The sequence below is a fragment of the Panulirus ornatus genome, chromosome 10 (genome assembly GCF_036320965.1).
Source record: "Panulirus ornatus isolate Po-2019 chromosome 10, ASM3632096v1, whole genome shotgun sequence".
Lineage (NCBI taxonomy): Eukaryota > Metazoa > Arthropoda > Malacostraca > Decapoda > Palinuridae > Panulirus > Panulirus ornatus.
This window is the reverse complement of record NC_092233.1, coordinates 26,594-603,309: the sequence shown is the minus strand read 5'-3', so window position 1 is coordinate 603,309 and position 576,716 is coordinate 26,594. Positions and strand designations below refer to the sequence as shown.

The following is a 576,716-nucleotide window of genomic DNA, read 5'->3' as shown; positions in this document are numbered from 1 at the left end:
TAAGTGAGCTTGGAAAGGATACTTTTGTTGGAAAGGACCTGGAGAGATGTGAGTGTAGAATGGCAAAAGGTGAGAGCAAATGATGAGGGGAGTGGGGGAGGAATGGGATGTATTTAAGGAAGCAGTGATGACATGTGCTAAGGATGCATGTTGTATGAGAAAGATGGTAGATGGGCAGATTAGAAATGGTAGTGAGTTGTGGGATGAAGAAGTATAGTTGTTAGTGAAAGAGAAACAAGAGGAATTTGGATGATACTTGCAAGGAAGGAGTGCAAATGACGGAGATGTATAAAAGAATGAGGCAGGATGTCAAGAGGAAGGTGCAAGTGTTGAAAAAGAGGGCAAATGAGAGTTGGGGTGAGGGAGTTTCATTAAACTTTAGGGAGAATAAAAAGATGTTTTGGAAGGAGGTAAATAACATGCGCACTACAAGAGAACAAATGGGAACATCAGTGAAGGGGGTAAGTAAGAACAGGTAGTGATGAAGTGAGAGGGAAATAGAGTGAGTATTGTGAAGGTTTGTTGAATGTCTTTGATAATAGAGTGGCAGATGTAGGATGTTTTGATCAGGGTGGTGTGCGAAGTGAGAAGCTCAGGGAGAATGGTTTGGTTAAGAGAGAAGAGGTAGTGAGAGCTTTGCAGATGAAATCTAGCAAGGCATAGGGTTTGGATGGTATTTCAGTAGAATTTATTGAGAAAGGGGATGACTGTGTTGTTGATTGGTTGGTAAGGATATTCATTGTAGGTATGGCTCATGGTGAAGTGCCTGAGGATCGGTGGAATACATGCATAGTGCCATTGTACAAAGGCAAAGAGGTTAAAGATGGGTGTTCAAACTACAGATGCTTAAGATTGTTGAGCATCCCTGGGAAATTTTATGGGAGGGTATTGATTGATAGGGTGAAGGCATGTACAGAGCATCAGATTGGGGAAGAGCAGTGTGGTTTCAGAAGTGGTAGAGGATGTGTGGATCAGGTGTTTGCATTGAAGAATGTGTGTAAGAAATACTTATACAAACAGATTTGTGTGTGGCTTGTATGGATCTGGAGAAGGCATATGATAGGGTTGATAGAGATGCTTTATGGAAGGTCTTAAGATTTTATGGTGCGGGAGGAAAGTTGCTAGAAGCAGTGAAAAGTTTCTACCAAGGATATAAGGTATGTGTAGGGTAGGAAGAGAGAATGGCGATTGGTTCCCAGTGAATGTTGGTTTGCGGCAAGGGTGTGTGATGTACCCATGGTTGTTAATTTGTTTATGGATGGAGTGGTTAGGGAGGTAAATGCAAGAGTTTTGGATAGAGGGGCAAGTATGCAGTCTGCTAGGGATAAAAGGGCCTGGGAAGTCAGTTGTTGTTTTCCTATGACATAGCGGTGGTGGCTGATTCGAGTGAGAAACTGCAGAAGTTGGTGACTGAGTTTGGAAAAGTGTGTGAAAGGAGAAAGTTGACAATAAATGTGAATAAGAGCAAGGTTGTTAGATTCAGTAGGCTTGAGGGACATGTTAATTGTGACATAAGTTTGAATGGAGAAAAATTGGAGGAAGTGAAGTGTTTGAGATATCTGGGAGTAGACTTAGCAGTGAATGTAACCATGGAAGCAGAAGGGAGCCACAGGATGGGGGAGGGGTTGAAGGTTCTGGGAGTGATAAAGAATGTTATTTTGGAGAGCAAAAATGGGTATGTTTGAAGGAATGGTAGTTCCTGCAATGTTATATAGTTGCGAGGCATGGGCTGTAAGAGTTGAATGGGGTAGGATGTATGTGTTGGAAATGAAATGTTTGAAGAGTTTTTCTCCATTACATCCCAGTTAACTCGGCCCTCAACCCAAGTGAACTTAATAACCATGCTCTTATTCACAGTTACTCTCAACTTTCTCGCTTTACACACTTTTCTGAACTCAGTCACCAGCTTCTACAGTTTCTCATTCGAATTAACCACCAGAGCTGTGCCATCGGTGAACAACAACTAACTCACTTTCCAGGCCCTCTCATCCCAAAGAGACTGCATACTTGCCCCTTAATCCAAAACTCTTGCATTCACTTCCCTAATCACCCCATCCATAAACAAATTAAACTACCATGGGGACATCACACACCCCTTGCCACAGACTCACCTTCATTAGGAACCAATCACTCTACTCTTCCTACTCATACACATTCCTTACATCCTTGGTGAAAACATTTCAATGCTTCAAGCAACTTACCTCCCATTTTATATACTCTTAAGACCTTCCACAAAGCATATCTATTAATGGTACATACAAATCCATCTGTTTTTATAAGTATTTCTCACACACACGTTCTTCATTTCAAACGCCTGATCCTTACATCCTCTACCACTTCTGAAAACACACTTCTGTGCCCCAGTCTGATGCTCTGTACATGTCTTCAACCTCTCAATCAATACTGTCCCATACAATTTCCCAGGAACACTCAATAAACTTATGCCTCTGTAATATGATACTCACCTTTATCCCCTTTGTCTTTGTATAATTACGCTAAGCATGCATTTGCCAATCCTCAGGCACTTCTATGATCCATACATACGTTGAATATCCTCAGCAACCAGTCGACAACACAATCACCCCCTTTCTTAATAAATTCTACTGCAATACCATCCAAACCTGCTGCCTTGCCAGATTTCATCTTCTGCAAAGCTTTCCCTACCTCCTCTCTCTTAATCAAACTATTCTCCCTGACCCCCCCTCACTTCGCACACCATCCCGACCAAAGCACCCTACATCTGCCAATCTATCATCAACTACATTCAACTGACCTTCAAAATACTCACTCTGTTTCCTTTTCACTTCATCACTACCTGTTTTTACTTCCCCCTTACCCGCTTCACCGATGTTCCCATTTGTTCTCTTGTCATGTGCATGTTATTTACCTCCTTCCAAAGCACCTTTTTATTTCTCCTAAAGTTTGATGATTCTCACCCCAACTCTCATTTGCCCTCTTTTTCAACCCTTGCACTTTCTTCTTGACCTCCTGCCAATTTCTTTTATACATCTCCCAATCATTTGCGCTCCCTCCTTGCACATATCATCCAAACGCTTCTCTTTTCTCTTTCACTAACAACTTTACTTCTTCATTCCACCATTTGCAACCCTTTCTAATCTGCCCACCTCCCATCTTTCTTATGCCACATACATTTTTTGCACATGCCATCATTACTTCCCTAAATACATCCCTTTCATCACCCACTCTCCTCACATCATTTGCTCTCACCTTTTGCCATTCTACTCTCAGTCTCTCCTGGTACTTCCTCACACAAATGTCCTATCCAAGCTCACTTACTCTCACTACTCTCTTCACCCCAACATTTTCTCTTCTCTTTTGCAAACCTACAAAAATCTTCACCTTTGCCTCTACAAGATGGTGATCAGACATCTCTTCAGCTGTCCATCTCAGCGTATTAACATTCAAAGGTCTCTCTTTTACATGCCTATCACTTAACATGTAATCTAGTAATGCCCTTTGACCATCTTTCCTACTCACATAACTATACTTATGTATATATCTCTTTTTAAACCAGGTATTCCTATTCACCATATGTGATATGTCTGAAAATTATGTAAATATCATACGTAAAAACTTTGGAGTGTAGGGAGACATTTTATGTAATCATTACATTTTATTCATTGCATATCTTGTAAGAAGGAATCTCCAGTTATGTGAATTCTGTAATTATTAGAAGATGGAAAACAAGATATATACATGTGTAGTATATCTCTTGTGATTCTTTCTCCCTGAGAGTCAGATTCTAGTGCACCTTCAAGTCACTAAGGAGGATGAGAATTTCCCAACCCATTTATTTTTTTTTTTTTCTGCCTTGGGTTGACACTGCAGTCACATAATTGTGAGCTCTGGGTGACTGGCAGTAGCTGGTTTGGTGACATTGACCTGGTTGCAGTTTCTTATTGGCTAAGGGCAAACCTCATTAGTCACACAATGGTTCAGGTGCTGTGAGGATTGGCTGAAAAAGGTGAGCAAAAGGGTGCTTCCTGACCAATTTTATGAGGCTAGGAATGATGCTAACCTGATATTCCCCAAGAAATGTCTTATTCTTGTATTACACTGCCTCGGAGAGAAAAAGTTTTCCAACCTTTAGAACCTACATTTATTGAAAATATGACAAAGAGTGGGACAAATATTAACCTGCTTTAATGCAAACAATATTGCTGTGTGTATATTCCTCCTACCTTATTGTTTTCTTTTGGTCATTTACAGATATTGATATACTTACAGATACTGTGGTCAGCAGAAATACATTGAGGTTCTTGATCTCTTATATGATGGAGCATCTCTCCTCTTAAAACATGATCAAGTAAGTTCTGTTTAGTATTGAAATTTGTGAGATACTTGAGTAATTGAGATATTAATTTTATCTTGTGGCTTATTGACCGGCTGAAGTTGGGTGAATGGTGATAACTTTAAGACATTACCTTTTTATTAAGATTAATTTGTTTTTAGATTAATGAGGATGAAGATAGAAGAAAGTAGGGTTACTCATACTTCAGGTTTTAACTGTTGTAGAGCACTTACAAAAAAGTTCCTTTGAAAAGCAAGCAAGTGACTTCTACACTATTAAAGACTACATGTTCTTTCATTCTCTTATAATCAGTCATTGATTGTTGAGAAAGTATTTGATTGTTTGTTACATCCTTGAAGCCAATTTTGTCTTGACTATGGAGAATGCATGAGCTGGAGGAACCTGCCTCAACTACACTTACCAGAGGAATGCTGCTATCTTTTGGTTAGGCTTAGGAGACAACACTAATGAGAATACTTTTCATGGGAAAATTTGGGTTTAAATGCCTTATGTTTGGAAACTGCTTGTCACTCCTGAAGGTACTGATGCTGCTTCAAAAGTAGGTTGCTGTGAGGGGTTTTGCATATTAACCTTTTTTTTTTTTTTTTTTTTTTTTATACTTTGTCGCTGTCTCCCGCGTTTGCGAGGTAGCGCAAGGAAACAGACGAAAGAAATGGCCCAACCCCCCCCATACACATGTACATACACACGTCCACACACGCAAATATACATACCTACACAGCTTTCCATGGTTTACCCCAGACGCTTCACATGCCTTGATTCAATCCACTGACAGCACGTCAACCCCTGTATACCACATCGCTCCAATTCACTCTATTCCTTGCCCTCCTTTCACCCTCCTGCATGTTCAGGCCCCGATCACACAAAATCCTTTTCACTCCATCTTTCCACCTCCAATTTGGTCTCCCTCTTCTCCTCGTTCCCTCCACCTCCGACACATATATCCTCTTGGTCAATCTTTCCTCACTCATTCTCTCCATGTGCCCAAACCATTTCAAAACACCCTCTTCTGCTCTCTCAACCACGCTCTTTTTATTTCCACACATCTCTCTTACCCTTACGTTACTCACTCGATCAAACCACCTCACACCACACATTGTCCTCAAACATCTCATTTCCAGCACATCCATCCTCCTACGCACAACTCTATCCATAGCCCACGCCTCGCAACCATACAACATTGTTGGAACTACTATTCCTTCAAACATACCCATTTTTGCTTTCCGGGATAATGTTCTCGACTTCCATACATTTTTCAATGCTCCCAAAATTTTCGCCCCCTCCCCCACCCTATGATCCACTTCCGCTTCCATGGTTCCATCCGCTGACAGATCCACTCCCAGATATCTAAAACACTTCACTTCCTCCAGCCTCTCACCATTCAAACTCACCTCCCAATTGAATTGACCCTCAACCCTACTGTACCTAATAACCTTGCTCTTATTGACATTTACTCTTAACTTTCTTCTTCCACACACTTTACCAAACTCCGTCACCAGCTTCTGCAGTTTCTCACATGAATCCGCCACCTATTTCTTATTTATTTATTTATTATACTTTGTCGCTGTCTCCCACGTTAGCGAGGTAGCGCAAGGAAACAGACGAAAGAATGGCCCAACCCACCCATATAAACATGTATATACATACATGTCCACACACGCACATATACATACGTATACATATATGTATCAAAATACTCCATCTCTTTCTCACATCACCACTACTTGTTATCACCTCCCCATTTGCGCCCTTCACTGAAGTTCCCATTTGCTCCCTTGTCTTACGCACTTTATTTACCTCCTTCCAGAACATCTTTTTATTCTCCCTAAAATTTAATGATACTCTCTCACCCCAACTCTCATTTGCCCTCTTTTTCACCTCTTGCACCTTTCTCTTGACCTCCTGTCTCTTTCTTTTATACATCTCCCACTCAGTTGCATTTTTTCCCTGCAAAAATCGTCCAAATGCCTCTCTCTTCTCTTTCACTAATAATCTTACTTCTTCATCCTACCACTCACTACCCTTTCTAATCAACCCACCTCCCACTCTTCTCATGCCACAAGCATCTTTTGCGCAATCCATCACTGATTCCCTAAATACATCCCATTCCTCCCCCACTCCCCTTACTTCCATTGTTCTCACCTTTTTCCAATCTGTGCTCAGTCTCTCCTGGTACTTCCTCACACAAGTCTCCTTCCCAAGCTCACTTACTCTCACCACCCTCTTCACCCCAACATTCACTCTTCTTTTCTGAAAACCCATACAAATCTTCACCTTCGCCTCCACAAGATAATGATCAGACATCTCTCCAGTTGCACCTCTCAGCACATTAACAACCAAAAGTCTCTCTTTCGCGCGCCTGTCAATTAATACGTAATCCAATAACGCTCTCTGGCCATCTCTCCTACTTACATACGTATACTTATGTATATCTCGCTTTTTTAACCAGGTATTCCCAATCACCAGTCCTTTTTCAGCACATAAATCTACAAGCTCTTCACCATTTCCATTTACAACACTGAACACCCCATGTATACCAATTATTCCCTCAACTGCCACATTACTCACCTTTGCATTCAAATCACCCATCACTATAACCTGGTCTCGTGCATCAAAACCACTAACGCACTCATTCAGCTGCTCCCAAAACACTTGCCTCTCATGATCTTTCTTCTCATGCCCAGGTGCATATGCACCAATAATCACCCATCTCTCTCCATCAACTTTCAGTTTTACCCATATTAATCGAGAATGTATTTTGAAGGTTTGTTGAATGTGTTTGATGATAGAGTGGCAGATTTAGGCTGTTTTGGTCGAGGTGGTGTGCAAAGTGAGAGGGTTAGTGAAAATGATTTGGTAAACAGAGAAGAGGTAGTAAAAGCTTTGCGGAAGATGAAAGCCGGCAAGGCAGCAGGTTTGGATGGTATTGCAGTGGAATTTATTAAAAAAGGGGGTGACTGTATTATTGACTGGTTGGTAAGGTTATTTAATGTATGTACGACTCATGGTGAAGTGCCTGAGGATTGGCGGAATGCGTGCATAGTGCCATTGTACAAAGGCAAAAGGGATAAGAGTGAGTGCTCAAATTACAGAGGTATAAGTTTGTTGAGTATTCCTGGTAAATTATATGGGAGGGTATTGATTGAGAGGGTGAAGGCATGTACAGAGCATCAGATTGGGGAAGAGCAGTGTGGTTTCAGAAGTGGTAGAGGATGTGTGAATCAGGTGTTTGCTTTGAAGAATGTATGTGAGAAATACTTAGAAAAGCAAATGGATTTGTATGTAGCATTTATGGATCTGGAGAAGGCATATGATAGAGTTGATAGAGATGCTCTGTGGAAGGTATTAAGAATATATGGTGTGGGAGGCAAGTTGTTAGAAGGAGTGAAAAGTTTTTATCGAGGATGTAAGGCAAGTGTACGTGTAGGAAGAGAGGAAAGTGATTGGTTCTCAGTGAATGTAGGTTTGCGGCAGGCGTGTGTGATGTCTCCATGGTTGTTTAATTTGTTTTTGGATGGGGTTGTTAGGGAGGTGAATGCAAGAGTTTTGGAAAGAGGGGCAAGTATGAAGTCTGTTGGGGATGAGAGAGCTTGGGAAGTGAGTCACTTGTTGTTTGCTGATGATACAGCACTGGTGGCTGATTCATGTGAGAAACTGCAGAAGCTGGTGACTGAGTTTGGTAAAGTGTGTGAAAGAAGAAAGTTAAGAGTAAATGTGAATAAGAGCAAGGTAATTAGGTACAGTAGGGGTGAGGGTCAAGTCAATTGGGAGGTAAGTTTGAATGGAGAAAAACTGGAGGAAGTAAAGTGTTTTAGATATCTGGGAGTGGATCTGGCAGCGGATGGAACCATAGAAGCGGAAGTGAATCATAGGGTGGGGGAGGGGGTGAAAATCCTGGGAGCCTTGAAGAATGTGTGGAAGTCAAGAACATTATCTCGGAAAGCAAAAATGGGTATGTTTGAAAGAATAGTGGTTCCAACAATGTTGTATGGTTGCGAGGCGTGGGCTATGGATAGAGTTGTGCGCAGGAGGATGGATGTGCTGGAAATGAGATGTTTGAGGACAATGTGTGGTGCGAGGTGGTTTGATCGAGTAAGTAACGTAAGGGTAAGAGAGATGTGTGGAAATAAAAAGAGCGTGGTTGAGAGAGCAGAAGAGGGTGTTTTGAAATGGTTTGGGCACATGGAGAGAATGAGTGAGGAAAGATTGACCAAGAGGATATATGTGTCAGAGGTGGAGGGAACGAGGAGAAGTGGGAGACCAAATTGGAGGTGGAAAGATGGAGTGGAAAAGATTTTGTGTGATCGGGGCCTGAACATGCAGGAGGGTGAAAGGAGGGCAAGGAATAGGGTGAATTGGATCGATGTGGTATACCGGGGTTGACGTGCTGTCAATGGATTGAATCAGGGCATGTGAAGCGTCTGGGGTAAACCATGGAAAGCTGTGTAGGTATGTATATTTGCGTGTTTGGACGTATGTATATACATGTGTATGGGGGTGGGTTGGGCCATTTCTTTCATCTGTTTCCTTGTGCTACCTCGCAAACGCGGGAGACAGCGACAAAGCAAAAAAAAAAAAAAACATATATGTATATACACACACAGACATATACATATATACACATGTACATACTTCATACTGTCTGCCCTTATTCGTTCCCATCGCCACCCCCCCACATATGAAATGAAAACCCCCTCCCCCTGCATGTGTGCGAGGTAGCGCTAGGAAAAGACAACAAAGGCCACATTCGTTCACACTCAGTCTCTAGCTGTCATGTGTAATGCACCGCAACCACAGCTCCCTTTCCACATCCAGGCCCCACAAAACTTTCCACGGTTTACCCAAGACGCTTCACATGCCCTGGTACAATCCATTGACAGCACGTCGACCCTGGTATACCACATCATTCCAATTCACTCTATTCCTTGCACGCCTTTCTCCTTCCTGTAAGTTCAGGCCCCAGTCACTCAAAATCTTTTTCACTCCATCCTTCCATGTCCAATTTTGTCTCCCACTTCTCCTCGTTCCCTCCACCTCTGACACATATATCCACTTTGTCAATCTTTCCACACTCATTCTCTCCATTCAATACTACCCCTTCTGCTCTCTCAACCACACTCTTTTTATTACCACACATCTCTTACCCTTTCATTACTTACTCGGTCAAACCACCTCATACCACATATTGTCCTCAGACATCTCATTTCCAACAAATCCACCCTCCTCCACACAACCCTATCTATACCCCATGCATCACAACCATATAACTTTGTTGGAACAACTATTCCTTCAAACATAGCCATTTTTGCTCTCCGAGATAACATTCTCACCTTCCACACATTCTACAATGCTCCCAGAACCTTCGCCCCTTCCCCCACCCTGTGACTCACTTCTGCTTCCATGTTTCCATTTGCTGCAATATCCACTCCCAGATATCAAAAACACTTCACTTTCAGTTTTTCTCCATTGAAACTCGCCTCTCATCGACAACAGACTGCACACTTGGCCCTCTCTCCAAACTCCTACATTCACCTCCCTAGCCACCCCATCCATAAAAGAATTAAACAACCATGGAGACATCACCACCCCTGCTGCAAACTGACATTCACTGGGAACCAATCACTTTCCTCTCTTCCTACTCGTACACCTGCCTTACATCCTTGATAAAGAATTTTAACTGCTTTTAACAACTTACCTCCCACACCATATGCTCTTAACACCTTCCACAGAGCATCTCTATCAACTCTATCATATGCCTTCCCCAGATCCACGAATGCTATATACAAATCCATTTGTTTTTCTAAGTATTTCTCACATACATTCTTCAAAGCAAACACCTGATCCACACATCCTCTACCACTTCTGAAACCACACTGCTCTTCCCCAATCTATTGCTGTGTACATGACTTTACCCTCTCAATCAATACCCTCCCATACAATTTCCCAGGAATACTCAACAAACTTAAACCTCTGTAATTTGAACACTCACCTTTATCCCCTTTACCTTTGTACAGTGTCAATATGCATGCATTCTACCAATCCTCAGGCACCTCACCATGAACCATACATACATTGAATATCTTCACCAACCAGTCAACAACACAGTTTTTTTAAGTAAATTCCACAGCAATACCCTGGGGATAGGGGAGAAAGAATACTTCCCACGCATTCCTCACGTGTCGTAGAAGGCAGCTAAAGGGGACGAGAGCGGGGGGCTGGAAACCCTCCCCTTCTTGTATTTTAACTTTATAAAAAGGGGAAACGGAAGAAGGAGTCACACGGGGAGTGCTCATCCTCCTCGAAGGCTCAGATTGGGGTGTCTAAATGTGTGTGGATGTAACCAAGATGAGAAAAAGGAGAGATAGGTTAGTATGACACGACACTTGTCAGGGGTTAGTGAGAGGACAAGAGCAAGGGAAGGAGTAGCAATACTCCTGAAACAGGAGTTGTGGGAGTATGTGATAGAGTGTAAGAAAGTAAATTCTCGATTAATATGGGTAAAACTGAAAGTTGATGGAGAGAGGTGGGTGATTATTGGTGCATATGCACCTGGGCATGAGAAGAAAGATCATGAGAGGCAAGTGTTTTGGGAGCAGCTGAATGAGTGTGTTAGTGGTTTTGATGCACGAGACCGGGTTATAGTGATGGGTGATTTGAATGCAAAGGTGAGTAATGTGGCAGTTGAGGGAATAATTGGTATACATGGGGTGTTCAGTGTTGTAAATGGAAATGGTGAAGAGCTTGTAGATTTATGTGCTGAAAAAGGACTGATGATTGGGAATACCTGGTTTAAAAAGCGAGATATACATAAGTATACTTATGTAAGTAGGAGAGATGGCCAGAGAGCGTTATTGGATTACGTGTTAATTGACAGGCGTGCGAAAGAGAGACTTTTGGATGTTAATGTGCTGAGAGGTGCAACTGGAGAGATGTCTGATCATTATCTTGTGGAGGCTAAGGTGAAGATTTGTATGGGTTTTCAGAAAAGAAGAGTGAATGTTGGGGTGAAGAGGGTGGTGAGAGTAAGTGAGCTTGAGAAGGAGACCTGTGTGAGGAAGTACCAGGAGAGACTGAGTACAGAATGGAAAAAGGTGAGAACAATGGAAGTAAGGGGAGTGGGGGAGGAATGGGATGTATTTAGGGAATCAGTGATGGATTGCGCAAAAGATGCTTGTGGCATGAGAAGAGTGGGAGGTGGGTTGATTAGAAAGGGTAGTGAGTGGTGGGATGAAGAAGTAAGAGTATTAGTGAAAGAGAAGAAAGAGGCATTCGGACGATTTTTGCAGGGAAAAAATGCAATTGAGTGGGAGATGTATAAAAGAAAGAGACAGGAGGTCAAGAGAAAGGTGCAAGAGGTGAAAAACAGGGCAAATGAGAGTTGGGTGAGAGAGTATCATTAAATTTTAGGGAGAATAAAAAGATGTTCTGGAAGGAGGTAAATAAAGTGCGTAAGACAAGGGAGCAAATGGGAACTTCAGTGAAGGGCGCAAATGGGGAGGTGATAACAAGTAGTGGTGATGTGAGAAGGAGATGGAGTGAGTATTTTGAAGGTTTGTTGAATGTGTTTGATGATAGAGTGGCAGATTTAGGCTGTTTTGGTCGAGGTGGTGTGCAAAGTGAGAGGGTTAGTGAAAATGATTTGGTAAACAGAGAAGAGGTAGTAAAAGCTTTGCGGAAGATGAAAGCCGGCAAGGCAGCAGGTTTGGATGGTATTGCAGTGGAATTTATTAAAAAAGGGGGTGACTGTATTATTGACTGGTTGGTAAGGTTATTTAATGTATGTATGACTCATGGTGAAGTGCCTGAGGATTGGCGGAATGCGTGCATAGTGCCATTGTACAAAGGCAAAAGGGATAAGAGTGAGTGCTCAAATTACAGAGGTATAAGTTTGTTGAGTATTCCTGGTAAATTATATGGGAGGGTATTGATTGAGAGGGTGAAGGCATGTACAGAGCATCAGATTGGGGAAGAGCAGTGTGGTTTCAGAAGTGGTAGAGGATGTGTGAATCAGGTGTTTGCTTTGAAGAATGTATGTGAGAAATACTTAGAAAAGCAAATGGATTTGTATGTAGCATTTATGGATCTGGAGAAGGCATATGATAGAGTTGATAGAGATGCTCTGTGGAAGGTATTAAGAATATATGGTGTGGGAGGCAAGTTGTTAGAAGGAGTGAAAAGTTTTTATCGAGGATGTAAGGCAAGTGTACGTGTAGGAAGAGAGGAAAGTGATTGGTTCTCAGTGAATGTAGGTTTGCGGCAGGCGTGTGTGATGTCTCCATGGTTGTTTAATTTGTTTATGGATGGGGTTGTTAGGGAGGTGAATGCAAGAGTTTTGGAAAGAGGGGCAAGTATGAAGTCTGTTGGGGATGAGAGAGCTTGGGAAGTGAGTCACTTGTTGTTTGCTGATGATACAGCACTGGTGGCTGATTCATGTGAGAAACTGCAGAAGCTGGTGACTGAGTTTGGTAAAGTGTGTGAAAGAAGAAAGTTAAGAGTAAATGTGAATAAGAGCAAGGTAATTAGGTACAGTAGGGTTGAGGGTCAAGTCAATTGGGAGGTAAGTTTGAATGGAGAAAAACTGGAGGAAGTAAAGTGTTTTAGATATCTGGGAGTGGATCTGGCAGCGGATGGAACCATAGAAGCGGAAGTGAATCATAGGGTGGGGGAGGGGGTGAAAATCCTGGGAGCCTTGAAGAATGTGTGGAAGTCAAGAACATTATCTCGGAAAGCAAAAATGGGTATGTTTGAAAGAATACTGGTTCCAACAATGTTGTATGGTTGCGAGGCGTGGGCTATGGATAGAGTTGTGCGCAGGAGGATGGATGTGCTGGAAATGAGATGTTTGAGGACAATGTGTGGTGCGAGGTGGTTTGATCGAGTAAGTAACGTAAGGGTAAGAGAGATGTGTGGAAATAAAAAGAGCGTGGTTGAGAGAGCAGAAGAGGGTGTTTTGAAATGGTTTGGGCACATGGAGAGAATGAGTGAGGAAAGATTGACCAAGAGGATATATGTGTCGGAGGTGGAGGGAACGAGGAGAAGTGGGAGACCAAATTGGAGGTGGAAAGATGGAGTGGAAAAGATTTTGAGTGATCGGGGCCTGAACATGCAGGAGGGTGAAAGGAGGGCAAGGAATAGGGTGAATTGGATCGATGTGGTATACCGGGGTTGACGTGCTGTCAATGGATTGAATCAGGGCATGTGAAGCGTCTGGGGTAAACCATGGAAAGCTGTGTAGGTATGTATATTTGCGTGTTTGGACGTATGTATATACATGTGTATGGGGGTGGGTTGGGCCATTTCTTTCATCTGTTTCCTTGTGCTACCTCGCAAACGCGGGAGACAGCGACAAAGCAAAAAAAAAAAAAAACATATATGTATATACACACACAGACATATACATATATACACATGTACATACTTCATACTGTCTGCCCTTATTCGTTCCCATCGCCACATATGAAATGAAAACCCCCTCCCCCTGCATGTGTGCGAGGTAGCGGTAGGAAAAGACAACAAAGGCCACATTCGTTCACACTCAGTCTCTAGCTGTCATGTGTAATGCACCGCAACCACAGCTCCCTTTCCACATCCAGGCCCCACAAAACTTTCCACGGTTTACCCAAGACGCTTCACATGCCCTGGTACAATCCATTGACAGCACGTCGACCCTGGTATACCACATCATTCCAATTCACTCTATTCCTTGCACGCCTTTCTCCTTCCTGTAAGTTCAGGCCCCAGTCACTCAAAATCTTTTTCACTCCATCCTTCCATGTCCAATTTTGTCTCCCACTTCTCCTCGTTCCCTCCACCTCTGACACATATATCCACTTTGTCAATCTTTCCACACTCATTCTCTCCATTCAATACTACCCCTTCTGCTCTCTCAACCACACTCTTTTTATTACCACACATCTCTTACCCTTTCATTACTTACTCGGTCAAACCACCTCATACCACATATTGTCCTCAGACATCTCATTTCCAACAAATCCACCCTCCTCCACACAACCCTATCTATACCCCATGCATCACAACCATATAACTTTGTTGGAACAACTATTCCTTCAAACATAGCCATTTTTGCTCTCCGAGATAACATTCTCACCTTCCACACATTCTACAATGCTCCCAGAACCTTCGCCCCTTCCCCCACCCTGTGACTCACTTCTGCTTCCATGTTTCCATTTGCTGCAATATCCACTCCCAGATATCAAAAACACTTCACTTTCAGTTTTTCTCCATTGAAACTCGCCTCTCATCGACAACAGACTGCACACTTGGCCCTCTCTCCAAACTCCTACATTCACCTCCCTAGCCACCCCATCCATAAAAGAATTAAACAACCATGGAGACATCACCACCCCTGCTGCAAACTGACATTCACTGGGAACCAATCACTTTCCTCTCTTCCTACTCGTACACCTGCCTTACATCCTTGATAAAGAATTTTAACTGCTTTTAACAACTTACCTCCCACACCATATGCTCTTAACACCTTCCACAGAGCATCTCTATCAACTCTATCATATGCCTTCCCCAGATCCACGAATGCTATATACAAATCCATTTGTTTTTCTAAGTATTTCTCACATACATTCTTCAAAGCAAACACCTGATCCACACATCCTCTACCACTTCTGAAACCACACTGCTCTTCCCCAATCTATTGCTGTGTACATGACTTTACCCTCTCAATCAATACCCTCCCATACAATTTCCCAGGAATACTCAACAAACTTAAACCTCTGTAATTTGAACACTCACCTTTATCCCCTTTACCTTTGTACAGTGTCAATATGCATGCATTCTACCAATCCTCAGGCACCTCACCATGAACCATACATACATTGAATATCTTCACCAACCAGTCAACAACACAGTTTTTTTAAGTAAATTCCACAGCAATACCCTGGGGATAGGGGAGAAAGAATACTTCCCACGCATTCCTCACGTGTCGTAGAAGGCAGCTAAAGGGGACGAGAGCGGGGGGCTGGAAACCCTCCCCTTCTTGTATTTTAACTTTATAAAAAGGGGAAACGGAAGAAGGAGTCACACGGGGAGTGCTCATCCTCCTCGAAGGCTCAGATTGGGGTGTCTAAATGTGTGTGGATGTAACCAAGATGAGAAAAAGGAGAGATAGGTTAGTATGACACGACACTTGTCAGGGGTTAGTGAGAGGACAAGAGCAAGGGAAGGAGTAGCAATACTCCTGAAACAGGAGTTGTGGGAGTATGTGATAGAGTGTAAGAAAGTAAATTCTCGATTAATATGGGTAAAACTGAAAGTTGATGGAGAGAGGTGGGTGATTATTGGTGCATATGCACCTGGGCATGAGAAGAAAGATCATGAGAGGCAAGTGTTTTGGGAGCAGCTGAATGAGTGTGTTAGTGGTTTTGATGCACGAGACCGGGTTATAGTGATGGGTGATTTGAATGCAAAGGTGAGTAATGTGGCAGTTGAGGGAATAATTGGTATACATGGGGTGTTCAGTGTTGTAAATGGAAATGGTTGAAGAGCTTGTAGATTTATGTGCTGAAAAAGGACTGATGATTGGGAATACCTGGTTTAAAAAGCGAGATATACATAAGTATACTTATGTAAGTAGGAGAGATGGCCAGAGAGCGTTATTGGATTACGTGTTAATTGACAGGCGTGCGAAAGAGAGACTTTTGGATGTTAATGTGCTGAGAGGTGCAACTGGAGAGATGTCTGATCATTATCTTGTGGAGGCTAAGGTGAAGATTTGTATGGGTTTTCAGAAAAGAAGAGTGAATGTTGGGGTGAAGAGGGTGGTGAGAGTAAGTGAGCTTGAGAAGGAGACCTGTGTGAGGAAGTACCAGGAGAGACTGAGTACAGAATGGAAAAAGGTGAGAACAATGGAAGTAAGGGGAGTGGGGGAGGAATGGGATGTATTTAGGGAATCAGTGATGGATTGCGCAAAAGATGCTTGTGGCATGAGAAGAGTGGGAGGTGGGTTGATTAGAAAGGGTAGTGAGTGGTGGGATGAAGAAGTAAGAGTATTAGTGAAAGAGAAGAAAGAGGCATTCGGACGATTTTTGCAGGGAAAAAATGCAATTGAGTGGGAGATGTATAAAAGAAAGAGACAGGAGGTCAAGAGAAAGGTGCAAGAGGTGAAAAACAGGGCAAATGAGACTTGGGGTGAGAGAGTATCATTAAATTTTAGGGAGAATAAAAAGATGTTCTGGAAGGAGGTAAATAAAGTGCGTAAGACAAGGGAGCAAATGGGAACTTCAGTGAAGGGCGCAAATGGGGAGGTGATAACAAGTAGTGGTGATGTGAGAAGGAGATGGAGTGAGTATTTTGAAGGTTTGTTGAATGTGTTTGATGATAGAGTGGCAGATATAGGGTGTTTTGGTCGAGGTGGTGTGCAAAGTGAGAGGGTTAGGGAAAATGATTTGGTAAACAGAGAAGAGGTAGTGAAAGCTTTGCGGAAGATGAAAGCCGGCAAGGCAGCAGGTTTGGATGGTATTGCAGTGGAATTTATTAAAAAAGGGGGTGACTGTATTGTTGACTGGTTGGTAAGGTTATTTAATGTATGTATGACTCATGGTGAGGTGCCTGAGGATTGGCGGAATGCGTGCATAGTGCCATTGTACAAAGGCAAAGGGGATAAGAGTGAGTGCTCAAATTACAGAGGTATAAGTTTGTTGAGTATTCCTGGTAAATTATATGGGAGGGTGTTGATTGAGAGGGTGAAGGCATGTACAGAGCATCAGATTGGGGAAGAGCAGTGTGGTTTCAGAAGTGGTAGAGGATGTGTGGATCAGGTGTTTGCTTTGAAGAATGTATGTGAGAAATACTTAGAAAAGCAAATGGATTTGTATGTAGCATTTATGGATCTGGAGAAGACATATGATAGAGTTGATAGAGATGCTCTGTGGAAGGTATTAAGAATATATGGTGTGGGAGGAAAGTTGTTAGAAGCAGTGAAAAGTTTTTATCGAGGATGTAAGGCAAGTGTACGTGTAGGAAGAGAGGAAAGTGATTGGTTCTCAGTGAATGTAGGTTTGCGGCAGGGGTGTGTGATGTCTCCATGGTTGTTTAATTTGTTTATGGATGGGGTTGTTAGGGAGGTAAATGCAAGAGTTTTGGAAAGAGGGGCAAGTATGAAGTCTGTTGGGGATGAGAGAGCTTGGGAAGTGAGTCAGTTGTTGTTCGCTGATGATACAGCGCTGGTGGCTGATTCATGTGGGAAACTGCAGAAGCTGGTGACTGAGTTTGGTAAAGTGTGTGAAAGAAGAAAGTTGAGAGTAAATGTGAATAAGAGCAAGGTTATTAGGTACAGTAGGGTTGAGGGTCAAGTCAATTGGGAGGTGAGTTTGAATGGAGAAAAACTGGAGGAAGTGAAGTGTTTTAGATATCTGGGAGTGGATCTGGCAGCGGATGGAACCATGGAAGCGGAAGTGGATCATAGGGTGGGGGAGGGGGCGAAAATTCTGGGGGCCTTGAAGAATGTGTGGAAGTCGAGAGCATTATCTCGGAAAGCAAAAATGGGTATGTTTGAAGGAATAGTGGTTCCAACAATGTTGTATGGTTGTGAGGCGTGGGCTATGGATAGAGTTGTGCGCAGGAGGATGGATGTGCTGGAAATGAGATGTTTGAGGACAATGTGTGGTGTGAGGTGGTTTGATCGAGTGAGTAACGTAAGGGTAAGAGAGATGTGTGGAAATAAAAAGAGCGTGGTTGAGAGAGCAGAAGAGGGTGTTTTGAAGTGGTTTGGGCACATGGAGAGGATGAGTGAGGAAAGATTGACCAAGAGGATATATGTGTCGGAGGTGGAGGGGAGCAAGGAGAAGAGGGAGACCAAATTGGAGGTGGAAAGATGGAGTGAAAAAGATTTTGTGTGATCGGGGCCTGAACATGCAGGAGGGTGAAAGGAGGGCAAGGAATAGAGTGAATTGGAGCGATGTGGTATACCGGGGTTGACGTGCTGTCAGTGGATTGAATCAAGGCATGTGAAGCGTCTGGGGTAAACCATGGAAAGCTGTGTAGGTATGTATATTTGCGTGTGTGGACGTATGTATGTACATGTGTATGGGGGGGGGTTGGGCCATTTCTTTCGTCTGTTTCCTTGCGCTACCTCGCAAACGCGGGAGAGAGCGACAGAGTATAAAGAAAAAAAAAAAAAAAAGGTTAGTATGTTTGAGGAAAGGAACCTGGATGTTTTGGCTCTGAATAAAACGAAGCTTAAGGGTAAAGGGGAAGAGTGGTTTAGGAATGTCTTGGGAGTAAAGTCAGGGGTTAGTGAGAGGACAAGAGCAAGGGAAGGAGTCGCACTACTCCGAAACAGGAGTGGTGGGAGTATGTGATAGAGTGTAAGAAAGTAAACTCTAGATTGATATGGGTAAAACTGAAAGTGGATGGAGAGAGATGGGTGATTATTGGTGCATATACAATTGGGCATGAGAAAAAAAGGTCATGAGAGGCAAGTGTTTTGGGTGCAGATGAGTGAGTGTGCTAGTAGTTTTGATGCATGGGACCGGGTTATAGTGATGGGTAATTTGAATGCAAAGGTGAGTAATGTGGCAGTTGAGGGAATAATTGGTGTACATGGGGTGTTCAGTGTTGTAAATGGAAATGGTGAAGAGCTTGTAGATTTATGTGCTGAAAAAGAGAGATATACACAGGTATACGTATGTAAGTAGGAGAGATGGCCAGAGAGCGTTATTGGATTATGTGTTAATTGATAGGCACACGAAAGAGAGACTTTTGGATGTTAATGTGCTGAGAGGTGCAACTGGAGGGATGTCTGATCATTATCTTATGAAGGCGAAGGTGAAGATTTGTATTGGTTTTCAGAAAAGAAGAGAGAATGTTGGGGTGAAGAGAGTGGTGAGAGTAAGTGAACTTGTGAAGGAGACTTGTGTGAGGAAGTATCAGAAGAGACTGAGTACAGAATGGAAAAAGGTGAGAACAAAGGAGGTAAGGGGAGTGGTGGAGAAATGGGATGTATTTAGGGAATCAGTGATGGCTTGTGCAAAAGATGCATGAGAAGTGTGGGAGCTGGGCAGATTAGAAAGGGTAGTGAGTGGTGGGATGAAGAAGTACGATTATTAGTGAAAGAGAAGAGAGAGGCATTTGGACAAGTTTTGCAGTGAAATAATGTAAATGACTGGTGGATGTATAAAACGAAGAGGCAGGAGGTCAAGAGAAAGGTGCAAGAGGTGGAAAAGAGGGCAAATGAGAGTTGGGGTGAGAGAGTATTATTAGATTTTAGGGAGAATAAAAAGATGTTCTGGAAGGAGGTAAATAAAGTGTGTAAGACAAGGGAACAAATGGGAACATCAGTGAAGGGGGCTGATGGGGAGGTGATAACAAGTAGTGATGTGAGAAGGAGATGGAGTGAGTATTTTGAAGGTTTGTTGAATGTGTTTGATGATAGAGCAGCAGATATAGGGTGTTTTGGTCGAGGTGGTGTGCAAAGTGAGAGGGTTAGGGAGAATGATTTGGTAAACAGAGAAGACATAGTAAAAGCTTTGTGGAAGATGAAAGCCGGCAAGGCAGCGGGTTTAGATGGTATTGCAGTGGAATTTATTAAAAAAGGGGGTGACTGTATTGTTGACTGGTGGTAAGCTTATTTAATGTGTGTATGACTCATGGTGAGGTGCCTGAGGATTGGAGGAACGCTTGCATAGTGCCATTGTACAAAGACAAAGGGGATAAGAGTGAGTGCTCAAATTACAGAGGTATAAGTTTGTTGAGTATTCCTGGTAAATTGTATGGGAGGGTATTGATTGAGATGGTGAAGGCATGTACAGAGCATCAGATTGGGGAAGAGCTGTATGGTTTCAGAAGTGGTAGAGAATGTGTGGATAAGGTGTATGCTTTGAAGAATGTATGAGAGAAATACTTAGAAAAGCAAATGGATTTGTATGTAGCATTTATGGATCTGGAGAAGGCGTATGATAGAGTTGATAGAGATGCTCTTTGGAAGGTATTAGGAATATATGGTGTGGGAGGCAAGTTGTTAGAAGCAGTGAAAAGTTTTTATCGAGGCTGTAGGGCATGTGTACGTGTAGGAAGAGAGGAAAGTGATTGGTTCTCAGTGAATGTTGGTTTGCGGCAGGGGTGTGTGATGTCTCCATGGTTGTTTAATTTGTTTATAGGTGGGGTTGTTAGGGAGGTGAATGCAAGAGTTTTGGAAAGAGGGGCAAGTATGCAGTTCTGTTGTGGATGAGAGAGCTTGGGAAGTGAGTCAGTTGTTGTTCGCTGATGATACCGCACTGGTGGCTGATTCGGGTGAAAAACTGCAGAAGCTGGTGACTGAGTTTGGTAAAGTGTGTGAAAGAAGAAAGTTAAGAGTAAATGTGAACAAGAGCAAGGGTATTAGGTACAGTAGGGTTGAGGGACAAGTCAATTGGGAGGTAAGTTTGAATGGAGAAAAACTGGAGGAAGTGAAGTGTTTTAGATATCTGGGAGTGGATTATGCAGCGGATGGAACCGTGGAAGTGGAAGTGAATCATAGGGTGAGGGAGGGGGTGAAAGTTCTGGAGCCTTGAAGAATGTGTGGAAGTCGAGAACATTATCTCGGAAAGCAAAAATGGGTATGTTTGAAGGAATAGTGGTTTCAGCAATGTTGTATGGTTGCGAGGCATGGGCTACAGTTAAAGTTGTGCTATGGAGGGCGGATGTGCTGGAAATGAGATGTTTGAGGACAACATTTGGTGTGAGGTGGTTTGATCGAGTAAGTAATTATAGAGTAAGAGAGATGTGTGGTAATAAAAAGAGTGTGGTTGAGAGAGCAGAAGAGGGTATTTTGAAATGGTTTGGTCACATGGAGAGAATGAGTGAGGAAAGATTGACCAAGAGGATATATGTGTCAGAGGTGGAGGGAACGAGAAGTGGGAGACCAAATTAGAGGTGGAAAGATGGGGTAAAAAAGATTTTGAGTGATCAGGGCCTGAACATACAGGAGAGTGAAAGTCGTGCAAGGAATAGAGTGAATGGGAATGATGTGGTATGCCGGGGTCGATGTGCTGTCAATGGATTGAATCAGGGTGTGTGAAGCGAAGCGTCTTGGGTAAACCGTGGAAAGTTGTGTGGGGCCTGGATGTGGAAAGGGAGCTGTGGTTTCGGTGCATTATACATTACAGCTAGAGACTGAGTGTGAACGAATGTGGCCCTTGTTGTCTTTTCCTAGCTCTACCTCGCGCACATGCGGGGGGAGGGGGCTGTTATTTCATGTGTGGTTGGTTGGTGTTGGGAATGAATAAGGGCAAACAGTATGAATTATGTACATGTATATATATGTATATGTCTGTGTGTGTATATATATGTATATGTTGAGATGTATATGTATGTATACTTGCGTGTGTGGACGTGTATGTATATACATGTGTATGTGGTTGGGTTGGGCCATTCTTTCATCTGTTTTCTTGTGCTACCTCGCTAACGCGGGAGACAGTGAGAAAGCAAATAAATAAATAGCAATACCATACAAACCCACTGCCTTGCCGGCTTTCATCTTCTGCAAAGCTTTGACTACCTCTTCTCTGTTTACCAAATCATTCTCCCTAACCCTCTCACTTTGCAAACAACCTCGACCAAAACACCCTATATCTGCCACTCTATATCATCAAACACATTCAACAAACCTTCAAAATACTCACTCCATCTCCCTCTCACTTTACCACTACTTGTTATTACCTCCCCATTTGCCCCCTTCACCAATGTTCCCATTTCTTCTCTTGTCTTACGCACTTTATTTACTTCGTTCCAAAGCATCTTTTTATTCTCCCTAAAATTTAATGATACTCTCTCACCCCAACTCTCATTTGCCTTTTTTTCACCTCTTGCACCTTTCTCTTGACCTCCTGCCTCTTTCTTTTATACATCTCCCAGTCATTTGCACTATTTCTCTGCAAAAATCATCCAGATGGCTCTCTCTTCTCTTTCACTAACAATCTTACTTCTTCACCCCACCACTCACTACTGTTTCTAATCTGCCCACCTCTCTCCTTTCTCATGCTACAGGCATCCTTTGCACAAGCCATCACTGCTTCCCTAAATACATCCCATTCCTCCCCCACTCCTGTTATGTCATTTGCTTTCACCTTTTTCCATTCTGCACTGAATGTTTCCTGGTACTTCCTCGCACAAGTCTCCTTTCCAAGCTCACTAAGTTTCACCACTCTCTTCACCCCCATCATTCTCTCTTCCTTTATGAAAATCTCTGCATATCTTTACCTTCACCTCCACAAGATAATGATCAGAGATCCCTCCAGGTACCCCCCTCAGCACATTAACATATAAAAGTCTCTATTTCACGTGCCTATCAATTAATATGTAATCCAATAATGCTCTCTGGCCATCTCTCCTACTTACATATGTATACTTGTGTATATCTCTCTTTTACTTACATACGTATACTCATGTATACCTCTCTTTTTAAACCAGGTATTCCCAATCATCAGTCCTTTTTCACCACACAAATCTACAAGCTCTTCATCATTTCCATTTACAACACTGAACACCCCGTTGTACACTATTTATACCCTCAACTGCCACATTACTCACCTTTCCATTCAAATCACCCATCACTATAACCCGGTCTTGTGCATCAAAGTTGCTAACACACTCACTCAGCTGCTCCCAAAACACTTACCTCTCATGATCTTTCTTCTCATGATCAGGTGCATATGCACCAATAATCACCCACATCTCTCCACCCACTTTCAATTTAACCCATATCAGTGTAGAGTTTACTTTCTTACACTTTATCACATACTCCCACAACTCCTGTTTCAAGAGTAGTGCTACTCCTTCCTTTGATCTTTTCCTCTCACCAACCCCTGAGTACTCCCAAGACATTTCCAAACCAATCTTCCCCTTTACCCCTTGAGCTTCGTTTCACTCAGAGCTAAAACATCCAGGTTCCTTTCCTCAAGCATACTACCTATCTCTTTTTTTCTCAACTTGGTTACATCTACACACATTTAGACACCCCAATCTGAGCCTTCGAGGAGGACGAGCACTTCTTGCATGACTCCTTCTGTTTCCCCTTTTATAAAGTTGAAATAAATGGAGGAGAGGGTTTCTAGCTCCTCGCTCCCATCCCCTTTAGTCGCCTTCTACAACACGTGAGGAATGCGTGGGAAGTATTCTTTCTCCCTTATCCCCAGGGGTATATCAGTATTCAGTGAAAAAGATTTATGCCACAGTTACTGAAGTCCATTATAATGTAGGATTACAGTATCATTTTATCTTTTCATCTTTGAAAATCTAGTTTATTTTCTGAACTACTGTGCTGTTGTACTCCTTGTTCCTTTTTGTCTCAACAAGAGGTTCAGGTGCTATTTTTGCTTGGCAGCAAACCAGTGGTGCAGACCTGGCACTTTTAATGTTGGATGTGCTTGAGAAGTCAAAAACTGAGCCAACAGAAGACCAGATATCTCGAATAGCCAGGTAAGTGATAAATGTACTTTATGCATTCTGTTTCATTTTTAATATGATTTCTCGTTTATATATATGCAGATTAAATTGTTATATATGGTATATCCTCTTGCAGAGTAAATGGAGTTACGAGTGAGTTGTTTAAGGAAAATGTGGCAGCGGCAAGGTTGTGTGATGGCACCATTTTTATTCACCATTTGTATGTTATTTTGAAGCACTTGGTTTGAAACTTTTGCTCTGCTATCCTGAGAAAACCTGACTACCGTATGTGCAAAAAAAAGAAAATGTAACTCCAGAAAACATATTGTACACTGAATGAATGTTGAGAATGTGTTTGATGATAGAGTGGCAGGTATAGGGTGTTTTGGTTGAGGTGGTGTGCAAAGTGAGAGGGTTAGGGAAAATGATTTGGTAAACAGAGAAGAGGTAGTAAAAGCTTTGCGGAAGATGAAAACCGGCAAGGCAGCAGGTTTGGATGGTATTGCAGTGGAATTTATAAAAAAGGGGGGTGACTGTATTGTTGACTGGTTGGTAAGGTTATTTAATGTATGTATGATTCTTGGTGAGATGCCTGAGGTTTAGCGGAATGCTTGCATAGTGCCATTGTACAAAGGCAAAGGGGATAAGAGTGAGTGCTCAAATTACAGAGGTATAAGTTTGTTGAGTATTCCTGGTAAATTATATGGGAGGGTATTGATTGAGAGGGTGAAGGCATGTACAGAGCATCAGATTGGGGAAGAGCAGTGTGGTTTCAGAAGTGGTAGAGGATGTGTGGATCAGGTGTTTGCTTTTGAAGAATGTATGTGAGAAATACTTTGACAAGCAAATGGATTTGTATGTAGCATTTATGGATCTGGAGAAGGCATATGATAGAGTTGATAGAGATGCTCTGTGGAAGGTATTAGGAATATATGGTGTGGGAGGCAAGTTGTTAGAAGCAGTGAAAAGTTTTTATCGAGGATGTAAGGCATGTGTACATGTAGGAAGAGAGGAAAGTAATTGGTTCTCAGTGAATGTAGGTTTGCGGCAGAGGTGTGTGATGTCTCCATGGTTGTTTAATTTGTTTATGGATGGGGTTGTTAGGGAGGTGAATGCAAGAGTTTTGGAAAGCGGGGCAAGTATGCAGTTCTGTTGTGGATGAGAGAGCTTGGGAAGTGAGTCAGTTGTTGTTTGCTAATGATACAGTGCTGGTGGCTGATTCATGTGAGAAACTGCAGAAGCTGGTGACTGAGTTTGGTAAAGTGTGTGAAGAAAGAAAGTTGAGAGTAAATGTGAATAAGAGCAAGGTTATTAGGTACAGTAGGGTTGAGGGTCAAGTCAATTGGGAGGTAAGTTTGAATGGAGGAAAACTGAAGGAAGTGAAGTGTTTTAGATATCTGGGAGTGGATTATGCAGCGGATGGAACCATGGCAGTGGAAGTGAATCATAGGATGGGGAGGGGGCGAAAATTCTGGAAACCTTGAAGAATGTTTGGAAGTCGAGAACATTGTCTCAGAAAGCAAAAATGGGTATGTTTGAAGGAATAGTGGTTCCAGCAATGTTGTATGGTTGCGAGGCATGGGCTATGGATAGAGTTGTGTGCAGGAGGGTGGATGTGCTGGAAATGAGATGTTTGAGGACAGTATGTTGTGTGAGGTGGTTTGATCGAGTAAGTAATTATAGGGTAAGAGAGATGTGTGGTAATAAAAAGAGTGTGGTTGAGAGAGCAGAAGAGGGTGTTTTCAAATGGTTTGGTCACAAGGAGAGAATGAGTGAGGAAAGATTGACCAAGAGGATATATGTGTCTGAGGTTGAGGGAACGAGGAGAAGTGGGAGACCTCATTGGAGGTGGAAAGATGGAGTGAAAAGATTTTGTGTGATTGGGGCCTGAACATGTTGGAGGGTGAAAGGCATGCAAGGAATAGAGTGAATTAGAACGATGTGGTATACTGGGGTCGACGTGCTGTCAGTGGATTGAACCAGGGCATGTGAAGCGTCTGGGGAGACAGCGGGAGACAGCGACAAAGCAAAATGAATATAGATATTTATTTATTTATTTATTTTACTTTGTTGCTGTCTCCCGTGTTAGCAAGGTAACGCAAGGGAACAGACGAAAGAATGGCCCAACCCGCCCACATACACATGTATATACATACACGTCCACACACGCAAATATACATACCTATACATCTCAATGTACACATATATATACATACACAGACATATACATATATACACATGTACATAATTCATACTGTCTGCCTTTATTTGTTCCCATCGCCACCCCGCCACACATGGAATAACAACCCCCTCCCCCCTCATGTGTGCGAGGTAGCGCTAGGAAAAGACACCAAGGCCCCATTCGTTCACACTCAGTCTCTAGCTGTCATGTAATAATGCACTGAAACCACAGCTCCCTTTCCACATCCAGGCCCCACAGAACTTTCCATGGTTTACCCCAGACGCTTCACATGCCCTGGTTCAATCCATTGACAGCACGTCTACCCCGGTATACCACATCGTTCCAATTTACTCTATTCCTTGCACGCCTTTCACCCTCCTGCATGTTCAGGCCCCGATCACTCAAAATCTTTTTCACTCCATCTTTCCACCTCCAATTTGGTCTCCCACTTCTCCTCGTTCCCTCCACCTCTGACACATACATCCTCTTTGTCAATCTTTCCTCACTCATTCTCTCCATGTGACCAAACCATTTCAAAACACCCTCTTCTGCTCTCTCAACCACACTCTTTTTATTTCCACACATCTCTCTTACCCTTACATTACTTACTCGATCAAACCACCTCACACCACATATTGTCCTCAAACATCTCATTTCCAGCACATCCTCCCTACTGCGCACAACTCTATCCATAGCCCACGCCTCGCAACCATACAACATTGTTGGAACCACTATTCCTTCAAACATACCCATTTTTGCTTTCCGAGATAATGTTCTCGACTTCCAAACATTCTTCAATGCTCCCAGAATTTTCGCCCCCTCCCCCACCCTATGATTCACTTCCACTTCCATGGTTCCATCCGCTGCCAGATCCACTCCCAGATATCTAAAACACTTTACTTCCTCCAGTTTTTCTCCATTCAAACTTACCTCCCAATTGACTTGACCCTCAACCCTACTGTACCTAATAACCTTGCTCTTATTCACATTTACTCTTAACTTCCTTCATTCACACACTTTACCAAACTCAGTCACCAGCTTCTGCAGTTTCTCACATGAATCAGCCACCAGCGCTGTATCATCAGTGAACAACAACTGACTCACTTCCCAAGCTCTCTCATCCACAACAGACTGCATACTCGCCCCTCTTTCCAAAACTCTTGCATTCACCTCCCTAACAACCCCATCCATAAACAAATTAAACAACCATGGAAACATCACACACCCCTGCCACAAACCTACATTCACTGAGAACCAATCACTTTCCTCTCTTCCTACACGTACACATGCCTTACATCCTCGATAAAAACTTTTCACTACTTCTAACAACTTGCCTCCCACACCATATATTCTTAAAACCTTCCACAGAGCATCTCTATCAACTCTATCATATGCCTTCTCCAGATCCATAAATGCTACATACAAATCCATTTGCTTTTCTAAGTATTTCTCACATACATTCGTCAAAGCAAACACCTGATCCACACATCCTCTACCACTTCTGAAACCACACTGCTCTTCCCCAATCTGATGCTCTACATGCCTTCACCCTCTCAATCAATACCCTCCCATATAATTTACCAGGAATATTCAGCAAACTTATACCTCTGTAATTTGAGCACTCACTCTTATCCCCTTTGCCTTTGTACAATGGCACTATGCACGCATTCCGCCAATCCTCAAGCACCCCACTATGAAACATACATGCATTAAATAACCTTACCAACCAGTCAACAATACAGTCACCCCCTTTTTTGATACATTCCACTGCAATACCATCCAAACCTGCTGCCTTGCCGGCTTTCATCTTCTGTAAAGCTTTTACTACCTCTTCTCTATTTACCAAATCATTTTCCCTAACCCTCTCACTTTGCACACCACCTTGACCAAAACACCCTATATCTGCCACTCTATCATCAAACACATTCAACAAACCTTCAAAATACTCACTCCATCTCCTTCTCACATCACCACTACTTGTTATCACCTCCCCATTTGTGCCCTTCACTGAAGTTCCCATTTGCTCCCTTGTCTTACACACTTTATTTACCTCCTTCCAAAACATCTTTTTATTCTCCCTAAAATTTAATGATACTCTCTCACCCCAACTCTCATTTGCCCTGTTTTTCACCTCTTTGCACCTTTCTCCTGACCTCCTGCCTCTTTCTTTTATACCTCTCCCACTCATCTGCATTTTTTCCCTGCAAAAATCGTCCAAATGCCTCTCTCTTCTCTTTCACTAATAATCTTACCTCTTCATCCCACCACTCACTACCTTTTTTAATCAACCCACCTCCCACGCTTCTCATGCCACAAGCATCTTTTGCGCAAGCCATCACTGCTTCCCTAAATACATCCCATTCCTCCCCCACTCCCCTTTCCTCCTTTGTTCTCACCTTTTTCCATTCTGTACTCAGTCTCTCCTGATACTTCCTCACACAAGTCTCCTTCCCAAGCTCACTTACTCTCACCACTCTCTTCACCCCAACATTCTCTCTTCTTTTCTGAAAACCCCCACAAATCTTCACCTTCGCCTCCACAAGATAATGATCAGACATCCCTCCAGTTGCACCTCTCAGCACATTAACATCCAAAAGTCTCTCTTTCGTGCGTCTATCAATTAACACGTAATCCAATAACGCTCTCTGGCCATCTCTCCTACTTACATACGTATACTTATGTTTATCTCGCTTTTTAAACGAGGTATTCCCAATCACCAATCCTTTTTCAGCACATAAATCTACAAGCTCTTCACCATTTCCATTTACAACACTGAACACTCCATGTTTACCAATTATTCCCTCAACTGCCACATTACTCACCTTTGCATTCAAATCACCCATCACTATAACCTGGTCTTTTCATTTTTAATATGATTTCTCTTTTTATATATATGCAAAATTAAAAATTTTTTATTTTATGGTAAAATCCTCTTGCAGAGTAAATGGAGATAGGGAGTGAGTTGTTTAAGGACATGTTCGAGGCAGCGGCAAGGTTGTGTGATGGAACCATTTTTATTCACCATTTTTTATGTTATTTTGAAGCATTTGGGTTTAAAAACTTTTGCTCTGCTATCCGGGAAAAAAACCTAAATCCCGTATGGCAAAAAAAAAAAATGAAACTCCAGAAAACATATTTTTACTTGAATGAATGTTGAGAATGTGTTTGTGATAGAGTGGCAGGTATAGGGTGTTTTGGTTGAGGTGGTGTGCAAAGTGAGAGGGTTAGGGAAAATGATTTGGAAAACGGGAAAAGAGGTTAGTAAAAGCTTTGCGGAAAGATGAAAAACGGCAAGGCAGCAGGTTTGGATGGTATTGCAGGGAAAAATTTATAAAAAAGGGGGGTGACTGTATTGTTGACTGGTTGGTAAGGTTAATTTAAATGTATGTATGATTCTTGGTGAGATGCCTGAGGTTTAGCGGAATGCTTGAAATAGTCCATTGTAAAAGGAAAGGGGATAAGAGTGAGGGGCTCAAATTACAGAGGTATAAGTTTGTTGAGTATTCCTGGTAAATTATATGGGAGGGTATTGATTGAGAGGGTGAAGGCATGTACAGAGATCAGATTGGGGAAGGGCAGTGTGGTTTCAGAAGTGGTAGAGGATTTGTGGATCAGGTGTTTGCTTTTGAGAATGTATGTGAGAAATACTTTGACAAGCAAATGGATTTGTATGTAGCATTTTGGTCTGGAGAAGGCATATGTTTAGAGTTGATAGGATGCTCTGTGGAAGGTATTAGGAATTTATGGTGTGGGAGGAAGTTGTTAGAAGCAGTGAAAATTTTTTAATCAGGATGAAAGGGCCCTGTGTACATGTAGGAAAGAGGAAAGAAAATTGGTTCTCGGGTGAATGTAGGTTTGCGGCAGAGGTGTGTGATGTCTCCAGGGTTGGGTTTAAATTTTTGTTTATGGAGGGGGTTGTTGGGGAGGTGAATGAAAGAGTTTTGGAAGCGGGGCAAGTATGAGTTCTGTTGTGGATGAGAGAGCTTGGGAAGTGAGTAGTTGTTTTTTGCTAATGATACAGTGCTGGGGGCTGATTCTGTGAGAAACTGCAGAAGTGGTGATGGTTTGGAAAAAAAAAAAATTTTTTTTTTTTGGGTTTGGGGAAAAAAGAAAAGTTGAGAGTAAATGTGAATAAGGCAAGGTTATTAGGTACAGTAGGGTTTGGGGGTCAAGTCAATTGGGAGGTAAGTTTGAATGGAGGAAAAACTGAAGGAATTGAAGTGTTTTAGATATCTGGGAGTGGATTATGCAGCGGATGGAACCTGGCAGTGGAAGTGAATCATAGGAGGGGGAGGGGGCGAAAATTCGGGAAAACCTTGAAGAATGGGGGGAAAGTCGGAACATTGTTCAGAAAGAAAAAAATGGGTATGTTTAAAGGAATAGTGGTTCCAGCAATTTTGGTAGGGTTGCGAGGCATGGGCTATGGATAGAGTTGTGTGCAGGATTGTGGATGTGCTGGAAATGAGATGTTTGAGGGACATTTGGGTTGTGTGAGGTGGTTTGATCGAGTAAGTAATTATAGGGTAAGAAAAGATGTGTGGTAAATAAAAAGAGTGTGGTTGAGAGAGCAGAAGGGGGTTGTTTTAAAAAGGGTTTTGGTCACAAGGAGAGAATGAGTGGGAAAGATTGACCAAGAGGATATATTTGTCTGAGGTTGAGGGGAACGAGGAAAAGTGGGGACCTCATTGGAGGTGGAAAGATGGAGTGAAAAGATTTTTTTGTGTTTGGGCCTGAACAGGTTGGAGGGTAAAAGGCATCCCGGGAAATAGAGTGAATTAAAAAACGATGTGGTATACCGGGGGCGACGGGGCTGTCAGTGGATTGAACCAGGGGTGTTTAAGCTTTTGGGGAGACGCGGGAAAACAGGACAAAAACAAAATGAAAATAGTATTTTTTTATTTATTTATTTTTCTTTGTTGGGGTGTCTCCCGTGTTAGCAGGTACGCCAAATAGGGAACAGACGAAAGAAAAGGCCCAACCCGCCCACATACACATGTATATACCCTACACGTTCCACACACGCAAATATACAACCTATACATCTCAATGTAAAATATATATACATACACAGACATTTACATATATACACATGTACATAATCTTACTGTCTGCCTTTATTTTTTCCCTTTGCCACCCCGCCACCCATGGAAAAAAACAACCCCCTCCCCCCTCATGTGTGACGGAGGGTACGCTAGGAAAAGACACCAAGGCCCCATTTTTTTTCACACTCAGTCTTAGCGTCATGTAATAAGGGACTGAAAAACCCCAAACTCCCTTTCCCAAACCCCCCCCCCCCCAGCCCCACAGAACTTTCCCCTGGGTTTTCCCCGACGCTTCACAGGGCCCCGGTTCAAACCATTGGGCAGCCGTCTACCCCGGGGGATACCAAAATCGTTTTCCCAATTTTTCTCTATTCCTTGCCGCCTTTCCCCCCCTGCATGTTTTAAAAGGGCCCCGAAACACTCAAAAAACTTTTTCACTCCATCTTTCCACCCCCAATTTGGTCTCCCACTTCCCCCTCGTTCCCTCCACCTCTGACACATAATCCCCCTTTTTTCAAACTTTTCCCCCACTCATTCTCTCCCTGTGACCAAACCATTTTTAAAAAAACCCTCTTCTGCTTCTCAACCACCTCTTTTTTTTTTCCACACATCTCTCTTACCCTTACATTATTACTATTTTAAACCACCTCACACCACATATTGTCCTCAAACATCTCATTTTCCCGACTCCTCCCTACTGCGCACAACTTATCCTTTGCCCCCCGCCTCGCAAAACCCTACAAAAATTGTTGGAAACCACTATTCCTTCAAACATACCCATTTTTTCTTTCCGGGGATAAGTTCTGACTTCCAAACATTCTTTAATGCTCCCAGAAAATTTTTGCCCCCTCCCCCACCTTATGATTCACTTCCATTCCATGGTTCCATCCGCTGCCAGATCCACTCCCAGATATCTAAAACCCCTTTACTTCCTCCAGTTTTTCTCCATTCAAACTTACCTCCCAATTGACTTGACCCCCAACCCCCACTGTACCTAATAACCTTGCTCTTATTCACAAATTTACCTTTTTAACTTTTCCCTTTATTCACACACTTTACCAAACTCAGTCACCCGCTTTTTGCAGTTTCCACATTTAAAACAGCCCCCAGCGTGTATCATCAGTGAAAACAACTGACTCACTTCCCAAGCTCTCTCATCCACAAAAGACTGCTACTCGCCCCCCCTTTCCAAAACTCTTTTCATTCATCCCCCTAACAACCCCCCTCCTTTAAAAAAATTAAAAAACCAAAGGAAACCCTCACACACCCCCCGCCACCAAAAACCCACATTCACTGGAACCAAACCCCTTTCCTCTCTTCCTACACCCTACACATGGGCCCTTTCATCCTCGATAAAAACTTTTCATACTTCTAACAACTTGCCTCCCACACCATATTTCTTAAAAAAACCCTTCCCCAGAGCATTTTTTCTATCAACTCTAACATATGCCTTCTCCAGATCCTTTAAAGGGTACATACAAATCCATTAGCTTTTCTAAGTATTTCTCACATAATTCGTTTAAAGCAAACACCTGATCCACCCCTTTCCCCTTTCCACTTTGAAACCCCTGCTCTTCCCCCCAAACTGATGGGTCTACATTTCCCTTTACCCTCTCAATCAATACCCCCCCATATAATTTTTCCCGGAATATTCAGCAAAAATTTTTCCCCTTCTTCCTATTTACCAAATCTTTTTCCCCAAACCCTCTACTTTGAAACCCCACCTTGACCAAAAACCCTATACTGCCACTCTATCATAAAAACCATTAAACAAACCTTCAAAATACTCACCATCTCCTTTCACATCCCCACTATTGTTATCCCCTCCCCATTTGGCCCTTCAGAAGTTCCATTTGCCCCCTTGTCTTACACATTTTATTTACCTCCTTTCCCAAAAATCTTTTTATTTCCCTAAAATTTAATGATACTCTCTCACCCCAACTCTCATTTGCCCTTTTTTTCACCCTTTGCACCTTTCTTTTGACCCCTGCCTCTTTTTTTAAAACCTCCCCCCACTCTCTGCTTTTTTTCCCCTGCAAAAATCGTCCAAATCCCTCTCTTTTCTCTTTCACAAATAATCTTACCTCTTCATCCCCCCACTTACTATTTTTTTTAATCAACCCCCCCCCACGCTTCTCATCCCAAAGCACTTTTGCGCAACCCATCATCTTCCCCTAAATACACCCCATTCCTCCCCCACCCCCCTTTCCCTCTTTGTTCTCACCTTTTTCCATTCTGTCTCAGCCCTTCCTTATTCCTCACACATTCCCCTTTCCCCAAGCTCACTTACTTACCCTCTTTCCCCCCAACTTCTTCTTCTTTTCTGAAAACCCCCCCAAATCTTCACCTTCGCCTCCCCAAGATAATGATCAGACATCCCCCCAGTTCACCCCTCAGCAATTTAAAATCCAAAAAATCTCTCTTTCGTGCGTCTATCAATTAACAGTAATCCAATAACGTCTCTGGCCCTTCTCCTATTACATACGTTTTTACTTATGTTTATTCCTTTTTTTTTCAGGTATTCCCAACCCCAATTTTTTTAACCCCAAAAACTACAAGCTCTTCACCATTTCCCTTTAAACAGCACTCCATGTTTACCTTATTCCCTCAAATGCCCCATTATCACCTTGCATTCAAATACCCCCACTATAAACCCGGGCTTTTGATCAAAAAACCAAAATGTAAAAATATTTGAAATTAAAAAAGTGCAGGGGTTTTGAAAATTAAGTCATTTTTTTTTTTGTATTTTTACGAAAATAGAGATTTTATCAGAATTAGAAATTTTGGGTTATCTGTTTAAAAGGATAGAAAAATAAGGTGGTGGTGTCTTTCTCTTAAGTGAATTTCAGTTCCTTATTAGAAAATGTTGTAGCTGTTGATAAAATCATGTCTTTTTTGTTGAAATTAAAGATAAGCTTCCAAAGAAAATGATGATAGAATTAGTTTATAGGCCCTTAGCACAAACACCGTGAGTAGATGAAAGACTTTGTGATCAATGTGCCAAAATTTGTAATGAACAAGATTCAGTCATGATAGATTTGAACATACTAGTATTTAGGTGGGAAGAAACCCTTTCCATTAGCTTTTGGTGTGGGCTCTACCTAAATATTCTTGATAGTGCACCAATGCAAGTTGTTGATAAACATACTCATGAAGAAAACATATCGTTTGGTTCAAGTTACAAATGAGGATCTTGTTCATATGTCGAAGTGGGAGAAAAGTTTGGTACATTTGATCCCCAGCAAATCACTTTTGAGGTAACTTTCAACATAGTCTGTAATGTTGGTCAACACGGAAGTTGGGGAAAAAATTCCAGATTTTAGGCTTGTAAAGTTTAGTCTTCACATTGCTCATGACAGGCAAACCTAGGATGATATTATTCATTAAAATAGTATTAATGGAGTGTGAAAGAAGAAAGCTGCGAGTAAATGCGAATAAAAGCAAGGTTATTTTGGTTCACTAGGGTTGAAAGGGCAAGTTAATTGGGGGAAGGGAAGGGGGCTGGGGAAGGCTTTTTATTTAGAGAGTTGTATGGTAATAAAAAGAGTGTGGTTGAGAGAGCAGAAGAGGGTGTATTGAAATGGTTTGGTCACATGGAGAGAATAAGTGAGGAAAGATTGACAAAGAGGATGTATGTGTCAGAGGTAGAGGGAACGAGAAGTGGGAGACCGAATTAGAGGTGGAAGGATGGAGTGAAAAATATTTTGAGCAATCGGGGCCTGAACATATGGGAGGGTGAAAGGCGTGCAAGGAATAGAGTGAATTGGAACGATGTGGTATACCAGGGTCGACGTGCTCTCAGTGGATTGAACTAGGGCATGTAAAGTGTCTTGGGTAAACCATGGAAAGTTTTGTGGGGCTTGGATGTGGAACGGGAGCTGTGGTTTCGGTGCATTACACATGACAGCTAGAGACTGAGAGTAATCAAATGTGGCCTTTTTGTCTTTTCCTAGTGCTACCTTGTGTGTGTGTGGGGGGGGGAAGGGGTGCTATTTCATGTGTGGCAGGATGGCAATGGGAATGGATGAAGGCAGCAAGTATGAACATGTACATGTGTATATATGTATATGTCTGTGTATGTATATGTATGTATACGTTGAAATTTATTGGAATGTATATGTGCATATGTGGTCATTTGTGTATTTTCATGTGTATGTGGATGGGTTGGGCCATTCTTTTGTCTGTTTCCTTGTGTGGGAGACAGCAACTAAGTATAATGATGATAAAAAAATTGATGTAGCTAGAGCAAGATTTAGTTATACTTTCAAAGTAGTGGAGGAACCACATATGCCAGTGCATATATGACATTTTAGTTCCAATACAAGGCCAGAATGGTGGAGCAGTGACATAAGGAATTGTTTTTTGTCTAAGAATGTAGAACATAAGAGATTTAGAGACAAATAACCAACATGACATTAAATTTCTTATATTTTTGTAGAGAAACTAAGATACATATGTCAAACATAAATATGAGGAATATTTTGCTGAAAAGAGTAAAAGAAACTCAAGAGAATTTTATAGTTATGTTAGAAGTAAGAAATTCAATAGATGGAAGGAGCAATAGATAGAATTAGTGGTTAGGAACATTTGGGCTGGAGCATTAGATAGACATATTGGGTAGAAGTGGTATGTAGGAACATTAGGTGGGAACATTATGTAGAAGTAGTAGGTTAGAATATTAGGCAGGAACATTAATAAGACACATTAGGCTGTAGTCTCTGCAAACATTGCACTAGAGTTGCAGAGGCCCTCTGCCAGTGACTTGTTAAGGATGAGGCACTAAAGCCAAAGAAGCAGCACTGGAGTTCACTTGTTATGGAAGGGAGTTCCAGGAGGGAAGAGGCATCAGAGCTCTATGCAAGTAGATAGAATGAAGACAATACCCAATCAGTTGTGCCATAAGTTACAGAAAATGGTGGCTTGATTCAAGACAATGAAACAATGGCAAATATTTTGAATAATGTTTGGCATCTATATTTACGACTGAAGATACACCTGATGTCCAGAATCTAAATTGAAGTAAACATGAAAATAAACTGTTAGCACTAAATAGAAGGAGACTAAATAAAACAGCAGACCCCGTTAAGTTTTATTCAAGGACACCAAGAGGCAAAAAATAAGATAATTAAACCCCTTGGCTTTTTTTCTTTATTAAAGGCTCCAATCATGGACAAAAGTCCACATCAAGGTCATGCCTTAAGTGAAATATAGAGAGAGTTATGAAATGGGAAAAGAGAAGACAAGGGAAAGTATTTATGAATTTTTGAGAAGTTGAAATGTCTTTTGAAATGTGTTAGGTCATAGTTATTGGGAAAGACATGAGAGGGTAGAGAGTTCCAGAGATTGACTGTAGGGAAAGAGATAAGTATCAAAACGGCCCACCCTTTAGTTGCTAATGGTGACACAGTTATCATGTGATGCAGCAGCTTGCTGAGTATTGCGTTGTCTAGCTAGTGGTGTGGGCACACAAGCAGCCAGCTCTCAGGAGCAAAAACCAAGGTAATACCTATAAAAGAGGGAAAGTGTAACAACATTGTGGCATAGGGCAAGAGTGTCAAGTTTATAAGTTAGCCCGGAACAGTTTATAAGTTAGATCACTTTTGACTTTGTCAAGTAAGGAGGCAGAGCTAGAGCCACCCCAAATGTGAGAGTGGTACTCCATACAAGGATGAATCTATCCCTTGTTTGAACAGAGCAACTGTTCTGAAGAGAAATGTTGACATCTAGACAGGACACCCAGTTTCGTAGAGACAGCCTTAACTGTTCCTGTAATGTGGGGCTTCCAAGAAAGAGTGAATGTTCATTGAGTCAAGCGATGGAATTACAGAACCATCAAAGGAGAGACAAGAGTTGTGAGGAGTTTTTGATAGAGAGAGGGATAGAAATTGAGTCTTGGAGACATTAAATTTAACAAGATTTTTTGTATCCCACTGAGAAATCGTGTCCAATTCTGAGTTTATTGAGGAAGCTGTGTCAAGATGAGATGCAGATCCAGTGAGAGAAGAGGGAGCAGAATTGAAGGATGTTAATGAATGCAGTGTTGAGTTATCAGCATGAGTGCATTGGATTATTTTTGGAGAGGAAATGATTGAAAAATAGGAGAAAAAGTGTAGGGGACAGGACAGAACCCTGAGGGATACAGCTGTTGATGAAGAAAAGGTGGGAGGCTGATCCATCAACAACCACAGAGATAGATCAGCTTGAGAGGAAACTAGATATCAAGAAGCAAATTGAGGGAGGGAAGCCAAAAGCTTAGAAATGATACCCCAGTGCCACAGCCTGTCAAAAGCCTTTGATATCTCAAGGGTAACTACATTTGACTCCCCAAAATCTTTCAGGGATGATGACCAGACATTAGTGAGATAGGAAAGAATATCATCAGTAGGTCTTACCTTACACAAGTCATACCGGTGATCAGAGAAAAGACTGTGATTTTTGAGGTGTTTAAGGATATGGGAGTTGCGGAAGGATTCAAAGACTTTGGAAAAGGCAGATGTCAAAGCAATAGGATGAAAATTGGAGGGGTCAGAATGGTCACCCTTCTCAGGGATGTGATGTATCAATGCATGTTTCTAAGGAGAAGGAAAAGTTTTGGTTTTTAAACAGAAAATGAACAGACGAGCAAGCACAGGTGCAAGTTCAGAGGCACATTCTTTCAGTACACTGGGATGGATACGATCAGGACCATAAGCCTTGCTTTTCTCCAGAGAAAAATGCACTTTTCAGGCAGTCAGAAAAGGGATTACAAGAATTCTTGGTTCGTAGGACTTGTAAGAGGAGCATTGGGGGTGAAGGATTATTAGTCATCTAAGGTGGAGTTAGAGGAGAAACAGGAACCAAAGAGAGTTGCTTTGTGTATGGGAGAAACAGCTTTAGTATCATCAGAGTGGAAAATTGAAGGGAAGGTAGAGCAACAAAAGTTGTCAAGAGATACCCTTAGCTAAAGACCAGAAAGACTTATCAATGGTTGACAAGGAGAGGTTATTGCACATCCTTTGAATAAAGGAAAGCTTCACCTCATGAATAACGTGCTTGGTGCAATTATGGGCAATGATGAAAGGTGAATGGGAGCCAGAGGAAAGAGTATTTTTAAGCCTGATACGCCTGATCCCTCGCCTGAATGGCCTTAGAACAGGAACAATTGAACCCAGGATTGGATGAAGATGTCGTCTTGGAGGAAGTGGGGATAAATGCTTCCATTCCTGCAAGAATAACCACTGCTTTGCATTTGATGGTGACAGAAGCATCACCACATCAGTAATTCTGCCCTTGTGAATAAGCTACTTGCTATGGGAAATGTTCCCAAGGAATGGAAATCTGTACATGTAACACCAATATTTAGAAATAGGTATTACAGTACTTGCAAGAAATTATCATTCAGTTAATGTCTGGAGTTGGTAAACTAATGGAAACATCATTTGGGGTAAGATTGTAAAGCGTTTAAAGGACCACCAATTAATAAACGATTCTCTGCATGGTTTTTAGTGAAATCATTCATGTCTGACGAATCTGCTTGATTTCTTTCATCAATAGTTGAGTAAAGTTGTGCTAGATGCTAGAGTTGTGAACAGATTTTTTCAAGATTCTGGCCATTTTGCAGTTCTTGTGAAGGCAAGGATGAGGGAGAAGTGGAGGTGTGCTGTAAGGAAGAATGGAGTGGTAATAGTGTTGGCAAGGGAAAAGTGAATAAGAAAGGATGCAAGGAGGAACATGAAAGAAGGGTAACAGAAAGTTTAGATCAGAGTGAAGTAAATTTAAGGAATGCAGCCATGTGTGAATGAGTGTATGAAATGTTTTGAGAGTGAATGTTAAACATTGTAGAATTAGTGGTTGGATACAAGATTGTGATATTTAAATAAAAATAGAAGTGGAAATGCTCATTGGACAAATGAGATTAGAAATGTTGTGGAAGGGAAGAAAAAGGCATATGGTAGCTTGCTCAAAAGGAAGTTCAGTTAAGGAGGAGAGAAGAATATATGGTGCAGAAATGGAATGTTAAGAGGCTTATATAGGAAAGCAAAGAAAGAGTAGATGCAGACATTGGAAGAAAGTTGATTGAAAAGTTTAAAGGACAGGTTAGTTTGAGTGGAAAGAAGATAGAGGAAGTGAAGTATTTTAGTGGCAGTATCATAACCAGTGAGGTAGGAGGTGCTGCTACTGTGAAAAAATGAAGAAGTAGCTTGAAATTGGGAAATGTTGTTGAATAACAGTATCTTGAGGGGATACTTTAGTTTTACTAGAGTATCCAAGTCACTGTCTACCTTCTTGTGGTGAGCTGAATGTTACACCCCTCAAGGGTGGAACTAAAGGGGGAGGCGTTGCCCACCTACATCAGGGCATTCCTTTTAAAAAAAATTTAGAGAAATACCTGAGGTGTACTGTCACTTTTAATTTTTTTTTTAACAATTTTAGAGCCTTGCTGCCTCTTGAAACACTGTGCTGGAGTTGCCCTTTGCTGGTGACCTGTCAAGGATGAGGCACAAAAGGCTGATAAGCTGAGGATAAAAAGAGTCGGGTGACTGAGGTTGATGGCGCTGAATGTGAATGGGATGACTGGTGAGAGTAAAAGGAGGGAGCTTGTGGAGAGGTTTAAAAGTTTTAGCTTGGATGCACCAGGGAAACCCATATCCTTGGGCAGGATTTGTGGAATGAAAATGGAATTGACGAGTGCAAGTTATGGGAGTAGGTGTGGTATGGACAGAAATGAATGAAAATTATTGGGGAAGAGGAAAAGAAGTATGTGCAATTGTGATATCACCAAGAGTGTTTGAGGTTGTTATAGGGCATGGATGGAATTGTCAAGAATAGTGTGGGTTAAAAGAAAGACTGATTGTGAAGTATGCATGGGTATGTATATATGCACCAGTGAATATGAAGACTGTGTGAGGTAAGGATGAAATGAAGCTTTTCTGAAGACCATATTCGAATGAATGTTGAAACAGTTTTGAGAATGTGAGAAATGTGAATGTAATGGGTGATATGAATGTGAAATTGGGATGTGATGAAATTAGTGAAATGGTAAATGGGGAGTGCCTGGACTAAATGAGGATAAAAGTTATCTTGTGGATGTTTATGTTGAGAAAGGTGTATTCCTTGCAAACCTTTTTCTTTTTTCAGCACAAGAAGAGGAAAAGGCTTCAATTGACTATGTGGCAGTGGATGAAAGATTGAGAAAGTTGAAAAAGTCTGTATTAGATGCTAGAGTCTTGAGAGTATTCTTTGTAGACTGACCATTTTGCAGTTCTTGTAGGGATGAGATCAGGAAGAAGCGGAGGTATGATGTAAAGAAGAATAGAGAGATAAAAGTGTTGGGAAGCAAGAAGATGAATCAGAAAAAATGCAAGGAGGAATTTGAAAGGAAGGTAGCTGAAAGCCAAGATGGAAGTGCAGTGAATAAGGAATGTAGTCATGTGTGAATGAGGTGTTTGAAATATTTAGTGAAATACTAGTAAAGGTTGTAGAATTAGTAGTTGGATACAAGGTAGTGCAGTATAGGAATAAAAGGGGTAATGCATGGTGGACAGAAGACATTAGAAATGCTTTGGAAGAGAAGAAAAAGACATTTGGTAGATTGCTCAGTAGGAATGTACCAGTGAAAGGAGTGAAGAATGTTAAATATGTAAGTGGAATATAAGGAAGCTGATAGGTGTAAGCAAAGGAAGAGTAGATGAAGATTTGGAAGGAAGTTAAGAGAAAAGTCTTAGGATAAGAAACTATACTGGAAGGAGGTGAAAAAAAGAAAGAGGTGGATGTAAGAGTGGAAATTGTAATGTGAGAAGTAAGGAATGGTAGTTACTGAATCGAAAGGAGGAAGTGAAGTCAAGATGGAAAGAGTAATTTGAAGAACTGATGAATGTAGGAGAAGGGGAGGCAGCAGTTGTTACATGCATGTATATGGAAGATTAAGGGAAGAGGATACAAGTGCAAGGGGCCTATAACAAAAAGGGAGGTAAGAAGGACAATAATGAGGCTGAAGGTAGGAAAGGCACCTGGAGTGGATGGGATTATTGCTGAAATGCTGAAGTATAGTGGAGAAAGTGTGATAGACTGGATGCATCTTACAGGTACTTTAGCATGGAAACAGAACATGTGATAGAGTTTATGCATCCGGAAATAGAGAACATGTGTTAGAGTGGAAGCATCTTGTATGTAATTTTGCATGGAAACAGAAAGTTGTGCCAGAGGATTGAGTGAAAGCTATGTATAAAAGAAAGAGGCAGGAGGTCAAGAGATAGGTGCAAGAGGTGAAAAAGAGGGCAAATGAGAGTTGGGGTGAGAGAGAGTATCATTAAATTTTAGGGAGAATAAAAAGATGTTCTGGAAGGAGGTAAATAAAGTGCATAAGACAAGGGAACAAATGGGAACATCAGTGAAGGGGGCAAATGGGGAGGTGATAACAAGTAGTGGTGATGTGAGAAGGAGATGGAGTGAGTATTTTGAAGGTTTGTTGAATGTGTTTGATGATAGAGTGGCAGATATAGGGTGTTTTGGTCGAGGTGGTGTGCAAAGTGAGAGGGTTAGGGAGAATGATTTGTTAAACAGAGAAGAGGTAGTAAAAGCTTTATGGAAGATGAAAGCCGGCAAGGCAAGACTGGTTGGTAAGATTATTTTATGTATGTATGACTCATGGTGAGGTGCCTGAGGATTGGCGGAATGCTTGCATAGTGCCATTGTACAAAGACAGAGGGGATAAAAGTGAGTGCTCAAATTACAAAGGTATAAGTTTGTTGAGTATTCCTGGTAAATTATATGGGAGGATATTGATTGAGAGGGTGAAGGCATGTACAGAGCATCAGATTGGGGAAGAGCAGTGTGGTTTCAGAAGTGGTAGAGGATGTGTGGATCAGGTGTTTGCTTTGAAGAATGTATGTGAGAAATACTTAGAAAAGCAAATGGATTTGTATGTAGCATTTATGGACCTGGAGAAGGCATATGATAGAGTTGATAGAGATGCTCTGTGGAAGGTATTAAGAATATGTGGTGTAGGAGGCAAGTTGTTAGAAGCAGTGAAAAGTTTTTATCAAGGATGTAAGGCATGTGTACGTGTAGGAAGAGAGGAAAGTGATTGGTTCTCAGTGAATGTAGGTTTGCGGCAGGGGTGTGTGATGCCTCCATGGTTGTTTAATTTGTTTATGGATGGGGTTGTTAGGGAGGTTAATGCAAGAGTTTTGGAAAGAGGGATAAGTATGCAGTTCTGTTATGGATGAGAGAGCTTGGGAAGTGAGTCAGTTGTTATTCGCTGATGATACAGTGCTGGTGGCTGATTCATGTGAGAAACTGCAGAAGCTGGTGACTTAGTTTGGTAAAGTGTGTGAAAGAAGAAAGCTGAGAGTAAATGTGAATAAGAGCAAGGTTATTAGGTACAGTAGGGTTGAGGGACAAGTCAATTGGGAGGTAAGTTTGAATGGAGAAAAACTGGAGGAAGTAAAGTGTTTTAGATATCTGGGAGTGGATTTGGCAGCAGATGGAACCATGGAAGCGGAAGTGAGGGGGTGGGGGCGAAAGTTCTGGGAGCCTTGAAGAATGTGTGGAAGTTGAGAACATTATCTTGGAAAGCAAAAATGGGTATGTTTGAAGGAATAGTGGTTCCAACATTGATATGTGGTTGCGAGGCGTGGGCTATGGATAGAGTTGTGCGGAGGAGGGTGGATGTGCTGGAAATGAGATGTTTGAGGACAATATGTAGTGTGAGGTGGTTTGATCGAGTAAGTAATGAAAGGGTAAGAGAGATGTGGTAAAAAGTGTGGTTGAAAGAGCAGAAGAGGGTGTTTTGAAATGGTTTGGTCACATGGAGAGAATGAGTGAGGAAAGATTGACCAAGAGGATATATGTATCAGAGATGGTGGGAACAAGGAGAAGTGGGAGACCAAATTGGAGGTGGAAAGATGGAATGAAAATTATTTTGAGTGATCGGGGCCTGAACATGCAGGAGGGTGAAAGGTGTGCAATGAATAGAGTGAATTGGAACGATGTGGTATACCGGGTCGACGTGCTGTCAATGGATTGAACCAGGGCATGTGAAGCATCTGGGGTAAATCATGGAAAGTTTTGTGGGGCCTGGATGTGGAAAGGGAGCTGTGGTTTCGGTGCATTATACATGACAGCTAGAGACTGTGAACGAATGGGGCCTTTGTTGTCTTTTCCTAGCGCTACTTTGCGCACATGCGGGGGAAGGGGGTTGATATTTCATTGTGTGGCGGGGTGGCGATGGGAATGAATAAGGGCAGACAGTATGAATTATGTACATGTGTATATATGTATATGTCTGTGTGTGTATATATATATGTACGTTGAGATGTATAGGTATGTATATGTGCGTGTGTGGACGTGTATGTATATACATGTGTATGTGAGTGGGTTGGGCCATTCTTTGGTTTGTTTCCTTGCGCTACCTCGCTAATTCGGGAGACAGCGACAAAGTATAATAAATAAATAAATAAATTGTTCAAAGGAAAAGGTGCTAAGGATGTATGTAGCAGTAATGGGGGAGTAAGTTTGTTAAGCATACCAAGAAAATAGTATGCAAGAGTGTTAATTGATAGAGTGATGGAAGTGACTGAATACAGAATATGTGAAGATCATGGGGAGAAGGGGTATCCATTAATGCCAAAAGTCCTTTAGATTAACTGTAACGTATTTGTGGGCCACATTTAAGTTCACACGCTTTCTTTTAACTCCGCTATCCCTGTAGGGTTTAGTGTGTGGTACGATAGTTGGGTGGCGGGCATCCAGCATTGTGGGAATGCTCGTTGGGCAGTTGGAGGCAAGGGTCAGACTTAGATGAGAGGTGATACCACCCCTCTACTATGAAAGAATACTTCTTAATGATAGAGTGAGGATAGACTGCCTGCTTTCATTGCACCTCGTACATGGCACAATGAGTAGGATTTAAATCTCTGCGGGAAAATCCCAAGTTATCGCAAGAATGCTCACCTTTTTCAGGAGATAGGGCGCGCTCAAGGCATTGCCTTGGACAGGGTAACCAATCTTGACAGTGAGGAGGGGGAAGCTTTCTACAAAAAATGGGGAATCATGGCCCTCATCTCCTCAACTCACTTCCCCCAGTTCAATGGATGTGTTGAAGTAGCAGTGAAGACAGCCAAACAGGTGGTTAGGGGCAACACTGGTATTAGAGGTAGCCTGCACAACAGCAAAGCAACTCAATCTCTGCTGCCATATCTCAAACACCCCCTAAGAGGGGAATAAGTCACCCTCACAGCTGGGAGCAGGAGGACAGTTGTGAGATGCTGTCCTGGCACCCTGGCAACATTATCTGATAAACCAGTGATGGAGAACTGCTCTGTGAAACGGAGTGGGCCATAGCAGAGAGCCAGGCTCACATACAGGGCGGCCCAGCAGGTGATGGTGCTGCGTTGCCTCAGCTGTTTTTGGGCACCCACGTCTGTGTGCTGGACGTCGCTTCAAAGGCGTGGGACAGGTCAGGCATGGTGGTGGAGGTGAAACAGCATAGACAGTACTAAGTGAAGCTGAATGGCATTGGCCACCTGTCTTTGCAAAACCGATGTCACCTACGCCCCTGGGTTTTGCCAATCCTTACGACACCCATGGGTCAAAGGGAGTACCCAAGTACCCACCACCAGCAGCTTCACTCCCACTTGTGGCAACACCCAGCCTTAGGTGGCAGTTTCCTTACTGTGTGAGACACCACCTCACACACTTGCAAGAGTATGTTTGTGTTGGCTTGTGTAAAGAGTGACCACTAATTTCTTATGTCCTTTTTGTTCTGCTCACATGTAAAGGAAGTGTATTATTGCTGAGCTGTGATTTGTGCGTATATTTGCCTTATTCCTTGTCGAATTTTGATTTCATTATTTTTTGTTTTCTTTGTAGTTATTTATTTTGCTTTGTCGCTGTCTCCCGCGTTTGTGAGGTAGCGCAAGGAAACAGACAAAAAAAAATGGCCCAACCCACCCCCATACACATGTATATACATACACGTCCCCACACGCAAATATACATACCCATACATCTCAATGTACACATATGTATATACACACACAGACATATATATATATATACACATGCACACAGTTCACACTGTCTGCCCTTATTCATTCCCATCGCCACCTCGCCACACATGGAATAACATCCCCCTCCCCCCCTCATGTGTACGAGGTAGCGCTAGGAAAAGACAACAAAGGCCCCATTCAATCACACTCAGTCTCTAGCTGTCGTGTAATAATGCCCAAAACCACAGCTCCCTTTCTACGTCCAGGCCCCACAGAACTTCCCATGGTTTACCCCAGACGCTTCACATGCCCTGGTTCAATCCATTGACAGCACGTCTACCTCGGTATACCACATTGATCAAATTCACTCTATTCCTTGCCCGCCTTTCACCCTCCTGCATGCTCAGGCCCCGATCACTGAAAATCTTTTTCACTCCATCTTTCCACCTCCAATTTGGTCTCCCACTTCTCCTCGTTCCCTCCACCTCCGACACATATATCCTCTTGGTCAATCTTTCCTCACTCATTCTATCCATGTGCCCAAACCATAACACCCTCTTCTGCTCTCTCAACCATGCTCTTTTTATTTCCACACATTTCTCTTACCCTTACATTACTTACTCGATCAAACCACCTCACACAACATATTGTCCTCAAACATCTCATTTCCAGCACATCCTTCCTCCTTGCCACCTCGCCACACATGGAATAACAACCCCCTTCCCCCTCATGTGTGCGAGGTAGCGCTAGGAAAAACAACAAAGGCCCCATTCGTTCACACTCAGTCTCCAGCTGTCATGTAATAATGCACCGAAACCACAGCTCCCTTTCCACATCCAGGCCCCACACACCTTCCATGGTCCACCCCAGACGCTTCACATGCCCCGGCTCAATCCACTGACAGCACGTCAATCCCGGTATACCACATCGATCCAATTCACTCTATTCCTTGCCCGCCTTTCACCCTCCTGCATGTTCAGGCCCCGATCACTCAAAATCTATTTCACTCCATCTTTCCACCTCCAATTTGGACTCCCACTTCTCCTCGTTCCCTCCACCTCCGACACATATATCCTCTTGGTCAATCTTTCCTCACTCATTCTCTCCATGTGCCCAAACCATTTCAAAACACCCTCTTCTGCTCTCTCAACCACGCTTTTTTTATTTCCACACATCTCTCTTACCCTTACATTACTTACTCGATCAAACCACCTCACACCACACATTTTCCTCAAACATCTCATTTCCAGCACATCCACCCTCCTGCGCACAACTCTATCCATAGCCCACGCCTCGCAACCATACAACATTGTTGGAACCACTATTACTTCAAACATACCCATTTTTGCTTTCCGAGATAATGTTCTCGACTTCCACACATTCTTCAAGGCTACCAGGATTTTCGCCCCCTCCCCCACCCTATGATTCACTTCCGCTTCCATGGTTCCATCCGTTGCCAGATCCACTCCCAGATATCTAAAACACTTTACTTCCTCCAGTTTTTCTCCATTCAAACTTACCTCCCAATTGACTTGACCCTCAACCCGACTGTACCTAATAACCTTGCTCTTATTCACATTTACTCTTAACTTTCTTCTTTCACATATATATATATATATATATATATATATATATATATATATATATATATATTTTTTTTTTTTTCAAACTATTTGCCATTTCCCGCGTTAGCAAGGTAGCGCTAAGAACAGAGGACTGGGCCTTTTTTGGAATATCCTCACCTGGCCCCCTCTGTTCCTTCTTTTGGAAAATTAAAAAAAAAGAATGAGGGGGAGGATTTCCAGCCCCCCGCTCCCTCCCCTTTTAGTCGCCTTCTACGACACGCAGGGAATACGTGGGAAGTATTCTTAATCCCCTATCCCCAGGGATATATATATTTTTTTTTTTTTTTGCTTTGTCGCTGTCTCCCGCTTTTGCGAGGTAGCGCAAGGAAACAGACGAAAGAAATGGCCCAACCCACCCCCATACACATGTATATACATACGTCCACACACGCAAATATACATACCTACACAGCTTTCCATGGTTTACCCCAGACGCTTCACATGCCCTGATTCAATCCACTGACAGCACGTCAACCCCAGTATACCACATCGATCCAATTCACTCTATTCCTTGCCCTCCTTTCACCCTCCTGCATCTTCAGGCCCCGATCACACTAAATCTTCTTCACTCCATCTTTCCACCTCCAATTTGGTCTCCCTCTTCTCCTCGTTCCATCCACCTCCGACACATATATCCTCTTGGTCAATCTTTCCTCACTCATTCTCTCCATGTGCCCAAACCATTTCAAAACACCCTCTTCTGCTCTCTCAACCACGCTCTTTTTATTTCCACACATCTCTCTTACCCTTACGTTACTCACTCGATCAAACCACCTCACACCACACATTGTCCTCAAACATCTCATTTCCAGCACATCCATCCTCCTGCGCACAACTCTATCCATAGTCCACGCCTCGCAACCATACAACATTGTTGGAACCACTATTCCTTCAAACATACCCATTTTTGCTTTCCAAGATAATGTTCTCAACTTCCACACATTCTTCAAGGCTCCCAGAATTTTCGCCCCCTCCCCCACCCTATGATCCACTTCCGCTTCCATGGTTCCATCCGCTGCCAGATCCACTCCCAGATAACTAAAACACTTCACTTCCTCCAGTTTTTCTCCATTCAAACTCATCTCCCAGTTGAATTGACCCTCAACCCGACTGTACCTAATAACTTTGCTCTTATTCACATTTACTCTTACCTTTCTTCTTTCACACACTTTACCAAACTCAGTCACCAGCTTCTGCAGTTTCTCACATGAATCAGCCACCAGCGCTGTATCATCAGCGAACAACAACTGACTCACTTCCCAAGCTCTCTCATCCCCAACAGACTTCATACTTGCCCCTCTTTCCAAAACTCTTGCATTTACCTCCCTAACAACCCCATCCATAAACAAATTAAACAACCATGGAGACATCACACACCCCTGCCGCAAACCTACATTCACTGAGAACCAATCACTTTCCTCTCTTCCTACACGTACACATGCCTTACATCCTCGATAAAAACTTTTCACTGCTTCTAACAACTTGCCTCCCACACCATATATTCTTAATACCTTCCACAGAGCATCTCTATCAACTCTATCATAGGCCTTCTCCAGATCCATAAATGCTACATACAAATCCATTTGCTTTTCTAAGTATTTCTCACATACATTCTTCAAAGCAAACACCTGATCCATGCATCCTCTACCACTTCTGAAACCACACTGCTCTTCCCCAATCTGATGCTCTGTACATGCCTTCACCCTCTCAATCAATACCCTCCCATAGAATTTGCCAGGAATACTCAACAAACTTATACCTCTGTAATTTGAGCACTCACTCTTATCCCCTTTGCCTTTGTACAATGGCACTATGCACGCATTCCGCCAATCCTCAGGCACCTCACCATGAGTCATACATACATTAAATAACCTTACCAACCAGTCAACAATACAGTCACCCCCTTTTTTAATAAATTCCACTGCAATACCATCCAAACGTGCTGCCTTGCCGGCTTTCATCTTCCGCAAAGCTTTTACTACCTCTTCTCTGTTTACCAACTCATTTTCCCTAACCCTCGCACTTTGCACACCACCTTGACCAAAACACCCTATATCTGCCACTCTATCATCAAACACATTCAACAAACCTTCAAAATACTCACTCCATCTCCTTCTCACATCACCACTACTTGTTATCACCTCCCCATTTGCGCCCTTCACTGAAGTTCCCATTTGCTCCCTTGTCTTACACACTTTATTTACCTCCTTCCAGAACATCTTTTTATTCTCCCTAAAATTTAATGATACTCTCTCACCCCAACTCTCATTTGCCCTTTTTTTCACCTCTTGCACCTTTCTCTTGACCTCCTGTCTCTCTCTTTTATACGTCTCCCACTCAGTTTCATTTTTTCCCTGCAAAAATCGTCCAAATGCCTCTCTCTTCTCTTTCACTAATACTCTTACTTCTTCATCCCACCACTCACTACCCTTTCTAATCAATGCAGGAGGATGGATGTGCTGGAAATGAGATGTTTGAGGACAATGTGTGGTGTGAATTGGTTTGATCGAGTAAGTAACGTAAGGGTAAGAGAGATGTGTGGAAATAAAAAGAGCGTGGTTGAGAGAGCAGAAGAGGGTGTTTTGAAATGGTTTGGGCACATGGAGAGAATGAGTGAGGAAAGATTGACCAAGAGGATATATGTGTCGGAGGTTGAGGGAACGAGGAGAAGTGGGAGACCAAATTGGAGGTGGAAAGATGGAGTGAAAAAGATTTTGTGTGATCGGGGCCTGAACATGCAGGTGGGTGAAAGGAGGGCAAGGAATAGAGTGAATTGGATCGATGTGGTATACTGGGGTTGACGTGCTGTCAGTGGATTGAATCAGGGCATGTGAAGCGTCTGGGGTAAACCATGGAAAGCTGTGTAGGTATGTATATTTGCGTGTGTGGACGTATGTATATACATGTGTATGGGGGTGGGTTGGGCCATTTCTTTTTTCTGTTTCCTTGCGCTACCTCGCAAATGCGGGAGACAGCGACAAAGCAAAAAAAGAAAAGCAAAAAAAAATATATATATATATATATATATATATATATATATATATATATATATATATATATATATATATATATATTGTTGAGTATTCCTGGTAAATTGTATGGGAGGTATTGATTGAGAGGGTGAAGGCATGTACAGAGCATCAGATTGGGGAAGAGCAGTGTGGTTTCAGAAGTGGTAGAGGATGTGTGGATCAGGTGTTTGCTTTGAAGAATGTATGTGAGAAATACTTAGAAAAGCAAATGGATTTGTATGTAGCATTTATGGATCTGGAGAAGGCATATGATAGAGTTGATAGAGATGCTCTGTGGAAGGTATTAAGAATATATGGTGTGGGAGGCAAGTTGTTAGAAGCAGTGAAAAGTTTTTATCGAGGATGTAAGGCATGTGTACGTGTAGGAAGAGAGGAAAGTGATTGGTTCTCAGTGAATGTAGGTTTGCGGCAGGGGTGTGTGATGTCTCCATGGTTGTTTAATTTGTTTATGGATGGGGTTGTTAGGGAGGTAAAGGCAAGAGTTTTGGAAAGAGGGGCAAGTATGAAGTCTGTTGGGGATGAGAGAGCTTGGGAAGTGAGTCAGTTGTTGTTCGCTGATGATACAGCGCTGGTGGCTGATTCATGTGAGAAACTGCAGAAGCTGGTGACGGAGTTTGATAAAGTGTGTGGAAGAAGAAAGTTAAGAGTAAATGTGAATAAGAGCAAGGTTATTAGGTACAGTAGGGTTGAGGGTCAAGTAAATTGGGAGGTGAGTTTGAATGGAGAAAAACTGGAGGAAGTGAAGTGTTTTAGATATCTGGGAGTGGATCTGGCAGCGGATGGAACCATGGAAGCAGAAGTGGACCATAGGGTGGGGGAGGGGGCGAAAATTCTGGGAGCCTTGAAGAATGTGTGGAAGTCGAGAACATTATCTCGGAAAGCAAAAATGGGTATGTTTGAAGGAATAGTGGTTCCAACTATGTTGTATGGTTGCGAGGCGTGGGCTATGAATAGAGTTGTGCGCAGGAGGATGGATGTGCTGGAAATGAGATGTCTGAGGACAATGTGTGGTGTGAGGTGGTTTGATCGAGTAAGTAACGTAAGGGTGAGAGAGATGTGTGGAAATAAAAAGAGCGTGGTTGAGAGAGCAGAAGAGGGTGTTTTGAAATGGTTTGGGCACATGGAGAGAATGAGTGAGGAAAGGTTGACCAAGAGGATATATGTGTCGGAGGTGGAGGGAACGAGGAGAAGAGGGAGACCAAATTGGAGGTGGAAAGATGGAGTGAAAAAGATTTTGTGTGATCGGGGCCTGAACATGCAGGTGGGTGAAAGGAGGGCAAGGAATAGAGTGAATTGGATCGATGTGGTATACTGGGGTTGACGTGCTGTCAGTGGATTGAATCAGGGCATGTGAAGCGTCTGGGGTAAACCATGGAAAGCTGTGTAGGTATGTATATTTGCGTGTGTGGACGTATGTATATACATGTGTATGGGGGTGGGTTGGGCCATTTCTTTTTTCTGTTTCCTTGCGCTACCTCGCAAATGCGGGAGACAGCGACAAAGCAAAAAAAGAAAAGCAAAAAAAAATATATATATATATATATATATATATATATATATATATATATATATATATATATATATATATATATATATTGTTGAGTATTCCTGGTAAATTGTATGGGAGGTATTGATTGAGAGGGTGAAGGCATGTACAGAGCATCAGATTGGGGAAGAGCAGTGTGGTTTCAGAAGTGGTAGAGGATGTGTGGATCAGGTGTTTGCTTTGAAGAATGTATGTGAGAAATACTTAGAAAAGCAAATGGATTTGTATGTAGCATTTATGGATCTGGAGAAGGCATATGATAGAGTTGATAGAGATGCTCTGTGGAAGGTATTAAGAATATATGGTGTGGGAGGCAAGTTGTTAGAAGCAGTGAAAAGTTTTTATCGAGGATGTAAGGCATGTGTACGTGTAGGAAGAGAGGAAAGTGATTGGTTCTCAGTGAATGTAGGTTTGCGGCAGGGGTGTGTGATGTCTCCATGGTTGTTTAATTTGTTTATGGATGGGGTTGTTAGGGAGGTAAAGGCAAGAGTTTTGGAAAGAGGGGCAAGTATGAAGTCTGTTGGGGATGAGAGAGCTTGGGAAGTGAGTCAGTTGTTGTTCGCTGATGATACAGCGCTGGTGGCTGATTCATGTGAGAAACTGCAGAAGCTGGTGACGGAGTTTGATAAAGTGTGTGGAAGAAGAAAGTTAAGAGTAAATGTGAATAAGAGCAAGGTTATTAGGTACAGTAGGGTTGAGGGTCAAGTAAATTGGGAGGTGAGTTTGAATGGAGAAAAACTGGAGGAAGTGAAGTGTTTTAGATATCTGGGAGTGGATCTGGCAGCGGATGGAACCATGGAAGCAGAAGTGGACCATAGGGTGGGGGAGGGGGCGAAAATTCTGGGAGCCTTGAAGAATGTGTGGAAGTCGAGAACATTATCTCGGAAAGCAAAAATGGGTATGTTTGAAGGAATAGTGGTTCCAACTATGTTGTATGGTTGCGAGGCGTGGGCTATGAATAGAGTTGTGCGCAGGAGGATGGATGTGCTGGAAATGAGATGTCTGAGGACAATGTGTGGTGTGAGGTGGTTTGATCGAGTAAGTAACGTAAGGGTGAGAGAGATGTGTGGAAATAAAAAGAGCGTGGTTGAGAGAGCAGAAGAGGGTGTTTTGAAATGGTTTGGGCACATGGAGAGAATGAGTGAGGAAAGGTTGACCAAGAGGATATATGTGTCGGAGGTGGAGGGAACGAGGAGAAGAGGGAGACCAAATTGGAGGTGGAAAGATGGAGTGAAAAAGATTTTGTGTGATCGGGGCCTGAACTTGCAGGAGGGTGAAAGGAGGGCAAGGAATAGAGTGAATTGGAGCAATGTGGTATACCGGGGTTGACGTGCTGTCAGTGGATTGAATCAAGGCATGTGAAGCGTCTGGGGTAAACCATGGAAAGCTGTGTAGGTATGTATATTTGCGTGTGTGGACGTATGTATATACATGTGTATGGGGGGGGGTTGGGCCATTTCTTTCGTCTGTTTCCTTGCGCTACCTCGCAAACGCGGGAGACAGCGACAAAGTATAAAAAAAAAAAAAAAAAAAAATATATATATATATATTTTTTTTTTTTTTTTTTTTTTTTTTTTTATACTTTGTCGCTGTCTCCCGCGTTTGCGAGGTAGCGCAAGGAAACAGACGAAAGAAATGGCCCAACCCCCCCCCCCCATACACATGTACATACACACGTCCACACACGCAAATATACATACCTACACAGCTTTCCATGGTTTACCCCAGACGCTTCACATGCCTTGCTTCAATCCACTGACAGCACGTCAACCCCTGTATACCACATGACTCCAATTCACTCTATTTCTTGCCCTCCTTTCACCCTCCTGCATGTTCAGGCCCCGATCACACAAAATCTTTTTCACTCCATCTTTCCACCTCCAATTTGGTCTCCCTCTTCTCCTCGTTCCCTCCACCTCCGAAACATATATCCTCTTGGTCAATCTCTCCTCACTCATTCTCTCCATGTGCCCAAACCATTTCAAAACACCCTCTTCTGCTCTCTCAACCACGCTCTTTTTATTTCCACACATCTCTCTTACCCTTACGTTACTCACTCGATCAAACCACCTCACACCACACATTGTCCTCAAACATCTCATTTCCAGCACATCCATCCTCCTGCGCACATCTCTATCCATAGCCCACGCCTCGCAACCATACAACATTGTTGGAACCACTATTCCCTCAAACATACCCATTTTTGCTTTCCGAGATAGTGTTCTCGACTTCCACACATTTTTCAAGGCTCCCAAAATTTTCGCCCCCTCCCCGACCCTATGATCCACTTCCGCTTCCATGGTTCCATCCGCTGCCAGATCCACTCCCAGATATCTAAAACATTTCACTTCCTCCAGTTTTTCTCCATTCAAACTCACCTCCCAATTGACTTGACCCTCAACCCTACTGTACCTAATAACCTTGCTCTTATTCACATTTACTCTTAACTTTCTTCTTCCACACACTTTACCAAACTCAGTCACCAGCTTCTGCAGTTTCTCACATGAATCAGCCACCAGCGCTGTATCATCAGCGAACAACAACTGACTCACTTCCCAAGCTCTCTCATCCCCAACAGACTTCATACTTGCCCCTCTTTCCAAAACTCTTGCATTTACCTCCCTAACAACCCCATCCATAAACAAATTAAACAACCATGGAGACATCACACACCCCTGCCGCAAACCTACATTCCCTGAGAACCAATCACTTTCCTCTCTTCCTACACGTACACATGCCTTACATCCTCGATAAAAACTTTTCACTGCTTCTAACAACTTTCCTCCCACACCGTATATTCTTAATACCTTCCACAGAGCATCTCTATCAACTCTGTCATATGCCTTCTCCAGATCCATAAATGCTACATACAAATCCATTTGCTTTTCTAAGTATTTCTCACATACATTCTTCAAAGCAAACACCTGATCCACACATCCTCTACCACTTCTGAAACCACACTGCTCTTCCCCAATCTGATGCTCTGTACATGCCTTCACCCTCTCAATCAATACCCTCCCATATAATTTACCAGGAATACTCAACAAACTTATACCTCTGTAATTTGAGCACTCACTCTTATCCCCTTTGCCTTTGTACAATGGCACTATGCACGCATTCCACCAATCCTCAGGCACCTCACCATGAGTCATACATACATTAAATAACCTTACCAACCAGTCAACAATACAGTCACCCCCTTTTTTAATAAATTCCACTGCAATACCATCCAAACCTGCTGCCTTGCCGGCTTTCATCTTCCGCAAAGCTTTCACTACCTCTTCTCTGTTTACCAAATCATTTTCCCTAACCCTCTCCCTTTGCACACCACCTCGACCAAAACACCCTATATCTGCCACTCTATCATCAAACACATTCAACAAACCTTCAAAATACTCACTCCATCTCCTTCTCACATCACCACTACTTGTTATCACCTCCCCATTTGCGCCCTTCACTGAAGTTCCCATTTGCTCCCTTGTCTTACGCACTTTATTTACCTCCTTCCAGAACATCTTTTTATTCTCCCTAAAATTTAATGATACTCTCTCACCCCAAGTCTCATTTGCCCTTTTTTTCACCTCTTGCACCTTTCTCTTGACCTCCTGTCTCTTTCTTTTATACATCTCCCACTCAATTGAATTTTTTCCCTGCAAAAATCGTCCAAATGCCTCTCTCTTCTCTTTCACTAATACTCTGACTTCTTCATCCCACCACTCACTACCCTTTCTAATCAACCCACCTCCCACTCTTCTCATGCCACAAGCATCTTTTGCGCAATCCATCACTGATTCCCTAAATACATCCCATTCCTCCCCCACTCCCCTTACTTCCATTGTTCTCACCTTTTTCCATTCTGTACTCAGTCTCTCCTGGTACTTCCTCACACAGGTCTCCTTCCCAAGCTCACTTACTCTCACCACCCTCTTCACCCCAACCTTCACTCAACTTTTCTGAAAACCCATACAAATCTTCACCTTAGCCTTCACAAGATAATGATCAGACATCCCTCCAGTTGCACCTCTCAGCACATTAACATCCAAAAGTCTCTCTTTCGCACGCCTGTCAATTAACACGTAATCCAATAACGCTCTCTGGCCATCTCTCCTACTTACATAAGTATACTTATGTATATCTCGCTTTTTAAACCAGGTATTCCCAATCATCAGTCCTTTTTCAGCACATAAATCTACAAGCTCTTCACCATTTCCATTTACACCACTGAACACCCCATGTATACCAATTATTCCCTCAACTGCCACATTACTCACCTTTGCATTCAAATCACCCATCACTATAACCCGGTCTCGTGCATCAAAACCACTAACACACTCATTCAGCTGCTCCCAAAACACTTGCCTCTCATGATCTTTCTTCTCATGCCCAGGTGCATATGCACCAATAATCACCCACCTCTCTCCATCAACTTTCAGTTTTACCCATATTAATCGAGAATTTACTTTCTTACATTCTATCACTTACTCCCACAACTCCTGTTTCAGGAGTATTGCTACTCCTTCCCTTGCTCTTGTCCTCTCACTAACCCCTGACTTTACTCCCCAGACATTCCCAAACCACTCTTCCCCTTTACCCTTGAGCTTCGTTTCACTCAGAGCCAGAACATCCACGTTCCTTTCCTCAAACATACTACCTATCTCTCCTTTTTTCACATCTTGGTTACATCCACACACATTTAGGCACTCCACTCTGAGCCTTCGAGGAGGATGAGCACTCCCCACGTGACTCCTTCTTCTGTTTCCCATTTTAGAAAGTTAATACAAGGAGGGGAGGATTTCTGGCCCCCCGCTCCCGTCCCCTCTAGTCGCTTTGTACGACACGCGAGGAATACGTGGGAAGTATTCTTTCACCCCTATCCCCAGGGATGATATACATATATATATACATATACACATACACACACATACACATACATACGCACATATACACACACACACACATACATATATATATACATATGAAAATTGTAAGAAACAATTTAGAAAACTGAAACTTCTAGCTTGAAATGAATGAAAAAATGAGTGTCACATAATGGTTCAACCTCTGGCTATGGAAAAAGGAAATGTATAATTTATTTACACAAACGTCAACAGCAGTTCTCATCAAATTAACCACTGTATCAATAAGCTTCAATGTATATATATATATATATATATATATATATATATATATATATATATATATAATCCCTGGGGATAGGGGAGAAAGAATACTTCCCACGTATTTCCTGCGTGTTGTAGAAGGCGACTAAAAGGGAAGGGAGCGGGGGGCTGGAAATCCTCCCCTCTCATTTTTTTTTTTTTTCAATTTTCCAAAAGAAGGAACAGAGAAGGGGGACAGGTGAGGATATTCCCTCTAAGGCCCAGTCCTCTGTTCTTAACGCTACCTTGCTAATGCGGGAAATGGTGAATAGTATGAAAAAAAAAAAAAAAATATATATATATATATATATATATATATATATATATATATATATATATATATATATATATATTTATATATTTTTTTTTTTTTTTTTTAAACTATTCGCCGTTTCCCGCATTAGCGAGGTAGCGTTAAGAACAGAGGACTGGGCCTATGAGGGAACATCCTAACCTGGCCCCCTTCTCTGTTCCTTCTTTTGGAAAAAAAAAAAGAGGGGAGGATTTCCAGCCACCCGCTCCCTCCCCTTTTAGTCGCCTTCTACGACACGCAGGGAATACGAGGGAAGTATTCTTTCTCCCCTAACCCCAGGGATAATATATATATATATATATATATATATATATATATATATAAGGCAAGAGTTTTGGAAAGAGGGGCAAGTATGAAGTCTGTTGGGGATGAGAGAGCTTGGGAAGTGAGTCAGTTGTTGTTCGCTGATGATACAGCGCTGGTGGCTGATTCATGTGAGAAACTGCAGAAGCTGGTGACGGAGTTTGATAAAGTGTGTGGAAGAAGAAAGTTAAGAGTAAATGTGAATAAGAGCAAGGTTATTAGGTACAGTAGGGTTGAGGGTCAAGTAAATTGGGAGGTGAGTTTGAATGGAGAAAAACTGGAGGAAGTGAAGTGTTTTAGATATCTGGGAGTGGATCTGGCAGCGGATGGAACCATGGAAGCGGAAGTGGACCATAGGGTGGGGGAGGGGGCGAAAATTCTGGGAGCCTTGAAGAATGTGTGGAAGTCGAGAACATTATCTCGGAAAGCAAAAATGGGTATGTTTGAAGGAATAGTGGTTCCAACAATGTTGTATGGTTGCAAGGCGTGGGCTATGGATAGAGTTGTGCGCAGGAGGATGGATGTGCTGGAAATGAGATGTCTGAGGACAATGTGTGGTGTGAGGTGGTTTGATCGAGTAAGTAACGTAAGGGTGAGAGAGATGTGTGGAAATAAAAAGAGCGTGGTTGAGAGAGCAGAAGAGGGTGTTTAGAAATGGTTTGGGCATATGGAGAGAATGAGTGAGGAAAGGTTGACCAAGAGGATATATGTGTTGGAGGTGGAGGGAACGAGGAGAAGAGGGAGACCAAATTGGAGGTGGAAAGATGGAGTGAAAAAGATTTTGTGTGATCGGGGCCTGAACTTGCAGGAGGGTGAAAGGAGGGCAAGGAATAGAGTGAATTGGAGCAATGTGGTATACCGGGGTTGACGTGCTGTCAGTGGATTGAATCAAGACATGTGAAGCGTCTGGGGTAAACCATGGAAAGCTGTGTAGGTATGTATATTTGCGTGTGTGGACGTATGTATATACATGTGTATGGGGGGGGTTGGGCCATTTCTTTCGTCTGTTTCCTTGCGCTACCTCGCAAACGCGGGAGACAGCGACAAAGTATAAAAAAAAAAAAAAAAAAAAAAAAATTATATATATATATATATATATATATATATTTGCGTGCGTGGACGTGTGTATGTACATGTGTATGGGGGGGGTTGGGCCATTTCTTTCGTCTGTTTCCTTGCGCTACCTCGCAAACGCGGGAGACAGCGACAAAGTATAAAAAAAAAAAAAAAAAAAAAATATATATATATATATATATATATATATATATATATATATATATTTATTTATTTATTTTATTATACTTTGTCGCTGTCTCCCGCATTTGCGAGGTAGCGCAAGGAAACAGACGAAAGAAATGGCCCAACCCACCCCCCATACACATGTATATACATACGTCCACACACGCAAATATACATACCTACACAGCTTTCCATGGTTTACCCCAGACGCTTCACATGTCTTGATTCAATCCACTGACAGCACGTCAACCCCGGTATACCACATTGCTCCAATTCACTCTATTCCTTGCCCTCCTTTCACCCTCCTGCAAGTTCAGGCCCCGATCACACAAAATCTTTTTCACTCCATCTTTCCACCTCCAATTTGGTCTCCCTCTTCTCCTCGTTCCCTCCACCTCCAACACATATATCCTCTTGGTCAACCTTTCCTCACTCATTCTCTCCATATGCCCAAACCATTTCTAAACACCCTCTTCTGCTCTCTCAACCACGCTCTTTTTATTTCCACACATCTCTCTCACCCTTACGTTACTTACTCGATCAAACCACCTCACACCACACATTGTCCTCAAACATCTCATTTCCAGCACATCCATCCTCCTGCGCACAACTCTATCCATAGCCCACGCCTCGCAACCATACAACATTGTTGGAACCACTATTCCTTCAAACATACCCATTTTTGCTTTCCGAGATAATGTTCTCGACTTCCACACATTCTTCAAGGCCCCCAGGATTTTCGCCCCCTCCCCCACCCTATGATCCACTTCCGCTTCCATGGTTCCATCCGCTGCCAGATCCACTCCCAGATATCTAAAACACTTCACTTCCTCCAGTTTTTCTCCATTCAAACTCACCTCCCAATTGACTTGACCCTCAACCCTACTGTACCTAATAACCTTGCTCTTATTCACATTTACTCTTAACTTTCTTCTTCCACACACTTTTCCAAACTCAGTCACCAGCTTCTGCAGTTTCTCACATGAATCAGCCACCAGCGCTGTATCATCAGCGAACAACAACTGACTCACTTCCCAAGCTCTCTCATCCCCAACAGACTTCATACTTGCCCCTCTTTCCAAAACTCTTGCATTTACCTCCGGTCTCCCGCGTTTGCGAGGTAGCGCAAGGAAACAGACGAAAGAAATGGCCCAACCCACCCCCATACACACGTATATACATACGTCCACACACGCAAATATACATACCTACACAGCTTTCCATGGTTTACCCCAGACGCTTCACATGCCTTGATTTTTCTTTCTAACTATTTGCCATTTCCCGCAATAGCAAGGTAGCGTTAAGAACAGAGGACTGGGCCTCTGAGGGAATGTCCTCACCAGGCCCCCTTCTCTGTTCCATCTTCTAGAAAATTAAAAAAAAAAAAAAATCAAGAGGGGAGGATTTCCAGCATCCCGCTCCCTCCCCTTTTAGTCGCCTTCTACGACACGCAGGGAATACGTGGGAAGTGTTCTTTCTCCCCTATATATATATATCACTGCTTCTAACAATTTGCCTCCCACACCATATATACTTAATACCCTCCACAGAACATCTCTATCAACTCTATCATATGCCTTTTCCAGATCCATAAATGCTACATACAGATCCATTTGCTTTTCTAAGTATTTCTCACATACATTCTTCAAAGCAAACACCTGATCCACACATCCTCTACCACTTCTGAAACCACACTGCTCTTCCCCAATCTGATGCTCTGTACATGCCTTCACCCTCTCAATCACTACCCTCCCATATAATTTACCAGAAATACTCAACAAACTTATACCTCTGTAATTTGAGCACTCACTCACTCCTATGGAACCATGGAAGCAGAAGTGAATCATAGGGTGGGGGAGGGGGCTAAAGTTCTGGGAGCCTTGAAGAATGTTTGGAAGTTGAGAGCATTATCTCGGAAAGCAAAAATGGGTATGTTTGAAGGAATAGTGGTTCCAACAATGTTGTATGGTTGCGAGGTGTGGGCTATGGATAGAGTTGTGCGCAGGAGGGTGGATGTGCTGGAAATGAGATGTTTGAGGACAATATGTGGTGTGGGGTGGTTTGATCGAGTAAGTAATGTAAGGGTAAGAGAGATGTGTGGAAATAAAAAGAGTGTGGTTGAGAGAGTAGAAGAGGATGTTTTGAAATGGTTTGGTCACATGGAGAGAATGAATGAGGAAAGATTGACCAAGAGGATATATGTGTCAGAGGTGGAGGGAACGAGTAGAAGTGGGAGACCAAATTGGAGGTGGAAAGATGGAGTGAAAAAGATTTTGAGTTATCGGGGCCTGAACATACAGGAGGGTGACAGGTGTGCAAGGAATAGAGTGAATTGGAACGATGTGGTATACCGGGTTCGACATGATGTCAATGGATTGAAGCAGGGCATGTGAAGCGTCTGGGGTAAACCATAGAAAGTTTTGTGTGGCCTGGATGTGGAAAGGGAGCTGTGGTTTCGGTGCATTATTACATAACAGCTAGAGACTGAGTGTGAATGAATGGGGACTTTGTTGTCTTTTCCTAGCACTACCTCGCACACATGTCCTCAAGCATCTCTTTTCCAACACATCCACCCTCCTCCGCTCAACTCTATCCATAGCCCACGCCTCGCAACCATACAACAATGTTCGAACCACTATTTCTTCAAACATACACATTTTTTTTTTCCAAGATAATGTTCTCGAGTTCGACACATTCTTCAATGCTCCCAGAATTTTCGCCCCCTCCCCGACCCAATGATTCATTTCCGCTTCCACGGTTCCATCTGCTGCCAAATTCACTCCCAGATATCTAAAACACTTTACTTCCTCCAGTTTTTCTCCATTCAAACTTACCCCCCAATTGACTTGTCCCTCAACCCTACTGTAGTTAATAACCTTACTCTTATTCACATTTACTCTCAACTTTCTTCTTTCACACACTACCAAACTCAGTCACCAGCTTCTGCAGTTTCTCACATGAATCAGCCACCAGCGCTGTATCATCAGCGAACAACAATATATATATATATTCCAATGAGTCCACGGGGAAAATGAAACATGATAAGTTCCCAAGTGCACTTCCGTGTAATAATCACATCATCAAGGGAGACTCAAGAAAGAAATATAAGTCAGTTGATATACATTAAAGAGACGAAGCTAGGACGCCATTTGGTAAACATGCGATTGTCCAAGACATACAACGAGTGTTCATAAGGTTGTCATTTTACAAAGTTTATCAACAATAAAGTTATCTAATTTGTATAGACCATCGCTAATATTAAGATTATAATTCTTTGTGTATTTAATAATAGAAGATTCAACAATATTTCTCTTGGTAATAGAGCTAGAGTTAATATCTGAGATGGCATTACTCCAGTCAATACAATGATCATAGTTTTTAACGTGATGAAATAAGGCATTTGATTCTTGTCCCGTTCTTATACTATATTTATGTTGCTAAAGTTTAACAGAAAGATCCTTACCAGTCTGCCCAACATAAAATTTATCAGTTTCCACATGGCAATTTATAGATGCATCGAAGAGAATTTTCTGGTGAATTCCTGATTAAGATATTCTTTATAGTATTATTGTTGCTAAAGGCAACATTTACATTAAAGGATTTAAGCAACATGGGAAGTAAAGTGAAATTATTATTAAAAGGGAGAACTAATAATTCTTGTTGTAAATGGGAGGTTTGGGCTCAACTCTATAAAATGATTTCTTTGCTAACTTAATGGATTTATCAATGAAAGATCTAGGGTACTTTAACTTAGATCCAATAGAATATATCTTCTCAAACTGATCATCAATAAACTCTAGACTGCAAATACGTAGTGCCCTAAGGATCATAGACTGAAATGAAAATTTAACTCTGTCTTGTTGAGATGAGTCATAATGGCTATATGAGTATACATTGGTAGGTTTTCTGTATATGCTACCAAACGATTTATAAGAGCTATTAACACCTTGAAAAAAGGCAAGGATATACATATTACTAAACAGATAAAGCTAACGCTGTTGTGATTTTATACAAAAGTAACTATTCATCTAAAATGAATGATCTTTTAAATGATGACACAACATATTCTAAACTTAGTAAAAATCCCTTAGAAGCAATTAATTCCCATTTCAATAAAGAAATGAAGTTGTTGTTGAAAGGTAATAGTTTTCTTATCAAAAGTTTGTCATCTTTGTCCCATTGCCATATATGTATGGACTTAAAAACACAAACAGAATTTTCCAGCAAGACCTATAGTGAGTTCAGTAGGCTCCATCACATATAAATTGTCAAAATGGTTAGTTTCTTTATTAAGCCCTTTAGTGGGTAAGGTATTAGATTCTAATATCATGAACAATGTAGATTTAGTCAACAAGTTAAACAATATCAATGTTGATTTTGATTTCAAACTAGTTAGCTCTGATGTTTCCTCACTTTTCACTAAAGTTCCAGTTGATGACCTTTTAGAATATTTATTTGATGTCTTGGATGATATTTATTTACTTGTTTCAAAGTCTGTTTTCATTGAACTGATAAAATTGTTCAATTTCCGAAAATCGGAAATCTGAAGTACTTCAAAATCCGAAAGTTTTTGAGCGGCAACATGACATTACAAATTCCACACCTGACTTCACTTGCCCGTGCTGGGCTGTGACGCTCTGTTGGCACTAGTTTGTTACAAACCATCATCACCACTAGACCTACATGCATTACTGTGTTTTTTGCTTATTCTCTGCTCTGTGTGAATAAGTGTAAGAAAATGATTGCTTATCAGTAGCATATGATTTCAGAGTCAGGAATGAAGGGGATGCCAAACAATCATAGACTGTCCACATTGATGGCTGACGTGACACCTTAGCTTTCTGATGGTTCAGCATTACACAAACTTTGTTTCATGCACAAAATTATTAGAAATATTATATACATTACATTCAAGGCTATGTGTTTAAGTTGTATGTGAAACATAAATGGATAAAGTGTATAGACTTGAGTCCCATCCCCAAGATATCTCATTATCTGTTATCCATCATAGATGTGGAAAAAAGGATGGTATAGAAACAAATGGGTTGGAGCTGAGACATACCTCAACGTTTCAACTGTTCAAAGGTCTTCCTAAGGAGGTACTGATTCCAGCATTCAGCGGGACTGTCTTCCCCATCATATGATGGTCACCTGTTTGGATGCCTTGGCATGTCACTCTGACTGGATCGCTTGTTCTGCTACCTTTACCTGTTCACAGTGACCTCCGCTGCCTGATGTGACCTGCAGATGAACCCAGACCTTGTGTTCACATTCTTCTTAATCACTCCCTCTAGGTAAACTCTCGCTCTTTCATTAAATGTTTTGTCAATTGCCTGTAGTTGCCTTAGTGTCGACCGTTTAGTGATAGTGTGAGAGCATACCTAGAGAAAGGGGTTTTTAAGAAAAATGTTAACACAAGGTCTGGGCTCATCTTCTGGTCACATCAGGCAGCAGAGATCACTGTGAATGGGTGAAGGCAGGAGGACAAGTGATCCAATCAGAGGGCGACATGCCAAGGCGTCCAAATGGGTGACCATTACTTGCTGGGAAGACAGTCTTGCTGAATGCTGGAATGTTGAGGTATGTCTCAGCTCTAACCCATCCATACCATTCTGTTTTCCACATATCTTATAATGTATTATTTTTTTTTTTTATTTTGCTTTGTCGCTGTCTCCCGCGTTTGCGAGGTAGCGCAAATATTCCAAAATCTGAAACACATCTGGTCCCAGGCATTTTGGGTAAGGGATACTCATCCTTTAATGTGAATGCTGAGAGCTTACTAAATATGAAAAAGGTTTCTGTTAGTAGAGAGAGTTTAAAAGATAGAGCCCTAGAAGATTTAAACTCCCTTTCATCTAGAGAGAGGTCATTACATAGATGTAGGCTTTGTAATATTGTCAAAATCTCAAAAAGGGCTCTAGTTCAACTTGTTTAGGAGCAGTTTTGGAAACTGGTAAAGGTTCTGGTTCAACCCACTCAGAAGTTTACTTTTAAAGGGTACATCCACCAAGCAGTTTCCTTAATAGATTTTTGCCTTAACTGATATTTATGGTCAGCATTGGTTCTCTTAACCTTGTGTTATGGTGGGGGAAATGAGGTCTCAAGCCTCATTCAATGTGTTATGATATGCTGAGTGATAGCAAGTAGAGAGTGTCTCTCCAGAGGCAGTGTTTGCTTTAAAGTAATTTGTGGGGTTATTCTTTAAGGAACCTTTGTTTTATATCAGTGGCTTCATGGATGGTAGATTTGCATAAGCTCTCTGGTTGGTGGATGCTTCATTAATTCTTGATTCAGGATTATCTTGTAATCCAGGTTCATTCGTGGGAAGATGAAGTCAAATCCAGAAGTCAGAGAATCGTTGCTGTAGTTACTGTACCAATGATACATTTGTGGAACTTTTTGTAGGATGTCTGCTCATATAAAGTCATGATGGTCTTTACAAGCTTGTTCCTCAGGAGAACTTCAACAAGGTTTGGAAGCCTTCAATGCATGGAGCTGGTGTACTGACTGAATCTTGCTCAAAGCAAAATTGTCTCATATCCCAGTGTCATTGATAGTGGATACAATCATAGACTCCATAGTCCTTGTTGATACACTAGGGGTACTTTGTATAAGGGGATCTACCAAGAGGTATATAGTATTTCTTTTTTAGAACCACTTAAGTTAAGGCTTTATTGGTTGAGAATGGGAGCTGAATATCATGTGTCACATGTCATATGTAGTTTGGCTGGAGTTCTGTTGCTTTGAAGTAGTTGACCATTCAGGATTGTGGGAGGGTGAAGACTTGATTTGTTTCTGTCCAGGGTTATATTATGATAAATTTCTGAGGATGCAAGTCACAGGATTGGGATACAGAATCATAAAGAATTATTTTTTTATGTAAGACTTTCCTTCATTTGAGAATTTTGTTTCATGTATGTAATGTTGCCCCTTCCTTCCCGACTATTTGATTGTCTTAGTGGGTTGAAGCATAATGAGAATTAGTGTGGGACAGTAACCAGGATACATCTTAATCCAGTGGGCAAGACAGGGAAACAGAGGCTGCTTATGCTCTACACTGTATTTATCTTTCATAAGAACAGGAGTGGTGGGATGAAGAAGTAAGAGTATTAGTGAAAGAGAAGAGAGAGGCATTTGGACGATTTTTGCAGGGAAAAAAGGCAATTGAGTGGGAGATGTATAAAAGAAAGAGACAGGAGGTCAAGAGAAAAGTGCAAGAGGTGAAAAAAAGGGCAAATGAGAGTTGGGGTGAGAGAGTATCATTAAATTTTAGGGAGAATAAAAAGATGTTCTGGAAGGAGGTAAATAAAGTGCGTAAGACAAGGGAGCAAATGGGAACTTCAGTGAAGGGCGCAAATGGGGAGGTGATAACAAGTAGTGGTGATGTGAGAAGGAGATGGAGTGAGTATTTCGAAGGTTTGTTGAATGTGTTTGATGATAGAGTGGCAGATATAGGGTGTTTTGGTCGAGGTTGTGTGCAAAGTGAGAGGGTTAGGGAAAATGATTTGGTAAACAGAGAAGAGGTAGTGAAAGCTTTGCGGAAGATGAAAGCCGGCAAGGCAGCAGGTTTGGATGGTATTGCAGTGGAATTTATTAAAAAAGGGGGTGACTGTATTGTTGACTGGTTGGTAAGGTTATTTAATGTATGTATGACTCATGGTGAGGTGCCTGAGGATTGGTGGAATGCGTGCATAGTGCCATTGTACGAAGGCAAAGGGGATAAGAGTGAGTGCTCAAATTACAGAGGTATAAGTTTGTTGAGTATTCCTGGTAAATTATATGGGAGGGTATTGATTGAGAGGGTGAAGGCATGTACAGAGCATCAGATTGGGGAAGAGCAGTGTGGTTTCAGAAGTGGTAGAGGATGTGTGGATCAGGTGTTTGCTTTGAAGAATGTATGTGAGAAATACTTAGAAAAGCAAATGGATTTGTATGTATCATTTATGGATCTGGAGAAGGCATATGATAGAGTTGATAGAGATGCTCTGTGGAAGGTATTAAGAATATATGGTGTGGGAGGAAAGTTGTTAGAAGCAGTGAAAAGTTTTTATCGAGGATGTAAGGCATGTGTACGTGTAGGAAGAGAGGAAAGTGATTGGTTCTCAGTGAATGTAGGTTTGCGGCAGGGGTGTTTGATGTCTCCATGGTTGTTTAATTTGTTTATGGATGGGGTTGTTAGGGAGGTAAATGCAAGAGTTTTGGAAAGAGGGGCAAGTATGAAGTCTGTTGGGGATGAGAGAGCTTGGGAAGTGAGTCAGTTGTTGTTCGCTGATGATACAGCGCTGGTGGCTGATTCATGTGAGAAACTGCAGAAGCTGGTGACTGAGTTTGGAAAAGTGTGTGGAAGAAGAAAGTTAAGAGTAAATGTGAATAAGAGCAAGGTTATTAGGTACAGTAGGGTTGAGGGTCAAGTCAATTGGGAGGTGAGTTTGAATGGAGAAAAACTGGAGGAAGTGAAGTGTTTTAGATATCTGGGAGTGGATCTGGCAGCAGATGGAACCATGGAAGCGGAAGTGGATCATAGGGTGGGGGAGGGGGCGAAAATCCTGGGAGCCTTGAAGAATGTGTGGAAGTTGAGAACATTATCTCGGAAAGCAAAAATGGGTATGTCTGAAGGAATAGTGGTTCCAACAATGTTGTATGGTTGCGAGGCGTGGGCTATGGATAGAGTTGTGCGCAGGAGGATGGATGTGCTGGAAATGAGATGTTTGAGGACAATGTGTGGTGTGAGGTGGTTTGATCGAGTGAGTAATGTAAGGGTAAGAGAGATGTGTGGAAATAAAAAGAGCGTGGTTGAGAGAGCAGAAGAGGGTGTTTTGAAGTGGTTTGGGCACATGGAGAGGATGAGTGAGGAAAGATTGACCAAGAGGATATATGTGTCGGAGGTGGAGGGAACAAGGAGAAGAGGGAGACCAAATTGGAGGTGGAAAGATGGAGTGAAAAAGATTTAGTGTGATCGGGGCCTGAACATGCAGGAGGGTGAAAGGAGGGCAAGGAATAGAGTGAATTGGAGCGATGTGGTATACCAGGGTTGACGTGCTGTCAGTGGATTGAAGCAAGGCATGTGAAGCGTCTGGGGTAAACCATGGAAAGCTGTGTAGGTATGTATATTTGCGTGTGTGGACGTATGTATATACATGTGTATGGGGGGGGGGGTTGGGCCATTTCTTTCATCTGTTTCCTTGCGCTACCTCGCAAACGCGGGAGACAGCGACAAAGTATAATAAATAATAATGATAATAAAAATAAGAACAGGATTTTAGGGTGTGCCACATTGACATAAAACTGGAAACAGAAATCTACTTTGTGGTGTTGCTTCTTTAAAATTGAGGTCTCTGACACACATGTATTCTGTCTAATGAGTTGATTAAAAGAACAACACTGATTTTGTCATTGAAAAGGATGTGAGGATATATCAAGTTTACAGGATTTATAGATAATTGTAGAACAATTGTAATATCTCAGCTAATTATAGTCATAAGGAAAAATCTGCAAATAGCTTGTAGTTTGACCTTACACATATTTTATGCTGAATGCATCATAATAGATATGATAATTAAATTGTAAGTTTGTTGTATTTATTGTGAGTTTAACTTTGCCATTGTAAGTTATTTTGTATCGTTAAAAGAATATAGGTGGAGAATTAAAGTAATGCCTTCAGCTTAATACAGAACATGAAATCTTTCTTTTGTCAGGTGCCATTTCGAGAAATTTACTTTCAAGCTTCAGTTTTCATTTTCTCAGCTTAGTTTAGATCAGTTGTCTGGTATGATCTTAGTTCATTATGGATGAATTTGAAAATAATGGTTTTCATTTGATCATACCCTTTTCATTTTTCTTAGGTTTTCCTGCCATATGTGATCATTGTACATAGGTATTTGTTAAAAAGATAAGCTGATTATGCAGGTTTTGAAATATATTTCTGAAAAGAGTCATAGGATCTAAATTCAGAAAAAATAGGGTCATCTGTTTTCTGTGAGGTTTAAATATTTCTGCATTGGAAACTTGTGAAACACTTTTTGATGACCAAAAATGAATGATCATATAAATATTGACCTTCAGAGTACACTTTATACAGTATTTAAGAAAAGGAATAGTTTTTTTTTGTTGCAGTTGATTTGATTATATAACTGAGTATAAACTCATCTTTACAGTTTGTTCAGCCTCTTAAATCATGGAACACCTGAACGTCACCATTACCTTGTTCGTGCTGTTAAGTGGTCATGTGGAGAGAGACACAAACTTGGTCATCCAAGATTGCATCAGCTTCTTGCACAAACACTATGGAAAGGTAATAGTTTTGTAAATTCAGTGTTTATGAATTTCACCCATTTGATGAGTATTTTAATTGCCTACCCTTAGTGCACAAAAATCAGCAAAAGACTTTTGTGATTGATAGGTACCTCTAAAAAGTATATCAAAACTATTATTCTTTTATGAATTAATGTATATGTATCTCTTATGCCCATTCCCTATGAGAACTCCCTCAAGTAAATGGCCACAGCAAATGAGTCTTGAAAACTCGTGAACTCCGGTGTTGCTTTGTAGCCAGAGTGCTTCACCCTTAACAGGCCATTGGGAGAGGGCAACTATAGCACAGTGTTTTCAGAGGCTCCTACCTAATTTTCTTACCGATTGCTTCAACTTACTTTTTCTGCCTAATGCTTCCACCTAATGTTCCTACTACTTCTACCTAATACTCATGTCTTATGTTCCTACATACTACTACTGCCTATTACTCCTACCATTTTGCCAAATGGCAGGGCTAGCACATGGTGTTTTTCGCAGAAAGTTTTAGAGTAATGGAGAATTAGTTGCTTTAGTTGTGTTGTCAAGTGTTATGTGTGACGAGAGATTGTATGTCTGTGGACAGAATGTTAGCAGTTAAGAGTTAGCTATTTTCAATGAAGGAAAAACATATTGTTACAGGATTAGCCATTTCTGGTTATGTAAAAAAATTCTTTTTTAATTTGAGAGTAGGTGCACAAAAGAAATCAAAGCCATCATTTTTTATGAATTTAGGGTTGAGCATTCTTAACTTGAGAATAACCTATTATTCATTTGGCTGGCCAATATAAAGAAAACTTCTCACTATGCAGCTATTTTTTAAGTTCTCTCAGTTACACAAAAAACAGCAAGATCCTGTCTCTTTTTTTTTTTTTGTTTGTGAGGTGAACTTGGAATTTCAAAACTACTGATTTTATCTTACCAATTCATAGTTTACCTTTCCTAGTTTGAGAAAACTTGATTTACCTAATGACCAGTTGTAAGTACGTAAAAAATGGAAATTTTTTTTACTTATTATGAGTGCAGAAATGATTAAAACCACCTTTTTCCTTATGAGCTAAAAGTTAAACATTACTAGTTTTGGAAAACACTTAATTTATGAGAATGACTAATCCAAAATCAGTAGAGTTTTTTCATTCTTATTGACTTGTACAGACTGGGCTGGTGTAGTGGTTAGCATTACTAACCATGAGTCACCATAGGCTAGTCTGGAGCCAGACCTACATAGGTTTGAATCATGGGCATGGCAGTTGGCCGACAATCAACCCAGATGTTTTGCCCCCTTCAGGGCTGGTTGATTAATGGGTATCTGGCTTAGGCTGCAATTTGTGTTTATGCATAAGTGTAGAACTATCTCCCCTTACTAAACAAATTGGTAATTACATAGAGAAAATACAACTCAAACAACCTGGACCCAGCCTGAGCTGTGGGGGTGAAGACCAATGACTTCACAGGGTTTTCACCATGTTTTCACATGGATCTTACTGAGAGATCTCTTTTATTGGAGCTTGTATAACAGATTTTCATTTAAAAGACATGAAAAGAATATTCTTTTGATAAATACAGTGATAATATATATTTATATTTATTTTGCTTTGTCGCTGTCTCCCGCGTTAGCGAGGTAGCACAAGGAAACAGGCGAAAGAATGGCCCAACCCACCCACATACACATGTATATACATACACACCCACACAAGCAAATATACATACCTATACATCTCAACGTATACATATATATATACACACACAGACATATACATATATACACATGTACATAATTCATACTGTCTGCCTTTATTCATTCCCAGTGCCACCCCACCACATGAAATAACAACCCCCTCATGTGTGCGAGGTAGCTCTAGAAAAGACAACAAAGGCCACATTCGTTCACACTCAGTCTCTAGCTGTCATGTAATAATGCACCGAAACCACAGCTCCCTTTCCACATCCAGGCCCCACAGAACTTTCCATGGTTTACCCCAGATGCTTCATGTGCCCTGGTTCAATCCATTGACAGCACGTCGATCCCGGTATACCACATCGCTCCAATTCACTCTATTCCTTGTACGCCTTTCACCCTCCTGCATGTTCAGGCCCCAATCACTCAAAATCTTTTTCACTCCATCTCTCCACCTCCTATTTGGTCGCCCACTTCTCCTCATTCCCTCCATCTCTGACACATATATCCTCTTGGTCAATCTTTCCTCACTCATTCTCTCCATGTGACCAAACCATTTCAAAACACCCTCTTCTGCTCTCTCAACCACACTCTTTTTATTACCACACATCTCTCTTACCCTATTATTACTTACTCGATCAAACCACCTCACACCACATTGTCCTCAGATATCTCATTTCCAGCATATCCACTCTCCTCTGCACAACTCTATCTATAGCCCACGCCTTGCAACCATATAACATTGTTGGAACCACTATTCCTTCAAACATACCCATTTTTGCTTTCCAAGATAATGTTCTCGACTTCCACACATTCTTCAATGCTCCCGGAACTTTCGCCCCCTTCCCCACCCTATGATTCACTTCTGTTTCCATGGTTCGATCCATTGCCAAATCCACTCCCAGATATCTAAAACACTTCACTTCCTCCAGTTTTTCTCCATTCAAACTTACCTGCCAATTGACTTGTCCCTCAACCCTACTGTACCTAATAACCTTGCTCTTATTCACATTTACTCTCAGCTTTCTTCTTTCACACTTTACCAAACTCAGTCACCAGCTTCTGCAGTTTTTCACACGAATCAGCCACCAGCGCTGTATCATCAGCGAACAACAACTGACTCACTTCCCAAGCTCTCTCATCCACAACAGACTGCATACTTGCCCCTCTCTCCAAAACTTGCGTTCACCTCCCTAACAACCCCATCCATAAACAAATTAAACAACCATGGAGACGTCACACACCCCTGCCGCAAACCTACATTCACTGAGAACCAATCACTTTCCTCTCTTCTTACACGTACACAAGCCTTACATACTCGATAAAAACTTTTCACTGCTTCTAACAACTTTCCTCCCACATCATATATTCTTAATACCTTCCACAGAGCATCTCTATCAACTCTATCATATGCCTTCTCCAGATCCATAAGTGCTACATACAAATCCATTTGCTTTTCTAAGTATTTCTCACATACATTCTTCAAAGCAAACACCTGATCCACACATCCTCTACCACTTCTGAAACCACACTGCTCTTCCCCAGTCTGTTGCTCTGTACATGCCTTCACCCTCTCAGTCAATACCCTCCCATATAATTTCCCAGGAATACTCAACAAACTTATACCTCGATAATTTGAGCACTCACGTTTATCCTCTTTGCCTTTGTACAATGGCACTATTTAAGTATTCCGCCAATCCTCAGGCACCTCACCATGAGTCATACATACATTAAATAACCTTACCAGCCAGTCAGCAATACAGTCACCCCCTTTTTTTTAATAAATTCCACTGCAATACCATCCAAACCTGCCGCCTTGCCAGCTTTCATCTTCCGCAAAGCTTTTACTACCTCTTCTATGTTTACCAAATCATTCTCCCTAACCCTCTCACTTTGCACACCACCTCGACCAAAACACCCTATATCTGCCACTCTATCATCAAACACATTCAACAAACCTTCAAAATACTCACTTCATCTCCTTCTCACATCACCACTACTTGTTATCACCTCCCCATTAGCCCCCTTCACTGAAGATCCCATTTGTTCCCTTGTCTTACGCACTTTATTTACCTCCTTCCAAAACATCTTTTTATTCTCCCTAAAATTTAATGATACTCTCTCACCCCAACTCTCAATTGCCCTGTTTTTCACCTCTTGCACCTTTCTCTTGTCCTCCTGCCTCTTTCTTTTGTACATCTCCCAGTCATTTGCATTTTTTCCCTGCAAAAATCATCCAAATGCCTCTCTCTTTTCTTTCACTAATAATCTTACTTCTTCATCCCACCACTCACTACCCTTTCTAATCTGCCCACCTCCCACGCTTCTCATGCCACAAGCATCTTTTGCGCAATCCATCACTGCTTCCCTAAATACATCCCATTCCTCCCCTACTCCCCATACATCCTTTGTTCTCACCTTTTTCCTTTCTGTACTCAGTCTCTCCTGGTACTTCCTCACACAAGTCTCCTTCCCAAGCTCACTTACTCTCACCACTCTCTTCACCCCAACATTCTTTCTTCTTTTCTGAAAACCTCTTCAAATCTTCACCTTAGCCTCCACAAGATAATGATCAGACATCCCTCCAGTTGCACCTCTCAGCACATTAACATCCAAAAGTCTCTCTTTCGCGCGCCTATCAATTAACACGTAATCCAGTAACGCTCTCTGGCCATCTCTCCTACTTACATATGTATACTTATGTATATCTCTTTTTAAACCAGGTATTCCCTATCACCAGTCCTCTTTCAGCACATAAATCTACAAGCTCTTCACCATTTCCCTTTACAACACTGAACACCCCATGTACACCAATTATTCCCTCAACTGCCACATTACTCACCTTTGCATTCAAATCACCCATCACTATAACCCGATCTCTCGTGCATCAAAACTACTAACTAACTCACTCATCTGCTCCCAAAACACTTACCTCTCATGATCTTTTTTTTCATGCCCAGGTGCATATGCACCAATAATCACCCATCTCTCTCCATCCATTTTCAGTTTTGCCCATATCAATCTAGAGTTTACTTTCTTACACTCTATCACATACTCCCACAACTCCTGTTTCAGGAGTAGTGCTACTCCTTCCCTTGCTCTTGTCCTCTCACTAACCCCTGACTTTACTCCCAAGACATTCTCAAACCACTCTTCCCCTTTACCCTTGAGGTTCATTTCACTCAGAGCCAAAACATCCAGGTTCCTTTCCTCAAACATACTACCTATCTCTCCTTTTTTCTCATCTTGGTTACATCCACACACATTTAGACACCCCAATCTGAGCCTTCGAGGAGGATGAGCACTCCCAGCATGACTCCTTCTGTTTCCCCATTTAGAAAGTTAGAATACAAGGAGGGGAGGGTTTCCAGCCCCCCCGCTCCCGTCCCCTTTAGTCGCCTTTTACGAAACGTGAGGAATGCGTGGGAAGTATTCTTTCTCCCCTATCCCCAGTGACAAGATGATGTTATGATGATAAGATGATGAATATGATGTTATTAGAAAAAAATGAGACAAAAGAAAAGAAATCAGTGAATATATCTGCTACATCTTGTTTTATATTTTCTTAGGCAGTTGTGTACTGCCTGCCATGATTTAGTCCAGTCTCAGTTGCTTTCTTCGTTCTTTTCTTTTGGAAAAGTAGAAGACTGGAGGGGAGGATTTCCAGCCCCCCATCCCTACCCTTTTAGTTGCCTTTTGTTACATGCAGGGAATACGTGGGAAGTATTCTTTCTTCCTTATCCCCAGGGGAAAGTAGAAAAAGAAAGACTTGTTCATGTGGGTCTCCAGTGTTCCTCAAGGACCATCTGTTTAATTCCTTGTTCATAATGCACACACCATGAAGGAGCTGAAGATGACTGGTAACTGCCTAGAGTTCAAGGCCATTCATAAGTTTTGATCCTGCTTTTGATGAATTGCATTGGTCAGTGATAAAATAGTTATTTGTTCAAACCTTTGGTACAACAAATGAATATTTATAGAACAGTTTAAACCAATCATGGAAAAAGACCTGCAAGCGTGAGTATAGTTAAAGCATCTAAGGTGCCTAGGAAAGTAATTTATGTAGACTACAAGATGCAATTGATATGTAGGGTTGAGGCAGGTGGGCATCAGGCATATGTGTGTCATTTGATTGGATTAGCTTCCTCTACCATTAAAATAATACTTGAGAACAGTGAGAAGATGAACCAGCCAGTCCTTTATGACCTAAGCTGCAACAAATTTTTCTGCACAAGGAATTAGCCACTGGTAACAATAGATAGCAGGCCAGGAAGGTGTAGGTGCACTGTAGGAGCATGGCATCAGTGATCAACAATGCTGCGAGCTCTGACAAACTTGTGATTATAGATTGAATTTTGTTTCATGTGATATTTATATTAACAGTGTGTTTGTTTTATCAATAGAATACTAATGTAACATCTGTAGACCCATTACTATTACCAAAGGAAGCCATTCTGCAGTACTTAAAAGGGTAAGACTGCACACTTGTCAGGAATGCATCTACATAGGCACTGTGTTATAGTGACCCCTTTTAATGGATTTTTCATTTAATAGACAGTCTTTAAGAATGCATCTCATCCATTAAAAGAGACCTCTGTATGTACAGAATTAAAAGATGGGACAACACGAGTTAAAAACTTCACTTAAGAATGCATCTCATCCATCATTAGAGACAAGAATGAATGCATCTCATCCATCATTAGAGACCTCTATGTATGTTCAAGATTAAAAGATAGGACAACAAGAGTTTAAAACTGTTCCCCTGTAACACAGATAGTAATCACATGGATGTAAAGGCAGACAGGATACATAGATGTAATAAGTTTTATGATAGGAGAGAATATACAAGAGATAAGGGCCCCACAATTTATAAATCTCTCCATGTACAGTATAGATAGGTTAGTGGACACTAACATTTACAACACAGGTCCCATCTCAGAACAAGAAGGATATGATAAGGAACTGTCAGGATGGTGCATGAAGCAGTAAAACACACTACTTAAAGATGGTGAAGTACTGATGATGGGGAGTTCAGTTATAAAGAGATAGACTAGACCAAAGGATTTGGATTCTCATGGTAAGAGGTAGCCATGGAGGCACAAATTTTTAGAGTGTCTCTCTCTGTCTGTATCTCTGATGCCTGCTCTATCTGGGATCTACCACTAAGGAGATGACAACAGCAAAAGAGTCTCCACGTATCCCTGTCTTACATGCCTCCTTCACATACTCCATTCCACACATTCTTCCACTATTCCTTTCCCTCCAGTACTATTCCACTCTGTTTCCCCTTGTCACAGTTGTTTTCCTCTCCCACCAACCCCTTTTGTGGTACTGTCATACATTTCCCTTGTAAACTCCCCATTTTGTATTCTTTCCTTGGGAGTTCAGGCATGCGGGAATCCTTTTCTCAGTCATCCTTGCCATCAGGTCAGTCAGTGTGTGCACGGGAGTCTGGGTGGGTGTCAGTACCTGCTCAACAATTGCCCATGTTCCCCAGGTCAGGTCAGCTTGCACATGCTCTGCTCATAGTGGCAAGGAGTGCCTTGCATATGTCCATGGTGCAGCTCACTTTTTCCTTCTCCAAACTGCTAAGATCCTCTCTCGGCCCCAGTTGGCACTTGTTTCTTATTGGTGCCGGGCCCCTGTTGGTGCTCCCTCGGTCCTTTCTGTTGCTTGGCTGCTACTGTTGCTCAGCCTCCACTGTTGCCCTGTTGGAATTGAAAGTATCAGTGTTCCTTGTTGACATATTATTGCCTCATAACCCTTACAAGGGACGAGTCTGACACTCTGAATACAATATGTTGTGCAAGAGTGATGTATGACTTACCAGGATTGTGATGGATGTTAGCGTTGTACCTACTAGGCTAGGCAAGGAGCACTACCATCTGTCTCTGTGTTGATCAGGTACTAGTTTACCTAACACTGACTCTCGTCTCTGTACTGTGTAATATGGGATGCCACTTGTTATATTACCAAAGCAGTCATTTCATTTTCTTTGGTTATTCTATCTATCTATATCTCTAATGTCTGTTCCAGTTGGAACTCCCTCAAAGGGGTGGCCATGGCAATAGAGTTGCTATAACAAGTGAACTCCAGTGCCACTTCTTAGCCTTTAGTGCCACACCCTTAACAGGCTACTGGCAGAAGGCAACTCGAGCGCAGTGTTTTCTGAGGCTCATACTTAATGTTCCTACTGACTACTTCTGTCTAATGGTCTTACCAACTACTACTACCTAAAATATTACCTAATGCTCCTGCCTAAATGTGCTTACCTACTGCATATATCTACTGGTCCTAACATTTTGCCAAAAGGCAGGGCTGGTGCACGCACAGTGCTCACTGCAGGAAAAACTAGAATTATGAAGAATGAGCAACGTGGGTTAAGTGTTGTCAAGTGTTAGGTATGACAAGGAGAGATTGTATGTTTGTGGACAGAATACCACAGTCGAGGCATTTTCATTGTCACTGTCTCCTTGTATTTTGTTATTTGAACACCGTGAATGTTATATTTTACAGCTTATATATTTAATCCAACAGGGGACCTGGTATGGACAATGCCACGTCTCTTGAGTTTAACACTTTAACTCTTACTACAAACTGACAGTTACAATTTTGATGTGAACAATAAAATAAAAGCATAACTTCTCTTCTATTATTCTCTATTCTCACAGTATGCTGTTTTATTTATGACGTACTAAACAGTTTTAAGAAAATATACCTAATTGGTAAATCTCTTAATTCATGAGTGAGGCATGGGATGACCACATGCTAGGATGATTTATAACCTTAGCAACGGTCTTACTGTTTTTGACTCCTCGATTGTTTTCCAAGTTACTGCTTCTTATAAAACTACTTAATTCCTTGTCATTCAATTCTTATAACTAAACTAACTACTAAATGTTAATCCTGCCAAAAAGGCTGTGTAGAATTAGAAAGATGACAACCATGTTTCCTGTAATCACATCTCACTGTTGCTTGATCCGATATGTTTTTGTGAGGAGTGACTGAGGTCAATGTAAAGTTTGATACACCACACACACACACAAATTCCCTATCTCCTTGTCAGTTCTGGCCTGTTACACACACACACACACACACACACACACACACACACACACACACACACACACACACACACACACACACACACACACACAGTTACACATTACTCACTTTTGCATTCAAATCACCCATCACTATAACCCGGTCTCGTGCATCAAAACCACTAACACACTTATTCAGCTGCTCCCAAAACACTTGCCTCTCATGATCTTTCTTCTCATGCCCAGGTGCATATGTACCAATAATCACCCATCTCTCTCCATCCACTTTCAGTTTTACCCATATCAATCTAGAGTTTACTTTCTTACACTCTATCACATACTCCCACCACTCCTGTTTCAGGAGTAGAGCTACTCCTTCCCTTGCTCTTGTCCTCTCACTAACCCCTGACTTTACTCCCAAGACATTCCCAAACCACTCTTCCCCTTTACCCTTGAGCTTCGTTTCACTCAGAGCAAGAACATCAAGGATCCTTTCCTCAAACATACTACGTATCTCTCCTTTTTTCTCATCTTGGTTACGTCCACACACATTTAGACACCCCAATCTGAGCCTTCGAGGAGGATGAGCACTCCCCGCGTGACTCCTTCTGTTTCCCCTTTTAGAAACAGGGGATTGAACCTGGGCATGTGAAACGTCTGGTGTAAACCATGGAAAGTTTTGTGGGGCCTAGATGTGGAAAGGGAGTTGTGGTTTTGGTGCATTACACATAACAGCTAGAGACTGAGTGTGAACGAATGTGGTCTTTGTTGTATTTTCCTAGCACCATCTCACGCATGTGTGGGTGGAGGGTGGTGCCATTTTATGTGTGGTGGGGTGGTGACAGGAATGGCTGAGGGTAGCAAGTGTGAATATTTTTTTTTTTTTTGCTTTGTCGCTGTCTCCCGCGTTTGCGAGGTAGCGCAAGGAAACAGACGAAAGAGATGGCCCAACCCACCCCCATACACATGTATATACATACGTCCACACACGCAAATATACATACCTACACAGCTTTCCATGGTTTACCCCAGACGCTTCACATGCCCTGATTCAATCCACTGACAGCACGTCAACCCCGGTATACCACATCGATTCAATTCACTCTATTCCTTGCCCTCCTTTCACCCTCCTGCATGTTCAGGCCCCGATCACACAAAATCTTTTTCACTCCATCTTTCCACCTCCAATTTGGTCTCCCACTTCTCCTCGTTCCCTCCACCTCCGACACATATATCCTCTTGGTCAATCTTTCCTCACTCATTCTCTCCATGTGCCCAAACCATTTCAAAACACCCTCTTCTGCTCTCTCAACCACGCTCTTTTTATTTCCACACATCTCTCTTACCCTTATGTTACTTACTCGATCAAATCATCTCACACCACACATTGTCCTCAAACATCTCATTTCCAGCACATCCATCCTCCTGCGCACAACTCTATCCATAGCCCACGCCTCGCAACCATACAACATTGTTGGAACCACTATTCCTTCAAACATACCCATTTTTGCTCTCCGAGATAATGTTCTCGACTTCCACACATTCTTCAAGGCTCCCAGGATTTTCGCCCCCTCCCCACCCTATGATCCACTTCCGCTTCCATGGTTCCATCCGCTGCCAGATCCACTCCCAGATATCTAAAACACTTTGCTTCCTCCAGTTTTTCTCCGTTCAAACTTACCTCCCAATTGACTTGACCCTCAACCCTACTGTACCTAATTACCTTGCTCTTATTCACATTTACTCTTAACTTTCTTCTTTCACACACTTTACCAAACTCAGTCACCAGCTTCTGCAGTTTCTCACATGAATCAGCCACCAGCGCTGTATCATCAGCGAACAACAACTGACTCACTTCCCAAGCTCTCTCATCCCCAACAGACTTCATACTTGCCCCTCTTTCCAAAACTCTTACATTCACCTCCCTAACAACCCCATCCATAAACAAATTGAACAACCATGGAGACATCACACACCCCTGCCGCAAACCTACATTCACTGAGAAGCAATCACTTTCCTCTCTTCCTACATGTACACATGCCTTACATCCTCGATAAAAACTTTTCACTGCTTCTAACAACTTGCCTCCCACACCATATATTCTTAATACACTGAATATGTACATGTGTATATATGTATTTGTCTGTTTATGTATATGTATGTATACGGTGAAATGCATAGGTATGTATATGTGCGTGTGTGGGCGTGTGTATGTGGGTGGGTTGGGCCATTCTTTCGTTGGTTTCCTTGCGCTACCTCGCTAATGTGGGAGACAGGGACAAAGTATAATAAAATAAAGTAAAAAGAATAAAGGATATATGGGGATAGGGGAGAAAGAAAACTTCCCACGCATTCCCCACGTGTAGTAGAAGGCGACTAAAGGGGACGGGAGTGGGGGGCTAGAAACCCTCCCTCCTTGTATTTCAACTTTCTAAAAGAGGAAGCAGAAGGAGTCACGCGGGGAATGCTCATCCTCCTTGAAGGTTCAGATTGGGGTGTCTAAATGTGTGTGGATGTAACCAAGATGAGAAAAAAGGAAAGATAGGTAGTGTGTTTGAGGAAAGGAACCTGGATGTTCTGGCTCTGAGTGAAGTGAAGCTCAAGGGTAAAGGGGAAGAGTGGCTTGGGAATGTTTTGGGAGTAAATTCAGGGGTTGGTGAGAGGACAAGAGCAAGGGAAGGAGTAGCACTACTGAAACAGGAGTGGTGGGATTATGTGATAAAGTGTAAGAAAAAAAACTCTAGATTGATATAGGTAAAACTGAAAGTTGGTGGAGAGAGATGGGTGATTATTGGTGCGTATGCACCTGGGCATGAGAAGAATCATGAGAGGCAAGTGTTTTATGAGCAGCTGAGTGAGTGTGTTAGTAGTTTTGATGCAAGAGACCGGGTTATAGTGATGAGTAATTTGAATGCAAAGGTGAGTAATGTGGCAGTTGAGGGAATATTGGTGTACATGGGGTGTTCGGTGTTGTAAATGGAAATGGTGAAGAGCCAGTAGATATGTGCTGAAAAAGGACTAGTGATTGGGAATACCTGGTTTAAAAAGAGAGATATACATTAGTAGACATATGTAAATAGGAGAGATGGCCAGAGAGCATTATTGGATTATGCATTACTTGATAGGTGCACAAAAGAGAGAATTTTGGATGTTAATGTGCTTAGAGGTGTAACTGGAGGGATGTCTGATCATTATCTTGTGTATGTGAAGGTGAAGATCTGTAGAGGTTTTCAGAAAAGAAGAGAGAATGTTGTGGTGAAGAGAGTGATGAGAGTAAGTGAGCTTGGGAAGGAGACTTGTGTGAGGAAGTACCAGGAGAGACTGAATACAGAATGGAAAAAGGTGAGAGCAAAGGAGGTAAGGGGAGTGGGGGAAGAATGGGATGTATTTAGGGAAGCAGTGATTTAGGGAAGCAGTGATGGCTTGCACAAAAGATGCTTGTGGCATGAGAAGGGTGGGAGGTGGGCAGATTAGATAGGGTAGTGAGTGGTGGGATGAAGAAGTAAGATTATTAGTGAAAGAGAAGAAAGAGGCTTTTGGATGAGTTTTGTGGGGAAATAGTGCAAATGAGTGTGAGATGTATAAAAGAAAGAGGCAGGAGGTCAAGAGAAAAGTGCAAGAGGTGAAAAAGAGGGCAAATGAGAGTTGGGGGAGAGAGTATCATTGAATTTTAGGAAGAATGAAAAGATGTTTTGGAAGGAGGTAAATAAAGTGCGTAAGACAAGAGAACAAATGGGAACATTGGTGAAGGGGGTTAATGGGGAGGTGATAACAAGTAGTGGTGATGTGAGGAGATGGGATGAAGAAGTAAGATTATTAGTGAAAGAGAAGAAAGAGGCTTTTGGACGAGTTTTGTGGGGAAATAGTGCAAATGAGTGTGAGATGTATAAAAGAAAGAGACAGGAGGTCAAGAGAAAAGTGCAAGAGGTGAAAAAGAGGGCAAATGAGAGTTGGGGGAGAGAGTATCATTGAATTTTAGGAAGAATGAAAAGATGTTTTGGAAGGAGGCAAATAAAGTGCGTAAGACAAGAGAACAAATGGGAACATTGGTGAAGGGGGTTAATGGGGAGGTGATAACAAGTAGTGGTGATGTGAGGAGATGGAGTGAGTATTTTGAAGGTTTGTTGAATTTGTTAGATGATAGTGTTGCAGATATAGGGTGTTTTGGACGAGGTGGTGTGCGAAGTGAGAGGGTTAGGGAGAATGGTTTGGCAAACAGGGAAGAGGTAGTAAAAGCTTTGTGGAAGATGAAAGCTGGCAAGGCAGCGGGTTTGGATGGTATTGCAGTGGAATTTATTAAAAAAGGGGAAGACTGTGTTGTTGACTGGTTGGTAAGGATATTTAATGTATATATGACTCATGGTAGGTGCCTGAGGATTGGCAGAATGCATGCATAATGCCATTGTACAAAGGCAAAGCGAATAAAGGTGAGTGCTCAAATTACAGAGGTATAAGTTTGCTGAGTATTCCTGGTAAATTATATGGGAGGGTATTGATTGAGAGGGTGAAGGCATGTACGGTATGTACAGAGCATCAAATTGGGGAAGAGCAGTGTGTAAGTGGTAGAGGATGTGTGGATCAGGTGTTTGCTTTGAAGAATGTATATGAGAAATACATAGAAAAGCAAATAGATTTGTATGTAGCATTTATAGATCTGGAGAAGTTATATGATAGAGTTGATAGAGATGCTCTGTGGAAGGTATTAAGGATATATGGTGTGAGAAGCAAGTTGTTAGAAGCAGTGATTTTTTTTTTTTTTTTTTTTTTTTTTTTTTTTGTCTCCCACGTTTGCGAGGTAGCGTAAGGAAACAGACGAAAGAAATGGCCCAACCCACCCCCATACACATGTATATACATACGACCACACACGCAAATATACATACATACACAGCTTTCCATGGTTTACCCCAGACGCTTCACATGCCCTGATTCAATCCACTGACAGCACGTCAACCCCGGTATACCACATCGCTCCAATTCACTCTATTCCTTGCCCTCCTTTCACCCTCCTGCATGTTCAGGCCCCGATCACACAAAATCTTCTTCACTCCATCTTTCCACCTCCAATTTGGTCTCCCTCTTCTCCTCGTTCCCTCCACCTCCGACACATATATCCTCTTGGTCAATCTTTCCTCACTCATTCTCTCCATGTGCCCAAACCATTTCAAAACACCCTCTTCTGCTCTCTCAACCACGCTCTTTTTATTTCCACACATCTCTCTTACCCTTACGTTACTTACTCGACCAAACCAACTCACACCACACATTATCCTCAAACATCTCATTTCCAGCACATCCATCCTCCTGCGCACCACTCTATCCATAGCCCACGCCTCGCAACCATACAACATTGTTGGAACCACTATTCCTTCAAACATACCCATTTTTGCTTTCCGAGATAATGTTCTCGACTTCCACACATTCTTCAAGGCTCCCAGAATTTTCGCCCCCTCCCCCACCCTATGATCCACTTCCGCTTCCATTGTTCCATCCGCTACCAGATCCACTCCCAGATATCTAAAACACTTCACTTCCTCCAGTTTTTCTCCATTTAAACTCACCTCCCAATTGACTTGACCCTCAACCCTACTGTACCTAATAACCTTGCTCTTATTCACATTTACTCTTAACTTTCTTCTTTCACACACTTTACCAAACTCAGTCACCAGCTTCTGCAGTTTCTCACATGAATCAGCCACCAGCGCTGTATCATCAGCGAACAACAACTGACTCACTTCCCAAGCTCTCTCATCCACAACAGACTTCATACTTGCCCCTCTTTCCAAAACTCTTGCATTCACCTCCCTAACAACCCCATCCATAAACAAATTAAACAACCATGGAGACATCACACACCCCTGCCGCAAACCTACATTCACTGAGAACCAATCACTTTCCTCTCTTCCTACACTTACACATGCCTTACATCCTCGATAAAAACTTTTCACTGCTTCTAACAACTTGCCTCCCACACCATATATTCTTAATACCTTCCACAGAGCATCTCTATCAACTCTATCATATGCCTTCTCCAGATCCATAAATGCTACATACAAATCCATTTGCTTTTCTAAGTATTTCTCACATACATTCTTCAAAGCAAACACCTGATCCACACATCCTCTACCACTTCTGAAACCACACTGCTCTTCCCCAATCTGATGCTCTGTACATGCCTTCACCCTCTCAATCAATACCCTCCCATATAATTTACCAGGAATACTCAACAAACTTATACCTCTGTAATTTGAGCACTCACTCTTATCCCCTTTGCCTTTGTACAATGGCACTATGCACGCATTCCGCCAATCCTCAGGCACGTCACCATTAGTCATACATACATTAAATAACCTTACCAACCAGTCAACAATACAGTCACCCCCTTTTTTAATAAATTCCACTGCAATACCATCCAAACCTGCTGCCTTGCCGGCTTTCATCTTCCGCAAAGCTTTTACTACCTTTTCTCTGTTTACCAAATCATTTTCCCTAACCCTCTCACTTTGCACACCACCTCGACCAAAACACCCTATATCTGCCACTCTGTCATCAAACACATTCAACAAACCTTCAAAATACTCACTCCATCTCCTTCTCACATCACCACTACTTGTTATCACCTCCCCATTTGCGCCCTTCACTGAAGTTCCCATTTGCTCCCTTGTCTTACGCACTTTATTTACCTCCTTCCAGAACATCTTTTTATTCTCCCTAAAATTTAATGATACTCTCTCACCCCAACTCTCATTTGCCCTTTTTTTCACCTCTTGCACCTTTCTCTTGACCTCCTGTCTCTTTCTTTTATACATCTCCCACTCAGTTGCATTTTTTCCCTGCAAAAATCATCCAAATGCCTCTTTCTTCTCTTTCACTAATACTCTTACTTCTTCATCCCACCACTCACTACCCTTTCTAATCAACCCATCCCCCACTCTTCTCATGCCACAAATGTTTTTATTGAGGATTTAAAGCATGTGTGAGAGTGGGAAGAGAGGAAAGTGATTGGTTCTCAATGAATGTCGGTTTGCAGTAGGGGTGCGTGATATTTCCATGGTTGTTTAATTTGTTTATGGATGGTGGCTGATTCGGGTGAGAAGTTGCAGAAGCTGGTGACTGAGTTTGGCAAAGTGTGTGAAAGAAGAAAGCTGAGAGTAAATGTGAATAAGAGCAAGGTTATTAGGTACAGTAGGGTTGAGGACAAGTCAATTGGGAGGTAAGTTTGAATGGAGAAAAACTGAAGGAAGTGAAGTGTTTTAGATATCTGGGAGTGGATTTGGCAATGGATCAAACCATGGAAGCAGAAGTGAATCATAGGGTGGGGAGGGGGCGAAATTTCTGGGAGCGTTGAAAAATGTGTGGAAGTCGAGAACGTTATCTCGGAAAGCAAAAATGGGTATGTTTGAAGGAATAGTGGTTCCAACAACGTTGTATGGTTGCGAGGCGTGGGCTATAGATAGAGTTGTGCAGAGGAGGGTGGATGTGCTGGAAATGAGATGTTTGAGGACAATATGTGGTATGAGGTGGTTTGATCGAGTAAGTAATGAAAGGGTAAGAGAGATGTCTGGTAATAAAAAGAGTTTGGTTAAGAGAGGAGAAGAGGGTGTTTTGAAATGGTTTGGTCACATTGAGAGAATGAGCGAGGAAAGATTGACCAAGAGGATATATGTGTCAGAGGTGGAGGGAACGAGGAGAAGTGGGAGACCAAATTAGAGGTGGAAAAATGAAGTGAAAAAGATTTTGAATGATCGGGGCCTCAACATGCAGGAGGGTGAAAGGCGTGCAAGGAATAAAGGGAATTGGAACAATGTGGTATACCAGGGTCAACGTGCTGTCAATGGATTGAACCAGGGCATGTGAAGTGTCTGGGGTAAACCATGGAAAGTTTTGTGGGGCATTGATGTGGAAAGGGAGCTGTGGTTTTGGTGCATTTTGCATGACAGGTAGAGACTAAGTGTGAACAAATGTGGCATTTGTTGTCTTTTCCTAGCTATGCCACGCACATTCCCGAAGAGGGGTTTGTCATTTCATGTGTGGCGGGGTGGTGACTGGAATGAACAAGGGCAGACAGTATGAATTATGTATATGTGTATATATGTATGTGTCTGTGTGTATATATATGTATACGTTGAAATGTATAGGTGTGTATATGTCCTGTGTGTGGACGTGTATATATATATATACATGTGTATGTGGGTAGGTTGGGCCATTCTTTTGTCTGTTTCCTTGCACTACCTCGCTAACCCGGGAGACAGCGACAAAGTATTATAAATAAAAAATAAATGCATGGGGTTGTTAGGGAGATGAATGGGAGAGTTTTGGAGAGAGGAGCTAGTATGCAGTCTGTTGTGGATGAGAGAGCTTGGGAAGTGAGTCAGTTGTTCGCTGATGATTCAGCACTGGTGGCTGATTCAGTTGAGAAACTGCAGAAGCTGGTGACTGAGTTTGGTAAAGTGTGTGAAAGAAGAAAGCTGAGAGTAAATGCGAATAAGAGCAAGGTTATTAGGTACAGTAGGGTTAAGGGACAAATTCAATTGGGAGGTAGGTTTGAATGGAGAAAAACTGGAGAAAGTGAAATGTTTTAGATATCTGGGAGAGGAATCATGGAAGCGGAAGTGAGTCACAGGGTGGGGAAGGGGGCGAAAGTTCTGGGAGTGTTGAAAAATGTGTGAAAGGCGAGAACATTATATCGGAAAGCAAAAATGGGTATGTTTGAAGGAATAGTGGTTCCAACAATGTTATATGGTTGTGAGGCTTGGGCTATAGATAGAGTTGTGCGGAGGAGAGTGGATGTGTTGAAAATGAGATGTTTGAGGACAATATGTGGTGTGAGGTGGTTTGATCGAGTGAGTATTGAAAGGGTAAGAGATGTGTGGTAATAAAAAGAGTGTGGTTGAGAGAGCAGAAGAGGGTGTTTTGAAATGGTTTGGTCACATGGAGAGAATGATTGAGGAAAGATTGACAGAGGTAGTCACATGGAGAGGATGATTGAGGAAAGATTTGACAGAGGTAGTCACATGCAGAGAATGATTGAAGAAAGATTGACAGAGGTAGTCACATGGAGAGAATGATTGAGGAAAGATTGACAGAGTATATATGTGTCAGAGGTGGAGGGAACGAGGAGAAGTGGGAGACCAAATTGAAGGTGGAAAGATGGAGTGAAAAAGATTTTGAGTGATCGGGGCCTGAACATGCAGGAGGGTGAAAGGTGTGCAAGGGATAGAGTGAATTGGAATGATGTGGTATACCGGGGTCGATGTGCTGTCAATGGATTGAACCAGGTTATGTAAAACGTCTGGGGTAAACTATGGAAAGTTTTGTGGGGCCTGGATGTGGAAAGTGAGCTGTGGTTTCAGTGCATTATACATGACAGCTAGAGACAGAGTTTTAAGGAATGTGGCCTTTGTGTTTTTTCCTAGCGCTACCTCGCACACATGCGGGGGAAGGGGGTTGTTATTTCATGTGTAGCGGGGTGGCGACGGGAATGAACAAGGGCAGACATTATGAGTTATGTATATGTGTATATATGTATATGTCTGTGTGTATATAAGTATACTTTGAGATGTATAGGTATGTATATGTGCGTGTTTGGACGTGTTTGTATATACATGTGTATGTGGGTGGGTTGGGCCATTCTTTCATCTGTTTCCTTGCACTACCTTGCTAACGCGGGAGACAGTGACAAAGTATAATGTATATATTTTTTTATTTATTATGCTTTGTCGCTGTCTCCCGTGTTAGCGAGGTAGTGCAAGGAAACAGACGAAAGAATGGCCCAACCCACCCACATACACATGTATATACATACACATCCACACACGCACATATACATACCTATACATTTGAACGTACTCATATATATACACACACAGACATATACATATATACACATGTACATAATTCATACTGTCTGCCATTATTCATTGCTGTTGCTACCCCGACACACATGAAATGAAAACCCCCTCCCCTCACATGTGCCCGAGGTAGTGCTAGAAAAAGACAAGAAAGGCCACATTTGTTCACACTCAGCCCCTAGCTTTCATGCACAATGCACCAAAACCACAGCTTCGTTTCCACATCCATGCCCCACAAAACTTTCCAAGGTTTACCCCAGACGCTTCACATGCCCTAGTCCATTCCATTGACCACATCATTCCAATTCACTCTATTCCTTGCACGCCTTTCACCCTCCTGCACAATCAGGCCCCAATCACTCAAAATCTTTTTCACTCCATCTTTCCACCTCCAATTTGGTCTCCCATTTCTCCGCGTTCCCTCCACCTCTGACACATATATCCTCTTGGTCAATCTTTCCTCACTCATTCTCTCCATGTGCCCAAACCATTTCAAAACACCCTCTTCTGCTCTCTCAACCACGCTCTTTTTATTTCCACACATCTCTCTTACCCTTACATTACTTACTCGATCAAACCACCTCACACCACACATTGTCCTCAAACATCTCATTTCCAGCACATCCATCCTCCTGCGCACAACTCTATCCATAGCCCACGCCTCGCAACCATACAATATTGTTGGAACCACTATTCCTTCAAACATACCCATTTTTGCTTTCCGAGATAATGTTCTCGACTTCCACACATTCTTCAAGGCTCACAGGATTTTCGCCCCCTCCCCCACCCTATGATTCACTTCCGCTTCCATGGTTCCATCCGTTGCCAGATCCATTCCCAGATATCTAAAACACTTTACTTCCTCCAGTTTTTCTCCATTCAAACTTACCTCCCAATTGACTTGACCCTCAACCCTACTGTACCTAATTACCTTGCTCTTATTCACATTTACTCTTAACTTTCTTCTTTCACACACTTTACCAAACTCAGTCACCAGCTTCTGCAGTTTCTCACATGAATCAGCCACCAGCGCTGTATCATCAGCAAACAACAACTGACTCACTTCCCAAGCTCTCTCATCCCCAACAGACTTCATACTTGCCCCTCTTTCCAAAACTCTTGCATTCACCTCCCTAACAACCCCATCCATAAATAAATTAAACAACCATGGAGACATCACACACCCCTGCCGCAAACCTACATTCACTGAGAACCAATCACTTTCCTCTCTTCCTACACGTACACATGCCTTACATCCTCGATAAAAACTTTTCACTGCTTCTAACAGCTTGCTTCCCACACCATATATTCTTAATACCTTCCACAGAGCATCTCTATCAACTCTATCATATGCCTTCTCCAGATCCATAAATGCTACATACAAATCCATTTGCTTTTCTAAGTATTTCTCACACACATTCTTCAAAGCAAACACCTGATCCACACATCCTCTACCACTTCTGAAACCACACTGCTCTTCCCCAGTCTGATGCTCTGTACATGCCTTCACCCTCTCAATCAATAGCCTCCCATATAATTTACCAGGAATACTCAACAAACTTATACCTCTGTAATTTGAGCACTCACTCTTATCCCCTTTGCCTTTGTACAATGGCACTATACCTCTGTAATTTGAGCACTCACTCTTATCCCCTTTGCCTTTGTACAATGGCACTATGCACGCATTCCGCCAATCCTCAGGCACCTCACCATGAGTCATACATACATTAAATACCCTTACCAACCAGTCAATAATACAGTCACCTCCTTTTTTGATAAATTCCACTGCAGTACCTTCCAAACCTGCTGCCTTGCCGGCTTTCATCTTCCGAAAGCTTTTACTACCTCTTCTCTGTTTACCAAATAATTTTCCCTAACCCTCTCACTTTGCACACCACCTCGACCAAAACACCCTATATCTGCCACTCTATCGTCAAACACATTCAACAAACCTTCAAAATACTCACTCCATCTCCTTCTCACATCACCACTACTTGTTATCACCTCCTCATTTGCTCCCTTGTCTTACGCACTTTATTTACCTCCTTCCAGAACATCTTTTTATTCTCCCTAAAATTTAATGATACTCTCTCACCCCAACTCTCATTTGCCCTCTTTTTCACCTCTTGCACCTTTCTCTTAACTTCTCTTAACCTCCTGTCTCTTTCTTTTATACATCTCCCACTCAATTGCATTTTTTCCCTGCAAAAATCGTCCAAATGCCTCTCTCTTCTCTTTCACTAATAATCTTACTTCTTCATCCCACCACTCACTACCCTTTCTAATCAACCCACCTCCCACTCTTCTCATGCCACAAGCATCTTTTGCGCAATCCATCATTGCTTCCCTAAATACATCCCATTCCTCCCCCACTCTCCTTACTTCCATTGTTCTCACCTTTTTCCATTCTGTACTCAGTCTCTCCTGGTACTTCCTCACACAAGTCTCCTTCCCAAGCTCACTTACTCTCCCCACCCTCTTCACCCCAACATTCACTCTTCTTTTCTGAAAACCCATACAAATCTTCACCTTAGCCTCCACAAGATAATGATCAGACATCCCTCCAGTTGCACCTCTCAGCACATTAACATCCAAAAGTCTCTCTTTCGCGCGCCTGTAAATTAACACGTAATCCAATAACGCGCTCTGGCCATCTCTCCTCCTTACATACGTATACTTATGTATATCTCGCTTTTTAAACCAGGTACTCCCAATCACCAGTCCTTTTTCAGCACATAAATCTACAAGCTCTTCACCATTTCCATTTACAACACTGAACACCCCATGTATACCAATTATTCCCTCAACTGCCACATTACTCACCTTTGCATTCAAATCACCCATCACTATAACCTGGTTTCGTGCATCGAAACCACTAACACACTCATTCAGCTGCTCCCAAAACACTTGCCTCTCATGATCTTTCTTCTCATGCCCAGGTGCATATGCACCAATAATCACCCATGTCTCTCCATCAACTTTCAGTTTTACCCATATTAATCGAGAATTTACTTTCTTTCATTCTATCACATACTCCCACAACTCCTGTTTCAGGAGTACTGCTACTCCTTCCCTTGCTCTTGTCCTCTCACTAACCCCTGACTTTACTCCCAAGACATTCCCAAACCACTCTTCCCCTTCACCCTTGAGCTTCGTTTCACTCAGAGCCAAAACAACCAGAATCCTTTCCTCAAACATACTACCTATCTCTCCTTTTTTCACATCTTGGTTACATCCACACACACATTTAGACACCCCAATCTGAGCCTTCGAGGAGGATGAGCACTCCCCGCGTGACTCCTTCTTCTATATATATATATTTATTTATATTTATTATACTTTGTCGCTGTCTCCCGCGTTTGCGAGGTAGCGCAAGGAAACAGACGAAAGAAATGGCCCAACCCCCCCCCCCCCCATACACATGTATATACATACGTCCACACACGCAAATATACATACCTACACAGCTTTCCATGGTTTACCCCAGACGCTTCACATGCCTTGCTTCAATCCACTGACAGCACGTCAACCCCGGTATACCACATTGCTCCAATTCACTCTATTCCTTGCCCTCCTTTCACCCTCCTGCATGTTCAGGCCCCGATCACACAAAATCTTTTTCACTCCATCTTTCCACCTCCAATTTGGTCTCCCTCTTCTCCTTGTTCCCTCCACCTCCGACACATATATCCTCTTGGTCAATCTTTCCTCACTCATCCTCTCCATGTGCCCAAACCACTTCAAAACACCCTCTTCTGCTCTCTCAACCACGCTCTTTATATTTCCACACATCTCTCTTACCCTTACGTTACTCACTCGATCAAACCACCTCACACCACACATTGTCCTCAAACATCTCATTTCCAGCACATCCATCCTCCTGCGCACAACTCTATCCATAGCCCACGCCTCGCAACCATACAACATTGTTGGAACCACTATTCCTTCAAACGTACCCATTATATATATATATATATATATATATAAGCAAATGGATTTGTATGTAGCATTTATGGATCTGGAGAAGGCATATGATAGAGTTGATAGAGATGCTCTGTGGAAGGTATTAAGAATATATGGTGTGGGAGGGAAGTTGTTAGAAGCAGTGAAAAGTTTTTATCGAGGATGTAAGGCATGTGTACGTGTAGGAAGAGAGGAAAGTGATTGCTTCTCAGTGAATGTAGGTTTGCGGCAGGGGTGTGTGGTGTCTCCATGGTTGTTTAATTTGTTTATGGATGGGTTGTTAGGGAGGTAAATGCAAGAGTTTTTGAAAGAGGGGCAAGTATGAAGTCTGTTGGGGATGAGAGAGCTTGGGAAGTGAGTCAGTTGTTGTTCACTGATGATACAGCGCTGGTGGCTGATTCAAGTGAGAAACTGCAGAAGGTGGTGACTGAGTTTGGTAAAGTGTGTGAAAGAAGAAAGTTAAGAGTAAATGTGAATAAGAGCAAGGTTATTAGGTACAGTAGGGTTGAGGGTCAAGTCAATTGGGAGGTAAGTTTGAATGGAGGAAAACTGGAGGAAGTAAAGTTTTTTAGATGTCTGGGAGTGGATCTGGCAGTGGATGGAACCATGGAAGCGGAAGTGAATCATAGGGTGGGGGAGGGGGCGAAAATCCTGTGAGCCTTGAAGAATGTGTGGAAGTCGAGAACATTATCTCGGAAAGCAAAAATGGGTATGTATGAAGGAATAGTGGTTCCAACAATATTGTATGGTTGCGAGGCGTGGGCTATGGATAGAGTTGTGCGCAGAAGGATGGATGTGCTGGAAATGAGATGTTTGAGGACAATGTGTGGTGTGAGGTGGTTTGATCGAGTAAGTAACGTAAGGGTAAGAGAGATGTGTGGAAATAAAAAGAGCGTGGTTGAGAGAGTAGAAGAGGGTGTTTTGAAATGGTTTGGGCACATGGAGAGAATGAGTGAGGAAAGATTGACCAAGAGGATATATGTGTCGGAGGTGGAGGGAATGAGGAGAAGTGGGAGACCAAATTGGAGGTGGAAAGATGGAGTGAAAAAGATTTTGTGTGATCGGGGCCTGAACATGCAGGAGGGTGAAAGGAGGGCAAGGAATAGAGTGAATTGGATCGATGTGGTATACCGGGGTTGACGGGCTGTCAGTGGATTGAATCAGGGCATGTGAAGCATCTGGGGTAAACCATGGAAAGCTGTGTAGGTTTGTATATTTGCGTGTGTGGACGTATGTATATACATGTGTATGGGAGTGGGTTGGGCCATTTCTTTCGTCTGTTTCCTTGCGCTACCTCGCAAATGTGGGAAACAGCGACAAAGCAAAAAAAAAAAATATATATATATATATATATATATATATATATATATATATATATATATATATATATATATATATATATATTCTTTTTTTTTTATACCTCGTCGCTGTCTCCCGCGGTTGCGAGGTAGCGCAAGGAAACAGACGAAAGAAATGGCCCAACCCCCCCCCATACACATGTACATACACACGTCCACACACGCAAATATACATATCTACACAGCTTTCCATGGTTTACCCCGGACGCTTCACATGCCTTGATTCAATCCACTGACAGCACGTCAACCCCTGTATACCACATCGCTCCAATTCTCTCTACTCCTTGCCCTCCTTTCACCCTCCTGCATGTTCAGGCCCCGATCACACAAAATCCTTTTCACTCCATCTTTCCACCTCCAATTAGGTCTCCCTCTTCTCCTCGTTCCCTCCACCTCCGACACATATATCCTCTTGGTCAATCTTTCCTCACTCATTCTCTCCATGTGCCCAAACCATTTCAAAACACCCTCTTCTGCTCTCTCAACCACGCTCTTTTTATTTCCACACATCTCTCTTACCCTTACGTTACTTACTCGATCAAACCACCTCACACCACACATTGTCCTCAAACATCTCATTTCCAGCACATCCATCCTCCTGCGCACAACTCTATCCATAGCCCACGCCTCGCAACCATACAACATTGTTGGAACCACTATTCCTTCAAACATACCCATTTTTGCTTTCCGAGATAATGTTCTCGACTTCCACACATTTTTCAAGGCTCCCAAAATTTTCGCCCCCTCCCCCACCCTATGATCCACTTCTGCTTCCATGGTTCCATCCGCTGACAGATCCACTCCCAGATATCTAAAACACTTCACTTCCTCCAGTTTTTCTCCATTCAAACTCACCTCCCAATTGACTTGACCCTCAACCCTACTGTACCTAATAACCTTGCTCTTATTCACATTTACTCTTAACTTTCTTCTTCCACACACTTTACCAAACTCCGTCACCAGCTTCTGCAGTTTCTCACATGAATCCGCCACCAGCGCTGTATCATCAGCGAACAACAACTGACTCACTTCCCAAGCTCTCTCATCCCCAACAGACTTCATACTTGCCCCTCTTTCCAAGACTCTTGCATATATATATATATATATATATATATATATATATATATATATATATATATATATATATATATATTAAAAGGGGGTGACTGTATTGTTGACTGGTTGGTAAGGTTATTTAATGTATGTATGACTCATGGTGAGGTGCCTGAGGATTGGCGGAATGCGTGCATAGTGCCATTGTACAAAGGCAAAGGGGATAAGAGTGAGTGCTCAAATTACAGAGGTATAAGTTTGTTGAGTATTCCTGGTAAATTATATGGGAGGGTATTGATTGAGAGGGTGAAGGCATGTACAGAGCATCAGATTGGGGAAGAGCAGTGTGGTTTCAGAAGTGGTAGAGGATGTGTGGATCAGGTGTTTGCTTTGAAGAATGTATGTGAGAAATACTTAGAAAAGCAAATGGATTTGTATGTAGCATTTATGGATCTGTAGAAGGCATATGATAGAGTTGATAGAGATGCTCTGTGGAAGGTATTAAGAATATATGGTGTGGGAGGCAAGTTGTTAGAAGCAGTGAAAAGTTTTTATCGAGGATGTAAGGCATGTGTACGTGTAGGAAGAGAGGAAAGTGATTGGTTCTCAGTGAATGTAGGTTTGCGGCAGGGGTGTGTGATGTCTCCATGGTTGTTTGATTTGTTTATGGATGGGGTTGTTAGGGAGGTAAATGCAAGAGTCTTGGAAAGAGGGGCAAGTATGAAGTCTGTTGGGGATGAGAGAGCTTGGGAAGTGAGTCAGTTGTTGTTCGCTGATGATACAGCGCTGGTGGCGGATTCATGTGAGAAACTGCAGAAGCTGGTGACGGAGTTTGGTAAAGTGTGTGGAAGAAGAAAGTTAAGAGTAAATGTGAATAAGAGCAAGGTTATTAGGTACAGTAGGGTTGAGGGTCAAGTCAATTGGGAGGTGAGTTTAAATGGTGAAAAACTGGAGGAAGTGAAGTGTTTTAGATATCTGGGAGTGGATCTGTCAGCGGATGGAACCATGGAAGCGGAAGTGGATCATAGGGTGGGGGAGGGGGCGAAAATTTTGGGAGCCTTGAAGAATGTGTGGAAGTCGAGAACATTATCCCGGAAAGCAAAAATGGGTATGTTTGAAGGAATAGTAGTTCCAACAATGTTGTATGGTTGCGAGGCGTGGGCTATGGATAGAGTTATGCGCAGGAGGATGGATGTGCTGGAAATGAGATGTTTGAGGACAATGTGTGGTGTGAGGTGGTTTGATCGAGTAAGTAACGTAAGGGTAAGAGAGATGTGTGGAAATAAAAAGAGCGTGGTTGAGAGAGCAGAAGAGGGTGTTTTGAAATGGTTTGGGCACATGGAGAGAATGAGTGAGGAAAGATTGACCAAGAGGATATATGTGTCGGAGGTGGAGGGAACGAGGAGAAGAGGGAGACCAAATTGGAGGTGGAAAGATGGAGTGGAAAGGATTTTGTGTGATCGGGGCCTGAACATGCAGGAGGGTGAAAGGAGGGCAAGGAATAGAGTGAATTGGAGCGATGTGGTATACAGGGGTTGACGTGCTGTCAGTGGATTGAATCAAGGCATGTGAAGCGTCCGGGGTAAACCATGGAAAGCTGTGTAGGTATGTATATTTCCGTGTGTGGACGTGTGTATGTACATGTGTATGGGGGGGGGTTGGGCCATTTCTTTCGTCTGTTTCCTTGCGCTACCTCGCAAACGCGGGAGACAGCGACAAAGTATAAAAAAAAAAAAAAAAAAAAATATATATATATACATATACACACACACACACACACACACACACACACACACACACGCACACATACATACATATATACATACATACATACATACATACATAGACACCCATACATGCACATATATATATATACTTATACATAACAACATATAGATGGACAGGCATATGGATATATACACATGTACATATTCATTCTTGCTTCTGTTCATCCATTCCTGTTCTGTCACAACCCCGCCAAACAAGAAATAGCATTCCCCCACACTTTCAGCAAGCTAGCACCAGGAAAGGACAAAATAGGCCACATTTGTTCACACGCAGTCTTTATCTGTCATGTGTAATGCACCGAAACCATAGCTCCCTATCCATATTCAGGTCCCACAGACCTTTCCATGGTTTACCCCAGACACTTTACATGCCCTGGTTCAGTCCATTGACCCTCCTGTATGTTCAGGCCCTGATCACTCAAAATCTTTTTCACTTCATCTTTCCACCTCCAATTTGGTCTCCCACTTCTCCTTGGCCCCTCCATCTTTGACACATATATCCTCTTTGTCAATCTGTCCTCACTCATTTCTCCATATGTCCAAACCATTTCAACACACCCTCTTGTGCTCTCTTAACCACACTCTTTTTATTTCCATACATCTCTCTTACCCTTTCATTACTTACTCGATCAAACCACCTCACACCACGTATTGTCCTCAAACATCTCATTTCCAGCACATCCACCCTCCTCGCACAACGCACAACTCTATCTATAGTCCATGCCTCGCAACCATATAACCCTTTCATTGTTTACTTGATCAAAGCTCCTCACACCACATATTGTCCTCAAAAATTTCTTTCCAACACATCCACCCTCCTTTGTATAGCCCTCTCTACAGCCTATGGCCCACAAACATATAACATTGTTGGAATTACTATTCCTTCAAACATAATCATTTTTGCTCTCTGAGATAACATTTTCTCCTTCCACACAATTTTCATCGCTCCTAGAAGCTTTGCCCACTCCCCCACTCAGTGACTCACTTCTGCTTCTATGGTTCCATCTGCTGCAAAGTCCACTTCCACATATATGAAACACTTCACTTCCTCCAAGTTTTCTCCATTCAAACTTACATCCCAGTCAAGTTTTCTGTCAACCCTAATGAACCTAATAACCTTGCTGTTATTCACATCGACTCTCTACTTGCTCTTTTCACACACTTTACCAAACTTAGTTACCAACCTCTGCAGTTTCTCACCTGAATCGGCCACCAGCCCTTTATTATAAGCGAACAACAACTGACTCACTTTCCGCACTGTATTATCAGCGAACAACAATTGACTCACTTTCTAGGACCTCTCAACCACAAGAGACTGCCTACTTACCCCTTTCTTCAAAAATGCTTGCATATACCTCCCTAACCACTCCATCCATAAACAAATTAAACAACCATGGGGACATCACACACCCCTCCTGCAAACCAACATTCACTGGGAACCCATCACTCTCCTCTCTTCCTACTCATTCACGTGCCTCACATCCTTGGTAAAAGGTTCATTGCTTCTATCAACTTACCTCATACACCATATACTCTTAAAACCTTCCACAAAGCATATCTATTGACCCTATCATATGCCTTCTCCAGATTCATAAATGCTACATACAAATCCATTTTTTTTCTAAGTATTGTTCACATACATTCTTCAAAGCAAACACCTGATCCACACATCCTCTACCACTTCTAAAACCACACTGCTCTTCCCTAATCTGATGCGCTGTACATCCCCCGACCCTCTCAGTCAACACCCTCCCATATAATTTCTCATTAATACTCAACAAACTTTTGCCTCTGTAATTTGAACACTCACCTTCATCCCCATTTCCTTTTGTACAGTGGCACTATGCATGCATTCTGCCAATCTTCAGGCACTTCATCATGATCCATACATACACTGAACATCCTTACCAACCAATCAGCAACACGGTCACCCCCTTTTTTGATAAAATAAATTTCACTGCTATACCATCCAAACCCGCCGCCTTGCCAGTTTTCATCTGCAAAGCTTTCACTACCTCTTCACTTTTTACCAAACCATTCTCCCTGACCCCTTCACACTACCCAACCAAAACACCCTATATCTGCCACTCTGTCATCAAACACATTCAACAAACTTTCAAAATACTCACTCCATCTCCTCACTTCATCACTGCTTGTTATTACTTCCCGACTTGCCCTTTCACCAATGTTCCATTTGTTTTCTTGTCTTATGCACATTATTTACCTCCTTCCAAAACACCTTTTTATTCTTAGAATTTAAAGATACTCTCTTCCCAACTCTCATTTTCCCTCTTTTTCTCCTTTTGCACCTTTCTTTTGACATCCAGCTGCTTTCTTTTATACATCTCCCAGTCCTTTGCACTATTTCCCTGTGAGTGTCGTCCAAACACCGCTCTCTTTCACAAATAACCTTACTTCTTCATCCTACTACTCACTACTCTTTGTAATCTGCCCACTTACCACCTTTCTCAAGCTAAATGCATCTTTTGTGCAAGCCATCACATTTCATTCCTCACCCACTCCTCTCACATCATTTGCTCTCACCTTTTGCCATTCTACACTCAATAACTCCTGGTACTTCCTCACATAAGTCTCCTTTCCAAGCTCACTTACTCTCACCACTTTCTTCACCCCAACAGTCTCTCTTCTTTTCTGGACACCTCAACAAATCTTCACGTAAGCCTACACAAGATAGTGATCAGACATCCCTCTGGCTGCTTCTTTCAGCACATTAACATCCAAAATTCTCTTTTACATGCCTGTCAATTAACATGTAATCCAATAAAGCCGTTTGACCATCTCTCCTACTCACATACATATACTTAGGTATATCTCTCTTTTTAAGCCAGGTATTCCTATGTATATCTCTCTTTTTAAGCCAGGTATTCCTAATCAACAGTCCTTTGTCCTTTTTCAGCACCCAAATCCACAAGCTCTTCACCATTTCCAGTTACAACACTGAACACCCCATGTACACCAGTTATACCCTCCATTGCCACATTACTCTTTGCTTTTAAAGCACCCATTATTATAAACCGGTCTCGTGCATCAAAGCTGGTAACGCACTCATTCAGCTGCTTCCATTTACTGCGTGTGTATGTGTGTATGTTTATGTGGACATATATATTGAAGTAGAGATGGTAACTGATGATGCGAGACACTAGAGTATAAAGTTTAATCCATACATTTTGACAGAGTTGTGTTCCTCATTGGAGTAAGCGAGGAATGCAGATCAAAGACACACCCAGCCTTTTTTGAATATCGGTGTTACTTTGGTAAGTTTCTTTCCCCTGAAACATTTCCCATAGCAAGTAACTTATTGAAAAAAGCTACTATGGGTTTGACTGTTTCATTTTTTTACCCTCACAGTGTCCTTGGTGTGCTGTTTTATGTTTTTTCATATCATTTAGCACTGGTAGTATATCAGTGTCCTGGTTCAGTCCATTGACAGAACTGCATTGCTAACATGGGAAATGCCGATCAGTTATGGAAAAAAGAGTATGTCATTATCTTGTATTTCAGTATGTTACAAGATGTTTTGCCCTCTTAGCAGTGGAGCTGGAATTGGGTCATGAGTTATGAATACAGACGCAAAGAAATCTTAAAATCTTTGCTGTAAGTTTGTTGTCTTGAATCAAGTCACTATTTTTTTTATTAAATGGCCCAATTGGTTGGATATAATTCTCTTACATTCAACATAACTTTAAAACTCTTTAGGATTTCTTTTGTTACTTTCAGCAATATGTGCTTCATACTGACATTTGCATTTTTCTTTGCACAAATTTAAGTAATTTACCCTATTGTGTTAGTTATAGGGAAGTGGTTTTGATGCATTGCACTCAACAGTCAGAGAATGGATGTGAGTGAATGCAGCCTTTCTTCCTCTGTTCCTTGCATTACTTCGCTGATGTGGGAAATGGCAAACAAGTACAAAAAGAAAAAATTTGTTTTTGGTCTCTTTGAGTTTTGTATGTGCTACTTTCATAGATTACAGGCAATTCTTTATGTCATTGCTCTCCCACTTACGTCTCATTTTGGAACAAGACTGTGTCATACACTTTGGCATATATGTTCCTTTCCCGAAATAGAAATTATTAATGTATCTTTTCCAAGCTACTTCCACTTTTTTTTCATTAATGATATTATAATTTGCCTGTCAAGAGTATTGTGAAGATCATTGTAATTTGCAGGTCTCAAATTTGGTGTTTTCTTATGACTTTTGTGTTGACCAGCATTACTGGCTGTTTGAACTTTAAAAGGATTTGCTGATGATCATATGTAAGAGATTTTTCTCCCACTTGAACATTATAAATGAGATCTTAATTTGTAGTTAGAACTGGAAAGGGATTTGCTCTACTTAGATACTGGTATGTTAAAATCTCCTATTATGTTCGAATGGTGTTCATTACAAATTTCTGACAATTGATCATAGTTTTTTGTCTACTACTAGTGTCTTTGCTGGAGGCTTATCAACTAATCCTATCATTGTTTTCTTACACAGCTCATCTTTAGTTTCAGCAAAAACAGAGTTGATTATATAATTGACAGCAGTTTCTAGTATGGCATTAGGATGAGGTATAACAAAGAGCAAGACACTACTGACCTCTTTATTTTCCTTATCATTGTTAATCAGGGTGTACCAAGGAATTGGATATTAAGAGAAGAAATTTCTGTCTGTAATATTTAAGCTAAATTTTGAAATGCCATTCATATCATAATTTTCTTCAAAAGCTGTTGTTTAAAAAAAGAAATCACAAATGTCTGTGCTGTATCATATTTTGGTATGTATGTGTGCAGCATTGGGAATGATATGCAGTATGGAGCAGTGAAAGGGTTTATCTTGTCTCTTCAAAGAGAGGTGCAATGAGGAACCTGAATTCAAGGTCTTCTCAATCCAGACCTTTAAAGTAGTTTCTATGGGGTTTAGCCTTTTTTCTCTTACTCCTGTTAGAAGTAGAGCTTTGTGTGCATGAGCCTGACTCTGCTGAAGGCATATGTACACTTTGAGGCAACAGAGTTGGGTCTCCAGGAAGTTTTTCTTCAGATTTCCTTGCTGGTGGATGTTGACTAGAACTAAAGAGGCTTCTGAAAGTTCAATGCGTGTGAATCTAATGTTGAAAGAGGTCTATGTTGGAGTTGGAATTTTTAACCATTCCTGACGAGGAAAGTTTTGGTAAACCCCTATTAAACTATCCATAGAGTTAACACACGAGGATGTCATGGAGACTGTGATGGGACTGGATGTGATCTGCACTTGTATTGTCAAACCACAGGGGAATCAAACTGAAAAAGAAGAGTTGGGATTTGTTCATGCTAGACAGTAATATCATGAAATTCAGGCTTGGTTGACCACCATACATTGCATCTGTTAGACTTTTCTGTAAAACAGCTGGACAGTCAGCCTGGATGTAACCCTTAGATTGCTAGTATTGTCACTGAACGATCTGGAGACTAGTTCTCACAAAATTATGTGATGATTTAACTTTTCCTACATGTTTGAATATCCAACTGATTCATCATACCTTTAGTACTCCACTTGGCTGAGAAGGATATTATATCAGGTGGATGCTGTCAGGGTAACAAAGGAAAATGCATATGAATGTGAGTACGTTTAGGTAATGGGATATATAGCATGAGAATTGGAAAATGATATGGTATTTACATAGTGAAATGTGTTTATATTATGGTATGAGGAGGGTTGCATGATATAGCAAGCAGATTTATAGCCTGAACATTTATTCATCTATGAATTTTGCCACACATATAAGTAAAGTCTTATGTTTTTTATAGATATTGTTTCAGAAAAAAATATTGAATTGTAAGTTTTTTCTAAGTGCTCCACTGAGGTTGTACACGTTTAGAGCAGCTGTAGTCGATGGCTGAAGTTTAATTTGAGTTGCATTTTAATAGTATGGTAGACATAACATATTGGTTGATTTTGTCTTTATATGGATTACTTTTATATTCAAAACTACTTCATTATATGAGAGTACATTTACCTGTAGAGTAGGTTTTGAAAATTGTATAATAATGTGTTGTGTTATTCTGTATTTCACCTTAGAGAAGAATTATGGCTCAGCTCGTTTCCACTACCTACGGTCAGAGGATGGAGGTGGTTGTGCAGATATGTTAGTGGAGTTACATTTACTTAGAGGCTACCCCTCAGAAGTAGATCTCTTCCTTACACAAGCTGTCCTACAGTAAGTGTAAATGTACAGTCTGATTATTTGCTGTTTTCTGTCCTCAACTTTTAAACTGTGATGCACCTTCTAAAAGGGCTGCTTGACAGACTGTAATGTTCCTTCTGGAAGCTCCATGTTGTTTTAAATTGCACATTGCCCCCACATTTGAATTTCCAGTTAATGTATGGTTCCATTTCTGATCCAGATATGTAGCTAGGGACCTAACAGTATAGCTGGAAAATGTTTTACATTATTGTCAATTTTTTCAATTTTCCAAAAGAAGGAACAGAGAATTGGGCCAGGTGATTGTATTCCCTCAAAGGCCCAGTCCTCTGTTCTTAACGCTACCTCGCTAATGCGGGAAATGGCGAATAGTTTGAAAGAAAGAAAGATAATCATAAAAGAGAGTATAATTGCATCATTAGGGCAGGAAGCGCAGTTTACATGTAAACCATTTTAGCTAATTTATTATAAAGGCAAGGCAGCAGGTTTGGATGGTATTGCAGTGGAATTTATTAAAAAAGGGGGTGACTGTATTGTTGACTGGTTGGTAAGGTTATTTAATGTATGTATGACTCATGGTGAGGTGCCTGAGGATTGGCGGAATGCGTGCATAGTGCCATTGTACAAAGACAAAGGGGATAAGAGTGAGTGCTCAAATTACAGAGGTATAAGTTTGTTGAGTATTCCTGGTAAATTATATGGGAGGATATTGATTGAGAGGGTGAAGGCATGTACAGAGCATCAGGTTGGGGAAGAGCAGTGTGGTTTCAGAAGTGGTAGAGGATGTGTGGATCAGGTGTTTGCTTTGAAGAGTGTATGTGAGAAATACTTAGAAAAGCAAATGGATTTGTATGTAGCATTTATGGATCTGGAGAAGGCATATGATAGAGTTGATAGAGATGCTCTGTGGAAGGTATTAAGAATATATGGTGTGGGAGGAAAGTTGTTAGAAGTAGTGAAAAGTTTTTATCGAGGATGTAAGGCATGTGTACGTGTAGGAAGAGAGGAAAGTGATTGGTTCTCAGTGAATGTAGGTTTGCGGCAGGGGTGTGTGATGTCTCCGTGGTTGTTTAATTTGTTTATGGATGGGGTTGTTAGGGAGGTGAATGCAAGAGTTTTGGAAAGAGGGGCAAGTATGAAGTCTGTTGGGGATGAGAGAGCTTGGGAAGTGAGTCAGTTGTTGTTCGCTGATGATACAGCGCTGGTGGCTGATTCATGTGAGAAACTGCAGAAGCTGGTGACTGAGTTTGGTAAAGTGTGTGAAAGAAGAAAGTTAAGAGTAAATGTGAATAAGAGCAAGGTTATTAGGTACAGTAGGGTTGAGGGTCAAGTCAATTGGGAGGTGAGTTTGAATGGAGAAAAACTGGAGGAAGTGAAGTGTTTTAGATATCTGGGAGTGGATCTGGCAGCGGATGAAACCATGGAAGCGGAAGTGGATCATAGGGTGGGGGAGGGGGCGAAAATTCTGGGAGCCTTGAAGAATGTGTGGAAGTCGAGAACATTATCTCGGAAAGCAAAAATGGGTATGTTTGAAGGAATAGTGGTTCCAACAATGTTGTATGGTTGCGAGGCGTGTGCTATGGATAGAGTGGTGCGCAGGAGGATGGATGTGCTGGAAATGAGATGTTTGAGGACAATGTGTGGTGTGAGGTGGTTTGATCGAGTAAGTAATGTAAGGGTAAGAGAGATGTGTGGAAATATAAAGAGCGTGGTTGAGAGAGCAGAAGAGGGTGTTTTGAAATGGTTTGGGCACATGGAGAGAATGAGTGAGGAAAGATTGACCAAGAGGATATATGTGTCGGAGGTGGAGGGAACGAGGAGAAGAGGGAGACCAAATTGGAGGTGGAAAGATGGAGTGAAAAAGATTTTGTGTGATCGGGGCCTGAACATGCAGGAGGGTGAAAGGAGGGCAAGGAATAGAGTGAATTGGAGCGATGTGGTATACCGGGGTTGACGTGCTGTCAGTGGATTGAATCAGGGCATGTGAAGCGTCTGGGGTGAACCATGGAAAGCTGTGTAGGTGTGTATATTTGCGTGTGTGGACGTATGTATATACATGTGTATGGGGGTGGGTTGGGCCATTTCTTTCGTCTGTTTCCTTGCGCTACCTTGCAAACGCGGGAGACAGCGGCAAAAAAAAAAAAAAATTATAAAGGAAACAATTTCAGTTGATATCTTGGACCTGATTTGATTTGTCTGGTGGGCTTTATGGTAGAAAGGAAGGAAAGGGAAGACAAAGAAGGAGGGGGGATTATCCCTGTTATTAAGGAATATTGAGTTTCAAGAAACGTGGATGGATGGCCCATTCATATAGTATATAATGGGATAGGTAACTAGGAAAGACATGCATAGTGGTGTTAATGATTTGCAATCCATGAAAATATTGTAGTAACCTGAACAAATATTTGTTTATGACAATGAATATAATCAAGATGGTGAAGAAAGCAGCAAGTTCATGCTCTTCTCCAAGATGACAAAATACTGATAATGGGGGGTTTCTGTTTCATATAAATAGACTGGGAGAATTTAGTCTCATGGAGATATATCAAAGACACAAGTTGTTAGACTGCATGAAGGAAAACTCGCACATTTGCATGTGAATGAGCTCATTAAATCAGAGGGGATGATATGCCATCATTACTTGGTTATATCTTTATACATAATGATGTGGCAGTTGAAAATATCAGATATAGTAGGCCTGTTGTGTGTGTTTTGGGTGACTTATTGGTTCATTAGGACATTAAAAAGAATATAAGGAAGGAAATCAGAGTCAAAAAATAAACAGGCTTACACTGGGAAGAGGATTTCCATTGCCAAAATGTAAGTCATTGTTGTTTAAGAATTTGTGAAATTTGAAATGAAAGGGTGATGACATGGATAGCTTTCTGTCTATCTGCCTATGTCTCTGATGCCTGTTCCCACCTGAAACTCTCTCAAAGAGGTGGCCACAGCAATGGAGTGTCCATAATTAGTGAACTCTTGCTGCATCTGAGCCTTTAGTACCTCACCCTTAACAGGTCACTGGCAGAGGGCAACTGTAGCACAGTGTTTGCAGAGGCTTCTGCCTAATGTTCCTGTTGACTGATACTCCTGCATACTACTTCTACGTAATGTTTGTACCTAATGCCCCTGCTTAAGTGTTCCTACGTCTTACATCTATCTTTTGCTCTTGATATGTTGCCAGAAGGCAGGGCTTATGCATAGTACTCACCACAGGAAAATCTAGTTTTGAAGAATGAGCTGTGTAAGTTAAGTATTGTCAGGTATTATGTATGACAAGGAGAGATTGTATAATTGTGGACAATTCTAGTAGTCCTTGTGTGGGTAAGGCAGAAAGAAAATATAGCTAACTGGGTGAGAGGAGTGCAACTTGACAACCACTAAAGTGTTGGCTCACTGTGCAACTGTCACTAACCCTCTTGATACCCAGGCAGGTGTTACTGGTAGTATACCTCCCAGTTCATTGGCTGCCTACCAACTGCTGCCCACATTCAGCTTCATATAGAAAGGGATGATTAGAAAACAGAGAGATATGGTGTAGTAAAAGATGTCAGAAACAAAGGAGCATAGGGATGTACTTTGGAGGAGGTACAGTTGTGGACCAATTTTCATGGTACAGCTTGTTTGGGTGAATATTTTTTGGGAGTGGAGTCAAAGCAAATGGTTAGTTGTTCAAGCCTGGCTATTGTGGTTATGTAGGTGGGTAGGTGGGAGAGAGGGAATGTGGGAGAGGTTGGCAAGTCCCACTCTTCGTTAATCACCCTCTGAAATAATTGTATGAATTCATTATCCAGCTGATACAAAATGCATGTAAGGGAATCTTATACTTTTAGTTGAGGTTGATAAAGAAAGTACAAAAAGAGTGTTTGGATTTTTATGTGTTTCTCCATATCCCTATGGGGTAAAGGTGGCTTATAGCAGTATCACAGCTCCCCATACCCCACTATTCGTGCACACACACACACACACACACACACACACACACACACACACACACACACACACACACACACACACACCTCTGTTGTGACAAGGTTTGAAACATTTGATATTTAAATTTGTTATGTCATTGTCTGTATTTACTCATATGCATGGCTGAGCAATATTATTATGTAGTGAGGTTCCTAAGGATATATGGAGTGCATTTATAGTGCCTTGTATAAAGGCAAGTGGGACAAAGGTGAGTATTTGAGGTACAAAAGTGTAAGTTTGTTGAGTGTGTCAGGTAAGTTGTATGGAAGAGTGTTGATTGAGAGGATGGGGCATGCACATAGCATCAGTTTGGGATGATCACTTTTGTTTCAGGAGTGGTAGACAATGTTTGGATTAGGTGTTTACTTTGAAGAATGTGTGAGAAATATTTAGAGAATTAGAAAAAAAAAATCTGTATGAGGTATTTATAGATCTGGAGAAAGCATATAAAGTTGATACAGATGCTTTGTGGAAGGTGTCATGAATATAATATGGTGTGAGAAGAGAGCTATTAGAAGCAGTGAGGAGTTTTTATCAGGAGAGTAAGGCATGTGTGCGAGTAATCAGAGAGGAGGGTAAAGGGTTTCAGGTGAAGGTAGGTGTGCAGCAGAATGTGTGATGTCACCAATTCTGTTTAATTTCTTTATAGATGTGGTAGTGAGGGAGGTAAATGCACAGGCCTTGGAGGTGGGCAGCTATGCAGTTTCTGTATTTCTAAACCTAACAACCTAGCTTTTATTCACATTTACTCTCAATTTCCTTTTGCCAAACTCAGACACCAACTTCAACAGCTTCTTAATTCAAAATCTGCCACTAGTGCTTTGTGATCACCAAACAACAGCTGACTCAGTTCCAAAATCTGCCACTAGTGCTTTGTGATCACCAAACAACAGCTGTTGTTTGGTGATCACAAAGCACTAGTGGCAGATTTTGAATTAAGAAGCTGTTGAAGTTGGTGTCTGAGTTTGGCAAAAGGAAATTGAGAGTAAATGTGAATAAAAGCTAGGTTGTTAGGTTTAGAAATACAGAATATGGTTAGTTGGGTTGTGAGTTTGAATGGAGAAAATTTGGAGAAAGTGAGTTTTAGATACCTAGGAATGACATGGCAGTGAATGGAATCATGAAAGCAGAGGTGAGCCAAATGATGGATGAAGGGGGAAGGCTCTAGGAGCATTGAGGAATTTGTAGGAAGAATGTTGACCATCTGAGAAGGTAGAAATGGGTACATTTGAAGGCATAGTAGCCTTAACACTATGATGTGGGTGCAAGCCGTGTTCTCTAGATGAGAATGCGCAGAAAAGGGTGAACATGTTGGACATGAAATGTTTGAGGGTATTATGTGGTTTGAGGTGGTTAGATCAGGTTATTGATACCATGTATATTTGTCCACAGGTCAAGTTTTTATGACCAGATTATAATATGAAGAATAGAAATGGCCACTCTGTATGTGAGTAATACTTTTGATAGATTAATATTTACATACTGTGTTTCTTTCTCAAGAATGGGATGAAGAGTTACTGCTCTAAGATGTTTATCTAAACTCTTGTATACATATAGAAAAATATATTGTATATCTCAAATTACAAAACATGATGCTAGAACTTAACAAGGGTTAAAAAAAAGATACATATATGGTAAAGCATCTCCCCAATGCAGCACTCATTTGGCCCCACTACCAAGCTAACTGATCAGGCTACACAGCTCATTCTTGATTCAGGCATATCCAAGGGATTTGGGGTGACAGGTGCAATGGGTTAAGTTACCCCTTTGAGGAATACATTGCATAATAAATGTATTCAACAATTCTAATAATCTAATTTTTTTGTATTGCATAAGGAAAAATATATGTATATTCATGTTTTTCATATTTGGTCAGCTGTTTCCGATGTTAGTGAAGTAGTGCTAGGAAGAGAATAAGGAAGGCCACATTCTCCCTCATACATTTCCCAACTTTCATGTGCAGTGCACTGGAACCATAGTCCATATTCACAACCAGGCCCCACAGAACTTTCCCTGTTTTCCCCAGTCCTCTTTACATAGTCTAGTTCAGACCATAAACAGCACATTGCCCCTTGTAAACACATTATTCCAGTTCACTCTATCCCATGCACACCTTTCACCCTCCAGCATGTTCAGGCCCTGATCACTCAAAGTCTTTTTCACTCAATCCTTTCTTTCATATTTAGGATCCCCTTTCTCCTTGTCCCTTCCTCTTCTGACACATATATCCTCTTTGTCAACCTCTCCTCCTTATGTGCTGAAAAAGGACTGGTGATTGGGAATACCTGGTTTCAAAAGAGAGATATACATAAGTATACGTATGCAAGTAGGAGAGATGGCCAGAGAGCGTTATTGGATTACGTGTTAATTGATAGGCGTGCGAAAGAGAGACTTTTGGATGTTAATGTGCTGAGAGGTGCAACTGGAGGGATTTCCGATCATTATCTTGTGGAGCCGAAGGTGAAGATTTGTAGAGGTTTTCAGAAAAGAAGAATGTTGGGGTGAAGAGAGTGGTGAGAGTAAGTGAGCTTGGGAAGGAGACTTGTGTGAGGAAGTACCAGGAGAGACTGAGTACAGAATGGAAAAAGGTGATAACAAGGGAGGTAAGGGGAGTGGGGGAGGAATGGGATGTATTTAGGGAAGCAGTGATGGCTTGCGTAAAAGATGCTTGTGGCATGAGAAGCATGGGAGGTGGGCAGATTCGAAAGGGTAGTGAGTGGTGGGATGAAGAAGTAAGATTGTTAGTGAAAGAGAAGAGAGAGGCATTTGGATGATTTTGCAGGGAAATAATTCAAATGACTGGATGATGTATAAAAGAAAGAGGCAGGAGGTCAAGAGAAAGGTGCAAGAGGTGAAAAAGAGGGCAAATGAGAGTTGGGGTGAGAGAGTATCATTAAATTCTAGGGAGAATAAAAAGATGTTTAGGATGGAGGTGAATAATGTGCATAAGACAAGGGAATCAATGGGAACTTCAGTGAAGGGGGCTAATGGGGAGGTGATAACAAGTAGTGGTGATGTGAGAAGGAGATGGAGTGAGTATTTTGAAGGTTTGTTGAATGTGTTTGATGATAAAGTGGCAGATATAGGGTGTTTTGGTTGAGGTGGTGTGCAAAGTGCGAGGTTTAGGGAGAATGATTTGGTAAATGGAGAAGAGTTAGTGAAAGCTTTGCAGAAAATGAAAGCCGGCAAGGCAGCAGGTTTGGATGGTATTGCAGTGGAATCTATTAAAAAAGGGGATGACTGAATTGTTGACTGGTTGGTAAGGTTATGTAATGTATGTATGACTCATGGTGAGGTGCCTTCGGATTGGCGGAATGCTTGCAGAGTGCCATTGTACAAAGGTAAAGGGGATAAGTGTGAGTGCTCAAATTAGAGGTATAAGTTTGTTGAGTATTGCTGGTAAATTATATGGGAGGGTATTGATTGAGAGGGTGAAGGCATGTACAGAGCATCAGACTGGGGAAGGGCAGTGTGGTTTCAGAAGTGGTAGAGGATGTGTGGATCAGGTGTTTGCTTTGAAGAATGTATGTGAGAAATACTTAGAAAAGCAAATGGATTTGTATGTAGCATTTATGGATCTGGAGAAGGCATATGATAAGAGTTGATAGAGATGCTCTGTGGAAGGTATTAAGAATATATGGTGTGGGAGGCAAGTTGTTAGAAGCAGTGAAAAGTTTTTATTGAGGATGTAAGGCACGTGTACGTGTAGGAAGAGAGGAAAGTGATTGGTTCTCGGTGAATGTAAGTTTGCGGCAGGGGTGTGTGATGTCTCCATGGTTGTTTAATTTGTTTATGGATGGGCTTGTTAGGGAGGTGAATGCAAGAGTTTTGGAAAGAGGGGCAAGAGTGAAGTCTGTTGTGGATGGTAGAGCTTGGTAAGTGAGTCAGTTGTTGTTCGCTGATGATTCAGCGCTGATGGCTGATTAGTGTGAGAAACTGCAGAAGCTGGTGACTGAGTTTGGTAAAGTGTGTGAAAGAAGAAAGTTGAGAGTAAATGTGAATAAGAGCAAGTTTATTAGGTACAGTAGGGTTGAGGGTCAAGTCAATTGGGAGGTAAGTTTGATATGAGAAAAACTGAAGGAAGTGAAGTGCTTTAGATATCTGGGAGTGGATTTGGCAGTGGATGGAACCATGGAAGCGGAAGTGAATCATAGGGTGGGGGAGGGGGCGAAAGTTCTGGGAGCCTTGAAGAATGTGTGGAGGTCTAGAACATTATCTCGAAAAGCAAAAATGGGTATGTTTGAAGGAGTAGTGGTTCCAACAATGTTATATGGTTGTAAGGCGTGGGCTATAGATAGAATTGTGCGGAGGAGGGTGGATGTGCTGGAAATGAGATGTTTGAGGACAATATGTGGTGTGAGATGGTTTGATCGAGTAAGTAATAATAGGGTAAGAGAGATGTGTGGTAATAAAAAGTGTGGTTGAGCGAGCAGAAAAGGGTGTTTTGAAGTGGTTTGGTCACATGGAGAGAACGAGTGAGGAAAGATTGACCAAGAGGATATATGTGTCAGAGGTGGAGGGAATGAGAAGTGGGAGACCAAATTGTAGGTGGAAAGATGGAGTGAAAAAGATTTTGAGTGATCGGGGCCTGAACATGGAGGAAGGTGAAAGGCGAGCAAGGAATAGAGTGAATTGGAACGATGTGGTATACTGGGGTCGATGTGCTGTCAATGGATTGAACCAGGGCATGTGAAGCGTCTGGGATAAACCATGGAAAGTTCTGTGGGTCCTGGGTGTGGAAAGGGAGCTGTGGTTTCGGCGCATTATTACATGACAGCTAGAGACTGAGTGTGAACGAATGTGGCCTTTGTTGTCTTTCCTCGCACTACCTCGCACACATGAGGGGGGAGGGGGTTGTTATTTCATGTGTGGCGGGGTGGCGATGGGAATGAATAAAGGCAGCCGGTATGAATTATGTACATGTGTATATATGTATATGTCTGTGTGTGTATATATATGTATACGTTGAGATGTATAGATGTGTATATTTGCGTTTGTGGATGCTTAGGTGTATACATGTGTATGTGGGTGGGTTGGGCCAGTCTTTCGTCTGTTTTCTTGCGCTACCTTGCTAACGCGGGAGACATTGACAAAGCAAAATAGAATAAATAGATATTAAAATAAAAAATACACATATATATGGGAATGAATAAAGGCGGACAGTATGGATTATGTACATGTGTATATATGTATATGTCTGTGTGTGTGTGGATGTGTATGTTTACATATGTGTATGTGAGTGGGTCGGGCCATTCTTTCGTCTGTTTCCTAGCACTACCTTGCTAATGAGGGAGACAGCGACAAAGTAAAATAAATAAATATATATACCATATTGGGTAAGAGCAGTGTGGTTTCAGAAGTAGTAGAGAATGCGTGGATCAGGTGTTTGCTATGAAAAATGTATGTGAGAAATACTTAGAAAAGCAAGTGGATTTATATGTAACATTTATGGATCTGGAGAAGGCATATGATCAGAGTTGATAGAGATGCTCTTTGGAAGGTATTAAGAATATATGGTGTGGGAGGCAAGTTGTTAGAAGCAGTAAAAAGTTTTTATCGAGGATGTAAGGCATGTGTATGAGTAGGAAGAGTGGAACGTGATTGGTTCTCAGTGAATGTTGGTTTGCGGCAGGGGTGTGTGATGTCTCCATGGTCGTTTAATTTGTTTATGGATGGGGTTGTTAGGGAGGTAAATGCAAGAGTTTTGGAAAGAGGTGCAAGTATGCAGTCTGTTGTGGATGAGAGAGCTTGGGAAGTGAGTCAGTTGTTGTTCGCTGATGATACAGCGCTGATGGCTGATTCTTGAGAAACTGCCGAAACTGGTGAGTGAGTTTGGTAAAGTGTGTGAAAGAAGAAAGTTAAGAGTAAATGTGAATAAGAGCATGGTTATTTAGGTACAGTAGGGTTGAGGGACAAGTCAATTGGGAGGTAAGTTTGAATGGAGAAAAACTGGAGGAAGTGAAGTGCTTTAGATATTTGGGAGTGGATTTGGCAGCAGATGGAACCATGGAAGTGGAAGTGAATCATAGGGTGGGAGGGGACGAATGTTCTGGGAGCTTTGAAAAATGTATGGAAGTCGAGAACGATATCTTGGAAAGCAAAAATGGGTATCTTTGAAGGAATAGTGGTTCCAACAATGCTATATGGGTGTGAGGCGTGGTCTATAGATAGAGTTGTGTGGAGGAGGGTGGATGTGCTGGAAATGAGATGTTTGAGGACAATATGTGGTGTAAGGTATTTTGATCGAGTAAGTAATGAAAGGGTAAGAGAGATGTATGGTAATAAAAAGAGTGTGTTTGAGAGAGCAGAAGAGGGTGCTTTGAAATGGTTTGGTCACATGGAGAGAACGAGTGTGGAAAGATTGACTAAGAGGATATATGTGTCAGAGGTGGATGGAACGAGAAGTGGGAGACCAAATTGTAGGTGGAAAGATGGAGTGAAAAAGATTTTGAGTGATCGGGGCCTGAACATGCAGGAGGGTGAAAGGCGTGCAAGGAATAGAGTGAATTGGAACAATGTGGTATACTGGGGTCGATGTGCTGTCAATGGATTGAACCAGGGCATGTGAAGTGTCTGGGGTAAACCAGGGAAAGTTGTGTGGGGCCTGGATGTGGAAAGGGAGCTATGGTTTCGATGCATTATACACGAGAGCTAGAGAATGAGTGTGAACGAATGTGGCCTTTGTCGTCTTTTCCTAGCGCTACCTCACACACATCTGGAGGGAGGGGGTTGTCATTTCATGTGTGGGGGTGGTGATGATGGGAATGAATAAGGGCAGACAGTATGAATTATGTACATGTGTATATATGTATATGTCTGTGTGTGTATATATATGTATACGTTGAGATGTATAGGTATATATATATGTGTGTGTTTGGACTTGTATATATGTACATGTGTATGTGGATGGGTTGGGCCATTCTTTCGTCTGTTTCCTTACACACCTCTTTTTTCCAAGCTCAATTAAATTTGGTAATTAAATATGTTTGCCAAATTCATTAGCAGAATATGAGACACCTTTCTCTGAGTCAGTTTTTAACAAGCAACATTACAGGAAAGTTTATGTCTAGATAATTCAGCTTTGAGTGTGAAAAAGTGACAATCTAGTACATAAGTACATACATAGAAAGAAGAACAATGTAATTGCTAAATGCCACTTGCTTCAGGTACCTCTGCCTTCAGAAGAAAGTGGCTGCATCTGAGGTATTTGAGACCTACACGAAAAAGCATCCAAACATAACTAAACAGCGAGGACCACCGTTCATTCTCCCTCTTCTTAATTTTTTGTGGCTCCTTCTCTCAACAATTGAAAGGTGGGTTTTTTGGAATTGTCATATCATTATTTGTACTATTCCAGAACTACAACTTGAAATGTTCTGACAGTGTTGGTAATAAGAATTAAAGGAATGGCTGATCATAAGATCACCCCAAGGTCCACCTAAGGAGATGTGGTGAATTATATCCCACCAGCATCACAAAAATAATCAGGTTTTGCCCACCCAAGTCTTGAGAAAGCTGCTAAGCTTTCTCCTGACTTACCCACAACCATATTGATTTATTCACTTATAGTTGCCTGAGGACCTACTACAACTTCAAGGCTGTGTTACCTACAGTAGCAGGGAAATTGTGGCATTCTTTGGAGTGAGAACTACTACATAGGGACTGTACTCCTTTCTGTTGACATTGGATGATACAATCTTGCTGAATGGGACTTTTCACTTGCAGCATAACCACCAGCAGGCGGAGTCCAGTAGCACTCTCACCATCATATCAACCTAGATGCATCTTGGTGGTCAGCATACAAAGGCCTTCTTGCTTTGATTAGATACACTTAGGGGTATATCTAGGGGAAATAGCGCCTTTGGCAAGCACTGAAATTGCACCCCTGACTTGATTAAAAATGTACATACAATGGATGTATATAAAGATATATACAGTGTAATTATAAACTGTTGAAGAGTTAGGCCAAACTTAGATTTATATAAACTCTTAGAAACTTAAAGTTAAAGACTTATTTGAACAAAATTGTAACATAGAAGCGGTAATGCAACTGATATTAGCTACATATTACTGTAGTTGAAAATTAGGTGTTTCTTTTTTATCTCAAAAAACCAAACCATTAAAAATGTCAATTGGGTAGCATATATCAAAAAACAAACCTGTCGAGTGGTGCCCCCTTCAAGTGGCACCCAGGGCACCTTCCCTACCTGTCATACCCTAGATATGTCACTGTAATATTACCTTCAATTTTTGATATTTTTCTCAGAAAATAAGATTTCCTTTAACAACTCATTGTAAGAATTATTTTTCATGCTGAATACAAATCTATTATTATTATTATTATTATTATTATTTTGCTTTGTCGCTGTCTCCTGCATTAGCGAGGTAGCGCAAGGAAACAGACGAAAGAATGGCCTAACCCACCCACATACACATGTACATACATACACATCCACACACGCAATATATACATACCTATACATCTGAGTGTATACATATATATACACACAGACATATACATATATACACATGCACATAATTCATACTATCTGCCTTTATTCATTCCCATCGCCACCCTGCCACACATGAAAATAACCACCCCTTCCCCCCAAATGTGCACGAGGTAGCGCGAGGAAAAGACAAGAAAGGCCACTTTCGCTCCCATTCAGTCTCTAGCTGTCATGTAATAATGCACCGAAACCACAGCTCCTTTTCCACAGAGTGTTAGAATAATGTTTTGTTCTCATAATGACACCTAATTAAGCTGTTAGATAAAGTCAGTTTTAAAATATTTCTGTTCCTTTGCATATTATATACTGAGTATGTATCAGTATTTGAGAGCATAATGATATACTTTTCATGATTATTTCAAGTATAGAAGTATTTGAATATCTTATCTTTCAGTTTTGAATCAAAAAGTTTTTTTTATCTAAAAAATACCTTGAATTTTTGGCATTTTTCTCAGAAAATAGATATCCTTTAAAAAGTCATTATAAGAAGTATTTCTCATGTTGAATACAAATCTGGTGTTAAGATTTTGTTTAGTCATCTTTATGACATTCTGTTAAGCTTAAAGACTCAATATAAGAAGTATTTTTAGTGCTGAATACAAATCTAGTGTTAGAATAACGTTTAGTTATCTTTATGACATTCATTTAAGCTGTTAAATGAAGTCAATTTTGAAATATTTTCTGTTCTTTGTATCATATTTACTGAGTATGTATTGGGTACTGAGAGCATTATGATATATTTTGCATGATTATTTCAAGTATAGAAGTGTTTGAATATCTTACCTTTCAGTTTTGAAACAAAATGTTTTTGGAGCTTAAAATACCCTTCAATTTTTTGTACTTTTCTCAGTAAAATAGATTTTAAAAACTTTTTTTTTTTTTTTTTTTTTTCCGCTGTCTCCCGCGTTTGCGAGGTAGCACAAGGAAACAGACGAAAGAAATGGCTCAACCCACCCCCATACACATGTATATACACACATCCACACACGCAAATATACATACCTACACAGCTTTCCATGGTTTACCCCAGACGCTTCACATGCCTTGATTCAATCCACTGACAGCACGTCAACCCCGGTATACCACATCGCTCCAATTCACTCTATTCCTTGCCCTCCTTTCACCCTCCTGCATGTTCAGGCCCCGATCACACAAAATCTTTTTCACTCCATCTTTCCACCTCCAATTTGGTCTCCCTCTTCTCCTCGTTCCCTCCACCTCCGACACATATATTCTCTTGGTCAATCTTTCCTCACTCATTCTCTCCATGTGCCCGAACCATTTCAAAACACCCTCTTCTGCTCTCTCAACCACGCTCTTTTTATTTCCACACATCTCTCTTACCATCTGGCAGCGGATGGAACCATGGAAGCGGAAGTGGATCATAGGGTGGGGGAGGGGGCGAAAATCCTGGGGGCCTTGAAGAATGTGTGGAAGTCGAGAACATTATCTCGGAAAGCAAAAATGGGTATGTTTGAAGGAATAGTGGTTCCAACAATGTTGTATGGTTGCGAGGCGTGGGCTATGGATAGAGTTGTGCGCAGGAGGATGGATGTGCTGGAAATGAGATGTTTGAGGACAATGTGTGGTGTGAGGTGGTTTGATCGAGTGAGTAACGTAAGGGTAAGAGAGATGTGTGGAAATAAAAAGAGCGTGGTTGAGAGAGCAGAAGAGGGTGTTTTGAAGTGGTTTGGGCACATGGAGAGGATGAGTGAGGAAAGATTGACCAAGAGGATATATGTGTCGGAGGTGGAGGGAACAAGGAGAAGAGGGAGACCAAATTGGAGGTGGAAAAATGGAGTGAAAAAGATTTTGTGTGATCGGGGCCTGAACATTCAGGAGGGTGAAAGGAGGGCAAGGAATAGAGTGAATTGGAGCGATGTGGTATACCGGGGTTGACGTGCTGTCAGTGGATTGAAGCAAGGCATGTGAAGCGTCTGGGGTAAACCATGGAAAGCTGTGTAGGTATGTATATTTGCGTGTGTGAACGTATGTATATACATGTGTATGGGGGGGGGTTGGGCCATTTCTTTCGTCTGTTTCCTTGCGCTACCTCGCAAACGCGGGAGACAGCGACAAAGTATAATAAAAAAAAAAAAAAAATCTCTCTTACCCTTACGTTACTTACTCGATCAAACCACCTCACACCACATATTGTCCTCAAACATCTCATTTCCAGCACATCCATCCTCCTGCGCACAACTCTATCCATAGCCCACGTCTCGCAACCATACAACATTGTTGGAACCACTATTCCTTCAAACATACCCATTTTTGCTTTCCGAGATATGTTCTCGACTTCCACACATTCTTCAAGGCTCCCAGAATTTTCGCCCCCTCCCCCACCCCATGATCCACTTCCGCTTCCATGGCTCCATCCGCTGCCAGATCCACTCCCAGATATCTAAAACACTTCACTTCCTCCAGTTTTTCTCCATTCAAACTCACCTCCCAATTGACTTGACCCTCAACCCTACTGTACCTAATAACCTTTCTCTTATTCACATTTACTCTTAACTTTCTTCTTTCACACACTTTACCAAACACAGTCACCAGCTTCTGCAGTTTCTCACATGAATCAGCCACCAGCGCTGTATCATCAGCGAACAACAACTGACTCACTTCCCAAGCTCCCTCATCCACAACAGACTTCATACTTGCCCCTCTTTCCAAAACTCTTGCATTCACCTCTCTAACAACTCCATCCATAAACAAATTAAACAACCATGGAGACATCACACACCCCTGCCGCAAACCTACATTCACTGAGAACCAATCACTTTCCTCTCTTCCTACACGTACACATGCCTTACATCCTTGATAAAAACTTTTCAGTGCTTCTAACAACTTGCCTCCCACACCATATATTCTTAATACCTTCCACAGAGCATCTCTATCAACTCTATCATATGCCTTCTCCAGATCCATAAATGCTACATACAAATCCCTTTGCTTTTCTAAGTATTTCTCACATACATTCTTCAAAGCAAACACCTGATCCACACATCCTCTACCACTTCTGAAACCACACTGCTCTTCCCCAATCTGATGCTCTGTACATGCCTTCACCCTCTCAATCAATACCCTCCCATATAATTTACCAGGAATACTCAACAAACTTATACCTCTGTAATTTGAGCACTCACTCTTATCCCCTTTGCCTTTGTACAATGGCACTATGCACGGATTTTGCCAATCCTCAAGCACCTCACCATGAGTCATACATACATTAACTAATCTTACCAACCAGTCAACAATACAGTCACCCCCCTTTTTAATAAATTCCACTGCAATACCATCCAAACCTGCTGCCTTGCCGGCTTTCATCTTCCGCAAAGCTTTTACTACCTCTTCTCTGTTTACCAAATCATTTTCCCTAACCCTCTCACTTTGCACACCACCTTGACCAAAACACCCTATATCTGCCACTCTATCATCAAACACATACAACAAACCTTCAAAATACTCACTCCATCTCCTTCTCACATCACCACTACTTGTTATCACCTCCCCATTTGCGCCCTTCACTGAAGTTCCCATTTGCTCCCTTGTCTTACGCACTTTATTTACCTCCTTCCAGAACATCTTTTTATTCTCCCTAAGATTTAATGATACTCTCTCACCCCAACTCTCATTTGCCCTGTTTTTCACCTCTTGCTCCTTTCTCTTGACCTCCTGTCTCTTTCTTTTATACATCTCCCACTCAATTGCATTTTTTCCCTGCAAAAATTTTCCAAATGTCTCTCTCTTCTCTTTCACTAATACTCTTACTTCTTCATCCCACCACTCACTACCCTTTCTAATCAACCCACCTCCCACTCTTCTCATGCCACAAGCATCTTTTGCGCAATCCATCACTGATTCCCTAAATACATCCCATTCCTCCCCCACTCCCCTTACTTCCATTGTTCTCACCTTTTTCCATTCTGTACTCAGTCTCTCCTGGTACTTCCTCACACAGGTCTCCTTCCCAAGCTCACTTACTCTCACCACCCTCTTCACCCCAACATTCACTCTTCTTTTCTGAAAACCCATACAAATCTTCACCTTAGCCTCCACAAGATAATGATCAGACATCCCTCCAGTTGCACCTCTCAGCACATTAACATCCAAAAGTCTCTCTTTCGCGCGCCTGTCAATTAACACGTAATCCAATAACGCTCTCTGGCTATCTCTCCTACTTACATACGTATACTTATGTATTTCTTTTCTTTTTCAAACTATTCGCCATTTCCCGCATTAGCGAGGTAGCGTTAAGAACAGAGGACTGGGCCTTTGAGGGAATACCCTCACCTGGCCCAATTCTCTGTTCCTTCTTTTGGAAAAAAAAAAAAAAAAAAAAAACGAGAGGGGAGGATTTCCAGCCCCCCGCTCCCTCCCCTTTTAGTCGCCTTCTACGACACGCAGGGAATACGTGGGAAGTATTCTTAATCCCCTATCCTATTATGTATATCTCACTTTTTAAACCAGGTATTCCCAATCACCAGTCCTTTTTCAACACATAAATTTACAAGCTCTTCACCATTTCCATTTACAACACTGAACACCCCATGTATACCAATTATTCCCTCAACTGCCACATTACTCACCTTTGCATTCAAATCACCCATCACTATAACCCGGTCTCGTGCATCAAAACCACTAACACACTCATTCAGCTGCTCCCAAAACACTTGCCTCACATGATCTTTCTTCTCATGCCCAGGTGCATATGCACCAATAATCACCCATCTCTCTCCATCAACTTTCAGTTTTACCCATATTAATCGAGAATTTACTTTCTTACATTCTATCACATACTCCCACAACTCCTGTTTCAGGAGTACTGCTACTCCTTCCCTTGCTCTTGTCCTCTCACTAACCCCTGACTTTAATCCCAAGAGATTCCCAAACCACTTTTCCCCTTTACCCTTGAGCTTCGTTTCACTCAGAGTCAAAACATCCAGGTTCCTTTCCTCAAACATACTACCTATCTCTCCTTTTTTCACCTCTTGGTTACATCCACACACATTTAGACACCCCAGTCTGAGCCTTCGAGGAGGATGAGCACTCCCTGCGTGACTCCTTCCTCTGTTTCCCATTTTAGAAAGTTAACAGATACAAGGAGGGGAGGATTTCTGGCCCCCCGCTCCCGATAATAAAATATGATAATATTATTTTAATAAAAACTTATTATAAGAAGTATTTTCATGCTGAATACAAATCTGGTGTTAAGCTATCGTTTAGTCCTCTTAATGACACTCAATTAAGCTGTTAAATGAAGTCAATTTCAAAATATTTCTGTTCCTTTGCTTCGTATTTACTATGTATGTATCGGTGACTGAGAGCATTATGATGTATTTTCCATGGTTATTTCAAGTATTGAATATTTATTATATTATTATATTTTGCTTTGTCGCTGTCTCCCGCGTTTGCGAGGTAGTGGAAGGAAACAGACGAAAGAAATGGCCCAACCCACCCCCATACACATGTATATACATACACGTCCACACACGCAAATATACATACCTATACATCTCAATGTACACATATGTATACACACGCAGACATATACATATATACACACACAGACATATACATATATGCACATGTACATAATTCATACTGTCTGCCATTATTTATTCCCATCGCCACCTCGCCACACATGGAATAACATCCCTCTCCCCCCTTATGTGTGTGAGGTAGTGCTAGGAAAAGACAACAAAGGCCTCATTCGTTCACACTCAGTCTCTAGCTGTCATGTAATAATGCCCGAAACCACAGCTCCCTTTCCACATCCAGGCCCCACAGAACTTTCCATGGTTTACCCCAGAAGCTTCACATGCCCTGATTTAATCCACTGACAACACGTCGACCCCGGTATACCACATCGATCCAATTCACTCTATTCCTTGCCCGCCTTTCACCCTCCTGCATGTTCAGGCCCCGATCACACAAAATCTTTTTCACTCCATCTTCCCACCTCCAATTTGGTCTCCCACTTCTCCTCGATCCCTCCACCTCCGACACATATATCCTCTTGGTCAATCTTTCCTCGTTCATTCTCTCCATGTGCCCAAACCATTTCAAAACACCCTATTCTGCTCTCTCATCCACGCTCTTTATTTCCACACATCTCTCTTACCCTTACATTACTTACTCGATCAAACCACCTTACACCACATATTGTCCTCACACATCTCATTTCCAGCACATCCACCCTCCTGCGCACAACTCTATCCATAGCCCACGCCTCGCTACCATACAACATTGTTGGAACCACTATTCCTTCAAACATACCCATTTTTGCTTTCGGAGATAATGTTCTCGACTTCCACATATTCTTCAAGGCTCCCAGAATTTTCGCCCCCTCCCCCACCCTATGATTCACTTTCGCTTCCATGGTTCCATCCACTGCCAGATCCACTCGCAGATATCTAAAACACTTTACTTCCTCCAGTTTTTCTCCATTCAAACTTACCTCCCAAATGACTTGACCCTCAACCCTACTTTACCTAATAACCTTGCTCTTATTCACATTTACTCTTAGCTTTCTTCTTTCACACACTTTACCGAACTCAGTCACCATGTTCTGCAGTTTCTCTTATGAATCAGCCACCAGCGCTGTATCATCTGCGAACAACAACTGACTCACTTCCCAAGCTCTCTCATCCCCAACAGACTGCATACTTGCCCCTCTTTCCAAAACTCTTGCATTCACCTCCCTAACAACCCCATCCATAAACAAATTAAACAACCATGGAGACATCACACACCCCTGCCGCAAACCTACATTCACTGAGAACCAATCACTTTCCTCTCTTCCTACATGTACACATGCCTTACATCCTCGATAAAAACTTTTCACTGCTTCTAACAACTTGCCTCCCACACCATATATTCTTAATACCTTCCACAGACCGCCTCTATCAACTGTATCATATGCCTTCTCCAGATCCATAAATGCTACATACAAATCCATTTGTTTTTCTAAGTATTTCTCACATACATTCTTCAAAGCAAACACCTGATCCACATCCTCTACCACTTCTGAAACCACGCTGCTTATCCCCAATCTGATGCTCTGTACATGCCTTCACCCTCTCAATCAATACCCTCCCATATAATTTCCCAGCAATACTCAACAAACTTATACCTCTATAATTTGAGCATTCACTCATATCCCCTTCGCCTTTGTACAATGGCACTATGCAAGCATTCCGCCAATCCTCAGGCACCTCACCATGAATCATATATTTATTACTTATTTATTTTATTTATTTTGCTTTGTCGCTGTCTCCTGCGTGAGCGAGGTAGCGCAAGGAAACAGACGAAAGAATGGCCCAACCCGCCCACATACACATGTATATACATACACGTCCACACATGCAAATATACATACCTATACATCTCAATGTACACATGTATATACACACACAGACATATACATATATACACATGTACATAATTCATACTGTCTGCCTTTATTCATTCCCATCGCCACCTCGCCACACATGGAATAACAACCCCCTCCCCACTCATGTGTGCGATGTAGCACTAGGAAAAGACACCAAAGGCCCCATTTGTTCACACTCAGTCTCTAGCTGTCATGTAATAATGCACCGAAACCACAGCTCCGTTTCCACATCCAGGCCCCACACAACTTTCCATGGTTTACCCCAGACGCTTCACATGCCCTGGTTCAATCCATTGACAGCACGCCGACCCCGGTATACCACATTGTTCCAGTTCACTCTATTACTTGCACGTCTTTCACCTGCCTGCATGTTCAGGCCCCAATCACTCAAAATCTTTTTCACTCCATCATTCCACCTCCACTTTGATCTCCCACTTCTCCTTGTTCCCTCCACCTCTGACACATATATCCTCTTGGTCAATCTTTCTTCACTCATTCTCTCCATGTGACCAAACCATTTCAAAACACCCTCTTCTGCTCTCTCAACCACGCTCTTTTTATTTCCACACATCTCTCTTACCCTATTATTACTTACTCGATCAAACCAGCTCACACCACATATTGTCCTCAAACATCTCATTTCCAGCACATCCATCCTCCTGTGCACAACTCTATCCATAGCCCACGCCTCACAACCATACAACATTGTTGGAACCACTATTCCTTCAAAAATACCCATTTTTGCTTTCCGAGATAATGTTCTTGACTTCCAAACATTCTTCAAGGCTCCCAGAATTTTCGCCCCCTCCCCCACCCTATGATTCACTTCCGCTTCCATGGTTCCATCTACTGCCAGATCCACTCGCAGATATCTAAAACACTTTACTTCCTCCAGTTTTTCTCCATTCAAACTTACCTCCCAATTGACTTGACCCTCAACCCTACTGTACCTAATAACCTTGCTCTTATTCACATTTACTCTTAACTTTTTTTTTTCACACACTTTACCAAACTCAGTCACCAGCTTCTGCAGTTTCTCACATGAATCAGCCACCAGCGCTGTATCATCAGCGAACAACAACTGACTCACTTCCCAAGCTCTCTCATCCCCAACAGACTTCATTCTTGCCCCTCTTTCCAAAACTCTTGCATTCACCTCCCTAACAACCCCATCCATAAAAAAATTAAACAACCATGGAGACATCACACATCCCTGCCACAAACCTACATTTACTGAGAACCAATCACTTTCCTCTCCTACATTTACACATGCCTTACATCCTCGATAAAAACTTTTCACTGCTTCTAACAACTTGCCTCTCACACCATATATTCTTAATACCTTCCACAGAGCGCCTCTATCAACTGTATCATATGCCTTCTCGAGATCCATAAATGCTATATACAAATCCATTTGCTTTTCTAAGTATTTCTCACATACATTCTTCAAAGCAAACACCTGATCCACACATCCTCTACCACTTCTGAAACCACACTGCTCTTCCCCAATCTGATGCTCTGAACATGCCTTTACCCTCTCAATCAATACCCTCCCATACAATTTCCCAGGAAAACTCAACAAACTTATACCTCTGTAATTTTAGCACTCACTCTTATCCCCTTTGCCTTTATACAATGGCACTATGCAAGCATTCTTCCAATCCTCTGGCACCTCACCATGAATCATACATACATTAAATAACCTTACCAACCAGTCAACAATACAGTCTTACCGTTTTTAAATAAATTCCACTGAATTACCATCCAAACCTGCTGCCTTGACGGCTTTCATCTGATGTAAAGCTTTTACTACCTCTTCTCTGTTTACCAACTCATATTCCCTAACCCTCTGACTTTGGAAACCACCTCGACCAAAACACCCTATATCTGCCACTCTATCATCAAACACATTCGACAAACCTTCAAAATACTCACTCCATCTTCTCACATCACCACTACTTGTTATCACCTCCCCATTAGCCCCCTTCACTGAAGTTCCCATTTGCTCCCTTGTCTTACGCACTTTATTTACCTCCTTCCAAAACATCTTTTTATTCTCCCTAAAATTTAATGATACTCTCTCACCCGAACTCTCATTTGCCCTCTTTTTCACCTCTTGCACCTTTTTCTTGACCTCCTGCCTCTTTCTTTTATACATCTCCCACTCATTTGCATTTTTTCCCTGCAAAAATCGTCCAAATGCCTCTCTCTTCTCTTTCACTAATAATCTTACTTCTTCATCCCACCACTCACTACCCTTTCTAATCAACCCACCTCCCACGTTTCTCTTGCCACAAACACCTTTTGCGCAAGCCATCACTGCTTCCCTAAATACATCCCATTCCTCCCCCACTCCCCTTACCTCCTTTGTTCTCACCTTTTTCCATTCTGTACTCAGTCTCTCTTGATACTTCCTCACACAAGTCTCCTTCCCAAGCTCACTTACTCTCACCACTCTCATCACCACAACAGTCTCTCTTCTTTTCTGTAAACCCCTACAAATATATATATATATATATATATATATATATATATATATATATATATATATATATTTTTTATACTTTGTTGCTGTCTCCCGTGTTTGCGAGGTAGCGCAAGGAAACAGACGAAAGAAATGGCCCAACCCCCCCCATACACATGTATATACATACGTCCACACACGCAAATATACATACCTACACAGCTTTCCATGATTTACCCCAGACGCTTCACATGCCTTGATTCAATCCACTGACAGCACGTCAACCCCGGTATACCACATCGCTCCAATTCACTCTATTCCTTGCCCTCCTTTCACCCTCCTGCATGTTCAGGCCCCGATCATACAAAATCTTTTTCACTCCATCTTTCCACCTCCAATTTGGTCTCCCTCTTCTCCTTGTTCCCTCCACCTCCGACACATATATCCTCTTGGTCAATCTTTCCTCACTCATTCTCTCCATGTGCCCAAACCACTTCAAAACACCCTCTTCTGCTCTCTCAACCACGCTCTTTTTATTTCCACACATCTCTCTTACCCTTACGTTACTCACTCGATCAAACCACCTCACACCACACATTGTCCTCAAACATCTCATTTCCAGCACATCCATCCTCCTGCGCACCACTCTATCCATAGCCCACGCCTCGCAACCATACAACATTGTTGGAACCACTGTTCCTTCAAACATACCCATTTTTGCTTTCCGAGATAATGTTCTCGACTTCCACACATTCTTCAAGGCCCCCAGAATTTTCGCCCCCTCCCCCACCCTATGATCCACTTCCGCTTCCATGGTTCCATCCGCTGCCAGATCCACTCCAAGATATCTAAAACACTTCACTTCCTCCAGTTTTTCTCCATTCAAACTCACCTCCCAGTTGACTTGACCCTCAACCCTACTGTACCTAATAACCTTGCTCTTATTCACATTTATTCTTAACTTTCTTCTTCCACACACTTTACCAAACTCAGTCACCAGCTTCTGCAGTTTCTCACATGAATCAGCCACCAGCGCTGTATCATCAGCGAACAACAACTGACTCACTTCCCAAGCTCTCTCATCCCCAACAGACTTCATACTTGCCCCTCTTTCCAAAACTCTTGCATTTACCTCCCTAACAACCCCATCCATAAACAAATTAAACAACCATGGAGACATCACACACCCCTGCTGCAAACCTACATTCACTGAGAACCAATCACTTTCCTCTCTTCCTACACGTACACATGCCTTACATCCTCGATAAAAACTTTTCACTGCTTCTAACAACTTTCCTCCCACACCATATATTCTTAATACCTTCCACAGAGCATCTCTATCAACTCTATCATATGCCTTCTCCAGATCCATAAATGCTACATACAAATCCATTTGCTTTTCTAAGTATTTCTCACATACATTCTTCAAAGCAAACACCTGATCCACACATCCTCTACCACTTCTGAAACCACACTGCTCTTCCCCAATCTGATGCTCTGTACATGCCTTCACCCTCTCAATCAATACCCTTCCATATAATATACCAGGAATACTCAACAAACTTATACCTCTGTAATTTGAGCACTCACTCTTATCCCCTTTGCCTTTGTACAATGGCACTATGCACGCATTCCGCCAATCCTCAGGCACCTCACCATGAGTCATACATACATTAAATAACCTTACCAACCAGTCAACAATACAGTCACCCCCTTTTTTAATAAATTCCACTGCAATACCATCCAAACCTGCTGCCTTGCCGGCTTTCATCTTCCGCAAAGCTTTCACTACCTCTTCTCTGTTTACCAAATAATTTTCCCTAACCCTCTCACTTTGCACACCACCTCGACCAAAACACCCTATATCTGCCACTCTATCATCAAACACATTCAACAAACCTTCAAAATACTCACTCCATCTCATTCTCACATCACCACTACTTGTTATCAACTCCCCATTTGCGCCCTTCACTGAAGTTCCCATTTGCTCCCTTGTCTTACGCACTTTATTTACCTCCTTCCAGAACATCTTTTTATTCTCCCTAAAATTTAATGATACTCTCTCACCCCAACTCTCATTTGCCCTTTTTTTCACCTCTTGCACCTTTCTCTTGACCTCCTGTCTCTTTCTTTTATACATCTCCCACTCAATTGCATTTTTTCCCTGCAAAAATCGTCCAAATGCCTCTCTCTTCTCTTTCACTAATACTCTTACTTCTTCATCCCACCACTCACTACCCTTTCTATATATATATATATATATATATATATATATATATATATATATATATATATATATATATATATATTTTTTTTTTTGCTTTGTCGCTGTCTCCCGCGTTTGCGAGGTAGCGCAAGGAAACAGACGAAAGAAATGGCTCAACCCACCCCCATACACATATATATACACACGTCCACACACGCAAATATACATACCTACACAGATTTCCATGGTTTACCCCAGACGCTTCACATGCCTTGATTCAATCCACTGACAGCACGTCAACCCCGGTATACCACATCGCTCCAATTCACTCTATTCCTTGCCCTCCTTTCACCCTCCTGCATATTCAGGCCCCGATCACACAAAATCTTTTTCACTCCATCTTTCCACCTCCAATTTGGTCTCCCTCTTCTCCTCGTTCCCTCCACCTCCGACACATATATTCTCTTGGTCAATCTTTCCTCACTCATTCTCTCCATGTGCCCGAACCATTTCAAAACACCCTCTTCTGCTCTCTCAACCACGCTCTTTATATTTCCACACATCTCTCTTACCCTTACGTTACTTACTCGATCAAACCACCTCACACCACATATTGTCCTCAAACATCTCATTTCTAGCACATCCATCCTCCTGCGCACAACTCTATCCATAGCCCACGTCTCGCAACCATACAACATTGTTGGAACCACTATTCCTTCAAACATACCCATTTTTGCTTTCCGAGATAATGTTCTTGACTTCCACACATTCTTCAAGGCTCCCAGAATTTTCGCCCCCTCCCCCACCCTATGATCCACTTCAGCTTCCATGGTTCCATCCACTGCCAGATCCACTCCCAGATATCTAAAACACTTCACTTCCTCCAGTTTTTCTCCATTCAAACTCACCTCCCAATTGACTTGACCCTCAACCCTACTGTACCTAATAACCTTGCTCTTATTCACATTTACTCTTAACTTTCTTCTTTCACACACTTTACCAAACTCAGTCACCAGCTTCTGCAGTTTCTCACATGAATCAGCCACCAGCGCTGTATCATCAGCGAACAACAACTGACTCACTTCCCAAGCTCTCTCATATATATATATATATATATATATATATATATATATATATATATATATATATATATATATATATATTTTTTTTTTTTTTTTTTTGCTTTGTCGCTGTCTCCCGCGTTTGCGAGGTAGCGCAAGGAAACAGACGAAAGAAATGGCCCAACCCATTCCCATACACATGTATTTACATACGTCCACACACGGAAATATACATACCTACACAGCTTTCCATGGTTTAATCCAGACGCTTCACCTGCCGATTCAATTCACTGACAGCACGTCAACCCCGGTATACCACATTGATCCAGTTCACTCTATTCCTTGCCCTCCTTTCACCCTCCTGCATGTTCAGGCCCCGATCACACAAAATCTTTTTCACTCCATCTTTCCACCTCCAATTTGGTCTTTCACTTCTCCTCGTTCCCTCCACCTCCGACACATATATCCTCTTGGTCAATGTTTCCTCACTCATTATCTCCATGTGCCCAAACCATTTCAAAACACCCTCTTCTGCTCTCTCAACCATGCTCTTTTCATTTCCACACATCTCTCTTCCCCTTACGTTACTTACTCGATCAAACCACCTCACACCACACATTGTCCTCAAACATCTCATTTCCAGCACATCCATCCTCGTGCGCACAACTCTCTCCATAGCCCACCCTCGCAACCATACAACATTGTTGGAACCACTATTCCTTCAAACATACCTATTTTTGCTTTCCGAGATAATGTTCTCGACTTCCACACATTCTTCAAGGCTCCCAGGATTTTCGCCCCCTCCCCCACCCTATGATCCACTTCCGCTTCCATGGTTCCATCCGCTGCCAGATCCACTCCTAGATATCTAAAACACTTCACTTCCTCCAGTTTTTCTCCATTCAAACTTACCTCCCAATTGACTTGACCCTCAACCCTACTGTACCTAATAACCTTGCTCTTATTCACATTTACTCTTAACTTTCTTCTTTCACACACCTTACCAAACTCAGTCACCAGCTTCTGCAGTTTCTCACATGAATCAGCCACCAGCGCTGTATCATCAGCGAACAACAACTGACTCACTTCCCAAGCTCTCTCATCCACAACAGACTTCATACTTGCCCCTCTTTCCAAAACTCTTGCATTCACCTCCCTAACAACCCCATCCATAAACAAATTAAACAACCATGGAGACATCACACACCCCTGCCGCAAACCTACATTCACTGAGAACCAATCTTTTTCCTCTCTTCCTACACGTACACATGCCTTACATCCTTGATAAAAACTTTTCACTGCTTCTAACAACTTGCCTCCCACACCATATATTCTTGATACCTTCCACAGAGCATCTCTATCAACTCTATCATATGCCTTCTCTAGATCCATAAATGCTACATACAAATCCCTTTACTTTTCTAAGTATTTCTCACATACATTCTTCAAAGCAAACACCTGATCCACACATCCTCTACCACTTCTGAAACCACACTGCTCTTCCCCAATCTGATGCTCTGTACATGCCTTCACCCTCTCAATCAATACCCTCCCATATAATTTACCAGGAATACTCAACAAACATATACTTCTGTAATTTGAGCACTCACTCTTATCCCCTTTGCCTTTGTACAATGGCAGTATGCACGCATCCTCAGGCACCTCACCATGAGTTATACATACGTTAAATAACCTTACCAACCAGTCAATAATACAGTCACCCCCTTTTTTAATAAATTCCACTGCAATACCATCCAAACCTGCTGCCTTGCTGGCTTTCATCTTCCGCAAAGCTTTTACTACCTCTTCTCTGTTTACCAAATAATTTTCCCTAACCCTCTCACTTTGCACACCACCTCGACCAAAACACCCTATATCTGCCACTCTATCATGAAACACATTCAACAAACCTTCAAAACACTCACTCCATCTCCTTCTCACATCACCACTACTTGTTATCACCTCCCCATTTGCACCCTTCACTGAAGTTCCCATTTGCTCCCTTGTCTTACGCACTTTATTTACCTCCTTTTAGAACATCTTTTTATTCTCCCTAAAATTTAATGATACTCTCTCACCCCAACTCTCATTTGCCCTCTTTTTCACCTCTTGCACCTTTCTCTTGACCTCCTGTCTCTTTCTTTTTACATCTCCCACTCATTTGCATTTTTTCCCTGCAAAAATCGTCCAAATGCCTCTCTCTTCTCTTTCACTAATACTCTTACTTCTTCATCCCACCACTCACTACCCTTTCTAATCAACCCACCTCCCACTCTTCTCTTGCCACAAGCATCTTTTGTGCAATCCATCACTGATTCCCTAAATACATCCCAGTCCAGTCCTCCCCCACTCCCCTTACTTCCATCTTTCTCACCTTTTTCCATTCTGTACTCAGTCTCTCCTGGTACTTCCTCACACAAGTCTCCTTCCCAAGCTCACTTACTCTCACCACCCTCTTCACCCCAACATTCGCTCTTCTTTTCTGAAAACCCATACAAATCTTCACCTTAGCCTCCACAAGATAATGATCAGACATCCCTCCAGTTGCACCTCTCAGCACATTAACATCCAAAAGTCTCTCTTTTGCGTGCCTGTCAATTAACACGTAATCCAATAACGCTCTCTGGCCATCTCTCCTACTTACATACGTATACTTATGTATATCTCGCTTTTTAAACCAGGTATTTCCAATCACCAGTCCTTTTTCAGCACATAAATCTACAAGCTCTTCACCATTTCCATTTACAACACTGAACACCCCATGTATACCAATTATTCCCTCAACTGCCACATTACTCACCTTTGCATTCAAATCACCCATCACTATAACCCGGTTTCGTGCATCGAAACCACTAACACACTCATTCAGCTGCTCCCAAAACACTTGCCTCTCATGATCTTTCTTCTCATGCCCAGGTGCATATGCACCAATAATCACCCATCTCTCTCCATATATATATATATATATATATATATATATATATATATATCTTCCGCAAAGCTTTTACTACCTCTTCTCTGTTTACCAAATCATTTTCCCTAACCCTCTCACTTTGCACACCACCTCGACCAAAACACCCTATATCTGCCACTCTGTCATCAGACACATTCAACAAACCTTCAAAATACTCATTCCATCTCCTTCTCACATCACCGCTACTTGTTATCACCTCCCCATTTACGCCCTTCACTGAAGTTCCCATTTGCTCCCTTGTCTTACGCACCCAATTTACCTCCTTCCAGAACATCTTTTTATTTTCCCTAAAATTTACTGATAGTCTCTCACCCCAACTCTCATTTGCCCTTTTTTTCACCTCTTGCACCTTTCTCTTGACCTCCTGTCTCTTTCTTTTATACTTCTCCCACTCAATTGCATTTTTTCCCTGCAAAAATCGTCCAAATGCCTCTCTCTTCTCTTTCACTAATACTCTTACTTCTTCATCCCACCACTCACTACCCTTTCTAAACAGCCCACCTCCCACTCTTCTCATGCCACAAGCATCTTTTGCGCAATCCATCACTGATTCCCTAAATACATCCCATTCTTCCCCCACTCCCTTTACTTCCATTGTTCTCACCTTTTTCCATTCTGTACACAGTCTCTCCTGGTACTTCCCCACACAGGTCTCCTTCCCAAGCTCACTTACTCTCACCACCTTCTTCACCCCAACATTCACTCCTCTTTTCTGAAAACCCATACTAATCTTCACCTTAGCCTCCACAAGATAATGATCAGACATCCCTCCAGTTGCACCTCTCAGCAGCAGGTTTGGATGGTATTGCAGTGGAATTTATTAAGAAAGGGGGTGACTGTATTGTTGACTGGTTGGTAAGGTTATTTAATGTATGTATGACTCATGGTGAGGTGCCTGAGGATTGGCGGAATGCGTGCATAGTGCCATTGTACAAAGGCAAAGGGGATAAGAGTGAGTGCTCAAATTACAGAGGTATAAGTTTGTTGAGTATTCCTGGTAAATTATATGGGAGGGTATTGATTGAGAGGGTGAATGCATGTACAGAGCATCAGATTGGGGAAGAGCAGTGTGGTTTCAGAAGTGGTAGAGGATGTGTGGATCAGGTGTTTGCTTTGAAGAATGTATGTGAGAAATACTTAGAAAAGCAAATGGATTTGTATGTAGCATTTATGGATCTGGAGAAGGCATATGATAGAGTTGATAGAGATGCTCTGTGGAAGGTATTAAGAATATATGGTGTGGGAGGCAAGTTGTTAGAAGCAGTGAAAAGTTTTTATCGAGGATGTAAGGCATGTGTACGTGTAGGAAGAGAGGAAAGTGATTGGTTCTCAGTGAATGTAGGTTTGCGGCAGGGGTGTGTGATGTCTCCATGGTTGTTTAATTTGTTTATGGATGGGGTTGTAAGGGAGGTAAATGCAAGAGTCCTGGAAAGAGGGGCAAGTATGAAGTCTGTTGGGGATGAGAGAGCTTGGGAAGTGAGTCAGTTGTTGTTCGCTGATGATACAGCGCTGGTGGCTGATTCATGTGAGAAACTGCAGAAGCTGGTGACTGAGTTTGGTAAAGTGTGTGGAAGAAGAAAGTTGAGAGTAAATGTGAATAAGAGCAAGGTTATTAGGTACAGTAGGGGTGAGGGTCAAGTCAATTGGGAGGTGAGTTTGAATGGAGAAAAACTGGAGGAAGTGAAGTGTTTTAGATATCTGGGAGTGGATCTGTCAGCGGATGGAACCATGGAAGCGAAAGTGGATCATAGGGTGGGGGAGGGGGCGAAAATTTTGGGAGCCTTGAAAAATGTGTGGAAGTCGAGAACACTATCTCGGAAAGCAAAAATGGGTATGTTTGAGGGAATAGTGGTTCCAACAATGTTGTATGGTTGCGAGGCGTGGGCTATGGATAGAGATGTGCGCAGGAGGATGGATGTGCTGGAAATGAGATGTTTGAGGACAATGTGTGGTGTGAGGTGGTTTGATCGAGTAAGTAACGTAAGGGTAAGAGAGATGTGTGGAAATAAAAAGAGCGTGGTTGAGAGAGCAGAAGAGGGTGTTTTGAAATGGTTTGGGCACATGGAGAGAATGAGTGAGGAGAGATTGACCAAGAGGATATATGTGTCGGAGGTGGAGGGAACGAGGAGAAGAGGGAGACCAAATTGGAGGTGGAAAGATGGAGTGAAAAAGATTTTGTGTGATCGGGGCCTGAACATGCAGGAGGGTGAAAGGAGGGCAAGAAATAGAGTGAATTGGAGTCATGTGGTATACAGGGGTTGACGTGCTGTCAGTGGATTGAAGCAAGGCATGTGAAGCGGCTGGGGTAAACCATGGAAAGCTGTGTAGGTATGTATATTTGCGTGTGTGGACGTGTGTATGTACATGTGTATGGGGGGGGGGTTGGGCCATTTCTTTCGTCTGTTTCCTTGCGCTACCTCGCAAACGCGGGAGACAGCGACAAAGTATAAAAAAAAAAAAAAAATATATATAATATATTTTATATTTATTTATTATACTTTGTCGCTGTCTCCTGCGTTAGCAAGGTAGCGCAAGGAAACAGATGAAAGAATGGCCCAACCCACCCATATACACATGTATATACATACACGTTTACACACGTACATATACATACCTATTTTGGAAAGGATCACAATTTGCGTGTGATCAAGATATTCCTATGAGTCCATGGGAAAAATGAAACACGAAAAGTTCCCAAGTGCACCCTCGTGCAATAATCACATCATCAGGGGAGACACAAGAGAGAAATACAACAGTCAGCCGATATACATCGAAGAGACAAAGCCAGGACGCCATTTGGTAAACAATCACATGTTTACCAAATGGCGCCCCAGCTCCATCTCCTCGATGTACACCAACCGACTGCTATATTTCCCCCCCGCGTCTCCCCCGATGATGTGACTACCACACGAAAGTGCACTTGGGAACCCCTCGCGTCACTTTCCCCATGGACTCATACATTTCAACTATTCTTTTACAAATCAAAAAAAAAAAAAAAAAAAATCAACGTATACATACATATACATACACAGGTATATACATATATATACATGTACATATTCACACATGCAGCCCTATTCATATATATATATATATATATATATATATATATATATATTTTTTTTTTTTTATACTTTGTCGCTGTCTCCCGCGTTTGCGAGGTAGCGCAAGGAAACAGACGAAAGAAATGGCCCAACCCCCCCCATACACATGTATATACATACGTCCACACACGCAAATATACATACCTACACAGCTTTCCATGGTTTACCCCAGACGCTTCACATGCCTTGATTCAATCCACTGACAGCACATCAGCCCCGGTATACCACATCGCTCCAATTCACTCTGTTCCTTGCCCTCATTTCACCCTCCTGCATGTTCAGGCCCCGATCACACAAAATCTTTTTCACTCCATCTTTCCACCTCCAATTTGGTCTCCCTCTTCTCCTTGTTCCCTCCACCTCCGACACATATATCCTCTTGGTCAATCTTTCCTCACTCATTCTCTCCATGTGCCCAAACCACTTCAAAACACCCTCTTCTGCTCTCTCAACCACGCTCTTTTTATTTCCACACATCTCTCTTACCCTTACGTTACTCACTCGATCAAACCACCTCACACCACACATTGTCCTCAAACATCTCATTTCCAGCACATCCATCCTCCTGCGCACAACTCTATCCATAGCCCACGCCTCGCAACCATACAACATTGTTGGAACCACTATTCCTTGAAACATACCCATTTTTGCTTTCCGAGATAATGTTCTCGACTTCCACACATTCTTCAAGGCCCCCAGAATTTTCGCCCCCTCCCCCACCCTATGATCCACTTCCGCTTCCATGGTTCCATCCGCTGCCAGATCCACTCCCAGATATCTAAAACACTTCACTTCCTCCAGTTTTTCTCCATTCAAACTCACCTCCCAATTGACTTGACCCTCAACCCTACTGTACCTAATAACCTTGCTCTTATTCACATTTACTCTTAACTTTCTTCTTCCACACACTTTACCAAACTCAGTCACCAGCTTCTGCAGTTTCACACATGAATCAGCCACCAGCGCTGTGTCGTCAGCGAACAACAACTGACTCACTTCCCAAGCTCTCTCATCCACAACAGACTTCATACTTGCCCCTCTTTCCAAAACTCTTGCATTTACCTCCCTAACAACCCCATCCATAAACAAATTAAACAACGATGGAGACATCACACACCCCTGCCGCAAACCTACATTCACTGAGAACCAATCACTTTCCTCTCTTCCTACACGTACACATGCCTTACATCCTCGATAAAAACTTTTCACTGCTTCTAACAACTTGCCTCCCACACCATATATTCTTAATACCTTCCACAGAGCATCTCTATCAACTCTATCATATGCCTTCTCCAGATCCATAAATGCTACATACAAATCCATTTGCTTTTCTAAGTATTTCTCACATACATTCTTCAAAGCAAACACCTGATCCACACATCCTCTACCACTTCTGAAACCACACTGCTATTCCCCAATCTGATGCTCTGTACATGCCTTCACCCTCTCAATCAATACCCTCCCATATAATTTACCAGGAATACTCAACAAACTTATACCTCTGTAATTTGAGCACTCACTCTTATCCCCTTTGGGATAAGAGGGTGAGAGAGTATCATTAAATTTTAGGGAGAATAAAAAGATGTTCTGGAAGGAGGTAAATAAAGTGCGTAAGACAATTGAGCAAATGGGAACTTCAGTGAAGGGCGCAAATGGGGAGGTGATAACAAGTAGTGGTGATGTGAGAAGGAGATGGAGTGAGTATTTTGAAGGTTATTTGAATGTGTTTGATGATAGAGTGGCAGATATAGGGTGTTTTGGTCGAGGTGGTGTGCAGAGTGAGAGGGTTAGGGAAAATGATTTGGTAAACAGAGAAGAGGTAGTGAAAGCTTTGCAGAAGATGAAAGCCGGCAAGGCAGCAGGTTTGGATGGTATTGCAGTGGAATTTATTAAAAAAGGGGGTGACTGTATTGTTGACTGGTTGGTAAGGTTATTTAATGTATGTATGACTCATGGTGAGGTGCCTGAGGATTGGCGGAATGCGTGCATAGTGCCATTGTACAAAGGCAAAGGGGATATATATATATATATATATATATATATATATATATATATATATATATATATATATATATATATATATATATATAATATTTTCTCTCTTTCTTTCATACTATTCACCATCTCCCGCATTGGCGAGGTTGTGTTAAGAACAGAGGACCGGACCTTTGAGGGAATAACCTCACTTGGCCCCTATTTCTCTCCCTTCTTTTGGAAAATTAAAAAACCGAGAGGTGAGGATTTCCAGTCCCCCCACTCCCTTCCCCTTTAGTTGCCTTCCACAACTCGCAGGGAATACGTGGGAAGTATTCTTTCTCCCCTATCCCCAGGGATATATATATATAATACGGGGGGATGGTATTCCATGTGTGGCGAGGTGGCGATGGGAATGATTAAAGGTAGACAGTGTGAATTGTGTGCATGGGTATATATGTATGTGTCTGTGTGTGTGTATATATATGTGTACATTGAGATGTATAGGTATGTATATTTGCGTGTGTGGACGTGTATGTATATACATTGTGTATGGAGGTGGGTTGGGCCATTTCTTTCGTCTGTTTCCTTGCGCTACCTCGCAAACGCAGGAGACAGCGACAAAGCAAAGTAAAAAGAATATAATAATAATAATAATAGTAATAATAATACTAATGATAATATTGATAATAATATGATAATATTGATAATAATATGATAGAGTTGATAGAGATGCTCTGTGGAAGGTATTAAGAATATATGCTGTGGAAGGCAAGTTGTTAGAAGCAGTGAAAAGTTTTTATCGAGGATGTAAGGCATGTGTACGTGTAGGAAGAGAGGAAAGTGATTGGTTTTCAGTGAATGTAGGTTTGCGGCAGGGGTGTGTGATGTCTCCATCGTTGTTTAATTTGTTTATGGATGGGGTTGTTTGGGAGGTGAATGCAAGAGTTTTGGAAAGAGGGGCAAGTATGAAGTCTGTTGTGGATGAGAGAGATTGGGAAGTGAGTCAGTTGTTGTTCGCTGATGATACAGTGCTGGTGGCTGATTGATGTGAGAAACTGCAGAAGCTGGTGACTGAGTTTGGTAAAGTGTGTGAAAGAAGAAAGTTAAGAGGAAATGTGAATAAGAGCAAGGTTATTAGGTACAGTAGGGTTGAGGGTCAAGTCATTTGGGAGGTAAGTTTGAATGGAGAAAAAGTGGAAGAAGTAAAGTGTTTTAGATATCTGGGAGTGGATCTCGCAGCGGATGGAACCATGGAAGTGGAAGTGAATCATAGGGTGGGGGAGGGGGCGAAAATCCTGGGAGCCTTGAAGAATGTGTGGAAGTCGAGAACATTATCTCGGAAAGCGAAAATGGGTATGTTTGAAGGAATAGTGGTTCCAACAATGTTGTATGGTTGCGAGGTGTGGGCTATGGATAGAGGTGTGTGGAGGAGGGTGGATGTGCTGGAAATGAGATGTTTGAGGACAATGTTTGGTGTTTGAGGACAATGTGTGGTGTGAGGTGGTTTGATCGAGTAAGTAATGTAAGGGTAAGAGAGATGTGTGGAAATAAAAAGAGCGTGGTTGAGAGAGCAGAAGAGGGTGTTTTGAAGTGGTTTGGGCACATGGAGAGAATGAGTGAGGAAAGATTGACCAAGAGGATATATGTGTCGGAGGTGGAGGGAACGAGGAGAAGAGGGAGACCAAATTGGAGGTGGAAAGATGGAGTGAAAAAGATTTTGTGTGATCGGGGCCTGAACATGCAGGAGGGTGAAAGGAGGGCAAGGAATAGAGTGAATTGGAGCGATGTGGTATACCGGGGTTGACGTGCTGTCAGTGGATTGAATCAAGGCATGTGAAGCGACTGGGGTAAACCATGGAAAGCTGTGTAGGTATGTATATTTGCGTGTGTGGACGTATGTATATACATGTGTATGGGGGGGGGTTGGGCCATTTCTTTCGTCTGTTTCCTTGCGCTACCTCGCAAACGCGGGAGACAGCGACAAAGTATAATAAAAAAAATAATATAAAAAATAATATATATATATACCTGGGGATAGGAGAGAAAGAATACTTCCCACGCATTCCTCACGTGTCGTAGAAGGTGACTAAGGGGGACAGGAGCGAGGGGCTAGAAACCCTCGCCTCATTGTATTTTAACTTTCTAAAAGGGGAAACAGAAGAAGGAGTCACGCGGGGATTGCTCATCCTCCTCGCAGGCTCAGACTGGGGTGTCTAAATGAATGCGGATGTAACCAAGATGAGAAAAAAGGAGATATAGATAGTATGTTTTAGGAAAGGAACCTGGATGTTTTGGCTCTGAGTGAAACGAAGCTCAAGGGTTAAGGGGAAGAGTGGTGTTTGATTGTCTTGTGAGTAAAGTCAGGGGTTAGAGAGAGGACAAGAGCAAGGGAAGGATTAGTACTACTCCTGAAACAGGAGTGGTGGGAGTTTGTGATAGAGTGTAAGATAGTAAACTCTAGATTGATATGGGTAAAACTGAAAGTTGATGGAGAGAGATGGGTGATTAATGGTGCATATGCACCTGGGCGTGAGAAGAATGATCATGAGAGGCAAGTGTTGTGGGAGTAGCTGAATGAGTGTGTTAGTGGTTTTGATGCACGTGACCGGGTTATAGTGATGGGTTATTTGAATGCAAAGGTGAGTAATGTGGCAGTTGAGGGAATAATTGGTGCACATGGGGTGTTCAGTGTTATAAATGGAAATGGTGAAGAGCTTGTAGATTTATGTGCTGAAAAAGGATTGGTGATTGGGAATACCTGGTTTAAAAAGAGAGATATATATAAGTATATGTATGTAAGCTTATTGATACAGTGGTTAAATTGATGAGAACTGCTATTGACGTTTGTGTAAATAAATTATACTCCTTTTTCCATAGCCAGAGGTTGAACCATTATGTGACATTCATTTTTTCATTCATTTCAAGCTAGAAGTTTCAGTTTTCTAAATTGTTTCTTACATTTTTCATATGTATATATATGTATGTGTGTGTGTGTGTATATGTGCGTATGTATGTGTATGTGTGTGTATGTGTATATGTATATATATATGTATATTATCCCTGGGGATAGGGGTGAAAGAATACTTCCCACGTATTCCTCGCGTGTCGTAGAAAGCGACTAGAGGGGACGGGAGCGGAGGGCCAGAAATCCTCCCCTCCTTGTATTAACTTTCTAAAATGGGAAACAGAAGAAGGAGTCACGCGGGGAGTGTTCATCCTCCTCGAAGGCTCAGAGTGGGGTGCCTAAATGTGTGGAGATGTAACCAAGATGTGAAAAAAGGAGAGATAGGTAGTATGTTTGAGGAAAGGAACCTGGATGTTTTGGCTCTGAGTGAAACGAAGCTCAAGGGTAAAGGGGAAGAGTGGTTTGGGAATGTCTGGGGAGTAAAGTCAGGGGTTAGTGAGAGGACAAGAGCAAGGGAAGGAGTAGCAATACTCCTGAAACAGGAGTTGTGGGAGTATGTGATAGAATGTAAGAAAGTAAATTCTCGATTGATATGGGTAAAACTGAAAGTTAATGGAGAGAGGTGGGTGATTATTGGTGCATATGCACCCGGGCATGAGAAGAAAGATCTTGAGAGGCAAGTGTTTTGGGAGCAGCTGAATGAGTGTGTTAGTGGTTTTGATGCACGAGACCGGGTTATAGTGATGGGTGATTTGAATGCAAAGGTGAGTGATGTGCAGTTGAGGGAATAATTGGTATACATGGGGTGTTCAGTGTTGTAAATGGAAATGGTGAAGAGCTTGTAGATTTATGTGCTGAAAAAGGACTGATGATTGTGAATACCTGGTTTAAAAAGCGAGATATACATAAGTATACTTATGTAAGTAGGAGAGATGGCCAGAGAGCGTTATTGGATTACGTGTTAATTGACAGGCGTGCGAAAGAGAGACTTTTGGATGTTAATGTGTTGAGAGGTGCAACTGGAGGGATGTCTGATCATTATCTTGTGGAGGCTAAGGTGAAGATTTGTATGGGTTTTCAGAAAAGAAGAGTGAATGTTGGGGTGAAGAGGGTGGTGAGAGTAAGTGAGCTTGGGAAGGAGACCTGTGTGAGGAAGTACCAGGAGAGACTGAGTACAGAATGGAAAAAGGTGAGAACAATGGAAGTAAGGGGAGTGGGGGAGGAATGGGATGTATTTAAGGAATCAGTGATGGATTGCGCAAAAGATGCTTGTGGCATGAGAAGAGTGGGAGGTGGGTTGATTAGAAAGGGTAGTGAGTGGTGGGATGAAGAAGTAAGAGTATTAGTGAAAGAGAAGAGAGAGGCATTTGGACGATTTTTGCAGGGAAAAAATGCAATTGAGTGGGAGATGTATAAAAGAAAGAGACAGGAGGTCAAGAGAAAGGTGCAAGAGGTGAAAAAAAGGGCAAGTGAGAGTTGGGGTGAGAGAGTATCATTAAATTTTAGGGAGAATAAAAAGATGTTCTGGAAGGAGGTAAATAAAGTGCGTAAGACAAGGGAGCAAATAGGAACTTCAGTGAAGGGCGCAAATGGGGAGGTGATAACAAGTAGTGGTGATGTGAGAAGGAGATGGAGTGAGTATTTTGAAGGTTTGTTGAATGTGTTTGATGATAGAGTGGCAGATATAGGGTGTTTTGGTCGAGGTGGTGTGCAAAGTGAGAGGGTTAGGGAAAATGATTTGGTAAACAGAGAAGAGGTAGTGAAAGCTTTGCGGAAGATGAAAGCCGGCAAGGCAGCAGGTTTGGATGGTATTGCAGTGGAATTTATTAAAAAAGGGGGTGACTGTATTGTTGACTGGTTGGTAAGGTTATTTAATGTATGTATAACTCATGGTGAGGTGCCTGAGGATTGGCGGAATGCGTGCATAGTGCCATTGTACAAAGGCAAAGGGGATAAGAGTGAGTGCTCAAATTACAGAGGTATAAGTTTGTTGAGTATTCCTGGTAAATTATATGGGAGGGTGTTGATTGAGAGGGTGAAGGCATGTACAGAGCATCAGATTGGGGAAGAGCAGTGTGGTTTCAGAAGTGGTAGAGGATGTGTGGATCAGGTGTTTGCTTTGAAGAATGTATGTGAGAAATACTTAGAAAAGCAAATGGATTTGTATGTAGCATTTATGGATCTGGAGAAGGCATATGATAGAGTTGATAGAGATGCTCTGTGGAAGGTATTAAGAATATATGGTGTGGGAGGAAAGTTGTTAGAAGCAGTGAAAAGTTTTTATCGAGGATGTAAGGCATGTGTACGTGTAGGAAGAGAGGAAAGTGATTGGTTCTCAGTGAATGTAGGTTTGCGGCAGGGGTGTGTGATGTCTCCATGGTTCTTTAATTTGTTTATGGATGGGGTTGTTAGGGAGGTAAATGCAAGAGTTTTGGAAAGAGGGGCAAGTATGAAGTCTGTTGGGGATGAGAGAGCTTGGGAAGTGAGTCAGTTGTTGTTCGCTGATGATACAGCGCTGGTGGATGATTCATGTGAGAAACTGCAGAAGCTGGTGACTGAGTTTGGTAAAGTGTGTGGAAGAAGAAAGTTAAGAGTAAATGTGAATAAGAGCAAGGGTATTAGGTACAGTAGGGTTGAGGGTCAAGTCAATTGGGAGGTGAGTTTGAATGGAGAAAAACTGGAGGAAGTGAAGTGTTTTAGATATCTGGGAGTGGATCTGGCAGCGGATGGAACCATGGAAGCGGAAGTGGATCATAGGGTGGGGGAGGGGGCGAAAATTCTGGGGGCCTTGAAGAATGTGTGGAAGTCGAGAACATTATCTCGGAAAGCAAAAATGGGTATGTTTGAAGGAATAGTGGTTCCAACAATGTTGTATGGTTGCGAGGCGTGGGCTATGGATAGAGTTGTGCGCAGGAGGATGGATGTGCTGGAAATGAGATGTTTGAGGACAATGTGTGGTGTGAGGTGGTTTGATCGAGTGAGTAACGTAAGGGTAAGAGAGATGTGTGGAAATAAAAAGAGCGTGGTTGAGAGAGCAGAAGAGGGTGTTTTGAAGTGGTTTGGGCACATGGAGAGAATGAGTGAGGAAAGATTGACCAAGAGGATATATGTGTCGGAGGTGGAGGGAACAAGGAGAAGAGGGAGACCAAATTGGAGGTGGAAAGATGGAGTGAAAAAGATTTTGTGTGATCGGGGCCTGAACATGCAGGAGGGTGAAAGGAGGGCAAGGAATAGAGTGAATTGGAGCGATGTGGTATACCGGGGTTGACGTGCTGTCAGTGGATTGAATCAAGGCATGTGAAGAGTCTGGGGTAAACCATGGAAAGCTGTGTAGGTATGTATATTTGCGTGTGTGGACGTATGTTTATACATGTGTATGGGGGGGGGGTTGGGCCATTTCTTTCGTCTGTTTCCTTGCGCTACCTCGCAAATGCGGGAGACAGCGACAAAGTATAATTAATAAAAAAAAATAAAATATGTATGTAAGTAGGAGAGATGGCCAGAGAGCGTCATTGTATTACGTGTTAGTTGATAGGCGTGCGAAAGAGAGACTTTTGGATGTTAATGTAATGAGAGGTGCAACTGGAGGGATGGCTGATCATTATCTTGTGGAGGTGAAGGTGAAGATTTGTAGAAGTTTTCAGAAAAGGAGAGTGAATGTTGAGGTGAAGAGAGTGGTGAGAGTAAATGAGCTTGGGAAGGAGACTTGTGTGAGGAAGTACCAGGAGAGACTTGAGTACAGAATGGAAAAAGGTGAGAACAAATGATGTAAGTGGAGTGGGGGAGGATTGGGATGTATTTAGGGAAGCAGTGATGGCTTGCGCAAAAGAAGCTTGTGGCATGAGAAGCGATGGAGGTAGGCAGTTTAGAAAGGATAGTGAGTGGTGGGATAAAGAAGTATGATTATTTGTGAAAGAGAAGAGAGAGGCTTTTTTATGATTTTTGCAGGGAAATAATGCAAATGAGTGGGAGATGTATAAAAGAAAGAGGCAGGAGGTCAAGAGAAAGGTGCAAGAAGTGAAAAAGAGGGCAAATGAGAGTTGGGGTGAGAGAGTATCATTAAATTTTAGGGAGAATAAAAAGATGTTTTGGAAGGAAGTAAATAAAGTGCATAAGACAAGGGAGCAAATGGGAACTTCAGTGAAGGGGGCTAATGGGGAGGTGATAACAAGTAGTGGTGATTTGTGAGAAGGAGATGGAGTGAGTATTTTGAAGGTTTGTTGAATGTGCTTGATGATAGAGTGGCAGATATAGGGTGTTTTGGTCGAGGTGGTGTGCAAAGTGAGATAATTAGGGAAAATGATTTGGTAAACAGAGAAGAGGTAGTAAAAGCTTTGCGGAAGATGAAAGCCGGCAAGGCAGCGGGTTTGGATGTTATTGCAGTGGAATTTATTAAAAAGGGGGTGACTGTATTATTGACTGGTTGGTAAGATTATTTAATGTGTGTATGATTCATGGTGAGGTGCCAGAGGATTGGCGGAATGCTTGTATAGTGCCATTGTACAAAGGCAAAGGGGACAAAGGTGAGTCCTCAAATTACAGAGGTATAAGTTTGTTGAGTATTCCTGGTAAATTATATGGGAGGGTATTGATTGAGAGGGTGAAGGCATGTTCAGAGCATCAGATTGGGGAAGAGCAGTGTGGTTTCAGATGTGGTAGAGGATGTGTGGATCAGGTGTTAGCTTTAAAGAATGTATGTGAGAAATACTTAGAAAAGCAAATGGATTTGTATGTAGCATTTATGGATCTGGAGAAGGCATATGATAGAGTAGATAGAGATGCTCTGTGGAAGGTATTAAGAATATATGGTGTGGGAAGCCAGTTGTTAGAAGAATTGAAAAGTTTTTATCGAGGATGTAAGGCATTTGTACGTGTAGGAAGAGAGGAAAGTGATCGGCTCTCAGTGAATGTAGGTTTGCGGCAGGGGTGTGTGGTGTCTCCGTGGTTGTTTAATTTGTTTATGGCGTGGGCTATGGATAGAGTTGTGCGAAGGAGGGTGGATTTGCTGGAAATGAGATGTTTGAGGACAATATGTGGTGTGAGGTGGTTTGATCGAGTAAGTAATGTAAGGGTAAGAGAGATGTGTGGTAATAAAAGGAGTGTTTTTGAGAGAGCAGAAGAGGTTGTTTTGAAATGGTTTGGTCATATGGAGAGAATGAGTGAGGAAAGATTGATCAAGTGGTTATATGTATCAGAGGTGGAGGGAATGAGTAGTGGGAGACCAAATTGGAGGTTGAAAGATGGAGTGAAAAAGATTTTGAGTGATTGGGGCCTGAATATGCAGGAGGGTGAAAGGCGTGTGAGGAATAGAGTGAATTGGAACGATGTGGTATACCGGGGTCGACATGCTGTCAGTGGATTGAATCAGGGCATGTGAAGCGTCTGGGGTAAACCATGGAAAGTTGTTTGGGGCCTGGATGTGGAAAAGGAGCTGTGGTTTCGGTGCATTATTACATAACAGCTAGAGACTGAGTGTGAACAAATGTGGCCTTTGTTGTCGTCCTAGTGCTAACTCGCACGTATGAGGGGGGAGGGGGTTGTTATTTCATGTGTGGTGGGGTGGCGATGGGAATGAATAAACGAAGACAGTATGAATTATGTACATGTGTATATATGTATATTTCTGTGTTTGTATATATATGTATACGTTGCGATGTATAGGTATGTATATTTGCGTGTGTGGACGTGTATGTATATACATGTGTATGTGGGTGGGTTGGATCATTCTTTCTATCTATTTCCTTGTGCTACCTCGCTAATGCAGGAGACAGTGACAAAGCAAAATAAATAAATTAATACACAAACATATACATAAATGCCCATACACACACACATATACATTATTGTTTTTTATTTATGATAATGTATATGTGCGTGTATATACACATTATTTTTTTATTTTTTATTATACTTTGTCGCTGTCTCCCGCGTTTGCGAGGTAGCGCAAGGAAACAGACGAAAGAAATGGCCCAACCCCCCCCCCCATACACATGTATATACATATGTCCACACACACAAATATACATACCTACACAGCTTTCCATGGTTTACCCCAGACGCTTCACATGCCTTGATTCAATCCACTGACAGCACGTCAACCCCGGTATACCACATCGCTCCAATTCACTCTATTCCTTGCCCTCCTTTCACCCTCCTGCATGTTCAGGCCCCGATCACACAAAATCTTTTTCACTCCATCTTTCCACCTCCAATTTGGTCTCCCTCTTCTCCTCGTTCCCTCCACCTCCGACACATATATCCTCTTGGTCAATCTTTCCTCACTCATTCTCTCCATGTGCCCAAACCACTTCAAAACACCCTCTTCTGCTCTCTCAACCACGCTCTTTTTATTTCCACACATCTCTCTTACCCTTACGTTACTCACTCGATCAAACCACCTCACACCACACATTGTCCTCAAACATCTCATTTCCAGCACATCCATCCTCCTGCGCACAACTCTATCCATAGCCCACGCCTCGCAACCATACAACATTGTTGGAACCACTATTCCTTCAAACATACCCATTTTTGCTTTCCGAGATAATGTTCTCGACTTCCATACATTCTTCAAGGCCCCCAGAATTTTCGCCCCCTCCCCCACCCTATGATCCACTTCCGCTTCCATGGTTCCATCCGTTGCCAGATCCACTCCCAGATATCTAAAACACTTCACTTCCTCCAGTTTTTCTCCATTCAAACTCACCTCCCAATTGACTTGACCCTCAACCCTACTGTACCTAATAACCTTGCTCTTATTCACATTTACTCTTAACTTTCTTCTTTCACACACTTTACCAAACTCAGTCACCAGCTTCTGCAGTTTCTCACATGAATCATATACATGCACATACAAAGACATATACATATATACACATGTACATATTCTTACTTGCTTGCCTTCTTCCATTCCTGGTGATACCCCGCCTCGCAGGAAACTCCATCGCTACCCTTTTCTTCAGTGAGGGGGCATCAGGAAAACAGACAAAAAAGGCCATATTTGTTCTCTCACTCTCTAGCATTTATTTGTAATATACCAAAACCACAGCTCCCTATCCACATCCAGGCCCCACAGACCTTTCTATGGTTTACCGCAGATTTTTCACATGCCTAGGTTTAGTCCATTAACAGCACATCGACCCTGGTATACCACATCGTTCCAATTTACTCTATTCCTTGCATGCCTCTAACCCCTTTGTTTGCTCAGGCCCCGATTGCTCAAAACCTCTTTCACTCCATCCTTCCACCTCCAGTTTGGTCTCCTGCTTCTCCTTAATCTCTCCTCCTCTGACACATATATGTTTGAGTGGAGAAGAATAGGAGGAATTTTAGATATCTGGGAGTGGACTTGGCAGCAAATGGAACCATAGAGGCAGAGGTGAGTCATAGGTTGGGGAAGGGGCTGAAGGTTCTGGGAATGATGAAGAATTTGTGGAAAGAATGTTATCTCAGAGAGCAAAAATGGGTATGTTTGAAGGAATGTTAGTTCCAACAATATTGTATTTTTGCGAGGCATGGGCTGTAGATAGGGTTGTACAGAGGAGGGTGAATGTGTTGGAAGTAAAATTTTTGTGGACAGTATGTGGTGTGAGGTGGTTTGATTGATTAAGTAATGGAAGGGTAAGGGAGATGAGTGGAAATTTAAAGAGTGTGGTTGAGAGAGCAGAAGAGGGTGTGTTGAAATAACTTGGACATATGGTGAGAATGAGTGAGGAAAGGATGACACAGAGGATATATGTGTCAGATGTGGAGGGAACAAGGATTAGCAGGAGACCAAATTGGAGCTGGAAGATGGAGTGAAAAAGCTTTTGAGCGTTTGGGGCTTGAACATGCAGAAGGGTAAAAGGCCTGTATGGGATAGAGTGAATTGCAACAATATGGCATACTGGTGTCAACATGCTGTCAGCGTACGGAATCATAGGATGTGAAATGTCCAGGGTAAACCATGGAAAGGTGGGTAGGGCCTGGATGTTAGTAGGGAGCTGTGGTTTCGGTGCATTACACGCGACAGCTCTCGTATGGATGTGAGTGGATGTGACCTTTCTTTGTCTGTTTCCTGATGCTACCTTGCTAACATGGGGCAGCAATCAGGTTTGGGGGAAAAGAAGAAAATTTATATCTTTTTTCTATCCGTTCATGCATTTGTACTGTTTCTTGTGGGGTGGGGTGTCGGAAATGGATCAAGGTGAGCCAGTATGATTAAATACATATGTGTTCCTATGAGTCCCTGGGGAAAATGAAACACTATAGTTCCTGAGTGCACTTCTGTGTAATAATCACATCATCAGGGGAGACTCAAGAGAGAAATATAAGTCAGTTGATATACATCGAAGAGACGAAACTACGACCGTCCTAGCTTCGCCTCTTCAATGTATATCACCTGCCTTTTATTTCTCTCTTGTGTCTTCCCTGATGATGTGATTATTACACGAAAGTGCACTTGGGAACTTATCGTGTTTCATTTTCCCTGTGGACTCATGGGAATATCTTGATCATGCGCAAAATTGTGATCCTTTCCATACATCTGTGTATATGTACATGTATATATGTTTATATATTGGTATATGCATGCATATATATGAGTGGATATGTCTTTCTTCGCCAGTTTCCTGGTGCTGCCTTGCCAATGTAGGACACGGCAATCAAACATGAAAAAATATATACACATAGGGGGAAAGAATACTGCCCACGTTCCCTGGGTGTCATAGAGAGTGACTAAAAGAGATTAGAGCAGGGGTCTAGAAATCCTCCCCTCCTGTTTTACTTTTCTAAAGGAAGGAACAGAGAAGGGGGCCAAGTGAGGATTTTTCCTTTTAAGGCTCTGTCCTCTGTTTTTGAAGCTACCTTGCTAATGCGGGAAATGGCCGGTATCTATGATATATACACTTGTATATGAATACTAATGAAATTATTAACAAATGGCAAAATGAGATACTTTACTGTTAATGAGACCTCATCCTCTGATCATTTCGCACTGACATTCAGTTCATGACTTCAAACTGATATTTTTTCACATCACTGACACAACTACAAAATGCTAGGTGCTTTCCAATCATTTTTATCAGATTTCTGATAAAGTTTTGATGAAGCAAAGCTTTGATACCCAGCTCAGACTCAGTAGGTGGAGAAGAAGAATGGGAGGTCTAAAGTGGTTTTTTTTTTTGTACATTAAATCCAGATGCATGGGTAGATGAATGCTGCTGCACTTGTACTCGTACCTAACTTGAAAGGTTGATCATTTTAATGCATGTTTACATAAGAAAGTACCTGTTTATGTATAACTTTATTTATTTTATAATCAGAAAAGAATGAGTGCACACATTAAACAAGTATCTTTTTGTATGGGTCAAATGAATTTCCAGATGATCAGTAATGTTGTCTCAGTAGAGTTGGTAGGTGAATATGAGACATATTTTTTCATGATTATGGTGACCCCACTTGACCCACTTTATAGTTATATCTAATGATATATGAAATCAATGTAGCATTTATTATGGCAAACTATGATAAATGTCAGTAGCAGTTGATATGTTGTATTATCATGAAAGTCAGGGCTACCAATGTGAGGCTAGACCAATGGGCATGTTTCAGAATCCTTGTCCAGGATGTCATATTTTTTCCTACAAAAAAGTGCTAAGATACTTTTTTCGTGGCTGTCTATATCTCATACACTTGTTGCAGTTGGAACTCCCTCAAGGGGTGGCCACAAAAACAAAGTCTCGAGTGCAACTTCTTATCCTATAGAGTCTCACCCTTAACAGGCCACTGGCAGAGGGCAAGTCTAGCACAGTGTTTGCAGAGGCTCCTACCTAATGTTCCTTATGACTTCCTATCTAATGCTCTTAACTACTACTTCTGCCTAATGTTCTACCTAATAATCCTTCCAAATACTTCTATCTAGTGCTCCTACCATTTTGCCAAAAGGCAGGTCTAACACATAGTGCTCCCCACAGGAAAAACTAGAGTGAAGAATGTGCTGCATGAGTCAAGTGTTGTCAAATGGTACATGTGCCAAGGAGAGATTGTATGTTGTCGACAGAATGTTAGTATTCCACATGTTAGTGAGGCAGAAAGAAAAGACAGCTACTTGGGTCAGAGGAGTGTAACTTTGATAACACTAAAGTGTTGGCTCACTAAGCAAATGTCAGTAACCCTCCTGATACCCAGACAGGTAGTACTGGTGGTATACCTCCCTTGTCATTAGCTGCCTACCATCTGCTACCTTCACTTTTTTAGTGTATGTATGTGGATAGTGAAGCGTCTGGGGTAAACCATGGAAAGCTGTGTAGGTATGTATATTTGTGTGTGTGGACATATGTATATACATGTGTATGGGGGTGGGTTGGGCCATTTCTTTCATCTGTTTCCTTGCGCTACCTCGCAAACGTGGGAGAGCGACAAAAAAAAAAAAAAAAAAAAAAAAAAGTTGATAGTAAGTAGATTATAGTACTGCATGATTTTGTGAAAATTTTTTCAATGATTGTACACTAATCAGATTTGTACATGGAAAAGACATAGCCGGAGTCCTGATGGTCCATAATGAGGTCATGTATTTTTGTAGTATGATGGTGTGCAACAGAAAATCTAGGAACATTGTGTATAGGGTGTTGTGGAGAGAAGATTGCTAGTAGACTCTATTATGCAAAATTCATATTGATTATCAGAAAGAGGGCACTGGAAATCATAGTGTTTAGAAAGTAAGAGTTAAATAGAATTACAAAGACTTTGGAGATACCATAAGTGAGAGCAATGGGGCAATAATTGAAAGGGTTAGAGTGGCCTCCTTTCTTAGGGAAGGGTTGCACCAAGGCATGCTTCTTGGAGAAAGGAAAAATCTAGCTTTATAGAAAGATGCAAAATAGGTGAGCAAGAACTGGAGCTAGCTCAAAGGAAATCCTTTAGGACTGCGGGAAGTATATCATCTGAGGCAAATGCTTGTTTACCTGTAGTTGGGAAGGTACTTGGAACACCTTATGTGAGAAAGATTTAGGAGTTTGAAAAGGTTTAGCAGGGGGAGATGGGGGAAGAGGAATAGGTGCAGAAGCATCCAGAGTTGAATTAGAAAATATATTGTACCAAAGAGAGTGTTTTAAAAGCTAGAGAGTTAGCTGTAAACTGATCAAGTGCATTACAGAAGTTGTGGGAGATGCTTTTGGTTAAACTCTTCCCCTATTCATTTTCTCTTTCAAAGTATGTTCCAAAAATCACATTTTTTTTAGTTTTGAAATATATATAGAAGGAAAAAAAATCAAATATTAAGATCATGAAATATGCAATTTCTGTGAGTCCAAGTTGTATCAGTAAATGCAAAAATAACTGTAGAAAATAAATGATTTGACTTTATGAATATTAGGTTACACAAAACATTAGGAAAGTGATTGGTTCTCAGTGAATGTAGGTTTGCGGCAGGGGTGTGTGATGTCTCCATGGTTGTTTAATTTGTTTATGGATGGGGTTGTTAGGGAGGTAAATGCAAGAGTTTTGGAAAGAGGGGCAAGTATGAAGTCTGTTGGGGATGAGAGAGCTTGGGAAGTGAGTTAGTTGTTGTTCGCTGATGATACAGCGCTGGTGGCTGATTCATGTGAGAAACTGCAGAAGCTGGTGACTGAGTTTGGTAAAGTGTGTGGAAGAAGAAAGTTAAGAGTAAATGTGAATAAGAGCAAGGTTATTAGGTACAGTAGGGTTGAGGGTCAAGTCAATTGGGAGGTGAGTTTGAATGGAGAAAAACTGGAGGAAGTGAAGTGTTTTAGATATCTGGGAGTGGATCTGGCAGCGGATGGAACCATGGAAGCGGAAGTGGATCATAGGGTGGGGGAGGGGGCGAAAATTCTGGGGGCCTTGAAGAATGTGTGGAAGTCGAGAACATTATCTCGGAAAGCAAAAATGGGTATGTTTGAAGGAATAGTGGTTCCAACAATGTTGTATGGTTGCGAGGCGTGGGCTATGGATAGAGTTGTGCGCAGGAGGATGGATGTGCTGGAAATGAGATGTTTGAGGACAATGTGTGGTGTGAGGTGGTTTGATCGAGTGAGTAACGTAAGGGTAAGAGAGATGTGTGGAAATAAAAAGAGCGTGGTTGAGAGAGCAGAAGAGGGTGTTTTGAAGTGGTTTGGGCACATGGAGAGGATGAGTGAGGAAAGATTGACCAAGAGGATATATGTGTCGGAGGTGGAGGGAACAAGGAGAAGAGGGAGACCAAATTGGAGGTGGAAAGATGGAGTGAAAAAGATTTTGTGTGATCGGGGCCTGAACATGCAGGAGGGTGAAAGGAGGGCAAGGAATAGAGTGAATTGGAGCGATGTGGTATACCGGGGTTGACATGCTGTCAGTGGATTGAATCAAGGCATGTGAAGCGTCTGGGGTGAGCCATGGAAGGCTGTGTAGGTGTGTATATTTGCGTGTGTGGACGTATGTATATACATGTGTATGGGGGGGGTTGGGCCATTTCTTTCGTCTGTTTCCTTGCGCTACCTCGCAAACGCGGGAGACAGCGACAAAGTATGATAAAAAAAAAAATACAAAACATTAGAAAGAAGAAAGGAAATGTAACGGGTTGTCCAGTCCATGCATAAATTCTATTTTTTAATTACTTTAGGTAGGGCTTCATATAAGGAAATGTAATGGGTTGTCCAGTCCATGCATAAATTCTATTTTTTAATTACTTTAGGTAGGGCTTCATTTACACTTCCATTATCCCTTGGTGCTGCTGTCATCCTTTCCTTTGCATACTTGCTTGACCCCATGATTATCATGTCAGCAAGGTCATTACTGTATCAAGGAAACTCTAGAAATACTGCTGTATATTTTGATGTTTATCACAAGTAAAACTAACATTGCTATTACCAGTAAAAGCTTATGGTTAGGGAGGTGCAGTAAGAGGTAAAGATAACCTTACTTTGATCTACCCCATAGCATCAGCTGGACTATCCAAGCCAGAGCTGGTAGAATCTTGAAGTATTATCTTTATTGTTTGTCTGTATAGTCATCAGTCATATTCATCATTACTTAGTGTACTGAGAGTGAAAAGATAGTGGAAAGGCAGATATATACTAGACACTTGCATCTTGAAGAGGTGCTTTGCTTTGATTTTGTGTATCACTACCTAAGTTGGAGCTTTTCTTCTTGTTAGATGAGGTGTTATTTATATTTGTGTGACTGCATTGTCATAGTCATCATCACTCAGCATGGGGTAAAAAAAAATGGAATGAGCAAAAGTAAGGCAGATGCTTGCATCTTCTCAGAGAAACACTGTCATCTGCAGATGTTATTAAGTGCATGTAATGCTGATTATTGAGAGAAATGACACTTACTTTGCTCTTGTCCTCTGGAAATCAAAGATGTATCTGGAACCCTACATGAATTATCTCTTCATAGTGATCTTAGAATATATGTGACCCGAGTTAACTCAGGATAGTAATTATTTACACAAAAGTTTATCTTAATTAAAGGTGAACCTCTTTGATCAGTAACATTGGGACCTGGCCATTACCAGATCACAGAAAATGCCAGAAAACAGAAATTGTTCCCTAAGGGAACACCATCTGTAAATATGTGCCCGACCCCTAGTCTTGTCAGCTCATTCCGCATACATATTGCTGTATTTTCAAAGGTAGAGCAAAGCTTAAAACAGGAAATAATGCAACCATAATGCTTCCAAACAAGTTTTTTATTGATACTTTAGATTAGATGAGAAGAACCCCCAGATGGAGACAGCAATATCTTGGGTAAGGGATTTTCATGGCATACAGTGTCAACACAGGGCAGATTTGTCAACATTATACATGTTCTGAGGCTAAGTTTTCCAGTGCCACTAACTGTATAAATTCATCCACAAACTTTGTTGCAGCTGTGTGACAAGTAGTTAATGTAACGAATGACCATAGGTTGGTAGTTGGCTTTGGTCGACTCATGTTATTATTGTTGTTCTATTTTTATTGTCAAGGCAGTCAGCCTGCTGCCTGTGCTGCATCAGTCCTAGCCAGGCAGCTGGCTAGTACATTCTCTCTTGCCCTCGACATATTGCTGTTGGTTGTTTAATAGAGAATTGGAGTTTTTATCAATTCTTTTAATACAGCCTGACACTTCAAGCTTCCGTGTCAGTACCATGCTTTTCACCGCACACATCATATACTGAAATTCCATGTCTTCACTTAAACTTATGTAACCATTCTTGTGAATATTCACAGTCATGGTCTAGCTTTAGTTCTGTATGAAAAACTTTGTACTGCTCAGTAAGCATCTCCCCAGAAATGCTTACACCTTCATTACATGGGAACTTAATCACTTTATAAGTGCCCTGTCTAATTCTGTATTCCTGATACCTTTCAAAGTTTTCAGAAACTTTAAACTTTTCTGGCTTTCATTTTCAGCAGAAAATTGAATATCAGAAATTAACAGAACTGTTGATTAGCTTGGGTGCAGTGTAAAATGACTTTAGCATCTCAGCACTGCTAACAGCACTGCCCTGGTGGCAGCTCCAAAAATTAATGGCAGCAGATTCAAAACATGTCAGACCATAGGACTTGCTGGACTATGGAGCATTGGATTAGAGGGGTACAACCTATATACCTGAGATAGTAAGGGAAGGGTTTAATGACCATAAAGATTTGTCAGCAGAAGTCATATTGGCACACTTTATTTAAGGAAGTTTGCTTGACTACAATGAATGGCCTTGCAACGATTATGGACAGAAATGCAAGTAGAGTGGGATTCGGGGAATGGGGAGAGTTTCATGGGCTGTTATGCTCTGTTCTTGATGTGACAGGTATCAGAGAAAGAGCAGTCAGACCATAACTGAGGGAAGAAAGAACTGATAGAAGATAGGTTGTGGGAGTCTGTCTTAGCCAAGATAACATCTGCTGTACATTTTGTGCAGCATGAGGCATGTAGGCCAGTAGAGAAGTGTCCATCTCAGGGAAAGTCGGTAGAGAAACTATGCAGGATGATCACTGAGCTCCTCCAAAGTGCCAGAGTTGGCTTTTTGAGGGGGTTATGGAGCCCAATTAAAAGTGATAGAAATAAGATTGTGGTCAGAGGACTCTTAAGGGAGCAGAAATGGTTTGTGTATTATGAGAGGGTTTGAAGTAAAAACGATTTTGAGTATTTTGGTAAAGTAGTCATTCCAGTTTGGGACTTGTGTTGGATGTTTGATTATTTAGGGCCTTGGTTTTGCTGGAATTGCCTTAGGTAGAGCCTAACAGATTCTTGTGGCATATATGAAATCCCCTGCAGAGAGGATTTCAGCTCATGGATGTAAAGAGAGGAATGCTTCGTGGCAGGTCGTCACATAGGCATAAGTCGAGTTTTAATCTCAGTCGGCCATTTGTGGATTAGAAACTTGAGGCTTGGGGGGCTGATACTTTTCTGGGAGTGTACATAGTTGGAGAAACATTGGGTGGGATATTGTGTACAAAACAGAAAAGCAAAGTTACATAGGATGGTGGCTTCAAAGTTAGGATACTAAGATCCATGTGTTAAGCAGTGAGTGTTTGTATTTCAGTAAGCATGGACACCACCACTGGAGTGTAGCTAGTTGTAGAGATTAAAGGTAGAGATCTGATTGTGTATAGGAGAAGCAGCTTAGGACACTTGGGTTCAAGAGAGAAGATCTATGGAAGGAATGGAGAGATTGTATTTTAGAGAGGGGAGGTTAGACTTGAGGTGCAAATGCTGCAAAATGAATAAAGAAAGAGCACTGTCTCGGGCTGTGCCTGAAAGAATGGGATAGGTTCCAGTTACCTGATGTTAGTCAAGGATTCCAGAGAACCAGCTAGCGCACCTTGAATAGTGGTGCAATTGTGATGTAGCACTGGGAAATTTTAATGGAAGTGTACTACCATGATTTTTAAGTAAAAGGAGGGATAAAGTGGAGAGAAAAGTAAAGGGTTGTGTGAGATGTTTTGTCAAGTGTTATGCTTGAGGAGAGGGTGTGATTTTTGGATTGGATGACTGTAACCTACATATGGGTATGGTGTAGAGAAAAGACAGCTACTATACTCGGTCCAGGGAGTGGAAAAGTCCGATAGCACAATGTTGGCTCACTTTGAAGCCATCACTAACCATCATGATACCTATGTGGTAGTACTTCCCTTGTTATTGGATGCCACCCACCAATTGAAAAAACAGTAATTGTTTCACTGTTCTGTGTAATTAGATATTCATTACCTTGGTTTTATTGGGGTAAGAGAGAATGGATGCTTAAGATATCATGAGATGTCAATGCACTATGCATGTTACACTCTGCATGGTTTTTCCAGGCGTGAATTCATGCTGTACACTAAGGACTCTTCACATATTTATTTTTAACCTGTTATTTATGTTATTTACATAGACAGAATATAGTTTAATTAGTTTAATTTCATGATTATACGTAATTGCCATCTCCCACGTCAGCAAGGTAGTGCAAGGAAATGGCCCAATCCACCCCCATACACATGTATATACATAAATGCCCATACACGCACATATACATACATATACATTTCAACGTATACATACATATATACAGACATATACATATATACACATGTACATATTAATACTTCTGCTGCCTTCATCCATTCCTGTTGCCATCCCACCACACATCCAAAATTATAATTAGTAACTGTTTCGTTATTCTAAAACTAACTTAATTTGTATTACTTTCATTGTGTTTTATTTGAGGTAGGAGAGAGCGGGCTTGTACACAAGACATCATAAGACATCAACATGTTGTACACAGTGCACGCTTTATGGTTTCTTTTCAGATGTGATTTCACACTTTGTATACTAAGCCCCTTACTCATGAGTATTATTAAGATATATTTATATTTACATAGGTAGAACTTTGCCTTTTTATGAGCGAATGAATATACTATTAATATTTGTATCACCAAAAATATAAACACTAATGTTGCAATATTTATTATATTATACTTTGTCGCTGTCTCCCGCGTTTGCGAGGTAGCGCAAGGAAACAGACGAAAGAAATGGCCCAACCCCCCCCCCCCATACACATGTATATACATACGTCCACACACGCAAATATACATACCTACACAGCTTTCATGTTTACCCTGACGCTTCACATGCCTTGATTTCATTCCACTGACTGCATGTCAACACCGGTATAACACAACGCTTAATTCACTCTATTCCTTGCCCTCTTTCTCCCTCACTGCTATGTCAGGACCGTTCACACAAAATCTTTTTCACTCAATCTGTCCCACACCTCTATTTGGTTCATCTTCATTGTTCCCTCAAACCGACGACACATATATCATCTTGGTCAATCTTTCATCAATCATTCCGCCTCCATGTGCCCCAATCACTTCTAAATTACACACCTCTCTTCTGCTCTCTCAACTCGCTCGTTTTAATTTCCAATAATTTCTCTCTTACCCTTGCGTGACTCTAGCGAGTCTTTCAACATCAACAACACATGGTCCTGCATACATATCTTTTCCAGCACATCAATCTACTGGCGCATCAATTCTCTATCCATTCTGCCAATCGCTCGCTTCCTTACACTGTGGGGGATCCCACTTGGGCAGGTTTATTTACATGGGGGGCGGGCCGTGTATTAGAGGAGTTCGCGACTTCACTCTCTGGAGGCTAGGAAACCCTGGATGGGGAGACCACAACGCACCCTACCGTGTGTGAATCGGACGCGGAATGGGGGAATGACGAGGAAGTGTGAATAGACATGTGTGAGGTTTTATAAGGTCGGAAGCATGGGGGAGAGCCTGGATTAGAACTACGAAATTTGGGTCGGGTAAAGATAACCTAGGGTAAGTTGTTACGGGAGCGAGATGGATATGGGTAGACGGTTAGGGAGGCGGGACCTCTCTCGGGGCCATATTATGGATACTGGGAGGATGGTTAGATCTGGTATCTGGAGAATACCTGAGAAGGGAGCAGATCGGAGTTATAATTAAGGTAGATCGGAAACATTGAGAGAGATGACAATTACTGTAGGCTGTCGGGTCCAGAGGGAATTTTAAGCGGTGATGGGTCAGACCAGTAATTCAATGACTGTGTATCTTATTTCGGTTTCTTTTCATGGGTGTCTGAATTACAAAGGAAGGCTACTATACAGGTATGGGCACTCGAACGTTGTTAATTGATCGGGGAACGAGCGGAAGTATAGGTAACTGGCCCGGTATGCAAGAAGATTGATTTAAATAGGGTTCCACCTGCTTCTATCAACTTGCCTCCACACAATATATTCTTATACTTCCACAGAGACCATCTCTATCATCCTATATACGCCCTTCTCCAGATCCATAATGCTAACATACACCCAAATCCATTTGCTTTTTATCCAAAACGTATCTTTCATCACCCACTACATTATTCCCCCTATCGAAATTACAAACCCCCCCCCCGAATCCCACACATCCTCTACACTTCTGAAAACCACCTACAGCCTCTTCCCCAATTGATGCTCTGTACATGCCTTCACCCTCTCATTCAAGTCCTCCCATATAATTTACCAGTAAACTCAGCAAACTTATACCTCTGTATTTTGAAGCACTCTCTTCAGTTTCCCTTTGCCTTTGTACAATGGCACTATGCACGCATTCCGCCAATCCTCAAGCACCTCACCATGAGTCATACATACATTAAATAACCTTACCAACCAGTCAACAATACAGTCCCCCCCTTTTTTAATAAATTCCACTGCAATACCATCCAAACCTGCTGCCTTGCCGGCTTTCATCGTCCGCAAAGCTTTCACTACCTCTTCTCTGTTTACCAAATCATTTTCCCTAACCCTCTCACTTTGCACACCACCTCGACCAAAACATTCTATATCTGCCACTCTATCATCAAACACATTCAACAAACCTTCAAAATACTCACTCCATCTCCTTCTCACATCACCACTACTTGTTATCACCTCCCCATTTGCGCCCTTCACTGAAGTTCCCATTTGCTCCCTTGTCTTACGCACTTTATTTACCTCCTTCCAGAACATCTTTTTATTCTCCCTAAAATATAATGATACTCTCTCACCCCAACTCTCATTTGCCCTTTTTTTTTCACCTCTTGCACCTTTCTCTTGACCTCCTGTCTCTTTCTTTTATACATCTCCCACTCAGTTGCATTTTTTCCCTGCAAAAATCGTCCAAATGCCTCTCTCTTCTCTTTCACTAATACTCTTACTTCTTCATCCCACCACTCACTACCCTTTCTAATCAACCCACCTCCCACTCTTCTCATGCCACAAGCATCTTTTGCGCAATCCATCACTGATTCCCTAAATACATCCCATTCCTCCCCCACTCCCCTTACTTCCATTGTTCTCACCTTTTTCCATTCTGTACTCAGTCTCTCCTGGTACTTCCTCACACAGGTCTCCTTCTCAAGCTCACTTACTCTCACCACCCTCTTCACCCCAACATTCACTCTTCTATTCTGAAAACCCATACAAATCTTCACCTTAGCCTCCACGAGATAATGATCAGACATCCCTTCAGTTGCACCTCTCAGCACATTAACATCCAAAAGTCTCTCTTTCGCACGCCTGTCAATTAACACGTAATCCAATAACGCTCTCTGGCCATCTCTCCTACTTACATAAGTATACTTATGTATATCTCGCTTTTTAAACCAGGTATTCCCAATCATCAGTCCTTTTTCAGCACATAAATCTACAAGCTCTTCACCATTTCCATTTACAACACTGAACACCCCATGTATACCAATTATTCCCTCAACTGCCACATTACATTTGTATTATTAAAAAGCTGAATTTTCATTACTTGGTGTTTTATGTAGGGTAAGAGAGAATGGGTGCTTAAGACATTTTTAGACTGACACATGTTATTTCTTCATGATTGTGTGTAGCTTTGAGACATGGAATAAAATGCCATCTAAATGAGTTCCCTGTTAAACTGTTTACATGACTATCTTTTTTGATCGTCAAAAAAAGTCTAGAAATATTTTAGTTCTCTTCTGGTTCTAGCTTTACCTTCTATAAACACATATTTCTCTTCCTAACATATTGTAGTGGGAAATATGATGTATAAAAGCTTTTCACTTTATTGCTGTATTCATCAGTTGTCCTCTGTTTTGTATGGCTGAGATGAGTGATGTTTTTTCTAGCTCTGGCTGAAGGCTGGTATTGACAAGTACAGGTGCTGTAATTGGTAGTCAAACATGAGCTTTAACTTCAAATGAGGGCTAGAAACACTGAAATGTTGTATTATTCCAAGAGCAGTAAGCTGTGCGATACATCTTATGATGTGGAGAGGAGTGGAAGGGTTAATTGATAATCATAATGTTCATCTCTCTGTTCAAAGATGATACCTGTCCATTTTGGAAATACTTCCAATCTTTCTATGAATATTTGCCATATTTTAAGGTTTTAGAAGCAATCAGTTTTGAGTTCTTTAGACTGTTTGGTGATAAAATCTGGACTAGTAATACTACAGCAGTACCCTTTTGAAACCATTATGATGGGAGTTTTGGTATAAACCTCTCCTGACCTATAAAGATGAATTTTTTGATCAGTTTCATTGGGAGTTTTGTTTCAACCTAAGTGGGAGGTATCACATATCCCATACTTGTTACATAGTATTTTTTCTGAAGTTTTTGCTACCTCAGTTTCTTACAAATAAAGTCTCCCTTCTTGCTAGCCCTTGGTGTTAGGAGATTTAGTGAGATGCATCCAATATCCAGACATAAGAACTTTCTCTTATGATAGATGACATATCCTGAGTTGAGATAAACAGATCCCTTGGTTTTGGGTAAAAGAAAATGAACATAGAATAAAAAGAGTAACTTTAGAAATACTTATTTTATTTATTCATTGAAGATTTCAGCTAGAGAGCTTCATACTTTATGTCCAGTCAGATATTTGAGTGAATTGGTAGAGATGATCAAAAACTGTTGAGGGTGACATTAAATTGTACCCAGGAAGCTTGAAACCTCTTTAACTAATGAACAACTCTTCACAAGTTAAGAGATTTGTTTTGTTGGCCTAACCTGGCCTGGATATCAGAGTCTGTGATTTTAGGAAGGTAACCTCCAACTTAACCCTTCAGAGGAACCAGTCCATGGAGATGAATGATAGATGTTTGACATTTCCTCTAGCCTTTCAGAGGAACCCATTCTTGGAGAAGATTAATGATAGCTGTCTTTGGCATTTCCTCTAACTGTCAATAATACCTTATTGGTATTCTGGGTATTAGAAGATCTACCTTTGTGGCCCAGGGATTGCCACCATTGGTGAAGGTGTTCCCTAATATGCAACAAGATAATACTTCAGATAATTGTTTTGCCTTATTTTATCCTTTTGAGAAATTTTTTTTTCTCCCACCCTCCTCCATGTTGTTATGCACTCAAGGCTTCAGGTACAAATCAACTTTGGAGAGCCATATGAGTTTTGAAGTGTGATAAACAGTTTCTCTCTGTTTCATGCTGTCACTTTAGAAAAAAAAAAAAAGCTGACTTGCTTTCATATGTTTTGAGAATTATGGGGCGTCAGTATCAATGGCCTTGGGTTGATGACATTATTGCAAAGTGGAGGTCACTGATTTGTTGGAGGGTAACTTGGGCTAAAGCATCAAATAGGTGATTTTTTTTTTGAAGGATGAGAGGCCTTTGTCTCACCGGGAGGCAGGGGATTAAGTGAATTCCAACTCATGGGGTTTTTAAAGATTCTCTGAAGGGTCACAGGACATTTATGCATATAGAAATGTTTTTCACATTTCAAAACTTATATTCTGTAACTAAATATTCCTTTTGCATGGCTTTCAGTGATAAAATTGCCTAAAGTTCATTATTCTTAATGCCTTTCCAAAGTGATTTTGTTATTACACAAGTTCATTATCTGATATTTAAATGCCAGCACTTCCATTGGGTATGTGTAATTGTAATTGATTGTTTGTTTCACTTTACAGTGGCAAGGTGGCTTACTTTACAGTCTTATGTGAGCTTTCAGGGATGAAATTGCCTAAAATTCATAATTCTTAATGCCTTTCCAAAGTGATTTTGTTATTGCACTAGTTGATTATCTAATATCTAAATGCCAGCACTTCCATTGGGTATGTGTAATTGTAATTGATTGTTTGTTTCACTTTACAGTGGCAAGGTGGCTTACTTTACAGTCTTATGTGAGCAGTATCAACCAAGTTTGAAAAGGGACCCTTCTTACCGAGAATACTTGGACCGCATTGGGCAGCTTTTCTTTAATCTACCAGCACCTAAGACCCAGCATGGTCCAGGAGGAATATTTGGTGAGGAATGATAGGACAGAGGATGCTTTTACTTCATTTTATACTTATGGCCAGTTTTGTCCTTGTATTTTTTTCACCCTAGGATAGGGGTGAAAGAATACTTCCCACATATTCCCTGCGTGTCGTAGAAGGCGACTAAAAGGGGAGGGAGCGGGGGGCTGGAAATCCTCCCCTCTCATTATTTTTTTTTTAATTTTCCAAAAGAAGGAACAGAGAAGGGGGCCAGGTGAGGATATTCCCTCAAAGGCCCAGTCCTCTGTTCTTAACGCTACCTCGCTAATGCGGGAAATGGCGAATAGTTTGAAAAAAAAAAAAAAGACTTAGACATTTGTATCTCTGACCCTAAATAGATCAAAGGCTGGACAAATGGAATCATGATACAGTGATGTTTGACTTTGTACGCATTCCTAATCGTACCAGATATCTTCATCTCACAGTGGCCACAATTGTTTTGATAAATTAAGACCAAACATCTGATAACAGAATATTTCTTAAGTGCCTTAGTATTTGAAAAGTATATATGTAAACCAGATGACTTTTGATTTGTTTGCTCATAAGAAATTCTCATACACTTCCTGAAAGTCAGATAGTGCATCAGTTCTGGCAAGGTTTTTAAGTTTATAACTGAGCTTCCTTTTTTTATTCTTGTATCAGAGACACTCGATGACTGTGTGGTTATATCATGCTGGAACTTGCTGGCTCATATGTTCAAGTATTAAAACACAAATATTGCTTATTACTTATTTTAGAGGTTTATGTGTGCATGAATTTATATTTTTACATATTTTAAGTGTTTGCATTTGGCTTCAGCCAAATTATCTGCTTTTGATGAACTTGCTTTTTTCGCTTTAACCCTTAACTGATTTACTACAGCCAGGATGTATTTTTTTTCATACTTGATCACTGTTTCCCATGTTAGCAAGGTAGTACCAGTAACAGATGAAAAAAGGCTGCTTTTGCTCACATCCATTCTCTAGCTGTCATGTGCAGTGCATCAAAACTGCAGCCCCCTATGCACAACCAGTCCTCACAGACCTTTCCACAGTTTTCCCAGCTGCTTCAGATACCCTGGTTCAGTCCACTGACAACACGTTGACTCCTGTTTATCACATCATACCAGTTCACATTATCCCATGCACACTTATCACCCTCCGTGGAAGTTTAAGCTCAGATCACTCAGAATCTTTTTCATTCCATCCTTCCATCTCCAATTTGTTCTCCTCCTCCTCCTTGACCCCACCACATATAACAAATATATCATCTTTGTCAGCTTCCCACACATTCACACAACCCCACCACATATAACAAATATATCATCTTTGTCAGCTTCCCACACATTCACACCATATGTCCTAACCTTTTCAGCACATCCTCTTCAGCTCTTTCAGCCACCCTCTTTTTATTACCACACATCTCATCTTTTTATTACTTACTTTGTCAAACCACCTCACATCTCATATTGTTCTCAGGCATTTAATTTCCAACACTATGCTGCACATTCTCGTGTATATCCCATGCCTTGCACCCCGACAACATTGTTGGGATTACTATACCTTTACACATATCCATTTTTGCCCTCGTAGATAACAACCTCTTTTCACACATTCTTCAGTGCTCCCAGAACCTTTGCCTTCTGACCCATCCTGTGGCTTACTTTCACTTCCATTTTTCAATTTGCTGCCATGTCCACATCCAGGTATCTAAAATGGTTGACTTTGTCCAGATTTTTTCTATTCATATTCACACCCCAATAACCTGTCCCTCTACCCTGCTAATCCTAATAACCTTGCTTTTATTCACATTTACTCTGTTTTCTCTTTTCATACATTCTCCCAGACTTATTCACCAACTTGAGCAATTTTTCACTTAAATTTGCCACCAGTGCTGTATCATCAGCAAACAACAACCACCTCTTTTCCCAAACCCCCTCAACCCCCACAGAAGGTATACTCACCCTCTCTCAAGACTCTTCCATGTACCTCCATCACTGCCATTCATAAACAAATTAAACAGTCATGTTGACATCACACACCCCCACAGCAGACCAGACATCACTTAGAACCATTCACTCTCCTTTCACCCTACTTGTACACATGCCTTAAACCCATGATAAAAACTTATCACTGTTTATTGTTGCTTTCCTTCCACAAACATATGTTCTTAAGACATTTTACAAGGTATCTTTCCACCCTACCATTCGCTTTTTCCAGATCCATGAATGCCACATATAAATCCTGTTTCTCTAAGCATTTTTTACACACTGTCTTCAAATCAGACACCTGATCCACCCATCTCCTACTACCTCTGAAACCTCATTATTCCTCCCCAATTTGATGTTCTGCACATGCTTTTACCTTTCAGTCACTAATCACCCTTACAACTTACTAGGTACATAAAAAAAAGAACTTGTACCTTTGTAGTTTGAACACTCACCTTTGTCCCATTGCCTTTGTACAGTGGCACTATATACATGCATTTTGCCAGTCCTAAGTCAACTTACCATAATCTCTACTGAAGTTGAAAATCCTAATCAGCCAATTAACAAGACAGTCACCCCCCTTTCTTAAGAAATTCAGCTGCTTTACCATATGTCATCTTATGCAAGGGTTTTACTACCTCCTTTCTTTTCACCAAACCACTCTCTATGACTCTCACTTTGCAAACCACCCTGACCCAAACACCTTACACCCTCTCATCATCCACATTTACAGTCCTTCAAAATACTTACACCATCTCCTCCTCACTTCACTACTACCTGTTACCACTTCCCCGTTTGCCCCCTTCAGATGTTCCCAGAGGTTCTCTTTTTTCTCATACTTTTAACTTCTTCCCATAACATCATCTTATTCTCCATGACTTTAACTGATACTTGCTCACCCCAACTCTAACATGCACTTTTTTTCAATCCTTGCACCTTTGTCTTGACCTCCTGCCACTTTCTCTAATGTTCTTCTCCCAATCTTTCGCACTTCTCCATAAGTATAGCCCATTCTACACTCAGTATCTCCTAGTATATCTTTTACAGGTCTCTTTTCCAAGCTTGCTTACTTTTACCATTCTTTTCCCAGGTTACCTCTACAAATCTTCAGCCTCTTTTTCACAAGATGATCAGACATTTCACCAGCTGCCTCTTTGAGCACATTCACATCCAAATGCCCCTCTTTTGCAAGCACATCAGTGTAATCCAGTAATGCCTACTCGCTGTCTTTCTTCCTCTCATACATATATTTGTGTCTGTCCCTCTTTTGAAATTAGGTATTTCCAATCACTGGCCCTTTTTAGGAGATAACTCCACAAGCTGTTCACCATTTCCATTCACACACCAGAGTACCCCTTCCCTCAAACTATACACTTAGCTGCCACATTACTTGCCTTTGGATATGATTTGCTCATCACCAGTTCCCAATCTCTTACACCAAAACTGCTGACACACTTACTTCACTGTTTTCAAAATACTTGCTCTCATGATCTTTCTTTTCATGACCAGGTGCAAAAGCATCAATAATCACCCTTCTCTTGCAATCCCCTTTCAGTTTTATCTAAATCGATCTGGAGCTCACTTCCTTATACTATTTCACACACTTCCACAGCTCCTGCTTCAACAGTAGTACTACCTTTTCCTTAACTTTTGCCCTCACATAAACCCCTGACTTTACCTCCAAGATATTTCCAAGGCATTTATCCCCTTTACTGTAGTGCATTGTTTCACTCAGAGCCATAACATCCAGCTTTTCTCCTGTAGACATACTACCTATCTTTTCTTCCATCTCATCTTGGTTACATTCAACACATTTAGACACCTCACCTTGAGCCTTTGAGGAGGATGAGCACTCCCTACTTGGCTCCTGTTTGATCTTTTAGAAACTGAAATACAAAAAGACCCCCCATTCCAACTGCTGCCTTCTGCCCCAAATATTCACCTTCTACGACATGCAGGGAATATGTAGGTAGATATTTTTTCCTTTACCCCAGAGTTTTGTCATAGTGTTTTTTAATGCTGTTGCAGATGATGCATTGACAATCATGATTCTTGAATTGCCTGCCTCTGCCATGTGACAAAATATAAGGTTATTAATGTTTTTTCGTGGTATTTCATGCATTTTTTCTGAATTTGAGGTAACTCCATACTCTGATCAATATATGTGAACATTTCAGGGAGGCCAATATGAGATATTCACTCTCATTATGTTATGCTTTATGAAGATTGGGAAACTTACAACATAGTAGGTATAAATGATGAAAATTCTTAGTGATCATATGTGTTTGTGACAAAGACAACTCCAAAGACACCACATGTCACTAAATATGCATGTTGGTACACTTGATGTATACTTATCAGCAGAACAGCGTTTGGGTATATAGTACATGTAAGCAGTTTGGTCACCAAGTTGAGTTGTGAATCTCATTATTCAGAATATTATATCTATTTGATAAGAAATTTTGGAGATTTTTTTTGAGAATACTTGAGAATGTGGAGTGGTTATTAGGACCGGATTAAGCTGCTCCTGTCATCATCTTTCGATCTTGTACAGGTCTTCCACTGTTGTATGACAGTTTAGTTTTTCTGATAGTCTGAATATCTAGTTGATTTATTACACCATTAGTAACATACAGAGGTTTACTTTATCTTCAGGAAGATGCAGGAGAAAAACTGTGTTCCCTTCATTACCTCTTTTTCCCCTATTTTGGGTGCATGGACATTGTCCTACAGGTTGTGTGTACAGTGTCCTCACAGAAAATTCATAGATTTTTTGATGACCTAAGTAATGAGGAATATATGATTTATATCATTTGATGAGGAAGGTGGAGAAGAATAAACTGAGAAATGTGAAGAAATAAGTGTCTGATTTTAGCAGGATTCCACAAGGAGCAGGTAGGTCAGCATAGGAAGATATACCCTCTATTCTCTAGCTTGGCCATTCTTCACAGGAACTGGTTACAGAGTCAGTTGTGTCTAATTTCCTTTTAAGTAATCCTGGGGTGATAGGGGACTTTGGTAACAGTTGATAGGTAAAGTTTTTAAAATATTTCAAAAAGAAAAGTCCTTTTCATATCTGTAAGTCACTTGCTGTCCTCTTTTTTTAGTGATAGGTGAAATATTTCTTACATTTATGTTATTCACCACCGTTGCTGTACTTGTGTATGAAATGAAGGTACTGCTTTTCCTTTATGTACACTTGAGATGCACTCATGAAAATGAGTGTAAATCAAAAAAGTGAAAATCAGAAGCATTTTTCTTGTAAGTTGGAGTTTTCCTTCTTCTCTTGCTTTGAGTTTGGGGCTGGCCTTAACTTGGTGAGAAATCACTTTAAAGGTCCTTGGAGATAGTAATTTTAGCCCGCCATACTAGGGAAGAGGACCTAACAGCTTATCCACCCAGGTTTCTTGTACCACTTCACCAGTCTCTGTACACTATGCAAGCATACGCCTGTCTGGGTCACAATGTCCTTTAATTCGAACTTTTCTTTGAATCAGACTATCACTGCTTGTGTGTCTTCCTTGGTAATAACTTTCAGAGACATCTATGGGAGCCAAAATAGCATGGTCAGCTACCTCGAACAGAGCAAAAAATTGGCCATGTGTCGCACACAAAAAAAGATAATTAAGTCCTCCCTTTACTGCTGCCAAAAGCCTATGATAAATTCTGAGTTCCCATATGTTTCCACACTTTTATGCTGAATGTTAAGAGGCTGATAGAGGAAAGGAAAGAGAATAAATGAAGATTTTGGAGGAAAGTTGAGTGAAAAAATTGAAAGAAATAAAGAAATTGTACTGGAAGGAAGTGAAGAAGGAAAGAGGTGGAAGTAAGAGTGGAAATATAAATGTTAAAAGTAAGTTGCAGAATCTAAAGAAGGAAATGAAAGGAAGATGGAAAGCATATTTTGAAGAACTGATGTATGTGGGAGAAGGTGAGGCAGTGGTTCTTACTTGCAAGAAGTGAGGTAAAAAGGGCAGTAATGAGGCTGAAGGTAGGTAGGGCTCTTGGAAAGGATGGGATTATTGAAATATGGAGGAGAAAGTGTGATAGAATAGATGCATTTGAAATATAATTCAACATGAAAACAAGATTGTTCCTGAGGAGTGGGTGATAGCTGCCTTAGGTAGTAGGTTGTTGACAGCAGCCACCCAGGTTGGTACCTACCATTCTGAATGAGGAGCATTAAAGTGGTGCCTGGAACCATCTTACACTCTCCATGTCAGGAATGCTGGTCTTACTTTCTGTCTCTTCAAAATGAGACTACAGGGCTTGTCCTGCCATCCTCTTACAAGCATCATACACATACTCAAACCTTGCTTAGTATAATTACTTTCTTTTCACATAAGTACTCTGGCCAATTCCTGTCCACTCAAACATTTATAAGTATCATCATTATTGAGTCCATCAGATCTATGACCCATAATCTCCAGCATCTTGGGGGACTAAGAATCTTCGGGTTTTTGCCTGACTCTGAGAGGAAGGGCTCTGGCAGTAGTAGTAGTGGCCCATCCCATGACCTTTTCCTCTCTGTGAGACCTTTCTCTTTTTCTGATCACTGTGCCAACATTCATGGTATCTCTGGTAACGTTTTTCCAGCTGAAAACCATCAGTTTGGTACCTCTCCAAATATCTTACTTCTCTCCCAGACACACTTGTCTAATGATGTTCTCACTATTCCCTTTTTCATTTCTAACCGTAGCCTCCACTCATGATTCCAGTTCAAAGGTGTTGTTTGTGCTTATTCCAACATCAAGACACCTGTTCCATGCCTCAAGGACCTGTCTCCAAACTTTGATGTTATGTGGCTCAAGGTCTGTCTCCCTACTGCCCTACTTTTCTTCTGTTTTGCCTATTGCTCTCCTAATTCTACAAATTTTTTATCCTTCTTTGAGTGTCTAAACTCCTGCCATAAGATTGTGACATAATTGCATCCGCAGCTGAGGTCCTCTACCTTCAAGATTTCAATGTTCACCATAGGGAATGGCTGAATTCCTCTCATATGGATGTTGGAGAGATTGGAGCCCTCATATTCTCCATTCTCAGTGATTTTAAGCAAATTTTTCCAACCTACCAATATTTCTTACCACTTAGGAAAGCAGTCACAGTGGTAAGAAATATTGGTTATATAATAAAAAAAATATAACCAATATTTCTTACCACTGTGACTGCTTTCCTAATATTCTGGATTTGTTTTTCACCTATAGCCCATTCTCCTGTAAATACACAATCTCGCCCCCATTTGGTTCTTCTTATCACACTCTAATGAATGTATCTTTTCTAACAGCACCTCCCCCTCCAGCAACCCATTCTAAGGTAAATACAGGCACCTCAATGAAGTTGACTAGAATAGCTTACGTAACTTCTTTTGTGACTTTAGGTAATTTACTAAATCATATGTTGTGATGCTCCTGTCTCAGCCATATGCATAGCAGAGGTTATTCTCATACAAATAGAAGCATTTGTCCCCTCTTCCTCCAAGATGATCTATTCATCCGATCCATCATTCAATCTTTCCTGTTCTGAGGCCACTCTGGCAAGGGATGAAGTATATCAGGCTTGGAAAAACTCTTACTTCCTCTGGCTCCCCACATTATCTACTGATAGGTCTTTCTGGTCTTTAGCTAACTGTACTATATCTGTCTCACCTGTAGACAAAGCAACTCTCTTTGGTTTCTGTTTCTCCTTCACCCTCGATGCTTCTCTTGCTAATCCTATGCCTCTTCCTGTAATCTCTTTTTGAATTTTCCAAAAAGTGCTTCTTTCTCTGGACACAAGCAAGATAATGGTCTTGATAGCATCCGTCCCTGTGTATTGAAGGAGTATGCCTCTGAACCTGCACCTGTGCTTGCTCGTCTTTTCCATTTCTGTGTAAAGCCAAAACTTTTCCTTCTCCTTGGAAGCAAGTATTGGCAAAACTTTTCCTTCTCCTTGGAAGCAAGCATTGATACATGCCATCCCTAAGAATAGTGACCATTCTGACCCCTCTTAACTATTATCCTATTGCTTTGACATTTACCATTTCTAAAGGCTTTGAATCCCTCCTCAACTCCTATATCATTAGATACCTCGAAAATCACAGTCTTCTTTCATGTGTAGTTGCCCTTGATATATCTAAGGCTTTTGACAGAGTGTGGCAGTGGGGTCTCATCTCCTAAGTTTCCCTCTTTTAGCTTCCCTCCCTCACCTTGCTCCTTCATATTTAGCTTCCTCTCAGGCCGATCTATCTCCATGGTTGTTGATGGATCAGTTTTCCCCCTTTCTCCATCAATAATAGTGTCTGTCTAGGTTCTGTCCTGTGTCCAACACTTTTTCTCCTTTTTTTCACTGATTTTCTCTCTGCAAATAATCAAATGTACTCATATGCTAATGACTCAGCATTGCATTCATCCACATCCTTTAATACTGCACCCTCTTCTCTCACCCGATCTGCATCTCGCTTTCAGACAGCTTACTCAGTAAACTCAGACTTGGACAGGATATCTCAGTGCGGTACACAAAACCTTGTAAAGTTTAATGTCTTCAAGACCCAATTTCTACCCCTCTCTCAATTGAAAACTTCTCATAACTCTCGTCTCTCCTTTAATGGTTCCGTAATTCCACCTCTTGACTTGGTGAACATACTTGGCATTACTGTAACATCCACTCTTTCATAGAAACCCCACATTACAGGAATAGCTTCCTGTAATGTGGGGTTTCCAAGATTATTCGTGGAGGAGAGGAAACCAGTGAAAAAAAGGAGAAAAAGTGTAAGACACCACTGTTGATGGAGAATAGAAGGGGGGAGGCTGATCCATCAAGAACACAGAGATAGTTCGGTCAGAGAGGAACTATGGAACCATGGAAGCGGAAGTGAATCATAGGGTGGGGGAGGGGGCGAAAGTTCTGGGAGTGTTGAAGAATGTGTGGAAGTCGAGAATAATATCTCGGAAAGCAAAAATGGGTATGTTTGAAGGAATAGTGGTTCCAACAATGTTATATGGTTGCGAGGCGTGGGCTATGGATAAAGTTGTACGGAGGAGGGTGGATGTGTTGGAAATGAGATGTTTGAGGACAATATGTGGTGTGAGATGCTTTGATCGAGTAAGTAATGGAAGGGTAAGAGAGATGTGTGGTAATGAAAAGAGTGTGGTTGAGAGAGCAGAAGAGGGTGTTTTGAAATGGTTTGGTCACATGGAGAGAATGAGTGAGGAAAGATTGACCAAGAGGATATATGTCAGAGGTGGAGGGAACAAGGAGAAGTGGGAGACCATATTGGAGGTGGAAAGATGGAGTGAAAAAGATTTTGAGTGATTGGGGCCTGAACATATATATATATATATATATATATATATATACGAAACAGGAGTTGTGGGAGTATGTGATAGAGTGTAAGAAAGTAAATTCTCCATTAATATGGGTAAAACTGAAAGTTGATGGAGAGAGGTGGGTGATTATTGGTGCATATGCACCTGGGCATGAGAAGAAAGATCAAGAGAGGCAAGTGTTTTGGGAGCAGCTGAATGAGTGTGTTAGTGGTTTTGATGCACGAAACCGGGTTATAGTGATGGGTGATTTGAATGCAAAGGTGAGTAATGTGGCAGTTGAGGGAATAATTGGTATACATGGGGTGTTCAGTGTTGTAAATGGAAATGGTGAAGAGCTTGTAGATTTATGTGCTGAAAAAGGACTGATGATTGGGAATACCTGGTTTAAAAAGCGAGATATACATAAGTATACTTATGTAAGTAGGAGAGATGGCCAGAGAGCGTTATTGGATTACGTGTTAATTGACAGGCGTGCGAAAGAGAGACTTTTGGATGTAAATGTGCTGAGATGTGCAACTGGAGGGATGTCTGATCATTATCTTGTGGAGGCTAAGGTGAAGATTTGTATGGGTTTTCAGAAAAGAAGAGTGAATGTTGGGGTGAAGAGGGTGGTGAGAGTAAGTGGGCTTGAGAAGGAGACCTGTGTGAGGAAGTACCAGGAGAGACTGAGTACAGAATGGAAAAAGGTGAGAACAATGGAAGCAAGGGGAGTGGGGGAGGAATGGGATGTATTTAGGGAATCAGTGATGGATTGCGCAAAAGATGCTTGTGGCATGAGAAGAGTGGGAGGTGGGTTGATTAGAAAGGGTAGTGAGTGGTGGGATGAAGAAGTAAGAGTATTAGTGAAAGAGAAGAGAGAGGCATTTGGACGATTTTTGCAGGGAAAAAATGCAATTGAGTGGGAGATGTATAAAAGAAAGAGACAGGAGGTCAAGAGAAAGGTGCAAGAGGTGAAAAAAAGGGCAAATGAGAGTTGGGGTGAGAGAGTATCATTAAATTTTAGGGAGAATAAAAAGATGTTCTGGAAGGAGGTAAATAAAGTGCGTAAGACAAGGGAGCAAATGGGAACTTCAGTGAAGGGCGCAAATGGGGAGGTGATAACAAGTAGTGGTGATGTGAGAAGGAGATGGAGTGAGTATTTTGAAGGTTTGTTGAATGTGTTTGATGATAGAATGGCAGATATAGGGTGTTTTGGTCGAGGTGGTGTGCAAAGTGAGAGGGTTAGGGAAAATGATTTGGTAAACAGAGAAGAGGTAGTGAAAGCTTTGCGGAAGATGAAAGCCGGCAAGGCAGCAGGTTTGGATGGTATTGCAGTGGAATTTATTAAAAAAGGGGGTGACTGTATTGTTGACTGGTTGGTAAGGTTATTTAATGTATGTATGACTCATGGTGAGGTGCCTGAGGATTGGCGGAATGCGTGCATAGTGCCATTGTACAAAGGCAAAGGGGATAAGAGTGAGTGCTCAAATTACAGAGGTATAAGTTTGTTGAGTATTCCTGGTAAATCATATGGGAGGGTATTGATTGAGAGGGTGAAGGCATGTACAGAGCATCAGATTGGGGAAGAGCAGTGTGGTTTCAGAAGTGGTAGAGGATGTGTGGATCAGGTGTTTGCTTTGAAGAATGTATGTGAGAAATACTTAGAAAAGCAAATGGATTTGTATGTAGCATTTATGGATCTGGAGAAGGCATATGATAGAGTTGATAGAGATGCTCTGTGGAAGGTATTAAGAATATATGGTGTGGGAGGAAAGTTGTTAGAAGCAGTGAAAAGTTTTTATCGAGGATGTAAGGCATGTGTACGTGTAGGAAGAGAGGAAAGTGATTGGTTCTCAGTGAATGTAGGTTTGCGGCAGGGGTGTGTGATGTCTCCATGGTTGTTTAATTTGTTTATAGATGGGGTTGTTAGGGAGGTAAATGCAAGAGTTTTGGAAAGAGGGGCAAGTATGAAGTCTGTTGGGGATGAGAGAGCTTGGGAAGTGAGTCAGTTGTTGTTCGCTGATGATACAGCGCTGGTGGCTGATTCATGTGAGAAACTGCAGAAGCTGGTGACTGAGTTTGGTAAAGTGTGTGGAAGAAGAAAGTTAAGAGTAAATGTGAATAAGAGCAAGGTTATTAGGTACAGTAGGGTTGAGGGTCAAGTCAATTGGGAGGTGAGTTTGAATGGAGAAAAACTGGAGGAAGTGAAGTGTTTTAGATATCTGGGAGTGGATCTGGCAGCGGATGGAACCATGGAAGCGGAAGTGGATCATAGGGTGGGGGAGGGGGCGAAAATTCTGGGGGCCTTGAAGAATGTGTGGAAGTCGAGAACATTATCTCGGAAAGCAAAAATGGGTATGTTTGAAGGAATAGTGGTTCCAACAATGTTGTATGGTTGCAAGGCATGGGCTATGGATAGAGTTGTGCGCAGGAGGATGGATGTGCTGGAAATGAGATGTTTGAGGACAATGTGTGGTGTGAGGTGGTTTGATCGAGTGAGTAACGTAAGGGTAAGAGAGATGTGTGGAAATAAAAAGAGCGTGGTTGAGAGAGCAGAAGAGGGTGTTTTGAAGTGGTTTGGGCACATGGAGAGAATGAGTGAGGAAAGATTGACCAAGAGGATATATGTGTCGGAGGTGGAGGGAACGAGGAGAAGAGGGAGACCAAATTGGAGGTGGAAAGATGGAGAGAAAAAGATTTTGTGTGATCGGGGCCTAAACATGCAGGAGGGTGAAAGGAGGGCAAGGAATAGAGTGAATTGGAGCGATGTGGTATACCGGGGTTGACGTGCTGTCAGTGGATTGAATCAAGGCATGTGAAGCGTCAGGGGTAAACCATGGAAAGCTGTGTAGGTATGTATATTTGCGTGTGTGGACGTATGTATATACATGTGTATGGGGGGGGTTGGGCCATTTCTTTCGTCTGTTTCCTTGCGCTACCTCGCAAACGCGGGAGACAGTGACAAAGTATAAAAAAAAAAGAAAAAAAAAATATATATATATATATTATTTATTTTTATACCTCTGTAATTTGAGCATTCACTCTTATCCCCTTTGCCTTTGTACAATGGCACTATGCACGCATTCCGCCAATCCTCAGGCACCTCACCATGAGTCATACATACATTAAATAACCTTACCAACCAGTCAACAATACAGTCACCCCCTTTTTTAATAAATTCCACTGCAATACCATCCAAACCTGCTGCCTTGCCGGCTTTCATCTTCCGCAAAGCTTTCACTACCTCTTCTCTGTTTACCAAATCATTTTCCCTAACCCTCTCACTTTGCACACCACCTCGACCAAAACACCCTATATCTGCCACTCTATCATCAAACACATTCAACAAACCTTCAAAATACTCACTCCATCTCCTTCTCACATCACCACTACTTGTTATCACCTCCCCATTTGCGCCCTTCGCTGAAGTTCCCATTTGCTCCCTTGTCTTACACACTTTATTTACCTCCTTCCAAAAAAAAAAAAAAAAAAAAAATTATTTTTATTATTATACTTTGTCATTGTATCCCGCGTTGGCGAGGTAGCGCAAGGAAACAGACGAAAGAAATGGCCCAACCCCCCCCCATACACATGTATATACATACGTCCACACACGCAAATATACATACCTACACAGCTTTCCATGGTTTACCCCAGACGCTTCACATGCCTTGATTCAATCCACTGACAGCACGTCAACCCCGGTATACCACATCGCTCCAATTCACTCTATTCCTTGCCCTCCTTTCACCCTCCTGCATGTTCAGGCCCCGATCACACAAAATCTTTTTCACTCCATCTTTCCACCTCCAATTTGGTCTCCCTCTTCTCCTTGTTCCCTCCACCTCCAACACATATATCCTCTTGGTCAATCTTTCCTCACTCATTCTCTCCATGTGCCCAAACCACTTCAAAACACCCTCTTCTGCTCTCTCAACCACGCTCTTTTTATTTCCACACATCTCTCTTACCCTTACGTTACTCTCTCGATCAAACCACCTCACACCACACATTGTCCTCAAACATCTCATTTCCAGCACATCCATCCTCCTGCGCACAACTCTATCCATAGCCCACGCCTTGCAACCATACAACATTGTTGGAACCACTATTCCTTCAAACATACCCATTTTTGCTTTCCGAGATAATGTTCTCGACTTCCACACATTCTTCAAGGCCCCCAGAATTTTCGCCCCCTCCCCCACCCTATGATCCACTTCCGCTTCCATGGTTCCATCCGCTGCCAGATCCACTCCCAGATATCTAAAACACTTCACTTCCTCCAGTTTTTCTCCATTCAAACTCACCTCCCAATTGACTTGACCCTCAACCCTACTGTACCTAATAACAATATACATTTTTTCACATCTTGGTTACATCCACACACATTTAGGCACCCCACTCTGAGCCTTCGAGGAGGATGAGCACTCCCCGCGTGACTCCTTCTTCTGTTTCCCATTTTAGAAAGTTAATACAAGGAGGGGAGGATTTCTGGCCCCCCGCTCCCTGTCCCCTCTAGTCGCTTTCTACGACACGCGAGGAATACGTGGGAAGTATTCTTTCACCCCTATCCCCAGGGATAATATACATATATATATACATATACACATATGGATCAGGTGTTTGCTTTGAAGAATGTATGTGAGAAATACTTAGAAAAGCAAATGGATTTGTATGTAGCATTTATGGATCTGGAGAAGGCATATGATAGAGTTGATAGAGATGCTCTGTGGAAGGTATTAAGAATATATGGTGTGGGAGGAAAGTTGTTAGAAGCAGTGAAAAGTTTTTATCGAGGATGTAAGGCATGTGTACGTGTAGGAAGAGAGGAAAGTGATTGGTTCTCAGTGAATGTAGGTTTGCTGCAGGGGTGTGTGATGTCTCCATGGTTGTTTAATTTGTTTATGGATGGGGTTGTTAGGGAGGTAAATGCAAGAGTTTTGGAAAGAGGGGCAAGTATGAAGTCTGTTGGGGATGAGAGAGCTTGGGAAGTGAGTCAGTTGTTGTTCGCTGATGATACAGCGCTGGTGGCTGACTCATGTGAGAAACTGCAGAAGCTGGTGACTGAGTTTGGTAAAGTGTGTGGAAGAAGAAAGTTAAGAGTAAATGTGAATAAGAGCAAGGTTATTAGGTACAGTAGGGTTGAGGGTCAAGTCAATTGGGAGGTGAGTTTGAATGGAGAAAAACTGGAGGAAGTGAAGTGTTTTAGATATCTGGGAGTGGATCTGGCAGCGGATGGAACCATGGAAGCGGAAGTGGATCATAGGGTGGGGGAGGGGGCGAAAATCCTGGGGGCCTTGAAGAATGTGTGGAAGTCGAGAACATTATCTCGGAAAGCAAAAATGGGTATGTTTGAAGGAATAGTGGTTCCAACAATGTTGTATGGTTGCGAGGCGTGGGCTATGGATAGAGTTGTGCGCAGGAGGATGGATGTGCTGGAAATGAGATGTTTGAGGACAATGTGTGGTGTGAGGTGGTTTGATCGAGTGAGTAACGTAAGGGTAAGAGAGATGTGTGGAAATAAAAAGAGCGTGGTTGAGAGAGCAGAAGAGGGTGTTTTGAAGTGGTTTGGGCACATGGAGAGGATGAGTGAGGAAAGATTGACCAAGAGGATATATGTGTCGGAGGTGGAGGGAACAAGGAGAAGAGGGAGACCAAATTGGAGGTGGAAAGATGGAGTGAAAAAGATTTTGTGTGATCGGGGCCTGAACATGCAGGAGGGTGAAAGGAGGGCAAGGAATAGAGTGAATTGGAGCGATGTGGTATACCGGGGTTGACGTGCTGTCAGTGGATTGAAGCAGGGCATGTGAAGCGTCTGGGGTAAACCATGGAAAGCTGTGTAGGTATGTATATTTGCGTGTGTGGAAGTATGTATATACATGTGTATGGGGGGGAGGGTTGGGCCATTTCTTTCGTCTGTTTCCTTGCGCTACCTCGCAAACGCGGGAGACAGCGACAAAGTATAATAAAAAAAGGGGAGTGGGGGAGGAATGGGATGTATTTAGGGAATCAGTGATGGATTGCGCTAAAGATGCTTGTGGCATGAGAAGAGTGGGAGGTGGGCTGTTTAGAAAGGGTAGTGAGTGGTGGGATGAAGAAGTAAGAGTATTAGTGAAAGAGAAGAGAGAGGCATTTGGACGATTTTTGCAGGGAAAAAATGCAATTGAGTGGGAGAAGTATAAAAGAAAGAGACAGGAGGTCAAGAGAAAGGTGCAAGAGGTGAAAAAAAGGGCAAATGAGAGTTGGGGTGAGAGACTATCAGTAAATTTTAGGGAGAATAAAAAGATGTTCTGGAAGGAGGTAAATAGGGTGCGTAAGACAAGGGAGCAAATGGGAACTTCAGTGAAGGGCGTAAATGGGGAGGTGATAACAAGTAGCGGTGATGTGAGAAGGAGATGGAATGAGTATTTTGAAGGTTTGTTGAATGTGTCTGATGACAGAGTGGCAGATATAGGGTGTTTTGGTCGAGGTGGTGTGCAAAGTGAGAGGGTTAGGGAAAATTATTTGGTAAACAGAGAAGAGGTAGTAAAAGCTTTGCGGAAGATGAAAGCCAGCAAGGCAGCAGGTTTGGATGGTATTGCAGTGGAATTTATTAAAAAAGGGGGTGACTGTATTGTTGACTGGTTGGTAAGGTTATTTAATGTATGTATGACTCATGGTGAGGTGCCTGAGGATTGGCGGAATGCGTGCATAGTGCCATTATACAAAGGCAAAAATATATATATATATATATATATATATATATATATATATATATATATTGTACAACAGACTTCATACTTGCCCCTCTTTCCAAAACTCTTGCATTCACCTCCCTAACAACCCCATCCATAAACAAATTAAACAACCATGGAGACATCACACACCCCTGCCGCAAACCTACATTCACTGAGAACCAATCACTTTCCTCTCTTCCTACACGTACACATGCCTTACATCCTCGATAAGAACTGTTCACTGCTTCTAACAACTTGCCTCCCACACCATATATTCTTAATACCTTCCACAGAGCATCTCTATCAACTCTATCATATGCCTTCTCCAGATCCATAAATGCTACATACAAATCCATTTGCTTTTCTAAGTATTTCTCACATGCATTCTTCAAAGCAAACACCTGATCCACACATCCTCTACCACTTCTGAAACCACACTGCTCTTCCCCAATCTGATGCTCTGTACATGCTTTCACCCTCTCAATCAATACCCTCCCATATAATTTGCCAGGAATACTCAACAAACTTATACCTCTGTAGTTTGAGCACTCACACTTATCCCCTTTGCCTTTGTACAATGGCACTATGCACGCATTCCGCCAATCCTCAGGCACCTCACCATGAGTCATACATACATTAAATAACCTTACCAACCAGTCAACAATACAGTCACCCCCTTTTTTTATAAATTCCACTACAATACCATCCAAACCTGCTGCCTTGCCGGCTTTCATCTTCCACAAAGCTTTTACTACCTCTTCTCTGTTTACCAAATCATTTTCCGTAACCCTCACACTTTGCACACCACCTCGACCAAAACACCCTATATCTGCCACTCTATCATCAAACACATTCAACAAACCTTCAAAATACTCACTCCATCTCCTTCTCGCATCACCACTACTTGTTATCACCTCCCCATTTGCGCCCTTCACTGAAGTTCCCATTTGCTCCCTTGTCTTACGCACTTTATTTACCTCCTTCCAGAACATCTTTTTATTCTCCCTAAAATTTACTGATAGTCTCTCACCCCAACTCTCATTTGCCCTTTTTTTCACCTCTTGCACCTTTCTCTTGACCTCCTGTCTCTTTCTTTTATACATCTCCCACTCAATTGCATTTTTTCCCTGCAAAAATCGTCCAAATGCCTCTCTCTTCTCTTTCACTAATACTCTTACTTCTTCATCCCACCACTCACTACCCTTTCTAATCAACCGACCTCCCACTCTTCTCATGCCACAAGCATCTTTTGCGCAATCCATCACTGATTCCCTAAATACATCCCATTCCTCCCCCACTCCCCTTGCTTCCATTGTTCTCACCTTTTTCCATTCTGTACTCAGTCTCTCCTGGTACTTCCTCACACAGGTCTCCTTCTCAAGCTCACTTACTCTCACCACCCTCTTCACCCCAACATTCACTCTTCTTTTCTGAAAACCCATACAAATCTTCACCTTAGCCTCCACAAGATAATGATCAGACATCCCTCCAGTTGCACATCTCAGCACATTTACATCCAAAAGTCTCTCTTTCGCACGCCTGTCAATTAACACGTAATCCAATAACGCTCTCTGGCCATCTCTCCTACTTACATAAGTATACTTATGTATATCTCGCTTTTTAAACCAGGTATTCCCAATCATCAGTCCTTTTTCAGCACATAAATCTACAAGCTCTTCACCATTTCCATTTACAACACTGAACACCCCATGTATACCAATTATTCCCTCAACTGCCACATTACTCACCTTTACATTCAAATCACCCATCACTATAACCCGGTCTCGTGCATCAAAACCACTAACACACTCATTCAGCTTCTCCAAAAACACTTGCCTCTCATGATCTTTCTTCTCATGCCCAGGTGCATATGCACCAATAATCACCCATCTCTCTCCATCAACTTTCAGTTTTACCCATATTAATGGAGAATTTACTTTCTTACATTCTATCACATACTTCCACAACTCCTGTTTCAGGAGTACTGCTACTCCTTCCCTTGCTCTTGTCCTCTCACTAACCCCTGACTTTGCTCCCAAGACATTCCCAAACCACTCTTCCCCTTTACCCTTGAGCTTCGTTTCACTCAGAGCCAAAACATCCAGGTTCCTTTCCTCAAACATACTACCTATCTCTCCTTTTTTCACATCTTGGTTACATCCACACACATTTAGGCACCCCAATCTGAGCGTTCGAGGAGGATGAGCACTCCCCGCGTGACTCCTTCTTCTGTTTCCCATTTTAGAAAGTTAAAAAATACAAGGAGGGGAGGATTTCTGGCCCCCTGCTCCCGTCCCCTCTAGTCGCTTTCTACGACACGCGGGGAATGCGTGGGAGGTGTTCTTTCACCCCTATCCCCAGGGATAATATACATATATATACACACATACACACACATACACACACACACGCACATATACACACACACACACACATACATATATATACATGTGAAAAATGTAAGAAACAATTTAGAAAACTGAAACTTCTAGCTTGAAATGAAATGAAAAAATGAATGTCACATAATGGTTCAACCTCTGGCTATGGAAAAAGGAAAATGCTTAATTTATTTACACAAATATATATATATATATATATATATATATATATATATATATATATATATATATATATATATTTTTTTTTTTCTTTTTTTATACTTTGTCGCTGTCTCCCGCGTTTGCGAGGTAGCGCAAGGAAACAGACGAAAGAAATGGCCCAACCCCCCCCCATACACATGTATATACATACGTCCACACACGCAAATATACATACCTACACAGCTTCCCATGGTTTACCCCAGACGCTTCACATGCCTTGATTCAATCCACTGACAGCACGTCAACCCCGGTATACCACATCGCTCCAATTCACTCTATTCCTTGCCCTCCTTTCACCCTCCTGCATGTTCAGGCCCCGATCACACAAAATCTTTTTCACTCCATCTTTCCACCTCCAATTTGGTCTCCCGTCTTCTCCTCGTTCCCTCCACCTCCGACACATATATCCTCTTGGTCAATCTTTCCTCACTCATTCTCTCCATGTGCCCATACCACTTCAAAACACCCTCTTCTGCTCTCTCAACCACGCTCTTTTTATTTCCACACATCTCTCTTACCCTTACGTTACTCACTCGATCAAACCACCTCACACCACGCATTGTCCTCAAACATCTCATTTCCAGCACATCCATCCTCCTGCGCACAACTCTATCCATAGCCCACGCCTCGCAACCATACAACATTGTTGGAACCACTATTCCTTCAAACATACCCATTTTTGCTTTCCGAGATAATGTTCTCGACTTCCACACATTCTTCAAGGCCCCCAGAATTTTTGCCCCCTCCCCCACCCTATGATCCACTTCCGCTTCCATGGTTCCATCCGCTTCCAGATCCACTCCCAGATATCTAAAACACTTCACTTCCTCCAGTTTTTCTCCATTCAAACTCACCTCCCAATTGACTTGACCCTCAACCCTACTGTACCTAATAACCTTGCTCTTATTCACATTTACTCTTAACTTTCTTCTTCCACACACTTTACCAAACTCAGTCACCAGCTTCTGCAGTTTCTCACATGAATCAGCCACCAGCGCTGTATCATCAGCGAACAACAACTGACTCACTTCCCAAGCTCTCTCATCCCCAACAGACTTCATACTTGCCCCTCTTTCCAAAACTCTTGCATTTACCTCCCTAACAACCCCATCCATAAACAAATTAAACAACCATGGAGACATCACACACCCCTGCCGCAAACCTACATTCACTGAGAACCAATCACTTTCCTCTCTTCCTACACGTACACATGCCTTACATCCTCGATAAAAAACTTTTCACTGCTTCTAACAACTTTCCTCCCACACCATATATTCTTAATACCTTCCACAGAGCATCTCTATCAACTCTATCATATGCCTTCTCCAGATCCATAAATGCTACATACAAATCCATTTGCTTTTCTAAGTATTTCTCACATAGGGGAGAAAGAATAATTCCCACGTATTCCCTGCGTGTCGTAGAAGGCGACTAAAAGGGGAGGGAGTGGGTGGCTGGAAATCCTCCCCTTTATTGTTTTTTTTTAATTTTCCAAAAGAAGGAACAGAGAAGGGGGTCAGGTGAGGATATTCCCTCTAAGGCCCAGTTCTCTGTTCTTAACGCTACCTCGCTAACGCGGGAAATGGCAAATAGTATGAAAAAAAAAAATATATATTGTACAAAGGCAAAGGGGATAAGAGTGAGTGCTCAAATTTCAGAGGTATAAGTTTGTTGAGTATTCCTGGTAAATTGTATGGGAGGGTATTGATTGAGAGGGTGAAGGCATGTACAGAGCATCAGATTGGGGAAGAGCAGTGTGGTTTCAGAAGTGCTAGAGGATGTGTGGATCAGGTGTTTGCTTTGAAGAATGTATGTGAGAAATACTTAGAAAAGCAAATGGATTTGTATGTAGCATCTATGGATCTGGAGAAGGCATATGATAGAGTTGATAGAGATGCTCTGTGGAAGGAATTAAGAATATATGGTGTGGGAGGCAAGTTGTTAGAAGCAGTGAACAGTTTTTATCGAGGATGTAAGGCATATGTACGTGTAGGAAGAGAGGAAAGTGATTGGTTCTCAGTGAATGTAGGTTTGCGGCAGGGGTGTGTGATGTCTCCATGGTTGTTTGATTTGTTTATGGATGGGTTGATAGGGAGGTGAATGCAAGAGTTTTGGAAAGAGGGGCAAGTATGAAGTCTGTTGTGGATGAGAGAGCTTGGGAAGTGAGTCAGTTGTTGTTCGCTGATGATACAGCGCTGGTGGCTGATTCATGTGAGAAACTACAGAAGCTGGTGACTGAGTTTGGTAAAGTGTGTGAAAGAAGAAAGTTGAGAGTAAATGTGAATAAGAGTAAGGTTATTAAGTACATTAGGGTTAAGGGTCAAGTCAATTGGGAGGTAAGTTTGAATGGAGAAAAACTGGAGGAAGTAAAGTGTTTTAGATATCTGGGAGTGGATCTGGCAGCGGATGGAACCATGGAAGCGGAAGTTGACGTGCTGTCAGTGGATTGAATCAGGGCATGTGAAGCGTCTGGGGTAAACCATGGAAAGCTGTGTAGGTATGTATATTTGCGTGTGTGGACGTGTATGTATATACATGTGTATGGGGGTGGGTTGGGCCATTTCTTTCGTCTGTTTCCTTGCGCTACCTCGCAAACGCGTGAGACAGCGACAAAGAAAAAAAATGTATATATATATACGTTGAGATGTATAGGTGTGTATATTTGTGTGTGTGGACGTGTATGTATATACGTGTATGTGGGTGGGTTGGGCCATTTTGTGTCTGTTTCCTTGCACTGCCTCGCTAACACGGGAGACAGTGACAAAGCAAAATGAATGAATGAAATAATAAATGAATGACTCATGGTGAGGTGCCTGAAGATTGGCGGAATGCTTGCACAGTGCCATTATACAAAGACAAAGGGGATAGAAGTGTGTACTCAAATTACAGAGGTATAAGTTTGTTGAGTATTCCTGGGAAATTATATGGGAGGGTATTGATTGAGAGGATGAAGGCATGTACAGAGCATCAGATTGGGGAAGAGCCGTGTGGTTTCAGAAGTGGTAGAGGATGTGTGGATCAGGTGTTTGCTTTGAAGAATGTATGTGAGAAATACTTAGAAAAACAAATGGATTTGTATGTAGCATTTATGGATTTGGAGAAGGCATATGATAGAGTTGATAGAGATGGTCTGTGGAAGGTATTAAGAATATATGGTGTGGGAGGCAAAAGAGTTGATAGAGATGCTCTGTGGAAGGTATTAAGAATACATGGTGTGGAAGGCAAGTTGTTAGAAGCAGTGAAAAGTTTTTATCGAGGATGTAAGGCATGTGTACGTGTAGGAAGAGAGGAAAGTGATTGGTTCTCAGTGAATGTAGGTTTGCAGCTGAGGGTGTGTGATGTCTCCATGTTTGTTTAATTTGTTTATGGATGGTGTTGTTAGGGAGGTGAATGCAAGAGTTTTGGAAAGGGGCAAGTATGCAGTCTGTTGTGGATGAGAGAGCTTGGAAAGTGAGTCAGTTGTTGTTTGCTGATGATACAGCGCTGGTGGCTGATTCGTGTGAGAAACTGCAGAAGCTGGTGACTGAGTTTGGTAAAGTGTGTGAAAGAAGAAAGTTGAGAGTAAATGTGAATAAGAGTAAGGTTATTAAGTACATTAGGGTTAAGGGACAAGTCAGTTGGGAGGTAAGTTTGAATGGAGAAAAACTGGAGGAAGTGAAGTGTTTTAGATATCTGGGAGTGGATTTGGCTGCGGATGGAACCATGGAAGTGAATCATAGGGTGGGGAGGGAGCGAAAGTTCTGGGAGCATTGAAGAATGTGTGGAAGTCGAGAACATTATCTCGGAAAGCAAAAATGGGTATGTTTGAAGGAATAGTGGTTCCAACAATGTTATGTGGTTGCGAGGCGTGTGCTATGGATATAGTTGTGCAGAGGAGGGTGGATGTGTTGGAAATGAGATGTTTGAGGACAATATGTGGTGTGAGGTGGTTTGACCGAGTAGGTAATAAGAGGGTAAGAGAGATGTATGGTAATAAAAAGAGTGTGGTTGAGAGAGCAGAAGAGGGTGTTTTGAAATGATTTGGTCACATGGAGAGAATGAGTGAGGAAAGATTGACCAAGAGGATATATGTGTCAGAGGTGGAGAGAATGAGGAGAAATGGGAGACCAAATTGGAAGTGGAAAGATTGAGTGAAAAAGATTTTGAGTGATCAGGGCCTGAACATGCAGGATGGTAAAAGGCGTGCAAGGAATAGAGTGAATTGGAACGATGTGGTATACCGGGGTCGTTGTGCTGTCAGTGGATTGAACCAGAGCATGTGAAGCGTCTGAGGTAAACCCTGGAAAGTTCTGTGGGGCCTGGATGTGGAAAGTGAGCTGTGGTTTCGGTGCATTACACATGGGAGCTAGAGACTGAGTATGAACGAATGTGGCCTTTCTTGTCTTTTCCTAGCGCTACCTCGCACACATGAGGGGGGAGGGGGTTGGTATGTCATGTGTGGTGCTTTGTCGCTGTCTCCCGCATTAGCGAGGTAGTGCAAGGAAACAGACAAAAGAATGGCCCAACCCACCCACATACACATGTATGTACATACACATCCACACACGCAAATGTACATACCTAAACACCCCAATGTACACATATATATACACACACAGACATAAAAATATATACACATGTACACAATTCATACTGTCTGCCTTTATATATCTGGATCTGGCAGCGGATGGAACCATGGAAGCGGAAGTGGATCATAGGGTGGGGGAGGGGGCGAAAATTCTGGGGGCCTTGAAGAATGTGTGGAAGGCGAGAACATTATCTCGGAAAGCAAAAATGGGTATGTTTGAAGGAATAATGGTTCCAACAATGTTGTATGGTTGTGAGGCGTGGGCTATGGATAGAGTTGTGTGCAGGAGGATGGATGTGCTGGAAATGAGATGTTTGAGGACAATGTGTGGTGTGAGGTGGTTTGATCGAGTGAGTAACGTAAGGGTAAGAGAGATGTGTGGAAATAAAAAGAGCGTGGTTGAGAGAGCAGAAGAGGGTGTTTTGAAGTGGTTTGGGCACATGGAGAGAATGAGTGAGGAAAGATTGACCAAGAGGATATATGTGTCAGAGGTGGAGGGAACGAGGAGAAGAGGGAGACCAAATTGGAGGTGGAAAGATGGAGTGAAAAAGATTTTGTGTGATCGGGGCCTGAACATGCACGAGGGTGAAAGGAGGGCAAGGAATAGAGTGAATTGGAGCGATGTGGTATACCGGGTTTGACGTGTTGTCAGTGGATTGAATCAAGGCATGTGAAGCGTCTGGGGTAAACCATGGAAAGCTGTGTAGGTATGTATATTTGCGTGTGTGGACGTATGTATATACATGTGTATGGCGGGGGGGGTTGGGCCATTTCTTTCGTCTGTTTCCTTGCGCTACCTCGCAAACGCGGGAGACAGCGACAGTTTTTTTTTTTTTTTTTTTATAATATATAATATATAATATATATATATAAGTATAATATATATATATATATATATATATATATATATATATATATATATATATATTTATTCATTTATTTTGCATTGTCGCTGTCTCCCGCGTTTGCGAGGTAGCGCAAGGAAACAGACTAAAGAAATGGCCCAACCCACCCCCATACACATGTATGTACATACATATATATATTTTATCATACTTTGTCACTGTCTCCCATGTTACCGAGGTAGCGCAAGGAAACAGACGAAGGAATGGCCCAACCCACCCATATGCGCATGTATATTCATAAGTGCTCATACACGCACATATACATACCTATATATTTCAACATATAAATATATATACATACTCTGACATATACATATATACGCATGTACGTATCCATACTTGTTGCCTTCATCCATTCCCATCACCACCCTGCCACATATGAAATGGCACCCTCTTCCCCCACATGCGCAAGGTAGTACCAGGAAAAGACAACAAAGGGCACATTCGTTCACACTCAGTCTCTAGCTGTCATGTGTAATGCACCGAAACCATAGCTTCCTTTCCACATCCAGGCCTCACAAATCTTTCCATGGTTTACCCCAGATGCTTCCCATGCCCTGGTTCAATCCATTGACAGCATGTCTACCACGGTATACCACATCATTCCAATTCATTCTATCCCTTGTACGCCTTTCACCCTCCTGTATGTTCAGGCCCCAATTGCTCAAAATCTTTTTCACAGCATCCCTACACCTAAAATTTGGTGTCCCACTTCTTGTTCCCTCCACTTCTGACACAAACATCCTCTTTGTCAATCTTTCCTCACTCATCTTCTCCACGTGACCAAACCATTTCAATACACCCTCTTCTGCTCTCTCAACCACACTCTTTTTACCACCACACATCTCTCTTACCCTTTCATTACTTACTCGATCAAACCACCTCACACCACATATTGTCCTCAAACATCTCATTTCCAACACATCCACCCTCCTCCGCACAACCTTATCCATAACTCACGCCTCGCGACCATATAACATTGTTGGAACCAGTATTCCTTCAAACATACCATTTTTGCTCTCCAAGATATCATTCTCGCCTTCCACATATTCTTCAACGCTCCCAGAACCTCCCCCTCCCCCTCCCCCTCCCCCACTCTGAGTGTGAATGAATGTGGCCTTTGGTGTCTTTTCCTAGTGCTACCTCGCGCATGCAGAGTGGGAAGGGGGTGCCGTTGCATGTGTGGCGGGGTAGCGACGGGAAGGGATGAAGGCAGCAAATATGGATATGTACATGTGTATATATGTATATGTGTGTGTAAGTATACGTTGAAATGTATAGGTATGTATAAGTGCATGTGTGGGCGCTTTTGTATATACATGTGTATGTGGGTGGGTTGGGTCATTCTTTCATCTGTTTCCTTGCGCTACCTCACTAACACGGGAGACAGCGACAAACTCAGTCCCCAACCTCCACAGTTTCTCACCCAAATCAGCCACCAGCACTGTATCATCAGCGAACACCATCTTACTGACTTCCTAAGCCCTCTCATCCAAAATCGACTGCATATTCGCCTCTCTCTCCAAAAGTCTGGTATTTACCTCCTTGACAACCCCATCCATACACAAATTAAATAACCATGGAGACATCACGCATTCTCTGCCATAGACTGACATTCACTGAGAACCAATCACTTGCCTCTCTTCCTACTCATACACATGCCTTACATCCTTGATAAAAACTTTTCACGGCGTCTAGCAACGTACCTCCCACACCATATACTCTTATATGTTTGTATGTCTGTATGTATGAGTGGATGGGCCATTCTTTGTCTGTTTCCTGGCACTACCTCACTGATGCAGGAAACAGCGATTAAGTATAATATGATTATAGATAGTTTTACTCATGGCCATAGGGACTATAGGGAATGTATTGTTGATTGGTAGAGTGGATGAAACATAATACTTTGAGGTGCTATGGGTGTGTGGAAAGAATGCATGAAGATGAGTATACAAGAATGATAGTACATTTAAAGGGGCAGGTGTAAGAGGAAATCCACCTGTGACATGGGGAAATAGAGTGGAATAGTACTGAAGGGAGAGAAATTGTGGAAAATCCATGGAATGCTGTATGTGAGGGAGGCATATAAGGACAGGGACAACTGGAGAGACTTTTGCCATGGCCATCCCCTTGATGGAAGTTCCTGGAGGGAATGGGCATCTTGGTAGATGGATTGGTGTATGTGAGGGAGGCATGATAGGACAGGGATAAGTGGAGACTCTTTTGATATGTTCACCCCTTTGATTAGAGTTACCTGAGGGAACAGGTATTAGATATATAGATAGGTAAGTAGATTGTTTTACACATGTTTAAAACTGCTGTTATTTTTGCCATTGCTTTAACCTTGGGTTCGTCTGTCCTCACACCTGAGGATATTTTATATTCTGTGAGGGAACTTTCTTTTTAGTTTGTCCTTTCAAACCTGATGCTTTTCTCCAGGCAACACTGTTGTAGGGCTTAGAGTTTTAGTAAGTGGTCACATATTACTTGCTCCTTAGTTGTACCACAACCAACAACCAGTGTCATCAGTATTACCGATCACTCCTCATAAATCTTCCTGGGTCACTGTCAGTGTCTGCTGGAAGATAATGCTGCTTTCCTTCAGATGAAATGTTGGATGAGCTTTTTGGTATATACAGATGGCATGTTTATTGTTGTTAGCTTGTTGAACTTGCCATCTGCTATGTTAGCCTGAAGTGCCTGCTGTACATCCAACTTATAAAAATACTTTTCCCTAATAGAGACTCGGTAAAACATAATCATGTGTTTGATCCTATGTTTAGTAGTTATGGGTCACTGGAGATTCTGAGCTTGCCATTATCCCTCAGGACAAAAGCTATTTGACTGATGTTGGACATAGACCCACTTATGGGAAAGAGAGAACTTTTCTCTTGCACATCTAGTTGTTTAACCTGATTAGTAGGTGAGAAAGGTAATTAGTGACATTGTAATAATCAGGAAAGAACATTAATGTTGACTTGTAGTTCCACTTTCCCAGTATTGCCAAGTTTATGGGTTTTAGAAATTTTACAGTCTGTGCTTTGATGGCATCATTGTTATTGGATGTTAAATCCTTCTATGCTGTTTTGATTCGTAGAATTCACATGAGATAATACACTGTAATTGTAAATGTTACCTTAACCCTCACATCAGTATTGAAGTTTGTGACTTCTTGCATGGTATCTCTTAGTGGTGAGAGCTTTGATGAATTCCATGTGAAGTTTATCAAAAGTGGGTCTTACATGGTCTTTCTTGCATTCCTGACAATTGTTTTTGATATTTGGGCCAGTGGCAAAATCTTATCAGACATTTGTATTAATCTCTGTCAACATTACTCTCATCCTTTGTTTCTGGTGTTAACCATAACTGTCTGTATGGTACCTAGTCCAGAACTCTGTTAATATCATGTAGTTTCAAGCTTGAATCTAAGTGGTTTCTTTGTTCAATGGGGCATGCAGTTTCTCTGCACACTAGCTTTAAGCATTATGGCAACACATGGAAAATGGAGTGGCAGTTTTTGGAAACTTGTGCGCCAATTTGGTGGAAGTCTTAAATGCATGGGCATTTGAATTTTGGACATTTTTGGAATATTAATGTTTAGCCTTAAGACCCTTTATATGTATAATGGAAGTTATTTTTAGTGGGTCATAATAATTAGACAGGAATACAAAGAACAGTATGAATTATTTTATCAGTTATGCATTATATATAATGTAGAGTGGGTGTAAGGAAATGAGGCAGTTGTTTCATCCCTTCCTTTGTGGTGCAGTGGTTAGCATTCCTCTCTGTAGCACATCCACCCAGGGTCGAGTGCATAGGTTTCAATCCTGGTTGCAGCAGTTGGTCCACAGTCAACCCAGCTGTTCATCCATGCCCAGGGTTTAGTCTGTAAAACTGGTACCTGGCTCAAGGAAGGGTATATATATATACATATGTATGTAGCACTAATGAGGTGGCCTCGATAAGGGCTTCAGTTGCCCTTGTTGTCTCCTCTAACATTTAAGAAAGTTTTTTTTTTTTTTTTTTTTTTTAATACTTTGTCGCTGTCTCCCGCGTTTGCGAGGTAGCGCAAGGAAACAGACGAAAGAAATGGCCCAACCCCCCCCATACACATGTACATACACACGTCCACACACACAAATATACATACCTACACAGCTTTCCATGGTTTACCCCGGACGCTTCACATGCCTTGATTCAATCCACTGACAGCACGTCAACCCCTGTATACCACATCGCTCCAATTCACTCTATTCCTTGCCCTCCTTTCACCCTCCTGCATGTTCAGGCCCCGATCACACAAAATCTTTTTCACTCCATCTTTCCACCTCCAATTTGGTCTCCCTCTTCTCCTCGTTCCCTCCACCTCCGACACATATATCCTCTTGGTCAATCTTTCCTCACTCATTCCCTCCATGTGCCCAAACCATTTTAAAACACCCTCTTCTGCTCTCTCAACCACGCTCTTTTTATTTCCACACATCTCTCTTACCCTTACGTTACTTACTCGATCAAACCACCTCACACCACACATTGTCCTCAAACATCTCATTTCCAGCACATCCATCCTCCTGCGCACCACTCTATCCATAGCCCACGCCTCGCAACCATACAACATTGTTGGAACTACTATTCCTTCAAACATACCCATTTTTGCTTTCCGGGATAATGTTCTCGACTTCCACACATTTTTCAAGGCTCCCAAAATTTTCGCCCCCTCCCCCACCCTATGATCCACTTCCGCTTCCATGGTTCCATCCGCTGACAGATCCACTCCCAGATATCTAAAACACTTCACTTCCTCCAGTTTTTCACCATTCAAACTCACCTCCCAATTGACTTGACCCTCAACCCTACTGTACCTAATAACCTTGCTCTTATTCACATTTACTCTTAACTTTCTTCTTCCACACACTTTACCAAACTCCGTCACCAGCTTCTGCAGTTTCTCACATGAATCCGCCACCAGCGCTGTATCATCAGCGAACAACAACTGACTCACTTCCCAAGCTCTCTCATCCCCAACAGACTTCATACTTGCCCCTCTTTCCAAGACTCTTGCATTTACCTCCCTAACAACCCCATCCATAAACAAATTAAACAACCATGGAGACATCACACACCCCTGCCGCAAACCTACATTCACTGAGAACCAATCACTTTCCTCTCTTCCTACACGTACACATGCCTTACATCCTCGATAAAAACTTTTCACTGCTTCTAACAACTTGCCTCCCACACCATATATTCTTAATACCTTCCACAGAGCATCTCTATCAACTCTATCATATGCCTTCTCCAGATCCATAAATGCTACATACAAATCCATTTGCTTTTCTAAGTATTTCTCACATACATTCTTCAAAGCAAACACCTGATCCACACATCCTCTACCACTTCTGAAACCACACTGCTCTTCCCCAATCTGATGCTCTGTACATGCCTTCACCCTTTCAATCAATACCCTCCCATATAATTTACCAGGAATACTCAACAAACTTATACCTCTGTAATTTGAGCACTCACTCTTATCCCCTTTGCCTTTGTACAATGGCACTATGCACGCATTCCGCCAATCCTCAGGCACCTCACCATGAGTCATACATACATTAAATAACCTTACCGACCAGTCAACAATACAGTCACCCCCTTTTTTAATAAATTCCACTGCAATACCATCCAAACCTGCTGCCTTGCCGGCTTTCATCTTCCGCAAAGCTTTTACTACCTCTTCTCTGTTTACCAAATCATTTTCCCTAACCCTCTCACTTTGCACACCACCTCGACCCAAACACCCTATATCTGCTACTCTGTCATCAGACACATTCAACAAACCTTCAAAATACTCATTCCATCTCCTTCTCACATCACCACTACTTGTTATCACCTCCCCATTTACGCCCTTCACTGAAGTTCCCATTTGCTCCCTTGTCTTACGCACCCTATTTACCTCCTTCCAGAACATCTTTTTATTCTCCCTAAAATTTACTGATAGTCTCTCACCCCAACTCTCATTTGCCCTTTTTTTCACCTCTTGCACCTTTCTCTTGACCTCCTGTCTCTTTCTTTTATACTTCTCCCACTCAATTGCATTTTTTCCCTGCAAAAATCGTCCAAATGCCTCTCTCTTCTCTTTCACTAATACTCTTACTTCTTCATCCCACCACTCACTACCCTTCCTAAACAGCCCACCTCCCACTCTTCTCATGCCACAAGCATCTTTTGCGCAATCCATCACTGATTCCCTAAATACATCCCATTCCTCCCCCACTCCCCTTACTTCCATTGTTCTCACCTTTTTCCATTCTGTACACAGTCTCTCCTGATACTTCTTCACACAGGTCTCCTTCCCAAGCTCACTTACTCTCACCACCTTCTTCACCCCAACATTCACTCTTCTTTTCTGAAAACCCATACTAATCTTCACCTTAGCCTCCACAAGATAATGATCAGACATCCCTCCAGTTGCACCTCTCAGCACATTGACATCCAAAAGTCTCTCTTTCGCACGCCTGTCAATTAACACGTAATCCAATAACGCTCTCTGGCCATCTCTCCTACTTACATAAGTATACTTATGTATATCTCGCTTTTTAAACCAGGTATTCCCAATCATCAGTCCTTTTTCAGCACATAAATCTACAAGCTCTTCACCATTTCCATTTACAACACTGAACACCCCATGCATACCAATTATTCCCTCAACTGCCACACTACTCACCTTTGCATTCAAATCACCCATCACTATAACCCGGTCTCGTGCATCAAAACCGCTAACACACTCATTTAGCTGCTCCCAAAACACTTGCCTCTCATGATCTTTCTTCTCATGCCCAGGTGCATATGCACCAATAATCACCCACCTCTCTCCATCAACTTTCAATTTTACCCATATTAATCGAGAATTTACTTTCTTACATTCTATCACATACTCCCACAACTCCTGTTTCATGAGTATTGCTACTCCTTCCCTTGCTCTTGTCCTCTCACTAACCCCTGACTTCACTCCCCAGACATTTCCAAACCACTCTTCCCCTTTACCCTTGAGCTTCGTTTCACTCAGAGCCAAAACATCCAGGTTCCTTTCCTCAAACATACTACCTATCTCTCCTTTTTTCACATCTTGGTTACATCCACACACATTTAGGCACCCCACTCTGAGTTAGGAAATGGTAAACATATAATTTGAGAAAAATGTATAAGATGTTCTGTAAGAGAGTGTGATACATTTTATAAATTGCATGTTGTTTTGTAGGTATGATGGAGGGTAGTGACGAGAGATATATTTCCCCATTAGGCTGAATACAAACCTGGCAGCCTTGTAGTGTTTTTATAAGCAAGTGGGCTTGCTACATATTGACCATTTGTGTTACCATATGATTTCAAAAGTGGTTTATTCATATCATCTTTATGTGAAAATTATATGTAAAGAAATAATGAAAAATGTTATTTCTATCATCTTACTCATTCAGAAAGCTATGATATATAAAGGTGAGTACTTTACAAAATTGTGTTCTTAATCCTTTCAGGGAATTTGATCCAGGGACTTCTAGGTGGGGGCCTTGGAGATGATGATTCTGAAGATGAAGGAACTATAGGCGGCCCATCATCATCACAACAGTCCATGGCAGCAGAGGAGCTAGACTAATATTGCTGTACAGTAGGATTGTTAAGTGCTTAGCTTTATGATATTGTTGGAGGGACATTACACAGACTCATAACTGTAAAATATATATATATATATATATATATATATATATATATATATATATATATATATATATATACATATATATATATATATATATAAAAGTTTGAATGGAGAAAAACTGGAGGAAGTAAAGTGTTTTAGATATCTGGGAGTGGATCTGGCAGCGGATGGAACCATGGAAGCGGAAGTGGATCATAGGGTGGGGGAGGGGGCGAAAATCCTTGAGCCTTGAAGAATGTGCGGAAGTTGAGAACATTATCTCGGAAAGCAAAAATGGGTATGTTTGAAGGAATAGTGGTTCCAACAATGTTGTATGGTTGCGAGGCTTGGGCTATGGATAGAGTTGTACGCAGGAGGATGGATGTGCTGGAAATGAGATGTTTGAGGACAATGTGTGGTGTGAGGTGGTTTGATCGAGTAAGTAATGTAAGGGTAAGAGAGATGTATGGAAATAAAAAGAGTGTGGTTGAGAGAGCAGAGGAGGGTGTTTTGAAATGGTTTAGGCTCATGGAGAGAATGAGTGAGGAAAGATTGACCAAGAGGATATATGTGTCGGAGGTGGAGGGAACGAGGAGAAGTGGGAGACCAAATTGGAGGTGGAAAGATGGAGTGAAAAAGATTTTGTGTGATCGGGGCCTGAACATGCAGGAGGGTGAAAGGAGGGCAAGGAATAGAGTGAATTGGATCGATGTGTTATACCGGGGTTGACGTGCTGTCAGTGGATTGAATCAGGGCATGTGAAGCGTCTGGGGTAAACCATGGAAAGCTGTGTAGGTATGTATATTTGCATGTGTGGACGTATGTATATACATGTGTATGGGGGTGGGTTGGGCCATTTCTTTCGTCTGTTTCCTTGCACTACCTTGCAAACGCGGGAGACAGCGACAAAGCAAAAAAAAATATATATATATATATATATATATATATATATATATATATATATATATATATATATATATGGTAAATTATATGGGAGGGTATTGATTGAGAGGGTGAAGGCATGTACAGAGCATCAGATTGGGGAAGAGCAGTGTGGTTTCAGAAGTAGTAGAGGATGTGTGGATCAGTTGTTTGCTTTGAAGAATGTATGTGAGAAATACTTAGAAAAGCAAATGGATTTGTATGTTGCATTTATGGATCTGGAGAAGGCATATGATAGAGTTGATGAGATGCTCTGTGGAAGGTATTAAGAATATATGGTGTGGGAGGCAAGTTGTTAGAAGCAGTGAAAAGTTTTTATCGAGGATGTAAGGCATGTGTACGTGTAGGAAGAGAGGAAAGGGATTGGTTCTCAGTGAATGTAGGTTTGCGGCAGGGGTGTGTGATGTCTCCATGGTTGTTTAATTTGTTTATGGATGGGGTTGTTAGGGAGGTGAATGCAAGAGTTTTGGAAAGGGGCAAGTATGCATGCAGTCTGTTGTGGATGAGGGAGCTTGGGAAGTGAGTCAGTTGTTGTTCGCTGATGATACAGCGCTGGTGGCTGATTCATGTGAGAAACTGCAGAAGCTGGTGACTGAGTTTGGTACAGTGTGTGAAAGAAGAAAGTTGAGAGTAAATGTGAATAAGAGTAAGGTTATTAGGTACAGTAGGGTTGAGGGTCAAGTAAATTGGGAGGTAAGTTTGAATGGAGAAAAACTGGAGGAACTGAAGTGTTTTAGATATCTGGGAGTGGATTTGGCAGTGGATGGAACCATGGAAGCGGAAGTGAATCATAGGGTGGGGGAAGGGGTGAAAATTCTGGGAGCCTTGAAGAATGTGTGGAATTCGAGAACATTATCTCGGAAAGCAAAAATGGGTATGTTTGAAGGAATAGTGGTTCCAACAATGTTGTATGGTTGCGAGGCGTGGGCAATGGATAGAGTTGTGCAGAAGAGGGTGGATGTGCTGGAAATGAGATGTTTTAGGACAATATGTTGTGTGAGGTGGCTTGATCGAGTAAGTAATAATAGGGTAAGAGAGATGTATGGTAATAAAAAGAGTGTGGTTGAGAGAGCAGAAGAGGGTGTTTTGAAATGGTTTGGTCACATGGAGAGAATGAGCGAGGAAAGATTGACCAAGAGGATATATGTGTCGGAGGTGGAGGGAACGAGAAGTGGGAGACCAAATTGGAGGTGGAAAGATGGAGTGAAAAGATTTTGAGTGATCGGAGCCTGAACATGCAGGAGGGTGAAAGGTGGGCAAGGAATAGAGTGAATTGGATCGATGTGGTATACGGGGGTTGACGTGCTGTCAGTTGGATTGAATCAGGGCATGTGAAGCGTCTGGGGTAAACCATGGAAAGCTGTGTAGGTATGTATATTTGCGTGTGTGGACGTATGTATATACATGTGTATGGGGATGGGTTGGGCCATTTCTTTCGTCTGTTTCCTTGCGCTACCTCGCAAACGCGGGAGACAGCGACAAAGCAAAAAAAGAATATATATATATATATATATATATATATATATATATATATATATATATATATATATTGGGAGCAGCTAAATGAGTGTGTTAGCGGTTTTGATGCACGAGACCGGGTTATAGTGATGGGTGATTTGAATGCAAAGGTGAGTAATGTGGCAGTTGAGGGAATAATTGGTATGCATGGGGTGTTCAGTGTTGTAAATGGAAATGGTGAAGAGCTTGTAGATTTATGTGCTGAAAAAGGACTGATGATTGGGAATACCTGGTTTAAAAAGCGAGATATACATAAGTATACTTATGTAAGTAGGAGAGATGGCCAGAGAGCATTATTGGATTACGTGTTAATTGACAGGCGTGCGAAAGAGAGACTTTTGGATGTCAATGTGCTGAGAGGTGCAACTGGAGGGATGTCTGATCATTATCTTGTGGAGGCTAAGGTGAAGATTAGTATGGGTTTTCAGAAAAGAAGAGTTAATGTTGGGGTGAAGAAGGTGGTGAGAGTAAGTGAGCTTGGGAAGGAGACCTGTGTGAAGAAGTATCAGGAGAGACTGTGTACAGAATGGAAAAAGGTGAGAACAATGGAAGTAAGGGGAGTGGGGGAGGAATGGGATGTATTTAGGGAATCAGTGATGGATTGCGCAAAAGGTGCTTGTGGCATGAGAAGAGTGGGAGGTGGGCTGTTTAGAAAGGGTAGTGAGTGGTGGGATGAAGAAGTAAGAGTATTAGTGAAAGAGAAGAGAGAGGCATTTGGACGATTTTTGCAGGGAAAAAATGCAATTGAGTGGGAGAAGTATAAAAGAAAGAGACAGGAGGTGAAGAGAAAGGTGCAAGAGGTGAAAAAAAGGGCAAATGAGAGTTGGGGTGAGAGACTATCAGTAAATTTTAGGGAGAATAAAAAGATGTTCTGGAAGGAGGTAAATAGGGTACGTAAGACAAGGGAGCAAATGGGAACTTCAGTGAAGGGCGTAAATGGGGAGGTGATAACAAGTAGTGGTGATGTGAGAAGGAGATGGAATGAGTATTTTGAAGGTTTGTTGAATGTGTCTGATGACAGAGTGGCAGATATAGGGTGTTTGGGTCGAGGTGGTGTGCAAAGTGAGAGGGTTAGGGAAAATGATTTGGTAAACAGAGAAGAGGTAGTAAAAGCTTTGCGGAAGATGAAAGCCGGCAAGGCAGCAGGTTTGGATGGTATTGCAGTGGAATTTATTAAAAAAGGGGGTGACTGTATTGTTGACTGGTTGGTAAGGTTATTTAATGTATGTATGACTCATGCTGAGGTGCCTGAGGATTGGCGGAATGCGTGCATAGTGCCATTGTACAAAGGCAAAGGGGATAAGAGTGAGTGCTCAAATTACAGAGGTATAAGTTTGTTGAGTATTCCTGGTAAATTATATGGGAGGGTATTGATTGAGAGGGTGAAGGCATGTACAGAGCATCAGATTGGGGAAGAGCAGTGTGGTTTCAGAAGTGGTAGAGGATGTGTGGATCAGGTGTTTGCTTTGAAGAATGTATGTGAGAAATACTTAGAAAAGCAAATGGATTTGTATGTAGCATTTATGGATCTGGAGAAGGCATATGATAGAGTTGATAGAGATGCTCTGTGGAAGGTATTAAGAATATATGGTGTGGGAGGCAAGTTGTTAGAAGCAGTGAAAAGTTTTTATCGAGGATGTAAGGCATGTGTACGTGTAGGAAGAGAGGAAAGTGATTGGTTCTCAGTGAATGTAGGTTTGCGGCAGGGGTGTGTGATGTCTCCATGGTTGTTTAATTTGTTTATGGATGGGGTTGTTAGGGAGGTAAATGCAAGAGTCTTGGAAAGAGGGGCAAGTATGAAGTCTGTTGGGGATGAGAGAGCTTGGGAAGTGAGTCAGTTGTTGTTCGCAGATGATACAGCGCTGGTGGCGGATTCATGTGAGAAACTGCAGAAGCTGGTGACGGAGTTTGGTAAAGTGTGTGGAAGAAGAAAGTTAAGAGTAAATGTGAATAAGAGCAAGGTTATTAGGTACAGTAGGGCTGAGGGTCAAGTCAATTGGGAGGTGAGTTTGAATGGTGAAAAACTGGAGGAAGTGAAGTGTTTTAGATATCTGGGAGTGGATCTGTCAGCGGATGGAACCATGGAAGCGGAAGTGGATCATAGGGTGGGGGAGGGGGCGAAAATTTTGGGAGCCTTGAAAAATGTGTGGAAGTTGAGAACATTATCCCGGAAAGCAAAAATGGGTATGTTTGAAGGAATAGTAGTTCCAACAATGCTGTATGGTTGCGAGGCGTGGGCTATGGATAGAGTTGTGCGCAGGAGGATGGATGTGCTGGAAATGAGATGTTTGAGGACAATGTGTGGTGTGAGGTGGTTTGATCGAGTAAGTAACGTAAGGGTAAGAGAGATGTGTGGAAATAAAAAGAGCGTGGTTGAGAGAGCAGAAGAGATTGTTTTAAAATGGTTTGGGCACATGGAGAGAATGAGTGAGGAAAGATTGACCAAGAGGATATATGTGTCGGAGGTGGAGGGAACGAGGAGAAGAGGGAGACCAAATTGGAGGTGGAAAGATGGAGTGAAAAAGATTTTGTGTGATCGGGGCCTGAACATGCAGGAGGGTGAAAGGAGGGCAAGGAATAGAGTGAATTGGAGCGATGTGGTATACAGGGGTTGACGTGCTGTCAGTGGATTGAATCAAGGCATGTGAAGCGTCCGGGGTAAACCATGGAAAGCTGTGTAGGTATGTATATTTGTGTGTGTGGACGTGTGTATGTACATGTGTATGGGGGGGGTTGGGCCATTTCTTTCGTCTGTTTCCTTGCGCTACCTCGCAATACGCGGGAGACAGCGACAAAGTATAAAAAAAAAAAAAAAAAATATATATATATATATATATATATATATATATATTTTTTTTTTTTTTTTTTTTTTTCATACTATTCGCCATTTCCCGCGATAGCGAGGTAGCGTTAAGAACAGAGGACTGGGCCTTTGAGGGAATACCCTCACCTGGCCCCCTTCTCTGTTCCATCTTTTGGAAAATTAAAAAAAAAAAAAAAAAAAAAAAAAACGAGAGGGGAGGATTTCCAGCCCCCCGCTCCCTTCCCTTTTAGTCGCCTTCTACGACACGCAGGGAATACGTGGGAAGTATTCTTTCTCCCCTATCCCCAGGGATATATATATATATATATATATATATATATATATAGGTACAGTAGGGTTGAGGGTCAAGTCAATTGGGAGGTGAGTTTGAATGGAGAAAAACTGGAGGAAGTGAAGTGTTTTAGATATCTGGGAGTGGATCTGGCAGCGGATGGAACCATGGAAGCGGAAGTGGATCATAGGGTAGGGGAGGGGGCGAAAATTCTGGGGGCCTTGAAGAATGTGTGGAAGTCGAGAACATTATCTCGGAAAGCAAAAATGGGTATGTTTGAAGGAATAGTGGTTCCAACAATGTTGTATGGTTGCGAGGCATGGGCTATGGATAGAGTTGTGCACAGGAGGATGGATGTGCTGGAAATGAGATGTTTGAGGACAATGTGTGGTGTGAGGTGGTTTGATCGAGTGAGTAACGTAAGGGTAAGAGAGATGTGTGGAAATAAAAAGAGCGTGGTTGAGAGAGCAGAAGAGGGTGTTTTGAAATGGTTTGGGCACATGGAGAGAATGAGTGAGGAAAGATTGACCAAGAGGATATATGTGTTGGAGGTGGAGGGAACGAGGAGAAGAGGGAGACCAAATTGGAGGTGGAAAGATGGAGTGAAAAAGATTTTGTGTGATCGGGGCCTGAACATGCAGGAGGGTGAAAGGAGGGCAAGGAATAGAGTGAATTGGAGCGATGTGGTATACTGGGGTTGATGTGCTGTCAGTGGATTGAATCAAGGCAAGTGAAGCGTCTGGGGTAAACCATGGGAAGCTGTGTAGGTATGTATATTTGCGTGTGTGGACGTATGTATATACATGTGTATATATATATATTTTTTTTTTCATACTATTCGCCATTTCCCGCATTAGCGAGGTAGCGTTAAGAACAGAGGACTGAGCCTTTGAGGGAATATCCTCATATGGCCCCCTTCTCTGTTCCTTCTTTTGGAAAATTTATATATCATCGATTTAACCTTCGAGGAGGATGAGCACTCCCCGTGTGTCTCCTTCTTCTGTTTCCCATTTTAGAAAGTTAAAAAAATACAAGGAGGGGAGGATTTCTGGCCCCCCGCTCCTGTCCCCTCTAGTCGCCTTCTACGACACGCGAGGAATGCGTGGGAAGTATTCTTTCACCCCTATCCCCAGGGATAATATACATATATATATATACACATACACACACATACACACACACACGCACACATACACACACACACACATACATATATATACATGTGAAAAATGTAAGAAACAATTTAGAAAACTGAAACTTCTAGCTTGAAATGAAATGAAAAAATGAATGTCACATAATGGTTCAACCTCTGGCTATGGAAAAAGGAAATGTTTGATTTATTTACACAAACGTCAATAGTAGTTCTCATCAATTTAACCACTGTATCAATAAGCTTCAATGTCTAAGCTACATTTTTTCAATTTCACTATTTTCTTGTCAAAGCACCATGTATGAAAACTATCACTCCAGTAACACAACTATAAACATTTACTTCCCCTTTAAAAAAAGTTCTGGGGAAGTCTGTCTCGATACACTGCGGGACACTACCACCTTGCGAGGTTTGTGTTGCAATGGTTCTTGATTCACAAACGTAGTAGCATCACTGGTGGGCCAAGGTAGTTCCGTTGGCAACTGGGACTTTTCCTCATCCTATGGGATCCCTTGGCATCAGTGCGGCCGTCAGTGACATCGTAGAAGGTCATACCTTGCTGTACAATTCATTCTTGGTGCTGTGCATTCGCCCATGACGACCGCCCCTCAGACGACGCGCCAAGTCGTTTGCTTGAGGGTCTTGTTGCAGTGCAGGATCTCTAAGCATATCATCGTGTGAACAGCTGGCACATGAAGAAGTGTCTTGCTTTTCATGATCTGAGGATTTTGTGGCTGTGCAGTATTGCTATGCTTATCATCCTATGTACAGCTGACACTAGATGAAGTGTCTTGCTTTTCATGATATTGCATTTCACGAGGTAACTGGGTCCAAATATCACTTCCAAGGTAGGATGAGCTGCCGATCCTGCATTTTGTATACAAACCTTCCCGGGTCGCCAGGTGAGAACAATGGAAGTAAGGGGAGTGGGGGAGGAATGGGATGTATTTAGGGAATCAGTGATGGATTGCGCAAAAGATGCTTGTGGCATGAGAAGAGTGGGAGGTCGGTTGATTAGAAAGGGTAGTGAGTGGTGGGATGAAGAAGTAAGAGTATTAGTGAAAGAGAAGAGAGGGGCATTTGGATGATCTTTGCAGGGAAAAAATGAAACTGAGTGGGAGACGTATAAAAGAAAGAGACAGGAGGTCAAGAGAAAGGTGCAAGAGGTGAAAAAGAGGGCAAATGAGAGTTGGGGTGAGAGAGTATCATTAAATTTTAGGGAGAATAAAAAGATGTTCTGGAAGGAGGTAAATAAAGTGCGTAAGACAAGGGAGCAAATGGGAACTTCAGTGAAGGGCGCAAATGGGGAGGTGATAACAAGTAGTGGTGATGTGAGAAGGAGATGGAGTGAGTATTTTGAAGGTTTGTTGAATGTGTTTGATGATAGAGTGGCAGATATAGGGTGTTTTGGTCGAGGTGGTGTACAAAGTACGAGGGTTAGGGAAAATGATTTGGTAAACAGAGAAGAGGTAGTAAAAGCTTTGTGGAAGATGAAAGCCGGCAAGGCAGCAGGTTTGGATGGTATTGCAGTGGAATTTATTAAAAAAAGGGGGTGACTGTATTGTTGACTGGTTGGTAAGGTTATTGGCGGAATGCGTGCATAGTGCCATTGTACAAAGGCAAAGGGGATGAGAGTGAGTGCTCAAATTACAGAGGTATAAGTTTGTTGAGTATTCCTGGCAAATTGTATGGGAGGGTATTGATTGAGAGGGTGAAGGCATGTACAGAGCATCAGATTGGGGAAGAGCAGTGTGGTTTCAGAAGTGGTAGAGGATGTGTGGATCAGGTGTTTGCTTTGAAGAATGTATGTGAGAAATACTTAGAAAAGCAAATGGATTTGTAAGTAGCATTTATGGATCTGGAGAAGGCATATGATAGAGTTGATAGAGATGTTCTGTGGAAGGTATTAAGAATATATGGTGTGGGAGGCAAGTTGATAGAAGCAGTGAAAAGTTTTGATCGAGGATGTAAGGCATGTGTACGTGTAGGAAGAGAGGAAAGTGATTGGTTCTCAGTGAATGTAGGTTTGCGGCAGGGGTGTGTGATGTCTCCATGGTTGTTTAATTTCTTTATGGATGGGGTTGTTAGGGAGGTGAATGCAAGAATTTTGGAAAGAGGGGCAAGGATGAAGTCTGTTGTGGATGAGAGAGCTTGGGAAGTGAGTCAGTTGTTGTTCGCTGATGATACAGCGCTGGTGGCTGATTCATGTGAGAAACTGCAGAAGCTGGTGACTGAGTTTGGTAAAGTGTGTGAAAGAAGAAAGTTGAGAGTAAATGTGAATAAGAGCAAGGTTATTAGGTACAGTAGGGTTGAGGGTCAAGTCAATTGGGAGGTGAGTTTGAATGGAGAAAAACTGGAGGAAGTGAAGTGTTTTAGATATCTGGGAGTGGATCTGGCAGGGGATGGAAACATGGAAGCGGAAGTGGATCATAGGGTGGGGGAGGGGGCGAAAATTCTGGGAGCCTTGAAGAATGTGTGGAAGTCGAGAACATTATCTCGGAAAGCAAAAATGGGTATGTTTGAAGGAATAGAGGTTCCAAGGAAACAGACGAAAGAAATGGCCCAACCACCCCCCCATACACATGTATATACATATGTCCACACACGCAAATATACATACCTACACAGCTTTCCATGGTTTACCCCAGACGCTTCACATGCCTTGATTCAATCCACTGACAGCACGTCAACCCCGGTATACCACATCGCTCCAATTCACTCTATTCCTTGCCCTCCTTTCACCCTCCTGCATGTTCAGGCCCCGATCACACAAAATCTTTTTCACTCCATCTTTCCACCTCCAATTTGGTCTCCCTCTTCTCCTCGTTCCCTCCACCTCCGACACATATATCCTCTTGGTCAATCTTTCCTCGCTCATTCTCTCCATGTGCCCAAACCACTTCAAAACACCCTCTTCTGCTCTCTCAACCACGCTCTTTTTATTTCTACACATCTCTCTTACCCTTACGTTACTCACTCGATCAAACCACCTCACACCACACATTGTCCTCAAACATCTCATTTCCAGCACATCCATCCTCCTGCGCACAACTCTATCCATAGCCCACGCCTCGCAACCATACAACATTGTTGGAACCACTATTCCTTCAAACATACCCATTTTTGCTTTCCGAGATAATGTTCTCGACTTCCACACATTCTTCAAGGCCCCCAGAATTTTCGCCCCCTCCCCCACCCTATGATCCACTTCCGCTTCCATGGTTCCATCCGCTGCCAGATCCACTCCCAGATATCTAAAACACTTCACTTCCTCCAGTTTTTCTCCATTCAAACTCACCTCCCAATTGACTTGACCCTCAACCCTACTGTACCTAATAACCTTGCTCTTATTCACATTTACTCTTAACTTTCTTCTTCCACACACTTTACCAAACTCAGTCACCAGCTTCTGCAGTTTCTCACATGAATCAGCCACCAGCGCTGTATCATCAGCGAACAACAACTGACTCACTTCCCAAGCTCTCTCATCCCCAACAGACTTCATACTTGCCCCTCTTTCCAAAACTCTTGCATTTACCTCCCTAACAACCCCATCCATAAAGAAATTAAACAACCATGGAGACATCACACACCCCTGCCGCAAACCTACATTCACTGAGAACCAATCACTTTCCTCTCTTCCTACACGTACACATGCCTTACATCCTCGATAAAAACTTTTCACTGCTTCTAACAACTTTCCTCCCACACCATATATTCTTAATACCTTCCACAGAGCATCTCTATCAACTCTATCATATGCCCTCTCCATATATATATATATATATATATATATATATATATATATATATATATATATATATATATATATAGGTATTAAGAATATATGGTGTGGGAGGAAAGTTGTTAGAAGCAGTGAAAAGTTTTTATCGAGGATGTAAGGCAAGTGTACGTGTAGGAAGAGAGGAAAGTGATTGGTTCTCAGTGAATGTAGGTTTGCGGCAGGGGTGTGTGATGTCTCTATGGTTGTTTGATTTGTTTATGGATGGGGTTGTTAGGGAGGTAAATGCAAGAGTTTTGGAAAGAGGGGCAAGTATGAAGTCTGTTGGGGATGAGAGAGCTTGGGAAGTGAGTCAGTTGTTGTTCGCTGATGACACAGCGCTGGTGGCTGATTCATGTGTGAAACTGCAGAAGCTGGTGACTGAGTTTGGTAAAGTGTGTGGAAGAAGAAAGTTAAGAGTAAATGTGAATAAGAGCAAGGTTATTAGGTACAGTAGGGTTGAGGGACAAGTCAATTGGGAGGTGAGTTTGAATGGAGAAAAACTGGAGGAAGTGAAGTGTTTTAGATATCTGGGAGTGGATCTGGCAGCGGATGGAACCATGGAAGCGGAAGTGGATCATAGGGTGGGGGAGGGGGCGAAAATTCTGGGGGCCTTGAAGAATGTGTGGAAGTCGAGAACATTATCTCGGAAAGCAAAAATGGGTATGTTTGAAGGAATAGTGGTTCCAACAATGTTGTATGGTTGCGAGGCGTGGGCTATGGATAGAGTTGTGCGCAGGAGGATGGATGTGCTGGAAATGAGATGTTTGAGGACAATGTGTGGTGTGAGGTGGTTTGATCGAGTGAGTAACGTAAGGGTAAGAGAGATGTGTGGAAATAAAAAGAGCGTGGTTGAGAGAGCAGAAGAGGGTGTTTTGAAGTGGTTTGGGCACATGGAGAGGATGAGTGAGGAAAGATTGACCAAGAGGATATATGTGTCGGAGGTGGAGGGAACGAGGAGAAGAGGGAGACCAAATTGGAGGTGGAAAGATGGAGTGAAAAAGATTTTGTGTGATCGGGGCCTGAACATGCAGGAGTGTGAAAGGAGGGCAAGGAACAGAGTGAATTGGAGCGATGTGGTATACCGGGGCTGACGTGCTGTCAGTGGATTGAATCAAGGCATGTGAAGCGTCTGGGGTAAACCATGGAAAGCTGTGTAGGTATGTATATTTGCGTGTGTGGACGTATGTATATACATGTGTATGGGGGGGGGGTTGGGCCATTTCTTTCGTCTGTTTCCTTGCGCTACCTCGCAAACGCGGGAGACAGCGACAAAGTATAATAAAAAATATATATATATATATATATATATATATATATATATATATATATATATATATATATATATATATATATTATCCCTGGGGATAGGGGTGAAAGAATACTTCCCACGCATTCCTCGCGTGTCGTAGAAGGCGACTAGAGGGGGCGGGAGCGGGGGGGCCAGAAATCCTCTCCTCCTTGTATTTTTTAACCTTCTAAAATGGGAAACAGAAGAAGGAGTCACGGGGGGAGTGCTCATCCTCCTCGAAGGCTCAGACTGGGGTGTCTAAATGTGTGTGGATGTAACCAAGATGTGAAAAAAGGAGAGATAGGTAGTATGTTTGAGGAAAGGAACCTGGATGTTTTGGCTCTTAGTGAAACGAAGCTCAAGGGTAAAGGGGAAGAGTGGTTTGGGAATGTCTTGGAAGTAAAGTCAGGGGTTAGTGAGAGGACAAGAGCAAGGGAAGGAGTAGCAGTACTCCTGAAACAGGAGTTGTGGGAGTATGTGATAGAATGAAGAAAGTAAATTCTTGATTGATATGGGTAAAACTGAAAGTTGATGGAGAGAGATGGGTGATTATTGGTGCATATGCACCTGGGCATGAGAAGAAAGATCATGAGAGGCAAGTGTTTTGGGAGCAGCTGAATGAGTGTGTTAGTGGTTTTGATGCACGAGACTGGGTTATAGTGATGGGTGATTTGAATGCAAAGGTGAGTAATGTGGCAGTTGAGGGAATAATTGGTATACATGGGGTGTTCAGTGTTGTAAATGGAAATGGTGAAGAGCTTGTAGATTTATGTGCTGAAAAAGGACTGGTGATTGGGAATACCTGGTTTAAAAAGCGAGATATACATAAGTATACGTATGTAAGTAGGAGAGATGGCCAGAGAGCGTTATTGGATTACGTGTTAATTGACAGGCGCGTGAAAGAGAGACTTTTGGATGTTAATGTGCTGAGAGGTGCAACTGGAGGGATGTCTGATCATTATCTTGTGGAGGCTAAGGTGAAGATTTGTATGAGTTTTCAGAAAAGAAGAGTGAATGTTGGGGTGAAGAGGGTGGTGAGAGTAAGTTAGCTTGGGAAGGAGACTTGTGTGAGGAAGTACCAGGAGAGACTGAGTATAGAATGGAAAAAGGTGAGAACAGTGGAAGTAAGGGGAGTGGGGGAGGAATGGGATGTATTTAGAGAATCAGTGATGGATTGCACAAAAGATGCTTGTGGCATGAGAAGAGTGGGAGGTGGGTTGATTAGAAAGGGTAGTGAGTGGTGGGATGAAGAAGTAAGATTATTAGTGAAAGAGAAGAGAGAGGCATTTGGACGATTTTTGCAGGGAAAAAAAGCAATTGAGTGGGAGATGTATAAAAGAAAGAGACAGGAGGTCAAGAGAAAGGTGCAAGAGGTGAAAAAGAGGGCAAATGAGAGTTGGGGTGAGAGAGTATCATTAAATTTTAGGGAGAATAAAAAGATGTTCTGGAAGGAGGTAAATAAAGTGCATAAGACAAGGGAGCAAATGGGAACTTCAGTGAAGGGCACAAATGGGGAGGTGATAACAAGTAGTGGTGATGTGAGAAGGAGATGGAGTGAGTATTTTGAAGGTTTGTTGAATGTGTTTGATGATAGAGTAGCAGATATAGGGTGTTTTGGTCGAGGTGGTGTGCAAAGTGAGAGGGTTAGGGAAAATGATTTGGTAAACAGAGAAGAGGTAGTAAAAGCTTTGCGGGAGATGAAAGCCGGCAAGGCAGCAGGTTTGGATGGTATTGCAGTGGAATGTATTAAAAAAGGGGGTGACTGTATTATTGACTGGTTGGTAAGGTTATTTAATGTATGTATGACTCATGGTGAGGTGCCTGAGGATTGGTGGAATGCTTGCATAGTGCCATTGTAAAAAGACAAAGGGGATAAGAGTGAGTGCTCAAATTACAGAGGAATAAGTTTGTTGAATATTCCTGGTAAATTATATGGGAGGGAATTGATTGAGAGGGTGAAGGCATGTACAGAGCATCAGATTGGGGAAGAGCAGTTTCCCGCGCTTGCGAGGTAGCGCAAGGAAACAGATGAAAGAAATGGCCCAACCCACCCCCATACACATGTATATACATACACGTACACAAACGCAAATATACATACCTACACAGCTTTCCATGGTTTAGCCCAGACACTTCACATGCCCTGATTCAATCCTCTGACAGCACGTCAACCCTGGTATACCACATCGATCCAATTCACTCTATTCCTTGTCCTCCTTTCACCCTCCTGCATGTTCAGGCCCCGATCACACAAAATCTTTTTCACTCCATCTTTCCACCTCCAATTTGGTCTCCCACTTCTCCTCGTTCCCTCCACCTCCGACACATATATCCTCTTGGTCAGTCTTTCCTCACTCATTCTCTCCATGTGCCCAAACCATTTCAAAACACCCTCTTCTGCTCTCTCAACCACGCTTTTTTTTATTTCCACACATCTCTCTTACCCTTACGTTACTTACTTGATCAAACCACCTCACACCACACATTGTCCTCAAACATCTCATTTCCAGCACATCCACCCTCCTGCGCACAACTCTATCCATAGCCCACGCCTCGCAACCATACAACATTGTTGGAACCACTATTCCTTCAAACAAACCCATTTTTGCTTTCTGAGATAATGTTCTCGACTTCCACACATTCTTCAAGGCTTCCAGGATTTACGCCCCCTCCCCCACCCTATGATCCACTTCCGCTTACATGGTTCCATCCACTGCCAGATCCACTCCCAGATATCTAAAACACTTTACTTCCTCCAGTTTTTCTCCATTCAAACTTACCTCCCAATTGACTTGACCCTCAACCCTACTTTACCTAATAACCTTGCTCTTATTCACATTTACTCTTAACTTTCTTCTTTCACACACTTTACCAAACTCAGTCACCAGCTTCTGCAGTTTCTCACATGAATCAGCCACCAGCGCTGTATCATAAGCGAACAACAACTGACTCGCTTTCCAAGCTCTCTCATCCACAACAGACTTCATACTTGCCCCTCTTTCGAAAACTCTTGCATTCACCTCCCTAACAACCCCATCCATAAACAAATTAAACAACCATGGAGACATCACACACCCCTGCTGCAAACCTACATTCACTGAGAACCAGTCACTTTCCTCTCTTCCTACACGTACACATGCCTTACTTCCTCGATAAAAACTTTTCACTGCTTCTAACAACTTGCCTCCCACACCATATATTCTTAATACCTTCCACAGAGCATCTCTATCAACTCTATCATATGCCTTCTCCAGATGCATAAATGCTACATACAAATCCATTTGCTTTTCTAAGTATTTCTCACATACATTCTTCAAAGCAAACACCTGATCCACACATCCTCTACCACTTCTGAAACCACACTGCTCTTCCCCAATCTGATGTTCTGTACATGCCTTCACCCTCTCAATCAATACCCTCCCATATAATTTACCAGGAATACTCAACAAACTTATACCTCTGTAATTTGAGCACTCACTCTTATCCCCTTTGCCTTTGTACAATGGCACTATGCATGCATTCCGCCAATCCTCAGGTACCTCACCATGAGTCATACATACATTAAATAACCTTACCAACCAGTCAACAATACAGTCACCCCCTTTTTTTTATAAATTCCACTGCAATACCATCCAAACCTGCTGCCTTGCCGGCTTTCATCTTCCGCAAAGCTTGTACTACCTCTTCTCTGTTTACCAAAAGATTTTCCCTAACCCTCTCACTTTGCACACCACCTTGACCAAAACACCCTATATCTGCCACTCTATCATCATACACATTCAACAAACCTTCAAAATACTCACTCCATCTCCTTCTCACATCACCACTACTTGTTATCACCTCCCTATTTGCACCCTTCACTGAAGTTCCCATTTGCTTCCTTGTCTTACGCACTTTATTTACCTCCTTCCAGAACATCTTTTTATTCTCCCTAAAATTTAATGATACTCTCTTACCCCAACTCTCATTTGCCCTCTTTTTCACCTCTTGCACCTTTCTCTTGACCTCCTGTCTCTTTCTTTTATACATCTCCCACTCATTTGCATTTTTTCCCTGCAAAAATTGTCCAAATGCCTCTCTCTTTCACTAATAATCTTACTTCTTCATCCCACCACTCACTACCCTTTCTAATCGACCCAACTCCCACTCTTCTCATGCCACAAGCATCTTTTGCGCAATCCATCACTGATTCCCTAAATACATCCCATTCCTCCCCCACTCCCCTTATCTCCATTGTTCTCACCTTTTTCCATTCTGTACTCAGTCTCTCCTGGTACTTCCTCACACAAGTCTCCCTCCCAAGCTCACTTACTCTCACCACCCTCTTCACCCCAACATTCACTCTTCTTTTCTGAAAACCCATACAAATCTTCACCTTAGCCTCCACAAGATAATGATCAGACATCCCTCCAGTTGCACCTCTCAGCAGATTAACATCCAAAAGTCTCTCTTTCGCACGCCTGTCAATTAACACGTAATCCAATAACGCTCTCTGGCCATCTCTCCTACTTACATACGTATACTTATGTATATCTCGCTTTTTAAACCAGGGATTCCCAGGTATATGTATATTTATATATTTTTTTTTTTATTTTTGCTTTGTCGCTGTCTCCCGCGTTTGCGAGGTAGCGCAAGGAAACAGACGAAAGAAATGGCCCAAACCACCCCCATACACATGTATATACATACATCCACACACGCAAATGTACATACCTACACAGCTTTCCTTGGTTTACCCCAGACGCTTCACATGCCCTGATTCAATCCACTGACAGCACGTCAACTCCGGTACACCACATCGATCCAATTCACTCTATTCCTTGCCCTCCTTTCACCCTCCTGCATGTTCAGGCCCCGATCACACAAAATCTTTTTCACTCCATCTTTCCACCTCCAATTTGGTCTCCCACTTCTCCTCGTTCCCTCCACCTCTGACACATATATCCTCTTGGTCAATCTTTCCTCACTCATTCTCTCCATGTGCCCAAACCATTTCATAACACCCTCTTCTGCTTTCTCAACCACGCTCTTTTTATTTCCACACATCTCTCTTACCCTTACGTTACTTACTCGATCAAACCACCTCACACCGCACATTGTCCTCAAACATCTCATTTCCAGCACGTCCATCCTCCTGCGCACAACTCTATCCATAGCCCACGCCTCGCAACCATACAACATTGTTGGAACCACTATTCCTTCAAACATACCCATTTTTGCTTTCCGAGATAATGTTCTCGACTTCCACACGTTGTTCAAGGCTCCCAGGGTTTTCGCCCCCTCCCCCACCCTATGATCCACTTCCCCTTCCATGGTTCCATCCGCTGCCAGATCCACTCCCAGATATCTAAAACACTTTACTTCCTCCAGTTTTTCTCCATTCAAACTTACCTCCCAATTGACTTGACTCTCAACCCTACTGTACCTAATAACCTTGCTCTTATTCACATTTACTCTTAACTTTCTTCTTTCACACACTTTACCAAACTCAGTCACCAGCTTCTGCAGTTTCTCACATGAATCAGCCACCAGCGCTGTATCATAAGCGAACAACAACTGATTCGCTTCCCAAGCTCTCTCATCCCCAACAGACTTCATACTTGCCCCTCTTTCCAAAACTCTTGCATTCACCTCCCAAACAACCCCATCCATAGACAAATTAAATAACCATGGAGACATCACACACCCCTGCCGCAAACCTACATTCACTGAGAACTAATCACTTTCCTCTCTTCCAACACGTACACATGCCTTACATCCTCGATAAAAACTTTTCACTGCTTCTAACAACTTGCCTCCCACACCATATATTCTTAATACCTTCCATAGAGCATCTCTATCAACTCTATCATATGCCTTCTCCAGATCCATAAATGCTACATACAAATCCATTTGCTTTTCTAAGTATTTCTCACATACATTCTTCAAAGCAAACACCTGATCCACACATCCTCGACCACTTCTGAAACCACACTGCTCTTCCCCAATCTGATGCTCTGTACATGCCTTCACCCTCTCAATCAATACCCTCCCATATGATTTACCAGGAATACTCAACAAATTTATACATCTGTAATTTGAGCACTCACTCTTATCCCCTTTGCCTTTGTACAATGGCACTATGCATGCATTCCGCCAATCCTCAGGCACCTCACCATGAGTCATACATACATTAAATAACCTTACCAACCAGTCAATAATACATTAAATTAAATAACCTTACCAACCAGTCAATAATACATTAAATTAAATAACCTTACCAACCAGTCAATAATACAGTCACCCCCTTTTTTAATACATTCCACTGCAATACCATCCAAACCTGCTGCCTTGCCGGCTTTCATCTTCCGCAAAGCTTGTATTACCTCTTCTCTGTTTACCAAATCATTTTTTCTAACCCTCTCACTTTGCACACCACCTCAACCAAAACACCCTATATATGCCACTCTATCATCAAACACATTCAACAAACCTTCAAAATACTCACTCCATCTCCTTCTCACATCATCACTACTTGTTATCACCTCCCTATTTGCGCCCTTCACTGAAGTTCCCATTTGCTCCCTTGTCTTACACACTTTATTTACCTCCTTTCAGAACATCTTTTTATTTTCCCTAAAATTTAATGATACTCTCTCACCCCAACTCTCATTTGCCCTCTTTTTCACCTCTTGCACCTTTCTCTTGACCTCCTGTCTCTTTCTTTTATATATATATATATATATATATATATATATATATATATATATATATATATATATATATATATATATATATAAAGTGTTTATATATATATATATATATATATATATATATATATATATATATATAAAGTGTGTGGAAGAAGAAAGTTAAGAGTAAATGTGAATAAGATACAGTAGGGTTGAGGGTCAAGTCAATTGGGAGGTGAGTTTGAATGGTGAAAAACTGGAGGAAGTGAAGTGTTTTAGATATCTGGGAGTGGATCTGTCAGCGGATGGAACCATGGAAGCGGAAGTGGATCATAGGGTGGGGGAGGGGGCGAAAATTTTGGGAGCCTTGAAAAATGTGTGGAAGTCGAGAACATTATCTCGGAAAGCAAAAATGGGTATGTTTGAAGGAATAGTGGTTCCAACAATGTTGTATGGTTGCGAGGCGTGGGCTATGGATAGAGTTGTGCGCAGGAGGATGGATGTGCTGGAAATGAGATGTTTGAGGACAATGTGTGGTGTGAGGTGGTTTGATCGAGTAAGTAACGTAAGGGTAAGAGAGATGTGTGGAAATAAAAAGAGCGTGGTTGAGAGAGCAGAAGAGGGTGTTTTGAAATGGTTTGGGCACATGGAGAGAATGAGTGAGGAAAGATTGACCAAGAGGATATATGTGTCGGAGGTGGAGGGAACGAGGAGAAGAGGGAGACCAAATTGGAGGTGGAAAGATGGAGTGAAAAAGATTTTGTGTGATCGGGGCCTGAACATGCAGGAGGGTGAAAGGAGGGCAAGGAATAGAGTGAATTGGAGCGATGTGGTGTACAGGGTTTGACGTGCTGTCAGTGGATTGAATCAAGGCATGTGAAGCGTCTGGGGTAAACCATGGAAAGCTGTGTAGGTATGTATATTTGCGTGTGTGGACGTGTGTATGTACATGTGTATGGGGGGGGGGGTTGGGCCATTTCTTTCGTCTGTTTCCTTGCGCTACCTCGCAAACGCGGGAGACAGCGACAAAGTATAAAAAAAAAAAAAAAAAAAAAAAAAAAAAATATATATATATATATATATATATATATATATATATGTATATGTATATATATGTATATATATATGTGAATAAGAGCAAGGTTATTAGGTACAGTAGGGTTGAGGGTCAAGTCAATTGGGAGGTGAGTTTGAATGGAGAAAAACTGGAGGAAGTGAAGTGTTTTAGATATCTGGGAGTGGATCTGGCAGCGGATGGAACCATGGAAGCGGAAGTGGATCATAGGGTGGGGGAGGGGGCGAAAATCCTGGGGGCCTTGAAGAATGTGTGGAAGTTGAGAACATTATCTCGGAAAGCAAAAATGGGTATGTTTGAAGGAATAGAGGTTCCAACAATGTTGTATGGTTGCGAGGCGTGGGCTATGGATAGAGTTGTGCGCAGGAGGATGGATGTGTTGGAAATGAGATGTTTGAGGACAATGTGTGGTGTGAGGTGGTTTGATCGAGTGAGTAACGTAAGGGTAAGAGAGATGTGTGGAAATAAAAAGAGCGTGGTTGAGAGAGCAGAAGAGGGTGTTTTGAAGTGGTTTGGGCACATGGAGAGGATGAGTGAGGAAAGATTGACCAAGAGGATATATGTGTCGGAGGTGGAGGGAACAAGGAGAAGAGGGAGACCAAATTGGAGGTGGAAAGATGGCGTGAAAAAGATTTTGTGTGATCGGGGCCTGAACATGCAGGAGGGTGAAAGGAGGGCAAGGAATAGAGTGAATTGGAGCGATGTGGTATACCGGGGTTGACGTGCTGTCAGTGGATTGAAGCAGGGCATGTGAAGCGTCTGGGGTAAACCATGGAAAGCTGTGTAGGTATGTATATTTGCGTGTGTGGACGTATGTATATACATGTGTATGGGGGGGGGGTTGGGCCATTTCTTTCGTCTGTTTCCTTGCTCTACCTCGCAAACTCGGGAGACAGCGACAAAGTATAATAATAAAAAAAAAAATAAAAAATATATATATATATATATATATATATATATATATATATATATATATATATATATTTTTTTTTTTTATTGTCGCTGTCTTCTGCGTTTGCGAGGTAGCGCAAGGAAACAGACGAAAGAAATGGCCCAACCCACCCCCATACACATGTATATACATACCTCCACACACGCAAATATACATGCCTACACAGCTTTCAATGGTTTACCCCAGACGCTTCACATGCCTTGATTCAATCCACTGACAGCACGTCAACCCCGGTATACCACATCGCTCCAATTCACTCTATTCCTTGCCCTCCTTTCACCCTCCTGAATGTTCAGGCCCCGATCACACAAAATCTTTTTCACTCCGTCTTTCCACCTCCAATTTGGTCTCCCTCTTCTCCTCGTTCCCTCCCCCTCCGACACATATATCCTCTTGGTCAATCTTTCCTCACTCATTCTCTCCATGTGACCAAACCATTTCAAAACACCCTCTTCTGCTCTCTCAACCACGCTCTTTTTATTTCCACACATCTCTCTTACCCTTACGTTACTTACTCGATCAAACCACCTCACACCACACATTGTCCTCAAACATCTCATTTCCAGCACATCCATCCTCCTGCGCACAACTCTATCCATAGTCCACGCCTCGCAACCATACAACATTGTTGGAACCACTTCCTTCAAACATACCCATTTTTGCTTTCCGAGATAATGTTCTCGACTTCCACACATTCTTCAAGGCTCCCAGAATTTTCGCCCCCTCCCCCACCCTATATATATATATATATATATATATATATATATATTTTTTTTGATTTGTCGTTGTCTCCCGCGTTTGCGAGGTAGCGCAAGGAAACAGATGAACGAAATGGCCCAACCCACCCCCATACACATGTATATACATACGTCCACACACGCAAATATACATACCTACACAGCTTTCCATGGTTTACCCCAGACGCTTCACATGTCCTGATTCAATCCACTGACAGCACGTCAACCCCGGTATACCACATTGCTCCAATTCACTCTATTCCTTGCCCTCCTTTCACCCTCCTGCATGTTCAGGCCCCGATCACACAAAATCTTTTTCACTCCATCTTTCCACCTCCAATTTGGTCTCCCTCTTCTCCTCGTTCCCTCCACCTGCGACACATATATCCTCTTGGTCAATCTTTCCTCACTCATTCTCTCCATGTGCCCAAACCATTTCAAAACACCCTCTTCTGCTCTCTCAACCACGCTCTTTTTATTTCCACACATCTCTCTTACCCTTACGTTACTTACTCGATCAAACTACCTCACACCACACATTGTCCTCAAACATCTCATTTCCAGCACATCCATACTCCTGCGCACCACTCTATCCATAGCCCACGCCTCGCAACCATACAACATTGTTGGAACCACTATTCCTTCAAACATACCCATTTTTCCTTTCCGAGATAATGTTCTCGACTTCCACACATTCTTCAAGGCTCCCAAGATTTTCGCCCCCTCCCCCACCCTATGATTCACTTCCGCTTCCATGGTTCCATCCGCTGCCAGATCCACTCCCAGATATCTAAAACACTTTACTTCCTCCAGTTTTTCTCCATTCAAACTTAACTCCCAATTCACTTGACCCTACACTCTACTGTACCTAATAACCTTGCTCTTATTCACATTTACTCTTAACTTTCTTCTTTCACACACTTTACCAAACTCAGTCACCAGCTTCTGCAGTTTCTCACATGAATCAGCCACCAGCTGATGTATATATACATATACATATATATATATATGGTGGCTGATTCATGTGAGAAACTGCAGAAGCTGGTGACTGAGTTTGGTAAAGTGTGTGAAAGAAGAAAGTTAAGAGTAAATGTGAATAAGAGCAAGGTTATTAGGTACAGTAGAGTGTAGGTTCAAGTGAATTGGGAGGTAAGTTTGAATGGAGAAAAACTGGAGGAAGTAAAGTGTTTTAGATATCTGGGAGTGGATCTGGCAGCGGATGGAACCATGGAAGCGGAAGTGAATCATAGGGTGGGGGAGGGGGCGAAAATCTTGGGAGCCTTGAAGAATGTGTGGAAGTCGAGAACATTATCTCGGAAAGAAAAATGGGTATGTTTGAAGGAATAGTGGTTCCAACAATGTTGTATGGTTGCGAGGCATGGGCTATGGATAGAGTTGTGCGCAGGAGGGTGGATGTGCTGGAAATGAGATGTTTGAGGACAATGTGTGGTGTGAGGTTGTTTGATCGAGTAAGTAATTATTGCATGTAAGTAATTATTGCATGACAGCTAGAGACTGAGTGTGAACGAATGGGGCCTTTGTAGTCTTTTCCTAGTGGCTACCTCGCACACATGAGGGGGAGGGGGATGGTATTCCATGTGTGGTGAGGTGGCGATGGGAATGAATAAAGGCAGACAGTGTGAATTGTGTGTCTGGGTATACATGTATGTGTCTGTGTGTGTATATATATGTGTACATTGAGATGTATAGGTATGTATATTTGCGTGTGTGGACGTGTACGTATATACATTGTGTATGGGGGTGGGTTGGGCCATTTCTTTCGTCTGTTTCCTTGCGCTACCTCGCAAACGTGGGAGACAGCGATAAAGCAAAATAATAATAATATATATGTATATATATATATGTTCTTTCTCTCCTGTTTTTAGGGATGTAAGGCTATGTTCACACTTCCACTCTCCAACTGCCACGTGCAGTGCACCGAAACCACAGCATCCTATCCACAACCGGGCACAATAGACCTTTCCATAGTCCCCACTGAATACTCCACATGCCCTGGCCTAGTTTATTGACAGCATATCAGCCCCTTAATACTGCATCGTTGCAATTCACTGTATCCTGTGCACATCTTTCACCCTTCTTCATGTTAAGGCCATCATCATTCAAAATATCTTTCACTCCATCCATTCATCTTTAGTTTGTTTCTCCTTTTTCCCATCACTTCTGGCACTTACATTTCTTTGTGAACCTCTCCTTTCTCATTCTCTCCATATGTTGAAATCATTTTAGCACTCCCTCTTCAGCTTTCTTATCCACCATTTCTTATTACCACACTTTTCTCTTGCCCCCTCTTCAGCTTTCTTATCCACCATTTCTTATTACCACACTTTTCTCTTGCCCTTATATTACTTACTTAATTACTCAAGTAATGTATACATAAACTGATACCTCGATTAGCACCCAGGATTTGTTCCTGGAAAATGGAGCGCTAAGTGAGACAGCTCCCTATGGGGTCATCATACCATTGCATATATGGAGATGCGTTCCTGATGTTATTTTTTACCTGTATGATGTATACAGTATTGTATATAATGGTTACGTGTATTAATAAACACAGATTATTACAGTAACATATCTTTATTGTTTAATGAAAAACAAATAAGCAATGTACAACTTTCTGTCCTGAATGAGTCATTTCATGAAAAGTGACAATCGTAGTAGAATAAATGAGTGGTAGTGTGCCAGTGGGACATGGTGATTGGGAGGGTGGCCTTTTTTGCCTGTTTTTCTGGTGCTACTTCGCTGAAGCAGGGGGTAGCGATGCTGTTTACTGTGGGTCAGGGTAGTGGCAGGAATGGATGAAGGTAAGCAAGTATGAATATGTATATGTGGTATACCAGGGATGGAGTGAAAAAGATTTTGAGCAATTGGAGCCTGAACATAAAGGAGGGTGAAAGGCATGCCAGGAATAGAGTGAATTGAAACGATGTGGTATACCAGGGTCGATGTGCTGTCAGTGGATTGAACCAGGGCATGGGCATCTGGGGTAAACCATGGAAAGTTTTATGGGGCCTGGATGTGGAAAGGGAGCTGTGGTTTCGGTGCATTACACATGACAGCTAGAGACTGGGTGTGAACGAATGTGGCCTTTGTTGTCTTTTCCTCGTGCTACCTCGTGCACGCGCTGGGGGAGGGGGATGCCATTTCATGTGTGGCAGGATGGCCTGAACATAAAGGAGGGTGAAAGGCATGAAGGAATAGAGTGAATTAAAATGATGTGGTATACCAGGGTCGATGTGCTGTCAATGGATTGAACCAGGGCATGTGAAGCGTCTGGGATAAACCATGGAAAGTTTTGTGGGGCCTGGATGTGGAAAGGGAGCTGTGGTTTTGGTGCATTACACATGACAGCTAGAGACTAGGTGTAAATGAATGTGGCCTTTGTTGTCTTTTCCTTGCGCATGCGCTGGGGGAGGGGGTTGCCATTTCATGTGGCAGGGTGGCGACGGGAATGGATGAAGGCAGCAAGTATGAATATGTACGTGTGTATATATGTATATGTTTGTGTATATATATATGTGTGTATATACGTTGAAATGTATAGGTATATATATTCCTACGAGTCCATGGGGAAAATTAAACACGATAAGTTCCCAAGTGCACTTTTGTGTAATAATCACATCATCAGGGGAGATACGATGTGGTATACCAGGGTCGATGTGCTGTCATGGATTGAACCAGGGCATGTGAAGCGTCTGGGATAAACCATGGAGTTTTGTGGGGCCTGGATGTGGAAAGGGAGCTGTGGTTTTGGTACATTACACATGACAGCTAGAGACTAGGTGTGAATGAATGTGGCCTTTGTTGTCTCTTCCTTGCGCACGTGCCGGGGGAGGGGGGGGTGCCATTTCATGTGGCAGGATGGCGACGGGAATGGATGAAGGCAGCAAGTATGAATATGTACATGTGTATATATGTATATGTTTGTGTATATATATGTATATATATGTTGAAATGTATAGGTATACATATTCCTACGAGTCCATGGGGAAAGTTAAACACGATAAGTTCCCAAGTGCACTTTTGTGTAATAATCACATCATCAGGGGAGATACAAGAGAGAAATATAAGTCAGCTGATGTACAACGAAGAGATGTAGCTAGGACGCCATTTGGTAAACACGTGATTGTCCAAGACAGACAATGAGCGAATCATAAACTCATTATGTGGAGAAGAAGGGAATTGTTTACAAAGTGTGTGGAAGAAGAGAGTTAAGAGTAAATGTGAATAAGAGCAAGGTTATTAGGTACAGTAGGGGTGAGGGTCAAGTCAATTGGGAGGTGAGTTTGAATGGAGAAAAACTGGAGGAAGTGAAGTGTTTTAGATATCTGGGAGTGGATCTGTCAGCGGATGGAACCATGGAAGCGGAAGTGGATCATAGGGTGGGGGAGGGGGCGAAAATTTTGGGAGCCTTGAAAAATGTGTGGAAGTCGAGAACATTATCTCGGAAAGCAAAAATGGGTATGTTTGAAGGAATAGTGGTTCCAACAATGTTGTATGGTTGCGAGGCGTGGGCTATGGATAGAGATGTGCGCAGGAGGATGGATGTGCTGGAAATGAGATGTTTGAGGACAATGTGTGGTGTGAGGTGGTTTGATCGAGTGAGTAACGTAAGGGTAAGAGAGATGTGTGGAAATAAAAAGAGCGTGGTTGAGAGAGCAGAAGAGGGTGTTTTGAAATGGTTTGGGCACATGGAGAGAATGAGTGAGGAAAGATTGACCAAGAGGATATATGTGTCGGAGGTGGAGGGAACGAGGAGAAGAGGGAGACCAAATTGGAGGTGGAAAGATGGAGTGAAAAAGATTTTGTGTGATCGGGGCCTGAACATGCAGGAGGGTGAAAGGAGGGCAAGGAATAGAGTGAATTGGAGCGATGTGGTATACAGGGGTTGACGTGCTGTCAGTGGATTGAATCAAGGCATGTGAAGCGTCTGGGGTAAACCATGGAAAGCTGTGTAGGTATGTATATTTGCGTGTGTGGACGTATGTACATGTGTATGGGGGGGAGTTGGGCCATTTCTTTCGTCTGTTTCCTTGCGCTACCTCGCAAACGCGGGAGACAGCGACAAAGTATAAAAAAAAAAAAAAAAAAAATATATATATATATATATATATATATATATATATATATATATATGTGCATGTGTGGGCGTTTATGTATATACATGTGTATGTGGGTGGGTTGGGCCATTCTTTTGTCTGTTTCTTTGCGCTGCCTCGCTAAAATGGGAGACAGGAACTAAGTATAGTAATGATGATGATGATCTGTATATGTATGTCTGCATGTATGGGCATATATGTGTATATGAGTGGATGGGCCACTCTTCATCTGTTTCCTGGTGCTACTTCACTGACGGGAAATGGTGATCAAGTATAATGAATGTTAAATAATATGTTTATATGTATGTATATGTGCGTATGTATATATGTGTGTATATGAGTGGATGGGTCTTTCATTGTCTGTTTCCTGGCACTAACATGGGAAACTAGGATCAAGTATTATAATTTATTTATTTATTCATTTTGCTTTGACGCAAGGAAACATACAAAAGAATGGCCCAACCCTCCCACATACACATGTATATACATACACGTCCAAATACGCAAATATACATACCTATACATCTCAACGTATACATATATATATACACAAACAGACATATGCATATATACACATGTACATAATTCATACTGTCTGCCTTTATTCATTCCCATCGTCACCCTGCCACTCATGAAATAACAACCCCCTCCCCCCACATGTGGGCGAGGTAGCACTAGGAAAAGACAACAACGGCCACATTCGTTCACACTCAGTCTCTAACTGTCATGTATAATGCACTGAAAACCACAGCTGCCTTTTCACGTCCAGGCCCTGCAGAACTTTCTATGGTTTACCCCAGACGCTTCACATGCCCTGGTTCAATTCATTGACAGCCCGTCGACCCCGGTATACTACATCGTTCCAATTCACTTTATTCCTTGCACGCCTTTCACCCTCCAGTATGTTCAGGCCCCGATCATTCAAAACCTTTTTCACTCCATCTTTCCACCTCCAATTTGGTCTCCCACTTCTCGTTCCCTCCACCTCTGACACATATATCCTCTTTGTCAATCTTTCCTCACTCATTCTCTCCATGTGACCAAACCATTTCAAAACACCCTCTTCTGTTCTCTCAGCCACATTCTTTTTATTACCACACATCTCTCTTACCCTTTCATTACTTACTCGATCAAACCACCTCACACCACATATTGTCCTCAAACATCTCATTTCCAGCACATCTACCTTCCTCCGCACAACTCTATCCATAGCCCACGCCTCGCAACCATATAACATTGTTGAAACCTCTATTCCTTCAAACATACCCATTTTTGCTTTCCGAGATAATGTTCTCGACGTCCACACGTTCTTCAACGCTCCCAGAACTTTCGCCCCCTCCCCCACCCTATGAGTCACTTCCACTTCCATAGTCCCATCCACTGCCAAATCCCTACCCAGATATCTAAAACACTTCACTTCCTTCAGTTTTTCTCCATTCAAACTTACCTCCCAGTTGACTTGTCCCTCAACCCTACTGTACCTAATAACCTTGCTCTTCTTCTAATAAATACATTATTCCGACTCACAGTAATTGAAAACACAAGAGTCTCAGTCTTTCATTTGTACTGCAAGATATTCTCAAGTATACTAATCACAAAAAGTAAATGGAGGAACATAAAAACAGGTAGGAACCATTTTGCCAATGAGGCCTGGAAACAAAAACCACCCCAAACCCAGACCATCCACTACCCACCAAGTCAGTATCTGTAAGGCAATAAAAGGTCACACTTGATAAACCTAAGTGAGACAGACATGCACACCCCACCACTGGGCAAGAAGCTGACATGAATCAAAAGGCATCCACCTCCCAGACTTTGCTACCAACAAAGAATAATGTTTATATTTTTCCATTGCCACTTTAATTTCATAACTTTAGAGAGTAATTCTGACAGAATGTTAATCATCTTATACATACCATTATAGAGATTCACTGAACTGCATTGATTTATGTACATGACTACCAACAGCCTTTCTGTTTGACAATAAGACTTTTGAATTACTGGTACTGCTATGTTTTATAGTCAGTACAATGGTCATTATCTCCACTGTGCACAGACAAAGTGCTAGATTCACAGCATATCCTCATGGAATATTTATTTTGAAGCCCTCTTTTTTAGAAATGTTTGTGTCTGTCTTATGCGTAATTTTATCACACCTCTGGCAAGGAATTTGATATGCTTATCCATCTTTATTAAAATCTGGAATATTCTTGATTAGTTGTCTTTGATGGTTGAAATATATTTAAAAAGTACATTGATTTTGAGAGGCTTAATCATTCTTTTGAAAGGTAACAACTCTTTCTGATATGGAAGAATCAATATATTCTTAAAATTGATTTAGACCTTAGAACCTGTTATAAAATGTTCTTTTAGCCTTAACCATACACTTTTCAATGAAACTGCTTTCATTTGATGAAACCCTTTTAATTATTCAGGATACTTCAACCATCAGTGATAAATTGATGAAGGATAGTCCAAATTTTGATAAAAATGATGTATATATCAATTTCTCATATACCCCCACATTTCTTTTTTCATACCATCTACTCATATCACATGCTCTTCTCAAGTAGCTCGTTTCCAGAGCATGGATTCTTGACTTCTAAAACTCCTTCCATGTTCAAGTTTTGGCTGTATAAGTCCCTTAGTCCTTTCTTCACTTCCAAAGTTACACCTCTATTCTTCATTATTCTATTAAGGGACCCAGTGACTCTTTTACCCTTTACTTCTTTCTATCATCTCTCCTTCCACATCACCAGCCTTACCCGAGATAGCTCCTACATACTCATATTCTCTCACCTCTTCTGGGCTTTCTCCCACCATGACATGGCTTAGTACACTTTCCTCTTTCATTCTATAGGGTTTTGCAAAATCTTTACCTTCACTCCCACACATATACCAGAACTTTTACTGAACTCTTCATCCACTCTTACTCATGCATTTGCTACTGTCTAGAAGACTTTCACACCTTCCAACAGTTGTTCCCTACCCCATATATCCTTAATGCATCCTATAAAGAATTCCACTCGATTCTGTCATACGCTTTCTCCAGATCCATAAAAACTGCATACAGCTTTTGTTAGATACTTTTCCACGTTCACCACAAAAATCTGATCCACACATCCCCTATCTTTTGTAAAACCACCTTGCCCCGTACTTTTTCTGCAATTAGTCACTTCTGTCAATCTGTCAATCAACACTTTTGCATACACTTTTCTTGGGTATACTTTACAGACTTATCCCCCTGCAATTGCTACATACATCCATAGCACAATTTCCTTTGAATAAGGAAACAATAATAGCTTTCACCCAGTCCTCAGACACAACCTTCTGTTTATCTGCCAAATTATGTATAAAATGCATTTAGTAGTCTGTTACACTTTTGTCTTCATACTTCAGCAAATCAGCCATAATCCCATTCACTTCCAGTTTCTTTCTTAGCTTCAGCTTCTTTATAGCCCTTTTTCCCTCCCTTCTTGCCATAGGCCCTTGGACTTATGTTATCTTCCTTCCATCCTCCATACCTTTGCATGTAACAACTGCTGCACCACCCTTTGCCACATTCATCAGTTCTTCAAAATACTCTTTCCATCTTCCTTTCACTTTTTTTGTTTTGATTCAGTAACTTCCCTTCCTTACTTCTCACATTAACATTTCCACTTTTACATCCACCTCTTTCCTTTTCTTACTTCCCAGTAAATTTTTTATTTTCCCTAAGCTTTTCACTCAACTTTCTTCCAAAGTTTTCATTTACTCTTTCTTTGCTTTCCTCTATCAGCTTATAATAATGCCAACAAATCTTATATTCTTCCCCCCTCCTTTGCTAAACTTTCTCTGTTACATTCCTTTCAAGTACTCTTCCATTTGCATTTTTCTTCTCTGCCACAGCATTTCTAATCTCATCCATCCACCATGCATTTCCCTTTTTATTCATATATCTCACTACCTTGTATCCAACTGCTAATTCTACAACCTTTAACAGTCTTTCTTTAAACATTTTGAACACCTTATTCACACATAGCTGCATTCCTACATATACTGCACTTCCATTTAAACTTCCTGCTATTCTCTTTACATACTTTTCCTTGCATTCTTTCTGATTCATCTTCTCACTTGCAAACACTTGTACCTCTCCATTCTTCCTTACACCATACTTCCATTTCTCCTTATTCCTCATCCACAAAAGAACTGTGAAATGGTCAGTCTCCATAGAATCCTCTCACAACTCTAGCATCCAGCTTAGCCTTTCTCAACCTTTCATCCACTGCCACATACCCAGTCAGATTTTTTGGTCTGCTCTTCATCATTTCTTATCCATGTATACAATACATGTGGATCATCTTATGCTGAAAATGGTGTTTGAAAGGAATAATCCCCTCTCAGCACAGACATCCACAAGATAACTTCCATTCTCAGAATGCAGAATTCACATGAAGATATGTCAAAGGAAGATCCCAGGTTGTTGGAGCAAGAGCAAGCTACAGAAGAGGTCACTGTCATAGAAGCAACAACCACCCCTCTTCAGCTGAGAACAAATCAATGTCTAGATCTTTGACCCTCACTGAGAACATAGCTTAAAGGTTGCATGAACTTTATATGATCCCATGAACTGCCACAAGGAGTTACACATGAAGAATCACCAGAAAAAACAAGTCTTGTTGCTTTTCTCATCACTAGATAGAGCCTACAGCACCTGATGAGGAAGGCCATGATAAGAAAGAAGAAACTGATAATGATTTACAGTGTTAGGCAGATGACAATGACAGTGCAAGTGATGAATCTCCCTTTCTCTCCCTTTAACTCTGTTCTCCACTACCACCTCATGCAGTACACAGCAGCATCTCTATTGAGTAAAATATATGCATTTTTGTGTACTATTATTATTTGTGGTGAGTAAAATTATAAAATTAACTAAACTATAAAAGGATGAGAAATGGCAGGTATTTAGGGAAGCAGTGTTGGCATGTGCAAAAGAAGTATGCGGAAGGTGGGAAATGGGCTGTTAGAAATTGTTAGAGAAGAGGGATGATGAACTAAAGTTGCTGATGAAAGAAGAAAGACAGGTATATGGGTGATAACAGGTAGGAGTGCAGATGATTGTAAGGTGTACAAGAGAGAACATCAGGAGTTCAAAAGGAAGGTGCAAGGGGTGAAAATGAGGGCTGAGAGTTAGGGTGAGTGAGTATCAGTAAACTTAAGGGAGAATGGGATGTTATGAAAGGAGGTTAATCCTAAGAGAGAAAAAAAAAGGAATCCTGTGGTGTAGAGGTTAATGTTCCTGACTATGATACATTCATGGACCACCGAGGGTCGAACACACAGATTTAAATCTTGGTTGTGGCAGGAGGTCCATAGTCAACCCAGCTGTTCATCCACCCCTAGGGGTTGGTGAATAAAATGGGTACCTGGCTCAAGCTAGGGTATATATATATATTATTATTATTATTGTTATTTTGCTTTGTCGCTGTCTCCCTCGTTAGCGAGGTAGCGCAAGGAAATAGACAAAAGAATGGCCCAACCCACCCACATACACATGTATATACATACACATCCACACACGCAAATATACATACCTATACATCTCAATGTATACATATATGTACACACACAGACATATACGTATATACACATGTACATAATCCATACTGTCTGCCTTTATTTACTCCCATAGCCACCTCGCCATATATATATATATATATATTTTTTTTTTTTTTTTTTTTTGCTTTGCCGCTGTCTCAAGTGTTTGCGAGATAGCGCAAGGAAACAGATGAAAGAAATGGCCCAACCCACCCCCATACACATGCCTTGATTCAATCCACTGACAGCACGTCAACCCCGGTATACCACATCGCTCCAATTCACTCTATTCTTTGCCCTCCTTTCACCCTCCTGCATGTTCAGGCCCCGATCACACAAAATCTTTTTCACTCCATCTTTCCACCTCCAATTTGGTCTCCCTCTTCTCCTCGTTCCCTCCACCTCCGACACATATATCCTCTTGGTCAATCTTTCCTCACTCATTCTCTCCATGTGACCAAACCATTTCAAAACACCCTCTTCTGCTCTCTCAACCACGCTCTTTTTATTTCCACACATCTCTCTTACCCTTACGTTACTTACTCGATCAAACCACCTCACACCACACATTGTCCTCAAACATCTCATATCCAGCACATCCATCCTCCTGCGCACAACTCTATCCATAGTCCACGCCTCGCAACCATACAACATAGTTGGAACCACTATTCCTTCAAACATACCCATTTTTGCTTTCCGAGATAATTTTCTCGACTTCCACACATTCTTCAAGGCTCCCAGAATTTTCGCCCCCTCCCCCACCCTATGATCCACTTCCGCTTCAATGGTTCCATCCGCTGCCAGATCCACTCCCAGATATCTAAAACACTTCACTTCCTCCAGTTTTTCTCCATTCAAACTCACCTCCCAATTGAATTGACCCTCAACCCTACTGTACCTAATAACCTTGCTCTTATTCACATTTACTCTTAACTTTCTTCTTTCACACACTTTACCAAACTCAGTCACCAGCTTCTGCAGTTTTTCACATGAATCAGCCACCAGCGCTGTATCATCAGCGAACAACTGACTCACTTCCCAAGCTCTCTCATCCCCAACAGACTTCATACTTGCCCCTCTTTCCAAAACTCTTGCATTCACCTCCCTAACAACCCCATCCATAAACAAATTATATATATATATATATATATATATATATATATATATATATATATATATATATATATATACCTCGCAAGCGCGGGAGACAGCGACAAAGTATAATAAAAAAAATAAATAAATATATATATATATATATATATATATATATATATATATATATATATATATATATATATATATATATATATATATTTATTTTTGCTTTGTCGCTGTGTCCCGTGTTTGCGAGGTAGTGCAAGGAAACAGACGAAAGAAATGGCCCAACCCACCCCCATACACATGTATATACACACACGTCCACACACGCAAATATACATACCTATACATCACAATGTACACATATATATACACACACAGACACATACATATATACCCATGCACACAAAGCACACTGTTTGCCTTTATTCATTCCCATCGCCACCTCGCCACACATGGAATACCATCCCCCTCCCCCCTCATGTGTGCGGGGTAGCGTTAGGAAAAGACAACAAAGGCCTCATTCGTTCACACTCAGTCTCTAGCTGTCATGCAATAATGCCCGAAAACCACAGCTCCCTTTCCACATCCAGGCCCCACACAGCTTTCCATGGTTTACCCCCGACGCTTCACATGCCCTGATTCAATCCACTGACAGCACGTCAACCCCGGTATACCACATTGATCCAATTCACTCTATTCCATGCCCGCCTTTCACCCTCCTGCATGTTCAGGCCCCGATCACTCAAAATCTTTTTCACTCCATCTTTCCACCTCCAATTTGGTCTCCCACTTCTCCTCGTTCCCTCCACCTCCGACACATATATCCTCTTGGTCAGTCTTTCCTCACTCATTCTCTCCATGTGCCCAAACCATTTCAAAACACCCTCTTCTGCTCTCTCAACCATGCTCTTTTTATTTCCACACATCTCTCTTACCCTTACATTACTTACTCTATCAAACCACCTCACACCACACATTGTCCTCAAACATCTCATTTTCAGCACATCCACCCTCCTGCGCACAACTCTATCCATAGCCCACGCATCGCAACCATACAACATTGTTGGAACCACTATTCCTTCAAACATACCCATTTTTGCTTTCCAAGATAATGTTCTCGACTTCCACACATTCTTCAAGGCTCCCAGGATTTTCGCCCCCTCCCCCACCCTATGATTCACTTCCGCTTCCATGGTTCCATCCGCTGCCAGATCCACTCCCAGATACCTAAAACACTTTACTTCCTCCAGTTTTTCTCCATTCAAACTTACCTCCCAATTGACTTGACCCTCTACCCTACTGTACCTAATAACCTTGCTATTATTCACATTTACTCTTAACTTTCTTCTTTCACACACTTTACCAAACTCAGTCACCAGCTTCTGCAGTTTCTCACATGAATCAGCCACCAGCGAGGGATGTCTGATCATTATCTTGTGGAGGCTAAGGTGAAGATTTGTATGGGTTTTCAGAAAAGAAGTGAACGTTGGGGTGAAGAGGGTGGTGAGAGTAAGTGAGCTTGAGAAGGAGACCTGTGTGAGGAAGTACCAGGAGAGACTGAGTACAGAATGGAAAAAGGTGAGAACAATGGAAGCAAGGGGAGTGGGGGAGGAATGGGATGTATTTAGGGAATCGGTGATGGATTGCGCAAAAGATGCTTGTGGCATGAGAAGAGTGGGAGGTGGGTTGATTAGAAAGGGTAGTGAGTGGTGGGATGAAGAAGTAAGAGTATTAGTGAAAGAGAAGAGAGAGGCATTTGGACAATTTTTGCAGGGAAAAAATGCAATTGAGTGGGAGATGTATAAAAGAAAGAGACAGGTCAAGAGAAAGGTGCAAGAGGTGAAAAAAAGGGCAAATGAGAGTTGGGGTGAGAGAGTATCATTAAATTTTAGGGAGAATAAAAAGATGTTCTGGAAGGAGGTAAATAAAGTGCGTAAGACAAGGGAGCAAATGGGAACTTCAGTGAAGGGCGCAAATGGGGAGGTGATAACAAGTAGTGGTGATGTGAGAAGGAGATGGAGTGAGTATTTTGAAGGTTTGTTGAATGTGTTTGATGATAGAGTGGCAGATATAGGGTGTTTTGGTCAAGGTGGTGTGCAGAGTGAGAGGGTTAGGGAAAATGATTTGGTAAACAGAGAAGAGGTAGTGAAAGCTTTGCGGAAGATGAAAGCTGGCAAGGCAGCTGGTTTGGATGGTATTGCAGTGGAATTTATTAAAAAAGGGGGTGACTGTATTGTTGACTGGTTGGTAAGGTTATTTAATGTATGTATGACTCATGGTGAGGTGCCTGAGGATTGGCGGAATGCGTGCATAGTGCCATTGTACAAAGGCAAAGGGGATAAGAGTGAGTGCTCAAATTACAGAGGTATAAGTTTGTTGAGTATTCCTGGTAAATTATATGGGAGGGTATTGGTTGAGAGGGTGAAGGCATGTACAGAGCATCAGATTGGGGAAGAGCAGTGTGGTTTCAGAAGTGGTAGAGGATGTGTGGATCAGGTGTTTGCTTTGAAGAATGTATGTGAGAAATACTTAGAAAAGCAAATGGATTTGTATGTAGCATTTATGGATCTGGAGAAGGCATATGATAGAGTTGATAGAGATGCTCTGTGGAAGGTATTAAGAATATATGGTGTGGGAGGAAAGTTGTTAGAAGCAGTGAAAAGTTTTTATCGAGGATGTAAGGCATGTGTACGTGTAGGAAGAGAGGAAAGTGATTGGTTCTCAGTGAATGTAGGTTTGCGGCAGGGGTGTGTGATGTCTCCATGGTTGTTTAATTTGTTTATGGATGGGGTTGTTAGGGAGGTAAATGCAAGAGTTTTGGAAAGAGGGGCAAGTATGAAGTCTGTTGGGGATGAGAGAGCTTGGGAAGTGAGTCAGTTGTTGTTCGCTGATGATACAGCGCTGGTGGCTGACTCATGTGAGAAACTGCAGAACCTGGTGACTGAGTTTGGTAAAGTGTGTGGAAGAAGAAAGTTAAGAGTAAATGTGAATAAGAGCAAGGTTATTAGGTACAGTAGGGTTGAGGGTCAAGTCAATTGGGAGGTGAGTTTGAATTTAGAAAAACTGGAGGAAGTGAAGTGTTTTAGATATCTGGGAGTGGATCTGGCAGCGGATGGAACCATGGAAGCGGAAGTGGATCATAGGGTGGGGGAGGGGGCGAAAATTCTGGGTGCCTTGAAGAATGTGTGGAAGTCGAGAACATTATCTCGGAAAGCAAAAATGGGTATGTTTGAAGGAATAGTGGTTCCAACAATGTTGTATGGTTGCGAGGCTATGGATAGAGTTGTGCGCAGGAGGATGGATGTGCTGGAAATGAGATGTTTGAGGACAATGTGTGGTGTGAGGTGGTTTGATCGAGTGAGTAACGTAAGGGTAAGAGAGATGTGTGGAAATAAAAAGAGCGTGGTTGAGAGAGCAGAAGAGGGTGTTTTGAAGTGGTTTGGGCACATGGAGAGGATGAGTGAGGAAAGATTGACCAAGAGGATGTATGTGTCGGAGGTGGAGGGAGCAAGGAGAAGAGGGAGACCAAATTGGAGGTGGAAAGATGGAGTGAAAAAGATTTTGTGTGATCGGGGCCTGAACATGCAGGAGGGTGAAAGGAGGGCAAGGAATAGAGTGAATTGGAGCGATGTGGTATACCGGGGTTGACGTGCTGTCAGTGGATTGAATCAAGGCATGTGAAGCGTCTGGGGTAAACCATGGAAAGCTGTGTAGGTATGTATATTTGCGTGTGTGGACGTATGTATATACATGTGTATGGGGGGGGTTGGGCCATTTCTTTCGTCTGTTTCCTTGCGCTACCTCGCAAACGCGGGAGACAGCGACAAAGTATAAAAAAAAAAAAATATATATATATATATATATATATATATATATATATATATATATATATATATAGAAGGCGACTAAAAGGGAAGGGAGCGGGGGGCTGGAAATCCTTCCCTCTCGTTTTTTTTTTTTTCCAAAAGAAGGAACAGAGGAGAGGTCCAGGTGAGGATATTCCCTCAAAGGCCCAGTCCTCTGTTCTTAACGCTACCTCGCTATCGCGGGAAATAGCGAATAGTATGAAAAAATATATATATATATATATATATATATATATATATATATATATATATATATATATATATACATACATGTCCACACACCCAAATATACATACCTATACATCTCAATGTATACATATATATACACACACAGACATATACATATATACACGTGCATAATTCATAGTCTGCCTTTATTCATTCCCATCGCCACCCCGCACACATGAAATAACAACCCCCTCCCCCTCATATGCGTGATGTAGCGCTAGGAAAAGACAACAAAGGCCACATATATATGTCATATAATAATGCAACGAAACCACAGCTCCCTTTCCACTTCCAGGCCCCACAGAACTTTCCATGGTTTACCCCAGACGCTTCATATGTCCTGGTTCAATCCATTAACAGCACATCGACCCCGTTATACCACATCGTTTCAATTCACTCTATTCCTTGCACGCCTTTCACCCTCCTGCTTGTTCAGGCTCCAATCACTCAAAATCTTTTTCACTCCATCTTTCCACCTCCAATTTGGTCTTCCACTTCTCCTCATTCCTTCCACCTCTGACACATATATCCTCTTGGACAATCTTTCCTCACTCATTTTCTCCATGTGATCAAACCATTTCAAAACTCCCTCTTCTGCTCTCTCAACCACACTCTTTTTATTACCACACATCTCTCTTACCCTATTATTACTTACTCGATCAAACTACCTCACACCACATATTGTCCTCAAACATCTCATTTCCAGCACATCCACCCTCCTCCACACAACTCTATCCATTGCCCACGCATCACAACCATATAACATTGTTGGAACCTCTGTTCCTTCAAACATACTCATTTTTGCTTTCCGAGATAATGTTCTCGACTTCCACACGGTCTTCAATGCCCCCAGAATTTTCGCCCCCTCCCCCACCCTATGATTCACTTCCACTTCCATGGTTCCATCCGCTGCCAAATCCCTTCCCAGATATCTAAAACACTTCACTTCCGTCAATTTTTCTCCATTCAAACTTACCTAACTTATATAACAGAAGAAGGAATCACGCAGGGAGTGCTCATCCTCCTTGAAGGCTCAGATTGGGGTGTCTAAATGTGTGTGGATGTAACCAAGATGAGAAAAAAGGAGAGATAGGCAGTATGTTTGAGGAAAGGAACCTGGGTGTTTTGGCTCTGAGTGAAACGAAGCTCAAGGGTAAAGAGGAAGAATGGTTTGGGATTGTCTTGGGAGTAAAGTCAGGGGTTAGTGAGAGGACAAGAGCAAGGGAAGGAGTATGTGGTAGAGTATAAGAAAGTAAACTCTAGATTGATAAGGGTAAAACTGAAAGTGGATGGAGAGAGATGGGTGATTATTGGTGCATATGCACCTGGGCATGAGAAGAAAGATGAGAGGCAAGTGTTTTGGAGCAGCTGAGTGAGTGTGTTAGTAGTTTTGATGCACGAGACTGGGTTATAGTGAAGGGTGATTTAAATGCAAAGGTGAGTAATGTGGCAGTTGAGGGAATAATTGGTGTACATGGGGTGTTCAGTGTTGTAAATGGAAATGGTGAAGAGCTCGTAGATTTATGTACTGAAAAAGGACTGGTGATTGGGAATACCTGGTTTAAAAAGAGAGATATACATAAGTATACGTATGTAAGTAGGAGAGATGGCCAGAGAGCGTCATTGGATTACATGTTAATTGATAGGCACGCAAAAGAGAGACTTGTGGATGTTAATGTGCTGAGAGGTGCAACTGGAGGGATGTCTGATCATTATCTTGTGGAGGCGAAGGTGAAGATTTCTAGAGGTTTTCAGAAAATAAGAGAGAATGTTGGGGTGAAGAGAGTGGTGAGAGTAAGTGAGCTTGGGAAGGAGACTTGTGTGAGAAAGTACCAGGAGAGAGTGAGTATAGAATGGAAAAAGGTGAGAACAAAGAGATGTAAGGTGAGTGGGGGAGCAATGGGAGCTATTTAGGGAAGCAGTGATGGCTTGCACAAAAGATGCTTGTGGCATCAGAAGCGTGGGAGGTGGGCAGATTAGAAAGGGTAGTGAGTGGTGGGATGAAGTATGGTTATCAGTGAAAGAGAAGAGAGAGGCATTTGGTTGATTTTTGCAGGAAAATAATGCAAATGACTGGGAGATGTATAAAAGAAAGAGGCAGGAGGTCAAGAGAAAGGTGCAAGAGGTGAAAAAGAGGGCAAATGAGAGTTGGGGTGAGAGAGTATCATTAAATTTTAGGGAGAATAAAAAGATGTTTTGGAAGGAAGTAAATAAAGTGCGTAAGACAAGGGAGCAAATGGGAACATCAGTGAAGGGGCTAATGGGGAGGTTATAAGAAGTTGTGATGTGAGAGGGAGATGGAGTGAGTATTTTGAAGGTTTGTTGAATGTGTTTGATGATAGAGTGGCAGGTATAGGTTGTTTTGGTCGAGATGGTGTGCAAAGTGAGAGGTTTAGGGAGAATGATTTGGTAAACAGACAAGAGGTAGTAAAAGCTTTGCAAAAGATGAAAGCCGGCAAGGCAGCGGTTTTCGATGGTATTGCAGTGGAATGTATTAAAAAAGGGGGTTACTGTATTGTTGACTGGTTGATAAGGTTATTTAAAGTATGTATGTATTACTCATGATGAGGTGCCTGAGAATTGGTGGAATGCTTGCATAATGCCACTGTACAAAGGCAAAGGGGATAAAGGTGAGTGCTCAAATTACAGAGGTATAAGTTTGTTGAGTATTCTTGGTAAATTATATGGGAGGGTATTGATTAAGAGGGTGAAGGCATGTACAGAGCATCAGATTGGGGAAGAGCAGTGTGGTTTCAGAAGTGGTAGAGGATTTGTGGATCAGGTGTTTGCTTTGAAGAATGTATAAGAAATACTTAGAAAAGCAAATGGATTTGTATGTAACATTTATGGATCTGGAGAAGGCATGTGATAGAGTTGATAGAGATGCTCTGTGGAAGGTATTAAGAATATATGGTGTGGGAGGCAAGTTGATAGAAGCAGTGAAAAGTTTTTATCGAGGATGTAAGGCATGTGTACGAGTAGGAAGAGAGGAAAGTGATTGGTTCTCAGTGAATGTAGGTTTGCGGCAGGGGTGCATGATGTCTCCATGGTTGATTAATTTGTTTATGGATGGGGTTGTTAGGGAGGTGAATGCAAGAGTCTTGGAAAGAAGGTCAAGTATTTAGTCTGTTGTGGATGAGAGAGCTTAGGAAGTGAGTCAGTTGTTGTTCGCTGATGATACAGCACTGGTGGCTGATTCGGGTGAGAAACTGCAGAAGCTGGTGAGTGAGTTTGGTAAAGTGTGTGAAAGAAGAAAGCCGAGAGTAAATGTGAATAAGAGCAAGGTTATTAGGTACAGTAGGGTTGAGGGACAAGTCAGTTGGGAGGTAAATTTGAATGGAGAAAAACTGGAGGAAGTGACGTGTTTTAGATATCCGAGAGTTGATTTGGCAGCGGATGGAACCATGGAAGCGGAAGTGAATCATAGGGTGGGGGAGGGGGCGAAAGTTCTGGAAGCATTGAAGAATGTGTGGTAGTCGAGAACATTATATCAGAAAGCAAAAATGGGTATGTTTGAAGGAATAGTGGTTCCAAACAATGTTATGTGGTTGCGAGTCATGGGCTATGGATGAAGTTGTGTGGAGGAGGGTGGATGTGCTGGAAATGAGATGTTTAAGGACAATATATGGTGTGAGGTGGTTTGATCAAGTAAGTAATAATAGGGCAAGAGAGATGTGTGGTAATGAAAAGAGTGTGGTTGAGAGAGCAGAAGAGGGTGTTTTGAAATGGTTTGGTCACATGGAGAGAGTGAGTGAGGAAAGATTGACCAAGAGGATATGTGTGTCAGAGGTGGAGGGAACAAGGAGAAGTGGGAGACCAAATTGGAGGTGGAAAGATGGAGTGAAAAAGGTTTTGAATGATCGGGGCCTGAACAAACTGGAGGGTGAAAGGCGAGCAAGGAATAGAGTGAATTGGAACGATGTGCTATACCGGGGCCGTTGTGCTGTCAATGGATTGAACCAGGGCGTGTGAAGCGTCTGGGGTAAACCATGGAAAGTTCTGTGGCGCCTGAATGTGGAAAGGGAGCTGTGGTTTCAGTGCATTATTACATGACAGCTAGAGACTGAGTGTGAATGAAAGTGGCCTTTGTTGTCTTTTCGTACCGCTACCTTACAGATATTTGGGGGGAGGGGTTTGTTATTTCACGTGTGGCGGGGTGGCGATGGGAATTAATAAAGGCAGACAGTATGAATTATGTATATGTGTACATATGTATATGTCTGTGTGTGTATATTTATATATACATTGAGATGTATAGGTATGTATATTTGCGTGTGTGGACGTGTATGTATATACATGTGTATGTGGGTTGGTTAGGCCATTCTTTCGTCTGTTTCCTTGCGCTACCTCGCTAACACAGGAGGCAGCGACAAAGCAAAATAAATAAATAAATATAAAACAATGTTATATGGTTGTGAGGCATGGGCTATAGATAGGGTTGTGCAGAGGAGGGTGGATGTGTTGGAAATGAGATGCTTTAGGACAATATGTGGTGTGAGATGGTTGTATCGAGTATGTCATGAAAGGTTAAGAGAGATGTGTGGTAATAAAAAGATTGTGGTTGAGAGAGCAGAAGAGGGTGCTTTGAAATGGTTTGGTCACATGGAGAGAATGAATGAGGAAAGATTGACAAAGAGGATATATGTCTCAGATGTGGAGGGAACTAGGAGAATTGGGAGACTAAATTGGAGGTGAAAGGATGGAATGAAAAAGATTTTGAGTGATTGGGGCCTGAACATGCAGGAGGGTGAAAGGCATGTAAGGAATAGTGTGAATTGGAACGATGTGGTGTACCAGGGTGGACGTGCTGTCAATGGATTGAACCAGGGCATGTGAAGCTTGTGGTGTAAACCATGTGTAGTTTTGTGGGGCCTGGATGTGGAAAGGGGGCTGTTGTTTCACATAACAGCTGGAGACTGAGTGTGAATGAATGTGGCCTTTTTTTTCTCTTTTCCTAGCGCCACCTTTTGGGGAGGGGGACTATTTCATGTGTGGCAGGTTGGCAATGGGAATGGATGAAGGCAACAAGTGTGAATATGTACATGTGTATGTATATGTATGTATACCTTGAAATGTATATGTATACGTATATGTGCATGCGTGGGCATTTATGTACATATGTGTGTATGTTGGTGGGTTGGGTCATTCTTTCGTCTGTTTCCTTGCGCCACCTCCCTAACGCGGGAGATGGCGATTAAGTATAATAAAAAGAATCTATTTATTTTTATTATACTTTGTCGCAGTCTCCCGTGTTAGTGAGGTAGCACAAGGAAACAGATGAAAGAATGGTCAAACCCACCCACATACACGTCCACACACAGCACATATACATGTCTATACATCTCATCATATACATATATATATACACACACACATATACATATGTACACATGTACATAATTCATACTGTTTGCCCTTATTCATTCTCATTGCCACCCCGCCACGCATGAAATGAAAAACCCCTCCCCCGCATGTGCGCAAGGTAGCGCTAGGAAAAGACAACAAATGCCACATTCGTTCACACTCAGTTTCTAGCTGTCATGTATAATGCACCGAAACCACAGCTCCCTTTCCACATCCAGGCCTCACAACACTTTCCATGGCTTACCCCAGATGCTTCACATGCCCTGGTTCAATCCATTGACAGCACGTCGACCCCGATATACCACATTGTTCCAATTCACTCTATTCCTTGCACGCCTTTCACCCTCTTGCATGTTCAGGCCCCGATTGCTCAAAATCTTTTTCACTCCATCTTTCCCCTTCCAATTTGGTCTCCCACTTCTCCTCATTCCCTCCACCTCTGACACATATATCCTCTTGGTCAATCTTTCCTCACTCATTCTCTCCATGTGACCAAACCATTTCAAAACACCCTCTTTTGGTCTCTCAACCACTCTTTTTATTACCACACATCTCTCTTACCCTTTCATTACTTACTCTATCAAACCACCACATATTGTCCTCAAACATCTTATTTCCAGCACATCCACCTTCCTCCGCACAACTCTATTTATAGCCCATGCTTCGTAACCATATAACATTGTTGGAACCCCAATTCCTTCAAAAATACCTATTTTTTCTTTTCAAGATAACGTTCTTAACTTCCACAAATTTTTCAATGCTCCCATAACTTTCACCTCCCTCCCCCACCCTATGATTCTCTTCTCCTTCCATGGTTCCATCCGGTGCCAAGTCCACTCCCAGATATCTAAAACACTTCACTTCCAGTTTTTCTCCATTTAAATTACCTCCCAATTGACTTGTCCCTCAACCCTACTGTACCTAGTAACCTTGCTCTTATTCAAATTTACTCTCAGCTTTCTTCTTTCACACACTTTACCACACCCAGTCACCAGCTTCTGCATTTTCTCACCTGAATCATCCGCCAGCGCTGTATCATCAGCGAACAACAACTGACTCACTTCCCAAGCTCTCTCATCGACAACAGACTGCATACTTGCCCCTCTTTCCAAGACTCTTGCATTCACCTCCCTAACAACCCCATCCATAAACAAACTAAACAACCATGGAGACATCACGCACCCCTGCCGCAAACCAACATTCACTGAGAACCAATCACTTTCCTCTCATCCTACACATACACATGCCGTACATCCTCGATAAAAACTTTTCACTGCTTCTAACAACTTACCTCCCACACCATATATTCTTAATACCTTCCACAGAGCATCTCTATCAACTCTTATCATATGCTTTCTCCAGATCCATGAATGCTACATACAAATCCGTTTGCTTTTCTAAGTATTTCTCATACGTTTTTCAAAGCAAACACCTGATCCACACATCCTTTGCCACTTCTGAAACCACACTGCTCTTCCCCAATTTGATGCTCTGTACATGCCTTCACCCTCTCAGTCAATACCCTCCCATATAATTTCCCAGGAATACTCAACAAACTTATACCTCTGTAATTTGAGCACTTACTTTTATCCCATTTGCCTTTGTACAATGGCGCTATGCAAGCATTCCGCCAATCCTCAAGCACCTTACCATGAGTCATACATACATTAAATAACCTTACCAACCAGTCAACAATACAGTCACCCCCTGTTTTAATAAATTCCACTGCAATACCATCCAAACCCGCTGCCTTGCCGGCCCTCATCTTCCGCAAAGCTTTTACTACCTCTTGTCTGTTTACCAAATCATTCTCCCTAACCCTCTCACTTTGTAGACCACTTTGACCAAAATACCCTATATCTGACACTCTATTATCAAACACATTCAACAAACCTTCAAAATACTCACTCCATCTCATTTTCACATCAGCACTACTTGGTATCACCTCCCCATTAGCCCCCTCCACTGATGTTCCCATTTGTTCCCTTGTCTTACGCATTTTATTTACCTCCTTCCATAAATATGTATTAGATTTCGCATTAATTGATAGGCATGTAAAAGAGAGTCTTATGGATGAAAATGTACTGAAAAGTGCAGCTGTTTGTATTTCTTATCACCATCTTGAGAAGGTAAGGGTGAAGATTTGTTGAGGTTTTTGAAAAATAGAAGAAAACGTTGGAGAGAAGAGATTGGTGAGAGTGAGTGAGGTTGGATAGGAGACCTTGTGTGAAGAAATATCACAAGAGATTGGGTATAGAATGGCAAAAGGTGAAAGCAGATGAAGTAAGGGGAGTGGATGAGGAATGGGAGTTATATTGGGATGCAGTGATGGCATGTGCAAGAGATGCATGTGGCATGCGAAAGATGGGAGGTGGCTAGATTGAATAGAGTAGTGAGTGATGGAATAAAGAAATAAGTTGCTATTGGAAGAGAAAAGAGAGGCATTTGGATGTTACTTACAAAAAAGGAGAGCAAATGATTGGGAGATGTATAAGAGAAAGTGGTAGGAGGTCTAGAGGAAGGTGCAGAGCTTGAATAAGAGCAAATGAGAGTTGGGATGAGAGAACATCATTAAATTTTAGGGAGAATAAAAAGATGTTTAGGAAAGAGGTAAATAATGAGCAAAAGACAAGAGAACAAATGAGGACATCAGTGAAGGGAGCAAAAGGGGAAGTGATAACAGGTAGTGGTGGAGTGAATATTTTGGTAGAGTGAATATTTGGTAGAGTGGCAGGTATAGGGTGTTTTGGTTGGGATGGTATGTGAAGTGAGAGAATCAGGGAGAGTGGTTTTGTGAAAAGAAAAAAAGGTGGTAAAAACCTTGTGGACAATGAAATCCTTCAAGGCGGTGGGATCGAATGGTATTGCAGTTGAATTTATTAAGAAATGGTGTGACGGTGTTGTTGCTTGGTTGGTAAGGACATTCATTGTATGTATGGATCATGATGAAGTGCCTAAGGATTAGAGGAATACATGTATAGTACCATTGTACAAAGGCAAAGGAGATAAAGGTGAATGTTCAAGTTATGGAGGCATAAGATTGAGTGTACCTGGAAAATTGTGTGGGAGGATATTTATTGAGAGGGTGAAGGCATGTACAGAGCTTCAGATTGGGGAGGAGCAGTTTGGTTTCAGAAGTGGTTTAGGATGTGTGGACCAGGTGTTTTCTTTCAGGAATGTGTGAGAAATACTAAGAAAAGCAGATGGATTTGTTTGTGGCATTTATGGATCTGGAGAAGGCATATAATAGGTTTGAAAGATATGCTTTATGGAAGGACTCAAGAATATATGGTGTGGGAAGTAAGCTGCTAGAAGCAGTGAGAAGTTCTTATCAAGGGTGCAAGGCATATATATGATTAGGAAGAAAGTTGGGTGATTGGTTCTCAGTGAAGGTTGGTCTGTGGCAAGGGTGTGTGATGTCACCATGGTTGTTTCTTTATGGATGGGGTGGTTAGGGGGTTAATGCAAGAGTTTTAGAGAAAGGGACAAGTATGCAGTCTGTTGTGGCTGAGAGGTCCTGGGAAGTGAGTCAGTTGTTGTTCGCAGATTATACAGCACTGGTGGCTCATTTGAGTGAGAAACTGCAGAAGTTGGTAACTAACTTTGGACAAGTGTGTGGAAGGAGAAAGTTGAAAATAAATTTGAGTAAATGCAAGGTTATTAGGTTCAAATTAAACAACCATGGGGACATTACACACCCCTGCTGCAGGCTGATATTTACTGGGAACCAATTACTCTCCTCTTGTACTACTCATACACATTCCTTACATCCATAATAATAACTTTTCACTGCTTCTAGCACATCATATACTCTTGAGACCTTCCACAAAGTATCTCTATTATCCTTATCATATGCCTTCTCCAGGTCCAGAAATGCCACATACAAATCCATCTGCTTCTCTAAGTATTTCTCACGCATATTTTTCAAAGCAAACACCTGATCCACACATCCTCTACCTTTTCTGAAACCATACTGTTCCTCCCCAGTCTGATGCTCTGTACATGCCTTCATCTCTCAGTCAATACCTTTCCATAATTATGCCTCTGTAGTTTGAACACTCACCTTTATCCCCTTTGCCTTTGTACAATGGCACTATGCTTGCTTTCTTCTAATCCTCAGGCACTACACCATGATCCATACATACATTGAATATCCTTACCAATCAATCAACTACAGAGTCACCCCCGTCTTAAAGAATTCAACTGGAATACCGTCCAAACTTGCCACCTTGCCGGATTTCATCTTCTGCAAAGCTTTCACTACCTCTTCCCTCTTAACTAAACCATTCTTCCTAACCCATTCACTTTGCACACCACCCAACCAGAACACCTTACATCTGCCACTCCATCATCAAACATTCAACAAACTTTCAAAATGATCACTCCATCTCCTCACTTCATCACTACATGTTATCACTTCCCCCCTTGCCCCCTTCACCAGAGTTCCCATTTTTTCTCCTGTCTTATGCACATTATTTACTTCCTTTCAAAACATTTTTTATTCTCCCAAATGTTTAATGATATTCTCTCACCCCAGCTCTCATTTGCTCTCTTTATCAACCCTTGCACCTTCCTCTTGACCTCCTGCCGCTTTCTTTTATACATCTCCCAGTCATTTGCACTACTTCCTTGTAAGTATCATGTAATCGCTTCTCTTTTCTCTTTCATTAACAACTTACTTCATCCCACCACTCACTGCCATTTTTAATCTGCCCACCTCCCACCTTTCTCATGCAACATGCATCTTTTGCACATGCCATCAGTGCTCCCCTAAATACCTTCCATTTTCCACTCACTCCCCTCATATCATTTACTCACACCTTTTTCCATTCTACATTCAATCTCTCCTGGTACTTCCTCACACAAGTCTCTTTCCAAGCTCATTGACTCTCACAACTTTATTCTCCCCAACATTTTCTCTTCTTTTTTTGAAAACCTCTACAAATCTTCACCTTTGCCTCCACAAGATAGTGATCAGACATCCCTCCAGCTGCCCCTCTCAGCACATTAACCTCCAAAAGTCTCTCTTTTATAAGCCTTTCAGTTAACACATAATCTAATAATGCCATTTGGCCATCTCTCCTACTCACATATGTATACTTATGTATATCTCTTTTTAAAACAGGTATTCCCAATCACCAGTATTTTTTCAGTACACAGGTCTACCAGCTCTTCATCATTTCCATTCACAACACTGAATACCAAATGTACACCAGTTATACCTTCAACTGCCACATTACTCACCTTTGCATTTAAATCACCCATCAATAATACCCAGTCCCGTGCGCCAAAGCTGCTGACACACTCAATCAGCTGCTCCCAAAACACTTTCCTCTAATGATGTTTCTTCTCATGACCTGGTGCATAAGCACCAATAATCACCCATCTCTCTCCATCCACTTTCAGCTTTACCCCATCATTCTAGAAATTACTTTCTTACACTATCACGCACTCCCACAACTCCTGTTTCAGGAGTGCTGCTACTCCTTCCTTAGCTCTTGTCCTCTCACCAACCCCAAGTCTTTTCCAAATGATTCTTCCTCTTTACCATTTCCTGGGTTAGAGATGGGGAGAAAGAATACTAACCACATATTCCCTGCATGTCGTAGATGGTGAATAAAAGAGGTGGGAGGGGGTTCTGGAAATCCTCACCTCCTGTTTTTATTTTCTAAAAGAAGGAACAGAGAAGGGGTCTAGGTGATCATTTTTCCCTGAAAGACTCAGTCATGTTCCTGATGCTACCCCACTAGTCCAGGAAATTGCAGACATAGGCGTTTATGTATATAAATGTGTATGTGAGTGGATGGGCCATTCTTTGACTGTTTCCTGGCACAACCTTGCTGTTCCAGGAAACAGTGATTATGTATAATACAAAAAAGATAAAAAAAAGTAATATTATTATATTTAACTGACGTCTCCCGTGGTAGCGAATTAGTGCAAGGAAACAGATGAAGAATGGCCCAAACTACCCACATACACATGTATATACATAAACAACCACACATGCACATATACATACATACACATTTCAGCGTATACATATACATACACACACATATACATGTATACACATGTACATATCCATACTTGCTGCCTTCATCCATTCCCATTGCTACCCTACCACACACAACATAGCTTCCCTGCCCCTTTTCCAGTGAAGCAGTTCCAGGAACAGACAAAAAAGGCCACATTCGTTCACACTAGTCTCTAGCTGTCGTGTAATGCACTAAAACCATAGCTCCCTCTTAACAACCAGGCCCCACAGACCTTTCCATGGTTTACCCAGACACTTCACATACCCTGGTGCAGTCCAGTGACAGCAGGTCGACCTCGGTATACCACATTGTTCCAATTTACTCTATTCCTTGCACACCTTTTAACCCCCTATATGTTCAGGGCCTGATCACTCAAAATCTTTTTCACTCCATCCTTCATCCTCCAATTTGGTCTCCCACTTCTCCTTGTTCCTCCACCTCTGACCCATATATCCTCTTTGTCAATCTTTCCCATTCTCTCCATGTGTCCAGACAATTTCAGCACACACTTTTCTGCTCTCACAACCGCACACTTTTTATTACCACACATCTCTCTTACCTTTTTGTTACTTACTCGATCAAACCACCTCGAATATTTCATTCCCAATGTATCCACCCTCCCCCTATGACCCTATACAGGGAAGAAAGAATACTTCCCACGTATTCCTCACGTGTCATAGAAGGCGACTAAAGGGGACGGGGCGGGGGGCTAGAAACCCTCCCCTCCTGGTATTTTAACTTTCTAAATGGGGAAACAGAAGAAGGAGTCACACAGAGAGTGCTCATCCTCCTCGAAGGCTCAGAATGGGGTGTCTAAATGTGTGTGGATGTTACCAAGATGAGAAAAAAGGAGAGATAGGTAGTATGATTGAGGAAAGGAACTGAGTGAAACGAAGCTCAAGGGTAAAGGGAAGAGTGGTTTGGGAATGTCTTGAGAGTAAAGCCAGGGGTCAGTGAGAGTACAAGAGCAAGGAAAGGAATAGCAGTACTTCTGAAACAGGAGTTGTGGGAGTATGTAATAGAGTGTAAAAAAGTAAACTCTTGATTGATATGGGTAAAAATGAAAGTGGATGGAGAGAGATGGGTGATTATTGGTGCATATGCACCTGGGCATGAGAAGAAAGATCACGAGAGGCAAGTGTTGTGGGAGCAGATGAGTGAGTGTGTTAGTAGTTTTGATGCATGAGACCGGGTTATAGTGATGGGTGATTTGAATGCAAAGATGAGTAATGTGGCAGTTGAGGGACTTATTGGTGTACATGGGGTGTTCAGTGCTGTAAATGGAAATGGTGAAGAGCTTGTAGGTTTTGTGCTGAAAAAGGACTGGTGATTGGGAATACCTGGTTTAAAAAGAGTGATATACATAAGTATACGTAAGTAGGAGAGATGGCCAGAGAGCCTTATTGTATTACATGTTAATTGATAGGCATGTTAAAGAGAGACTTTTGGATATTAATGTGCTGAGAGGTGCAACTGGAGGGATGTCTGATCTTTATCTTGTGGAAGTGAAGGTGAAGATTTGTAGAGGTTTCAGAAAAGAAGAGAGAATGTTGGGGTGAAGAGAGTGGTGAGAGTAAGTGAGCTTGGGAAGGAGACTTGTGTGAGGAAGTACCAGGAGAGACTGAGTACAGAATGGAAAAAGGTGAGAACAAAGGATGTAAGGGGAGTGGGGCAGGAATGGGATGTATTTAGGGAAGCAGTGATGGCTTGTGCAAAAGATACTTGTGGGATAAGTGTGGGAGGTGGGCAGATTAGAAAGGGTAGTGAGTGGTGGGATGAAGAAGTAAGATTATTAGTGAAAGAGAAGAGAGAGGCATTTGGACGATTTTTGCAGGGAAATAATGTAAATGAGTGGGAGATAAAAGAAAGAGGCAGGAGGTCTAGAGAAAGGTGCAAGAGGCAAAAAAGAGAGCAAGTGAGAGTTGGTGTGAGAGTATTATTAATTTTAGGGAGAATAAAAATATGTTTTGGAAGGAGGTAAGAAAAGTGCATAAGACAAGGGAACAAATGGGAACATCAGTGAAGGGGCCAAATGGGGAGGTGATAACAAGTAGTGGGGCTGTGAGAAGGAGATGGAGTGAGTATTTTGAAGGTTTGTTGAATGTGTTTGATGATTGAGTGTCAGATATAGGGTGTTTTGGTTGAGGTGGTGTGCAAAGTGAGAGGGTTAGGGAAAATGATTTGGTAAACAGAGAAGAGGTAGTAAAAGCTTTGAGGAAGATGAAAGCTTGCAAGGCAGCAGGTTTGGATGGTATTGCAGTGGAATTTATTAAAAAAGGGGGTGACTGTGTTGTTGACTGGTTGGTAAGGTTATTTAATGTATGTATGATTCACGGTGAGGTGTCTGAGGACTGGCGGAATGCTTGCATAGTGCCATTGTATAAAAGCAAAGAGGGTAAGAGTGAGTGCTCAAATTACAGAGGTATAAGTTTGTTGAGTATTCCTGGGAAATTATATGGGAGGGAATTGATTGAGAGGGTGAAGGCATGTACAGAGCATCAGACTGGGGAAGAGCAGTGTGGTTTCAGAAGTGGTAGAGGATGTGTGGATCAGGTGTTTGCTTTGAAAAATGTATGTGAGAAATACTTAGAAAAGCAAGTGGATTTGTATTACCATTTATGGATCTAGAGAAGGCATATGATAGAGTGGATAGAGATGCTCTGTGGAAGGTATTAAGAATATATGGTGTGGAAGGTAAGTTGTTAGAAGCAGTGAAAAGTTTTTATTGAGGATGTAAAGCTTCTGTAAGTGTAAGAAGAGAGGAAAGTGATTGGTTCTCAGTGAATGTTGGTTTGCAGCAGGGGTGTGTGATGTCTCAATGGTTGTTTAATTTGTTTATGGATGGGGTTGTTAGGGAGGTCAATGCAAGAGTTTTGGAAAGAGGGACAAGCATGCAGTCTGATGTGGATGAGAGAGCTTGGGAAATGAGTCAATTGTTGTTCGCTGATGATACAGCGCTGGTGGCTGATTCGGGTGAGAAACTGCAGAAGCTGGTGACTGAGTTTGGTAAACTGTGTGAAAGAAGAAAGCTGAGAGTGAATGTGAAGAAGAGCAAGGTTATTAGGTACAGTAGGGTTGAGGGTCAAGTCAATTGGGAGGTAAGTTTGAGTGGAGAAAAACTGGAGGAAGTGAAGTGTTTTAGATATCTGGGAGTGGATTTGGCAGCTGATGGAACCATGGAAGCGGAAGTGAATCATAGGGTGGGGGAGGGGGCAAAAGTTCTTGGAGTGTTGAAAAATGTGTGGGAGTCAAGAACATTATCTTGGAAAGCAAAAATGGATATGTTTGAAGGAATAGTGGTTCCAAGAATGTTATATGATTGTGAGGCATGGGCTGTACATAGGGTTGTATGGAGCAGGGTGGATGTGTTGGAAACAAAATGTTTGAGGACAATATATGGTGAGAGGTGGTTTGATTAAGTAATGAAAGGGTAAGAGAGATGTGTGGTAATAAAAAGTGTGTGATTGAGAGAACAGAAGAGGATGTGTTAAAATGGTTTGGACACACGGAGAGAATGAGTAAGGAAAGGTTGACCATGAGGATATATTTGTCAGAGGTAGAGGGAACAAGGAGAAGCGGAAGACTAAGTTGGAGGTGGAAGGATGGAGTGAAAAAGATTTTGAGCGATTGGGGCTTAAAAATACAGGAGGGTGAAAGGCATGCAAGGAATAGAGTAAATTGGAGCGATGTGGTATACTGGGGTTGACGTGCTGTCAGTGGACTGAACCAGGGCATGTGAAGCAACTGGGGTAAACCATGGAAAGGTCTGTGGGACCTGGATATGGTAAGGGAGCTGTGGTTTTGGTGCATTACACATTACAGCCAGAAATAGAGTGTGAACGAATGTGGCTTTATTTTCTTTCTTTTCTGGCACTACCTGGCAGCAGATGCAATCATGGAATTGGAAATGAGTCACAGGTTTGGGGAGGGGGCGAAGGTTCTGGGAGCGTTGAAGAATGTGTGGAAGGCGAGAACGTTATCTCGGAGAGCAAAAATGGGTATGTTTGAAGGAATAGTGGCTCCAGCAATTTTATATGGTTGTAAGGCATGGGCTATAGATAGGGTTGTGCGGTGGAGGGTGGATGTGTTGGAAATGAGATGTTTAAGGTCAATACATGGCATGAGGTGGTTTGATTAAGTAATGAAAGGGTAAGAGAGATGTGTGGTGATAAAAAGAGTGTGGTTGACAAAGCAGAAGAGGGTGTATTGAAATGGTTTGGTCAAATGGAGATAATGGATGAGGAAAGATTGACAAAGTGGATATATGTGTCAGAGGTGGAGGGAACAAGGAGAAGCAGGAGACCAAGTAGGAGATGGAAGGAGGGAGTGAAAAAGATTTTGAGCAATTGGGGCCTGAACATACAGGAGGGTGAGAGGTGTGCAAGGATAGAGTGAATTGGAACAATGTGTTATACTGGGGTCGACTTGCTGTCAGTGGACTGAACTAGGGCATGTGAAATGTCTAGAGTAAACCATGGAGAGGTCTGTGGGGCTGGATGTGGAAAGGGAGCTGTGGTTTTGGTGCATTACACATAACAGCTAGAGACTGAGTGTGAACAAATGTAGTGTTTTTTGTCTGTTTTTCTGTTACTACCTCACTGAAGCAGGGGGTAGCAGTGTTGTTTCCTGTGGGGCGGGGTAGCGCCAGGAATGGACATAGGCAAGCAAGTGTGAATATATATATATATATATATATATATATATATATATATATATATATATATATATATATATATATATATATATATTTAATGTATATGTATATATTGTAGGCAAATACAAATTTCCTGTGTTCATTTTTAAACATTTTAATGAAACTATTTGGTTTGTATCTTGTTACTATTTTGGTATTCAGCTTTTTTGTCTTCTAGGATATTCTTTCTACAAATTTGAAACTTGAAAGGAACTTCTATCATGAATCACTCTGTCATAATATTTATGTACATAAAGTGAGTGTGCAGTCATTCATCATAAGAATTTTATAGAGAAATAGAGTAACATTCATATCTGTTCTGATAACATTGAAACTTGTAAATAGTGAAGAAAAATTATTTAGACAATAGATTTTGCTACTAAAACCACCATTGTATAGATTAAAGAATAGATTGGTTAATTCCTTTGTACTAGATGCTGATGCAAAGTTTTGTATTTAATACCATTAAAAGAGATATTGTTTAATAAATATTGAATACACAACCTGCATGTTGTTGAAAACTGTGAATGATATATTTCATATGTCAAATAAAGTAGACAATCTTTATATAATCATTCAAAAAGAGCAGATGAGGTAAAGCTTGTTATAACTATTCATCTTTCTGTGTAAAACTTTTAATTTCACACATGAAGTTAGTACATCAACACTCACTCTCACACCTGAACACCATGAGTACAAACAAGTAATGCTTTTGGTATTGTTGTTGACCTCGGAGAACAAAGGTGTGCTTATTATTTTTTGTAACTTTATGTGCTTGTGCAGACAAAACAGGTCACCTCAACAGGTTTAAGGTGCAATGGTAGCTGGGGATATTTCATTATTGTCAAATATCTCTCAAGTACCTTGTAAGAATTTATATACCAAACCTCTGTTACTTAAATTTGCTTGTAAATGATGAAGGAATAGCAAGTATCTTTTTCCTTTTAGACATGCATCATGGAAGTTCTTTTGATATTTTAGTATCTAGTCCATCTGTTCGTGGCATACTTATAGTTTTTTTTTAATAAATGGGCTAAACGTGGGCTAAGCTCTTCACCCCTATTATTTCTTGAATGGGCTTTGCATGTGGGCTGAGCTCTTCACTCCTGTTATTTCAGGAATGAGCTTAATATTTGGGCAAAACTCTTCATTCTTTTTATTTCGTGAATGTCCATAGCATGTGGGCTGACTTCTTCACCCTATTATTTTATAAATGGGCTTAACATGTGGGCTGACTTCTTCACCTCAATTATTTAATGAAAGTTCTTAACATGTGGGCTGACCTCTTCAACCCTATTATTTAGTGAATGGTCTTAACATGTGGGTTAAGTTCTTCATCCCTATTATTTAATGAATGGTCTTAACATGTGGGCTGAGTTCTTCACTCCTATTATTTAATTAATGGTCTTAACATGTGGGCAGAGTTCTTCACCCCTATTATTTAATTAATGGTCTTAAATGTGGCTAAGTTCTTCACCCCTATTATTTAATGAATGGTCTTAACATGTGGGGATGAGCACTTCACCCCTATCATTTAGTGAATGGTCTTAACATGTGGGTCGAGCCCTTTACCCCTATTATTTAATGAATGGTCTTAACATGTGGGCTGAGTTCTTCACCCCCTATTATTCAGTGAATGGTCTTCACTTGTGGGCTGAGTTCTTCACCCCTATTATTTAATGAATGGTGTTAACATGTAGGGATGAGCTCTTCACCCCTATTATTTAGTGAATGGTCTTAACATGTGGGCTGAGTTCTTCACCCCTATTATTTAATGAATGGTCTTAACATGTGGGCTAAGCTTTTCACCCCTATTATGTAATGAATGGTCTTAACATGTGGGCTGAGCTCTTCATCTCTATTATGTCGTAAGTGGTCTTAACATGTGGGCTAAGTTCTTCCCTCCTATTATTTAGTGAATGGTCTTAACATGTGGGCTGACCTCTTCATCCCTGTTATATAATGAATTGTCTTAACATTTGGGATAAGCTCTTCTCCCCCTTCCATAAGAAATTTTAGTATTAAAATCCATCTGGAAGTTACCTTTTTTTCAGTGCTGAAGTTGGATTTAATGCTCATCGAGATGGTGCGGTATAACTTCAGATTAATCATTTTCATGGGTTTCATTTTTCAATTTACAAAGTTGTGATATCTGCTAAGAGAATGACTAAGGCTTATTTAGGGAGTAAAATTAGAATTAACTGTTTGAAAATAATACACAATATTTTTGGTTATAAATTACTTGATCTATGGTACAATAATACAAAATGGTGGTAAAAAATTCAGATCAAAACATTAAACATGGAAGAGTACTGTTTTCCCAGAGGCTATTATGCTAGGGGCCTGTGTTAATCATTCATATCAAGGTATTTTGTAATGCCAAGTTGTAATAAATGGGGCTTATATTAAGCATTCATATCAAGGTATATTGCAGTACCAGACTATAACACTAGGAGCCTAAGTTAAGCATTTATATCAAGGTGTCTCTTCATAAATAACATTGATTGTCTCCATATTCTATTTCATCAGTGCTGAAGATTCTCCCAGAATGATTTTATATGCAGTAGTTATTACTGCCTTTGTTGATGGAGAATCAAGACCAATCCTTGAAAGTTTCTTATTGCCTCAGGATAATGTTTTTGATATTACACAAATTCTTACTTAGGTCAAGTCCTGCTAGAGAATCATTAATTGTATAAAAGAAAAAATCCTTCAAGTCAAGCCATCATTGTTGCATTATTTGCCTGATAGCAATATTTTCCTTAGATTTTCCTATCCTCATGTTATTTTCATAGATTATTCTCAAGGAAAATTTTTCCTAATCATCATCCCATCCATATAAGTTTTGAGTTATTCTATGTATGGTAACTCTTTTTATCTTTCCCATTATTCTGTTATTTTTTTCATCATCACTGGAACCACAAATTAGTATCTTGTAAATAAAATGTTTTCAGAAGTACTATCATATTATCATCCTGTTGTTAGTATTGAATAAAGTAATGCTAAAATCAAAAAGATAAGGTTAAAGAAATTCTTCTTCTTCTTTCTTTATACTTTGTCGCTGTCTCCCGCATTTGCGAGGTAGCGCAAGGAAACAGACGAAAGAAATGGCCCAACCCCCCCCCCACATACACATGTATATACATACGTCCACACACGCAAATATACATACCTACACAGCTTTCCATGGTTTACCCCAGACGCTTCACATGCCTTGATTCAAACCACTGACAGCACGTCAGCCCCGGTATACCACATCGCTCCAATTCACTCTATTCCTTGCCCTCCTTTCACCCTCCTGCATGTTCAGGCCCCGATCACACAAAATCTTTTTCACTCCATCTTTCCACCTCCAATTTGGTCTCCCTCTTCTCCTTGTTCCCTCCACCTCGCGACACATATATCCTCTTGGTCAATCTTTCCTCACTCATCCTCTCCATGTGCCCAAACCACTTCAAAACACCCTCTTCTGCTCTCTCAACCACGCTCTTTTTATTTCCACACATCTCTCTTACCCTTACGTTACTCACTCGATCAAACCACCTCACACCACACATTGTCCTCAAACATCTCATTTCCAGCACATCCATCCTCCTGCGCACAACTCTATCCACAGCCCACGCCTCGCAACCATACAACATTGTTGGAACCACTATTCCTTCAAACATACCCATTTTTGCTTTCCGAGATAATGTTCTCGACTTCCACACATTCTTCAAGGCCTCCAGAATTTTCGCCCCCTCCCCCACCCTATGATCCACTTCCGCTTCCATGGTTCCATCCGCTGCCAGATCCACTCCCAGATATCTAAAACACTTCACTTCCTCCAGTTTTTCTCCATTCAAACTCACCTCCCAATTGACTTGACCCTCAACCCTACTGTACCTAATAACCTTGCTCTTATTCACATTTACTCTTAACTTTCTTCTTCCACACACTTTACCAAACTCAGTCACCAGCTTCTGCAGTTTCACACATGAATCAGCCACCAGCGCTGTGTCATCAGCGAACAACAACTGACTCACTTCCCAAGCTCTCTCATCCCCAACAGACTTCATACTTGCACCTCTTTCCAAAACTCTTGCATTTACCTCCCTAACAACCCCATCCATAAACAAATTAAACAACCATGGAGACATCACACACCCCTGCCGCAAACCTACATTCACTGAGAACCAATCACTTTCCTCTCTTCCTACACGTACACATGCCTTACATCCTCGATAAAAACTTTTCACTGCTTCTAACAACTTGCCTCCCACACCATATATTCTTAATACCTTCCACAGAGCATCTCTATCAACTCTATCATATGCCTTCTCCAGATCCATAAATGCTACATACAAATCCATTTGCTTTTCTAAGTATTTCTCACATACATTCTTCAAAGCAAACACCTGATCCACACATCCTCTACCACTTCTGAAACCACACTGTTAAAGAAATTATATATATATTTATTTATGTATATTTATTTTGCTTTGTCGCTGTCTCCTGCGTTAGCGAGGTAGCGCAAGGAAACAGACGAAAGAATGGCTCAACCCACCCACATGCACATGTATATACATACACGTCCACACGCAAATATACATACCTATACATCTCAATGTATACATATATATACACATGTACATAATTCATACTGCCTGCCTGTATTCATTCCCATCGCCACCTCACCACACATGAAATAACAAATCCCTCCCACCTCATGTGTGCGAGGTAGTGCTAGGAAAAGACAACAAAGGCCCTATTCGTTCAAACTCAGTCTCTAGCTGTCATTTATAATGCATCGAAACCACAGCTCCCTTTCCACATCCAGGCCCCACAGAACTTTCCATGGTTTACCTCAGACACTTCACATGCCCTGATTCAATCCATTAACAGCACGTCGACCCCGGTATACCACATCGTTCCAGTTCACTCTATTCCTTGCACGCCTTTCACCCTCCTGCATGTTCAGGCCCCGATCACTCAAAATCTTTTTCACTCCATCTTTCCACCTCCAATTTGGTCTCCCACTTCTCCTCGTTCCCTCCACCTATGACACATATACCCTCTTGGTCAATCTTTCCTCACTCATTCTCTCCATGTGACCAAACCATTTCAAAACACCCTTTTCTGCTCTCTCAACCACACTCTTTTTATTACCACACATCTCTCTTACCCTATTACTACTTACTCGATCAAACCACCTCACACCACATATTGTCCTCAAACATCTCATTTCCAGCACATCCACCCTCCTGTGCACAAATCTATCCATAACCCACGCCTCGCAACCATATAACATTGTTGGAACCACTATTCCTTCAAACATACCCATTTTTGCTTTCCGAGAAAATGTTCTTGACTTCCAAACATTCTTCAAGGCTCCCAGAATTTTCACCCCCTCCCCCACCCTATGATTCACTTCCGCTTCCATGGTTCCATCCGCTGCCAAATCCACTCCCAGATATCTAAAACACTTCACTTCCTCCAGTTTTTCTCCATTCAGACTTACCTCTCAATTGACTTGACCCTCAACCCTACTGTACCTAATAACCTTGCTCTTATCCACATTTACTCTCAAATTTCTTCTGTCACCCACTTTACCAAACTCAGTCACCAGCTTCTGCAGTTTCTCACATGAATCAGCCACCAGCGCTGTATCATCAGCGAACAACAACTGACTCACTTCCCAAGCTCTCTCATCCACAACAGACTGCATACTTGCCCCTCTTTCAAAAACCCTTGCATTCACCTCCCTAACAACCCCATCCATAAACAAATTAAACAACCATGGAGACATCACACACCCCTGCTGCAAACCTACATTCACTGAGAACCAATCACTTTCCTCTTTCCTACACATACACATGCTTTACATCCTCGATATAAACTTTTCACTGCTTCTAACAACTTGCCTCCCACACCATATATTCTTAATACCTTCCACAGAGCATCTCTATCAACTCTATCATATGCCTTTTCCAGATCCATAAATGGTACATACAAATCCATTTGCTTTTCTAAGTATTTCTCACATCCATTCTTCAAAGCAAACACCTGATCCATACATCCTCTTCCACTTCTGAAACCACACTGCTCTTCCCCAGTCTGATGCTCTGTACATGCCTTCACCCTCTCAATCAATACCCTCCCATATAATTTCCCAGGAATACTCAACAAACTTATACCCCTGTAATTTGAGCACTCACCTTTGTCCCTTTTGCCTTTGTACAATGGCACTATGCAAGCATTCCGTCAATCCTCAGGCACCTCATCATGAATCATACATATATTAAATAACCTTACCAACCAGTCAACAATACAGTCACCCCCTTTTTCTGCAAAGCTTTTACTACCTCTTCTCTGTTTACCAAATCATTTTCCCTAATCCTCTCACTTTGCACACCACCTCGACCAAAACACCCTATATCTGCCACTCTGTCATCAAACACATTCAACAAACCTTCAAAATACTCACTCCATCTCCTCACATCACCACTACTTGTTATCACCTCCCCATTAGCCCCCTTCACTGAAGTTCCCATTTGTTCCCTTGTCTTACGCACTTTATTTACCTCCTTCCAAAACATCTTTTTATTCTCCCTAAAATTTAATAATACTCTCTCACCCCAACTCTCATTTGCCTTCTTTTTCACCTCTTGCACCTTTCTCTTGACTTCTTGCCTCTTTCTTTTATACATCTCCCACTCATTTGCATTATTTCCCTGCAAAAATTGTCCAAATGCCTCTCTCTTCTCTTTCACTAATAATCTGACTTCATCCCACCACTCACTACCCTTTCTAATCTGCCCACCTCCCATGCTTCTCATGCCACAAGCATCTTTTGCACAAGCCATCACTGCTTCCCTAAATACATCCCATTCCTCCCCCACTCCCCTTTTGTTCTTTGTTCTCACCTTTTTCCATTCTGTACTCAGTCTCTCCTAGTACTTCCTCACACAAGTCTTCTTTCCAAGCTCACTTACTCTCACCACTCTCTTCACCCCAACATTCACTCTTCTTTTCTGAAAACCTCTAGAAATCTTCACCTTCGCCAACACAAGATAATGACCAGACATCCCTCCAGTTGCACCTCTCAGCACATTAACATCCAAAAATCTCTCTTTCACGCGCCTATCAATTAACACGTATTCCAATAATGCTCTCTGGCCATCTCTCCTACTTACATATGTATACTTATGTATATCTCTCTTTTTAAACCAGGTATTCCCAATCACCAGTCCTTTTTCAGCACATAAATCCACACGCTCTTCACCATTTCCATTTACAACACTGAACACCCCATGTATACCAATTATTCCCTCAACTGCCACATTACTCACCTTTACATTCAAATCACCCATCACTTTAACCTGGTCTCGTGCATCAAAACCACTAACACACTCATTCAGCTTCTCCAAAAACACTTGCCTCTCATGATCTTTCTTCTCATGCCCAGGTGCATATGCACCAATAATCACCCATCTCTCTCCATCAACTTTCATTTTTACCCATATGAATCTAGAGTTTACTTTCTTACACTCTATCACATACTCCCACCACTCCTGTTTCAGGAGTAGTGCTCCTCCTTCCCTTGCTCTTGTCCTCTCACTAACCCCTGACATAACTCCCAAGACATTCCCACTCCACTCTTCCCCTTTACCCTTGAGCTTCGTTTCACTCAGAGTCAAAACATCCAGGTTCATTTCATCAAACATACTACCTATCTCTCCTTTTTTCTTATCTTGGTTACATCCACACACATTTAGACACCCCAATCTGAGCCTTTGAGGAGGATGAGCACTCCCCGCATGACTCCTTATTCTGTTTCCCCTTTTAGAAAGTTAAAATACAAGGAGGGGAGGGTTTCTAGCCCCCCCCCCTCCCATCCCTTTTAGTCGCCTTCTACGACATGTGAGGAAAGTGTGGGAAGTATATATTTTTTTTTTTTTTTTTTTTTTTTTTTTTTTTAATACTTTGTCGCTGTCTCCCGCGTTTGCGAGGTAGCGCAAGGAAACAGACAAAAGAAATGGCCCAACCCCCCCCCCCATACACATGTACATACACACGTCCACACACGCAAATATACATACCTACACAGCTTTCCATGGTTTACCCCAGACGCTTCACATGCCTTGATTCAATCCACTGACAGCACGTCAAACCCTGTATACCACATCGCTCCAATTCACTCTATTCCTTGCCCTCCTTTCACCCTCCTGCATGTTCAGGCCCCGATCACACAAAATCTTTTTCACTCCATCTTTCCACCTCCAATTTGGTCTCCCTCTTCTCCTCGTTCCCTCCACCTCCGACACATATATCCTCTTGGTCAATCTTTCCTCACTCATTCTCTCCATGTGCCCAAACCATTTCAAAACACCCTCTTCTGCTCTCTCAACCACGCTCTTTTTATTTCCACACATCTCTCTTACCCTTACGTTACTTACTCGATCAAACCACCTCACACCACACATTGTCCTCAAACATCTCATTTCCAGCACATCCATCCTCCTGCGCACAACTCTATCCATAGCCCACGCCTCGCAACCATACAACATTGTTGGAACCACTATTCCTTCAAACATACCCATTTTTGCTTTCCGAGATAATGTTCTCGACTTCCACACATTTTTCAAGGCTCCCAAAATTTTCGCCCCCTCCCCCACCCTATGATCCACTTCCGCTTCCATGGTTCCATCCGTATATATATATATATATATATATATATATATACTTAGAAAAGCAAATGGATTTGTATGTAGCTTTTATGGATCTGGAGAAGGCATATGATAGAGTTGATAGAGATGCTCTGTGGAAGGTATTAAGAATATATGGTGTGGGAGGAAAGTTGTTAGAAGCAGTGAAAAGTTTTTATCGAGGATGTAAGGCATGTGCACGTGTAGGAAGAGAGGAAAGTGATTGCTTCTCAGTGAATGTAGGTTTGCGGCAGGGGTGTGTGATGTCTCCATGGTTGTTTAATTTGTTTATGGATGGGGTTGTTAGGGAGGTAAATGCAAGAGTTTTGGAAAGAGGGGCAAGTATGAAGTCTGTTGGGGATGAGAGAGCTTGGGAAGTGAGTCAGTTGTTGTTCGCTGATGACACAGCGCTGGTGGCTGATTCATGTGTGAAACTGCAGAAGCTGGTGACTGAGTTTGGTAAAGTGTGTGGAAGAAGAAAGTTAAGAGTAAATGTGAATAAGAGCAAGGTTATTAGGTACAGTAGGGTTGAGGGTCAAGTCAATTGGGAGGTGAGTTTGAATGGAGAAAAACTGGAGGAAGTGAAGTGTTTTAGATATCTGGGAGTGGATCTGGCAGCGGATGGAACCATGGAAGCGGAAGTGGATCATAGGGTGGGGGAGGGGGCGAAAATTCTGGGGGCCTTGAAGAATGTGTGGAAGTCGAGAACATTATCTCGGAAAGCAAAAATGGGTATGTTTGAAGGAATAGTGGTTCCAACAATGTTGTATGGTTGCGAGGCGTGGGCTATGGATAGAGTTGTGCGCAGGAGGATGGATGTGCTGGAAATGAGATGTTTGAGGACAATGTGTGGTGTGAGGTGGTTTGATCGAGTGAGTAACGTAAGGGTAAGAGAGATGTGTGGAAATAAAAAGAGCGTGGTTGAGAGAGCAGAAGAGGGTGTTTTGAAGTGGTTTGGGCACATGGAGAGAATGAGTGAGGAAAGATTGACCAAGAGGATATATGTGTCGGAGGTGGAGGGAACGAGGAGAAGAGGGAGACCAAATTGGAGGTGGAAAGATGGAGTGAAAAAGATTTTGTGTGATCGGAGCCTGAACATGCAGGAGGGTGAAAGGAGGGCAAGGAGTAGAGTGAATTGGAGCGATGTGGTATACCGGGGTTGACGTGCTGTCAGTGGATTGAATCAAGGCATGTGAAACATCTGGGGTAAACCATGGAAAGCTGTGTAGGTATGTATATTTGCGTGTGTGGACGTATGTATATACATGTGTATGGGGGGGGTTGGGCCATTTCTTTCGTCTGCTTCCTTGCGCTACCTCGCAAACGCGGGAGACAGCGACAAAGTATAATAAAAAAAAATAATATATATATATATATATATTTTTTTTTTTTTTTTATACTTTGTCGCTGTCTCCCACGTTTGCGAGGTAGCTCAAGGAAACAGACGAAAGAAATGGCCCAACCCCCCCCCATACACATGTATATACATACGTCAACACACGCAAATATACATACCTACACAGCTTTCCATGGTTTACCCCAGACGCTTCACATGCCTTGATTCAATCCACTGACAGCACGTCAACCCCGGTATACCACATCGCTCCAATTCACTCTACTCCTTGCCCTCCTTTCACCCTCCTGCATGTTCAGGCTCTGATCACACAAAATCTTTTTCACTCCATCTTTCCACCTCCAATTTGGTCTCCCTCTTCTCCTCGTTCCCTCCACCTCCGACACATATATCCTCTTGGTCAATCTTTCCTCACTCATTCTCTCCATGTGCCCAAACCACTTCAAAACACCCTCTTCTGCTCTCTCAACCACGCTCTTTTTATTTCCACACATCTCTCTTACCCTTACGTTACTCACTCGATCAAACCACCTCACACCACACATTGTCCTCAAACATCTCATTTCCAGCACATCCATCCTCCTGCGCACAACTCTACCCATAGCCCACGCCTCGCAACCATACAACATTGTTGGAACCACTATTCCTTCAAACATACCCATTTTTGCTTTCCGAGATAATGTTCTCGACTTCCACACATTCTTCAAGGCCCCCAGAATTTTCGCCCCCTCCCCCACCCTATGATCCATTTCCGCTTCCATGGTTCCATCCGCTGCCAGATCCACTCCCAGATATCTAAAACACTTCACTTCCTCCAGTTTTTCTCCATTCAAACTCACCTCCCAATTGACTTGACCCTCAACCCTACTGTACCTAATAACCTTGCTCTTATTCACATTTACTCTTAACTTTCTTCTTCCACACACTTTATCAAACTCAGTCACCAGCTTCTGCAGTTTCTCACATGAATCAGCCACCAGCGCTGTATCATCAGCGAACAACAACTGACTCACTTCCCAAGCTCTCTCATCCCCAACAGACTTCATACTTGCCCCTCTTTCCAAAACTCTTGCATTTACCTCCCTAACAACCCCATCCATAAACAAATTAAACAACCATGGAGACATCACACACCCCTGCCGCAAACCTACATTCACTGAGAACCAATCACTTTCCTCTCTTCCTACACGTACACATGCCTTACATCCTCGATAAAAACTTTTCACTGCTTCTAACAACTTTCCTCCCACACCATATATTCTTAATACCTTCCACAGAGCATCTCTATCAACTCTATCATATGCCTTCTCCAGATCCATAAATGCTACATACAAATCCATTTGCTTTTCTAAGTATTTCTCACATACATTCTTCAAAGCAAACACCTGATCCACACATCCTCTACCACTTCTGAAACCACACTGCTCTTCCCCAATCTGATGCTCTGTACATGCCTTCACCCTCTCAATCAATCCCCTCCCATATAATTTACCAGGAATACTCAACAAACTTATACCTCTGTAATTTGAGCACTCACTCTTATCCCCTTTGCCTTTGTACAATGGCACTATGCACGCATTCTGCCAATCCTCAGGCACCTCACCATGAGTCATACATACATTAAATAACCTTACCAACCAGTCAACAATACAGTCAGCCCCTTTTTTAATAAATTCCACTGCAATACCATCCAAACCTGCTGCCTTGCCGGCTTTCATCTTCTGCAAAGCTTTCACTACCTCTCCTCTGTTTACCAAATCATTTTCCCTAACCCTCTCACTTTGCACACCACCTCGACCAAAACACCCTATATCTGCCACTCTATCATCAAACACATTCAACAAACCTTCAAAATACTCACTCCATCTCCTTCTCACATCACCACTACTTGTTATCACCTCCCCATTTGCGCCCTTCACTGAAGTTCCCATTTGCTCCCTTGTCTTACGCACTTTATTTACCTCCTTCCAGAACATCTTTTTATTCTCCCTAAAATTTAATGATACTCTCTCACCCCAAAAGATGCTTGTGGCATGAGAAGAGTGGGAGGTGGGTTGATTAGAAAGGGTGGTGAGTGGTGGGATGAAGAAGTAAGAGTATTGGTGAAAGAGAAGAGAGAGGCATTTGGACGATTTTTGCAGGGAAAAAATGCAATTGAGTGGGAGATGTATAAAAGAAAGAGACAGGAGGTCAAGAGAAAGGTGCAAGAGGTGAAAAAAAGGGCAAAAAAGGGCATATATATATATATATATATATATATATATATATATATATATATATATATATATATATATATATACATATATTTCATGTGTGGTGGGGTGGCGATGGGTATGAATAGAGGCAGACAGTATGAATTATGTACATGTGTATATATGTATATGTCTGTGTGTGTATATATATGTATACGTTGAGATATATTGGTATGTATATTTCCATGTGTGGACGTGTATATATATACATGTGTATGTGGGTGGGTTGGGCCATTCTTTCATCTGTTTCCTTGTGCTACCTCACTAACGCGGGAGACTGCAACAAAGCAAAAAAAAATATATATATATATATATATATATATATATATATATATATATATCCTTTCTTTGGGGATAGGGGAGAAAGAATACTTCCCATGCATTCCTCACGTGTCGTAGAAGGCGACTAAAGGGGACAGGAGCAACGGGCCAGAAACACTACCCTCCTTGTATTTTGACTTTCTAAAAGGGGAAACAGAAGAAGGAGTCACGCGGGGAGTGCTCATTCTCCTCAAAGGCTCAGATTGGGGGTGTTTAAATGTGTGTGGATGCAACCAAGATGAGAAAAAAGGAGAGATAGGTAGTATGTTTGAGGAAAGGAACCTGGATGTTTTGGCTCTGAGTAAAGCGAAGCTCAAGGTTAAAGGGGAAGAGTGGTTTGGGAATGTCTTGGGAGTAAAGTCAGGGGTTAGTGAGAGGACAAGAGCAAGGGAAGGAGTAGCACTACTCCTGAAACACGAGTTGTGGGAGTATGTGATAGAGTGTAAGAAAGTAAATTCTAGATTGATATGGGTAAAACTGAAAGTTGATGGAGAGAGATGGGTGATTATTGGTGCATATGCACCTGGGCATGAGAAGAAACATCATGAGGCAAATGTTTTGGGAACAGCTGAATGAGTGTGTTAGTGGTTTTGATGCACAAGACTGGGTTATAGTGATGATCTGAATGCAAAGGTGAGTAATGTGGCAGTTGAGGGAATAATTGGTATACATGGGTTGTTCAGTGTTGTAAATGGAAATGGTGAAGAGCTTGTAGATTTATGTGCTGAAAAAGGACTGGTGATTGGGAATACCTGGTTTAAAAAGCGAGATATACATAAGTATACATATGTAAGTAGGAGAGATGGCCAGAGAGCGTTATTGGATTACGTGTTAATTGATAGGCGCGTGAAAGAGAGACTTTTGGATGTTAATGTGCTGAGAGGTGCAACTGGAGGGATGTCTAATCATTATCTTGTGGAGGAGAAGGTGAAGATTTGTAGGGGTTTTCAGAAAAGAAGAGAGAATGTTGGGGGTGGAGAGTGGTGAGAGTAAGTGAGCTTGGGAAGGAGACTTGTGTGAGGAAGTACTAGGAGAGACTGAGTACAGAATGGGAAAAGGTGAGAACAAAGGAGGTAAGGGGAGTGGGGGAGGAATGGGATGTATTTAGGGAAGCAGTGATGGCTTGCGCGAAAGATGCTCGTGGCATGTGAAGCGTAGGAGGTGGGTTGATTAGAAAGGGTAGTAAGTGGTGGGATGAAGAAGCAAGATTATTAGTGAAAGAGAAGGGAGAGGCATTTGGACGATTTTTGCAGGGAAAAAATGGAAATGAGTGGGAGATGTATAAAAGAAAGAGGCAGGAGGTCAAGAGAAAGGTGCAAGAGGTGAAAAAGAGGGCAAATGAGAGTTGGGGTGAGAGAGTATCATTAAATTTTAGGGAGAATAAAAAGATGTTTTGGAAGGAGGTATATAAAGTGCTTAAGACAAGGGAGCAAATGGGAACTAAAGTGAAGGGGGCTAATGGGGAGGTGATAACAAGTAGTGGTGATATGAGAAGTAGATGGAGTGAGTATTTTGAAGGTTTGTTGAATGTGTTTTATGATAGAGTGGCAGATATAGGGTGTTTTGGTCGAGGTGGTGTGCAAAGTGAGAGGGTTAGGGAAAATAATTTGGTAAACAGAGAAGAGGTAGTAAAAGCTTTGCAGAAGATGAAAACCGGCAAGGCAGTGGGTTTGGATGTTATTGCAGTGGAATTTATTAAAAAAGGGGGTATTGTTGACTGGTTGGTAAGGTTATTTAATGTATGTATGATTCATGGTGAGGTGCCTGAGGATTGGCGGAATGCTTGCATAGTGCCATTGTACAAAGGTAAAGGGGATAAGTGTGAGTGCTCAAATTACAGAGGTATGATAGAGTTGATAGAGATGCTCTGTGGAAGGTATTAAGAATATATGGTGTGGGAGGAAAGTTGTTAGAAGCAGTGAAAAGTTTTTATCGAGGATGTAAGGCATGTGCACGTGTAGGAAGAGAGGAAAGTGATTGCTTCTCAGTGAATGTAGGTTTGCGGCAGGGGTGTGTGATGTCTCCATGGTTGTTTAATTTGTTTATGGATGGGGTTGTTAGGGAGGTAAATGCAAGAGTTTTGGAAAGAGGGGCAAGTATGAAGTCTATTGGGGATGAGAGAGCTTGGGAAGTGAGTCAGTTGTTGTTCGCTGATGATACAGCGCTGGTGGCTGATTCATGTGAGAAACTGCAGAAGCTGGTGACTGAGTTTGGTAAAGTGTGTGGAAGAAGAAAGTTAAGAGTAAATGTGAATAAGAGCAAGGTTATTAGGTACAGTAGGGTTGAGGGTCAAGTCAATTGGGAGGTGAGTTTGAATGGAGAAAAACTGGAGGAAGTGAAGTGTTTTAGATATCTGGGAGTGGATCTGGCAGCGGATGGAACCATGGAAGCGGAAGTGGATCATAGGGTGGGGGAGGGGGCGAAAATTCTAGGAGCCTTGAAGAATGTGTGGAAGTCGAGAACATTATCTCGGAAAGCAAAAATGGGTATGTTTGAAGGAATGGTGGTTCCAACAATGTTGTATGGTTGCGAGGCGTGGGCTATGGATAGAGTTGTGCGCAGGAAGATGGATGTGCTGGAAATGAGATGTTTGAGGACAATGTGTGGTGTGAGGTGGTTTGATCGAGTGAGTAACGTAAGGGTAAGAGAGATGTGTGGAAATAAAAAGAGCGTGGTTGAGAGAGCAGAAGAGGGTGTTTTGAAGTGGTTTGGGCACATGGAGAGGATGAGTGAGGAAAGATTGACCAAGAGGATATATGTGTCGGAGGTGGAGGGAGCAAGGAGAAGAGGGAGACCAAATTGGAGATGGAAAGATGGAGTGAAAAAGATTTTGTGTGATCGGGGCCTGAACATGCAGGAGGGTGAAAGGAGGGCAAGGAATAGAGTGAATTCGAGCGATGTGGTATACCGGGGTTGACGTGCTGTCAGTGGATTGAATCAAGGCATGTGAAGCGTCTGGGGTAAACCATGGAAAGCTGTGTAGGTATGTATATTTGCGTGTGTGGACGTATGTATATACATGTGTATGGGGGGGGGTTGGGCCATTTCTTTCGTCTGTTTCCTTGCGCTACCTCGCAAACGCGGGAGACAGCGACAAAGTATAAAAAAAAAAAAAAAAGTTTGTTGAGTATTCCGGGTAAATTATATGGGAGGGTATTGATTGAGAGGGAGAAGGCATTTACAGAGCATCAGATTGGGGAAGAGCAGTGTGGTTTCAGAAGTGGTAGAGGATGTGTGGCTCAGGTGTTTGCTTTGAAGAATGGATGTGAGAAATACTTAGAAAAGCAAATGAATTTGTATGTAGCATTTATGGATCTGGAGAAGGCATATGATAAGAGTTGATAGAGATGCTCTGTGGAAGGTATCAAGAATATATGGTGTGGGAGGCAAGTTGTTAGAAGCAGTGAAAAGTTTTTATCGAGGATGTAAGGCATGTGTATGTGTAGGAAGAGAGGAAAGTGATTGGTTCTCAGTGAATGTAGGTTTGCGGCACGGGTGTGTGATGTCTCCATGGATGTTTAATTTGTTTATGGATGGGGTTATTAGGGAGGTGAATGCAAGAGTTTTGGAGAGGGGGGCAAGTATGCAGTCTGTTGTGGATGAGAGAGCTTGGGAAGTAAGTCTGTTGATGTTCGCTGATGATAGAGCGCTGGTGGCTTTTTCATGTGAGAAACTGCAGAAGCTGGTGACTGAGTTTGGTAAAGTGTGTGAAAGAAAGTTAAGAGTAAATGTGAATAAGAGCAAGGTTATTAGGTGCAGTAGGGTTGAGGGTGAAGTCAATTGGGAGGTAAGTTTGAATGGAGAAAAACTGGAGGAAGTAAAGTGTTTTAGATATCTGGGAGTGGACCTGGCAGCGGATGGAACCATGGAAGTGGAAGTGAATCATAGGGTAGGGGAGGGGGTGAAAATTCTGGGAGCCTTGAAGAATGTTTGGAAGTCGAGAACATTATCTCGGAAAGCAAAAATGGGTATGTTTGAAGGAATAGTGGTTCCAACAATGTTGTATGGTTGCGAGGCATGGGCTATGGATAGGGTTGTGTGCAGGAGGGTGGATGTGCTGGAAATGGGATGTTTGAGGACAATATGTGGTGTGAGGTGGTTTGAACGAGTAAGTAACGTAAGGGTAAGACAGATGTGTGGAAATAGAAAGAGTGTGGTTGAGAGGGCAGAAGAGGGTGTTTTGAAATGGTTTGGTACATGGAGAGAATGAGTGAGGAAAGATTGACCAAGAGGATATATGTGTCAGAGGTGGAGGGAACGAGGAGAAGTGGGAGATCAAATTGGAGGTGGAGAGTTGGAGTGAAAAAGATTTTGAGTTATTGGGTCCTGAACATGCAGGAGGGTGAAAGGCGTGCAGGGAATAGAGTGAGCTGGAATGATGTGGTATACTGGGGTCGATGTGCTGTCAATGGATTGAACCAGGGCATGTGAAGCGTCTGGGGTAAACCATGGAAAGTTCTGTGGGGCCTGGATGTGGAAAGGGAGCTGTGGTTTCGGTGCATTATTACATGACAGCTAGAGACTGACTGTGAACGAATGGGGCCTTTGGTGTCTTTTCCTAGCGCTACCTCGTACACATGAGGGGGGAGGGGCTTGTTATTCCATGTGTGGCGAGGTGGCAATGGGAATAAATAAAGGCAGACAGTATGAATTATGTACATGTGTATATATGTATATATCTGTGTGTGTATATATATATATATATGTGTACATTGAGATGTATATATATATGCGAGGTGGCGCAGGGAAACAGACGATATATATATATATATATATATATATATATATATATATGCGTGCATAGTACCATTGTACAAAGGCAAAGGGGATAAGAGTGAGTGCTCAAATTACAGAGGTATAAGTTTGTTGAGTATTCCTGGTAAATTATATGGGAGGGTATTGATTGAGAGGGTGAAGGCATGTACAGAGCATCAGATTGGGGAAGAGCAGTGTGGTTTCAGAAGTGGTAGAGGATGTGTGGATCAGGTGTTTGCTTTGAAGAATGTATGTGAGAAATACTTAGAAAAGCAAATGGATTTGTATGTAGCATTTATGGATCTGGAGAAGGCATATGATAGAGTTGATAGAGGTGCTCTGTGGAAGGTATTAAGAATATATGGTGTGGGTGGCAAGTTGTTAGAAGCAGTGAAAAGTTTTTATTGAGGATGTAAGGCATGTGGACGTGTAGGAAGAGAGGAAAGTGATTGGTTCTCAGTGAATGTAGGTTTGCGGCAGGGGTGTGTGATGTCTCCATGGTTGTTTAATTTGTTTATGGATGGGGTTGTTAGGGAGGTGAATGCAAGAGTTTTGGAAAGAGGGGCAAGAATGAAGTCTGTTGTGGATGAGAGAGCTTGGGAAGTGAGTCAGTTGTTGTTCGCTGATGATACAGCGCTGGTGGCTGATTCATGTGAGAAACTGCAGAAGCTGGTGACTGTGTTTGGTAAAGTGTGTGTAAGAAGAAAGTTAAGAGTAAATGTGAATTAGAGCAAGGTTATTAGGTACAGTAGGGTTGAGGGTCAAGTCAATTGGGAGGTGAGTTTGAATGGAGAAAAACTGGAGGAAGTAAAGTGTTTTAGATATCTGGGAGTGGATCTGGCAGCAGATGGAACCATGGAAGCGGAAGTGAATCATAGGGTGGGGGAGGGGGCGAAAATCCTGGGAGCCTTGAAGAATGTGTGGAAGTCGAGAACATTATCTCGGAAAGCAAAAATGGGTATGTTTGAAGGAATAGTGGTTCCAACAATGTTGTATGGTTGCGAGGCGTGGGCTATGGATAGAGTTGTGCGCAGGAGGGTGGTTGTGCTGGAAATGAGATGTTTGAGGACAATGTGTGGTGTGAGGTGGTTTGATCGAGTAAGTAACATAAGGGTAAGAGAGATGTGTGGAAATAAAAAGAGCGTGGTTGAGAGAGCAGTAGAGGGTGTTTTGAAATGGTTTGGGCACATGGAGAGAATGAGTGAGGAAAGATTGACCAAGAGGATATATGTGTCGGAGGTGGAGGGAACAAGGAGAAGTGGGAGACCAAATTGGAGGTGGAAGGATGGGGAGTGAAAAAGATTTTGAGTGATCAGGGCCTGAACATGCAGGAGGGTGAAAGGCGGGCAAGGAATAGAGTGAATTGGATCGATGTGGTATACCGGGGTTGACGTGCTGTCAGTGCAATCCCATTTTCCAGGTGCCTTTCCTACCTTCAACCTCTTGTACACTATGTGAAAAAGGTTTACTTTTTTCCTGTGTAATAAGTGTTATTTTCTAATTTATGTCTAAAAAGTATACAAAACAGCTATTATTCCCTGGAAACTTAGCTTCTGTGATCAGGACGTTGATATTTCAAAATTTAACTATTTTACAGAACATTCCAGATAGACTCAGTGCTCAGTACCTGATATGGAACTTTCTAAAAGTGTCCAGTAATATAATAGTAGTTTACATATAAGGGCCTTAAGCCAACCAGTTAGTTTAGATCAGCTACATAAGTGGATACGTATACAACATTCATTGAGAACCAATCACTTTCCTCTCTTCCTACACGTACACATGCCTTACATCCTCGATAAAAACTTTTCACTACTTCTAACAACTTGCCTCCCACACCATATATTCTTAATACCTTCCACAGAGCATCTCTATCAACTCTTATCATATGCGTTCTCCAGATCCATAAATGCTACATACAAATCCATTTGCTTTTCTAAGTATTTCTCACATCCAATCTTCAAAGCAAACACCTGATCCACACATCCTCTGCCACTTCTGAAACCACACTGCTCTTCCCCAATCTGATGCTCTGTACATGCCTTCACCCTCTCAATCAATACCCTCCCATATAATTTCCCAAGAGTACTCAACAAACTTATACCTCTGTAATTTGAGCACTCACTTTTATCCCCTTTGCCTTTGTACAATGGCACTATGCATGCATTCAGCCAATCCAAAGGCACCTCACCATGAGTCATACATACATTAAATAATCTTACCAACCAGTCAATAATACAGTCACCCCCTTTTCTAATAAATTCCACTGCAATACCATCCAAACCCGGCGCCTTGCCGGCTTTCATCTTCCGCAAAGCATTTACTACCTCTTCTCTGTTTACCAAATCATTCTCCAGAACCCTCTCACTTTGCACACCACCTCGACCAAAACACCCTATATCTGACACTCTATCATCAAACACATTCAACAAACCTTCAAAATACTCACACCATCCCCTCACATCACCACTACTTGTTATCACCTCCCCATTAGCCCCATTCACTGAAGTTCCCATTTGTTCCCTTCTTACGAACTTTATTTACCTCCTTCCAAAACATCTTTTTATTCTCCCTAAAATTTAATGATACTCTCTCACCCCAACTCTCATTTGCCCTCTTTTTCACCTCTTGCACCTTTCTCTTGACCTCCTGCCTCTTTCTTTTATACATCTCCCAGTCATTTGCATTACTTCCGTGCAAAAATCGTCCAAGTGCCTCTCCCTTCTCTTTCACTAATAATCTTACTTCTTCATCCCACCACTCACTACCCTTTCTAATCTGCCCACCTCCCACGCTTCTCATGCCACAGGCATCTTTTGTGCAAGCCATCACTGCTTCCCATCACTATAACCCAGTCTCGTGCATCAAAACCACTAACACACTCATATATATATATATATATATATATATATATATATATATATATATATATATATATATATATATCCCTGGGGATAGGGGTTTAAGAATACTTCCCTCGTATTCCCTGCGTGTTGTAGAAGGCGACTAAAAGGGGAGGGAGCGGGGGGCTGGAATTCCTCCCCTCTCGTTTTTTTTTTTTTTTTTAATTTTCCAAAAGAAGGAACAGAGGGGGGCCAGGTGAGGATATTCCAAAAAAGGCCCAGTCCTCTGTTCTTAGTGCTACCTCGCTAATGCGGGAAATGGCGAATGGTTTAAAAAAAAAAAAAAAAAAAAAATATATATATATATATATATATATATATATATATATATATATATATATATATATATATATATATATATATATATATATATGAGTGTATCCCTGGGGATAGGGGATTAAGAATGCTTCCCACGTATTCCCTGCGTGTCGTAGAAGGCGACTGAAAGGGGAGGGAGCGGGGGGCTGGAAATCCTCCCCTCTCTCTTTTTTTTTTTTTTTTTTTTCCAAAAAGAAGGAACAGAGGGGGCCAGGTGAGGATATTCCTAGAAAGGCCCAGTTCTCTGTTCCTAACGCTACCTCGCTAACACGGGAAGTGGCGAATAGTTTAAAAGAAAGAGAAGAATATATATATATATATATATATAAACTTTCTAAAAGGGGAAACAGAAGAAGGAGTCATGCAGGGAGTGCTCATCCTCCTCAAAGGCTGAGATTGGGGTGTCTAAATGTGTGTGGATGTAACCAAGATGAGAAAAATGGAGAGATAGGTAGTATCGTTGAGGAAAGGGACCCGGATGTTTTGGCTCTGAGTGCAACGAAGCTCAAGGGTAAAGGGGAAGAGTGGTTTGGGAATGTCTTGGGAGTAAAGTCAGAGGTTAGTGAGAGGACAAGAGCAAGGGAAGGAGTAGAACTACTACTGAAAGAGGAGTGGTGGGAGTTTGTGATAGAGTGTAAGAAAGTAAACTCTAGATTGATATGGATAAAACTGAAAGTGGATTGAGAGAGATAGATGATTATTCGTGCATATGCAATTGGGCATGAGAAGAAAGATCATGCGAGGTAAATGTTTTGGGAGCAGAGGAGTGAGTGTGCTAGTAGTTTTGATGCATGAGACCAGGTTATAGTGATGGGTGATTTAAATGCAATGGTGAGTAATGTGGCAGTTGAGGGAATAATTGGTGTACATGGGGTGTTCAGTGTTGTAAATGGAAATGGTGAAGAGCTTGTAGATTTATGTGCTGAAAAGGGACTGGTGATTGGGAATACCTGGTTTAAAAAGCGAGATATACATAAGTATACATATGCAAGTAGGAGAGATGGCCAGAGAGCATTATTGGATTACGTGTTAATTGATAGCCACGCAAAAGAGAGACTTTTGGATGTTGATGTGCTGAGAGGTGCAACTGGAGGGATGTCTGATCATTATCTTGTGGAGGCGAAGGTGAAGATTTGTAGAGGTTTTCAGAAAAGAAGAGAAAATGTTGGGGTGAAGAGAGTGGTGAGAGTAAGTGAGCTTGGGAAGGAGACTTGCGTGAGGAAGTACCAGGAGAAACTGAGTACAGAATGGAAAAAGGTGAGAACAAAGGAGGTAAGGGGAGTTGAGGAGGAATGGAATGTATTTAGGGAAGCAGTGATGGCTTGCACAAAAGATGCCTGTGGCATGAGAAGCGTGGGAGGTGGGCAGATTAGAAAGGGTAGTGAGTGGTGGGATGAAGAAGTAAGATTATTAGTGAAAGAGAAGGGAGAGGCACTTGGACGATTTTTGCACGGAAGTAATGCAAATGACTGGGAGATGTATAAAAGAAAGGGGCAGGAGGTCAAGAGAAAGGTGCAAGAGGTGAAAAAGAGGGCAAATGAGAGTTGGGGTGAGAGAGTATCATTAAATTTTAGGGAGAATAAAAAGATGTTTTGGAAGGAGGTAAATAAAGTTCGTAAGAAGGGAACAAATGGGAACTTCAGTGAATGGGGCTAATGGGGAGGTGATAACAAGTAGTGGTAATGTGAGGGGATGGAGTGAGTATTTTGAAGGTTTGTTGAATGTGTTTGATGATAGAGTGTCAGATATAGGGTGTTTTGGTCGAGGTGGTGTGCAAAGTGAGAGGGTTCTGGAGAATGATTTGGTAAACAGAGAAGAGGTAGTAAATGCTTTGCGGAAGATGAAAGCCGGCAAGGCGCCGGGTTTGGATGGTATTGCCGTGGAATTTATTAGAAAAGGGGGTGACTGTATTATTGACTGGTTGGTAAGGTTATTTAATGTATGACTCATGGTGAGGTGCCTGAGGATTGGCGGAATGCGTGCATAGTGCCATTGTACAAAGGCAAAGGGGATAAAAGTGAGTGCTCAAATTACAGAGGTATAAGTTTGTTGAGTACTCTTGGGAAATTATATGGGAGGGTATTGATTGAGAGGGTGAAGGCATGTACAGAGCATCAGATTGGGGAAGAGCAGTGTGGTTTCAGAAGTGGTAGAGGATGTGTGGATCAGGTGTTTGCTTTGAAGATTGGATGTGAGAAATACTTAGAAAAGCAAATGGATTTGTATGTAGCATTTATGGATCTGGAGAACGCATATGATAAGAGTTGATAGAGATGCTCTGTGGAAGGTATTAAGAATATATGGTGTGGGAGGCAAGTTGTTAGAAGTAGTGAAAAGTTTTTATCGAGGATGTAAGGCATGTGTACGTGTAGGAAGAGAGGAAAGTGATTGGTTCTCAATGAATGTTGTATACGTATCCACTATGTAGCTGATCTAAACTAACTGGTTGGCTTAAGGCCCTTATATGTAAACTACTATTATATTACTGGACACTTTTAGAAAGTTCCATATCAGGTACTGAGCACTGAGTCTATCTGGAATGTTCTGTAAAATAGTTAAATTTTGAAATATCAACGTCCTGATCACAGAAGCTAAGTTTCCAGGGAATAATAGCTGTTTTGTATACTTTTTAGACATAAATTAGAAAATAACACTTATTACACAGGAAAAAAGTAAACCTTTTTCACATAGTGTACATGAGGTTGAAGGTAGGAAAGGCACCTGGAAAATGGGATTGCAAGTGAAATAATGCAGTATGTAGGAGAAAGTGTGGTAGAGTATATGCATTTGATATGTAATTTAGCACAGAAGCAGCAGATTGTGCCCAAGTGTTAGGTGAGAGCTATTATTGTTCTTTTATTCAAAGGATGCATGTAGCAGTTGTAGGGGGACAGGTCTGTTAAGTATAACAGGAAAAGTGTATGAAAGAATGTTGACTAATAAAAAAATGGAAGTGATTGAATGTAGAATAAGTGAGGAGTACGGGGATTTTATAAAAGATATTAGATATGTGGATCAGATTTCTTTGGTGAAATGACTGAGAAAGTGTCTAGTGAAAAGTAAGAAGCTGTAAATAGCTTTTGTGGATCTGTAGAATGTCTGACAAACATAATGCTTTATGGAATGTGTATAGGATATATGGGGTAGGGAACACCTGTTGGATGGTGTGAAAGCCTTCTATAGAAGGAGCAATTGTATATGTAAGAGCAAATGGAGAGTTGAGCAAAAGTTTTGGTATACATGTGGATGTGAGGCAGAGCTGTGTGATGTCACCAAGGCCTTTTAACTTATATATGGATGGAGTTATAAGAGAGGTGAAAGCAAAACTAGGGAAGGGGTGCAGAGATGGAATGTGACAGTGAGGTACAGTGGTTAATGACAAGCCTGTTTGTGGATGATGCTGTGTTGTTTGCCAAGAGTGAAGAGGAGTTGCAGAAGGTTGTGTTTTTTATAATATAATGTATGTAACCATAGGCAATTGAAGGTAAATGCGAGTAAAAGTAAAGTAATTGTGTTTGAAAGGAAATAGTGAAAATATTCATTTTGCAAAGCCATATGGAGTTTGAGAAGAAAGTGTACTAAACTGTGTTACAGATACAGGGGGAAAAATAGTGACTGAGGTGACAGAATGTAAGTACTTGGGAGCTATCTTGGGTATGTTTGGTGATGTGGAAGGAGACATATGGTAGAGAGCAGTACAGGGTAGAAGATTCACTGGGTCCCTTGAAAGAATAATGAACAGTAGAGGCTTCAGTATGGATGTGAAGAAAGGGTTAAGGTAAAACATAATCCTCCAGACCCTGACCTACGCAGCCAAAACATGGACAGAGATCCAGAATCCAAGCTGTGAAAATGAGGTATTTGAGAGAAGCATGTGGTATGACTACATGGAATGATGAAGAAAGAAATGAGGAGGATGTACATGAGATTTGGTATGGCAGAGAATGCATAGGGAATGAATTGTGGAGTGGTAGAGTGGGTGAAACATAATACTTTGAGGTGGTTTAGGCAAGTGAAAAGAATGCAAGACGGGGAGTATACAAGAAGAGTGTATGACAGAATGATTAAAGGGGATGGTGTGAGGAAGAGGCCACCTGTGACACAGGAAAAAAGAATGGAGGAATACTGAAGGGAGAGAAATGAGGGAAGAATGCATGGAATGGCGTATGTGAAAGAGGCAAGTAAAGACACATGTAAGTGGAGACCTTTTGCCATGGCCAACCCCTTGATGGGAGTTTTCCACTATTACAAACAGTCTAAATGGACCCAATGGTCTGTTGCTTTTTGATGTCCTTTGCATTTCTTTCAATTGTTTTGTTTGATCCACCTTACTGTGCATCACTTCATCTTTCATTAATAACAATCTTCCCCCTGCACTTCCACATTAACCTCATCACCAACACTTTGCCCCTTTACCTAATCAATCTTACAACCACCTTTGTCCCACATTTATCATGATGCATTGTTAGTCTCCTTACCCTTATCATCTTGTCCATTTGATTCTATTTTCCTCCTTACCATCATCTAACTCAAGTATCTTTTTTCCATACATACTCATTCCATAATTGTCCTCTTTTCCTACCAATTTGCTCTAATTTCATCCGTGCTCCACCAAAGCTGATATATAATTAAGCATTAACAGAAGCATCAAGCTCTAAAACTGTAAAATCATGTAGAAATCTTACAGTATAATGGGAAGAATAAAATTTTCAATGAAATTCACCTTCACTTTTTGATGATTACACTTACAATTCACAGGAGGTTTTACATGACAAGAAATGTTGGGCATCAAACTGATTTTATCGTAATGGTGAGTCAGGAACACAAAGGCACAATGTGCAAGATAAACCATCCTCAACTTTGGAAAATCAAGCCAAATCTTCCATGTGTGGTCACCCTAAGTAAGAGAGTCATACCCTGACTGATTTCTTACTGACATCGAGCTCAGGGTAGTTAAATCATCATCTAACTTTGGTTTTTTGTGATTACATTAAACCTGATCTATTGCTATATACGGTCTAACTGTGTCTTGCTTCTGGTGATGTCTTACTACTAATCTCCATGTCTTCTCTTCCTGATTAGAGCTGTGCTCCTTGTCAAAGCTGTGCATCTAGAATGTACAGCCTTTTCAGTGTATGGAGTGGATTCCTTGTCAGAGATGTGCATTTGAAGTCTAGCCATTTTAGCATGTACGTAGTCTGTGCTGAATGAAATACATACAAACCATGAACTTTCTTAACAGAAACTACCTTGTGTTCCTTGGATAATTTGGGATGCATTTCTGTGCACAAAACAGTAAACAAAAAGATATTGAACAGATTATAATCAACATTTCTACAACAACAAAATGCTTAAAGACTGCAAATTTAATCAAATGCCTTGGAACTCCCCCCCCCCCCCCCCAAAAAAAAAAAAATCTTACATTTATAAAGTGGTGACTACATATTTAATGTATTTTACTTGAAAGTATGACTGATGTAAAATAATTAGTCTAACACCTCAAAAATATAATATTAACCATGTACAAGGTATAACACAAGAGCTGATTATCAAGACCTGGAGGAGGTTTTGAAATGGTCCAGAATTATGTTATGAAACCCCATCAGTAGTTGTTTTCTGCTTGGAAAACAACAAACCATGACATGATTCATAAAACTGAGTATAACACTTACATAATAATTTTGTAAATGGGTCAAGGGCACAAAGATATCTCTCAGGCAAATGACTTGGAAGGAAATTCATAAACAGTGGAATTACACTCATCTACATGTAACAGTCCACCATCCACATACGAAAAGAAAAAAGGAAGTCTGAAACTGAAAGTTAATTTGTCTGTGAAGGAATTTTCCATTTTCTTGTTACATTCATTTACAAGACTGACAATCTGTATTGGATGTCAGCTTCCTTTACAGTTCAAGCCTGAGGTGTCAAGAATTTCTATAAACACAACAGTCACACATCACTTTTATCACCTTCCTAAAATTACACTGAGGACTGCATAAAAATATAAGAAACTGATTTTATCACCAGTCTGAAATATTCTATTTCCAGAAAACCCCCTAATGGGGTGTAAAAGCCCTCTAAGGTCCATAGATCTTTAGGGTTCGATCCATTGATGTAGATGCCAAGTAGGAGGCATTTGATCCAAACCGAACTCCAGTAGCCATAGCTGTGTGATCATTGAATACTCTCAAGTCATTCCACTGTTTACAGAGATACACTCTGAAAAGGAGAAAATAAAAAAGTCAAATCTTTATTATGAAGTAAAATTAAATTTTTCATCTATTACAAGAACTGCTTATGAAGAACAACAAACTTGATTCATTTCAATGACAGCTACCCCTTCATGAAGCCTAAAAACACACATATCAATGAATTTGCACACAATTCTCTTGTTTACATTCTTTAAGAAGGATTGAAAAAATCAGCTGATAATTATAGCTGGTTTAAAATAAGATGAAAACAATTCTCAAATTCTGAAAAACAGAAAACCAAGAAATCTGTTTTTGCATTTAGTCAATAGACCACTGTAAATGGATTTGCTATTCTTGAAGAAAGTGTCATGTTAGTAATCAGACACCACTATGCTGTTTCCCAGCAGTATTACACAAACTATGTAAAATGTAATTCTACAAGCTAGAACAGTTCATAACCTATACTCACACTCTCAGATTGGTTCACTAATCATAGTGATACATTTTTTTTTTTTCCACGTTCGAGGCTCCACTCATGGACAAAAGTCCACATCAGAAAAGGGCCTTAACTGACATATAGAAAGGATTATAAAAGGGAAAAAGAAGAGATAAGGAAAAGTATTTACAAATTTTGGAAGTGAAAAACCTGGCTTTTAAAATGTGCTAGGTCATAGTTATTGGGAAAGACATTAGAGGGTTGAGAACTCCAAAGCTTCGAGGTGTAGAGAAAGAAACAGTTATCAAAATGGCCCACTCTTAACTTGCCAATGTCCACATAGTAATCATGTGATGCAGCAGTCTGCCAAGTATCACATAGTCTAATTAGTGGTGGAGGCACACAAGCAGCCAGCTCTTAGGAGCAAAAACCAAAGTAATACCAACACAAGAGGGAAAGTGAACCAATATCGCAGCATAGCACAAGTGGGTCAAGTTTTAAAATTAGCTTGGGAGAGTTTATAAGGTGGACCATTTTCAACTCTGTCAAGTAAGGATAGAAAGCTAGAAGTACCCCAGATGTGATAGCAGCACTCCATATAGGGACGAATCAATCCTTTGTATACACAGAGCAATTGTTCAGAAAAGAAATTTTGCCATTGCAACAGGACTTCCAGTTTCTTAGAGGCAGACTTAGCTGTTTCTGTAATGTGGGGTCTCCAAGAAAGAGTGATATTAAAATACCAAATATGTTCACCTGAGTCAAGAGGTGGAATTCAAAAGAAATGTCAAAGGAGAGATGAGAGTTGTGAGGAGTTTTTGACAGAAAGATGAGTAGAAACTGGGTCTTGGAGATAATAAATTTCACTACATTACATCTACCTCACAGAGATATCCTGTCCAAGTCTGAGTTTATGGAGTTGTGTCGAAACTAGATGCAGACAGAGTGATAGAAGACGGAGCAGAATTGAAGGACATGGATGAATGCAGTATCGAGTCATCAGCGTATGAGTGCACTTGGTTACTTGTGGAAGTGAGGAGATCATTGAGAAAAAGGAGAAAAAGTGTTGTTGATAGAGAAAGGGGAAGAAGCTGATCCATCAACAACCACAGAGACAGATTAGCAGGAGAGGATGCTAGATATCAGGGAACAAAATGAGAGAGGGAAGCCAAAAGAAGTGGAGCTTAGAGATGAGACAACAATGACACACAGTATCAAAAGCTCTGGATATGTCACGGGCAACTACCTTAGACTCTCCAAAATCTTTTAGGAATGATAACCAGACATCAGTAAGATAGAAAAGAATATCACCAGTGGATCTTGGCTTACAGAAGCTACACTGGTGATCAAAGAGAAGACTGAGATTCAAGGTGTCTAAGGATATGGGGGATGAGGAGGAATTAAAACACTTTAGAATGGTAAATGTCAAAGAAACAGGATGATAATTAAAGGAGTCAGAACAGTTACCCTTATTAGGGATGGAATTTATCAATAAATGCTTCCGAGAGGAAGGTAAAATTTTAATTTTCAAGCTGAAATGGGACAGACAAGCAAGCACGGGTGCAAGTAGAGAGGCATATACTTCAATACATGGGGATGGATGTCATCAGGTCCATAAAAAACCTTGCTTGTGTCCAGATAGAGAGCGCTTTTTGCGCAGTCCGAAAAAAGATTATGGGGAGGAGCATTGGGGGGTGAAGGAATGTTAGGAGTTATCCAAAGTGGAGTCAACAGGAGGAAATGGAACCAAAAACAAGTTGGATTGTCAACAGGAGAAATTGCTATGGTGCCATCAGAGCAGAAAAGAGAAGGAAAGATAGAGCAAAAGAAGTTAGTGATGCCCTCAGATAAAGATACTTTGATGACAAGCAAAGGTTATTGTACTTCCTTTAAATAAAAGAATTCTTTGCCTCTAGGACAATATACTTGCAATGATTACAGGCAGTGATAAAAGCTGAGTCAGAGGAAGGAGAGTTTTTCTAAGAATGATATGCCTGATCCCTTGCCTGAATGGCCTCAGAACAGGAAGAGTTTGAACCATGAAATGGAAGAAGAGGTTGCCTTGGAGGAAGAGGGGATAAAAGCTTCCATTCCTGCAAGAATAACCTCTGTTAGGCATTTGGCAAAGACAGACACATCATCACATAAGAGCTAGTAAGTCATTCAGGCAAAGTCATAAAAGAATTAACGCAAGTTTTTTTATTCAACTTTGTTGAGGTGCCAATATTCATGCTCAGAAGGAGCTACTGGAGGGAGAGGGGCCAATAAAATAGATAAAATTATGAGTGTGCCCAATTGAACCAACTGGAGGAGCAGTTTTGCACCTACAACAGGATGAATTTGAGGTGAAAAACAGATCCAGAATATTAGGAGAGTGGTCACAGTGGTCATGTATACAGAAAGGGTGGGAGATAATGTGCTCTAGATCACTGAGAATAGAGAATGTGAGGTCCTCAATCCCTCCACCATCCATATGGGAAGAATTCAAATATTCCCAATGGTGAACTTTGAAATGCTCCAAGCAGAAGATCTTGATTTGCAATTGTGAAGATGCCAGAGTCTCGCAGCAGGAGTTCAGACAGTAGAAGAAAGATAAAAACTTTGAAATATTAAGAGATCAGAAGAAAGATAAAAACTTTGAAATATTAAGAGATCAGTAAGTAAAACAGAAAAAGTGTGGTAGTTAAGAGACAGACCTTGAGCCACATAGCATCATAGTTTGGGGACTCAAGGTCTTTGAGGCATGCAAAAGGTGCACTGATGTTAGAATAAGTACAAACACCACCTATAAAGCAGAATCATGAGTTGGCTATGAAAAAGGGGCAAGTGAGAACATCATTAAACAACTGGGTATGAGGAGAGGTTACTGGAGAGACCATGAATCTTGGTATAGTGAATAGATAAAGAGGAAGGTTTAACAGAAAGGGAAAGGTCATGGGAAGGATTGGTACTATTACTGTCTGATATCTCCCTCTCATTGGCAGTAGTCATGCAGAAATCTCCACATTGACAAATAAATGCATTTCAACATATCACAACAAGCAAGATCATATCAGAAACTGTAGTTAATGAAATTTTTAGAGTAATAGCATTAATAGGTTCATGTACACATTTCTTGTTAAAGATATGATTACATCAATGAAATTAACTTGTGACCACACAATGCAAGTTACTGTCCACAGTGACCACACAATGCAAGTTACTGTCCACAGTCTTACTTAAATTTCCAAGTTTGTTGGTGAGAGGAAATGAGCTAAGGAAGGAGTAGCACTACTCCTAAAGCAGGAGTTGTGGGAATGTGTGATAGAGTGTAAGACAGTAAATTCTAGAATGATGAGGGTAAAACTGAAAGTGGATGGAGAAAGATGGGTGATTATTGGTGCTTATACACCTGGTCATGAGAAGAAAGATCATTAGAGGTAAGTGTTTTGGGAGCAGATTAGTGATTGTCTCAGCAGTTTTGGTGTACAAGATCCTATTAATACCATTAATAGGTTCATGTACACATTTCTTGTTAAAGATATGAATACATCAATGAAATTAACTTGTGACCACACAGTGCAAGTTACTCTCCACAGTCTTACTTAAATTTCCAAGTTTGTTGGTGAGAGGAAATGAGCTAAAGAAGGAGTAGCACTACTCCTAAAGCAGTTGTGGGAATGTGTGATAGAGTGTAAGACAGTAAATTCTAGAATGATGAGGGTAAAACTGAAAGTGGATGGAGAAAGATGGGTGATTATTGGTGCTTATGCACCTGGTCATGAGAAGAAAGATCATTAGAGGCAAGTGTTTTGGGAGCAGATGAGTGATTGTCTCAGCAGTTTTGGTGTACAAGATCGGGTATTAGTGATGGCTGATTTAAATGCAAAGGTGAGTAATGTGGCAGTCAAGGGTATAACTGGTGTACATGGGGTATTCTGTGTTGTGAATGGAAATGGTGAAGAACTTGGTGATTGGGAATACCTGGTTTAAAAAGACAGATTTACAAAAGTATACATATGCAAGTAGGAGAGATGGTCAAAGGACATCATTAGATAACTTGTTAATTGATAGGCATGTGCTGAGAAAGGCAGCTGGTGGGATGTCTGATCACTATCTTGTGGAGGTGGTGAATTGTACAGGTTTTCAAAAAAGGGGTGAGAATGTCAGAGAGAAGAGAGTAGTTAGAACAAGTGAGCCTGAAAAGGACACTTGTGTGAGGAAGTACCAGAAAAGATTGAGTGTAGAATGGCAAAAGGTGAGAGCAAATGACATGAGTGGAAAGGGTGAGGAAAGGGAGGTATTTAGGGAAGTAGTGATGGCATGTGCAAAAGAAGCATGTGGCATGAGAAAGGTGGGAGGTGGGCAGATTAGAAAGGGTAAAGTGGTGGGATGAAGAAGTAAAGTTGTTAAAGAAAGAGAAAAGAGAAGCATTGGGACAAATCTTACAAGGAAGAAGTGCAAATGACAGGAGATGTGTAAAAAAATTGGCAGGAGGTCAAGAAGGTGCAAGGGATGAATAAGAAGGTAAATGAGAGTTGGGGTGAGAGAGTATCATTAAATTTTAAGGAGGATAAATAGATGTTTATATATATATATATATATATATATATATATATATATATATATATATATATATATATATATATATTTTTTTGCTTTCCGAGATAATGTTCTCGACTTCCACACATTCTTCAAGGCCCCCAGAATTTTCGCCCCCTCCCCCACCCTATGATCCACTTCCGCTTCCATGGTTCCATCCGCTGCCAGATCCACTCCCAGATATCTAAAACACTTCACTTCCTCCAGTTTTTCTCCATTCAAACTCACCTCCCAATTGACTTGACCCTCAACCCTACTGTACCTAATAACCTTGCTCTTATTCACATTTACTCTTAACTTTCTTCTTCCACACACTTTACCAAACTCAGTCACCAGCTTCTGCAGTTTCTCACATGAATCAGCCACCAGCGCTGTATCATCAGCGAACAACAACTGACTCACTTCCCAAGCTCTCTCATCCCCAACAGACTTCATACTTGCCCCTCTTTCCAAAACTCTTGCATTTACCTCCCTAACAACCCCATCCATAAACAAATTAAACAACCATGGAGACATCACACACCCCCGCCGCAAACCTACATTCACTGAGAACCAATCACTTAACTCTCTTCCTACACGTACACATGCCTTACATCCTCGATAAAAACTTTTCACTGCTTCTAACAACTTTCCTCCCACACCATATATTCTTAATACCTTCCACAGAGCATCTCTATCAATGGGTATGTTTGAAGGAATAGTGGTTCCAACAATGTTGTATGGTTGCGTGAAAAAAAGGGCAAATGAGAGTTGCGGTGAGAGAGTATCATTAAATTTTAGGGAGAATAAAAAGATGTTCTGGAAGGAGGTAAATAAAGTGCGTAAGACAAGGGAGCAAATGGGAACTTCAGTGAAGGGCGCAAATGGGGAGGTGATAACAAGTAGTGGTGATGTGAGAAGGAGATGGAGTGAGTATTTTGAAGGTTTGTTGAATGTGTTTGATGACAGAGTGGCAGATATAGGGTATTTTGGTCGAGGTGGTGTGCAAAGTGAGAGGGTTAGGGAAAATGATTTGGTAAACAGAGAAGAGGTAGTGAAAGCTTTGCGGAAGATGAAAGCCGGCAAGGCAGCAGGTTTGGATGGTATTGCAGTGGAATTTATTAAAAAAGGGGATGACTGTATTGTGTATATATATATATATATATATATATATATATATATATACATGATTCACTTCCGCTTCCATGGTTCCATCCGCTGCCAGATCCACTCCCAGATATCTAAAACACTTTACTTCCTCCAGTTTTTCTCCATTCAAACTTACCTCCCAATTGACTTGACCCTCAACCCTACTGTACCTAATAACCTTGCTCTTATTCACATTTACTCTTAACTTTCTTCTTTCACACACTTTACCAAACTCAGTCACCAGCTTCTGCAGTTTCTCAAATGAATCAGCCACCAGTGCTGTATCATCAGCGAACAACAACTGACTCACTTCCCAAGCTCTCTCATCCACAATAGACTTGATTCTTGCCCCTCTTTCCAAAACTCTTGCATTCACCTCCCTGACAACCCTATCCATAAACAAATTAAACAACAATGGAGACATCACACACCCCTGCCGCAAACCTACATTCACTGAGAACCAATCACTTTCCTCTCTTCCTAGACATACACATGCCTTACATCCTCGATGGGGGAGGGGACGAAAATCCTGGGAGCCTTGAAGAATGTGTGGAAGTCGAGAACATTGTCTTGGAAAGCAAAAATGGGTATGTTTGAAGGAATAGTGGTTCCAACAATGTTGTATGGTTGCGAGGCGTGGGCTATGGATAGAGTTGTGCGCAGGAGGATGGATGTGCTAGAAATGAGATGTTTGAGGACAATGTGTGGTGTGAGGTGGTTTGATCGAGTGAGTAACGTAAGGGTAAGAGAGATGTGTGGAAATAAAAAGAGCGTGGTTGAGAGAGCAGAAGAGGGTGTTTTGAAGTGGTTTGGGCACATGGAGAGAATGAGTGAGGAAAGATTGACCAAGAGGATATATGTGTCGGAGGTGGAGGGAACGAGGAGAAGAGGGAGACCAAATTGGAGGTGGAAAGATGGAGTGAAAAAGATTTTGTGTGATCGGGGCCTGAACATGCAGGAGGGTGAAAGGAGGGCAAGGAATAGAGTGAATTGGAGCGATGTGGTATACCGGGGTTGACGTGCTGTCAGTGGATTGAATCAAGGCATGTGAAGCGTCTGGGGTAAACCATGGGAAGCTGTGTAGGTATGTATATTTGCGTGTGTGGACGTATGTATATACATGTGTATGGGGGGGTTGGGCCATATATATATATATATATATATATATATATATATATATATATATATATATATATATATATATATATATTTTTTTTTTTGCTTTGTCTCTGTCTCCCGCGTTTGCGAGGTAGCGCAAGGAAACAGACGAAAGAAATGGCCCAACCCACCCCCATACACATGTTTATACATACACGTCCACACACGCAAATATACATACCTATACATCTCAATGTACACATTTATATACACACACAGACATATATATATATATATATATATATACCCATGCACACAATTCACACTGTCTGCCTTTATTCATTCCCATCGCCACCTCACCACACATGGAATACCATCCCCCACCCCCCTCATGTGTGCGGGGTAGCGCTAGGAAAAGACAACAAAGGCCTCATTCGTTCACACTCAGTCTCTAGCTGTCATGCAATAATGGCCGAAACCACAGCTCCCTTTCCACATCCAGGCCCCACACAGCTTTCCATTGTTTACCCCAGATGCTTCACATGCCCTGATTCAATCCAGTGACAGCACGTCAACCCCGGTATACAACATCGATCCAATTCACTCTATTCCTTGCCCGCCTTTCACCCTCCTGCATGTTCAGGCCCCGATCACTCAAAATCTTTTTCACTCCATCTTTCCACCTCCAATTTGGTCTCCCACTTCTCCTCGTTCCCTCCACCTCTGACACATATATCATCTTGGTCATTCTTTCCTCACTCATTCTCTCCATGTGCCCAAACCATTTCAAAACACCCTCTTCTGCTCCCTCAACCACGCTCTTTTTATTTCCACACATCTCTCTTACCATTACATTACTTACTCGATCAAACCACCTCACACCACACATTGTCCTCAAACATCTCATTTCCAGCACATCCACCTTCCTGCGCACAACTTTATCCATAGCCCACGCCTCGCAACCATACAACATTGTTGGAACCACTATTCTTTCAAACATACCCATTCTTGCTTTCCAAGATAATGTTCTCGACTTCCACACATTCTTCAAGGCTCCCAGGATTTTCGTCCCCTCCCCCATCGAGGATGTAAGGCATGTGTATGTCTAGGAAGAGAGGAAAGTGATTGGTTCTCAGTGAATGTAGGTTTGCGGCAGGGGTGTGTGATGTCTCCATTGTTGTTTAATTTGTTTATGGATGGGGTTGTCAGGGAGGTGAATGCAAGAGTTTTGGAAAGAGGGGCAAGAATGAAGTCTATTGTGGATGAGAGAGCTTGGGAAGTGAGTCAGTTGTTGTTTGCTGATGATACAGCACTGGTGGCTGATTCATTTGAGAAACTGCAGAAGCTGGTGACTGAGTTTGGTAAAGTGTGTGAAAGAAGAAAGTTAAGAGTAAATGTGAATAAGAGCAAGGTTATTAGGTACAGTAGGGTTGAGGGTCAAGTCAATTGGGAGGTAAGTTTGAATGGAGAAAAACTGGAGGAAGTAAAGTGTTTTAGATATCTGGGAGTGGATCTGGCAGCGGATGGAACCATGGAAGCGGAAGTGAATCATGTATATATATATATATATATATATATATATATATATATATATATATATACACAATACAGTCATCCCCTTTTTTAATAAATTCCACTGCAATACCATCCAAACCTGCTGCCTTGCCGGCTTTCATCTTCCGCAAAGCTTTCACTACCTCTTCTCTGTTTACCAAATCATTTTCCCTAACCCTCTCACTTTGCACACCACCTCGACCAAAACACCCTATATCTGCCACTCTGTCATCAAACACATTCAACAAACCTTCAAAATACTCACTCCATCTCCTCACATCACCACTACTTGTTATCACCTCCCCATTTGCGCCCTTCACTGAAGTTCCCATTTGCTCCCTTGTCTTACGCACTTTATTTACCTCCTTCCAGAACATCTTTTTATTCTCCCTAAAATTTAATGATACTCTCTCACCCCAACTCTCATTTGCCCTTTTTTTCACCTCTTGCACCTTTCTCTTGACCTCCTGTCTCTTTGTTGACTGGTTGGTAAGGTTATTTAATGTATGTATGACTCATGGTGAGGTGCCTGAGGATTGGCGGAATGCGTGCATAGTGCCATTGTACAAAGGCAAAGGGGATAAGAGTGAGTGCTCAAATTACAGAGGTATAAGTTTGTTGAGTATTCCTGGTAAATTATATGGGAGGGTATTGATTGAGAGGGTGAAGGCATGTACAGAGCATCAGATTGGGGAAAAGCAGTGTGGTTTCAGAAGTGGTAGAGGATGTGTGGATCAGGTGTTTGCTTTGAAGAATGTATGTGAGAAATACTTAGAAAAGCAAATGGATTTGTATGTAGCATTTATGGATCTGGAGAAGGCATATGATAGAGTTGATAGAGATGCTCTGTGGAAGGTACTAAGAATATATGGTGTGGGAGGAAAGTTGTTAGAAGCAGTGAAAAGTTTTTATCGAGGATGTAAGGCATGTGTACGTGTAGGAAGAGAGGAAAGTGATTGGTTCTCAGTGAATGTAGGTTTGCGGCAGGGGTGTGTGATGTCTCCATGGTTGTTTAATTTGTTTATGGATGGGGTTGTTAGGGAGGTAAATGCAAGAGTTTTGGAAAGAGGGGCAAGTATGAAGTCTGTTGGGGATGAGAGAGCTTGGGAAGTGAGTCAGTTGTTGTTCGCTGATGATACAGCGCTGGTGGCTGATTCATGTGAGAAACTGCAGAAGCTGGTGACTGAGTTTGGTAAAGTGTGTGGAAGAAGAAAGTTAAGAGTAAATGTGAATAAGAGCAAGGTTATTAGGTACAGTAGGGTTGAGGGTCAAGTCAATTGGGAGGTGAGTTTAAATGGAGAAAAACTGGAGGAAGTGAAGTGTTTTAGATATCTGGGAGTGGATCTGGCAGCGGATGGAACCATGGAAGCGGAAGTGGATCATAGGGTGGGGGAGGGGGCGAAAATTCTGGGGGCCTTGAAGAATGTGTGGAAGTCGAGAACATTATCTCGGAAAGCAAAAATGGGTATGTTTGAAGGAATAGTGGTTCCAACAATGTTGTATGGTTATGAGGCGTGAGCTATGGATAGAGTTGTGCGCAGGAGGATGGAGGTGCTGGAAATGAGATGTTTGAGGACAATGTGTGGTGTGAGGTGGTTTGATCGAGTAAGTAACGTAAGGGTAAGAGAGATGTGTGGAAATAAAAAGAGCGTAGTTGAGAGAGCAGAAGAGGGTGTTTTGAAGTGGTTTGGGCACATGGAGAGAATGAGTGAGGAAAGATTGACCAAGAGGATATATGTGTCGGAGGTGGAGGGAACGAGGAGAAGAGGGAGACCAAATTGGAGGTGGAAAGATGGAGTGAAAAAGATTTTGTGTGATCGGGGCCTGAACATGCAGGAGGGTGAAAGGAGGGCAAGGAATAGAGTGAATTGGAGCGATGTGGTATACCGGGGTTGACGTGCTGTCAGTGGATTGAATCAAGGCATGTGAAGCGTCTGGGGTAAACCATGGAAAGCTGTGTAGGTATGTATATTTGCGTGTGTGGACGTACGTATATACATGTGTATGGGGGGGGTTGGGCCATTTCTTTCGTCTGTTTCCTTGCGCTACCTCGCAAACGCGGGAGACAGCGACAAAGTATAATAAAAATATATATATATATTTTTTTTTTTTTTTTTTTTTTTTTTTTTTTTATACTTTGTCGCTGTCTCCCGCGTTTGCGAGGTAGCGCAAGGAAACAGACGAAAGAAATGGCCCAACCCCCCACCCAAACACATGTACATACACACGTCCACACACGCAAATATACATACCTACACAGCTTTCCATGGTTTACCCCAGACGCTTCACATGCCTTGCTTCAATCCACTGACAGCACGTCAACCCCTGTATACCACATGACTCCAATTCACTCTATTCCTTGCCCTCCTTTCACCCACCTGCATGTTCAGGCCCCGATCACACAAAATCTTTTTCACTCCATCTTTCCACCTCCAATTTGGTCTCCCACTTCTCCTCGTTCCCTCCACCTCCGACACATATATCCTCTTGGTCAATCTTTCCTCACTCATTCTCTCCATGTGCCCAAACCATTTCAAAACACCCTCTTCTGCTCTCTCAACCACGCTCTTTTTATTTCCACACATCTCTCTTACCCTTACATTACTTACTCGATCAAACCACCTCACACCACACATTGTCCTCAAACATCTCATTTCCAGCACATCCATCCTCCTGCGCACAACTCTATCCATAGCCCACGCCTCGCAACCATACAACATTAATGGAACCACTATTCCTTCAAACATACCCATTTTTGCTTTCCGAGATAATGTTCTCGACTTCCACACATTCTTCAAGGCTCCCAGGATTTTCGCCCCCTCCCCCACCCTGTGATCCACTTCCGCTTCCATGGTTCCATCCGCTGCCAGATCCACTCCCAGATATCTAAAACACTTTACTTCCTCCAGTTTTGCTCCATTCAAACTTACCTCCCAATTGACTTGACCCTCAACCCTACTGTACCTAATAACCTTGCTCTTATTCACATTTACTCTTAACTTTCTTCTTTCACACACTTTACCAAACTCAGTCACCAGCTTCTGCAGTTTCTCACATGAATCAGCCACCAGGGCTGTATCATCAGCGAACAACAACTGACTCACTTCCCAAGCTCTCTCATCCACAACAGACTTCATACTTGCCCCTCTTTCCAAAACTCTTGCATTTACCTCCCTAACAACTCCATCCATAAACAAATTAAACAACCATGGAGACATCACACACCCCTGCCGCAAACCTACATTCACTGAGAACCAATCACTTTCCTCTCTTCCTACACGTACACATGCCTTACATCCTCGATAAAAACTTTTCACTGCTTCTTATAACTTGCCACCCACACCATATATTCTTAATGCCTTCCACAGAGCATCTCTATCAACTCTATCATATGCCTTCTCCAGATTCATAAATGCTACATACAGATCCATTTGCTTTTCTAAGTATTTCTCACATACATTCTTCAAAGCAAACACCTGATCCACACATTCTCTACCACTTCTGAAACCACTGCTCTTCCCCAATCTGATGCTCTGTACATGCCTTCACCCTCTCAATCAATACCCTCCCATATAATTTACCAGGAATACTCAACAAACTTATACCTCTGTAATTTGAGCACTCACTCTTATCCCCTTTGCCTTTGTACAATGGCACTATGCACGCATTCCGCCAATCCTCAGGCACCTCACCATGAGTCATACATACATTAAATAACCTTACCAACCAGTCAATAATAGTCATCCCCTTTGTTAATAAATTCCACTGCAATACCATCCAAACCTGCTGTCTTGCCGGCTTTCATCTTCCGCAAAGCTTTTACTACCTCTTCTCTGTTTACCAAATCATTTTCCCTAACCCTCTCACTTTGCACACCACCTCGACCAAAACACCCTATATCTGACACTCTATCATCAAACACATTCAACAAACCTTCAAAATACGCACTCCATCTCCTTCTCACATCACCACTACTTGTTATCACCTCCCCATTTGCACCCTTCACTGAAGTTCCCATTTGCTCCCTTGTCTTACGCACTTTATTTACCTCCTTCCAGAACATCTTTCTATTCTCCCTAAAATTTAATGATACTCTCTCACCCCAACTCTCATTTGCCCTCTTTTTCACCTCTTGCACCTTTCTCTTGACCTCCTGTCTCTTTCTTTTATACATCTCCCACTCAATTGCATTTTTTCCCTGCAAAAATTGTCCAAAAGCCTCTCTCTTCTCTTTCACTAAAAATCTTACTTCTTCATCCCACCACTCACTACCCTTTCTAATCAACCCACCTCCCACTCTTCTCATGCCACAAGCATCTTTTGCGCAATCCATCACTGATTCCTTAAATACATCCCATTCCTCCCCCACTCCCCTTACTTCCATTGTTCTCACCTTCTTCCATTCTGTATTCAGTCTCTCCTGGTACTTCCTCACACAAGTCTCCTTCCCAAGCTCACTTACTCTCACCACCCTCTTCACCCCAACATTCACTCTTCTTTTCTGAAAACCCATACAAATCTTCACCTTAGCCTCCACAAGATAATGATCAGACATCCCTCCAGTTGCACCTCTCAGCACATTAACATCCAAAAGTCTCTCTTTCGCACCTGTCAATTAACACGTAATCCAATAACACTCTCTGGCCATCTCTCCTACTTACATACGTATACTTATGTATATCTCTCTTTTTAAAACAGGTATTCCCAATCACCAGTCCTTTTTCAGCACATAAATCTACAAGCTCTTCACCATTTCCATTTACAACACTGAACACCCCATGTATACCAATTATTCCCTCAACTGCCACATTACTCACCTTTGCATTCAAATCACCCATCACTATAACCCAGTCTCGTGCATCAAAACCACTAACACACTCATTCAGCTGCTCTCACAACACTTGCCTCTCATGATCTTTCTTCTCATGCCCAGGTGCATATGCACCAATAATCACCCATCTGTCTCCATCAACTTTCAGTTTTACCCATATTAATCGAGAATTTACTTTCTTACATTCTATCACATACTCCCACAACTCCTGTATATATATATATATATATATATATATATATATATATATATATATATATATATATATATATATATATATATATATTTTCCCCCCCAAAAGAAGGAACAGAGAAGTGGGCTAGGTGAGGATATTCCCCAAGGCCCAGTCCTCTGTTCGAAACACTACTTCGCTAATGCAGGAAATGGCAAATAGTTTGAAAAAACAAAAAATATATATATATATATTTTTTTTTTTTTTATACATCGTCGCTGTCTCCCGCATTTGCGAGGTAGCGCAAGGAAACAGACGAAAGAAATGGCCCAACCCCCCCCATACACATGTACATACACACGTCAACACACGCAAATATACATACCTACACAGCTTTCCATGACTTACCCCGGACGCTTCACATGCCTTGATTCAATCCACTGACAGCACGTCAACCCCTGTATACCACATCGCTCCAATTCACTCTATTCCTTGCCCTCCTTTCACCCTCCTGCATGTTCAGGCCCCGATCACACAAAATCCTTTTCACTCCATCTTTTCACCTCAAATTTGGTCTCCCTCTTCTCCTCGTTCCCTCCACCTCCGACACATATATCCTCTTGGTCAATCTTTCCTCACTCATTCTCTCCATGTGCCCAAACCATTTCAAAACACCCTCTTCTGCTCTCTCAACCACGCTCTTTTTATTTACACACATCTCTCTTACCCTTACGTTACTTACTCGATCAAACCACCTCACACCACACATTGTCCTCAAACATCTCATTTCCAGCACATCCATCCTCCTGCGAACAACTCTATCCATAGCCCACGCCTCGCAACCATACAACATTGTTGGAACCACTATTCCTTCAAAAATACCCATTTTTTTTTTTTTTTCCCCCAAAGGGAGGAACAGAGAAGGGGGCCTGGTGAGGATATTCCCTCAAAGGCCCAGTCCTTTGTTCTTAACGCTACCTCGCTAATGCGGGAAATGGCGAATAGTATGAAAGAAAGATATATATATTTTTTTTTTTTGTCGCTGTCTCCCGCGTTTATATATATATATATATATATATATATATATATATATATATATATATATATATATATGTAAATAAATTATACATTTCCTTTTTCCATAGCCAGAGGTTGAACCACTATGTGGCATTCATTTTTTCATTCATTTCAAGCTAGAAGTTTCAGTTTTCTAAATTGTTTCTTACATTTTTCATATGTACATATATGTATGTGTGTGTGTGTGTGTGTGTATATGTGCGTATGTATGTGTATGTGTGTGTATGTGTATATGTATATATATATGTATATTATCCCTGGGGATAGGGGTGAAAGAATACTTCCCACATATTCCTCGCGGTCGTAGAAAGCGACTAGAGGGGACGGGAGCGGGGGGCCAGAAATCCTCCCCTCCTTGTATTAACTTTCTAAAATGGGAAACAGAAGAAGGAGTCACGTGGGGAGTGCTCATCCTCCTCGAAGGCTCAGAGTGGGGTGCCTAAATGTGTGTGGATGTCACCAAGATGTGAAAAAAGGAGAGATAGGTAGTATGTTTGAGGAAAGGAACCTGAATGTTTTGGCTCTGAGTGAAACGAAGCTCAAGGGTAAAGGGGAAGAGTGGTTTGGGAATGTCTCGGGAGTAAAGTCAGGGGTTAGTGAGAGGACAAGAGCAAGGGAAGGAGTAGCAATACTCGTGAAACAGGAATTGTGGGAGTATGTGATAGAATGTAAGAAAGTAAATTCTCGATTAATATGGGTAAAACTGAAAGTTGATGGAGAGAGGTGGGTGATTATTGGTGCATATGCACCCGGGCATGAGAAGAAAGATCATGAGAGGCAAGTGTTTTGGGAGCAGCTGAATGAGTGTGTTAGTGGTTTTGATGCACGAGACCGGGTTATAGTGATGGGTGATTTGAATGCAAAGGTGAGTAATGTGGCAGTTGAGGGAATAATTGGTATACATGGGGTGTTCAGTGTTGTAAATGGAAATGGTGAAGAGCTTGTAGATTTATGTGCTGAAAAAGGACTGATGATTGGGAATACCTGGTTTAAAAAGCGAGATATACATAAGTATACTTATGTAAGTAGGAGAGATGGCCAGAGAGCGTTATTGGATTACGTGTTAATTGACAGGCGTGCGAAAGAGAGACTTTTGGATGTTAATGTGCTGAGAGGTGCAACTGGAGGGATGTCTGATCATTATCTTGTGGAGGCTAAGGTGAAGATTTGTATGGGTTTTCAGAAAAGAAGAGTGAATGTTGGGGTGAAGAGGGTGGTGAGAGTAAGTGAGCTTGGGAAGGAGACCTGTGTGAGGAAGTACCAGGAGAGACTGAGTATAGAATGGAAAAAGGTGAGAACAATGGAAGTAAGGGGAGTGGGGGAGGAATGGGATGTATTTAGGGAATCAGTGATGGATTGCGCAAAAGATGCTTGTGGGATGAGAAGAGTGGGAGGTGGGTTGATTAGAAAGGGTAGTGAGTGGTGGGATGAAGAAGTAAGAGTATTAGTGAAAGAGAAGAGAGAGGCATTTGGACGATTTTTGCAGGGAAAAAATGCAATTGAGTGGGAGATGTATAAAAGAAAGAGACAGGAGGTGAAGAGAAAGGTGCAAGAGGTGAAAAAAAGGGCAAATGAGAGTTGGGGTGAGAGAGCAAATGAGGGAGCAAATGGGAACTTCAGTGAAGGGCGCAAATGGGGAGGTGATAACAAGTAGTGGTGATGTGAGAAGGAGATGGAGTGAGTATTTTGAAGGTTTGTTGAATGTGTTTGATGATAGAGTGGCAGATATAGGGTGTTTTGGTCGAGGTGGTGTGCAAATGAGAGGGTTAGGGAAAATGATTTGGTAAACAGAGAAGAGGTAGTGAAAGCTTTGCGGAAGATGAAAGCCGGCAAGGCAGCAGGTTTGGATGGTAATGCAGTGGAATTTATTAAAAAAGGGGGTGACTGTATTGTTGACTGGTTGGTAAGGTTATTTAATGTATGTATGACTCATGGTGAGGTGCCTGAGGATTGGCGGAATGCGTGCATAGTGCCATTGTACAAAGGCAAAGGGGATAAGAGTGAGTGCTCAAATTACAGAGGTATAAGTTTGTTGAGTATTCCTGGTAAATTATATGGGAGGGTATTGATTTCCTTGCGCTACCTCGCAAACGCGGGATACAGCGACAAAGTATAAAAAAAAAAAAAAAAAAAAAAAAAAAAAAATTGATTGAGGGTGAAGGCATGTACAGAGCATCAGATTGGGGAAGAGCAGTGTGGTTTTAGAAGTGGTAGAGGATGTGTGGATCAGGTGTTTGCTTTGAAGAATGTATGTGAGAAATACTTAGAAAAGCAAATGGATTTGTATGTAGCATTTATGGATCTGGAGAAGGCATATGATAGAGTTGATAGAGATGCTCTGTGGCAGGTATTAAGAATATATGGTGTGGGAGGAAAGTTGTTAGAAGCAGTGAAAAGTTTTTATCGAGGATGTAAGGCATGTGTACATGTAGGAAGAGAGGAAAGTGATTGCTTCTCAGTGAATGTAGGTTTGCGGCAGGGGTGTGTTATGTCTCCATGGTTGTTTAATTTGTTTATGGATGGGGTTGTTAGGGAGGTAAATGCAAGAGTTTTGGAAAGAGGGGCAAGTATGAAGTCTGTTGGGGATGAGAGAGCTTGGGAAGTGAGTCAGTTGTTGTTCGCTGATGATACAGCGCTGGTGGCTGATTCATGTGAGAAACTGCAGAAGCTGGTGACTGAGTTTGGTAAAGTGTGTGGAAGAAGAAAGTAAAGAGTAAATGTGAATAAGAGCAAGGTTATTAGGTACAGTAGGGTTGAGGGTCAAGTCAATTGGGAGGTGAGTTTGAATGGAGAAAAACTGGAGGAAGTGAAGTGTTTTAGATATCTGGGAGTGGATCTGGCAGCGGATGGAACCATGGAAGCGGAAGTGGATCATAGGGTGGGGGAGGGGGCGAAAATTCTGGGGGCCTTGAAGAATGTGTGGAAGTCGAGAACATTATCTCGGAAAGCAAAAATGGGTATGTTTGAAGGAATAGTGGTTCCAACAATGATGTATGGTTGCGAGGCGTGGGCTATGGATAGAGTTGTGCGCAGGAGGATGGATGTGCTGGAAATGAGATGTTTGAGGATAATGTGTGGTGTGAGGTGGTTTGATCGAGTGAGTAACGTAAGGGTAAGAGAGATGTGTGGAAATAAAAAGAGTGTGGTTGAGAGAGCAGAAGAGGGTGTTTTGAAGTGGTTTGGGCACATGGAGAGAATGAGTGAGGAAAGATTGACCAAGAGGATATATGTGTCGGAGGTGGAGGGAACGAGGAGAAGAGGGAGACCAAATTGGAGGTGGAAAGATGGAGTGAAAAAGATTTTGTGTGATCGGGGACTGAACATGCAGGAGGGTGAAAGGAGGGCAAGGAATAGAGTGAATTGGAGCGATGTGGTATACCGGGGTTGACGTGCTGTCAGTGGATTGAATCAAGGCATGTGAAGTGTCTGGGGTAAACCATGGAAAGCTGTGTAGGTATGTATATTTGCGTGTGTGGACGTATGTATATACATGTGTATGGGGGGGGGTTGGGCCATTTATTTCGTCTGTTTCCTTGCGCTACCTCGCAAACACGGGAGACAGCGACAAAGTATAAAAAAAAAAGATATATATATATATATATATATATATATATATATATATATATACATATATATATATATATATATATATATATATATATATATATATATATATATATATATATATATATATATGAGTGGGAGATGTATAAAAGAAAGGCAGGAGGTCAAGAGAAAGATGCAAGAGGTGAAAAAGAGGGCAAATGAGAGCTGGGGTGAGAGAGTATCATTCAATTTTAGGGAGAATAAAACGATGTTCTGGAAGGAGGTAAATAAAGTGCGTAAGACAAGGGAGCAAATGGGAACTTCAGTGAAGGAAGCTAATGGGCAGGTGATAACAAGTAGTGGTGATGTGAGAAGGAGATGGAGTGAGTATTTTGAAGGTTTGCTGAATGAGTTTGATGATAGAGTGGCAGATATAGGGTGTTTTGGTCGACGTGGTGTGCAAAGTGAGAGGGTTAGGGAAAATGATTTGATAAACAGAGAAGAGGTTGTAAAAGCTTTGCGGAAGATGAAAGCTGGCAAGGCAGTAGGTTTGGATGGTATTGCAGTAGAATTTATTAAAAAAAAGGGGTGACTGTATTGTTGACTGGTTGGTAAGGTTATTTAATGTATGTATGATTCATGGTGAGGTGCCTGAGGATTGGCGGAATGCTTGCATAGTGCCATTGTATAAAGGCAAAGGGGATAAGAGTGAGTGCTCAAATTACAGAGGTATAAGTTTGTTGAGTATTCCTGGTAAATTATATGGGAGGGTATTGATTGAGAGGGTGAAGGCATGTACAGAGCATCAGATTAGGGAAGAGCAGTGTGGTTTCAGAAGTGGTAGAGGATGTGTGGATCAGGTGTTTGCTTTGAAGAATGTATGTGAGAAATACTTAGAAAAGGAAATGGATTTGTATGTACCATCTATGGATCTGAAGAAGGCATATGATAAGAGTTGATAGAGATGCTCTGTGGAAGGTACTAAGAACATATGGTGTGGGAGGCAAGTTATCAGAAGCAGTGAAAAGTTTTTATCGAGGATGTAAGGCATGTGTACGTGTAGGAAGAGAGGAAAGTGATTGGTTCTCAGTGAATGTAGGTTTGCGGCAGGGGTGTGTTATGTCTCCATGGTTGTTTAATTTGTTTATGGATGGGGTTGTTAGGGAGGTGAATGCAAGAGTTTTGGAAAGGGGCAAGTATGCAGTCTGTTGTGGATGACAGAGCTTGGGAAGTGAGTCAGTTGTTGTTCGCTGATGATACAGCGCTGGTGGCTGATTCATGTGAGAAACAACAGAAGCTGGTGACTGAGTTTGGTAAAGTGTGTGAAAGAAGAAAGTTAAGAGTAAATGTGAATAAGAGCAAGGTTATTAGGTACAGTATGGTTTAGGGTCAAGTTAATTTGGAGGTAAGTTTGAATGGAGAAAAACTGGAGGAAGTAAAGTGTTTTAGATATCTGGGAGTGGATCTGGCAGCGGATGGAAATATGGAAGCGGAAGTGAATCAGAGTGTGGGGGAGGGGGCGAAAATCCTGGGAGCCTTGAAGAATGTTTGGAAGTCGAGAACATTATCTCGGAAAGCAAAAATGGGTATGTTTGAAGGAATAGTGGTTCCAACAATGTTGTATGGTTGCGAGACATGGGCTATGGATAGAGTTGTGCACAGTAGGGTGGATGTGCTGGAAATGAGATGTTTGAGGACAATATGCGGTGTGAGGTGGTTTGATCGAGTAAGTAATGTAAGGGTAAGAGAGATGTGTGGAAATAAAAAGAGCGTGGTTGAGAGAGCAGAAGAGCATGTTTTGAAATGGTTTGGGCAGATGGAGAGAATGAGTGAGGAAAGATTGACCAAGAGGATATATGTGTCAGTGGTGGAGGGAACGAGAAGTGGGAGACCAAATTGGAGGTGGAAAGAAGGATATTCAATGTATGTATGGATCATATTGAAGTGCCTGAGAATTGGAGGAATGCATGTATGTATGGTGCCACTGTACAAAGGCAAAAGGCAAAGAGGATAAAGGTGAGCGTTCAAACTACAGAGGCATAAGTTTGTTGGGCATACCTGGAAAACTGTATGGGAAGGTATAGATTGGGAGGGTGAAGGCATGTACAGAGCATCAGATTGGGGAGGAGCAGAGTGTTTCAGAAGTGGTAGAGGATGTGTAAATTAGGTGTTTACTTTGATGAATCTATGAGATAAATACTTAGAAAAACAGGTGGATTTGTATGCGGCACTTATGGATCTGGTTAAGGCATATGATAGGGTTGATAGTGATGCTTTGTGGAAGATCTTAAGAATATATGGAGTGGGAAGTAAGCTGCCAGAAGCAGTGAAAAGTTTTGATCAAGGGTGTAAGGCATGTGTGAGAATAATAAGAGAGGAGAGAGATTGGTTCCAAATGAAGGTCGGTGTGCGATGTCCTCATGGCTGTTTAATCTGTTTTTGGATGGGGTGATTATGGATGCATGCAAGAGTTTTGGAGACAGCGGCGAGTATGCAGTATCTTGGAGATGAGAGGGCCTAGGAAGTAAGTCAATTGTTGTTTGCATATGATACAGCACTGGTGGCTGATTTGTGCGAGAAACTGCAGAAGTTGGTGCCAGTTTAAAGTATGTAAAAGGAGAAAGTTGAGAGTAAATGTGAATAACAGCAAGGTTATTTAGGTTCAGCAGGGTTGAGGGACAAGTTAGTTGGGATGTAACTTTGAATGGAGAAGATAAGAAGGAAGTGAAGTGTTTTAGATATCTGGGAGTGGACTTGGCAGCAAATGGAACCATGGAAGGGAAAATGAGTCATAGGGTGGGGAAGGAGATGAAGGTTCTGGAAGTGATGAAGAATGTGTGGAAAGAGAGAACATTATCTTGGAGAGCAAAACTGGGTATGTTTGAAGGATTAGTAGTTCCAACAATATTACCTGGTTGAAAGACATGAGCTATAGTGCACTGTCTAATTCTGTACTCCTGGCAACTTTCAAAATTTTCCAAAACTTCAAACTTTTCTGGCTTCCACTTTCAGCAAAAACTGGATATAAGAAATTAACAGGACTGTCAATTAACTTGTCTGCTAGTAATGCTACCCTGGTGGCAGATCCACAAAATAATGACAGCAGATTCAAAATGTGCTGAACCATTGGAGTTACTGGACCACAGAGCACAGGAGCTGAGAGATACAACCTGTATTACCAATTCTTTTGCTTGCTTTTGCTTGGTTTCTCATCTGAAGAAGATCACTTCTGATTTTCAATAGGACTTTTCTTGTCTTATGTTACATTTTCTCACTTGATCTATTCTCATTCTTGTTAAGCCATTTCTTATTTGGTTCTCTAAAATAAGAGTTCCAATGGTTTTGTAAGCTGATGAGGAGGCATGAATGTGCTAATAATTCACTGACCTGTATTTCAAAACTTTTTCAAAAGGTCAAAGTTTTTTCAACTGATTTAGGGTAGGTTTTGTGTGCTGAATTCAAGAATGAACCCCATTTTTCTTTTTCAGGTCAGGTCTTTTAGACATGCTAGATTCGAAAAAGTACTGTCTTGATGTCTTGATTGGTATTACAGATTGGTATTACTGTCTTGATTGGTATTACAGATCTGGCCTTCATGAATGATGTTTTTGTCCTAACTTGTCACGAGTGCCTTTAAAATAACCTATTTTTCTTCATATCAGATCTATATTGATACTACAATGAATCAAAAGTGTAAGAACCACCCTGACAGATTCTGCTATATCTGTGGAAAGGTGACTCTTTTAAACCATCGAGCAAGAATTACACATTTTGTGAAGAAGTCATATCATGCATACTTTGGAGTAAAACTAGGCAACCAAGATAAACCATTTGCCCCTCATTTTTGTTGCAAAACATAATCAAAACCTACAGAATTGGAGGAACAAAACAAAGAAGAGTATGCCATTTGGTGTTCTGATGGTGCAGAGGGAAGGGTAAGATTATACCAAAGACAGCTATTTCTGCATGACAGATATGCAGGACATCAATCACAAGAATAAGAGTCATGTTCATTATCCAAATGTTCCATCAGCAATAATTATAACCAGTCCCCATGGTCCAGGTGTTTCTGTTCCTGAACCTGATGTCAACATGGAATTGTTGTCCAAATCCGAGGCTGGAGATGTGACCGGTGAAGATAAGTCTGGTACATTCAAGCCAGAAGAGGAGGACCAACCAGTGCCACTGAGCCCAGCTGAGCTCAATGATCTGACACGAGACTTGAACCTGTCCAAGGAGTCTGCTCAGCTGTTAGGTTCGCACCTTGGTGAGAAACATCTGGTGGCACTGAAGACAACATTCTTTTGGTATAGAAACCACAAGAAAGAGTTCTGAAATTTCTTTTCATTTGATAAGGTATCTTCGCTGGTTTATTGCAACAACATTGCCGGCCTGAATAAATCAATGGGTTTGAGTATGACTCTACAGAACGGAGACTTTTCATTGATTCATCAAGTAGAAGTCTCAAGGCAGTCCTTCTGGACAATGGCAACAAGTTCGCTTTAATCCCTGTTGCACATTCAGCTGAAATGAGGGAGATCCACAACAGCATGGAGCGTCTGCTGTCCGTTCTCAAGTACAAGGATCATAACTGAATGATCTGTGGAGATCTCAAGGTAGTTGGTCTCATCCTAGGTCTTCAAGGTGGGTACACAAAGTGTCCATGCTTCAAGTGCCTGTGGGAAAGCTGGGCAGATGACCAGCATTATATCCGATGAAAGTGGCTGTCAAGAAAAGGATTAAAACCCAGCACACACAATATTCTGTCCCACCCTCTAGTTGAACCACACAAGATTTGACTCCCACCACAACACATCAAAGTCAACCTCATGACAAACTTTGTGAAAACACTGGATAAAGAAGGCAGGGGATTCACTTTTCTGCAACAGAAGTTTCCAAGAGCAAGCCAGGAAAAACTGAAGGTGGGGATATATAATGGTCCTCAAATAAATCTGAGAGCTCGTTAAGGATGTCCACTTCCATCAAGCATTGAATCCCACTAAACTCTCTGCTTGGCTGGCTCTGAAGTTGATCATTGCAAACTTCCTGGGCTAAAACTGGAGTCCAAATTATGAGAAAACCGTTGATGAGCTGATGAAGAGTTTCTAGCAACTAAGTGCACACATCATTAAAGTGCACTTCCTCAAATCTCATCTGGACTATTTTCCAAACAACTGTGGTGACTTCAGTGAAGAGCAGGGGGAATGTTTTTACAAGGACATCCAAGTACTGGAAGAACACTATCAAAGTTGATGGGACATCAACTTCCTGGCCGACTACTGACGGTGTCTAAAATGGGATGTGGTGTCTGCCAAGCACAAGTGAAAGTCGTTCAAGAGTCCATTCATCCCTTATTAGCCTATTTTCATATTCTGTACCTTTCTTTAGCCCTATAAGAGTAACCTGCAATGCCTGCATGTATATGGCAGTTACATTATTCCACTAGATGAATCCACTCTGCCATTAAAACATTGTCCTCAAACATCTCATTTCCAGCACATCCATCCTCCTGCGCACAACTCTATCCATAGCCCACGCCTCGCAACCATACAACATTGTTGGAACCACTATTCCTTCAAACATACCCATTTTTGCTTTCCGAGATAATGTTCTCAACTTCCACACATTCTTCAAGGCCCCCAGAATTTTTGCCCCCTCCCCCACCCTATGCTCCACTTCTGCTTCCATGGTTCCATCCGCTGCCAGATCCACTCCCAGATATCTAAAACACTTCACTTCCTCCAGTTTTTCTCCATTCAAACTCACCTACCAATTGACTTGACCCTCAACCCTACTGTACCTAATAACCCTCTTCACCCCAACATTCACTCTTCTTTTCTGAAAACCCATACAAATCTTCACCTTAGCCTCCACAAGATAATGATCAGACATCCCTCCAGTTGCACCTCTCAGCACATTAACATCCAAAAGTCTCTCTTTCGCACGCCTGTCAATTAACACGTAATCCAATAACGCTCTCTGGCCATCTCTCCTACTTACATAAGTATACTTATGTATATCTCGCTTTTTAAACCAGGTATTCCCAATCATCAGTCCTTTTTCAGCACATAAATCTACAAGCTCTTCACCATTTCCATTTACAACACTGAACACCCCATGTATACCAATATATATTATTATTATTTTTTTATTATACTTTGTCGCTGTCTCCCGCGTTTGCGAGGTAGCGCAAGGAAACAGACGAAAGAAATGGCCCAACCCCCCCCATACACATGTATATACATATGTCCACACACGCAAATATACATACCTACACAGCTTTCCATGGTTTACCCCAGACGCTTCACATGCCTTGATTCAATCCACTGACAGCACGTCAACCCCGGTATACCACATCGCTCCAATTCACTCTATTCCTTGCCCTCCTTTCACCCTCCTGCATGTTCAGGCCCCGATCACACAAAATCTTTTTCACTCCATCTTTCCACCTCCAATTTGGTCTCCCTCTTCTCCTCGTTCCCTCCACCTCCGACACATATATCCTCTTGGTCAATCTTTCCTCACTCATTCTCTCCATGTGCCCAAACCACTTCAAAACACCCTCTTCTGCTCTCTCAACCATGCTCTTTTTATTTCCACACATCTCTCTTACCCTTACGTTACTCACTCGATCAAACCACCTCACACCACACATTGTCCTCAAACATCTCATTTCCAGCACATCCATCCTCCTGCGCACAACTCTATCCATAGCCCACGCCTCGCAACCATACAACATTGTTGGAACCACTATTCCTTCAAACATACCCATTTTTGCTTTCCGAGATAATGTTCTCGACTTCCACACATTCTTCAAGGCCCCCAGAATTTTCGCCCCCTCCCCCACCCTATGCTCCACTTCCGCTTCCATGGTTCCATCCGCTGCCAGATCCACTCCCAGATATCTAAAACACTTCACTTCCTCCAGTTTTTCTCCATTCAAACTCACCTCCCAATTGACTTGACCCTCAACCCTACTGTACCTAATAACCTTGCTCTTATTCACATTTACTCTTAACTTTCTTCTTCCACACACTTTACCAAACTCAGTCACCAGCTTCTGCAGTTTCTCACATGAATCAGCCACCAGCGCTGTATCATCCGCGAACAACAACTGACTCACTTCCCAAGCTCTCTCATCCCCAACAGACTTCATACTTGCCCCTCTTTCCAAAACTCTTGCATTCACCTCCCTAACAACCCCATCCATAAACAAATTAAACAACCATGGAGACATCACACACCCCTGCCGCAAACCTACATTCACTGAGAAGCAATCACTTTCCTCTCTTCCTACACGTACACATGCCTTACATCCTCGATAAAAACTTTTCACTGCTTCTAACAACTTTCCTCCCACACCATATATTCTTAATACCTGCCACAGAGCATCTCTATCAACTCTATCATATGCCTTCTCCAGATCCATAAATGCTACATACAAATCCATTTGCTTTTCTAAGTATTTCTCACATACATTCTTCAAAGCAAACACCTGATCCACACATCCTCTACCACTTCTGAAACCACACTGCTCTTCCCCAATCTGATGCTCTGTACATGCCTTCACCCTCTCAATCAATACCCTCCCATATAATTTACCAGGAATACTCAACAAACTTATACCTCTGTAATTTGAGCACTCACTCTTATCCCCTTTGCCTTTGTACAATGGCACTATGCACGCATTCCGCCAATCCTCAGGCACCTCACCATGAGTCATACATACATTAAATAACCTTACCAACCAGTCAACAATACAGTCACCCCCTTTTTTAATAAATTCCACTGCAATACCATCCAAACCTGCTGCCTTGCCGGCTTTCATCTTCCGCAAAGCTTTCACTACCTCTTCTCTGTTTACCAAATCATTTTCCCTAACCCTCTCACTTTGCACACCACCTCGACCAAAACACCCTATATCTGCCATTCTATCATCAAACACATTCAACAAACCTTCAAAATACTCACTCCATCTCCTTCTCACATCACCACTACTTGTTATCACCTCCCCATTTGCGCCCTTCACTGAAGTTCCCATTTGCTCCCTTGTCTTACGCACTTTATTTACCTCCTTCCAGAACATCTTTTTATTCTCCCTAAAATTTAATGATACTCTCTCACCCCAACTCTCATTTGCCCTTTTTTTCACCTCTTGCACCTTTCTCTTGACCTCCTGTCTCTTTCTTTTATACATCTCCCACTCAATTGCATTTTTTCCCTGCAAAAATCGTCCAAATGCCTCTCTCTTCTCTTTCACCAATACTCTTACTTCTTCATCCCACCACTCACTACCCTTTCTAATCAACCCACCTCCCACTCTTCTCATGCCACAAGCATCTTTTGTGCAATCCATCACTGATTCCCTAAATACATCCCATTCCTCCCCCACTCCCCTTACTTCCATTGTTCTCACCTTTTTCCATTCTGTACTCAGTCTCTCCTGGTACTTCCTCACACAGGTCTCCTTCCCAAGCTCACTCACTCTCACCATCCTCTTCACCCCAACATTCACTCTTCTTTTCTGAAAACCCATACAAATCTTCACAGCCTCCACAAGATAATGATCAGACATCCCTCCAGTTGCACCTCTCAGCACATTAACATCCAAAAGTCTCTCTTTCGCACGCCTGTCAATTAACACGTAATCCAATAACGCTCTCTGGCCATCTCTCCTACTTACATAAGTATACTTATGTATATATATATATATATATATATATATTTATTTTTTTTTTTTTTTTATGCTTTGTCGCTGTCTCCCGCGTTTGCGAGGTAGCGCAAGGAAACAGACGAAAGAAATGGCCCAATCCCCACCCCCCCATACACATGTATATACATACGTCCACACACGCAAATATACATACCTACACAGCTTTCCATGGTTTACCCCAGACGCTTCACATGCCTTGATTCAATCCACTGACAGCACGTCAACCCCGGTATACCACATCGCTCCAATTCACTCTATTCCTTGCCCTCCTTTCACCCTCCTGCATGTTCAGGCCCCGATCACACAAAATCCTTTTCACTCCATCTTTCCACCTCCAATTTGGTCTCCCTCTTCTCCTCGTTCCCTCCACCTCCGACACATATATCCTCTTGGTCAATCTTTCCTCACTCATTCTCTCCATGTGCCCAAACCACTTCAAAACACCCTCTTCTGCTCTCTCAACCACGCTCTTTTATTTCCACACATCTCTCTTACCCTTACGTTACTCACTCGATCAAACCACCTCACACCACACATTGTCCTCAAACATCTCATTTCCAGCACATCCATCCTCCTGCGCACAACTCTATCCATAGCCCACGCCTCGCAACCATACAACATTGTTGGAACCACTATTCCTTCAAACATACCCATTTTTGCTTTCCGAGATAATGTTCTCGACTTCCACACATTCTTCAAGGCCCCCAGAATTTTCGCCCCCTCCCCCACCCTATGATCCACTTCCGCTTCCATGGTTCCATCCGCTGCCAGATCCACTCCCAGATATCTAAAACACTTCACTTCCTCCAGTTTTTCTCCATTCAAACTCACCTCCCAATTGACTTGACCCTCAACCCTACTGTACCTAATAACCTTGCTCTTATTCACATTTACTCTTAACTTTCTTCTTCCACACACTTTACCAAACTCAGTCACCAGCTTCTGCAGTTTCTCACATGAATCAGCCACCAGCGCTGTATCATCAGCGAACAACAACTGACTCACTTCCCAAGCTCTCTCATCCCCAACAGACTTCATACTTGCCCCTCTTTCCAAGACTCTTGCATTTACCTCCCTAACAACCCCATCCATAAACAAATTAAACAACCATGGAGACATCACACACCCCTGCCGCAAACCTACATTCACTGAGAACCAATCACTTTCCTCTCTTCCTACACGTACACATGCCTTACATCCTCGATAAAAACTTTTCACTGCTTCTAACAACTTTCCTCCCACACCATATATTCTTAATACCTTCCACAGAGCATCTCTATCAACTCTATCATATGCCTTCTCCAGATCCATAAATGCTACATACAAATCCATTTGCTTTTCTAAGTATTTCTCACATACATTCTTCAAAGCAAACACCTGATCCACACATCCTCTACCACTTCTGAAACCACACTGCTCCTCCCCAATCTGATGCTCTGTACATGCCTTCACCCTCTCAATCAATACCCTCCCATATAATTTACCAGGAATACTCAACAAACTTATACCTCTGTAATTTGAGCACTCACTCTTATCCCCTTTGCCTTTGTACAATGGCACTATGCACGCATTCAGCCAATCCTCAGGCACCTCACCATGAGTCATACATACATTAAATAACCTTACCAACCAGTCAACAATACAGTCACCCCCTTTTTTAATAAATTCCACTGCAATACCATCCAAACCTGCTGCCTTGCCGGCTTTCATCTTCCGCAAAGCTTTCACTACCTCTTCTCTGTTTACCAAATCATTTTCCCTAACCCTCTCACTTTGCACACCACCTCGACCAAAACACCCTATATCTGCCACTCTATCATCAAACACATTCAACAAACCTTCAAAATACTCACTCCATCTCCTTCTCACATCACCACTACTTGTTATCACCTCCCCATTTGCGCCCTTCACTGAAGTTCCCATTTGCTCCCTTGTCTTACGCACTTTATTTACCTCCTTCCAGAACATCTTTTTATTCTCCCTAAAATTTAATGATACTCTCTCACCCCAACTCTCATTTGCCCTTTTTTTCACCTCTTGCACCTTTCTCTTGACCTCCTGTCTCTTTCTTTTATACATCTCCCACTCAATTGCATTTTTTCCCTGCAAAAATCGTCCAAATGCCTCTCTCTTCTCTTTCACTAATACTCTTACTTCTTCATCCCACCACTCACTACCCTTTCTAATCAACCCACCTCCCACTCTTCTCATGCCACAAGCATCTTTTGTGCAATCCATCACTGATTCCCTAAATACATCCCATTCCTCCCCCACTCCCCTTACTTCCATTGTTCTCACCTTTTTCCATTCTGTACTCAGTCTCTCCTGGTACTTCCTCACACAGGTCTCCTTCCCAAGCTCACTTACTCTCACCACCCTCTTCACCCCAACATTCACTCTTCTTTTCTGAAAACCCATACAAATCTTCACAGCCTCCACAAGATAATGATCAGACATCCCTCCAGTTGCACCTCTCAGCACATTAACATCCAAAAGTCTCTCTTTCGCACGCCTGTCAATTAACACGTAATCCAATAACGCTCTCTGGCCATCTCTCCTACTTACATAAGTATACTTATGTATATATATATATATATATATATATATGTATATATATATGTTTTTTTTTTTTTATGCTTTGTCGCTGTCTCCCGCGTTTGCGAGGTAGCGCAAGGAAACAGACGAAAGAAATGGCCCAATCCCCCCCCCCCATACACATGTATATACATACGTCCACATACGCAAATATACATACCTACACAGCTTTCCATGGTTTACCCCAGACGCTTCACATGCCTTGATTCAATCCACTGACAGCACGTCAGCCCCGGTATACCACATCGCTCCAATTCACTCTGTTCCTTGCCCTCCTTTCACCCTCCTGCATGTTCAGGCCCCGATCACACAAAATCTTTTTCACTCCATCTTTCCACCTCCAATTTGGTCTCCCTCTTCTCCTTGTTCCCTCCACCTCCGACACATATATCCTCTTGGTCAATCTTTCCTCACTCATCCTCTCCATGTGCCCAAACCACTTCAAAACACCCTCTTCTGCTCTCTCAACCACGCTCTTTTTATTTCCACACATCTCTCTTACCCTTACGTTACTCACTCGATCAAACCACCTCACACCACACATTGTCCTCAAACATCTCATTTCTAGCACATCCATCCTCCTGCGCACAACTCTATCCATAGCCCACGCCTCGCAACCATACAACATTTTTGGAACCACTATTCCTTCAAACATACCCATTTTTGCTTTCCGAGATAATGTTCTCGACTTCCACACATTCTTCAAGGCCCCCAGAATTTTCGCCCCCTCCCCCACCCTATGATCCACTTCCGCTTCCATGGTTCCATCCGCTGCCAGATCCACTCCCAGATATCTAAAACACTTCACTTCCTCCAGTTTTTCTCCATTCAAACTCACCTCCCAATTGACTTGACCCTCAACCCTACTGTACCTAATAACCTTGCTCTTATTCACATTTACTCTTAACTTTCTTCTTCCACACACTTTACCAAACTCAGTCACCAGCTTCTGCAGTTTCACACATGAATCAGCCACCAGCGCTGTGTCATCAGCGAACAACAACTGACTCACTTCCCAAGCTCTCTCATCCCCAACAGACTTCATACTTGCCCCTCTTTCCAAAACTCTTGCATTTACCTCCCTAACAACCCCATCCATAAACAAATTAAACAACCATGGAGACATCACACACCCCTGCTGCAAACCTACATTCACTGAGAACCAATCACTTTCCTCTCTTCCTACACGTACACATGCCTTACATCCTCGATAAAAACTTTTCACTGCTTCTAACAACTTGCCTCCCACACCATATATTCTTAATACCTTCCACAGAGCATCTCTATCAACTCTATCATATGCCTTCTCCAGATCCATAAATGCTACATACAAATCCATTTGCTTTTCTAAGTATTTCTCACATACATTCTTCAAAGCAAACACCTGATCCACACATCCTCTACCACTTCTGAAACCACACTGCTCCTCCCCAATCTGATGCTCTGTACATGCCTTCACCCTCTCAATCAATACCCTCCCATATAATTTACCAGGAATACTCAACAAACTTATACCTCTGTAATTTGAGCACTCACTCTTATCCCCTTTGCCTTTGTACAATGGCACTATGCACGCATTCCGCCAATCCTCAGGCACCTCACCATGAGTCATACATACATTAAATAACCTTACCAACCAGTCAACAATACAGTCACCCCCTTTTTTAATAAATTCCACTGCAATACCATCCAAACCTGCTGCCTTGCCGGCTTTCATCTTCCGCAAAGCTTTCACTACCTCTTCTCTGTTTACCAAATAATTTTCCCTAACCCTCTCACTTTGCACACCACCTCGACCAAAACACCCTATATCTGCCACTCTATCATCAAACACATTCAACAAACCTTCAAAATACTCACTCCATCTCCTTCTCACATCACCACTACTTGTTATCACCTCCCCATTTGCGCCCTTCACTGAAGTTCCCATTTGCTCCCTTGTCTTACGCACTTTATTTACCTCCTTCCAGAACATCTTTTTATTCTCCCTAAAATTTAATGATACTCTCTCACCCCAACTCTCATTTGCCCTTTTTTTCACCTCTTGCACCTTTCTCTTGACCTCCTGTCTCTTTCTTTTATACATCTCCCACTCAATTGCATTTTTTCCCTGCAAAAATCGTCCAAATGCCTCTCTCTTCTCTTTCACTAATACTCTTACTTCTTCATCCCACCACTCACTACCCTTTCTAATCAACCCACCTCCCACTCTTCTCATGCCACAAGCATCTTTTGTGCAATCCATCACTGATTCCCTAAATACATCCCATTCCTCCCCCACTCCCCTTACTTCCATTGTTCTCACCTTTTTCCATTCTGTACTCAGTCTCTCCTGGTACTTCCTCACACAGGTCTCCTTCTCAAGCTCACTTACTCTCACCACCCTCTTCACCCCAACATTCACTCTTCTTTTCTGAAAACCCATACAAATCTTCACCTAGCCTCCACAAGATAATGATCAGACATCCCTCCAGTTGCACCTCTCAGCACATTAACATCCAAAAGTCTCTCTTTCGCACGCCTGTCAATTAACACGTAATCCAATAACGCTCTCTGGCCATCTCTCCTACTTACATAAGTATACTTATGTATATATATATATATATATATATATGTATATATATATGTTTTTTTTTTTTTTTTATGCTTTGTCGCTGTCTCCCGCGTTTGCGAGGTAGCGCAAGGAAACAGACGAAAGAAATGGCCCAATCCCCCCCCCCCATACACATGTATATACATACGTCCACATACGCAAATATACATACCTACACAGCTTTCCATGGTTTACCCCAGACGCTTCACATGCCTTGATTCAATCCACTGACAGCACGTCAGCCCCGGTATACCACATCGCTCCAATTCACTCTGTTCCTTGCCCTCCTTTCACCCTCCTGCATGTTCAGGCCCCGATCACACAAAATCTTTTTCACTCCATCCTTCCACCTCCAATTTGGTCTCCCTCTTCTCCTTGTTCCCTCCACCTCCGACACATATATCCTCTTGGTCAATCTTTCCTCACTCATCCTCTCCATGTGCCCAAACCACTTCAAAACACCCTCTTCTGCTCTCTCAACCACGCTCTTTTTATTTCCACACATCTCTCTTACCCTTACGTTACTCACTCGATCAAACCACCTCACACCACACATTGTCCTCAAACATCTCATTTCTAGCACATCCATCCTCCTGCGCACAACTCTATCCATAGCCCACGCCTCGCAACCATACAACATTTTTGGAACCACTATTCCTTCAAACATACCCATTTTTGCTTTCCGAGATAATGTTCTCGACTTCCACACATTCTTCAAGGCCCCCAGAATTTTCGCCCCCTCCCCCACCCTATGATCCACTTCCGCTTCCATGGTTCCATCCGCTGCCAGATCCACTCCCAGATATCTAAAACACTTCACTTCCTCCAGTTTTTCTCCATTCAAACTCACCTCCCAATTGACTTGACCCTCAACCCTACTGTACCTAATAACCTTGCTCTTATTCACATTTACTCTTAACTTTCTTCTTCCACACACTTTACCAAACTCAGTCACCAGCTTCTGCAGTTTCACACATGAATCAGCCACCAGCGCTGTGTCATCAGCGAACAACAACTGACTCACTTCCCAAGCTCTCTCATCCCCAACAGACTTCATACTTGCCCCTCTTTCCAAAACTCTTGCATTTACCTCCCTAACAACCCCATCCATAAACAAATTAAACAACCATGGAGACATCACACACCCCTGCTGCAAACCTACATTCACTGAGAACCAATCACTTTCCTCTCTTCCTACACGTACACATGCCTTACATCCTCGATAAAAACTTTTCACTGCTTCTAACAACTTGCCTCCCACACCATATATTCTTAATACCTTCCACAGAGCATCTCTATCAACTCTATCATATGCCTTCTCCAGATCATAAATGCTACATACAAATCCATTTGCTTTTCTAAGTATTTCTCACATACATTCTTCAAAGCAAACACCTGATCCACACATCCTCTACCACTTCTGAAACCACACTGCTCTTCCCCAATCTGATGCTCTGTACATGCCTTCACCCTCTCAATCAATACCCTCCCATATAATTTACCAGGAATACTCAACAAACTTATACCTCTGTAATTTGAGCACTCACTCTTATCCCCTTTGCCTTTGTACAATGGCACTATGCACGCATTCCGCCAATCCTCAGGCACCTCACCATGAGTCATACATACATTAAATAACCTTACCAACCAGTCAACAATACAGTCACCCCCTTTTTTAATAAATTCCACTGCAATACCATCCAAACCTGCTGCCTTGCCGGCTTTCATCTTCCGCAAAGCTTTCACTACCTCTTCTCTGTTTACCAAATAATTTTCCCTAACCCTCTCACTTTGCACACCACCTCGACCAAAACACCCTATATCTGCCACTCTATCATCAAACACATTCAACAAACCTTCAAAATACGCACTCCATCTCCTTCTCACATCACCACTACTTGTTATCACCTCCCCATTTGCGCCCTTCACTGAAGTTCCCATTTGCTCCCTTGTCTTACGCACTTTATTTACCTCCTTCCAGAACATCTTTTTATTCTCCCTAAAATTTAATGATACTCTCTCACCCCAACTCTCATTTGCCCTTTTTTTCACCTCTTGCACCTTTCTCTTGACCTCCTGTCTCTTTCTTTTATACATCTCCCACTCAATTGCATTTTTTCCCTGCAAAAATCGTCCAAATGCCTCTCTCTTCTCTTTCACTAATACTCTTACTTCTTCATCCCACCACTCACTACCCTTTCTAATCAACCCACCTCCCACTCTTCTCATGCCACAAGCATCTTTTGCGCAATCCATCACTGCTTCCCTAAATACATCCCATTCCTCCCCCACTCCCCTTACTTCCATTGTTCTCACCTTTTTCCATTCTGTACTCAGTCTCTCCTGGTACTTCCTCACACAGGTCTCCTTCTCAAGCTCACTTACTCTCACCACCCTCTTCACCCCAACATTCACTCTTCTTTTCTGAAAACCCATACAAATCTTCACCTTAGCCTCCACAAGATAATGATCAGACATCCCTCCAGTTGCACCTCTCAGCACATTAACATCCAAAAGTCTCTCTTTCGCACGCCTGTCAATTAACACGTAATCCAATAACGCTCTCTGGCCATCTCTCCTACTTACATAAGTATACTTACGTATATCTCGCTTTTTAAACCAGGTATTCCCAATCATCAGTCCTTTTTCAGCACATAAATCTACAAGCTCTTCACCATTTCCATTTACAACACTGAACACCCCATGTATACCAATTATTCCCTCAACTGCCACATTACTCACCTTTGCATTCAAATCACCCATCACTATAACCCGGTCTCGTGCATCAAAACCACTAACACACTCATTCAGCTGCTCCCAAAACACTTGCCTCTCTTGATCTTTCTTCTCACGCCCAGGTGCATAAGCACCAATATTCACCCACCTCTCTCCATCAACTTTCAGTTTTACCCATATTAATCGAGAATTTACTTTCTTACACTCTATCACATACTCCCACAACTCCTGTTTCAGGAGTATTGCTACTCCTTCCCTTGCTCTTGTCCTCTCACTAACCCCTGACTTTACTCCCCAGACATTCCCAAACCACTCTTCCCCTTTACCCTTGAGCTTCGTTTCACTCAGAGCCAAAACATCCAGGTTCCTTTCCTCAAACATACTACCTATCTCTCCTTTTTTCACATCTTGGTTACATCCACACACATTTAGGCACCCCACTCTGAGCCTTCGAGGAGGATGAGCACTCCCCGCGTGACTCCTTCTTCTGTTTCCCATTTTAGAAAGTTAATACAAGGAGGGGAGGATTTCTGGCCCCCCGCTCCCGTCCCCTCTAGTCGCTTTCTACGACACGCGAGGAATACGTGGGATGTATTCTTTCACCCCTATCCCCAGGGATAATATACATATATATATATATACATATACACATACACACACATACACATACACACGCACATATACACACACACACACACATACATATATATACATATGAAAAAATGTAAGAAACAATTTAGAAAACTGAAACTTCTAGCTTGAAATGAATGAAAAAAATGAATGTCACATAATGGTTCAACCTCTGGCTATGGAAAAAAGGAAATGTATAATTTATTTTCACGAACGTCAATATCAGTTCTCATCAATTTAACCCTGTATCAATAGGCTTCAATGTCTAAGCTACATTTTTCTCCAATTTCACTATTTTCCTTCACATTTTCAATATATATATATATATATATATATATATGTAAACATATATATATATATATATATATACACACACAGACATACATATATACACATGCACACAATTCACACTATCTGCCTTTATTCATTCCCATCGCCACCTCGCCACATATGGAATAACATCCCCCTCCCCCCTCATGTGTGCAAGGTAGCGCTAGGAAAAGACAACAAAGGCCCCATTCGTTCACACTCAGTCTCTAGCTGTCATGTAATAATGCACCGAAACCACAGCTCCCTTTCCACATCCAGGCCCCACAGAACTTTCCATGGTTTACCCCACACGCTTCACATGCCCTGGTTCAATCCATTGACAGCACGTCGACCCCGGTATACCACATCGTTCCAATTCACTCTATTCCTTGCACGCCTTTCACCCTCCTGCATGTTCAGGCCCTGATCACTCAAAATCTTTTTCACTCCACCTTTCCACCTCCAATTTGGTCTCCCACTTCTCCTCGTTCCCTCCACCTCTGACACATATATCCTCTTGGTCAATCTTTCCTCATTCATTCTCTCCATGTCACCAAACCATTTCAAAACACCCTCTTCTGCTCTCTCAACCACACTCTTTTTATTACCACACATCTCTCTTACCCTATTATTACTTACTCAATCAAACCACCTCACACCACATATTGTCCTCAAACATCTCATTTTCAGCATATCCACCCTCCTGCGCACAACTCTATCCATAGCCCACGCCTCGCAACCATACAACATTGTTGGAACCACTATTCCTTCAAACATACCCATTTTTGCTTTCCGAGATAATGTTCTCGACTTCCACACATTCTTCAAGGCTCCCAGAATTTTCACCCCCTCCCCCGCCCTATGATTCACTTCCGCTTCCATGGTTCCATCCGCTGCCATATCCACTCCCAGATATCTAAAACACTTCACTTCCTCCAGTTTTTCTCCATTCAAACTTACCTCCCAATTGACTTGACCCTCAACCCTACTGTACCTAATAACCTTGCTCTTATTCACATTTACTCTTAATTTTCTTCTTTCACACACTTTACCATATTCAGTCACCAGCTTCTGCAGTTTCTCACATGAATCAGCCACCAGCGCTGTATCATCAGCAAACAACAACTGACTCACTTCCCAAGCTCTCTCATCCCCAACAGACAGCATACTTGCCCCTTTTTCCAAAACTCTTGCATTCACCTCCCTAACAACCCCATCCATAAACAAATTAAACAACCATGGAGACATCACACACCCCTGCCACAAACCTACATTCACTGAGAACCAATCACTTTCCTCTCTTCCTACACGTACACATGCTTTACATCCTTGATAAAAACTTTTCACTGCTTCTAACAACTTGCCTCCCACACCATATATTCTTAATACCTTCCACAGAGCCAGTTGGTAGAAGCCGTGAGGGTTTGTGGCAGAGGTGTGTGATGTCTCCATGGTTGTTTAATTTGTTCATAGATGGGGTTGTTAAGGAGGTAAATGCAAGAGTTTTGGAAAGAGGGGTAAGTATGCAGTCTGTTGTGGATGACAGAGCTTGGGAAGTGAGTCAGTTGTTCGCTGATGATACAGCGCCGGTGGCTGATTCATGTGAGAAACTGCAGAAGCTGGTGACTGAGTTTGGTAATGTGTGTGAAAGAAGAAAGTTAAGAGTAAACGTGAATAAGAGCAAGGTTATTAGGTACAGTTGGGTTGAGGATCAAGTGAATTGGGAGGTAAGTTTAAATGGAGAAAAACTGGAGGAAGTAAAGTGTTTTAGATATCTGGGAGTGGATCTGGCAGCGGATGGAACCATGGAAGCGGAAGTGAATCATAGGGTGGGGGAGGGGGTGAAAATTCTGGGAGCCTTGAAGAATGTTTGGAAGTTGAGAACATTATCTCGGAAAGCAAAAATGGGTATGTTTGTGGGAAAAGTGGTTCCAACAATGTTGTATGGTTGTGAGGCATGGGCTATGGATAGAGTTGTGCGCACGAGGGTGGATGTGCTGGAAATGAGATATTTGAGGACAATATGTGGTGTGAGGTGGTTTGATCGAGTAAGTAATGTAAGGGCAAGAGAGATGTGTGGAAATAAAAAGAATGTGGTTGAGAGAGCAGGAGAGGGTGTTTTGAAACGGTTTGGTCACATGGAGAGAATGAGTGAGGAAAGATTGACCAAGATGATATATGTATCAGAGGTGGATGGAATGAGGAGAAGTGGGAGACTAAATTGGAGGTGGAAAGATGGAGTGAAAAAGATTTTGAGTGATCAGGGCCTGAACATGCAGGAGGATGAAAGGCATGCAAGGAATAGAGTGAATTGGAACGATGTGGTATACCGGGGTCAACGTGCTGCCAATGGATTGAACCAGGGCATGTGAAGCATCTGGGGTAAACCATGGAAAGTTCTGTGGGGCCTGGATGTGGAAAGGGAGCTGTGGTTTCGGTGCATTATTACATGACAGCTAGAGATTGAGTATGAATGAATGGGGCAACAAAGCAAAATAAATAGAATAAATATCTTTCTTTCATACTATTCACCATTTCTCGCATTAGCGAGGTAGCGTTAAGAACAGAGGACTGGGCTTTAGAGGGAATATCCTCACCTGGCCCCCTTCTCTGTTCCTTCTTTTGGAAAATTAAAATAAAAAAAAAAACAAGAGGGGAGGATTTTCAGCCACCCGCTCCCTTCCCTTTTAGTCGCCTACTACGACACGCAGGGAATACGTGGGAAGTATTCTTTCTCCCCTATCCCCAGGGATAATATATCCATATATATCTATTTATTTATTTATTTTGCTTTGTTGCTATCTCCCGCGTTAGCGTGGTAGCGCAAGGAAACAGATGAAAGAATGGCACAACCCACCCACATACACATGTACATACATACACGTCCACACACGCAAATATACATACCTATACATCTTAATGTATACATATATATACACACACAGACATTTTTTTTTTTTTGCTTTGTCGCTGTCTCCCGCGTTTGTGAGGTAGCGCAAGGAAACAGACGAAAGAAATGGCCCAACCCACCCCCATACACATGTATATACACACGTCCACACACGCAAATATACATACCTACACAGCTTTCCATGGTTTACCCCAGACGCTTCACATGCCCCGATTCAATCCACTGACAGCACGTCAACCCCGGTATACCACATCGCTCCAATTCACTCTATTCTTTGCCCTCCTTTCACCCTCCTGCATGTTCAGGCCCCGATCACACAAAATCTTTTTCACTCCATCTTTCCACCTCCAATTTGGTCTCCCTCTTCTCGTTCCCTCCACCTCCGACACATATATCCTCTTGGTCAATCTTTCCTCACTCATTCTCTCCATGTGCCCAAACCATTTCAAAACACCCTCTTCTGCTCTCTCAACCACGCTCTTTTTATTTCCACACATCTCTCTTACCCTTATGTTACTTACTCGATCAAACCACCTCACACCACACATTGTCCTCAAACATCTCATTTCCAGCACATCCATCCTCCTGCGCACAACTCTATCCATAGCCCACGCCTCGCAACCATACAACATTGTTGGAACCACTATTCCTTCAAACATACCCATTTTTGCTTTCCGAGATAATGTTCTCGACTTCCACACATCCTTCAAGGCTCCCAGAATTTTTGCCCCCTCCCCCACCCTATGATCCACTTCCGCTTCCATGGTTCCATCCGCTGCCAGATCCACTCCCAGATATCTAAAACACTTCACTTCCTCCAGTTTTTCTCCATTCAAACTCACCTCCCAATTGACTTGACCCTCAACCCTACTGTACCTAATAACCTTGCTCTTATTCACATTTACTCTTAACTTTCTTCTTTCACACACTTTACCAAACTCAGTCACCAGCTTCTGCAGTTTCTCACATGAATCAGCCACCAGCTCTGTATCATCAGCGAACAACAACTGACTCACTTCCCAAGCTCTCTCATCCCCAACAGACTTCATACTTGCCCCTCTTTCCAAAACTCTTGCATTCACCTCCCTAACAACCCCATCCATAAACAAATTAAACAGCCATGGAGAAATCACACACCCCTGCCGCAAACCTACATTCACTGAGAACCAATCACTTTCCTCTCTTCCTACACGTACACATGCCTTACATCCTCGATAAAAACTTTTCAATGCTTCTAACAACTTGCCTCCCACACCATATATTCTTAATACCTTCCACAGACCATCTCTATCAACTCTATCATATGCCTTCTTGAGATCCATGGATGGTACATACATAACCATTTGCTTTTCTAAGTATTTCTCACATACATTCTTCAAAGCAAACACCTGATCCACACATCCGTAGATCTACCACTTCTGAAACCACACTGCTCTTCCCCAATCTGATGCTCTGTACATGCCTTCACCCTCTCAATCAATACCCTCCCATATAATTCCTGGTAAATTATATGGGAGGGTATTGATTGTGAGGGTGAAGGCATGTACAGAGCATCAGATTGGGGAAGAGCAGTGTGGTTTCAGAAGTGGTAGAGGATGTGTGGATCAGGTGTTTGCTTTGAAGAATGTATGTGAGAAATACTTAGAAAAGCAAATGGATTTGTATGTAGCAGTTATGGATCTGTAGAAGGCATATGATAGAGTTGATAGAGATGCTCTGTGGAAGGTATTAAGAATATATGGTGTGGGAGGCAAGTTGTTAGAATCAGTGAAAAGTTTTTATCGAGGGTGTAAGGCATGTGTATGTGTAGGAAGAGAGGAAAGTGATTCGTTCTCAGTGAATGTAGGTTTGCGGCAGGGGTGTGTGATGTCTCCATGGCTGTTTAATTTGTTTATGGATGGGGTTGTTAGGGAGGTGAATGCAAGAGTTTTGGAAAGAGGGGCAAGTATCAAGTCTGTTGTGGATGAGAGAGCTTGGGAAGTGAGTCAGTTGTTGTTCGCTGATGATACAGCGCTGGTGGCTGATTCATGTGATAAACTGCAGAAGCTGGTGACTGAGTTTGGTAAAGTGTGTGAAAGAAGAAAGTTAAGAGTAAATGTGAATAAGAGCAAGGTTATTAGGTACAGTAGGGTTGAGGGTCAAGTCAATTGGGAGGTAAGTTTGAATGGAGAAAAACTGGAGGAAGTAAAGTGTTTTAGATATCTGGGAGTGGATTTGGCAGCGGATGGAACCATGGAAGCAGAAGTGAATCATAGGGTGGGGGAGGGGGCGAAAATCCTGGGAGCCTTGAAGAATGTGTGGAAGTCGAGAACATTTTCTCGGAAAGCAAAAATGGGTATGTTTGAAGGAATAGTGGTTCCAACAATGTTGCATGGTTGCGAGGTGTGGGCTATGGATAGAGTTGTGCGCAGAAGGGTGGATGTGCTGGAAATGAGATGTTTGAGGACAATGTGTGTGAGGTGGTTTGATCAAGTATGTAATGTAAGGGTGAGAGAGATGTGTGGAAATAAAAAGAGCGTGGTTGAGAGAGCAGAAGAGGGTGTTTTGAAATGGTTTGGGCACATGGAGAGAATGAGTGAGGAAAGATTGACCAAGAGGATATATGTGTCGGGGGTGGAGGGAACGAGAAGTGGGAGACCAAATTGGAGGGGGAAAGATGGAGTGAAAAAGATTTTGAGTGATCGGGGCCTGAACATGCAGGAGGGTGAAAGGCGGGCAAGGAATAGAGTGAATTGGATCGATGTGGTATACCGGGGCTGACGTGCTGTCAGTGGATTGAATCAGGGCATGTGAAGCGTCTGGGGTAAACCATGGAAAGCTGTGTAGGTATGTATATTTGCGTGTGTGGACGTGTATGTATATACATGTGTATGGGGGTGGGTTGGGCCATTCCTTTCGTCTGTTTCCTTGCGCTACCTTGCAAACGCGGGAGACAGCGACAAAGCACAAAAAAAAAAAAAAATATAGATAATGGTTCTGGTCCCCATTCCAAGGAGAAACAGGGAGTGTATTTAGGAAAAGATGTTGCCAAAAGGCAAGGCAAGCACAAAGCTCTTTCAACACCTATCTTGCTTGACAAATAATAATATCTCTAAACTGCTATGCACATTGCATAATTTCAAACCTGGGTTCATTTGGAACTGTTTTCAAGCATATATCAAGTCTTCCTGTAAATGTTTTTGTGGTTGTTCCATGAATGTTTCTCATTTCTTTTCATGTTATACCAAATAGTTTTCTAATCTATTTTTGCAGGACTCATACATTTTGTGTATGATTTCTTTTAGGTTATTCAGTGGTACTGATGCAAGCTCAATAACAATGTTTCTTCCTTGCTGAAGGCTTTAAAGCCTAGTATATTGTCCTTTATCCCTTCGGTGCATTATTACATGACAGCTAGAGACAGAGTGTGAACGAATATGGCCATTGTTGTCTTTTCCTAGCGCTACCTCGCACACATGAGTGGGGAGGGTGTTGTTATTTCAAGTGTGGCGGGGTGGCAATGGGAATGAATAAAGGCAGATAGTATGAATTATGTACATGTGTATATATGTATAAGTCTGTGTGTGTATATATATATGTATACGTTGAGATGTATAGGTATGTATATTTGTGTGTGTGGACGTGTATGTGGGTAGGTTGGGCCATTCTTTCGTCTGTTTCCTTGCGCTACCTCGCTAATGCAGGAGACAGCGACAAAGCAAAATAAATAAATAAATAAAATACCCCTTCACTCTGCTGCCATGTTCTTTCAGCCTCTTATGACAGTTCACATGTTCCATTCCCTCCAATATGCTTGTGGAGTGTTTCTGAATTCTCTCTAACTTGTTTCTTTCCACTCATTTGCCAGAAGATTATACAACACAATAGTATCTAACTTCACTTTTTATGGATTTGCTGAACAATTTCTTAGTTAATTTTTTTTCTTGTAAAGAGAGAAACAGAAAGATGGAAGAAAATAGCAAACATCACTCTGTTCAATGTATAAAATTAATAAACCAGGACAGATACCTTCCCAATACAATATATTCTGTAGGAAATGAAGAAAATACCAATCCTAACATCTCTCCATATTTACAGCATTTTTTCTTCATAAATTTTTTACTTAGTTCTCATGCTTCAGAGCAATAAGTGACTCACCTAACATCTGTCCCTGCTACAGCTAAGTATGTACCCGACTGGTCAAAGCAAAGGTCCATTACTTCATATCCCTCATCTAACTGGATGGTTTTAAAGTTCTTGAGTTTACGCAGATCCCAAAGCTTTACAGTGGAATCTTCTGCTGCTGTTGCAAGGTAATAACCATTCTCACTAAAGGCAATGGAACTTATGGCTCCACTGTGACCTAAAAGCAAAAAGTGATAATTAATGATAACAAGCATTAAGTTACCTTTATATATATTTCCTATTTAACACAAATTCAGTTGAGGTTACTATGGGGGGCCTTCCTTCTTTTCCTTGTGACAGCAGGTACTGCTTGTAGTGCTGAAATGGTTTGTGAATGTCTGCAGTAAAAATGAGTACTAAAGTGTTTGTGTGTGTGTGTGTGTGTGTGTGTGTGTGTGTGTGTGTGTGTGTGTCTGTCTGTCTCGAATAATGTGGTTTTAGAAGTGTTAGACAATGAGGATCAGGCATTTGCTTTAAAGAATGTGTGAGAAATACTTAGGAAAAACATTTATGGATATGGATATGGAGAGAACCTATGACAGAACGAAGAGATGTCTTGTGGAAGGTTTCAAGAATATATGGTGTGGGAGGAAAGCTCCTAGAAGCAGCAAAAAGTTTTTATTTAGGGTGTAAGGCATGAATATTGGTAGGAAGAGAGGAGACTGAGGAGTCCCAGGTAAAGGTTGGTCTAAGGGTGTAGTGAGTGATGTTACCATGGCCGTTTAATTTGTTTTTGTTTATGGATAGGGTGGTGGGTGAGTTAATGCAAGAGTCCTGTTGAGGGGGCAAGTAAGCAGTCTGCAGGGTATGAAGGGGCCCAAGATGTGAGCCAGTTGTTCTTTGCTGATGACACAGCACTGGCCATAGATTCAAGTGAGAAACTACAATAGTGACTCATATTGGAAGACTGTGTGAAAGGAGGAAGTTGACAGTATATGTGAATAAAGGCAAGGTTATCATGTTCAGCAGGGTAAAGGGACAAGTTAGTCAGGATGTGTGTCTGAATAAAGGAAATTAGGAGGAACTGACCCATTTTAGATATTTGGGAGTAGACACAGCAACAAATTGATCTAGGGAAGTGGAAGTGAGTCACAAGGTTGTTGAGGGGGCAAAGGTTCTGCAGGTATTGAGGAATGTTAAGAAAGGAAGGTCATTGTCTGGGAGGGCAAAAATGGGTATGTTTAAAGTATTGTAGTCCCAACAATGTTGTATGAATGCGAGGCATAGGCTATAGATGAGAATGTTTGGAGGATGGTGGATGTGTTGGAAATCAAATGTTTCAGGATAATATGGGGTGTGAGGTGGTTTATAATAATAGGGGGAGAGAGAGGTGTAGTAATAAAAAGAGTGTGGTTGAAAGATTTGAGGAGAATGTGCTGAAGTGGTCTGAACATAAAGAGAGGAAGAGTGAGGAGAGGTTGATATAAAGGTTAAATGAGTCAAAAGTGGAAGGGACAAGAAGGGGAAAACCAAATCTAAGATGAAAGGACGGAGTTAAAGAGAGCTTGCACGATTAGGTCCTAAACATGCAGGAGGATGAAAGGAGGGAACAGGACAAAGTAAAATGATTTGATATTGTTTACAATGGTTAAAGTCCTGACAATGGACTGGACCAGGGCATAAAGTGGCTGTAGGAAACTATGGAAAGGTCTGTGGGGCCCGGTTGTGGATAAGGAGCTGTTGTTTGGTGCACTGTATGACAGCTAGAGAATGGATGCAATCTTTTTTCATGTGTTCCTAGAGCTACCTCGCTAACTGTGGGAAATGGTAATCAAGTAAGAAACTAACAGTATTTTGCCATTTTTATATCTGTTGGGGGATCTGAGAGTAGAGTTTACTGAAGTGTGAGACTTGGGTATGCTTTTCATATCTACTTAGGGGTTGGTGGTTAATCATAGAGTCTCAGTTGCACACACACACACACACACACACATGAATGTAACACATCGAATGATGACATAGTCAATGCAAATAGCACACTTAAATTCAAGAAGTTGTATCATAGTAGCTAGTTATCAAGAGATGAGGCCCTACAAGAGTAAAATTCCCTCCCCATGCAGTAAAAAAAAGAAGGAAGAAAAGAAGGAAGAAAAAGGAAGAGAAGAAGAAATGAGGGAAAAAAAGAAGGAAGAAAAATTGAAGGAAGAATAAAAGAGGACAAAAAAGAATTAGGGAAAGGAAAGAAGGAGGGAGAAGAAAAGAGGAAGAAGGAAGACAAGATGAAGAAAAAGAAGATGAGAAGAAAAAGACAAAGAATAAATAGAAGAGGGAAGAAAAGAAAGGGGAGGAGGACTAAAAAAGGATGATAAAAAGAACGAAGAAGAATAAAAAGGACAAAAGACGACAAAGAAGAAGAAGAAGGAAGAAAAAAAGATGAAGGAAGAAAATGAGAAAGAAGAAGGAAGAAAAGAAGATGGAGGAAGAAAATGAGAAAGAAGAAAAATTACGAAAAGAAGGTGATGATGATGAAGAAGAAAGCAAAGAAAGAAGAAGAGAGAAGAAGGAAAAAAGAAGAAAGAAACGAAGCAGAAGAAAATAGAAAAGAAAAGGAGAGAAGAAGATGAAGGAAAAAAAGAAGAAGAAAGAGACGAAGAAGAAAAAGTTTCAGAACCTGAAGATGCAGCAGGGTGTAAGGCATGCCATGCAGCATGGAACAGACAAAGAAATGTTTTCATTTGCTCACATCCACTCTCTAGCTGTCACACATCAACTGCCACAGATCACTTACTACTCAGATGCCTTGCAACCTCCCTACACACAAATGGGAATAAAGTTCTGTTGTTATCAAAGGGCAACACTCAGGTATTATCATGTTCAACAGCCCAATGGTTACATTGGAGTATATCCCCCAATGAATGCTAGAGAGACATTTTGTTGAGCCCCTTGTCAAAGAAGATGCTATGTGTGCACTCATGTATCGATGAGGGTTGAGAATCAAAAGCAGAAAATTTATAGATGTCACCTGTGTGATATGCCTCTGTAATTCTACTAATATTTTGAGGCATAACATTCGGTGAAATGTTACTAAATTGAGAGAACAGTGAAAAGGAATTTCATTATTCTGAATAGTATGTATAATGAAATGTGTAAATAAATGTATGATTTCCAACACATCCACCCTCCTCCGCACAACCCTATCTGTAGCCAATGCCTCACAACCATATAACATTGTTGAAACCACTATTCATTCAAACATACCCATTTTTGCTTTCCAAGATAATGTTCTCGCCTTCCACACATTCTTCAACGCTCCCAGAACTTTTGCCCCCTCCCCCACCCTGTGACTCACTTCCGCTTCCATGGTTCCATCCACTGCCAAATTCACTCCCAGATATCTAAAACACTTCAGTTCCTCCAGTTTTTCTCCCAATCGACTTGTCACTCAACCCTATTGTACCTAAAAACCTTGCTCTTATTCACATTTACTCTCAGCTTTCTTCTTTCACACACTTTACCATACTCAGTCACCAGCTTCTGCAGTTTCTCACCCAAATCAGCCACCAGTGCTGTATCATCAGCCAACAAAAACTGACTCACTTCCCAACCCCTCTCGTCCACAACAGCCTGCATACTTGCCCCTCTCTCCAAAACTCTTGCATTCACCTCCCTAACAACCCCATCCATAAACAAATTAAACAATCATGGAGACATCACGCACCCCTGCCATAAACCAACATTCACTAAGAACCAATCACTTTCCTCTCTTCCCACTCTTACACATGCCTTACATCCTTGGTAAAGACTTTTCCCTGCTTCAAGCAACTTGCCTCCCACACCATATATTCTTAATACCTTCCAAAGAGCATCTCTGTCATATGCCTTCTCCCAATCCATAAATGCTACATACAAATCCATTTGTTTTTCTAAGTATTTCTCACATAGATTCTTCAAAGCAAACACCTGATCCACACATCCTCTACCACTTCTGAAACCATACTGCTCTTCCCCAATCTGATGCTCTGTACATGCCTTCACCCTTCTCAATCAATACCCTCCCTTATAATTTCCCAGGAATACTCAACAAACTTGTACCTCTGTAATTTGAGCACTCACTTTTATCCCCTTTGCCTTTGTAATATTACTTCTTCATCCCACCACTCACTACCCCACCACTCACTACCCTTTCTAATCTGCTCACCTCCCATGCTTCTCATGCCACAAGCATCTTTTGCACAAGCCATCACTGCTTCCCTAACTACATCCCATTCCTCCCCCACTCCCCTTACGTTCTTTGCTCTCACCTTTTTCCATTCTACACTCAGTCTCTCCTGGTACTTACTCACTTACTCTCACGACTCTCTTCACCCCAACATTCTCTCTTCTTTCCTGAAAACCTCTACAAATCTTCGCCTTTGCCTACAAAAGATAATGATCAGGCATCCCTCCAGTTGCACCTCTCAGTACATTAATATCAAAAGTCTCTCTCATGCGCCTTTCAATTAACACATAATCCAATAATGCTCTCTAGCCATCTCTCCTACTTACATACGTATACTTATGTATATCTCTCTTTTTAAACCACGTATTCCCAATCATCAGTCCTTTCTCAGCACACAAATCTACAAGCTCTTCACCATTTCCATTTACAACACTGAACACCCCATGTACACTAATTATTCCCTCAACTGCCACCTTACTCACCTTTGCATTCAAATCACCCATCACTATAACCTGGTCTTGTGCATCAAAACTACTAACACACTCATTCAGCTGCTCCCAAAAACACTTGCCTCTTATGATCTTTCTTCTCATGCCGAGGTGCATATGCACTAATAATCACCCATCTCTCTTCATCAACTTTCGGTTTTACCCATATCAATCTAAAGTTTACTTTCTTACACTCTATCACATACTCCCATCACCCCTGTATCAGAAGAAGTGGTACTCCTTCCCTTGCTCTTCTCCTTTCATCAACCCCTGACTTTACTCCCAAAACATTCCCAAACCACTCTTCCCCTTTACCCTTGAGCTTCGTTTCACTCAGAGCCAAAACCTCCAGGTTCCTTTCCTCAAACATGCTTCCTATCTCTCCTTTTTTCTCATCTTGGTAACATCCACACATATTTAGAAACCCTAATCTAAGCTTTCAAGGAGGATGAGCACTCCCCGAGTGACTCCTTATTCTGTTTCCCCTTTTAGAAAGTTGAAGTACAAGGAGGGGTGGGTTTCTAGCCCCATGCTCATGTCCCCTTTAGTCGCCTTTTACGACACATGAGGAATGCGTGGGAAGTATTCTTTCTCTCTTATCCCCAGGGATATATATATATATATATATATATATATATATATATATATATATATATATATATATATATATATATATATATATATTTTTTTTTTTTATACTTTGTCGCTGTCTCCCGCGTTTGCGAGGTAGCGCAAGGAAACACACGAAAGAAATGGCCCAACCCCCCCCATACACATGTACATACACACGTCCACACATGCAAATATACATACCTACACAGCTTTCCATGGTTTACCCCGGACGCTTCACATGCCTTGATTCAATCCACTGACAGCACGTCAACCCCTGTATACCACATCGCTCCAATTCACTCTATTCCTTGCCCTCCTTTCACCCTCCTGCATGTTCAGGCCCCGATCACACAAAATCTTTTTCACTCCATCTTTCCACCTCCAATTTGGTCTCCCTCTTCTCCTCGTTCCCTCCACCTCCGACACATATATCCTCTTGGTCAATCTTTCCTCACTCATTCTCTCCATGTGCCCAAACCACTTCAAAACACCCTCTTCTGCTCTCTCAATCACGCTCTTTTTATTTCCACACATCTCTCTTACCCTTACGTTACTCACTCGATCAAACCACCTCACACCACACATTGTCCTCAAACATCTCATTTCCAGCACATCCATCCTCCTGCGCACAACTCTATCCATAGCCCACGCCTCGCAACCATACAACATTGTTGGAACCACTATTCCTTCGAACAAACCCATTTTTGCTTTCCGAGATAATGTTCTCGACTTCCACACATTCTTCAAGGCCCCCAGGATTTTCGCCCCCAACCCCACCCTATGATCCACTTCCGCTTCCATGGTTCCATCCGCTGCCAGATCCACTCCCAGATATCTAAAACACTTCACTTCCTCCAGTTTTTCTCCATTCAAACTCACCTCCCAATTGACTTGACCCTCAACCCTACTGTACCTAATAACCTTGCTCTTATTTACATTTACTCTTAACTTTCTTCTTCCACACACTTTACCAAACTCAGTCACCAGCATCTGCAGTTTCTCACATGAATCAGCCACCAGCGCTGTATCATCAGCGAACAACATATATATATATATATATATATATATATATATATATATATTTTTTTTTTTTTTTTTTTTTTTTTTTTTTTATACTTTGTCGCTGTCTCCCGCGTTTGCGAGGTAGCGCAAGGAAACAGACGAAAGAAACGGCCCAACCCCCCCCCCCATACACATGTACATACACACGTCCACACACGCAAATATACATACCTACACAGCTTTCCATGGTTTACCCCAGACGCTTCACATGCCTTGATTCAATCCACTGACAGCACGTCAACCCCTGTATACCACATCGCTCCAATTCACTCTATTCCTTGCCCTCCTTTCACCCTCCTGCATGTTCAGGCCCCGATCGCACAAAATCTTTTTCACTCCATCTTTCCACCTCCAATTTGGTCTCCCTCTTCTCCTCGTTCCCTCCACCTCCGACACATATATCCTCTTGGTCAATCTTTCCTCACTCATTCTCTCCATGTGCCCAAACCATTTCAAAACACCCTCTTCTGCTCTCTCAACCACGCTCTTTTTATTTCCACACATCTCTCTTACCCTTACGTTACTTACTCGATCAAACCACCTCACACCACACATTTTCCTCAAACATCTCATTTCCAGCACATCCATCCTCCTGCGCACATCTCTATCCATAGCCCACGCCTCGCAACCATACAACATTGTTGGAACCACTATTCCTTCAAACATACCCATTTTTGCTTTCTGAGATAATGTTCTCGACTTCCACACATTTTTCAAGGCTCCCAAAATTTTCGCCCCCTCCCCCACCCTATGATCCACTTCCGCTTCCATGGTTCCATCCGCTGACAGATCCACTCCCAGATATCTAAAACACTTCACTTCCTCCAGTTTTTCTCCATTCAAACTCACCTCCCAATTGACTTGACTCTCAACCCTACTGTACCTAATAACCTTGCTCTTATTCACATTTACTCTTAACTTTCTTCTTCCACACACTTTTCCAAACTCAGTCACCAGCTTCTGCAGTTTCTCACATGAATCAGCCACCAGCGCTGTATCATCAGCGAACAACAACTGACTCACTTCCCAAGCTCTCTCATCCCCAACAGACTTCATCCTTGCCCCTCTTTCCAAAACTCTTGCATTTACCTCCCTAACAACCCTATCCATAAACAAATTAAACAACCATGGAGACATCACACACCCCTGCCGCAAACCTACATTCACTGAGAACCAATCACTTTCCTCTCTTCCTACACGTACACATGCCTTACATCCTCGATAAAAACTTTTCACTGCTTCTAACAACTTTCCTCCCACACCATATATTCTTAATACCTTCCACAGAGCATCTCTATCAACTCTATCATATGCCTTCTCCAGATCCATAAATGCTACATACAAATCCATTTGCTTTTCTAAGTATTTCTCACATACATTCTTCAAAGCAAACACCTGATCCACACATCCTCTACCACTTCTGAAACCACACTGCTCTTCCCCAATCTGATGCTCTGTACATGCCTTCACCCTCTCAATCAATCCCCTCCCATATAATTTACCAGGAATACTCAACAAACTTATACCTCTGTAATTTGAGCACTCACTCTTATCCCCTTTGCCTTTGTACAATGGCACTATGCACGCATTCCGCCAATCCTCAGGCACCTCACCATGAGTCATACATACATTAAATAACCTTACCAACCAGTCAACAATACAGTCACCCCCTTTTTTAATAAATTCCACTGCAATACCATCCAAACCCGCTGCCTTGCCGGCTTTCATCTTCCGCAAAGCTTTCACTACCTCATCTCTGTTTACCAACTCATTTTCCCTAACCCTCTCACTTTGCACACCAACTCGACCAAAACACCCTATATCTGCCACTCTATCATCAAACACATTCAACAAACCTTCAAAATACTCACTCCATCTCCTTCTCACATCACCACTACTTGTTATCACCTCCCACTTGCGCCCTTCACCGAAGTTCCCATTTGCTCCCTTGTCTTACGCCCTTTATTTACCTCCTTCCAGAACATCTTTTTATTCTCCCTAAAATTTAATGATACTCTCTCACCCCAACTCTCATTTGCCCTTTTTTTCACCTCTTGCACCTTTCTCTTGACCTCCTGTCTCTTTCTTTTATATATCTCCCACTCAATTGCATTTTTTCCCTGCAAGTATTTCTCACATACATTCTTCAAAGCAAACACCTGATCCACACATCCTCTACCACTTCTGAAACCACACTGCTCTTCCCCAATCTGATGCTCTGTACATGCCTTCACCCTCTCAATCAATACCCTCCCATATAATTTACCAGGAATACTCAACAAACTTATACCTCTGTAATTTGAGCACTCACTCTTATCCCCTTTGCCTTTGTACAATGGCACTATGCACGCATAGGTAAATGCAAGAGTTTTGGAAAGAGGGGCAAGTATGAAGTCTGTTGGGGATGAGAGAGCTTGGGAAGTGAGTCAGTTGTTGTTCGCTGATGATACAGCGCTGGTGGCTGATTCATGTGAGAAACTGCAGAAGCTGGTGACTGAGTTTGGTAAAGTTTGTGGAAGAAGAAAGTTAAGAGTAAATGTGAATAAGAGCAAGGTTATTAGGTACAGTAGGGTTGAGGGTCAAGTCAATTGGGAGGTGAGTTTGAATGGAGAAAAACTGGAGGAAGTGAAGTGTTTTAGATATCTGGGAGTGGATCTGGCAGCGGATGGAACCATGGAAGCGGAAGTGGATCATAGGGTGGGGGAGGGGGCGAAAATTCTGGGGGCCTTGAAGAATGTGTGGAAGTCGAGAACATTATCTCGGAAAGCAAAAATGGGTATGTTTGAAGGAATAGTGGTTCCAACAATGTTGTATGGTTGCGAGGCGTGGGCTATGGATAGAGTTGTGCGCAGGAGGATGGATGTGCTGGAAATGAGATGTTTGAGGACAATGTGTGGTGTGAGGTGGTTTGATCGAGTGAGTAACGTAAGGGTAAGAGAGATGTGTGGAAATAAAAAGAGCGTGGTTGAGAGAGCAGAAGAGGGTGTTTTGAAGTGGTTTGGGCACATGGAGAGAATGAGTGAGGAAAGATTGACCAAGAGGATATATGTGTCGGAGGTGGAGGGAACGAGGAGAAGAGGGAGACCAAATTGGAGGTGGAAAGATGGAGTGAAAAAGATTTTGTGTGATCGGGGCCTGAACATGCAGGAGGGTGAAAGGAGGGCAAGGAATAGAGTGAATTGGAGCGATGTGGTATACAGGGGTTGACGTGCTGTCAGTGGATTGAATCAAGGCATGTGAAGCGTCCGGGGTAAACCATGGAAAGCTGTGTAGGTATGTATATTTGCGTGTGTGGACGTGTGTATGTACATGTGTATGGGGGGGGTTGGGCCATTTCTTTCGTCTGTTTCCTTGCGCTACCTCGCAAACGCGGGAGACAGCGACAAAGTATAAAAAAAAAAAAAAAAAAATATATATATATATATATTTTTTTTTTTTTTGCTGTCTCCCGCGTTTGCGAGGTAGCGCAAGGAAACAGACGAAAGAAATGGCCCAACCCATACACATGTATATACAAACATCCACACACGCAAATATACATACCTACACAGCTTTCCATGGTTTACCCCAGACACTTCACATGCCCTGATTCAATCCACTGACAGCACGTCAACCCCGGTATACCACATCGATCCAATTCACTCTATTCCTTGCCCTCCTTTCACCCTCCTGCATGTTCAGGCCCCGATCACACAAAATCTTTTTCACTCCATCTTTCCACCTCCAATTTGGTCTCCCACTTCTCCTCGTTCCCTCCACCTCCGACACATATATCCTCTTGGGCAATCTTTCCTCACTCATTCTCTCCATGTGCCCAAACCATTTCAAAACACCCTCTTCTGCTCTCTCAACCACGCTCTTTTTATTTCCACACATCTCTCTTACCCTTACGTTACTTACTCGATCAAACCACCTTACACCACACATTGTCCTCAAACATCTCATTTCCAGCACATCCATCCTCCTGCGAACAACTCTATCCATAGCCCACGCCTCGCAACCATACAACATTGTTGGAACCACTATTCCTTCAAACATACCTAATTTTGCTTTCCGAGATAATGTTCTCGACTTCCACACATTCTTCAAGGCTCCCAGGATTTTCGCCCCCTCCCCCACCCTATGATTCACTTCCGCTTCCATGGTTCCATCTGCTGCCAGATCCACTCCCAGATATCTAAAACACTTTACTTCCTCCAGTTTTTCTCCATTCAAACTTACCTCACAATTGACTTGACCCTCAACCCTACTGTACCTAATAACCTTGCTCTTATTCACATTTACTCTTAACTTTCTTCTTTCACACACTTTACCAAACTCAGTCACCAGCTTCTGCAGTTTCTCACATGAATCAGCCACCAGCGCTGTATCATAAGCGAACAACAACTGACTCACTTCCCAAGCTCTCTCATCCACAACAGACTTCATACTTGCCCCTCTTTCCAAAACTCTTGCATTCACCTCCCTAACAACCCCATCCATAAACAAATTAAACAACCATGGAGACATCACACACCCCTGCCACAAACCTACATTCACTTAGAACCAATCACTTTCCTCTCTTCCTACACGTACACATGCCGTATATCCTCGATAAAAACTCTTCACTGCTTCTAACAACTTTCCTCCCACACCATATATTCTTAATACCTTCCACAGAGCATCTCTATCAACTCTATCATATGCCTTCTCCAGATCCATAAATGCTACATACAAATCCATTTGCTTTTCTAAGTATTTCTCACATACATTCTTCAAAGCAAACACCTGATCCACTCATCCTCTACCACTTCTGAAACCACACTGCTCTTCCCCAATCTGATGCTCTGTACATGCCTTCACCCTCTCAATCAATACCCTCCCATATAATTTACCAGGAATACTCAACAAACTTATACCTCTGTAATTTGACCACTCACTCTTATCCCCTTTGCCTTTGTACAATGGCACTATGCACGCATTCCGCCAATCCTCAGGCACCTCACCATGAGTCATACATACATTAAATAACCTTACCAACCAGTCAACAATACAGTCACCCCCTTTTTTAATAAATTCCACTGCAATACCATCCAAACCTGCTGCCTTGCCGGCTTTCATCTTCCGCAAAGCTTTCACTACCTCTTCTCTGTTTACCAACTCATTTTCCCTAACCCTCTCACTTTGCACACCACCTCGACCAAAACACCCTATATCTGCCACTCTATCATCAAACACATTCAACAAACCTTCAAAATACTCACTCCATCTCCTTCTCACATCACCACTACTTGTTATCACCTCCCCACTTGCGCCCTTCACCAAAGTTCCCATTTGCTCCCTTGTCTTACGCACTTTATTTACCTCCTTCCAGAACATCTTTTTATTCTCCCTAAAATTTAATGATACTCTCTCACCCCAACTCTCATTTGCCCTTTTTTTCACCTCTTGCACCTTTCTCTTGACCTCCTGTCTCTTTCTTTTATACATCTCCCACTCAATTGCATTTTTTCCCTGCAAATATATATATATATAAATATATATATATATATATATATATATATATATATTTTTTTTTTTTGCTGTCTCCCGTGTTTGCGAGGTAGCGCAAGGAAACAGACGAAAGAAATGGCCCAAACCATACACATGTATATACAAACATCCACACACGCAAATATACATACCTACACAGCTTTCCATGGTTTACCCCAGACACTTCACATGCCCTGATTCAATCCACTGACAGCACGTCAACCCCGGTATACCACATCGATCCAATTCATTCTATTCCTTGCCCTCCTTTCACCCTCCTGCATGTTCAGGCCCCGATCACACAAAATCTTTTTCACTCCATATTTCCACCTCCAATTTGGTCTCCCACTTCTCCTCGTTCCCTCCACCTCCGACACATATATCCTCTTGGGCAATCTTTCCTCACTCATTCTCTCCATGTGCCCAAACCATTTCAAATAACCCTCTTCTGCTCTCTCAACCACGCTCTTTTTATTTCCACACATCTCTCTTACCCTTACGTTACTTACTCGATCAAACCACCTCACACCACACATTGTCCTCAAACATCTCATTTCCAGCACATCCATCCTCCTGCGCACAACTCTATCCATAGCCCACGCCTCGCAACCATACAACATTGTTGGAACCACTATTCCTTCAAACATACCCAATTTTGCTTTCCGAGATAATGTTCTCGACTTCCACACATTCTTCAAGGCTCCCAGGATTTTCGCCCCCTCCCCCACCCTATGATTCACTTCCGCTTCCATGGTTCCATCTGCTGCCAGATCCACTCCCAGATATCTAAAACACTTTACTTCCTCCAGTTTTTCTCCATTCAAACTTACCTCACAATTGACTTGACCCTCAACCCTACTGTACCTAATAACCTTGCTCTTATTCACATTTACTCTTAACTTTCTTCTTTCACACACTTTACCAAACTCAGTCACCAGCTTCTGCAGTTTCTCACATGAATCAGCCACCAGCGCTGTATCATAAGCGAACAACAACTGACTCACTTCCCAAGCTCTCTCATCCACAACAGACTTCATACTTGCCCCTCTTTCCAAAACTCTTGCATTCACCTCCCTAACAACCCCATCCATAAACAAATTAAACAACCATGGAGACATCACACACCCCTGCCACAAACCTACATTCACTTAGAACCAATCACTTTCCTCTCTTCCTACACGTACACATGCCGTATATCCTCGATAAAAACTCTTCACTGCTTCTAACAACTTGCCTCCCACACCATATATTCTTAATACCTTCCACAGAGCATCTCTATCAACTCTATCATATGCCTTCTCCAGATCCATAATTTTTTTTTTTTTTTTTTTTTTTTATACTTTGTCGCTGTCTCCCGCGTTTGCGAGGTAGCGCAAGGAAACAGACGAAAGAAATGGCCCAACCCACCCCCATACACATGTACATACACACGTCCACACACGCAAATATACATACCTACAAAGCTTTCCATGGTTTACCCCAGACGCTTCACATGCCTTGATTCAATCCACTGACAGCACGTCAACCCCTGTATACCACATCGCTCCAATTCACTCTATTCCTTGCCCTCCTTTCACCCTCCTGCATGTTCAGGCCCCGATCACACAAAATCTTTTTCACTCCATCTTTCCACCTCCAATTTGGTCTCCCTCTTCTCCTCGTTCCCTCCACCTCCGACACATATATCCTCTTGGTCAATCTTTCCTCACTCATTCTCTCCATGTGCCCAAACCATTTCAAAACACCCTCTTCTGCTCTCTCAACCACGCTCTTTTTATTTCCACACATCTCTCTTACCCTTACGTTACTTACTCGATCAAACCACCTCACACCACACATTTTCCTCAAACATCTCATTTCCAGCACATCCATCCTCCTGTGCACATCTCTATCCATAGCCCACGCCTCGCAACCATACAACATTGTTGGAACCACTATTCCTTCAAACATACCCATTTTTGCTTTCCGAGATAATGTTCTCGACTTCCACACATTTTTCAAGGCTCCCAAAATTTTCGCCTCCTCCCCCACCCTATGATCCACTTCCGCTTCCATGGTTCCATCCACTGACAGATCCACTCCCAGATATCTAAAACACTTCACTTCCTCCAGTTTTTCTCCATTCAAACTCACCTCCCAATTAACTTGACCCTCACCTCTACTGTACCTAATAACCTTGCTCTTATTCACATTTACTCTTAACTTTCTTCTTCCACACACTTTACCAAACTCAGTCACCAGCTTCTGCAGTTTCTCACATGAATCAGCCACCAGCGCTGTATCATCAGCGAACAACAACTGACTCACTTCCCAAGCTCTCTCATCCCCAACAGACTTCATACTTGCCCCTCTTTCCAGGACTCTTGCATTTACCTCCCTAACAACCCCATCCATAAACAAATTAAACAACCATGGAGACATCACACACCCCTGCCGCAAACCTACATTCACTGAGAACCAATCACTTTCCTCTCTTCCTACACGTACACATGCCTTACATCCTCGATAAAAACTTTTCACTGCTTCTAACAACTTGCCTCCCACACCATATATTCTTAATACCTTCCACAGAGCATCTCTATCAACTCTATCATATGCCTTCTCCAGATCCATAAATGCTACATACAAATCCATTTGCTTTTCTAAGTATTTCTCACATACATTCTTCAAAGCAAACACCTGATCCACACATCCTCTACCACTTCTGAAACCGCACTGCTCTTCCCCAATCTGATGCTCTGTACATGCCTTCACCCTCTCAATCAATACCCTCCCATATAACTTACCAGGAATACTCAACAAACTTATACCTCTGTAATTTGAGCACTCACTCTTATCCCCTTTGCCTTTGTACAATGGCACTATGCACGCATTCCGCCAATCCTCAGGCACCTCACCATGAGTCATACATACATTAAATAACCTTACCAACCAGTCAACAATACAGTCACCCCCTTTTTTAATAAATTCCACTGAAATACCATCCAAACCTGCTGCCTTGCCGGCTTTCATCTTCCGCAAAGCTTTTACTACCTCTTCTCTGTTTACCAAATCATTTTCCCTAACCCTCTCACTTTGCACACCACCTCGACCAAAACACCCTATATCTGCCACTCTGTCATCAGACACATTCAACAAACCTTCAAAATACTCATTCCATCTCCTTCTCACATCACCGCTACTTGTTATCACCTCCCCATTTACGCCCTTCACTGAAGTTCCCATTTGCTCCCTTGTCTTACGCACCCTATTTACCTCCTTCCAGAACATCTTTTTATTCTCCCTAAAATTTACTGATAGTCTCTCACCCCAACTCTCATTTGCCCTTTTTTTCACCTCTTGCACCTTTCTCTTGACCTCCTGTCTCTTTCTTTTATACTTCTCGCACTCAATTGCATTTTTTCCCTGCAAAAATCGTCCAAATGCCTCTCTCTTCTCTTTCACTAATACTCTTACTTCTTCATCCCACCACTCACTACCCTTTCTAAACAGCCCACCTCCCACTCTTCTCATGCCACAAGCATCTTTTGCGCAATCCATCACTGATTCCCTAAATACATCCCATTCCTCCCCCACTCCCCTTACTTCCATTGTTCTCACCTTTTTCCATTCTGTACACAGATCCATAAATGCTACATACAAATCCATTTGCTTTTCTAAGTATTTCTCACATACATTCTTCAAAGCAAACACCTGATCCACACATCCTCTACCACTTCTGAAACCACACTGCTCTTCCCCAATCTGATGCTCTGTACATGCCTTCACCCTCTCAATCAATACCCTCCCATATAATTTACCAGGAATACTCAACAAACTTATACCTCTGTAATTTGAGCACTCACTCTTATCCCCTTTGCCTTTGTACAATGGCACTATGCACGCATTCCGCCAATCCTCAGGCAACTCACCATGAGTCATACATACATTAAATAACCTTACCAACTAGTCAACAATACAGTCACCCCCTTTTTTAATAAATTCCACTGCAATACCATCCAAACCTGCTGCCTTGCCGGCTTTCATCTTCCGCAAAGCTTTTACTACCTCTTCTTTGTTTACCAAATCACTTTCCCTAACCCTCTCACTTTGCACACCACCTCGACCAAAACACCCTGTATCTGACACTCTATCATCAAACACGTTCAACAAACCTTCAAAATACTCACTCCATCTCCTTCTCACATCACCACTACTTGTGATCACCTCCCCATTTGTGCCCTTCACTGAAGTTCCCATTTGCTCCCTTGTCTTACGCACTTTATTTACCTCCTTCCTGAACATCTTTTTATTCTCCCTAAAAGTTAATGATACTCTCTCACCCCAACTCTCATTTGCCCTCTTTTTCACCTCTTGCACCTTTCTCTTGACCTCCTGTCTCTTTCTTTTATGCATCTCCCACTCAATTGCATTTTTTCCCTGCAAAAATCGTCCAAATGCCTCTCTCTTCTTTTTCACTAATAATCTTACTTCTTCATCCCACCACTCACTACCCTTTCTAATTAACCCACCTCCCACTCTTCTCATGCCACAAGCATCTTTTGCGCAATCCATCACTGATTCCCTAAATACATCCCATTCCTCGCCCACTCCCCTTACTTCCATTGTTCTCACCTTTTTCCATTCTGTACTCAGTCTCTCCTGGCACTTCCTCACACAAGTCTCCTTCCCAAGCTCACTTACTCTCGCCACCCTCTTCACCCCAACATTCACTCTTCTTTTCTGAAATCCATACAAATCTTCACCTTAGCCTCCACAAGATAATGATCAGACATCCCTCCAGTTGCACCTCTCAGCACATTAACATCCAAGAGTCTCTCTTTCGCGCGCCTGTCAATTAACACATAATCCAATAACACTCTCTGGCCATCTCTCCTACTTACATACGTATACTTATGTATATCTCGCTTTTTAAACCAGGTATTCCCAATCACACACGCAAATATACATACCTATACATCTCAATGTACACATATATATACACACAATGTACACATATATATACACACACAGACACATACATATATACCCATGCACACAATTCCACTGTCTGCCTTTATTCATTCCCATCGCCACCTTGCCACACATGGAATACCATCCCCCTTCCCCCCTCATGTGTGCAAGGTAGCACTAGGAAAAGACAACAAAGGCCCCATTCGTTCACACTCAGTCTCTAGCTGCCGTGCAATAATGCCCGAAACCACAGCTCCCTTTCCACATCCAGGCCCCACACAACTTTCCATGGTTTACCCCAGACGCTTCACATGCCCTGATTCAATCCACTGACAGCACGTCAACCCCGGTATACCGCACCGATCCACTTCACTCTATTCCTTGCCCACCTTTCACCCTCCTGCATGTTCAGGCCCCGATCACACAAAATCTTTTTTACTCCATCTTTCCATCTCCAATTTGGTCTCCCACTTCTCGTTCCCTCCACCTCTGACACATATATCCTCTTGGTCAATCTTTCCTCACTCATTCTCTCCATGTGCCCAAACCATTTCAAAACACCATCTTCTGTTCTCTCAACCACGCTCTTTTTATTTCCACACATCTCTCTTACCCTTATATTACTTACTCGATCAAACCACCTCACACCACACATTGTCCTCAAACAACTCATTTCCAACACATCCACCCTCCTGCGCACAACTCTATCCATAGCCCACGCCTCGCAACCATACAACATTGTTGGAACCACTATTCCTTCAAACATACCCATTTTTGCTTTCCGAGATAATGTTCTCGACTTCCACACATTCTTCAAGGCTCCCAGGATTTTCGCCCCCTCCCCCACCCTATGATCCACTTCCGCTTCCATGGTTCCATCTGCTGCCAGATCCACTCCCAGATATCTAAAACACTTTACTCCCTCCAGTTTTTCTCGATTCAAACTTACCTCCCAGTTGACTTGACCCTCAACCCTACTGAACCTAATAACCTTGCTCTTATTCATATTTACTCTTAACTTTCTTCTTTCACACACTTTACCAAACTCAGTCACCAGCTTCTGTTATTTCTCACATGAATCAGCCACCAGCGCTGTATCATCAGCGAACAACAACTGACTCACTTCCCAAGCTCTCTCATCCACAACAGACTTCATACTTGCCCCTCTTTCCAAAACTCTTGCATTCACCTCCCTAACAACCTCATCCATAAACAAATTAAACAACCATGGAGACATCACACACCCCTGCCGCAAACCTACATTCACTGAGAACCAATCACTTTCCTCTCTTCCTACACGTACACATGCCTTACATCCTCGATAAAAACTTTTCACTGCTTCTAACAACTTTCCTCCCACACCATATATTCTTAATACCTTCCACATAGCATCTCTATCAACTCTATCATACGCCTTCTCCAGATCCATAAATGCTACATACAAATCCATTTGCTTTTCTAAGTATTTCTCACATACATTCTTCAAAGCAAACACCTGATCCACACATCCTCTACCACTTCTGAAACCACACTGCTCTTCCCCAAACTGATGCTCTGTACATGCCTTCACCCTCTCAATCAATACCCTCCCATATAATTTACCAGGAATACTCAACAAACTTATACCTCTGTAATTTGAGCACTCACTCTTATCCCCTTTGCCTTTGTACAATGGCACTATGCACGCATTCCGCCAATCCTCAGGCAACTCACCATGAGTCATACATACATTAAATAACCTTACCAACCAGTCAACAATACAGTCACCCCCTTTTTTAATAAATTCCACTGCAATACCATCCAAACCTGCTGCCTTGCCGGCTTCCATCTTCCGCAAAGCTTTTACTACCTCTTCTCTGTTTACCAAATCATTTTCCCTAACCCTCTCACTCTGCACACCACCTCGACCAAAACACCCTATATCTGCCACTCTATCATCAAACACATTCAACAAACCTTCAAAATACTCACTCCATCTCCTTCTCACATCACCACTACTTGTTATCACCTCCCCATTTGCGCCCTTCACTGAAGTTCCCATTTGCTCCCTTGTCTTACGCACTTTATTTACCTCCTTCCAGAACATCTTTTTATTCTCCCTAAAATTTAATGATACTCTTTCACCCCAACTCTCATTTGCCCTCTTTTTCACCTCTTGCACCTTTCTCTTGACCTCCTGTCTCTTTCTTTTATACATCTCCCACTCAATTGCATTTTTTCCCTGCAAAAATCGTCCAAATGTCTCTCTCTTCTCTTTCACTAATAATCTTACTTCTTCATCTCACCACTCACTACCCTTTCTAATCAACCCATCTCCCACTCTTCTCATGCCACAAGCATCTTTTGCGCAATCCATCACTGATTCCCTAAATACATCCCATTCCTCCCCCACTCCCCTTACTTCCATTGTTCTCACCTTTTTCCATTCTGTACTCAGTCTCTCCTGGTACTTCCTCACACAAGTCTCCTTCCCAAGCTCACTTACTCTCACCACCCTCTTCACCCCAACATTCACTCTTCTTTTCTCAAAACCCATACAAATCTTCACCTTAGCCTCCACAAGATAATGATCAGACATCCCTCCAGTTGCACCTCTTAGCACATTAACATCCAAAAGTCTCTCTTTCGCGCGCCTGTCAATTAACATGTAATCCAATAACGCTCTCTGGCCATCTCTCCTACTTACATACGTATACTTATGTATATCTCACTTTTTAAACCAGGTATTCCCAATCACCAGTCCTTTTTCAGCACATAAATCTACAAGCTCTTCACCATTTCCATTTACAACACTGAACACCCCATGTATACCAATTATTCCCTCAACTGCCACATTACTCACCTTTGCATTCAAATCACACATCACTATAACCCGGTCTCATGCATCAAAACCACTAACACACTCATTTAGCTGCTCCCAAAACACTTGCCTCTCATGATCTTTCTTCTCATGCCCAGGTGCATATGCACCAATAATCACCCATCTCTCTCCATCAACTTTCAGTTTTACCCATATTAATTGAGAATTTACTTTCTTACATTCTATCACATACTCCCACAACTCCTGTTTCAGGAGTACTGCTACTTCTTTCCTTGCTCTTGTCCTTTCACTAACCCCTGACTTTACTCCCAAGACATTCCCAAACCACTCTTCCCCTTTACCCTTGAGCTTCGTTTCACTCAGAGCCAAAACATCCAGATTCCTTTCCTGAAACATACTACCTATCTCTCCTTTTTTCACATCTTGGTTACATCCACACACATTTAGACACCCCAATCTGAGTCTACGAGGAGGATGAGCACTCCCTGCGTGACTCCTGTTTCCCATTTTTTAGAAAGTTAAAATTACAAGGAGGAGAGGATTTCTGGCCCTCCGCTCCCGTCCCCTCTAGTCCCCTCAACTTATACATATATATATATATATACATACACAGACATAGACATATATACACATGTACATAATCCATACTTGCTGCCTTTATTCATTCCCGTCGCCACCCCGCCACACATGAAATGACAACCCCCTCCTCCCACAGGCGCACGAGGTAGCGCTAGGAAAAGACAAGAAAGGCCACATTTGTTCACACTCAGTCTCTAGCTGTCATGTATAATGCATTGAAACCACAGCTTCCTTTCCACATCCAGGCCCCACAAAACTTTCCGTGGTTTAACCCAGACGCTTCACATGCCCTGGTGCAATCCATTGACAACACATCAACCCCGGTATATCACATCGTTCAAATTCACTCTATTCCTTGCATGCCTTTCACCATCCTGCATGTTCAGGCCCCAATCGCTCAAAATCCTTTTAACTCCATCCTTCCAACTTAAATTTGGTCTCCCACTTCTCGTTCCCTCCAACTCTGACACACATGTCCTCTTTGTCAATCTTGCCTCACTCATTCTCTCCATATGGCCAAACCATTTCAATACACCCTCTTCTGCTCTCTCAACCACACTCTTTTTATTACCACACATCTCTCTTACCCTTTCATTACTTACTCGATCAAACCACCTCATACCACATATTGTCCTCAAACATCTCATTTCCAACACATCCACCCTCCTCTGTTCAACCCTATCTATAGCCCATGCCTCGCAATCACATAACATTGTTGGAACCACTATTCCTTCAAACATATCCATTTTTGCTTTCCGAGATAATGTTCTTGCCTTCCAAACATTTCGCCCCTTCCCCTACCCTGTGACTCACTTCTGCATCCATGGTTCCATCCACTGCCAAATCCATTCCCAGACATCTAAAACACTTCACTTCCTCCAGTTTTCCTCCATTCAAACTTACCTCCCAATTGACTTGTCCCTCAACCTTACTGTACCTAAAAACTTTGCTCTTATTCACATTTACTCTCAGCTTTCTTCTTTCACACATTTTACCAAACTCAGTCACCAGCTTCTGCAGTTTCTCACCAGAATCAGCCACCAGAGTTGTATCATCAGTGAACAACAACTGACTCACTTCCCAAGCCCTCTCATCAACAACAGACTGCATACTTGCCCCTCTCTCCAAAACTCTTGCATTCACCTCCCTAAAAACCCCATCCATAAACAAATTAAACAACCATGGAGACATCACACACCCCTGCCAGAAACTGACATTCACTGAGAAGCAATCACTTTCCTCTCTTCCTACTCATACACATACCTTACATACTCAATAAAAACTTTTCACTGCTTCCAGCAACTTGCCTTCCACACCATATTCTCTTAATACCTTCTACAGAGCATCTCTATCAACTCTATCATATGCCTTCTCCCGATCCATAAACGTTACATACAAATCCATTTGTTTTTCTAAGTATTTCTCAAGTACATTCTTCAAAGCAAATTATATTATCCCTGGGGATAGGGGAGAAAAAATACTTCCCACGTATTCCCTGCATGTCGTAGAAGGTGACTAAAAGGGGAGGGAGTGCGGAGCTGGAAATCCTCCCGTCCCGTCTTTAATTTTCCAAAAGAAGGAACAGAGAAGGGGGCCAAGTGGGGATATTCCCTCAAAGGCTCAGTCCTCTGTTCTTAATACTACCTCCAATTTTTCTCCATTCAAACTTACATTCCAATTAACTTGTCCCTTCACTCTACTGAACCTAATAACCTTGCTCTTATTGATATTCACTCTCAACTTTCTCCTTTCACACAATTTTCTAGAGTCAGTCACCAACTTCTGCTGTTTCTGACACGAATCAGGCACTAGAGCTGTATCATCGGTGAAAGAAAACTGACTCACTTCCCAGGCCCTCTCATCCCCAACAGAATGCATACTTGCCCCTCTCTCCAAGACACTTGCACTTACCTCCCTAACCAAAGCCTCCATAAACAAATTAAACAACCATGGAGACGTCACACACCCCTGCCGCAAACTATTCCTACTGCTTCTAACAACTTACTTCCCATAATGTATACTCTTTAAAACTTCCATAAAGCATCTCTATCAAAATGACCTATCCACAGATTCAAGTGTTAATGAGATGGCTTAAATTAGGGCCTCAGTTGCCATCTCAGAAAAAAAAGACAACAACACAGATCACCAACATACTTCAAACCAACCTGCAAACAAACCAAAGCCTTTTTTTTCATTCAAAGCCTATAATATCGTCAAGATCACTATGCATTTAAACATATCCATCTTTGCTCTTACAAACAATAAACTTTCCTTCCACATACTTCCTAATGCACCTTAGCTTGTAGCCCCTAATTCTAATGTCTCACTTCGTTCTCCATGATTTCATTAACTGTCATAAACACTTCTTGGTACCTACAGCAAACATATAAATGCTATAGGTAGCTATCATAAAACGTGCAGTTAGGCTGACAACTCAAATTAAAAGACAAACTTTAAAGTAACAATTACCTGGGAAATTTGCAACATTAGAACGTTCCTTTAAATCCCAAATCTTGATTGTGGCATCCTGAGTTCCTGTGCCGAGTATAAGACCATCAGGGTGGAACTGGGCAGCAGTCAAGGGTGAACTGGCAGAGGTATCACTCACCTGAAGATGAAAATGTGTGAAATGGATAGCTATGTCTAGAGGGGTGCGTTTGGTTGAATTATCTTTAATGTTGCTGAAAAATGCTGCCTCTGATTCTTATAATTAGATGGATCTTGCAGAATGTATTCTACTTATCAAAGTTATAGCATCTCTCCAGTGTAGTGATTTAAAAGAAAATGATAAAAAAATCTGAATATCATGCTGAGAAAAGGTTCATTGGAATCTTAAGATATGTCCTCTAACTCTTATTATATTCCTGCTCTACCTACTGCTCTCATAACTCTATAAACTTTATAACATTACTTGACTGTTCAAATCCCATCACAAGGCTGTGATGTCCTCTCATCTAATATTAGACACTGGCTGAAATCTTTCTACATAGATGGTGATGGTGGTTGTGGGAGTGGGGGAAATATGCCCACGCATTTTCCATCATCAATAATTTAGAGCAAATTAACTACTACCTTAACACACTTCCTGACCATAACATATACTTTCCCAACTCTTTGCATCAGTTTTTGACCTCTAATCCTTCATGCTACTGATAACAATCTTGCACTTACCTGATTCACCTGCCTACACTCGTATTTCTTTACTGCAAGATCTAATCCCCTAAGTAACAAATCTATCAACAATCAACATCAGCAAATACAAATGCTGGCAGGACTAACTTACAAAATCTTGTTTCACTTTCCTTAAAGGATTACTATCTCCCATCCCCACCAGGTGATGCTCACTGTTTCTGAACACATAGCAGATGAAACTGCAAGTATAGTCACATTTGCCTCCTCTTCCACTACAACAGGGGTTCCAAACTCTATGGTCACCAACCATTTTTTCTGATGCCATTGACACTTCTTCATGGCTGTCAAAATATGTTTGTTATGATGCTACAGTCAGCAGCTTTTCTGTGTTAAAGTATGTTTTGAATGTGTCATTAAGCCAAGTTGTTTTGCTCTGCTTGCTAAATTCAGTAACCATACTTCCCTCAGTTACCCTTGTTTTCTGTCTTTAATGAACACTATCACAAGCAAACATTTTCATTCCTGAGTGGGGTTACAATAACCTTAGAAAAATTCAAATGAGGCATCAATGAATCAAGGTTGGGAACCACTGCTCTGTAACTCTCTTTTCGAATACTTGGTTCAATTCTAAAGCCAGTCTTTATAGGGGCCCAGCATATCAGACCTGAAAAATCTCTCCTTTCTATTCCAAATCACATGCAGCTTTCAATTACACCCATAATCATTTTTAATATCTATTTGAGAGGTAAAGAGTTTCCTAATCAGAAAGAAGTGGGACAAATTTTTCTCTTCTTCCTGTGATAGGTCTACGTGGCCTTTAGCTTAAGATTTTTCTCTTAATTTTCTATACGTTAACCATTTCTCGTGTCAGCAAGATAATACTGGGAACAGATGAAAAAAAAACGGCCTTATTCATTTGAGTCCATTCTCTAGCTGTCATATATAGTGAACAGAAACTAGAGCCCATTGACAGTATGTTGTACCTGTAAACAAAATCACTCTAATTCACTCTACTCCGTGCATGCATCACACCCTCTTGCATGTTCAGGCCTCAAGCCTTCAAAGCATCTTTCACTTCATCCTTCCACTTCCTCTTTGATTTCCCCCTTTTTCTTGTTCCTTCCACTTCTCATTAGTATACCCACTTACTCATCTTTTCCTCACCCATCTTCTCATGTTCAAACCATTTTGGTTCCCCCTCGTAAGCTGTCTTACAACCCTATCATTTCTCATTTGATCAACCCTCCTCACATCCTCAAACATTCCATCTCCAACACATTCTCTCTATCATTTGTATATTTGTTTAAGGCCCAGGCCTCTCATCCATACAGCATCAACCAGACTACTTTATCATCAAGCATACTCATTTTTGCCTTTAATGACTGTGACCTCTCTTTTCACACATTCCTTAATACACCCAAGACCTTTACTCCCTCACTTATCCTATGGCTCATTTCAGCTCACAAGGTTCCATATACTGCCATGCTCCCAGGAACTAAAACATGCCACTTCCTCTGAAGTCAAATGAACATTCGAAATTCTCTTTGCACTCCTATACCTATTAACCTTGCTATTATTCACATTTAATCTAAACTTTCTCCTTTCATACACTCTCCCAAACTTAGACACTAGCTTCTGTGGCCTCTAATTCAAATCTGCCACTAAAACCATATCATCAGCAAACAACAACTGACTCTTGTCAAAGGCCCCTCCCATCCCCAACATACTGCAAACCTACTCTTCTCTTCAAGACCACCACCATTCCCCTAACTCACCTTCCCACCCATAAAAGATCAAACATCCCTACTACAGACCCTCCTTCATCCAGAACTACTCACGAACATACTCACATGCATGCCTTAATCTCTTGATAAAAATGCCTTACAGCTCCTGATTACTTCCTTTCCACACCAAATATTTGTGGCACCTTCCACAGAACATGTTTATCATCCCTTATCATGGGCTTTCTCCAGATCCATAAATGCCACATACAAATCCTTATTTCTCTAAGTATTTCTCAAACACATTCTTCAAAACAAATGCCTGAGCCACACAACCTTTACCAAATTGTTTTTACCCAGTCTGATGCTCCTTGCATGCCACTATCCTCTCAATCACCACTCTTCTACACAATCTACCAGGTACACTCAACAAACTTATGACCCTGTAATTCAAACACTCACCTTTGTTCCCCTATACCTTTATACAATGGCACTTTACAGACATTCCACCAATCCTCAGGTACCTCACCCTTATCCATTATTATTTTTTTTATTATTCTGCTTTGTCGCTGTCTCCTGCGTTTGCGAGGTAGCACAAGGAACCAGATGAAAGAAATGGCCCAACCCACCCCCATACACATGTATATACATACACGTCCACACACGCAAATATAAATACCCATACATCTCAATGTATACATATATATACACACACAGACACATACATATATACCTATGCACACAATTCACACTGTCTGCCTTTATTCATTCCCATCACCACCCTGCCACACATGAAATAACATCCCCCTTCCCCCCTCATATGTGCGAAGTAGCGCTAGGAAAAGACAACAAAGGCCCCATTCGTTCACTGAGACTCAGTCTCTAGCTGTTATGCAATAATGCCCGAAACCACAGCTCCCTTTCCACATCCAAGCCCCACAGAACTTTCCATGGTTTACCCCAGACACTTCACATGCCCTGATTCAATCCATTGACAGCACATCGACCCCAGTATACCACATCGATCTAATTCACTCTACTCCTTGCCTGCCTTTCACCCTCCTGCATGTTCAGGCCCCGATCACTCAAAATCTTTTTCACTCCATCTTTCCATCTCCAATTTGGTCTCCCACTTCTCCTCGTTCCTTCCACCTCCGACACATATATCCTCTTGGTCAATCTTTCCTCACTCATTCTCTCCATGTGCCCAAACCATTTCAAAACACCCTCTTCTGCTTTCTCAACCACACTCTTTTTATTTCCACACCTCTCTTACCCTTACATTACTTACTCGATCAAACCACCTCATACCACACATTGTCCTCAAACATCTCATTTCCAGCACATCCACCCTCCTGTGCAACTCTATCCATAGCCCACGCCTCGTAACCATACAACATTGTTGGAACCACTATTCCTTCAAACATACCCATTTTTGCTTTCTGAGATAATGCTCTCAACTTCCACACATTCTTCAAGGCTCCCAGGATTTTCGCCCTCTCCCCCACCCTATGATTCACTTCCGCTTCCATGGTTTCATCCGCTGCCAAATCCACTCCCAGATATCTAAAACACTTTACTTCCTCCAGTTTTTCTCCATTCAAACTTACCTCCCAATTGACTTGACCCTCAACCCTACTGTACCTATCAACCTTGCTCTTATTCACATTTACTCTTAACTTTCTTCTTTCACACACTTTACCAAACTCAGTCACCACCTTCTGCAGTTTCTCACATGAATCAGCCACCAGCGCTGTATCATCGGTGAAAGAAAACTGACTCACTTCCCAGGCCCTCTCATCCCCAACAGAATGCATACTTGCCCCTCTCTCCAAGACACTTGCACTTACCTCCCTAACCAAAGCCTCCATAAACAAATTAAACAACCATGGAGACGTCACACACCCCTGCCGCAAACTATTCCTACTGCTTCTAACAACTTACTTCCCATAATGTATACTCTTAAACTTCCATAAAGCATCTCTATCAAAATGACCTATCCACAGATTCAAGTGTTAATGAGATGGCTTAAATTAGGGCCTCAGTTGCCATCTCAGAAAAAAAAGACAACAACACAGATCACCAACATACTTCAAACCAACCTGCAAACAAACCAAAGCCTTTTTTTTCATTCAAAGCCTATAATATCGTCAAGATCACTATGCATTTAAACATATCCATCTTTGCTCTTACAAACAATAAACTTTCCTTCCACATACTTCCTAATGCACCTTAGCTTGTAGCCCCTAATTCTAATGTCTCACTTCGTTCTCCATGATTTCATTAACTGTCATAAACACTTCTTGGTACCTACAGCAAACATATAAATGCTATAGGTAGCTATCATAAAACGTGCAGTTAGGCTGACAACTCAAATTAAAAGACAAACTTTAAAGTAACAATTACCTGGGAAATTTGCAACATTAGAACGTTCCTTTAAATCCCAAATCTTGATTGTGGCATCCTGAGTTCCTGTGCCGAGTATAAGACCATCAGGGTGGAACTGGGCAGCAGTCAAGGGTGAACTGGCAGAGGTATCACTCACCTGAAGATGAAAATGTGTGAAATGGATAGCTATGTCTAGAGGGGTGCGTTTGGTTGAATTATCTTTAATGTTGCTGAAAAATGCTGCCTCTGATTCTTATAATTAGATGGATCTTGCAGAATGTATTCTACTTATCAAAGTTATAGCATCTCTCCAGTGTAGTGATTTAAAAGAAAATGATAAAAAAATCTGAATATCATGCTGAGAAAAGGTTCATTGGAATCTTAAGATATGTCCTCTAACTCTTATTATATTCCTGCTCTACCTACTGCTCTCATAACTCTATAAACTTTATAACATTACTTGACTGTTCAAATCCCATCACAAGGCTGTGATGTCCTCTCATCTAATATTAGACACTGGCTGAAATCTTTCTACATAGATGGTGATGGTGGTTGTGGGAGTGGGGGAAATATGCCCACGCATTTTCCATCATCAATAATTTAGAGCAAATTAACTACTACCTTAACACACTTCCTGACCATAACATATACTTTCCCAACTCTTTGCATCAGTTTTTGACCTCTAATCCTTCATGCTACTGATAACAATCTTGCACTTACCTGATTCACCTGCCTACACTCGTATTTCTTTACTGCAAGATCTAATCCCCTAAGTAACAAATCTATCAACAATCAACATCAGCAAATACAAATGCTGGCAGGACTAACTTACAAAATCTTGTTTCACTTTCCTTAAAGGATTACTATCTCCCATCCCCACCAGGTGATGCTCACTGTTTCTGAACACATAGCAGATGAAACTGCAAGTATAGTCACATTTGCCTCCTCTTCCACTACAACAGGGGTTCCAAACTCTATGGTCACCAACCATTTTTTCTGATGCCATTGACACTTCTTCATGGCTGTCAAAATATGTTTGTTATGATGCTACAGTCAGCAGCTTTTCTGTGTTAAAGTATGTTTTGAATGTGTCATTAAGCCAAGTTGTTTTGCTCTGCTTGCTAAATTCAGTAACCATACTTCCCTCAGTTACCCTTGTTTTCTGTCTTTAATGAACACTATCACAAGCAAACATTTTCATTCCTGAGTGGGGTTACAATAACCTTAGAAAAATTCAAATGAGGCATCAATGAATCAAGGTTGGGAACCACTGCTCTGTAACTCTCTTTTCGAATACTTGGTTCAATTCTAAAGCCAGTCTTTATAGGGGCCCAGCATATCAGACCTGAAAAATCTCTCCTTTCTATTCCAAATCACATGCAGCTTTCAATTACACCCATAATCATTTTTAATATCTATTTGAGAGGTAAAGAGTTTCCTAATCAGAAAGAAGTGGGACAAATTTTTCTCTTCTTCCTGTGATAGGTCTACGTGGCCTTTAGCTTAAGATTTTTCTCTTAATTTTCTATACGTTAACCATTTCTCGTGTCAGCAAGATAATACTGGGAACAGATGAAAAAAAAACGGCCTTATTCATTTGAGTCCATTCTCTAGCTGTCATATATAGTGAACAGAAACTAGAGCCCATTGACAGTATGTTGTACCTGTAAACAAAATCACTCTAATTCACTCTACTCCGTGCATGCATCACACCCTCTTGCATGTTCAGGCCTCAAGCCTTCAAAGCATCTTTCACTTCATCCTTCCACTTCCTCTTTGATTTCCCCCTTTTTCTTGTTCCTTCCACTTCTCATTAGTATACCCACTTACTCATCTTTTCCTCACCCATCTTCTCATGTTCAAACCATTTTGGTTCCCCCTCGTAAGCTGTCTTACAACCCTATCATTTCTCATTTGATCAACCCTCCTCACATCCTCAAACATTCCATCTCCAACACATTCTCTCTATCATTTGTATATTTGTTTAAGGCCCAGGCCTCTCATCCATACAGCATCAACCAGACTACTTTATCATCAAGCATACTCATTTTTGCCTTTAATGACTGTGACCTCTCTTTTCACACATTCCTTAATACACCCAAGACCTTTACTCCCTCACTTATCCTATGGCTCATTTCAGCTCACAAGGTTCCATATACTGCCATGCTCCCAGGAACTAAAACATGCCACTTCCTCTGAAGTCAAATGAACATTCGAAATTCTCTTTGCACTCCTATACCTATTAACCTTGCTATTATTCACATTTAATCTAAACTTTCTCCTTTCATACACTCTCCCAAACTTAGACACTAGCTTCTGTGGCCTCTAATTCAAATCTGCCACTAAAACCATATCATCAGCAAACAACAACTGACTCTTGTCAAAGGCCCCTCCCATCCCCAACATACTGCAAACCTACTCTTCTCTTCAAGACCACCACCATTCCCCTAACTCACCTTCCCACCCATAAAAGATCAAACATCCCTACTACAGACCCTCCTTCATTCAGAACTACTCACGAACATACTCACATGCATGCCTTAATCTCTTGATAAAAATGCCTTACAGCTCCTGATTACTTCCTTTCCACACCAAATATTTGTGGCACCTTCCACAGAACATGTTTATCATCCCTTATCATGGGCTTTCTCCAGATCCATAAATGCCACATACAAATCCTTATTTCTCTAAGTATTTCTCAAACACATTCTTCAAAACAAATGCCTGAGCCACACAACCTTTACCAAATTGTTTTTACCCAGTCTGATGCTCCTTGCATGCCACTATCCTCTCAATCACCACTCTTCTACACAATCTACCAGGTACACTCAACAAACTTATGACCCTGTAATTCAAACACTCACCTTTGTTCCCCTATACCTTTATACAATGGCACTTTACAGACATTCCACCAATCCTCAGGTACCTCACCCTTATCCATTATTATTTTTTTTATTATTCTGCTTTGTCGCTGTCTCCTGCGTTTGCGAGGTAGCACAAGGAACCAGATGAAAGAAATGGCCCAACCCACCCCCATACACATGTATATACATACACGTCCACACACGCAAATATAAATACCCATACATCTCAATGTATACATATATACACACACACAGACACATACATATATACCTATGCACACAATTCACACTGTCTGCCTTTATTCATTCCCATCACCACCCTGCCACACATGAAATAACATCCCCCTTCCCCTCTCATATGTGCGAAGTAGCGCTAGGAAAAGACAACAAAGGCCCCATTCGTTCACTGAGACTCAGTCTCTAGCTGTTATGCAATAATGCCCGAAACCACAGCTCCCTTTCCACATCCAAGCCCCACAGAACTTTCCATGGTTTACCCCAGACGCTTCACATGCCCTGATTCAATCCATTGACAGCACATCGACCCCAGTATACCACAACGATCTAATTCACTCTACTCCTTGCCTGCCTTTCACCCTCCTGCATGTTCAGGCCCCGATCACTCAAAATCTTTTTCACTCCATCTTTCCATCTCCAATTTGGTCTCCCACTTCTCCTCGTTCCCTCCACCTCCGACACATATATCCTCTTGGTCAATCTTTCCTCACTCATTCTCTCCATGTGCCCAAACCATTTCAAAACACCCTCTTCTGCTTTCTCAACCACACTCTTTTTATTTCCACACCTCTCTTACCTTACTTACTTACTCGATCAAACCACCTCATACCACACATTGTCCTCAAACATCTCATTTCCAGCACATCCACCCTCCTGTGCACAACTCTATCCATAGCCCACGCCTCGTAACCATACAACATTGTTGGAACCACTATTCCTTCAAACATACCCATTTTTGCTTTCTGAGATAATGCTCTCAACTTCCACACATTCTTCAAGGCTCCCAGGATTTTCGCCCTCTCCCCCACCCTATGATTCACTTCCGCTTCCATGGTTCATCCGCTGCCAAATCCACTCCCAGATATCTAAAACACTTTACTTCCTCCAGTTTTTCTCCATTCAAACTTACCTCCCAATTGACTTGACCCTCAACCCTACTGTACCTATCAACCTTGCTCTTATTCACATTTACTCTTAACTTTCTTCTTTCACACACTTTACCAAACTCAGTCACCACCTTCTGCAGTTTCTCACATGAATCAGCCACCAGCGCTGTATCATCAGCGAACAACAACTGACTCACTTCCCAAGCTCTCTCATCCCAAACAGACTTCATACTTGCCCCTCTTTCCAAAACTCTTGCATTCACCTCCCTAACAACCCCATCTATAAACAAATTAAACAACCATGGAGACATCACACACCCCTGCCACAAACCTACATTCACTGAGAACCAATCACTTTCCTCTCTTCCTACAAGTACACATGCCTTATATCCTCGATAAAAACTTTTCACTGCTTCTAACAACTTGCCTCCCACACCATATATTCTTCATACCTTCCACAGAGCATCTCTATCAACTCTATCATATGCCTTCTCCAGATCCATAAATGCTACATACAAATCCATTTGCTTTTCTAAGTATTTCTCACATACATTCTTCAAAGCAAACACCTGATCCACACATCCTCAACCACTTCTGAAACCACACTGCTCTTCCCCAATCTGATGCTCTGTACATTCCTTTACCCTCTCAATCAATACCCTCCCATATAATTTACCAGGAGTACTCAACAAACTTATACCTCTGTAATTTGAGCACTCACTTGTATCCCCTTTGCCTTTGTACAATGGCACTATGCACGCATTCCGCCAATCCTCAGGCACCTCACCATGAATCATACATACATTAAATAACCTTACCAACCAATCAACAATACAGTCACCCCCTTTTTTAATAAATTCCACTGCAATACCATCCAAACCTGCTGCCTTGCCGGCTTTTATCTTCTGCAAAGCTTTTACTACCTCTTCTCTGTTTACCAAATCATTTTCCCTAACCCTCTCACTTTGCACACCACCTCGACCAAAACACCCTATATCTGCCACTCTATCATCAAACACATTCAACAAACCTTCAAAATACTCACTCCATCTCCTTCTCACATCACCACTACTTGTTATCACCTCCCCATTAGCCCCTTCACTGAAGTTCCCATTTGCTCCCTTGTCTTACGCACTTTATTTACCTCCTTCCAAAACATCTTTTTATTCTCTCTAAAATTTAATGGTACTCTCTCACCCCAACTCTCATTTGCCTTCTTTTTCACCTCTTGCACCTTTCTCTTGACCTCCTGTCTCTTTCTTTTATACATCACCCACTCATTTGCATTAGTTCCCTGCAAAAATCGTCCAAATGCCTCTCTCGTCTCTTTCACTAATAATCTTACTTCTTCATCCCACCACTTACTACCCTTTCTAATCAACCCACCTCCCACGCTTCTCATGCCACAAGCATCTTTTGCGCAATCCATCACTGATTCCCTAAATACATCCCATTCCTCCTCCACTCCCCTTACCTCCTTTGTTCTCACCTTTTTCCATTCTGTACTCAGTCTCTCCTGGTACTTCCTCACACAAGTCTCCTTCCCAAGCTCACTTACTCTCACCACCCTCTTCACCCCAACATTCACTCTTTTCTCAAAACCCTTACAAATCTTCACCTTCGCCTCCACAAGATAATGATCAGACATCCCTCCAGTTGCACCTCTCAGCACATTAACATCCAAAAGTCTCTCTTTTGCGCGCCTGTCAATTAACATGTAATCCAATAACGCTCGCTGGCCATCTCTCCTACTTACATACATATACTTATGTATATCTCAATTTTTAAACCAGGTATTCCCAATCACCAGTCCTTTTTCAGCACATAAATCTACAAGCTCTTCACCATTTCCATTTACAACACTAAACACCCCATGTATACCAATTATTCCGTCAACTGCCACATTACTCACCTTTGCATTCAAATCACCCATCACTATAACCCGGTCTTGTGCATCAAAACCACTAACACACTCATTCAGCTGCTCCCAAAACACTTGCCTCTCATGATTTTTCTTCTTATGCCCAGGTGCATATGCACCAATAATCACCCATCTCTCTCCATCAACTTTCAGTTTTACCCATATTAATCTAGAATTTACTTTCTTACATTCTATCACATACTCCCATAACTCCTGTTTCAGGAGTAGTGCTACTCCTTCCCTTGCTCTTCTCCTCTCACTAGCCCCTGACTTTACTCCCAAGACATTCCCAAACCACTCTTCCGCTTTACCCTTGAGCTTCGTTTCACTCAGAGCCAAAACATCCAGGTTCCTTTCCTCAAACATACTACCTATCTCTCCTTTTTTCACATCTTGGTTACATCTACACACATTTAGACACCCCAATCTGAGCCTACGAGGAGGATGAGCACTCCCCGCATGACTCCTTATCCATACACTGTGAAAATCCTAACTAATCAAAACAACAGTACAGTCACTTTCCTTCTTAAGAAATTGAACTACAACATCAAGCATTCCAGCCATTTTGCCACATTTCATCTTATGCAAGGCTTCCACTACCTCTTCTCTTTTCACCACACCACTTCCCACATTTCTCTGACTTCACATACCTCCCCAACCCAAACATCTTATATTTGCCATCCTATCATTAAACATATTCTGCAATCCTTTAAAGTACACACTCCATCTCTTCACCCAATCTCTACCTGTTACCATTTCCCTATTTGCCCCCTTCACCAATGTTCTCATTTATTCTCTTGTTTTCCTAACACTATTAACCTACTTCCAAAACATTCTCTTATTCTCCCTAAATATTTTTGATACTTACTCACCTCTAATCTCAGTTGCTCTTCTTTTCAGCTCCTATACCTTCCTGTTGACATTTTGCCACTTTCTTTTCTATATATTCCACTCATTTGCACCCCTTCACTGAAAGTAATGCCCATATACCTCTCTTTTCTCTTTCATTCACAACTTTAACTTTGTCACCTCACCACTTACTTCCCTTACCAGCCCACTTCCCATATTCCATATACCAACCATGTCTCTTGCACATGCCAGCATTGCTTCCCTATACGTGACACTTTCCTATCCCACTCCTCTACTTTCATTTACTCTCACCCTTTGCCATTCTACATTCAATCACTTAATTTTTTTTTTTCATACACGTCTGTCATTTCTAAATTTAGCGAGGAGGCTTAAGGAACAGACTAGGAAATGGCCTCCTTCACAAACAAGTACTTCCTAGCTATATTTATTTATTCATTTTGCTTTGTCGCTGTCTCCCGCGTTTGCGAGGTAGCGCAAGGAAACAGACAAAAGAAATGGCACAACCCACCCCCATACACAATGTACACACACACACGCCCACACATGCAAATATACATACCTATACATCTCAATGTACACATATATATACACACACAGACACATACATATATACCCATGCACACAATTCACACTGCCTGCCCCTATTCATTCCCATCGCCACCTCACCACACATGGAATACCATCCCCCTCACCCCTCATGTGTGCGAGGTAGCACTAGGAAAAGACAACAAAGGCCCCATTCGTTCACACTCAGTCTCCAGCTGTCACGCAATAATGCCCGAAACCACAGCTCCCTTTCCACATCCAGGCCCCACACAACTTTCCATGGTTTACCCCAGACGCTTCACATGCCCTGATTCAATCCACTGACAGCACGTCAACCCCGGTATACCACATTGATCCAATTCACTCTATTCCTTGCCCGCCTTTCACCCTCCTGCATGTTCAGGCCCCGATCACTCAAAATCTTTTTCACTCCATCTTTCCACCTCCAATTTGGTCTCCCACTTCTCCTCATTCCCTTCACCTCCGACACATATATCCTCTTGGTCAATCTTTCCTTACTCATTCTCTCCATGTGCCCAAACCATTTCAAAACACCCTCTTCTGCACTCTCAACCACGCTCTTTTTATTTCCACACATCTCTCTTACCCTTACATTACTTACTCAATCAAACCACCTCACACCACACATTGTCCTCAAACATCTCATTTCCAGCACATCCATCCTCCTGCGCACAACTCTATCCATAGCCCACGCCTCGCAACCATACAACATTGTTGGAACCACTATTCCTTCAAACATACCCATTTTTGCTTTCCGAGATAATGTTTTCGACTTCCACACATTCTTCAAGGCTCCCAGGATTTTTGCCCCCTCCCCCACCCTATGATTCACCCTATCAAGTATAATGCACCAAAACCAGATCCCCCTCTATCCACAATCAGATCCCACAGACCTTTTTCTGGTTCCCCTTACTGCTTCATAACCTTGGTTCAGTCCAATGAGAGCATTATACCATATCACTCCAATTCACTCTATCCCCTGCAAGTTTTTCACCCTGCTTACATCTCCAATTTGGTCTACTGCTTCCCCTTGTTTCATCCACTTCTAGTCCATCCTCTTTGTTCACCGCTTCTCGCTCATTCTTTCCATATGGCCAAACCACTTTATTTTTCAAATTTTCATACATATGCAGAACTTATTCATTCTTCATTCATTATACCCTGTCGCTGTCTCCCGCATTAGTGAGGTAGCGCAAGGAAACAGACGAAAGAATGGCCCAACCCACCCACATAAATTTGTATATACATACATGTCCATACACTCACACACATATATACATGTACATAATTCATACTTGCTGCCCTAATTCATTCCCGTTGCCATCCCGCCACACACGAAATGACAACTCCCCCTGCACGTATGCGAGGTAGCGCTAGGAAAAGACAACAAAGGCCAAATTCGTCCACCCTCAGTCTCTAGCTGTCATGTATAATGCACCGAAACCACAGCTCCCTTTCCACATCCAGACCCCACAAAACTTTCCATGGTTTATCCCAGATGCTTCACATGCCCTGGTTCAATCCACAGACAGCACGTCGACCCCAGTATACCGCACTGTTCCAATTCACTCTTATTCCTTGCAAGCCTTTCACCCTCCTGCAAGTTCAGGCCCCGATCGCTCAAAATCTTTTTCATTCCATCCTTTCACCTCCAATTTGGTCTCCCACTTATCATTCCCTCCACCTCTGACACATATATCCTCTTTGTCAATCTATCCTCACTCATTCTCTCCATGTGACCAAACCATTTCGAAACACCCTCTTCTGCTCTCTCAACCACACTCTTTTTATCACCACACATCTCTCTTACCCTTTCATTACTTACTTGATCAAACCACCTCACACCAGATATTGTCCTTAAACTTCTCATTTCCAACATATCCACCCTCCTCCGCACAACCCCATCTAAAGCCCATGCCTTGCAACCATATAACACTGTTGGAACCACTATTCCTTCAAACATACCCATTTTTGCTTTCCGAGATAATGTTCTCACCTTCTACACATTTTTCAACGCACCTAGAACTTTCGCCCCCTCCCCCACCCTCAGACTCACTTCCGCTTCCATGGTTCCATCTGCTGCCAAATCCACTCCCAGATATCTAAAACGCTTCACTTCCTCCAGTTTTTCTCCATTCAAAAACTTACCTCCCAGTTGACTTGTCCCTCAACCCTACTGTACCTATTAACCTTGCTCTTATTTACATTTACTCTCAGCTTTCGTCTTTCACACACTTTACCAAACTCAGTCACCAGCTTCTGCAGTTTCCCACCCAAATCAGCCACCAGCGCTGTATCATCAGCAAACAACAACTGACTTATTTCCCAAACCCTCTCATCCACAACAGACTGCATACTTGCCCCCTCTCCAAAACTCTTGCATTCACCTCCCTAACAACCCCACCCATAAACAAATTAAACAACCATGGAGACATCACCCACCCCTGCCACTAACCGACATTCACTGAGAACCAATCACTTTCCACTCTTCCTACTCGTACACATGCCTTACATCCTCGATAAAAACTTTTCACTGTTTCTAGCAACTTGCCTCCCACACCATATATTCTTAATACCTTCCACAGAGCATCTCTATCAACTCTATCATATGGCTTCTCCCGATCCATAAGTGCTACATACAAATCCATTTGTTTTTCTAAGTATTTCTCACATATATTCTTCAGAGCAAACACCTGATCCACACATCCTCTACCACACCTGAAACCACACTGCTCTTCCCCAGTCTGATGCTCTGTACATACCTTCACCCTCTCAATCAATACCCTCACATATAATTTCCCAGGAAACTCAACAAACTTATACCTCTGTAATTTGAGCACTCAACTTTATCCCCTTTGCCTTTGTACAATGGCACTATGCATGCATTCCGCTAATCCTCAAGCACTTCACCATGAGCTATACATATATTAAATATCCTTACCAACCAGTCAACAACACAGTCACTCCCTTTTTTAATAAATTCCGCTGCAATACCATCCAAACCTGCCACCTTGCCGGCTTTCATCTTCTGCAAAGCTTTCACTACCTCTTCTCTGTTTACCAAATCATTCTCCCTAACCCTCTCACTTCGCACATCACCTCGACCAAAACACCCTATATCTGCCACTCTATCATCTAATGCATTCAACAAACCTTCAAAATACTCACTCCATCTCCTTCTCACATCACCATTACTTGTTATCACCTCCCCATTAGCCCCCTCACCGATGTTCCCATTTGTTTTCTTGCCTTAGACACTTTATTTACCTACTTCCAAAACATCTTATTCTCCCTAAAATCTAATGATACTCTCTCACCCCAACTCTCATTCGCCCTCTTTTTCACCTCTTGCACCTTTCTCTTGACCTCCTGCCACTTTCTTTTATACATCTCTCAGTCATTTGCACTATTTCCCTGCAAAAATCGTCCAAATGCCTCTCTCTTCTCTTTCACTAATAATCTTACTTCTTCATCCCACCACTCACTACCCTTTCTAATCTGCCAACCTTCCACGCTTCTCATGCCACAAGCATCTTTTGCACAAGCCATCACTGCTTCCCTAAATACATAACATTCCTCCCGACTCCCCTAACGTCCTTTGCTCTCACCTTTTTCCATTCTGTACTCAGTCTCTCCTGGTACTTCCTCACACAAGTCTCCCTCCTAAGCTCACTTACTCTCACCACTCTCTTCACCTCAACATTCTGTCTTCTTTTCTGAAAACCTCTACAAATCTTCACTGTCGCCTCCAAAAGATAATGATCAGACATCCCTTCAGTTGCACCTCTCAGCACATTAACATCCAAAAGTCTCTCTTTCAGGTGCCTATCAATTAACACGTAATCCAATAATGCTCTTTGGCCATCTTTCCTACTTACATAAGTATACTTATGTATACCTCTATTTTTAAACCAGCTATTCCCAATCAACAGTCCTTTTTCAGCACATAAATCTACAAGCTCTTCACCATTTCCATTTACAACACTGAACACCCCATGTACACCAATTATTCCCTCAACTGCCACATTACTCACCATTGCATTCAAATCACCCATCACTATAACCCGTTCTTGTGCATCAAAACTGCTAACACACTCTCTCAACCGCTCCCAAAACACTTGCCTCTCATGATCTTTCTTCTCATGCCCTGGTGCATATGCACCAATAATCACCTATCTCTCTCCATCCACTTTCAGTTTCACCCATATCAATCTAGAGTTTACTTTCTTATACGCTATCACATTCTCGCACCACTCCTGTTTCAGGAGTAGTGCTACTCCTTTCCTTGCTCTTGTTGTCTCACCAAAACATTCCCAAACCACTCTTCCCCTTTACCCTTGAGCTTCATTTCACTCAACGCCAAAACATCCAGGTTCCTTTCCTCAAACATATTACCTATCTCTCCTTTTTTCTCATCTTGGTTACATCCACACACATTTAGACACCCCAATCTGAGCCTTCGAGGAGGATGAACACTCCCTGCGTGACTCCTTCTGTTTCCCCTTTTAGAAAGTTAGAATACAAGGAGGGGAGGGTTTCTAGCCCCCCGCTCCCGTCCCCTTTAGTTGCCTTCTACAACATGTGGAGAATACGTGGGAAGCATTCTTTCTCCCCTATCCCCAGGGAAATGCAGAACTTATATCCTTAAATTGTTTAGAAACTGTTTCCCAGAAGGTCAAATCTCGGGCATCTCTAATTAATTCTATTGTGATAACTTTCCTTAGCTTTTCAGGTCTAATGATACTATACTGGTCTCTCCTACTAATGAGCAACCCCTGTTGATTTTCTTTTCTCCTCCAACTCTAATTAGATGACTCTTACATTTGTTTGACATATCTCTTGTTAATTTGATATTCCCCCCCAAAATCTCTATTTACAATGTCCAAAAAGCACTAACTTTTGCCACATGCATGAATGGACTAAGTGGCATCCCTCCTCAAGTTTAGGAGTGTGCCTCTGAACTTGTGCTCACACTTGTTTGTCTGTTAAGCACCCTCTTATCAATCATAAATTTTTCTTCCTGAAAGCATGCACTGATACAGCCTACCTCAACTATGAGTGATCATTTTTACCTTTACAACTATCATTGCTCTAAATTCTACTGCCTCGAATCTTTCCCCAACTCCTACTTCCAAAATTATCTTATGCTGTATTATCTTATTTCTGACTATCAATAAGCTTTTGCAAGGTGAGATCCACTGATGATGTCCTTTCCAATCTTATGTTTGCTCATCCTCCCAAGAAACTTCAGGATATCCTGCAATGACAGGATGTGGCACTGGGGTCTGAACTTTAAGTTCAACTTTTGTGGTTTTTCTTCCTCACTCTGTCCTCTCATATCTGGCTTTTTTTCTATCCAGTCCTTCACTTTAATTGTTAATGGATCAACCTCTCCCTCTTCTGTCCTGACCGATCTCCTATATGCTTCCTCCTTCTTATCAAAATTTCATTTCTTTAACTGACAACCATATATTCTGAAGACTTAACAATGCATTTCTTTACTTCTTTCAAATCTGCTCCAGTTTCTCTTGCTTGATTTACATATAGTCTCATCACAGCTGAACCAATAAAATCAGATTAGGACATTATTTTGCAGAATGAAAAAAAATCCTCTCACCCACAAGCCGAGATCCTCTACTTAGGGGATTTTAATGTTTACCATAGGGAATGGTTGAATTCCTCACATAAAGATGGTGTTGGGATTGAAGACCTCACATTCTCCATTCTCAATGATTTTTTCTTTCTTTCAAACTATTCGCCATTTCCCGCATTAGCGAGGTAGCATTAAGAACAGAGGACTGGGCCTTTGAGGGAATATTCTCACCTGGCTCCCTTCTCTGTCCCTTCTTTTGAAAAGAAGAGAAAAGAAAGAAAAAAAAAAACCACGAGAGGGGAGGATTTCCAGCCCCCCGCTCCCTCCCCTTTTAGTCGCCTTCTACGACACGCAGGGAATACGTGGGAAGTATTCTTTCTCCCCTATCCTTATATCCTAACTGCTGTGGCCACTCTCCAAATGTTCTGGATCTGCTTTTCACCTCTAGTCCATCCCACTGCAACAACAAAATTTTGCCCCCAATTGATTCATCTGATTGTGCACTCATGAATGTATCTATTTTAATGGCAACTCCCCCTCCAGCAGCCCGTTCTAAGTGTAAATACTAGCACCTCTACAAAGCTGACTGGAATAACTTATCTAAATTCTTTTTGACTTTTCTTGGATAAATTACTGTCTCTTATGTGGTGATCCTTCAGTCTCCACCAAACACATTGCAGGGCTTATTCTTGCAGGAATTGAGGCATTAATCCCCTCTTCCTTCAGAGCAACCTCTTCTTCCAATCCATGGTTCAACTGTTCCTGTTCTGAGGCCATTTAGGCAAAGGATCAGACATATCAGGCTTGAAAAAACTCGCCTTCCTCTAACTCCCACTCAGCTTTTATCACTGCCCGTAATCATTGCAAGTACAATATCCTTGAGGGAAAGAGTTCCTTTATTCAAAGTGCCATAACCTTTCCTTGTCATCTAGTGATGTGTCTTCCTGGTCTTCAGTTAATGGCATCTCTAACAACTTCTGTTGTCCTACCTTTCCTTCACTTTTCCATTCTGATGGTACTATAGCAGTCTCTTCCATAGACAAAGCAACTCACTCCGGTTCCTGTTTCTCCTCTCCTCTAACTCCAACTTGAATGATTTTAACATTCTTTCCATCTCTGATGCTCCTTTTCCTAATCCTATGCCCCTTCCTGTAATCTCTTTTCTGACTGTCCAAAAAGCACTTCTATCTCTGGATACAAGCAAGACTTATGGTCCTGATGGCATCCATCCCCATGCACTGAAAGAGCTTGCCTCAGGAAGTGCACCTGCACTTGCTCATCTGTTTAAAAACAAAAACATTTCCTTCATCTTCTAAGTATGGAATGGTACATCTTATCTCTAAAAAGAGTGACCATTCTGACCCCACTAACTACCATCCAACTGCTTTGACAACCATTTCCAAAGTTTTTGAATCCACTGCTGATATCTTTTCCTACTTTACTAATGTCTGGTCATCATTCCTAGAAGATTGTGAGTAGTTATGTGGTTGCCCTTGACATACCCAAAGCTTCTGACGGGGTATGGCACTGGGGTCTCATCTCTAAGCTCCCCCCTATTTTGACTCACCTCCCTCTCTTTGCTCCTTTACATCTAAATTCCCCTCCAGCCAATCTATCTCTATCAACAGCAGCACCTCTCAAGGTTCTATCCCATCCCCTATACTTTTTCTTCTATTTCTTAACGATTTCCTCTCTTCCACAAATTACCAAATGCACTCATACGCTGACGACTCAACACTGCATTCATCCACATTTTTCAATTTTGTTCCTTCTCTCAATCAATATACATCTCATCCTGACACAACTCCCTCAATAAACTTAGACTTGGGCAGGATATCTCAGTGGGGTAGAAGAAATCTAGTTAAGTTTAATACCTCCAAAATCCAGTTTCTACCCATCTCCATTGAAAACTTCTCACAATTCTTGTCTCTCCTCTAATGGCTCTGTAATTCCACCTCTTGACTGAAGGAACATACTTGGCATTACTGTAACATCCAATCTTGGAAACCATACATTATGGAAATAGCTAAGTTTGCCTCTAAGAAATTGGGATTCCTATTTAGATGTTGAAATTTCTTATCTTCTGAACAGTTGCTCCATTTACACAAAGGACTGATTCGCCCCTGTATGGAGTACTGCTCTCACATCCAGGGTGGCTCTATTTCTGCATCCTTACTTGCGAGAGGTGAATCAAAATTGGTCTGACTTATAAACTCTTCCAGGCTAACTTTAAAACTTGACCTTCTTGCCCTACACCACAATATTGGTTCACTTTCCCTCTTCTATTGGTATTACTTTAGGTTTTGTTCCTGAGAGCTGGCTGCTTGTATGCTCCCACCAATCCTTGGACCATGCAATAATCAGCAAGCTGCTGCTGTGTTATATGATTACTGTGAGGCCATTGGCAATTCAATGGTGGGTTGTTCTAATAACTGTTTCTTGCCCTACACCTTGATGCTTTGGAACTCTCTACTTTCTCATGTCTTTCTTAATAACTATGACCTGGCACATTTTAAATGACAGGTTTTCCATTTCCTTCAAAATTCATTAATATTTTTTATTTATTATTTTTATTTAATTTGCTTTGTTGCTGTCTCCTCACCATATTCTAATGCCCAACCTTGATGAGGAAATAAAAAAAGAATTAAAATTCTTCTAACTTCTATTTCTTAAAAGCCCCACAAAACTTTCCATGGTTTACCCCACATGCTTCACATGCTCTGGTTCAATCCATTGACAGCACATCAACCATGGTATAACACATCGTTACAATTCACTCTATTCCTTGCACGCCTTTCACCCTCCTGTATGTTCAGGCCCCGATTGCTCAAAATCTTTTTCACTCCATCATTCCACCTCCAATTTGGTCTCCCACTTCTCCTCATTCCCTCCACCTCTGACAAATATATCCTTTTTGTCAATTCCCTTCACCGATGTTCCCATTTGTTGTCTTGTCTTACGCACTTTATTTACCTCCTTCCACAACGTCTTTTTATTCTCCCTAAAATTTAACGATACTCTCTCACCCCAACTCTTTTTCACCTCTTGCACCTTTCTCTTGACCTCCTGCCTCTTTCTTTTACACATCTCCCAGTCATCTGCTTTATTTCCCTGCAAAAATTGTCCAAATGCCTATCTCTTCTCTTTCACTAACAATCTTACTTCTTCATCCCACTACTCATTACCCTTTCTAATTTGCCCAACTCCCACCATTCTCATGCCACAGAGATCTTTTGCGCAAGCCATCGCTGCTTCCCTAAGTACATCTCATTCCTTTCCTACTCCCCTTACGTCCTTTGTTCTCACCTTTTGGGAAGTGAGTAAGTTGTTGTTTGCTGATGATACAGCGCTAGTGGCTGATTCAGGTGAGAAACTGCTGAAGCTTGTGATTGAGTTTGGTAAAGTGAGTGAAAGAAGAAAGCTGAGGGTAAATGTGAATAAGAGCAAGGTTATTAGGTACAGAAGGGTTCAGGGACAAGCCAACTGGGAGGTAAGTTTGAATGGATATGTATGTATACGTTGAAATGTACAGGTGTGTATATGTGCATGTGTGGATGTGTATGTATATACATGTGTATGTGGGTGGGTTGGGCCATTCTTTCGAGTGTTTCCTTGCACTACCTCGTTGACATGGGAGACAGCGACAAAGTATAATAAATTATATCTATTTTATTCATTTATTATACTGTCTCCCGCATTAGCGAGGTAGCACAAGGAAACAGATGAAAGAATGGCCCAACCCACCCACATACACATGTATATACATACACCTCCTCACACACACTCATATACATACCTATACATCTCAACATATACATATGTATACACACACAGACATATACATATATATAATTCATACTGTCTGCCCTTATTCTTTCACGTCGCCACCCTGCCACACATGAAATGACAACCCCCTCCCCCAGCATGTGTGCGAGGTAGCGCTAGGAAAAGACAACAAAGGCCACATTCGTTCACACTCAGTCTCTAGCTGTCATGTATAATGCACCGAAACCACATGTGTATAAATAAATATATATACACATACACAGACACATACATACATACACATGTACATATTCATACTTACTTGCCTTCACCCATTCCTATTGCTATCCTGTTTCACTGGAAACAGCATCACTACCCCCTGCTTTAGCGAGGTAGCACCAGGAAACCAGACAAATAAGACATCACTGAGTGTGAGCAGATGTGGCCTTTTTCATTCGTTTCCTGGAGCTGCCTCGCTTATGTAGGGGGTGGCAATGCTGTTTCCTATGGAGCATGGTGGCACTGGGAATGGATGAAGGTGAGTGATTATAAATATGTACATGTTTATGTATGCATCTGTATTCCTTTCTTCATACATGCATACATATTCACAATTTTCTGCTCCTTCTTTTGGATAAGCAAAACTTGGGGGGGAGGATTTTCTGCCCCCACTTCCTCTCGTTTTACAACACGTAGGGAATATGTGGGAAGTATGTTTCTCCACTTATCACAGGGAAAAGAAATACAATAAGTTCCCAAGTGTAGCCACAGCAAAAGAGTCTCAACTTAACCCTGTCCTTACATGCCTCCATAACATACACCATTCCATGCATTCTTACACCATTTCTCTCTCTCCAGTTCTTTTTTTTTTTTTTTTTTTTAAACTATTCGCCATTTCCCGCGTTAATGAGGTAGCATTAAGAACAGAGGACTGGGCCTTTTTTGGAATATCCTCACCTGGCCCCCTCTGTTCCTTCTTTTGGAAAATTAAAAAAAAAAAAAAAAAAAACGAGAGGAGAGGATTTCCAGCCCCCCCACTCCCTCCCCTTTTAGTCGCCTTCTACGACACGCAGGGAATACGTGGGAAGTATTCTTAATCCCCTATCCCCAGGGATAACCATTTCTCTCTCTCCAGTTCTATTCCACTTTATTTCATGTCAAAGGTGATCTTCCTCACATACCAAGCCCTTTAATCATACTGTTACACACTCTTCTTGTAAAATTCCCATCTTGCATTCTTTCTGCATGCCTAAACCACCTCAAAGTATTATGTTTAATTAACTTTACCTCCTCACAATTTATTCCCTTTTGACTCCCTGCCATACCAAGTGTCTCATACACCACCACAAACCCTTCATTTCTTTCTTCATTGCATCTAGTCACACCACATGCTCCTCTCATTTCCACAACCTGGATTCTTGACCTGTGACTCATTCCATGTCCATGTTTTGGTTACATAGGCCAAGGTCAGAAGGAATATGCTGTCCCTTAATCCTTTCTTTACCCTATACTTACATCTCTACCCTTCATTCTGCTATTATGGGACACAGTGAAATACTCACCTAAGCTTGTCACTAGCAACCATAACTCACCACTACACACCATCTCTGCACTTTCTGTCCCTAGTTTTGTTTTCATCTCTCTTAACACTCCATCCATGGCAACATCACATATCCCTGTCTCACACCCACATGTACAGTGAAATTTTTTTTTTAACTCTATCCATTCTTAAATATGCATCTGCTAATCTACAGAATGGTTTTACACCAACCAACAGATGTCCCCCTACATTATATATCCTTAACACATACCAAAAAAACATTCCACTGGACTCTAGCCATATGCTTTCTCCAGATCCTTAAAAGCAACATACACCCTCTTACCTTATGCTAGATACTTTTCCAAAGTCATTCTCTGAAAAATCTTGATCCACACATCCCCTACCTTTCCTAAAACCCCCTTGCCCCTCACTCATTCTGCATTAAGTTACTTCTATCATTCTATTGATTAACACTCTTGCATACTCCTAGTATACTTAAACTTATTCCCCGAAATTGATATATACAACCTTAGCACCTTTTCCCTTGAATAAAGGAACACTAATAGCTTTCACCCAATCCTCTAGCACAACTTTCTACTTCCATGCTAAATTACATCTCAAGTGCATCCATTATATCACACTTTCTCCATACTTCAATATTCAACCATAATCCCATCCACACCAGGTGTTTTTCCTAACTTCAACCTTATTATTGACCTTTTTACCCCTCTTCTTGCTATAGGTCTCTGCACTTCTATCCTTTTCCTTCCACCCTCCATATCCAAGCATGCACTACTGCTCTCTCACCTCCCACATTCATCAGTTCTTCAAAATAGTTTTTCCATCTTCCTTTCACTTCCTCCTTTTGATTGAGCAACTCTTCCTTACTTCTCACATTTACAATTCCACCCTTACATCCTCCTCTTTTTTTTTTTTTCAACCTCCATCCAATTCCTTAGTTTACCTAAATTTCTCATTCAATTTTCTTCCAAAAATCTTCAACTATTCTTTCTTTCCTTTCCTCCTATACTCTTTCCTTCTTTGTTAATCTTACACTGGTACAATTCTTTCAAACAACCTACCATATGCCTTTTTCATCTCTTCCACAGCATTTCCAATCTCATTCACCAACCATGCTTTTCCCATTTTATTTTCATACCTCATAAATTTGTACCCATCTATTAATTCTACAGTCTTTCTCTAAATATTTGAAATACCTCAATCACACATCCCTACATTTACTGCACTTTCATCTAAACTAACTGCACCCATACCCCTTCTTTCATACTACTTGCACTCTTTCTGATTCATTTTCTCCCTTGCCAACAATTTTACCTCTCCATTTTTCGTAGAGCCTTACCTCCAATTCTCTACCTCCACAATAAGTGCAAAATGGTTAGAACCTTCATAGAATCCTCTTACAACTCTAGAAATTCAGCACAACCTTTCATCCACTGCCACACAGCCAATTAAACCTTTTTGTTCTCTTACATCATTTCAATCCACGTATATCTATGGATCATCATGAGCTAAAAAAAGAAGTCTGCAAGGAATATACCCCATCTCAGCACTAACATCTACAACATAACTTCCATTCTTATTTACTACAGGCACTCCCCATTTACCAACTATCTTGCCAATTTCATCCATTGCATGCTTACACTTCTACCCATCATTATTCCATTAAATGACCCAATGAATAACTCATCTACCCTGTACCACTCTCTCCCTTTTCTCTCCTTTCATAACACCAAACTTACCCAAGATAGCTCACAAAAACTTAATTTCTGCCATCTCTTCCAGTCTTTCTTCCCCCCATATCTATGACACAGTTTACTATACTACACTTTTTCCCAAAACACCCATTATAACCATCTCAAACCCACACGTACATTCAATCAAATTTCTCCAGAAATGCTTCATTTCATCCTGACCTAACAGTTCATACTTATAGATGCATATACACATACCCATGCATACTTCACAATTTCAGTCCTTCCTTTAACCCATAATTTTCTTGATCCATTCCAGCCATGCTCTGTACCATCCTCCCACATTCTCGGTGATAACACAAATGCACATCCTTTCCCTCTTCCTAATAATTTTCATTCATTTCCATTCATACCACTCCTTATTCCATGCCCTTCTACAACTTGCATTCATTTCCACTTTCACTCCATATACCCTGCCCAAGGATACAGATTTTCACAATCCCAACACACTGAAACTATAACTTTTAAATTTCTTCACACGCTCCCTCCTTTTACATTCACTAGTCATCTCATTAACATCCAGAGCCATTACCCTTAACTGCTGGTGGACCCCAGTGCTACCTCTTAGCCTTTGATGCCTCAACCATGACAGGCCACTGGCAGAAGACAACTCTAGTGCAATGTTTCCCAGAGGCAGCAAGGCTCTCAGATTGTAAAAAAATCAGTACAGCTTAAGTTAATGTCTTTCTTTTTCTTTCTTTTAAACTATCCGCCATTTCCCGCATTAGCGAGGTAGCGTTAAGAACAGAGGACTGGGCCTTTGTGGAATATCCTCACCTGGCCCCCCTCTGTTCCTTCTTTTGGAAAATTAGAAAAAGAAAAAAAAAAAAAAAAAAAAAAAAACGAGAGGGGAGGATTTCCAGCATCCTGCTCCCTTCCCTTTTAGTCGCCTTTTACGACACGCAGGGAATACGTGGGAAGTATTCTTCATCCCCTATCCCCCGGGATAATATACATATATATATATATTTTTTTTTTTTTTTTTTATACTTTGTCGCTGTCTCCCGCGTTTGCGAGGTAGCGCAAGGAAACAGACGAAAGAAATGGCTCAACCCCCCCCATACACATGTACATACACACGTCCACACACGCAAATATACATACCTACACAGCTTTCCATGGTTTACCCCGGACGCTTCACATGCCTTGATTCAATCCACTGACAGCACGTCAACCCCTGTATACCACATCGCTCCAATTCACTCTATTCCTTGCCCTCCTTTCACCCTCCTGCATGTTCAGGCCCCGATCACACAAAATCCTTTTCACTCCATCTTTCCACCTCCAATTTGGTCTTCCTCTTCTCCTCGTTCCCTTCACCTCCGACACATATATCCTCTTGGTCAATCTTTCCTCACTCATTCTCTCCATGTGCCCAAACCATTTCAAAACACCCTCTTCTGCTCTCTCAACCACGCTCTTTTTATTTCCACACATCTCTCTTACCCTTACGTTACTTACTCGATCAAACCACCTCACACCACACACTGTCCTCAAACATCTCATTTCCAGCACATCCATCCTCCTGCGCACAACTCTATCCATAGCCCACGCCTCGCAACCATACAACATTGTTGTTGATAGAGATGCTCTGTGGAAGGTATTAAGAATATATGGTGTGGGAGGAAAGTTGTTAGAAGCAGTGAAAAGTTTTTATCGAGGATGTAAGGCGTGTGTACGTGTAGGAAGAGAGGAAAGTGATTGGTTCTCAGTGAATGTAGGTTTGCGGCAGGGGTGTGTGATGTCTCCATGGTTGTTTAATTTGTTTATGGATGGGGTTGTTAGGGAGGTAAATGCAAGAGTCTTGGAAAGAGGGGCAAGTATGAAGTCTGTTGGGGATGAGAGAGCTTGGGAAGTGAGTCAGTTGTTGTTCGCTGATGATACAGCGCTGGTGGCGGATTCATGTGAGAAACTGCAGAAGCTGGTGACTGAGTTTGGTAAAGTGTGTGGAAGAAGAAAGTTAAGAGTAAATGTGAATAAGAGCAAGGTTATTAGGTACAGTAGGGTTGAGGGTCAAGTCAATTGGGAGGTGAGTTTGAATGGAGAAAAACTGGAGGAAGTGAAGTGTTTTAGATATCTGGGAGTGGATCTGTCAGCGGATGGAACCATGGAAGCTGGCATTTAAAAAGTGTTCTTATCCCTCTTATGTACCTTAAGCACAACATAGTGCATACATTTTTAGACAGGAAGTTTGTAATGTCTTGGCTATACATCAGATATGGTCATTCAGAGGTGTACCTATTTAGATCTCAAATTATTTTTTTTTTCAGGAAATTTCAATATCTCAAAAAAAAAAAAAGTTTCAGAGTAATGTATACATTCCAGGATTATTTCCTCTGATCTTGATGGTTGGGTGATTTTAAAGCAATCACATTTGAAAATGTAAACATAACAGTGCTTTAAACTGAAACTATTCAATTGATGAAAATTTTGGAACAGCAATATGCATGGATATTGATTTCAAACTTTTAGAAATCAAGTAGTGATAATAGCCATTAATATTGTAAATTATTTTACTCAACCTGCAATTTTAATTATGAATCTGACATTGATGGTGTGATTCATGGTCAGGGAAAATACTTCTAGTTTCATAAATTTTTATATTTCTAAACAGGACAAGTTATTTTGTACCCAAATACCTAAGATATAGTAAAATATACTCACTAATTTTTGATGGGTGAGTTAGATTGTAGGTCAACATATGACTGTACATTAAAAAAAACCAGCTATTCAGAATAACTTGTTTTGACATTTTCTTTTTTAAGAAAATGTAATGAAATACAGTAGTTGTTAATTTTTTTTATCCAGAGTGTAATAATGGGAACCCAAGATTAGTGTTCTGAAGGTTTTGAATAAAAGACATTTTCAAAATTCACTCTTGGTGAATCCAGTCAAGGGTTACGTTAACATTATTGAGTACGATGCAGTTATCCTCTTAATGTTTATATTAGGCCAGATTTGATACTATTAAATTAGCACAAATTAAACCTTTATGCTCAAATTATATTTCGGTGTGTTCTGCAGGAGTTGGCTAAGTTAACTCATCCTAATATTTACATTTTGTGGATGTAAATTGTTAGTGTCAACTAACACCAAATGAATTTTATTTTTGAACAATGGTTTTCCTTTAACCTTTTCTTCAAATTTTCCTTGTGTGCAAATATATGGTCACTCGTTCACAGTAAACTAATAACTCATGGGTCTCCCATCTACTGAATATTGTTCTGGGGCTGGACATTGAATGTAAAAGAAATGACATCAAGGTGATCTCTGCTAGCATTGAAAAAATTTCTGGCAATGCTGTAAACTCACTCTGGAGCAGAAATAGTACACACAATCACCTCTCTTACAAGATTCTTCAGTGGATGCAAAGTTTGGAACACTTCTTTCCAGTATAGCATTGGATCACTTGAAAATGACATTCCTTCCTTCCTCTATATATTGCTTCAACAAAAGACACCAAGGATCTCACTTTACCCCTTTCAATTGTTAGCTAAAATGACTGGTAGAACAGGCCATAAGTACTGCATGTGGGATGCATTTTGCTCTCATCAGTATTTAACTGGGTATGCTAGTTCCCAATGAATATGTGCCATTTGAGGAGAGGACCTTCTCTAGAGGCAAAAAACCGATTGTACACCAGATGTTTAACTGAATTTCAAGTTATTCACAGTACTGCGATTGGGTTTTATTTTTTCATCCATGCATGTCATTTCCCGCATTTGCGAGGTAACGCTCAGAACAGAGGACTGAGACTTAGTTCATGTCTATTTTTAATATTATTACCCTGATGGAGGAGGGTACAGTCTCCCCCTTCAGTTCCACCCCTATGGGTGCACTACTGAGGTCACCATGAGAAGGTGGAGAGAGACTTGGATACTCTAAAGCACTAGAATATCCTCTTGAGGCACTGAATTCTAGCTTTACCCGGTTGTTGAGCTCTCTACTGCTAGCACCTCCTAACCTCACTGATTATTTCTTCATTCAAAGAGTATACTCAGCACCATTACTGAAAAACTGCCAGTGAAAAAAGCAGTTCCAGTGGATTTAGGTTCTTATAAGTTATTGGATTACATGTTAATTGATAGGTGTGCGAAAGAGAGACTTTTGGATGTTAATGTGCTGAGAGGTGCAACGGGAGGGATGTCTGATCATTATCTTGTGGAGGCGACGGTGAAGATTTGTAGAGGTTTTCAGAAAAGAAAGGAGAATGTTGGGGTGAAAAGAGTGGTGAGAGTAAGTGAGCTTGGGAAGGAGACATGTGTGAGGAAGTACCAGGAGAGACTGAGTACAGAATGGAAAAAGGTGAGAACAAAGGAGGTAAGGGGAGTGGGGGGAGGAATGGGATGTATTTAGGGAAGCAGTGAAGGCTTGCGCAAAAGATGCTTGGGGCATGAGAAGCGTGGGAGGTGGGCAGATTAGAAAGGGTAGTGAGTGGTGGGATGAAGAAGTAAGATTATTAGTAAAAGAGAAGAGAGAGGCATTTGGACGATCATTGCAGAGAAATAATGCAAATGAGTGGGAGATGTATAAAAGAAAGAAGCAGGAGGTCAAGAGAAAGTTGCAAGAGGTGAAAAAGAGGGCAAATGAGAGTTGGGGTGAGACATTATCATTCAATTTTAGGGAGAATAAGATGTTTTGGAAGGAGGTAAATAAAGTTCGTAAGACAAGGGAACAAATGGGAACATCAGTGAAGGGGGTAAATAGGGAGGTGATAACAAGTAGTGGTGATGTGAGAAGGATATGGAGTGAGTATTTTGAAGGTTCGTTGAATGTGTTTGATGATAGAGTGGCAGATATAGGGTGTTTTGGTCGAGGTGGTGTGCAAAGGGAGAGGGTTAGGGAAAATGATTTGGTAAACAGAGAAGAGGTAGTAAAAGCTTTGTGGAAGATGAAAGCCGGCAAGGTAGCGGGTTTGGATGGTATTGCAGTGGAATTTATTAAAAAAGGGGGTGACTCTATTGTTGACTGGCTGGTAAGGTTATTTGATGTATGTATGACTCATGGTGAGGTGCCTGAGGATTGGCAAAATGCTTGCACAGTGCCATTGTACAAAGGCAAAGGGGATAAAAGTGAGTCTCAAATTACAGAGGTATAAGTTTGTTGAGTATTCCTAGTAAATTATATGGGAGGGTATTGATTGAGAGGGTGAAGGCATGTACAGAGGATCAGACTGGGGAAGAGCAGTGTGGTTTCAGAAGTGGTAGAGGATGTGTGGATCAGGTGTTTGCTTTGAAGAATGTATGTGAGAAATACTTAGAAAAGCAAATGGATTTGTATGTAGCATTTATGGATCTGGAGAAGGCATATGATAGAGTTGATAGAGATGCTCTGTGGAAGGTATTAAGAATATATGGTGTGGGAGGCAAGTTGTTAGAAGAAGCAAAGTTTTTATCAAGGATGTAAGGCATGTGTATGTGTAGGAAGAGAGGAAAGTGACTGGTTCTCAGTGAATGTAGGTTTGCAGCAGGGGTGTGTGATGTCTCCATGGTTGTTTAATTTGTTTATGGATGGGGTTGTTAGGAAGGTGAATGCAAGAGTTTTGGAAAGAGGGGCAAGTATGCAGTCTTTTGTAGATGAGAGAGCTTGGGAAGTGAGTCAGTTGTTGCTCGCTGATGATACAGTGCTGGTGGCTGATTCGTGTGAGAAACTACAGAAGCCGGTGACTGAGTTTGGTAAAGTGTGTGAAAGAAGAAAGCTGAGAGTAAATGTGAATAAGAGCAAGGTTATTAGGTACAGTAGGGTTGAGGGACAAGTCAATTGGGAGGTAAGTTTGAATGGAGAAAAACTGGAGGAAGTGAAGTGTTTTAGATATCTGGGAGTGGATTTGGCAGTTGATGGAACCATGGAAGCAGAAGTGAATCATAGGGTAGGGGAGGAGGCGAAAGTTCTGGGAGCATTGAAGAATGTGTGGAAGTTGAGAACATTATCTCAGAAAGCATAAATGGCTATGTTTGAAGGAACAGTGGTTCCAACAATGTTATATGGTTGCGAGGTGTGGGCTATGGATAAAGTTGTGCGGAGGAGGGTGGATGTGCTGGAAATGAGATGTTTGAGGACAATATGTGGTGTGAGGTGGTTTGATCGAGTAAGTAATAATAGGGAGAGAGATGTGTGGTAATAAAAAGAGTGTGGTTGAGAGAGCAGAAGAGGGTGTTTTGAAATGGTTTGGTCACATGGGGAGAATGAGTGAGGAAAGATTAACCAAGAGGATATATGTGTCAAGAGGTGAAGGGACCGAGGAAAAGAGGGAGACCAAATTGGAGGAGGAAAGATGGAGTGAAAAAGATTTTGAGTGACTGAGGCTTGAACATGCAGGAGGGTGAAAGGCGTGCAAGGAATAGGGTGAATTGGAACGATGTGGTATACCGGGGTTGAGGTGCTGTCAATGGACTGAACCAGGGCATGTGAAGCATCTGGGGTAAACCATGGAAAGTTCTGTGGGGCCTGGGTGTGGAAAGGGAGCTGTGGTTTCGGTGCATTATTACATGACAGCTAGAGACTGAGTGTGAACGAATGTGGCCTTTGTTGTCTTTTCCTAGCGTTACCTCACACACATGAGGGGAGGGGGGGTTGTTATTTCATGTGTGGCGGGGTGGTGATGGGAATGAATAAAGGCAGACAGTATGAATTATGTACAAGTGTACAGGGGGTGACTGTATTATTGACTGGTTGGTAAGGTTATTTAATATATGTATGACTCATGGTGAGGTGCCTGAGGATTGGCAGAATGCGTGCATAGCGCCATTGTACAAAGGCAAAGGGGATAAGAGTGAGTGCTCAAATTACAGAGGTATAAGTTTGTTGAGTATTCCTAGTAAATTATATGGGAGGGTATTGATTGACAGGGTGAAGGCATGTACAGAGCATCAGATTGGGGAAGAGCAGTGTGGTTTCAGAAGTGGTAGAGGATGTGTGGATCAGGTGTTTGCTTTGAAGAATGTATGTGAGAAATACTTAGAAAAGCAAATGGATTTGTATGTAGCATTTATGGATCTGGAGAAGGCATATGATAGAGTTGATAGAGATGCTCTGTAGAAGGTATTAAGAATATATGGTGTGGGAGGCAAGTTGTTAGAAGCAGTGAAAAGTTTTTATCGAGGATGTAAGGCATGTGTACGTGTAGGAAGAGAGGAAAGTGATTGGTTCTCAGTGAATGTAGGTTTGCGGCAGGGATGTGTGATGTCTCCATGGTTGTTTAATTTGTTTATGGATGGGGTTGTTAGGGAGGTAAATGCAAGAGTTTTGGAAAGAGGGGCAAGTATGAAGTCTGTTGTGGATGAGAGAGCTTGGGAAGTGAGTCAGTTGTTGTTTGCTGATGATACAGTGCTGGTGGCTGATTCATGTGAGAAACTGCAGAAGCTGATGACTGAGTTTGGTAAAGTGTGTGAAAGAAGAAAGTTAAGAGTAAATGTGAATAAGAGCAAGGTTATTAGGTACAGTAGGGTTGAGGGTCAAGTCAATTGGGAGTTAAGTTTGAATGGAGAAAAACTGGAGGAAGTAAAGTGTTTTAGATATCTGGGAGTGGATCTGGCAGCGGATGGAACTATGGAAGCGGAAGTGGATCATAGGGTGGGGGAGGGGGGTGAAAATCCTGGGAGCCTTGAAGAATGTGTGGAAGTCGAGAACATTATCTCGGAAAGCAAAAATGGGTATGTTTGAAGGAATAGTGGTTCCAACAATGTTGTATGGTTGCGAGGCGTGGGCTATGGATAGAGTTGTGCGCAGGAGGATGGATGTGCTGGAAATGAGATGTTTGAGGACAATGTGTGGTGTGAAGTGGTTTGATCGAGTAAGTAACGTAAGGGTAAGAGAGATGTGTGGAAATAAAAAGAGCGTGGTTGAGAGAGCAGAAGAGGGTGTTTTGAAATGGTTTGGGCACATGGAGAGAATGAGTGAGGAAAGATTGACCAAGAGGATATATGTGTCGGAGGTGGAGGGAACAAGGAGAAGTGGGAGACCAAATTGGAGGTGGAAAGATGGAGTGAAAAAGATTTTGTGTGATCGGGGCCTGAACATGCAGGAGGGTGAAAGGAGGGCAAGGAATAGAGTGAATTGGATCGATGTGGTATACCCGGGTTGATGTGCTGTCAGTGGATTGAATCACGGCATGTGAAGCGTCTGGGGTAAACCATGGAAAGCTGTGTAGGTATGTATATTTGCGTGTGTGGACGTATGTATATACATGTGTATGGGGGTGGGTTGGGCCATTTCTTTCGTCTGTTTCCTTGCGCTACCTCGCAAATGCGGGAGACAGCGACAAAGCAAAAAAAAAAAAAGTATATATATGTCTGTGTGTATATATTATGTATATGTTGAGATGTATAGGTATGTATATTTGCGTGCGGACGTGTATGTATATACATGTGTATGTGCGTGGGTTGGGCCATTCTTTCGTCTGTTCTTTGCGCTACCTCACTAATGCGGGAGACAGTGACAAAGCAAAATGAAAATAAAAAAATAAATAAGTAAAAAAGCCAGTCATGAAAATGATCTAAGCATGCCGTGGCAACTTTTTCTGAAAATAATACACTGTAAAATCCTCATATCATTTCATGTTCAAGATGATCTGGTGACATGCCATGCATGAACGAGGTACTTATCCAATTTCCATTTTCTAAAATGATTGTTATCCTCTTTTCAATTTCTCTCCCGTGATATGGCTCTGTATAACCTTGCTAGTGCCCTGCTCTTAAAATTTGTGATACAGCAAGAAGTGGGAAGAAAAGAGACAATAAGTATGCTATAAATGACCAAATTCAAGTGGTACAGTCTTACCTTGCACAACACACGGCCACTTCGTATATCTGAAAATGCCCAGTTATGATCACGGGATGCTGAAAGAAGGTAGTCACCAGTAGCATGAAGAGATAATCCAGTGACAGGTCCATCATGAGCACGAATTAGCTGTAACGTCTGAGAAGTGCCCACATTCCAAACACGGATCTGAGGAAACAAGCCCTTTAAGCACCTAAACAAAACATTCAATGGGGTGAATTTTAACCAAATCACCACAGTTTCTGTAAAGATGATAAAAAAAAACATTTAAGCACATAATTTCAACTTTTAACTCAGTCACTTTCAAAGGTACTTTCTTCACTTTTTGAATTTCTTATACTTAACCACATTTCATAACTTAGTAAGATAGCATCAAGAACAAATGAAAAATTGCTTCATTTGCAAACAATCCACTCTCTTGATGTTATGTACAACAAAATAAAAAACAGCTCCTACTGTTCACAGCCAAACCCCACAGACCAATCCACAGTTTCTTGACTACTTCATTTGCTCTAATTCAACCCACTGAAAGCATGTTGCCTTATATATAGTAAAACAACCTTGTTCAGTGTACCCCAAAAACACCTCTCTTCCTCCTGAATATTCATGCTCCAATACCCTAAAGCTTCGTTCACTTTAATTTTTTTCTCAGTTTTCTCCAAGAGAATTTGACTAAGAAAATTTTTTTAAAATTTCAAGTGTCAACTAAAATTATTTCAGCAATTGCATATAGCAGACCTAGAGGAAAAATTATGAAGTGAAGTAAATTGATGGATTATAAAACGATTATACCAGAAACTTGAACTTATGACATTTGTAAAATAATGCTTTCAAGACAAATAATGAAAGATATATTGAAAATATGTACAAGAGAGCAGAAGGAGGTGTTTTGAAATGGTTTGGTCACATGGAGAAAACGAGTGAGGAAAGATTGACAAAGAGGATATATGTGTCAGAGGTGGAGGGAACATGGAGAAGTGGGAGACCAAACTGGAGGAGGAAGGATGGAGTGAAAAAGATTTTGTGCGATCGGGGCCTGAACATGCAGGAGGGTGAAAGGCATGCATGGAAGAGAGTGAACTGGAATGATGTGGTATACCGGGGTTGACGTGCTGTCAATGGATTGAACTAGGGCATGTGAAGCATCTGGGGTAAACCATGGAAAGTTCGGTGGGGCCTGGATGGGGAAAGGGAGCCGTGGTTTCAGTGCATTATACATGACAGCTAGAGACTGAGTGTGAACGAATGTGGCCTTTGTTTTCTTTTCCTAGCGCTACCTTGCGCGCATGTGGGGGGAGGGGGTTGTCATTTCATGTGTGGCGGGGTGGCAATGGGAATGAACAAAGGCAGCAAGTATGAATTATGTACATGTGTATATATGTATATGTCTGTGTATGTATATATATGTATACGTTGAAATGTATAGGTATGTATATGTGCGGGTGTGGACATGTATGTATATACATGTGTATGTGGGTAGGTTTGTCCTTTTTTTCGTGTATTTCCTTGCACTACCTCGCTAACGCGGGAGACAGCGACAAAGAATAATATATAAAAATAAATGTACAAGAAGCAGATAATTAATCGTAAAACATTCAGTGTGCTTTGAAACAAACACTGAGGTCCTCAAGTAACATTCTACCCTGGACATGTCATTAACTCCAAGGCAAGCAGCACGATCATGTGATTGGTAGCTACAATAGGTACGTATCTTTCTTAGATAATCATAAACAAGAAGCCATCAGGAGAACAGATACAATAAATAAATTGTTTTGAATAACCATTAGGGAATAAAATATGTGAAATGAACAAATAGAGAGAAAAATAATTGTGAGCAACCTCCCTCAGAGAGTATGGCTTACAGGGCCTGCATTTGTACAGAAATGGGGGGAATATAACAAAAACAAAAAGAGCAGAAGAGAGATAACTGATTCACTACAGAAAATAAAGGAAGATTCATACACACACACACACACACACACACATATAACGGGAGAAAGAATACTTCCCACACATTCCTCATGTGTCGTAGAAGGCAACCAAAGGGAAAGGGAGCGGGGGATATAAAACCCTCCCCTCCCTGTATTTTAACTTTCTAAAAGGGGAAACAGAAGAAGGAGTCATGCGGACAGTGCTCATCCTCCTCGAAGGCTCAGATTGGGGTGTCTAAATGTGTATGGATGTAACCAAGATGAGAAAAAAAAAAAGAGATAGGTAGTATGTTTCAGGAAAGGAACCTAGATGTTCTGGCTGCGAGTGAAACAAAGCTAAAGGGTAAAGGGGAGGAGTGGTTTGGGAATGTCTTGGGAGTGAAGTCAGGAGTTGGTGAGAGGACAAGAGCAACGGAAGGAGTACCGCTACTCCTGAAACAGGAGTGGTGGGAGTATGTGATAGAGTGTAAGAAAGTAAACTCTAGATTGATATGGGTAAAACTGAAAGTGGATGGAGATAGATGGGTGATTATTGGTGCATATGCACCTGGGCATGAGAAGAAAGATCATGAGAGGCAAGTGTTTTGGAGCAGCTGAGTGAGTGTGATAGTAGATTTGATGCATGTAACCGGGTTATAGTGATGGGTGATTTGAATGCAAAGGTGAGTAATGTGGCACTTGAGGGAATAATTGGTGTACATGGGGTGTTCAGTGTTGTAAATGGAAATGGTGAAGAGCTTGTAGATTCGTGTGCTGAAAAAGGACTGATGATTGGGAATACCTGGTTTAAAAAGAGAGAGATATACATAAGTATACATATGTAATGGGAAACAGAAGAAGGAGTCACGCGGGGAGTGCTCATCCTCCTCGAAGGCTCAGAGTGGGGTGCCTAAATGTGTGTGGATGTAACCAAGATGTGAAAAAAGGAGAGATAGGTAGTATGTTTGAGGAAAGGAACCTGGATGTTTTGGCTCTGAGTGAAACGAAGCTCAAGGGTAAAGGGGAAGAGTGGTTTGGAAATGTCTGGGGAGTGAAGTCAGGGGTAGTGAGAGGACAAGAGCAAGGGAAGGAGTAGCAATACTCCTGAAACAGGAGTTGTGGGAGTATGTGATAGAATGTAAGAAAGTAAATTCTCGATTAATATGGGTGAAATTGAAAGTTGATGGAGAGAGGTGGGTGATTATTGGTGCATATGCACCTGGGCATGAGAAGAAAGATCATGAGAGGCAAGTGTTTTGGGAGCAGCTAAATGAGTGTGTTAGCGGTTTTGATGCACGAGACCGGGTTATAGTGATGGGTGATTTGAATGCAAAGGTGAGTAATGTGGCAGTGGAGGGAATAATTGGTATGCATGGGGTGTTCAGTGTTGTAAATGGAAATGGTGAAGAGCTTGTAGATTTATGTGCTGAAAAAGGACTGATGATTGGGAATACCTGGTTTAAAAAGCGAGATATACATAAGTATACTTATGTAAGTAGGAGAGATGGCCAGAGAGCGTTATTGGATTACGTGTTAATTGACAGGCGTGCGAAAGAGAGACTTTTGGATGTCAATGTGCTGAGAGGTGCAACTGGAGGGATGTCTGATCATTATCTTGTGGAGGCTAAGGTGAAGATTAGTATGGGTTTTCAGAAAAGAAGAGTGAATGTTGGGGTGAAGAAGGTGCTGAGAGTAAGTGAGCTTGGGAAGGAGACCTGTGTGAAGAAGTATCAGGAGAGACTGTGTACAGAATGGAAAAAGGTGAGAACAATGGAAGTAAGGGGAGTGGGGGAGGAATGGGATGTATTTAGGGAATCAGTGATGGATTGCGCAAAAGATGCTTGTGGCATGAGAAGAGTGGGAGGTGGGCTGTTTAGAAAGGGTAGTGAGTGGTGGGATGAAGAAGTAAGAGTATTAGTGAAAGAGAAGAGAGAGGCATTTGGACGATTTTTGCAGGGAAAAAATGCAATTGAGTGGGAGAAGTATAAAAGAAAGAGACAGGAGGTCAAGAGAAAGGTGCAAGAGGTGAAAAAAAGGGCAAATGAGAGTTGGGGTGAGAGACTATCAGTAAATTTTAGGGAGAATAAAAAGATGTTCTGGAAGGAGGTAAATAGGGTGCGTAAGACAAGGGAGCAAATGGGAACTTCAGTGAAGGGCGTAAATGGGGAGGTGATAACAAGTAGTGGTGATGTGAGAAGGAGATGGAATAAGTATTTTGAAGGTTTGTTGAATGTGTCTGATGACAGAGTGGCAGATATAGGGTGTTTGGGTCGAGGTGGTGTGCAAAGTGAGAGGGTTAGGGAAAATGATTTGGTAAACAGAGAAGAGGTAGTAAAAGCTTTGCGGAAGATGAAAGCCGGCAAGGCAGCAGGTTTGGATGGTATTGCAGTGGAATTTATTAAAAAAGGGGGTGACTGTATTGTTGACTGGTTGGTAAGGTTATTTAATGTATGTATGACTCATGGTGAGGTGCCTGAGGATTGGCGGAATGCGTGCATAGTGCCATTGTACAAAGGCAAAGGGGATAAGAGTGAGTGCTCAAATTACAGAGGTATAAGTTTGTTGAGTATTCCTGGTAAATTATATGGGAGGGTATTGATTGACAGGGTGAAGGCATGTACAGAGCATCAGATTGGGGAAGAGCAGTGTGGTTTCAGAAGTGGTAGAGGATGTGTGGATCAGGTGTTTGCTTTGAAGAATGTATGTGAGAAATACTTAGAAAAGCAAATGGATTTGTATGTAGCATTTATGGATCTGGAGAAGGCATATGATAGAGTTGATAGAGATGCTCTGTGGAAGGTATTAAGAATATATGATGTGGGAGGCAAGTTGTTAGAAGCAGTGAAAAGTTTTTATCGAGGATGTAAGGCATGTGTACGTGTAGGAAGAGAGGAAAGTGATTGGTTCTCAGTGAATGTAGGTTTGCGGCAGGGGTGTGTGATGTCTCCATGGTTGTTTAATTTGTTTATGGATGGGGTTGTTAGGGAGGTAAATGCAAGAGTCTTGGAAAGAGGGGCAAGTATGAAGTCTGTTGGGGATGAGAGAGCTTGGGAAGTGAGTCAGTTGTTGTTCGCTGATGATACAGCGCTGGTGGCGGATTCATGTGAGAAACTGCAGAAGCTGGTGACGGAGTTTGGTAAAGTGTGTGGAAGAAGAAAGTTAAGAGTAAATGTGAATAAGAGCAAGGTTATTAGGTACAGTAGGGTTGAGGGTCAAGTCAATTGGGAGGTGAGTTTGAATGGTGAAAAACTGGAGGAAGTGAAGTGTTTTAGATATCTGGGAGTGGATCTGTCAGCGGATGGAACCATGGAAGCGGAAGTGGATCATAGGGTGGGGGAGGGGGCGAAAATTTTGGGAGCCTTGAAAAATGTGTGGAAGTCGAGAACATTATCCCGGAAAGCAAAAATGGGTATGTTTGAAGGAATAGTAGTTCCAACAATGTTGTATGGTTGCGAGGCGTGGGCTATGGATAGAGTTGTGCGCAGGAGGATGGATGTGCTGGAAATGAGATGTTTGAGGACAATGTGTGGTGTGAGGTGGTTTGATCGAGTAAGTAACGTAAGGGTAAGAGAGATGTGTGGAAATAAAAAGAGCGTGGTTGAGAGAGCAGAAGAGGGTGTTTTGAAATGGTTTGGGCACATGGAGAGAATGAGTGAGGAAAGATTGACCAAGAGGATATATGTGTCGGAGGTGGAGGGAACGAGGAGAAGAGGGAGACCAAATTGGAGGTGGAAAGATGGAGTGAAAAGGATTTTGTGTGATCGAGGCCTGAACATGCAGGAGGGTGAAAGGAGGGCAAGGAATAGAGTGAATTAGAGCGATGTGGTATACAGGGGTTGACGTGCTGTCAGTGGATTGAATCAAGGCATGTGAAGCGTCCGGGGTAAACCATGGAAAGCTGTGTAGGTATGTATATTTCCGTGTGTGGACGTGTGTATGTACATGTGTATGGGGGGGGTTGGGCCATTTCTTTCGTCTGTTTCCTTGCGCTACCTCGCAAACGCGGGAGACAGCGACAAAGTCTAAAAAAAAAAAAAAAAAAAAAAACATATGTAAGTAGGAGAGATGGCCAGAGAGCGTGATTGGTTTATGTGTTAATTGATAGGCGTATGAAAGAGAGACTTTTGGATGTTAATGTGCTGAGAGGTGCAACTCGAGGGATGTCTGATCATTATCTTGTGGAGGTGAAGGTGAAGATTTGTAGAGGTTTTCAGAAAAGAAGCCAGAATGTTGGGGTAAAGAGAGTGGTGAGAGTAAGTGAGCTTGGGAAGGAGACTTGTGTGAGGAAGTACCAGGAAAAAGGTGAGAACAAAGGAGGTAAGGGGAGTGGGGGAGGAATGGGATGTATTTAGGGAAGCAGTGATGGCTTTCACTAAAGATGCTTGTGGCATGAGAAGCATGGGAGGTGGGCAGATTAGAAAAGGTAGTGAGTGGTGGGATGAAGAAGTAAGATTATTAGTGAAAGAGAAGAGAGAGGCATTTGGACGATTTTTGCAGGGAAATAATGCAAATGACTGGGAAATGTATAAAAGAAAGAGGCAGGAGGTCAAGAGAAAGGTGCAAGAAGTGAAAAAGAGGGCAAATGAGAGTTGGGGTGAGAGAGTATCATTAAATTTTAGGGAGGATAAAAAGATGTTTTGGAAGGAGGTAGATAAAGTGCGTAAGACAAGGGAACAAGTGGGAACATCAGTGAAGGGGGTTAATGGGGAGGTGATAACAAGTAGTGGTGATGTGAGAAGGAGATGGAGTGAGTATTTGAAGGTTTGTTGAGTGTCTTTGATGATAGAGTAGCAGATATAGGGTGCTTTGGTCGAGGTGTTGTGCAAAGTGAAAGGGTTAGGGAGAATGATTTGGTAAACAGAGAAGAGGTAGTAAAAGCTTTGCAGAAGATGAAAGCCAGCAAGGCAGCAGGTTTGGATGGTACTGGAGTGGAATTTATTAAAAAAGGGGGTGACTCTATTGTTGACTGGTTGGTAGGGTTATTCAATGTATGACTCATGGTGAGGTGCCTGAGGATTGGCAAACTGCTTGCACAGTGCCACTGTACAAAGGCAAAGGGGATAAAGGTGAGTGCTCAAATTACAGAGGTATAAGTTTGTTGAGTATTCCTGAGAAATTATATGGGAGGGTATTGATTGAGAGGGTGAAGGCATGTACAGAGCATTAGATTGGGGAAGAACAGTGTGGTTTCAGAAGTGGTAGAGGATGTGTGGATCAGGAGTTTGCTTTGAAGAATGTATGTGAGATATACTTAGAAAAGCAAATGGATTTGTATGTAGCATTTATGGATCTGGAGAAGGCATATGATAGAGTTGATAGAGATGCTCTGTGGAAGGTATTAAGAATATATGGTGTGGGAGGCAAGTTGTTACAAGCAGTGAAAGGTTTTTATCGAGGATGTAAGGCATGTGTACGAGTAGAAAGGCAGGAAAGTGATTGGTTCTCAGTGAATGTCGGTTTGCGGAAGGGGTGTGTGATGTCTCCATGGTTGTTTAATTTGTTTATGGATGGGGTTGTTTGGGAGGTAAATGCAAGAGTTTTGGAGAGAGGGGCAAGTATGCAGTCTGTTGTGGATGAGAGAGCTTGGGAAGTGAGCCAGTTGTTGTTCGCTAATGATACAGCGCTGGTGGCTGGTTAGGGTGAGAAACTGCAGAAACTGGTGACTGAGTTTGGTAAAGAGTGTGAAAGAAGGAAGCTGAGAGTAAATGTGAATAAGAGCAAGGTTTTTAGGTAAAGTAAGGTTGAGGGACAAGTCAACTGGGAGGGACATTTGAATGGAGAAAAACTGGAGGAAGTGAAGTGTTTTAGATATCTGGGAGTGGATTTGGCAGCGGATGGAACCATGGAAGTGGAAGTGAGTCATAGGGTGGGGGAGGGGGCGAAAGTTCTGGGAGCGTTGAAAAATGTGTGGGTCGAGAACATTATCTCGGAAAGCAAAAATGGGTATGTTTGAAGGAATAGTGGTTCCGACAATGTTATATGGTTGCAAGGCGTGGGCTATAGATAGAGTTGTGGGGAGGACAGTGGATGTGCTGGAAATGAGATGTTTGAGGCCAGTATGTGGTGTGAGGTAGTTTGATTAAGTAATGAAAGGGTAAGAGAGATGTGTGGTAATAAAAAGAGTGTGGTTGAGAGAGCAGAAGAGGGTGTTTTGAAATGGTTTGGTCACATGGAGAGAATGAGTAAGGAAAGATTGACAAAGAGGATATATGTGTCAGAGGTGGAGGGAATGAGGAGAAGTGGGAGACCAAATTGGAGGTGGAAAGATGGAGTGAAAAAGATTTTCAGTGATCGGGGCCTGAACTTGCAGGAGGGTGAAAGGTGTGCAAGGAATAGAGTGAATTCAAACGATGTGGTGACCAAACCATTTCAAAACACCCTCTTCTGCTCTCTCAACCACACTCTTTTTATTACCACACATCTCTCTTAACCTTACATTACTTACTCGATCAAACCACCTCACACCACATATTGTCCTCAAACATCTCATTTCCAGCACATCCACCCTCCTGTGGACAACACTATCCATAGCCCACACCTCGCAACCATACAATATTGTTGGAACCACTATTCCTTCAAACATATCCATTTTTGCTTTCTGAGATAATGTTCTCGACTTCCACACATTCTTCAAGGCTCCCAGAATTTTCGCCCCCTCCCCCATCCTATGATTCACTTCCGCTTCCATGGTTCCATCCGCTGCCAAATCCACTCCCAGATATCTAAAACACTTCACTTCCTCCAGTTTTTCTCCTTCAAACTTACCTCTCAATTGACTTGACCCTCAACCCTACTGTACCTAATAACCTTGTTCTTATTCACATTTACTCTCAACTTTCTTCTTTCACACACTTTACCAAACTCAGTCACCAGCTTCTGCAGTTTCTCACATGAATCAGCCACCAGCGCTGTATCATCAGCGAACAACAACTGACTCACTTCTCAAGCTCTCTCATCCCCAAGAGACTGCATACTTGCCTCTCTTTCCAAAACTCTTGCATTCACCTCCCTAACAACCCCATCCATAAACAAATTAAACAACCATGGAGACATCACACACCCCTGCCGCAAACCTACATTCACTGAGAACCAATCACTTTCCTCCCTTCCTACACATGCCTTACATCCTCGATAAAAACTTTTCACTGCTTGTAACAACTTGCCTCCCACACCATATATTCTTAATACCTTCCACAGAGCATCTCTATCAACTCTTATCATATGCTTTCTCCCGGTCCATAAATGCTACATACATTTCTAAGTATTTCTCACATATATTCCTCAAAGCAAACACCTGATCCACACATCTTCTACCACTTCTGAAAGACACTGCTCTTCCCCAATCTGATGTTCTGTACATGCCTCCACCCTCTCAATCAATACCCTCCCATATAATTTACCAGGATTACTTAACAAACTTATACCTCAGTAATTTGAGCACTCACCTTTATCCCCTTTGCCTTTGTAAAATGGCACTATGCAAGCATTCCTCCAATCCTCAGGCACCTCACCATGAATCATACATATATTAAATAACCTTACCAACCAGTCAACAAAACAGTCATCGCCTTTTTTTTTATAAATTCCACTGCAATACCATCCAAACCCGCTGCATTATCGGCTTTCATCTTCCGCAAAGCTTTTACTACCTCTTCGCTGTTTACCAAATCACTTTGCACATCACCTTGACCAAAACACCCTATATCTGCCACTCTATCATCAAACACATTCAACAAAACTTCAAAATACTCACTCCACCTCCTTCTCACATCACCACTACTTGTTATCACCTCCCCATTAGCCCCCTTTACTGAAGTTCCCATTTGTTCCCTTGTCTTACACACTTTATTTAACTCCTTCCAAAACATCTTTTTATTCTCCCTAAAACTGAATGATACTCTCTCACCCCAACTCTCATTTGCCCTCTTTTTCACCTCTTGCCTCTTTCTTTTATACATCTCCCACTCATTTGCATTAGTTCCCTGCAAAAATCGTCCAAATGCCTCTCTCTTCTCTTTCATTAATAATCTTACTTCTTCATCCCACCACTCACTACCCTTTCTAATCTGTCCACCTCCCACGCTTCTCATGCCACAAGCATCTTTTGCACAAGCCATCAATGCTTCCCTAAATGCATCCCATTCCTCCCCCACTCCCCTTACCTCCTTTGTTCTCACCTTTTTCCATTCTGTACTCAAGTGTCTCCTGGTACTTCCTCACACAAGTCTCCTTCCCAAGCTCACTTACTCTCACCACTCTCTTCACCTCAACATTCCCTCTTCTTTTCTGAAAACCTCTACAAATCTTCACCTTCGCCTCCACAATATAATGATCAGACATCCCTCCTGTTGCACCTCTCAGCACATGAACATCCAAAAGTCTCTTTTGCGCGCCTATCAATTAACACGTAATACAACAACGCTCTCTGGCCATCTCTCCTACTTACATACATATACTTATGTATATCTCTCTTTTTAACCCAGGTATTCCCAATCACCAGTCCTTTTTCAGCACATAAATCTACAAGCTCTTCACCATTTCCATTTACAACACTGAACACCCCATGTACACCAATTATTCCCTCAACTGCCACATTACTCACCTTTGCATTCAAATCACCCATCACTATAACCCGGTCTCGTGCATCAAAACCACTAACACACTCATTCAGCTGCTCCCAAAACACTTGCTTCTCATAATCTTTCTTCTCATGCCCAGGTGCATATGCACCAATAATCACCTATCTCTCTTCATCAACTTTCAGTTTTACCCATATCAGTCTAGAGTTTACTTTCTTACACTCTATCACATACTCCCACCACTCCTATTTCAGGAGCAGTGCTACTCCTTCCCTTGCTCTTGTCCTCTCACTAACCCCTGACTTTACTCCCAAGATATTCCCAAACCACTCTTCTCCTTTACCCTTGAGCTTCGTTTCACTCAGAGCCAAAACATCCAGGTTCCTTTCCTCAAACATACTACCTATCTCTCCTTCTTTCTCATCTTGGTTACATCCACACACATTTAGACACCCCAATCTGAGCCTTCGAGGAGGATGAGCACTCACCGTGTGACTACTTCTTCTGTTTCCCCTTTTAGAAAGTTAAAATACAAGGAGGGGAGGGTTTCTTAGCCCCCCGCTCCCGTCCCCTTTAGTCGCCTTCTATGACACGTGAGGAATGCATGGGAAGTATTCTCCCCCTATCCCTGGGGATAGGGGGAGAAACAATACTGCCCACGTATTCCCTGCATGTCGTAAAAAGCGACTTAAAAGGGTGGGAGTGAGGGGCTGTAAATCTTCCCCTCCTGTTTTACTTTCCAAAATAAGGAACTGAGAAGGGGGCCAAGTGAGGATAATTCCCCCTAAGGATCAAACATCTTTTCTTGATGCTACCTCTCATTCTCTCCATATGTCCAAATCATTTCAACACACCCTCTTCTGCTTTTTCAACCACATTCTTTTTATTACTGCACATCTCTTTTACTCTTTCATTACCTACTCCATCAAACCACCTCACACCACATATTGTCCTCAAACTTTTCATTTCTAACACATTTACCCACCCTGCACAACCCCATCTACAGGCCATGCCTTGCAACTATATAATTCTGTTGGAACTACTATTCCTTCAAACCAAAACCATTTTTGCTCTCAAAGATAACAGTCCCTCCTTCCACACATTCTTCATCACTCCCAGAACCTTCGCCCTCCTCTCCCACCCTTTGATTCAATTCCGCTTCCATGGTTCCATTCGCTGCTAAGTTCACTCCCAGATATATAAAATACTTCACTTCTTCCAATTTTTCTCTACTTAAACTTACATCCAAACTAACCTTCTGAGGTAAGGAGTTTACATATTTTTACTGTGTGACTCTGCTGCCAGCAAGAGGAAGGGCTCAGGTAGAAGAGTAATGGCACCTCCCAGTGCACCAGCTAACTCAAGGATTATCCCATCCCCAAGCAAATTTAAGGCATATTCCTCTTACTACACCAGTAAGAGCAAGGGCTCATGTGGTAGTGTATTGGCCCCTCCCAGTACACCAGCTATCTCAAGGATTGTCCTGTCCCCTACCCTTGAAGCAACCCATTAGGCAGTACGTTGCTGACTATAGCTGCCCATGGTGGTACTACTGTCCTGACTGAGGAGCATTAAGTGGTGCCCAGAAACATCTAACACTCTCCACGTCAGGAATGCTGGTCTTACTTTCTGTCTCATCAAAATGAGACTACCAGGCTAGTCCTGCCATCTTCTTACAAGCACCATACACCTAAACAAACCTTGCTTATTATCATTATTCTAATTTCCACATAAGTACTCTTGCTAATTCAAGTCCATTCAAACATTTAAAAGAATCATCATGAGAAAGTCTGTCAAATCTATGGCTCCTAGTCCCTGGTATCATGGGGTGCCTGACTCTATTGCCAATAAGAGGGAGGGCTCTGGCAGTAGTAATACTGGCTCCTCCCACGACCATTCCCTCTCTAATACACCTTCCTCTTTTCCTGTTCACTATACCACATTCGTAGTCTTTCTAGTAACCTTTCATCAGCTGAACATCATCTGTCTAGTACCTCTAATCCCTTACTTCTGTTTGCGCATAGTTGTCTAATGATGTTCTCACTGATCCCTTTCTCATATCTAACTATAACTTCCAATCTTGATTCCAGTTCAGAGGTGGTGTTTGTGATTATTCCATCAACACACCTGTTGCATGACTTAAGGACTTTGAGATTCCAAACTTTGATGTTTGGTGGCTCAAGATCTCTTTCCCTACTATTAAACTTTTCCTCTATTTTGCCTATTGATCTCCTAATTCTACAGATTTCATAACCTTATATGAATATCTAAACTCCTGCTATGAGACTGAATATCTCTCATCCACAAGCCGAGATCCTCTACCTCCAGGATTTCAACATTCACATTAGGGAATGGTTGAATTCCTCCCATATGGATGGATGGTGGAGGGATTGAAGCCCTCATGTTCTCCATTCTCAATGATTTTGAGCAAATTATATCCCACCCTACCCATTATTCTTGCCCATTAAAACCACTCTCCTAATATTCTGGATTTGTTTTTCATCTATAGTCCATCTCACTGTAAATATACAATCTTGCCCCCAATTGGTTCACCTGACCACACTCTGATAAATGTATTTACTCAACAGAATCCCTCCAGCAGCCCCTTCTAACTGACTGGAATAACTTACAAAACTTCTTTTCTGACTTTTTTTAGGGAAATTACTGTCTCCTAAGTGGTGATGCTTCTATCTTTGCCAAACCCATAGCAGAGGTTATTCCTGTGAGAATGGAAGCATTTATCCCCTCTTCCTCCAAGATAACCTCTTCATCCTTTCCTGTTCTGAGGCCATTCAGGCAAGGGATTAGGCCTACTGGGCTTGGAAAAACTCTCCTTCCGCTGGCTTCCATTCAGCTTTTATCACTGCCCATAATCGCTGCAAGCTCGTTATCCATGAGGTGAAGTGTTCCTTTATTCAAAGGAAGTGCAATACATCTCCTTGTCATCTGCTATATAGGTCTTTCTGGTCTTTAGCTAAGGGCATCTCTAACAACTTCTGTTGCTCTATCTTTCCTTTACTCTTCTGTTCTGCCGGTAGTATAGCCGTCTCTAACTCTACCCTAGAAGACTCTAACATTCCTTCACCTCCCTGATGCTCCTCTTACAAATACTATGCCCCTTCCTGTAATATCTTTTCAGACTGTCCAAAAAGTGCTTCTTTTTCTAGACTCAAGCAGGGCTTATGGCTTTATGGTATCTATCCCCATGTACTGAAAGAGTGTACCTCCGAATTTGCACTTGTGCTTGCTCTTCTGTTTCATTTGTCTTTAAAAACAGAAACTTTTCCTTCTTCTTGGAAGCATGCATTAATACATCCCATCCCTCATAAGGGTAACTGCTCTGACCCCTCTAACTACTGTCCTATTGCTTTGACATCTACCATTTCCAAAGTCTTTGAGTCCCTGCTCAATGCCCATCTCTTCTCTCTGATCACCAGTATGGCTTCCATAAGGTGACATCCACTGGTGATATTCTTTCCTAACTTACATATGTCTGGTCATCATCCATGAAAGATTTTGGGGGGGGTCATGTGTAGTTGCCCTTGAGATATCTAAAGCTTCTGACAGGGTGTGGCATTGGGGTCTCATCTCTAAACTCCCCTCATTTGGCTTTCCTTTCTCACTTTGCTCCTTCATATCTAGCTTCCTCTTTGGCCGATCTATCTCTGTGGTTATTGATGGATCAGCCTCCTCCCTTTTCTCCATCAATAGTGGTGCCCCTCAAGGTTCTGTTCTGTCCCCTACACCTTTTCTCCTTTTTTTCAACGATTTCCTATCTTTCACAAGAAACCAAATGCACTCATATGCTGACAACTCAACACTGCATTCACCCACATCCTTCAATTTTGCTCCCTCTTCTCTAACTTGATCTGCATCTTGTCTTGACACAGTTTCCTGAATAAACTCAGACTTGGACATGATATCTCAGTGGGGTAGACAAAATCTTAAGTTTAAAGCCTCCATTTCACAGTTTCTACCCATCTCTATCAAAAACTCCTCACAACTCTCGTCTCTCCTTTGATGGTTCTGTAATTCCACCTCTTGATGCAATGAACACATTTGGTATTACTGTAATATCCACTCTCTCTTGGAAATCCCACCTGATTAACTAAGTCTACTTCTAAGAAACTTGGTGTCCTGTTTAGATGTCGAAACTTCTTTTCTTCTGAACAGTTGCTCCGTTTATACAAGGGATTGATTTGTTCTTATATGAAGTACCATCTCTGCATCCTTGCTTGACAGAGTTGAGTCAAAAGTGGTCCAACTTATAAACTGTCCCCAGGGTAACTTCCAAACTTGACCCCCTTGCCATATGCCACAATGTCGGTTCACTTTACCTCTTCTACAGGTATTACTTTGGATTTTTCTACCACACCACCAGCTAGACCATGCAATATTTAGCAAGCTGCTGTATCACATGATTATTGTGTGGCTATCAGCAACTAAAAGGTGGGCCGTTTTGATACCTGCTTCTTTAACTACATGTCAAAGCTTTGGAACTCTCTACTTTCTCATGTCTTTCTAAACAGCTATGACCTGACACATTTCAAACAAGTTTTTTGCTTCCTCCAGAATTTGTAAATACTTTCCCTTGTCTTTTCTTTTCCTGTTTCATAATTCTCTCTACATTTCAACTAAGGCCTAGCCTTAAGGTGGACTTCTCTCTATGACTGGAACCTTCAACATTAGAAAAAAAGAAAAATTTTCTGGCTCTGAGTGAAACAAAGCTCAAGGGTAAAGAGGATGAATGATTTGGAAATGTCTCAGGAGTAAAATCAGGGGTTAGTGAGAGGACAAGAGCTAAGGAAGGAATAGCACTACTCCTGAAGCAGAAGTTGCAGGAGTGTGAGATAAGAGTGTACAAAAGTAATCTCTAGGTTGATATGGATAAAACTGAGAGTGAATGGCAAGAGATAGGTGATTAGCAGTGCTTGTACACCTGGCCATGAGAAGAAAGATCATGAGAGGCAAGTGTTTTGTAAGCAGCAGAGTAAGTGTGTCAGCAGTTTTGATGTAAGAGACTGGCTATTAGTGATGAATGATTTAAATGTGAAGGCAAGTAATGTGGCAGCTGAGGATATAACTGGGGTGCATGGGATATTATGGTGTAATATGTATTATGTGAAAATGGTGAAGAGTTTGGGGAGTTGTATGCTGAGGAAGGGCTGATGACTGGGAGGAGCTGGTTTAAAAAGAGATATACATCAATATGCACATGCAAGTGGGAGAGATGGTAAGCAGGCATTATTGGATTATGTATTAAATGATAAGCTCAGAGGGACAGCTGGTGGGATGTCTGATCCCTATCTTAAGAAGGCAAAGGAGAATATTTGTGGAGGTTTTCAAAAAGAAGAAACACTGTTGGGGAGATGAGTTGTAAGAGTAAGTGAGCATGGAAAAGAAACTTGTTTGAAGAAATACCAAGAGAGACTGAGTGTAGAACGGCAAAAGATGAGAGTAAATGAAGGGGTGTGGGTGAGGAATGGGGGGTATTTAGGGAAATGGTGATGGCATGTGCAAGAGATGCATGTGGCATGCAATAAGTGGGAGGTTGGCAGATAAGAAAGGGTAGTGAGGGGTGTAATGAAAAAGTAAAGTCGCTGGTGAAAGAGAAAAGGGAGGGATTTGTGTGGTACTTGAAGGAATGGATATCAAATGTTTGGGTGATGTATAAGAGAAAGCAGCAAGAGGTTAGAAGGAAGATGCTGGGGTTGAAAAAGAGGGCAAGTGAGAGTTGGGGTGGGTGACTATCAGTAAACTTTAGGGAGAATAATGTTGCTTCCCTTTCTTCTATAGATATTTCTTTGGTTTTTGCTTCTGAGAGCTGGCTACATGTGTGCCCCTACCACTAGCTACACCACACAATACTCAGCAACCTACAGCATCACATGGTTGTTGTGCGGCTGTTGGCAATTTAAGGGTGGGCCATGGGCTGCTTTTCTTTCCCTACACCTCAAAGCTTTGCAACTCTCTACCTTCTCATCTCTTTCTCCATAACTATGACCTGGTACTTTTTACAGGACAGATTTTTCACTTCCTCTAAAGTTCATAAATACATTACCTTCCTTTGTTTCCTCTTTTTCCTTTTCATTAACCTCTCTATGTTTCAATATGGTTTGGCCTTGATCTGAACTTTTGTCTGATTGGGGGAAAACTATCATTTAAGAAGTATTATATCCATCACCATATTTTTCAGGTTATTCCCACCTTTTGCATCTTATGTGCTATGACACCATGGTTACATATGTCAAATGTTTTTGCAAAGTCTGTGTAAAACACATCAGCATTTTTTTGTTTTCTAGAGCTTCAATAATCCTATCATAATGGTAAAGCAACTGAGACAGGCAAATTTTCTTGGCCTAAAATCATGTAGATTTTTCACTTCTATAAATTTTGTCAGCTTGGCTTTTGGAATTCTTTCAAAGATTTTAATGACATGTGAATGCTGGAGGCTGATAGTTTTTGGGATTGCTCTTCTTCCAGCTTTGTGGAATAGGGCAACATGTGTCAGTTTGACACTCTTGGGAATGATGCCGGAATCTAGACTTTTCCTCCAGACAATACTTAGTACACATGCTAAAGGTGTCTTGCATTTCTGTATGAAGACTGAGTTCCATGAGTTTAGGCAAGGGACTGAGCACATGGCCATGCTCTAAGTGGCCTCTTAAAATCTTGTGTTGCGGTGATATCTGTTATGTGTACACATGGGGGATTGCTGTTCAGGAAGATGTCTATTAGGTCATTCATTTTTCGTGATTGATTCATGTAGTCTTTTATGAACTTCACTTGTCTCTTTGCAGTCATCTGTAAATTTACCTTCTTCTGTTTTGAGTGGGCTAATGGAGTTTGTAGTTCCAGATTTGCAGTTTGCATATTAGTAAAATTATTTTGGGTATTTCTTGTGGAGGAAAAGATAAAGAGTTGTAGAGGTTTCAAAAAAAAGAGAGATTGTCTGGGAGAAGAGTGGTGAGAGTAAGTGAGCTTGGAAAGACTTGTGTGAGGAAGTACCAGGAGAGATTGAGTGTACAATGGCAAAAGGTGAGAGCAAATGACCTGAGGAGAGTGGGCGAGGAACAGAATGAATTTAGGGAAGCAGTGATGGCATGTGCAAAAGATGCTTGCGGCATGAGAAAGGTGGAAGGTGGGCAGATTAAAAAGGGGTAGTGAGTGGTGGGCTGAAGAAGTGAAGTTGTTAGTGAAAGAGGAAAGAGAGGCATTTGGGTGATACTTACAAGGAAGGAGTGCAAATGACAGGGAGATGCATATGAGAAAGCTACAGGATGTCAAGGGGAAGGTACATGAGTTGAAAAAGAGGGCAAATTAGAGTTGGAGTGAGAAGTATCATTAAACATTAAGGAGAATAAAAAGATACTTTGGAAGGAGGTAAAAAATGTAAGACAAGAGAACACACAGGAAAATCAGAGAAGCAGGCAATGGGGGAAGAGATAAAAGGTAATGATAAAGTGAGGAGAAGATGGAGTGAGTATTTTGAAGGTTTGCTGAAGGTGTCTGATAATAGAGTGGCAGATGTAGGGTGTTTTGGTTGGGGTAGCATGCGAAGTGAGAGAGTCAGGGAGAGTGCTTTGGAGAAGAAAGAAGAGGTGGTGATATCCTTGCAGAAGATGAAATCCAGCAAGGAGGTGGGTTTGGGTGGTACTGCAGTTGAATTTATTAAGAAAGGGGGTGATCATGTTGTTGACTGGTTAGTAAGGATATTCAATGTATGTATGGATCATATTGAAGTGCCTGAGATTGGAAGAATGCATGTATAGTGCCACTGCACAAACACAAAGGGGACAAAGGTGAGTGTTCAAATTACAGAGGTAGAAGTTTGATGAATATTCCTGGGAAATTGTATGGGAGGGTACTGACTGAGAGAGTGAAGGCATGTACAGAGCATCAGATTGGGGAGGAGCAGTGTGGTTTCAGAAGTCGTAGAGGATGTGTGGATCAGAAATATACTTTAAAGAATAAGAGTAAGAAATACTTGGAAAAATAGATGGATTTGTATGTAGCATTTATGGATCTGGAGAACGCATATGATAGGGTTGATAGAGATGCTTTGTGGAAGGTCTTAAGAGTATAATGAGTGGGAGGTAAGATGCTAGAAGCAGAGAAGTTTTCCTCAAAAGAGGAAGGCATGTGTATGAGTAGGAAGAGAGGAGAGGAGTGGTTCCCAGTGAAGGTCAGTATTCAGCAGGGGTATGTGATGTCCCCATGTTTAATTTGTTTATGGATGGGGTGGTTAGGGAGGTAAATGCAAGAGTTATGGAGAGGGGTGAGTACGCGTATGTTGGGGATGAGAAGGCCTGGGAAGTGAGTCAACTGTTGTTTGTTGATGATACAGCACTGGTGGCTGATTCAAGTGAGAAACTGTAGAAGTTGGTGATGGAGTTTGGAAAAGTGTGTAAAAGGAGAATGTTAAATGTGAATAAGAGCAAGGTTATTAGGTTCACCAGGTTTAAGGGAGAAGTTAGCTGGGATGTAAGTTTGAACGGAGAAAAATTGGAGAAAGTGAAGTGCTTTAGATATCTGGGAGTGGACATAGCAGCAAATGGAACCATGGTAGCAGAGATGAGTCATAAGGTGGAGAGGGGGGAAAAGTTTCTGGGAGTGATGAAGAATATGTGGAAAGAAAGGACACCATCTTGGAGAGAAAAAATGGGTATGTTTGAAGGAATAGTAGTTCCAACAATGTCATATGGTTACAAGCCATGGGCTATAGATAGGATTGTACAGAGGAGGGTGGATGTATTGGAAATGAAAGGTTTGAGGGCAATATGCGGTGTGAGGTGGTTTGATTAAGTAATGAAAGGGTAAGAAATGTGTGGTAATAAATAGAGTGTAGATGAGAGAGCAGAAATAGTTTGGACATACAGAGAGAATGAGTGAGGAAAGGTTGACAAGTTAGCCGGGATGTGAGTCTGAATGGAGAAAAATTGAGGGAAGTGAAGTGCTTTAGATATCTGGGAGTAAACTTAGCACCAAATGGAACCATGGTAGCAGAAGTGAATCATAGGATGGGGAGGGGGCAAAGGTTCTGGAAGCTATGAAGAATATATGGAAAGAGAGAAAGTTACCCTGAAGAGCAAAAATGGGTATGTTTGAAGGAACAGTAGTCCTAGCGATATCATATGGTTGTGAGGCATGGGCTAAAAATGGGATTGTACAGAGGAGGGTGGATGTGTTGGAAATGAAAGGTTTGAGGACAAAATGTGGTGTGAGGTGGATTGATTAACTAATGAAAGGGTAAGAGAGATGTGTGGTAATAAAAAGAGTGAGGTTGAGAGAGCAGAAATGGTTTGGACATATGGAGTGAATTGGAATGATGTGGTATACCGGGGTCAATGCGTTGTCAATGAACTGAACCAGGGCATGTGAAATGTCTGGGGTAAATCATGGAAAGGCCAGTGGGGCCTGGATGTGGATAAGGAGCTGTGGTTTTGGTGCATTACACATGACAGCTAGAGACAGTGTGAATGAATGTGGCATTTTTTGCCTAATTCCTGACGCTAACCCACCGATGCAGTGGGTGGCGATGCTGTTTCTTATGGGGCAAGGTGGCATCAGGAATGGATGAAGGCAAGCTAGTATGAATATGTACAACATGTGTATATAAGTATATGTCTATGTGCATATATATATATGTATGTATTCCTATGAGTCCACGGGGAAAATGAAACACAAAAAGTTCCAAAGTGCACTTTCGTGTAATAATCACATCATCAGGGGAGACACAAGAAAGAAATATAAAAGTCAGTTGATATACATCGAAGAGACGAAGCTAGGATGCCCATTTTCCCCGTGGACTCATAGGAATATCTTGATCACGCGCAAAATTGTGATCCTTTCTGATATGTATGTATATGTGTAAATGTTGATTTATTTCATTTCTGTTATACTTAATAGCCGTCTCCCGCGTCAGCAAGGTAGGGCAAGGAAACAGACAAAAGAATGGCCCATCCATGCACATATATATATCTATACATTTCAACGTATACATACATATACATACACAGACATATATACACATGTACATATTCATACTTGCTCCCTTCATCCATTCCTATTGCCACCCCGCCACACATGAAATAGCATAGGTATAAGTTTGTTGAGTATTCCTGGGAAATTATATGGGAGGGTAATGATTGAGAGGGTAAAGGCACATTCAGAGCATCAGACTGGGGAAGAGCAGTGTGGTTTCAGAAGTGGTAGAGGATGTGTGCATCAGGTGTTTGCTTTGAAGAATGTATGTGAGAAATACTTAGAAAAACAGATGGATTTGTATGTAGCATTTATGGATCTGGCAAAGGCATATGACAGGGTGGACAGAGATGCTTTGTGGAAGGTCTTAGGAGTATATGGTGTGGGAGGTAAGTTGCCAAAAGCAGTGAAAAGTGTTTACCAAGGATGTGAGGCATGTGTACAAGTAGGAAGAGAGGAAAGTGATTGGTTCCCAGTGAATCTCAGTCTGCGGCAGGGGTACGTGAAGTCTCCATGGATGTTAAATTTTTTTGTGGATGGGGTGGTTAGGGAGGTGAATGCAAGAGTTTTGGAGAGAGGGGCAAGTATGCAGTCTGTTGGGGATGAGATGGCTTGGGAAGTGAGTCAGTTGTTGTTCGCTGATGATGCAGCACTGGTGGCTGATTTGGGTGAGAAACTGCAGAAGTTGGTGACTGAGTCTGGTAAAGTGCGCAAAAGAAGAAAGCTGTGAGTAAATGTGAATAAGACCAAGGTTATTAGGTTCAGTAGGGTTGAGGGACAAATTAATTGGGAGGTAAGTTTAAATGGAGAAAAACTGGAGGAAGTGAAGTGTTTTAGATATCTGGGAGAGGATTTAGCAGTGGATGGAACCACAGAAGCGGAAGTGAGTCACAGGGTGGGGGAGGGGGAAAAGGTTCTGGGAGCATTGAAGAATGTGGGGAAGGCGAGAACATTATCTGGAGAGCAAAAATGGGTATGTTTGAAGGAATAGTGGTTCCAACAATGTTATATGGTTGTGAGGCATGGGCTATATATGGGGCTGTGCGGATGAGGGTGGATGTTTTGGAAATGAAGTGTTTGAGGACAATACGTGGTGTGAGGTGGTTTGATCAAATAAGTAATGAAAGGGTAAGAGAGATGTGTGGTAATCGAAAGAGTGTGGTTGAGAGAGCAGAAGAAGGTGTGTTGAAATGGTTTGGTCACATGGAGAAAATGAGTGAGGAATGACTGACAAAGAGGATATATGTGTCAGAGGTAGAGGGAACAAGGAGAAGTAGGAGACCAAATTGGAGGTGGAAGGATGGAGTGAAAAGGATTTTGAGCGATCACGGCCTGAATATACAAGAGGTTGTAAGGTGTGCAAGGACTAGAGTGAATTGGAACGATGTGGTATACAGGGGTCGACGTGCTGTTAATGGATCGAACACGGTATGTGAGGCATCTGGGGTAAACTATGGAAAGTTTTGTGGGGCCTGGACATGGAAAGGGAGCTGTGGTTTCAGTGCATTACACATGACAGCTAGAGACTGAATGGGAATGAATGTGGCCTTTTTCGTCTTTTCCTAGTGCTACCGCGCGGGGTGGGGCGCTATGTCATGTGTGGTGGGGTGGCAACAGGAATGGATGAAAGCAGTAAGTATGAATATGTACATGTGTGTATATGTGTACATATGTATACATGTCTGTGTATGTATATGCATGTATCCGTTGAAATGTATAGGTATGTATATATAAGTGTGTGGGCGTTTACGTATATACATGTGTGTGGGTGGGTTGGGCCATTCTTTCATCTGTTTCCTTGTGCTACCTCGCTAACATGGGAGATGGCGATTAAGTATAGTAATAATAAAAAATAATAAAAAAATGTACATGCATGTGCATGTATTTATATATATGGGTGTATAGGATTGAATGGGTCTCTTGCAAGTACTGAGTACCAAAGTGGTTCTGATTACACATTCTTCCTGTTTCACTCCTCAGCAGGGTTCCCAGTGAGTTGCAGCCATCTCATTGCTGACATCCTTCCAGTTTATCTGTATACTATTAAAACTGAAATTACTGAAAACAGCTCCACTTTTTCATATGCTCTGACTTGGTGGTTTTGTATCCAATTTTTTTTTTACTTCAATTAGGTTGGGATCAGAATATGGGGTGTATGAGATGGTATTATTGCAAATTAAGTCCAGATTACCTATGAAGATTACGTTCAAAATGTTATTTCCTCTGGTTGGTCTTGTTATTTGTTGGCTGAGGGAGAATTATTCACACAGTCTGGATAATTCTTTTTTGCAGCTGTTTGTTCAAGCTGCTTTCACCATCAGTATATTCCACTATGATGTTATTTCTTGCCTATCTCCATTTAATATGTGGTAGGTTGAAGTCTCCTAAGACAAGAAATTGAGACTGGGTCCCTGAGGAGGTCCAGACATAATCATGTGCTCCTTATTTGTTCAGTAAATTCATGAGGCTTTGCATCAAGTGATCTACAGACTACTGTAATAACCATGTTTGGGTATTCATTACTGACAATGAGTGCTTCTACAACATCTGAGGTGTTCAGGAATTCCTTTGTTATAAGTGTATCTATTATATACAGTGAAACTACTCCATATGATCTCCAAGCCCAGTTGCATATGTAAAAGTTGTAATTTGGGATCCACACCTCACTATTCAAAAGTGATTTTGCATGTTTCAGAGAAGGCTGCAAATACTGCTCTTAACTCGTTTAGCAAGCCACTCATAAAAGTGATTTTATTTGTTCTATGTGATTTCAGTCCCTGTATGTTGGCTTATATGAAGGTTGTTACATGGCTTGTCTCTATTGTTTTTGGGGTTAACATGCTCTGTTCTATTAAATTTGGCAAAGAGCTTTCAGTTCCCTCACCATTTTGCGGAGGGAAGCCAGTGTCACTTCCTCCCTTAACAGTTTTCCCTGGCTCAGTTTGGCTGTTTGTCTGTTACTAAAAAACTGTGCACTTTAATGGGCTTTATGGTTATGTCTCATTGATCCTGATTTGTAGTGCTTATCACAGAACTTGTTCAAGTTGCACTGAGCAGAGTAGTTTACAGATGCTGCAAGATATGAAACAAAAGTTAAGGAAACATGGTCTTCAGTGATGACTTTTTTCTACACCACCCAAATAAGGGAGGGGTGATAACAGACAAAAAAAAAAATGCACAGTGTTTCCAACAAATTACCAATAAACAGATGGACAACATATTGAAGTACAGGCAATTTTGATACCATACGGAATGATCAGCCACCTCGTACTACAAAGCCTGTTGTTCCTCCAGGGGTAAAGTGACTTGAAGATTACAACGTGACACTTAAATCTTTGAATGAAAGAATTTGGAAAACTAGGATGTGTTCTTAAAAAGTATCCTAGTCATTATAAACAAATTTGATTTCTATAAACTCAGTCATGACTAGTGAGTGTGTACTCATAACAATATAAAAATATGCATGTATTCTCAGTGTTTTAGAAATGTAGTAAATTGTTCTATAATGTTTACTGCACATGGCAATTCATAATCTTTTATTTTTAGTAGGTATTGTTTGTGAAATTAGAATTGTTTAGAATTGATAATGTTAATATTGTTTGCACTCTGTGTATATTTCCTACTGGAAACTGCACTAGAGTTGCCAGTAGCCTGTTAAGGGTGAGGCACTAAAGGTGAGGAAGCAGCACCTGAGTCCATCAGTTATGACCAAAATTTTACATGAAAATGTAATAAATGTAGAAATGTAGTTATGTGAATGAGAAGGTTAAAATGTTTACAGAAAGACTGTTAAATGTTGTACAATTAGTAGTTGGATACAAGGTTGTGAGATATAAGAATAAAAGGGGAAATGCATAGTGGTTGGATGAAAGAAAAATGCTGTGGAAGAGAAGAAAAAGGCAAATGATATATTCCTTGATAGGAATGTAACAGCGGATGCTCAGCAAAGGAGCAAGGAAGAATAACAGATGTGCTAGTGTTATATTTAAGAGCTTGATAGAGGGAAGTAAAGAGAGGGTAGATGAAGATTTTGGAATAAAGTTGAGTAAAAATTTATGGAAAATAAGGAATTGTACTGGACAGACATGTAAAAGTGTTAATATAATCATAGGGTGGGGGAGGGGGCGAAAATCCTGGGAGCCTTGAGGAATGTGTGGAAGTCGAGAACATTATCTCGGAAAGCAAAAATGGCTATGTTTGAAGGAATAGTGGTTCCAACAATGTTGTATGGTTGCGAGGCGTGGGCTATGGATAGAGTTGTGCGCAGGAGGGTGGATGTGCTGGAAATGAGATGTTTGAGGACAATGTGTGGTGTGAGGTGGTTTGATCGAGTAAGTAATGTAAGGGTAAGAGAGATGTGTGGAAATAAAAAGAGCGTGGTTGAGAGAGCAGAAGAGGGTGTTTTGAAATGGTTTGGGCACATGGAGAGAATGAGTGAGGAAAGATTGACCAAGAGGATATATGTGTCGGAGGTGGAGGGAACGAGGAGAAGTGGGAGACCAAATTGGAGGTGGAAAGATGGAGTGAAAAAGATTTTGTGTGATCGGGGCCTGAACATGCAGGAGGGTGAAAGGCGGGCAAGGAATAGAGTGAATTGGATCGATGTGGTATACCGGGGTCGACGTGCTGTCAGTGGATTGAATCAGGGCATGTGAAGCGTCTGGGGTAAACCATGGAAAGTTGTGTGGGGCCTGGATGTGGAAAGGGAGCTGTGGTTTCGGGCATTATTGCATGACAGCTAGAGACTGAGTGTGAACAAATGGGGCCTTTGTTGTCTTTTCCTAGTGCTACCTCGCACACATGAGGGGGGAGGGGGATGGTATTCCATGTGTGGCGAGGTGGCGATGGGAATAAATAAAGACAGACAGTGTGAATTGTGTGCATGGGTATGTATGTATGTGTCTGTGTGTGTATATACATGTGTACACTGAGATGTATAGGTATGTATATTTGCGTGTGTGGACGTGTATGTATATACATTGTGTATGGGGGTGGGTTGGGCCACTTCTTTCGTCTGTTTCCTTGCGCTACCTCGCAAACACGGGAGACAGCGACAAAGCAAAATAAATAAATAAATATAAATAAATATAATTTTAAGAAGTAAGGAAGGGGAGTTGCTGAATCAAAAGAAGGAAGTGAAAAGATGATAAAAAAAGTATTTTGAAGAACTGATGAATGTGGGGAAAGATGAGGCCGTAGTTACTGCATGCATAAATATGGAAGATGGAAGGATAAGGATACAAGTGCAAGGGCCCATAGCATGAAGGGAGATTTTTTTTTTTTTTTTTTTTATACTTTGTCGCTGTCTCCCGCGTTTGCGAGGTAGCGCAAGGAAACAGACGAAAGAAATGGCCCAACCCCCCCCCCATACACATGTACATACACACGTCCACACACGCAAATATACATACCTACACAGCTTTCCATGGTTTACCCCAGACGCTTCACATGCCCCGACTCAATCCACTGACAGCACGTCAACCCCTGTATACCACATCGCTCCAATTCACTCTATTCCTTGCCCTCCTTTCACCCTCCTGCATGTTCAGGCCCCGATCACACAAAATCTTTTTCACTCCATCTTTCCACCTCCAATTTGGTCTCCCTCTTCTCCTCGTTCCCTCCACCTCCGACACATATATCCTCTTGGTCAATCTTTCCTCACTCATTCTCTCCATGTGCCCAAACCATTTCAAAACACCCTCTTCTGCTCTCTCAACCACGCTCTTTTTATTTCCACACATCTCTCTTACCCTTACGTTACTTACTCGATCAAACCACCTCACACCACACATTGTCCTCAAACATCTCATTTCCAGCACGTCCATCCTCCTGCGCACAACTCTATCCATAGCCCACGCCTCGCAACCATACAACATTGTTGGAACCACTATTCCTTCAAACATACCCATTTTTGCTTTCCGAGATAATGTTCTCGACTTCCACACATTTTTCAAGGCTCCCAAAATTTTCGCCCCCTCCCCCACCCTATGATCCACTTCCGCTTCCATGGTTCCATCCGCTGACAGATCCACTCCCAGATATCTAAAACACTTCACTTCCTCCAGTTTTTCTCCATTCAAACTCACCTCCCAATTGACTTGACCCTCAACCCTACTGTACCTAATAACCTTGCTCTTATTCACATTTACTCTTAACTTTCTTCTTCCACACACTTTACCAAACTCAGTCACCAGCTTCTGCAGTTTCTCACATGAATCAGCCACCAGCGCTGTATCATCAGCGAACAACAACTGACTCACTTCCCAAGCTCTCTCATCCCCAACAGACTTCATACTTGCCCCTCTTTCCAGGACTCTTGCATTTACCTCCCTAACAACCCCATCCATAAACAAATTAAACAACCATGGAGACATCACACACCCCTGCCGCAAACCTACATTCACTGAGAGCCAATCACTTTCCTCTCTTCCTACACGTACACATGCCTTACATCCTCGATAAAAACTTTTCACTGCTTCTAACAACTTGCCTCCCACACCATATATTCTTAATACCTTCCACAGAGCATCTCTATCAACTCTATCATATGCCTTCTCCAGATCCATAAATGCTACATACAAATCCATTTGCTTTTCTAAGTATTTCTCACATACATTCTTCAAAGCAAACACCTGATCCACACATCCTCTACCACTTCTGAAACCACACTGCTCTTCCCCAATCTGATGCTCTGTACATGCCTTCACCCTCTCAATCAATACCCTCCCATATAATTTACCAGGAATACTCAACAAACTTATACCTCTGTAATTTGAGCACTCACTCTTATCCCCTTTGCCTTTGTACAATGGCACTATGCACGCATTCCGCCAATCCTCAGGCACCTCACCATGAGTCATACATACATTAAATAACCTTACCAACCAGTCAACAATACAGTCACCCCCTTTTTTAATAAATTCCACTGCAATACCATCCAAACCTGCTGCCTTGCCGGCTTTCATCTTCCGCAAAGCTTTTACTACCTCTTCTCTGTTTACCAAATCATTTTCCCTAACCCTCTCACTTTGCACACCACCTCGACCAAAACACCCTATATCTGCCACTCTGTCATCAGACACATTCAACAAACCTTCAAAATACTCATTCCATCTCCTTCTCACATCACCACTACTTGTTATCACCTCCCCATTTACGCCCTTCACTGAAGTTCCCATTTGCTCCCTTGTCTTACGCACCCTATTTACCTCCTTCCAGAACATCTTTTTATTCTCCCTAAAATTTACTGATAGTCTCTCACCCCAACTCTCATTTGCCCTTTTTTTCACCTCTTGCACCTTTCTCTTGACCTCCTGTCTCTTTCTTTTATACTTCTCCCACTCAATTGCATTTTTTCCCTGCAAAAATGAAGGGAGATAAAAAGGGCAATAATGAGGCTGAAGGTTGGAAAGGCACCTGGAGTGTATGGGATTACAGCTGAAATGCTGACATGTAGGAGGGAAAGTGTGACAGAGCGGATGCATCTGAAGCACAATTTAGCACACAAGCAGGAGGTTGTGCCTGAGGATTGGGTGACTTGTCAGGTAGCATGATAATGAACCAGGCTAAGTTGTTTCATAAAAAACTTAAAGTACAACATGAGCATAACTATAGTGAAGGATGGCTTCAAAGATTCAAGAAGCATCATGGAATTTCCATGAATAAAGTGTACTGAGAAAAGCGGTCTGCAAACCATGGAGGAGCTGCCAAGTATGTGGATGAATTTGTAAAACTCATAGCTGACAAGCACCTCAGTCCTGAGCAGGAGTATAAATTTCATTTATTCATTTAATTTACATTTAATATTTGTTTAATTTACATTTCTAGCAGTCCATGGTATACTTTAGACACATGGGAGATGTAAACTTAGTGGGTTAGAGGTGTGTTTATGAATTATTATTACATGACCACAGTTGGTCCGGTAAAATGGTTAATCCAGCAAGGCTTTGGAACAAAGAGTGCTGGAAAATCAGTGGTGTACCCGTATACCAAAAAGTGTTTGCAAGAGTACTGATTGATAGAGTGATGGAAGTGACTGAGTGCAGATTGAGTAAGGAGCAAAAGGATTTTATGAAAAGTAGGGAATGTGTGGATCAGATTTGTGCCGTGAGAATGACCAAAGGTAAGAAGCTGTATGCAGCTTTATGGATCTGGAGAAAGCATAAGACAAAGTTGAGAGGAATACTCTATGGATTTTCTTAGGGATATATGTGTTAAGGGGATGGTTGTTGGATGGTGTGAAAGCCTTCTATAGAGCAGCAAATGCAAGTGTAAGAGTGGAGGTATAGTTGAGCACAAAGTTTGGTATATGTATCTATGGGTTTGAAGGGTGTGTGATGTCAACAGAGCTTTTTAACATATACATGGATGGGGTGATAAGGGAGATGAAACAAACTATGGAAAAGGGGTGTACAGATGGAGTGTGGTGCTGAGGTGTGATGGCAAGTGACAATCCTGTGGAAATAATACTGTGTTGTTTGCCGAGAGTGAAGAGGAGTAGCAAAAGGTCGTAAGTGTTTAAGCATAGGTGACTTAAGGTAAATGGAGTAAAAGTAAAGTAATGGTGTTTGAAGGAAAACAGAGTGAAATCATATCTTTTACAAAATCCTACAGAGTGAAAGAAGCAAGTGTACTAAACTGTGTCATAGATGTGGGGGTAGAAAGACTGGAAAAGGTGACAGAATTTAAGTATCTGGAAGATACTTAAGTAGGTCTGGTGATATGGAAGGAGAGGGCACTATAGGGTCCCATAACAGAATAAAGAAGGGTAGACGTGAAAGTATATTAGTGACGAAATAGTCCTACTAACCCAGACCTATGCAGCTTAATTATTAACATGGGATGAGTCACAAAGGTCAAGAATCCAGGCAGTAGAAATGAGTTATCTGAAAGGAGAATGTGGTATGACTCGATGTAATGAACAAAGTAATGAAGGGGTGTACGAGAGATATGTTAAGGCAGGGAATGCAAAAAGAATGAATTGTGGTGTGATACAGTGGGTGAAACATAATGCTTTGAAGTAGTTTGGGCATGTGGAAAGAATGCAAAATGAGGAGTTTACAAGGAGAGAGTATGATAGCATGATTAATGGGGTTAGCATGAGAGGAAGACCACCTGTGATAAGGGAACATAAAGTGGATGAGTATTAGAGAAAGAGAACTAAGGGAAGAATGTGTGGAATGATGTGTGCAAAGAAGTCATGTAATGCCAGGGATAACCGGTAACTCTTTTGCCATGGCCACTCCCTTGATGGGAGTTCCTGTAGGGGACAGGTATCAGAGATATAGACAGATGATTTATAGATGAGGAAAAGTTGACAAAGAGGATGTGTCTGAAGGGACAAAAAGAAGTTAAGATCAAAACCGAGATGGAAGGATGGAGTGAAAAAGGGTTGTCGAGGCTTGAACATGCAGGAGAGGGAAAGGCATGCTTGGGATAGAGTGAAACAGAATGATATGGTAAATAAAGGTCAACATGCCATCAATGGACAGAACCATGGTGAGTGAAACAGCTGGAGGAAACTGTGGAAAGGTCTCTGGAGCCTGGTTGTGGACAGTGGCTGTGGTTTCAGTGCACTGCACGTGACAGCTAGAGAATGGATGTGAGCAAATGCAGCTTTTCTTTTTATGTTCCTGGCACCAACCCAATGACATGAGAAACAGCAATTTAACATGAAAAAGTTTTCTTTGTGTGTTCCTGGCACCACCTCAATGATGTGGGTAATAGCAATCTAAAATAAAAACAAAATTACCCTTCAATGCTCACAAAATTCCTCAGTCACAAAGGCTGAATTAAAGATGTCTTATTAGGGGAAAGTGAATGCTGAAAAAAAATTTTCTTCTCAGGGTGTTTAACAAAGGCATGTGCAGAGCAGTTGTTCTGGAACAATAAATTCTTACAGTTTTCTTTCATTCCAGCTTCCATACGTTTGAGATCATGCCACTGGTTCAAGGTGGTTATTGAAACAATCAGAAAATATGTACCTGGTATCCACACTTTCTTGTGGGCATAATAATGAACAGGTTAAGTATGAATGTCCTTAAAGCACCTCAAATGTTTGCTTTTTCCGATCACTGCCAGTTTACATTTCTGTGTACTTGTTGCATCTGCATACCCAAGAACAGTCACCCTGTCCTTTGTGTCCTTAATTCCTGTTGGTGTACTCTTATCAGCCATTGTTAAAGTTTTCTAGGAACATAGCATCCGTATAGCAACGTTTTGTCAGCAATGTAAACTTGCTCAGGAGAAAGGTTTTTGTCTGAAATTAACTTTGCAAACTCATCAAAGTAATTTTCTACTACTTGATGACAGTAGAAGCTTTATCAACACAAATTTTCAAATATCTTATAACCATGGTGCTTCTTAAATTTCTGCAACCAACCAGCTGAATATTCACAGTCACCTTCAATCTTCATTTCTTCATATATCTAATCCTGTTTCATGACCAATATACCATTCACTGGCATATGTTCATGCCTTGTCTTAGCCAACAAATCCAATTCTTTGAACAACTTTTCACCCTATTCAATGCTTTCCATTAATTCCTGTTCATCACTTTTGGCATTAAACTTTATGAGCTTGTCTTTCTGTTTCTTTAAATCATATATTGAAGTAGTCACTCCTCAAACAGATTCCTAAGACACAACACAAATCAAGTTTCTCCAGTAACTCCACTTTCTTTGCTATAATGAGATATGCTTGCTTTTTTTTATCACGGTTACCATAAGGGTATCCAAAGTTGCTTTTGATATTTTGACAGTGAAATAAATGCCAAAATGCAAAAAAATAAGGCAAAGAAATAGCAGAGGGAAAAGTGCACGTGTTATTAATAGCAGCAGTGACAAACGATTGGCTCATGAGGGCAGAGGTTAAGACATGGCATGTGTCAGGTAAGGCTCAGAGTCGCTCAGGTTGTTTCTTACACATGAATGATGCTCCACAAAAAAAAAAAATATGATTTTGGAGGTTTTCAGATATTGGATTTCCTACCTGAATATGATATACCAGTTGGAAGAAGTGATCATGTAATGCTTAAGTTTTACTATGTGGTAAATAAGGACATGAAAACAGCAGAGTTTAGACAGGACATAAAGAGGAGATACAATCAGGGAAATTATACGAATTCAAAAACTTCTATTGTAACTTATATTGGGACATGGAGTTTAGGAGCTAGTAGCCAAAGCTTTGTGGTAAGAGGTTCTGTGAAATTTACAATGGAGAAGTTAATGCATGAGTACTTCAAGCCTTATAGAAGAAATGGTGAGAAAGAGGAAGGAATCACTTAACACAGAGGGAATAGCAAGAAAGTGGAAGGAATTGTTTAATTAAAAATGTCATACAGCAAAGGGGCTTTGAGATGTGGTGGTAAAGATACAGATGGCACTCCAGCCAGCCACCATTTGCAAGGTGCACAGAATGAGTATAGCAGGATAACAAAGGAAGAACAATAAAACTTTGAAAAGAATCTTGTGGACATGGCAGGTGAAAACCCAAAACTTTTCCATATATTCATCGAGTCAGTCGTCAGTTAAGGAACAGCTAATCAAGCAAAGGGATTCTTGGGGGGAAAAATTGTAAAGGATGATGTAAGGTTATAATCTGAGATGATAATGTAAGGAACTGAATAACAGGTTCAAAATAACTGAATAAATTCACAGTGGAAGGCACTATAGCCCCAACACTAGCGAGATGGAATGGGCAGAAGTTTTGGTAATCAGAGATATCTAGAAGAGATACTAACAGAATACTAAAAGGACTTGACCTATACAGGACTCAAGGTACAGATGAAATTTCACCTCATGTGCTAAAGATGTGTAGACATATAAGATAAACCACTCAAAGTACCGTTCAAGATGTCACCAGAGAAAAACAAAATGCCAATGGAAAGCTAAAGGGCAAATGTCATACCTGTTTAGATGAAAGGAGATAGAATGGGAAGTGAACAGACCAGTCTCAACAATGGGTGTAGATTATCAGAGAGCTAGTGAATGACTTTCTATGGACATGAATGGGGTATGCAAGGGAGGCATGTAAGGATAGGGTTGAGTGGAGACTTTTGCTGTGGCTACCCCCATGATATGAGTTCCCAGAAGGAACAGGCATCAGAGATACTGACTGACAGAACAGACAGAGAAATTTCCTAGGTGAGACAGCATGGTTTTGGATAAAGGAGGTCATGTGCACCTAACTGCTCTGACTTATATGAGAGAGTGAGTTCATCCTGGGCAAAAGGGAAGACTGTCTGTATTTCAAGTACTAGAAAGCACTTGACACTTACCTCATGGGAGGCTGATTAAAAAGTTGTGCTAGGCAGGAATAAGAGAGGGACACTTCTATGATGGACAGAAGACTCACAGTGGGAGAGAACAAAGGAGGCATATTATAGGAGCCTTTTCCTAATGGGTTGAGGTAACCATCTGAATGCCACATGGTTTGGTTTTGGATCCAATGTTCTTAATCTGTCAATGAAATGCCAGAAGGTATGGAATCCTACCTGAATTTGTTTGCAGTTGATGCAAAACTCATGAGAGATGTGAAAAGCAGGGAATAATGCATGAACTTAAAAGGAGCTCTAAACAGACTCCAACATTGGTCTAAAATGTGGTTGATGAAATTCAACTCAAGCATATATAAAGCAATGAGGATGGGATAAAGTGAAGGACAGCATCAAAATTATTATTATCTAGCTGGAAATAAGCAACAGGATTCTGTGTGTGAAAGTCTTAGGAGTTGACATCATCCCCAACCTGTTGCCAGAGTCCTATACTAAGAGAACAGTTAGAGGCAAAATGTCTTTTGGTAAGTATCAGAAAAGATTTCAAGAGTACAGACATGGAACTATTCAAGAAGCTATTCAGCCTACATAAGGCCAAAACTAGAAATATGCTTCCCATTTTTGGTCACTAAACTTAAAGAAGCACAGAGCTCACAGAGAAGGTCCAGCGGAAGGCAACAAAGATGTTACCAGAATTACGAGGGCTAAGTTACAGGGAAAGGCTGGAGGTTTTCAATTTCCCCACCTTAGAAGAGATTGACAATGTGGACAGCGAACAGTTTTTCAAGAGATGTTGAAGTAGATCAACAAGAAAGCATCACATGAAATAAAATAAGGGGCTTGTTATGAAGGATGTTAGGAAATACTTTTATAGTATAAGAGTAGCGAGTAAATGGAAAAGAATGACTGAGGACATGGCTAATGCAGAGAGCATACATATACTTAACAGGCTGTATAATAGTTAAGAATGTTCAACAGATGGGACCCCACAAGTGTAAAAACTCCCTCCCCATAAAGCACAAGAAGGTAATAACTAACTGGTGTGTTTGGAGGTTCTGCATTTCTGCAAGAATCATCTGTCTGGGAATACAATAACTCTTAGGCTATTTCTAAAATAAACAAAAATAACAGCCATCCTTTTGTGGCATATTTTCAAGCTACATAAAGTTGTAGGTGTGATTTATGATGTGCGCAGGTATAGGCAACTGAAGGTAAATGTAAGTAAAAGTAAAGGTGTTTTAAAGCAAATGGAGTAAAAGTACAGATTTAACAAAGCCCTATAGAGTGAGACATGAAAGTGTACTAAACTGTTTTAAAAAATATGTGGGGAGAAAGACTGGAAGAGGTAACAGAATTTAAGTTTGGGAGCTACCTTGAGTATATTTGGTGATATGGAAGGAAAGATAAAGAGCAGTGCAGGGTAGAAGAGTCATTGGGTCCCTTCACAGAATAATGAAGGGAAGAGGTGTAAGTATGGAAGTGAAGAAAGAATTAAGAGGCAGCACAGTCCTTCCAACCTGACCTATACAGCTGATACATGGAAAAGGGATATCACAAAGGTTAAGAATTCATGCTGTAGAAAGGAGCTATGCGAGAGGAGAATTTGGTATGAGCAGATGGAATGAAGAAAGTAATAAGTGGGTGTACAAGAGATGTGGTGTAGCAGGGAATGCAAAGAATTTGAATTGTGGAGTGGCAGATTGGGTGAAATGTACTACTTTGAGGTGGTTTGGGCATGTGGGAAAAAATGCCAGATGGGGAGTTTACAAGGAGACTGTATGATAGTATGATTAAAGCGGTTGGTGGGAGAGCAAGACTACCCGTGACATGAAATACAGTAGAAAAGAACTAGAGGGAAAGATATGGGGGAAGAATGCAACGAATGGGATATGTGAGGGAGACAGTTACGACAGAGATAAATGGAGCTCTTTTGCCATAGCCACCCCCTTGATGGGAATTCATGGAGGGAACAGGATTCAGAGATATACATAGAAAGGTAATTAGACATATCACAGCAATTCAAAATACCTGAAACAAGTGCAAGTCTCTTTGTGCAATCAATATATTACTTTGCTGCTTCTAGGCAACAGCTAAAAAGAATGAAATATTATCTATGTACACTTTTGATGATGGCATATGATAAACAATGTAAGAAGACATGTGTAACTAAAAGGAATGGCCTTATCTGGGAACAAACCTGAGTATCGGGTGATGCAGTTATAATTGTGTCCTCTGTTGGGTGGTACACCACACATGATACCTTCTTTGTGTGACCTTTCAGGATAGCAACAACCTGCAAGAAATATTACCTTGATGTTTATATTAAAAAAAATCTTTGATAACTATTTTTTTCATTATTACACTTGATCGTCATTTCCTGTGTCAGTGAGGTAGCACCAGGAAACACATGAACAATGACCCAATCATGTATATACATATTTTATATATTTATTTTGCTTTGTCGTTGTCTCCCGCGTTTGCGAGGTAGCACAAGGAAACAGACGAAAGAAATGGCCCAACCCACCCCCATACACATGTATATACATACACGTCCACACACGCAAATAAACATATATATACACACACAGACACATACATATATACCCATGCACACAATTCACACTGTCTGCCTTTATTCATTCCCATCGCCACCTCGATATATATATATATATATATATATATATATTTATCTATTTTATTTATCTATTTTGCTTTGTCGCTGTCTCCCATGTTAGCGAGGTAGCGCAAGGAAACAGACAAAAGAATGGCCCAACCCACCCACATACACATGTATATACATACAGATCTGCACATGCAAATATACATACCTATACATCTCAACGTATACATATATATATATATCTTTTTTCTTTTCTTTTAAACTATTCGCCATTTCCCGCGTTAGCGAGGTAGCGCTAAGAACAGAGGACTGGGCCTTTTTTGGAATATCCTCAACTGGCCCCCTCTGTTCCTTCTTTTGGAAAAAAAAAAAAAAAAAAAAAAACGAGAGAGGAGGATTTCCAGCCCCCCGCTCCCTCCCCTTTTAGTCGCCTTCTACGACACGCAGGGAATACGTGGGAAGTATTCTTAATCCCCTATCCCCAGGGATAAAATATATATATATATATATATATATATATATATATATATATATATATATATATATATATATATATATATTTTTTTTTTTTCAAACTATTCGCCATTTCCCGCATTAGCGAGGTAGCGTTAAGAACAGAGGACTGGGCCTTTTTCGGAATATCCTCACCTGGCCCCCCTCTGTTCCTTCTTTTGGAAAAAAAAAAAAAAAAAAAACGAGAGGGGAGGATTTCCAGCCCCCCGCTCCCTCCCCTTTTAGTCGCCTTCTACGACACGCAGGGAATACGTGGGAAGTATTCTTAATCCCCTATCCCCAGGGATAATATATATATATGAACATAATATATATATATATATATATATATATATATATATATATATATATATATATATATATTCATACTATTCGCCATTTCCCGCGTTTGCGAGGTAGCGTTAAGAACAGAGGACTGGGCCTTAGAGGGAAAATCCTCACCTGGCCCCCTTCTCTGTTCCTTCTTTTGGAAAATCAAAAAAAAAAAAACGAGAGGGGAGGATTTCCAGCCACCCGCTCCCTCCCCTTTTAGTCGCCTTCTACGACACGCAGGGAATACGTGGGAAGTATTCTTTCTCCCCTATCCCCAGGGATAATATATATATATATATATATATATATATATATATATATATATATATATATATATATTTTTTTTTTTTTTTTTTTTTAATACTTTGTCGCTGTCTCCTGCGTTTGCGAGGTAGCGCAAGGAAACGGACGAAAGAAATGGCCCAACCCCCCCCCCATACACATGTATATACATACGTCCATACACGCAAATATACATACCTACACAGCTTTCCATGGTTTACCCCAGACGCCTCACATGCCCTGATTCAATCCACTGACAGCACGTCAACCCCGGTATACCACATCGCTCCAATTCACTCTATTCCTTGCCCTCCTTTCACCCTCCTGCATGTTCAGGCCCCGATCACACAAAATCTTTTTCACTCCATCTTTCCACCTCCAATTTGGTCTCCCTCTTCTCCTTGTTCCCTCCACCTCTGACACATATATCCTCTTGGTCAATCTTTCCTCACTCATCCTCTCCATGTGCCCAAACCACTTCAAAACACCCTCTTCTGCTCTCTCAACCATGCTCTTTTTATTTCCACACATCTCTCTTACCCTTACGTTACTCACTCGATCAAACCACCTCACACCACACATTGTCCTCAAACATCTCATTTCCAGCACATCCATCCTCCTGCGCACAACTCTATCCATAGCCCACGCCTCGCAACCATACAACATTGTCGGAACCACTATTCCTTCAAACATACCTAATTTTGCTTTCCGAGATAATGTTCTCGACTTCCACACATTCTTCAAGGCCCCCAGAATTTTCGCCCCCTCCCCCACCCTATGATCCACTTCCGCTTCCATGGTTCCATCCGCTGACAGATCCACTCCCAGATATCTAAAACACTTCACTTCCTCCAGTTTTTCTCCATTCAAACTCACCTCCCAATTGACTTGACCCTCAACCCTACTGTACCTAATAACCTTGCTCTTATTCACATTTACTCTTAACTTTCTTCTTCCACACACTTTACCAAACTCAGTCACCAGCTTCTGCAGTTTCACACATGAATCAGCCACCAGCGCTGTGTCATCAGCGAACAACAACTGACTCACTTCCCAAGCTCTCTCATCCCCAACAGACTTCATACTTGCCCCTCATTCCAAAACTCTTGCATTTACCTCCCTATATTCTTATATTGGAGCGATGTGGTATACAGGGGTTGACGTGCTGTCAGTGGATTGAATCAAGGCATGTGAAGCGTCCGGGGTAAACCATGGAAAGCTGTGTAGGTATGTATATTTGCGTGTGTGGACGTGTGTATGTACATGTGTATGGGGGGGGTTGGGCCATTTCTTTCGTCTGTTTCCTTGCGCTACCTCGCAAACGCGGGAGACAGCGACGAGGTATAAAAAAAAAAATATATATATATATATATATATATATATATATATATATATATATATATATATATATATGCATATACACACACACAGACATGTACATATATACACATGTACATAATTCATACTGTCTGCCTTTATTCATTCCCATCACCACCCCGCCTCACATGAAATAACAACCCCCTCCCCCCTCATGTGCGCGAGGTAGCACCAGGAAAAGACAACAAAGGCCACATTCGTTCACACTCAGTCTCTAACTGTCATGTAATAATGCACCGAAACCACAGCTCCCTTTCCACATCCAGGCCTCAGAGAACTTTCCATGGTTTACCCCAGACGCTTCACATGCCCTGGTTCAATCCACTGACATCACGTCAACCCCGGTATACCACATCGTTCCAATTCACTCTATTCCTTGCACGCCTTTCACCCTCCTGCATCTTCAGGCCCCATTCACTCAAAATCTTTTTTACTCCATCTTTCCACCTCCAATTTGGTCTCCCACTTCTCCTCATTCCCTCCACCTCTGAAACATATATCCTCTTGGTCAATCTTTCCTCACTCATTCTCTACATGTGACCAAACCATTTCAAAACACCCTCTTCTGCTCTCTCAACCACACTCTTTTTATTACCACACAACTCTCTCACCCTATTATTACTTACTCGATCAAATCACCTCACACCACATATTGGCCTCAAACATCTCATTTCAGCACATCCACCCTCCTCTGCACAACTCTATCTATAGCCCACACCTCGCAACCATATAACATTGTTGGAACCACTATTCCTTCAAACATACCCATTTTTGCTTTCCGAGATAATGTTCTCGATTTCCACACATTCTTCAAAGCTCCCAAAATTTTCGCCCCCTCCCCCACCCTATTATTCACTTCTGCTTCTATGGTTCCATCCACTGCCAGATCCACTCCCAGATATCTAAAACACTTCACTTTCTCCAGTTTTTCTCCATTTAAACTTACCTCCCAATTGATTTGTCCCTCAACCCTACTGTACCTAATAACCTTGCTCTTATTCACATTTACTCTCAGCTTTCTTCTCACACACTTTACCAAACTCAGTCACCAGCTTCTGCAGTTTCTCACAAGAATCAGCCACCAGCGCTGTATCATTAGTGAACAACAACTGACTCACTTCCCAAGCTCTTTCATCCACAACAGACTGCAGACTTGCCCCTCTTTCCAAAACTCTTGCATTCACCTCCCTAACAACCCCATCCATAAGCAAATTAAACAACCATGGAGACATCACACACCCCTGCCGCAAACCTACATTCACTGAGAACCAATCACTTTCCTCTCTTTCTACACGTACACATGCCTTACATCCTCGATAAAAACTTTTCACTGCTTCTAACAACTTGCCTCCCACACCATATATTCTTAATACCTTCCACAGAGCACCTCTATCAACTCTATCATATGCCTTCACCAGATCCATATTTGCTACATACAAATCCATTTGCTTTTCTATCTCACATACATTCTTCAAAGCAAACAACTGATCCACACATCCTCTACCACTTCTGAAACCACACTGCTTTTCCCCAATCTGATGCTCTGTACATGCCTTCACCCTCTCAATCAATACCCTCCCATATAATTTACCAGGAATACTCAATAAACTTATACCTCTGTAATTTGAACACTCACTTTTATCCCCTTTGCCTTTGTACAATGGCACTATGCAAGTATTCCACCAATCCACAGGCACCTCACCATGAGTCATACATACATTAAATAACCTTACCAACCAGTCAACAATACAGTCACCCCCTTTTTTAATAAATTCCACTGCAATACCATCCAAACCTGCTGCCTTGCCGGCTTTCATCTTCCGCAAAGCTTTTACTACCTCTTCTCTGTTTACCAAATCCTTCTCCCTAGCCCTCTCACTTTGCACACCACCTCGACCAAAACACCCTATATCTGCCACTCTATCTTCAAACACATTCAACAAACCTTCAAAATACTCACTCAATCTCCTTCTCACATCACCAATACTTGTTATCTCCTCTCCATCAGCCCCCTTCACAGAAGTTCCCATTTGTTCCCTTGTTTTACGCACTTTATTTACCTCCTTCCAAAACATCTTTTTATTCTCTCTAAAATTTAATGATACTCTCTCGCCACAACTCTCATTTGCCCTCTTTTTCACCTCTTGCACCTTTCTCTTGAACTCCTGCCTCTTTCTTTTATACATCTCCCACTCATTTGCATTATTTCCCTGCAAAAATTGTCCAAATGCCTCTGTCTTCTCTTTCACCAATAATCTTACTTCTTCATCCCACCACTCACTAACCTTTCTAATCTGCCCACCTCCCACGCTTCTCATGCCACAAGCATCTTTTGCGCAAGCCATCACTGTTTCCCTAAATACATCCCATTCCTCCACCACTCCCCTTACCTCCTTTGTTCTCACCTTTTTCCATTCTGTACTCAGTCTCTCCTGTTACTTCCTCACACAAGTCTCCTTCCCAAGCTCACTTACTCTCACCACTCTCGTCACCCCAACATTCTCTCTAGTTTTCTGAAAACCTTTACAAATCTTCACCTTCGCCTCCACAAGATAACGATCAGACATCCCTCCAGTTGCACCTCTCAGCACATTAACATCCAAGAGTCTCTCTTTCACATGCCTATCAATTAACACGTAACCCAATAACGCTCTCTGGCCATCTCTCCTCCTTACATACATGTACTTATGTATATCTCTCTTTTTAAACCAGGTATTCTCAATCACCAGTCCTTTCTCAGCACATAAATCTACAAGCTCTTCAACATTTCCATTTACAACACTGAACACCCCATGTACACCAATTTTTCCCTCAACTGCCACATTCTCACCTTTGCATTCAAATCACCCATCACTATAACCAGGTCTCGTGCATCAAAACTACTAACACACTCATTCAGCTGCTCCCAAAATACTTGCCTCTCATGATCTTTCTTCTCATGCCCAGGTGCATATGCACCAATAATCACCCATCTCTCTCCATCCACTTTCAGTTTTACCCATATCAATCTAGAGTTTACTTTCTTACACTCTATCACATACTCCCACCACTCCTGTTTCAGAAGTAGTGCTACTCCTTCCCTTGCTCTTGTCCTCTCGCTAACCCCTTACTTTACTCTCAAGACACTCCCTAAACACTCTTCCCCTTTACCCTTGAGCTTCATTTCACTCAAAGCCAAAACATCCAGGTTCCTTTCCTCAAACTACCTATCTCTTCTTTTTTCTCATCTTGGTTACATCCACACACTTTTAGACACCCCAATCTGAGCCTTCGAGGAGGATGAGCACTCCCCACGTGACTCCTTCTGTTTCCCCTTTTAGAAAGTTAAAATTCAAGAAGGGGAGGGTTTCCAGCTGTGCCCCTGGTTTAATATGTTTGAAAATAGCATGGAAGAAGAGAGAAGGTTTGGGTCAGAGAGGTATGCATTAGTAACAGAGTCGGAAAATTGGTTTGGTGAAAACAGAAGAGGTGGTAAAAACCCTGTGTAAGATGAAATATATATAGCAAGGTGGCTGAAGTGGATGGTATAGCAGGTGAATTTCCTAAGATAATGGGAGACTGTATTGCTGGTTGCTTTGTTAGGATCTTCAATGTATGTATGAGTGGCAAGTGTTTTGGGAACAGCTGAGCGTGTCACCAGTTGAGGGTATAACTGGGAGCATGGGGTATTCAGTAAGGTGAATGGAAATGGTGAACAACTTGTGGAGTAGCACCTTGAAAAAGGGCAGGCAAATGGAAATACCTAGTTTAAAATGGGGAGCCATATAAGTATATATGAAGTAAGAAAGGGGTTAAGCAGGTATTTCTGGATTATGTACCACTTGATAGGCATGCAAAAGAGAGGGTCTTGGATGTGAATGTACCGAGAGAGGCATCTGTGTTAATATAGGCTTTTGGTTCCTAAACCAGTATCTTTTTTTTTATGTTGAAGACTCCAGTCCTGGACAAAAGTCCAAATCAAGGCTGGGCCTTAACTGAAAAATGGAGACTTATGAATTGGAAAAAGGAAAGACAAGGGAAAGTATCTATGAATTTTTGGGAAAGTGAAAAACCTGTCTTTTGAAATGTGCCAGGTCATAGTTATTGGGAAAGACATGAGAGGGTGGAGAGTTCCAAATTAATGAAATGTAGTTCATGCAGCTAGAATTTACAAATTTTTTTCAGTTCCTATTGTGTAGAATATCCCGAAAGTAGTGTACACACAAGTCTTGGATATCGGAGTGGGTCTACATTATGCTGGGTGGGGGTCTTGGAGGTGAGTCAGTAGCTGTTTGTAGATGACACAGATATAGCAACAGAGTCCAGAGAGAAATTGCAGAAGCTGATGTTTGAGATTGAGATTGGGAGAGAGTGAGAATGGAGGAAGTTGAGACAATGCATATAAAAGTAAGGTGATGAGGTATATCAAGGGTGCAAGACTAGTTGGCTTGATTGTGGGTCTGAATGGGGAGGCCAGATGAAAATGTATACCTGGGTTGTGGAAACAGCAGTAAATGGGACTATGGGAGCTGAAATGAACCAAATGGCGAGGTGGCAAAGAAATGTCCCAAGGTGTACGTGTATATAGATGTCACTGTTTGTGAGGACAAAGATAGGTATACTTAATGGTAGTAACATTAGTGCTGTATGGGTGTGAGTCCTGGCCTCTGAGCTTAAAACAGAGGAAAATGGTGGATGTCTGAGAATGAAATGCCTAAGCACAACACATGGTAAAAGGATGGTTGATCATGTAAGGAACAACAGTGTGGCATGTGGCAGAAAGTGCAGTCCAATTAAGAAAAACGACCAGTGAAAGATGAAATGGTTTGGCCATATAGAGACAATAAATAAGATGAATGATATTTCTACCAGTTGTGGTGGTAGGCTGCTTGTGACATCCATGGGTAATTGGTGGAAGCAAACATCGACTGGAATTTCAAATGATGACGGGAGCCAATAAATAATCACACGATGCATGCAGCCTGAATTACATAAAATGCTATATGATGCATAGAGCAGTGAAAGGAATGAGTACAACAAACTGGACAACACAACTTTACCTGTTCAGTATCCTTATTGAAGACAGTTGCATTCTTATCACTGCCACCAGTGACAATCTTGCTAGTGTCTTTCTGATGTACATCAACAGCCAAGATACCAGGTACTGATGCACTGTGTAAACCCTGTGAGATCAAAGAATAAAATTTGTGTAAATTGAGCAAAGGTTAGTACAATGTACTGATGATATGTCCCACAAAATTATGCAAGAATAAGCTTCATATGTTCATCAAACATAATGAGGTGTCTAAGTAAGCAAAACCTATACGAATAAGACAAGGCGTTTGTAAAACACTTAAACCTCTTAAAAACACTTTTGTATCTTCTTAATGTCAACTCGTGATATTCACATCTGACCCCAACATCTAAAACTTAATCATATTTAGATCTTATATAGCTTTTGTGGTATATAGTAAGTCTGGTCTACCAACCTTGTGGAAGAAGCCTGGCACCAATGAAATCATAAAACTGCTAACTATTAATTTTTGGAAGAAATTAAGTATTTTTAGAGAAATCTGAATGACTGTATAAATGGTTTTGAGATGGAGAGAAAGGAAGTTGTAATGGAGATAAGGAATGCAAAGGTGGGATGAGATGAAATCTGCAATATAATTGGTAAATGGGAAATCCCTGGAGTAAATGAGAATGAAAGACAGAGTTATCTTGTGGATGTCTGTACTGGGAGGAGTATTTTCTTGCAAACGCCCTTTTTCAAAACAAGATGGTCCACAGGTATAAATGGATGAAAAGCAATGGACGAGAAAAGAAAAAGGGTTTAACTGATCATGTGGCAGTGGATGAAAAATTGAAAAAGGCCGTGCTAGACATTAAAGTTCTGAGAGGATTCTTTGAAGACTGACCATTTCATGGTTCTTGTTGAGGTGAGAATCAGGGAGAAGTGATGGTTTGGTGAAATGAAGAATGAAGAGGTAAAAGTGTTGGTAAGCAAGAAGATGAACCACAAAGAATGCATGAAAGAGTATGAAAAGGCGGTGACTGAAAGTTTAGATGGAAGTGCAGTAAATGTAGGGATGGACTTTTGTGTGAATGGTTTTAAATGTAGAGAAAAAGAAGATTAAAGGTGGCAGAATTAGAAGGTGGATACAGGGTCATGACATAATGGTATGAAAAAGGAAATGCAAGATGGACAGAAGAGATCAGAAGAGTAGAAAAGGCATATGACAGATTGCTCAAAATGAATGTACCACTGAAAGTTCAGAATAAGAGGAAGGAAAATTATAAGATGAGTCAGTGAAATTTTAAGAAGCTGACAAGAAAACAAAGAGAGAGTAGATGAAGATTCTGGAAGAAAGTTGAGTGAAAAGTCAAAGGAAAATAAGAAAATATACTGGATGGGGGTGTAACAGGAAAGAGGTGGATGCAAGAATGGGAAAGTTACTGTGAGAAGAAGGGATGGGTATTTGCAGAAGCAAAAGGAGGAAGTGAAAGGAAGACAAAAGGAGTATTTTGTAGAACTATTGAATGTGTGAGGTGAGACAGCAGCTGTTACATACATGGGCATGGAAGATAGAAGTAAGAGGATACAAGTGTAAGGGCCTGTAGCAAAAGGGGAAGTAGAATGGGCTATCACGAGGCTGAAGGTAGGAAAGGCAACTGGAGAGGATGGAATTATGGCTGAAATGCTGAAGTACAGAGGAGTAAGTGTGGTAGAGTAGATGCATTTGATATGTAACTTAACAAGGAAACAGAAGGTTGTCCTTGAGGACTGGGTGAATTATTATTGCTCCTTTATTCAAAGGAAAAGGTGCTAAGGATGTATGTAGCAATATTGAGGAATAAGGCAGTTAAGTAAATTGGGAAAAATGCAAGCAAGAATGTTCATTGATAGAGTGATGGACATGACTGAATGCAGAATAACCGATGAGCAAGGAGTTTATCAAAAGATAAGGAATGTAAGGCTGAAGGTAGGAAAGGCAACTGGAGTAGATGGAATTATGGCTGAAATGCTGAAGTACAGAGGAGTAAGTGTGGTAGAGTAGATGCATTTGATATGTAACTTAACAAGGAAACAGAAGGTTGTCCTTGAGGATTGGGTGAGTTATCATTGCTCCTTCATTCAAAGGAAAAGGTGCTAAGGATGTATGTAGCAACATTGAGGAATAAGGCAGTTAAGTAAATTGGGAAAAATGCAAGCAAGAATGTTCATTGATAGAGTGATGGACATGACTGAATGCAGAATAACCGATGAGCAAGGGGTTTATGGAAAGGTAAGGAATGTAAGAATCAGATTTTAATAGTAAGAATGACTATGGGAAAGTATCAAGTGGAAGGTAAGAAGTTGTATGAAGTTTTTATGAATCTGAGGAAAGCAGATGACACAGTCAAATGGAATGCTTTATGGGATGCTTTTAAGATATATGGGGACAGGAGAGAAAGAATACTTCCAATGCATTCCTCATGTGTCGTAGAAGGCGACTAGAGGAGATGGGAGCAAGGGGGGTAGAAACCCTCCCCTCCTTGTATTTTAACTTTCGAAAAGGGGAAACAGAAGGAGACACGCGGAAAGTGCTCATCCTTCTCGAAGGCTCAGATTGGGGTGTCTAAATGTGTGTGGATGTAACCAAGATGAGAAAAAAGGAGAGATAGGTAGTATGTCTGAGGAAAGAAACCTGGATGTTCTGGCTCTGAGTGAAAGGAAGCTCAAGGGTAAAGGGGAAGAGTGGCTTGGGAATGTCTTGGGAGTAAAGTCAGGGGTTCGTGAGAGGACAAGAGCAAGGGAAGGAGTAGCACTACTCCTGAAACAGGAGTGGTGGGAGTATGTGGTAGAGTGTAAGAAAGTAAATTCTAGATTAATATGGGTAAAACTGAAGTGGACGGAGAGGGATGGGTGATTATTGGTGCATATGCACCTGGCCATGAGAAGAAAAATCATGAGAGGCATGTGTTTTGGGAGCAGCTAAGTGAGTGTGTTAGTTTTGATGCACGAGACCAGGTTATAGTGATGGATGATTTGAATGCAAAGGTGAGTAATGAGGCAGTTGAGGGAATAATTGGTGTACATAGGGTGTTCAGTGTTGTAAATGGAAATGGTGAAGAGCTTGTAGATTTGTGCGCTGTAAAGGACTGGTGATTGGGAATACCTGGTTTCAAAAGAGAGATATACATAAGTATACGTATATAAGAAGGAGAGATGGCCAGAGAGTGTTATTGGATTATGTGTTAATTGATAGGCATGCGAAAGAGAGAATTTTGGATGTTAATGTGCTGAGAGGTGCAACTGGAGGGATGTCTGATCATTATCTTGTGGAAGCAAAGGTGAAGATTTCTAGAGGTTTTCAGAAAACAAGAGAGAATGTTGGGGTAAAGAGAATGGTGAGAGTAAGTGAGTTTGGGAAGGAGACTTGTGTGAGGAAGTACCAGGAGAGACTGAGTACAGAATGGAAAAAGGTGAGAACAAAGGAGGTAAGGGGAGTGGGGGTTGGAAGGGGAAGTGTTTAGGGAAGCAGTGATGGCTTATGCAAAAGATGTTTTTGGCATGAGAAGCGTGGGAGGTGGGCAGATTAGAAAGGGTAGTGAGTGGTGGGATGAAGATGTAAGATTATTAGTGAAAGAGAAGAGAGAGGCATTTGGATATTTTTGCAGGGAAATAATGCAAATGAGTGGGAGATGTATAAAAGAAAAAGGCAGGAGGTCAAGAGAAAGGCACGACAAAGCAAAATAAATAATAAATAAATAAAATAAAAAAGGTGTTTTCGAAAGGAGGTAAATAAAGTGCGTAAGACAAGGGAACAAATGGGAACGTCAGTGAAGGGGTTAATGGGGAGGTGATAACAAGTAGTGGTGATGTGAGAAAGAGATGGAGTGAGTATTTTGAAGGTTTGTTGAATGTGTTTAATGATAGAGTGGCAAATATAGGGTGTTTCGGTCGAGGTGGTGCGCAAAGTGATAGAGTTAAGGAGAATGATTTGGTAAACAGAGAAGAGGTAGTAAAAGCTTTGCGGAAGATGAAAGCTGGCAAGGCAGCGGGTTTGGATGGCATTGCAGTGGAATTTATCATAAAAGGGGGTGATTGTGTTGCTGACTGGTTGGTAAGGTTATTTAATGTATGTATGACTCATGGTGAGGTGCCTGAAGATTGGCGGAATGCTTGCATAGTGCCATTGTACAAAGGCTAAGGGGATAAAGGTGATTGCTCAAATTACAGAGTTATAAGTTTGCTACCTCGCAAACGTGGGAGACAGCGACAAAGTATAATAAAAAAAAAAAATAAAAATAAAAAAAAGTTTGTTGAGTATTCCTGGGAGATTATATGGAAGGATATTGATTGAGATATTGATGGCATGTACAGAGCATCAGATTGGGGAAGAGCAGTGTGGTTTCAGAAGTGGTAGAGGATGTGTGGATCAGGTGTTTGCTTTGAAGAATGTATATGAGAAATACTTAGAAAAGCAAATGGATTTGTATGTAGCAATTATGGATCTGGAGAAGGTATATGATAGAAGGTATATGATAGAGTTGATAGAGATGCTTTGTGGAAGGTATAAAGAATATATGGTGTGGGAAGCAAGTTGTTAGAAGCAGTGAAAAGTTTTTATCGAGGATGTAAGACATGTGTATGAGTAGGAAGAGAAGAAAGTGATTGGTTCTCAGTGAATGTCGGCTGGTGGCAGGGGTGCATGATGTCTCCATGGTTGTTTAATTTATTTATGAATGGGGTTGTTAAGGAGGCGAATGCAAGAGTTTTGGAGAGAGGGGCAAGTATGCAGTCTGTTGTGAATGAGAGAGCTTGGGAAGTGAGTCAGTTGTTGTTCGCTGATGATACAGCGCTGGTGGCTGATTCATGTGAGAAACTGCAGAAACTGGTGACTGAGTGTGGTAAAGGGTGTGAAAGAAGAAAGCTAAGAGTAAAAGTGAATACGAGCAAGGTTATTAGGTACAGTAAGGTTGAGGGACAAGTCAACTGGGAGGTATGTTTGAATGAAGAAAAACTGGAGGAAGAGAAGTGTTTTAAATATCTGGGAGTGGATTTGACAGCGGATGGAGCCATGGAGGTGGAAGTGAGTCATAGGGTGGGGGAGGCGGCGCAAGTTCTGAGAGCATTGAAAAATGTGTGGAAGGCAAAAGCGTTATCTTGGAAAGCAAAAATCGGTATGTTTGAAGGAATAGTGGTTCCAACAATGTTATATGGTTGCGAGGCGTGGGCTATAGATAGTGTTGTGTGGAGGAGGGTGGATGCGTTGGAAATGAGATGTTTGAGGACAATATGTGATGTTAGGTGGTTTGAATGAGTAAGTAATGAAAGGGTAAGAGAGATGTGTGGTAATAAAAAGAGTGTGGTTGAGAGAGCAGAAGAGCATGTTTTGAAATGGTTTGGTCACATGGAGAGAAAGAGTGAGGAGAGATTGACCAAGAGGCTTTATGTGTCAGAGGTGGAGGGAACGAGGGGAAGTGGGAGACCAAATTGGAGGTGGAAAGATGGAGTGAAAAAGATTTTGAGTGATTGGGGCCTGAACATGCAGGAGGGTGAAAGGTGTGCAAGGAATAGAGTGAATTGGAATGATGTGGCATATCGGGGTCAACATGCTGTCAATGGATTGAACCAGGGTATGTGAAGCATTTGGGGTAAACCATGGAAAGTTGTGTTGGGTCTGGATGTGGAAAGGGAGCTTTGTTTTTGGTGCATTATACATGACAGCTAGAGACTGAGTGTGAATGAATGTGGCCTTTGATGTCTTTTCTTAGTGCTACCTCACACACATTTAGGGAGGGTTGTCATTTCATGTGTAGCAGAGTGGCGATGGGAATGAATAAGGGCAGACAGTATGAATTATGTACTTGTGTATATATGTATATGTCTGTGTGTGTATATATATATGTATACACTGAGATGTATAGGTATGTATATATGCGTGTGTGGACGTGTATGTATATACATGTGAATGTGGGTGGGTTAGGCCATTCTTTCATCTGTTTCCTTGCGCTATAAAATAAATGGGAAAGGAAGACAACTATTAGATGGTATGAAAGCTTTATCATTAGAGAGGGGCAAATACATATGTGAAAGTGGATGAAGAATTAATCAAAAGGTTCAGTATACTTGTGGGTGCGTGGCACAGTTGTGTGATGTCAATGAGAGTTTCTAATGCATACACACACACACACACAGAGTTGGGGTGAGAGAGTATCATTAAATTTTAGGGAAAATAAAAAGATGTTCTGGAAGGAGGTAAATAAAGTGCGTAAGACAAGGGAGCAAATGGGGAGGTGATAACAAGTAGTGGTGATGTGAGAAGGAGATGGAGTGAGTATTTTGAAGGTTTGTTGAATGTGTTTGATGATAGAGTGGCAGATATAGGGTGTTTTGGTCGAGGTGGTGTGCAAAGTGAGAGGGTTAGGGAAAATGATTTGGTAAACAGAGAAGAGGTAGTAAAAGCTTTGCGGAAGATGAGAGCCGGCAAGGCAGCAGGTTTGGATGGTATTGCAGTGGAATTTATTAAAAAAGGGGGTGACTGTATTATTGACTGGTTGGTAAGGTTATTTAATGTATGTATGACTCATGGTGAGGTGCCTGAGGATTGGCAGAATGCGTGCATAGTGCCATTGTACATAGGCAAAGGGGATAAGAGTGAGTGCTCAAATTACAGAGGTATAAGTTTGTTGAGTATTCCTGGTAAATTATAAGGGAGGGTATTGATTGAGAGGGTGAAGGCATGTACAGAGCATCAGATTGGGGAAGAGCAGTGTGGTTTCAGAAGTGGTAGAGGATGTGTGGAACAGGTGTTTGCTTTGAAGAATGGATGTGAGAAATACTTAGAAAAGCAAATGGATTTGTATGTAGCATTTATGGATCTGGAGAAGGCATATGATAGAGTTGATAGAGATGCTCTGTGGAAGGTATTAAGAATATATGGTGTGGGAGGAAAGTTGTTAGAAGCAGTGAAAAGTTTTTATCGAGGATGTAAGGCATGTGTACGTGTAGGAAGAGAGGAAAGTGATTGGTTCTCAGTGAATGTAGGTTTGCGGCAGGGGTGTGTGATGTCTCCATGGTTGTTTAATTTGTTTATGGATGGGGTTGTTAGGGAGGTAAATGCAAGAGTTTTGGAAAGGGGGGCAAGTATGAAGTCTGTTGGGGATGAGAGAGCTTGGGAAGTGAGTCAGTTGTTGTTCGCTGATGATACAGCGCTGGTGGCTGATTCATGTGAGAAACTGCAGAAGCTGGTGACTGAGTTTGGTAAAGTGTGTGGAAGAAGAAAGTTAAGAGTAAATGTGAATAAGAGCAAGGTTATTAGGTACAGTAGGGTTGAGGGTCAAGTCAATTGGGAGGTGAGTTTGAATGGAGAAAAACTGGAGGAAGTGAAGTGTTTTAGATATCTAGGAGTGGATCTGGCAGCGGATGGAACCATGGAAGCGGAAGTGGATCATAGGGTGGGGGAGGGGGCGAAAATTCTGGGGGCCTTGAAGAATGTGTGGAAGTCGAGAACATTATCTCGGAAAGCAAAAATGGGTATGTTTGAAGGAATAGTGGTTCCAACAATGTTGTATGGTTGCGAGGCGTGGGCTATGGATAGAGTTGTGGGCAGGAGGATGGATGTGCTGGAAATGAGATGTTTGAGGACAATGTGTGGTGTGAGGTGGTTTGATCGAGTGAGTAACGTAAGGGTAAGAGAGATGTGTGGAAATAAAAAGAGCGTGGTTGAGAGAGCAGAAGAGGGTGTTTTGAAGTGGTTTGGGCACATGGAGAGAATGAGTGAGGAAAGATTGACCAAGAGGATATATGTGTCGGAGGTGGAGGGAACGAGGAGAAGAGGGAGACCAAATTGGAGGTGGAAAGATGGAGTGAAAAAGATTTTGTGTGATCGGGGCCTGAACATGCAGGAGGGTGAAAGGAGGGCAAGGAATAGAGTGAATTGGAGCGATGTGATATACCGGGGTTGACGTGCTGTCAATGGATTGAGTCGGGGCATGTGAAGTGTCTGGGGTAAACCATGGAAAGCTGTGTAGGTATGTATATTTGCGTGTGTGGACGTATGTATATACATGTGTATGGGGGGGGGGGTTGGGCCATTTCTTTCGTCTGTTTCCTTGCGCTACCTCGCAAACGCGGGAGACAGCGACAAAGTATAAAAAAAAAAATATATATATATATATATATATATATATCCATTGTTCTCACCTTTTTCCATTCTGTACACAGTCTCTCCTGGTACTTCCCCACACAGGTCTCCTTCCCAAGCTCACTTACTCTCACCACCTTCTTCACCCCAACATTCACTCCTCTTTTCTGAAAACCCATACTAATCTTCACCTTAGCCTCCACAAGATAATGATCAGACATCCCTCCAGTTGCACCTCTCAGCACATTAACATCCAAAAGTCTCTCTTTCGCACGCCTGTCAATTAACACGTAATCCAATAACGCTCTCTGGCCATCTCTCCTACTTACATAAGTATACTTATGTATATCCCGCTTTTTAAACCAGGTATTCCCAATCATCAGTCCTTTTTCAGCACATAAATCTACAAGCTCTTCACCATTTCCATTTACAACACTGTACACCCCATGCATACCAATTATTCCCTCAACTGCCACATTACTCACCTTTGCATTCAAATCACCCATCACTATAACCCGGTCTCGTGCATCAAAACCGCTAACACACTCATTTAGCTGCTCCCAAAACACTTGCCTCTCATGATCTTTCTTCTCATGCCCAGGTGCATATGCACCAATAATCACCCACCTCTCTCCATCAACTTTCAATTTTACCCACATTAATCGAGAATTTACTTTCTTACATTCTATCACATACTCCCACAACTCCTGTTTCAGGAGTATTGCTACTCCTTCCCTTGCTCTTGTCCTCTCACTAACCCCTGACTTCACTCCCCAGACATTTCCAAACCACTCTTCCCCTTTACCCTTGAGCTTCGTTTCACTCAGAGCCAAAACATCCAGGTTCCTTTCCTCAAACATACTACCTATCTCTCCTTTTTTCACATCTTGGTTACATCCACACACATTTAGGCACCCCACTCTGAGCCTTCGAGGAGGATGAGCACTCCCCGCGTGACTCCTTCTTCTGTTTCCCATTTTAGAAAGTTAATACAAGGAGGGGAGGATTTCCGGCCCCCCGCTCCCGTCCCCTCTAGTCGCTTTCTACGACACGCGAGGAATACGTGGGAAGTATTCTTTCACCCCTATCCCCAGGGATAATATACATATATATATACATATATATATATATATATATATATATATATATATATATATATATATATAAGGGGAGTCGGGGAGGAATGGGATGTATTTAGGGAATCAGTGATGGATTGCGCAAAAGATGCTTGTGGCATGAGAAGAGTGGGAGGTGGGCTGTTTAGAAAGGGTAGTGAGTGGTGGGATGAAGAAGTAAGAGTATTAGTGAAAGAGAAGAGAGAGGCATTTGGACGATTTTTGCAGGGAAAAAATGCAATTGAGTGGGAGAAGTATAAAAGAAAGAGACAGGAGGTCAAGAGAAAGGTGCAAGAGGTGAAAAAAAGGGCAAATGAGAGTTGGGGTGAGAGACTATCAGTAAATTTTAGGGAGAATAAAAAGATGTTCTGGAAGGAGGTAAATAGGGTGCGTAAGACAAGGGAGCAAATGGGAACTTCAGTGAAGGGCGTAAATGGGGAGGTGATAACAAGTAGCGGTGATGTGAGAAGGAGATGGAATGAGTATTTTGAAGGTTTGTTGAATGTGTCTGGTGACAGAGTGGCAGATATAGGGTGTTTTGGTCGAGGTGGTGTGCAAAGTGAGAGGGTTAGGGAAAATGATTTGGTAAACAGAGAAGAGGTAGTAAAAGCTTTGCGGAAGATGAAAGCCGGCAAGGCAGCAGGTCTGGATGGTATTGCAGTGGAATTTATTAAAAAAGGGGGTGACTGTATTGTTGACTGGTTGGTAAGGTTATTTAATGTATGTATGACTCATGGTGAGGTGCCTGAGGATTGGCAGAATGCGTGCATAGTGCCATTGTACATAGGCAAAGGGGATAAGAGTGAGTGCTCAAATTACAGAGGTATAAGTTTGTTGAGTATTCCTGGTAAATTATAAGGGAGGGTATTGATTGAGAGGGTGAAGGCATGTACAGAGCATCAGATTGGGGAAGAGCAGTGTGGTTTCAGAAGTGGTAGAGGATGTGTGGAACAGGTGTTTGCTTTGAAGAATGGATGTGAGAAATACTTAGAAAAGCAAATGGATTTGTATGTAGCATTTATGGATCTGGAGAAGGCATATGATAGAGTTGATAGAGATGCTCTGTGGAAGGTATTAAGAATATATGGTGTGGGAGGAAAGTTGTTAGAAGCAGTGAAAAGTTTTTATCGAGGATGTAAGGCATGTGTACGTGTAGGAAGAGAGGAAAGTGATTGGTTCTCAGTGAATGTAGGTTTGCGGCAGGGGTGTGTGATGTCTCCATGGTTGTTTAATTTGTTTATGGATGGGGTTGTTAGGGAGGTAAATGCAAGAGTTTTGGAAAGAGGGGCAAGTATGAAGTCTGTTGGGGATGAGAGAGCTTGGGAAGTGAGTCAGTTGTTGTTCGCTGATGATACAGCGCTGGTGGCTGATTCATGTGAGAAACTGCAGAAGCTGGTGACTGAGTTTGGTAAAGTGTGTGGAAGAAGAAAGTTAAGAGTAAATGTGAATAAGAGCAAGGTTATTAGGTACAGTAGGGTTGAGGGTCAAGTCAATTGGGAGGTGAGTTTGAATGGAGAAAAACTGGAGGAAGTGAAGTGTTTTAGATATCTAGGAGTGGATCTGGCAGCGGATGGAACCATGGAAGCGGAAGTGGATCATAGGGTGGGGGAGGGGGCGAAAATTCTGGGGGCCTTGAAGAATGTGTGGAAGTCGAGAACATTATCTCGGAAAGCAAAAATGGGTATGTTTGAAGGAATAGTGGTTCCAACAATGTTGTATGGTTGCGAGGCGTGGGCTATGGATAGAGTTGTGGCAGGAGGATGGATGTGCTGGAAATGAGATGTTTGAGGACAATGTGTGGTGTGAGGTGGTTTGATCGAGTGAGTAACGTAAGGGTAAGAGAGATGTGTGGAAATAAAAAGAGCGTGGTTGAGAGAGCAGAAGAGGGTGTTTTGAAGTGGTTTGGGCACATGGAGAGAATGAGTGAGGAAAGATTGACCAAGAGGATATATGTGTCGGAGGTGGAGGGAACGAGGAGAAGAGGGAGACCAAATTGGAGGTGGAAAGATGGAGTGAAAAAGATTTTGTGTGATCGGGGCCTGAACATGCAGGAGGGTGAAAGGAGGGCAAGGAATAGAGTGAATTGGAGCGATGTGATATACCGGGGTTGACGTGCTGTCAGTGGATTGAGTCAGGGCATGTGAAGTGTCTGGGGTAAACCATGGAAAGCTGTGTAGGTATGTATATTTGCGTGTGTGGACGTATGTATATACATGTGTATGGGGGGGGGGGGGTTGGGCCATTTCTTTCGTCTGTTTCCTTGCGCTACCTCGCAAACGCGGGAGACAGCGACAAAGTATAAAAAAAAAAATATATATATATATATATATATATATATATATATATATATATATATATATATATATATATATATATATATATATATATATCTTTCATACTATTCGCCATTTCCTGCGTTAGCAAGGTAGCGTTAAGAACAGACGACTGGGCCTCTGAGGGAATATCCTCACCTGGCCTTATTTTCTGTTCCATCTTTTGGAAACTTAAAAAAAACGAGAGGGGAGGATTTCCAGCCCCCCGCTCCCTCCCCTTTTAGTCGCCTTCTACGACACGCAGGGAATACGTGGGAAGTATTCTTTCTCCCCTATCCCCAGGGATAAAATAATATATATATATATAAATAAAATATATATATATATATATATATATATATATATATATATATATTTAAATATATATATATATATATATATATATATATATATATGTATATATATATATATATATATATATATATATATATATATATATATATATATATATATATATATATATATATATTTTTTTTTTTTGCTTTGTCGCTGTCTCCCGCGTTTGCGAGGTAGCGCAAGGAAACAGACGAAAGAAATGGCCCAACCCACCCCCATACCCATGTATATACATACGTCCACACACGCAAATATACATACCTACACGGCTTTCCATGGTTTACCCCAGACGCTTCACCTACCTTGATTCAATCCACTGACAGCACGTCAACCCCGGTATACCACATCGATCCAATTCACTCTATTCCTTGCCCTCCTTTCACCCTCCTGCATGTTCAGGCCCCGATCACACAAAATCTTTTTCACTCCATCTTTCCACCTCCAATTTTGTCTCCCTCTTCCCCTCGTTCCCTCCACCTCCGACACATATATCCTCTTGGTCAATCTTTCCTCACTCATTCTCTCCATGTGCCCAAACCATTTCAAAACACCCTCTTCTGCTCTCTCAACCACGCTCTTTTTATTTCCACACATCTCTCTTACCCTTACGTTACTTACTCGTTCAAACCACCTCACACCACACATTGTCCTCAAACATCTCATTTCCAGCACATTCATCCTCCTGCGCACCACTCTATCCATAGCCCACGCCTCGTAACCATACAACATTGTTGGAACCACTATTCCTTCAAACATACCCATTTTTGCTTTCCGAGATAATGTCCTCGACTTCCACACATTCTTCAAGGCTCCCAGAATTTTCGCCCCCTCCCCCATCCTATGATCCACTTCCGCTTCCATGGTTCCATCCGCTGCCAGATCCACTCCCAGATATCTAAAACACTTTACTTCCTCCAGTTTTTCTCCATTCAAACTCACCTCCCAATTGACTTGGCCCTCAACCCTACTGTACCTAATAATCTTGCTCTTATTCACATTTACTCTTAACTTTCTTCTTTCACACACTTTACCAAACTCAGTCACCGGCTTCTGCAGTTTCTCACATGAATCAGCCACCAGTGCTGTATCATCAGCGAACAACAACTGACTCACTTCCCAAGCTCTCTCATCCCCAACAGACTTCATACTTGCCCCTCTTTCCAAAACTCTTGCATTCACCTCACTAACAACCCCATCCATAAACAAATTAAACAACCATGGAGACATCACACACCCCTGCCGCAAACCTACATTCACTGAGAACCAATCACTTTCCTCTCTTCCTACACGTACACATGCCTTACATCCTCGATAAAAACTTTTCACTGCTTCTAACAACTTGCCTCCCACACTATATATTCTTAATACCTTCCACAGAGCATCTCTATCAACTCTATCATATGCCTTCTCCAGATCCATAAATGCTACATACAAATCCATTTGCTTTTCTAAGTATTTCTCACATACATTCTTCAAAGCAAACACCTGATCCACACATCCTCTACCACTTCTGAAACCACACTGCTCTTCCCCAATTTGATGCTCTGTACATGCCTTCACCCTCTCAATCAATACCCTCCCATATAAATTACCAGGAATACTCAACAAACTTATACCTCTGTAATTTGAGCACTCACTCTTATCCCCTTTGCCTTTGTACAATGGCACTATGCACGCATTCCGCCAATCCTCAGGCACCTCACCATGAGTCATACATAAATTAAATAACCTTACCAACCAGTCAACAATACAGTCACCCCCTTTTTTAATAAATTCCACTGCAATACCATCCAAACCTGCTGCCTTGCCGGCTTTCATCTTCCGAAAAGCTTTTACTACCTCTTCTCTGTTTACCAAATCATTTTCCCTAACCCTCTCATTTTGCACACCACCTCGACCAAAACACCCTATATCTGCCACTCTATCATCAAACACATTCAACAAACCTTCAAAATACTCTCTCCATCTCCTTCTCACATCACCACTACTTGTTATCACCTCCCCATTTGCGCCCTTCACTGAAGTTCCCATTTGCTCCCTTGTCTTACGCACTTTATTTACCTCCTTCCAGAACATCTTTTTATTCTCCCTAAAATCTATTGATACTCTCTCACCCCAACTCTCATATATATAAATATATTTTTATTTATTTATTTTGCTTTGTCGCTGTCTCCCGCATTTGCGAGGTAGTGCAAGGAAACAGAAGAGAGAAATGGCCCAACACACCCCCATACACATGTATATACATACACATCCACACACGCAAATATACATACCTATACATCTCAATGTACACATATATATACACACACACACACATACATATATACCCATGCACACAATTCACACTGTCTGCTTTTATTCATTCCCATCGCCACCTCGCCATACATGGAATACCATCCCCCTCCCCCCTCATGTGTGCGAGGTAGCGCTAGGAAAAGATAACAAAGGCCCCATTCGTTCACACCCAGTCTCCAGCTGTCATGCACTAATGCCCGAAACCACAGCTCCCTATCCACATCCAGGCCCCACACAACTTTCCATGGTTTACCCCAGACGCTTCACATGCCCTGATTCAATCCACTGACAGCACATCAACCCCGGTATACCACATCGATCCAATTCACTCTATTCCTTGCCCTCCTTTCACCCTCCTGCATGTTCATACTCCGATCACTCAAAATCTTTTTCACTCCATCTTTCCACCTCCAATCTGGTCTCCCACTTCTCCTCGTTCCCTCCACCTCTGACACATATATCCTCTTGGTCAATCTTTCCTCACTCATTCTCTCCATCTGCCCAAACCATTTCAAAACACCCTCTTCTGCTCTCTCAACCACACTCTTTTTACTTCTACACATCTCTCTTACCCTTACAATACTTACTCGATCAAACCACCTCACACCACACATTGTCCTCAAACATCTCATTTCCAGCACATCCACCCTCCTGCGCACAACTCTATCCATGGCTCACGCCTCGCAACCATACAACATTGTTGGAACCACTATTCCTTCAAACATACCCATTTTTGCTTTCCGAGATAATGTTCTCGACTTCCACACATTCTTCAATGCACCCAGGATTTCGCCCCCTCCCCCACCCTATGATTCACTTCCGCTTCCATGGTTCCATCCGCTGCCAGATCCACTCCCAGATATCTAAAACACTTTACTTCCTCCAGTTTTTCTCCATTCAAACTTACCTCCCAATTGACTTGACCATCAACCCTACTGTACCTAATAACCTTGCTCTTATTCACATTTACTCTTAACTTTCTTCTTTCACACACTTTACCAAACTCAGTCACCAGCTTCTGCAGTTTCTCACATAAATCAGCCACCAGCGCTGTATCATCAGCGAACAACAACTGACTCACTTCCCAAGCTCTCTCATCCACAACAGACCTCATACTTGCCCCTCTTTCCAAAACTCTTGCATTCACCTCCCTAACAACCCCATCCATAAACAAATTAAACAACCATGGACACATCACACACCCCTGCCACAAACCTACATTCACTGAGAACCAATCACTTTCCTCTCTTCCTACACGTACACATGCCTTACATCCTCGATAAAAAGTTTTCACTGCTTCTAACAACTTGCCTCCCACAACATATATTCTTAATACCTTCCACAGATCATCTCTATCAACTCTATCATATGCCTTCTCCAGATCCATAAATGCTACATACAAATCCATTTGCTTTTCTAAGTATTTCTCACATACATTCTTCAGAGCAAAAACCTAATTCACACATCCTCTACCACTTCTGAAACCACACTGCTCTTCCCCAATCTGATTCTCTGTACATTCCTTCACCCTCTCAATCAATACCCTCCCATATAATTTACCAGGAATACTCAACATACTTATACCTCTGTAATTTCAGCACTCACTCTTATCCCCTTTGCCTTTGTACAATGGCACTATGCATGCATTCCGCCAATCCTCAGGCACCTCACCATGAGTCATACATACATTAAATAACCTTACCAACCAGTCAACAATACAGTCAACCCCATTTTTTATAAATTCCACTGCAACACCATCCAAACCTGCTGCCTTGCCGGCTTTCATCTTCCGCAAAGCTTTTACTACCTCTTCTCCATTTACCAAATCATTTTCCCTAACCCTCTCACTTTGCACACCACCTCGACCAAGACACCCATATCTGCCACTCTATCATCAAACACATTCAACAAACCTTCGAAATATATATATACATATTTTTTTTTTTTTGCTTTGTCGCTGTCTCCCGCGTTTGCGAGGTAGCACAAGGAAACAGACGAATGAAATGTCCCAACCCACCCCCATACACATGTATATACATACGTCCACACATGCAAATACACATACCTACACAGCTTTCCATGGTTTACCCCAGACGCTTCATATGCCCTGATTCAATCCACTGACAGCACGTCAACCCCGGTATACCACATCGCTCCAATTCACTCTATTCCTTGCCCTCCTTTCACCCTCCTGCATGTTCAGGCCCCGATCACACAAAATCTTTTTCACTCCATCTTTCCACCTAAAATTTGGTCTCCCACTTCTCCTCGTTCCCTCCACCTCCGACACATATATCCTCTTGGTCAATCTTTCCTCAATCATTCTCTCCATGTGCCCAAACCATTTCAAAACACCCTCTTCTGCTCTCTCAACCACGCTCTTTTTATTTCCACACATCTCTCTAACCCTTACGTTACTTACTCGATCAAACCACCTCACACCACACATTGTCCTCAAACATCTCATTTCCAGCACATCCATCCTCCTGCGCACAACTCTATCCATAGCCCACGCATCGCAACCATACAACATTGTTGGAACCACTATTCCTTCAAACATACCCATTTTTGCTTTCCGAGATGATGTTCTCGACTTCCACACATTCTTCAAGGCTCCCAGGATTTTCGCCCCCTCCCCCACCCTATGATCCACTTCCACTTCCATGGTTCCATTACCTGCCAGATCCACTCCCAGATATCTAAAACACTTTACTTCCTCCAGTTTTGCTCCATTCAAACTTACCTCCCAATTGACTTGACCCTCAACCCTACTGTACCTAATAACCTTGCTCTTATTCACATTTACTCTTAACTTTCTTCTTTCACACACTTTACCAAACTCAGTCACCAGCTTCTGCAGTTTCTCACATGAATCAGCCACCAGCGCTGTATCATCAGCAAACAACAACTGACTCACTTCCCAAGCTCTCTCATCCCCAACAGACTCCATACTTGCCCCTCTTTCCAAAACTCTTGCATTTACCTCCCTAACAACCCCAACCATAAACAAATTAAACAACCATGGAGACATCACACACCCCTGCCACAAACCTACATTCACTGAGAACCAATCACTTTCCTCTCTTCCTACACGTACACATGCCTTACATCCTCGATAAAAACTTTTCACTGCTTCTAACAACTTGCTTCCCACACCATATATTCTTAATACCTTCCACAGAGCATCTCTATCAACTCTATCATATGCCTTCTCCAGATCCATAAATGCTACATACAAATCCATTTGCTTATCTAAGTATTTCTCACATACATTCTTCAAAGCAAACACCTGATCCACACATCCTCTACCACTTCTGAAACCACACTGCTCTTCCCTAATCTGATTCTCTGTACATGCCTTCACCCTCTCAATCAATACCCTCCCATATAATTTACCAGGAATACTCAACAAACTTATACCTCTGTAATTTGAGCACTCACTCTTATCCCCTTTGCCTCTGTACAATGGCACTATGCACGCATTCCGCCAATCCTCAGGCACCTCACCATGAGTCATACATACATTGAATAACCTTACCAACCAGTCAACAATACAGTCACCCCCTTTTTTTTATAAATTCCACTGCAATACCATCCAAACCTGCTGCCTTGCCGGCTTTCATCTTCCGCAAAGCTTTTACTACCTCTTCTCTGTTTACCAAATCATTTTCCCTAACCCTCTCACTTTGCACACCACCTCAACCAAGACACCCTATATCTGCCACTCTATCATCAAACACATTCAACAAACCTTCAAAATATATATATACATTTTTTTTTTTTTTTGCTTTGTCGCTGTCTCCCATGTTTGCGAGGTAGCGCAAGGAAACAGACGAAAGAAATGGCCCAACCCACCCCCATACACATGTATATACTTACGTCCACACACGCAAATATACATACCTACACAGCTTTCCATGGTTTACCCCAGACACTTCACATGCCCTGATTCAATCCACTGACAGCACGTCAACCCCGGTATACCACATCGATCCAATTCACTCTATTCCTTGCCCTCCTTTCACCCTCCTGCATGTTCAGGCCCCGATCACACAAAATCTTTTTCACTCCATCTTTCCACCTCCAATTTGGTCTCCCACTTCTCCTCGTTCCCTCCACCTCCGACACATATATCCTCTTGGTCAATCTTTCCTCACTCATTCTCTCCATCTGCCCAAACCATTTCAAAACACCCTCTTCTGCTCTCTCAACCACGCTCTTTTTATTTCCACACATCTCTCTAACCCTTACGTTACTTACTCGATCAAACCACCTCACACCACAGAATGTCCTCAAACATCTCATTTCCAGCACATCCATCCTCCTGCGCACAACTCCATCCATAGCCCACGCCTCGCAACCATACAACATTGTTGGAACCACTATTCCTTCAAACATACCCATTTTTGCTTTCCGAGATAATGTTCTCGACTACCACACATTCTTCAAGGCTCCCAGGATTTTCGCCCCATCCCCCACCCTATGATCCACTTCCGCTTCCATGGTTCCATCCCCTGCCAGATCCACTCCCAGATATCTAAATCACTTTACTTCCTCCAGTTTTGCTCCATTCAAACTTACCTCCCAATTGACTTGACCCTCAACCCTACTGTACCTAATAACCTTGCTCTTATTCACATTTACTCTTAACTTTCTTCTTTCACACACTTTACCAAACTCAGTCACCAGCTTCTGCAGTTCCTCACATGAATCAGCCACCGGCGCTGTATCATCAGCGAACAACAACTGACTCACTTCCCAAGCTCTCTCATCCCCAACAGACTCCATACTTGCCCCTCTTTCCAAAACTCTTGCATTTACCTCCCTAACAACCCCATCCATAAACAAATTAAACAACCATGGAGACATCACACACACCTGCCACAAACCTACATTCACTGAGAACCAATCACTTTCCTCTCTTCCTACACGTACACATGCCTTACATCCTCGATAAAAACTTTTCACTGCTTCTAACAACTTGCTTCCCACACCATATATTCTTAATACCTTCCACAGAGCATCTCTATCAACTCTATCATATGCCTTCTCCAGATCCATAAATGCTACATACAAATCCATTTGCTTTTCTAAGTATTTCTCACATACATTCTTCAAAGCAAACACCTGATCCACACATCCTCTACCACTTCTGAAACCACACTGCTCTTCCCCAATCTGATGCTCTGTACATGCCTTCACCCTCTCAATCAATACCCTCCCATATAATTTACCAGGAATACTCAACAAACTTATACCTCTGTAATTTGAGCACTCACTCTTATCCCCTTTGCCTATGTACAATGGCACTATGCACGCATTCCGCCAATCCTCAGGCACCTCACCATGAGTCATACATACATTAAAGAACGTTACCAACAGTCAATAATACAGTCACCCCCTTTTTTAATAAATTCCACTGCAATACCATCCAAACCTGCTGCCTTGCCGGCTTTCATCTTCTGCAAAGCTTTTACTACCTCTTCTCTGTTTACCAAATCATTTTCCCTAACCCTCTCACTTTGCACACCACCTCGACCAAAACACCCTATATATATATTTTCTTTTCTTTCTTTCTTTCAAACTATTCGCCATTTCCCGCGTTAGCGAGGTAGCGTTAAGAACAGAGGACTGGGCCTTTGAGGGAATATCCTCACCTGGCCCCCCTTCTCTGTTCCTTCTTTTGGAAAATTAAAAAAAAAAAATGATGAGAGGGGAGGATTTCCAGCCCCCCGCTCCCTCCCCTTTTAGTCGCCTTCTACGACACGCAGGGAACATATATATATTTTTTTTTTCACACGATTCGCCATTTCCCGCGTTAGCGAGGTATCGTTAAGAACAGAGGACTGAGCCTTTGAGGGAATATCCTCACTTAGCCCCCTTCTCTGTTCCTTCTTTTGGAAAATTAAAAACGAGAGGGGAGGATTTCCAGCCCCCCGCTCCCTTCCCTTTTAGTCGCCTTCTACGACACGCAGGGAATACGTAAGAAGTATTCTTTCTCCCCTATCCCCAGGGATAGCATATATATATATATATATATATATATATATATATATATATATATATATATATATATATATATATATATATATAAATGTGAATAAGAGCAAGGTTATTAGGTACAGTAGGGTTGAGGGTCAAGTCAATTGGGAGGTAACTTTGAATGGAGAAAAACTGGAGGAAGTGAAGTGTTTTAGATATCTGGGAGTGGATCTGGCAGCGGATGGAACCATGGAAGCGGAAGTGGATCATAGGGTGGAGGAGAGGGCGAAAATTCTGGGGGCCTTGAAGAATGTGTGGAAGTTGAGAACATTATCTCAGAAAGCAAAAATGGGTATGTTTGAAGGAATAGTGGATCCAACAATGTTGTATGGTTGCGAGGCGTGGGCTATGGATAGAGTTGTGCGCAGGAGGATGGATGTGCTGGAAATGAGATGTTTGAGGACAATGTGTGGTGTGAGGTGGTTTGATCGAGTGAGTAACGTAAGGGTAAGAGAGATGTGTGGAAATAAAAAGAGCGTGGTTGAGAGAGCAGAAGAGAGTGTTTTGAAGTGGTTTGGGCAGATGGAGAGAATGAGTGAGGAAAGATTGACCAAGAGGATATATGTGTCGGAGGTGGAGGGAACGAGGAGAAGAGGGAGACCAAATTGGAGGTGGAAAGATGGAGTGAAAAAGATTTTGTGTGATCGGGGCCTGAACATGCAGGAGGGTGAAAGGAGGGCAAGGGATAGAGTGAATTGGAGCGATGTGGTATACCGGGGTTGACGTGCTGTCAGTGGATTGAATCAAGGCATGTGAAGCGTCTGGGGTAAACCATGGAAAGCTGTGTAGGTATGTATATTTGCATGTGTGGACGTATGTATATATATGTGTATGGGGGGGGGTTGGGCCATTTCTTTCGTCTGTTTCCTTGCGCTACCTCGCAAACGCGGGAGACAGCGACAAAGTATAATAAAAAAAAAAAAAATATATATATATATATATATATATATTTTATTTTATTTTTTTATTATACTGTCTCAATCTTTCCTCACTCATTCTCTCCATGTGCCCAAACCACTTCAAAACACCCTCTTCTGCTCTCTCAACCACGCTCTTTTTATTTCCACACATCTCTCTTACCCTTACGTTACTCACTCGATCAAACCACCTCACACCACACATTGTCCTCAAACATCTCATTTCCAGCACATCCATCCTCCTGCGCACAACTCTATCCATAGCCCACGCCTCGCAACCATACAACATTGTTGGAACCACTATTCCTTCAAACATACCCATTTTTGTTTTCCGAGATAATGTTCTCCACTTCCACACATTCTTCAAGGCCCCCAGAATTTTCGCCCCCTCCCCCACCCTATGATCCACTTCCGCTTCCATGGTTCCATCCGCTGCCAGATCCACTCCCAGATATCTAAAACACTTCACTTCCTCCAGTTTTTCTCCATTCAAACTCACCTCCCAATTGACTTGACCGTCAACCCTACTGTACCTAATAACCTTGCTCTTATTCACATTTACTCTTAACTTTCTTCTTCCACACACTTTTCCAAACTCAGTCACCAGCTTCTGCAGTTTCTCACATGAATCAGCCACCAGCGCTGTATCATCAGCGAACAACAACTGACTCACTTCCCAAGCTCTCTCATCCCCAACAGACTTCATACTTGCCCCTCTTTCCAAAACTCTTGCATTTACCTCCCTATATATATATATATATATATATATATATATATATATATATATACCTCCCCTATATATATATATATATATATATATATATATATATATATATATATATACCTCCCCTATATATATATATATATATATATATATATATATATATATATATATATATATATATATATATATATATATACCTCCCCTATATATATATATATATATATATATATATATATATATATATATACCTCCCCTATATATATATATATATATATATATATATATATATTTTTTTCTTTTTTTTTTTTATACCTCGTCGCTGTCTCCCGCGTTTGCGAGGTAGCGCAAGGAAACAGACGAAAGAAATGGCCCAACCCCCCCCATACACATGTACATACACACGTCCACACACGCAAATATACATACCTACACAGCTTTCCATGGTTTACCCCGGACGCTTCACATGCCTTGATTCAATCCACTGACAGCACGTCAACCCCTGTATACCACATCGCTCTAATTCACTCTATTCCTTGCCCTCCTTTCACCCTCCTGCATGTTCAGGCCCCGATCACACAAAATCCTTTTCACTCCATCTTTCCACCTCCAATTTGGTCTCCCTCTTCTCCTCGTTCCCTCCACCTCCGACACATATATCCTCTTGGTCAATCTTTCCTCACTCATTCTCTCCATGTGCCCAAACCATTTCAAAACACCCTTTTCTGCTCTCTCAACCACGCTCTTTTTATTTCCACACATCTCCCTTACCCTTACGTTACTTACTCGATCAAACCACCTCACACCACACATTGTCCACAAACATCTCATTTCCAGCACATCCATCCTCCTGCGCACAACTCTATCCATAGCCCACGCCTCGCAACCATACAACATTGTTGGAACCACTATTCCTTCAAACATACCCATTTTTGCTTTCCGAGATAATGTTCTCGACTTCCACACATTTTTCAAGGCTCCCAAAATTTTCGCCCCCTCCCCCACCCTATGATCCACTTCCGCTTCCATGGTTCCATCCGCTGACAGATCCACTCCCAGATATCTAAAACACTTTACTTCCTCCAGTTTTTCTCCATTCAAAGTTACCTCCCAATTGACTTGACCCTCAACCCTACTGTACCTAATTACCTTGCTCTTATTCACATTTACTCTTAAGTTTCTTCTTTCACACACTTTACCAAACTCAGTCACCAGCTTCTGCAGTTTCTCACATGAATCAGCCATCAGCGCTGTATCATCAGCGAACAACAACTGACTCACTTCCCAAGCTCTCTCATCCCCAACAGACTTCATACTTGCCCCTCTTTCCAAAACTCTTGCATTTACCTCCCTAACAACCCCATCCATAAACAAATTAAACAACCATGGAGACATCACACACCCCTGCCACAAACCTACATTCACTGAGAACCAATCACTTTCCTCTCTTCCTACACGTACACATGCCTTACATCCTCGATAAAAACTTTTCACTGCTTCTAACAACTTGCCTCCCACACCATATATTCATAATACCTTCCACAGAGCATCTCTATCAACTCTATCATATGCCTTCTCCAGATCCATAAATGCTACATACAAATCCATTTGCTTTTCTAAGTATTTCTCACATCCATTCTTCAAAGCAAACACCTGATCCACACATCCTCTACCACTTCTGAAACCACACTGCTCTTCCCCAATCCGATGCTCTGTACATGCCTTCACCCTCTCAATCAATACCCTCCCATATAATTTACCAGGAATACTCAACAAACTTATACCTCTGTAATTTCAGCACTCACTCTTATCCCCTTTGCCTTTGTACAATGGCACTATGCACGCATTCCGCCAATCCTCAGGCACCTCACCATGAGTCATACATACATTAAATAACCTTACCAACCAGTCAATAATACAGTCACTCCCTTTTTTATTATTATTATTATTATCATAGCAAAAGATGCTTGTGGCATGAGAAGAGTGGGAGGTGGGCTGTTTAGAAAGGGTAGTGAGTGGTGGGATGAAGAAGTAAGAGTATTAGTGAAAGAGAAGAGAGAGGCATTTGGACGATTTTTGCAGGGAAAAAATGCAATTGAGTGGGAGAAGTATAAAAGAAAGAGACAGGAGGTCAAGAGAAAGGTGCAAGAGGTGAAAAAAAGGGCAAATGAGAGTTGGGGTGAGAGACTATCAGTAAATTTTAGGGAGAATAAAAAGATGTTCTGGAAGGAGGTAAATAGGGTGCGTAAGACAAGGGAGCAAATGGGAACTTCAGTGAAGGGCGTAAATGGGGAGGTGATAACAAGTAGTGGTGATGTGAGAAGGAGATGGAATGAGTATTTTGAAGGTTTGTTGAATGTGTCTGATGACAGAGTGGCAGATATAGGGTGTTTTGGTCGAGGTGGTGTGCAAAGTGAGAGGGTTAGGGAAAATGATTTGGTAAACAGAGAAGAGGTAGTAAAAGCTTTGCGGAAGATGAAAGCCGGCAAGGCAGCAGGTTTGGATGGTATTGCAGTGGAATTTATTAAAAAAGGGGGTGACTGTATTGTTGACTGGTTGGTAAGGTTATTTAATGTATGTATGACTCATGGTGAGGTGCCTGAGGATTGGCGGAATGCGTGCATAGTGCCATTGTACAAAGGCAAAGGGGATAAGAGTGAGTGCTCAAATTACAGAGGTATAAGTTTGTTGAGTATTCCTGGTAAATTATATGGGAGGGTATTGATTGAGAGGGTGAAGGCATGTACAGAGCATCAGATTGGGGAAGAGCAGTGCGGTTTCAGAAGTGGTAGAGGATGTGTGGATCAGGTGTTTGCTTTGAAGAATGTATGTGAGAAATACTTAGAAAAGCAAATGGATTTGTATGTAGCATTTATGGATCTGGAGAAGGCATATGATAGAGTTGATAGAGATGCTCTGTGGAAGGTATTAAGAATATATGGTGTGGGAGGCAAGTTGTTAGAAGCAGTGAAAAGTTTTTATCGAGGATGTAAGGCATGTGTACGTGTAGGAAGAGAGGAAAGTGATTGGTTCTCAGTGAATGTAGGTTTGCGGCAGGGGTGTATGATGTCTCCATGGTTGTTTAATTTGTTTATGGATGGGGTTGTTAGGGAGGTAAATGCAAGAGTCCTGGAAAGAGGGGCAAGTATGAAGTCTGTTGGGGATGAGAGAGCTTGGAAGTGAGTCAGTTGTTGTTCGCTGATGATACAGCGCTGGTGGCTGATTCATGTGAGAAACTGCAGAAGCTGGTGACTGAGTTTGGTAAAGTGTGTGGAAGAAGAAAGTTAAGAGTAAATGTGAATAAGAGCAAGGTTATTAGGTACAGTAGGGTTGAGGGTCAAGTCAATTGGGAGGTGAGTTTGAATGGAGAAAAACTGGAGGAAGTGAAGTGTTTTAGATATCTGGGAGTGGATCTGTCAGCGGATGGAACCATGGAAGCGGAAGTGGATCATAGGGTGGGGGAGGGGGCGAAAATTTTGGGAGCCTTGAAAAATGTGTGGAAGTCGAGAACAGTATCTCGGAAAGCAAAAATGGGTATGTTTGAAGGAATAGTGGTTCCAACAATGTTGTATGGTTGCGAGGCGTGGGCTATGGATAGAGTTGTGCGCAGGAGGATGGATGTGCTGGAAATGAGATGTTTGAGGACAATGTGTGGTGTGAGGTGGTTTGATCGAGTAAGTAACGTAAGGGTAAGAGAGATGTGTGGAAATAAAAAGAGCGTGGTTGAGAGAGCAGAAGAGGGTGTTTTGAAATGGTTTGGTCACATGGAGAGAATGAGTGAGGAAAGATTGACCAAGAGGATATATGTGTCGGAGGTGGAGGGAACGAGGAGAAGAGGGAGACCAAATTGGAGGTGGAAAGATGGAGTGAAAAAGATTTTGTGTGATCGGGGCCTGAACATGCAGGAGGGTGTAAGGAGGGCAAGGAATAGAGTGAATTGGAGCGATGTGGTATACAGGGGTTGACGTGCTGTCAGTGGAGTGAATCAAGGCATGTGAAGCGTCTGGGGTAAACCATGGAAAGCTGTGTAGGTATGTATATTTGCGTGTGTGGACGTGTGTATGTACATGTGTATGGGGGGGGGTTGGGCCATTTCTTTCGTCTGTTTCCTTGCGCTACCTCGCAAACGCGGGAGACAGCGACAAAGTATAAAAAAAAAAAAAAAAAAAATTATTATTATTATTATTCCCACGTATTCCTGCGTGTCGTAGAAGGCGACTAAAAGGGAAGGGAGAGGGGGGCTGGAAATCCTCCCCTCTCAGTTTTTTTTTCAATTTTCCAAAAGAAGGAACAGAGAAGGGGGCCAGGTGAGGATGTTCCCTCAAAGGTCCAGTCCTCTGTTCTTAACGCTACCTTGCTAACGCGGGAAATGGCGTTTCCTTGCGCTACCTCGCAAACGCAGGAGACAGCGACAAAGTATAATAAAAAAAAATATATATATATATATATATATATATATATATATATATATATATATATATATATATATATATATATATTGAATCAAGGCATGTGAAGCGTCTGGGGTAAACCATGGAAAGCTGTGTAGGTATGTATATTTGCGTGTGTGGACGTATGTATATGTATATACATGTGTATGGGGATGGGTTGGGCCATTTCTTTCGTCTGTTTCCTTGCGCTACCTCGCAAACGCGGGAGACAGCGGCAAAAAAAAAAATATATATATATATATATATATATATATATATATATATATATATATATATATATATATATATATATACATATATATATATATATATATATATATATATATATATATATATATATATATATATATATATATATATATATTATTATTTTTATTTTATTTTGCTTTGTCGCTGTCTCCCGCATTTGCGAGATAGTGCAAGGAAACAGACGAAAGAAATGGCCCAACCCACCCCCATACACATGTATATACATACACGTCCACACACGCAAATATACATACCTATACATCTTAATGTACACATATATATACACACACAGACACATACCTATATACCCATGCACACAATTCACACTGTCTGCCTTTATTCATTCCCATTGCCACCTCGCTACACATGGAATACCATCCCCCTCCCCCCTCATGTGTGCGAGGTAGCGCTAGGAAAAGACAACAAAGGCCCCATTCGTTCACACTCAGTCTCTAGCTGTCATGCAATAATGCCCGAAACCACAGCTCCCTTTCCACATCCAGGCCCCACACAACTTTCCATGGTTTACCCCAGATGCTTCACATGCCCTGTTTCAATCCACTGACAGCACGTCAACCCCGGTATACGACATCGATCCAATTCACTCTATTCCTTGCCCGCCTTTCACCCACCTGCATATATATACATACATATATATATATTAAGAGTATATGGTGTGGGAGGTTGGTTGCTAAAATTAGTGAAAAGTTTTTATCGAGGATGTAAGGCATGTCTACGAGTAGGAAGAGAGGAAAATGGCTGGTTCACAGTGAATGTCGGTTTGCGGCAGGGGTGCGTGATGTCTCCATGGTTGTTTAATTTGTTCATGGATAGGGTTGTTAGGGAGGTGAATGCAAGACTTTTGGAGAGAGGGGCTGTTATGCAGTCTGTTGTGGATGAGAGGGCCTGGAAAGTGAGTCAGTTGATGTTCGCTGATGATACAGCACTGGTGGCTGATTTGGGTGAGAAACTGCAGAAGTTGGTGACTGAGTTTGGGAAAGTGTGTGAAAGACGAAAGCTGAGAGTAAATGTAAATAAGAGCAAGGTTATCAGGTTCAGTAGGGTTGTCCTTAGACATCTCATTTCCAGCATAGACATTTCATTTCCAGCACATCCACCCTCCTCCGCACAACCCTATCTATAGCCCATGCCTCACAACCATTGTTGGAACCACTATTCCTTCAAAGATACCAATTTTTGCTCTCGTAGATAACATTCTTGTCTTCCACACATTCTCCATTGCTCCCAGAACCTTCGCTCCCTCTCCCACCCTGTGACTCACTTCCACTTCCATGGTTCCATCCGCTGCCAAATCCAATCCCGGATATCTAAAACACTTCACTTTCTCCAGTTTTTCTCAATTCAAACTTACATCCCAATTAACATGTCCCTCATCCCTACTGAACCTAATAACCTTGCTCTTATTCACATTTACTCTCAACTTTCTCCTTTCACACACTTTTCCAAATTCAGTCACTAGCTTCTGCAGTTTCTCACTCAAATCAGCCACTAGAGCTGTATCATCTGTGAACAACAAGTAACTCACTTCCCAAGCCCTCTCATCTCCAACAGACTGCATACTCGTCCCTCTCTCCAAATCTCTTACAGTTATTTCCCTAACCACCCCGTTCATAAACAAATTAAACAACCATGAGGTCATCACACGCCCCTGCTGCAGACTGACATTTACTGGGAACCAATCACTCTCCTCTCGTCCTACTTGTGCATATGCCTTGCATCCTTGGTAAAAACTTTTCACTGCTAACAATTTACCTCCCACACCTTCCACAAAGCATCTTTACCAACCCTATCATATGAGCTCTCCAGATACATAAATACTACATAGAAATCCATCTGTTTTTCAAAGTATTTCTCTTACACATTCTTCACAGCAAACACTTCATCCACACATCCTCTACCACTTCTGAAACCACACTGCTCTTCCCCAATCTGATGCTCTGTACATGCCTTCACCCCCTCAATCAATACCCTCCCATATAATTTCCCAGGAATACTCAACAAACTTATGCCTCCGTTGTTTCAACACTTATCTTTCTCCCCTTTGCCTCTGAACAATGGTAATATGCATGCATTCTGCCAACCCTCAGGCACTTCACCATGATCCATACATACACTGAATATCCTTAGCAACCAATCAACAACACAGTCACCCCTTTATTTTTTTATAAATTCTACTGCAGTACCATACAAACCCACCACCAGGTTTCATCTTCCCCAAAGCTTTCACTACCTCTTCTATCTCTACCAAACCATTCTCCCTGACCCTTTCACTTTGCACACCACCCGGACCCAAACACCCTATATTTGCCACTCTATCATCAAACACATTCAATAAACCTTTAAAATACACACTAAATCTCCTTCTCACTTCATCACTACCTGTTATTACTTCCCCACTTGCCCCTTTACCGCTGTTCCCATTTGTTCTCTTGTTTCACTCACATTGTTTATCTCCTTCCAAAACATCTTTTTATTCTCCCTAAAGTTTAATGATACTCTCTCACCCTAACTCTCATTTGCCCTCTTTTTCAACACTTGCACCTTTCTCTTGACCTGCAGCTTTCTTTAATACATCTCCCAGTCATTTGCATTCCATCCTTGGCAGTATCATCCAAATGCCTCTCTTTTCTCTTTCACTAACAATTCTACTTCTTCATCCCGCCACTCACTACCCTTTCTAATCTATCCACCTCCCAAGTTTCTCAAGCCACATGCATCTTTTGCACAAGCCATCACTCCTTCCCTAAATACATCCCATTCCTCACCTATTCCTCTCACCTTTTGCCATTCTACACTCAGCTTCTCCTGGTGATTCCTCACACAAGTGTCCTTTCCAAGCCCACTTATTCTCACCACTCTCTTCTCTCCAACATTTTCTCTTTATTTTTTTGAAAACATCTACAAATCTTCACCTTCGCCTCCAAAACATAGTGATCAGACATCCCTCCAGCTGCCCCTATTGGCACATTAACATCCAAATGTGACTCTTTTACATGCCTATCAATCAACACATAATCCATTAATGCCCTCTGACTATCTCTCCTACTCACATACGTATACTTAGGTATATCTCTCTTTTTAAACCAGGTATTCCCAATCATCAGTCATTCTCAGCACACAAATCCACAAGCTCTTCACCATTTCCATTCACAACACTGAATACCCAATGTACACCAACTATACCCTCAACTGCCACATTACTCACCTTCACATTTAAATCACCCATCACTAAAACTTGGTCTCGTGCATCAAAGCTGCTGACACACTCACTAAGCTGCTCTAAAAACACTTGCCTTTCATGATCTTTCTTCTCATGACCAGATGTGAAAACATCAATAATCACCCATCTCTCACCATCCACTTTCAGTTTTACCACCAACAATCTAGGATTTACTTTTTTTACACTCCACCACATACTCCAACAACTCCTGCTTCACGGGTTGTGCTACTCCTTCCTTAGCTCTTGTCCTCTTACCAACCTGACTTTATTCCCAAGACTTTCCCAAACCACTCTTCACCTTTACCCTTGAGCTTCATTTCATTTACTGCCAGAACATCCAGATCTCTTTCCTTAAACATACAACCTATCACTCCTTTCTTCTCTTCTTGGTTACATCCACACGCAATCAGAAACCCCAATCTGAGCCTTCAAGGAAGATGAGCACTCCCCACTTGACTTATTCTTCTGGAGGTGGAATGGTGGAGTGAAAAATTTTTGAGCGATCGGGGCTTGAACATACAGGAGGGTGTGAGGCGTGCAAGGACTAGAGTGAATTGGAACGATGTGGTATACCAGGGTCGATGTCCTGTCAATGGACTGAACCAGAGCATGTGAAATTTCGGGGGTAAACCATGGAAAGGTCTGTGGGGCCTGGATGTGGATTGGGAGCTGTGGTTTTGGTGCATTGCACATGACAGATAGAGACTGAGTGTGAATGACTGTGGCCTTTTTTGTCTTTTTCTAGCGTTACTTCGCTGAAGGAGCGGGTAACGATGCTGTTTCCTGTGGGGTGGGGTAGCAACAGAAATGGATGAGGGCAAGCAAATATGAATATGTACATGTGCATATATATATATGTCTGTGTGTGTGTATATATTATGTATATGCATGTATACACAGACACATACATATATACACATGTACATATTCATGCTTGCTTGCCTTCATCTGTTCCCGGCAACCATATAACATTGTTGGAACTACAATTCCTTCAATATTTTCATTTACTCATTTTGCTATGTCGCTGTCTCCCGCGTTAGCGAGGTAGCACAAGGAAACAGATGAAAGAATGGCCCAACCCACCCACATACACATGTATATACATACACATCCACAAACACAAATATACATACCTATACAGATCAACGTATACATATATAAATACACACACAGACATATACATATATACACATGTACATAATGCATACTGTCTGCCTTTATTCATTCCCATCGCCACCCCACCACACATGGAATAACATCCCCCTCCTCCCTCATACATGCGAAGTAGCGCTAGGAAAAGATAACAGAGGCAAATTCGTTCACACTCAGTCTCTAGCTGTCATGTCATAATGCAGTGAAACCACAGCTCCCTTTCCACATCCAGGCCCCAGAGAACTTTCCATGGTTTACCCCAGGCGCTTCACATGCCCTGGTTCAATCCACTGACAGCACGTCGACCCCGGTATACCACATCGTTCCAGTTCACTCTATTCCTTGCACGCCTTTCACCCTCCTGCATGTTCAGGCCCCGATCACTCAAAATCTTTTTCACTCCATCTTTCCACCTCCAATTTGGTCTCCCACTTCTCCTCATTCCCTCCACCTCTGACACATATATCCTCTTGGTTAATCATTCCTCACTCATTCTCTCCATGTGACCAAACCATTTCAAAACACCCTCTTTTGCTCTCTCAACCACACTACTTATATTACCACACATCTCTCTTACCCTTACATTACTTACTCGATCAAACCACCTCACACCATATATTGTCCTCAAACATCTCATTTCCAGCACATCCACCCTCCTGCGCACAACTCTATCCATAGCCCACGCCTCACAACCATACAACATTGTTGGAACTGCTATTCCTTCAAACATACCCATTTTTGCTTTCCAAGATAATGTTCTCGACTTCCACACATTCTTCAATGCTCCCAGAATTTTTTGCCCCCTCCCCCACCATATGATTCACTTCCGCTTCCATGGTTCCATCCACTGCCAAATCCACTCCCAGATATCTAAAACACTTCACTTCCTCTAGTTTTTCTCCATTCAAACTTACCTCCCAATTGACTTGACCCTCAACCCTACCGTACCAAATAACCTTGCTCTTATTCACATTTACTCTCAACTCTCTTCTTTCACACACCTTACCAAACTCAGTCACCAGCTTCAGCAGTTTCTCACATGAATCAGCCACCAGCGCTGTATCAGCAGCGAACAACAACTGACTCACTTCCCAAGCTCTCTCATCCACAACAGACTGCATACTTGCCCCTCTTTACAAAACTCTTGCATTCACCTCCCTAACAACCCCATCCATAAACAAATTACACAACCATGGAGACATCACACACCCCTGCCACAAACCTACATTCACTGAGAACCAATCACTTTCCTCTCTTCCTACACATACACATGCCTTACATCCTCGATAAAAACTTCTCACTGCTTCTAACAACTTGCCTCCCACACCACATATTCTTATTACCTTCCACAGAGCGTATTTCTCACATACATTCTTCAAAGCAAACACCTGATCCAAACATCCTCTACCACTTCTGAAACCACACTGCTCTTCCCCAGTCTGATGCTCTGTACATGCCTTTACCCTCTCACTCAATACTCTCCCATATAATTTACCAAGAATACTCAACAAACCTATACCTCTGTAATTTGAGCACTCACTCTTATCCCCTTTGCCTTTGTACAATGGCATTATGCAAGCATTCTGCCAATCCTCAGGCACCTCACCATGAGTCATACATACATTAAATAACCTTACCAACCAATCAACAATACAGTCACCCCCTTTTTTAATAAATTCCACTGCAATACCATCCAAACCCGCTGCCTTGCCGGCTTTCATCTCCAGCAAAGCTTTTACTACCTCTTCTCTGTTTACCAAATCATTTTCCCTAACCCTCTCACTCTGCATACCACCTTGACCAAAACACCCTATATCTGCTACTCTATCATCAAACACATTCAACAAACCTTCAAAATACTCACTCCATCTCCTTCTCACATCACCACTACTTGTTATCACCTCCCTATTAGCACCCTTCACTGAAGTTCCCATTTGCTCCCTTGTCTTACGCACTTTATTTACCTCCTTCGAAAACATCTTTTTATTCTCCCTATAATTTAATGATACTCTCTCACCCCAACTCTCATTTGCCCTCTTTTTCACCTCTTGCACCTTTCTCTTGACCTCCTGCCTCTTTCTTTTATACATCTCCCACTCATTTGCATTTTATCCCTGCAAAATTCGTCCAAATGCCTCTCTCTTCTCTTTAACTAATAATCTTACTTCTTCATCCCACCACTCACTACCCTTTCTAATCTGCGCACCTCCCACACTTCTCATGCCACAAGCATCTTTTGTGCAAGCCGTCACTGCTTCCCTAAATACATCCCATTCCTCCTCCACTCCCCTTACCTCCTTTGTTCTCACCTTTTTCCATTCTGTACTCAGTCTCTCCTGGTACTTCCTCACACAAGTCTCCTTCCCAAGCTCACTTACTCTCACCACTCTTTTCACCCCAACATTCACTCTTCTTTTCTGAAAACCCCTACAAATCTTCACCTTCGCCTCCACAAGATAATGATCAGACATCCCTCCAGTTGCACCTCTCAGCACATTAACATCCAAAAGTCTCTCTTTTGTGCGCCTATCAATTAACACGTAATCCAATAATGCTCTCTGGCCATCTCTCCTACTTACATATGTATACTTATATATATCTCTCTTTTTAAACCAGGTATTCCCAATCACCAGTTCTCTTTCAGCACATAAATCTACAAGCTCTTCACCATTTCCATTTACAGCACTGAACACCCCATGTATACCAATTATTCCCTCAACTGCCACATTACTCACCTTTGCATTCAAATCACCCATCACTATAACCGGGTCTCGTGCATCAAAACCACTAACACACTCATTCAGCTGCTCCCAAAACACATGCCTCTCATAATCTTTCTTCTCACGCCCTGGTGAATATGCACCAATAATCATCATCTTTCTCCATCAACTTTCAGTTCTACCCATATCAATCTAGAATTTACTTTCTTACACTCTATCACATACTCCCACCACGCCTGTTTCATGAGTAGTGCTACTCCTTCCCTTGCTCTTGTCCTCTCACTAACCCCTGACTTTACTCCCAAGACATTCCCAAACCACTCTTCCCCTTTACCCTTGAGCTTCGTTTCACTCAGAGCCAAAACATGCAGGTTCCTTTCCTCAAACATACTACCTATCTCTCCTTTTTTCTCATCTTGGTTACATCCACACACATTTAGACACCCCAATCTGAGCCTTCGAGGAGGATGAGCACTCCCCACATGACTCCTTCTTCCGTTTCCCCTTTTAGAAAGTTAAAATACATGGTGGGGAGGGTTTCTAGCCCCCTGCTCCCGTCCCCCTTTCACACATTCTTCATCGCTCCCAGAATCTTCGCCTTTTCCCCCAACTTGTGACTCACTTCCACTTCCATGGTTCCATTTGCTGCTAAGTCCATTCCCAGATATCTAAAGCACTTCACTTACTCCAGTTTTTCTTCATTTAAACTTACATCCCAATTAACTAGTCCCTCAACCCTACTGAACCTAATAACCTTGCCCTTATTCACATTTACTCTCAACTTTCTCCTTTCGCACACTTTTCCAAACTCAGAAACCAACTTCTGCAGTTTCTCATTTGAATCAGCCACTAAAGCTGTATCATCAGCGAACACCAACTGACTTCTCAGGCCCTCTCATCCACAACAGACTGCATACTTGCCCCTCTCTCCAAAACTCTTGCATTCACCTCCCTAACAACCCCATCCATAAACAAATTAAACAACTGTGGGGACATCACACATCCCTACTGCAGACCAACATTCACTGGAAACCAATCACTCTCCTCTCTTCCTACTCGTACACATGCCTTACATCCTTGGTGAAAACTTTTCCCTGCTTCTAACAACTTACCTCCCACACCATATACCCTTAAGTCCTTCCAGAAAGTATCTCTATCAACCCTATCCTATGCCTTCTCCAGATCCATAAATGCTACATACAAATCCATCTTTTTTTGCAAGTATTTCTTATACACATTCTTCAAAGGAAACACCTGATCCACATCCTATACCACTTCTGAGACCACACTGCTCTTCCCCATCACCATATAATTTCTAAGGAGATGTCACACTGACACTTTAGTACTTCATCTCTCCTTTGCCCTTGCTTACCATCTGAGAATGGAATTGGTAAGATTGCTGAAATATTCTAAGGCCATGTCAGGGTCCAATGGGTCTTGATTTCCTGAATGAGGCAAGGCACTGATGCGGTGTTACAAAAGCATGCTTGATTTTCATTTGGTTCAGCACTTCTCAAATGAGTTAAGGTCTGGGTAGTTCCCAGGCCATCCCGGCAGTTAAATGATTTCCTATGATAACCAATTCATCACATTTCTAGCATTATGGCAGCAGGTAGTTATTTATTTGCTTTATTTATTATGCTTTGTCACTGTCTCCCGCATTAGCGAGGCAGCGCAAGGAAACAGACGAAAGAATGGCCCAGCCCACCCACATACACATGTATATACATACATGTCCACACATGTAAATATACATACCTATACATCTCAACGTATACATACATATACACACACAGACTCTCTCTCTCTCTCTCAGAGTACAGAATGGAAAAAGGTGAGAACAAAGGAGATAAAGGGGAGTGGGGGAGGAATGGGATGTATTTAGGGAAGCAGTGATGGATTGCGCAAAAGATGCTTGTGGCATGAGAAGCGTGGGAGGTGGGTTGATTAAGAGGGTAGTGAGTGGTGGGATGGAGAAGTTAGATTATCAGTGAAAGAGAAGAGAGAGGCATTTGGACAATTTTTGCAGGGAAAAAATGCAAATAAATGGGAGATGTATAAAAGAAAGAGGCAGGAGGTCAAGAGAAAGGTGCAAGAGGTGAAAAAGGGGGCAAATGAGAGTTGGGGTGAGAGAGTATCATTAAATTTTAGGGAGAATAAAAAGATGTTTTCGAAGGAGGTAACTAAAGTGCGTAAGACAATGGAGCTAATGGGAACTTCAGTGAAGGGGGCTAATGGGGAGGTGATAACAAGAGTGGTGATGTGAGAAGGAGATGGAGTGAGTATTTTGAAGGTTTGTTGAATGGGTTTGATGATAGAGTGGCAGATATAGGGTGTTTTGGTCGAGGTGGTGTGCAAAATGATTTGGTAAACAGAGAAGAGGTAGTAAAAGCTTTGCAGAAGATGAAAGCCAGCAAGGCAGCTGGTTTGGATGGTATTGCAGTGGAATTTATCAAAAAAGGGGGTGACTGTATTGTTGACTGGTTGGTAAGGTTATTTAATGTATGTATGATTCATGGTGAGGTGCCTGAGGATTGGCGGAATGCTTCCATAGTGCCATTGTACAAAGGCAAAGGGGATAAGAGTGAGTGCTCAAATCAAAGATGTATAAGTTTGTTGAGATAATGTTCTCGACTTCCACACATTCTTCAAGGCTCCCAGGATTTTTGCCCCCACCCTATGATTCACTTCCGCTTCCATGGTTCCATCCGCTGCCAGATCCACTCCCAGATATCAAAAACTCTTTACTTCCTTCAGTTTTTCTCCATTCAAACTTACCTCCCAATTGACTTGACCCTCAACCCTACTGTACCTAATAACCTTGCTCTTACTCACATTTACTCTTAACTTTCTTCTTTCACACACTTTACCAAACTCAGTCACCAGCTTCTGCAGTTTCTCACAAGAATCAGCCACCAGCGCTGTATCATCAGCGAACAACAACTGACTCACTTCCCAAGCTCTCTCATCCACAACAGACTTCATACTTGCCCCTCTTTCCAAAACTCTTGCATTCACCTCCCTAACAACCCCATCCATAAACAAATTAAACAACCATGGAGACATCACATACCCCTGCCGCAAACCTACATTCACTGAGAACCACTTTTCTCTCTTCCTACACGTACACATGCCTTACATCCTCGACAAAAACTTTTCACTACTTCTAACAACTTGCCTCCCACACCATATATTCTTAATACCTTCCACAGAGCATCTCTATCAACTCTTATCATATGCCTTCTCCAGATCCATAAATGCTACATACAAATCCATTTGCTTTTCTAAGTATTTCTCACATCCATTCTTCAAAGCAAACACCTGATCCACACCACTTCTGAAACCACACTGCTCTTCCCCAATCTGATGCTCTGTACATGCCTTCACCCTCTCAATCAATACTCTCCCATATAATTTCCCAAGAGTACTCAACAAACTTATACCTCTGTAATTTGAGCACTCACTTTTATCCCCTTTGCCTTTGTACAATGGCACTATGCAAGCATTCTGTCAATCCTCAGGCACCTCACCATGAGTCACACATACATTAAATAACCTTAACAACCAGTCAACAATACAGTCACCCCCTTTTCTAATAAATTCCACTGCAATACCATCCAAACCCGCTGCCTTGCCAGCTTTCATCTTCCGCAAAGCATTTACTACCTCTTCTCTGTTTACCAAATCATTCTCCATGACCCTCTCACTTTGTACACCACCTCGACCAAAACACCCTATATCTGACACTCTATCATCAAACACATTTAACAAACCTTCAAAATACTCACTCCATCTTCTCACATCACCACTACTTGTTATCACCTCCCCATTAGCCCCATTCACTGAAGTTCCCATTTGTTCCCTTCTCTTACGCACTTTATCTACCTCCTTCCAAAACATCTTTTTATTCTCCCTAAAATTTAATGATACTCTCTCACCCCAACTCTCATTTGCCCTCTTTTTCACCTCTTGCACTTTTCTCTTGACCTCCTGTCTCTTTCTTTTATACATCTCCCACTCAATTGCATTTTTTCCCTGCACAAATCGTCCAAATGCCTCTCTCTTCTCTTTCACTAATAATCTTACTTCTTCATCCCACCACTCACTACCCTTTCTAATCGACCCACCTCCCACGCTTCTCATGCCACAAGCATCTTTTGCGCAATCCATCACTGATTCCCTAAATACATCCCATTCCTCCTCCACTCCCCATACTTCCATTGTTCTCACCTTTTTCCATTCTGTACTCAGTCTCTCCTGGTACTTCCTCACACAAGTCTCCTTCCCAAGCTCACTTACTCTCACCACCCTCTTCACCCCAACATTCACTCTTCTTTTCTGAAAACCTTCGGAAAGCAAAAATGGGTATGTTTGAAGGAATAGTGGTTCCAACAATGTTGTATGGTTGCGAGGCATGGGCTATGGATAGAGTTGTGCGCAGGAGGGTGGACCTGCTGGAAATGAGATGTTTGAGGACAATGTGTGGCATGAGGTGGTTTGATCGAGTAAGTAACGTAAGGGTAAGAGAGATGTGTAGAAATAAAAAGAGCGTGGTTGAGAGAGCAGAAGAGGGTGTTTTGAAATGGTTTGGGCACATGGAGAGAATGAGTGAGGAAAGACTGACCAAGAGGATATATGTGTCGGAGGTGAAGGGAATGAGAAGTGGGAGACCAAATTGGAGGTGGAAAGATAGAGTTAAAAAGATTTTGAGTGATCGGGGCCTGAACATGCAGGAGGGTGAAAGGCGGGCAAGGAATAGAGTGAATTGGACCGATGTGGTATACCGGGCTTGACGTGCTGTCAGTGGATTGAATCAGGGCATGTGAAGCGTCTGGGGTAAACCATGGAAAGCTGTGTAGGTATGTATATTTGCGTGTGTGGACGTAAGTATATACATGTGTATGGGGGTGGGTTGGGCCATTTCTTTCGTCTGTTTCCTTGCGCTACCTCGCAAACGCGGGAGACAGCGACAAAAAAAAAAAAAAAAAAAAGTTTGTTGAGTATTCCTGGTAAATTATATGTGAGGGTATTGATTGAGAGGGTGAAGGCATATACAGAGCATCAGATTGAGGAAGAGTAGTGTGGTTTCAGAAGTGGTAGAGGATGTGTGGATCAGGTGTTTGCTTTGAAGAATGTATGTGAGAAATACTTAGTAAAGCAATTGGATTTGTATGTAGCATTTATGGATCTGGAGAAGGCATATGATAGAGTTGATAGAGATGCTCTGTGGAAGGTATTAAGAATATATGGTGTGGGAGGCAAGTTGTTAGAAGCAGTGAAAAGTTTTTATCGAGGATGTAAGGCATGTGTATGTGTAGGAAGAGAGGAAAGTGATTGGTTCTCAGTGAATGTAGGTTTGTGGCAGGGGTGTGTGATGTCTCCATGGTTGTTTAATTTGTTTATGGATGGGGTTGTTAGGGAGGTGAATGCAAGAGTTTTGGAAAGAGGGGCAAGTATGAAGTCTGTTGTGGATGAGTGAGCTTGGGAAGTGAGTCAGTTGTTGTTCGCTGATGATACAGCGCTGGTGGCTGATTCGTGTGAGAATCTGCAGAAGCTGGTGACTGAGTTTGGTAAAGTGTGTGAAAGAAGAAAGTTAAGAGTAAATGTGAATAAGAGCAAGGTTATTAGGTACAGTAGGGTTGAGGGTCAAGTCAATTGGGAGGTAAGTTTGAATGGAGAAAAACTGGAGGAAGTAAAGTGTTTTAAATATCTGGGAGTGGATCTGGCAGCGGATGGAACCATGGAAGCAGAAGTGAAGCATAGGGTGGGGGAAGGGGCGAAAATTCTGGGAGCCTTGAAGAATGCATGGAAGTCGAGAACATTATCTCGGAAAGCAAAAATGGCTATGTTTGAAGGAACAGTGGTTCCAACAATGTTGTATGGTTGTGAGGCGTGGGCTATGGATAGAGTTGTGTGCAGGAGGGTGGATGTGCTGGACATGAGATGTTTGAGGACAATATGTGGTGTGAGGTGGTTTGATCGAGTAAGTAATGTAAGGGTAAGAGAGATGTGTGGAAATAAAAAGAGTGTGGTTGAGAGAGCAGAAGAGGGTGTTTTGAAATGGTTTGGTCACATGGAGAGAATGAGTGAGGAAAGATTGACCAAGAGGATATATGTGTAAGAGGTGGAGGGAACGAGAAGTGGGAGACCAAATTGGAGGTGGAGAGATGGAGTGAAAAAGATTTTGAGTGATCGGGGCCTGAACATGCAGGAGGGTGAAAGGCGTGCAAGGAATAGAGTGAACTGGAACGATGTGGTATACCGGGGTCGACGTGCTGTCAATGGATTGAACTTGGGCATGTGAAGCGTCTGGGGTAAACCATGGAAAGTTGTGTGGGGCCTGGATGTGGAAAGGGAGCTGTGGTTTCGGTGCATTATTACATGACAGCTAGAGACTGAGTGTGAACCAATGGGGCCTTTGTTGTCTTTTCCTAGCGCTACCTCGCACACATGAGGGGGGAGGGGGTTGTTATTCCATGTGTGGCGGGGTGGCGATGGGAATAAATAAGGGCAGACAGTATGAATTATGTACATGTGTATATATGTATATGTCTGTGTGTGTATATATATGTGTACATTGAGATGTATAGGTATGTATATTTGCGTGTGTGGACGTGTATGTATATACATGTGTATGTGGGTGGGTTGGGCCATTCTTTCGTCTGTTTCCTTGCGCTACCTCGCTAACGCGGGAGAGAAAGGGAAAAAAAAAACACACACACATACACAGACATATACACATATACACATGTACATAATTCATACTGTCTACCTTTATTCACTCCCATCGCCACCTCGCCACACATGAAATAACAACCCCATCCCCCCTCATGTGTGCAAGGTAGCACTAGGAAAACACAACAAAGGCCCCATTCGTTCACACTCAGTCTCTAGCTGTCATGTAATAATGCACCGAAACCACAGCTCCCTTTCCACATCCAGGCCCCACAGGTGGTATCCTGCATAAAGTAATCATACCCATGAACCTCATATAAGGAAGATGGTCCTCTAGCACCTTAAAGTTCTGCTCTCCATTCATTGTAGTGTTTTTAAGTCTAAAGTAAAACCCTTCCCTGCCTAGTGCATCACTAAAGCAATCGTAGATCATCAAAATACCTGGGTGTTCCAATATCTTCACTGTGAAACAAGATTCATACTGACTGGCACCCTCTAGCCTCCTTACCCTCCCCTGCCTTACTCCACTGTTGCTAACTCCAGTCCCTGTATTTCTTTGCTAAAGCGAGTCATTTGCGTTTCATTTCCTTTGTAAGAAGGAGTTTGGCAGCTGGCTTGTGGGAGGGAATGTGAAGGTCCTTTTGCAAGTGATGATGAAGGGCTCTTAAGAGACATTTCCTAAAGGTTTCGGATGGCTTTTCTAGAGTTTGGCAGCTGTAATGTGAGATGGCTTCAATATTTCTTGTATCAAGATATCATCTGTAGATTCAGAAGTTTTCCTTGGGTAACCAAGGATATGTTTTGATGGTGGGATGACATTGTCAGAGAGGCCATGATCACCAGCAAGCAGCCATCTTTTTGTGCATTCTGAGCACCCAGTGCACCTAGAAATCTTGGATGTACCCAAATTTTCTTGCTTCCAAGCAAGAATTTGGACTTTCTCCTTCTTACATAGTTAGGAGCCAACCATCTTGAAGCACAGGTGAAAGAAATAACAATGCCAACGGGTGAAATCCCCATAATGAAGTGGCAGCCAGAATGAGTAAAGAAAGAACATCCTTCTCTAAGGATAGCAAGAGGCACACAGAGGCAGGTTGCTGGTACTCACATCGTTAGAAACCCTAGTCTCAGTGACCAGATGTATAATAATTTGACCCATAGAGCATAATATGCTTCTATCCACTTTAAACCTAAGCTGTGTATCACATTTGAAAATACATAGGGGGTGGACAGAATTTTTTTGCAGACACTGTACAGCTGAGGGTGGACATTGCAGCAAATGGAACCATGGAATAGATGTGTTATATGAGACATTAAGGGGAAAAGGTTCTGGAGGCATTAAAGAATATGTGGAAAGAGGGGTCACTATTTGGGAGGGCAAAAATGGGTATTACTTGGGGTATATCAGTCCCTACAGTGATGTATGAATGTGAGGCATGGGTGAAAGAGGATGAATGTGTCAAAAATGAAACATTTGAGGACAATATGTGGTGTAAGGTGGTTTGATCAAATGAGCAATACAAGGATAAGAGTGAGGTGTGGTCTTACAAACAGATGGTGTGGGAGGAATGCTACTAAAAGTAGGGAGGAGTTTTTATTAAGAGAACTTGACATGTGTGAAAGTAGGTAGAGAGGATATGGAGTGGTTCCAGGTAAAGGTAGGTCTGTAGTAGCAGGTGTGTGATGTCACCATAATTGTATAATTTGTTTATGGATAGGGTGGTGTGGGAGATAAATAAGGTAAATGTAAAGGTCTTGGAGAACAGAAAAGGTAAACATTCTACAGGCGGTGAGAGCGACTGTAAAGTTCATCAGTTTTCATTCGCTGATGACACAGCAGTGGTGATGGATTCATGTGAGAAACATCAGATGTTGGTTTCTGAGTTTGGGAGTGTGTGAAAGGAGGAAGATGAGAGAAAATGTAAATCAAAGAAAGGTTATTGGGTTTAGCAATATAGAGACAGGTTATATGGGGTGTGAATTTGAATGAAGCAAGTGGCATGTTTTAGATATCTGGGAATGACATGGCAGCAAATGAAACCATGGAAGTGGGGGTGAGTCACAGGGCTGGTGAGTGGGTGAAGGTTTTGGAAGCACTGAAGAATGAGTGGAATGAGAGTTGACTATGTGGCTGGGTGAAATTGAGTTTGTTTGAAGGTATGGTATTCCCAACAATGTTGTATGGATGAGAGGCAGGGGCTACATATGAGACTGTGTGGAGGAAGTTGCAAGTGCTGGAAATGAAATGTCTAAAAACAATATGTGGTGTGGGGAGGTTAGTTGAGGAAGTAATGACTTGGTAACAAAGAAAAGTGGCACTGTAATTAGGAGAGGATGGTTGAGAGAGCTATAAAGGGTGTGATGATATGGTTTGGACATATGGAAAGAATTAGAGGAGAGATTGACATTGGGAAGATAAAATACCCAGTTTCTTAAAAGGAGACTTAGCTATTTCTGTAATGTGGACTTTCCAAGTATGAGTTTACTGAGGAAGATGTGTCAAGACAAGAAACATGACTGAAAGAGAGAAGTAGCAGAATAGAGAGATGTGAAAGAATCCAGTGCTGAGTGGTCAGCATATGAGTGCATTTAATTATTTGTGGAAGAAAGGAAATTGTTGAAAAAAAAAAAAAAGAAAAGGTGTAAGGGACAGGACAGAACCTTGATAGACACTGCTGCTGATGGAAAAAAGGGGGGAGGCTGATCCATCATCAACCACACAGACAGATCAGCTAGAGTATGCGAGATATGAAGGAGCAAAGTGAGGGAGGAAAACCAAAAGAGGGGAGCCGAGACATGAGACCCAATGCCACACCCTGTCAAAGGCCCTAGATATATTATAAGCAACTGCACAAGACTCCCTAAAATCTTTCAGAGATGGTGACCACACATTAGTAAGATAGGTAAGAATATCACCACTGGATCTTGCCTTACATAAGCCATGATGATGATCAGGGAGACGGCTGTGAGTTTTGAGGCATTTAAGGATATGGGAGCTGAGGAGCGATTCAAAGGCTTTTGAAATGGTACATGTCAAAGCAATAGGACTACAGTTAATGTGGTAAGATGTGACTTATAAATGCATGCTTCCAAGAAGGAAAAGATTTGGTTTGCAATAAGAACGGAACACACAAGCAAGCACAGGTGCAAATTTAGAGGGCACACTCAGTAAATGGGGATGGATGCCATCAGAACCATAAGCCTTGCTTGCATTCAGAGACAGAAGCACTTTTCGGACAGTCCGAAAAGAAATTATGAGGAGGGGTATTGGATTAGTTAGAGGAGCTTCAGGAGGTGAAGGAATGTTAGAGTCATCCAAGGTAGAGTTAGAGGAGAAACAAGAACCAATGAGAGTTGCTTTGTCTAAGGGAGAGGCAGCTACAGTACCGTAAGAAATGATAAGTGAAGGATAGAGAGAGCGACAGAAGTTGTTAGAGGTACCCTTAGCTAAAGACCAGAAAGACCTATCAGTGGATGACAAGGAGAGGTAATTGTACTTAATCTGAATAAAGGAACATTTTACCTCATGGATAACATGCTTGTAGTGATTATGGGTGGTAATAAGAGCTGAATGATAGAGAAAGAAGAATTTTTCCAAGCCCAATATGCTTGATTCATTGCCTGAATGGCCTCAGAATAGGAACAGTTGAACAATGGACTGGATGGAGAGGTTGTAATGAAGAAGAGGTGATAATTGCTTCCATTTCTGCCAGAATAACCTCTACCATGCATTTAGCAGAGGAAGAAGCATTACCACATAAGAGACAGTAATTAAGACTGAGTTGGGAGGGCAACTGTTGAGAGCCTGTTTTGTCAGTTTTGCATGCATATGTCAGTGCGGTTTCAGAAGTGGTAGAGGATGTGTGGATCAGGTGTTTGCTTTGAAGAATGTATGTGAGAAATACTTAGAAAAGCAAATGGATTTGTATGTAGCATTTATGGATCTGGAGAAGGCATATGATAGAGTTGATAGAGATGCTCTGTGGAAGGTATTAAGAATATATGGTGTGGGAGGCAAGTTGTTAGAAGCAGTGAAAAGTTTTTATCGAGGATGTAAGGCATGTGTACGTGTAGGAAGAGAGGAAAGTGATTGGTTCTCAGTGAATGTAGGTTTGCGGCAGGGGTGTGTGATGTCTCCATGGTTGTTTAATTTGTTTATGGATGGGGTTGTTAGGGAGGTAAATGCAAGAGTCCTGGAAAGAGGGGCAAGTATGAAGACTGTTGGGGTTGAGAGAGCTTGGGAAGTGAGTCAGTTGTTGTTCGCTGATGATACAGCGCTGGTGGCTGATTCATGTGAGAAACTGCAGAAGCTGGTGACTGAGTTTGGTAAAGTGTGTGGAAGAAGAAAGTTAAGAGTAAATGTGAATAAGAGCAAGGTTATTAGGTACAGTAGGGTTGAGGGTCAAGTCAATTGGGAGGTGAGTTTGAATGGAGAAAAACTGGAGGAGGTGAAGTGTTTTAGATATCTGGGAGTGGATCTGTCAGCGGATGGAACCATGGAAGCGGAAGTGGATCATAGGGTGGGGGAGGGGGCGAAAATTTTGGGAGCCTTGAAAAATGTGTGGAAGTCGAGAACATTATCTCGGAAGGCAAAAATGGGTATGTTTGAAGGAATAGTGGTACCAACAATGTTGTATGGTTGCGAGGCGTGGGCTATGGATAGAGTTGTGCGCAGGAGGATGGATGTGCTGGAAATGAGATGTTTGAGGACAATGTGTGGTGTGAGGTGGTTTGATCGAGTGAGTAACGTAAGGGTAAGAGAGATGTGTGGAAATAAAAAGAGCGTGGTTGAGAGAGCAGAAGAGGGTGTTTTGAAATGGTTTGGGCACATGGAGAGAATGAGTGAGGAAAGATTGACCAAGAGGATATATGTGTCGGAGGTGGAGGGAACGAGGAGAAGAGGGAGACCAAATTGGAGGTGGAAAGATGGAGTGAAAAAGATTTTGTGTGATCGGGGCCTGAACATGCAGGAGGGTGAAAGGAGGGCAAGGAATAGAGTGAATTGGAGCGATGTGGTATACAGGGGTTGACGTGCTGTCAGTGGAGTGAATCGGGGCATGTGAAGCGTCTGGGGTAAACCATGGAAAGCTGTGTAGGTATGTATATTTGCGTGTGTGGACGTGTGTATGTACATGTGTATGGGGGGGGGGCCATTTCTTTCGTCTGTTTCCTTGCGCTACCTCGCAAACGCGGGAGACAGCGACAAAGTATAAAAAAAAAAAAAAAAAAAAAAAAAAAAAAAAAATGTCTTGTCTGTGTTATTTGTGAGTAGAGATAGGTTGCTGAAGTGTAAGGCAAGGGTAAGCTTTTGACTTTTATTTTGGAGCTGGTGGTTATCTATGGAGTGGTATGGATGTGAAGGATCTTGTGCAGTTGCAGTGTATGTATGCAGTATGTATGTATGCAGTGTATGTATGTTGAGGTGGGAGTATATTGGACGGGGTCATTGTTTTGTTGTGTAAGTACTGAAGTGTGTGGTGGCTAGCCAACCAGTGGTTGTGGTCATTTTATGAGCTTTGCAGTTTTGTACAAATGATATTTGAGAGGGAGGAGGACCAGTTAGGAGAGGTGCATTTTGGGTGGAGCAGATGAAATATTTGAAGAGGATACAAATATATCTCATAACAATGACCAAACACATTATGCTCTTAAAGATAAATAAAAGCTAATCCATTGGCCAGGAAAAGGCAGGTACGGTGTGTACGATCCAAGGGAATTCTGCACAACCAAATGTCCAGGAGTAAGTATAATACACAAAATGAGAAAACAGCTCCTCCCTAGCAGAGGGTATGACCATGGTTGGGGAAGGCAGTGATTCTCAATCAGAAAACAAGAGGGTGGGAAGGTCTATACCCTAATTTTCCTATCTCATTCTAAAGGATTTTTCATGCTTACAAAACATACCACATAGCTGATAAATAATATATTTATATTTATTTATTTTGCTTTGTCGCTGTCTCCCGCATTAGCGAGGTAGCGCAAGGAAACAGACGAATTTAAATGGCCCAACCCACCCACATACACATGTATATACATACACGTCCACACATGCAAATATACATACCTATGCATCTCAACGCATACATATATATACACACACAGACATATACATATATACACATGTACATAATTCATACTGTCTGCCTTTATTCATTCCCATCGCCACCTCGCCACACATGAAATAACAACCCCCTCCTCCCTCATGTGTGCGAGGTAGCGCTAGGAAAAGACAACAAAGGCCCCATTCGTTCACACTCAGTCTCTAGCTGTCATGTAATAATGCACCGAAATCACAGCTCCCTTTCCACATCCAGGCCCCACAGAACTTTCCATGGGTCAGGATGAAATCTAAATTATATATAAAACAGTGAAAAGTGAAATCATAGAATCATTATTATCATTATGATGCAAACAGGGGTAAATAACAATAATTTCTGAACCATATGATAAACTGTGTTTGTCAATATGGTTAACATTCAAATGATAAACCAAGACACAATATCAAACAAAAATTTCTAGATTCACTTCCTATGTTCTGAAATTTAAGAGTACTGAAGTAAGTGAAAAGGAAGTAAGTATTTATAGAGTCTACAATGAATATTAACAATACAATGGAATACAGGCAGTATGTGTGAATCACTACTTACAGGATGAGAAGCAAGAGTGGTGAAGCCCCTTATCTGTTCTGCTGGAGTGAGACCCTCAGGCACAGTGCGACCACGTCGTTTACGTTCCTGTGTTAAAACAGTAGCAGTATCCTGCAAGCGAGTTACAACTTCTTCTGTCAGCCCTGCACCCTCACTTGGTACATCTGCAGAACCACCAGTTTCTGCTGTAACAGCCTGTGAATTATCCAGAAATATGCTTCTCAATTGAAGTAACCAAAATACATGGAGGATTAATTGTCAAAACTGATTGATTACAAAATATGAGATGAATGAAAATATAACCTCCATTTTTCTGTGTTTAGTAGATGGTGACTAAGAGGGGCAGAAGCATAGGGCTGAAAACAAAAACAACTTGTATTTCAATTTGTAACAGACAGAAAAGATAAAGCCAAAGGAGTGTACATCCTCCTTGAAAGCTCATCCTAGGGTGTCTAAAATGTGTGACCTGGATGAGAAGAAAGGGGATATGTAGTATGTTTGAAGTAAGGAAGCTGGATGTTCTGGTTCTGAATGAAACAGCTTAAGGGTAGAGGTGAATAATGGTTTGGGAATGTTTTAGGGGTAAAATCAGGGGTTGGTAGGAGGGCAACAGTTAAGGCAAGGGTAGTACTACTGATCAAGTAAGAATCAAAGGGATGTGTGAAAGAGTGTTGGGAAGTAAGCTCTAAACTGATGGTAAAAATGAAAGTGGGATGTGAGAGATGGGTGGTTATTAGCACTCATGCACCTGGCCATGAGGAGGAGTATGCTGTTGGGAGGAGGGAGGTTTTTAGGAGCAGCTGAGTGAGTGTGCCAGCAGCTTTGATGATAGAGACTGAGTACCAGTGATGGGTGATTTAAATGTGAGTGAGTGATGTGATAATTGAGGGTATAATTGGGGGCAATGGAGTATTCAGTCAAGTGAATACAAATGGTGAACAGCATTTGGATTTGTGTGCTGAAAAAAGTTTGTTGACTGGGAACTTGGGAATACCTGATTTAAAAAGGGACATACATAAGTATACGTAGGTGAGTATGGAAGATAGTAGGCGGGCACTGCTGTGTTACATACTTATTGATAGGTGTGCAAAATAAAGGCTCTTGCAAGTGAATTTGTTGAGAGGGGCAGTTCATGGGATGTCTGACAATAACCTAATGGAGGTACAGGTGGAGATTTGTTGCAATTTTCAGAAATGAGGAAACAATATTGGAAAAAAAAGTGAGGCAAAAGTGACAAAGAATGAAGAAATACTATGAGAGTATGGGTGCAGAATGGTAAAGCATGAAAGTAATTGAAATAAGGGGAGTGGCTTAAGAATGGGAGGCAACGGGAGGCATTTAAGGATGCAGTGCTGGCATGTGCAAGGGAAGTGTGTGGAAGGTTAGAGGTGGGCAGGTGAGAATGGGTAATGAGTGGTGGGACACCAAAGTTGCTAGTGAAAGAACAAAAGAGGTATATCGGCAATATTTACAGGGAATGAGTGCAAATGATAGGGAGACGTAAAAATGAAAGTGGCAGGAAGGCAAGAGGAAGGTGCTGATGTTGAAAAAGAGGGCAAATGAGAGTTGGGATAAGTGATTATCAGTAAACTTATAGGAAAATTAGATGTTTTGGAAGGAGGTTAATAGTGTGAGAAAAACAAGTGAACAAATGGGAACACCAGTGAAAGGGACAAATGGGAAGTTGGTAACAAGTAGAGATGAGATAAAGAGAACAGTCTGAAGGACTATCAAATATGTGTTTAATGATAGAGTGGCAGAGGTACAGTGCTTGGGTCTGGGAGGTGTACGAAATGAGTCATGGAAAGTGATTTGGCAAAAACAGAAAAGAGGTGGTGATAGCCATGCATACAAAGAAATGTAACAAGGTAGCTGGAGTCCATAGTAATGCTTTTACATTTCTTAAGAAGAGGGCTGACTGTGCTGTTGACTGATTAGTTTGGATTTCCAATGTATACATGGGTGACAGTGAGGTACCTGAGAAATGGTGAAATGTATTTTTAATGCAAATGTATAAAAAGCAAGGAGGACAAAGATGAGTTTTTGAACTGCAGAGGTTAAGTTTGTTGTGTGTAACGGAAATTTGTATGAGTGGTGATTCAGAAGGTGAAGGCAAGTACAGAGCATCAGACTGGGAAGAAACAATGTTGTTTTAGAAATGGAAGAAAATGTGTGGATCAGGTGTTTGATTTAAAGAATGGGGAAAATTCAATTGAAACAGGTTTTGTATGTGGCACTTACGGATTCGAAAAAAACATAAGATATATTGACAGAGATGTTCTATGAATATATGGTGTGAGTGTGTGTGTGTGTGTGTGTGTGTGTGGGGGGGGGGTTACTAGAAGCAGCGAGAAGTTTTTATAAATGCAATAAGGATTGTGTGTCAGTTGAAAAGAGGATAGCAGGTGGTTCCAGGTGGAGGTCTGTCTGTAACAGGGGTGTGTGATGTCACCATAGCCATTTAATTTGTTTATGAACAGGCTGGTAAGGGAAATAAACGCAAAAGGTGGGGACATAGAGAGGAGGGTGGATGTGTTTGAAATGAAATTTTAGAGGACAAAATGCGTTGAATTGGTTTCACTGACTAGGTAATAAAGGTGTAAGAGAAAGGTGTGGTAATTTGAAGAGTGTGGTTGAGAGAGCCAAAGAGGGTGTGCTGAAATGAACTGGACATATGGAGAGAATGAGCACGGACAGGTTGACAAAAATATCATGTGTCAGAAGTGGAGGGAAAAATGAGAAAGGGGAGACCAAACTGGAGATAGAAAGATGGAGTGAAAAATATTTTGAATAGTTGGGGCCTGAACATACAAAAGGGTGAAAGGCATGCACAAGATAAATTGAACTGTAACAATGTGGTATACAGAGTGAAATATGCTATCAATGGACTGAATCAGGGCATGTGAAGTGGCCAGGGGAACCATAGAAAGGTTTGTGGGGCTTGGTTGTGGATTGGGGGCTGTGGTTTTGGTGCATTACATATGACAGCTAGAGAATAGATGTGAGTGAATGTGGCCTTTTTTTCATCTGCTAAAAGCACTACCTAGCTAATGCAGGAAACAGCTGACAAGCACAATGGAAAGATAAAAATCATTGATGTAGCAACAAAGCAAAATAAATAAATAAATATAAATATATTAAATATTAAACAACCATGGAGACATCCCACACCCCTGCCACAAACCTACATTCACTGAGAACCAATCACTTTCCTCTCTTCCTACACGTACACATGCCTTACATCCTCGATAAAAACTTTTCACTGCTTCTAACAACTTGCCTCCCACACCATATATTCTTAATACCTTCCACAGAGCATCTCTATCAACTCTATCATATGCCTTCTCCAGATCCATAAATGCTACATACAAATCCATTTGCTTTTCTAAGTATTTCTCACATACATTCTTCAAAGCAAACACCTGATCCACACATCCTCTACCACTTCTGAAACCACACTGCTCTTCCCCAATCTGATGCTCTGTACATGCCTTCACCCTCTCAATCAATACCCTCCCATATAATTTACCAGGAATACTCAACAAACTTATACCTCTGTAATTTGAGCACTCACTCTTATCCCCTTTGCCTTTGTACAATGGCACTATGCACGCATTCCGCCAATCCTCAGGCACCTCACCATGAGTCATACATACATTAAATAACCTTACCAACCAGTCAATAATACAGTCACCCCCTTTTCTAATAAATTCCACTGCAATACCATCCAAACCTGCTGCCTTGCCGGCTTTCATCTTCCGCAAAGCTTTTACTACCTCCTCTCTGTTTACCAAATCATTTTCCCTAACCTTCTCACTTTGCACACCACCTCGACCAAAACACCCTATATCTGCCACTCTATCATCAAACACATTCAACAAACCTTCAAAATACTCACTCCATCTCCTTCTCACATCACCACTACTTGTTATCACCTCCCCATTTGCGCCCTTCACTGAAGTTCCCATTTGCTCCCTTGTCTTACGCACTTTATTTACCTCCTTCCAGAACATCTTTTTTTTTATTATTATTATTATACTTTGTCGCTGTCTCCCGCGTTTGCGAGGTAGCGCAAAGGAAACAGACGAAAGAAATGGCCCAACCCCCCCCATACACATGTATATACATACGTCCACACACGCAAATATACATACCTACACAGCTTTCCATGGTTTACCCCAGACGCTTCACATGCCTTGATTCAATCCACTGACAGCACGTCAACCCCGGTATACCACATCGCTCCAATTCACTCTATTCCTTGCCCTCCTTTCACCCTCCTGCATGTTCAGGCCCCGATCACACAAAATCTTTTTCACTCCATCTTTCCACCTCCAATTTGGTCTCCCTCTTCTCCTCGTTCCCTCCACCTCCGACACATATATCCTCTTGGTCAATCTTTCCTCACTCATTCTCTCCATGTGCCCAAACCACTTCAAAACACCCTCTTCTGCTCTCTCAACCACGCTCTTTTTATTTCCACACATCTCTCTTACCCTTACGTTACTCACTCGATCAAACCACCTCACATCTTTTTATTCTCCCTAAAATTTAATGATACTCTCTCACCCCAACTCTCATTTGCCCTCTTTTTCACCTCTTGCACCTTTCTCTTGACCTCCTGTCTCTTTCTTTTATACATCTCCCACTCATTTGCATTTTTTCCCGGCAAAAATCGTCCAAATGCCTCTCTCTTCTCTTTCACTAATAATCTTACTTCATCATCCCACCACTCACTACCCTTTCTAATCAACCCACCTCCCACTCTTCTCATGCCATAAGCATCTTTTGCGCAATCCATCACTGATTCCCTAAATACATCCCATTCCTCCCCCACTCCCCTTACTTCCATTGTTCTCACCTTTTTCCATTCTGTACTCAGTCTCTCCTGGTACTTCCTCACACAAGTCTCCTTCCCAAGCTCACTTACTCTCACCACCCTCTTCAACCCAACATTCACTCTTCTTTTCTGAAAACCCATACAAATCTTCACCTTAGCCTCCACAAGATAATGATCAGACATCCCTCCAGTTGCACCTCTCAGCACATTAACATCCAAAAGTCCCTCTTTCGCACGCCTGTCAACTAACACGTAATCCAATAACACTCTCTGGCCATCTCTCCTACTTACATACGTATACTTATGTATATCTCGCTTTTTAAAACAGGTATTCCCAATCACCAGTCCTTTTTCAGAACATAAACCTACAAGCTCTTGTTTATGGATGGGGTTGTTAGGGAGGTGAATGCAAGAGTTTTGGAAAGAGGGGCAAGTATGAAGTCTGTTGGGGATGAGAGAGCTTGGGAAGTGAGTCAGTTGTTGTTCGCTGATGATACAGCGCTGGTGGCTGATTCATGTGAGAAACTGCAGAAACTGGTGACTGAGTTTGGTAAAGTGTGTGAAAGAAGAAAGTTAGGAGTAAATGTGAATAAGAACAAGGCAATTAGGTACAGTAGGGTTGAGGGTCAAGACAATTGGGAAGTAAGTTTGAATGGAGAAAAACTGGAGGAAGTTAAGTGTTTTAGATATCTGGGAGTGGATCTGGCAGCGGATGGAACCATGGAAGCGGAAGTGGATCATAGGGTGGGGGAGGGGGCGAAAATCCTGGGAGCCTTGAAGAATGTTTGGAAGTCGAGAACATTATCTCGGAAAGCAAAAATGGGTATGTTTGAAGGAATAGTGGTTCCAGCAATGTTGTATGGTTGCGAGGCGTGGGCTATGGATAGAGTTGTGCGCAGGAGGATGGATGTGCTGGAAATGAGATGTTTGAGGGCAATGTGTGGTGTGAGGTGGTTTGATCGAGTAAGTAACGAAAGGGTAAAAGAGATGTGTGGAAATAAAAAGAGCGTGGTTGAGAGAGCAGAAGAGGGTGTTTTGAAATGGTTTGGGCACATGGAGAGAATGAGTGAGGAAAGATTGACCAAGAGGATATATGTGTCGGAGGTGGAGGGAACGAGGAGAAGAGGGAGACCAAATTGGAGGTGGAAAGATGGTGTGAAAAAGACTTTGTGTGATCGGGGCCTGAACATGCAGGAGGGTGAAAGGAGGGCAAGGAATAGAGTGAATTGGATCGATGTGGTATACCGGGGTTGACGTGCTGTCAGTGGATTGAATCAGGGCATGTGAAGCGTCTGGGGTAAACCATGGAAAGCTGTGTAGGTATGAATATTTGCGTGTGTGGACGTATGTATATACATGTGTATGGGGGTGGGTTGGGCCATTTCTTTCGTCTGTTTCCTTGCGCTACCTTGCAAACGTGGGAGACAGCGGCAAAAAAAAAAAAAAAAAAAAAAAAAAAAAAAATTAAATATGAATATTCCTGGGGATAGGGGAGAAAGAATCCTTCCCACGCATTCCTCACGTGAGGTAGAAGGCGACTAAAGGGGACGGGAGTGGGGGGCTAGAAACCCTCCCCTCCTTGTACTTTAACTTTCTAAAAGGGGAAACAGAAGGAGTCACGTGGGGAGTGCTCATCCTCCTCGAAGGCTCAGATTGGGGTGTCTAAATGTATGTGGATGTAACCACTATGAGAAAAAAGAAGAGATATGTAGTATATTTGAGGAAAGAAACCTGGATGTTTTGGCTCTGAGTGAAACGAAGCTCAAGAAGGGTAAAGGGGAAGAGTGGTTTGGGAATGTCTTGGGAGTAAAGTCAGGGGTTAGTGAGAGGACAAGAGCAAGGGAAGGAGTAGCACTACTCATGAAACAGGAGTGGTGGGAGTATGTGATAGACTGTAAGAAATTAAATTCTAGATTGATATGGGTAAAACTGAAAGTTGATGGAGAGAGATGGATGATTATTGGTGCATATGCACCTGGGCATGAGAAGAAAGATCATGAGAGGCAAGTGTTTTGGGAGCAGCTGAATGAGTGTGTTAGTGGTTTTGATGCACGATACCAGGTTACAGTGATGGTTGACTTGAATGCAAAGGTGAGTAATGTGGCAGTTGAGGGAATAATTGGTATACATGGGGTGTTCAGTGTTGTTTATGAAAATGGTGAAGAGCTTGTAGATTTATGTGCTGAAAAAGGACTGGTGATTGGGAATACCTGGTTTAAAAAGCGAGATATACATAAGTATAGGTATGTAAGTAGGAGAGATGGCCAGAGAGCGGTATTGGATTACGTGTTAATTGATAGGCGCGCGAAAGAGAGACTTTTGGATGTAAATGTGCTGAGAGGTGCAACTGGAGGGATGTCTGATCATTATCTTGTGGAGGCGAAGGTGAAGATTTGTAGGGGTTTTCAGAAAAGAAAAGAGAATGTTGGGGTGAAGAGGGTGGTGAGAGTAAGTGAGCTTGGGAAGGAGACTTGTGTGAGGAAGTACCAGGAGAGACTGAGTACAGAATGGAAAAAGGTGAGAACAAAGGAGGTAAGGGGAGTGGAGGAGGAATGGGATGTATTTAGGGAAGCAGTGATGGCTTGCGCAAAAGATGCTTGTGGCATGAGAAGCGTGGGAGGTGGGTTGATTAGAAAGGGTAGTGAGTGGTGGGTTGAAGAAGTAAGATTATTAGTGAAAGAGGAGAGAGAGGCATTTGGACGATTTTTGCAGGGAAAAAATGCAAATGAGTGGGAGATGTATAAAAGAAAGAGGCAGGAGGTCAAGAGAAAGGTGCAAGAGGTGAAAAAGAGGGCAAATGAGAGTTGTGGTGAGAGAGTATCATTAAACTTTAGGGAGAATAAAAATATGTTTTGAAAGGAGGTAAATAAAGTGCATAAGACAAGGGAGCAAATGGGAACTTCAGTGAAGGGGCTAATGAGGAGGTGATAACAAGTAGTGGTGATGTGAGAAGGAGATGGAGTGAGTATTTTGAAGGTTTGTTGAATGTGTTTGATAATACAGTGGCAGATGTAGGGTGTTTTGGTCAAGGTGGTGTGCAAAGTGAGAGGGTTAGGGAAAATGATTTGGGAAACAGAGAAGAGGTAGTAAAAGCTTTGTGGAAGATGAAAGCACGCAAGGCAGCGGGTTTGGATGGTGTTGCAGTGGAATTTATTAAAAAAGGGGGTGACTGTATTGTTGATTGGTTGGTAAGGTTATTCAATGTATGTATGACTCATGGTGAGGTGCCTGAGGATTGGAGGAATGCTTGCATAGTGCCATTGTACAAAGGCAAAGGGGATAAGAGTGAGTGCTCAAATTACAGAGGTATAAGTCTGTTGAGTATTCCTGGTAAATTATATGGGAGGGTATTGATTGAGAAGGTAAAGGCATGTACAGAGCATCAGACTGGGGAAGAGCAGTGTGGTTTCAGAAGTGGTAGAGGATGTGTGGATCAGGTGTTTGCTTTGAAGAATGTATGTGAGAAATACTTAGAAAAGCAAATGGATTTGTATGTAGCATTTATGGATCTGGAGAAGGCATATGATAGAGTTGATAGAGATGCTCTGTGGAAGGTATGAGGAATGTATGGTGTGGGAGGCAAGTTGTTAGAAGCAGTGAAAAGTTTTTATCGAGGATGTAAGGCATGTGCACGTGTAGGAAGAGAGGAAAGTGATTGGTTCTCAGTGAATGTAGGTTTGCGGCAGGGGTGTGTGATGTCTCCATGGTTGTGTAATTTGTTTATGGATGGGGTTGTTAGGGAGGTGAATGCAAGATTTTTGGAAAGAGGGGCAAGTATGCAGTCTGTTGTGGATGAGAGAGCTTGGGAAATGAGTCAGTTGTTGTTCGCTGATGATACAGCACTGGTGGCTGATTCATGTGAGAAACTGCAGAAGCTGGTGACTGAGTTTGGTGTGTGTGAAAGAAGAAAGTTAAGAGTAAATGTGAGTAAGAGCAAGGTTATTAGGTACAGTAGGGTTGAGGATCAAGTCAATTGGGAGGTAAGTTTGAATGGAGAAAAACTAGAGGAAGTAGTGTTTTAGATATGTGGGAGTGGATCTGGCAGTGGATGGAACCATGGAAACTGAAGTGAATCATAGGGTGGGGGAGGGGGCAAAAATTCTGGGAGCCTTGAAGGATGTTTGGAAGTCGAGAATATTATTTCGGAAAGCAAAAATGGGTATGTTTGAAGGAATAGTGGTTCCAACAATGTTGTATAGTTGCGAGGCGTGGGCTATGGATAGAGTTGTGTGGAGGAGGGTGGATGTGCTGGAAATGAGATGTTTTGAGGACAATGTGTGGTGTGAGGTGGTTTGATTGAGTAAGCAATAATAGGGTAAAAGAGATGTGTGGAAATAAAAAGAGTGTGGTAGAGAGAGCAGAAGAGGGTGTTTTGAAATGGTTTGGTCACATGGAGAGAGTGAGTGAGAAAAGATTGACCAAGATGATATATGTGTCAGAGGTGGAGGGAACGAGGAGAAGTGGGAGACCAAATTGGAGGTGGAAAGATGGAGTGAAAAAGATTTTGAGTGATCGAGGCCTGAACATGCAGGAGGGTGAAAGGCGTGCAAGGAAAAGAGTGAATTGGAACGATGTGGTATAACGGGGTCGATGTGCTGTCAATGGATTGAATCAGGGCATGTGAAGCATCTTGGGCAAACTATGGAAAGTTCTGTGGGGCCTGGATGTGGAAAGGGAGCTGTGGTTTCGGTACATTATTACATGACAGCTAGAGACTGAGTGTGAACGAATGGGGCCTTTGTTGTCTTTTCCTAGCACTACCTCGCACACATGAGGGGGGAGGGGGTTGTTATTCCATGTGTGGCGAGGTGGTGATGGGAATAAATAAAGGAAGACAGTATGAGTTATGTACATGTGTATATATGTATATGTCAGTGTGTGTATATATATGTATACATTGAGATGTATAGGTATGTATATTTGCGTGTGTGGACGTGTATGTATATACATGTGTATGTGGGTGGGTAGGGCCATTCTTTCGTCTGTTTCCTTGCGCTACCTCGTTAACGCAGGAGACAGCGACAAAGGAAAATGAAAAAAAAATATTTTTTTTCATTTTTTTTTTCTTTATTTTTATTTTGGGAACTTCAGTGAAGGGGGCTACTGGGGAAGTGATAACAAGTAGTGGTGATGTGAGAAGGAGATGGAGTGAGTATTTTGAAGGTTTGTTGAATGTGTTTGATGATAGAGTGGCAGATATAGGGTGTTTTGGTCAAGGTGGTGTGCAAAGTGAGAGGGTTAGGGAAAATGATTTGGTAAACAGAGAAGAGGTAGTAAAAGCTTTGCGAAAGATGAAAGCAGACAAGGCAGCAGGCTTGGATGGTATTGCAGTGGAATTTATTAAAAAAGGGGGTGACTGTATTGTTGACTGGTTGGTAAGGTTATTTAATGTATGTTTATTTAATTTATGGATGATTCATGTATGACTCATGGTGAGGTGCCTGAGGATTGGCGGAATGCGTGCATAGTGCCATTGTACAAAGGCAAAGGGGATAAGAGTGAGTGCTCAAATTACAGAGGTATAAGTTTGTTGAGTATTCCTGGTAAATTATATGGGAGGGTATTGATTGAGAGGGTGAAGGCATGTACAGAGCATCAGATTGAGGAAGAGCAGTGTGGTTTCAGAAGTGGTAGAGGATGTGTGGATCAGGTGTTTCCTTTGAAGAATGGATGTGAGAAATACTTAGAAAAGCAAATGGATTTGTATGTAGCATTTATGGATCTGGAGAAGGCATATGATAGAGTTGATAGAGATGCTCTGTGGAAGGTATGAGGAATGTATGGTGTGGGAGGCAAGTTGTTAGAAGCAGTGAAAAGTTTTTATCGAGGATGTAAGGCATGTGTACTTGTAGGAAGAGAGGAAAGTGATTGGTTCTCAGTGAATGTAGGTTTGCGGCAGGGGTGTGTGATGTCTCCATGGTTGTTTAATTTGTTTATGGATGGGGTTGTTAGGGAGGTGAATGCAAGAGTTTTGGAAAGAGGGGCAAGTATGAAGTCTGTTGGGAATGAGAGAGCTTGGGAAGTGAGTCAGTTGTTGTTCGCTGATGATACAGCGCTCGTGGCTGATTCATGTGAGAAACTGCAGAAGCTGGTGACTGAGTTTGGTAAAGTGTGTGAAAGAAGAAAGTTAGGAGTAAATGTGAATAAGAGCAAGGTACAGTAGGGTTGAGGGTCAAGTCAATTGGGAGGTAAGTTTGAATGGAGCAAAACTGGAGGAAGTAAAGTGTTTTAGATATCTGGGAGTGGATCTGGCAGCGGATGGAACCATGGAAGCGGAAGTGGATCATAGCGTGGGGGAGGGGGCGAAAATCCTGGGAGCCTTGAAGAATGTGTGGAAGTTGAGAACATTATCTCGGAAAGCAAAGATGGGTATGTTTGAAGGAATAGTGGTTCCAACAATGTTGTATGGTTGCGAGGCGTGGGCTATGGATAGAGTTGTGCGCAGGAGGATGGATGTGCTGGAAATGAGATGTTTGTGGACAATGTGTGGTGTGAGGTGGTTTGATCGAGTGAGTAACGTAAGGGTAAGAGAGATGTGTGGAAATAAAAAGAGCATGGTTGAGAGAGCAGAAGAGGGTGTTTTGAAATGGTTTGGGCACATGGAGAGAATGAGTGAGGAAAGATTGACCAAGAGGATATATGTGTCGGAGGTGGAGGGAACGAGAAGTGGGAGACCAAATTGAAGGTGGAAAGATGGATTGAAAAAGATTTTGTGTGATCGGGGCCTGAACATGCAGGAGGGTGAAAGGAGAGCAAGGAATAGAGTGAATTGGATCGATGTGGTATACCGGGGTTGACGTGCTGTCAGTGGATTGAATCAGGGCATGTGAAGCGTCTGGGGTTAACCATGGAAAGCTGGGTAGGTATGTATATTTGCGTGTGTGGACGTATGTATATACATGTGTATGGGGGTGGGTTGGGCCATTTCTTTCGTCTGTTTCCTTGCGCTACCTTGCAAACGCGGGAGACAGCGACAAAGCAAAAAAAAAAAAAATATTTATTTATTCATTTATCTATCTGGGGATAGGGGAGAAAGAATACTTCCCACGTATTCCCTGCGTGTCGTAGAAGGCGACTAAAAGGGGAGGGAGCGGGGGGCTGGAAATCCTCCCCTCTCTCTTTTTTTTTTTTTTTAATTTTCCAAAAGAAGGAGCAGAGAATTGGGCCAGGTGAGGGTGTTCCCTCACAGGCCCAGTCCTCTGTTCTTGGCGCTACCTCGCTGATGCGGGAAATGGCGAAGTTTGAAAGAAAGAAAAATCTATTTATTTCACTTTCTCGCTGTCTCCCACATTAGCGGGTGGTGCAAGGAAGAAGACGAAAAAATGGCCCAACCCTTCCACATGTATATACATACACGTCCAGACACGCACATATACATACCTATACATCTCAATGTATACACACACAGACATATACATATATACACATGTACATAATTCATACTCTCTACCTTTATTCATTCCCATCGCCACCCGGCCACACATGAAATAACAACTCCCTCCCCCGCATATGCGTGAGGTAGTGCCATGAAAAGACACAAAGGCCACATTCGTTCTCTAGCTGTCATGTATAATGCACCGACACCACAGCTCCCTTTCCACATCCAGGCCCTACAGAACTTTCCAGGGTTCACATGCCCTGGTTCAATCCATTGACAGCACATCGACCCTGATACACCACATCCTTCAAATTCACTCTATTCCTTGCACGTCTTTCACCCTCCTGCATGTTCAGGCCCCGATCACTCAAAATCTTTTCCACTCCATCTTTCCACCTCCAATTTGGTCTCCCACTTCTCCTCATTCCCTCCACCTCTGACAGATATGTCCTGTTGGTCAATCGTCCCTCACTTATTCTCTCCATGTGACCAAACCATTTCAAAACACCCTCTTCTGCTCTCTCAACCACACACTTTTTATTACCACACATCTCTCTTAAACTATTATTACTTACTCGATCAAGCCACCTCACACCATATATTGTCCTCAAACATCTCATTTTCATCATATCCTCCCTCCTATGCACAACTCGATCTATAACCCACACCTCGCAACCATATAACATTATTGGAACCACTATTCCTTCAAATATACCCATTTTTGCTTTCCGAGATAACACTCTAGCCCTCCACACATTCTTCAACGCTCCCAGAATTCTCGCCCCCTCCCCCATCCTATGATTCACTTCTGCTTCCATGGTTCCATCCACTGCTAAATCGACTCCCAGATATCTAAAACACTTCACTTCCTCCAGTTTTTCTCCATTCAAACTTACCTCACAATTGACTTGTCCCTCAACCCTACTGTACCTAATAACCTTGCTCTTATTCACATTTACTCTCAGCTTTCTTCTTTCACACACTTTGCCAAACTCAGTCACCACCTTCTGCAGTTTCTCACACGAATCAGTCACCAGTGCTGTATCATCAGCGAACAACAACTAACACACTTCCCAAGCCCTCTCATTCACAACAGACTCCATACTTGCCCCTCTTTCCAAAACTCTTGCATTCACCTCCCTAACAACCCCATCAATAAACAAATTAAACAACCATGGAGACATCACACACCTCTGCCGCAAACGAACATTCACTGAGAACCAATCACTTTCCTCTATTCCTACACGTACACATGCCTTACATCCTCGATAAAAACTTTTCAATGCTTCTAACAACTTGCCTCCCACACCATATATTCTCAATACCTTCCACAGAACATCTCTATCAACTCTATCATATGCCTTCTCCAGATCCATAAATGCTACATACAAATCCATTTGCTTTTCTAAGTATTTCTCACATACATTCTTCAAAGCAAACACCTGATCCACACATCCTCTACAATTTCCGAAACCACACTACTCTTCCCCAATCTGATGCTCTGTACATGCCCTCACCCTCTCAAATCAATACCTTTCCATGTAATTTCCTAGGAATACTCAACAAACTTATACCTCTGTAATTTGAGCACTCACTATTATCACCTTTGCCTTTGTACAATGGCACTATGCAAGCATTCCGCCAATCCTCAGGCACCTCACCATGAGTCATACATACATCAAATAATCTTATCAACCAGTCAACAATACAGTCACCCCCTTTTTAAATAAATTCCACTGCAATACCTTCTAAACCTGCTGCATTGCCAGCTTTCATCTTCCACAAAGCTTTTACTACCTCTTCTTTGTTTACCAAATCATTCTCCCTAACCCTCTCACTTTGCAAACAACTTTGACCAAAACACCCTATATCTGCTACTCTATCATCAAACACATTCAACAAACCTTCAAAGTACTCACTCCATCTCCTCACATCACCACTACTTGTTTTGACCTCCCATTTGCCCCTTTCACTGATGTCCCCATTTGTTCCCTCGTCTTAGGTGCTTTATTTACCTCCTTCCAAAACATCTTTTTATTCTCCCTAAAATTCAATGACACTCTCTCAGCCCAACTCTCATTTGCCCTCTTTTTCACCTCTTGCCTCTTTCTTTTATACATCTAGACATTTGCATTATCTCCCTGCAATAATCGTCCAAATGCCTCTCTCTTCTCTTTCACTAATAATCTTAATTCTTCATCCCACCACTCACTACCCTTTCTAATCTGCCCACCTCCCACACTCCTCATGCCACAAGCATCTTTTGCGCAACCCATCACTGCTTTTCTAAATACTTCCCATTCCTCCCCCACTCCCCTTACATCCTTTGATCTCATCTTTTTCCATTCTGTACTCAGTCTCTCCTGATACTTCCTCACACAAGTCTCCTTCCCAAGCTCACTTACTCTCACCACTCTCTTCACCCCAACATTCTCTTTTCTTTTCTGAAAACCTCTACATATCTTCACCTTCGCCTCCACAAGATAATGATCAGACATCCCTCCAGTTGCACCTCTCTGCACATTAACATCCAAAAGTCTCTCTTTCACGTGTCTATCAATTAATAACATCCAAAAGTCTCTCTTTCACGTGCCTATCAATTAACCCGTAATCCAATAATGCTCTCTGGCCATCTCTCCTACTTACATACGTATACTTATGTATATTTCTCTTTTTAAACCAGGTATTCCCAATCACTAGTCCTTTTCCAGCACATAAATCTACAAGCACTTCAACATTTCCATTTACAACACTGAACACCCCATGTATACCAATTATTCCCTCAACTGCCACATTACTCACCTTTGCATTCAAATCACCCATCACTATAACCTGGTCTCATGCATCAAAACTACTAACACAGTCACTCAGCTGCTCCCAAAACACTTGCCTCTCATGATCTTTCTTCTCATGCCCAGGTGAATATGCACCAATAATCTCTCCATCCACTTTCTGTTTTACCCATATCAATCTAGAGTTTTCTTTATTACACTCTATCAAATACTCCCACCACTCCTGTTTCATGAGTAGTGCCACTCCTTCCCTTGCTCTTGTCCTCTCACTAACCCCTGACTTTACTCCCAAGACATTCCCAAACCACTCTTCCTCTTTACCCTTGAGCTTCGTTTCACTCAGAGCCAAAACATCAAGGATCCTTTCCTCAAACATACTACCTTCTCTCCTTTTTTCTCATCTTGGTTACATCAACACACATCCAGACACCCCAATCTGAGCCTTCGAGGAGGATAAGCATTCCCCGCATGACTCCTTCTTCTGTTTCCCCATTTAGAAAGTTAAAATACAAGGAGGGGAAGGTTTCTAGCCCCCCGCTCCCGTCCCCTTTAGTCTCCTTCTACAACATGTGAGGAATGCGTGGGAATAATGATCATTGATTAGTTGAAGGCTGACCCATTTCATGAGTGAGCAACTACAGAAACCTTTTTGTTAAGGGTAAGTAAAGGCAGGTGCTGGCATGTGCATGAGAAGGACACTACATGCAGAAAGTGGGAGGTGGGCTGGAGGGGTTCACTTCCTTACTCTCACACATTCTCACAATTCCTGCTCCTTTGGCAGTGATTCACTTTCCTTAGCTCTTGCTCTCACACTTACCCCTGAAAATATGAATGAATTAATATATCAAGGTACAACATCAAATCAACTAAACAATAAGAAACTGAACTAATGGATGTTGATCTGTGAAAAGCCAAATAACACCAACTGTAGCCATGCAGCTTGTCTGGCTGTGTGGGTGTGATCTCAAGAGAAACTGTAAGCTCCAGCAACTGGCAGAAGTCAGGTAACTGATATCAACCCAATAATGGTTATTGATTAGTTGAAGGCTGACCCATCTCATGAGTGAGCAACTACAGAAACCTTTTTGTTAAGGGTTACCAAAGGCAAGTGCTTCCTGTATATTTCCAAAGAATGTAACTCAAGCTTGAAGACAAACTGCAGAAGAAAAATAAGTCTTTAAAATTTCAACATCACTGTAATTCAATAGCTTGAATTACTCACTTGCAAATTTTGTAACCTGCTTTGAAAAGGCCTTTGCTGGATAACAATTTCCTTGGTTGCATCAATGTTAATCTAAGAAAAGACATCTTGAGCTCTGGTGTTCTGACTATGCACTGTTATAGACCTAAACAGTAAATCAGAAATGATCAAAAATCCAAATAGCAGTCAGTCAAGGACAATTTACTCAAATAGCTTGACACAAATAAAGAAAATGAGGGAAGGATGGGGTAGGTGTTAAAGAGGGGATAATTCAGTGGTCCAAAATGAAAAGCAGAACCAATTCCCAAGATGTCTCTCCCAAGTACTGCCTAGAACATGTTTTCCAAACCCCATGGGAACCTCTTCATTCCTAGAATCCTAATCCTACAATTATCCCTATTTTTCATAAAAGCTCAGCTTCCGTATAAATAAAACCTACAACTGCAATACCAAATATAGTATTATCAATATTTGTGCATATTTTTCTGCTGTTCACATTTCATTAGAACCAAAGGCCTAAGATGTCTCTCCCAGGCCATACCTTAAACATGTTTTCCAGTTTCCATGGATACCTTTAGATGCTTTGAATTTAACTACACTTATCATTTCACATGAAAGCTCAGCTTGTGTATCTTCAGAAGTTGGTTATCAAATCTAGATATCCTGAAATCCTTATATTTCTCTGTGTAAATAAAAATAACAAATCATCATAAAAAACTGTAGACTTACAATCGTAGGTCCAGCTGGAGCAGCAGGTGCAATCCCAGCCTGTGGCTTGAGTGTTGCCAGGGCCTCTCGAGCAGCAGTTACCTCCTTATTTAGACGGGCAATCACACGAGTGGCAGCATCATGCTGATACAAAGCATGGCTGAGGAGAACAATGACTAATATCACTGATTTTGTAAAATAATTTATAGGGGTGCAAAATCAGATAGATAAATGCAGATAAAAGTAAGACTTAGTGAAAGAGAAGCAAGAGGCATTTGAACAATTTTTGAAGGGAAGTAGTGCAAATGACTGGGAGATGTATAAAAGAAAGAGGCAGGAGGTCAAGAGAAAAGTGCAAGAGGTGAAAAAGAGGGCAAATGAGAGTTGGGGTGAGAGAGTTTCATTAAATCTTAGGGAGAATGAAAAGATGGTTTGGAAGGAGGTAAATAAAGTGCATAAGACAAGAGAACAAATGGGAACATTGGTGAAGGAGGATAATGGGGAGGTGATAATAAGCAATGGTGAAGTGTGAAGGAGATGGAGTGAGAATTCTGAAGGTCTGTTGAATGTGTTTGATGATAGAGTGGCAGATATAGTGTTTTGGTCAAGGTGGTGTGCGAAGTGAAAGGGTCAGGGAGAATGGTTTGGTAAACAGAGAAGAGGTAGTGAAAGCTTTGCAGAAGACGAAAGCCAGCAAGGTGGTGGGTTTGGATGGTATTGCAGAGGAATTCATTAAGAAAAAAGGGGGTGACTGTGTTGTTGACTGGTTGGTCAGGATATTCAATGTATGTATGGTTCATGGTGAAGTGCCTCAGGATTGGTGGAATGCCACTGTACAAAAGTAAAGGGGATAAAGGTGAGTGTTCAAATTACAGAGGTATAAGTTTGTTGAGTATTCCTGTGAAATTATATGGGGGGGTACTGATTAAGAGAGTAAAGGCATGTACAGAGCATCAGATTGGGGAAGAGCAATGTGGTTTCAGAAGTGGTAGAGGATGTGTGGATCAGGTGTTTGCTTTGAAGAATGATTGAGAAATACTTAGAAAAACAGATGGATTTTCATGTAGCATTTATGGATCTGGAGAAGACATATGATAGAGTTGATAGAGATGCTTTGTGGAAGGTATTAAGAGTATATGGTGTGGGAGGTAAGTTGTTAGAAGCAGTGAAAAGTATATATCAAGGACGGTATTAAGATTATATGGTGTGGGAGGTAAGTTGTTAGAAGCAGTAAAAAGTGTATATCAAGGATGTAAAGCATGTGTACGGGTAGGAAGAAAAGAAAGTGATTGGTTATCAGTGAATGTCGGTTTGCGGCAGGGGTGCGTGATGTCTCCATGGTTGTTTAATTTGTTTATGGATGGGGTTGTTAGGGAGGTGAATGCAAGAGTTTTGGAGAGAGGGGCAAGTATGCAGTCTGTTGTGGATGAGAGGGCTTGGGAAGTGAGTCATTTGTTGTTCGCTGATGATACAGTGCTGGTGGCTGATTCATGTGGGAAACTGCAGAAGTTGGTGACTGAGTTTGGTAAAGTGTGTGAAAGAAGAAAGCTGAGAGTAAATGTGAATAAGAGCAAGGTTATTAGGTTCAGCAGGGTTGAGGGACAAGTCAATTGAGAGGTAAGTTTGAATGGAGAAAAACTGGAGGAAGTGAAGTGTTTTAGATACATGGGAGTGGATTTGGTAGCGGATAGCACCATGGAAGTGGAAGTGAGTCACAGGGTGGGAACGAGAGCGAAGGTTCTGGAAGCGTTGAAGAATGTGTGGAAGGTGAGAATGTTATCTCGGATAGCAAAAATGGGTATGTTTGAGGGAGTAGTGGTTCCAACAATGTTATATGGTTGCCAGGCATGGGCTATAGACAGGGTTGGACAATGGAGGGTAGATGTGTTGGAAATGAGATGTTTGGGTACAATATGTGGTGTGAGATGGTTTGATTGAGCAAGTAATGAAAGAGTAAGAGAGATGTTAGGTAATAAAAAGAGTGTGGTTGAGAGAGCAGAAGAGGGTGTGTTGAAATGGTTTGGTCACATGGAGAGAATGACTGAGGAAAGACTGACAAAGAGGATATATGTGTCAGAGATGGGGGGAACGAGAAGTGGGAGACCAAATTGGAGGTGGAAGGATGGAATGAAAAAGATTGTAAGCGATCGGGGCCTGAACATACAGGAGGGTGAAAGGCGTGCAAGGAATAGAGTGAATTGGAACGATGTGGTATACCGGGTCGACGTGCTGTCAATGGATTACACCAGGGCATGTGAAGCGCCTGGGGTAAACCATGAAAAGTTTGTGGGGCCTGGATGTGGAAAGGGAGCGGTGGTTTTGGTGCATTACACTTCACAGCCAGAGACTAAGTGTGAACGAACGTGGCCTTTGTTGTCTTTTCCTAGCGCTACCTCGTGTGCGCATGGGGTTAGGTGGGTGCCATTTCATGCGTGGCGGGGTGGCGACGGGAATGGATGAAGGCAGCAAGTATGAATATGCACAGGTGTATATATGTATATGTCTGTGTATGTATTTTTTTTTTTTTTTTTTTTTTGCTTTGTCACTGTCTCCCGCGTTTGCGAGGTAGCGCAAGGAAACAGACGAAAGAAATGGCCCAACCCACCCCCATACACATGTATATACATACGTCCACACACGCAAAATATACATACCTACACAGCTTTCCATGGTTTACCCCAGACGCTTAACATGCCTTGATTCAATCCACTGACAGCACGTCAACCCCGGTATACCACATCGCTCCAATTCACTCTATTCCTTGCCCTCCTTTCACCCTCCTGCATGCTCAGGCCCCGATCACACAAAATCTTTTTCACTCCATCTTTCCACCTCCAATTTGGTCTCTCTCTTCTCCTCGTTCCCTCCACCTCCGACACATATATTCTCTTGGTCAATCTTTCCTCACTCATTCTCTCCATGTGCCCGAACCATTTCAAAACACCCTCTTCTGCTCTCTCAACCACGCTCTTTTTATTTCCACACATCTCTCTTACCCTTACGTTACTTACTCGATCAAACCACCTCACACCACACATTGTCCTCAAACATCTCATTTCCAGCACATCCATCCTCCTGCGCACAACTCTATCCATAGCCCACGCCTCGCAATATATGTATATGTACATATATGTTGTAATGTATAGGTATGTATATGTGCATGTGTGGGCGTCTATGTATATACATGTGTATGTAGGTGGGTTGAGCTAATGCGGGAGATAGTAACTAAGTATAATAAATAAATAAATAAATAAATAAATGTGTGGCGAGGTGGCAATGGGAATGAATAAAGGCAGACAGTGTGAATTGTGTGCATGGGTATATATGTATGTGTCTGTGTGTGTATATATATGTGCACATTGAGATGTATAGGTATGTATATTTGCGTGTGTGGACGTGTATGTAAATACATGTGTATGGGGGTGGGTTGGGCCATTTCTTTCGTCTGTTTCCTTGCGCTACCTCGCAAACGCGGGAGACAGCGACAAAGCAAAATGAAAAAAAAATAAATAAATAGACAGGTGGGCAAAATACAGATTCTTGGATGTGTATGTGATAATAGGGGCAACTGGTGGGACTGTCTCATCATCACCTGGTGGAAGCAAGGGTGAAGATTTGTAGAGAGTTTTGGAAAAGAATGTATGATATGGGTGAAAAAAGAGCGATGAAAGTGAGCGTAGAAAAGAGGCTTGTGTGAAGAGATACCAAGAGAGATTGAGTGTAGAATAGCAAAAAGTAAAAGTAAACAAAGCTAGGGGAGTGGGTGAGGAATGGGTGGTATATAGAGAAGCAGTGCTGGCATATGCAAGACAAGTATATGGCATGTGGAGGGTGGAGAGTGGGCATGTGAAAAAGAGTAATGAGTGGTGGGATGACAAAGCTTAATTACTAGAGAAAGAGAACAGAGAAGTGTATGGGCGGCACTTACCAGGAAGGAGTGTGCTTGATTGGGAGATGTATAAAAGAAAGTGACAGGAGGTCAAGAGGAAGGGGCAGGAGCTGAAAAGGGAGGGCAAATGAGATTTGGGGTGGGGAAGTATCAAGCAAACTTCAGGGACAAAAAAAAAAAAAAAAAAAAAAAAAAAAAAAAAAAGGAATGTCAGTGACGGGGGTAAATGGGTTAGTGGTAACAAGGAGCAATGAGGTGAAGATATGGATTAAGTCTTTGAAGGAATGGTGAATGTGATAACTAGGTGGTAGATGTAGGGTACTTGGTTTAGGGAGGTATGTGAAGTGACAGAGTCATGGAAACTGGTTTGACTGGAGTAGATGGTGCTTCAGATGAATTTTTTGAAAAAGGGGATGACTGTGTTGCTAGATGGTTAGTCAAGATTTACAATATATGTAAGGAGTCATGGTGAGGTGCCTGGGGACTGATGGAATGCATGTACAGTGCCAGTGTATAAAGGCAAGGATGACTAAAGAGAGTGTTTGAATTGTAGATATCAACTTGTTAAGTATACCTGATAAGTTACATTTGAGAGTAATGACTGAGAGGATGATGGCATGCACAGAGCATCAGACTAGGGAGGAACAATGTGGTTTAATGAGTAGTAGAGCATGAATGGCAGAACATCTGTGAGACGCCCTTAGAGAAACAGAATTTGTATGTGGTATTTATGAATCTGGAGAAAGCATATGACAGGGTCAATAAAGATGCCCTACGGAAGATGCTACACATATATGGTGTGGGATGAAAGCTATTAGAAGCTCTGAAGAGTTTTTAGCAAGAAAGTAAGGCATGTGTACAAATAGCAAGAAAGGAGGGTGAGTGGTTCCAGATGAAGGAATGTTTGTGGCAGGGGTATGTAATATTGGTGTTTAATCTGTTTAAGGATAGGGTGGTGAGAGATAAATGCAAGGTTTTGAAGAGAGGGGAAGATATGTAATTTGTATGGGGTTAGGTAGGGGGTGCCCAGGAGATAAGCCAGCTATTGTTTGCTGATAATACGGTGCAGGAGGCTGATTCAAGTGAAAAACCGCAAAGGCTGATGCCAGAGTTTGGTGGTGTGAGAAAGGAACGAGCTGAGTATTAATATATAAAATGGAATGGACCCATACAAGGAACATGTTCCCGGGACATTTCATATGTGCTACAGATGTGAAGATATGCTCGGTAAATAACTTCAATTACTATTCAAGATATCATTAGTCCAGTCTCACTAATGACAGTGGTCTGTACAGTTCAGGAAAAGATTATTAGAAAGCAAGTGAATGACTTTCTCCCTACAGAAGAGAAATTTCCTAAGTGAGAGATGGCAATATTTTAGGGAAATCATGTGAAACTAACCTCTTAAGAGTTTCACAAAAGAATGAGCTCAGTTCTACACAAAGGGGAAGGCTGGGTGGACTGTCTGTATCTGGTCTGCCAATAGGCATTTGACATTACCATATGGGAGGTTGATGAAGAAGTTGGATCATCAGGCTGAAATAAAGGGGAAACTCCTATGATGGATTGTAGATTATATCAGTGGGAAAGAACAAAGGAAGAATGTGAGGAACATTTTTCAAATAGGTTAAGGTGACCAGCAGAGTACCATTGGGTTTGGTTCTGGGGCCATTACTCATTTTGAACTATGTTAATGACTTGACTGAAAGTATGGAATCCTAGCTGAAAAGATAAGCAAAAGATATGAAGATAATGAAGGAAGTGAAAAGAGAGAAGGATTGCATGAACTTTTTAGGGGACCTAAACAGCCTCAAAGTTGGTCTGAAATGTAGGTGATGAAATTCATCCTGAGCAAATGTAAAGTAATAAGGATGGGACAAAGCAAAAGATGGTCTCACTATGATTATGAACTAGCAGGAAATAAGCTTCAGGATTCTAGAACGGCAAAGGACTTGGGAGCTGACATCATCCGTAATGTTACACCAGAAATTCATATCAGGAGAATAGTTGGGGGGACAAACTGTCTGCTGACAAATATCATAATAGCTTTCAAGTACATGGATAAGGAAATATTTAGCAAGCAATTCATATCCTCCACAAGGCCAAAACTAGAATGTGCTTCTCAAAGAAGCACAAAGAGCTCTGGGAGAAGGTTTTGAGGAGGGCAATAAAGATAGTAACAGATTTAAAAGAGCTAAATTATAGGAAAAGACTGGAGGCCTTAAATTTACCCATCTTGGAAGAGGGAATAATGAGAGATGACCTAATCAAAACCTTTAACTTTCTAAAAGAAAACGACAGTGTGATCAGTGAACAGTTTTTTGAGGTGTGGAGACAGAGCAACCAGAGGACATGGCATGACATTAAGTAAAAAACTTGTTAATAGTACAAGAGAGTTGGAAAAACAGAAGAGAATGACTTAGAACATGATTAATGCAGACAGCATTCATAAATTTGTTTTTTTTTAAATAGCAGTTAATGTTTAAGAGATAGGACTCCAGGAGTGTAGAACCCCCTTCCTGCATAGTAAAAATATTTATTTATTATATCTATTTTGCTTTCTCGCTGTCTCCTGCGTAAGTGAGGTAGCGCAAGGAAACAGACGAAAGAATGGCCCAACCCACCCACATATACATGCATATACATAAACGTCCGCACACGCAAATATACATATCTATACATCTCAATGTACACATATATATACACACACAGACATATACATATATACTCATGTACATAGTTCATACTGTCTGCCTTTATTCATTCCCAATGCCACCACGCCACACATGGAATAACAACCCCCTCCCCCCTCATGTGTGCGAGGTAGCGCTAAGAAAAGACAACAAAGGCCCCATTTGTTCACACTCAGTCTCTAGCTGTCATGTAATAATGCACCGAAACCACAGCTCCCTTTCCACATCCAGGCCCCACACAACTTTCAATGGTTTACCCCAGATGCTTCACATGCCCTGGTTCAATCCATTAACAGCACGTCGACCCTGGTATACCACATCGTTCCAATTCACTCTATTCCTTGCATGCCTTTCCCCTCCTGCATGTTCAGGCCCCGATCACTCAAAATCTTTTTCACTCTATCTTTCCACCTCCAATTTGGTCTCCCACTTCTCGTTCCCTCCAGCTCTGACACATATATCCTCTTGGTCAATCTTTCCTCACTCACTCTCTCCATGTGACCAAACCATTTCAAAACACCCTCTTCTGCTCTCTCAACCACACTCTTACTTCCACACATCTCTCTTACCCTTACATTACTTACTCGATCAAACCACTTCACACCACATATTGTCCTCAAACATCTCATTTCCAGCATATCCACCCTCCTCCACACAACTCTATCCATAGCCCACGCCTCGCAACCATACAACATTGTTCGTACCACTATTCCTTCAAACATACCCATTTTCGCTTTCTGAGATAATGTTCTCGAATTCCAAACATTCTTCAAGGCTCCCAGAATTTTCGCCCCCTCCCCCACCCTATGGTTCACTTCCACTTCCATGGTTCCATCCGCTACCAGATCCACTACCACATATCTGAAACACTTTACTTCCTCCAGTTTTTCTCCATTCACACTTATCTCCCAATTGACTTGACCCTCAACCCTATTGTACCTAATAACCTTGCTCTTACTCACATTTACTCTTAACTTTCTTCTTTCACACACTACCAAACTCAGTCACCAGCTTCTGCAGTTTCTCACATGAATCAGCCACCAGAACTGTATCATCAGCGAACAACAACTGACTCACTTCCCAAGCTCTCTCATCCACAACAGACTGCATAATTGCCCCTCTTTCCAAAAATCTTGCATTCACCTCCCTAACAACCCCATCCATAAACAAATTAAACAACCATGGAGACATCACACACCCCTGCCGCAAACCTACATTCACTGAGAACCAATCGCTTTCCTCTCTTCCTACACGTACACATGCCTTACATCCTCGATAAAAACTTTTCAATGCTTCTAACAACTTGCCTCCCACACCATACATTCTTCATACCTTCCACAGAGCATCTCTATCAACTCTATCATATGCCTTCTCCAGATCCATAAATTTATTTTTTTTTTATTATACTTTGTCGCTGTCTCCCGCGTTTGCGAGGTAGCGCAAGGAAACAGACGAAAGAAATGGCCCAACCCCCCCCATACACATGTATATACATACGTCCACACACGCAAATATACATACCTACACAGCTTTCCATGGTTTACCCCAGACGCTTCACATGCCTTGATTCAATCCACTGACAGCACGTCAACCCCGGTATACCACATCGCTCCAATTCACTCTATTCCTTGCCCTCCTTTCACCCTCCTGCATGTTCAGGCCCCGATCACACAAAATCTTTTTCACTCCACACCTCCAATTTGGTCTCCCTCTTCTTGTTCCCTCCACCTCCGACACATATATCCTCTTGGTCAATCTTTCCTCACTCATCCTCTCCATGTGCCCAAACCACTTCAAAACACCCTCTTCTGCTCTCTCAACCACGCTCTTTTTATTTCCACACATCTCTCTTACCCTTACGTTACTCACTCGATCAAACCACCTCACACCACACATTGTCCTCAAACATCTCATTTCCAGCACATCCATCCTCCTGTGCACAACTCTATCCATAACCCACGCCTCGCAACCATACAACATTGTTGGAACCACTATTCCTTCAAACATACCCATTTTTGCTTTCCGAGATAATGTTCTCGACTTCCACACATTCTTCAAGGCTCCCAGAATTTTCGCCCCCTCCCCCACCCTATGATCCACTTCCGCTTCCATGGTTCCATCCACTGCCAGATCCACTCCCAGATATCTAAAACACTTCACTTCCTCCAGTTTTTCTCCATTCAAACTCACCTCCCAATTGACTTGACCCTCAACCCTACTGTACCTAATAACCTTGCTCTTATTCACATTTACTCTTAACTTTCTTCTTCCACACACTTTACCAAACTCAGTCACCAGCTTCTGCAGTTTCTCACATGAATCAGCCACCAGCGCTGTATCATCAGCGAACAACAACTGACTCACTTCCCAAGCTCTCTCATCCCCAACAGACTTCATACTTGCCCCTCTTTCCAAAACTCTTGCATTTACCTCCCTAACAACCCCATCCATAAACAAATTAAACAACCATGGAGACATCACACACCCCTGCCGCAAACCTACATTCACTGAGAACCAATCACTTTCCTCTCTTCCTACACGTACACATGCCTTACATCCTCGATAAAAACTTTTCACTGCTTCTAACAACTTTCCTCCCACACCATATATTCTTAATACCTTCCACAGAGCATCTCTATCAACTCTATCATATGCCTTCTCCAGATCCATAAATGCTACATACAAATCCATTTGCTTTTCTAAGTATTTCTCACATACATTCTTCAAAGCAAACACCTGATCCACACATCCTCTACCACTTCTGAAACCACACTGCTCTTCCCCAATCTGATGCTCTGTACATGCCTTCACCCTCTCAATCAATACCCTCCCATATAATTTACCAGGAATACTCAACAAACTTATACCTCTGTAATTTGAGCACTCACTCTTATCCCCTTTGCCTTTGTACAATGGCACTATGCACGCATTCCGCCAATCCTCAGGCACCTCACCATGAGTCATACATACATTAAATAACCTTACCAACCAGTCAACAATACAGTCACCCCCTTTTTTAATAAATTCCACTGCAATACCATCCAAACCTGCTGCCTTGCCGGCTTTCATCTTCCGCAAAGCTTTCACTACCTCTTCTCTGTTTACCAAATCATTTTCCCTAACCCTCTCACTTTGCACACCACCTCGACCAAAACACCCTATATCTGCCACTCTATCATCAAACACATTCAACAAACCTTCAAAATACTCACTCCATCTCCTTCTCACATCACCACTACTTGTTATCACCTCCCCATTTGCGCCCTTCACTGAAGTTCCCATTTGCTCCCTTGTCTTACGCACTTTATTTACCTCCTTCCAGAACATCTTTTTATTCTCCCTAAAATTTAATGATACTCTCTCACCCCAACTCTCATTTGCCCTTTTTTTCACCTCCTGCACCTTTCTCTTGACCTCCTGTCTCTTTCTTTTATACATCTCCCACTCAATTGCATTTTTTCCCTGCAAAAATCGTCCAAATGCCTCTCTCTTCTCTTTCACTAATACTCTTACTTCTTCATCCCACCACTCACTACCCTTTCTAATCAACCCACCTCCCACTCTTCTCATGCCACAAGCATCTTTTGCGCAATCCATCACTGATTCCCTAAATACATCCCATTCCTCCCCCACTCCCCTTACTTCCATTGTTCTCACCTTTTTCCATTCTGTACTCAGACTCTCCTGGTACTTCCTCACACAGGTCTCCTTCTCAAGCTCACTTACTCTCACCATCCTCTTCACCCCAACATTCACTCTTCTTTTCTGAAAACCCATACAAATCTTCACCTTAGCCTCCACAAGATAATGATCAGACATCCCTCCAGTTGCACCTCTCAGCACATTAACATCCAAAAGTCTCTCTTTCGCGCGCCTGTCAATTAACACGTAATCCAATAATGCTCTCTGGCCATCTCTCCTACTTACATAAGTATACTTATGTATATCTCGCTTTTTAAACCAGGTATTCCCAATCATCAGTCCTTTTTCAGCACATAAATCTACCAGCTCTTCACCATTTCCATTTACAACACTGAACACCCCATGTATACCAATTATTCCCTCAACTGCCACATTACTCACCTTTGCATTCAAATCACCCATCACTATAACCCGGTCTCGTGCATCAAAACCACTAACACACTCATTCAGCTGCTCCCAAAACACTTGCCTCTCTTGATCTTTCTTCTCATGCCCAGGTGCATATGCACCAATAATCACCCACCTCTCTCCATCAACTTTCAGTTTTACCCATAAATGCTACATACAAATGCTACATACAAATCCATTTGCTTTTCTAAGTATTTCTCACATACATTCTTCAAAGCAAACACCTGATCCACACATCCTCTACCACTTCTGAAACCACACTGCTCTTCCTGAGTCTGATGCTTTGTACATGCCTTTACCCTCTCAATCAATACCCTCCCATATAAATTACCAGGAATACTCAACAAACTTATACCTCTGTAATTTGAGCACTCACTCTTATCCCCTTTGCCTTTGTACAATGGCACTATGCAAGCATTCTGCCAATCCTCAGGCACCTCACCATGAGTCATATATACATTAAATAACCTTATCAACCAGTCAACAATACAGTCACCCCCTTTTTTAATAAATTCCACTGCAATGCCATCCAAACCTGCTGCCTTGCCGGCTTTCATCTTCCAAAAAGCTATGACTACCTCTCCTCCGTTTACCAAATCATTTTCCCAAACCCTCTCACTTTGCACACCACCTCGACCAAAACACCCTATATCTGCCACTCTATCATCAAACACATTCAACAAACCTTCGAAATACTCACTCCATCTCCTTCTCACATCACCACTACTTGTTATCACCTCCCCATTAGCCCCCTTCACTGAAGTTCCCATTTGTCTTATGCACTTTATTTACCTCCTTCCAAAACATCATTCTTTTTTTGCCGCTGTCTCCCGCACTTGCGAGGTAGCGCAAGGAAACAGACGAAAGAAATGGTCCAACCCACCCCCATACACATGTATATACACACACGTCCACACACGCAAATATACATACCCATACATCTCAATGTACACATATATATACACACACAGACACATACATATATACCCATGCACACAATTCACACTGTCTGCCTTTATTCATCCCCGTCGCCACCTTGCCACACATGGAATAACATCCCCCTCCCCCCTCATGTGTGCGAGGTAGCGCTAGGAAAAGAAAACAAAGGCCCCATTCGTTCACACTCAGTCTCTAGCTGTCATGCAATAACGCCCGAAACCACAGCTCCCATTCTACAACCAGGCCCTACAGAACTTTCCATGGTTTACCCCAGACGCTTCACATGCCCTGATTCAATTCATTGACAGCACGTTGACCCCCGTACACCACATCAATCCAATTCACTCTATTCCTTGCCCGCCTTACACCCTCCTGCATGTTCAGGCCCCAATCACTCAAAATCTTTTTCACTCCATCTTTCCACCTCCAATTTGGTCTCCCACTTCTCCTCGTTCCCTCCACCTCCGACTCATATATCCTCTTGGTCAATCTTTCCTCACTCATTCTCTCCATGTGCCCAAACCATTTCAAAACACCCTCTTCTGCTCTCTCAACCACGCTCTTTTTATTTCCACACATGTCTCTTACCCTATTATTACTTGATCAAACCACCTCACACCACATATTATCCTCAAAACATCTCATTTCCAGCACATTCACCCTCCTCCGCACAACTCTATCCATAGCCCACGCCTCGCAACCATACAACATTGTTGGAACCACTATTCCTTCAAACATACCCATTTTTGCTTTCCGAGATAATGTTCTCGACTTACACACATTCTTCAAGGCTCCAAGGATTTTTGCCCCCTCCCCCACCCTATGATTCACTTCCGCTTCCATAGTTCCATCCGCTGTCAGATCCACTCCCACATATCTAAAACACTTTACTTCCTCCAGTTTTTCTCCATTCAAACTTACCTCCCAATTGACTTGACCCTCAACCCTACTGTACCTAATAACCTTGCTCTTATTCACATTTACTCTTAACTTTCTTTTTTCACACACTTTACCAAACTCAGTCACCAGCTTCTGCAGTTTCTCACACGAATCAGCCACCAGCGCTGTATCATCAGCGAACAACAACTGACTCACTTCCCAAGCTCTCTCATCCCCAACAGACGTCATACTTGCCCCTCTTTCCAAAACTCTTGCATTCACCTCCCTAACAACCCCATCCATAAACAAATTAAACAACCATGGAGACATCACACACCCCTGCCGCAAACCTACATTCACTGAGAACCAATCACTTTCCTCTCTTCCTACACATACACATGCCTTACATCCTCGATAAAAACTTTTCACTGCTTCTAACAACTTGCCTCCCACACCATATATTCTTAGTACCTTCCACAGAGCATCTCTATCAACTCTATTGTATGCCTTCTACAGATCCATAAATGCTACATACAAATCAATTTGCTTTTCTAAGTATTTCTCACATACAATCTTCAAAGCAAACACCTGATCCACACATCCTCTACCACTTCTGAAACCACACTGCTCTTCCCCAATCTGATGCTCTGTACTTGCCTTCACCCTCTCAATCAATACCCTCCCATATAATTTACCAAAAAAAAAAAAAAAACCTTTTTATTTTCCCTAAAATTTAATGATACTCTCTCACCCCAACTCTCATTTGCCCTCTTTTTCACCTCTTGCACCTTTCTCTTGACCTCCTGCCTCTTTCTTTTATAGAAGTCCCACTCATTTGCATTTTTTCCCTGCAAAAATCATCCAAATGCCTCTCTCTCCTCTTTCACTAATAATCTTACTTCTTCATCCCACCACTCACTACCCTTTCTAATCAACCCACCTCTCACGCTTCTCATGCCACAGGCATCTTTTGCGCAAGCCATCACTACTTCCCTAAATACATCCCACTCCCCTTACCTCCTTTGTTCTCACCTTTTTCCATTCTGTACTCAGTCTCTCCTGGTACTTCCTCACACAAGTCTCCTTCCCAAGCTCACTTACTCTCACCACTCTCTTCACCCCAACATTCACTCTTCTTTTCTGAAAACCCCTACAAATTTTCACCTTTGCCTCCACAAGATAATGATCAAACATCCTTCCAGTTGCACCTCTCAGCACATTAACATCCAAAAGTCTCTCTTTCACATGCCTATCAATTAACATGTAATCCAATAACGCTCTCTGGCCATCTCTCCTAGTTACATACGTATACTTATGTATATCTCGCTTTTTAAACCAGGTATTCCCAATCACTAGTCCTTTTTCAGCACATAAATCTACAAGCTCTTCACCATTTCCATTTACAACACTGAACACCCCATGTATACCAATTATTCCCTCAACTGCCATATTCCTCACCTTTGCATTCAAATCACCCATCACTATAACCCGGTCTTGTGCATCAAAACCACTGACACACTCATTCAGCTGCTCCCAAAACACTTGCCTCTCATGATCTTTCTTCTCATGCCCAGGTGTATATGCACCAATAATCACCCATCTCTCTCCATCAACTTTCAGTTTTACCCATATCAATCTAGAATTTACTTTCTTACACTCTATCACATACTTCCACGACTCCTGTTTCAGGAGTAGTGCTACTCCTTCCCTTGCTCTTGTCCTCTCACTAACCCCTGACTTTACTCCCAAGAAATTCCCAAACCACTCTTCCCCTTTACCCTTGAGCTTCGTTTCACTCAGAGCCAAAACATCCAGGTTCCTTTCCTCAAACATACTACCTATCTCTCCTTTTTTTCTCATCTTCGTTACATCCACACAGTAAAAATAGGTAATTATAAAACTCAGATGTTATCCCTGGGGATAGGGGATTAAGAATACTTCCCACGTATTCCCTGCGTGTTGTAGAAGGCGACTAAAAGGGGAGGGAGCGGGGGGCTGTAAATCCTCCCCTCTCGTTTTTTTTTTTAATTTTCCAAAAGAAGGAACAGAGGGGGCCAGGTGAGGATATTCCAAAAAAGGCCCAGTCCTCTGTTCTTAACGCTACCTCGCTAACGCGGGAAATGGTTTAAAAGAAAGAAAGAAAAAACTCAGATGTATAAATTTTCTCGGTGTTTAAGCCACAGGGGGAGAGTGATGTCTTTAGAACAGACAGTGAACTTATTTGATTATCTTGCACATGGTGATAATGCAGTATTTGTTAGGAATCCTTTATAGGAGTACAGAGGCAAAGTGAGGAGCACTGACGATGATGTACTGCTATCATTCTATATAGTTGCATATCCTTATTGCTTTTCTGTGCCTTTTTATACCTCACTGGTTTATACTTTTGTAGAATACGCAAGTTGTTTCTGATGTATATAATATTGATTCTTAATTCTATAATGCTCATAATAGGACTTAATATTTGTTTCTCATGGGTCACTCACCCTAAACTATTTCTCATAAGGATAGTACCTTGCCAACTGCAATTTTGCCAATCAGGGGTTTTTCCAGGAACAAAACCCTTATGGTTGGCAAGTGACCTGTGCACCTATCTCTTCATTCTTCTCATGGTGGTTACATCCACACACATTCAGACACTCCAACCTGAGCCTTCAAAAAGGATGAGCACTCCTAGCTTGGCTCCTTATTACATTCCAACTTTTAGAATTGAAATACAAGTAGGTTTTCAACCCCACCTTACCCACCCCTTGTAGTCACTTAGGACACATGTAATAAATCACCAGTAAGGCTGTAACATTGGCATCAGTTTTCCTGAACTACAGGGGCATGCATTAGCACTGTCATCATGAATTCATGTTTCACTTGGCTGTTTTACTGTCAGCAGATGGAAAGAAGTACAGCATTGTCTAGTCTAGGACCTTCCTAAACCAAAGGATCCCATATCACCCTGTTCCTGCATGGAATGTAACAGCCATGGTTCCAAAATTAAGAGAGCTAAGCTATAGGTTAAGGCTGGAGGCTTTAAATCTATCCGTCTTTGAAGAGAGAAAAGTGAGGGGTGACCTGATCAGAACCCTTAGTTTTCAAAAAATCAAAAGTTTTCAAAAAATCAGCAATACTGACAGTAGACAGTTCTTCAAGAGATGCTGAGACAGACCAATAAAAGGATATTACATGAAATTAAGTAAGAGACTTGTAACTAAGGACTTGTAACTAAGAGAGAAAAGTGAGGGGTGACCTGATCAGAACCCTTAGTTTTCAAAAATTTAAAAGTTTTCAAAAAATCAGCAATATTGACAGTAGACAGTTCTTCAAGAGATGCTGAGAGACCAATTAAAGGAGATTACATGAAATTAAGTAAGAGACTTGTAACTAAGGATGTAAAAAGATATTCTTAGAGCATAGGAGGGGTGGATGAATGGAAAAGACTGACTGAGGAAATGGTTGATGCAGACGGCATACAAAAATCTAAGTTTGTATGACACAAGAGGATGTTTAAAAGCTATTGCTCCAAAGAGTAAAACTTCCTCTCCATACACTTCAAATAGGTAATTACAAGGGGTTTAGCAGTTGTAATCAATTATAAAAATATAGGAGACATAGAAGTTCACCAATATTCTTACGAATCACAAATTATTGCATCAAACAGCCATATGAAGCAATGTAATAACACATATACAGAAAACTCCACTAATATTCTCATGAACCAACAATAATCATTTCACCACACAGCCATTTGAATAAACCTTATATCGTAAGTGGTTTTGGAGGATATTGGGGAGAAAGAATACTTACCACATATTCCCTGCGTGTTGTAGAAGGCGACTAAAAGGGAAGGGAGTGGGGGGCTGGAAATCCTCCCCTCTCTCTTTTTTTTTAAATTTCCAAAAGAAGGAACAGAGAAGGGGGCCAGGTGAGGATATTCCCTCACAGGACCAGTCCTCTGTTCCTAACAGTACCTTGCAACGTGGGAAATGGTGAATAGTATGAAAGAAAAGAAGAAAAGAAAAATGAAATGAGAAATCAAACCTTAGTTCTTGGCGAGCAGTCTGAAGTTGTTGGCGAAGTGTAAAGGAATGAAGCATGACTGCATCCCATTCATCCTGAAGAGCCTTGAGGATGGCAGGAATACTAGTGGCACTTGGAGGCTTTGGTTTTGCCACTGGCGGTACTTGTTATGGAAATAAGAGGTTCTTGCATTATTCTGATAAACTGTATGATAACACGACCATCAGCATCTAATCATGACTGCTGGGAGCATGTCAGATCATCATTTTATGCTTATTTGCTACTACCCACACTGTTGTGGAAGCTCTAGGAATAGATGAAGAAAAGGCCTCATTCACTCACATCCATTCTATGGATGTCATGTGTAATGCACTGAAACCACAGCCTCTACCCACAACCAGGCCCCATAGACCCTTCCGTGGTTTCCCCTGGCTACTCCATAAGCCCTTGTTCAGACCTCTGACAGCACGTGGCCCCTTATATATCACATCGCTTCAATTCATCTATCCAATACCCATCTTTCTACATCTTGCACGTTCTGGCCCCAACCAATCAACATATTTTTCACTCCATTCCTTATCCTCCAGTTTGGTCTCAACCTTTTCCTTCTGACACAAACATCCTCTTTGTCAACCAATCCTTACTCAATCTCTCCACACATACAAACCATTTAAGTACACTCTTCTCAGCTCTTTCACCCACACTCTTCTTGTTACTACACCTATCTTTTCCCCTTTCATCACTTACTTGATCAAACCATGGCAAACCACCACATACTGTCCACAAGCATTTACACATTCTCATCTATAGTCCATGCCTCACATCCACACAACAATGATGGGACTATCATATATTCAATCATTCCCATTTTTGCCCTCCCAGATAACATCCACTGTTTCCATATATTCCTCAATTGTCCTAGAACCTTCAATCCTTCACCTACCCTATGACTTATTTCTGATTCCATGGTTCCATTTGCTGCCATATCCACTTCTAGGTTTGTAAGACACCATTTCCTCCAAATTTTCTCCACTCAAACTTATAATAAAATTAACTATTCCCTTTGACCTGCTAAACCTAATGAGCTTGCTTTTGTTCACATTTACTCTCAACTTACCTCTCTCACATGCTCACCAAAACTCAAACACCAACTTCTGTAGTTTCTCACTTAAATCTGCCATCAATGCAGCATCATCAGCAAACAACAAGTGATTCTTTATCCAGGCTCCCTTACTCCTTACAGACTGCAAAGTTGCTCCTCTCCCCAAGACCTTCACATTTACCTCACCAAGAACACCATCCATAAACAAATTAAACAGCCATGGCAACATCACACACCCCTACTGCAAACCCACCTTCCCCTGTAACCACTCATCCTCCTGTACCTATTTGCTTACATACCCTACAGTCTTGCTGAACACTTCTCACTGCTTCAGGTAGCTTTCCTCCCATGCCATATACTCCTGAGACCTTCAACAAGGCTTCTCTATCAGCACTATCATGTGCTTTTTCCAAATCCATATATGCTACATATCAATCCCTCTGTTTCTCTCTGAATTTTTAACACACATCCTTTAAAGCAAACACCTGATCCACATATACTCTACCACACTTGAACTCACTCTGTTCCTCCCCAGTCTGATGCTCTGGACACATCTTCATCCACTTGATCACCACTCTTTCACACAGCTAACCAGGTTCAAACCTATACCTATGTAGTTTGAACATTCACTTTTGTCCTCCTTGCCCTTAAACAATGGCTCTCTATATATACATTCTGTTAATCCTCAGGCACTCACAATGATACAAACATGCAATGAAAATCCTAACCAATCACTCAACAACTCAGTCATCCCCTTTCTTAAGATATCAATCTACAATACCATCCATTCCAGCCGCATTGCCACATTTCTTACACTTTTTATGCAAGGCTGTAACCAACTCTTTGTCTCTTCACTAAACCACTTTCCTTGACTCTCTCATTTCGCATAACTCCCTCACACAAATGCCCTACATATGCCACCCTATCATCACACAATCTGATAATTTTTCAAAACAATCACTCCATCACCTCTTCACTTCATCACTACTTGTTACCAATGCCCAATTTGCCCATTTCACCATTGTTCCCATTTGTTTTGTTTTTCTTCATACTATCAATCTCCTTCCAAAACATCACATATTATAAATATGCTTTCATCCCTTCCAGAAAAACAACATGAATAAACATGAGATTACCAATCACAAGTTATAGACTGCTATTAAACAAATACTGTACATAATCCATAAAGAGCACCCATTACACTAATATCATCACAGAATAACACAGGGGAGCAAAGCAAAACATACCTTTTAGTTCAATCAGTTGGTCTACCGTTAATTCCTTGTTAGTTATAGGATCAGTGCCATTTTCTGCAATGTATTTTTCCAGAAGCCGACGCTCAAAGACAGCACCCGACAGTGGTGAAACCACTGGTTGGTCTGGTACCTCACTGCTGACTGGTAAAATGTGAGAAAAAATATTTGTCTGAAATAAAGCTGAGCTGGTCAACATGGCAGATTTTTTTTTATACTTGCTCGCCATTTCCCGCACTGGATAGATTGTGCCAGGAACAGACGAAGAAAAGGCCTCATTTGCTCTTGCCCATTCTCTAGCTGTTGTGTGTAATGCATCAAAACCACAGTCCCTATCCAAAACCAAGCCCCACAGATCTTTCCATGGTTTTCCTCAGCTGCTTCATATACCCTCATTCTATCTCCTGACAGCACACTGCCTCCTGTAAACCACACTGCTCCACTTCATTCTATCCTATGCATGTCTTCATCCTCCAACATGTTCAGGTCCTAAGCACTCGAAGCCTTATTCACTCCATCCTTACTCCTCCAATTCAATCACCCCCTTCTTGTCAAATCCACTTCTAACACTTCATCAACCTCTCACTCATTCTCTCTATATTTCTGAACCATTTTTGCACATCTCTTTCAGTCCTCTCAAACATACCCTTATAACCACATTTCTCTTTTGCCCAATCAGTTCTTACTCAAACACTATGGCAACTCACTCCCTGACATGCCAAGGCAACTCACTCTGAATTATTATGGTTCCTTACTCCCTGAAAAAGTATGGTTGCTCACTCCCTAAAACACTGTGCAGCACATGCCTTGATACACTATGGCATTTCTCTCCCTGACATACTACAGCAGCTCACTCCAACACACCATGGTGGCTCATTCTGATGGCTCACTCTCTGACATACAACAGTACTCACTCCAACATTCCATGGAGGGGTGGTTCACTCACTCCCTTACATACTATTTCAGATTATGGACATGCAATTTCCAGATGAGAGAACTTATTGAAATTGGTATCAGTGGATTCCTTACAAGATGTAATAAGATGAAGAGTTGATATAGCATGTGGAATTGTTGGTGTAGTGCCTCCAACTCCATCAATTCTAAGTTCTCACAGAGTGGGCAGGGCTTTAAAGCAGAGGGAAATTTTAGGGGGAAAAATACTGAAAAAGAACAGCTGTGTGTAAATGATGCATTCACAACTCATTCAAATTTAGAAAACAATAAATGACAGGGATTCTTGTGGCATTCTAACACCATTTTTCATGAGGACATTAAAAAATGACCATCAAGCAGAAAGCTGACAAAATACATTCAACAGGTACTTCTTTTGATTTTGTAGAGCTTTAATTAGTTTGTAAGTTGATATACAGTGAGAAAACTTGCCTGAGTGCATACAGAAACACCTAATTCTTTTTATCTAAGATATAATCCAATGAATGTCACCATGCTTCTTAACATTTGAATCTGATTGAATCCAAGTTTTGCAAATATGTTGGGTGACTTTAGAAGTCTATTAAATTATAGGATCAAAATACTGCTAATAAGGTCTGTCCAATACAAGGTCAGATTCCTTCAACTTTATAGATATCTGAACACTGTTTACCTTCCAAATCAAATGGATTGTGGAGCAGTTATGTGGAAGACAAATTTTGATAATGATGAAATTTCATCATTAACAAAGCCCACAAAACAGGTGTCAAAATACAAAGGTTAACTTAGTTTTTCTATCAATGGGCATTCTTCATTACTCATCTATTATCAAACCCCATTCCCTCAAAACCCTTCCATGTAGGTGTTATTCAATGCCAAAAGATAGGTTTTAAGGTAGGAAAGGCACCTGAAGTGGATGGGATTAAGGATGAAATACTGAAGGGTGAAGGAGAAGGAGTGATAGAGTGGATGCACTGGATATATACAATTTAGTAGGGAAGCAGAAGGCTGTGCTTGAGGACTGGGAGAAAGCAATTATTGTTCCTTTATTCAGAGAAAAAGGTGTTAGGGATGTATCATTATGATTTTTCCTATTATCATTATTAACATTTATTCACGTATTAACACGTATTCCTCAAGTGAGGCTGTATCACTATCAGTTGACGAATCAGAGTACAGTCACCTTAAAGTACATCTCGCTTCAAAGAAGTGAATCCTCTCCCTGCTACTGACAGTAGCGCTACCTTGGGTTGCACGAGCGCGTGAAAAAGGGTCTCAGAGTAACACCAGGACCCTTTAAGTAAGTGGTCTTTGGATATATATATATATATATATATATATATATATTACTGATAGTCTCTCACCCCAACTCTCATTTGCCCTTTTTTTCACCTCTTGCACCTTTCTCTTGACCTCCTGTCTCTTTCTTTTATACTTCTCCCACTCAATTGCATTTTTTCCCTGCAAAAATCGTCCAAATGCCTCTCTCTTCTCTTTCACTAATACTCTTACTTCTTCATCCCACCACTCACTACCCTTTCTAAACAGCCCACCTCCCACTCTTCTCATGCCACAAGCATCTTTTGCGCAATCCATCACTGATTCCCTAAATACATCCCATTCCTCCCCCACTCCCCTTACTTCCATTGTTCTCACCTTTTTCCATTCTGTACACAGTCTCTCCTGATACTTCTTCACACAGGTCTCCTTCCCAAGCTCACTTACTCTCACCACCTTCTTCACCCCAACATTAACTCTTCTTTTCTGAAAACCCATACTAATCTTCACCTTAGCCTCCACAAGATAATGATCAGACATCCCTCCAGTTGCACCTCTCAGCACATTGACATCCAAAAGTCTCTCTTTCGCACGCCTGTCAATTAGGGAGAATAAAAAGATGTTCTGGAAGGAGGTAAATAGGGTGCGTAAGACAAGGGAGCAAATGGGAACTTCAGTGAAGGGCGTAAATGGGGAGGTGATAACAAGTAGTGGTGATGTGAGAAGGAGATGGAATGAGTATTTTGAAGGTTTGTTGAATGTGTCTGATGACAGAGTGGCAGATATAGGGTGTTTGGGTCGAGGTGGTGTGCAAAGTGAGAGGGTTAGGGAAAATGATTTGGTAAACAGAGAAGAGGTAGCAAAAGCTTTGCGGAAGATGAAAGCCGGCAAGGCAGCAGGTTTGGATGGTATTGCAGTGGAATTTATTAAAAAAGGGGGTGACTGTATTGTTGACTGGTTGGTAAGGTTATTTAATGTATGTATGACTCATGGTGAGGTGCCTGAGGATTGGCGAAATGCGTGCATAGTGCCATTGTACAAAGGCAAAAGGGATAAGAGTGAGTGCTCAAATTACAGAGGTATAAGTTTGTTGAGTATTCCTGGTAAATTATATGGGAGGGTATTGATTGAGAGGGTGAAGGCATGTACAGAGCATCAGATTGGGGAAGAGCAGTGTGGTTTCAGAAGTGGTAGAGGATGTGTGGATCAGGTGTTTGCTTTGAAGAATGTATGTGAGAAATACTTAGAAAAGCAAATGGATTTGTATGTAGCATTTATGGATCTGGAGAAGGCATATGATAGAGTTGATAGAGATGCTCTGTGGAAGGTATTAAGAATATATGGTGTGGGAGGCAAGTTGTTAGAAGCAGTGAAAAGTTTTTATCGAGGATGTAAGGCATGTGTACGTGTAGGAAGAGAGGAAAGTGATTGGTTCTCAGTGAATGTAGGTTTGCGGCAGGGGTGTGTGATGTCTCCATGGTTGTTTAATTTGTTTATGGATGGGGTTGTTAGGGAGGTAAATGCAAGAGTCTTGGAAAGAGGGGCAAGTATGAAGTCTGTTGGGGATGAGAGAGCTTGGGAAGTGAGTCAGTTGTTGTTCGCTGATGATACAGCGCTGGTGGCGGATTCATGTGAGAAACTGCAGAAGCTGGTGACGGAGTTTGGTAAAGTGTGTGGAAGAAGAAAGTTAAGAGTAAATGTGAATAAGAGCAAGGTTATTAGGTACAGTAGGGCTGAGGGTCAAGTCAATTGGGAGGTGAGTTTGAATGGTGAAAAACTGGAGGAAGTGAAGTGTTTTAGATATCTGGGAGTGGATCTGTCAGCGGATGGAACCATGGAAGCGGAAGTGGATCATAGGGTGGGGGAGGGGGCGAAAATTTTGGGAGCCTTGAAAAATGTGTGGAAGTCGAGAACATTATCCCGGAAAGCAAAAATGGGTATGTTTGAAGGAATAGTGGTTCCAACAATGTTGTATGGTTGCGAGGCGTGGGCTATGGATAGAGTTGTGCGCAGGAGGATGGATGTGCTGGAAATGAGATGTTTGAGGACAATGTGTGGTGTGAGGTGGTTTGATCGAGTAAGTAACGTAAGGGTAAGAGAGAGGTGTGGAAATAAAAAGAGCGTGGTTGAGAGAGCAGAAGAGAGTGTTTTAAAATGGTTTGGGCACATGGAGAGAATGAGTGAGGAAAGATTGACCAAGAGGATATATGTGTCGGAGGTGGAGGGAACGAGGAGAAGAGGGAGACCAAATTGGAGGTGGAAAGATGGAGTGAAAAAGATTTTGTGTGATCGGGGCCTGAACATGCAGGAGGGTGAAAGGAGGGCAAGGAATAGAGTATGTACATGTGTATGGGGGGGGTTGGGCCATTTCTTTCGTCTGTTTCCTTGCGCTACCTCGCAATACGCGGGAGACAGCGACAAAGTATAAAAAAAAAAAAAAAAAAAAAAAAAAAAATATATATATATATATATATATATTTTTTTTTTTTTTTTTTTTTTTATACTTTGTCGCTGTCTCCCGCGTTTGCGAGGTAGCGCAAGGAAACAGACGAAAGAAATGGCCCAACCCCCCCCCCATACACATGTACATACACACGTCCACACACGCAAATATACATACCTACACAGCTTTCCATGGTTTACCCCAGACGCTTCACATGCCTTGATTCAATCCACTGACAGCACGTCAACCCCTGTATACCACATCGCTCCAATTCACTCTATTCCTTGCCCTCCTTTCACCCTCCTGCATGTTCAGGCCCCGATCACACAAAATCTTTTTCACTCCATCTTTCCACCTCCAATTTGGTCTCCCTCTTCTCCTCGTTCCCTCCACCTCCGACACATATATCCTCTTGGTCAATCTTTCCTCACTCATTCTCTCCATGTGCCCAAACCATTTCAAAACACCCTCTTCTGCTCTCTCAACCACGCTCTTTTTATTTCCACACATCTCTCTTACCCTTACGTTACTTACTCGATCAAACCACCTCACACCACACATTTTCCTCAAACATCTCATTTCCAGCACATCCATCCTCCTGCGCACATCTCTATCCATAGCCCACGCCTCGCAACCATACAACATTGTTGGTACCACTATTCCTTCAAACATACCCATTTTTGCTTTCCGAGATAATGTTCTCGACTTCCACACATTTTTCAAGGCTCCCAAAATTTTCGCCCCCTCCCCCACCCTATGATCCACTTCCGCTTCCATGGTTCCATCCGCTGACAGATCCACTCCCAGATATCTAAAACACTTCACTTCCTCCAGTTTTTCTCCATTCAAACTCACCTCCCAATTGACTTGACCCTCAGCCCTACTGTACCTAATAACCTTGCTCTTATTCACATTTACTCTTAACTTTCTTCTTCCACACACTTTACCAAACTCAGTCACCAGCTTCTGCAGTTTCTCACATGAATCAGCCACCAGCGCTGTATCATCAGCGAACAACAACTGACTCACTTCCCAAGCTCTCTCATCCCCAACAGACTTCATACTTGCCCCTCTTTCCAGGACTCTTGCATTTACCTCCCTAACAACCCCATCCATAAACAAATTAAACAACCATGGAGACATCACACACCCCTGCCGCAAACCTACATTCACTGAGAACCAATCACTTTCCTCTCTTCCTACACGTACACATGCCTTACATCCTCGATAAAAACTTTTCACTGCTTCTAACAACTTGCCTCCCACACCATATATATATATATATATATATATATATATATATAGTTTTATTGATAGTTTTCATACATGGTGTTTTGACAAGAAAATAGTGAAAATTGGAGAAAAATGTAGCTTAGACATTGAAGCTTATTGATACAGTGGTTAAATTGATGAGAACTGCTATTGACGTTTGTGTGGATAAATTGTGCATTTCCTTTTTCCATAGCCAGAGGTTGAACCATTGTGTGACATTCAGTTTTTCATTCATTTCAAGCTAGAAGTTTCAGTTTTCTAAATTGTTTCTTACATTTTTCATATGTATGTATATGTATGTGTGTGTGTGTGTATATGTGTGTATGTATGTGTATGTGTGTGTTTGTGTATATGTATATATATATGTATATTGTCCCTGGGGATAGGGGTGAAAGAATACTTCCCACGTATTCCTCGCGTGTCGTAGAAAGCGACTAGAGGGGACGGGAGCGGGGGGCCAGAAATCCTCCCCTCCTTGTATTAACTTTCTAAAATGGGAAACAGAAGAAGGAGTCACGCGGGGAGTGCTCATCCTCCTCGAAGGCTCAGAGTGGGGTGCCTAAATGTGTGTGGATGTAACCAAGATGTGAAAAAAGGGGAGATAGGTAGTATGTTTGAGGAAAGGAACCTGGATGTTTTGGCTCTGAGTGAAACAAAGCTCAAGGGTAAAGGGGAAGAGTGGTTTGGGAATGTCTGGGGAGTAAAGTCAGGGGTTAGTGAGAGGACAAGAGCAAGGGAAGGAGTAGCAATACTCCTGAAACAGGAGTTGTGGGAGTATGTGATAGAGTGTAAGAAAGTAAATTCTCGATTAATATGGGTAAAACTGAAAGTTGATGGAGAGAGGTGGGTGATTATTGGTGCATATGCACCTGTGCATGAGAAGAAAGATCATGAGAGGCAAGTGTTTTGGGAGCAGCTGAATGAGTGTGTTAGTGGTTTTGATGCACGAGACCGGGTTATAGTGATGGGTGATTTGAATGCAAAGGTGAGTAATGTGGCAGTTGAGGGAATAATTGGTATACATGGGGTGTTCAGTGTTGTAAATGGAAATGGTGAAGAGCTTGTAGATTTATGTGCTGAAAAAGGACTGATGATTGGGAATACCTGGTTTAAAAAGCGAGATATACATAAGTATACTTATGTAAGTAGGAGAGATGGCCAGAGAGCGCTATTGGATTACGTGTTAATTGACAGGCGTGCGAAAGAGAGACTTTTGGATGTTAATGTGCTGAGAGGTGCAACTGGAGGGATGTCTGATCATTATCTTGTGGAGGCTAAGGTGAAGATTTGTATGGGTTTTCAGAAAAGAAGAGTGAATGTTGGGGTGAAGAGGGTGGTGAGAGTAAGTGAGCTTGGGAAGGAGACCTGTGTGAGGAAGTACCAGGAGAGACTGAGTACAGAATGGAAAAAGGTGAGAACAATGGAAGTAAGGGGAGTGGGGCAGGAATGGGATGTATTTAGGGAATCAGTGATGGATTGCGCAAAAGATGCTTGTGGCATGAGAAGAGTGGGAGGTGGGTTGACTAGAAAGGGTAGTGAGTGGTGGGATGAAGAAGTAAGAGTACGAGTGAAAGAGAAGAGAGAGGCATCTGGACGATTTTTGCAGGGAAAAAATGCAATTGAGTGGGAGATGTATAAAAGAAAGAGGCAGGAGGTCAAGAGAAAGGTGCAAGAGGTGAAAAAAAGGGCAAATGAGAGTTGGGGTGAGAGAGTATCATTAAATTTTAGGGAGAATAAAAAGATGTTCTGGAAGGAGGTAAATAAAGTGCGTAAGACAAGGGAGCAAATGGGAACTTCAGTGAAGGGCGCAAATGGGGAGGTGATAACAAGTAGTGGTGATGTGAGAAGGAGATGGAGTGAGTATTTTGAAGGTTTGTTGAATGTGTTTGATGATAGAGTGGCAGATATAGGGTGTTTTGGACGAGGTGGTGTGCAAAGTGAGAGGGTTAGGGAAAATGATTTGGTAAACAGAGAAGAGGTAGTGAAAGCTTTGCGGAAGATGAAAGCTGGCAAGGCAGCAGGTTTGGATGGTATTGCAGTGGAATTTATTAAAAAAGGGGGTGACTATATTGTTGACTGGTTGGTAAGATTATTTAATGTATGTATGACTCATGGTGAGGTGCCTGAGGATTGGCGAAATGCGTGCATAGTGCCATTGTACAAAGGCAAAGGGGATAAGAGTGAGTGCTCAAATTACAGAGGTATAAGTTTGTTGAGTATTCCTGGTAAATTATTTGGGAGGGTATTGATTGAGAGGGTGAAGGCATGTACAGAGCATCAGATTGGGGAAGAGCAGTGTGGTTTCAGAAGTGGTAGAGGATGTGTGGACCAGGTGTTTGCTTTGAAGAATGTATGTGAGAAATACTTAGAAAAGCAAATGGATTTGTATGTAGCATTTATGGATCTGGAGAAGGCATATGATAGAGTTGATAGAGATGCTCTGTGGAAGGTATTAAGAATATATGGTGTGGGAGGAAAGTTGTTAGAAGCAGTGAAAAGTTTTTATCGAGGATGTAAGGCATGTGTACGTGTAGGAAGAGAGGAAAGTGATTGGTTCTCAGTGAATGTAGGTTTGCGGCAGGGGTGTGTGATGTCTCCATGGTTGTTTAATTTGTTTATGGATGGGGTTGTTAGGGAGGTGAATGCAAGAGTTTTGGAAAGAGGGGCAAGTATGAAGTCTGTTGGGGATGAGAGAGCTTGGGAAGTGAGTCAGTTGTTGTTCGCTGATGATACAGCACTGGTGGCTGATTCATGTGAGAAACTGCAGAAGCTGGTGACTGAGTTTGGTAAAGTGTGTGGAAGAAGAAAGTTAAGAGTAAATGTGAATAAGAGCAAGGTTATTAGGTACAGTAGGGTTGAGGGTCAAGTCAATTGGGAGGTGAGTTTGAATGGAGAAAAACTGGAGGAATTGAAGTGTTTTAGATACCTGGGAGTGGATCTGGCAGCGGATGGAACCATGGAAGCGGAAGTGGATCATAGGGTGGGGGAGGGGGCGAAAATTCTGGGGGCCTTGAAGAATGTGTGGAAGTCGAAAACATTATCTCGGAAAGCAAAAATGGGTATGTTTGAAGGAATAGTGGTTCCAACAATGTTGTATGGTTGTGAGGCGTGGGCTATGGATAGAGTTGTGCGCAGGAGGATGGATGTGCTGGAAATGAGATGTTTGAGGACAATGTGTGGTGTGAGGTGGTTTGATCGAGTGAGTAACGTAAGGGTAAGAGAGATGTGTGGAAATAAAAAGAGCGTGGTTGAGAGAGCAGAAGAGGGTGTTTTGAAGTGGTTTGGGCACATGGAGAGAATGAGTGAGGAAAGATTGACCAAGAGGATATATGTGTCGGAGGTGGAGGGAACGAGGAGAAGAGGGAGACCAAATTGGAGGTGGAAAGATGGAGTGAAAAAGATTTTGTGTGATCGGGGCCTGAACATGCAGGAGGGTGAAAGGAGGGCAAGGAATAGAGTGAATTGGAGCGATGTGGTATACCGGGGTTGACGTGCTGTCAGTGGAGTGAATCAAGGCATGTGAAGCGTCTGGGGTAAACCATGGAAAGCTGTGTAGGTTTGTATATTTGCGTGTGTGGACGTATGTATATACATGTGTATGGGGGGGGGGGGTTGAGCCATTTCTTTCGTCTGTTTCCTTGCGCTACCTCGCAAACGCAGGAGACAGCGACAAAGTATAAAAAAAAAAAAAAAAAAAAAAAAAAAATCATACTTGTCAGTTCCTGGGTTAGCACCAGGAAACAGGAAGAAAAACCCTTCCACTCATATACACAAATATATACATACACGCACATACATGTACATATACATGCTTGTACAAACATACTTGTTCACCTTCATCCATTCCTGGAGCCACAACAGCATCACAGGAAACAGCATTTCCACCCCCTGCATCAACGAGGTAGTGCCAAGAAACAGATGAAGAAAGGTCACACCCACTCACTTCCATTCTCTAGCTGTCATATCCAATTAAGCAAAACCACAGCTCCCTATCCACATCCAGGCCCCACAAGCCTTTCCATGGTTTACCCCAGACGTTTCACATGCTCTGGTTCAGCCCAGTGATAGCAAGTTGACCTCAGTACGCCACATCGTCCTACTTCACGCTATTCCATGCAATCCTTTCACCCTCCTGCATGTTCAGGCCCCGATTTCTCAAAATCTTATTCACTCCATCATTCCACATCCAACTTGGTCTCTTGCTTCTCCTAGTTCCTTCCAACTTTGACACATATATCTTTTTTATCAACCTTTCCTCACTCATTCCCTCCATATGTCCAAACCATATCAACACGCCCTCTTCTGCTCTCTTAACCACACTCATTTTATTACCATATAACTTTCCCACCCTTTCCTTACTTACTCGATCAAACCACCTTACACCACATACTGACCTCAAACATTTCATTTCCAACACATCCACCCTCCTCCACACAACCCTTTCTATAGCCAGTGCTAAGCAACCATATAATGCATTTAGAACTACTATTCCTTCAAACATACCCATTTTTGCTCTACAAGATAACGTTCTCTCTTTCCACATTCTTCATCGCTCCCAAAACCTTCACCCCCTCCCCCACCCAATAACTCACTTTCGCTTCCATGGTTCCATTCATTGCAAAGTCCACTCCCTGATATCTAAGACTCTTCACTTCCCCCAAATTTCTTCATTCAAACTTACTTCCCAACTAACTTGTCCCTCAATTCTGCTGAACCTAATAACTTGCTTTTATTCACATTTACTGTCTCTTTTTTCTTTCACACACTTTTCCAAACTCAGTCATAAACTTCTGCAGTTTCTCACTTGAATCAGCCACCAGTGCTGTTTCACTGGCAAACAACTGATTCACTTCCCATGCCCTCTCATCCCCAGCAGACTGCATACTTGCCCCTCTCTCCAAAACTCTTGCATTCACCTCCCTAACCACCCTATCCATAAACAAATTAAAGAATCATGGTGAAATCACACACCCCCTGCCGCAGACCAACCTTCATTGGGAACCAATCACTCTCCTCTCTTCCTACTCATACACATACCCAACACCCTTGACAAAAACTTCTCACTCTTTCCACAAAGCATCTCTATCAACCCAACCCTATCATATGCCTTCTCCAGATCAATAAATACCACAAAGTCATCTGTTTTTCTAAAAATTTCTCACATACATTCTTTAAAGCAAACACCTGATCCACACATTCTCTACCACTTCTGAAACCACACTGTTCCTCCCTAATCTGATGCTCTGTACATGCTTCCATCCTCTCAATCAATTCCTTCCCAAGCTGATGCTCTGCACATGCTTCCATCTTCTCAATCAATAGCCTCCAATACACTTTTCCAGGTATACTCAACAAATATTGCCTCTGTAGTTTGAACAATCACCTTTATCTCCTTTAGCACACTCTACATGAATTCCACCAATCCGCAGGCACTTCACCATGAGCCATACATACACTGAATATCCTTACCAACAAATCAACAACACATTTACTCCCTTAATAAATTCAACTGCAATGCCATCCACTCCCCTGCCTTGCCAGATTTTGTCTTCCACAAAGCTTCTCATCACCTATTCTCTCTTCACCAAACCATCCTTCCTGACTCTCATTTTACACACCATCACGACAAAAACACCCTACATCTGCTACTCTTTCATAAACCTCTATTCTCACTTTCACTAGCAGCTTAAGACATTCACTTACAAATGCCATCTCAACTAATTAAGACATTCAGTTGCCCACGCAGTCTCAACTAATTAAGACATTCAGTTGCCCATGCCATCTCAAATAATTAAGACATTCAGTTGCCCATGCTGTCTCAAATAATCAACACATTCCGTTGCCAATGCCATCTCAAATAATTAACACATTCAATTGCCCATGCCATTTGAAATAACTACAACATTCAGTTGCATATGCTGTCACAACTAATTAACACATTCAGCTGCCCATGCCATCTTCAATATCACATTCAGCTGCCCATGCCATCTCTAATAATTAACACATTCAGTTGCCCATGCCATCTCAACTAATTAACATATTCAGTTGCCCATGCCGCCTCAACCAATAAACACATTCAGCTGCCCATGCCATCTCAAACAATTAACACGTTCAGTTGCCCATGCCATCCCAACTAATCAACACATAAAGTTTGCCAATGTCATCTCAGTTAATTAAGACATTCAGGTGCCCATGCCATCTCAACTTATTAAGACATTCAGGTGTCCATGCCGTCTCAAATGACTAAGACATTCAGTTGCCCATTGTGTCTCAGCTTATTAAGAAATTCATTTGCTCAAGCCATGTGAAATAATTAAGACATTCAGTTGCCCATGCTGTCTAAAATAATCAACATATTCAGTTGCCCATGCCATCTCAACTTAACCATGCCATCTCAACTTCACACATTCAGTTGCCCATGCTGTCTCAACTTATTAACACATTCAGTTGCCCATGCCATCTCAACTTATTAAGATATTCAGCCATCCATGCCGTCTCAACTTGTTAACACACTCAGTTGCCCATGCCATCTCAACTCATTAACACATTCAATGGCCCACGCCATCTCAACTCATCAAGACATTCAGTTGCCCATGCCATCTCAACATATTAAGACATTCAGTTACCCATGCCATCTCAACTTATCAAGACATTCACTTGACCATGCCATCTCAATGTATTAACACACTCAGTTGCCCATGAAATTTCAATATATCAAGACATTCAGTTGCCTAAGCCATATCAACTTATCAAGACATTCAGTTGCCCATGCCGTCTCAATTTATTAACATATTCAGCTACCCATGCCATCTCAACTTATTAACACATTCAGTTGCCCATGCCATCTCAACTTAAAAACACATTCAGCTACCCATTCCATCTCAACTTATTAACATTCAGTTGCCCATGCCATCTCAACTTGTTAACACATTCAGTTACCAATGCTATTTCAACTTATTAAGACATTCAGTTGCCCATGCCATCTTAACTATCAAGACATTCAGTTGCCCAAGCCATCTCAACTTCTTAACAAATTCAGTTGCCCATGGCGTCTCAACTTATCAACAAATTCAGTTGTCCATGCCATCTCAACTTATTAACACATTGTTGCCCATGCCATCTCAACTTATTAAGACATTCAGTAGCCCATGCCATCTCACTGTGTTAAGACATTCAGTTGCCCACGCAACTTCAACTTATTAAGATATTCAGTTGCCCATGGCTTATCAATTTATAAAGACATTTAGCTGCCCATGCCATCTCATCTTATTAACACATTCAGTTGTCCATGCCATCTCAACTTATTTACACATTCAGTTGCCCATGCCATCTCAACTTATTAATACATTAAGTTGCCTATGCCATCTCAACTTATTAACACATTCAGTTGCCTGTACTGCCTCAACTGATAAACACATTCAGTTGTCCATGCTGTCTCAACTTATTAACCCATTCAGTTGCCCATGCCGTCTCAACTCAATAATGCATTCAGATGCCCAAGCCATCTCAACTAATCAAAACACTCAGTTGCCTAAGCCGTCTAAACTTATCAACACATTCAGTTGCCCATGCTGTCTCAACCTATTAACACATTCAGTTGCCCATGCCATCTCATCTTATTAACACATTCAGCTGCTGCCCATGCCATCTCAACTTATGAACACATTCAGTTGCCTATGCCATCTCAACGTATTAACACATTCAGTTACCCATGCCATCTCAACTTATTAACACATTCAGTTGCCCATGCCATCTCAACTTATGAACACATTCAGCTACCCATGCCATCTCAACTTATTAACACATTCAGTTACCCATGCCATCTTAACTTATTAACACATTCAGTTGCCCATGCCATCTTAACTTATTAACACATTCAGTTGTCCATGCCATCTCAACTTATCAACACATTCAGTTGCCCATGCCATCTCAACTTGTTAACACAGTTACCCATGCCATCTCAACTTATTATCACATTCAGTTGCCCATGCCATCTCTACTTATTAACACATTCAGTTGCCCATGCCATCTCAACTTATTAACACATTCAGTTGCCCATGCCATCTCAACTTATCAACACATTCAGTTGCCCATGCCATCTCAACTTATTAACACATTCAGCTGCCCATGCCATCTCAACTTCTTAACAGACTTAGTTACCCATGCCATCTCAACTTATCAACACATTCAGTTGTCCATGCCATCTCAACTTGTTAACACAGTTACCCATGCCATCTCAACTTATTATCACATTCAGTTGCCCATGCCATCTCTACTTATTGACACATTCAGCTACCCATGCCATCTCAACTTCTTAACAGACTTAGTTACCCATGCCATCTCAACTTATCAACACATTCAGTTGCCTATGCCATCTCAGCTTATTAACACATTCAGTTACCCACGCCATCTCAACTTATTAACACATTCAGTTACCCATGCCATCTCAACTTATTAACACATTCAGTTGCCCATGCCATCTCAACTTATTATCACATTCAGTTGCCCATGCCATCTCTACTTATTGACACATTCAGCTACCCATGCCATCTCAACTTCTTAACAGACTTAGTTACCCACGCCATCTCAACTTATCAACACATTCAGTTGCCTATGCCATCTCAGCTTATTAACACATTCAGTTACCCACGCCATCTCAACTTATTAACACATTCAGTTGCCCATGCCATCTCAACTTATGAACACATTCAGTTGCCCATGCCATCTCAACTTATTAAGACATTCAGTTACCCATGCCACCTCAACTTATTAACACATTCAGTTGCCCATGCTGCCTCAACTACGAAAAACAACAATGTTAGGTTTGTGTTGTGCTTCCCGATAAACACAGCGAAAACTATGGTGGCGCAATAATGGGACAGATTTATTGTTTGACACATGAATGGGAAATTGTAATATTCACTGTCAAGCATGAGCCCCTATGCAATATATCCCATGTTGAGAGCAGGGCAAGCTTCTGTATCTGAACCCCCTATCAATGTCTTAAAACATTTCACATAAGTCTGATTCATTGGAAACCTTCATGCACATGTCCAAGTCTTTATCATGACAGTAATAATTCCTTAAATCTTACTGAATATATACAATGCTACATTAAGTGAACTTCAAATATGCTGCTTTTTGTATTTTTTGAATGTACAAACTGGTTGACTAGCGGAAACTGAGCATGAACACTAATCATTTCCAGGATTATCCTTTCATACATGGAGTTATGTATTATAATTTACCACACTGACAATTACAGACCAATTTCTGCTAACTATATGCAAGAAAAATAGTAAATATTCTTTGTAATTAAACGGAAAATTGTAAGTTAAATATACTTACGTGCACATATGAGAGACATGTTTTGTTTATGTAGTCAAACGAAGTCTTTTACAAGGATTTACAAAAATGGTTAACAGAAAATTATCTAAATAATTGCTTCTTCACAATTAATTACTCTTATAAAAGAAAATATTTAACTTAGAGTAAGTAATTTTATTCGCCAAAAAAAAGTATAAAGTCAAATTAGAAGTTATTAGTTTACCAAATGTAAAATGTTATTGAAATCTGTCGTTGAGAAAATGTATCATATTTTTTTATTAAAAACTATTAATGATTGAATTTTAATGAAGTAAAATAACATGAAGCATAGGTGAGGAGTGCAACGTGTTGAAGATGGCGTGCAGGATGATACGATTACTGCCCATTGTTTGGGCTGTTATAGTCTCATGTGCTGAGGAACAGCTTCTGGAGAAGGACATTTCCAAGGCTAGGATTGAGGTGAGGAAAGATTCTCACTTCTGAAATAGTGTTACAAAGTTGGAACCTGAAATGTACTTGCAGGCGATGTATGTCAAGTTTGGATCAATTTGGTTAGGAACATTGCTTCCTTCACATACTACTAACTTGGTGGTCTATGTTTATCTTGCTCCTCACAGTGTGAATTGGTTCAAGTTTCTCTTGGAATATGGTTACATTTGTGAACAATACTAGTCAAACTGTAGAATACAAATAATCACCTAAATGGTTAGGCATGTTATGTACACCTGAACAAGTCAGGAAATACCATAATTTGCCACTGTAAATGCTTTAGTTGTCTTCCCATATTGCTGATTAACGATATATTGAATTCTGGCAACTACTTGACTGTAAATACACAGAGATATTTCAGATATTACAGAAGTGGGAGGTCTTTATAGTAACTAATTAAGAAATGGTATGATGGAGGTAGGGCTGAACAAATGGTATGATGAAGATAGGGCTGAACAAATGGTATGATGGAGGTAGGGCTGAACAAATGGTATGATGAGGTAGGGCTGAACAAATGGTATGATGGAGGTAGGGCTGAACAAATGGTATGATGAAGATAGGGCTGAACAAATGGTATGATGGAGGTAGGGCTGAACAAATGGTATGATGGAGTTAGGGCTGAACAAATGGTATGATGAAGGTAGGGCTGAACAAATGGTATGTTGGAGGTAGGGCTGAACAAATGGTATGTTGGAGGTAGGGCTGAACAAATGGTATGATGAAGATAGGGCTGAACAAATGGTATGATGGAGGTAGGGCTGAAGAAATGGTCTGATGGAGGTAGGGCTGAACAAACACGATTCTCGTCAGGGACGTAATCACATTGGCACATGTACATTAAATTTTAAGAGTAAATACTATGGTTGGTAGGGCTGAACAAACACGAGTCTTGTCAGGGACGTAATCACATTGGCACATGTACAGGAAATTTTAAGAGTAAATACTATGGTTTGTATATTATGCAAATGTAACTGGCTGAACATTGTAATAAGAAAAGTGTTGATTGGCTTATGGTAGTATAATAGTTGATGTACATCACAGCTTAAACAAGAGGTAGCTTAAGCGTTTTACTTAACTACATAAAACGAGAGGACACTGCAAAAGGCCTAATGGCCCATGCTAGACATGTCCTGTGTCTGTCCACCCCACAGCCAACTGCCTGAACCCTTAAACACATCCAACCTTCATTTAAGGCTACCTAAAGACCCACGTAGCTTCACATAGCTTCCACTACTGTACTTGGCAGCTGGTTATAAAAATCAATTACCCTATTCCCGAACCAGTATTTACCCACATCCAACCTAAGTATATTTTTTCTAATTAAAATCCATTATTTTTAGTCCTATCCAGTGGTGCCATTCTAAGAACTTTATTCATGTTACCTTCATTGATTCTCTTCACCCATTTGAAAACTTAAATCATATCTCCTGTATCCCTCCTTCTCTTAAGTGAGTGTAAATTCAGTCTTTTTAACCTTTTCTTAATGGGTAAAGTTTCTAATTTCAGGGATCATTTTTGTCATTCTCCTTTATATTCCCCCCAAACAACCTATATCAACTGCATAGTGTAAAGAGCCCAAAACTGTACAGCTTAATCCAATTGTGGTCTCAACAACTGCAAGATGAAGATGCAACAATACTCTAGGAGTTTTATTGCCAAAAGTCTTATTAATTAACCCTAACATCCTATTGGCCTTGCTACACACTTAAATAAATTTTTGCCACAGCTTAAGATCCTTGCTCACCATTACTCCTGAATCTTTTTTGCATTCTGTTGTACTAATAGTAATACTGTCCAGTTTGTTGTTAGTGTTCCTGTCTTTACCCACACTGTGTTGTACTTTTATCTATGTTGAATTCCATTTTCATGTACCTGCCCATTCTGATAATCTAGTCAAGTCCTTATGCAAATTTACTGAATTTTCATCTGAGCCCCTGTTTTTGTATCATTGGCAAATTTACTTGTTGCTGGTTTTTCATATATCCAAATCGTTAATATATATAACAAACAAGAGCTGTCCTAAGACTGACCCATGCCTTACATCGTCGGTAAAAACTTTTTGCTGCTTCTAGCAACTTGACTCCCACACCATATACTCTTAATACCTTCCACAAAGCATCTCCATCAACCCTACCACTTCAGGAACCACACTGCTCTTCCCCAATCTGATGCTCTGTCCATGCCTTTACCCTCTCAATTGATACCATCCCATATAATTTCCCAGCAATACTAAACAAATTTCTGCCTTAGTAATTTGAACATTCATCTTTATCCCCTTTGTCTTTTTACAGTGGCACTATGCGTGCATTCTGCCAACCCTTAGGCACTTCACCATGAACCATACATACATTGAATATCCTTACCAACCAATCAACAACACAGTCACCCATTTTTTTTTTTATTTATTCTACTGCAATACCTTCCAAACCCACCGCCTTGCTGGCTTTCATCTTCTGCAAAGCTTTCACTACCTTTTCTCTGTTTACCAAACCATTCCCCCTGATCCTTTCAATTCGCACACCACCTTGATCTAAACATATCTGCCTCTCTTATCGTCAGACACATTCAACAAACCTTCAAAATACTCACTCCATCTCCTCACATCACCACTACTTGCTATTACCTCCCCATTAGCCCCCTTCACCAATGTTCCCATTTGTTCTCTTGTCATACTTTATTTACCTCCTTCCAAAAATCTTTTTATTCTCCCTAAAATTCAATGATACTCTGTCACCCCAACTCTTATTTGCCCTCTTTTTCACCTCTTGCGCCTTTCTCTTGACCTCTCACTTTCTTTTTTTTTTTATACATCTCCCAGTCATTTGCACTACTTACCTGCAAAAATCCTCCAAATGCCTCTCTTCTCTTTCAGTAACAATCTTACTTCTTCATCCCACCACTCACTACCCTCTCTAATCTGCCCACCTCCCACCTTTCTCATGCCGCAAGCATCTTTTGCACAAACCATCACTGCTTCCCTAAATACATTCCATTCCTCCCCCACTCCCCTTATGTCATTGCTTTCACCTTTTTCCATTCTGTACTCGGTCTCTCCTGGTACTTCCTCAAATACATATACATATATATTTGATTATTAAAAAAGGGAGTGTCCGTGTTGTTGATTTGCTTGGCAAGGATATTCATTGCATGTATGGATCATGATGAAGTGCCTGAGGATTGGCGTAATGCATTCATAGTGCCATTGCACAAAGGCAAAGGGGATAAAGGCGAGTGTTCAGATTACAGAGGCATAAGTTTTTGAGTATTCCTGGGAAATTAGATTATATGGGATGGTATTAATTGAGAGGGTAAAGGCATGTACAGAGCATCAGATTGGGGAAGAGTAGTGTGGTTTCAGAAGTGGTATAGGATGTGTGGCTCAGTTGTTTGCTTTGAAGAATGTATGTGAGAAATACTTAGAAAAACAGATGAATTTGTTTGTAGCATTTATGGATCTGGAGAAGACATATGATAGGGTTGATAGAGATGCTTTGTGGAAGGTTTTACGAGTAAATGGTGTGGAAGGCAAGTTGTTAGAAGCAGTGAAAAGTTTTTGCCGAGGATGTAAGGCATGTGTAAGAGTAGGAAGAGAGGAGAGTGATTGGTTCCCAGTCAATGTGGGTTTGCGGCAGGGTGTGTATTGTCTCAGTGGTTAATTTATTTATGGATGGGGTGGTTAGGGAAGTAAATGCAAGAGTTTTGGAGAGAGGGGCGAGTATGTCTATTGGGGATGAGAGGGCATGTGAAGTGTGGCAGTTGTTGTTTGCTGATGTTAAAGCTCGAGTTGCTGATTTGAGGGAGAAACTGCACAAGTTAGTGACTGAATTTGCAAGTGTGTGAAAAGAGAAAGTTGAGAGTAAATCTGAATAAGTGCAAGATTATTAGGTTCATTAGGGTTGAAGGGCAAGTTGATTGGGATGTAAGTTTGAATGGAGAAAAATTGGAGGAAGTGAAGTATTTTAGATACTTGGGAGTAGGCAAAGATTCTGGGAGCAATGAAAAATGTGTGGAAGGAGAGAACATTATCTCGGAGAGCAAATTTGGGTATGTTTGAAGGAATAGTAGTTCCAACAATGTTATATGGTTGCAAGGCATGGGCTATAGATAGAGTTGTACAGAGGAGGAGTGGATGTGTTGGAAATAAAATGTTTAAGGACAATATCTGGTATGAGGTGGTTTGGTCAAGGAAGTAATGAAAGGGTAAGAGAGATGTGTGGGAATGAGAAGAGTGTGGTTGAGAGAGTAGAAGAGGGTGTGTTGAAATAGCTTGGACATATGGAGAGAATAAGTGAGGAAAGGTTGACAGAGAAGATATATGCCTCAGAGGTGGAGGGAGCAAGGAGAAGTAGGAGACCGAATTGGAGGTGGAAGGATGGAGTGAAAAAGATTATGAGCAAGCAGGGCCTGAAGATGTAGGAGGGTGAGAAGCATGCAGAGAATAGAGCGAATTGGAACGATGTGGTATACTGAGTCAACATGCTGTCAATGGACTGAACCAGGGCTTGTGAAATGTCTGGGTAAAACCTTGGAAAGGTTTGTGGGACCTGGATGTGGATAGGGAGTTGTGATTTTGGTGCATTACGCATGACAACTAGAGACTGGGTGAACAAATGTAGTCTTCTTTGTGTTTTCCTGATGCTACCTTGCTGACACAGCGGGTTGCAGTGCTGTTTCCTGTGGTGTGGGGTGGCACCTGGAATGGATGAAGGCAAACAAGTACGAATGTGCACATGGGTATATATGTATACGGCTGTGTATGTGTATGTATAATTGCCTTAACAGATGTATAGTATGTCTAATGGTTTAGAATAAATGCCTCAACAGATGATGTATGATGTATCTAATGGTTTAGTATAAATGCCTCAACAGATGATGTATAATATGTCTAATGGATTTGTATGAATGCCTCAACAGATGATATATGATATATCTAATGGTTTAGTATAAATACCTCAACAGATGATGTATGATATGTCTAATGGATTAGCATGAATGCCTTAACAGATGATGTATAATATATTTGATGGTTTAGTATAAATGCCTCAACAGATGATGAGTAATGTCTAATGGATCAGTATGAATGCCTCAACAGATGATGTATGATATATCTAATGGTTTAGTATAAATGCCTCAACAGATGATGTATAATATGTCTAATGGATTAGTATAAATGCCTCAACAGATGATGTATAATATATCTGATGGTTTGATATAAATGCCTCAACAGATGATGTTCAACATTTCTAATGGATTTATATGAATGCCTCAACAGATGTATATTTTGTGTAATAGTTTAGTATAAATGCTTTAACAGTGATGTATAATATGTTTAATGGATTAGTATAAATGCCTCAACAGATGATGTATGTCTAATGGATTAGTATGAATGCCTCAACAGATGATGTATAATATATCTCATGGTTTAGTATAAATGCCTCGACAGATGATGTATAACATGTCTAAAGGATTAGTATGAATGCATCAACAGATGATGTATAATATATCTAATGGTTTAGTATAAATGCCTTGACAGATGATGTATAACATTTCTAATGGATTAGCATGAATGCCTCAACAGATGATGTATGATATATCTAATGGTTTAGTATAAATGCCTCACCAGATGATGTATAACATTTCTAATGGATTAGTATGAATGCCTCAACAGATGTATAGTTTGTGTAATGGTTTAGTTTAAATCCCTCAACAGATGATATATAATGTCTTGTTGTTTAGTATAAATGCCTCAACAGGTGATATATAACATGTTAAATGTTTTTCAGAGTTGTAGTGGATGACGATTGAATAGGCTCCCCGAGGTGAAGAAATTCATCTTCGAGGACGTCCCTCTATTGTATCCTTTTTAACTTGTACTGCTTAAAGGTTTTCCTTAATGACCAATAACTAGATTCCTGCACCTCTCATTAAAACTACTTTTGTTACCATGGTGCCTGCCTTCAACTGAAGGTTACAAACTAAAAGAAATCTAAAGAATTGTTAGTTGATAATGTTTATTGCTTCATTGATTTTCTTATATTAAGTTGCCATAGTTTGAGCTGTTATGTTGATAATGTTTATTGCTTCATTAAATTTCTTATATTAAGTTGCCATAGTTTGAGCTGTTATGTTGGTATGTTAATTGCTTCATTAAATTTCTTAAATTAGGTTGCCATAGTTTGAGCTGTTATGTTGATAATGTTTATTGCTTCATTAAATTTCCTACATTATGTTGTCATAGTTTGAGCTGTTATGTTGATAATGTTTATTGCTTTATTAAATTTCTTGCCAGTTAGAGCTGTTATGTTAATAATGTTTATTGCATCATTAATTTTCTTAAAGTTGCCATAGTTTTAGCTGTTAATGTTTATTGCTTCATTAAATTTCATATATGAAGTTGCCATAGTTTGAGCAACTTTTTTTTTTTTTTTTTTTTTTTATACTTTGTCGCTGTCTCCCGCGTTTGCGAGGTAGCGCAAGGAAACAGACGAAAGAAATGGCCCAACCCCCCCCCCCCATACACATGTACATACACACGTCCACACACGCAAATATACATACCTACACAGCTTTCCATGGTTTACCCCAGACGCTTCACATGCCTTGATTCAATCCACTGACAGCACGTCAACCCCGGTATACCACATCGCTCCAATTCACTCTATTCCTTGCCCTCCTTTCACCCTCCTGCATGTTCAGGCCCCGATCACACAAAATCTTTTTCACTCCATCCTTCCACCTCCAATTTGGTCTCCCTCTTCTCCTCGTTCCCTCCACCTCCGACACATATATCCTCTTGGTCAATCTTTCCTCACTCATTCTCTCCATGTGCCCAAACCACTTCAAAACACCCTCTTCTGCTCTCTCAACGACGCTCTTTTTATTTCCACACATCTCTCATACCCTTACGTTACTCACTCGATCAAACCACCTCACACCACACATTGTCCTCAAACATCTCATTTCCAGCACATCCATCCTCCTGCGCACAACTCTATCCATAGCCCACGCCTCGCAACCATACAACATTGTTGGAACCACTATTCCTTCAAACATACCCATTTTTGCTTTCCGAGATAATGTTCTCAACTTCCACACATTCTTCAAGGCCCCCAGAATTTATCGCCCCCTCCCCCACCCTATGATCCACTTCCGCTTCCATGGTTCCATCCGCTGCCAGATCCACTCCCAGATATCTAAAACACTTCACTTCCTCCAGTTTTTCTCCATTCAAACTCACCTCCCAATTGACTTGACCCTCAACCCTACTGTACCTAATAACCTTGCTCTTATTCACATTTACTCTTAACTTTCTTCTTCCACACACTTTACCAAACTCAGTCACCAGCTTCTGCAGTTTCTCACATGAATCAGCCACCAGCGCTGTATCATCAGCGAACAACAACTGACTCACTTCCCAAGCTCTCTCATCCCCAACTGACTTCATACTTGCCCCTCTTTCCAAAACTCTTGCATTTACCTCCCTAACAACCCCATCCATAAACAAATTAAACAACCATGGAGACATCACACACCCCTGCCGCAAACCTACATTCACTGAGAACCAATCACTTTCCTCTCTTCCTACACGTACACATGCCTTACATCCTCGATAAAAACTTTTCACTGCTTCTAACAACTTGCCTCCCACACCATATATTCTTAATACCCTCCACAGAGCATCTCTGTCAACTCTATCATATGCCTTCTCCAGATCCATAAATGCTACATACAAATCCATTTGCTTTTCTAAGTATTTCTCACATACATTCTTCAAAGCAAACACCTGATCTACACATCCTCTACCACTTCTGAAACCACACTGCTATTCCCCAATCTGATGCTCTGTACATGCCTTCACCCTCTCACTCAATACCCTACCATATAATTTACCAGGAATACTCAACAAACTTATACCTCTGTAATTTGAGCACTCACTCTTATCCCCTTTGCCTTTGTACAATGGCACTATGCACGCATTCCGCCAATCCTCAGGCACCTCACCATGAGTCATACATACATTAAATAACCTTATTGCTTCAATAAATTTCTTACATTAAGTTGCCAAAGTTTGAGCTGTTATGTTGATAATATTTATTGCTTCATTAAATTTCTTATATTAAGTTGCCAGTTTGAGCTGTTATGTTAATAATATTTATTTCATTAAATTAAATTTCTTAGATGAAGTTGCCATAGTTTTAGCTGTTATGTTAATCGTGTTTATTGCTTCTTTATATTTCTTAGATGAAGTTGCCATAGTTTTGGCTGTTATGTTAATAATGCTTGTTGCTTCATTAAATTTCTTACATTAAGTTGCCATAGTTTTAGCTGTTATGTTTATTGCTTCAATAAATTTCTGACATTAAGTTGCCATAGTTTAAGCTGTTATGTTGATAATATTTGTTTCATTAAATTTCTTATATTGCCAGTTTGAGCTGGTATGTTCATAATATTTATTTCATTAAACTTCTTAGATGAAGTTGCCATAGTTTTAGCTGTTATGTTAATCATGTTTATTGCTTCATTATATTTCTTAGATGAAGTTGCCATAGTTTTACCTGTTATGTTAATAATGCTTATTATTTATTTATATTTATTATACTTTGTCGCTGTCTCCCGCGTTTGCGAGGTAGCGCAAGGAAACAGACGAAAGAAATGGCCCAACCCACCCCCATACACATGTATATACATACGTCCACACATGCAAATATACATACCTACACAGCTTTCCATGGCTTACCCCAGACGCTTCACATGCCCTGATTCAATCCACCGACAGCACGTCAACCCCGGTACACCACATCGCTCCAATTCACTCTATTCCTTGCCCTCCTCTCACCCTCCTGCATGTTCAGGCCCCGATCACACAAAATCTTTTTCACTCCATCCTTCCACCTCCAATTTGGTCTCCCTCTTCTCCTTGTTCCCTCCACCTCCGACACATATATCCTCTTGGTCAATCTTTCCTCACTCATCCTCTCCATGTGCCCAAACCACTTCAAAACACCCTCTTCTGCTCTCTCAACCACGCTCTTTTTATTTCCACACATCTCTCTTACCCTTACGTTACTTACTCGATCAAACCACCTCACACCACACATTGTCCTCAAACATCTCATTTCCAGCACATCCATCATCCTGCGCACAACTCTATCCATAGCCCACGCCTCGCAACCATACGACATTGTTGGAACCACTATTCCTTCAAACATACCCATTTTTGCTTTCTGAGATAATGTTCTCGACTTCCACACATTCTTCAAGGCTCCCAGAATTTTCGCCCCCTCCCCCACCCTATGATCCACTTCCGCTTCCATGGTTCCATCCGCTGCCAGATCCACTCCCAGATATCTAAAACACTTCACTTCCTCCAGTTTTTCTCCATTCAAGCTCACCTCCCAATTGACTTGACCCTCAACCCTACTGTACCTGATAACCTTGCTCTTATTCACATTTACTCTTAACTTTCTTCTTTCACACACTTTACCAAACTCAGTCACCAGCTTCTGCAGTTTCTCACATGAATCAGCCACCAGCGCTGTATCATCAGCGAACAACAACTGACTCGCTTCCCAAGCTCTCTCATCCCCAACAGACTTCATACTTGCCCCTCTTTCCAAAACTCTTGCATTCACCTCCCTAACAACCCCATCCATAAACAAATTAAACAACCATGGAGACATCACACACCCCTGCCGCAAACCTACATTCACTGAGAACCAATCACTTTCCTCTCTTCCTACACGTACACATGCCTTACATCCTCGATAAAAACTTTTCACTGCTTCTAACAACTTGCCTCCCACACCATATATTCTTAATACCTTCCACAGAGCATCTCTATCAACTCTATCATATGCCTTCTCCAAATCCATAAATGCTACATACAAATCCATTTGCTTTTCTAAGTATTTCTCACATACATTCTTCAAAGCAAACACCTGATCCACACATCCTCTACCACTTCTGAAACCACACTGCTCTTCCCCAATCTGATGCTCTGTACATGCCTTCACCCTCTCAATCAATACCCTCCCATATAATTTACCAGGAATACTCAACAAACTTATACCTCTGTAATTTGAGCACTCACTCTTATCCCCTTTGCCTTTGTACAATGGCACTATGCAATCATTCCGCCAATCCTCAGGCACCTCACCATGAGTCATACATACATTAAATAACCTTAGCAACCAGTCAATAATACAGTCACCCCCTTTTTTAATAAATTCCACTGCAATACCATCCAAACCTGCTGCCTTGCCGGCTTTCATCTTCCGCAAAGCTTTTACTACCTCTTCTCTGTTTACCAAATCATTTTCCCTAACCCTCTCACTTTGCACACCACCTCGACCAAAACACCCTATATCTGCCACTCTATCATCAAACACATTCAACAAACCTTCAAAATACTCACTCCATCTCCTTCTCACATCACCACTACTTGTTATCACCTCCCCATTTGCGCCCTTCACTGAAGTTCCCATTTGCTCCCTTGTCTTACGCACTTTATTTACCTCCTTCCAGAACATCTTTTTATTCTCCCTAAAATTTAATGATACTCTCTCACCCCAACTCTCATTTGCCCTTTTTTTCACCTCTTGCACCTTTCTCTTGACCTCCTGCTTATTGCTTCATTAAATTTCTTACATTAAGTTGCCATAGTTTGAGCTGTTATGTTGATAATGTTTATTGCTTCATTAAATTTCCATTAAGTTGCTGTAGTTTGAGCTATTATGTTTATGTTTATTGCTTCAATGAATAGTTTTGGGCTGTTATGTTGATAATGTTTATTGCTTCAATAAATTTCTTATATTAAGTTTCCATAGATTAAGCTGTTATGTTAATAATGTTTATTGCTTCATTAAATTTCTTAGATGGAGTTGCCATAGTTTTAGCTGTTATTTTAATAATGTTTATTGCCTCATTGATATTAAGTTGCCATAGTTTGAGCTTTATGTTGATCATTTATATTGCTTCATTAGATTTCCATAAAGTTGCCATAGTTTTAGCTGTTATGTTTATGTTGATTGCTTGAATAAATTTCTTACATTAAGTTGCCATAGTTTGAGCTGTTATGTTGATAATATTTATTGTTTCATTAGATTTCTTATATAAAGTTGCCAGTTTGAGATGTTACGTTAATAATATTTATTATTTATTTATTATACTTTGTCGCTGTCTCCCGCGTTTGCGAGGTAGGTTAATAATATTTATTTCATTAAATTCCTTAGATGGATTTGCCATAGTTTTAGCTGTTATGTTAATCATGTTTATTGCTTCATATTTCTTAGATGAAGTTGCCATAGTTTTAGCTGTTGATAATGTTTATTGCTTCATTAAATTTCTTACATTAAGCTGCCATAGTTTGAGGTATTATGTAGATAATGTTTATTGCTTCATTAAATTTCCATTAAGTTGCCGTAGTTTGAGCTGTTACGTTGATGTTTGTTGCTTCAATGAATAGTTTTGGGCTGTTATGTTGATCATGTTTATTGCTTCATTAAATTTCTTATATTAATTTCCACAGTTTAAGCTGTTGTGTTAATAATGTTTATTGCTTCATTAAATTTCTTATATGAAGTTACCATAGTTTGAGATAATATTTTGATGTTTATTGCTTCATTAAATTTCTTATATTAAATTGCCAGAGTTTGAGATGTTATGTTGATACTGTTTGTTGCTTCAATACATTTCGTATATTAAGTTACCATAGTTTAAGCTATTGTTGAAAATGTTTATTACTCCATTAAGTTTCTATTGTTGCCATAGTTTGAGCTGTTATGTTGATGTTTATTGTTTCATTAAATTTCTTACATTAAGTTGCCATAGTTTGAGCTATTATGTTAATTTTTTTTTTTTTTTTTTTTGCCGCTGTCTCCCGCGTTTGCAAGGTAGCGCAAGGAAACAGACGAAAGAAATGGCCCAACCCACCCCCATACACATGTATATACATACGTCCACACACGCAAATATACATGCCTACACAGCTTTCCATGGTTTACCCCAGACGCTTCACATGCCTTGATTCAATCCACTGACAGCACGTCAACCCCGGTATACCACATCGCTCCAATTCACTCTATTCCTTGCCCTCCTTTCACCCTCCTGCATGTTCAGGCCCCGATCACACAAAATCTTTTTCACTCCATCTTTCCACCTCCAATTTGGTCTCCCTCTTCTCCGCGTTCCCTCCACCTCCGACACATATATCCTCTTGGTCAATCTTTCCTCACTCATTCTCTCCATGTGCCCAAACCATTTCAAAACACCCTCTTCTGCTCTCTCAACCACGCTCTTTTTATTTCCACACATCTCTCTTACCCTTACGTTACTTACTCGATCAAACCACCTCACACCACACATTGTCCTCAAACATCTCATTTCCAGCACATCCATCCTCCTGCGCACAACTCTATCCATAGCCCACGCCTCGCAACCATACAACATTGTTGGAACCACTATTCCTTCAAACATACCCATTTTTGCTTTCTGAGATAATGTTCTCGACTTCCACACATTCTTCAAGGCTCCCAGAATTTTTGCCCCCTCCCCCACCCTATGATCCACTTCCGCTTCCATGGTTCCATCCGCTGCCAGATCCACTCCCAGATATCTAAAACACTTCACTTCCTCCAGTTTTTCTCCATTCAAGCTCACCTCCCAATTGACTTGACCCTCAACCCTACTGTACCTGATAACCTTGCTCTTATTCACATTTACTCTTAACTTTCTTCTTTCACACACTTTACCAAACTCAGTCACCAGCTTCTGCAGTTTCTCACATGAATCAGCCACCAGCGCTGTATCATCAGCGAACAACAACTGACTCGCTTCCCAAGCTCTCTCATCCCCAACAGACTTCATACTTGCCCCTCTTTCCAAAACTCTTGCATTCACCTCCCTAACAACCCCATCCATAAACAAATTAAACAACCATGGAGACATCACACACCCCTGCCGCAAACCTACATTCACTGAGAACCAATCACTTTCCTCTCTTCCTACACGTACACATGCCTTACATCCTCGATAAAAACTTTTCACTGCTTCTAACAACTTGCCTCCCACACCATATATTCTTAATACCTTCCACAGAGCATCTCTATCAACTCTATCATATGCCTTCTCCAAATCCATAAATGCTACATACAAATCCATTTGCTTTTCTAAGTATTTCTCACATACATTCTTCAAAGCAAACACCTGATCCACACATCCTCTACCACTTCTGAAACCACACTGCTCTTCCCCAATCTGATGCTCTGTACATGCCTTCACCCTCTCAATCAATACCCTCCCATATAATTTACCAGGAATACTCAACAAACTTATACCTCTGTAATTTGAGCACTCACTCTTATCCCCTTTGCCTTTGTACAATGGCACTATGCAATCATTCCGCCAATCCTCAGGCACCTCACCATGAGTCATACATACATTAAATAACCTTACCAACCAGTCAATAATACAGTCAGCCCCTTTTTTAATAAATTCCACTGCAATACCATCCAAACCTGCTGCCTTGCCGGCTTTCATCTTCCGCAAAGCTTTCACTACCTCTTCTCTGTTTACCAAATCATTTTCCCTAACCCTCTCACTTTGCACACCACCTCGACCAAAACACCCTATATCTGCCACTCTGTCATCAAACACATTCAACAAACCTTCAAAATACTCACTCCATCTCCTTCTCACATCACCACTATTGCTTCATTAAATTTCTTATATAAAGTTGCCATAGTTTGAGCTCTTATGTTGATAAAGTTTATTGCTTCATTAGATTTCTTATGAAGTAGCCAGTTTGAGCTGTTATGTTAATGTTCGTTGCTTCATTAAATTTCTTATATGAAGTTGCCATAGTTTGAGGTGCTATGTTGATAATGTTTATTGCTTCATTAAATTTCTTATATTAGGTTGCAATTAATTTCTTATATTAAGTTGCCATAGTTGGAGATGACATGTTGATAATGTTTATTCATTAAATTTCTTGTATTAAGTTGCCATAGTTTGAGATTTTATGTTGATAATGTTTATTTATTGAATTTCTTACATTAAGTTGCCATAATTTGAGCTATTATGTTGACAATGTTTATTGCTTCGTTAGATTTCATATATAAGTTGCCATAGTTTGAGCTGTATGTTGATAATGTTTACTGTTTCATTAAATTTCTTAAATTTTGCTGCCATAGTTTAAGCTGTTATGTTGATAATGTTTATTGCTTCGTTAAATTTCTTATATTAAGTTGCCGTAGTTTGAGCTATTATGTTGATAATGTTTATTGCTTCATTAAATTTCTTATATTTAGTTGACACAGTTTGAGCTGTTATGTTGTTTAGTGCTTCAATAAATTTCTTATATTGTTGCCATAGTTTGAGCTTTTATTATAATGTTTATTGCGACATTAAATTTCATACATTAAGTTGCCATAGTTTGAGCTGTTATGTTTGCTCCATTAAATTTCTTATATTAAGTTGCCCTAGTTTGAGCTGTAATGTTGATAAAGCTTTTTGCTTCATTAAATTTCTTGCATTGTTAACATAGTTTGAGCTGTTATGTTGATAATGTTTATTCATTAAATTTCTCATATTAAGTTGCTATAGTTTGAGCTGTTATGTTAATGCTTGTTTCATTAAATTTTTTGTTAAGTTGCCATAGTTTGAGCTGTTATGTTGTTTATTGCTTCATTAAATTTCTTACATTAAGTTGCCATAGCTTGAGATGTTTTGATAATGCTTTCTGCTTCATTAAATTTTCCATTAAGTTGCCATAGTTTGAGCTGTTGATAATGCTTTTAACTTCATTAGATTTCTTATTGTTACCATAGTTTGAGCTGTTATGTTAATGCTTTTTGTTTCATTAAATTTCTTACGATAAGTTGCCTTAGTTTGTGCTGTTTTGATAATGCTTTTTGCTTCAGTAAAGAAATTTATTTTGCTTTATTATATCTCGGAAAGAAAAAATGGGTATGTTTGAAGGAATAGTGGTTCCAACAATGTTGTATGGTTGTGAGGCGTGGGCTATGGATAGAGTTGTGCGCAGGAGGGTGGATGTGCTGGAAATGAGATGTTTAAGGACAATGTGTGGTGTGAGGTGGTTTGATCGAGTAAGTAATGTAAGGGTAAGAGAGATGTGTGGAAATAAAAAGAGCGTGGTTGAGAGAGCAGAAGAGGGTGTTTTGAAATGGTTTGGTTACATGGGGAGAATGAGTGAGGAAAGAGTGACCAAGAGGATATATGTGTCGGAGGTGGAGGGAACGAGGAGGAGTGGGAGACCAAATTGGAGGTGGAAAGATGGAGTGAAAAAGATTTTGAGTGATCGGGGCCTGAACATGCAGGAGGGTGAAAGGCGGGCAAAGAAAAGAGTGAATTGGATTGATGTGGTATACCGGGGTTGACGTGCTGTCAGTGGATTGAATCAGGGCATGTGAAGCGTCTGGGTAAACCATGGAAAGTTGTGTGGGGCCTGGATGTGGAAAGGGAGCTTTGGTTTCGGGCATTATTGCATGACAGCTAGAGACAGAGTGTGAACGAATGAGGCCTTTGTTGTCTTTTCCTAGCGCTACCCCGCACACATGAGGGGGGAGGGGGATGGTATTCCATGTGTGGCGAGGTGGCGATGGAAAGGAATAAAGGCAGACAGTGTGAATTGTGTGCATGGGTATATATGTATGTGTCTGTGTGTGTATATATATATATGTGTACATTGAGATGTATAGGTATGTATATTTGCGTGTGTGGATGTGTGTGTATATACATGTGTATGGGGGTGGGTTTGGCCATTTCTTCGTCTGTTTCCTTGCACTACCTCGCAAACGCGGGAGACAGTGACAAAGCAAAATAAAAAAAAATAAAAATATTTCTTTAGTTGAAGTTGCCGTAGTTTGAGCTGTTATGTTAATGCTTTTTGCTTCATTAAATTTCTTACATTGTTGCCATAGTTTGAGGTGTTGATAATGCTTTTTGCTTCATTAAATTTCTAACATTAAGTTACCATAGTTTGAGCAATGTTAATGCTTTTTGCTTCATTAAATTTATTACATTGTTGCCATAGTTTGAGCTGTCAGTTTTTCTTAACTTCTTTGTTAGCCATAATGTTCAGTTCAAAGCAATTCCTGGGGCTCCACCAGAGATAGTTCTCCTCAACAGATTTGATCAGGTTAGTCATTTTACACCATGAGTTATGTTAATTGAAATAATCTGATATAGGTGAAACAAGGGAATAATTTTCTTCAGCTTTATTTTTGTTACTGAAGTATATTTTCTAATGCAAGAGTTTTGGAAAGAGGGGCAAGTATGAAGTCTGTTGGGGATGAGAGAGCTTGGGAAGTGAGTCAGTTGTTGTTCGCTGATGATACAGCGCTGGTGGCTGATTCATGTGAGAAACTGCAGAAGCTGGTGACTGAGTTTGGTAAAGTGTGTGGAAGAAGAAAGTTAAGAGTAAATGTGAATAAGAGCAAGGTTATTAGGTACAGTAGGGTTGAGGGTCAAGTCAATTGGGAGGTGAGTTTGAATGGAGAAAAACTGGAGGAAGTGAAGTGTTTTAGATATCTGGGAGTGGATCTGGCAGCGGATGGAACCATGGAAGCGGAAGTGGATCATAAGGTGGGGGAGGGGGCGAAAATTCTGGGGGCCTTGAAGAATGTGTGGAAGTCGAGAACATTATCTCGGAAAGCAAAAATGGGTATGTTTGAAGGAATAGTGGTTCCAACAATGTTGTATGGTTGCGAGGCGTGGGCTATGGATAGAGTTGTGCGCAGGAGGATGGATGTGCTGGAAATGAGATGTTTGAGGACAATGTGTGGTGTGAGGTGGTTTGATCGAGTGAGTAATGTAAGGGTAAGAGAGATGTGTGGAAATAAAAAGAGCGTGGTTGAGAGAGCAGAAGAGGGTGTTTTGAAGTGGTTTGGGCACATGGAGAGAATGAGTGAGGAAAGATTGACCAAGAGGATATATGTGTCGGAGGTGGAGGGAACGAGGAGAAGAGGGAGACCAAATTGGAGGTGGAAAGATGGAGTGAAAAAGATTTTGTGTGATCGGGGCCTGAACATGCAGGAGGGTGAAAGGAGGGCAAGGAATAGAGTGAATTGGAGCGATGTGGTATACCGGGGTTGACGTGCTGTCAGTGGATTGAATCAAGGCATGTGAAGCATCTGGGGTAAACCATGGAAAGCTGTGTAGGTATGTATATTTGCGTGTGTGGACGTATGTATATACATGTGTATGGGGTGGGTTGGGCCATTTCTTTCGTCTGTTTCCTTGCGCTACCTCGCAAACGCGGGAGACAGCGACAAAGTATAAAAAAAAAAAAAAAATCTGTTTTTATTGACATTTTGATTGTCCTTAGGTTGTTGAACGTCTCCAATTAGACAAGTTAAATCGTGATAGTTGCAACCAATTGTTGCTGAAGAAGGGATTTTACAAGAAGAGCTCCAAGGACGAGATTGTACCAGAAGAATACCTCAGTGGTCCATACAGGGAGAGAGAAGAACTCTAAATGATATATTTACCTTAATGATAAATTTGATAGATCCACTTGGGAGCTTTTTTAAGAGTAATACCTTTGATTTAGGGAAAATTGGAGTGTAGGTATTAGTAGTGTACTGAAACCTGTGTATTATCAGTGTATTCTAAGTTTCTTGCAACCCAAGTTCATAACTACCAAATTTGTCGAATTTCAAGTGAATGACTTTGAATGCAATAATGCAAGTCTTAGACAGTATACTTAGATTGCAACATGAACCTTTTATGAAGAAAGTGGCTTAAAGTGCTATCTCATGCTGCTTTTGGAAGCACAGAAGGTTCCTGTACTATTTAATTATATTGCCTTTTTTATGACTATCAGTTTTGTAGAATTGAAATAAAAAGTTAGTTGTTAATTTTTTCCTGTTACCCTGTTGACTTGTATGAATGGTGTAATAGTTTGTAAAACTTGGGTTTTGGCATCAGAGTTATTTTATTTATATTCATTATACTTTGTCGCTGTCTCCCGCATTAGCGAGGTAGCGCAAGGAAACAGACGAAAGAATGGCCCAACCCACCCACATACACATATACATACATACATGCCCACACACACACATATACATACCTATATATCTCAACGTATACATATATATACACACACAGACATATACACATGTACATAATTCATACTGTCTGCCCTTATTCATTCCCATTGCCACCCCGCCACACATGAAATGAAAACATCCCCCCCCCAGCATATGCGTGAGGTAGCGCTAAGAAAAGACAACAAAGGCCACATTCATTCACACTCTCAAGATGTCATGTATAATGCACCGAAACCACAGCTCCCTTTCCACATCCAGGCCCCACAGAACTTTCCATGGTTTACCCCAGATGCTTCACATGCCCTGGTTCAATCCATTGACAGCACATCGACCCTGGTATACCACATCATTCCAATTCACTCTATTCCTTGCACGCCTTTCACCCTCCTGCATGTTCAGGCCCCGATCACTCAAAATCTTTTTCACTCCATCTTTCCACCTGGAACTTGGTCTCCCACTTCTCCTTGTTCCCTCCACCTCTGACACATATATCCTCTTTGTCAATCTTTCCTCACTCATTCTCTCCATGTGACCAAACCATTTCAAAACACCCTCTTCTGCTCTCTCAACCACACTTTTTATTACCACACATCTCTCTTACTCTATTATTACTTACTCGATCAAACCACCTCACACCACATATTGTCCTCAAACATCTCATCTCCAGCACATCCACCCTCCTGCGCACAACTCTATCTATAGCCCACACCTCGCAACTATATATTCATTAGATATAGTTGGATAGGAGTGTCATTATTGAGAAAGGTTTTTGAGTAAGTGTTGCATTTGTAATGTTAGTACAGTTACAGGTACACCACAGAATTCTGGCAACTGATGGCTCCGCACATCCTTTAGGCTGCACAAAATTACGAGGGAACTTGAAATTACCACAGCCACCAGAGTAGATTACTGGGCGGCCACAGATGGCGTTGTGCAGGGTGTGCTTATTTACATTTACACTGCACTTGGTGGTGATACTGCAATTCTGAGAGATTCTTAGCTTATTTCACTTAAATTCAGCCCTAGCTATGGCTTCTAAGACATACGAGTGTCAGTCATGGTGCCAAATGTAAAGACCAGTCCATGGCGATCCCAAGGTAAAGTAGAACTGTTGAAAAAAAATGGACTGTGGTGATTCAGTGTGTAAGCTGTGACATCTACAGTATTGGTTCATCAACTGTTTATGATATAAAGAAGCAAAGGGAAAAAATATTGAAGTTCTATGCAGACAGCAATTCCAAGAAGCAAATGACGATTGGAAAAACTATGAAAAAGTACTGAGCACGATCAAGTGATGATGGAATGATTTCGACAGTGTTGGAATGGACTTTTCAGGTGGCATGATAATGGACCAGGCTAAGTTGTTCATAAAGAACTTGAGTTACAACACGATTGTGACTATAGTGAAGGATGGCTTCAAAGATTCACGAAGCATCATGGAATTTCCATGAATAAAGTGTGCAGAGAAAAGCGGTCTGCAAACCACGAAGGAATTGCAGAGTATGTGGATGAATTTGTGAAACTCATAGCTGATGAGCACAGTCCAGAGCAGGTGTAAAATGCATTTCACTGTGGGGCCTGGATGTGGAAAGGGAGCTGAGGTTTCGGTGCATTACACATGACAGCTAGAGACTGAGTGTGAACAAATATGGCCTTTGTTGTCTTTTCCTAGTGCTACCTCGCACGCGTGCGGGGGTAGGGGTTGTCATTTCATGTGTGGCGGGGTGGCGACGGGAATTAATAAAGTCAGCAAGTATGAATTGTTATTTTTTTTATTTTGCTCTGTTGCTGTCTCCCGTGTTAGCGAGGTAGCGCAAGGAAGCAGACGAAAGAAATGGCCCAACCCACCCACACACATGTATATGCATACATGTCCACACACACAAATATACATACCTATACATCTCAACATATAGATATATATACACACACAGACATATACATATATACACATGTACATAATTCATACTGTCTGCCCTCATTCATTCCCATCACCACCCCGCCACACATGAAATGAAAACATCCCCCCCCAGCATATGCGTGAGGTAGCGCTAAGAAAAGACAACAAAGGCCACATTCAGTTCACACTCTCAAGATGTCATGTATAATGCACCGAAACCACAGCTCCCTTTCCACATCCAGGCCCCACAGAACTTTCCATGGTTTACCCCAGATGCTTCACATGCCCTGGTTCAATCCATTGACAGCACATCGACCCTGGTATACCACATCATTCCAATTCACTCTATTCCTTGCACGCCTTTCACCCTCCTGCATGTTCAGGCCCCGATCACTCAAAATCTTTTTCACTCCATCTTTCCACCTGAACTTGGTCTCCCACTTCTCCTGTTCCCTCCACCTCTGACACATATATCCTCTTTGTCAATCTTTCCTCACTCATTCTCTCCATGTGACCAAAGCATTTCAAAACACCCTCTTCTGCTCTCTCAACCACACTTTTTATTACCACACATCTCTCTTACTCTATTATTACTTACTCGATCAAACCACCTCACACCACATATTGTCCTCAAACATCTCATCTCCAGCACATCCACCCTCCTGCGCACAACTCTATCTATAGCCCACACCTCGCAACTATATATTCATTAGATATAGTTGGATAGGAGTGTCATTATTGAGAAAGGTTTTTGAGTAAGTGTTGCATTTGTAATGTTAGTACAGTTACAGGTACACCACAGAATTCTGGCAACTGATGGCTCCGCACATCCTTTAGGCTGCACAAAATTACGAGGGAACTTGAAATTACCACAGCCACCAGAGTAGATTACTGGGCGGCCACAGATGGCGTTGTGCAGGGTGTGCTTATTTACATTTACACTGCACTTGGTGGTGATACTGCAATTCTGAGAGATTTTTAGCTTATTTCACTTAAATTCAGCCCTAGCTATGGCTTCTAAGACATACGAGTGTCAGTCATGGTGCCAAATGTAAAGACCAGTCCATGGCGATCCCAAGGTAAAGTAGAACTGTTGAAAAAAAATGGACTGTGGTGATTCAGTGTGTAAGCTGTGACATCTACAGTATTGGTTCATCAACTGTTTATGATATAAAGAAGCAAAGGGAAAAAATATTGAAGTTCTATGCAGACAGCAATTCCAAGAAGCAAATGACGATTGGAAAAACTATGAAAAAGTACTGAGCACGATCAAGTGATGATGGAATGATTTCGACAGTGTTGGAATGGACTTTTCAGGTGGCATGATAATGGACCAGGCTAAGTTGTTCATAAAGAACTTGAGTTACAACACGATTGTGACTATAGTGAAGGATGGCTTCAAAGATTCACGAAGCATCATGGAATTTCCATGAATAAAGTGTGCAGAGAAAAGCGGTCTGCAAACCACGAAGGAATTGCAGAGTATGTGGATGAATTTGTGAAACTCATAGCTGATGAGCACAGTCCAGAGCAGGTGTAAAATGCATTTCACTGTGGGGCCTGGATGTGGAAAGGGAGCTGAGGTTTCGGTGCATTACACATGACAGCTAGAGACTGAGTGTGAACAAATATGGCCTTTGTTGTCTTTTCCTAGTGCTACCTCGCACGCGTGCGGGGGTAGGGGGTTGTCATTTCATGTGTGGCGGGGTGGCGACGGGAATTAATAAAGTCAGCAAGTATGAATTGTTATTTTTTTTATTTTGCTCTGTTGCTGTCTCCCGTGTTAGCGAGGTAGCGCAAGGAAGCAGACGAAAGAAATGGCCCAACCCACCCACACACATGTATATGCATACATGTCCACACACACAAATATACATACCTATACATCTCAACATATAGATATATATACACACACAGACATATACATATATACACATGTACATAATTCATACTGTCTGCCCTCATTCATTCCCATCACCACCCCGCCACACATGAAATAACAACCCCCTTCCCCCAAATGTGTGAGGTAGCGCTAGGAAAAGACACCAAAGGCCACATTTGTTCACACTCAGTCTCTAGCTGTCTTGTAATAATGCACCAAAACCACAGCTCCCTTTCCATATCCAGGCCCCACAGAACTTTCCATGGTTTACCCCAGACGCTTCACATGCCCTGGTTCAATCCATTAACAGCACGTTGACCCCGGTATACCACATCGTTCCAATTCACTCTATTCCTTGCACGCCTTTCACCCTCCTGCATGTTCAGGCCTCGATCACTCAAAATCTTTTTCACTCCATCTTTCCACCTCCAATTTGGTCTCCCACTTCTCGTTCCCTCTACCTCTGACACATATGTCCTCTTTCTCAATCTTTCCTCACTCATTCTCTCCATGTGACCAAAGCATTTCAAAACATCCTCTTCTGCTGTTTCAACCACACTTTTTATTACCACACATCTCTCTTACCCTATTATTACATACTCGATCAAACCATCTCGCACCATATGTTGTCCTCACACATCTCATTTTCAGCACATCCACCCTCCTGCGCACAACTCTATCCATAGCCCATGCCTCACAACCATATAACAATGTTGAAACCACTATTCCTTCAAACATACCCATTTTTGCTTTCCAAGTTAATGTTCTCGACTTCGACACATTCTTCAATGCTCCCAGAACTTTCGTCCCCTCCCCCACCCTATGATTCACTTCGCTTCCATGGTTCCATCCGCTGCCAAATCCACTCCCAGATATCTAAAACACTTCACTTCCTCCAGCTTTTTTCCCTTCAAACTTACCTCCCAATTGACTTGCCCGTCAACCTTAATGTACCTAATAACCTTGCTCTTATTCACATTTACTCTCAGCTTTCTTCTTTCACACACTTTACCAAACTCAGTCACCAGCTTCTGCAGTTTCTCACATGAATCAGCCACCAGCGCTGTATCATCAGCGAACAACAACTGACTCGCTTCCCAAGCTCTCTCATCCACAACAGACTGCATACTTGCCCCTCTTTCCAAAACTCTTGCATTTACCTCCCTAACAACCCCATCCATCAACAAATTAAACAAGCATGGAGACATCACACACCCCTGCCGCAAACCTACATTCACTGAGAACTAATCACTTTCCTCTCTTCCTACATGTACACATGCCTTACATCCTCGATAAAAACTTTTCACTGCTTCTAACAACTTGCCTCCCACACCATATATTGTTAATACCTTCCACAGAGCATCTCTATCAACTCTATCGTATGCCTTCTCCAGATCCATAAATTATGTACGTGCGTATATATGTATATGTCTGTGTATGTATATGTATACATTGAAATGTATACGTAGGTATGTATTTGTGCAATTGTGGACATGAATGCATGTACATGTGTATGTGGGTGTGTTTGGCCATTCTTTTGTCTGTTTCCTTGCGCTACCTCGCTAACGCAGGAGACAGCAGCAAAGCATAATAAATTTAATTTACATTTAATATTTAATTTAAATTTCTAGCAGTCCATGGTATACTTTAGGCACATGGGAGATGTATAATTGGTGGGTTAGAGGTGTGTTGAATTATTACGTGACCACGGTTGGTCCGGCAAACTGGTTAATCCAAGGCTTTGGAACATAGTGCCAGAAAATCGATGGTGTACCTGTACTTTGTTTATTAAAGTTCCGTAGATCTTTATTGTATTAAAGATAGCAGTTTTCAACATTACAAATGCAACACTTACTCGAGAACCTTTCTCAATAATGACACTCCTATCCAACTATATTTGATGAATATATAGTGCATTATTACATGACAGCTAGAGACTGAGTGCGAACGAATGTGTCCTTTGTTGTCTTTTCCTAGCGCTACCTCACGCACATTTGGGGGAGGGGGGGGTTGTTATTTCATGTGTGACGGTGGCGAATGGGAATGGATAAAGGCAGACAGTATGAATTATGTACATGTGTATATATGTATATGTGTGTGTGTGTATATATATGTATACGTTGAGATGTATAGATATGTATATGCGTGTGTGGACGTGTATGTATATACATGTGTATGTGGGTGGGTTGGGCCATTTCTTTCGCTTGTTTCCTTGCCCTACATCGCTAATGCGGGAGACAGCGACAAAGCAAACTAAAAAAAAAAGAATGAAAATAAAAACTTCTCAAGCAATACAAGTAAAAGTTTAAAAGTATCTCAAGTTATTGTAATTTACATAACTTCATCCAGTTGAATAGTTGATTGCATTATCTTTTGTATTGGCTTAATACAACTTTTATATTTTCTATAAAAATTTAATGTTACCATTGTGTTTAGGCTTCATTTTAAAAGGTAAGGTAGAACTGACCCTGGCTCGTTTTCAAATAAATTTTCTACACATGCAAATCAGTAGACTGGTTGGAAGGAAGACTTATAGACACAGAAGAAACAAAAATTGGTCAGTCCCACAGTGTCCTAGTTTCCCAAATCAAGACTATTTTTGGGCACTATTGTCCCACGGTTTCAAAGTAGTGGGTTAGTGAGAAGAAATGAAAATTAGAGGAAACAAAGCCGACAGTGTTGAAAAGTGGACCGTCCCTCGTGGTTGTTCATGGCCAGCACCTTTACAATCTGCTCTGTACTTCGGGAAGTTTCTGAATTGTAGGGTAGGGAGAGTAATGAAAGCTAAAACATTGTAGTCCAAGTCCAAACAACCAAAAACTACAGTGCCCTACACAATATGGGATGCTAAAGGCCAGGGCCCCTTTCCTAGCCAGGGCTTTTGGTTAGGTATTGTTTGTGGACACTTTTAAAGCAGTAGATCAATGGGAAAGGACAAGAGCTAGTAATCCAAGAGTCTACAGGCGAGAGAGAAAAGTTTAAGACTATCCATCAGGTATGTCAGAACCATATGGTCTCTAAGTCTAACCTGCCAGTATTTTAGAACATTCAGCCAGTGGGATATATGGTAAACTTGGGCATCATAACCAAAACTACACATGATAGACCTGGAGAGAGTCACCAAATTCAATTAGTACACTAATATACGTATTGTTTCAAAGCTGTTGGTCAGTATGAAGAGAATGCTTGGGTATATATGAGAGATCATATGCAATGAAAGTGCTGCCACTTTGGTTGGCCAATAGCCAATTCCTCAAAACATTTTTTTGCAAAGAACATTTTTAATACTTTTAAAGCAGTGGTTCAGTAGCAAGGGGCACAGAACCCAAGAATGCACTTAAAAAAACAAAAACAGTAGCACTCATTGGGGCGAGGAACATAACCCTAATTTTTATTTTGGGCGACAAAGTTGTGGAGTTTGACGGCTGGCTTTAGATGGAAAACAATGAAAGTTAGAACCCATTAAAATTAAAGAAAAAGTAAAAATCTTCATATTGTTAAAAACTGATCTCTGACAAATGATTCTCATTGTGGTGGCATTTGCTTCCATTGTGTGACATTTGCTTTGTAAAAGTGGTGAAAATGCGAGAGATTTATCCTTTGAGAGAAGACCTTGGTTGTCAGTCAAGTCAGTCTGTCAAACAGCTGTTTGTTTCTGCCAGTCATTCACACACACTACCAGGCACCAAACATCCTGAGAAGCACTTATACCAGGAAATGAGAATATCTAATTACCTCTATGAAGAAAGAGCCAAGCAGGGAGTTCTCATCCTCTTTGAAGGCTTAAGCTGGGGTGTGTGTTTGTGAATGTAACCAAGATGAGAAGAGAGGGTGTTTGAGCAAAGAAACCTGGATGTTCTGGCCAAGTGAAACAAAGCTCAAAGGTAAAGGGTTAGAATGGTTTGGAAATGTCATTGCAATAAATTCAGAGGTTGAGTGGACAAGATCTAAAGCAGTAGGAGCATTACTCCTGAAGGAGTTGTGGAACCATTTGAAAGAATAAGAAATTGAATTCTAGAATGATTTGGGTAAAAATGATGGCAAGAGAGGGTTGATTATCATTGCTCATGCTCCTGGCAACATGAGTTTGAAAGGTGTTAAAGAAACTGATCAAATGTGAATAAAGGCAAGGTTATTAGGTTTGACCGAGTTGTGGGACGGGTTAGCTGGGTTGTGAATTTGAATGAAAAAAATTTAAGGTGAAAACTGGACATAGGAGCGAACAGAAACGTGGAGATGAAGTGAATCATAGGGTGGGTGGAGGTTCTGGGAGTGTTGAAAATGTGGAAAGAACATTATCTAAGACAAAAATGGCTGAAGGAATATTAGTCCCAACAATGTTATATGGATGAGGGGTCATGGGTTGTAGATTAGGATGTGCAGAGGGTGGTGGATGTGATGGAAATGAAATGCTTCGTAAGAACAAAATGTGGTGCGAGGTGGTTTGATTGAGCAAGTAATGAAAGGGCAAAAGAGAACCGTGATAAACAATATGGCTGAGAGAGCTGAAGAGGGTATGCTAAAATGGTTTGGATATATGGAGAAAAAAATGAACGAGGAAAGGTTGACCGAAGATATATGGAACAGGCAGACCAAGATGGAGGGATGGAGTGAAAAGATTTTGAGCAAACAAGGCCTGAACATTCAAGAGGATTAAACGTGTGTGCAGGATAGAGTGAATTGGAACTATATGGTTTACTGGGGTCAACCTGCTTTCAATGGATTGAACAAGGGCATGTGCAGCAATCGGTGTAAACCATGAAAGGTTTGTGGGGCCCCGTTATGGACAAGAACCTGTGGTTTCAGTGCATTGCACTGATAGCAAAAGAATGGAAGTGGCCTTTCTTCATCTGATGCTACTTCATCAATGTGGGAAATGGCAATCAAGTATGAAAAAACAACGGTTTGGAAGATCAAGTGGGCAACCCTTGTGACTGCATCTGTCCTTCTGCTCCAGTAAGATTTAAGTAAATGCTCTCATATTTACTGAAGTGTCTGGGGTAAACCATGGAAAGTTGTGTGGGGCCTGGATGTGGAAAGGGAGCTGTGGTGTCGGGCATTATTGCATGACAGCTAGAGACTGAGTGTGAACGAATGGGGCCTTTGTTGTCTTTTCCTAGCGCTACTTCGCACACATGAGGGGGGAGGGGGATGTTATTCCATGTGTGGCGAGGTGGCGATGGGAATGAATAAAGGCAGACAGTGTCAATTGTGTGCATGTGTATATATGTATGTGTCTGTGTGTGTATATATATGTGTACATTGAGATGCATGGATATGTATATTTGCGTGTGTGGACGTGTATGTATATACATGTGTATGGGGGTGGGTTGGGCCATTTTCTTTCGTCTGTTTCCTTGCGCTACCTCGCAAACGCGGGAGACAGCGACAAAGCAAAATAATAATGTATATGTGTGTGTGTGTGTACATGAGTTATATCAAGTGTTAGAGAGTATAAGTGACTTAGTTTTGTGGTAAATACACGAAATTATGTCGAGACCAAGTGACCTATAAATTGCAGGCCAGGGTGGCAATGCCAAGGTATTGGCTGGTCGTGCTGAAGGCTTGTGAAGACGACCATGTCCAGGGTAAGGAGCCACAGTGTAATCATCCTCTTATTAAGCTACTAATTCTTCAGATATCTTGGACGTATTTTTGGATTTGTGATCTCAAATATAATGTCATGTGTATGTGAGTTTTTAGGTAGTATGTTCATCAGACTGCGTTCATATTTGTGTGCCTGTATTTGTGTTCTTGTTTATCATTGTGTTTTTTTTTACTGTGAATGATATTTGTTTGTTTACCTGTCAATATGCATGCATGTATTAATGTATACAGATGTGTTTGCGAGCGTCTGAAAATCCGTGTGGCACCAGAAACACGTATTGATGGTATATTAGGCGTAATTCGAAGCATACTCGCATCATGTCATGATATGTTTTGAAGCACTTTACAAAAGTACGATAATTTTCATGTCTTGCATCAAAACATTACTGAAGGATGCAAGATTGTGGGAGCGATTACGTCTCCATTCCCCTAGGGTGATGTATCTCACTGGCATGAATAACGCCGATTCTACTGAGATTGAGATGAGGTCCTTTTTTATTTTCCTTTGGTAATTATATACCCGTCTCATATTCTATTCCCAAGACCGTCATGGCGACGCGCAAGGCTGTGGTGTAATCTGTAATAGTCACCTCGCTGGTCTACTTAATTCGACATAGACACATTAACAAATTGGGAGAGATGTGCTTAATTCGGGACTTTATTAATGTCCCGGCATTTATTCTGCATGGTTCCGTTTACTAGCTATATATTTTTCAGTCAACAGTTTTTCTCCAATATTGTTTATGCGTTTATGCAGGTTTGTCTCCTTTCAAATCATAACGTGCTGAAAAGATATCCTGATGTAATTTTTTTTTTTTTCTGGTATGAAACTCAGGAAAGATCCTAGCTTTCCAGGAGATATTCTTATTCACTTTGGCGATAATTTTCTCTCAGACTCTATCGTTAATCAAGGGGACGCCATCATTCTTAAATTAAATAACACACAAACTCTTGTATCTGAGAACATGATTAATCTCGTACGTCTCCCAGAGATACTGAACTCGTGGTTGGTGTGTTGGTCGCGCCCCGGGCCACTGTGACGTTGTGGTAAGCACGTCAAGCTCATCTCACTGGCTTATTATTCAGTACTGGTGGATGATTGTTTTCTCATGGTCCGTGTTATCATGCGCCCGCTACGAAGTAATTAGAGGGTATATTGCTTTATTACACTTGTCTGTCTGTGTTCCTCCCGTGTGAGGGTGTTATAATTTGTATAATCAACGCTCTCGCTTACGATTACGATTGTCAGTTGAATAAAATGAAACTATACTGATTTGTGACATGGACATCATAAACGGAGATATATAATGATTTTGTTTACGCGTTTACCCGTGTTAGTAAGTACGGTACCTGTTATGTGTACCCGCCTTCCCACACAGGTATTCTTACTAGGATTCAGCTGAAATTTTGTCAAGTGCATCATATGTATATTAAACATGCATGTGAAGTTATAGTGGCATTAGAAAGGACTTGCAGAAATTTCCAAGATACTTTTTCCAGCTATATTACGTTGCGCAATATCTACTGTTTGGTGTAGTCAGTTCCTCTTACAGTTATTTATAGATTAAAATGAAACTTTTTATATATAATTCTGATGGCCATTGGTGAACTTGTCCAAAAATTGTCATGAGCTGCACATAAACACTTCCCACTCCTTTGTGTTAAATAAGAAATAAGATATTAGTGTTCTTTAAATAGACAGACTTGTAACTTCACTTGAATAACCGTACTCACTACAATAAGTGTAGCCTGTGCACACACTGGAGGTATTCGTGTAGTTAAGACATGCTCGTCTCCGTTTTAAACCTGACATTAGGAAAGTTTTGAGAGACTGGTGCCTTTTCTGTGTCTGTTATATTTCTCTCTCTCGCTTATCTTTCAGACTTGTTTACTGGTGCCCCGCGATAGGGAGATTGTGCCAGGAATGATGAAGAAAAGACCTCATTCCCTCACATACATCCTTAAACTTTCGTGCGTAATGCACCGAAACCATGGCCCCAATGTCCACAGCCAGGCCCCACAGACCTTTACGCGGTTTCTCCACCTGCTTCATATGCCCTAGTTCAGTCCATGGACACCACGTCGTCACCTGTATACCACATATTTCCCATGCACTGTATCCTGTGCACGCCTTTTCACCATCCTCCATATTCTGGCTCCGCTCACTCAAAATCTTTTTTCGCTCCAACCTTACATCTTCACTTTGATCTCCCTTCTCTTGTCCTCTCCATTTTTGCCAAATATATCCTGTATGTCAACCTTTCCTCGCTTATTCTCTCTACATATCCAAAGTCTTTCAGCACACCCTCTTCAGCACTCTCAACCACACTCCTCTAGTACCACACCTCTTTCTTACCGTATCAACGCTTCTCACACCACAAGTTGTCCTGAAACATTTCATTTCCAAACATCCACCCTCACTCGTGTGTTCTCATACAGCATCGTTGGCGCTACCAATGACTATACAAACGATGATAGGAAAGTGATTGCTGTAACCAATAGAAAAATGGATAACCAAAGTACGTATTGGCAACTGTGGCCACCTCTCCTGCCCACTATGGTCGTTACGCATATCCTTATTCTTCTTGGGCAACAAGTATTAATTATCAATACACATTAACGGCAGTATATTGTTTCACGCATCCTGGTGTTAGGTAGGTGCGAAGTTTCTCCTTGATATCTTCTCCCAGTACATATATGGTCAATGACAGGAGTACAGGCTTTTATAGTTCCCATCATTCAGTTGACGTATTGGAAATCTAACTTATTTGCTTTTCTTCCAGTCTGCTTTATCATTTATCTGTTAGCAGTATATGCATTTTTTTTAACCTTGTTATGTAACATATTTTGATCACTACTGTCTTTTCTGCGTGTATTATCCTGTATGTTGTTGATCAGTCATATGATTATGATTATTTATCCCTCATCCGCAATCTCTGTATTGGATATTTTTCTCTGTCTTCTCCTAATTTCATTTCTCAACAAAATTTTTCCCAATTATTTGATATATCATGAATAATGAAATCAACAAGTCACACATTGTACTGCAATTAACAGCATGTTAAGCACACAGACCTTACCAATCACCACTACATAAATAGGATTTCAGTAACCACCTGCATACCACATGAATTATGGATAACAAAGATTGGCTTTGATGTTTGATATAGCATTACAGTAAGCACTGCAGGCATAGACCTACACTGTAAAATTCAAAAGCATGCACTTACTGAACGCCCAACAAACCAGGAAGCGTCGTGTTTCAGTTTGGAGGATGTCTGTCCAGTCACGTAATTTCTTTGTTAAAAAATGATGACCAGACCCTGTAGCTTCTGTGCAACTTTTCTGCTCTCGCATTCATAATATAAGGCACACAGACAGCATACTGCCACACGAATCACTTGCAGAAACAATTACCGCAATCGGGAATTCTTCCCAATTAAGAGGTTAACAAATATGAATAAACGAAAATTCCCATGGTATCACATATTCACAGCTACCGGTTAGGCCTATTCTAGATTGTTACTCCTGGGTTATTGGTCAATAAGCGTACGTTAAGAGCAAACAATAGCACTTACCGATCGTTTTCTTTCATATATTGTGTGTGTGTGTGTGTGTGTGTGTGTGTGTGTGTGTGTGTGTGTGGATATTCTGCTCACAACACAGCAGTGAGAACGTCCGACCATGTTTTCTTGCTTTCAGATTGAAGTGTACATGAGAAAAAGCCATTTCGTCTCGCATTATTTTTGAAAAATATACAACTGTAGTCCCTTTTTGCGGATCAGTTCATTGGTATATATCCTGAATGAAATGTATATATGTATGTACATGATGGTGTTTCACAAGTTATAAAGTTATTTTTTTGGGTTACAGAGTAAAATTATGAAAGACGAGTTCTGGTCATGGCAAAACTGTATTTCTAAAACGTGTACTTTGTATACGTGCAGACGAAAACTTAGGCGCCAGCCAACGCCACCTACATTCATTACGCAGCAATATCGTACTCTGAGGTTCCAGTTAGCATTAAAGGTCCTTTATAGCTTTCCTATCATCTGTTTTTAGGTATTGGGAGCTACTATACCTTCAAGGATACCCATTTTCACCTTCCCAAAGGTCGCTTCGCTTTCCACACTTTGCTCGGTGTTCCCAGAACATTCACCCACTCACACACCTTGTGACTCATCTCCACTTCCAAGGTTCCATTCGCTGTCCCAGGTATCTAAAAACCCCCACTTTCTCCTTTTTTTTTGCAATTGAAACTCACACTTCAGGTAACCTGTCTCTTTGTACTGCTAAACCTGAATAACCATGCTTTTATCCACATTTACTCTCACGTTTCTCCTTTCATATACTCTCCCAGACTCTGACACCAACTTCTGCAGTTTCCCATGCGAATGTGTCTCGCTCTCTTATCTTTTTCGGTTACTTCTGATAGCTATTCCCCTGGACACTCTCCATGTCAGTGCTGAGTGTGGTAGTAGAGTGCGGTGTCTGTTCATAGTGCCCACACCACACCCTCAGCTTTATCACTTTCCATTCCTCCCAGTAACCTTGGTAACGTGATTACTTGTGTCATTACTGTGTTCGTAGTTATGTCGCTCCTTGTTGTCTGAGCATCACCTTGAGGGGTATCGTCTCTGCTGCTTGTGATCTGTCATGGTCCATGTGTCTGGTCCTTTCTTAAGGACAGGGACGATGTAACCTGATATATGGTTATCTTCGCATCGAGAGGAATATGAGGAACTATGAGGATCAGATACAGGGCTCATGAGTCTTGACTTTACTTAGAAATTCTTTGTTATTATTCAGTGCATCTGAAACGAGGTTCATGGCACGATCTAGGGTGAACCTAAAACAAAGTTCGAAGCAAGGTTCTTTAGTGAATCTAAAGGTTCATGGTGGGATCTTGGGTGAACCTGAAGTAAAGTTCGCGGCAAGGTTCATTAGTGAACCTGAAGTAAGGTTCATAATGGGATCTTGGATAAACCTTAAGCAAAATTATTAGCTGGGTCCAGCAGTGAACCCGAAGCGCGGATTGCACCTGGGTTAATGACTCGTCGTTGTTGAAATGTTGACGGTGCGAACCCGACACTGTCAGGCCGGGTTTCACAGCTGGACATTGGCAAAAAAAAAAAAAAAAAAAAAGGCTAACGTCAGAATTTACTACTACAAGGAATATATAACCTCGTAAAAACAACAAAGTTCAGTTTCTCTTAATTTCCCAACTGCATGTGATGCTGTAATAATACATATGGATTCGCCAATAATGAAGTGTACAAATAAGAGATACGTTATTGTAAGGTCTTGCTATTGGTTCATCCTCCGTATCGAAGCACCAGTCGGTGGGCGGGCTAGTTCAGGCGTCATCAATATTGTACTGATGGAAGATTGATTATTTACCTGAGTCCTGGAGAACTGTCGTTTGTTAATTGTGCTCTTTAGTTTATCTCATTTATGAATAAAAAGAAAAGTTTGACCTACTACCGTGTAATTGTACCTTGACGATAAGAGGTAGTTAAGGACAGTCGTTGTCGCCCAGCAAATGTAAACAAAGCATTGTGGCCGATGATTGGTGCAGCTGAAGTCTCCCATAATGCCACCACCGCTGCCGGTACTCCAGATAGAAGTAGGGTAAACGTCAGCTGGACGAGCGGGTCGCGGTGTGTGTTGATCTCTGTGTTTGTCGAGAAGTATATTCAAACTGGGATGCTGTGGGAAACACCTGATCGTGTGGAAGTGTGCAGAGAATATGTACTGACAACAGCCTAAGTGAGAGTAATGTTTGTGCTGGTATTACATCTGCCAGTACCAGGACTCGTGTTCGTTGCGGGATGTGGCAGGTCAGTGATGTGTGGACACGTTGGGCTCGAACTATATACGTAAATGTCATGTACACTGTGGTAAATATTTAGATAAGTTCTGAGTATATATGGTGTGAGGAATATTACTATAATGATCGTTCATACGTGCCACTCGGAGTTGGACGAATATGTTACGATTTTTAAGTAAGAATTGTTAACGTTCGGTCGTATAATGGAATGTTACCCGTGTCTTTGTACCACCACATCCAAAAGGTATTTAAGGATTATATGTGTATGGGATTATCTAGTTTCATAATTTTGAAGATGCCTATTTCAGCGAGTAGGTTAACATTAACGCCATTATTATAACTTGGTTTCTTTATAAAGTTCCACAGGTTTTTCTTGAACCTTTACAATACAACTAAACAAGAAATTGTATATTTTTCTTAATTCTGATATATTTTTCTCTCATTTTTCAGGTATGTTTTGTGTATAATATTTTCGTGAGGGTCGTCCGTAATACTCGAACATTTCTGTTGATTCATCATGCTAGAATTTCGCCCACGTCCAGGTGAGATCCTTCATGTATTCTGGGAAACGTTTATTTTTTTCCGCTTATCCATGAAGTTGATTATATTTTTACTTGATTTTAGTGTTTCGGTGTTGATTTCCTCCACTAGTCTTTCTGTAGCTGGTTGTCTGGTCATTTGGGTATTTACGCTGTTTTTCTAAAAAATTTCTGATCGATCCAGACTTGCTGCATTCAGATCTGGCTTTCAAAGTCATGTAGGACGTCATTATTTTACGCAGTGCATAAGTTGATTGGAAACGTTACCATTTTCTAATAGATTTATGTAACGACCAAAGAAAAATAATGCAGTTATCCATGAACGCATTACATTCATGGTTATTCACAGATAATGTAACCTAACAACGTGCGGTGCCCATCTTGGTCTCCCATCTTCACACCAAAATACAGTTAGTAGAAGATTTTCACTTGGTGTGATATTTGTCTTGTTTGTGATTTAGGCGTAAAAACTCCATTTACACAGCAGAAATTGTCCTGTCCATTGATGTAAGAGCTTGGAAGCCTTTTTCGTTCTGAAAGTGAAAGTAACAGTAAGCGCGATAAGATATAGCAAACCATTGAAAACAACACATCGGCTTTCATGTACAGTAACAAAATCCTGCTTTGCTGTTCCATTACCTCCTCGCTGCCACAACACTGCATGAGGGAAGCGCCACAGGGCTGCTTCAGTTGTCATAAAGCGCAGGACGTATTAAGTATTTGAGTCGCGTTGTTTCTTTATTTTTCATTTTGATGTCTTGTTAAAATTGTATGTAGGAACTTCGTTTATGCTATTTTTTTTTTTTTAACTATTATTGTCATCGTTATTTCTGGGAGAAACATCGCAGTATTATAATCCGGAGCAGTTCGTCTTGTTTAAATACGGAAATGACGTAAAATAAAAAGTGTACAGACCTTTGAGTTCCACACAGTGGGTGAGGTGGTTGGGCTTTAGAAAGAGGGGAATACTGGATTACAAATATATAAACTGACACACCACCGTCCTACCTTAACCTAACGTAACTCGAAACGTAATCAATCCCAGCCTAACTTAACATTACGAAGTCTAACGACCCATAACAAGACCAAACACAATTTAGTCAACGATACGAAGTCTAACGTTAGCCAAGCGTTACCTAAAGATTACCGTTAGTAAGAATATTAACGATTATCAAACCTAACCAAACCTATTGTAACAATTTCCTACCCATAACGAAGGAACCACTAACAAACTTATTGTGAATGATGCAACATGGAGGAGGAATTGATTGAATCGGTAACTCGTCGTGACTGTGATACAAAGACTGCCAGATATCCGACTGCGGGTTTACCATAGACAGGACATCCACCCGATGGTTTACATTATAGTACTGTTATTTTCCTTTCTGCCATATCTTTTTTCTTTTAACTAACCTCGGAAAAGTCCTTGTGATGGTATATTGTTTATATAGCCGCCATGATATCCAGCTAGATGTAACAGTTTTTACTATTATCTAGTGTTTACATTAATTTTTATGGTGTCTTGGATGGTTAAAGGTTCATTGTAGAATGGATCTCTCGTTCTCTAAATGACGACAGAGGACCATACTCTCAAAAGGTTTAGCATAACATCTCGTAGATATGAAGGGTAGTTGGTTGTTTGGGTATTAGATGATACTAGTAGTCGTCCTAGAGGTAATCTGCCACTTGACTCATATATAGTGGAGGATTGCGTAATGTAGCAGGTGGTACCATCCTCCCGGGCTACGGCAAGTTCACGTTGGGTAACTCGGATCATAATGTTCCTTGTTCATCGTAAATTGAATTAGTGTATTATTTCTGCTTATCCTTAACATATCTGCATTTCAGAAGTTAGATTTACAAAGCAGGACGTAATAGGCATAAGTGTTAGTAAGTTCTGTATTGTTGGTTTGCATGACTGACTCTGATAAATATTATTTTCTCCTAATGCTCTACCGATAGGCGTTTATGTATTCGGTCCATTAACAAATAGTGTTCGGTCATCGCTGCCGGGCAGTTGTTACAGTAAATGAACGAAATTTTCGTTGCAGGTTTCCTTGGCGATTTTTTTTTCTTGGATAAGTTTAGTTTTATCGTCTGATACACTTGGATCAGTGTTTCTCAAGCTTTCATGACTCTCGCCTGTTGGCTTTCACGAAATACTCGCTCAACCCCCCCCCCCCCCATTTCTTTTGAAGAATTTGACATTTTGTGTTGTGTTTTAGTATTGAGGATCAGCTAGTTCGTCATTTATGTAGCCTTGTATCTCGTGAGCATGGATGAAGACAAATTAGATAGAAATAATGTCAAAACATAACATGTATCAAGTGTATAAGTATTCATTTTGGCCAACACTTAGGTGAGCCAAAGCCAAATTACACCCAATATCATAGAAACCAAAAACACGTTAAATCTTGTAAACCCATTAGAACAAACAAATCATATGCAAACGAATTAAAACTGTCGAATCTAATATTCAACTATTACCATACTGGAATTAAAGGATGATTTGAATCTTGTGCATTCAGCGAGGTGGATGCTGCTGCCATTCTTTCAGAAATTATAGGTTTCCGGGATAAAAGAGCACTACGCAAGTAGTTTTCTAGGATTCGTTAGATTACGCTGTTTTGTGTCCAGTACAATGAGAGTTGAATAGCCAACTTGGCCGAGATAAATAGAAGAGAAAATCCTGAAACGAAGTGCTCCCTCGCCAAGTTTTGGGTAGACTGGGAGTTATTTGACCCAGAGCTCTTCCATACTCATGGTTTCAAACTTATCATCTGCACTCGCGTCGCGCATAAATTCGATGGCTGCTTCTTGCACAGGATTCGTTAACTACCCCACATCAATGTTAAATGGATACCACGCCAATTTCCAACACAAAGATATGGAAAATGGCGCATAGATTCCTCGGCAACGGAATCCAGATGGGATAGATTTTTTCTGTGTCCAGACCATACCGATCATGATCTTTCCTGTCAGGATGGAGTTCCTTGAGATGAGACTATGAAAATGTTCTGCCGTTTCCAAAACCGAGTTTTCTCCTCCTTGAGACCTCTGATTACATCATAATGCACAATGATTGCCTTTCTTGTAATTGTAAATCGAGTTTGTTGATGGTCTCGGAAATATGTACAAGGTACGCTAGTGAAAACTAAATCTTTTCGCTTGTAAATGCGTCATACAGATCTTGTTTCTGGCTTTATTGGGAAGAGTTGCTCTTCATATTTGCCACGTTCATAGAGCCGACTCGACACGATTCCTTTTCAAGGCCAGCGGGCTTCCATGTGGAAGCAGGAGAATTTTATGATCAGCAACTAAATCTGTGCAGAGAGGCCAGAATATAAAGATCTTCACAAAATAATCAACTTCTATTGACCAATTCAATGAATTGCGTAGGTCATCTTGAAAGATGAATTACATGTTTTCTTAAAGGGTTTTACCAGCAAGTGCTCATCTGTGGATGAGGCAAGAGTCCTAGTTATGGCTCCATTCTTTTCTTTGACCAATTATATGAATCCCCAACGAGAGACAAGCATTGTTAGGGCACAGTCATTGGACACTCCGACACACGTTTCCCATGGAGGATAATTTTCTTGGGGAACTTTCAAAGATACTAGAAGCTTTTCACGTGGTCTCCAGTGCTTTCCAGAGAAAGATTCTTTCACAACTCCTTCATCCTCTAATGTAGGATAAACAAGCAGTTGAAAGCTTTGGTCAGCATCAGTGGTTTTGTTGTACTGTTCCAAAGCGCTGGGATTCTCATTTGTATAATTTGTACTTTGTCATCTAGAAGTTCATCAACGCGACGCTTCAGTGTTACCAGAAAGTGACATCTTGGATAACTTTTTGTGGATCTGCGCCAAGCACAATATTTGTAGGTCTCGAGCATGATTTCATTAATCTCTTCAATAGTGAGCCGCCTTTGCTTTGGCAATAAGCAGTGACAACTCGTAAGATGCTTCCACCACTTTGAACGATTCCTGGTGAAAAGCTTCCGTGGTGTCCACAGTCATGTTTCAATTCTGTCTGGCTCCAAAGAACTTCTTTAGCTGGCCTTTGGTTGCTTTGTGGTTTGAATTTCGCGGTAATGACTTTAATATTGTTGTCAGGAATATGTGTGAGGAATTGATAACCAATGCTCGAGACAACCTGGGCTAGTTAAAGGGATTTTTAAGTAGGAGAAATTTGACATCGTTAAACGTAATAGTTGGGAATAAGTGGTCTTCTGTGAGGAAGGATAAGTGTATGACTTGACTGGGTCAAAGTGGCTGGATCTACTTTGTATGTGCTGTGCAACTATCTGAGTGTTGGGGATGTGGTTGATAAATACCCTTCCAATGTTTCTAAAAGATGTTGAGTGTCTTGAAGGTTTTGATGTTAAGTGCTATTTTTTAGCCTGTTGACGTCTGTTTTGGGTGTACTTTTGAATTAATGGATTTGCTTCTACAAGTCTTGAGATTGTGTTTTTTTTTTTCTCTGCTGTGGTGATTACTGAATTCTTAGGCTCTGTCTAAGGCTGTTCATTATGTGGTTGCTCTGAGGTTGTTCATTATGTGGCTGCTTAGGGTAGTGAGATCCCAGTGTGTTAGGCCTAATCGGTGTCAGTTTTGGTCAAATCATCGACGGTAGCACCAGAGAAGACTTGGTTTTGGTAGCAGGGAAGGAGTAGTATCTTGGGGAGAGTGTGATTTGGAGACTGTTGACAGCTGCATATGATTTGCTGATGTATGTGCCCTATCTCTGTGTCTGTGAATGTGACGGATTGATAATGGCAATTTTTCGCGTATGTGTGATTAGTGAGTTTCTGAAAGTGTCCCAATGGGACTTCTTGTAATGATAATGAGGTTATTAGATGAGAGTTGAAGGTAGAACGGAATGTAATCGGAACCCCATAGAGACCTGGGAGGTAGAAATTGAAGGGAATTGCTGCCCCTCTGCTGAAGACAATGTCTGGTCTGCTTTTACGTGTTCAAGGAGAGTAGCGGTCAGGCGGTGGTTATTGTAGTAGCCGAACACGTTGGATTGCAATATTTTAGGTATTTTATTTTTGGAAAAAATCAAATGATTTAAGTTTGCCTAGATAAGCCAATTTCATTCGATTGTGATTATTTTTGACGAGTTGTCTGGTCATGGGTCGAGGACGGTCTGGGGTTTGACGGGGAAGCGTCTTCGTCGAGGTATTGAATTTCAATGTTGGAAAGTGTATTGATGGAGAAGTTATCGTATGAGTTAACGGTCTGATTCTGGAGGTCCTCCAGGAAGACCAGGTTCAGTGTGGGGGAGGAAGGAGGAGAGGAATTGATAAGTGGGGACCTGGAGTAAGTGATGGTCTGGGAGGTGATGGGAGTCGTGGTAAAAAATGTAGAATTTTAGGAAAATTGAGGAAAGCTTTGTAGTAGTGCTGGTGGTGGCGGGACGTTGGATTTGTGATAGAGCTTAGGGAAGCGGGGATGTCAGGATGATTGGTAAGATTTTTAGTGGGGAGTGAGTGGTTGTTGGGAAGGGAAGCAACAAGTTCAGGAGTCTTTAACGTTGGTAGGTTGTTGTGTGTTGTAAGTAAAAAAAAAAAAAAAAAATCTAAAATCGTAACTTTTTTGCTCAGGAAAATGGATTTTAAAAAAACCTACATGCATTTTTGTTTGATGTGTGAGGAAGTCATTGAAATTTGTTTGGAGTTTCTTGAGACTATGAAAAAGTCCAGATGTTTCCGAAGCAGTTTTCTCCTTGAAACTTTTGATTGCATAATGCGCTATGGTAATTGCGTTTCTAACTTGTAGATTGAGGTTGTTGATACCGAGAAATGTGCACAAGGTACGCTCGTGAAAACTAAAACTTTTCTCCTGTAAATGCGTCTTACAGTTCTACTTGTTTATGGCTTTATTGAAAAGAATTGCTCTCTCTCTTGCGTTCATAGAGCCGACCCTGCATATATCATTTTGAAGGTCAGATGACATCCATGTGGAAACGGGAGAGCTTTGTGATGAGGTCCAACATCTGTGCAGAGATGCAAAGAATATAAAGAGCTCTTTACAAAATAACTTTTATTGCCAAATTCAACAAATTGTGTAGGTCATTAGGAAGTTGAATTACTTATGTTTTCTGTAGAGTCGTGGCAGCAAGTGCTCCTCTGTGGATGATGCAAGAGTCCCAGTTACGGATCCATTCATTTCTTTGAACAATTCTATGAATCCGAGCGAGACATAAGCATCGTTAGTGCACAGTCATTGCAGACTCCGACAATCGTTTCCCATGAAATGTAATTCTCCTGAAAAAAAGACTTTCATTGATACCGGAAGCTTTTCATGTGGTCTCCAGTGCTTTCGGAAAATCATTTCGTATTTCGCAACTCCATCCTCTAATCGAGGATAAACAAGCAGTTGAAAGCTTTGATCAGCATCAGTGGTTTCATCGTACTGTGTTCCAAAACAGTGGGATTATCTGTATCATGATTCGTTTTGTAATGTCTAAAAGTTCATCAACGCAACGCTTCAATGTGTTACCAAAAAGTGAAATCTTGGGTAACTTTTTGTGGCTCTGCGCCGCTAAGCACAATATTTGCATGACTCTACAAGAATGATTTCAAGTCTTCAATAAAGTAAGCCTTCTTTGCTTTGGCAATAAGCATTGACAACTCATAAGATGGTTCCACCACTTTGAACGACTCCTGGTGAAAAGCTTCTGTGATGTCCAACGTCATATGTTTCAACTCTTTAATTAAAATGTCTGGCTGCGAAGAACTTTTTTACCTTAAGTCTGGGTGCGACAGACTTCTTTAGCTTGCCTTTAGTTGTCTTGTGGTGTGAAGAGCGCGGTAATACATTTAATGGTGTTATCAGGAATGTCAGAAATTGAAAACTAATGTCCGAGGTACCTGGGGCAACTTAAAGGGATTTTAGGAGAAATTAGACACCGTTGAACGTAATAGTTACCAGTAATTGTATGATTTGATCTGGGTAAAAGTGACTGGGTCTACTTTGTAATTACCGTGCAACGATTTGAGTGTTCTTATAAGGTAAGGGATTTGGCGATACGGTTGCAAAATTCACGCCCAGTGTCTCTGATAGAACTTGACAATAACTCGAGGGTTTTGATGTCATGTGCTATGTTTGGGATACGTTACTCTATATATTTCGACGTACATTTACTTAAGTTCTACTTATATGCCATCGACTTTTACATATACATATGTTTTATATACGTCATCGACTTGTACATCTACTTACGTTCTACTTGTATGCCATCGACAGGTTAAGTTACGTAAGGCTTGAAATAATAATCATAGAAAATGGTGAAAATTAGTCCTTGTAGAAAATGGTAAACATTTTAGGGGTAACAGATACATGTTATGAATTTTTTAGGGTTTAAAAAGTTGGGATACGTTTCTCTCTCTCTCTCTCTCTCTCTCTCTCTCTCTCTCTCTCTCTCTCTCTCTCTCTCTCTCTCTCTCTCTCTCTCTCTCTCTTTATATATATATATATATATATATATATATATATATATATATATATATATATATATATTTTTTTTTTTTTTTTTTCAAACTATTCGCCATTTCCCGCGTTAGCGAGGTAGCATTAAGAACAGAGAACTGGGCCATTGAGGGAATATCCTCACCTGGCCCCCTTCTCTGTTCCTTATTTTGGAAAATTAAAAAAAAAAATTGAGAGGGGAGGATTTCCAGCCCCCCGCTCCCTTCCCTTTTAGTCGCCTTCTACGACACGCAGGGAATACGTGGGAAGTATTCTTTCTCCCCTATCCCCAGGGATATATATATATATATATATATATATATATATATATATATATATATATATATATATATATATTGCCTTTTACATTTATTTACGTTTGATTTATTTGCCATCGACTTGTACGTTTACTTACGTTTTATCTATAAACAATCGTCTTGTAAATTTACTTAGGTTTTTTTTATATGCCATCGAATTATACATTCACTTACGTTTTATTTTTATACCATTGACTTGTACATTTACTTATGTTTGATTTATTTGCCATCGACAGGTTAGGATATGTTAGGCTTGAAATAATAATCACAAAATGGTAGAAATTATTCATTGTTACACTTAAAAAGTTTACCATTTTCTACAAACACGTTATGAATTATCTAGTGTTTAAGAAGTTGGAATACGTTACTCTATACATATGTCTTGTACATACGTTTTATTTACATGCCATCGACAGGTTAGGTTACGTTAGGTTTGAATTGATAATCACAGAAAATGGTAGAAAATAGTAATTGTTGAAAATGCTAAAATTTTTAGTGGTAAGAAACATGTGACTTTTTTAGGGTTTAAGAAGTTGGGATACGCTACTCTATATATACATATACTTGTACATTCACTTTCGTTTTTATAAGCCATCGATTTGTAAATTTCCATAAGTTTTATTTATATGCCATCGAATTATGCATTCACTTACGTTTTATTTTTATACCAGCGACTCGTACATTTACTTACATTTTATTCATGTGCGATCGATAGTCTAGGTGACGTTGGGCTTGAAATCATAATCACAGAAAATGGTAAGTTATTCAGTGTATACAATGGTAAACTTTTAAGGGTTAACAAACACGTTAGGAATTTTTTAGTGTAAGAAGTTTGGATACGTTACTCTCTCTCTCTCTCTCTCTCTCTCTCTCTCTCTCTCTCTCTATATATATATATATATATATATATATATATATATATTTTTTTTTTTTTTTTTTTATACTTTGTCGCTGTCTCCCGCGTTTGCGAGGTAGCGCAAGGAAACAGACGAAAGAAATGGCCCAACCCCCCCCCCCCCATACACATGTACATACACACGTCCACACACGCAAATATACATACCTACACAGCTTTCCATGGTTTACCCCAGACGCTTCACATGCCTTGCTTCAATCCACTGACAGCACGTCAACCCCTGTATACCACATGACTCCAATTCACTCTATTTCTTGCCCTCCTTTCACCCTCCTGCATGTTCAGGCCCCGATCACACAAAATCTTTTTTCACTCTATACCCGAACGTTTCCCCACCTCCAATTTGGTCTCCCTCTCTCCCTCGTTTCCTCCCTACCTCCGACACTATAAAAAAAAACATATATAATAATATCACTTTACATTACTTCCCTTTTAATTAACATACCGTCGACATGTACTTTACTTAAACCCAAATTTATAACCCTCGCCCCTGAAACATTTACTTACGATTATTTAAATGACAACGAATTGTAATTTTACTACATTTTATTTATATGCCTTTCGACAGTTGGGTTAACTTTAGGCTTGAAATGACACAGGAAATGGTAAAAATTAGTTTTGTAGAAAATGGTAAAATTTTTAAGGTAAGAAACAAATGTTAGGAATTCTTTAGGGTTTAAGAATTTGGGATACGTTACCTACATATATTTTTGCCTTGTACATTTATTTTACGTTTTTTTTTATATGCCATCTACTCGTACATTTACTTGCATTTTATATAAAAAGCCATTGATTTGTTAACTAGATGGCATAAAAAATAGTAAGTAAAGGGACATTTTCTTACTTTTGTTTATATGCCAGCGACTCGTACATATATTTTACGTTTTATTTATATCCCAATCGATTTGTACTTTTAAATTTTCGTTTTATGTATGCCATCGACTGTATAATTTACGTACTTTTCCCATTTATATCCAAAGCGACTCTACATTATTACGTTTATTCATAGGGACATCGACTGTACAGTTTTCTTCTTTTTATTTATATGCCATCGACATGTACATTTCTTACTATTTTTTTAAATAAGCTATGCCCCTTCTACTTTTACTTCCGTTATATTTATATGCCAAAACTTATACATGTACTTACGGTTTATTTTATATGCCATCAAATTTTGTATTTTTAACTTGCTTTCTATTTATAAGACCATCGACTTGTACGAGTCGCTGGCATATAAAAAAAAACGTAAGGAAATGTACATTTATTACTTTTTAATTTACGTGCCATTGACGGGTTAGTTACTTAAATTTTGAAATGTAACCCACAGAAAATGGTAAAAATTATCATTGTTACGCCAATAAAAAGTTTCCCCTTTCCTACAAACACTTTAGGAATTTTTTGGGTGGTTTAAAAATGGAATACGTTACTCTATATATAATCGACTTGTACATTTATTTTCCCTTTTTATTTATATACCTTTCCACTGTACATTGTTACGTTTGACTTTTTAAGCGATCACTTGTACATTTATTTACGTTTTAATTTATTGGCCATTAATTTATTTTTACTTACGTTCATTTTTATGCCACCGACTCGTATATTTACTTATTTTATTTATATCCAACCACATTTTTGGGTTTACGTTAAGCTTGAAATGATAAATAATAGAAAATGGTAAAAATTGGTCTTTGTTACCCCTAAAAATTTTAAACCTTTTCTAAAAAAAATGTTGGATTTTTTAGTGTAAGAATTGGGGATACGTTACTCTGCAAAAAATCGACTTTTACAATTACATATTTTTTTATATAATGCCATCGACTTGTATATATCCTTACTTTTTTATTTATATCAATCGACTTACACAATTAATTACGTTTTATTTTTTTTCCAGCCGACTCAAAACATTACGTTTTTAATATGTCATCGACTTCTACATTTATTTACGTTTTATTTTTAACCATAGACAGGTTAGGTTACGTTTAGGCCCTTTACATGATAATCACAGAAAATGGTAAAAATTTTTTTAGGGTTTAAAATGTTTGGGAAAACGTTACCCCTTAATATATATATCACTTGTACAATTTCTTATTTTATATGTAGCCATCGACTTGTACATAACTTTCTTTTATATATATGCCATCGGAAAAAAGTTTTAAAAAACATTTACTTACGTTTCATTTATATGCCAGCAAATCGTACATATTTGCCTTTTATTTTATTACCCATCAACTTGTACAAGTCGATGACATAAAGATAAAACGGAATGAATGTAAAAGTCGATAACATACAAAAAAACGTAAGTAAAATGTACATGCCATCGACTTGTCCCTTTACTTGTCGATCGAAATGGTTCACTGATGTTCACCCACCCATCACCGTGTGTGAGGAAGGGGTGGTCGGCGGCCGCGCGTCATCGATAGCGAGAGTGAGGAGGAGGAGGAGGTGGTGGCCCGCTGGCTGGCTTCGGTTTTTGTGTGGGATGCGCCCCGGGGCGGTTGGTTAGTTAGGTTAGGCCCGAAAACCATAAGAAATCTTGTCATACTTGTACGAATGCTGTGGAGTTTTCCCTTTGGTCGTAGGAGCTTTGATTCTCCTTTTGTTTTGGTTTTGTTTTGTCCCCCCGTACCTCGTCTAAGTTTCTGCCTCGGCAAGTACTTGCATCCTGTCGCTCCGGGGCCCTGCGCGTGCGAATCGTAGATTAGTGTTCGACCCAATGCCGTCGCCGCAACAACATCACGGGGAGCTGCTTAGTAAAATATCCCTCTTCAATTCCATTAGACCAGTCTAATTATAACCTTGGTCTGGGGCCCTTTTTGAAGACAAAAATTTTTCTCCGTATGGAACCTCATGGCCCCCGCTGAAACAGGGGAGACGACGCTTGCCGTTTATGCTTTTTCCTATTGTGAGAGTTGCCTAAAACCCTTTCCCCACGACTTCAATCAGCACATTTCCTGAGAATTCCCCAAAAATGGGGATTTTTTTCCTTGTTTTAAAAAGGTGCGGGGTGTTGTGGTGGCAACCCTCTCCAGCCAATTGTTAGATGATGATTAGACGTGATGATTAGACCAACTTCTGCCTCGGCAAATACATGCATCATGTCGCTTGACCGTGCGCTTGCAAATCGTAGGTCTTAGTGTTGTACACCAATGCCCCAGCAGCAGAAAAGGAGGAAATGGGTAGAGTTGAGGTACGGGTTGTGTTTTTAACCCCACCCCAAATACGATCAACCAAACCTGATGTGCTGAACCAAACCCTTTTGCATAGACTTGCGTATCACCTGGGTGCCGTGAGTGCAGAGCATCTCCCCCACTGCATCCACAAAGGGTTTAAAAACCCGGAAAAAAGGGGTTAGGTTTTTGTCACGCCAATCGAGGGGCAAAAGCCCCGATAGTAGAGGGTATGGATTAAAAAGAGTTGTTTTCGCCCCCGAAATGGACTCCCCCTCTGGCCCTCATTTCAATCCCGGCGTAGAGGACTGCTGGTGTGTGTGGAACGGAATGTGAGAGCGCGCGGGCGGGGGGGGGAAAGGGAGGCGTTTGGTGGGGGGGGGGTTTGCCCCCCTCCTCCTCCGCCGCCCCCGCCTGCTCCTCGTTTCACTTTACACAATGTTTTATTAAAACAACCCCCCAATCTAGTGAGTAATGTCGTTACGATGCAATTTTTGGACGATCGACAATGGTTCACTGAGGGTCCCCCCACCACCAACTGTGAAAGGAAGGGAGGGAGGTGGGTCGGCCGAAGCGCCCATCGAAAGGAATGAGGAGGTGGCGTGTGGCGGGTTTTGCTCGTGTATTTGGGAAATGCCCCCCGTCATTTCCCTTACGTTTTTTTAAATTGCCATCGACATGTGTTTTCCCCACCGTAAAATCGTACAAGTCAATAGATTGTACGTATGTAAATGTCATCTAACCTAACGTAAGGGGAAAACCCCCTACGCGCATTGAGTGGGAGGGGTGGCTGGCGGGGTGGTGGGTTTATGGAATGCGAAACCGCGCGGGGTGTGGAGTTGGGGGGGGGGGCGGTCCCTCCCCCCTCTCCTCCGCCCCGCCCCCTCCCGCTCCCCTCGCTGAAACGAATACTTACTAAACCCCGCCAATTAGTGAGGATTCAAATCCTCGGATGCAAGTGGGGTCGACAATGGGCCACTGATGTTCCCCCGTGGGTGAGGAAGGAGGGAGGTGGGTCGGCCGCGCTCATCGAAAGCGAAGTGAGGTGGGGGCTGGCTGGCTCGGTTTGTGTGTGTGTGTGGTATGCGCGCGGAGGGGGGGGATCGCCGCCGCCGCTCCTCGCTTAGGTTAGGTAGGTGCGATCCGCTAGGTTCCCCCAAAAAAAAGGATAGGATTTGTCGCGCCAACGAGGCAACATCCTACTAATAATATAAACACACTCGACTATTTTCAACGAAAAGGGCAGGTACTCGAAATGATGATGATGAGCATGAGGATTGTGTGTGTGTGTGTGTGTGTGTGTGTGTGGTGGGTATGTATGCGCCTCGGGGAGGAGCAAAAATTCACCAGCCGATCGCCCTTACGTCCCCTCAACCCAGAGAGGCCACTATTGATGATGTTCCACCACCAAAAGTTTGGAGAAGAGAGCCTTGGTTAACGGAAAAATTTGGGGAAATTTTTCGTTGAAAATTCCCTGTATCCTCCTGTTGGCATTTCCATCATTTTTTTTCCTTTACCTCCTCTCACATCACAGATGGGGGTTTCCCATTGCCTAGGTGAGAATGTCCCCCCAAAAAATTTTCGCCCCCTTACCTCTTATAAGAGAACTATGATCAGACCACCCACCAGATTAAAAGTGGTTTTCCCCCCCCCTTTTGACTCCCTATAATGTTCTCAGTAAGGAAACTCGCTGCGGACGCTACTGGCGTCGATAAATGAGGGGGGTTCCCCCTTTACCCCTTTCCCTGCAAGGGGAGGAGGGTGCCAGCAAACCATGGTGCGAGCAAACCCTTTTTCATGTTTTTCAGGCTCCGACCCTCATTTCCCCATAGCTGAAGACAGGAGCAAGTGGCGAGCCCTCCCCCGGGACCTTTTTTTCCCTCCGACACTCTGTGAGTGATAGGCCCAGAGGTAAGGAGCGAAAAGTAAGGAGGTTCGGGCCATTTTCCCTCCGACAAATATGTGCGTATAGCCGAGAGGTAGGAGCAAAAAAAAATAACGGAGCGTCTCCGGGCCATTTTTTCCCTCCGAACTAGGGGCGTGATAGGCCCCCAAAAATAAGGAGCGAAAAAATAACGGAGCCCTCTCCGGCACCATTTTTGGGCCCCCCGACACTCTGTGCGCGGTAACCATAGTAAAGGGCGAAAAGTAACGGAGCGTCCCCGGCCCTTTTTTTCCCTCCCACATATGTGCTGTAGGCCGAGGTAAAAAGGGCGAAAAATAACGAGGTCTCCGGGGAAACCCTTTTTGCCTCCGGCACTCTGTGCGCGCTAAAAATGAGAAGTAAGGAGCGGGGAAGTGCGGAGCGTATCCCCAAAGGGCCCTTTTTTGCCCCCGATACTCTGTGCGGGGCTAACCCGAAGGTAAAAGGGGCGAAAAAAAAACGGACGTCTCCGGGACCATTTTGCACTCCGACACTCTGGGGCGCGTAACCTGAGAGGTAAGGAGCGGAAAGTGACGGAGCGTAACAAGGCCATTTTTGCCCTCCGATACTCTGTGCGCGGTAACCTGAGAAGTAAGGAGCGAAAAATAACGAGCTTTCTCCGGACTATTTTTTCCCTCCGACACTATGTGCGTGATAGGCCGGGGAGGTAGGGGCGAAAAATAACGAGCGTCTCCCCGGGATATTTTGCCCCCCGATACTCTGTGCCGCTAACCTGAGAGGTAAGGAGCGCAAATTTACGGAGCCCTCTGGTGGAATTTTTGTGCTCCGCACTGTGCGCACAAACCCTGAAAAAGTAGGGAACGAGGGCCCGGAGCGCTTTCCGGGGCCCATTTTCCCCTTTCTCACTCTGTGCGCGTTTAAACCTGAGAGGAAAGGGAAAGCGAAAATAACGAGCGCTCCGGGAATTTTTGCCCCCCCGACCTATATGTCGTGATAGGCCGAGAGGAAGGAGCAAAAAGTAACGGAGCGTCCCGTCCCCATTTTTTGCCCCCCAACATTTTGTGCGGGGTAACCTGAGAAGTAAGGACGAAAAGAAAAGGCTTCTGGGGAAACAAATTTTGCCCCCGACACTAGTGCGTGATGGGCCGAGAGGTAAAGCGAAAGTAACGGAGCGTCTCCGGGATCATTTTTGCCCTCCGACCCCTGGCGCCTAACCGAAAGTAAGGAGCGCGAAGTGACGGAGCGTATGCAGCCCATTATTGCCCTCCGATACCTGTGCGGCAAACCTAGATTTAAAGGACGCAAATTTAGGGGAAGCGCCTCTGGTGGCTTTTTTGTTCCTACACTGTGCGCACAACCCCTGAAATAGGGAACGGAAGGTGACGGAGCGCATCCGAGCCATTTTTTTGCCCCCCTACACTCTGTGCGCGTAATGGGGGTTTAAGGCAAAAAGAACGGAGGCCCTCGGGACCATTTTGCCCTCCGACACTATGTGCTGATGGGCCCGAGGGGTAAAGCGAAAGAAAACGGAGCGTCCCCTTTCCACCATTTTTGCCCCCAACACTCTGTGCCGGAAACCCCTGAGAAGAAAGGAGCGAAAAGTAACGGAGCGCCCCCCCCCCGGACCATTTTCCCCCTCCGATATCTGTGGGCGCTACCTGAGAGGTAAGGAGCGCAAATTAACGGAGCGCCTCTGGTGGCATTTTTGGCTCCGACACTCTGTGCGCACTACCCGGAAGTGGGAAAAGGGAAAGGTGACGAGCGCACCCGGGGGCCATTTTTGCCCCCCCTCCTTGTCGCGCAACCCCTGAGAGTTAATGAGGAAAAGTATCGGCGTCACCGGACCATTTTTGGGGGGTGTTGTTTGCCCTCCGCCCTATGTGCGTGTGGCGAGAGTTAAGAGCGAAAAGTAAACGGGCGTCCCCCCGTCACCATTTTTTGCCCTCCAACACCTGTGGGCTTTAACCCAGAGGTAAAAAGGCGAAAAGTAAGGGAGTTTTCTCCGGACTTTTTTTTGCCCCCCGACACTAGTGCGTAAATAGGCCGAGAGGTAAGTACGAAAAGTAACGAGCGTCCCGGGAATCATTTTTGCCCCCCGCCCACTCTGTGCGCGCAAACCCTGAGAAAAAGGGCGCGAAGTGACGGACCCGGTATGAAAGGGCCCATTATTGCCCCCCCGATACTCTTGCGCGCAAAAACCTTTGAGAGTTAAGAGGGGAAAATTTACGGAGCGCCTCTGGTGGCATTTTTTGTGCTCCGCACTGTCGCATAACCGGAAAAGTAGGAACGAAGTGACGGAGCGCATCCGGGGCCCCTTTTTTTGCCCTCCTACACTCTGTGCCGCGCAAACCTAGGTAAGGGGGGAAAAGTACGAGGCCCTCCGGGCCCAAATTTTGCCCTCCGACACTATGTCTGATGGGCCCGAGGGGGTAGGAAAAGTAACGGACGTCTCCGAACCTTTTTTGCCCCCCAAACCCCTTTGTGCGCGGAACCTAGAAGTAATGAGCGAAAAGAAAACGGAGCGTCTCCGGGACCAATTTTGCCCCCCGATACTCTGTGCGCGCTACCTGGAGGTAAGGAGCGCAAATTACGGATCCCCTCGGGCGGCATTTTTGCTTCCGACATCTTTGGGCGCAAACCTAAGAGGTAAGGAGCGAAAAGTAACTGCGCCCGATCATTTTTGCCCTCCGACACTATGTGCTGATGGGCCAAAAAGTAAGGAGCGAAAGTAACGAGGTCCCGGCACCATTTTTGCCCTCCGACACTTGTGCCGTAACCTGATAGTAAAGGCGAAAAGTAACGAGCGCCCTCGGCAAATTTTTTTTCCCCTCCGATACTCTTTTGCGGCAAACCTGAGGGGTAAGGAGTGCAAATTTACGGATCCCCTCTGGCGGCATTTTGCATTCCGACACTCTGTGGGCGCAAACCTAAGAGGAAAGGGACAAAAAGTAACGGAGCGTCTCCGGCCCCCTTTTTTGCCCCGACACTCTGTGCGCGGAAACCCCTGAGTATAAGGGGAAAAGTAACGGGCGTCCGGGACCTTTTTTTGCCCTCCGATACTTGTGCGCGTTTCCCCTGAGAGGTAAAGACCCGGAAAAAGTGACGTAGTAATCCAAGGCCATTTTTCCCCCTCCGTACTCTGGGGCGCGCAAACCCGGAGGGGTAAGAGTGAAATTAGGGAAAGCCTCTGGGTTTTTTTTTGCGCCCCAAACCTTCTGTGCGCGCAAACCTGAGAGGTGAGGAAGGGACGAGCGCATCCGGGGACCTTTTTTTGCCTCCGACAATGGCGTCGTAACCTGAGGGGTAAGGAGCGAAAATTTTTACGGAGCGCTTCTGTTGGCATTTTTTGCGTCCCGACACTTTGCGCGCAAACCAAGAGAGAGTAATATGAACTCCTCCGACGCTTTTGGCTGTGCCCCCACCGGGCTACAGGTGCCAAATGTATCGAGGGAGAGGGAAAAACACTCTACCCCGGTCTGTTTTTATTACTGGTACACCGTGGGGAGTTGTTTGAAAAGGAAAATTTGAAAAAAGCATGCCCCAATTTTTGTAGGTTTTTTGGGCTTAAGATAAGTAATAATTTTGGTTGGTTTGTGAGACGCGGTACGGGAGCCCTAATTTTTCTCCCTCGGCCCCTGGGCAGTACATGCTACAAAATGTCGCTTGGCGTGCGCGGGCGAATCGTAGAAACTTGTTTCTCCCCCAAAAAACCACAGGAGCCCCCTTCAATGCAACGTCCTCCCCCTTTAAAGAATAGAAAAATGATATCGTTGGGTGTCTTTTCGAAGACGTACTATTCTACTACTATATCTTCTTCCCCCTTTAGGGAAAACCGTCAGGGGCAAAAGCTGCGCAGGGGGGAAAAACGACGCCTACCGTAAAAGTAATAAGTACTTTTTGAAGTGTCTTTCCCCTGGTGTAAGGCGCCCTCCCTTTCCCTCCGTCGCCTCAAGTCAACGCTCTTTTTTCTTGATTATCAGAAACTTCTATTAGTCTTGGCTAAAGAAAGGAACCTTATGATTTTTTTTTCTCTATCCTGACCCGGTTTTTTTGTGACTCTTTTTGCGGCAAGAGCAAATGCCTCCCCTTGAGCGAAAACCCGTAACGAAAGGAGTTTATGTTTTGGGCAGCAAAAGAAATGTTTGTGTTCTCCAAGAATGAGTAAAGGGCGTTGCTTGGCACGTTGTGTGCGAAGCAATGAAGTAAGTTGACTTCGTACCATAGGGGCCCACCCGAAGTTGATGTTTGGACAGAAAGAAATAAAAATGTCTCTTTTTTTTGAGGCGAGGTGAGTTTGGTTTTGGTATTGGTGGGGGCGGTCGTTTGTTTAAGAATTTTGGGTGTTTTTGTGCAAGTACAGGGGGGAGTGAGCCGATTTTTTACCTCGGAAACCTCGCAGTTAACATCGATGGCTTGGCCTTGGCTTTCCCGAATTGTATAACTGATCTTCCCCTAATCCAGCACCTCCTCAGTGAAATTCCTCCTCTTTCTGATCCTCTTAAATGAGAACACTAAAAAAACGAGGCTGCATGCATGTTGTGAGTGGGGTATAAAGTAGTTGTGGTGTACTTACCCGTGGAGGGGTTGGTTTGTTTCATCATATCCTCTAGCGTCTTACACCGGAAAGGCAGCAGCCCGCCGCCCCAAGTGTTAATCATTATGACTAGTTAGCAAACACGGACCAGACTTCGAGTTAAGGGGCCAAAAATGTGCCGTTGACCCCAACAAAAGTTGGTTGCTATAGACAGCAGGACGTGGTATGGAAGTTGGACCGCTAAGAGTGTAACAACTCACCTGCCGAAGAACTAGCATTCTCCCGATATTTCACCCCCGGCCTAATGGTCCAAACCCCGTATGTGGTCGGGCCTCGGAAGCCCGTTGAGTAGGAGGGTCCCCTTGGTGTGCGTGAAGGTACGGCGGGGCCCGGCCTGGACCGCCATTTGGTGCAATCTTGTGGTAGTAGCAAATCATCAAAAAGCCCTCTCTCAAAGGCCGAGGCGGGAAGGGTTCCATGTGAACATCAGTTGGACATGGGTTATCGTCCTAAGCCAAGGCGAGACCCGATTCCCCGTTTGAGGCACCCACCACAACGAGAAATTGAGGGGTTGGTTGGTTGTAGTAGTGGAGTCGTAGTTTTTGAAGCTTTCACTCAGATGGCTCTTCTGCGTGGCCCTCTTCGTCTTTTTCCCGCAAAGTGACGGTTTCCCAATTGTCATGGAAAGACTGTTTTCCCGGCCTAGTAGTAACAGTAATCTGATATTCTGGGTGTTTTACGAACCCATTTTTTGTTGACTAGTTCCTTGATCCCCCACCGGGTGTTGCTAGATGGTTTAGTAGCGAAAGGGAATAGTTTATAATTCCGCAACCTGGCCCCGGACACCAAACAGGTGACTGTGGCAAACATCGAAAAACTTCTCGATGTAACAAGGTCCCGCTGCCTTGCTCCCCTTCCCTTTTTAATACTTCTCGTCTTGTCCGTTGTACGACTGTCTGTCTCTGAATGCTTGCTTCTTTCATCATCACCCCCCAAACAACAAACATTAGCAGATTAGTAAAGGAGAGGGGAGTTTTGGGTTTTTGGCACAGCGTGCATGGGAATGGGCCCTTGATAATTTTTTTTGCGGCTGCATCGTGACAACCTGTACAGGAACCTGGTTGATTGTGGGTTGAGGTATAACAGTTTTCCTTTGGGGTTTAAATTAGTCCCCCCCTCGGCTGCATCAAGCAATTAGTCAGAACTGGCACGACAAGGGGAATCCGACTAAAATTTAAAAAAAAGCATTGCATGGTTGTAAGGATGTTGACGCAATGTGATTTCTGCCCCTGCTCGAAGTCAAAGTGAAGAGATTCAACCAAGCGCGGGTAAACGCAGGAGTAACTATGACTCTGCGAGGAAACGAAAAGGGTGAAGGGGGCCGTGTAGGGGTTAAGTTGGGGGACAAAACATGTCAGCATGGCTTTTGGCCCATGATTTGGTTCTGTCGCAGAAAAAGCCATGGGGTTGCAGAAAAGGGAATGGACGTGATGGCTGCGACCCTCGCGGGGCAAAGGGCTTCACGTCAACCCCCGAAGGTCGTACCCTCAGCTGGAGGTCGACGACAAGCGCAAACTTTTGGGACGTCAATAGAAAAAGGGGTTTTCCCAAATCTTTGGGGGAGCGCGCGGATCCTGATTCTGAGGGGGCGAAAACAAGTAACCCGGGATTTTTGTCGGGGCCGGGGTCGCGGAAGTCATACGGCTTTTTCTAGAAGAGGGCTACGAACACACCAGGCAAACCCTGGGGCAGGCAAGTGCGGGTGGGTCCGCCGTTGGCTGCGCCCAGCCCCTGACGTGCCCTGTGCTTCTTCCCCAAACCCACAACTGGAGATGGGGGCTGGTATACCCGATTTGTTTCAACCCCTCCGGCTAAATAAACAAAGCGCGGTTCGCGACCCAGTGATTCAGGCTGCTGTCCCGGAGCCTGCAGTGTTGCAGGGTGCAGCGCTGGTCCCACCCGCATGCTTGTGGCGAAAAGGCGGGTAGTAAAACCGAACGCCGCAGTAAAGGAGGGCAACCTGGTCAGCACCCTCGAAAGGTGCAGCTCTCGCTCCATCTGCCGCTGTGCCTCAGGTAGCTGATGGTGAATAGCGGGAAACCCTTTCCGAGGCGGATTGTGAAGGGGTGTCCCAAATGCGGATAGCGCATTACCCACCCCCGCCAGGGGTCCAGAGCCGCCCGAGATCAAAGGCTTGTGACACCTGTCAGAAGCCAGTACGCTGGGCACATCGCACAGATTGCCCTCGTACACAATGCGGGAGGTAAAACGGCACGACAACATTTTGCCTATTTTGGCTGGGCGACTGAACAAAGGGGAAAATGAGGTGCCCCTGCGAGCCGCCTTTCCGATTGTGGGGGTCCTTTGGGAAAGCCGGACAATGGGCGCTTCCAAAGGCACAGAGGCCTCAAATTGACACACAGGCCCTCTGGGTTCACTTCCCGCTTCAGGTCACACCATCAAAGTGCAGCTACTACGGTACCCCGGAAGCCCTTACAAGGCGTACGGGAATACCACGGAAAGGAAAACCGTGCACGTAACATCGCCACCTTAATTTGGGCGAGGTGCATGGTGCCCAAGAAAGCGCGAGTGCTCTCAGAGGGTTAGGGCTGACATACCGGGCCCTTTAAGGTGTGCACGGCAAAGCCCTAACCTGGACTCACAGGATGTTGTCAAGAGCACAGGTTAGAAAATCGGAAACGGGCCCTGCGAACAACAGCGGGGAAAGAAGAACCCTGTTGAGCTTGACCCTAGCCTGATATTGTAAGAGACATCAAAAAGTTGTACCTAAGTGGGAGGCCATTTGTGTGGCCGGGTAGTGAAATACCATTTACTTTGTTTCGTTTCCTCTATTTTCTCGGTGAGAGGGAAACCCGGAGCTTTCCCCAGGCGATGGGCCCTCCTCCTTCTAGACCCAAGCGGGCGGAAGGTCCCTTCTCTCTGTTCTCATCCTCCTCATCTTCCATTTTCGAAGATAGATAATTTAGATATGGGGAAAAATAGGATGTTGATAAGAAAAAGAAAATATACCCGGACGTTTCGCCCCTGCCGCGATCCGGTCCGATGACATAATCGGTTGGGGATTTTTGATGGGTTGGTACATCGTCAAAGATAACGCGGGTGCCCAAGGCCAGCTCAGCGTGGACAGAAACCTCGCGTAGAGGGGAAAAGGGGAAATGCCTGGCTTGATGCGGATTTTCAGTACAGACGACTGCGAAAGCAGGCCCATCGATCCTTTTGACTTTTAAGATTTTTTAAGCAAGATGTGTCAGAAAAGTTACCCAGGGATAACCTGGCTTGGGCGGCCAAGCGTCCATACGACGGTCGCTTTTGATCCTTCGATTCGGCTCTTTCCTTTTCATTGTGAAGCAGAATTCACCAAGCGTTGGATTTTTCACCCATTAAAGGAACGGAGCTGGGTTTAGACCGTCATGAGAGAGGTTAGTTCTACCCACTGTTCAAAAGCCTAAGTCAGAGACTTTGTTGCGATAACAACTCTGCTCCAGTACAAGAGGAACGGCAGTTTCGGACATAAAGGTTGGGCTCTTTGTCGAGCGGCCATTGGAGCACGATACGTCCCGTGGGTTATGCTGAAAGCCTCTAAGACAGCATCCCAACAAGAAACACGATGGTTAGCGGGGCGGCCCCCCGTGTCGGAGGGCAAAAGCGGCGTGGTGTGTGCGCTCCGTCACCTTTCCCCTTTTCCTTACCCCTCAGGTTAGCGGGCGCAGGGGGTCGGGGGGCAAAAAACGGCGGGGTGTGCGCTCCGTCACCTCCGCTCCTTTCCTCTCGGGTTAGCGGGCCGCAGGGGGTCGGAGGGCAAACGGGGCTGGTGTGGGGCGCTCCCCCTCCCCTTCCGCTCCTTACCTCTCAGGTTAGCGCGCGGGGGTCGGAGGGCAAAGGGCGTGGGTGTGTGCGCTCCGTACCTTCCGCTCCTTACCTCCAGTTAGGGGCGCAGGGGTCGGGGGCAAAAGCGGCGTGGTGTGTGCGCTCCGTCACCTTCCGCTCCTTACCTCTCAGGTTAGCGGGCGCAGGGGGTCGGAGGGCAAAAGCGGCGTGGTGTGTGCGCTCCGTCACCTTCCGCTCCTTACCTCTCAGGTTAGCGGGCGCAGGGGGTCGGAGGGCAAAAGCGGCGTGGTGTGTGCGCTCCGTCACCTTCCGCTCCTTACCTCTCAGGTTAGCGGGCGCAGGGGGTCGGAGGGCAAAAGCGGCGTGGTGTGTGCGCTCCGTCACCTTCCGCTCCTTACCTCTCAGGTTAGCGGGCGCAGGGGGTCGGAGGGCAAAAGCGGCGTGGTGTGTGCGCTCCGTCACCTTCCGCTCCTTACCTCTCAGGTTAGCGGGCGCAGGGGGTCGGAGGGCAAAAGCGGCGTGGTGTGTGCGCTCCGTCACCTTCCGCTCCTTACCTCTCAGGTTAGCGGGCGCAGGGGGTCGGAGGGCAAAAGCGGCGTGGTGTGTGCGCTCCGTCACCTTCCGCTCCTTACCTCTCAGGTTAGCGGGCGCAGGGGGTCGGAGGGCAAAAGCGGCGTGGTGTGTGCGCTCCGTCACCTTCCGCTCCTTACCTCTCAGGTTAGCGGGCGCAGGGGGTCGGAGGGCAAAAAGCGGCGTGGTGTGTGCGCTCCGTCACCTTCCGCTCCTTACCTCTCAGGTTAGCGGGCGCAGGGGGTCGGAGGGCAAAAGCGGCGTGGTGTGTGCGCTCCGTCACCTTCCGCTCCTTACCTCTCAGGTTAGCGGGCGCAGGGGGTCGGAGGGCAAAAGCGGCGTGGTATGTGCGCTCCGTCACCTTCCGCTCCTTACCTCTCAGGTTAGCGGGCGCAGGGGGTCGGAGGGCAAAAGCGGCGTGGTGTGTGCGCTCCGTCACCTTCCGCTCCTTACCTCTCAGGTTAGCGGGCGCAGGGGGTCGGAGGGCAAAAGCGGCGTGGTATGTGCGCTCCGTCACCTTCCGCTCCTTACCTCTCAGGTTAGCGGGCGCAGGGTGTCGGAGGGCAAAAGCGGCGTGGTATGTGCGCTCCGTCACCTTCCGCTCCTTACCTCTCAGGTTAGCGGGCGCAGGGGGTCGGAGGGCAAAAGCGGCGTGGTATGTGCGCTCCGTCACCTTCCGCTCCTTACCTCTCAGGTTAGCGGGCGCAGGGGGTCGGAGGGCAAAAGCGGCGTGGTATGTGCGCTCCGTCACCTTCCGCTCCTTACCTCTCAGGTTAGCGGGCGCAGGGGGTCGGAGGGCAAAAGCGGCGTGGTATGTGCGCTCCGTCACCTTCCGCTCCTTACCTCTCAGGTTAGCGGGCGCAGGGGGTCGGAGGGCAAAAGCGGCGTGGTATGTGCGCTCCGTCACCTTCCGCTCCTTACCTCTCAGGTTAGCGGGCGCAGGGGGTCGGAGGGCAAAAGCGGCGTGGTATGTGCGCTCCGTCACCTTCCGCTCCTTACCTCTCAGGTTAGCGGGCGCAGGGGGTCGGAGGGCAAAAGCGGCGTGGTATGTGCGCTCCGTCACCTTCCGCTCCTTACCTCTCAGGTTAGCGGGCGCAGGGGGTCGGAGGGCAAAAGCGGCGTGGTATGTGCGCTCCGTCACCTTCCGCTCCTTACCTCTCAGGTTAGCGGGCGCAGGGGGTCGGAGGGCAAAAGCGGCGTGGTATGTGCGCTCCGTCACCTTCCGCTCCTTACCTCTCAGGTTAGCGGGCGCAGGGGGTCGGAGGGCAAAAGCGGCGTGGTATGTGCGCTCCGTCACCTTCCGCTCCTTACCTCTCAGGTTAGCGGGCGCAGGGGGTCGGAGGGCAAAAGCGGCGTGGTATGTGCGCTCCGTCACCTTCCGCTCCTTACCTCTCAGGTTAGCGGGCGCAGGGGGTCGGAGGGCAAAAGCGGCGTGGTATGTGCGCTCCGTCACCTTCCGCTCCTTACCTCTCAGGTTAGCGGGCGCAGGGGGTCGGAGGGCAAAAGCGGCGTGGTATGTGCGCTCCGTCACCTTCCGCTCCTTACCTCTCAGGTTAGCGGGCGCAGGGGGTCGGAGGGCAAAAGCGGCGTGGTATGTGCGCTCCGTCACCTTCCGCTCCTTACCTCTCAGGTTAGCGGGCGCAGGGGGTCGGAGGGCAAAAGCGGCGTGGTATGTGCGCTCCGTCACCTTCCGCTCCTTACCTCTCAGGTTAGCGGGCGCAGGGGGTCGGAGGGCAAAAGCGGCGTGGTATGTGCGCTCCGTCACCTTCCGCTCCTTACCTCTCAGGTTAGCGGGCGCAGGGGGTCGGAGGGCAAAAGCGGCGTGGTATGTGCGCTCCGTCACCTTCCGCTCCTTACCTCTCAGGTTAGCGGGCGCAGGGGGTCGGAGGGCAAAAGCGGCGTGGTATGTGCGCTCCGTCACCTTCCGCTCCTTACCTCTCAGGTTAGCGGGCGCAGGGGGTCGGAGGGCAAAAGCGGCGTGGTATGTGCGCTCCGTCACCTTCCGCTCCTTACCTCTCAGGTTAGCGGGCGCAGGGGGTCGGAGGGCAAAAGCGGCGTGGTATGTGCGCTCCGTCACCTTCCGCTCCTTACCTCTCAGGTTAGCGGGCGCAGGGGGTCGGAGGGCAAAAGCGGCGTGGTATGTGCGCTCCGTCACCTTCCGCTCCTTACCTCTCAGGTTAGCGGGCGCAGGGGGTCGGAGGGCAAAAGCGGCGTGGTATGTGCGCTCCGTCACCTTCCGCTCCTTACCTCTCAGGTTAGCGGGCGCAGGGGGTCGGAGGGCAAAAGCGGCGTGGTATGTGCGCTCCGTCACCTTCCGCTCCTTACCTCTCAGGTTAGCGGGCGCAGGGGGTCGGAGGGCAAAAGCGGCGTGGTATGTGCGCTCCGTCACCTTCCGCTCCTTACCTCTCAGGTTAGCGGGCGCAGGGGGTCGGAGGGCAAAAGCGGCGTGGTATGTGCGCTCCGTCACCTTCCGCTCCTTACCTCTCAGGTTAGCGGGCGCAGGGGGTCGGAGGGCAAAAGCGGCGTGGTATGTGCGCTCCGTCACCTTCCGCTCCTTACCTCTCAGGTTAGCGGGCGCAGGGGGTCGGAGGGCAAAAGCGGCGTGGTATGTGCGCTCCGTCACCTTCCGCTCCTTACCTCTCAGGTTAGCGGGCGCAGGGGGTCGGAGGGCAAAAGCGGCGTGGTATGTGCGCTCCGTCACCTTCCGCTCCTTACCTCTCAGGTTAGCGGGCGCAGGGGGTCGGAGGGCAAAAGCGGCGTGGTATGTGCGCTCCGTCACCTTCCGCTCCTTACCTCTCAGGTTAGCGGGCGCAGGGGGTCGGAGGGCAAAAGCGGCGTGGTATGTGCGCTCCGTCACCTTCCGCTCCTTACCTCTCAGGTTAGCGGGCGCAGGGGGTCGGAGGGCAAAAGCGGCGTGGTATGTGCGCTCCGTCACCTTCCGCTCCTTACCTCTCAGGTTAGCGGGCGCAGGGGGTCGGAGGGCAAAGGTTAGGTTAGGTTAGGTTAGGTTAGGTTAGGTTAGGTTAGGTTAGGTTAGGTTAGGTTAGGTTAGGTTAGGTTAGGTTAGGTTAGGTTAGGTTAGGTTAGGTTAGGTTAGGTTAGGTTAGGTTAGGTTAGGTTAGGTTAGGTTAGGTTAGGTTAGGTTAGGTTAGGTTAGGTTAGGTTAGGTTAGGTTAGGTTAGGTTAGGTTAGGTTAGGTTAGGTTAGGTTAGGTTAGGTTAGGTTAGGTTAGGTTAGGTTAGGTTAGGTTAGGTTAGGTTAGGTTAGGTTAGGTTAGGTTAGGTTAGGTTAGGTTAGGTTAGGTTAGGTTAGGTTAGGTTAGGTTAGGTTAGGTTAGGTTAGGTTAGGTTAGGTTAGGTTAGGTTAGGTTAGGTTAGGTTAGGTTAGGTTAGGTTAGGTTAGGTTAGGTTAGGTTAGGTTAGGTTAGGTTAGGTTAGGTTAGGTTAGGTTAGGTTAGGTTAGGTTAGGTTAGGTTAGGTTAGGTTAGGTTAGGTTAGGTTAGGTTAGGTTAGGTTAGGTTAGGTTAGGTTAGGTTAGGTTAGGTTAGGTTAGGTTAGGTTAGGTTAGGTTAGGTTAGGTTAGGTTAGGTTAGGTTAGGTTAGGTTAGGTTAGGTTAGGTTAGGTTAGGTTAGGTTAGGTTAGGTTAGGTTAGGTTAGGTTAGGTTAGGTTAGGTTAGGTTAGGTTAGGTTAGGTTAGGTTAGGTTAGGTTAGGTTAGGTTAGGTTAGGTTAGGTTAGGTTAGGTTAGGTTAGGTTAGGTTAGGTTAGGTTAGGTTAGGTTAGGTTAGGTTAGGTTAGGTTAGGTTAGGTTAGGTTAGGTTAGGTTAGGTTAGGTTAGGTTAGGTTAGGTTAGGTTAGGTTAGGTTAGGTTAGGTTAGGTTAGGTTAGGTTAGGTTAGGTTAGGTTAGGTTAGGTTAGGTTAGGTTAGGTTAGGTTAGGTTAGGTTAGGTTAGGTTAGGTTAGGTTAGGTTAGGTTAGGTTAGGTTAGGTTAGGTTAGGTTAGGTTAGGTTAGGTTAGGTTAGGTTAGGTTAGGTTAGGTTAGGTTAGGTTAGGTTAGGTTAGGTTAGGTTAGGTTAGGTTAGGTTAGGTTAGGTTAGGTTAGGTTAGGTTAGGTTAGGTTAGGTTAGGTTAGGTTAGGTTAGGTTAGGTTAGGTTAGGTTAGGTTAGGTTAGGTTAGGTTAGGTTAGGTTAGGTTAGGTTAGGTTAGGTTAGGTTAGGTTAGGTTAGGTTAGGTTAGGTTAGGTTAGGTTAGGTTAGGTTAGGTTAGGTTAGGTTAGGTTAGGTTAGGTTAGGTTAGGTTAGGTTAGGTTAGGTTAGGTTAGGTTAGGTTAGGTTAGGTTAGGTTAGGTTAGGTTAGGTTAGGTTAGGTTAGGTTAGGTTAGGTTAGGTTAGGTTAGGTTAGGTTAGGTTAGGTTAGGTTAGGTTAGGTTAGGTTAGGTTAGGTTAGGTTAGGTTAGGTTAGGTTAGGTTAGGTTAGGTTAGGTTAGGTTAGGTTAGGTTAGGTTAGGTTAGGTTAGGTTAGGTTAGGTTAGGTTAGGTTAGGTTAGGTTAGGTTAGGTTAGGTTAGGTTAGGTTAGGTTAGGTTAGGTTAGGTTAGGTTAGGTTAGGTTAGGTTAGGTTAGGTTAGGTTAGGTTAGGTTAGGTTAGGTTAGGTTAGGTTAGGTTAGGTTAGGTTAGGTTAGGTTAGGTTAGGTTAGGTTAGGTTAGGTTAGGTTAGGTTAGGTTAGGTTAGGTTAGGTTAGGTTAGGTTAGGTTAGGTTAGGTTAGGTTAGGTTAGGTTAGGTTAGGTTAGGTTAGGTTAGGTTAGGTTAGGTTAGGTTAGGTTAGGTTAGGTTAGGTTAGGTTAGGTTAGGTTAGGTTAGGTTAGGTTAGGTTAGGTTAGGTTAGGTTAGGTTAGGTTAGGTTAGGTTAGGTTAGGTTAGGTTAGGTTAGGTTAGGTTAGGTTAGGTTAGGTTAGGTTAGGTTAGGTTAGGTTAGGTTAGGTTAGGTTAGGTTAGGTTAGGTTAGGTTAGGTTAGGTTAGGTTAGGTTAGGTTAGGTTAGGTTAGGTTAGGTTAGGTTAGGTTAGGTTAGGTTAGGTTAGGTTAGGTTAGGTTAGGTTAGGTTAGGTTAGGTTAGGTTAGGTTAGGTTAGGTTAGGTTAGGTTAGGTTAGGTTAGGTTAGGTTAGGTTAGGTTAGGTTAGGTTAGGTTAGGTTAGGTTAGGTTAGGTTAGGTTAGGTTAGGTTAGGTTAGGTTAGGTTAGGTTAGGTTAGGTTAGGTTAGGTTAGGTTAGGTTAGGTTAGGTTAGGTTAGGTTAGGTTAGGTTAGGTTAGGTTAGGTTAGGTTAGGTTAGGTTAGGTTAGGTTAGGTTAGGTTAGGTTAGGTTAGGTTAGGTTAGGTTAGGTTAGGTTAGGTTAGGTTAGGTTAGGTTAGGTTAGGTTAGGTTAGGTTAGGTTAGGTTAGGTTAGGTTAGGTTAGGTTAGGTTAGGTTAGGTTAGGTTAGGTTAGGTTAGGTTAGGTTAGGTTAGGTTAGGTTAGGTTAGGTTAGGTTAGGTTAGGTTAGGTTAGGTTAGGTTAGGTTAGGTTAGGTTAGGTTAGGTTAGGTTAGGTTAGGTTAGGTTAGGTTAGGTTAGGTTAGGTTAGGTTAGGTTAGGTTAGGTTAGGTTAGGTTAGGTTAGGTTAGGTTAGGTTAGGTTAGGTTAGGTTAGGTTAGGTTAGGTTAGGTTAGGTTAGGTTAGGTTAGGTTAGGTTAGGTTAGGTTAGGTTAGGTTAGGTTAGGTTAGGTTAGGTTAGGTTAGGTTAGGTTAGGTTAGGTTAGGTTAGGTTAGGTTAGGTTAGGTTAGGTTAGGTTAGGTTAGGTTAGGTTAGGTTAGGTTAGGTTAGGTTAGGTTAGGTTAGGTTAGGTTAGGTTAGGTTAGGTTAGGTTAGGTTAGGTTAGGTTAGGTTAGGTTAGGTTAGGTTAGGTTAGGTTAGGTTAGGTTAGGTTAGGTTAGGTTAGGTTAGGTTAGGTTAGGTTAGGTTAGGTTAGGTTAGGTTAGGTTAGGTTAGGTTAGGTTAGGTTAGGTTAGGTTAGGTTAGGTTAGGTTAGGTTAGGTTAGGTTAGGTTAGGTTAGGTTAGGTTAGGTTAGGTTAGGTTAGGTTAGGTTAGGTTCGGTTAGGTTCGGTTAGGTAAGGTAGTTTCGGTTAGTTAGGTTCGGTTAGGTATTAGTTACGGATTATGATAGGTTAGGTTATGTAAGGTCAGGTAATTTTTCTTAGGTTGAGTAGGTTCTGTTATGTTAGGTTAGGTTACGTTAGGTTAGTAAGGTTAAGTTCGGTTAGGATCGGTTCGATAGGGTTAGGTTTAGGTTCTGGTCGGAACGGTCGTGTTCGGATATCGATCGTAACATGATCGGGTTAGGTAGTTTAGGTACTGTTCTGATAAGGATTATTTACGTACTGACTGTTAGTTCGTCGGAACGGTAAGGTTAGGAAGGATCGGTACGGAAATGAACGGAACTTTAACGTTAACTTACGGTATCGTACGTTACGGTAGGAACGGATACTTACTGGTATGGTCAGTAACGTACGTAAACAGGATCGGAAACGGATCGAATCGGTACGATACTTAAACGAACGTAACTGACTGTACGTATAGGAACTGTAACGGGACATAACGTAGACGTAACAGAACGAACGTGAACGTAACGGATCGGTACGTTTATGACGGAACTGAACTTAACTGAACTTACGGAACGGTAACGGAACTGATCGGAACTGACTGTTACGGATCGGTAAGATCTTAACGTAACTGTTACGGATATTCTTAAACGGAACGTGAACGGAATCGTGAATCTTAACGTAACTGAACGATTCGAAAGTTACCTAACTGATCTAACTGTAACGTGAACGGATCTTAAACGGAGAAGAACGTTTAACGGTATAGGTATATGCTAATAACTGAACGTATCTTAAACGGAACTTAAGTAACTGTGAACTGAACTAACGTAACGATATATGTCGGTAACGTGATCCAGTGGTGGTGGAAACTTAACGTCGGTTGCTTAACGGAACTTAAAATAAGCTACTGAGACTTAACGTGTTATGTGATCGGTTCGTACGTAACTATCAGGTAAGGAACTGTACGGATACGTACGGATTCGGAGCCGGAATGTAACGTAAGGAATCTGTACGAACTGTAACGGAACTTAACGAACGGAAATTAACTTAACAGTTTATTTACGGGAAAGTAGAACTGAACGGAACGGAACGTGTAAGGTAACACTGAACGAACTGAACTGAACAACTGGAAACGTACTTTATAGGATCGTTCGGAAGGAATACTGAACTTATCTTACTGTAACTGAACGGTAACTTAAACTTATCAGAACTTTACGTAAAGTAACTTTCTTAACTAAACTTAACGTAACTGATCGGAACGGAAATGAACGGTAAAACTAACTTAACTTAACTTAACTGAACGAGTACTTAACTTAACTAACGTAACTGAACTGAACGCTAACTTAACTTAAACAGTTAACGTAACTTAACTAACCATGAAAGGAACTATCTTTACTTAACTATCTGAACGGTGTACTGACGTGCACTTAAACGTAACTGTACGTTACTGTAACTTAACTGAACTTAACTTATAGGAAACGAACAGTAACTTTACTTTA

At 42.0% G+C, this 576,716-nt stretch overlaps 4 protein-coding genes across 5 annotated transcripts in view; 3 read left to right on the top strand and 1 right to left on the bottom strand.

The window, feature by feature from the left end:
* Nucleotides 1-223,262, top strand: part of LOC139750714 (Golgi to ER traffic protein 4 homolog) — a 259,236-nt gene extending 35,974 nt beyond the window's left edge. Inside the window, exons 2-9 of one of the 2 annotated variants that reach the window (XM_071665388.1) lie at nt 4,249-4,327; nt 23,667-23,761; nt 68,294-68,430; nt 101,221-101,359; nt 112,483-112,629; nt 159,985-160,136; nt 191,715-191,840; nt 222,621-223,262. In XM_071665388.1, coding sequence (XP_071521489.1) covers nt 4,249-4,327; nt 23,667-23,761; nt 68,294-68,430; nt 101,221-101,359; nt 112,483-112,629; nt 159,985-160,136; nt 191,715-191,833 — 868 coding nt within the window. In that variant the 3' untranslated portion in view covers nt 191,834-191,840; nt 222,621-223,262. Of the gene's footprint in view, nt 1-4,248; nt 4,328-23,666; nt 23,762-68,293; nt 68,431-101,220; nt 101,360-112,482; nt 112,630-159,984; nt 160,137-191,714; nt 194,860-222,620 lie in introns of those variants that run through there. The other variant, XM_071665387.1, reaches the window with a different exon arrangement.
* Nucleotides 223,263-270,364: 47,102 nt separating this feature from the next.
* Nucleotides 270,365-512,119, bottom strand: Prp19 (pre-mRNA processing factor 19). The gene is made up of 11 exons (XM_071665386.1): nt 512,076-512,119; nt 496,799-496,948; nt 494,471-494,612; nt 477,950-478,088; nt 461,010-461,204; nt 414,040-414,162; nt 406,094-406,189; nt 371,147-371,314; nt 342,371-342,509; nt 314,900-315,104; nt 270,365-271,880 (listed from the first exon to the last, which is right to left on the bottom strand). Exons 1-11 carry the CDS (start codon nt 512,092-512,094, stop codon nt 271,739-271,741), a joined length of 1,518 nt encoding a protein of 505 aa, XP_071521487.1. The 5' UTR covers nt 512,095-512,119; the 3' UTR covers nt 270,365-271,738.
* LOC139750645 (uncharacterized) lies at nt 290,436-296,656 on the top strand. The gene is made up of 2 exons (XM_071665322.1): nt 290,436-294,121; nt 294,228-296,656. The coding sequence occupies exons 1-2, from the start codon at nt 293,956-293,958 to the stop codon at nt 294,608-294,610; spliced, it is 549 nt and encodes a 182-aa protein (XP_071521423.1). The 5' UTR covers nt 290,436-293,955; the 3' UTR covers nt 294,611-296,656.
* Nucleotides 512,120-512,354: 235 nt separating the features above from the next.
* On the top strand, nt 512,355-530,419 carry LOC139750711 (selenoprotein M-like). Its single transcript, XM_071665385.1, has 4 exons — nt 512,355-512,513; nt 518,327-518,397; nt 528,630-528,699; nt 529,888-530,419. Exons 1-4 carry the CDS (start codon nt 512,409-512,411, stop codon nt 530,035-530,037), a joined length of 396 nt encoding a protein of 131 aa, XP_071521486.1. The 5' UTR covers nt 512,355-512,408; the 3' UTR covers nt 530,038-530,419.
* The last annotated feature ends 46,297 nt before the right edge of the window (nt 530,420-576,716 follow it).

Coding starts and splice junctions, on each gene's coding strand:
- LOC139750645 (XM_071665322.1), top strand. CDS start 293,956: ATGAATCAAAAGTGTAAGAACCACCCTGACAGATTCTGCTATATCTGT. Junction 294,122..294,227: donor ACCATTTGCCCCTCATTTTT/GTTGCAAAACAT, acceptor ATTATACCAAAG/ACAGCTATTTCTGCATGACA.
- Prp19 (XM_071665386.1), bottom strand. Junction 494,613..496,798: donor CCAACTGATTGAACTAAAAG/GTATGTTTTGCT, acceptor TTCCATAACAAG/TACCGCCAGTGGCAAAACCA. Junction 315,105..342,370: donor TAATGTTGCAAATTTCCCAG/GTAATTGTTACT, acceptor TTTTGCTTTTAG/GTCACAGTGGAGCCATAAGT.